The following is a 568,162-nucleotide window of genomic DNA, read 5'->3' as shown; positions in this document are numbered from 1 at the left end:
TAGTTCTATTTGCAAGTGACTTTTCATTTTCTCTCCAGATACAATTTCTCTCTTTTAAATTGTATGAAAGCTGTATTCTTCTTTTGTTTACTCTGATGGGATTTTACTCCTTGAAATACTTGCTTAAGGGAGGTGAGAAGGCAAAAGAAGGGAAAAGATGTTTTTACCAGGTGAGCATTTTGGGAAGTAATGTCACAGGTCATTCACACCATTAGTAGTCTTTCCTACCAGTAAGTGCTAACTATTTTATACGAAGATGGCTGGAAGTTGAAAGTAATTATATATCAGTGTGACTACTAAATGCCTAACTATTAGAGTATAAAGTTACTGTACTGAACAGAAGTAAATATGCCACATGTTGGTTTTGGTTTTTTTTCCTCCCTTGCCTTGAATTGCCAATATACACTTGATCCTTGCTTAGCAATGGGGCAGCAATCCTTTCAAATCCTGGAGAAATGAAAAAGCAAGGCTGAATATTTGGAGGAATACCAGGTTTTAAATTTGCTATCCTAAAAGGAGCGTGTGGCATTTGCAGTTTAGGAGCTTTGAAGCTGAGAAGAACAGATAGATCTGTGTTTACTGGCAAAGACTTCAAAGCAAGCATGACAACCCTTCACTATGACACCACCATAATGAATGTGAATTGGTTGTCTTGGAATTTTGCTATTGCATGTTTTTAGTGCCCACTGCAAAGCAGTTGGATGTGGTCACAACATCTAACAGAGTGGTCAGTCCTGGCAAGCTCTGAGGGCAGAGGCCACAGGCTGCAGAAGGCTTGCAAGAACCAGACTTTCAGTGCAAGAAGGAAAGCAGATTTTTGTGATAGGTAAATAGCTCTGAGATTTAAAGAGTAATATAAAAGAATTCAAATAACTCTTAAAGGTGGAGTTGGTATTTTCTGTGATTGTCATTTTTTTAAGATTTACTGAAACAATTTCTTATACTTGAAAAACTCATCTGTTGGTTTATTTTTAATTTAGTCTTTATCTGTATGAGCCACTGCTTTGGCTGTGGTATTAACATGGTAACTCTGCATGTGAGAGGGTCTTAAATATTCTCTCATAAAAGGAATAATAATAAAAGAAGCGTTGAGTATTATCTGTTTTAACCAAAGTCTATGGGTCTTTTGTCATCCCTTAGCATAATCTGAAGTCCTGCTTAACGTTGTTTCAAATTTTCAGTCTTGTTTCCCACAGTGCAGCAGTCCAGATATTATGAAAAGTATTTAATACAGTGTAATATGCCTTATAGAGAAAATTCAGATCAAAATCTTCAGTTGCTATTTCTTTTGTTTAGGAGATTATGGTGTTAAAGACTAGGTCCTAGGACAGAATAGAAGTTGAGAAAGAACATCAAGTCTAGTACACTGCTGTCAAAGGCAAACCAGTAAAAAAAAAAAAAACCTCTTATAAGCATGTCAAGATCCCTAAAAATTAGTTTGAATCCTGTGGCAAAAAAAAAAAAAAACCTTTCTCCTTTGAGAGCTATAAACTATTTTCCAAGCTGAATTTATTCTTGGCTTGATTAAAGCCACTGGTTCCTAAGCCAAAATAGCCCTCTAGCTTTACTGGCTCACTGGCTCCTGAGGCACGCTAACCTCCAGTGGGAAACAACTAAGAGAATGAAGAGCTAAAAAAGGTGGTGTTGAAAGACCCAATGGATTCCCCTGCAATAACATAAAGATCTATATTGTGTGCATCCATGAGGCATCAGAACTCTTTAGGACTGTTCGACATCCAAAAAGCTAAACTCTGGTTCCATAGAAGTGATCTAAGACATAAATATGGAATGCAAACAACAGGTCTTCATACGTATTCTGAAAGTGTTAAACTATCTATCTCATTTTAATGAATAACTTGGGGCTTGGTGTGTCTGAAGATCAGGCCTTTGCAGTCCTTTTGTTTGTAATTCTTTTCATCTGCCTGCTCCTTTTTAAAAACTGTGGTCTGGTGTATGAAAACCTCACTTGCTGTGTGACAAGGGGTGTAATCTATCTGACACAGGACAGCTGCAATTTTAAGTACTTAAGCCAGAGCTAATAAGATTTAATGAAATAGCACCAGTCCTAAACTGTTCTTTAGATCAATTACACAGCATGTAATTCCTTCAGTATCCAGTATTCATTTGAAATGGTTCATTAACAGCCATACTAAAGCACATTATGGCCTGTTTCGGGACCCAATGAGTTGGGTTGTAAGAACTTTAATAGAAGTTGGAGTTCAGAGAGAGTTTGGCATATTATTCAGTTAGGACACAAATACCTTTGTTTTTTTCATGAAAGGCTTTGAGAGGAAGAACAACTGTCAGAATTCACGTAATTGAAAATGTTTCTAGCTATGATGTTCTATTTTTGACTGCTGCTGTTTTGACTGCCTGCTTCTTACTGCTAATCAAAGTCGATCATGAGGTCATGTCACAGATAAAAGATGGTGTTGCAAATTAGAAGTACTAGTTAACAAGCTGGATAGAAACCAAGGAGTGATCAGATCTTCACATGTCTCTAGATCTGGATGCCACCAAAGTAAATTTAATACTATATTCTCTCTGGAAAGAATCCCAAACTTAACACATTTTTGTACGGCTTCATCAGGAATACCTGTTCAAGAGACCACTGTAGTGTGTACCTCTAAATCTTATTTTGCAGATACATTTTTGTGTGTGTGTGTGACATTAGTGGACTTAAGGTGGGAGCTGTAATTACTGAATACATGGAAAATACATTAATTGGCACCATGGTCTATGTAGTATGTGCATCATGCATTTCTAGCTTCCTGTGTGGCACCAAGGATGCTCTTGAAATACTAATGTGCTGAGTGCATTCTGCTAGAGACAGAGTCTGCTTACCTAGTGAACTAAGGGAATGCAAGGAGTAAATACTGAAATTATATAGTTAATAATTCTCAGTGAATTTGGCACAAAGTGCATCAATATTTACATCTTCTAAAAAATGTAATGAATTAACTTCAGGTTCTCTCTTCCCAATCTCCCTATTTTACTCTGATAAGTGTTGAAAATACCTTGTCCCTCTAAAGATCTGGGATGCTTATGCCTTGTGAAGACTTCAGCTGTGTCTTTACAATGCCCCAGCCATCAATAGCATTAGAAAGAGAGATACAATGACCTCTTTAGTACATCATGATGGATTTTAGAATGGTTTCACAAAATACATTGACTTATGTTATGAAAGGGTTAATGATATGTAACTAAAGGTGTTGAGTTCATGGATTGCCCTAAGTAAAACCAATGTTTTCTCTGGCCAAGAATACTTACTTATAAATAGTGAAGCAACTGGTACGATAGAAACACCCCAGTGAAGCCACAGTATGGCAACCTGATTTTGAGGAACAGAATTTCTGAATGGAGAGCATTCTTCAAAGGCATATTTGTATGTTGGGAACTGTCAATGTTAGGTTAATGGTTGAACTGGATGATCTTCAAGGTCTTTTCCAACCTAGACGATTCTGTGATACAGAAGCACTTACTACTTTTCATAGGGTTACAGTTTTCTATTGGCCATTAGCAAGTATTGCACAGTTTTCAAACTCTTTGCAGTAAGTTTAATTGAAAAAAATACTGCAACAACTAGAATGCAAGTTGTGACTGCAAATAATTTTTCATTATGTGGCACAGCATCAAATCAGTTCGTATTTACACTTAAAAAGTTAATAAATTACTATGCATATTACTGCTGACATGGACTGCATTTTTTATCATTGTACATTTGGACACCTTGTATTAAAATTAAAGTTGTCACACAAAGGAAAACTAGAAAAGCAAAGTATACATGCATTTTAAAATTTAAATTGCACATAGACTGTTCTGAAAGGTTGTCAGCCCAGTTTTGAGATGAGCACAACACACTTTGCAGCAGATTGCAAGCTGTTCTGAAGCGGACAAGCTCTGTGCATATCAGAGGGCATGCACATCCAGAACTAGACTGATCACAGTACAGACTGCGATCGCATTGTGATGGTCAGACCTGAGGGGAGGCTTGTTTTGCCATGCCAGTGCAAAGACGTGCTTGTGTAATGCTTGCAGGTACCAATCCACAGAGCAATACAAGCTCTGTTCTTGCACGGTCCCATGGGACTAGTAAGTGCTCCACAAGAAGCATTCAAACATAGATTAAAAAAATCCCCGTAAAAAGATTTTGACCTTGCAATCGCCATTCCTGGAATCATTGAACCATGGGGAAAAATACATTATCGAACCACAGCCTGCTGATGAAAGTGTTCTCTTTCTAGGAATTCTGCATTGGAGCTATGTTTTAGCAATTCAAGTGTGTAAGAGCACAATTGATCTGTCATTGACATGTTACTGTTCTAAAGAACAGAACCAAAGAAACAGAACAACTTATTCTGCCCAAATGGCCAGTAAATTCTAGTATAAAGAGGAGTTTTTTGTTTCCTTTTACCTCAACATTACAGGACTGAAGGATATCCCACACCCTGTGACCTGACCTATATCAAAAGAGAGGCCAGATTTGCGGATGATATAAAATGTCATTGCTCTGCTGCAGCCAAGGAAGTTGTGGGAACTATAGTAATTTTTACCGTCTATAGACCTGGTCTGTTGCAACTGATGATAGTGCTACTGACTTGATTTTTTTTCTGCTTCCAAAGTCACTTTTATCTGCCCAAAGGCAATAGAAAGGGGATATGAAGTGCTTATGAACTCCCTTCTATACTGTCACACTTCTACCAGAAATCTACACAGCCCAGCACCTCATCACTGAAAACAGTCAATAATTGATGTTTAGAAGAATGAAATAGGAGACAGAGAAAACATAGAATGATGCTTTCATCATATATCTCCCCCTAATTTCAAAAGGTAAGGATTTCCCAAGCAGAGGCTATACAGACCATCCGAACCATTAGATTTAATAACTACTGTGGGCCTGTATGTATCTAATCCACTTATACCTCTGGATGTCAAAACATCCTCTTGCAAAAAATAGCACAATTGCTGTGAGTCAGTATCTCTGCTTTTCATTCCATAGGATGCCCTGTAGTTCTCCTATGGTGAAAAACTGTGAATAACTGCTGCCAACTCTTTTTTAACACCCTTCTTAGTTTGACCTCTGTCATCCCCTTTTAAAATATATTTCAGAACTGATTGAGTGTCATGCTTTTTTTGGTATTGCTAGCAAACAACTTCGTAAAAGCGCAAGCAGATGCTCTGTGTCATGTATTGGATTGGGTGATAGCACGGTGACAACTGATCGGGTTCTGGAACTGCTCAGCAGTATAAAACATACATTACTGGTTTTAACATTGGTTTGGGATCTCAGCCAGACTGTTTCTCCTCTGTTAGTGTGTATGCACAAAGTTTGCAATTTGTGATCAAAGAGCACAGAACATCTGAGAAAGAATCCGACACCTTCTTTAATTCTGCTAGAAGGATCTCCCTGCCCTGCTTCTCCTGCCAGAGGAGGCCTTAGGGCCCACCCATGGGTTACAGCTGTGTGACCAGACTGGGACGTGGTTCCGTGTTCCTGACTCTCTTGCATACCTCTGCTTTGGTTGTATTAACTGGGCGAGACCTGAGTGCACAAGCTTTCTCCTTCCCAAGTTCTACAAGGACAGTGACTGCCTAAGTCGAAGAGCAGCTGTTAAACGATTCCCTGATTTACCCAGAGGAAGTAGGGTTGGCTGTAGTCTTCAGGTGGGCAACAATGAAACCAGCCTCAGAAGGGATAGCCTGACGCAGCCTTGGCAAATTTAGCTTTGTCTTCAGGATCAGTGTTTTCTAGGGTGAGGTATTTGTTTGTAAATCCACACTGAGGAATCTGTTTAGAAACGGTGCTCTGTTGCTAGCCGAGGTATTCTGTGGACTTAATCACCTATTATAATCAAGCTATCATTTCTTGGAAGGAGAAATGTCACCTTTAAATGTACCATATGCTTGCTAGAATGAATGTTCTGTGAATAATATCCAGGAAAATTAGGTACATATAAATACTTCGTCAGCAGTTCTGCATCTGACAACATTTATACTGCAGAAGTTATCCTAAGTCTTGGATTTTTCACTCTGAAGAGTATATATCATGAATGTAGCCACCCCTTCTCTTTTTTTGATCAATAAATCTTCATGAATCATGAATATGTGCCTGTAACTGGGCACTAAGTAGCAATGATAATGATTTTTCAGCCTATACATTGCTTGGTCATTTTTTGGTTTGGTGTGGTTTGGCTATCTGTTGTTACTGCAATGTAGTTGAGCACCTGTATTAGTTAGACCTGCCTTTGCATCCTGGCGGGTTATCTGGAATTCAAAACAAGAAAATAAGGACTGAGATATTTACTGTCTGTCATGTTGAGGTAACAGGAAACAAAAAAAGCCTCTTTATACTAGAATTTATGAAACATTCTTAACCTGTGAACAAATTCAATAACTTACTTCAGTGCCTAAAACCAACTATAATCCTAAACACCAGCAAACAAAACTCAGCCCTTTCCATGTAAATTTAGCTCAACATTTTTCTGGACTGTTTTCTTCTTTTCATAAGATCACCTTTACTGCTTAACCATATTCTCTGGCTTTCCTTTTAGGCTGTTCTCACCTTATTCTAACATCTTATTTCCCTAATGTAATTGTATAATTTATTTTCAGGTGTGTGACTAATGTAGATGACTGCGTTGGAAAAAGGAGCCTTCTAACTAACAGAAATAATTCTGTCATTCACAGAATGTAGCGGTAAAGGTGCGACCAGCAAAGTGATGTGACATGCATTAGACCACGTGTACAATTTTTAAGGGTCTATTATTTATTTTAGAAAAGCCAAGCAGAACTTCCTAATGGCCTTTATCTTGCTGACAATGGAGGCTGTAACATGACTCCTTAGGTGGGCCCAGCTGGCAGAAAAAGTTCTTGAGGAAAAAAAGCTGTTTTAGAGTCGTAACTTGGAGTTACAAAAATAGGATGGTAAGGGAAGGGAAAGGCATAACAGGATTTCCTTGAACTGGAAAACTGGGAGTCAAACATGAGAAACTGAGCTGTCCAATCTGGAAAGCATGAACCGACGTTCAGCAATTCACTGAGTGATAAGGCCCTGGGTTCTTTACATGAATAACTGAGCGTTAATAAAGAGATTTTAATCAGGATTCAGAAAGATTTTTCTGCTTTTGCAGCTTATTACAGTGAAATCTGTTTAATCTGTTGACACACACACGGGTTAGTGCCATGGTGTGTTAGAAGTGAAACGTTTGCCAAAGCCTATTGAAATTCTCAATGTACTTCAAGTGTTGGAATTCTGTGCAGAAAATGGTGCCACCTATCAGCAAGAAGAAGGAAATTAAGCAGCAAAATGATTTGTTTAAACTGAAGAGACTGCTATTTTCATTGCGAGGCTGATGGTTTTGTATTAAAAAGCAATTAGCAAGATGTTCAGCCTGCTCGGGATGATGCTGGGTAAATGAGGTGCTGACCTGGCTGGCCACTCTCACACAGCCAGAGGAGGTCTAGGCGAGACAAACACTGGATGTCCTCATCTTGCTGACCAAAGGGCAGAGAGTTATGAGAGGAGAATCTGCATTAAGGTTTCAAAATGCAAGTCAAGCAGATCAGCTGAAGTCCAACTCACTAAAGGTAAGTAGTTAAGTATTTTTGTGAATCAGAATCTAAATAACTTTGGATTTGGTTTTTCTCTTTTTATATGACATAGTTCTTTTTGAGTTACTCTTCAGAACAGAGTGTAGGCGCATTAAAGTGACAGGTATTTTGAAAATATTATTTGTTGTTCTTTGGAAAAGTACATTTTGAATGATTCTGTTAGAGTTTTTGTTTAAAATACCCAGAATACATCCTAGCACGTCCAAGCCATGTGTTTTCCTCACAAGTCTCAATACTGAGGCCCACAATGCTGCATTGTGCCGCCTTCTTTTTCTGAACAGAAATTAAATTCAAAGCTTCAGTGGGCTCCTGAGGGGCAGTGAGGGATTTGTGTTGAGTTCGGCCTTATCAGAAAAAAGTCAGAACACTTTTCATCTCTTAGGAGCCTGCTTTATGTTTTGATCCTGGAGCCAAAGCTCCTTTCTTAAGTCTGAAGCAGTTACAGAGACCCTTTTTGGTATCCATCAGGCCAGACTGCCACAAGACTGTTGTGCTTCTTCTTTATACCACGGCTTCACTTGGTTTAATAGAAGGGGACTCTGTGTAACTAATAAACCTATTTAAAACCTTACAATTCTAAAGGTTTTGAAGCACTTTCTTAGCTTCTTTGCCTGAGCACAAGGCAAAACAATGGACTTTTAGGTTTTTGTTTTCTTTCATTTTGAAATGCACTGATAAATGTGACCAAAAATTTAGTCTGAGGTGAATGTACACAGCTTCATCACATCTCACAGAATTGTTCTTTTGTACAGCAGCAGAGGATTCATCCCAAACAAGTAGAAAAATACTGACTGCTTAGAAAAACAAGGCTCCTAATTAGTTAATTTTTGCCAGGCCTGATGCCTTCATGAAAATTTGGAGGTTTAATGTTCTTATTGAACTCACAAGGACCAGAAGATATCAAGCAAACTTAGCAGCTCACAACACCGAGGAAAAAAGATAAAATACAGGTTTTAGGATTTGTTTTGGTTTTGTAAGCATGAGAATCAAAGAATTGTTGAAGTGGCAAGCATAGAAAGTAAGCTGGGGCTCATAATTTCTGTTTCGAAATGTACACTCTGGTTCCTTCAAGCATTTCATAATGAGAATTAAAATCCAGAGAGAGGCACAAAAGTAAACTATCAGAAGCCTATCACAGTATCTGCAGAAATTTCTAAGTACTGGTGTGACCGTCGCTGTTATATATCTGAATGTGTCACAAACACTAATGAACTTGTTCCTGCAATATCTTTGCAACGTTGTCTTCGACCTCACAAAGATGAGAAGTTGCAGTACAGGGGGGGATAAGGACTGAATTTATCCTAGTTCCTTTTAAACACTTAACCGGGGAGAATGTCAAGCTCCTGATCACTCATGGCTCTGTCCGGAGGGAAAAGAGACCCCAAGAGCAAAGAGCTCTTTTCTTTTTCCTTTTTCCTTCTACCTTTCTCTCTATAATTTGAGTTCAGGGTCTAAAGCCACTAAGGCAAAAAGCCTGGCTCAAGTGGTTCACCAGTGGAAGTCTGTAACAAAACAGAGGGTGAATATCATGTTTCTTGAATGAAGCAATGACAAGATGTGCTTCCTTCTCTATTCATACATGCAGGAAAAAGTGGCTCATGATCTTCAGTGGAGTTGTCGGGTTTAATGCTGAACAGGTACAGTTAAGCTGTGGGGAAATTCAATCTAATTGAATGCAACGTGGTGGGTGAGAATGTGCCCCCTCAGACCCACAATTAAATGTAATGGTAACTTGCTGGCCACCAGAAGCTAGTCCATATTTACACAGTATATTTATCTCAGGTCATTTCTGCTTCAGTGGTGTTCTCCTTTGAGTAGCATGTTATCAAATCCCTTCAAATCCTTCTCCAAAGAGAAGTGTCATCTAGGGAGAGTGGGTTTTTCAGGAGCAGCTTCAGTTTTATCTTGAGGTGGAAGTCAGCAGATGCTTCTTTGGATGCTGGTTCTAAATCAGTTTTTATGATTCTATTTCTGGCATCATTACTCCAGATTTCTAGTCTCACTTTTCACCATTCACAGCAGTTTCTCCATTCGACAATAAATTCAAATCACACTCTTTATATCCAACCCTCCAATCTGAATTGCTCAAGATTAAAAACTTCACAAAGAAAGCAGATTAGCACTGGAGTTTAAACAAAGGAGAGGAAAAAATCCACCAAAAGGAGGGAGGTTTCCAGATGTATTTAATGATTTATTTTTCTATCCCTGTAAGCATGCAGCTCTTACAGGTAAGAAGATGTATTTAAGGCAGTTCATGCTGCTGACTGTGGAAAAATTTTGTCCTAAAGGAGGCTCTATGCACGGAGATGTCCGTTTATGGAAAGGCAAGGGGAAGGAGCTGAACTGTAAACATGTATGTTGTTTTACCATCTGGAGAAACGTACTTTTCCCACCCCAAATTCTCCTTCTGCTTTCTCTTCATATTTTCCCTGTTTCTACTGCACGCTGAGCTTGGATGAGCTTGGTATCCTGCTGCTTTGTGGGTCTGGCAGTCAGGTTCTAATAAAAGGTATGGTGCTGGGTTCCTAACAAGGGCAACTGCATCACTGAGCTTTCCTGCAGGTGAATGTGAGCTGGTGGACGGTGGAGAGTGTGATGCATGTTATATATTCCCCAGGGGAAAATGGTCAAGGGAATACACACATAGAGTGGGAGCCCAGGCGTTTTAGTCGATTCATTTAGTCAATTCATTCATACTGGGTATGAGCACAGTGTAGAAGCATATAAAGGCTGGATTTTCCGTGGGCTTTATGCTATACTGTATGTATTAATAAGAGACATTCTCAAAAATCATCCTCCTCCTCTTGTTAATATGCTGATGAAAGCTGATTCAACATAAGGTTCTGATTTACTCTGTGTGTATAGATCAGTGTGACATATCTCATGGAGTTTTCATGTCACAAAAGTGTATAGGAGCCAAACAGTAGAAGAGCATCAGCACCATCACAATAGCAGAAAAGGAGAAAAGTGAGTGGATTTAAACTATTTTTAATATATTTTTACAGTCTACACTGCCACCATCCCTCCCTCTCTCCTTCCCTCCCTTCCCCAAGGTGAGACTCTTGCTGCCAGAACTAAGAATTTCTGTTCTAGTGATGTTTTGTTGTACCTTATCACATAAAACAAATGTTTTTCCAAAAGCTTTCTTACATGAAGGCAATGAAGTAACTCTAATCTCTAACGTGTAGCCCAGGCTTACAGAAGGGCAAAGAGGACTCACTTTGGCTTGGATGACATTTATGGTCTGCAAACAGCTCATGGATAGGAAAGGTAGCATGCTGTTCTCTGTAGGGTGTACAATCTGAAACAATTTTATCAGAATTGCTAGATAGAAATCTTAATAAGCTGGAGTTAAACAACTGGGTGTTTTTACCTTGGAGGCAAAAAAAATAAAAGAAATCGTACATTTAAAATTCACCATATGCACAGTAACTTGCAGTTAGTAATTAAATTCTCACAACATCCTTTCACAGTGCCAGGCAGAGCATATTGGCTTAGGTTGGCCTGGTTGTCGAGTGTGAACCAAAATGATTTCTAACAGCAATCAAATACATTTTGAAACATGCTCATAAAAATGCTAGCTCAGAGGCTCAAAGCAATAATGATTCATGTATTAGCAAATGAACCTGTCCTCTGCAAGCTAGCCCCTGAAATGTAATAAGGGATCAGTCCAAGGAAAGAAAGAAGTGTATTTATTAAGATGCTGAGAGGTAATATTTTGTGATGGGAGTTTGGGGTGATATCTGTTCAACATCTATGAAATAGCTATGGATTGAGGTGTTGGACTGGACTCTGGAAGCCAGGCTCTGACAAGGATGTCTTTATCAAATCTATATCCACAGAGAGATTTAGGTAATATAATTGCCAGAAGTCCCTCTGTCCCTTGGTGGTACCCAAGGTAGGCCCTTAAGTCCATGTATGAGCAAGGCTGGGAACCAGAGGAGGTGAGAACAGCAATCCTGTATCTCCTGTGCTGTGCGGATGCCTGCCAGATGAACTGCTCGGGTGAGGCAGGAAAAGGAAAGGCCTGTGTGTGAGACCTAGCGGTTTTCAGATCAATAATAAAGCTACCTTCCACTACAACTTCCGGATGTGTCCAAAAAACACTCTAAAGGAGCAGTAAATTTAAAAAAAAAAAAATCTCAGGATATTATCCCCAGGAGCGTGACAACATGAAGCAGTGGCCGGACACCTGTTTTCTTTCTTATTTTGACCATGAAACGGGGTCAGATTCTCCCTCCTGTTATGCCCCCCTCGAGTGCCCACTGTGCAGGTCCTGGCACTCAGGCAGGGCCTGCGGGACCAGAGCTCTGACACTCACTGAGCCGCAGAAATGTGGGGTCTCAGGTGGCCCGTGGGCAGGGGTCTGCCTTTGTTTATTCCCATGCTCTCAGGCAGAGCAGCAACAAAAAGAAAATGGGAACAAGAGAGGAGAAGTTGTGTAGAGAGAGACTCAGTAAGGACTCAGGTATTTTGTGGGAGTGGAAAAATCTTAAATAAATATCTGTACAAAATCCCCACTCTGTGAATCAGAGATTATGGTCCATTTTATCCCACTGGTTTTAATTTGTTGCCAGAGGCCACTCAGCTAACTGGCATTTAGTGAATCGAGGTATGAAGGGGATGACAATACAGCTTGCGGGCTTCAGAGAGCTGTGACCTTTCCAAGCACAATGTATAAAATCTGCTGATCTCGCTTACGACGAGCCACCAAATCTGGGCGCCGCAGGCAGAAACCGGCCACCCCACCACTGCCACCATCTGCAAAATCAATACCTCATTAAACCCAGCTGCTGCCGTCTGCCTGCCCTGGGACTGTGGGCAAGGCTGGAAAACAGGGGTGTACCTCAAGGTAATGGGGCTGGGGGTGCAGCCGGCCGCCCGGTCCCTGTGTGTCTGTGAGGGAGGGCTCGGTACGGTAGGGCATGGCGGGGCCCCCCACAGCGCTGCCACCTGAGCGGGATGGAGGCCTGCAGCAGAATCTGCTGGGGAAGCTTCTGGAAGAGAGGAGAGGGACCTGCAAGTGGCAGGGAGAGTTGGGGGAGCTCCAGGCCACCCTCAGGGGGAATGGGAAAAAAGATTTTTCCTGAGGGGCTGGAAGAAAAGTCCTGCGCAGACACCCCAAAAGGGGCAGCTTTAATGAGCCTTTTGTCCAGGAGTGCAGCTGACTCGCAATGGCCGGCCCAGCCATGGCGGTGTCTCTGAGGAGAGCCCTGCTGTGGGGAGCTGGGGCTCCGCAGAGCTGCTCACCAGGGAGAAGCTGGAGGCAGCCTGTGTGGCCTTTCCCTCCCCATCTGGCATAGCAATGGCCAGGCAACTGCTTTTACTCAGTCCAGAACGCTTTCTCGTGAAGCACCAGGCACTGTGGTGTAGGAGGCAGAAAAGCTGGGCCCACAGACTGGGTGCATTATAACGGCTCCTGTGGATTCTCCATGGTGTGTGGGCTAGAGCAGTCTTAATAAACTTCATACACTGAATTCACTTCTTCTTTGCTATCATGCAGATATATTTATTTTCCTTTCAGAAGCTTGTGCGTGTCTGTTTATAATGCTATTTAAATGCCTCATGTGTAATATCCTTTCATTTCCCTGTAGTTGCATCCATGTTCTCACAGGTGCTTTGGATGCAAAGCAATATTTAGTCAAAGCTTCAGGAAAAAAGGAAAAAAATTATTTCTGCCTCAAAAAACCCCACCCCAAAACATTCATGATGATTCCAGACTCTGAGAAAGCAACCTGATATTGGCAGAGCCTGGAATTTTCTCACATGAGATGCAGCTGCGAGATCTGAGGCAGATATTTAATCAGGACTAGGGGCAGCTATCAGAGCAGGCTGTCATGCCTAGAAAACCTCAAATTATGCGCTAATTATCCACCTACACTGCCAGAGAATAAATAACTAACGACTTCAGCTTACTGTGCTGAAGATAATTCCAGTTGTAACAAGTTTGCAGACTGTGGGGTTTTTTTGCAATGCGTTGGAGGTGCAATAATTAGCAGTGGTTTTGTTCAGAAGGACTGGCTGGGTGGGCTTTGAGTCCTGCGGCCTCTGGAGAAGAGGAGTCAAAGCTCGAGGAGGTCACCTCGGAGGGAGTTACTCTTGGTCATTGCCTGCCTCTCAAAAGGGCTGTATAATGATGTGTGGCCAGATATCTGCTCTTTTCTACTCCACTTCCTTGCTGTGTAGTGTTGCATTTAATCGCAGGAAAGGAAAACAGGTTCAGGGAAACAGACTTTGTCCTCACCTTGTCCTTGCAAATGGAGGAAAATGCTGACAAGAAGATCCTTTTTGAGTCAAGGCATTAGACGTATTGTTCAGAGCTGTAAATTTCGGAAGCTGCGACCAAACTAGGTTATGCTAATGCATGTGAGTGAAAATAATGCCAGAAAATGTTTTAAAGTGGATTGATTTATCCCTCAGACCACCTTAGAGCAATGGATTGTAAAAAAATAAATTCAGACATTTTGGCTCCAGAGGGCTTTCTTTTCAAAGAAGAGGGCTTGACCTTGTATCCTTCAAGTATGCTGTTTTACTACCGATGACACTAGCATCTCTCATAGCCTTAGTTATACCTTGCAAAATACCAGGAAGCTAGCTGACCCTCACTGGTATTGCTATTGCAATTTTTAATGCTAAAAATGTTTTTAAATGTTTTTAAAACTTGTAAAAATACCATTTTTAATTGCAATCCTCCTCCATCAAATAAAGTCAGTGGTCAGTGTCTAGAAAGCAGTGAAGTCATTTGAGAAGTGGCTGCCATTCTTGCACAGTGAAGAGGAAGGAACGCAGCCTGGATTCTTTGCCGAGATATTCCTGCAGCATTAATACGCTGCACTACCCTCCCATGTTCCCTCGTGTAACCCCGAAGCAGATCTCATTAGCTATCACCTTCCACCAGTCAAAGACAAAGGTTAAATCCCAGAATGGATGTGTGGGCCCACATGAAATTAATTCTGACCCTTTGCAGCCTGAGCAGTAAGCCTTGACCTTGGAGGTCTGGGGGAAGGGAACAGCAGCATTATCCCATTGTTCCTGAGGAGCAGAACAGTTCTTGGTACTGGTTCAGCAATCTCTCTTGATGAGTTTATGATGATGGCAGAGCTTCATAATCAACTGTAATTACATATTCAGTCTAAGCTTGGGAGCTCTTTGTAATAATACCTTCCTGTTTATAAATACACTTGAGGTACCATATTGCTGCAGAATGTTGATTTGCTTCTGTTAGTAATCACTTTCTTCTTCTGAGACTGAAAACTAAACCTAAATCAGGATTAGCATGTCCAAAGATGATTTTTAATTAAATAATTGAGATGTCTCAGGTGAGATGAATTTAGTCTCTCATTGTCTCTTTAGTTTTAAATGGAGACTTGTTCATAAAGAATTTGAAAAGGGGGTTGATATAGGTAGTTACGTTGTTACAGCTTTGAGTGGGTGCTGAGTTTGGTTTTGGGTTTTTTTATGTTTGTGTTTATAAGAATTGGTCTAACTGTCATTAAAAATACATTTGGATTGAAGTTTTTTAAAATTGAAAATCTTACAAGCTTTTAACTAAAAAAAAAGGCGGGGGGGGGATTTTGAAGCTAAACATGTGAAGCTCATGGAAAAATGCAGCACTTGGTAGGGGAAAAAAAAAGGCCAAAACATACCAACTCAAGTCTTTCAGAACTATGGAAAATAGTCAGACTGGAACATCCAACAAAAATTGCACACATCTATAAAATGTCTTTGTATCCTTGAACCTGCTGCTTTCTTTTTTTTTCTTTGTCTGGCAGGAGAAAGCAACAGCAAAATTTCACTTATTTGTTGGGTATGTAGGGATTTTTTTTTTAACAAAGTGATCTTGGTAATACTTCCAAAATGAGCTTCTAGGTGTGTGTGTATATATATATGTTTTGTATTTGGATAAGAAACTTCAGTGATTGAACAGTTTGACATGTGAAGAAGTTACCACATACACGTCTTGAAAAATATTTTACACAAGACCTGCGGCACCTTTCTCTCTGAACTCTAAGCACACACTGTGCTGCCCTTTGCCCTTATGTGACTCTAATGACTTTAAAGCTCAGCGGAACGGACTGTATTGGTAATATTAATACCCTTCAGTGCCCTTCAGTGCTGGTGGCCTTTGGCTTCTATCAGAGAAGGTCCCTTTACATCAGTCAGAACCTTATTGATGATGGTGTACATTCAAAGATAGCAAATTTGAGCAAAAGGAGGGGGAAAAAAATGTATTATTTCAGCTGGGGTGTGCATATTTTATCTGGTATTAAGGACGAGAATGCTGATGACAAGCAAAGTACCGTTGCATTCCTGTGTACCAGAATGCTGTGGCCAAAGCGGCTGGTAGACAGGGATCGCAAAGAAGAGATGTAGCCTTAATTTTGCATACAGGGAAGACAAGCAAAAATGGACCAAAGAGACTTGAAGTGCATTGGTTTTTTGCTCATTAGCTGAGCAAAGAGCAAGATGCGACTTCCTTCTTGTTTTCAGCAGTTCTTATGCTTCCAACACAGGAGACAGATAAGCTGTCAGACGTGAAACTTGAAGGCATAAACCTCAAGCACATCATGTTGTGACCGCTGCACTTAAATGAATAGACTGCATTTAGTTGCTTGCCTGAAGACTGAAGGGAAGATGCCTTAGTTTGTCCAGCCATAAAATATTTCCACAGGGGCAAAATGCATTCCCTGGGGTGCCTGCATTGTGCTGTGCAACTGTTCTTCATCGGAAAGCCCAGGTTTCTGTGGATTAACCCATTACTGAATCTGTGGCTTTATCTGGAATGGTAGTTTCTGTAGGATAATGTATGCAGTCAAGGATTTTGTTGCCTTAGCTGTACAGAGATGAGTACATGATGAATCTAAATGGCCTCCATCTCTTGCATGACAATGTAGTCTCTCTTATTTCAGCATCAAAGTATAGTGTTTCTCCATACTGATATGAGTGGAGCAACCACTCATCAAAAGTAACTTTTTGGTTTAATTAAAAGAGAGACTGAAGCCTATCCCTCATTATCTTTCTTACAGCTTTCAAAACAAGGAGCTCTTCTTCATGGGATTCTGTACAGGGCACTAAGAGTAATATGAGGTTATTTGTGCTTTGTGTGTAAATGTGGTTTGCTTCTCCTCAGGCGCAGAGGCAAAAGGCTGAAGTCAGTCAGAATTGTGGAAGTGCAAGCCCGAGGGACCATGGTGTGGACCAGCTGGCTGTATAGGTGTACTAGACTTTTCTCTGCATCACTTTTTTTTTTTTTTTAAGCATTGGCAATGAGAGTTTGTTTGTTTGTTTCTTTTTAAAAGTAGAAAAAGTAGCAGTTTTTCCATTTTAGGAGTTCTGTGTTCGTTTTGCTCAAGCACAGGGGCTGCTGGCAGTAAGGGAAACTATGAAAAGAACTGTGAAATTAATTAAATTGACACTTCAACAGAATACCTGTATTGTTGCAATCCTCAAAGCAGCAGCATAAAGCAAAGTTATGACATTTTGCCAAATGTTACTTTTCATGAGTAAGGGAAACCTAGAGGTTTTGCTAAATTCTGAAAGCTGGGGAGGTTGATTTGATACAGATTTGGGCGGCGGGAGGGAGTGTGTTTGTTGAACTGCCTGCAGCTTGGACATATTTCTCCTTTCCTGTAGCTGTCAAATAATGAACTGCTCCTGGATGGCATTTTTATTAATGAATTATCATTAAGACTTGAATTCAAAATCTGACATAGCTTGTTGTTTTGATTTCTTTTAAAAAGTACAGAGTATACTATGAATCCCATACAAGCCAATTCCAGTTCTTTAAGGATCCCAGGCTTTATTAATTAAATATGAAGCATATTTACCTCTTATAGCCCCTGTTTAGGTGTTTTGATCTCCTTTCCTCAATCTTCCTTCCCCCTGTTTTTGCTTTGGAATAATTAGTTGAAGCCAGTGAATTTTGTAAGCACCAGGGATAAATCTATCTGGATTTGAGGAAGAAGGGAAGTAGGGAAGGAATGAGAAATGGAAGGTCAGCAGATTAATGTGTCTAGGAAAGACTGACTATTCCTAACTTGCAAGTCATGGTTTAGGTGGGGGTTTTTGTTCTTTGGGTTTGTTTTTTTCTTTTTTAACACTAGCTATTGACCATTGTTATCTTTTCCTACATAAGCAGTCTTAAGGGTGAAATTTAGAAGTCTGTACTCTGCTCTTGCTTAGGGGTAAACAATATCTGTTGGATGAAACTCGCTCCTGTGCAGAGGAATTATTGCAAGACCTCAGACCTCCAAAGCAGGGCACTAGAAGCAGATGGGTCTTAACACTGGCCTTGTGTGCAGGGATGAATTTTTTCCATGCTTCATGTATTTGGAGACCTGGATTTGTCCTATAAAGTAATGAGAAAAATGACCCATATGGGAAAACATTATTGATTGCTTCCTCTGCCCTTCAGTGATAAATATTGCATGACTATCTGCTCATCCTTTGAATTAAAGGAACAATCCAATATCCATTTGGTTTGCTGTACTGTGTGCCAGTATGACAAGCTCTTTCCTGGTCTTCATAAAAAGCAAAATCTTCAGAATGCTGGATGACAAATAAGAAAGTAATGCCTTCCAGAGGAAATCTCTTGTGTTTAGCTGTTGTATATACTGTTATGATTTTCTTTTTCAGTTGATAGTGGAGAACATTTCAAAGCCGTTAATGTAGGGCATAAATTTATACCTCGAGTGTGTTCTCACCATTAGCATCCCCAGGTCAGCTCCTGAGAAATGTAAGCTATGAATGTTTATTTTGTCTTCTTGCATGTTTGCAAGCAAAGCTGCAGAATCCTCACCCACAGGCATGCTCTCCTGGAGCTTTTCAGAAATATATTGGCGGAACAAAAACAAAACTCATGCTTCCAAAGCCCAGTTCTAAGCTGCAAGTGGGTTTTTTCCTTTAGAAATAACTAAAGGACCTTGATGATCTCAATGTGCAAAACCAATGCAGTTAAAGTTAGGGGTTTTTTTTCTTGCCCAGAATATAAGCCAGCTGCTTAATCTTAAACCAAATATTTCCTTTTTCCACACCCCCCCTCTGTAATTCCACAAATCAGTATGAACAATCCAGATTTTATACTTAAACAATATGCCATAAAATTTCTCAATTATTTCCTCACCTTGAGGCTCAAACAGCTGAAAATAAATAAGACACCGACAGGTTTTTGTTGAAACCCCCCATCTCACGATTTTATTGCTTACTATGTTGTATTTGAACTGTGCTTGTAAATTTTCATTAGTGGACTCCTCTGAGCAAGGGACCTGTTTGACATCTGGGTGGCCCAGCTCTGTGATACCCAGCTGTGACCCCCATATATTTTTTCTTTTATTCTTCCATCTCCTGAGTTACACTGCATGTTATTATGGCATTCTGGCTAGGTTCTTAATACCATCCATATTGATTTCTAGGAAATAAATGTCAGACATGGTCCGTGTGTCACTGTGATCTAGCACTTCTCCTCTCGCTGGTTAGCTCTGGGAACAAACTCTTGCAACAGAGCTGGGGAAGAGCATGATAGCAGCACACCGTTTCTGTGGCCTGCTCTTTCCCTAGGAGAGACAACAGTGATGTGTGTGAATGATCAAACCCTACACAAAGAACTTAAAAGGAGTTTAAATAGGTGTTGGCTGATGGAAGGCTACTGAGGAGTTGTGAGTAAGTGGTACCATTTATACTCATGTATGGCAGATACTCACCCAGAGCCCACTGTACTTCACTGTGGTCTGTTTGCACTGGTCCAGCTGATGGGAGCTGATTTATTTCTTGCAAATCAGCCCAAAGAGAAAGGAGCCCAAAATGTATTTGATGCATCAATCTTCCTTTATGCAGCCCATTATAGCAGAATTTTAATAAAACAGAAATATTCAGGGTCCCTTTCCCCACTGTTGTAAATTGGCTGCTTTGGAGGTACTGATTTAGTGCAGCTGTGACTGCAGTGCCTTCCTCATGAAATACAGTTGATAGAACTAAGCATACACTGCACTGGTACAGCTAATCTGTTTTATGGCAACTGCATGCTATGTTCTAATTTCATGTCCACTCATCGGCTTTTGTTTATGCCGTTAGACTGGGACTCAAGTTACCAGATCCAGAATGAGCTGCAGAAAACTACTCCATAACCATTGTGCTGCTACTTTTTCCCAGGATATGTCAATACTAAAGTAGGGAAAATGCATATACTTTGTGAAGCAATTTCAAGACTCTGGAATAAAAAAGTAAAAGCTAAAAAAAAATCCACATAAAATGCTATGTTGTGCACTTCTGGAGGCTGGGGGGAAACTTATGCCATATATTCATTATACATATGTTCTTTCATTTGGTAATTAGAATACAAATATCCAGAGATCATAGCAAGAGAAAATATTTCAGTTGTCTTAAATCCCAATGTGTTGTTTGATAAGGACAAAGACTCAGCATTACCAGATGAATTTTTAACAACAAAATATCATTTGGGGAAATGATAGTTGAAAGAGAGGACTGTAATATTAATCTTGGGTTACTTGTATCTTTTTATCTTGTCAAGAGTTTGTAAGGAAGAAAATATTGTGCTTCCCTACTATACTATGGAAAAATACATAATTTAGAAGCTTAAAAATAAATTTGATTTCATTTAACATAAATATTTCTTTTCTCCTGAAACTATTTTTCAGAGGATAGCATTACTGAGCAGAATCCCTGTGTTGGTTTTTGCAGCTCTGATCTGTTCTTGGTTTTGTTTTGGAAATCTTCTAAAAAAAATAGTAGCACAGGTGCTACTAAAGAACTCATTGCTCACCTTAGTTAGGTTCGGTATTTTTCTTTTTCTTTCAAGGTCTGAGGTTCATTATGCAACTCAATTTTAATTATTACATTTAAAATTATTAAACCATGAAGGTGTGACTGAAAGAATTTGAGGATTTTTTTTGGTTCGGTGTTTCTTTTTTGGGTGCTTCAAATGTTCCATGCCATTTTCTTTGCAGTCCTTGTGGTATCCAGTAAATAATGGAATAAATCTGCCTCATAAAATGCTCAAGAAGTTCTAGTCTTGCCAAAAGGTACAATTCACTGCAAAATTTTCTTAAGGAGAAAAACTGGATTATTTAATTTAAATTAATGCACCTAATGCCTGTCATACAGATCCTTGCCAAAATTCAGCATAATCATTTAATGTACGAGACATGTGTGAGACAGAGGACCTGATTATTAAGTAAGAATTTGTCTATAGCTTCAAAGTCTTCAACATTTTTCTGGCATACTTCTTGTGCATAAATACACCTTAGTTTGAGAAGAAGTTCTTTAAGTTGTGGCTTTTAATGTCTTTGACATCAGTTTAAAAATAGTAAAAGAAATGCAGAGAATATTGTCCCTTGAAATGTTCTTCTGTCCCCTCAAAATTAAAGGTTCTGGAGTAAACAGGCATTAAGTGGAATAAATCAGGACCTACCTTATGCCAGCAAATATATACCAGCTGAATATCCTCTGCTCTCAGTAGCACTTGTTGGGGAGCGGGGAGGCAAACAAAAATCAGCTAATAAATGGAGTGTATACCTATCAACGGCTTATTGAGGGGCAAAGCTGAGACGATGGAAGGAGAACTGTAGAATTTTTCCACTCTAAAGAATTGTATTAATGAGATGATATATTATCATATTGAAACAAAAGATGTGTACATGATTATATTCAGTCTATCACTTTGTCAGTCATTCCCAAGATGGTTATTCCAGGTCACATTTTTTAACCTAAATTCTACTCATGAGAAAAGAAGGAGAGAAGGAATATAAAGAGCCAGAAGCAGAGAAAAACTTGGAGAAGTAATGAGGACTCCACATTCATGAGAGCAAAAGATTGAACCTTGCCTTCACCTTTGGCAATAACTGGTTAAGCTCCAAACTGCCTAGTCAGTGGTTTGTTAGCTTTTACTGCTTCCATCAGTAAAGCATTTGCAGTCACTGGTTGGTTTGTTTAAATTGTTTTAAGCAACTATTTAGGAAAGACTAAGACCAGGACATATGTATGGATATTTCTCTGAGTAATGAAACTTTTCACACTTGTTACAACAGAGAGCCGTTCCCAGTTCTCCAAACTCACATATCACTGTTGTCATATGCTACACAAATAGTAGCATTAGGGCTGTATCCTTTCCCACTGCCACAGCAGCAGCCCATAGGGCCATAAGCACACACATTTCTGTAGCAGTACATCAAAAGCAGTCCTTGTCTATTGTACTGGCTGTTGCATTTGCAGTTCTAAACAGCAAAAAGCATTTATAGTTAATAATTGTATTTTATTGTAAGACTAGCAGTTACAAAGACAGACTGTTTCTCCAATACTGCCAATTCTGTTCCATTTAATGAGAATGTATTGCCATGGCAACCAATAGCATTAATATTTTTTTTTTAAAGTAATTAAACTCTCTAAGTCAATTTGCCCTTACTTGTCAGATTAGGAAATAGAATGTTGTTTATTGCTTTCTACTGAAGCAATGAGGTAGCTAGGAGGGCCAGCAGAACTGGAGCTACCTGAGGAGCTATCAACTCTGCAAGCCGTTTTGTTAATAAATTATTCTTTTTCTAATATGTGACAGGTGTGGGAAGGCTCAATAACTTATGAATACTTGCATTCCAACTGGATTGATAGGGTGTTTGCTAAATGGGGACATACAGTTAAATATGAAGACTTTGTTTTGTTACTAGGTGAGTATATGAAAGACCAGGGTGCTCAGATGAAATTGAGAAGTATATGTGTGAGCATGATAAGAAAAACGGTATCTTTGACAGAACTGCTAGTGGAATGAGACAGACATCCCTGATTCAAGCTCTGCTTTGGTGCCGTCAGATTTATTTACCAGCCCTCAAATGCTTTACAACATGAAGTCTGTTTCCGAGACACATAATGCCCTAAGAATGTAGTGGAGGGAAGGGACCCAGCCTGGTCAACTCTTGCAAAACACAGGGATCTGAAAAGTACACAGATCCCTTTTCTGTAGCATGAAGCACAAAAATTATTGGCTGCTCAGAGGAGTCTCTGCTCAGAGCCAGCTTTGGGGATACCTAGAGCATAAGGGCCAGCCACGCAGCAGGATGGGAGTGGCCCATTTCATGCCTTCTTTGATTTTGTTTGAATTTCTTGAAGGCACTGTATGCTTTTCCCCATCCGTGTCAAACCACATCTGAAAAACTACAGCTGTCAGCCATCAGATCCTAAGAAGTTTATTTTAGCTACACTCCACTTGTGCCCTTTAGCTCAAAAGACAATGAGTCTCCAGCAGACAAAGGAGGAAAAAGCCCCTGAAGTGTTTTCATTTATAACTGTGAAAAGGCTCTGCTTGAGCTTCAGAGACAGAAGCAACAACCTAAGAAGCTGCAGAAAGTTTAAAGTGTTCACTTTTTATTGGTCCTGCTCTTTGCTATTCCATTGAATTAATATGAAAGAAAGTATAAAGAGATCTTTGTAGAATATGTGATATCTTATTTTCTCTAGTACAACAGAAGAACCACGCAAATAACTTTTTTATGTTTGGTGGCTGAAACCGGAAACAAATTTTCTTTCAGATTTTCCTGAATGCCACATTTCAGTTTTTCATACCAAAATGAAGTTGGAGGCAAGTAGTTTTGGTTTAGAAGGAATTTTGGTTTTGTTACTGATTTCTTAATATAACTCTGAACTTATCTATTAAAAATTACAAAGCCTGCTTATTTTTCCTTAAAGTACAATTTTTTCCTGCTACCTAATGAACCTGTCCATATTTTGTGATTATTTTTTTTTTTTTGGTTAAGTTAGAAAAAAATCTCATTGTATTTGGGAGGATTGAGGGAGGAAGGGAGGAGCCTAAAAATACACTTCTGAATTCCTCGTGTTTGTATTGAGTTCCTATCATATCATAAGTCTGAATGCTTATTTGTATGTCCCTAACCTACACTCCGTATTTCCTTCTCCCCTCTTCATGTCTGCTGGTACACGATACATGATGTACTCTTTCCAGTATTTATTGTCTTTGGACTGGTCTCTGTCCTGAGGGGCTCTCTGGGCGCCTCACTGGAAACCACTAGGAATGTGTGAAAGCATAATTAGGTCAATCTGCTCAATGCAGGCGACTTTTTAATTTACTGTTGTGAATATGGACCAGATGAGTAATGAAGCAGGAGGGTACCCTGCCACCACATTTTATTTTCCTCCTTCCCTCAAAAGCCTGGTTAGCTGATAAGAAAGCGAGAGAGCATTTGTCACGTAGGCTTTTGTTTCCCAAAGTGAAGAAGCTCACCTCTACACCTGCTCAAGACCTTTGGGGAGGTAGGGATGGGGGAAAGGCTCTGCAAGAGTTTAGTCACGCTTGCGCTTGTAGCAAGGTTGGAAGAAGGGATCTGGCACCATCAAAACATCCTTGTATATCCCTCAGCTATTAAAATGGGGAAAGATATGAGAAGAAAGCAGTAATGATAGGAGTCACAGATATAAAAAGATGCAAATAAGGAGGAGTGAAATATAGTGTAATTTGACAGCAGTGAGGAAAATACTGAGAAATCTATCACATCTATGCTCGTGGTGTTAGGAAGGCAGAGCGAGCTGTTAGGAAGGCACAGAGCGTGAACTCAAAGTACTTTTATGCAAAGGCTACAGTAATGAATTCCAATCTTGCCTGAGAGCAATTTTTAAGATAAGTACAAAGGAGAGTTTGGAGTATTGATTTTTTTAAAAAGACAATAAATTGGAGTGAGTTGTTAAAAATTAGTGCTGCCTGGAAGAGTTCACATTAAATCAGTGCACGGGTAAAGAGGAGCAGGCTCAAGGGGGAGTATATCAGGATTGAATTTTGGATCTTGGAATCACGACTCAGTAGGGTCACTCCTTCTTCCATTCAACTCCCTTTCCCCTGCCTCCTTCACTGTAGTAACCCCTGTGGATAGAGCTCCAATTAATAAAACTTACCTTTATGTACGCATTATCATAATACAGTGGCTCAAGGGGCACACAATCCCTTCATGCCTGAGCAAATTTAAAACTCATGATTCTCCTGGGATGCTTGCTGGGAAATAGAGAAAGGGAATAAACGGTATTCTAACATTTCTGCTGAATGATGGCTACTCTTTGCAAAGTGCTGTGAAGCTTGTTAGATTCTGAACAATTATGGGAACCTTATTGCTATTAGATCCTTTGAAATGACTATAATTAAAAATGCTGGTCCTTTTTACACGGAAAATCTGCACTGGGTGTTAAATCATTTTCTTGGAAGAGCCTGGGAGAAATTAGAAGTATGATTGGTACAATAAGAGCAAACGACCAGAAATATTTAAATTGCCAATATCTTTTAATGGAAAATACTGAGAATGCCAGGTTTGAACGCACGTATACTCTCTCCTGTGTTTTATCCTTGGGACACAACTGCATGCTAATGATTACTGTTATTAAGAATTCTGCTTTTTTATTGTTTTCTCTGTTGTGTGCCTAGAAGGTTCGGGTCCATCATAGCTCGTGCTGTACAGAGCATTTATAGAAAGGCAGCTGCCCCAAAAAACTGTTAGAAGGGATGTAATGACAGAGGCAGTTAAAGAGATCGGGTGAGGGAGAAGTCAATAGCCCAGTAATGCAATTATGGCAGAGTTATAATTAGTGATCAAAACACTCCAGCTTCCTAACCATTGCCAAGTGGTCTTCAGTGTGCCAAAAGAACAACTGTAAGCCAAGACCTGAACAATAACTTAGTGGTGTTGGAGGCTTTTTATGACTGTGTCTACCATACATGCACATTCAATGCAAGTTGTTGTCCATTAACCAGATTTAATAATGCTTTGCAGAACTGCAGTTTTCATTAACAATCTCCTTGGAGTGTTAAAGGGACAAATGATAGGATGACCACATTAAATGAAAAGATTTTTACAATTCAGCCTTCTGAATGTAGAATATAGTAACTTCTAACCTATATTTCTCCTAGAGTGAGCACAGTCAAGTAATATCTAGGGCCTGGGAGGAACTCAAAGGAGCACGAGTTGCTTACTCATGATGCTGAGCATCTAACTACAAGGAAATCCTCTTATGCTAGACGAGAGACCTGTAATCATGTATCAATAAATACCTGTTTGACTAAGGCAGGTTCACAACAGATATCATGAAGTAGTTACCTGAAGATTTTTCACTTTGATCTAAAACCTTGCACATGAAAAAGGCATCAGTTCCTTGTTTGAAATCATATGTTGAGTGAGAAGCCAGTCACAGATTTATGGTTCAATTTTTGTTTTGTTCTATGTTTCATCCAGTTTTGTATGAATTTATTTATAAAAGTCCCAAGTGAGAGTGTGGGGGTATTTCTTCTTGGTTTTAGAACCTGACTTTATGAAATATTTTTGTCTCAACAATTTTGAAAAAAGAACTTGTACAAGGTCTCCCTTTCCAACCCCAAAACATTCCTAGAAAGGCAAGGTCATTCTTTAGTGACTTCATGTACATGTTTGCTTTCAGCAATACCAGACAAATTCCCATAGGGACAAATTTAATTAAACTGACAATCTTGCTAAGTCATGTAGTTAGTAGCTAGCAGATAAATAAAATGAACTCAGACTATTTGTTATTTGTTCTCAGTCTTTAATCACCCAATAGTAATTCCATAATTGAATTAAAGTACTTAACCATTCTAATGCAAATTGACTGGCTTACAGTTCTTCCATGAGTAAATTATTGCAAATCAGGTACCCATGATATTAACATTATTCACAGTATTTATCTTCATAATAATTCAGCTAATTTTTATTTATTCTAGAACTAGATGTCTTTTTGTTTGTGAAATTTGAAAATTAAAAGCTGGGAGGGCTTCATAAACATAAATTTGCTACTTTTTTCTTTTCTTTTTCTAATTAAAAAAAAAAAAAAATCAAACAAGAAAAAAAGGGAATCCAGGAAGGACACAGATCATAGCAGCAGGCCACCTTCCACTGCAGTTTTAATAAAGTGCAAACAAGTGAACTGTAGACAACAAGAATATTGCTGAATATCTGAGAAGGAAGAGTCCTTATCAAAGCATACAATCTGTTAAGAACTTCTTTTTAATGGTTAAAAAAAATAGGACTTGCCTACAAAGAGGACTTGTCCTCAATAAAAGGCATTTTAATTAGAAAAACTACCTATGATTTAACAGAATATTTTAGCAAACTTCTGTGCTGCTTCAAAAATACACTTATTTAATTTCTAAAATACTAACCAGGAAGAATTTACTAGAGAAACTGTATTCAGACAAGTCTGTAACTGCAGTAGACAAGTCAGCAACTGCACATAGCAAACAGTGTTTCATGAATCTAAAAAGTCAGTAAGGCAGGAGTTAACTTCAAACAGAAGGTCAGCTCCTTTGCTAGTTAGAACAAGGTAATTGGACAAGCGACAAGTACCAGGGATTTTGATCTGAAACAGGTGAAAATGTAGCTTCTCATAATTGATGGCCAATTAACTGTAATTAGCATTTGGTGAACAGGTGCCCTTAGCTATACAAAAAGAGGTGGTGCGGGGATGGTGCTTTTGCTGCTGCACGGTTTTTAGGATTCTTAGGAGTGTAGAGAAGCCTTCTGAAATTATAACAAAAGTTAATTTATTTTTGTTCAGTTCTTATTGTACTTAAGCGCTTTCTTGACTTTGTCTCCTGGAAGTAAAATAACATAATATGAAGTACTTCTTAAAATGAAAAGAAAAGAGGATTGCTGGCTGCTTTTGAAGGAACTTTGTCAGCTGCTCCGAGGACTGAATTACAGGTCTAGTACAAAGAAAGTTGTACTTATAAAACAAGTTCTTAAGGGTTATTTTATCTTCTCTAATAATTGTTTTGCCTAGTCTTTTGCTTTGTTTTGCTTTTTATTGGTTTGCTTTTGCAGTTCATGCTGTTAGGACCTAATTCTACACCAAGTATTAATCTGGTGTGTTTGGTTGTGGGATATCTATCTATAGACACATGAGGGAGAAAAAAAAAAAATCATTCATTTTCTAAGGATCACTAAGTCTTATGATAAAGCAAATCTAATTTGATAGAAGGCAAAGGATTATTTTATGTGACGACAGCAAAGTACATATGCTCTTATTGCTTTGTTTGAATCAAAGTAATAGGTAATTTCTGATGTGAATTCAAAGCCTCAAGTCAAAGATACCAGGATGGGAAGCTCATAGTATTTGTGAGCTGTAGTATGCTTTAAAACTTATGTCTGGTTATGGGGTACTCTTTGATACGTGAGTATTGTACGTGATCATTGTCATGTGGAGCCTTTCAGAAAAAATAGCAAGAAGCTTTGTAGATCCCAGTATCTGTTTTCTGTGTAGTCTTTTACTTTCACTGCCTTACAGGCTTCAGAAAAGCTTGCCTGCAGGTTGGTGTAAGAGGAGTCGGAGCTGAATTTCTAAAGGAATTAAGCAGAAATTGCTTTTGCTATTTCTAAAATAAGTCAGCTGAATTTCCTTGTTAGAAGGAGACAATAGCTTAACATCTTCCTTCCTTTATACTCTTATATGTTGTAAACTTCTGCTAAATGGTTTGGACAAAACAATTTGAGGCTCTAGAGCAGAACTTGCTGGTCTGTGGGTTGGCTGACTGGAGAAGGTGGACCACTGATGTGAGATCACATGCTGTTTACTTGTTCCCTTGGTGGGATGGCTTTTCTTAACTTGATCCTGCTCTTTCTTGGGTGTCTGAATTCATAACAGACTCTTCCCTGACAAAAATCTCTATCATATGATTGCTCAATTATACTTGTCTGTACTAAGTCTACAATGACTAATCTAATAGAAGCTTGGAATGGGATTGTGAATGCTTCTGCAGTTATTAGCTGCATTTATAATACCATTACTTTTTAACTTTCAGAGTTAAAATATGTTGGTTTCTGGCATTTTTTTGACAGTGACAAATAAATACCAGGCACACTGGGAGCTCAGAGCACAAAGTGGTTTACTTGAAAGAGTTTTACCCAAGGTTAGAAATTAAGGTTACTGTCAAAGGCAGCTAATTGGATTGCAGGGCTTTCTTCCTGTTTAAGAAACATCAGATGTGCAAATCCTCCCATTGTTATGCTTGCCACGTACTAACAATTAAAGCTTTTACCTGAAAACACCAGACAATTGTATGCTTATAAAAAGGAGAGAGGGGAAATCTTTCATTTTGTGGTATACTGCAGAGAAAATGATAGCTGGTACCTGATTAGTGTAACAAATGTACAGGAGCTGTAAAACTCAGCATCTACTTTGTCTGCATGTTCTAAATGAAGGGTTTAATTTGAAAAAGTTGTTACAAATCTGGCTGGACTCTAACTCTCACTAACCTCTGGCTCCTTGAGTTTGTGTTAATGAGGTGCTATTTATCAAACTCTACTATGAGCTATACTTTCTTTAAAATGGCTCTGCTAGCAATATGATTATTTGATTCCAAGACTGTCACCTTTACAATCTCTGATCATTAGAATTATCCTCTTGTCAGTTGCTTTCACTTTGCAGTTAAAGTATAATTTCTGTCTTGACAATGGATATGTGTTGCCTTAACCCAGAATGCCCTGACCAACAATTCCTTGAGTGTATGCTCTTCTTTTATGCTGTATGAGAATGAAACACATCTCAAATATAATCTTCTGATCTAAGCTAGGAATTTTCTGAAGATGCTAGTGCTGTGACCTTACTTAAAAGTATTAACAACTTGTAGAGTGGGAAGATGGGAAGTGGGTGTTAAGCATCTCCCAGAAAGATGGGATATTGGTTGTTAAATAGTTTCTTCCATTATTTCAGTACATCTGTAACATAGTGAAGATCAGTGTGGTGTTAGTAAGGTACAACAAAAAGGTACCTTTTAACCATTAGAGGAGTGAGGTTCTGAACCAGCCTTATAATACCTACAGTGGTGCAAACAATTTTAAGTACTTGTTAGCTGTGTTAATGAATGAGATTTTTATGATGTATTTGCAACAATGGCATATGCTTAGACTTGATTCAGGAGGCTGCCTCAGTACAGCTGTTACATCCTTATGGTTTAGTCCCATTCTACCTACAGTGTGGGACAAGCAGAAAGGTGAAGAGAGTCAATGAAGCCCAGACAGCTGTTACTGAAGAGGGTAAATTAGAGTCTGACCTGCCATTTGTGCTCCACTGTCAGGTTCATGAGAGCTTAGCCAGGTGCCATAAACTTGGAGTGTCACACCTGCTGTTTTCCTGCACAGGAGTGGGGAAAGAGTCTGTGGTTTTTCCTGGTGGTTCATGGGACTGCCCTGTTAGACCATGGTGTGTCTTTTGGTTTCACATGTCTTTCATGCTTTATGGTGAAATGGTAGAGATCAGGGCAAGCATCAGTATTTTGTAGTAAGGAAAGAAAAACAACCTCAAAAAGAAAGAAATTACTTGAGTCTCTAATCACACATGATCACTGATCATGGGGTTTGTCTCTGCAGCTTCTCTTTCCATCCTTGTCAATGCAAAAAAAATGAAACTCTCTTGGAATGGAGAGACTTGATATCTTCAAGTGCCACAGCCTGTTCTGCAGTAAATGTTTCACTGTGACCTTTGCACCAATGTCCCTGAAGTCTTGTTTTGTCATGTACATAGTCTGAACTATGGGCAGATGTTTAAAAAAACAAACACTACAAAATTGAAAACACAACCTCATGTTGATCAAGCCAGAATGATTTAGGAAGCTGCTGTCTCTCACTCTTTGTTATTATCTTTCTGCTGAAGATTATTGTTTACGGGAGAGCTGTTTGGCTGTTTCTCTTTATGCTCAGGTTAGTTTTGATCTCTGAAGCTAATCAGTGGCATTTCTTTTCATTTTGGTGATATCACCATCTGTGCAAACTGGAATTGTTGGTACTAGCCACGAAGAGGCTTACTCCTGGCACAACTGGCATCTTCTCCCCGGAGTAAAAGACTAGCTGGTAGAGTTTGCAATTTGGAAGAGAAGTGTGTAAGCAAACTGAGGTCAGAGTTGACTGCACTTTCTGCATTGTGTCTGTAAGCAAATCTGTAATCAAAGATAGAAGAGGTGTGAAACTTATACTGAGAAAGCATGTTTGTTGCAAGTCTTAGTATCCCTTTGTAATTATCTTCACACTTTACTTTCCTCAGTAATAATAGGTGTGATGCTAATGGTGATATGCACTATTTGTGACTGTAGCTTAGTGTAATTGAGAATAATGATAACATAATAATGATAATGGTCTCATACTGCAGTGCTTTCTCTAGGCAGTGGAGGTAAGATGGTAATTCCTTGTCAGTTAAGGGGTAGGGGGGGAGGAATAAAGTTGCTCAAGATCTGCAAAGGGAATGGTAAATAGTCTAGGAAAAAGATTATAAAAACTTCCTGAAAAATGTCATACAATATGTTTAGGATCTGCCAAATATGTTTTTTGGAAACCGTAAAGACAGTTGTATTTAACCAAGCATTAACATGATCTGTGAAAACAGATGTTCTCCCTCAAGGACAATGATGAAGCATTAATTACAGGTAGTGATGAGTTGAAATGAAGGCTGGAAGCCTGCTGCTACTGGAGCCTTTTTTTGGTAAAGCTGATTTATTGTAGCTAACTGTGGAATACAAGTTCTAATGAAGATGAACCTTGAAACCAGGCAGGTAAATGTATTGTTCTATGGTCCAACATGATACATTCAATTTACATCATGTTGGAAATTAAGCTTGATATGAGTTGGAGTTGTAATGAGCAGTTTGCCCTGTGGTTTCAATGAAAGCATCTGATGGTGATAACTGGCTTACAAATGCCAAGGATGCTTACTCCTATTTAGAGAAAATTACTTCCTGGACCACATCAGTTATAGCATGATGGAGGTGCAGCATGACTAAATGAAAATGAATAAATTCAAGTAGGTGATTAAATGTTGCTGCCTGTGGTAACTGCAAAGCAGAAGAATTGCCTTAACTAAGACAGAATAGGTCAGTTTATGGTTGGGTTTTCCTAGTCTAAGAAAGGCAGTCAATAGAGGCAGAGAATACTCACTCCTGTAAATTTAAGCACAAGTGGGCTATGTGTATATATAAATGAACACTGAAAGGTACAATCAAAGCAGAGTAACTACAACTTTATTGTAACCAAGGCAAGATATCAAAATGCAGAAAATAAGAATTAGTCTTTAAAAGCTTTTCATCTCTTTAATTAGTGTACAGTCTCAAAATCTCTCTGTTGCTGATGTAGTTCAGGTTTAAAACAATTGCTGACTTGCTTAATTGCATGGTTGAGCTATTATTAGTTCTCTAGAAAGCATGACTGACAGTCTGAGGTTTTTCTGTACTGTTGTTGTTCTACCTGGCACAGTGCTGTGTTATGCAGGGATGTGAGCATTATTTTTGGGCCTCCAAACCAGCATAGCTGTGTTAATGCACTACTCTGCCAGTACTGAAGCATCCTGTAGTGCAGTTACCAGGCCTAGGTGTAATGCTGTGTTAATGCAATGTATTACTTCCCTGCCACAGGGACTGTGTGTTGTCACATAGCTGTACATACACAAAAAACTGGCCTCTTTCATTGTCTTGACAACCTCATTGTTTAACACAAACTATATTGTTTAAAATGCATGTTAATGAAGAAATTCAGAAGACCCTGTGAAGAAAATAAAGTATGTATATCAGTTGGGTTCTGAGATGTGTGTATGCTGAAAATAGCTGGGAGCTTCATGTGATTAAGGATGATCATGCAGAGTCAAAACAGCATTAGAGTTCATCTTCTTCCTGTTATTAAAAAAACTAATGGAAATGAAATGGAATAGAAAACAGTAATTAGAAATGAAGTTATATCTTGGAAGGAGGGAAAAATAAAATTGTTCTGAAAGCAGAACAGATATAGGAAGACAACAGCAGTATTTATATATATTTCTTCTGTTATTAGTGCACTTAGGGCAAGGGGTAAAGAAACATAAATAAGAATAATAACAGCTGGTTGAGAATCTTTACAGGATTCTATTCTAGTCTCTTATACTTACCACAGTCATCTAATTAAGTTATTTAATATTCAAATCAAGACAGAGTACAGAATGTTCGACATATCAAAATAACTTATTTGCTTTTTAGTCTGAGAAGCACCTCACTTCCTCACTTTTGTTCATGAAAACTTGGTTTGTGTACACCTTATGCATCTGCTAAATATCCATTTGTATTTACCAACTGATTTAATTCTAAAATAAAATCAAATGGAGCAGTTCTTTCTTCAAATCTACTTCCTTTTGTAGGTATGAAGATCAGAAAGTATTTTCAAGAATTTCTCAGTTATAAAGTCATCTTTCCCAGGGAAAACTGAGGTCCTCTAGGGACAGGTGTGCATGAAGTTTCCATCAGTAGGTGATCTGGTGTGCTAAACAGTGTAACTAACAGCAAAGTGTAAAAGGCTTAAATACAGACATGGATCATGCACCTGGAAGTATTGGCAAAGTTGACTGCAAGGGGACAAGGGTCATCTGTTGATCAGATTATATGAAAATTGAATGTGAAGAAACTGGGAAAGTAATAATCTGTTTTTAAACAGAATAGGTAATTCTGGTGTGAAGGGAAGAGAATTAAATGCTGCTTAAAAGACTGCAATTTCCTGTGATCTGGGATTCAAGACAGTTTAGTATATCATAGTTCTCCCACTGGCATTGCAGGATGTTTATGCAGCAAGCTTTCTAGATCATACCTGTAGTAACTCTCTAAGGGTACTTAAAATTCTTCCAACACAAGTGCTCTGCTTCCTCAAAGTCTGTGTGGTTCAGGTGGCAATTCAGATACACATGAATTGCATCACCTGGCAGAACTAAAACCTGAACTGCCTTGCTATGGAGACCGTTGAAAGCCATTTGGAACAACAACAATGACCTCAATATAGAGGAAGTGCATGCTTTTCTTTTAATGGCAGACATTTAGCTGAATATCAGACTGATCTATTTTCTCAGAGAATTCCTCAGACTTATATTCAAACAAAATTTTCTCCTGAAAAACTGAAAATTGCTAGTCTCCAAATCAGCAGCTCTCAGACAGGTGGACTGAATCTTCCCTGTTAATAGTATAAATCTATTGATTGATATCCAAGTGGTTGGAAATAGATGAATGTTTTTTTCAACTCCCAGTGGATATTTCAAAAGAATTTCTAGATGAGCTCAACTCCGTGCTGTAGTAGCTGCCTGGTCTCTGTTTCTAGTCTATGTGTATTCCTACTGCATCAGAGCTTGGTCTTCACATGGCTTTAGAGGAAGGAAAACTACCAGTGGAACCACTACTACCCCTCTTTTAACATCCCTGGATAAGATTATGCTGAACTTGCTTGCTGGGGAAAAAAATCAAGAGTAATTTTAAGTATCATTTTTAACTTATAGCAATACAGCTTTCAAATGCACATAAACAGGTCTCTGGGCTACACTTTTGCATGTGCTTTTTATACTTTCTTTCAAGCTGTTCCAGTGCAATTGTGTACTGATTGCACCAGGTCACAGATTTACTTGAGTCAGGCTGGAATCCCTTTTTGCCAGGAACTCTTACAAGATGCCAAGAACCCAGGTGGGATTTTAGAATTCATTCCAACAGGTTAAGACAAGAAGGTTGAGGTAGGTAGGTAGGAAAAGAATAATTGAAGATGACGCTTGTCAGATAGAATAGTTTGCATGCCTGCACATCTGCATTGATGTACTGTGGTGTAGTCATCAAATAAAAGCAGATACTGCAACAACAGACTGGTTGTTCCTAGAGATAAACAATAGTCCTTGGTTGACTAGCTGTCAAGAAAATGCTGTTCTTTTCCAAAAGCTTTTGTTGAGTATTTACACTTCACAAAACAGGATTATGGACTCAAGTTTGGCTATCATCTTAGATTTTCCTATGGAGAAAGTTAGAGATAATCTATCTCTAAAATAGCCTCAGCCCAGGGGGAGCAGAATTCACTTCATCCTTTCATTCATTTTCTTTGCTGTTTCCTGGATAAATATAAACCTTAATTTAAGTTGTAAACACGTTACTGCTGATGAAACTGATTTCTTTTCAGTTGACACTTCTGTGATCTTATAGCCATATCTGTTGACTGTCAGCAAACTGTGAAGGTTACTTTAGTTGTCACAGCAAGTTATTCCTGATCTAGGACTGCCAGTTATGTTTTGACACACGTGTAATTTGGATGGAAGCAAGATAGCAAGGCTTTAGATGAGAGCAGCCAAAAGCTGGAACATAAACATTTTTTTAAGTAAACAAGGATAGTTCTTACTAGCATGTCTTGTCTGGGAGAGCAGTATTCCCTATGGGATGAGGAGCTGCCCAGCTGCTGCTCAAAAGATAGATTTACTCCCAACTCAGCCATTTCCATTGCAAATGGAGGCAGATGGTGCAACGGTACCTCTGGACCATATGTTCTTTGTTTGTTCAATTGGTTCTTCCTTTGTCTGTTTTTGTAATTCTGCACTGGTTTCTCCACCTGCTCATTTGTGAAAGATGAATGGTCTCTTTTCTGAATCTTGTCTGTTGTTTTTACTTTATTTCCCCTGACCGCACTTTTAAATGTCACTTTCTTGGAATTGTCAAGCAGTGACTTTTTGAACATTTAAGTCAAAAAGAGATGACCGAAGCAGCATAAGGTATTCAGGATGCATCGTCCAAGCAGTTGCAGCATAGTTCTTCCAGGCTTCCAAACACATCTTTTCATTTATGCTGGTTTAATTTCAGTGACTTTGTTGTAAGTGTTCCCAGTTTGTCACTTGTTAATGCTTCAAGTCTAACTGCTGATAGATTGAAAAGAATTGATTGTAATTGTTTTGGGTGGCACTTTTCTTAGCTACTGTAAGTTGAGTCTGCCCAACTTGAGCATCATTAAAAAAAATCATATGTTCCATAAATATTTTTATTAAAGCTTTATTCCCCAGCTGGAAGACAGAATTACTGTTCCAAGATAACTGACAGGCATAGTGCTAAATCAACATTGCACTGTCAGGATACAGAGATAAATTTAGTCAAAATAGGCTGTTACTACTAAAACACTCTGTTTCATTCTGTAACACAAAGTAATGCATGTTTCTAATAGTGTTGAGTGAGCTCTTAAGCAAGTAATTTCTTTTAAAATTCCAATTAGAGTACATTGTTGCTGATAAAGATGCCCTGTTTTATCCTGTAGCTGACAAGCAATAGAGACATAATTTATCAGTATAATGGAAGCAAGCCCCTAAGATGGAGCAGCATGTTTCTGATGGCCTGTAAGATTCCCTAGTGCCCCTTTATGTCTTCTTTTCTGTTATGTAATATTAATAAACTCCTGCAGTCCTGCCACAAGCAAGTCATTCCTAATCATCCCATTGATTTAAACAGAAAAATACATGTGGGAATTAGCTGAGGAAGATATGTAAAAACTGAATCAGTTCAGTGTCCAGTGACTTCTCTCCAGCACTGGTAGTACCAGCTGCTTTGGTACCTGCAGCCCTCGCAGCAGTGCAGTGATACAGAAATTGAACTCCTCCCTGAGCTCTCTTTGTTAGGGGTTGGCTGCTGGCCTGTAACAGGATTAGACATCTTTACCAGTTCTTTTAGTTGCTCTAATCACTGCTAGATTTGGACTTGGACGTTCTTCACACTGGCATATCCTTGTTATTGAACGTGTTCTGCTACTAGTGGTATTTGATGAAGTACATGTCTCTGTCTCAAAAACATCTCCCTTTTGGCTTTGTTCTGTGTCCTCGTGCAGGCATAAAAAGGTCGTGTTAGCAAACCTTTCCAAATGCAGTCAGAGCTGGCTGCTACAAATGTGCTTTCTCTCTCTGCCAAGCTGTAGGCAACCAGAGAGATGAACCAGCAAAGAGAAATTGAGTAAAGCAGGTAACTGACTTGCCATGAATCTCCTTTTTCCCTTCAGTTTACTTGGGTGTATGACAGATGTTTACCTACAAAGATTTATGAGTAGGTTTATTTAGAAAGATTTGATCTGGCATTTGAACCACGTTCAGAATTAGGAACACTTCAGAGGATAAGTTGATGAATAGGCCTATTTGTTGAGGCAGGTAGGCTGAAAAGTAGTGTTCAGGTGCAGAAGATTCATCTAGAAGAAGGAACTACAAATGTAAGAGAAATAACTATTTGAGCTAGAGAACAATGTTGGCACAAAACTAAACCATGTATAAACTGGCTCTGGATAAATTTAGATTGGAATTTGAAGACTTGCTGTTATATCATGGTTTAATTTGAATGTTTCAGTTTAGCAGGTTTTTTGACAAAACTGAATTTTAGAGAAAGATGGTTGAAATTAGTTCTATTTGACACAGGACAGCTCATGTGACACACCAAAGAACAGGCTGCTGTTCTTCCAAGCCAGTCCTCCAAAATTTGCAAGACTGTCTGGAAACTCAGTGGAAGAAAATGCTGTTAAAACCAAATTTTTAAAGAAAATCAGTTGAGAGTACTGAAGACATCAACACTGGTATCTCCTAGCATAACCAGTAATGTAATTAAATTACATTTGTGTTGAGACAAACACTACTTCTATAGTTCAGAGATAAGATTAATAAGAATTCATTTAAGTGTATTCTATTGGATAAATATTCTCCCTTTAAACTTAAAAATCCTGATGTTTGCTGAATTTCCTTCCCACCTCAATAAAGTTTGGAAAGCACTGTTTCAGTAATTTCAACTATCTCAAAGTATCTCAGTTTCGCATTTTCATATTGTCAAAACTAATGTGAAATCACATCTTTCCAAATTTCCATTGTATGTTAAAATGGGCTTTCTAATAATTATGAAACTCTAACTGGAGATTTTTATGGTAAATCAAACCTTTTCTCTGAAAAAATATTGGGTTTACATATTTCCATTTGGAGATCTGGAGGTGGAAAATGGAGAAACTGTCAGCCAGTTCTCCCTACTGTCACATAAGTGAAAACCAATGGAGAAAAGTAATCTGGCTACTTTTTCGAAGGTAAACCTATCGAGCTTTATGTACAGCATGCAAGGTTAGGACAAGTATTTTCCAAAGGAAAATTCTTCACTGAGACTTGTTTTTTCTAATCTTCATCCATCACCCCAAAAGACAAGGAACAAATAAAGGCTGAGATATGAATAGCAAAATAATGTCAAGAGGATGTTCTTGCAAAGCAGGCCAAGGGAGGCTTTAATACTTTCCATATAGATGATGTTGTATGTTGATTAATCCATATCACTTCGCTCACAGATGTGCAGAAATTCCATCAGATGCTTTATTGCCTACAGAGGGAGTTGCAGTTAGAGTTCACACGTCGTCTTTTCAAAATTTATTTAAAAAGAGAAAACAACAACACTTCCCCAAAGAGCTGCAGAAGTTGAAGTCTGTTCCGCATTCCCTTTCATTACAGGGAGTAGTCTGTCCCCTAACAATCATTAGCGTCCTTTAAGCACAACGACGGTCTCATGTTTTCTTAAGAATCTTCATTTTCCAAGATAGCAGATACTGAAGGGGCTGTGGGAATGAGTGCCACGTTTGCTGGAAGAGAGATCCTGTAGACTATAAGCTGGGGTAAGGGGAGAGTTTAGATGCTGCTGGGGAGAGGAGTGAACACGGGGCAGGGAAGTTTGCAGTGGGAGAGAGAATGGAAGTGTGCAAGAAGCAAGAAGGAGCTCTACAACTTGGTATAGGTCTTCTGGATCACATGCTGAACTGCACTGATTAATAAAACAATACAAGTTGTGCAGAATTATAAAACAAGAAGACACTCAGGTCAATGGAGTTTCAGAACCATCTGAGTCCACTTCATGAAGAACTGATTACCTCAGTTTTGAAGAGGGTTGAGGCTATCCCAGGATGATGTTAACTTTCTGTAGAACAAGAAGGTCTAAAATAATTCTCATTGTTTTACTGAAAAAATCAAGATTCAATTTTTTGTAACCCCTTCTACTTCTGTGGTAGAGAATAACCCAGATATCTTTCATTTAGCTAGACAAATTTGTACCAAAAAAGTTATAGGAAACTTAGCTTCTTGAACAGTCCAACATTATTTTCCATTGAGCCTTCCTACAGCTGTACATATAGATTCTGCCTAGTGGAAAATCAGACTGGGTCCTCTTAGACCTTCCAAGGAACTGTGGGGCTATGTGAGAAGTTGCTATGGACTTGAGGACTGATGACTGAGAAAGAAAAAACCCTATAAATTGGTATTGCTAGCCTAAGTGTCCATAGTATGACTACCATGCTAAACTTGTATGTTTATTACTTTCTCTACTCCTCATTTCTGAGAAAAGTGACTTTTTATAAAAGTAATCGTCATAAAGGTGGATGTCTGAACTGGCAGCTTCCTTTATAAGCTCTTTTCAAAAGATTTGGTTCTTGTAAAGATGAGGAATCAATAAAGATATTTTATATAGGATTAGCACCTCTGGGTGATGGTTTCCACTAGAACAAAATGACCAGCATGTTAGTTGATGATCCCATTCCAGAAGGAGATAATCACAGACTATTTTACTAAAGTAAGGGAGAAACAAGGCCTGGTTCCCTCACACCTGCAAGTGGATAACCCAGAGGACTTGATATTTCAGAAGCAATGGAAACATAAGTCTTTCCTTTTTCTCAGCTGAACCTTTATCTGTGCTTTCATAGCTGGGTTTGGATTTCGTTTGTTTTTGAGCTTTTCTTTTTGGTTTTACCAGGGATATACTTATTCCTTGTAGGTAGAGAACACTAAGTTTTCTTGTTCACAAGTAATTTTCTTGCCATGGAGTCTCTAATGACCTCAAGTGGTCAAGGCCTTAATTTATAGTCTGTAAGACTGCCTACCCCAAAGCTAACTTCAGAATTCAAGTAATTATCATAAATGAAGAACTATACAACAAAGGCAAAATATCAGGTAAGAAAGAAAAAAGGGCAGTATGAAAAAACTGTGTGTAAATAAATGGCTTGTCATAGATATAAATAAGGAGAAATTATTCTTCTATTGCCAGCAGGGCAAGGAATCACTGAAGCTGCAGATATTCATGTTCCTTGTTCTCATGCAAGGATTTATGTGAATGTGGATATACATATGTATGTATGCAGCTAAATTTATAGATTGCCTTCCTATGGAGATTGGAGAATTAAATGATAGTTGCTCCAGTTGAAGTAGTGTTTGGGTGTGAATTGATCATGTATCCAGTCTGTTTACTTTGGTTTGGGTTTTGTATTTGTTTCTCTTCCTCTTCCACCCTCCATTTCCATCTATGAGCTGACTTGCATCCACCCTTTAGTTTAAATTGTAACCTCTTGAGAAAATACAAATTGGCCAGGTTGCTTGCTATGGTATATGATTTTAAAATATCCCTGCCTTCTGCAACTTCACTTTTGCTATTGCTGTTGCCAGTCCCTGTGGTGTTGCTAGAATAGCAGCTGGGGGTGTCACAGTGAGCTGCCTGGTCTCAAGACAAAATGGTGAACATGGACCCAGCTGGTCCAAGGCCTGCTGGGTTTCCCGACCAACCTGTTCACAGTGCAGTCACTCAAATGGTCTTGCTGGCACAACAGCTAGTCCCTGTGTTGCTTCTAGGAGCCGGAAGGGAAGGCAGGAATTGCTACCACAGGCCCTGTTCCTGAAGCCCAGCATGTGTATTCTGGTAACAAGAGTTATATGGCATCACTTTCATGTCTCTGCCTTATTTTGCAACAGCATCAGCACTTGTGCTGTGGATGTAGGAAAGCTGGCTTAAGTTCCTCTGAGTGTGCTCACCATGGTAATGAGAGGAAGGAAGATAATATTTCAGCCTTTTCTTTGGAGTAAATCCAGAGCCCCACCACTATTTTTAATTTGTATTTTCCTTTGGGCCTGTGACACCTCATCCATGCAGAGTTATCTCCCCAAGCGCATTCTCTTCCCATCATTTTCTGCTGTAACTGTGATTACAGCAGAGAAACAGGCCACAGAACCACACAAGGCTGCTTGGTCATACCCTTAGTAACAGTTCAAGGCACACTCAGAAGTGCATTGCTGTCATCTAGTGATGAACAATGACAGGCTTGCCAGTTGCAAATGAATTGTAGGGATCAGAAGCATAGCTCATGCAGATGTTACCAGGTTTACCAGCCAAATTTTTTATGAAAAGAGCAATAATCTAACAGATGCTTGTGTCTGGATTGTGGCCAGTCCTGCAAGAAAGAAGCCCACCAACCTTTGCTCTCCTGTGATCTTTCCAGTTAGAAAGGAGTCTGGAAGAGTGCCTGGGGGAAAGGAGGGAAGAGACCTCTTTACCACGCTTCACTGCTTCCCTTTAGCACAAGCCATCAGAACTTGCACTCCCTGAATGTGGTCATGGAAGGCTGTAAAAGACATTGGGGGCTCTTGTACTGTGCATCGTAAGGCAGCAACTGTACTTAAATGTATACCTACCACACAAGGGAATGCAGAATAATGGACTGTTTCTCTGCCTATTTGAACAGCAACTAGTACATACTAGGCACAATGTCATAATGCATTCACAGGGATCTGTAGGAATTATTTGTGGATGTTGCAATTGCCAGCTTGTGCCTCCATTTAGTTAGTACACCCTGCTAGTAACCTGACTATCAGACTAATATCCTGACCTGTAGTAAAGTACTCCAGAAGAAAAAGCCTTTGCATGCCAGCAGGAGGAATAACCTGTGCTTCCTCTTCGCTGCGTTAAAGCTTAAGATGTCTAGTCACAAAAAATTGGCTTAAGACCAGGAAGTGGAGATTTAGTGGCCCTTGGAAGTGTTAGGGTCATCTGCACTTATTACATAACTGCCTGATGTCCACTCCCTCTTCAACTTTGATTGATGGTTTCAGCCTTAATGAACATCCAGTGGCCAATGAATTTCTCAGCCTAATTATATGCTGTCAGACAAAGTGCCTCCATGTAGGTGGTTTTAAATTTTTTTTGAATCTGCCATCTTGTAGCTCTGATTAATGTTGGCTACCACCACTAGCTATAGGATTGATGTATTTCAGACTTCAGCTGGCATACAGAGGAATCTCTTTTGTTCTCCCCTTCATATCCAGTTTCTGGAAATACAGTTATGATGATACTATGCATAGGTTCTCAGGCAAAAGCCAACCTGTTTTGGATCCTAACTGTAGGAAAGCACATGGCACCTTCAGATTTATGGCAGTAAAACCTTTGTACCCTAGACATCAACAGTGTAATACAAATCGCATCCAGGAGCACTAGAAAAGCTTTTCCTTGATTAATATTCTGATGTCTGCTGGCATTCTGTTTGACAGGGGGATTATCCTTTTGTGATTGTAGACTTATCATAGCTCTTCCTTGTCTATTAGCACCGTGTCCCAAGGTGGTGGGAAGAGAAACTATATCAGTTCTTTCATCTTTCCTTCTAGTGTTATTGATTATCATTTTCACAGGTGCTCTCTGATATTTGCCTTGTGTAGAAGGTGACCCTCACAAAGAAACATGAAGAAAAACCTGTGAGATTCTAATGCTCAGTAAGGTTCTGGTTGCCTGGTTTTTACTTTTTTTGGTTTTACTTCTTGATATATCAAAGAGGTTGGCATTTTTCATGGTCCCTCCCATTCTCTGTGATCATATATCATCTTCATGTTCACTGAGAAAATGTGGGTGTGTTTCTCCTCAATTAGTAGATGTAGAAATCATACTCTGCATGATTAGATCTAGCAACTTAATCCATGGACTAAAATCTTAAAAACAAGCCCTTATAATAACTGCAGAACATTACTAGGATTTAAAGACCATAGTATTTTCTGCTTTTTGACCTATGGCTAGAATGATTGCTTGGGAGTCTAGATTGCAATAAATTGTTTCTTAAGAATAAATACTCTTTTCTTTTTGCAACCCAGTTATTTATATCAAGTTTAACATCTAGGTACTGGCTCTGTGAAATACCTTTCAGTACATTCTGCTGTCTTGTCCATTGTTCATTTTAAAGATACCTTGCAGTTTCCAGGTTTCTTATTTTCATCATTCTCTTTTTTTTTAATTTCATAGCTGACAGTATCTCTGAACTGAGTAACTTCAACTGCACACTAGCTTCTGGGGCTTGAGATCTATGGCTTGAGATCTATAGGTTGGGAGTGGAGACTGAAGGAGGGAATTGATTATAGTGCAGCTATATAAAAATAAATTTTAAAAAGCCACAAACATGAATCTGTCAGAGGAGAAAATAATAATCTTCTTCCATCTTCTAGTGTGGAATCTTATGTCCTTTATTGAAATGAACAAAATGTGCTTTGCTTCAAGGTCTTCTGTTTGATAACTTATCCTCTGTATGCTGTTACCTCTTTTATCTTGTCTAAGCTTTCTTTTTATTCCCTGTTTTCTGAATTGTACATCAAGTTCTCTTGTTTGTTTAACATGAAGACCTCAGTGTGTCCCCTTGATCATTCTTAAAATTTCCTTTGCTTCATTTTAATGGAGACAAGTATCTATCTGCTGAAAATATCTTTCCTGTGATAAAATGATTTGGGGCAGTGCAAAAGGAAGGGATAGAATGTCTTGTCTAATCCACTTCCCTTTTTATCTTTAATTACTGAGTTTGAGCAAGAAAAGGTTGACATTACTTAAAATAACTGTTTCAATGACATCCTTCTGGGGTATGTGATGAAGCCAAATATTCACAGCATACAACAAATCCTGAAAAATCAGGACGCTAGTGATGAAGCTAAGTATATGCCTTAAAGAATTCTTGCAACAAATCACCAAGTGCAACTCGGGTCCTGAAGAAAACTCTGATGTTTTGAAACTTTTTTCTATCACAGATCAAGATGTCAAGATGGAAACTTGTGCTGATTTGGAAAACTTTGTAATCAATTTTTTGATGTGCATCAGGACGCTCTCTATGCAAGCAAAAGTTTTCTGTGTTTCAAAACTACCATATTGTTTGACAAGATCCAAACTTTTTCTTGAATGTTCCCATTTGAAAAATTCTATCCAAATTGTTACACCTTTTAAAAAATTCTACAGACCCTATTTTCTGATGGGAAAGCTTATTTTTATTTGTGGTCAACTTAATATTTAGATATATTGATAATACTAGTCCATAGAAACATGCTAGTATGTTTTTCAGGATTACTCTCCATGAGAGATTAAATAAAATACATAAATATAATACAAAGCTTATGGTTTGTGTTTAGAGAATCTCAGCTCTGTAGGAAGAACAGCATGCTTCCATATGTTGTTGATTTAGGCACAATACCTGATAGGGACTCAACTCACTAGCTATTTATCTGGAGATATGTGCTATCCACTTGAAGTTTCAGGTATAGCTGCTTGTGAATTCATCAAATGATAATCACATGACATTCAAGCTTCTTTATTTTTACAGTACAACAGGATTTAATGTTTCATAAGAACTTCCCTGAATATGAATTTTTTCGATGACCAAATGAAATAAGATCTTTGCAATTGTTCATACCCTGGAATTTTTTAAAAGATGATCTATGTCAATTGAATTTTTTTCATCAAAAAAGCAAATGTTTCATTCTCATTTTAATGATTGTAAATGGACTTTAAAAAATGGTTATAAGAGTTCAAATAAAAAGTAATTTTATAAAAAGATAGGAAGGAAACTTCAAAATTGTCATTCAAGGCTGACATCTGTGTCTGTACCTAGCTTCAAGAAGAGATGAGGACAAAGGCAGAAGCTATGATAAGTCTTGAGAAAATTGGACCATCCAAGTAAATAATAGGATCAGAGGACAGAAAATTTAATACTTTGAGGTCTAGAAGGGGAGAGAACTTTTCAACTGAGACTTGAAAAGAAAGGTATAAAAAAGAGAAACATGCAGCAGAAGATAAGAGTCTTGCCCTGAAAATTTCGTACTAAATGAAGGATGATAGTGTGGAAAATGGAGGAGTGACACAGCATGACACTCAGTGGAGGAGCCCCTCCAAAGCTTTTGAAAGTAAAATAATTTCAAGCTTTGGCTCTTGGTAGAATGGGAAGCCAATATGTGTGGTGTGATGGCTATGTTGTGTAGGGGCAAGAAGGTAAGGCTTAAATATTTGAGGAAATTTTCTCTGGAACACTCACTGCAGGTGATGTTATCTTAGCCAGCTCCTTTAATATCTACTATAAACTACACTTCTCACTAATCAGCCTTTCTGTCCCAGGGTACTATGTGGTTACAGAACATGTTTAACCTTTTCAAGGTGAAAGGCAAGAAGCAGGGTGGGAGGTGTGATCTAACAATGAAGATAGATCTATCAAGCAATGAAGATGTGCTGTCCCAGCACATGAGAGAAAGCATCTAAAAAACCTGTTGTTATTGTTTTCAGGACTTTCCTGTATTGATCTCTTCTGTTTAGTAGCAGGTACCTATGCAGCATATCAGCTCTGTGGGAAGCCCTAATCAATAGCTCAGTGCAATAGCCTGACAGTTATTTACTCATCAGCTCATTAGGTTGGGGAGAGTAGATTACACTTCTCATAATTTTCCTATTGACTGGCACACTGCACTATGGTTTTGTTGTTGTTGTTTTTAAAATACCCTGTAATGAAGATGCCTGAAGGAGGGGAGAAAAACCACAATCTTTTATAATGAGAGATTCTTGTAAAAGCAGAGGAGACTCATTCATGGCAAGATAAAAAACTTCAGCCATGATAAAGTACAAACAGGAGAAGGGAGGAGCGGTGGCAGCTCAGCCCTGGGTAAAATGAAGTTCCTAATTTGTGTTAATGGGATGGACAGGACTGGAGCTGGCTGGCTGTGCAAGCCAGAATCCTTTGCTGTGATGAGTGCTCATCCAGTGCTATTGGCTGAGGTGGGAAGAAGTGAATTTAGTTTGAAGTCAATGGTGGTATGGTACTGACTAGCAGACTTGTGCTGACACTTGCCCTGGAAGGGCTTCATCATGGCAAAAGACCTTTAGGGAGCCTTACTAAGCAAATGTGTTGCAGTGACTGATGAATTTTACAAACTGCTGGTGACTATAAAAAAGTGAACAAGACCACTTTCACTTCCCAGGAGTGTCCCAAGATTTCCCAAGAGTGGATACCAGAAATGGAAAACTTTTCCTAGTTTTTGGATTAATTTTGCTCACTTCAAGTGATCTTGAAAGGCCCAAGAGCTGAAGAAAGTGAGATAAATTTAAAATGGGATGTATATGCTTTTATTTTAAGAGATGACCATAATTACCAATTAGGACAAGTTGCTAAGTAATAGGTGACTTCTGCTCTCTTCAGAGAGCTGCCTTTGAGACACTGCAGCCTCCTGGACAGTTTTGGTTTAGTTTTAAGTGAACACAAGTCATCTGGCCACTAAAGGGGTAACTGAATAAAATTCTGTGCCTGTGTTCTACTAGTAATTGGACAAAATAACACCTTCTGGAATTAAACTCTATTTCCATCATGACACTTTTCAGGGAAGCTGACAAGTTTTTACTGGGATTTTGTCACACTCTGCCCATGTAGAACTGGGGGAGGACTGGTAGATGTGCCTCTGTGGGTGAACTTGTCCTCATCAATTGTCAAACATAAGTGGTGGTGCAGCAGCATCACTTTCCCAGAAACATTAATTCATGATCTGAGAAGGAAAGGGCCTAGATCAGCTTTGACATCTGTTGTCACCTAGGAGTTGTTAGCAGAGGAACAGAACTTGGTACAAGTAAAACTGCTAATGTGACGTTTCCGAGGCTACCAAATAATGAATTTGCTCTAAACATTGAGCTTTTGGTCTAATACAGATTAATGATCTATAAAGTTGGAACCCCTACCTGAAGACTCATCTTCACCTCCCTGGCAACCTTGTGACACAAAACATGTGAACAAGTGCTGCATCCAGTTAGAAACTATGGGATTTATGCACACACGTACTCCATGGAATAGGAGCCTCAATCTTCTGCTGAGCCAGCTCAAGCAGACCTATAAACCAGGGCTGCATTTTTCTTGATTGCTTGCCAAGTTGCTGCTCTTTCAATTGCCTATAGGGAGTGTTTTTATCATTTTGTACCTTTATGACATGAGGCATTAATATTTGAGACTGACTCTCCTTGATTTGATATGATCTTGCATTTTTTAATTTGCTTTCTATATAACTCTTCTTGGGATGAGCAAGTACATTATCTTCTGGTGAGTGACTGGAATGTCAGGTCCAGACACTTCTAAATCTTTTGTGAAGCAAAACACTCCAAGAAGCTAAAAAAATTAATTTGAGAGCCATTCAGAAAAAGAAAAGTGTCAAGAGAAGTGTTCAGCCCTTGCATTGATTTTTCTGTAGCTGCTTGTGTTCTGAACTGGTGCTTATATTCATTGCCTGAAAAACTGTCCCCTTTGCAATGCTTCTCCAAGGATGTATTTTGTATTTTTGATTATAGCCTTGTAAGATCTTTTTCTCTTCTGTTTTTCATTGCCGAGAAAGAACCAATTTTCCCATTGTAAGAACTAAATGACAATAAGGGCTTTTTGTAAAGACATTAACTACAAGTTTTACTCTCTGGATATTGTGAAATATTGAGGTTGGTTGATTATTGCCTGTCTCAAAAGCAATCTTCCAAAATTAGACAGTAGGCTATCTAAATGGACAGCTTTATTGCCAAAACACTTGAAATTGACCCAGCAAAAAAGCTGTCAGTGGAAACTTTTCCATTAGTTTCAGTAAGCCCTAATCAGGCCCCTGTAATAAAGCAGCACTTCTGAAACACACTACTTCAGGAGCAATTGTAACTTGTTTGTGGAGAACTGGATAGCAAAGATTAATAAAAAGAGTTAATCTGTGAAATATTTATACAACCACATGTGTAAAGCAGCATTGCTTCCATTCAGAGGCATTGCATGCAGGAATTCTTGTCTATTGATGCACTATGTTCTTCTGATAATTAAAGAAAATTAATCTCCAAAGCTCTGTAGCTTCCCAAAGGGAGAATGTCATGCCACATTGTCTTGGTGGACAGTTTTATTTTTCAGTAAAATAAGTCCTGTGACGGAGTATGTGAGCTAGTGCTAAAAGCAGTAACATAGCTATTATCAGGCTGCTGCATTACAGTAATATCGCAAGCAGCTGTGGAAATACTAGACTCGGCAAGATCTGTGTTGATCAATTAGCACTGGCCAATAAAACATTATTTCTCAGACTTGCACTGCTCCCTGTAGTGGTTAGGGCATGGCTGACTCTGCCTCAACACAACACTTTCTGCATAGCCTACCCCGTTTCAATTAACTGAGTGGTGAAAGACTGACAGTTTTATTTTATACAAAAAGAGGCGGTGAGAACCTTTAAAATGCAGGCAACTTCAGGTTAAGCACTTAAAGTCATGTCTTGGCCAAGTTTACTGGTTAGAACTGAATTTAAATGGAGGGAGGTTTGGGGTTGCAGCTGAGGTGTGTGGCTGTGGCTGCTGCTTGCTGGGTTTTCTAGTTTCACTGGGGCCCAGGGAAGACCACAGCATTGCAAGCATTTGCATGGAGAGGATTTCTATCAGAACATTGTGCTAATGAATGACAAGGAGAGACTGTGTCTAATAGCTGTGTCTGTCATTTCTGCTTGTTCTCCTTTAACACTTTGAAATGTAAAACATCACTCTTCTTCATAGAGCCCATCAGGAGCGTCCTGATTGATGCCACAGAATAAAAGCCAAATTCTTGGCCTCATGACATGTTAGCCATGAAGCTGAAGAGGCACAATCAGTGGTTAATAAATCATAAGCCTATTTTATGAATCCTATCCGAATTATTCTTTGATCCCAAGATCATCTTGCCAAGGCTTGTTTAAGGCAAGTAGAGCTTGAAAAGTAAACAGAAATGGTAAACAGAGTTACATTTTTTTGGAGCATACGTGAAGGGAATGATTGAGAGCACGAGGTACCAAAAGGAGCAACTGCAGGGCTGACAGCAGCATGACTGTTTCTGTGTGGTTTGATCACCCTGTTGTACGTTGTTGATTTTTGAAAAACAATCTTCCTACATCCCTTTTCTATTTTTGTTCTGCTCTCTCCTTCCCTCTTCCAACAATTAAATGGAAATCGATGCCTGGAGCTTGCTGCTAAGCTGCTCTCCTTAGGAATGGTAACATTCACTAGTGAGAAAAGAAGCACATAAATACAGCAGTCTTCAGCAGAGGAGTCCTTTGTATGGTAGAGAGAATGCTGGTCTCTGTACCACTTTCCCCCTGATCATCTTGGCTCATTTTTCTTATTTAGTTCAGCATGACCTTTAGTTTAAATGAATATAGCATAATACTTTCTAGGGGAAATGTCTGGTGAGCTTCAGTGCCATAGCAAATATGGCAAATATTGTGCCATAGCAAAGAGGGCTTCTCTGGGAAAGCTTCACAGTTTAAGATCATCTTTGGGAGCATCAGACACTTTAATTTTTCATGGGTTCTTTTATCTCTTCTCTGGATACAAATATGAGACAATGATTGTAAATGCTCTGGTGTAAAATCATAGAAAATGCCTGGAAAAATTAAATTAGCCAGATAATTGCAGTCAGCTTGTCTGGAATGCTACTGGATGCACACAATCATCTTAACATAGTCCTTTGGAGGAGTAAGTGGTAGAATTGACTAGTGCTACAGAACCTGGGCTAAGTGTGAACAAAAAATAGCAGTGGGCCAGAGAAGAAGAGTATAGCCCAAGAAGGGCAAACCTCTTGCAATCAGCCAGAGGCAAGCTGCTTTTCCTGGATGCATTCACCTAAGTATGTAGGAGCTGCAAAATCTGTTTGGAGGTGGAGTGAAATAAATTAAGAATCTAATCTAAATGTTGCTGCACTGCATGTCTCTACTCGGAACAGCTAGTGTAACACTAGCTCATGGGAACCTACAGCCATACACTCAACTCCACCGGTGGCAATCCTGTCAAGTGCAGTTTGAGAGTTCTGCCCACCTGTTTTATCCTGGGATAAGGCATTTCTACAGCAAATGTGATCCTATTCTTAAGAACTTTTGATAAATTCCTTTTCATAGGTGATTTCTGTCATTTTTCCCTTAAATATCATTATTTGAAATAGAAAGTGATAATTTAGCACTAGTCAGGTGAACAAATGAATTACTGAAGAAGCTGTGTTTTCAGTAATGTTTTCAGAAAATCCTCTGTGAGATGCTGCAAATCAGATAAAAAACAAGTTGCACTCCTTGTTGAGACTATATGAAAGGAAATATAAATACATATTGCTGTAACCCTTCCTTCTGTCATGATGCACAATCTAATGCTTGCAGGGCTAAAGTGTTTGAATTGTTTCCAATCTGCTGATGAAGTCAGAGGGAGTTCATTTCTATGCCCTTTGGAAGTGACTGATGAGCATGTTCAGGAGAGGTCTACAACTCTGCTGCACTTATCTTTGTGTGCAGTCTCTAAAGAAATTATTTCTATTAGCCTTTTAAAGGAGGAGAGGTGGACAATGTAGACAGCATGATGATCAAATGGGTGACACTTGCTCCAAAGCTTTTTCCCTGAAGCAAATATCATCTCTTTGTTATCTCTCAGCTTTGAAAAAAAAGAGCTCAACTTTCCCAACCAGACCTCAATTTGTAACTTCTCTTCTGGACTCTCAACAACTTCGATAAAAATTCTGGTAACACATTGGGATAGAGCTTTGGCTTTGTGAATGTGCAGCACTTAACCTTCTTCATACAAGTTATTTACTACTCCAGAGAAAAATGTTTTGTTTTAAATCAGGGTTATTCTGAGTCTTTTAGATTATTACAGTCCAAAATGAAGTTGTCTTTTAACTAAAATTGATTTGTCTTCCCATAACCTGGAATCAGTTTGTCTCGATAGATTTGAAGAAGCCGCACAAATGTGAAGGTCATGGTACCCCTTTAAAGGTTTTCTTTTGAAAGCTGAGGAAACCAAGTGAAGAGAAGGGGATCATTTGCCCAAGAGATGACAAAGAAAGGGAAGGGAGTTATAAGCAAAGCAAACTTTTAAATAGCTGCTAAACAGTTACTTTAAAAAGGAAAAGCTCATCCATTGGAGAGCAGGGTACTCACATTTACAATGGGGTCAAGGGGTTGCAAAGAATCTGCCACGTGGGTATCTTTTGTTCTTTACCCGCTATAGATGAGAGAGGCACAGAGGCACCGGGTTACGTCAAACGAAGTGCTCTTTCCCTCAGCATCTGTTTCATGGGCAGAGCTTGCATTCTGCATCTTTGCAGTGACTTGATGTTTCTGAAGTGCAGCTGACAGTGAGCACCACGAGAGGGCTTGTGAACAATTTCAAGCCATGGCTTAACGTCGTTTTTCTGTTTCAGTTGTAACTTCCACAGGACAAAGAATAGTTTAGTTTAAGCAAAAGTGAATATTTAGACCGACCGCTAAGTATGACCCCTCTTGTGTTTGATGGTACAAAAGGAAGAAAACCCAATTAATCTTGAAGCAGTTCTTGCTCAAGGACACTGGACCTTCAGCACTTTTGACTGATAAGCATGAAGAGAATTAGATAAGCAGATAGTACAGCTCCGGTTTAACAGGCAGTATGCCTCTGTACCACCAGGAAGGTAGCTACAGAAAAAAAACCTGTGCAAAACTAGGACCATCCTAATGCTCTTGAACAGCTCCAGGGAACCATATTCCCCTGTCCTCTAAACGCACTTAGACGCTGCTGAAGGATGCGTGTGTGTATGTCTCCAGCACAAGGACCCTTTCAGGGTTCACAGATCTCTTTGTTCCAAGTCCAGATTTTTAATGTTGATCCTCAGATGTGTCATCTTCCTGTGACCTTGCTCCTCTCTATAGCCAAGTATGGCCAGTGACTGGTTAGCCCAGAAACTGTTGGCTTTTTTACTTATGCAGCACAGTTTCCGTGGCTCCCACACCTAATGGCACTAGGAAAAATAACACTAGCTCCAATTCCAAATACATGATATTCTGATACATGTGAACAGACTGGGGCTGTAAGGCAGATCAAAGTGCTGGCTTTCAAGACTTTAGCTCATGTTTGTGAGATGGATGTAGGTCAGCACCTTACCACTTACTATTATCACTGATGCCTGCCAAGGGCAAAAGCTTGCTTACTTCTTATTGCCCTCCTGGGAACAATTTTGATTTGAATCTTGCTGGTGCCAGCGATGCTACTGGGTAACTGAAGGATAAGGCTGAGCAGGAGTAAGATTTATTAATGGACAATTACTAGGATGTAAAAAGTGGGGCAATCTGTTCTGATTTAGTAAAATGAAGTGTTAGGTTTGGGAATTGCAAGTGTTGAAGAGATTTTTTTTTTTATGCAGTTGAGAAGCAGTGGTGTAAGTAAAGCTCATGCTGAGCTCAGTAGGGAAGGTGGGAGCTACCTGTGTTCCCAAGTTCCAGCTTCCAAGTTTGTATCTATGGGAAAAGAAGAATAGGGCTGGAAGAGAAACACAGACAAAGTATGAAAGGGTTAGCCCAGACTGAGACTATATGAGGTTATAAATAGGAAAATATCTCAAGGCTCTGTGCAATATAATATTTAAGAGAAAAGCTTATTAAACTTGCCTGATAGGTCAGTGACAAGGCACATTGGGGGCTCATTTCACTGTGTTATTAAAGCAGTTGAGAAGGGAATAGAGTCTTCACTGACTAAGTATCCTAAACCACTTCAGTCTTACTAGGTAAACTTAATCTTTGACCTGTGAAACATTTGTGGCCCTTCATGCTTCCCACAAATCCCAGAAGCCCACACTGTGTTCAAAAAGAGTCCAAAACTGAGGGTTTTTTCAACATCAAAGAGCCAATAGTTTGTTGAAAGAACGCAGTGGGAGCCCAGCCATCATTTAATGCACAAAGGCTCAACTTTATTAGTACTCACACTTCTTTTATATCCACAATAATTAGTTCATACATATTGCAAAAAGCAAGCTCCTTATAGGTTGCTAAGGTTAGATACATTGGTTGCTAAGGTTAAATACCAATCTCTCCCCTTATGATTTCTGCAAGGCCTTCTACATAGTCTTTCTTCTGTTCTTTGTTCTTCTTTGATACTTTTCGGTATTCTCCCATCACGTCGCCGTTGTCAGCAGTTCCTCGGTGCTGTGCCCTTTCTCACGTAGCCAGTTGTTAGCAAACTGCTCCACATCTCCCCCGTTTTCTTTTTGCACTTGTGCTAAAAATATTGCAGAGGCAGTCTTCTGCAGGGCCCTTTGCAGAAGATTGACAATACATGGCAACATCAAAAGCACAGTCACAATTACCAAGATCATGACCCCTATAGACTTGATCAGAGATATTAACCATCCTGAAAGTCCCCATTCTTTTAACCAGCTTTCAATCCCTAATCCATCTACCTGTTTCAAGCTGTGTAGACCTTCTTGTAATTTCTTAATCTTTGCATGGACTGAAGAATAATTGTCTGTCAGGTTCATGCAACACATTCCTTCAAATTCCTCACATCCATGTCCTTGCGCTAAAAGCAAAAAATCAATTGCAGCCCTGTTCTGTAAAGTAGCATGTCTAACACTATCAACATCAGTTAAAAGGCCACTTAAAGCTAAAGAAGTAGCGTTAGTCTGTTTGCTAAGCCAACATCCCAACTTATTCAAAGTCGTTAAGGCATTTGCAACACCAACTCCTGGTGCCAATATGGAGGCCGTTATGATCTGGCCTGGATTCCAGAATTCAACGTTATCTCGACAAGAACTTTCAAACCGATGAACGGTCCTTGGGACTCGCTTATGTTTTCGAGTCATATTCAGAATCATTGACACATTTGGTGTTAATAACGTGAGGCGTCCGAGGCTACACGGGCCTCCATTCAGTTTAGATGGGACGCCTCCCCAGGCACGATCTCCACAGATTAGAAACACACCAGGAGGTAATGCAAGAGGAACAGCAAAAGATCGTGAGATGTTAGTCGAAGTATAATTGCACCAAGCAGTTGAATTATGATAAGCAGCATTAGTTGCATTCACATTTTGCCCTCTCCGTGTGGTGTTATAGGAGTAATTAAAAAACACACAAGCATCCATTATAACAGAGCCTAGCAACTCTAGTTCTTGGGGTTCTTGCGTAACCTGTGGAAGGTGACTATATACACCATCCCAATTATCTGTACAATTTTTTGAAGAGTTGCAAAGAGAGAAAGCCTGAAGGGTTTGTGGGATTGGCCATGTGTCTACTGGCACTCCCACCAAACAGGTGGAGAATGGATTTTCCGGGTTCGCAGTAGAAAGGCACAAGGTTTCTTGATGTGTCATATTTGCCAAAGTTACCCAGATATTCTGCTTGGGTTGTGGAACTACCCATCCTTCAGCCTGATGCAGGTTCCAGCACAGGCCGAACACACCGAGCAGGAACCCAGCGAGGGCCGGCATCTGTAGAGACACAAGCATAACCCCTGCCCCAGGTTAATAATTCACATGGTCCATTAAACTTAACCATCGCCCAAACTACTGCCAACAGTTCCAAAGTTTGTAGTGTGTCTTGTGCTGTGGCTTTTAATATCTCGTGTTTCCATGTATTATCTTCCTGCCACGTTATTGCTGCTGTCTGAGATTTCTTTCCTGCATCTGTATAAACTGTGATGGCATTCGGAATCGGCGCCTGTTGTCTTTTTGGCTGTTCAATCCAATGTAATTGTCCTAACCATCTCAAAGGTTCCATAGATAATTGATCAGTTGACAACATCATTGGCCCATTTAACATGGCTTCCTGCAATGCTATGCTATTTGCCAGGTACCATTGCATGGTTTCCTTCTGCATTGGACAGTATATGAATTGAGGTTCTCTTCCACTTATTTGAATAACTCGCAGACGACCTTTCTTTACTAAATTTGCTAGTGCCTCAATTCTTTGAAGTAAAGATTTTGATTGTTGTAATGCTGGCGTGATCCATTCTAGCACCCATGTCTCCCCCGTTTTCTTTTTAGACTGCGTAATAGCTCCGAGCAAATGCTGTGAACCCATCCACACAAGTATATCCAGGGGGAGCTCAGCATCTCTCCGACGCACTTGTCCAGAAGTAATATGGTCCATAATCTGTTGTAGCACTCGCTTCTGGTCTGCTGATAAAGACACCACCTGTGCAGGGTCATTTCCTTTTAACAGTGGTCGTAATTGTTGTTAAAGTTCGTTTGGGATGCCCACTATAGGTTTTAGCCATTGTAAATCTCCTAATAGTTTCTGAGCATCATGCAGTGTTGAAATTTCAGGATTAATTGTCAATTTTTGTGGTGTTACTATTTGTTTCATTAAAGACAATCCCAAATACTTCCATGGAGCTGTTTTTTGTATCTTTTCTGGTGCAATTACCAATCTTTGCTTTGCAAGGGTGTTTACAATTTCTTTTATCTGTGTTTCTGTAAATGGTTCTTTCTGTGCAAATAATATATCATCCATATAGTGATAAATTATAACATTAGTCCATTTTTGACGTAATGGCTGTAAGGCTGCATCTACAAAAATCTGACATAAAGTTGGACTATTTCTCATTCCTTGTGGTAAAACTGTCCATTCAAACCGTTGATCTGGCCCTTCTCTATTTATTGTTGGTAAAGTGAAAGCAAATCGGCGCATGTCCTTTTCATGAAGCGGAATCGTAAAGAAACAATCTTTTAAGTCCACAATTAATATAGGCCATTCATAAGGTAACATAGCTGGATTCGGCATACCTGGTTGTAAAGCCCCCATTGGTTCCATTTGTTTGTTTACTTCCCTAAGGTCATGCAAAAGTCGATATTTGCCTGATTTCTTTTTTATGACAAATATCGGAGTATTCCAAGGACTAGTAGATAATCTTAAATGTCCTTGCTGATATTGTTCTTGTACTAGCAGGTGTGCTTGCTCAAGACTTTCCCTTTTTAGTGGCCATTGCTTTACCCATATTGGATCGTCAGATGTCCAAGTTATAGGGATCGGGAAAGTCCAAGCAATGGCCATTAGAATAAATGGTGATCGTTTGTCAAAACTATTCCCATTTGTGCTAACACATCTCTTCCAATTAAACAGTTTACCCCTGGAGGTAATTGCACTACAGCAAGCACCGCTGTGACTGTTTGTCCTTCAATTATTAATTGTAGGGGCGGCGTTCGATTAGCTAAAGTTAGACCACCCACGCCAGTGATGGTAGTGGTATGCTCTTGTAACGGCCAGCCTTGTGGCCAAGAAGAAGGCGACAGTACGCTGGAATCTGCGCCTGTGTCTAACAACCCTTCCACAGTTATTGTGTTACCTTGAAATGACAGGTGAACAGTCTTCCTGGGTCTCGTACTCAGATTCAGTGTTAGCAGGGTCAGGCTTCCTGTAGATCCGAAGCCTTTGTTTCCGTGACTCTCTTCAGTCACTGGTCGTATTGTTTGAGTCACTTGTGGCAGGGGCACCAGCTGTGCAATCCGTTGTCCCTGTGCAATCTTTACTGGTGGATTCAGTGTATATGCCATAATATAGATTTCACCTTCATAATCTGCATCGATAACTCCCGGTAAAACAAATAGTCCACATTGCGATGCCGATGATCTTCCTAATAATAAAGCTCCCATGGCTCTCCCATTAATAATGATAGGTCCTCGTACATTCGTAGATATTGTTTGAGGATTATTTGTTAACAGGATAACATCTACTGCTGCTGCCAGGTCCAACCCGAGACTTCCCCGGGTGGCGGGTTGAAGGACTGCGCTGCGGCTGCAATTTTCGTCGTTGCGCGGCGGCCGGCGAACGCGCTCCGTGTGGAGTTTCCCGACCGTCTGCGGCAAGCCCCCTCATTATGGGAGTTGGATCGGCAAGTTTGACACCATACATTTCTGGCTGTACAACTCTTTCGTACATGCCCTGGAGCTCCGCATCGGTAACACCGCAGTTGCCCCTTTTGAGGTGTCTGCACTTTAACTGCTGCCGCTGCTGAAGTCTGGAGAGGCGCAAGGGCTGCCATAACCTGACTTTGAGTAGCCTGAGCCTGTTCTTTCATTCCTTCCCCTAATTTCTTTATTGCCTCTACAAGAAAAGCCTGAGGTCCAGTGGGTATCGATGACGCCTTTTCAAGTGCCTCCTCTACAGTCCAATGTGCCCTTAATGTATTCAACAAACTCTTTGTAGCAGGATTGCCATTTTGTGAAATACATTGTTTTAAGAGAGCACCCTGCATGTAGAGAGGTACTCTTGCTCTTTCAATTGCATTTACCAACTTATCTACAAAACTGCCCAAAGTTTCTTCTCTCCCTTGCTTAATTCCCATATACATTGGAACTCCGCCTGGCTCTTTCACTTGCTCTATGGCCTCTCTCACTAACCTCATTGCCTCTCTCACCTTATCCGGACCAAGCAATGCTTGAGCTTCTACTCTAGCATAAGGTCCTAACCCCATTAATTCATCCATTGTAATCCCTTGTAATGGATCTCCTGCTTGCCGCTGTACCGCTATCGATTCTAACACTCTCGCTTGCCAATGCGCATTAAACAACAACAACTGACTAGGAGAGAAAATTAACTTTGCTATACCCCGACAATCTGCAGGCAAAAGAAGTTGAGTGCTCCAGAGATAATCTAACATTTGACGAGTCGGTTCACCAGTAACACCATAAGAACTCACTGTAGAGCGCAATTGTGACAAAAGCTTCCAATCTAATGCCGTAACAGTAGCATTTAGTCCACCAGCTGGGTTCGGCTGAAACTGAACTGGAAAAGCCATTGCTGTCGCCATCTGAGTCATCGCCTCATCCCCTTTTTCTAACCCCTCTCGTGCCAATGCATTCCAAGCCCGACACCTTTCTTTAGCGATCTCTATCCCCAGCCCATCTTCTGAGCCAGGAGTAGAATTCTCGCTTTCCGGCGTCACAGTGTGGCTGGACACGTCAGGGCTACTCAGGGCGGGGGCGGGGGGAGCGGTAGGGAGAACTCGTTCTGAGCTTTCCTGTCCCTTCTCGTCGGAACGTAAAGGTGGTAAAACAAGCTCACGAAACGTAGGCGGTAATGGCCACCTAGTTTCCTCCTCCCCATATCTGGTGTTTTTCTCTTTTGCCGCAACTGCGCTCTGTGCAGCTCTTTTTTCCGCCTGATACCTTAGCAATTCATTATGAACCATCCTCCATAACTTTCCCAACTTTTTTGCTGTCTTATCATCATTCAATGTTAATTCCCATAATTTATCTCCAAATTTTCGCCATTCCGATAACTCATGAACTGTATGTGGATTAATAAAACAACCTTGCTCTACCCCATAAGCTAAAAGCCCCTGAAGATCCTTTTTTACATCTATTCCCTCAACCCGGCGTTGTGTCAGCCAGGATGCAAATAAATCATATGCTGCTTGCCTGTCCATACCTGAATTTTTCCGTTGCAGCCTTTCCAGGTCTCGGCAGCACGTATCAGCAGGGTTCACCTCTTATGACACCCAGGGCGCGGGCCTTTTCTCTTATTTCAGTCGCCTTTCGCCGTCCTCGCTGCTTAAGGACCTGAACCACCTTCACTGGTCTTTATCCTTCGTGGCGCCTTATACGTCCTTTGGCACGTATCACGTTGTTAGCAGATCACGTCCTTTGGCACGGATCACGTCGGGGTCACCATTTGTTGAAAGAACGCAGTGGGAGCCCAGCCATCATTTAATGCACAAAGGCTCAACTTTATTAGTACTCACACTTCTTTTATATCCACAATAATTAGTTCATACATATTGCAAAAAGCAAGCTCCTTATAGGTTGCTAAGGTTAGATACATTGGTTGCTAAGGTTAAATACCAATCTCTCCCCTTATGATTTCTGCAAGGCCTTCTACATAGTCTTTCTTCTGTTCTTTGTTCTTCTTTGATACTTTTCGGTATTCTCCCATCACGTCGCCGTTGTCAGCAGTTCCTCGGTGCTGTGCCCTTTCTCACGTAGCCAGTTGTTAGCAAACTGCTCCACAATAGTTTTTTTTCTCTTTTAACCTAGTAAGACCTTAAACTTAAGGTACTCAGGAGACCAAATTACAGAATCGAAGCAATGTGCATTGAGAAGCTTATAAAAAAATAATTTCAATAGAACTTAGAAATTTTATTTTATGTAACTGGCTGGAATTCTTTTATGTGCAGATCTAGAAACTGTAATACTAGGAAAACAACATCTTGCAACCACATTGAGGATTTGTGCTGCACCTACTCGCACTGCTGTCTTGTTCCACAGGATTGCTTTTCATGCCTAAGAAAAATGTTAGATTTCTGCTCCTCAGGACCAGAGAAAGAGTGATAAAAATGAGATAGCGGAGTGCCTAGCCTACCAACAAGAGCCAAGAGAAATGTGTACCCAATTACCTATGTTCAAATGTCACTGTCTTTTTGGTGCAGACCAGATGACTAATTGACACGATGTCATATCCAGCTGCGCATGAGCAAGTGTTTTCTTAGTTAAACTTTGCTTAAATTTTTACTGGGAGGGTTTGGCTTGTTTCAGCAAAACTTGAAAATACATAGTTTTTATTATAATCTAATCTTGTTGATGCTAAAGGATATGTTAAAGGAATCCACACCGATCCCTGCTGTTTGCAATGAGTGAACAATCAAAGAAATTCATCTCTTTTAGAAGGTACTTGAAAAGTTACAGGCTTGAGAGAGTTCACATGGCAAAGAAGCCAGAGACATCTGCTTGCAAATGTCATAAATAATACAAATATATAAAATAAAAATATATAAACTGTGATGCAAGTATTGTTTCATCTGTGGACCTCAGAAGAAAGACATGCTCAGTGGTCTTCCAGATGAGTCTATTCTTACACTGAGAGTGGTGCAAACTGGATTAGTTATCAATGTAACCCACTGCAGAGCTCAGATGCAACCTGTGCAAATGCACAACCCTTCTATCTGTGGCATTGATGACACTTATGTTTTCACTGTCATTTAAATGCCAAATCCTTCTCCAGTTACATAGAAATCTGGTTGGTGCAATACAGATTATCAGGCTCCTGGGCAAAAAATGAAGCATTAATTGTGTTAGACTGTACACACTAGACTATTGTATAATTGTCTACTGTGGAATTTCTCTGGCTTTTTTTGCAGCATCTGTTTGTGATTGTTGATTGAGGCCCCATACAAGATTAGCTTGAATGTTTATGTAATAAGAGATGGCAACTGTTTGGGGTTTTTTTGTCAGACCAGAACAGTGGGTGCCTCTGTGATTAAATGGTTTATGTGCTTTAATAGTACATAATCAAAAATTCAGTCTGCTTTGCAAAGCCTCAAATCTCCATTCTGCTTTACAGGTGTTACCACAAGAACTTTGGTAGTGTAATGCCATAAAATTGAGTTCAGACCCAGTATTCCATTTTTTTCTCTCTTTGGTCCTGCCTCTGCCCGTGTATTTTTGTATACGTTGGCCACCTTCTTGTCTAATATGAACAAAATCTGTGTCTGTTTCTGTGCAATGTGGGGTGTGTTTTGCTTTTGTTGCTTCATGTCCTTTCACCTTTATGAAAACACAAAACTAGTGTCAGGTATCCTCTCTTGCCCCATGACTATCATCTTACCTGATTCTTTCTGCTCTTGAATGTTTGGCCTCACAAATCATCATAGCCAATGACCACAAAGGAACAAAAGTCTTACTGCTTTTTCTTCTGTGTTGTAAATAACTATGACACCAGTGGAGGAAGAGTGCTGCAAAGTTTTAAGACAGTGGTTATACAAAGCAAGGATGAGTATAGCAAATGCAGGCAAGTCAGGATGTTAAAGAACCTGGATAACACAGGCCCGAATCTTTAAATATACTTATATACGAACTTAACTCCTATCAGAGTGTGCAACTCTGATATATGATACTTTGTCATTGTTTTTAAGGTTTGTTGAGAGAGAAGCTTCTTTCATTTAATGTGGGAGGTGATTCACATTCAAAAATAAACCATGTCATGTGAAAATGTGTGTCACATTTTGTGACAACATAAACCAATTGGGGAAAAAAAAAAACCCAGCAACTTGTTAAATGGATTTTCCAGATCAAACATTAGTTTTTGCATCTGAACCAGTAGGAAATCAATCACTGTAGCTGCCAGGGAAGATGTGATTTACAAGTGTAGACTGTAGGGTGAGAATGAAAGAAAACATGGCTTTAAACTATGCAAAGACCCATTTTGCTAGTGCAGCTTGCTTTGTCATGGGAGACATATCCAAAAATCACAACTCAAGCCAAAACTCCTCATGGGAGGTGAAGTTACAGAAAAAGTTATGAAAGTAGACCTCAGTATGGGAGGACAGAACCTACCCACCTTCCAAAGTGCTTTGTTTCTGGATTATCTCACAGACTGAAATCACACAGACGGATGCTTTTAAACATGCTGAATTATCTGTTACAAGTAATCACATCTAGTGACTTTTCCCTGACTTCGTATAGGATAGCACATGTTTGAGCTGGGTAAGGATCTGGCTCATACCAAGGTCATCCTTCCTTCCTAACACTCTGCTGTCTCCAAACCATTTTTACAGTTTTGAAATTGTTCCAATTACCAGCTTCTGTCAGGCTTATTGCCTCATTAGGCTTCACAACCCATTGCCTAGGAGCAGTGCCCTGGATGGCATCACTCAGAAAGTGAAACTTTCCCCAAGTTCTGAGAGTTCTCTTTTAAAATAGCACTACTGTTTCATTTTCCAAAACAAAGGTCCAACTGCAGACATTTTTCCAAATTATGGAGTCAAACATGTCAGAAAATTCCTTGTTTTGCAGGATATAACCAGTAATCAACCCACTGTACAAAGTATACAGCAAACAGAACTAGCAGGTAGCTAGCAGGTCAAACTTACAGCTCCATTTATTACCTTTTACTATACACAGTTGCAATCCTTAGAGTTATTTGAAATGAAGAGCTCCTCTGAATGCCGTATGCTATGTGCATTCCCCTATTCTTTGATATCAAACTGAAATTTTACAAATTGTTAGTCTTTAGAGAACATTTATTATCTTGAAAGCAAAAATCAAAAAGGCTTTATGTGTTGTATCTCAGAAAATAGAGGATGTTCATGTACAGAAAGCCTCTCTTGAGTAAGTATTTTATAAGTTTTTTTATAGCGTTGAAATGCTTCAACCTGATAGACTGAAAAGTTTATTAAAGATAAATAACCCATGCACTAAGTAGTTTCTATCTGCTGGTGCACACTAAGGGCTTCTGCAGTAGTTTATTTGCAACAGTAAAAGTTCATGGCATGAGTTTGTCCTGAGGGTAATGGGAAGGGGGACTTTCCGACTTTATATAGGTTTGTTTTTTTTATTTTTTGTTCTAGAACTATAGTTTTAAAGAAAGTACCCACCAAAGTAATAGTAGATGAGCACTTACAGGCTCACTGACAGTAAATACATAAAAAGCCAATGCTTAAAGGACAGACCTAAAGTAATCAGTATTAAGCATTCCTTGGCAAAGGGCCAGATTTTCTAGACTATGAAGTTCACTGATGTCATTCAAAACTTAAATTGTCCATAAATGATAGCACTAGAACGGGCTCTTACACTAGGTGCTCACCGTTCACGTTTCACAATTACCTACTTTCTCTCTTATGCCAGGGCCAGGATTGTGTGGAGCATGACTTTGACTCTTCATTATCTTCTGTTTTCTTGCCACATACAGATGGCAATTAACCTTGTTCTAAGTTCAAGAAGCAGCAGTCTATTTGAAGAGCACCACTTCTCTTCTATGCCTAAGTAAAATCTGAAATGAAGCTGCTAATCTTGACATGTTGTTGGGCTGTTGGTTAGAGGTGCACAACCTCATGTCTCTTGGGGCTGGCTCTTTACAAAAAGGATGGGGACAGGATAAGAATTGTAATCAGTTTTTTGGTTGTTTTGGGGTTTTTTTTAACATCATAGCCATTATATGCTTCATGTATTTTGATGTCTGGCTGTTGTTTTGATGTCTAACACTTTATTGTGAATTATTTGAATAGTCCAGCTTCTCACAACTGGAAAATATCACCATGTAGTACATCAGAAGCAAGAAACCATTACACCAGTCATTACCTGGATGTAATGTAAGGCTGCTTCAGTATTATCTTTCTGCTGTTCCTTGACTAAGTAGATGCCTTTTTAACCAGACTCATGTGCACAATCAAAATGTTCTTGACACACTCCATCGCTGTTTTATGGATGTGATAGCTGGGACTTTGCAAAGTCTCCAAACACATGGAGGGATTTGAGCTGTATGGTATATCATCTTCTCCTTCCACCTGTTCATGCAACTGCATTCCATTTTATTTTAATTAAAACCTAGCAGGTGTTTCATTAGGGTTGATCCAAACAAGAATGCCAGTTTCTCAGCAAAACAAAAACAAAGTAAACAGCAACATCTTGTGCTCCTATCACCTGGTCCAGAAGGTAGTATTTTTGTCCGTAGCACAGACCACTTTGCTACATGTCTAGAAATTGGTAGATTGCAGAGATTTTACTCATGACAGCTGGTTAATGCCTGATGACTAACTACCCATAACCATTAACAGAGCAGCAGAATGTTCACCCCTCTGCTGAATAGTCCTGACAAAGCTTGTAGGCATACTGTTAGCTCTGTCAAATCACTCTTCTTCACAAAACCAGATTCTTCCCCACATCATTATTAAGCCTGATCTGAGAAATAAATAATTTAGGAGACAGTGCTGGGCTTGTGAGGTCTGAGGTTGGAACTGCAGGCTTTGTGCTGATGCAGAGCATTGCACGTGACGTGAGTGTATTGAAGCACATCAGGCCATCTGCTACATGCGACTGCCTTTTCTTTTCAACCAGCAACACTTGAGATGGAAGAGCCAAATAAAGATGGTGATATCAGACAGGGTCCTGGGTTGCTCTAATAACTGCCTGGCTCTTAAGTAAAAGGGCTCAATGCTGATGTTTTGCATGTTGTCAAAAAAGCAAATGGTCACAGTATCAATTAGCCAGACTAGAAGAAAGATGAATAAGTTAAGAACTTCATGTTTCTGCATGTGCGCTCTCTCATTTTAGGTAAGGAATATTACATAGCACAACTTTTACAGACAGAAAAAGTGTTTTCCACCTGCTGTAGCCACTAACAGCTGCTAAAAGATAATGGGTGTGGGTTGTTTTTTAAAATCTTCTGCCAAATGCATGACAAGGCTGCTTAATATTTTGAAGGTTGGCTGTATTTTTCAAAGCATCCAGCAAAGTCAGGGGAAGCTTCAAGCAAGGCTGAGTATGATTTCTGACAGACTGGTTTTCACTTGTACTGTACTCTCTCTAACCATGAACCACTGGTGAAACGTGGTACCTAGCCATAATATGGATATTTGCATATGACACTACTTACTACCCACTGGGACAGGTGAAGAAGAATCAGACCTAGAGATTTTTTATGAGGTGTGAAGCAAATCAGTGAATTATTTGATGTTCAAATGTAACAAAAAGAACTCACAAAAGTTGTTTAGATTCCTGCTAGATCTCTGTATGCTGGAACAGGACTTTGAAGCATCCACTGACATTGAATTACAAGTTTGATGCCACCTCTGTTGCTAGGGTTTCTAGAATTCACAAACTCATGAAAATTCAGTTCAGATACAGCATCTCGTTCTCATTAAAGTTCTTCTATTAACCTGGTTATCTAATATGGTTACTTAAAGGTCAAGTGACTTCTTCAAGGTCAAGTAGAAAGCAAATCCTTCAGTCTGGCTTCTGTCCCAGAAGACTGAGTTTGATGTAGCAGGTCTGTCAAGGGTATTTGCCAGATCTGGTTTTTTTTCCCAAAATAAGCAATAGCAAATCCTAGAGCACCATATCAGTACACTTCTGGACAGACTTACTATTACTCTTAATGACCACACACTAGGGTTAGTCATCTAATAAAGAATTCTGCAGTTTTATCCTTTGTTGCCTTTGCCACATTTTTAAAGCCCCTGTATAAATTGTTTCAGAAGGAGGCGTGGATTAAAAAAAAAATGGCCACAAATTTTCTTTGGTGTCTGATGTACAATAAAAGGCTTCTGTCTGTACTTACTGGTAACTGCAGAAGTCAAACTGATGGCCACACATAGCTGGAGAAGAGTATTAATTATGTCTTTGGAGCCAGACACCACTAGCAACTATTTATTCAGCAAAGATGGTCCTAGAGTGGGACTTAAGCATCTGGGTATTTTTAATTTTGAATAAGTTTGATTTCAAACCTGAGTTGGGGTTTTTTAGGGCTTCATGGATCTGTTTTCTCTGTCATGATAGAATACGTTTTCAGAGATTTCTTCATTCCCATTCCTGCCTTCATTCAAACAGTTCACATCCTCCTCTTAATTCTGAGTAATTACAAGTAACTTCTGGATATACTACACATTCAGAAGACATACATATCTTTCAGAAACCAGATCCCTTCCTCATTTTTGTATTACACAGCTATGTAAGTCTTTCTTTTCAGCCAACTGAATTTTGCAAACCTAGAGGCTTAGATCTAAAGCCACTTGATAGTGTGGAAACCCAGGTTTATAGGACCTGAAGAACGCTTTTCACAGGTTTTCTGAGAGCAGTTGGGAGCAGTGAACAAACACAGAGATAGTGGTGACACTGTCATTTTCATCACCTTTGGAGAATTGTTTTAACACCAAGGTTACTCTTCCCTCTTACAAAATTCACCATATAAAGGACAAGTCCTAATACTTCATTATAAATCTGAAATTTTTCTTGTATTTTCATGAAGACCAAGCAGGCCAAAAATTAACACATACCAGTGATGGATATTGTCCATTTACCATTTATGAAATAATGTTTTCTCCACTTAAAAAGGATGGATAGTGCTTTTTGCCAATGTTTGATGTTGTTCCCACTATTCCATGCAATGCCTAATCATCAGCTTCGGGGATGCTGTCAGTGCAGCTTCTCTTTGGCTGCCAGGTGGAATGATTCCCACCTAGGTGAGGTTCATATGTATCTAATTTGACAAGAAGCATTAGACAATTTCAGAATTAAAGTGTACTGTTTCTACAGGCTTGGAATGTGGCAATAACAAACTAATTTTTCCACACATTATTAAAGAATAATGAAATAAAGTTGTGAGACTAAAATATTGACTTGTAGGCACTAGAAATGTTAAACACTGGTCGACAGAGTTTCAGCTGAAAGCGATTATATGCTTATGTGATCTCTTCTATTACAAAGAATAGGATGAAGGATTTCAGACAGATAGTCCTGTGCTGAACACAATAGCTTGGTCTTGGCTATAGCATGTGTTATAGAAGGATGAGCAGGCTTGATCTGAAGGCAATGAGATAGAGAATCAGCAGCTTTTCTTTATAGTATGTTTCAAAGGTTAATCACCAATTCATAGTTGAACATTCTGAAAAATGACTGCGTGTTGATTCATCTATTTCTGTCTGTACCAAATCATCAGTTATTCCAAGGTTTAGGTGACCTTGCAAAATATCTAAAACACAATCTTTATTTAATAATTGCATCAGTTTCACCTTTGACATCTTCACAAACAGTAAGAGAGAAAAAGAAAAAAAAAGAGAACATTACTACAGTATATATCGTGGTTATGTAAGGAAGGGATAAAAATTGTTATTTTGTTAGGGTTTTTTTTACAGTGTATTCTGACACTGATATTCTGATGTACTGAGACTGTGGACTTTGAATTTTTTTTTTTCATTTTTAAGCATATCCGGGAAACTGGAATCTAAGAGTGCCATTGTGATCTCCCACTTTTCCAATGAAAATTGAACGGAAGGGATGGAATGGAAAGAAGTTATATCACACTGAAATAAATACTCCTGTTTCCCTGGCAAATAGAGAATTTAATCCAAAGTGAGATGATTTTACTCAGGTGAAGATTCTTGCGGCTTTACTTGTATGGGTAATCCATGCTGGGATATAGGAGAGATTTATAACCTGAAGACACAAGTTCAATTCACTTGCAAGGCTGGTCTCTCTCCTAGTCTGTGTCTGCTTAGTGCTAAATACAAAGGAACCAGTTAGAAATATCAAAATGAGAAAAAAAATCTTTGTACTATTTAAAGCACTATTCTTGTGGTAAGGAATGAATTAAAGGGACAGGGGCTGAGACATTTTAGTGTTCCTGGTGTTTAGGGGGTTTGGGGTCTTGTAAAAGATTTCTTTTGTCGTCTTGGATTTGTTTATCCTGTTTTTGAAAAACTTTGGGCATTTTAAGATGTCTTTCTCATAAAGTTAATTATACGCCTGTGTGATTGAGTGATGCTGTGCAATGAAGAAAATGAAAATATGGCTTGATTTAACTTTAGACTGAGGACTTCAGCTTCTTTAACTGAAGACTGACTTGAGCAAGATGTAGTATACAGTAAAATAATATTCTACATGTAAGACCAGTAATTATAATACCTGGAAGCTAATATGAAACCTGAGGTGGGGCTTTTAACAGCAGAGAAGTAAAAAACCCCAATATTTAGATGACAGCAGATTGAAATTCTGTTCATTAATGACTGCAGTACTTCTTAAAATGCTCAGCATACACCTAACAAAACAACATTACATACTGGAAAGTGGTGAGCTGCAGCTACTTGGATTCAGAGCAAGGTTATCACAGCACAGAGACTGAGCCAAGACAGCCCTACTGAGACAAGGATTAGATTTTCATCAAAGTAAACACAGAGCTGCAATTCTACAATAGACCTGTTCTTGGCTGATTGTGTGCACACACCATTTTAGAAGTGTTCTAGATGATTTTTCACAAGCTGAGATGTAGCTTTTTGCGGGGACGGGGAGGGAGTTGTCCTAACAGTAATGTTCAAGTGAGAAGAGAAGCACCGTTGTTGTGGTTTAACCCCAGCCAGCAACTAAAGACCACGCAGCTGCTTGCTCAGTCCTCCCCCCTCCCAGTGGGATGGGGAGGAAAATCAAAAAAATTATGGGTTGAGATGAGAATGGTTTAATAACTAAATAAAATATAATAACAACCGTAATAATATAATAATAGTAATGAAAAGGAATATAATTTTTAAGAGAGAGAGAGAGAAATAAAACCCAAGAAAGACAAGTGCTGCACAATGCCATTGCTCACCACCACTGACCGATGCCCGAGCAGCGATCCGCCCCCAGCCAACCCCCCCAGGTTCTATACTGAGCGTGACGTCCCGTGGTGTGGAATAGCCCTTTGGCTAGTTGGGGTCGGCTGTCCTGGCCATGCTCCCTCCCAGCTTCTTGTGCACCTCCTCGCTGGCAGAGCACGGGAAACTGAAAAGTCCTTGGCTTAGGGTAAGCACTACTTAGCAACAACTAAAACTTCAATGTGTTATCAACATTATTTACACACTAAATCCAAAACACAGCACTGTACCAGCTACTAGGAGGAAGATTAACTCTATCCTAGCCAAAACAGCCAAGGACAACCATGAATGGTTGGATGTTCCCACAATTCAAACCTTACAGCCAAGATAGAAATAAATGGTTGAAACACAGACTTCCAGACGTATCTTTGGTTTTTGTTTTTCTGTGTGTTCCAGTCTTCAAGATTTGTCTCAGCTTTTCCTTCCGCCAGGTTGGTGATTCCCCTTCTTTATTCTTAGGTTGTATGAGAGGTATATGCAGCTTAACTAAAAGGTGTGGAGTATTCAGTAAGAGCTAAGGGGAAGTGGAGTAAAGCAGTATTTCTTGAGATCCTTTGACACAGAAAAGAACTTGAATGTGTTCCGTAAAGTTGTTCTACCATATGAAGCTGTTGTCCCTATACCAGTGAGAAAGATGATTTATATTTTTGACCTAAGGATCAGTCACTGATGTTATTGGCATGGTTATGTTATTCAGTATATATATTCAAAAGCCATTCTGCGTGTGGGAAAGCATCTTGGTTTATATCTTCCTTGTTCTGCTATATGTGAAGCAGAACTGTGTTTAGGATCACTGTATTCTTCCTCATATAATAATTTGCAAAAGTGGCAAATGCAGCAGCCTGTCCTTCAAGCTCTAGTTTAGTCAAAGTTCCTGGAAGTTACACTGTCCAGAGCAGTTTGTAGGTCATATACCTGCCAAAATAGAAGATGCTTTTGTAAAACTCTAGGCAACCAAGTTAGGCATCTCACAAAGTGAAATACTGTCATTTTGAGTAACAAACAGAGTTCTTTGGAGTTTTAAAATGGGCTGGGGTGACAAGGCTCTTGAGATTTGTATAAACAGAATGTGTGGCCTTCAGACAGTCACAACAGGTCATATAATCTCCTCTTACCCCTGAGTTCCTTGTGTGGTTTTTTTACATCATCTGTTACAAACCTTTTCCAGTTATTCTTCAGTGCAGCAGAGGTTCTCCTAGTGTGTATACATGACGCCTGGGCCCACGCTGCCCTTGAACCTTGAAACAGCAATAACACGGTGAGCGCAAACCCTGCTTCCTAACACCAGAGAGAATTCAGCTCTCTTGCAGGCACTCTTTTTTTTAAAAATTTTTCTTCAGATTGTGCTGGGGGAGAAAAAAGCCTGAGCAGACCTTATGAATGTTTATAACGCAGATGTTAATCAGATTACTTGATACTGTAATGACAGCTAGCTGACTGGGGTGTGGTTGCCCTGCTGTGCCCTCTACCAGCTGGGATCAGATGTGGTCAGTGCTGTCACACTTCCCTGTTGACTGCTTGAAGAAAAACCCTTTTAGCCCCAATGTGTTTGGAGGCTCAAGGGGACGTGGATTACAAAGTAGCATTAATGTGCAGAATAGGAATCAAATTCAGGATTGAATTTATTCCCTTTTCTGCTCATTATCTCTCGCTTGCTGAGAAGCAGGAGAATGCATGCAAACCATTTCCATGACTAAGCTGGCGGGCAAGAGCTATGTCACGTGCTGAAGCCAGTCATGAGCTTCTGCAAGTCTTGAGACAAGATGGTGGAATTTCTTCTGTCAAAGCAGCACAAAATACTCCCATAGTTTCAAGGATAATGCATTTGGGACACCTTAATCCACAGGGACCCACAGAGCTGCATTGTACTGAATAAAATAATGTAAATATTCCTAGAGGCAGAAGTATTATGCCAAGGAGCCTTATGAAAGAGTTAGGACTTTCACAGGCAGAGTAGTACACTATTATGTAAATTACTACTTTGTTTGACAACTGAGTGTTATTAAAACTGTCTGGAAGTTTATTGCCTGGAGCAGAGAGATCCTAAGAGCTACATTTGACATCATTTAAATTACAATGATGCTGCATGGTATGTAAAATAACTGTCTTTGTTCACAAAGGTGTGTGCTCCTCTGGTTGCCTCCTCTCTCCCCGCAATTATTTCAAGCCCAGGCAAGATCTTTTCCCATAAAATTCAGCGTCGAGCAGACAGGGGAGTATTACAGAATTTTCAAAGGAGCTTGATAACAACACGAACAGCCTCCGTGAAGAGCTACGTGGCAGCCAGGTTTACCAGCCTCGGGAGGAAACTTAAAGATGTGCTCTGCAAGAGGTATGGTATGGAGGAAGCATGTTAATGAAGCCTCTTAACTGAACCCTTCAGCAGGAGGAGAGTGCTGCCAAAGCCAGGCGGTACTGTACTGGGGTGCTGGCAGGCACTGGGTCCTGGTTCCCCTGTGACTGCTGGGAGAAGGTGAAGAGCTCATGGGAATTCCACACACTTGATTTTTCCCTGCAGCAGGTCTCCATGGCATAACTTTGAACAGCAAGTAGAGGATCAGACCCGTGGTATCCCACTTAACAACTCCCTTCATGGGAGAAGAGGCAACTCATAGACAACTCTGATGTTCTCCTATCCAGCATCCTGGTGTTAAAAATGAGTCACTCAATGTCAGGACAGTACAGCCCCCACAAGGGCAGCCTCATGCCAGATCAGGAGGATGCTTTTTGTTCCTAACTCATGTTAAGGACATTTAGGGTTGAGAACCAGTCATGTCCTCACCTGGACCTTAGAGATCCTGCAGTCCGTGGAGCCTCTGGAAACCACCTGGCTCTGCATTTTCCTCAGACCACATTAATCTTTATCTTAGACAGAACTGTTGAGAAATCAGTACAATTGTCAGGTCTAGAACCCTGGGGACAGCTTTCCAGGCTAGGTTGGATGGTGCGAGCTGTTTGATATGTGGATAGGAGGAGAATAAGGCCTATGGCTTAGCTTTTGCTGTTATGTTTCCACTGTGCAAGTTTTGTCCCTCTAAAAGACCTCAGAGTTGGGCCTTGGGACCTTGTGGTCAGCTCTTTACCCAGAGGATTTCAATCTCTGTTGGCACAGAGTTTGTGCCACGTTACAGTTTCTGAGCTTTGTAGTGGAAGCATTACACTTTGTTTTCAGAACACCAGCGCTGGTAGGTAATCTATAGTTAAGGTTACCTTCAGCTAGGAGAGTCTGACAGAGACAACGGTAGTGACAAATTAGTGACCTGGAAATGCTGCCCTTGATCGTTCAGTATGGAAATGAGAGCTCTGACCTTCAGTACCAGAAGCACATTATCTCTGCACATACAGCATGGAGATGATGAGAGAAGGAAGATTGGGGTGCACACAGTAACTGTTGAAGGAAAATGTACGTCAGATTCATGATCCAGTGTGAGTATACTTACTCTGTGGAAAAAGATGGGTGTCTATCAAAATCTTCAAAGGCACACACAAATGCAGCAATTTCCTGGTTCTCTTAGTAGCTGCCCAGACTCTGCCATGCTCCATGTGTTAGCAAATAGGAGGTTCAAAGCCAGCATTAAAAGAAGTCTTCTGTCAAAACTCAGAGGCAAAAATTAAGATCCCGTCCTATTTCCACGGTGCCTTTGCAGTCATCTTGTTGTCCCATAGCTTGCTTCTTCACCACTCTCTACAGGAAAAGCAGCAAAGGAAGAATGTGTTGCATCTGAGAAGCCTGTGAAACCCTGGAGTCTAGTGGGTGAATAAGACTTGGTGTGATGAAGCTGGGTTTTCTCAGGAGTCCAGTTTCAGTGCTCCTGTGCGAAGAGCTGAGTTCAGGTTGCTGGTTACTTCCCACCTGAGAAACTATGTAACTAGGTTCAAAAGGGGAAACTTATCCGCCATTTTCTTGGAAATAGTTTTATGTAAACCTTGATATTTTGCAGAGTGCCCCAGAAGCATGCAACTGTGTAACCAGGGACTGTGTGAAATATTCAATCTTTCCATTCTCCTGCAGTTTTTCCTGCTTGCTTGGCATATGGAAGCACTAAATATGCTTGCCAATAAAGAACTCCCCTGGAAGAAATCATTTAACAAGGGATGAAAATGTGATAAATATTTTATAATCAAGGTCCCATAAGCAAAAGTGAGTGTGAGGCAGCTCTTATCCATCTGAGTGGGAACTGGCTGGGAAGTTTTAATAGTCATTTGGCACTGGATATCTCTGGGTTTTGATGTGAACAGACTTCTTCTAGTAGGCTCATTTCCACAGGCATTCATCTCTGCTGCAGCTGTTTCTACTATAATTTATACAGATGCTATTATTCATAAGCAGTCCTGTCCCCAATACTTTTGATGTTAAAATCTTTTTGTTGTTGTTGTGTTCCAAATCAAAGGATCTATTTCTGCAAAGTATAGGTAATTCATGCAGTTTCACTTATCTGCATGCTGATGCTAAAGAGCCTCATCTAATTAAAAAGCTGTTATCAAAAGTCTCTTCACCCCACAGACAGCAGATAAAGTTGGTTTACCAGCTTCATTTCTAAACTGAGGGCTAATGAATATAATTTTACTGATGAGGGATTTCTGTATGATTCCCCATGTGAACTGCACGTATAATCTAATGGAGGACTAGCTGAGCTTGCAGTGACAGTCAATTCATTTTCATACTGGGGCAAGCCAGTATCTTTTAAATCACATTGTTTCTATTAATTACTGCAATGTATTTATCTGAAACATAATAACTGGAGCGACAGTACTTATTAACAGCTAGGCACTTGTAAGTATGGTGGAAAGATCATAAATGAAAATTGTGAGGAACACTAATGAGAAACAGGGGGATATTCAGTTATGAGCAGCAAGGACTTTCACTGTCCAGGTACCTGGCTGCTGACACTAACGTCTGGCAGCAGCCACAGCACTGTATCAGCTCACACTCCATCTGTGGAGGCCTCACACCAGTGATGTATCAAGGAGGCTACCACAGCAGAGACTTTAAATTTGCCTTCTCATCCAAGGATGCTCAGGGCAGGACCGATGAAGACAAGTGCCTACTTACAGAAAAGAAAAATATTTAAGCAGAGATGCAGCAGCTGATGGGGGTTGTATGTGCAGTATGTGTGTAGATTTGAGCTCACATTCAGAGATGGGTTGCAGGGGAGAATGCGTTGCCTATGAAGATGCTGTAGACTTATTGCACTGACCTTAGGGGAAGGATCTAGCTGCTTTTATGTAATGATAATGATGAAAACCTGACTTGGGACATGACATGAACAGCAACAGCAGACTTCATTTTTTTCACTAGAAGAAACATGAAGCTCATAGAAAGATGTTTTCTTCCAAGTACTTGGAAGAGCAGAACATTCAGCCAGGCCTACTGGCCTCACTGTCATTCCAGGAAAAGCTTTCATTTTGGAAAAAGTTTCAAGTTTTGAGGGGAAAAAAAAATATGTCCATAATACTTCCCAATCTTTCAATGCATCACAATTTTCCCAGTGCTTCATTATGCTAAGATCCACGTAAATCTAATCATCTAACCCACCTCCTCTACTTTCCAATCAGAAAATCAGCATGGCCGTGAGCTCTTAATCTTCTCTTTATTTATTTCCCCTGGCTAATGTCCACAGAAATCGTTACTGCTATTGAAAAGTCAGCAGACTTATCTGAACCAGGGTTTGTTCTCTTACTACAGCTGTTAGATATCTTGGTTGAAGGAAGAAAAAAAATATTCTATGTCTCAGCAGTTAAATGCTGCACTGCATGGCTATTCAATCAGGTCACAGAGACCAGAATAAGTTTTTGAAAACCAGATGGTTACAAACCTCTGTAAAATCTGAATGTGTTTAAAAGTCAAAGGCAGCACCTTTTTGAAAAGTCAAGTTAATTAATACCTGTGATTTTGTAGGAAATTAAATGCAGGAAGCGTTCCCTTATACCTTGCTCCTGACTGGATGGCTGGAACTACAGTAATTGCCTTGTATCAGGAATGTCATTTTTCATTTCTAGCAGGTCTTGTTTAACCAGACAGGTTCTTAAATTACTTCTCATTGTCTGCTCTGTAGCGAAGCAAACCTTTCAATATGGTTTTTCATGTGGAAGTATGAATTCAGAAGGTGGCCAACACGTACTTTGCTAAGGCACATGCTGTGCAAAGCTCTTGCAGGCTGTGTAGCTCCATCAAAGGATTGTTGTCTAGTAATAGTGGGCTGCTGTTTGTCTTTCTGACTGATCTCAGTGGAAAGGACAACATGAAAAACATACCACATTTAACAGACTTTAAAGATGTTTGAGGTTCTGTTTGGATCCATTGCTTGGGTCCACGGATAATTTTGTAATTGGGTAAAGAGGGGAGAAATCACTAATATTCACCTTATGTTCTTGATTAAATCTCTAGGGGTTTTGGGTTTCATTTTTTTACCAGAACCAGGATCATCCAGCTGTTACTGACTAATGAGGCAAGTTTTTCAGGGAACCACAATTATCAGGAAACAAATTCAGAGAGACTGGCGAAAGAATACAACAGGCCCAATTCTAAGGCCAGGGTAATTCCTTGGCCACAATGGAGTTGCTTCTTCCTGAAAAGTAATCCTTAAATTTCTATTTCAGCTGAACCCAGCACTAACCAAATGTCCAGGTGTACCCAGCTTTATGTATACAGGATTTCATGGAACTTTAAATGAGGTGTGGGCTGGTTTCCCTGAAGAAAAATTATTTTCTGCTCTTTCCAATCTGAATAAAACCAGTGTATTTCCCTGTACACACTTTTTATTAATTTTTCTTCCTCGATCCTTACATTCTTTGTATCCTGTGAACAGTTTGTAGACCTCGTATGTTTTTCTTCACCATCGTTGATGTTAAGCTCTGCTGTAGAGTTCATACATTTAAAACTCCTTAATCTGTGTGAAAAAAATGTCCCTTTACTCCCTGCGTATGTTCCATGCAGGCAAGGTTGGGTTCTTTATTATTATTAAAGTCTATCATAATTCTCATGAAAATTTAAAAATCTGCTAATGCAGATGACTAGTGCGTGACAGATTTTCATCAAATATGCTTTATGCATTTACAGATGTTTAAAGGAATGATGTGCTAAGAGCACTGAACTGATTCAATCCAGTGCTAAGCCCTCTGACAACAATGTGAATGTATAATTCTTGTGGTGAGAGCTCAGCAGAAAAGTGTTCCCATTAATATCTGGTCCCTAGCATCAGTGGGGCTTAAGAAATAGGAAACTGGCATATTTATTCAGCACCTAAATTTTTAAACAGCAAACATTTTTAAAGCACTTGCTAAAATATTTAAGCCAGGCAAATAAAAGTAGATGAGGGATGACAGGGAGAATAAGTGCCTTGATTTATTGAAGAAAAGGGAATTTAAGAACTTGGTGTGAAGAACTTTCTAGTTAAACTGACTGGTTATAATTCTCTAATTGAATTGTTCATACTAGATTATTGAATTTGAGAATCTTTAAAGGAGTTCCAGTCCAAGGTTGTAATCTGAGGCATCTAACCCTTGCAAATGTCATTCACTAGCTAAAATTAATCTAGAAAGGTTTACAGAGCTGTCAGCAAGTTCACCTGAAATCAGCTTCTTGGCAAGAACAGATTAAGAGACTTTAATATGCTAACGCTGCAACCTACCATCTCCTTCATTTTCTGCTGGCAGTGGGAGAGAGAAGTCAGGTTTCAGGCTTATGAACCATCAGACTCCAAGTTCTCTATCAAAAAGGAGTTCAGAACCTGTATTTCTGATTTCAGGCTCTTCATTCCCATCTTTTTTTTTTTCCCCATCCTTTCCTTTTTTTCACAAGAAGGAACCATCTGAAGGGCATCCTGAGCCAGAAAGGATAGGAAGGAAAGACAGAAGTAGCAGATGTACAGCTCTTATAAACAGTCACTGTTTCTTGGCATTTATGGGCTGCATCATTTTAACAGCTGGAGATATGTTCCTTTATTTGCAGTCAATCTCTTAAAGTGGTACTTGTCCAGTGACTTTTATGAACCTCAGATTTTAGATGTCTATGCATATTTTGAATAAAAGGAAATTAATAAACTACATCAGTCCTCCTCAGAAGTTTCCAAGCTTCCTAACTCTAAGTTTGTTTGCATTTCAGAGCAATAGTGCCAGGGTTTTATTGGTAGAGGATGTTGTGGCTCTTCCAAAGGCAGTGTGAAAGGAGCAGGTTACACTGATTTCCCTTATGGTTTCTTACCCCATGCAGGCGAAACTGAGACATACACTGGTGTTCTTCCTGCCAACAATAGAGCTACTAACGAGGCTTTCTCTGATTTCACCTTGCAACCCTAGTGCTCACTGTGAGCACAGAGCGTGGTAATTCATTGCATCTGTGGCAGAGACTGGAAACCAGAGTGAGACACAAATCTGAAACACTTTATAAACTTAACTTTCCTTTTATATTTCTCTTTGTATGTGGGACAAGCTAACAGATGCTAGCTTAAGATAAACAAGTACATTGAATTCTCCTGGGAGGGAAGGGTGTATCTATCTGTCAGGAACCCTGAGGAGCATTTGGCTGGCTGAATCTAAGCAACACTGAAACAGTTAGATTTAGCCTACTCTTTACTGTTTAGCATCACATTGCAGCTGATGAGAAGGAGGTTTTAGTGAAATTGGGAATAATCCAGCAAAATTCAGGTTGGTTCTGTATGCTGCAATGTCAAGCTGTGCTTGGAGTAGGTCATAAGCCTGGTGGTAAGTTAATGATACTCCAGAATCTAATCACAGAGCTAGCTCAGATGAACTGTGGAGGAACTAGAATACGATGGAAATTTTACTTCAGTGATTTGGAAATAATTAGGCAGATGACTCGATATATCTGTGACAGAAGCTGTAACATAATGGTGAGGGGGCTTTTTGCTTCATGACCTTCCTTAGTTAGACGTGTATATTTGGGAGGAGAGGGTAAATCAGATATAACAGGTATTTCTTAGCCTGTGAGCCGGCAGTTTTGTTTCTAATTGGCAAATTATATTACTGTGTGTTCACTTTAGGTATTTAGAAATATCTCACTATCAGTTATGAACAGTCCTCTTTTGCAGTGAGACCCATAAGTTGTTGTGTTCATTCCCAATTTCCCCATAAGACACGTCTCCAGTAAACAAGCAAATGGAGGAGCTCACACAGCAATAGCATAACATCTGAACGGTGTAATACCTATCAGTTGTCAACCCTGAATATCACTGGGTCGTCTTTTCAAGTGCATGGCTGCACTAACCTTGCTGTGTCAGGAAACCTTGTGTCCAATCCTGTAATGCATAAAGATGTCCTGGCAGGAGAAAGGCAATAGAGTTTCTTTGCTGAACTCCAAGTGCAGCCTGTCATTATTTATTAAAGAGCAAGTAGCTGAAAATTCAACTATTCTTGACACTTCAACCTCTCCTAGCCTGATTTGTGCATGTGGTAAACAGTCATTTGCAGAGAAAGAGATCACCAGTCACTTCTGAGGGAGCTGAAATAATACCATTTTTCTTATTTAGGAAGTACATCTCTTTTTATTCTTGTTTAAAAGTTGGGACAATGTGGTCAATTCCCCTAATGCTTGCTGGTCTCATTTTAGCATGCCTGAAAAGGGAGAGTCCCAGGAGCAATCTCGGGAGCAAGCTGTAATTAATTGAAGCAAGCAGATGGCTCCAACTTCTTGTGCCTTAGCAATGTGACAGCATCTCATGGAGGAGCTGTGACAGCATAGGACGCTTGTAGGAGAGGGGGTGGGATGAAAGCTCGCAGTGTGCATCTGCAGCAGGCTCAAGCAGTGTCTTTATTAAGGCAAATGTTATCTCACCACTCATTGAATTATCTGTCTCAAATGGCCTTGGATAAGGGATAGTTGTAAGGGAAGGAGAAAGAGGTGAACCAGGATTTACACTTATACACAAGAAAGTGTAAAAGAAGATGCAAAGTTTGAATGTCAAGCCATTTAACTGGTCCTAATTGGCTCTGTGGGTGGTTGCTCTTATTTTGGAAGAGGAATGCCTTTTCTGAATAAACATCTCATCTAAATGGATTAAGCAAATTCAATTAAAAATTTGAAAATGTTGTTAAAGGATGAGCACAATCACATATGGAATCAGTGTCCAAAGTAACTTCTGGCATAAATATGACCTTACAAGAGTAAACAAGCAGTTTTGTTTCTTTTATGTTTCACATAGTTTAATTTACTATACACATTCCTGATGTTAGAAGTCAAACCCTTGTTTTGATTTTGATTACTTATAAATAAGCTTATGTAGGAAGTGTTTCTCATTCTCTGAGAATTTTTCAGATCTTAAAATTGTCATTTAAAAAAATAAGAATTTTCTTATTTTTTCAAACAAGCAAAATTAAGAGGGTAAGAAGGAGGAAGTCTGAGTCAACTAAAACTTTTCTATTTTTTGTCTCTTGGTATAAATTCTTATTAACAGAAGTAATTTAGACTTACTTTTTAAATAGAAAACCAGAAGATTTTTCACAACTTTGAACCAATAAAATAACAATACCAGGCCTTTCCTTATTACAAACTTGGTCTCTATATAGCTCTTTGTTTAATAGAATTAAGCCAGAAAGTTGACAGTAAGTTCTACTCACGTGCCTAAAGTGAAGTACATAAAGCCATGATTTGCTAAGCATGTGTCAGTGCATAAGGAACCTCTCAGCTTCCTTACTATGATACACTAACACTTGTTTGTGAAACACTGTGTGATTCCCCATATGAAACACCTTTCACAAGAATAAAGTCTTAGTCTCCTTTGAGACTAGAACGAAGCTAGAAATCACACCAAAATCCCTAAGTGAAGTGTCTCTTCAAATGGCATCCTACATGAAGTGAATATTTAAAATACTGCACACGAAAAAACCCTGAGAGAACATATAAAATTTTACTTTCAAGCTACATGGTTTAATCAGTGGAAGTATGACATCAATTGGTGCCTTATCTTGAAGGGTGTGTTTGGTATTTAAGTCAGGGCTAGCACGGTGGTTTTGAGCATAGAAATTCAAGTGTCTTTTCTTTAGGAGAATCCTTAAGGATACATAAAGCGTGGCAGATGGAGAAACTTGCTAAATCTTGGACAAATTACTGAGACATTGCAGAGATGCTGTAAATATTGTAGGACCTCATGACAGCCAAAGGAGATGAAAAAAAACATCTACACAGAAGGGATGCAAAGTGTGTGTAAGCCTCCAACTTTTAGGAAGGAATGAATATCTACTTGCCTACAGTTTTGTGTCCTTAGACCACAGTTCTCTAAGGAGAGTCATGGTGAAATAGGTCTGCCCACACAGCATCAGTGTCTAGAGAAGGATGCTACAGTGTTTCATTACGTACAACATTATTTGCTGATGGTTCAGACTCATCCAAGGAATTTCCCAGGTGTTGTAAGCACCATGCAGTATTTGCTTCTGAGGGAAAATCAGACTCTGGCCTGACTTTTATAACTGCAGGTGACAGAGATGGTTCAGTTTTTCCCTTTAGTTATGTCCTCTGTTTCTTTCTTTTGTTTGTAAATACCAAATTTATTATCACAAACTTAGTGCCAGTTTCTCACTAGTATTCTGAATCCACAATTAGGACAGACTTCATTTTAAGATCTCTATGCACTGCAGTCAGCAGAATTTTCTTTAAATCTTTATATCTTGTTTAGCCTAATGAGTTAAAAAGATTTTATTCATTATCTCAAGTATTAATTATCTTATTATTTTATTATCTTCAGGTGCTCTAGAGTTTAACATGCCATCTTTTTTGCTGCAATTTCTGGTTGTGAGGACAAGCTGTCATATGTAAAGACTCTGTAGAGCAACTCCTTATTCTGGATGGTTTTGTACAGCTTTCACTCATGCAAACTCCCAGATGTGGCAGGATCAGGTCTCCTGTTCTGAGGATGCTTATAATTCCAACTGAAGTCTTCCACCAAAACTTCTTCTGACTTCATCATAAGCATAACTGATGCAGTCAAAGCCACTGCCCTGCTAGTGCTAAATTAATCCTCTTCTGAGTCCAAAGAGATGGCTGGATGAAACTTATATGTCCCTTGGTGCAAATATTTTCTAACTTTCTTTCTCCTATATATTTTCTATTTTTGTACATGTGTACACTTTTTAAGGAAAAGCTTGCTTATGTGCCAAAAACTTCTATTGCCGCTTTTTTTTTGTTCCATGGTTTCTCCATTTAAATTGCCTCACAGCAATTCCTTTTCAATCACATGCGTTTATCAATTTTTAACAATTTCCAATTACCATATTCATTTCTAAAATTTGCAGAAGTAATGTTGCTGATAGAAGCATTATATTTACTGCATTGCTTCTAGCCTACCTGAAAAAACAGTGAAGTGTGCTATTTACAAACATGCACCACTTTGAGTCAACATTGATCCAAACCAAATTGTTACACATGAACATTTTTGTGATTTGAGGGAATCTAAACTTGTTGTCACTTTGTAGCCTGCAACCTAAAGGTCTTTTCTAGGAAGGGTTAGTATCAAATACCTGAACGGGCATACTCTTAATTTTCAGTATGTTCTTAGCATCTCATTCATATTCTGTTCTCACGGTTATAAAACACAGTATCTCAAGCCATAAGAAATTACCTGAAACTGTGAAAAACTTGACCTGCATATACTTTTCAAAGTCTCCTTTAATTTTAAGAAAGGTCAAACCAGTTGGAATTAGCAGAACAAACACTACTGTCCTCAGAGGAGACCTTGTCTACGAAAATACTGACTCAAGAGAATGGTTGCAGCTGAGTTACAGCTCAGACCTCCCTCCTGCTCTGGAAATCAGACCTGACTTAGACTGGAAAATGCTGACAGACCCTGAACTTTATCTGTTCAGGTGAGTGTTACACTATAATAAACCACACCTCAGTCAAGCACATAAAATCAGGATTTAATTCAGTATATGATGCTTAATGCTGCATCATCAATCTTCTTTCTCTATATTAATCACACCAAAATACATACTGTTTGCATCTGTTAATACTCCAAAGCCTGTTTGACAACTGAACGCAGCTGAAAGCTCTTAATTCTTGATTTGTATTTTGGCTGGGGAGGGGGAGGGTAGTCTTTTTCTTTTAACACATGGCAGTTAACACAGCAAAGCTAGATTCTAAGAGCTGCCCTGTCCTCCACTGAAGTTTACGCAAAACAGAAAGCCAATTTGGAAGAGCAGGCTCTACTCAAGAGCTTGTTAAATAGAATTTGTGTGGATTGACAATTAATTGAGGCTGGTATCTATTAGAAAAGTACCCTCAGTAAGTATTTAGGAAACACTAGTTTTCAATAAACAAGGAAATTGGAGATATTATACAGATGCTAATGAATGGGACTTCAACTCTGTCAGAATTAATCAAATTCATCCTTGCTGTGTAATGCTAATATTTTACAAAATAGTAAGATTGGTTGTGCAGAGCATTGCAGCCCTTCTAGTTTTACTGGAGGTGTGCTGACTTACATCAGCTGTGAATCTTGTCCTACTGCAATCCAGAAAAGGGTGGGGACTGATAGGTGGAAAAGTATGCAATGATGGTAGGGCTGAAGGTTCGAATCTGATCACAAAGCCGGGCAGCAAAGGCATGTGTTGGCCCAAAGTCAACCTTCTCATGGGCCCCCAGGTACCTTCATCCCGACTGTTATGTGCAAGGTCACTGAGAAATTGCAAAATTGTTAGAGCTGTGGATGCTGACAACGCAGTTCTGCTCTGCCCCTTGTACCTTCTGCTCTTTTCTAGGCAATGGTTGTCAAGCACCCCAGATTTTGCTAAGATTGCAGGGCTTTGGGTTTCAGCCTTCGGCACTTCTCCATTAGCTAGCTCGGTGTTGCTGCAGCTGTGCTGGAGATGGGACTATGTCCTGAGATTTGAACTGAGAGCAATAGGTGACCCCAGCATGGCAAGCAGGGAGTTTAGGGAGTGTCAGCTGGGAAAAGACAGAAACAAGCTGAAGACACAGCAGGAGAGAGGGTTTGTCTGGCCCAGACACTGCTGTAGCTGATTTCCATGATTCCTCTGGCAAATGCAGAAACCCTTTGGACAGTTAGGAAGTATCATGTTGCTCTGTTTCCATAAAAAGAGGTCTGGTAGTTCTGCACAGCAGAGTAGTTTTTCGCAGCTGTAAAATGCTTCGTTTCCTTCACAGTTAGTTCCCTTCCAGTTGAATTCAATGGGCAAACCAACCACTCTCCCTGTCTTTGAGGGTTCCTGTATTTCACCTGATGCTAAATCATAACATTGTTTTTTAGACTTAACCACTGCAGCCTTCAGAAGAGAAATGTTCTCTGATGGCTGCTGGGGGAGGCAGGACACCCAGCTGGATGGGCCCATGGTGAAGCGCAGGTCATCTCTTCTTCAGCAATGCCTGCTCTGTTAAATGTAGCTGTAGAGGTCCTGTCTGAGAACACAACTAGAGCAGAAATCCCATCTGTACACTGCAGGGCCATGCAATGGATGAGAAAATCTAGTTATGCTAAAATTTCTCTTGCTCTCTGTCTTTTGACCTTTTGTGGTATCTGCTAGCTCATTTGTTTTGCAGCACAAGCAGATACATGAGTAAGGAAGCAAAGGAAAAGCTGAGTGCTCACAAACTTGAGCATAGATTCAGATGAGAGTATCAAACCCAATTTTTCTTACGGAGATGTCCCTTATCACTCTTTTACTCACTGAGGTAGATCAAAACTTTTCAAACTGCGAAAATATTTTTTATTGTCTGTTGAGCCCAATCAAGCCATGATTCAATTAACTGGATTGAGATATGCCAGTGAGTTATTTGTGCACCTGGTAGTGTGTGCAGAATACCAATAGTCTAGGTAATGTTCTCCAAATTCTTGATCAGCAGCAGCTGGAGCAAATTTTTTACTTTGATGAACAGGGAAAAAGAAGAAATCTATTTTGGTGCAGTGACAATAGATTATTTACATTACAAACATGACAATTGCTAAGCATTACTGGGATTTAGCTGCCAGAATAAAGGCAGTATGAACTAAATGAATGCATTTAGTTTTATTTCTAATTATAAGAGATCCTGCTGGTTTTTTTCTCCAAAATAAAAACCATGCAAACCTAGCTTAATTACAAAACTACATAGGCCGCTACCCATCTTGTCTGTCTATGGATGTCATCATTTGTCATCCCAAGCATTTTGAACTCATTCAGCTTCGGGGAGAGGAAAGGCAATCTATGGTCCTGTGATTATTGTAAAACTTCTTTTATTTCATAGCTGAGCATGGAAATGGGCAGCCTGGTGCTGCAAGGGATAGATACCCACAGTAAATCGAGAACATCCCTCATCCCTTTGTTCACCATGGGAGCTGAAATCTTTGGCAAGAAGCTCCCCTCACTAGGGTAAATGGTGACATTTGCTAAGTGCTTTCAAACTGGTGCTTTGTGAATTTTTGGTACACCTACCCAGTGTCTGATCCAATTGCCACTGAAGCAAAGTCAGTGGGAGTCTTTCTACTAACTTCAGTGCAACAAAGAAAGTCCCCTGCTGTATGGTTTGAATGAGCAGGAGGGGGAGGGGGGTAGTATAATTTTCTGGTGGTTGGGGAATTTCTTACAGTGACAGCGTTGCAGGGAAGGCTAGTGAGGACAGAGGTTATAGGACTTAAGTGATCTAGGACAGCGATTCAGTCTGGTCAGTACATTGCCTGCAACTCCCATTTCAAGACAGGTAACCCAGTAATAAACACTATTCAAGTAAATCTGCCAGAACAGATATTTTAAAAAATGAAGCATGTTGGAACAAATCCTTCTGTCAGCACAGAAGTGATTTTACTGAAAGAGCAGAGTGGACTGAATCTTTGTTTTAAAGTTCTGCTCTGAAAAGGTTACTGAGTCTCTCCCTTTCCTTCCACACTGAGGAGCAATATCCCCAAACCCTGCTTGAGAGCCCAGCCCTTCGACATACCTGCAGAGGATTTGGGAAGAAAAGGAAACTAAGACATTGCAATAAGCACAATGTCTAAAACCTCCTGCACAGGGCCTAAAGAGTCTCTCCTTCAGTTCACAGCAGGAATGAAATATTTCAGCTGTGACATAAAGCTTCTCATGTTTGTTGAGAGGAGAAATGCATGGATTGGATCTGGTTCATTAATAAACCTTTTTATGTGGTAGCTCCGTTATTTCTTCTACTATACAGTGAAGTACATGATTAAAACCACCAAATGTCAGCTTAGAATCAAGCTGGTTTGGGTAGGTCCTTTTAATACAAGTTCCTTCAGTGGTGTTTTCAGCTGGAGTTGCCACTTGCTGAGCATTTGGAGGGTAGTGGTTATGTTACAATTCTCAGGAAAAATTAATTCTATTCAGACCTAGTGCAAGCAAATTTTATTGTGCATGCAGCTGTTCAAGATTAAGTAATTATTTGATGAACCTTTGGAGGCAATGAATTTTAGATGAAGCATGTACACATTTTTATTACGCATACATTTTTCTTGATCAGTTTTCTCGTCATTTGGTCACTCGTTTATGTGGAAGCAATGAGCAAAATCTGCATATTTCACTCTTTAGAAAGAAAATTTCCATTTACATAGCCGTAATGCTTTCAGCCCACACAGTCTTCAGTGAATTTTCAAAACCCACTGATCTATTACACTCCACATAAGTGGCTTCAATAAACAGGTCATCTCAAAAAGACCAAGGTTAGACCCTCAGCTGGGCTCAACAGTCTTTGCTCTTTTGGAGCTCACCTAAAACCATTTCACCTTCAGCTGAGTGGGGGTGGCTCGTAGGGGATCATGACCTAGGTCTCATCAGGGGGTGTTCTACATGCTTTTTTGTTGTTTAGAAAGGTTATAAATCAAAAGTTTCCTCTCTTTATTTTGTACTTTGCAACCAGCTTTGCAGGCTGTTAAAACTGGTTTCTGAAAAACACCAAAAAAGGACAAAAGGGAGAAAAGCAATTCTGAGACAATAAGCAAGAGGGTATGTTTTCAAGAAGAGCAAGATGATTGTTTTTAAGCCTTTTAAATACTTCACAGTCAGTATTACCTAAAGTATATATATGTAACTGGTCCAACCTTAGCAAAGCCAGCAGCAACCAGGGTTTCAGGCCAGATCCATTCTTAAGGGGGACACCATGGTTTTAGCTCCAAATCACATAGAATGACTTTTCCTGCCACCCTAAACACTCACCTGCCCCCCTGCTTAGACCAGAGACTTTGCCTTGGGGTAATACATTCTGGAAATGTTCCAGCAGAGGCTGAAAATGTTATTCTCTGGTCTTTATACCAGATCCACGCAGGACCATCCAGCAACACAGTTTTGAACCAAATCAGGCATGGACATGCAATTACATCTCTAGTGAATTAGCCAAAATATAAGATAAGGAGCATATGTTTATTTTCTAGTAGCTGAAGATGGTATGAGATCTCAGAAAATGTTAAAGTGCTTCAGACAGATGGTACGTGATTCAGCATCAAGCCTGCCAGCAAAAAGTTAACCTGTCAACATTTATTTTTTTTTAACAAATCTGAATCAGCAGAGCAAATTTATACTGGATCAGTGCTTTGTGTCTCACAGCTGCAGTAGGTTTGATCTAAGATGGATTTATTATATCATTGAACCATGAAGCGAGTGTGCAGATGTAAATACAGCTGAGGGAACTGTATTTCTGTCAGGAAAACACACCCCCTAAGATACCTCACCCTGAAGGCATTTGGCTATATTGCTTTTAAGCCTATGTCCAAGAGCCTTATTCCATGACTGTCTTTCCTTCAAGCCAAGCTTCCACAGCACAGCGCCATGGTGTGGGAAAAAGAAATATTAGCACTCTCTATAAAGAGATTATATAGCAAGGAAGAACAGTATATTGATGTAGATATAGGTATTTATAGATAAATACAGGTACAAAGCTGTATAAAAGAGCTGGTTTCTTTCACAATAGCCCACATGGTGCCAGCAACCTCCAGCTGTTGTGTTATCCTGGCTGTCCTTCCAAAGGGATATTCTTTCCTGCTGTCCCATGCAGGTATGAGAATGGACTGAGGTATTCAGCTGTGCTTAAAAAAGCCCTCCTCATCCTCCCAATGCTCCGTCTGAGCCTGCACACACTGCGACACCCCAGAGGTGCTACCAGGAGGAACGCAGGCCTGTTTAAAGTGTTTTGCACAGGGGTGTTCAATGAGCTGGAGTACAAAAAGGCATTGTGCTGCTCTGGATCTGGGTGGGTGCTACTTCTGTCTCCTGGGGTGCTGCTTCCTGCTGCGGGTGCCTCAGGGCAGAACCCTTGCATCTCACAGGAGATGACCTCTTTCACGTTCATCGGGTCCAGTTTGTTTCTCTGCGTATATTTGAGAGGACAACAGAGTCTGCTGCTTGTCAAATCTGTTGTCTGTGTGTATACAAAAGACCTAGATCTTGATTATAGGTGGGATGTTCCAGCAAGTTTCTGTTTGGTGAGTAGCACTTGCACTAATAAGCAAAATCTCTGTTGTCTTTACTTTTTTTCATACAGTGCTAAAGCAAGTTCCATAAGCTTAAATCAGGTACATATTGAGGAAGAGCCTGTATTTTAGTGAGACTCATCCAAGCCTGTTAGGATCTGCATGATGGATCACTGTTAAGACCTCAGCTGACTTGCTATCAAACTCAGTCCGGAGTAGGAGCACAGTTACATTCATTCAAGACTCTTACTGTATCGCTTTGATTTAATACGCCACTGAGTATGATGGACCAGTAGCATACAGCACATTTTTGGATTGTGTTTTTGGATTTGACAGCTCTGTTGTGCGCCAGTTGTCTGTGTCAGTTGGACTAGGTCTGAAATCAATAGAAGGACTGAACCCTTGACTTTGGGAGGTTTGAAGGAAGCCCATAATGACTGGCAGTGTTTGGAAACGGTCTAGATGTTGCATTGTTAAAATCACATTTGAGAGTTTCTTCCGTCTATGTGGCATGAAAAGGAGTTCTTTACACACATTCTGGAGGGTTTATGCTTTGGGGTTTATTTTTATAGCTTTTTGCCTTTGGTTCCCTTTTCAACTACATTAAAAAAACCCCTACAGGTTAAAGCAATAAAGCGGTAATGTCCTTCCCAGCTCCTGAAGGTCCCTAGAAGGAATTGTGTCTCTTCTGGATTAGGGTGTAAGAGGTTAAATAAGTTAGCATGATGTTTTTTTGTTTTCCAGCTGAAAATTGGAAACGCATTTTCTTTTCTGGTTTTTATTATTCTTCATCTTTAGAATTACAGTAATTAAAACCAGGTCATCCTCCATCTTTCTCCAGAGTTTAACAACCAGTAACCATTGCCCTGCTGAAGATATCCCACTGCTGGCTTTACCACATTAAATCTGTATCCTGCTTGTGAATAAATATACAAAATATTTGCACATATATCCTGATACTATGAAGTGTCTCAGCTCCCCCAAAACATGGTTTATCATACTGGTGTCTAAAATATTGATCTGGGTCTTGTCTCAAGCTGGAAGCTTCAAATCTTTGATCATTTCTTCTTCTTGCCCCCCAACCCCTGTACAGGGAAGGTTTGGAAGAAGGACGTATTTGTGGGCTTTCCCCTCTGAGAAATCAGGACTTCAGGAACTGCCCACTTATCTTCATGTAAGTGCTTTACTAGTTGAAGTTCACTGGAATTTGGAGGGAGGAAGGAAATTGTAAGGTTATTTGCTTTCTTTAGCATTTACACACAACTTGGTTCGCAGCCTTACCCATTAATCAGAGTTGGCTCATTCACAAAAACGATAGCATGTGCTTTTTCATTTCAAATACAATTTTACTAGCAAAACTCAATTCTAAAGCCATTCTTCATGATGAAATCATATTTGCAAAGTCAGATGGGCAAACAGTAGCCCTGAGTTACCAGGATCACCTGAGCTGAAATCAGGTTACCTGATCCTTTTAGGATAATTAGGAGAGCTGAAGATCCCAGGAAGCCCTGTTAGCCACCTAGAATGGTACTGTTTCTTCGGTGTGGACTCTCACGTGTACAGAACATTGCCTTGAACCATCAAATTGTGCAAGGGCTTGATCTTTACTCACCCTCAGTAGGGAGCAACAGAAGATGGATGCTGGCCCAGAAGCTGCATTTCCACTGTGGGTTTAGAAAGTGATTTTCAGCTGTGTCTGGGTGAGGTGGAGCCCTGCCACACACAGTTCTCCTGCACACTCTGCTTTCAGTAGAAAGAAAACATGGATGCCTAGGTGGAAAGGAGTTGTTACACTGAGATAATCAGCAGACTAGTGCCGAGTGTGAGCTGTATGGAGCAGTTGCCCTGCAGCACAAAGGTGTCTTTGCTATCCCTTATTCCCGTCCAGTTAAATGACAAAATATGTGCTATCTGATGTGTGGGTGGAGCATGACTTAGCTTTGCAAGGTCCAGATAAAATTCAGCCAGGGAGGAGACTTATTTTTTTTTTAAATACCAGCCAGGATTCCCATCACTGGCAGACCCTTTATCTGCTGGTGAATGAAGACACCATAAACACGTGGTTTGTAAAAAGTTTTTTAAAAAGGTGGTTTTTATAAAGAAGTGCTGTGTACTCAAAAATAATTACCCATTTGTAAGGCAGGGATGAGGATGCTCAATAAGAACTTGCTATGAAATAAAAGCTTGGTCTGCAATGCAGCAGTTTCAACTCAAGGGCTTTCTAGCCTCATTATGCTATATAACAGAATGCCAACAAGAAACACAGGTGAGCCAGATACATGGTACAGTAATTTCATTGTAATGTTATTTTCTGCCAATAACTCTTAAGAAAGAACTGATATTTTTCAAAATAAAGTATATGGAAAGTGATGGGTCTTTGTGATCCCATGCACTTCAGTATTGCATACATAAAAAAGGATAGGTTGCTCTCAGACTATATTTGGTATTACTTAGACTTGTCTGTTCAGACTGATGCCTCTTGTTCTGTATTTTATCTAAATGTATGTTATAAACTGCCTCATATGAAGGTACCGAAGGAGCTAAGGGGCTCTGCTTAAAGTGGTGCTTTGTTGACTTTAGTGGAGTAGGGTGTGACCCCCTAACAGGACTTTTGATAGTACATCTGAAGCCAGTGTTTATATTGCAGCTGCCTGTAAATGAAAACAGCAGATTCTTTATAAATGGGGCTTCAGAAAACAGAGGAGGTTTGCCTGGATATACAATGATGAGAAGAAAGGGTCCAAACTGTCCAAAGCTCAGCTGAACTCATTTTGCCTTGGTTTTCTTGGTCACAGCCATGAGTAATAACAATTGCATTGCTTGTTCCTCTTTCATATGAGAGAAAAACATATCAATAGGTGGATTTTTTTTTTTTTTTATTTGCAGCCATTGTAAAATGGGGGGAGGGGGGAGGGAGAAGAAAGAATGTTGTTTTTGTGAACAAGGGTCATACAAACTAAAACTGGAAAGAATAGCATAAATCAGGATGAAAACATTTCATTTTAGCTTTTGGTATCTTGTAAAAAAATGTTTTAATGAAAAATTGTTCTGCATCAGAAAGCAAAATATCACAGTGAAATGTTTTGACTCCTTTCATGGCTTTTTTAATGGAGTTAAATAAAGTCTAGAAAGTTGTACAAAATAATACCGTGGTGTCCCCATGCCAGTATTTGTCCTTCTGTGTGCTCCAAAAACACAACAAAATAAAAAATAATCTGTTTTTGTCTGAGGTTTTCCAATTTGGGACCAAAGCATGCTTCAAGTTCATCTCAGTCGCCTAGACTGGATGAGCTGCTGCTATGTAGTCCTGACACACTGAATTTGTCCTCCCTAACACAGCCTTGGGGTGTGAGACAGTACTGACTGGCTGTATGCATGGTATTTACAGAAATGCTGCTTTTCAGAGCCAGCATGCCCTGGTGTGCTCACCAGCTGCACGTGCAGTTGTAATAGGGTAAGGCCACGTTTGCAGGGACTTCTGCAGAAGTTTCAAGAGAGACACATCAAAGTGTTTGCTTTATAAGATTCAAACCTTCTAATTTCTTACTAACAAAACTCTGCTTTTATCTATGAGGTGCGCATGAAAGAAAACTTTAGAACAATGACTTTTATGACATCTGCCAATATTTTCATTTTAGCTTAACTGGGGATTTAAATTATTATTGAGTCCTATTTTCTGAAGAGACCCAATGCGCAGAAATTTGATTATATTGAGCCTCTAACTGCATAAACACAATACTAGCCCCAGTGGACTAATCCCATTAAGACTTGAACTATCCATCTTGAAGTTGCTCATGAATACAAACTGCCAGAGCTGCTGGCATTGCTGGGTTTGCAAAACAACTTGTACATTTTTGTGTCAGATAATAAAAGCCAGATTTATTTAGAGAGATATTCAAATAAGCAGGCTTAATAATATATTTAAAAACTTCATTGTTACTCATATGTTGTTTCTCTCTGCTTGAATAATATTCTTTATTACAGCTGTATATTACCTTCAAAATGCCTCTTGCTCTGAACCTTGCAAGGTACTGAATCTGTAAATATATAATCTGTAGCATAGGCAGGTGGAGAATTTTAATTCTAACAGCAGAAAGGTCCGTTTCAGTATTTTGCCTCTCCAAACTGTGCTCTGACTTGCCAGTTTTTTAATTCTACCTATCTTTTAGATAACTCTTTTCTATCTAAATAACATATTACTGCTGAGGTTTGGGAGTCATTAGGGAAGATCTGCCCAATTAGCATGTTAATTAGGACCTACCCAATTCAGGGATAGGGAGGTGATTGTTTTATTAGCATTCTGTGAGATGAAAGAAAGATTAATGACTGTGTCTGCACCCCTTGAGGGGTATAGAAGTAACACTTCTTATTTGAGATATTTGCATGTGAGAGGAGGTATTTGAAATGGCTGGGCTTACTGAGGGAGTTGCCTGCTGATTAGTTACGCCTGGAGCAGGGAAAAGTATAATTGAGTTTGTTTCTTGATGAGAAGGAAATGATAGTACAAAGCAAACATAACAGGGCAAGAACGTTTGTTGTTATAAATAAGTGAAGTCCCATTGATAGATTGATATCAACTAAAGCTTAAAGCTTTGGTCCCTTCAACTGGGCGAGCTTATCAGTGGGCTGGCAGGACAAGATTCACAGCTGTTACATACACTATAGGTATATGTAGGTACTTGGGTGCCTTGCTGCTATGAATGGAAAAGGTTGGTTTATAATCAGCAAGATTGTACTTCTCTTCCTGATGCTGTGCCTTCTCATGGCCACATACCCCCATACAGACATGGAGTCTGACCCATAGATATGTTGAACAGATTACGCCCAGGGCACTAAAATTCAAAGGGCCTAAAATGAAGTCATCTGGGGAAAAAAGAATGAAATGTTGGCAGGAATCATATTGAAATGAGGAAATAAATAATAATAATAAGCAAAAAAGAGCTCTGGGCAACATTATCTGAGACAAGCACGTAATCTTTCTTATAACTGTGATCACTGCCTCTTCCCACAGCATTTCACATTAAACTTATGAAATCTGCTGCAAGAGAAAATACTATGTGCTCATAATATGCTGAAGAAAGAAGCAAAGTGGTGTCATCATTGCTCTTTCCATCAAGCTGTTTAATCATCCATCTTGTGTGTGATTTAAGATGTCGTCTCCTGCTTTGGTCAATGAGCTGAGTTCTGGAAGCAGTCGATAGCAGGAGACTCCCTCCTGTTGCATTCTGCCAAGTCTTCTACTACTGCTTCTTGTGACAGCACCTACAAACTTCTGCAGTTTAGCACTTCTCACATGGCTTGGTGCTGCATGCAGAGATAAAAGGGCTGAAAGCTCTGAAGAAAAAAATTAGATGGTGTAAACAGATGTGCAAAAGTGGTCTTTTTTCAATCCTGATCTGAAGCACTCTGCTGTTCTTCCAATCTCGCCATGGAAGTTCCTGGTAACAAGATCCAGCCCATCAGTAAGGACTGTGAAAGACTGAAAGCTGCAATGGGTATGAAGTATTCAAAGGCCTAATCAAGAGTATGAAGAAACATCTCTGACTAAATCCTTGTAATGGCCTGAGTTCTCTCTGAGAACTTGATCTTGTATATCAAGTTGCCGAAACAACTATCATACTGGTGCAAGCTATAAAGACATTCTTTGTTCTGTAGTTCTAGCTTAAACTTGTAGTTTAAGCAAAGCTATATGTGATAGTGTGTAATAATATCAATGAATCCATGGGGAGAATTACTTCCCAGAAACTCATCTGGGCTCTTTGGATCTGGACAGGTGGTAAGGATAAACTTATATTATTTTGTCTAGATACGTACCCCTAGTTGTTTTCAGTTATTCTTAAATCAAAAAAGTTTGGTTTAAAAAAAAAGTCAGGTCTTCTCTCACTGGACCCTATAGATGTTAAGTTTAATAACCACTGAGAGAAGCCAATACCACAAAGCCAGACACCAAGAACCTTGGAGGATATGTTCCAGTTTGAATGACAATTGGTACCATACAGATTTGTTCCTCTTCTCCATGTACGGCTGGGAAACTGATGCATTCCAAGATTCTCTGGCAAACACAACTCATGTCTGTCATTTTGTTGCAAAACTCCAGCACTAATTTACTTCAGGGCCCACAAATATTCATGTACTCAAGGGAAACACCAGAATGTTAGTTTCTTTGCTTCTTCTGAGTTATCCATAGACAACAGCTATTTTGATGCAATTCTCTTTTATATAAAATCTTCGTTCCTCATTTCTTTTGTTGAATTCTTGAGTAAACAATATCAGCTTCTCAAAATTTAGAGGGTTGTCAATGTGGTCTCATCCACAAACTCACAGGGAATTGTGTTCCTGGCTTTGGGATTTCAGTAAGTATTCCTTGTAAAGCAAAGGATACCTTCTTCCCAAGATTGTTCTCAACAGCATGTATGAGATTAAAAAAGATCCCTGTGGACATTGTTAGTTTATCATAGCTTGATCTTGGTACAAATGCAGGACATTCTTTAAACCTTTGTCCTGCTGTTTTGTCTGGTGCTCACACACACAGCTCCTTTCATATGTTACTCACACCAATCTTAAAATTTCTGTTATAAATTAATGCAGATCTAGCTAGGTTTGCTAGAAATAATTCTGTTACATTTCTCCATGTTTCTGTTGACCTGGTCTCTACCATTAGACGACCATGAAGTACCATTTGGTGTAGTAAATTCCTGATATGAGTTCCCATTGCACAAGCACAGACCTTATGCTTTCAACAGTTTACTTTGCTTTAATGATAGGATTTTTTTTAATCAAGTAAAGCTGGGGTGAATTGCTTTGCTCATAGATTATTATTTTTTTATTTTGTGATGCTGTGTCATCCTTATCCATGTGAATGTTTCTGGATCTGGATTGTAAATTAATCTCATGCTGAATTTTAAATTGGGATATGAACAGCTCATCTCTCTGAGAATGCAGAAAGCTATGAGATATGTGTCTCTGTGCTCATGTGAGTTACAGCCAGACTGTTCAATAAAAAGCTACATACAGCAATAGTATGCAATAGCGATGTGTTTTTTAAAGTCACCCTGAGACAGAGTTTGCTGTTTGTCAAACAATAGCTTTTTGATACTGGTAAAAACTGCATGCATTATCTTTCAATACAGCCAACAGTACCTGTGGGAGACCACAGTTCTGTATAAAACAATTGATTCTACTGATATAAGCAAATTAGGTTTTTGTGACACAGGGAGGAGTTTTCTTTTTAGTCTAAAACGCTTGCCATTGAGAACTCCCACCAGGTGTACTATGCTTTCTGAAATTATTAATGTAGATCAAAGAATAATTAGGCTTTGGCAAGCATAAGGGGGTTTGATTAATCAGACTGAACAGCATCCTTTTATCTCATAATACCAACTGCCTGTTGAATCAGCATACTATGGCCAGGTTTTAACAAAGTACTTTCATGGTTATTTTCCTCTTGCACAAAAGCATAGCATTAAGATCAAGCAGATTCCATCCTTCTGTTTCTTACCTTTCCCAAAACTGAGGACTAGGAACAAGTGTTTATAGCAAATAGCAGATCCCATGTGGAAATAGCAAAAGGCTGTCATAAATTTGAAGCTGTCTTATACTGATGGTTGACACATTGCTGTTCTCCAGGACATAGCAGGTTTTTTTCTTGATTTTTTCAGAGACTAACAGCTGACTAGTGACAAATGCTGAACAGTAGCAGAGTCAAGTGCATGAATCTAGCAGATGCCAAATCTTTGCACATATGGGATGGAATCACCAAGACTTTCACAATCCTTATGTCCCCATTCCACATGGGGTTCAAGTAACCAGAAAATTTAAGAAGCCCTTTTTTTTTTTTTCTTCATATGAACCAGTACTCTGTGAGAAGGAAATCTAGTAAATCTTCTGAATTGTACATCCACCAGTGTGGTATTTCTTGGAACCTGTAGTTAGAGATCAGCTCTGTGACCTACAATAAAAAAATAGAGTAAAGTGTGGGAGTTAGCCCTTCCATGTGATGGGTAATATCCAGTCTAAAAGTACCTGGATGCAAGGGATTTTTTTGTTGTTGTTGATTTTCTGTGGTAAGATGTTAAAAAGTCTTGTGAAACCCAGATTGAACAATGATTCAGACGCAGCACTGAACACATACTGGACCTGAATACCTAATTCTTTGTGAATGATAAAGACCATCCCTCCACGCAGATGTAGAAAATCCACACAGCAGATTAGTTTCTTGAGGACAGTCCTGTGCAGTGAGAGACTGGTTCTTACCCTGTATGTGTCAGAGAACAGACTGGCACTTTTTTTCTCACTTACAGGAGTTTGATTTATTTCTTGAAAGCTCTCTTTTCTATTCATAGTCCATTTTTCCAAAGACTCCCGTATTCCTTTCTGATACATGTCATAGCTTTGTAAAAAGGCCATGCCCTGCTATCTCTGCTTGCAGGTGGCCTAGCAACTCCTGGGATACAAATGTGTATTTCCAATGAGTGAAGAGGGGCAGAAAGTCAGTGGTATTAACATGATCTTGTGTCTGCAGAGAACCAGTAAGACTGTCTGGCATAAATATGGTCAGGGTTTGGCATGCAGAGACCTCCTCTGTCTTAATGACCTGGCAAAACCCTAGAAAATTACTATTAACAATTTTAAGTACATTGGTTAGAGTAGACAAGAAGAGAAAAATGAAAACAGAAATTTTTAAATTGAGTTTGCATGCTTTTGTTAAATAAGATCATACAGTCCTCCTTCAGGGAGAAGGCAGCTGCTCAGGTCTGTTTTGTTGTGCAGCCCTGGAGAGAGAAGGGAAGAACAGGTTTTGTTAAAATTTAAGTTGACTGTAATGGCCACTCTAACATTTCATCTTGAACAAATCCAACAGGGAAAGGGTAATATAAGTGGGGGAAATACAGGGGTTTTGACTGACCAGCACTCTGTATCCTGAGAACAGCCAACTGCCCAGGGTGCTTCTTTCCTCTCTTTCTGCCACTGCAAAGTGGCAGCACCCACAGGCATTTCTGTTGTGCAGGAGTGTTATGGTGTAGGTGATCTCAAGAGCAGCTGAAAAGCAGAGGGAGAGAAGGGGGAGCAGAGCAGGGTTTCACGGGTGCCATTTCAGCAGGTGCAGAAGCGATGGCTGGGACTCGCTGTGGGTGCAGGGTATACTGAGGTATAGCAACGAAATGAATTTTCACCTTCTTCCCAGAAACTGTTCCCATCAAGTTGTAACAGAAGAGTGTGAAATACCAGTAATGTCATTGTTGCATAAGAGCACGCACCTGGCAGGCACCTGTGGCAGTCGCTGCAGGCATCTAAGGTGTGCTAAGAACAGTCCTGAGGAAATAATTGGATCTGGATGCACTAGGCTGCATCCCTCACCAGGAATAAGGGATGCTGACATGGGTATGGCCCTGATAGAAGAGTGGTAATGGACTACTTTAACTCTAGAGGCTAAACAGGAAATACCATGGAAAGCTTCTCCATGTTACATTGCATTTCTGTAGGAAATACATCAGGTTTTTTCCTATTTGTTGAGGTGGGAAAAATAGAGAACTATAAAATAAACTTTCTTGGTTTATGATGATAATATGATTTTCAACTTCAATGGAAACGTGATTTTCTAACTATTTTTTTCACAATTGTAAATACTATTAGCTTTCTGGTAAATTGAAACACTGTTACAAGACCTACAAGGTCAGCTATTAGTAACTAGAAATGACAAGGTCTAGGGACATGGGGTCCATGAGGCAGAGAACCCGGAGCAATTGCAGGGTCAGGGCCTCAGCCTTGTTTCAGTTACAGATTAATGGAATTTACTCCGACTAAAACTTTTCAGATTATTTTTAAGGTTTTCAGAAGTTTCTAGTGGGTTTTGTGTCTGGTTTCCATAGAAAAAGAGAGGATTTCCTTGCAGCTGTGGAGTCCATGAGCTCAGGGAAGGTGGGAATTTGTACCCAAGCAAAGACCGACCTGGCAAAATGGTCAGATGGAAAAAATACCAGAAATCTTTGTAAAGGGATTATTCTTGAATTGGTCTCAGAAGAAAAACATCCACATTTGTTGCTTTCTCTAAAAGGACCCTCAAAACTGTTTAATTCCTCACTACTTTCCATCAGGCAGAGCTCCCATGCAAGGCAAGTTAGTGTCACAGCACCCGTCCTTCAGCACACCACAAAGCACTGGCTTCCTTTCAGCTCTTGGGGTTGTTTTGAGTTAAAATAAAAATGATAGGAATGATTCTTGGAAGTGTGAAGATGCCTTACACAAGGGATGATGCCAGGTGATGTGTCTGGATGTGCACAGCTTTGCTTATTGGATACGTCTGCAGGAATTCAGCAGCTCTCTGCATGATGGAGGTTCTGGGCTTTGCTCAGGGGAGATGCCTGGCCATGCACTCAGCAAGGAGCAGAGCCACGGGTGGGCAAGAGGCACTTTTTGAAATTTCTATCCCTTCTGCATGCTAGGAGCAGAATTTGTCTTCAGAGACCGGGCAAAGAGAAAAGGGAAAGACTCTTCTTTTTCTGCACTTTCTTCTGAAGTGACTGCTACTGACAAAGCAACAAGATGCAGGACTGGAGAAGCATGGACTGGCAGTTCCTACACAGCAGATCTCTGCCAGCGCTGCTGTCAGAGCTCCTTCCTGAGATGCAAGGAAAGAAAATGTTACAGCAAGTAGGCAGCATTTTCCCAGCAATATTATATTGTTTGTCTTCTTCACTTACATCAATATTTCAGTGAGGAAACAACAAAGTGTTTCCTTCCACCAAGTGGTGAAAGATATCTCAAATAAAATAGGGGAAGTAATGCTTTTACTACCAAAGTATCTGTGGAACAAAATGCTTCCTTTTTCCTATTTATTTCTAAATCACATTCACGCTAACTGTTGCATTCATTTTCTGCATCTCTGACTCTGCGAAAGAAACTTGGGGAGAAATTACCTCAATAATGTCTTTCTAATCTTCCTTGTTTACAGCACACTTTTTGTTCAAAGTCATTATGACAGTCGTGGAAGATTCTGAGTATGATGCAGTTATTGAATTTTAAATGAAAACTAAATTGGCTGTGGTAGAGGCGAAAAATATTTCATAACACAGTAATTTTTCCTCAGGGTACAGTTGCTACATTTTATTAGAAATAAGCAATTTCCACTATGTCTCCAAAATGTATAGAGCAGATAAATGTAAGATATTAATCTAAGGAAAAAAGGCTTTTACAAGTATTTAACACCAAATGGTGGTTTAGAGTTTGCATGTTTGCTACATTTTTCTGGTGTGCTGGAGAAGCTATTTACTCATTTTACTGAAGTAAAACATATCTTAGCTTTCTGCATTGGTCAAAAGCCTCCTGTGGTGTCAGTTATATGGGATTTAATTGAGCCATTTGAAGGTTTTTTCTGCTTGATTTGTGCATTTAGGAAGCGAGGAACATTATCTATATGTGAAAGGTATTAAGGTGCCCATGTGGCTGCTCAGCAAAACCGTCTGCTGAACAGGCAGCACTCTGCTCCCGTAGCGATCCCCAGGCATCTCCCACCTCCCTGTCCCCACCAGCCCCACACAGGGAGGAACACTGGAGGATGTCTCCAGATGGTTCTGCTAACAAGACAAAGGGGGAAGTGTTTGAAAAGATAAATATTGGGATAAAATAAATGCACCTTCATGCCAGCGTTGCAGTCAGTTGGCAGGTATTCATTTCACAGAATCGCTCTGTCAGCTGGCAGATCAATGCAGGGAACACTCGGGGGCTGCCGGGAGGGAGCTGGGAGCAGCCTGATGCCGTGGGCAGCCCCCTGAGCCCTGGCCGTGTGGGCACCTCCCTAGCAGGGCCTCTGGAGAACTGATTTCTGCAGCCACTCAAGCTGCTCCAGCAGCATAATTCAGCCATTCCTTTCTAAGTGAGCAGCACTGATGCCCTGGTTTTATGTTCATTAGATTTGCTTCATTCCTTCAGCAGCTCTCAAGCTCTAGTTAGGCTGCAAACGAGAGCAATATTCAAATCAGTGTTTAGTGAATTCTCATTAACCAGTATTAGCTCTTGTTCAGCTTCGGCTCCAATATAGTTTGTCAAACTGGAAGTAGATATGAATTAATTGTAGTAGAGGAAGAGGTGTATTTTATGTATTTGCAAAGCATACAGATTAATATGGAAAGTGCATCTACGCATGATTTGTGGAGTCCACAGGGTCATGGCTTCGCTCGGCTCAGAGCTGCAGCTGTCGCCAGCCCATAACATTGACATTGTGCCCATCCTTTGCATACGTCTGCCTTTCAGCTACAGCTCTGTCAAACACCGTGCAGCCCCTCTCATGTTAACGAGTGTGTAGGTTTTCTCTGATAGCTCTTATCTATCAAAATAGGGATGAGGAATGCAGCTGCTCTCGGCATGTACACTCCTGAGCAGCCCCACATAGTTATGTCTTCCTGTTCCCAACCAGGGCGTGTTTGTACCTGCTCCTGTTGATGGCCTCTGTCGGCTTTGGTGGTGTTGGCACAACAGTGTCCCCTGCTTGTGTGTCCCATTTGTTTCACGGCTGTAGATCCCCTTGCAAATCTGAATGTCTGGAGAGCACAGAGTAGGGTAAAGCAAGCAGACAGGAAGAGGTTCAATCTGAGCAGAGCCTGTAGGCTTGCAATGGGATGCAATTATGGAGAAATCATGGTTTGCTTGGCCTCGGGTTGCTTTGCGCTTTGGGAAGTAAAACCTGCACAGGCACTGAATGTAAAATGAGTGTTAGAGGCGTGTTCAGAAGAGCGTGGATATGGCATTTTGTTAGATCCTCGCAGACTGGTGCCATTTTCAGAAAATCTGGTCTGAGGTTGGATTTTTCACACTTTAGCCAGGATGCTAAAATAGAAATTCAGGGGAGGTTTACAAGCCAGCTCCCAGCAAACCTCGCACTAAGTAAGCTAATTCAATTTATCACTACTTATCAGATGCTGGGATGAGAGACCATTTAAAACTGAATATGTTAATGTAAATCTCCAGATTAATCACAAGCAGTTATATTTTTATGATTTAGCAGTGTTGTTTATGACTAACATTTACAGAAGATTACTAGTAGATTTTCAATAAAAGCTTCTCAGCTAAAACTAAGATTATAACAATTTTAGAGATAATTGGGCAAACATTGAATTCAAAAGCTGATAAATGTAGGGAGTTTTTCAAAACTGTATATTGCATGCTGACATAATGGCAGGTTAGACTTCCAGATGCATTGCTATATGATGAATGTATAGCTTGCTAAAAATAATATTGTTGTTCATCGGTTGAAATATGTCGCAGGCTGTAAGCAAATGAAAGGGGTTCCCCCCATTTCAAATTAAATCACTTGTGAAAAGCATTTTCTAATTAACAAGTCTTTCATTTTAGAGAAAAATAGCAAAATTCCTCACAGTATATTGTTCCCTCTCCTGGTTTTTCTCTTTGTAAATACGCCAGCATGTTGTCATCAGTTGCTTTGCTTCCCATGTAGTCTGTGTGGGCTTCACAGACTGAAATGGGTCAGAGGCATGTATTAAGAAAAATTAAGAAAACATGATTAGAAAAACTTGGAGGAAAACTTACAGTTCACATGTAATTTCTGAAAATAACATTTGTTTCTCCTTTCATGCTAGCATGTGATACACGGGTACCAGTGTCCCTTGGAGGCCCTGGATCTACAGCCGTAAACGGTCGGATTATCTCAGCTAAATGAGTCACTGTGTAGCAGCAAGGGTGAGGTAACCATGATCTGGGTATATCCAGCCACAGAGGATAATTGTTTACTCTGCAATGAATCTAGAGATGTGATCTGAGAGCTATCTACACAGGCAGAAAAGGTAAGATTCGAGTCATCATGCTTAAATAGTTTTACAGCAATCTGCATCAGCCCTGAAAAAACTTTAGAGTAAACAAGTTGAAAAAGGCTGAAAATCTCTAGTTTAGGGGAAAACTTTATTCCCTCTCCCTCCCAAACTAGAATTTTATGGTCTTTACATTTTGCTATTATATTTGCCATAAAAGAGTTTGAAATTTAGAACAACTGCTGTTTCCATTAACTTCACACAGAAACGAACTCTTCAGAATTTTTCTACGTGTGTATGGGAGCATCCTTACTCAGACAGTGTTGTGTAAGATTATCCTCCATTTAATGATATTTTAATTATTTGTTTCCTGGATTTCAGCTTTGTATTGACTGCCACCCATTCAATCTTAGTTTTATATTTTGGACAAACCTTGCTGTAAATAGCATTTCGATGTCTACACAAGGAATGTAAATGTTGTTCTAATTTCCAGCATCATTCAAATGCCCACATAACAGTTATCCTTGTGAAAGCAAATTGGATCTGTCACGTCATCTTCTATGGAAGTCTAATTCTTGGTAACAAAAGATATTGCAGCTGACAGATGGAGCCACATGCTACATAATTAAGTCTCCAGTGTGTGTCAACTGTAGCTTTTCAGACACAATTAGAGTCTGACCAGTTCACCCATTTAGGTACTTTAAAAAAAAAAAAAAAATCCCTTACGTGGCTGCAGTGCTTTCTGTGAAAAATGAACTCCAAAATGGGCTAAACAGAAGAAAATAGGAATGTGCTCATCACCAGACCTTCCAGTGATAAAATTTGATACACCTCTTTAAATCCTCACTTTACCTCCTTTTCTTTCACATTTATTGTGTCCTGAGTGTAGCTAAGCATAAACTCTTCTCAGTAGGGAGGCTCATGGAGGCAGTGGATGGAAAATACATTTGCTTTAGAAAACTAGCTTTGGGAACCCCCAGCTGTGCAGGAGATACAATTGTGTTAGGTTTGTAACAGTAGATTGTAAAACTTAGGAAAAACTACAAAACAACAGAAAACTTTAAGAAAAGAAAAAACACCCTTTGGGGTGTGTGATGCATTCAGAATTAAAAATGAGCTTGATGCACGACCTTGTGATCCAGGTCCCAGTATCTGCCATGCTCAGTGATCTACATGTTTAGGACTTTTGTTTAGGTATTCTTATAGACCAGAACACTCTATGAAGAAAAGTCCTAAACATGTAGATAGAGTCACAAAGATAAACCCAGAAGAGATTTTAGATAATCTGTTCCATTGCTCTCCTGATAAATGGTTAGACATTTTACAGTAATCATGTCTGAATATGAGGTGTTCTGGTCTATAAGAATACCTAAACAATACCAGCTCTCAGATTTTTCCTCTTACACCTGTATTTTTAGCTTCCAAAGTGGATCCATTATTTCTGATATACACTCCTTTGTTCAGACTTTCTTCCTTCACTGCAGTTGCCTGATAGTAATTATAAAAATGCACCAAGAGCAGCAAAAGCATCTCTCAGAGTACAACTGTTTTTTCATGTTCCTCTTCACTTTTTAGGTGTGCTTTGTTTCATTAAAGAGAAGTTCCATGCTGTTTTTATTACTCTGGCTACTAATGAAGGATAGGCTTATTAATTCAGAAGTTTTAATTAAATCACTTTCACGGGGACCTGCTTGGCATGAAAATATATTCTGTGTCTGACTGTGAGGAGTCCCCAGTGATACAACCTTCCTTGCTGACCATTCATCTTGGACACCTGTATTTCAAATTGACATTGGCAAGGAGGTTGGGAGGCAGGAGACACCAGAACAGCATCCAGAAGGCATATACACTTCTGTAGTGAGAGGAAAGGAAGCTAGGTCCTAGAACTTGGTTTAGCTCTATGGCTTATATCAGATAGATTTGATTTTAAGAAATAAACCTTTCCTTGAAAAAAAAGAATGCATCTGTCTAATTCTGGGAACTGTACTTGATGGTGAATTTGCCCTCTGACCTGCCTCTTTCATGCTGCTCAACCCAATCTGGCACAGATTTACAAAATTGATTTAAAGGCTCAGCTTTCTCATACCATTTCCATGCTCTCCCCCAAAGTAACCAAGTTACAATGCTTTCCTCAGGCAAAATGCATTATCGAGAATGCCATTACTCAATAAACCACAGGTGGGATCAGGCAGGAAATATTTTTCTTTGCAGTCATCTAAAGAATAGGAAAAGATGGAGAAAGAGTCTTGATTTCATCTACCAGACTACACCCTGCTCGTTCCCCTTCTGGCCCGTGCCCTGTCAGATCTGTACTGTGGTCTGAGCCATTAAAGTCCTGGCCCTGATGGGGCTCTAGTGCTAGGAAGGTCTGATTCGGGTCTTGCACACTGGTGTAAGGCAGGAGAAACCCCACGGACAGAACCTCACCACTGCAGATCCGACTAAAAGCTGTAATAGCCACAATACATCAGGTAGAAGACCTGGAGAGAGCAAATGCTCTTATCTCAAACACTGAATTTACAGTAATTAACAATTGTAAATGCAATTGCAATATTTTATAGGCTGTCCTTCCTATGACTGTGGAGAATGGAAGTTAATGGAAATACACTTGATAATACTTGTTGGCTGAAGGGCTTACATTAGCTGATCTAGTACCTCCAAATGCATACTTAGGTAATAATGTAGTGGATGAATCAGGGAGGAATGAGATTTTTTTTTTTTTGAGAAATAATAAACATGTTTCTCTCTTACTAGGCTCAGCTGGGATATTACTGCTCTTCATATAGCCAAGTGTTTTGTTGGAGAGATGAAGTGCTGCATATAAACCTGTTCATTACCAGAAACCTGACAAATACTGAGCTAATATCATGTCAACAATAAGCTGGGGATAATGCATTTCCTCTCCTTCTAATAGATTTTTCCTTACATATAATCATAAGCAATACTAAAAAATTACAATGGGAAAAAACTGGCTGCCGGAAGATGTCTGTTCTCTGTGATATGCAGTTCTTTGATTTGAAGTATCAGGGGCAGAGAGGATGAAAATAATTTGTTTGGGGATTATCTACACCAGAAAGAAACTTGATAATCACTCGAAGGAGTAGCTGCTGCATCTGTTTGCTACCCTCTTGCCTAGTGATCATTGTTCAGTTCAGTGAAATTACTGTTTCCAGGGGTGGGGAGTGAAGGAGGGTTCATCAAAGGACCTCTGCTCCCCTGTTGCAAAAGTGTTAGCAGCCACTTAGCAGGGCTTGCACGCTCAAGGAGGTGTGGTAGTCGGATCTACAATATTCACTGACCAATTAATGTGGGTTTTTTTTTTTTCCTTAGGGGAGCACAAACATGTTAACACAAACAGGAAGGTTTAATATACAGACTAGCTTAGTCCTCAGAAAGGGCTTAGTGCATCTTCAACACAACATAGCACTTAATGGCACATGTATAATTATATTTTATAAAGATTTCATAAGAATGGCCAGAATAATATTAATAATGTGTGTGAACATAGGTGGCAAGACTAGATTTATGTTTCAGGCAATTACATTTTACAAGCTGAAGTAGAGAACAGAGGTAATTAACAAGAATAATGAAAGCACTACCTTGCAATAAATCACTGTTAAAAAAGAGTAAATAATAGAAGACAAAGGGATTATGAGTCAAATTCAGTCATTATTCATCAATTTTAGAGCAGAAGGGTGGGTTTAATTAGTGAAATGGCATAGCACTTGTTTGGTGCTTTTCAAATAATTTTGATGCTCTTCTATCAGGGGGAACAAACATCTGACTGAATGCAAATGACAGTGATTGACTTTTCCACATTTCTAATCAGTGAGGGAAATTTCATTTTGACCTCCTTTTAATGAAGCAAAGGGAGTGATTAGCAGGCACGCAGGACAGGGGAATTTTGCAGTCCTGATTGCAGATGGGGGTAAGGGTATCCCTAATCTGCAAAGGATAAAAGCATCCACTTCTCCAGCAGTTTCAGTTTTCTATGAATTGTTTAGTTCCAGTTTTTAATCTGCAATGCTTTGTGGATCAGAAAGCAAATCAGCTTCCACTGGGAAGACCCTTATCTATTAATTACTTTTTCCTCTTCTCATCCTAGGAGAAGATATTTCTCATGCTGAGCCACAGGAAGTTGATGCTGAATTGCAGTAACAGCAGATGTTACTAGGACTCGATCAAAAGTCTAAGGCGAATGGGCTCTTTGTGACCAGCTCCCGGCAGAACACCAGCATCTGCTCCATGGGGTTTTTTCGCGTGTCTTGAGGCAGCAGCTCATCTTCAGCTGAGTTCACCTTTTCTCCTCATTCTGTTTAATCTTGCAGGAGGAGTAGCTGTACCTCTGCCCTGCAACTGAATTTTGCAGAGTGGAAATGTTTGACCTTTGCAATGCATGAGATTGCAGAGACAACACGTGCTTAAGATATGCTTCTTGTCTGCTCTGCAAGGGCTTGAATTCACCACTGCCCTTTGTGTGAATTGCCTAGTTCAGTCCTGCCAGCAGTGAATTGTCCAGGGTCCTCAAAGGTTGTCAAAACCTAGAACTGACTCTGTGCTATGTGTTCCTGGCTCTCAGAGCGATATCGTGTTAGTTTTTCTTCTTTCTTTATGTATGGGATTCATCCTCAACCCCTCCAGGAAGGTGGTATAAGATTCTTCCTTTGCCTGTTGTTTGTAGCTTATATTTGCACATGATGCCCTTTGGACAGGTCAATGTTAACTTGCTACTCGGAACCTCTGTTGTATGAAAATCTTGCGACTCATCCGCTGCTGTGAGCACCTGGACACCGTGTCACAAGCACAGTGTGACTACTCGGAAAGCAGAGCATAACAGCTGTCGCAGCCCAAGAGCAGGCTCACCATTTAACACAGGTGCAACAGTACAAAGTGAGGGCTCAGCCATCCCAATCAGGGATAGATCTTTCCCCAAACTAGGACATGCTATGGAATTCTAATATCATGTCTCCCCTGCTGAATAACAAAATTGTAAGAGGTGATGTCAATTATCCCCCAGGAAATTCTTCACCTCCAGTGTTACAGGAGAGACAAGACACTATTTCCCTCTGAAACTTTACAGTATAGGTTGTGGTGAAAAAAGAAATAACGTGGCAGATGCTTGCTCAGCCCAGAGAGGATGGAGACAGCTACGCGTGTCCCATCATCACCTGAGTCAAAAATTAAAAGTGTGTATTTGGGGACTAAGCCCCCATCTCCCAGAAATGTGAAACTTGGTAGAGAGATCCTAGAAGCCACATGCCACAATCTAATTATGGCTTTTTCCCATGGATAAACAAAATATTTAGCAAAGTTTCTAAACGTCTTAATATTTTAGCTGATATAAGGACTGTTTCTCTGGAAGTTGTTTTCTATTCTAGGTATTCCTCTCAAGACTGAGTGAATATGGACTGGAAACATGACTGACTGGAGAGAGGGTTTATTCATCCTGATCAGCTTGGGCTGTGATTTTGACTGACTTTACAGACTAAGGGATAAGATAGTTGCTACTTGTACACACATCTGGTCTCTCATTGCCAAGAGGACATGCTGCCATTCTGATAAGGAAAAGTAACACCAAGTTATTTCTTCATTCACAGAACACAAATCGTTTTTTGCAAGCAGTTTGCCAGATTGTGATAGAAGCCAATATAGCCTCTTTACTCATCCCTAGCTGAGGGCCACTGCATTTGCACCTAGTGTCTGTGAAGTCTAGTCTGAGGTGAGTGGGGGGTTTCTTTGCACTGCTGAAGATTTGCTACAAAGCATCATGAGAGATGACTGTTTCAGCGCTGGGTGAAAAATCCTAAACATATGCAATATGTTTTGTAGAGCGTTAAAGCGTCCTTTGACTGAAAAGTAATGAGAAATGGACTATTAACTATTATTCATTATTGCATATGCAAAGCTTGTGAGCCAAGTTTAATTAAATTCAATAAAGGCATTTGCAATAAAAATGAACAATTAGCAGCAGTGAAGGATTCTGATCTGAATCTGTGAAGACTTTCTTCATCCCTATAACATAGCCAGAAATAAAAAGACTGCATAAACTCGACTTTGACATACACAGAAAAGGAAAGCTCTACATTGCCCATATTGCAAGTGGGTAAATTCAGTTTACCTGTATTTGTTCTTGATTACAGACTGCTTTGTCCTCTGCCTATAGACCTCAGCATAAAAGTCTAGCCTCCCGAGTCACCTCCAGATACTGACACAGAGAGCACACCCACTAAATATAAAAGGTTGTAATGTAAATCTAATGAACACTTACAGGAGATTTGCTAATCTGTACAGAGTCAGCTAGGCAGTACTGCAGCATGCTCCACCCTGCAGGCCAAAGGGTAAGTGATAAAAAATGCTGGAGGGACGGAGAGCTGAGCTGAGGAAAAGGTGCTCATTCGGTACTGCAGATTGTCTGTGCTGTATCATCATCTCTGGTGACGTTAGGATGAGAGTAACGGTGTAGATCCATTGTGAAAAGGCTCAGTATTTCCTTGCACATTCAGTCTGGGAAAAATCTCTGTGGTTCAGAAGCTGCATTGCTGCATGTGCATTCAGAAGTTGCAGCCCTTTGGGTTGGAGGCCTCAAGAAATTGGACTTTCCAAACCTTTCTAGATCTGACTGAATCAGAAACTTATCCTGAAAAAAATATTTTGTGATGGTTGAATTAAACGAAAACAAACCAGACAAGAAAAGAGGAAATATTCCCATCATTACAGAAAGTTAAATCAAACTCTGCACATCCCATAACTCTTCATGGCCCCAAACCGGATGCAAGTTTTGATATTGGGCTTCATCCACATCCTGAACTGGCATGCAGTGTCATATTCAAAAAGGAAAATATAGAAGGTTAGCTGTGCTTCTTAGAGTCTTGTCTTGGACAAAGATTTTTGTGAGTTCAGTTTTTCTTGCAAAGGGATGAGTGCAGCTCTGCTAGCACTGCGGGTAGCATCTGTCCTGCAACTTGCATAAGCTGACGTAAACTTGGTGTAACCCCTAACTGCTTCAGATGTGTACTGCCAGTGCGATGATACAGAGTCATAGCTCAGTAAACCAAACCAGCTTCTTTGCTGTCCTGCCTGCTCTAACGCATCACTAGAGCTGATCGGAAACTGGCCAAGAGAAACAGCTCCTCTGGCAAAATTCTGAATCATTGAAATCCAAGCACATTACAAAAATGCCTCGGTTTTGAAGAAGCAGGGCAATAACGTTCAATTCTGAGCTTCTTGGAAAGTGACACTACAATTTTTTTTGAAAGAAACATTTTCTTTGTTTTTAATACTTGTACTTACACGGTATGTATGTGTATATAGCACACAATGTACAAGAGTTGTCCAGTTTCAATGACAGATTTTTTTCTTGATTGAAACACAATGTTTCTGTTGTCTGAAAAGAATTCTCAAGTATTTTAACTTGTGGCAAATATATTTCTTTTAAGAAGATGAAAAGGTGGCAGTTTCATGTAAAACAGAACATCTGACTTCAGCTTTACAGACAGCACTGCCCGTAGCTTCAGAAGATATCTTCATATGAAAAATACTCATGCAAAACTGATGTTGTTGCATTCCTATCTCTAAAGATCTGAATCTTTGGATATAGGTCCATTGACTGCTTTGAATTTCAGATCTAATGGATAAAGGCATAAAAAGGGTTTTCCTGGAAATCCTTGGAGTTTTCAGTTTGTTGGGAGCATATTCTTATTCCTCAAGTTCACCTCCTTGTCTTCATCTGTAACTAGGCTTGGTGAGCAAAGCGAAGCTACCTTTTAAGGATGCCATTGAAAATCAGGGGAGGGGAATAAAAGCCTTCAGAAGGGAAAAAAAGCCTTCAGAGACTAGTTGTGGGCGTGTGGAGGGAGGGGGGATTTTTAACAGGATTTAATGTAGCTGGGAGCTGGGTTATTTAAGTCTGGTGCAAAGATCCTTTGTATTGACAATTCACTGTATGAGCCGTAAACTCTTCACTCTGTGCATATAAAAGATGAAAGGACCAATTACTTATTGAGGCATTAAACACCCAGGGGACAAAGATGCCTGTCTAGCAATAGTAAACATATTGACTGAAACCTATTTGAATTTCAAATTGCCAAATGTCCCAATTTTTGAAAAGCTTCCTATGATAACCAAGGTCTGGAAAGTCAATTGAAACTTAATTCTCCTGGATATCTCATGGGGAAAAAGTACATGAGTCCGGACAGATTCAATTATTTAATTTTAATGAAAAAATAGATAGCTGTTTTATAATTTCCTTATAGAGCAGTAGATGGGAATTCGGCTCCTTTTTCTAAGATGTTATCCTAGGATAAATAACAATAGAGGTCTGCCAAACACAGGTTGCCAAGAGGTTTATGTCCGAGGATTTTCTGCTTCCTCTTGTCCCTAGATCTTTCTTTTTTCTCGATCTGAGACCAAGTCTTTCTGACATGCCAGCCAAGTCTGGACTAGCCTTTCCTCTCTGTCCACAGATGGTGCAGATGGTATTTATAAAGCATTACACAGGGGGTCTGTTACGGGGCGCTGTACATCCACACATTGCAGAAGGACATGTTTACTGTCTCATCTATTAGAAAGACTCTTGCAGAGCAAATCAGCCACAGGCCAGTGCTGCTGCTATCAGCATCATGCAGGTAAGATATCCTGTGACTGCCACGAGGACAAAGTCCTGAGAGCAACTGAAGGAAAAAAGTCTTTCCAGTCGGTCCAGTATCCTCACTCTGGCCATCTTCTTGAGGTGTTTGAAATCCCCCCACCATCAGATGCTCTTGGGGTGAGCCAGGGACTTGGCATGGTCTCAAGAAGCGTCAGCTGTTTGCTGTGAGGCAGCTGGGCAGAGCTCTGGTTGAATGAAAAGTTAGAACTAACTCTCCCTGACTTGCACTACTCTTACCACATTCATTAGTAAAAGAGTTCATCATGATTAATGCCATTACTGTGAATAACAATGGAGTTAATGATTTCCTCTGTATTTGACAGCATTGCCCAAAACAGTCATTCCATCATGAAACCATGAAAACAATTAGTGAGGTGTAATCATGGGTATTTGTTGTTGAATTCATTTTTCTTTTATTTTTACTGTAATGTCATATACGGAGCAAAGGTACACAGAGCAGGGTTGTTATCAAAACCTCAGAGGAGTTTCTCCTCCCTTTTATATGCTCTGCACACATAGAGTGAGCATCCATAATCATAACAGTGGGCTGCGTGTGCACTGCCAGGCAGAAGAGACACCTACTACTGTACAGCTGTCCTTGACCTTGGCATAATAAGACTTTTATCAGATACAGTCAATAAGAACACCACTCAGTGCTTCTGTCTGAGTAAAACTGGTATTTGTTGTTGCTTTTGTTCTAATAGCTCCTCACTAAACAAGGGAGGATGAGTTGCTGCATATCAGATACATTCAGCTGATGGTGAAAGAGATTTCATATATCTCTGCCTTTGTCTCTGGTGGTTTCTGTTGGGATTCCCGTCATGCAGTCATTTTTCTGTATTCCATTTTCTCTCTGTCTTGGTGTACAGTCATAAATGAAGGCAAGCATTTATCACCACAGCAGCTTTAAATATCAAATGCTTGATGAATTTACTCTCAGCTGGCCGGAAGCAATACTGTAATTGCAGCATTTTATAATCATCAAGACTTGTTTCTCTGAGCTGAATTAATTTGCATGAGCAATGTGTTATTAGCAAAGTTGCTGGTAACTAGCATGTACAAGCAAATTGTGGGAGAAGACTCTTGCAGTCTGTGCTTTCCTTAAGGAAACTCAACTTTGTGAGATGTTTTAAATGGGTGGGTGAAGAATTATCTCTGGGGGAAAAGGTTTAAAACAGGTGCAAGCAATCCAACCCCATGTTGGATAGAGACTGCAGAGCCAGGCTCTATCTCTGCCCATACAGGGCATTTCTATGTTTCTGTCCACACATCTCCAGCCATGGTCTTACAGTACAGTAACTCCCCCACTAGGGTTTGTAACGCCAAGACAAAAATAGAAAGAGAAACATTCAAGTGTGCTCAAGAATTCTTGATGAGTTGTGTACCACCAGATCGGGTATTGCCTGTGCTCCTTTATGCAGCCAGAATAACCCTCTGTATGGTGTATGCTGGCTAAATCAACAGGAGTAAACTCTGGCTTACCCTTCTCTAAACCTAGTATTTACACCTAGGTGGGCTCGTAGCATACAGGTCTGGAAGGATGATTGGGCTAGCATTTGTTCTGACTCCCTCAGATGACTTCTTTTTAAGATGGTGGAAGGTTTCTCTATCATGTCTGGGAATGGACTTTTGTGTCTGCAGCAGAAGCTTCAGCTATTCCTTTCCATGAAGGTTCTTAAATGCTTCTGACAATTATTTTAAGTGGAAGGCAGTGTTTACACTTCCCAGCCTCAATGAGGTTTCTCCAGCTCATTGTGGTATTTATTGCTGTATTAATTGCTCATGTACAAAAGCTTGTGGTGGTGTGCAAAATGCTAATGACTGTGCAGCTCCCTCTCCTTCTTCTGTGCACCCTCTGTGCCTTAGTGATGTTTTCATTAAACTGTCCAAACAGCAAGGCTGGATGCACATACCAAAATATTTCCCTTTCATCGGAGAAAAAGACAGACCCTAAAAGAAATTGGTGGTTGGAGAATGCCAGACAACTAGCTCTGAAGGATGAACAAAAGCACTCTGAATAATCATGTAAGAACTGACAGTCAGGAGGGATGGCAGAGAGAGAGTCTGTGCCTCCACAGACCTCACTGACAGAGAGGCAGGTGGTGGTAGGACCTTGAAAGGCAATTTTTGCATTTTTGAGAAACTTGTCTGAGAATGGGTCCTGGTCTCTTAGGGGTGCTAGGAGACATTCATCTCGAAATGGAGTATGCCATATTTGGGGAAAAACTCGTATGGAAAAATCTAGTTTTCTAGGTGCTTGTATGTAATTGTGAAGGACTACAACACACATGGAAACTAATTTACTGATACTGAAGTACATTCCTTAGGAGAGTCTTCTCACTGCCTCTGGAGGAAGGGAGATGCTGGACAATAAGAGCCACTACTAGAATCTCCAGGAAATTTTCTTAACCATGCTGAGAGGAAGGTAATGGGCAGCTTTGGGGGCATCCTTGCAAGATACAGGGATGACCTGTTAGCTTGAAGGCTCTTGTATTCTTTCTAAAACGATTTATAAGTCCTGTTTTCCCACATGCACTACTGCAGTGATCTTAAATAATTCTGAAGAGAGGAAAAAGTTCTGGCAAAGGCAGGATGCTCAGATATCAGAAGTTTTTGTGGCAGGGTAGAGTCATACAGAAAGACATTTAGCATGTGCATCTGAGAGAGATGAGACTTCTCAGAGTCTGGCAGAGTAATCCCTGATTTGCTTTTGCTCTAATATCCAAAATTTGTCTTTCTGGTAACCATTGCTGCTGTTTCTTGAGGTGGGAGAGAAATCACAAGAGGTTGGTGAGACGCTGACACATGGTCATGGCTGATCTACAAGGAGTTTCAGCTTGTGCATGGTTGTGAGTGGCAAAATTTTGTGGTTCCACATTGAGAAAGCTGATAGCTCAAGGGCTGAGCCAGGCAGGTAAGGTAGCTAGTGTAGAATGGAGATTTAAAGACATAGTTGGAGTATCAGAAGTACAATCAACCTCGTTATCTATAACAATGGAAAAGCTTATGCCAAACATAGATCTGCTGACAATAGAGCAGAACCATTTTATTTCATTGGAGGATTGGCCCAGGAATTGAATACCACTGAGAACAAAGCCAAACCTTTCAGTGAGATGTAGAGAACTGGCTGCAGCTTCTAAAAGTCCAAGGTTGTTAAAGTCTCAAACTGCAAACATGAAACAAAGCTCTTTTAGGTCAATTTTAGTGGTTCCTAAAATGCATTACTCGGGGGGGGGGGTTTGCTATGTCTGCGCATTTTTACTTGTCTTGTCAAGGCAACTTGTCCATATCAGTGGAAAGACATGAAAGATAGTGCTATTGAACCCCAATTTACTTCTAAAGTGTTCAGAACAGAGGGATAATGTGGTGAACATGCAAGTCTTTATTGGAATTCACTTGGAACAATCTGCATAACTTGCAATGCCTCCATCCAAAACTTTTGTTATTCTTACAGCTTTATTGTATGTCTATCTTCTCTTTTTCCTTCTAGGTATGTATATACATTTGTCTATATATTTGTATACACATGTTTTTATCCTTGGTTAATGCTTCCTTTAAGAAAATAGCATGGTTCTTTTGCTCCTAAGCCAAGGACTCCACCATCCCAGTTTTTATTCCCTCTTGGAGCTCTGGAGAAGTTATATGTGAAGAGGTGCAATAATTCTTTGTTCTTCATGCTTTTCTTCTCACCTTATGAATTTTGTCAGATATTAGTACAGATGTGTCTCTTTTATTGAATTCATAAGTTACATTCAACTTTTATTTGTCCATTCATCAGATCACCCTCTATTTTGTTACTCCTTTGAGAAGAATACAGCATGAATTTGAATTTATGAACGAAGAGTGTCTCCCATGCTGACTGAATATTCTAGGTTGTTCGCACATTTAAATGTTTTCTGCAGTTTGATCTTAATCTTATGATCAGAAATGGCTACTTTTTTCAGGCAGAATATCAGGAGATCTTTCTTTTGCAGTTCACCTGAGATCTGTGTTACAAAGGCCCCTCGCTGGCTGCATGGGACTCCATCAAACTTGATGATTGAGCATGAGTAATAACTTTTCATTTTCATTTTCATCAGAGACATTTCAAAGCTCCTTACAATGGAAGTATCATAACTTCCATATTCCAAAGGAGAAATCAAGGCACAAAGCTATTCAGGAGATGAGAAAAAGCATCCAGGTCTCCCAAGACTTCCCTTCAGTGCTTTGTCAACTACCTTCCCTGTTGACCTTAACCTGTGTCTTGATGTTATTCCACATTTCTCTCTTCAGTCTAGGTGATGTCGTGTCTTCTTCATCAATGTCATAAAACCCACATCAGACTTAACATTATAAAATAACAGTAATTTTTAAAATTCCTAATATGAGTTTATGTTAGAGCTCTGTAGAAATAATTGATTAAGTTTCAATTTATACTCAGAATAATAATTGACATGGTAGTAAATGTGTTCATTGATATTTAATTTGGTGTGGCTAATTTCCTCAATGCCAGCTAAATGCCTGGGTATTTCTTATCGCGTTGATGTATTATCTGAATCTTGTTGCACATTTGTTCGGTGCTTATGTAACTATGACTTAATTACATGGCAACTGACTTTATACCCTGGTATGGAAGGATTGCTCCTCAGACAGTTTCCTCAGATAAACAATAGATAATTACCGTGTTCCTGCTTTAAATAATGTAAATTATAAGATTAATTGAATGATCTTGGGTTCAGCCTTGGTAAGGCTCAAATCACTTCTCTAGTCATGCTGACGTCCCACAGTGCCCACTGAAGTCAGTAGTGTCCCTCAGTACAGGCTTTCATCCAGCTGTACAGAAATTAGGACTTTTGCATATGAAAATACTGTCCCTTGGTATGAGGGAATGACACATACATAACAATATGTAAAATTTCGCTCATTGTGGCAAGAATTGCCTGTCCCCACACCTCAGAGAATAATGTGCAACGTGTTCTTGCACTGTGTGACCTACTTAAAACAAGTGGGAGTCAATATCTATTAACTTCTCTCTGTTATATCAGTCAATACTTTGTCCTTAAACAGTTGTTTTCCTCTCCCTGCTGCACAGTTCATGATCATGGGCAGAAAGGAACTTTCCTCACCTCCATCCCCCAATGGTTTTTCCCATTAGTACAATCAAGTGAACTCTGATTTCCAAACTGCACCCAAGTCAAGACAGACAAGTGCGGGAGGGGGTCACTGCAGCTTTCTCAGTGCTCTCACCTGCTGGATGAGCAACTCTGACTTTTAGATGTTTCTTATCTCCTCCTCTCCCGGTGGGGTGGGCAGCGGGTGCAGGCAGCTTTTGTCAGGATTCAGCCCATAGGTGTGTTGTAGAGCCTGTGAGCACCAACAGGGACGGGAAGAGCCACTGTGCAGCACGATTCCTGAAACAACGGAGGGAATGCGCACGGAATCGGAGATGCTGGGAGAAAAGGATGAGTGATCCTTCAAGATACTTAAATAATGTTTCAGGACTCAAGTGAAATGCTCTCGTTAGGCCCTCTGGAGGAGAATTTGACATTTTCTGTGCCACCTGCAAGATTAAAAGAAAATGCTGTTGGCTTCTGCATTGTCTCCTGAAAGGCACAGAGGCTGACAGAAATGTAATTAAATTACCTGCAGCATTCGTCTGTTGTCATAGCAGCACTTGCAATGAATATAACAATAATTTCATCTACAGCTTAGCTTAATGTAGCTTTACCTAGACCAGCCAGAAAGCAATTTTCTATCCCATATCTGGCAGAGAGAGGGTTCAAGAGTTCCCATTCCAGTTTCACCAACAGTGCTCTACAACAGGGTGCAATCACAGATTGTGCCTTTGCTGCATTCCTCCAAGATCAGACAGCACCCATTACCTGTGGGTTATCTCGTGTGATTGAGGAGGTCACATTAGAGGATTATATTTTCTCTAGCCTTAAAAATCCCAGAATCACTGCATCAACTTCCATGCAAGTGACGGAAGCACAGTGCAGTGTTTTTCCCGTCTTGATTAAGTCCACCAAGAAGATCTGGCTGTGCTGTAAACATATGCCCTTCATTTTGCTGGAGGTTGTATGTGTGGGGCACAGTAAGGACACAGCAGTTCTGGCACTGATGGAGGGCACAGCAGAGTGAGTAGAATTTGTCTTTTTTTTAAAAAAAAAAACTTGCCAAGTAGTATGTTTCAAACTGAGATGTTATTGATGGACCCAGGTGGCTCCAAGCATTTCATGACTGTCCTTTGGTAAATGTGGAATGAGCTCCTTGGCTCAGTTCAGTATCCCATAAGTAACTGAGTGGTACCTATCGCTGTGCTTCACAGAGAGGGGCCAGCAGACTGTCTCTGCAGAAAGGCTAAAGGACTAAATGATCCTGAACACCTGGATAATGTCTAATACCTAAAGGTGGAGCATCCATTAAGTCCAAGAAAGCGTAACAGGCTACTACTAATTTTCATGACTTACCCTTCTTTGGATATGGAGGACTTTTCATTGATTTATCACTGTAAGAAATTTCAGCAACTCACTTCACTTTGCTGATATTCAATTTTTTTTTTCCTGTTGTTTATTTACTACTTTCTTCTAGAAATGACTGTTATTTACCACCTTTCTCAATTAAACAGCCACACAATTCAGGTATGCAAGAGTAACATTTCAAGAGAACAATTAAAAACAAGTCAAGAATAGAAGAATATGATAAATGAGACATACAGCATCTGCAAGAAATCTGTGGCTCCACCGAATACACCCGGGAAATATCCCCTTCTTTTTGCTTCTATCCATTCCATTCCTGTTCGGCAGCTTTAGAGAGCTGAGGTTCATCCTACAATGACTTGTTTTTATCTCACATATTCAGGAATTCACAAGTTGAAGAGTGTTTAAATACCATGTGAAAAAAGACTAACTTGTGCATGGCTAAGATAAGCAGATTTGTAAGCTGAGGCTTCTCTGAGCCTGGTGTATGGAGTATTCTTCCTTCGGGCTTGCTCTGCTCAGTGCATTGAAGCTTTCTCTCTCTGGAGCACCTGGGTGTAATGACCTTCCCAGGCTAAACAGTACTAAAATGAGTTGTTGCAAATTGCTTATGTGTTGTCATTTTACTTTTCTTTGTATGAATAAACCTAATAATATATCCACATGCACAGTACCTTTTCTATGATGCTCTCAGATGCTTTATGCAGGTGCATAAATCATATTTATTCCTGTTTTACAGATGAGGTAAGAGGGATAGCAGTAACAGAAGAGCACAGCTGAGTCTCAAGCAGGGGTAGCAGGAGTTAGATGTGCACTTGTCATGGTGGAGTACTTTCTTAGAGTTTGGTAAGTATCAAATAAGTATCAAAGGCAGGTCTTGCATCAGATTGTATGTCTAGACACGTCCGTCCGTCCCTTTGGACTGACTCAGAGGCAGGTAGAGAACAGCGGTATTCCTTGAGCTAGAGAGCAAGGGAGAAATATTGTTCCCTACCTCTGCTGTGCCCCCACCTCCCACTAAAAAAGGGCCAAAGTATCTTTGAGAAAGGCATCAGGAGATGAAGACTCTATTGTTTTTCCTTAGTGCTGTGTTCCCCTGGTTTTCCCTTCATTTCTTCCTGACTTAAAATCTGGGGAGCACACAGTCACCCAGCTTGGGAACTCATGCCCCCTCTTACCAAGGGATTTGCTTAGAGAGATAAACATGAGCACTCATCCGTCCTTTGTGGCTAGAATGAATTGCTGTTCATATATAAAATTTGCCTTTTCTGGGTTCAGATATGAGCTGGTCATTGGTCAACTCCAGTTCCCATTTGGGCCAAATATGATAAATTCAGAGCTATAAATGATTGTGAGCTGCAGCCAAGTCGACTTGGATCTGTGAGGTTTACGGTGCTTGCTCACTGAGAAACCCTGCTCGATTGACATCAGTCAGTACCTGCAGTACAGAGCAACAAAGCTTCTGAGACAACTAAAGTTTTGCTCTGAGTTGCATTATAGAGGCTACAGGGTTGGAAATAACAAAAAAGTATCAAGTGGCTTAGCCATCGTGGCCTAGCTAACCTACAAACAACTGATTTTCCTGTGATTCACCTGTTACTTTGAAAAAGCTCCAGTTTCCTCTTTGAAGGATATTACAGCTTTAAATCAATTAAGTTTGACTTAAGTAACCTACCCTTGAGAGGCACCATCAGCAGGTTTGTTCCACAGCTAGCAGAAGCAGCTCTTGGTGGCTTCGGTCTCCCTGGCTGCTGGGCTTGTATCCCATGGGGCTGCAACCCTCATTTTCTGCTACATCAGGGATTGTGGGGAATGGAAAGAGCTAGCCTCCCACATCTCCTTCACAGTCCCAGGACTCCTTGGCTGTTTGGTTTACGATCTGTTAAGGAGTGTTGGAAATGGAGAGCATGTTTCAGGATTTAATGAGAGGAGCCGCTCATGAAAATTGAGACCTGAAAAAGGATTGAATGCCACCGGTATTTCTGGTCTGATACAAAAATGAGGTCAGTTGTGAAAGAGTAAATTAAAGAAAGAGAGAAGTTTAAAGATCCAACAGTAAATATGCTGAAGGTCATGGGACATAACAAGTTAATAAACTCAACTGCATAATTTAATTCAACACAAAGAATGCATCTGTGTGCGCTGAATAGTAGGTAAGAATTTGACATGACAAGATGGGAAAGCTTTGTTATCCTCTTGTCTTGCCGGGATTTGCTTCAATTATGCCAAAGAATGTTACTTCATTCTTGCCCTAATAACACTGTAGAGGAAATTAAATTACTCATATATAACAAAAGTGAACTGATTTTGACATCTCTTCTAGGCAAACCTCCTGCTGTATTAGCTCCTAAGCGCATTCTCCCTCACTTAAGGTCTCATGCATATGTATGATTATAACTCATAGTAAATATAAGCACTTTGCGAGAACACAAATTAACTGCAGTATGTAATGGAGGTTGCCAAGGGTATTTTTTATTGTTGACTGTAACATGAAATCTACAATACGGGTACAATAATGAATGGATCGTGAGGCATGGAGAAATAATCCCATCAAAGGGTGCTCTGACACCAGAAACCATAACAGCAAAACTGATGTCAGTAGGACCTTGAGCTGCTTTTATTGTGCTTTTATTTCACTTAATTTTAAAAGTAGCTTTTGTTTAGCTTGAAATTTTTCTCTATATTTTTATAACTCATTGATTGGTGAAAACAATTAAAGGCTGTAGAGCTAAAAAATAATTAAATTTATTTTTTAAGTCTGACAGACCTTAGCCTTTGGTTTCAGCTAGATTAATAATGGTGGGTTGTCTGATGCGATGGCTCTTTCTTAACATTTGATTGCTTTTTCATTATATTAGCTAGGTTTTGGAAAGTTTTTTATAGTAAATTTAGCCTCCAGAAATAAACCTCGCAACCTTGAAACTAAGGTTGAACCCTGCAAGGCACAGACTATTGCATCAATGTTCTTGCAGGCTTTCATTAGGAGGAAGCTAACACATCCCAAACAACACAGCATTTAAAACAATGGAGCTTGATTTTTAAAACCTAGCACATTCTGACTGCAGCTCTCAACTTTGTTCTTTCAATAAAACAGCCTCTTATTTGACCTTTTATTCGGCTCCATCCCCCAGCCCAGCAGTACCTCCATGTTCAGAGCCTGCCCATGCCAAGGACTGCACTAGGAGGGGTTTCTGCTGCAGCTGAGTTTTGGGGGTAGATGCATGTGGCTTTCATCACCCATAAACTGGTGTGCTGGATAGTGAGAGCTAGTTTTGAGATGGGCATTGCTGCACTACTTTCTGTAATTTCTGTCTTGAACCTCAGGTTCTTCCTATGAAGTGGGGATGGAGTTTTAGGGGCATTGCTAGGCTGTTTGTTTTAAACTCAGTAAAAGAACCAAGAAAGGCTATGAGGAGAGTGGGGGCAGGCGGGGAAGAGGTCAGTAATTACCTGGGCGTAGCAGAGGGGAGTGTAAACAGCTCTGCCTGCCTTTTCCTAAGTATCGCAGCACTGCTGTCCTAGGGAGCAAGAGACGATCCTCTTTAGGCCGTGATGGATCTCCCCGTGCACAGGGATATACTGCCGTTGTCAGTCGTGGCATTGTTATAAAGGAACAGATCAAAGAAAAGTAGGCAGCGTATATATTGCAGGCACAGGAGGAGGAGGAAGAGGAAAGGAGTTGAACTTTCATTGAAAATGGCAATATCCTCTCCATCCATGATTGAGAAGATGAGAAAAATGGGAGAAAAATGGAGACAGATGTCCCTGGGTTAACTGTAACCTTGCTTTGCTGCAGTTCAGCACCACAGGCTTCTCCGCAGAGAACATCGCACAGGTCAGCTCTCGGCACAGAGCAATTGCAAGTGGAGCGAGGCGCTGAGACGGCAGAGAATGATCATCGAGGCACGGCAGAGCCTGCGAGCAGGTCAGACTGCCGCACCCGGACCATCACACATCCGAGGGCTAAATCATTTTGATGCAGCCTTCAAAGAGTAATTCCAAATGCCAAGTATTATATAAGACATTTACAAAATAAATGAAATATAGAAACTAATAGAGAATGAAATTTCTGCTTATTTTAGCCATCATCATTTTTGTTTCTAAAGCAAAATGAGTCTGGCACGCAGACGATGGGGGAAACACAGTGTTTTAATGACACTTACAGCATCCCAGAGGACCATTCAAAGCAACAAAAAACCCTGGTGATGTCCTTAAAGACAGCAGATGGTTTCTTCAAGGTGAATAATTTTATTGTTTATTGCCTGCTCTGTATACTGCAAGGAATGACATTTAAGAAACTGCTCAAAGATGTGTTTTTCAAAGCACAAAGAAAACATTTAGGAGACAAATTATCTATACCAGTGACTGTGTCATCACCAGAGCTTAGAGTCTGGCTGAGAGGTACATAACAGGTTTGGGATAGTGAACTTTCAGAAAACGTGGAATAGAGGTCAGGCTTGTGTTTCTACCAACTTCACTGTCTTTGCAATGACCTCTAGAATGGGCTCAAAATCTGGAGAGGAAGGGAAAAAGAAACTACCACCCCCCAGTCTGAAATTTGTAGTTAGGCAGCAGCAGCGCTGTCAGTCACTGGTGTCACTCACCATGCTGCGGCCACGGCGCTGTTTTAAAATTGATGGCATGCAGTTTAGCCAAAGAAGTGTGTTAAAAGGCTAAAAGCACATTAAATACCAAACATAAGGTCTCTCGCAAGGAGGTAGGGGTTTCACTGTATTTCATGGCTCAGGGGGCTTTGTGACAATGTCTTTGTTAATGGAGGGCATGGTGGCTGTACTGACGTGTGTGTGTCACGGTGGCCTCTGTTAGGATGTGTGTGATGGGCTTGTTCAGCTAGGATGCTCCTTCCCAGCTGCTGGAACATGGTGGGGTCCTCCAAAATGCAGCCAGGTGAGTCCTTCATCTGGGTTTAGATTGATATGGGCTCAGAGATTCAGCTAGTGATAAAAAAAAAAAGCCAAGGGTTCAGAGAAAATCTCAGAACTGGAATGCTTTTACATGACATATGAAAATACAGCCTGTGAGGAAAAAGTGTTATTGTAAAAGCAGGTGATCTTATGAAGCTTTTACTATTTTTCTTTTTTTTTCAGGACAATGAAATACCATTCAGAAGCTTTCCTTTTCCAAGATATTTCAAAGTTTCCAGATCTGGCCAGAAAAATAGTATATAGTGCAATAACACCTGGAAAGTGTCCTTAAATCTCCTGTAAGCTTGTGTTCAAAATGTCATCAGTACTGAAGATTTTAATGCATTCGTATTTGGCCAAACTTTCCACTTCATTTTCAGGGTTGGGTGAAGTTTTTTTATTTTTTGTCTTCATATTCATATTCTCCCTTCAATTCCTGTCCAACAGATATCTGTCACTTCTCCAAGGAAGTATTATCTCCAAATAGAAATTCAAGCATGACCTTTTCCACAGGTAAAAAACTTATTGCTCACTAGTGCAAACTGTTTTGAGACTGTACCTCCCTGATGCTCTGTCTAAAGTAGTCTGCTGCCAATGGCTTTGACCAATTTGTTCTGATTCTGCAGTCAGATTTGAAGCCTGTAAAGCAGACACGTCCTTTTGCAGAAAAAAAAAAAAAATACTCTCTGAAGGTAGAAGAAAGAAAATATCTGTTTATAACTTTTTTGTTTGGTTTGGGGTTTTTCTTTTTCTAAAAAAAAGAGTTACTTCTGGAAGGATGGTGAAAAGGTCACAGCAGAATTACAGGAGAAAGGTGTCCATAGATCAGCCGTACAAGCTGCTTTCAAAGCAAGTTTTCAGGACAAAAAGATAAAACATAATCAAAGACAACAACTTATTTTCCTTTTAGCTAAAAGGCCATGTGAAATTTCAGCCTTGAGAAGGATGGAGGGAGACACAGCCTCTTAGACAAGGCAGAGCTTCACTCATCAGCTGTCTGCAACAGCTCAGGTGCCATGTGGCTCCAGACTCCTCGCCTCTGCAGTCAGAGCAATGCACCTTGGGAGAATGAGTGTATTATTTCTTATATTTGGGGGTTATTTTTTTTAAATAAAATCCCTCAGGGAGCCCATCCTGCACGGGTGTCAGGGGCCACCACAAAAATTTAGACCTATCTTTTTTTTTGTTTTTCTGATACAAAGATAAGAGCCTCTCTTGCAGCAGAAAGTCTGGGGCAAATTAATGGGCATGTGCTGAGAGAAACCTGTGAGTCATTAAATGAAAAAAGAAGCAGCAGGAAGGCAGAGAAAACATGGGCTCTGGGGTTATTGCTTTCATTTTTAACTACTTATGCAGGAGGCCTGGAGTAGGGGGTTAGCAGCTGGAAATGAGTAAAGTAGAAGCCAGCCCTATACAGCTTGCTAGTGAAAATTAGTTGGGGAAACCCTCTGTTAAATCCAATAAGCATACACGTGAAATCTAAACTAGAAGTACCTCACCATAAGAGTTATGTGCAAATTAAATGATAGCAAAGAGAGGGAACTTCATACTCGAAGAGACATCATCAGGAGTGGTTGACTTCCCTCGGCACAGCCAGAGCTGGCTCGCTGTGCTGCTGCTGCCAGGGTGGGCTTGGTCTTTAGTTCAGATGAATACTGTCCTGCCTTTGTCTCCCAGATCTGGGGTCACATATCACAGGGGAGGGGAGGCAGCAGATTTCTGTTGTGAGATTTAGACTTTGGTCCCTAGCAGACCTGCTAAGCCAGAGCTCCGGTCACCTGAGCAAGTATATAGTCTGAAAAAGCACACATTGCCTTTACCTTCTTTAAACCATTAAAGATATTTTCCTAATTGGCTTACAACTGTTGTAATGTAAGAGTTTTAACACTGTGAATAAAGATTGCATATGATTAGATAAGCAGTTTAAAAGCTCAGAGAGCTGAATCATTGCATTTATTAATTGTGCTTACTCACTTATCTTTGTGCTTTATTTATTATGATAGAGTCCCTGAAACCTTAATAAAATTGATTCACAAAGAAAATCTCATTACTTGAAAAAAAATGTACATTACTCTTTTAATTAGTTCAGTTTATGTGACCCTGCACAGAGGGCTCTTGCTATAAGCCAGGTGTGGTGCAGAGGTTCAGCATTGTCTGTGTGCACTGAAGGCTGCAGGGTTCAGCCCCTCAATATGAAGCAGACCTCTCTTTTCCCCTCTGACAGATGCTCTCAGAGAGGATCACGGGTATAACTGGATAATTTAAACTGGTAATTTAAACCATTAAGTCTGATGAATTTATTTTTTAGACCAGTTTCTAGTCTAAAAACCACTAAAAAATACTAGTCTAAAGCAGGAGCATGGCAGACTGCCTTTAAATGCAAGGCTAAATCTTAATGTCCTTCCTCTGTTTGAAGGGAAGGGTGAGGGTTTATGCTTTGTTTTGTTCCCCTGACTGAGAAGAGATCACACTGAAACATAAAGAAGGACTCAGGTTTTAGCCTTGTGTGTACATTTTTTTAAAGAAGTGGCAAATTAAAAGTAATGACTTGGGCATTGCGTGTTTGCACTTTCAGCTGGCCATAATAAATCTTTACACTGAACTGTCGGAAGTATTAAATCACTACAGAGAAGCTTGTCCTTGTTCTTCACTGCAGAGACAATAGGATTTTAATAAACAATATCTTTGATTAGGTTCAGGAGAAAAGCCAAGGATAACGAAGTATTTGTATCTGTCAAGGATTCAGCAAGAATCCTTATAATTCACCTTGACTGCAAAAGCTCTTACAAACGCATGTGAGACTTGATAATAGGTTTTGGGTGTTGGTGAGAGAGGGTTTCTCTGAGTCTCCACATTTGTACTGCTGGAAACTTACCTGCGTGTAGTGACAAAGCCTTTTCTGATTTTCCCCTGTACACTGTAGAAAATACAGAAATATTAATATCCCACCCAAAGTTTGTGATCTGTAAAATGAAAGTGTCTTTCTAAAAATAATGGTGGCCCAACATCAGTGCATTAAAGCAAAAGCAGTATAAGTGATGCCCATAATTCACAGGGTCACCTAGAGAGCTGTTATCCGCCAGAGAAAGGCTGTTGGAGGACTGCAATTCCCTCCTTGCCATACAGTGGCTCAGCTGACTGCTGAGCTCAAGGACTCAGTGTTTGCTCTCACGATACAAACCCAGCAGGCCACCTCGTGCTATTGTCAAGTAATGACCAAAAAAATAATAAAAAAAAAAGAGCTGGCTGATACACGGCAGATGGCACAGAAGACTTCATCCTGCTTTAAAATACACTAATGTGGTCCTGGTCAGGGATGCAAAAGAGCATTAATTTATTTGGTGCCCAGGAGCTGCTGCTGCTGGAGCAGAAATGCTTCCTGAGTGTCCCAAACAAGTACAAATATGATGCTGCAGCTTTTCAATACTATTAAAAATTGGGACTATTTGGGCCAGTTGCCATGGAGTTTGCTCAGCTTGAGGCTGGCTTCCCACTGGATACTGAGATGGCAAAAGGCTCAAGCACTTGATGTGAGTCAGTCTGCATCACGCTAAATACTTGGCTTGTAGCAGTGCAGGCTGGATTCAGGGCTGTAGAGCCTTCTCCCAGCCGTTTGGGAGACCTTTTCCTTCTACCAGGCCAGCCCCACAGTGTCACTGCTTGTTCCTCTGTACCTGCATACAACTGTAGAAGTTAGGTGGTGATTTAAGCCATAGATGCTATGTGTTCCTGTATTAAAAGCCTCTTGCTATTCGCTCCAGAGTCTGACTTCCAGGGCCTGTGTGCAGAGGCTAAATATTGGAATCCCCTTTTGAAAAAAGAAATCTTGTCTTAAATACAATGGTTTGAGCCTGGGTAGAGAATATGATCATAATAAATGCTTGTTATGATAAATGGAGTCATGGTCCTCAAAGAAGAAGAAACAACGCATAAAAAAATTGCCAAGGAAAATGAGACTTGATGGGCTGAACTGGTTTGATGAACAGTAATGATACATAGTCACCAAAACAGATTTGCAAAATGCACTTTGACTTAATTTTTAAGTTGTTTAATATTCTCATGATATCTGTAAAAGGTTCCAAGACAGACTTTACACTGCTTTAAACGTATTATTATTTATGTTCCAGCCACAGAGAAAAGGGCTGGAATATGTAGCCAGTAGTTAAAATGAAATAAATGCTCAAAATGAAAGCGGACAAAGAAAACTGAGAGCTTTTGTTTCAGAATAATGCCTGTCCCAATGGGATAATTAATTTCCCTTAGAGCAGATTGTTATTTTTCAAAGATATTATACTTACGCAGATTTAACTGTAGAAACATTATATTGTTGTAATTTCTCCAGTGTGATGCAGCTCTAATTACACACTGCTCAGAGCACAAAAAGGAAATAAAAGATGAATGGCAAGTTAATTTTTATTTTAAAAATGAAGAAGATAAGTTTTAAAAGAAGAAAAACAGACCATCATATATCAGACTGGGAGCAAGGATACATTTCAAGGAAAGAGGAGATGCAGTAATTCTGGTGTTCCTGGGAGGACGTTGCCAGAGGTGAGCTACAGTCTGGATAGAGGCTTGAGGTTATTTACACCAGCTCCAGCGGGATGAAAGAAGCACACTGCAAAGTACATGCCACCAAGTGCAAGAGCTAAGACACTGTGCTTCTGTCACCCGTTTCTTTGGATTTACACTTAATCTGACTATATACATTAGTTTTGACAAATCTTCTCCAAGACTAAGGATGTCATGGTGCCTACAGGGCTGTTTGGCTTAAGGCTGCTGGATCAAACGTGCTCCCAGGACAGCAGCTCTCAGTTGCTCCAGACAACAAACCCGTGTTCACAGGCTGCTGGTTTTGTGTCTGTCACATCGCTGTTTTATGTCTAGGGTTTATGCTGTACCCTTTAAGTAATCCAAGCATTTTTCCCAGGCTATGAAAACCCTTTTCTGCCTCATTTTCCCTTGCCTTTCCAAGGCCTTATGCAATGAAGTGCTGAATACTGTCATTACCTGCAGAGGTATAAAGCTCCTGATCACTCTGCAAGTTGGAGCAATAGGGCTCGGTGCAAACAAATTCTTGAGAGCTTCAACGCGTCTGGTGAACAGCTTGGACACTGCCTCCTGTTGAAAGCATAAGCCTTAATGCATCCGTGTGTGAGCATGGAGCAGCAGGGAGACCTCCGTATCTGCCATGGGATGCTGGAGCCAATTTGCCTCATGGTTTGCCCCACCGTGCTTGCAGGAATGTTGTTTGTGCCCCTACAGCAAACCCCCAGAGTGGAAGGAGCAAAGCCAGCAGGTCTCACCCTTGAGAGCGCCATGATCATCACTGGAAAAAGCTTGTGGGGATTGCAGTCCAATTCAGCTCCAAAGCATCCATCACACCAGTCAGTGCTGGCTGCTGCTGAGGCAGCAATTTAAGGAGGGTTATTAGAGCACTGGCCATCGAGGTGCCACGGGACACTGACAGTGCCCTGCTTTGATGGGAAGTCACAGCGTCTGATTGCCAGGATCTTGGAAATCCGTTGCACTTGGTGCCAGGATTTCCAGATCTGCCACATTGCCATCACATAATGACCATCAAATGACTGTTTGGGGAAATAGTTTTTTTCTCTCTCAGCCACATGACCCTTAAAAATACTCTTGATGCTAGTGCAGCGTTGCCTAGGGACTTGCACACTTTTTCCCTCCCTGTCTTCTGGTCTCCTTCTGCACTTAGCTCTTGAGTGCAGGTATTGAGGATGTTGAACTGAATTATAACAATTCAGCAAGCTCTTCCCCTGCTAACCTCATTTTTGACCAGTCATTTCTATACCCCTCCACCACCAAAAAGGAAGATTAAAACGCTGCCCAGTTTCTTTGTTGTGTGTCTCACAGCACCCGCCACCCACTTTCACAAGCCTATGTCACTTCCATCACCTGCTTGAACTTTAGATTCAAACTTTTCCAACTCCAGTGAGCAGAAAAGGCTGCTTTGTCAAGAACAAGCATCACCTTTATCTGCAGGAAGCTGAAAGAGATTTCATTAGACATTTTATGTATGATTTCAAGATTTAAGGGTTTGATTCAAAAATGTTACTGTTTTCCATAAATAAGCCTCAGCTGCCACACAAGAGGAAAAAGCCTTTATCAGAAACCCAGTCTGGTACCACACAAGCCTCTCTTCCCTCTTCCTTCCTCTAGCAGATAGCTCATTTTTAGGAAAAATAATTCATTTTAATTAAGTTGAGGAATATCTTTAAACTGGGCATGAGAACTGAAACTTATTATTCCTGATGTACAGGACATCAAGGTTATGGTTCACAACGGAATTTAACTCATTGTTCATCCACATAATATAGCATGGAACAGAAGGAGATCCTATAAGAATACAATTTGGCATTTAAAGCCACCAACGAGCCCACATGGAAGCTAATCAGAGTGGATGTTATCCTAGCTGTGTCTGATAGGAGCTGGAAGCTGTACCAGGCACTGCAGCCCTCTCCAGCAGTCCCCCAGTGAGGCACCATTCTGCCCAGCAGTGCTCAATGGCCACCCCACTGTCACCAGTCATACAGCCCCACCAGCACTACACGTGGTCCACTACTGTCTGGGTCAAGATTATGGGACTGATGATTTTCCTCCAGTTCTGCTAGCACATCTCGTGAATTCAGAAATTTTGGCAGCATGCAAGCCAGGAGGAGGTGCGAATTTTTGTGTGCCAGCTCTTCTGAATTAGCTGGTGCCTCTTGGGCTCCAAGTGCACAGTCTGAGCCTTCTCCACAGCCACGTTCATCTGGGTGCTCTCACTGGCTGGCAGATGACTGAGTTATTGGCCAGAAATCTTGCCTAGCTCAAAACAGCCCTGCAACGGTAAATCTGCCAACGCTGCGTGCCTGCGAAAGGCAGGTTTCCCAGGGAACTGCTGCACAAAGCTTGTTTATTGAGGTGCCGCAAATAGGTCAGTGATGTGGCCCCTGTACAAAGGCAGCTAATTAAATGTACAAATCCAATAAAAATAAATATGCCACTTTAATATGCAGGTCCTGCTGTTCCCAAAGATAATACGATGTGAGTCGGTTGCTGTAGCTACCATGATAATGGCAAAGAAACCCAGGCTAGCCCAGGGATGAAATAACATCGGCACCTAGTCCTGCTTCAACCCATGCTGCAGTTGGCTTCTCCAGGCTGCTGCCTTGGCTCTGGCTTTACAGGCTGAGCTCAGACAGGCAGCACTTCCTTGGCCATTAATTCTCTTTTCCCTTATTTCCTTATTGTTTTGCCTTCAGTACTATTTTATTCACAGTGACTGATGACTTTGTTCTGGAGGTGCCGAGGGGTTCACTGTGTGATAGGACTGATGCTCCCACCGCTGTAGCAAGTTGGCCTCCACTGGTGTCACTCTCATTTACAAATGAGAAGCGAACGGGGTGTTGCAGACCCAGGCAGGGATCTGCAGAGCAGCCAGCGAGCCTCTGCTTCACACCAGCCCTGCCTGCCCCAGTCACGGGCTGCCTGAGGAGGGAAGCAGCAGCCATGGATTTTATCTGCTACATTAAGAGTCGATACAGAGAAAAAGTCTCATCAGCTGGGCTTTTGCCATTTGTTGGGGTTACTGTACATAGCAGGGAATAACCAAAAAGCAAAACGTGGCAACTGCACCCAAAATGAGGTTTCTTGAAAGAAAGGGATACAATGCCACCTCACAATCACCTTTTGGCTTTCTAACACTGTAGCCCATGCCATCCCAGACAGGGATGCTGAAGGAAAACAGCAAAAGCCTCATCCTGATGGCAAAGCCGGAGATGCAGCAGCAAGAAGCAGAGCTCTGAAGAAGTGTCTCCTCAATGACCAAAGCAACATGAGCTGCAAACACATCTCCTGGTTTTGACGTCCACGTTTGGGTGCATTGACACAAACTACTGCCCCCATTATTTTTTTTTTCTTTGAAACAAACACAATTTCTGTAAATGACCCTTTGTTACTGCACAGCAAAGCCCAGACTTGCCAGGCAGCAGTCTAGGTGTTGTGCAGAGCTGGCAGTGCAGCTAGTACTCCAGATGCTCTGGTGTTTGTCATGGTCAGTTGGATGCTTGTGAGCCAAGAATAGCCCCAGCACTCATCAGCAAGTGCACAGGGAAGTAAGCCTCTGTCCTGTCAGCTATTCAGAATTAAGCCTCAGACACAATTTAAATAAATAAGCAAACATTTTTTAAAAGGAGACAAATACAGACGTTGCCTGTGGGCAAGGATGATGCTACAGAGCGCTAGTGCTGACTCACAGACGTGTTGGCACAAAGTGAAGGTCTTTGCCTGGTCCTTCCCACCTTCTGAGTCAGCTTGGCCATTGTGCTTTCCAGCTATGGGGTTAGTTAGCACGGTTACAGCATCATGACCTGTGAGCAAAGCCCCGCCAGGGAGCACGGTGACATCATTGTGGCTTTGAGCTGCAGCCGCGCTCCCACTCCAGCAACACCTGCCTGTTTTACCCAGGCTGATCCTGAGGGGATGTGGGTTAGAGTGACCCAGGCTGATCCTGAGGGGATGTGGGTTAGAGTGCTGGCACCACTTTAGCCCCTCTTAAATGGAAAGCACAGTGTGTGCTTATTTCAGGCTCCTGAACAGACACCCACACCTCTGCCTGCACCTTTTCACCATGTGATACACTCCTGCAGCACCCACGCTGCTGTTAGCATCTACCTTCATAGCAAGCCCCATTCTGTCCCACACTTTGGCCAGGAGCTGTGTCAGGACAGGCCCCCAGGCTCAGTGAATGCCAGAGGGGATAACTCGTGTGTGTATTTATTCACCTTTCTGTAGCCAAAGCCACCTGCAGGTCCAGTGGTGTGGGAGGGGAGGATGGTGCTGAGCTGGTACATCAGTACATGGCAGGGCTACTGGTGCTACAGCGATGGGAGTGGCGGCTTGACACCCTCAAATCTCCTTTCTGCCTCCTGCATGTAATAAACATCAAATAAAGCCACGCTGGAGTTTTTAAACCCAATTAATACAAGCTGCCAATAAACAAGTAAATGCCTGTGCAGTTTGTAAAAACCCTTCACAGGCTTTCTGCTCTGCCTGCAAGCCAGATGACCCATAAATCCGTGGTGTGCTGAGGCTGCTGGCAGCTGTGGGATCACACACACATATTTTGGGGGCAAGTCATGCAGTACATGCTGTACCCTGACCTTTCCCAGTGCTCCCAGCTCCAGCAGCACCCTTCAGCCCTGGACAGACAGACAGACAGAGTTGGCTCAGCTTACTGTGTGAAACCCCACATAAACCAGGCGTGCTGCTGTTTTGCAGCTGGTGGTATAAGGTAATGCACTAAAAGCTCATTTACAGTTCTCAAAATAAAGTACCTGAATTCTCTGGTGGTTTACTTTGACATCAGCATAATGTCACCAAATCCAGCAGGAGGGGAAAAAAAACCCCAAAAAACAAACCCAACAAAAACAAACAAAGGAAAAACAATACAGACACACCCACCACACACACACCCCCCAGGTTGTTTGGAAAAACCTGGGATGATACAATAAGATGCCCAGTGTTCACGTTTACAGCAATTGTATCAAGTGTAGGGCATGGAATCGAGCACATCCCTAGCACAGACAAAAATCAAACAGCAGATCGAATGCCATGATTCAATTCTCACCTAACAACGGCTGTAACAAGGGCAGGAAATGGAATTCCTTGACTCAGTTGTCATGACAATACTCTTGAAAAATATCTGCCATAGGATAAACCCTCACTGCCTCCATGTGACTAGAGAGCGCACGTTTCTGCTCATCTTTCCCCCCATTAATGCAGCATTTTCTTTCAGATCAATTCCAGGACCAAACAATTACACTCAGCTGCTGGATGTGAAGGCAGCACATACCAATGGTGCAGTTTATAATGTAGTTGCTATAATTAGTTTTTGAAACTAGAACTGCATCGGGAACTCCTCAAGCTGTACCATCGTACATATAATGGGCTAATTGCAATGTGGTCACATTGTATTTCTTTTTTACTCACATTTTTCATTGCTAATATGCTTGTTAAATAGTGACAAGTACAAATGTTCATAGCAGAAACATGAAATGCAAATACTATTGCCATGCTAAAAAAAAAAAAAAACCACGAAAAAACAAAAAACAACCCAACAGAAAAAAACCCTACTGTACAGTTTTTTCTGTTACCACTACTGTGCTGGGCTTCAGAGTTACACTTCTAGGATGAAAATGCAGCATATGCCTTGGAATATGAACTGTGATTAGAGTAAGACAAGAGTTTCGGGCTTATTCTTAAGACTTGTATTATATGTATTAAAAAAGTATATATTATATAATATTATCTATATATTTTATTTATATATATAAAAGGGAAGGGGGGAGAAGAAAGAAACTGGGTGTCTCTGCTGTTCAGTGTCAGCTTTATTTTAGAGAAATTTAAGAGCTCACTGGGCAGCAAGGGAAAAAAAATACACACTTCCATCCATGAGATGTCCTGCTAATTTACTTCCCTTCATTGACTTTGTAGCAAATACATTACTAATATCTCTACCCAGTATTTTGGAAGAGATCAACTTTACTGGCGTGTGATTTAGCTATTACTGGCATATTTATTTGTGAAAGCAAATAGAGGGAGGGAAAGAGAGGAAAAAAGTAAACCAGAAACATGAGAAAGGGCCCTGCTGGGTGATGGACAGAGTTTGCCCCAAAAAGAACAGGAATGACAACTCACCAAGAGCAGAGTTTGGCCCAAGTGTGGAACAGGCACGTTCTCTCCTTGAATCAGCGTTTCAAGAGCAAAATGAGGCAGAAAGCCTCACTCAGTTCAATTCTGCAAGCGCAATTCAAGTTAATCTGAGGCAAAGCAGCGGCTTTAACATACAGATCCCCAAATCATGCTCAAAACAGTCCATTATTCTTTGCAGTAGATGCCCTCACCTCTTCCCCCCGCTTTTGTGAGCTGCTTTAAAACCACTCAGCCCAGAGGTCACCTTTCCCGCCATAACCCAATCTAGCAGACAAACAAATTGCTTCAGCAAAGAGGGGGTTGCATTTGCATTCCCACTTGACCCGTTGGATCCTGGAGCAGTCCGTGCACGCAGGGTTTGACCGTCTCACCCTCACCCACGGCGACCTCATGCCTCTACGAACACCGGTGCTTTCTGCTCCGCTGTGGGGTTTTGCTACAGGCTGCACAAAGCTTTACGTAGAGGCGTTGTACAGTGGGGCCAGAATAAAGCACGTGTGCGTGGTAAAGTGGGAAGCTTGATAGACGTGACAGGGTCTGTGTTGATTTATTTGCACCTATGTGTGAGTGTGTGCATGGCAGTTTCAGGCTGACCCCAGGGCAGCAGCTCAATGACCCTGTCATCACCAGGCAACGCTCCACTGGACAAACCCCTGTGTGCCCATCACCAAGGCTTTGGGGCTGCTCACCCCTGAACACAGGGCTGAGGGGGTAGCTACCATGCACCAGAAGAAAGGTCCAGCCCCTTCTCGCTCTGAAGCTCAGTTTAGGCAGCTTTAGCTCCTCAGCAGCTCTCTGGAGACACTTGCCCCACTGATTTTGCAATTACTCATGCACGGAGATGGGAATCAAGTTGGGACTGGCCATGCGGTGGGCAGGGGATGGTGGGGAGGCAGAAGCATGTGTTTGCACAGCCCAGCCGAAGCCCTAACATCACACCACAGCCTGGGCACAGCCGTCTGCCAGCCTGCTTACAAACACTACCGTTGCATCACCATGGAGAAGAGAGCGTTACCATCTGATTTTCACCATATTAAGTCACCTAGAAGAAAAAAAGATATTCCTTTTGACATTGTTCTTGACACTCCAGCAATTGGGTTATCACCACTGCAGTAGACCTTCACTAATGAAGCCAAAGGGGGCATAGAGGCGATACCTCCCCAAGTCCTGGCAGTCGGCAGCAGCATATAGTGGCTACTGAGCTCTTTATGGAAAGGAACAAAGAGGCCCCCATTAACCTGGTTCAGGTATTTATATAGAATTATCTTTTCTCCTAAGGCTAATGCCAAATCATTTCTTCTTCTAATAGTTGTTTTAATTATTTTAAACACTGAATTTGTTTATGCTCCCTTCTCCCCCATCAAAACTCTTTCTCAACCCCTTTTGTCATTTCACAGCCATTTTTTCCTCATCCCCCACCATGCCTTTCCAAAGGCCAAGGGCTGCTCTCTGGCTGTTTGAGTTATCTGCATCACCACCACCAACAGCAGCATTAGCAAAACTCCAGGGAACCAGGGTCCTCATTAATTAACTCGTACCCCTCTGCTTGCTCGGCAGAAAGCAGCCCAGCAGCAGTCCTGCACGTGCAGCCAACGTTGGCTTTTCTAAACCAGCTCAGCACAGTAAAGGGATGGGGGTTAGAAACCCCACAGCCCATGTTTCCTGAGCTCCTTTGTGCAAGTCGGGTCTCACTCACTGTTACAGTTCTTAACACTGAGGCAAACAGGGCTCTGGCTGCTGGGCTCCTCCTCTGCTTGCACAGGAATAAACGTCTCAGCCACTAGGAAGCAAGGGAGGAACAATATTAACTACTCCTGATTTCCACCAACATGCAAGAAGTAGTGAGGGCCCCAGAGCTGGGTGAACTCATGATCAATGTCTTGGCATTTCACCCGTTTACCCACACCTTTTTCTGTAAAGGTTGGTGCACCCATAATTATTAATGGCTGGAAAAGGCATTAGTGCTCTCAGCAGATGGATGCGTTTCAGTGAGGTGGCCCTGCACGCAGGCAAATGTGTGGGCTACAGATGCAGATACATGGAAAACTTTTGAACTAATCCCAACAGATGAATTGCTGTTTGCATTGGACTAGATTGAAGAAACTTTTGGACAAAACAAATGATATATGCAAGCAACAGGACACCACGCTTTTTCTATCTTGAAACTCAGAGAGTCACTTAATTCCTGCTTAAGCCAGACCCACTCCCTGATGGCTCTTCAGCAGTGTACTTTGAAGATAAGAGCAGATAGTACCTCAGATAATACAAAAATGTTCCATACAGTAAGCTGAAAGTTCAAAATGAAAACTAAACTAGACTTAAAAAACAAAAAAAAAAATCTTGCCCTTTTCTAAGATGATCTGAAACAACCTAGAGGAAAAATAAAACCTAGAGGAAAAATAAGCACAGTGCCAGGCACTGTGAGGATGTTCTCATGGTTTGGCAATATCTCACTTCTTTTTTTTTTTTTTCCTCACTATAAATGAGTTGGCAAGAGCTGTAATCTAAGAGGAAGGTCTTTGCTTCAAACCTAACCAGGACAGGGTTAATGTGGGAGCACTTTACAAAGGTAAGGGAAGAAAAACTCACCAGGGTACAGCAGATGATAAATATCTCTCCAAGAAGCCTCTGGTTTGGGTAAGCACAAATTACAAGACATTTGAGGTGACTGAGGAGAGATGCTGGAGCAGGGAGGGAGGATTGCAACTAGAAATTAAACTGTCAGCTCAACAAAACACACCAGGCAATAAAGGTAGTGGCTGTGAACTGAATGTGGGGCATCGTCCTGCTGCTCCTCGTGAAGGTCCAAAGGCTTGTGCAAAGGCTCTTGTCTGCCTGGGATGGGAAGGAGCTGCTGCTCAGAGAAAACCTGAGGAGCCGGCAGTTACTGGGCACTTGTCTGGAGCACAAACAGAAGGCAGAAAAGCACCGTTGCATTAAATGGTGTGTTTCTGTCTCAGTGTGAAAGGCAGCCCCAGCATAGCTCCAGGCTGGGAAGCTCTTGGCTGAAATCCTGCCTGCACGTTACTGCAGCCGCATCTGGAAGAGGGAGGAGGGCGAGGACCAGCCTGGCCAGGCACAACCTGCTGCTGCAGGGTCAGCACAGCACAGCTCGCAGTGGTGCAGGCTGCAAAAACCACACAAAGGGACAAATCGGGTCAGACAGGACAGCCAGAACACGCACCAACACATCACCTTTAGTGAGTCCATCTTCAAGGTCACCAGCATCGTGTTCAGACACAGCACGAGCCGTCCCGGGACAACACTGTTGATATTAAAAGGAAACAATCCATTAAATGTGCCTCTTGATGTCCTCTCATCCTTGTTGGTGATCCGAGCCCACCTCTGCCAGCTCAGGGAATTAGTCATCAGAGTGGCATAATGTGACCTATGAGTTGTCAGCGGGGATAGCAGACACCTGCAAGCCTGCAATTTTCTAGCCATCAAATAGATGCGGATGGCTTGGCAGATCCAAAGTTATAGTGCAAGTAGGAAGTGAAAGTTTTACAGGAAAAATTATTATTGTCAAGGTTTTATGGAGAAAATAACCCCATAGAATGTATTTTAAAAATAGTAGTTTAGACAGGAGCATGATAACATCATAAACCATAAGAGGAAAACTTGAGGCATTTAAAAACATCAGAGGAAAAATGAGAGTGAATTACTATGGTCTTGCCTTTTCTAGTTATTTGTTGTCTTAAGTGATATGTATATGCCTGTGTGTGCATTTGTAAATATATTTCTTTAATTCTTTTTAGATAGATTTTACAAATGGAAGAGCTCCCAGTGTTGCTGTATTAAAAAGAGTTAAAAAAAAAATATCTGTGAGTGTTTACAAGCACCAGCCAGAGAGTACAGGTAAGTAACCACATCACTACAGATAAAGGGTGCTATCACACAGCAGCCATCCATCTGACTGCAGCCACCAGAGCCAGCAATATTCCCTTTGAAAACCTCCCATCCCTCCTTCCTTGCGTTTCAGAAGCCACCAGAGCCCTCCCAGAGCAGGCACACACCCTCATAAGTAGGTTTGATTTGTTTTGGGACCTTCTCAGTTGTCCTTTATGCATCAAAACATACAAAAGCTGCATCAGCGCTGCCTGAAGAATGAGGTGCAGGTGCCTGGTTATAATTAAGGGCGTGCAGGGAGGTCAGGAGGATGCGCCAGTGTGGTGACCTTCTGCTGCCCCTGTGGAGCAACCGAAGTCCTCAGGGGTGTATGTAGGCACAGCCTGAAGTTCACCTTAAATTGCACTGTCCCATGTTGTTCCACATGGGGATGAGCCTTTGCTCTAACACAGCACTGCCCCTATCCTTCTCACATCAGGTTTCCTAGAAAGTGGAAGAGGCAGGCGGCAATAATCAGGGCTATAAAATGTTAGTCCACACACATTTCAGCATGGAGGCACTCACATGCTCCACAGAGCTGATGTGGGTTATACTCCATATGTCTTCCATTTATCATAATTGAATGTCATAAACCAGTGTCCTCCAGCCAGCCTGGGAAAGGAACGAAAACTTCAGCGTTTCCTGAGCCTCGTTAACCAGACACTCATGCTGCGTCAAGGACATCTGAAGGAAAGCAGAAGGTCTAACTGCACAGGAAAAGGCAGTGGGAACCACCTCATCTCTCTGAAGTGGGAGGCTGGAAGGCAGCAGAACAGTTTGTTTTGGGAGCTACATACACGCACGGGTGGGTTTATGGGCCTGGTTTGAGCGGTTTCTTTCTCATTTGTAGGGGGCTGATTCCTCACCCTGTCGTTCCTGTTAGGGTTCATGTTAAGACCCATGCATGGGGATGCCCATCCTCCACACAAACCAACTTCAAGCAAGCAGAGCTGTCCTTTTGGCATTGCCCAATACAGGTAGGAAAAGGTCACCATGGAATTGTCAGCACCCCAGGATGCTCTGTGCTAATAACATCATGGTAATGCAGCATTTTTTAGAGATCTTAGCACTTCTGAGAAGCCCTTAATTAGCCCTTGCCAGGGAGCATCCAGGACAGCTTTTTTTGCACCACTTTCCAGCTTCAGTTCAAAGATCATTTGAAGTTAACAGGAAAGCTCCCACAGACCCTCACAGACTTGGGAACAAGGACCTAAAAACCCCGTGGCAGCTTTACCCAAAACACTGAGCTGAGGATTTTCCATCTTTTCCCTCATTTTCTAAACACGTGTCCCAGGGCAGGACAGTTTTTATCAGTGCTACAGCTTTGCTGTGAGCCCAGACTTCCCTGCACACACACCTGCACACACAGGTCAGCCCGGGCTCTGTGCTCTCTCCCACACAGCCAGCTCCTGTGAGCCCCGATCGCTTCAGGTCCCAACAGGGAAGAACACGAGAAGAATGTGCTCTCCTGGTCACAGGTGGATAACTCTGCACTGTAAGACATCTTCTTGTAGATTCAGATCTATGAGTCTTTCACTTGGCTCAGATTAGAACAAATTGCAGGCCGGACCCAATTTCAGCTAAGTGTCAAAGGATAAGTATCTGTAAGTGAAAGCTACCTGTCGGTGAGCAAACAGGGGGGGAAGGTGCCCTCACAGTTATTTATCCCCAGCACAACACAAGGCAGTCTGTACTTTGCTAAAAAAATCACAATGTATGTACTTCAGAAATAGTTCAGTAACTTAGGGAAGGAAACATTACACTTAAATCTTGTTCCCTTTTTTTTCCTTTAATCTGCTCTAGGTGTGTCTGCAGAGGCATGAGATTAAGGAGACTCAACAGAGGCAAAATCCAGTGTACAACTGACTTCCCTCGACAGCGTATGTGTCCTCTGTCTGGGAAACTCAGCCCTGCAAGGTACGGTCTCCAAGGTACCACATCCCCAGCAGAGCTAAGAATCAAGTTTTCCTCAGCCCCCACTCAAAGCCTTGCTCCTCTGCTTTCTGCAAGCACAGATCTGGTCACACTCCTCCTCCTCCAGCAGTCTCAACCCAACCTGCAGCACTTTGCCCAACACTTGTAGCAGATATTTGCTTTCCTCATAATAAAACTAAACTACGGAAAGTGATGCACATGAACTACACAGGTTTTCACTACAATTATTTTCACTAAAACACTGTATCAAAAGTATCACGGAGCTGTCCAAGCTCTATTGGAGAAGTAAAGAAATTAGAAATGGAAAAGGCCTGTTCAGTGACAGGTCCAAGAAAAAGAGTTACTAGCTCAGGTCCCTGCTCTGTATACTGGCATATCACCAAATGCTTGTGTCTGATAAAAGAAGACATGAATGAAAGTCTAAAACATATTTAAGCAACTTTCTAGGAAGGGTTTTCTCTCTTTTTCAAAAATACAATTAGGATCCACTACTATTTTGAGACTCTAGTCCAACATTTTCACTAACCAAGTGGGAAGCTGATGAATGGAAGTGTCTGGTTGACACAGAGAGAGGCAAAGCGATTTCAGCCTTCATCAAACTCCTGCAACTTTCCAAGGCGCCTCTCTCAAAGTCCAGCTTTGTAACTTCTGCTGGAAGTTTTGATTTACAAAATCCTGCTTCTCAGTGCAGGATATGGGGACAAAGCAGAGCTGGGCATCTCCCAGGGATGTGAAGAGCTGTCCCTTTCAAACTCACAAGCAAAGAAACCCAGCTCGCATGTTGTGGGCTGGCTGTGACATGTTACACGTAAATAAATACAGCACAGCTGACTGCAAACTCAGTGTGAGAGTGGGTGTTTCTAGGTGTAAGGACAACACAGTTTCTCCCCAAAGAACAAATTTCTAGGTGGTGTAAACCAGCCTGGATGTGGATTTCAGTGGAACAATGCCAAGTTCTATCGTTCAAAGATCTGTCTCGGACTATTTAAACAGTGGGTCTCTGTTAGAGCAACTCCCAGGGTATCTTCATGGTGTAACACACCCTTTCCAAGCAAACTGTCAGCCAGTAGCATGAGTTATTTCAATGGCTACATCACTTCAGACAAAGCTTCACCATCTGCTCTACCCTCTAATTACAAATGCAGAAAACATAATTCACAATCAAATCACATAAAAAAGGAAAGAAAATGAGCAATTAAAATGCACATTCTGCCAGGCAAATCAACCTTCCCTTCCCAGCCACGTTGTACCCGCTACTGCTCTTGCCTGTTACACACAGGGTCAGAATTAGTCCTGGACCACTGGAGATTCTGTCCTGCTGGTTTCACTGACAGCATTCTTCCAGTCTTGATCTGCCAGAGACTCTCTCCAGCTCTAGCCTGTTGTTGTATTTACTGGTGACTTGCTAACCCTCAGCATCATTTTTTCTGAGGGAGCAATTTACCTTTCCAATGTACAGACGTATCTTTGTTATTTCCCAGTCCCTGCCTCTCTTCTGGGGTCCTTCTGGCTCACAAGTCAAGAAAAACTTGCGTGTTTCAGGGGAATAAGCAGAGATTGATGGTGGTGCATTTGCCAGCAAACACCCTGGGCTGAATTCATCTTTGTTGCAGTGTCACTGCACTTAGCGAAGTTATCATCCACTCTGTAACGTGCGTACTGAAACGTACATTAACATTCAGGCATCATTTATACTCTATAAGTAATTCAAGCCTACAGAGGCAATTTCTTGCATGTTCAAAATTCAAAGTCTCCATCTCTAACATCAGCCAGTTTGGAAGGGCTGAAATCCCGCTCCAAGGCCGGAGTGAAGGGGAGTCCTTGGAGAGGGATGTTCTGCTGGCAAGAAGCATTGGACCACTGTGTCTTACCCCCATGTACCTGACCCACGAGACTGGTGGACAGACAGCTCAGTCAGTCAGTCCATCCATCACCGACAGAGGGGTTTTTAGGAGCGGCCCCAACGCCCATCAGGTCCATCTCAGAGGATCAGGGTCAGTGCTCTGCAGCGGTGCAGAACAGGGTGGAAAAGCCTCCATTCTATTAATGTCACTCAAGGAATTCAAAGCTCTGCATCTGACGTGTCTACAGAGTCCTTTCTCATGGCATATACTCCCACTCCTGCATGGGTGGAGGAAAACCCCTTTGCAAGCCAGCACTGCAGTCAGATCTTCCCTCCCGTCCCGGCTCAAAGCCTGTAAAAGTCTTTCTCTTTTTGGCAACGCTCAGGTTTCCACACTGGGCCTCAAGAAACACACAGAGGATGATCCCCACTGTGCCCTCACTGCATCGCTGCTATATGGCATGGCCACAGGAGGGGAAAGGGATCAGGCTTAGCACAATGGACACACTGCCAGCCCCACTCTCAGATGGCAGAGCCCCACAACGTGCTGTGGCACTTCTCTGTCATTGCAGGGGCTTCATCTTGTAGAGCAAAACTCCAGCAACAAGTGGGCTGCCACGGACCCAGGCTGAGGGAGGTCCCTGGCTGGGTCATATGGCTGAATAATTTCTAATTTTCCTTTTAAAAGACTGCTCCCATAATCTTCCTCCTCTGCCTACCTTCAAAGCTGCTCCACAAGATGCTCATTGGCAAGGAGAGCACGAGGCTCTGACGGTATTTCGGAAATGTTTCAAGGCTTTACAATAGCTTTACAATACCTTCCAGCAAAGTCGCAGATGGGATTCTGGACTAATCAATACACTAAGCAGAGCCAAGTGCCAGATCACTGATCTGAACTGAAAGAATAAATAGTAAATCAAAAGAATATAAAAGTACCATCAGTTCTATAAAGCAAGAAGATCTGTAACTTGTTCTGTAAGCAGTTCTGTTCCCAGATTTGCCAGCCCATACTGTGAGCTCAGCATGATAAAAGGAGGCGGCATTTCCCTTCCCGCAGCAGATGCTATGCCCGAGGAGGAACCACAGCACTGATTGTTGCTGCAGGTTATCACAACCACAGCTCTTGCTTAGTGTAAGGCTGAACACAGGCAGGCTGAGCCGAGCACAGGGCTCGGGCAGCTCTCCCCAGCCCAGTTCCCAATGCTGCGCTCACCTCTCCTGGTCCAAATCTGCTCTTCATGAACCAAAAACATATAACGTTACATGAGAAGTGCTGGATGCAAGCAGCACCCCAAGGTCCCTGCAGCTGGCCAGCGCATCACTTCAAAGGCAGCTCCACAGCCTCCTCCTTTAGGAAGCAGAATTTGCCGTCAGACACGCAGCAGACTTCTCCAGCAATTAGCAAACAGGGCTGAGACAATTCACAGCTCTCAGGTGCCGTTAGAGCCATGACAAGGCCTCAACCAAAAGCCAAGGGTCACATCATCGTTGCTGGCAGATGGGAACTGGTGGCCAGGAGGTTGATTGGGCCATTAGGCAGCTTGCCATTAAGGGACGAGTGACCAGCTGCCCGGCTGTAAAACCTGTGATATGCAGTTCCAAGTGTGGGAGACGAGGCAAAGGGGAGGCCAGCAGCCCCAGCCTTTGGCACCGGCAGTCCCGGCTGCTCACAAAACACACTGTGACCCCCGCCACTTCTCTCTTCTTTACAGCTACAATCTTAAATCAGGACTTGCAGGGGGTACCATGCTGAATCAAGAACACCAAAGAGGTCCTAGGAGGGGAGAAGGGATCTGTCCTTCCCATTTTCTTAGCAGCGCCTGCGCTGAGTCAATACCCGTCACCTATTATCACACAAGTATTTTTTTCCTTACCATTTGGAGATTATAAAAGCCAAACAAAAGACATGCAACAAGTTATAAATTCAAAGGAGATCCTTCTAAGTGCCAAACTGCAGCTGAACTGTAGTTACGGCTATTATACAGAAACAGACATAAAGCTATAATGTGAATCAACACATTTTACCACAGTCATTCAATGAAATATAGAGTCCATGCAGCTTAGCTATTACCTTTCTATAACTCTGAGATTTACCATAGTTTCAGCTTAATCTGGAATTTTATTATGTAGTTATTTTAATCTCACTTTATTTTATCACTGCTTGGAGTCCTATTATCAAAGTAAGGTCATGTTTAGATATAGCAATGATGAATAGTGTTAGAAACAGCTAAAACAGAAACAGAATCCAGCTCTGTTTTGCTATATGGAGTAGAAAACCATCAAGAGAGTCTTTACGATGCATTATAGAGTGATAAAGGGGTAGTTCCTACTGGGTGGCTGGGATGAGTTTTTAATTGGATGCTCCCCTCATTATCTGTATGAGCATCTCTCACCCACCATCAGATTGAAAGCCGGAAGAGACCATGAGACTATCTTCTCTGAGCCCAGGGCTGAGTATCAGGCACTAGCATGATTTTTACATACTCTTACACATGTTTGCTGAGGTAAAGTACTTGTTCAGGCAGAAGGACAAACCCACACCAGAGTACCCCTCTCCCCTCGTTTTCTCCATAACAGTGAAGTAAGGCTGGGACTCTTTGGCTGCTGCCAGTGAGTCCTGCTGATTGTCATGAGAACGTGACGTTCACAAAAGATACAAGATCGACAGCGTGGGAGACTAACCATACCCTGTGCTCAGAGCTGAGCACGTAGGCAGGGTCCCAGCACACCAAAACCAGCCCTGTCCCCAGGGGCAGCTCTGAGGACAGAAGAACTGGTGGGTCGCACCCTCCCTACCAGCAAGCAGAGCCTCTCCTGCAGCTTTCCTGCATGATCACACCGAGAGCTTGGTCTTGCCATAAGGTTTTTGGGAATGGAATTTCTGCTTAGGTTGAAGGGACCTCTGAGAGCAAGCCTGGCACTTGGGGCTGCAGTCCTTGTCCTGTTGGTATTTTGTTCAGATGTCCTCTGGTGGGTTCCTCAGAAAGGAGTTCAGGGGAGCATTGAAGAGAGTCAAGTGCTCTAAAGCACAAATTTACATCTCATCTGCTAAGACATTTGAAGCATATATTTAAACGCTATCCTGAATGAGAATATTTTCCTAAATTGGGACTGAAAATCTTTAGGACATGCTTTATAGCTTAAGGATGAAATGCCACAGGTGGCCACTTTGGGAAGAACCAGGAGAAGGCTGTTCATGCAGCAGAGCAATGCAGCATCAGCATCAAAGCGTCCACTGACAGGGGCTGAGTCATCGCAGCTGGTGACACACAAGTCACCCAGACTGAAGGAGGGTTGGAGTCCACCTTAACTCAGCCTGTAAGTGCAATGCTGGGAGGAAAAATTGGCCCCATTCATTCGAAGTGCGATGACCTGCTTCCCCTACCGAGACACCCATGAGACAACCCTAGCAAGAGAACGGGAGGACACTGGCCCAGGCCACCCCCACGTACCTCCCTGCAATCAAAACGCAGCCTGGCACTCTGGTTTTTATTTCTCCCTCCTCTCTCTTCAGCACCTTTCAAGCCATCCTTCCCCACAGCCCAGCGGGATCATGGCGAGGTAGTTCCTTAGGCAGCGCCACCACAGGGCCCGCGAACTCTCCGGTTTCCTGGGGGATTTGCTCTCCTACGTGGTTACACACAGTCCAGGCCGGCGTTGATGCTCCAGCCCGGGTGGGCATTTTGGTATTGGTATTCCCAAGGGAGCTGCAGGCATCTGGAGGCTTCGGTTTAATCTCGCAGCAAACGGGCTGCGTACTACCTTTCCTACACAGACACACCGAGCAGAGCCGCCTGGCCCGGTCTGCACCGTCCTCTAGTGGCCACCAGTCCTGATTCACTGGCCCGGCTCTGGCCCCCCAGGGCAGGGGGGAGCAGGCAAAGCCCCCGGGCAGCTCTGGATCAGATCTGCCTGCGGTGCCCTGACCACGCAGCCCTCGCTTGCTCCATCGCACTGTCCCTCACCGCAGCGGAGTCCCCGCTTTGCCTCCACCTCCCCCCGTGCTGTCGAGCCTGGGACTGTCCTGGTTGCAATAACGGCAGCTATCACACTAATCCCCAGCAAGGCTCTGGTTTTACCCATCGCCCCAAGAGCAGCCACGGGGAGAGCAATTGCCACTATTTCTTCCACCCTCTCCGAGGCTGAGCTCCAGCCCTGCAGTGGGATCGGGGTGCTCGGATCTCGGGGGTACCCGGGTGGGAAAGGCCGCTGTGATGGCAGCGCAGCTCCTGGGCCACTTCTGAGCATGTGGCCTGATAACCTGACAGCACCTGGAGTTACTTTCCCCTCCTCACTCTCTCACCCCTCCCCGCTCCATGCTGGCTTCAGCGTGGCTCTCGGACAACACACCCTACCCCAGCAAGTTCCCAAAGAGCCAGGCTCCCCCATCCTTCACACCTCCTCTGAGACCAAATGACCTCACCCGGCTCTGCATTGAAATGGTGGGACACTAAACTGATGTTACAGACTCCACTTTTCTTTCTGATCCCCGTCTTTTAGTTTCAAACCAGAGTTCTTTTAATCTGTTTTTCTCCATAATAGTGCATGCTGCCAGCTTCTAAAAGCAGAAGCTTTTCCACAGTCTCATAACAAGGAGATAAGTGACCAGCAGTGGATGAAACTCCCGAATAGCAACTGCCTGCTGCCCAACTCGGTACAGAACACCCAGGGTGGTATTTCCCTCCAAACAAGGGGATGAGCCTGCGGGAGGGCAGCCAGGAGAACACCCCCCCACACACACCAAGCTGCTTCCCAGGGCCTGGGTGCTGCAGAGGAGCACGCAGGACGGCTCCCAGCTTCGCTGGCCTGTGGGACGCAGCCTGGCAGGCTCCACGTCAGCAGCTCAGACCACCAGGACCAAAACCCCCGGGCAAAAGTTGCCAGTGACAGCAACAGCCCCCAGAAGGAAGACGGGGGGCTCCAGCCTCCCACTCTTCGGCACAGAGAACAGGGAGGATTTTTGCTGGGAAAACAACCTCTGCTGCTGAGTATGAAGTAACGAGAAAGTTTGAAGTTAATCAGGCCATATATCTCTTGATAAGCTGAAAGAGAATAAAAGCTCCCATCAATATTTATACTCAGCTCCTTAAAGATAACAGGAGTTCATTTACTAAATACCTTCGAGAAACTGAGCCCTCAGGCAGACATGGTCCAGAGGAAACATTTCAGCCAGGCAGGATGCTTCAGGAGTCATCTTAACAAGGAAAAGCTTCACAGAGAGGCCTGTCTCTGGAAGGAGCCACATGCTATAGCTCTGGACATGACTCACTGAGCACAGGAAGCCAAGCCCTAGGACAGGATGCAAAAGTGGATCTGTTCCAGCTCCCTTTGGCTACAGTGAGGCTGGGAGCCATCCCATGGAGAGCATGAGGCTGCTGAGAGGTCAGACACCCTTCAGGCACGTTTCAGACTAAATCACCGCGTGCTGGCCAAGCACACAGTTAATTGGAGCCACTCTGCTGGGCTCCTCAGCAGAGTCCCGTGGCACATGCTGGGTAACCAGCAGCAGCGACCATCAATGCAGACATCCCTGCTGCCTGCCCACAGCCCCCAGGCTGGCACGGTGGTGGGACTTCACTTACTGCCTCCCCCCATAAGTCTACCTGTGTGACACAGCAGCAAATTTCACCTACGGCTTTTCTCAAGGCTTACTCAGCTTCAGGAGCCACTGCCCAGGGTGTGGGAAGACCTTACCCGGGCAGAGCAGCCCACCCAGCAGAGACACCCATCTCTTCACCAGCAGATGAGGCTGACGGGCTTCCACGTGGGAACTGCAGTTCTTGGTCATCAAGCCTCTGTTTCCAATAGCACAGCACATGGTATCTCCTGTCTCCTGCTGAGATAAATAAAATGTAAAACCTCACTCTCCCCATCTGCGGGAAACTGCTGTAGGCAAAAGGGATGTGATGATTCATTTATTTTGTATCTTGGAGCCCAACACTCTTTCCCTGAGAGCAGCACAAGAACGCACCTTGCCACCCACCTGAGTATTTGATAAAAGTTAAATACAACCACCTGCGATTGATGCTGCTCCTCACACAAGCACTCCAGCCACAATCTGGATAATGTGTAGCATTATTAAAGCATCAATTATCTTTAGCACAACTGGAGCTACATTAGCAGGACTGCAGTCTGCTCATTTTGATAAGGTTTGCTCAGTTCATTTATCAACAAAATGGGAATACCAGCAGGCCATGGAGTCTGCAGGCTTTAACTCTGTTAGGATGGAGTCGACACATCCTCTGTGCGTCCCCCATCAACTAGAGCATCCTGGTTGTTGTGGTTTCTTTCTCAGGAAGAGGAAGGTTGGCACTACAGCCCATGAGGAACTAGTGGCCATTGCTGGCAGATACCCTCCAGCTATAGAACACAGGGTGAGTTCCAGTGGGGTGCTTATACCTGACTGGCAGTGCTCCAGGTACCCAGGCAGAGCAGCCAGAGAGCTCAGGCTTGCTGCTGAGTGGGTGATGGTCCCAAACAGCTCAAGGTTTGCTCCTCTCATGTGCATGCAGGATGGGAGCTTAGAAAATTACAGGAGACCAAGACAGTTCTCTCTGAAGCTGGCCATACACTAACGGAGCTACAGGTGCCTTCCACCAGCTCTGAAGAGAAGTTTCCATCTGGTTTTATCTCTTTTGGCTCTACCCACACGCTCCAGTTCTCTCTTTTTAGAGATGCAAGCATGGCCCAGGGACAGGGCTAAGAAACTGCAGAAAAGCAGTTCTTTTTATTAACAGACCTAAAAGTTCCTTCATAAACTCCACTAAGATAGACTCTTGGCTTATTAACAGCAGTAAATCTCAAAGGCCAATAGACTTCAGCTAATGAATATTGATTATGATAGCGCTGGAGATGGCTGGTGTCAGTCGAACTGAGATGCTGTAGCCCTCTTTGCCTGAGCAGGGCTGTAAATTACTCAAGAGCTCATTTGTTTTTCAAAACTACGTAGTGGAAAACACAGGGCTTATGGCTGCACTGCAGCTTTCACTATCTCTGGGCTGGGAAACCACCCTAATGATAATAGCAGCCAGTCAGCAGGGCTAAGCATTTCTTACTGGTTTTTTAAGCGCTTGGGAGCCTGTGGATCTGGCCCCTTTGGAGCTAAGTCAGGATTTATCAAGTCACTCAGTGTCCAGCTCCAGGAGCTTACACACAATCCAGAAGAGCAGAGGTGGACTCCCAGGTGGTTAAGACAACAGGCAGAGAACGTGTGTCAGGCAGTTCCTAATACTCCCTCAAGATACTTGAATGTGTGGTGTGAAAAGTGAGTTATTTTACACACACAAGCCTAATTTCTTGGAGGACCACTGCCAGCCTGCAACCAAGTGTACTTATGTCCCACTGTGCTGGGACAGGCACCGACTGCCCCGGAGATCCCTTCACTTGGGGCAAGCCTGCCCCTGGCCTCCAGCTAGCATTTGTACTTCTCCATCTATTTATGGATGTAAATCTACACTTCCCTCTATCCCCCAGTGAGTATCTTAAAAGTAAGAATCTAAGCTGATTAACAGAAACACCATGGTCACCTGGACCTTTCACTCACAAGATAAATCTCATCGTGCTCTTGATGAGCAGCTCTATCTTTTACCTTCAGGCTGGGATGACTTTGAATGGCCTTTAAATAAATGAAAGCTCGGGAAAATAAACCAAGGGCAGTCCACTGCAATACACAGAGACCTTATCACTATCCTCTGGTGGGGGAATGAGGCACTGTCAGGTGGGGAGGCTGGGGAACTATGTCAATGTTTTCATAAAACTATCTTTTATGCTCACTGAAATAACCCAACAACAACAAAAAAACCCAGAACAGCCCCTTCCCCCCTCCCCACATCTGATAAAAATCAAATAATAACAGGAGTGACTTATGCGCTCTCTGCCTGGTACTTCAATCTGGCCTTCCAGTTAATACACACTATGATTAAAGCATCTGTAATCTGCAGTCTGTGGAGACCTGTAGAGCAGTAGCAGCAGCGGGTGTGCAGCCTGATAAGGGTTGTTCACTCAGTGCAGATGAAACTTTTAATATTTATAACTGCTGATTTTTCCTGATGCCTCGTATTGAGGGGAGGGGGGTGAAAGTTTAAAGATAAAAGCTTGATGAAAGACCATGTGGAATGCTTTTCCAAGGACAGGCAGAGGCTTGAAGCTATCTTCACCTAAGAGCTGGTTTAAGAACGCTGCTTAGGCAAGTGCAGCATCAGAGATGGGGGGGTGAAGCCTCTGGAAAAGACTAAAGTGCACCCAGGCTTTAAGCTGTAAGCTCCTCTGAGCTGTCTGCGGCTTGTCTTGTCTGCACCAAGCACGGAGGGGCTGTGCCTGGGACTGCTAGGCATCACCACAAAATAATTAAGTCACACCAGGTCAGCTGCACATACTTTAAGTAAAGTGCTAACAGCGTTTTCAGTTCAGCACTTAAATATGCCAAGAGACCTGAAAACACCGTGTCAGCCTAACCCTCCGTCTCGGCGTCAGTGGGAGCTGCAACAGTCGGCACACAGGGCACTGGGAAAGCACTTGAAAAAATAAATTGAATCTTGCTCCAATGAAGTCACCACGAATTGCAGAATTAGGATCCCCAGCTGGTGAAACACTGAAGATGCTGGTGCCTTTGCAGTCTTACTCCTGGGAAAAAGCAAACCCCCCGTTTCCAGGAGCATCCCTTTTCCGAGTGTATGGATAGTATTTTCCTCTGTGGCCATTTGGTCCCAGGGACAGAAGGCTCTGCCCTGAAGGCAGCAGCTGCTATGTTCCACTACTGCCCACCAACTCCATCTGCCCACGCGTGGGGTGTCCCTGCCTGCTGCCAGGGGAGCCCGGGACAGCAGAGGCACAAGGCTCATGCAGCCCTTCACATGCCTTGTTGACAGAAAGACCCTGCTTACCCTCCGTCCATGTATAGGAACCCAGCCAAACTCCCTCATTTTCAACACCAAATGGTTTAATATTTGTGCATTAAAAAAGAATCCTAACACTCCTGTCACCATTATGAAAGATATGAATGACATTACCCATCAGTAATTTCAGACAGAGTAACTGGGCCAACCTGAGTAAAACAAAAAGATGCAGAGAAAGGTATTCAATATATATATTCATTCATTTCAATATTCAATATATTCATTCATTTCATCTGAAAGATGATACTCCTTTCAAAGGCAACTATGTGGTCCTCATTACTATAGCATCAGAGCAGTTCAAAATGTTTACCAAACACATACATACAATGTACATATGACACAGGGAGGTACATTTTAGAGCTGAAATACAAGGCTTGGGTGAACCCGAACTGAGGTCTCTCAAGTTGTAAATTATCATCTCAGCCATTCTGCCTTCCTACCACACATACCAGAAATCAAGAGAAATACAGAAAAGCAGGCTGGCCAGGAAGGAGACAGGATTGCTTTTCCACCAGAAAACAACAAAGAGTGAGACGTCTCTTAAAAAAAAGAAAAAAAAATTGAATCCTGAAAAACCACCCACCTGAATTCAAAAGCATCAGGAAAAAAAGAGGTAGAACTCTATACTCTGAGGACATGTCCACTGTTTGGAAAGCATGAAGAAAACTGGATAAAGAAAACGTAACACTTAAGTGTCTCCAAGACAGCTGCAGTTTTCCTTGACTTAGACTTGTCTGCCAGAAATTATACTTCTTGGCCTCCACTTTCTTGACTGTATTTTTCTCCTCCACAAAATACAATTTCAAAATACGCAAACAGAGTTAAAGTCTAACAAGATAACATTAAGCTGTTGAAAATGATTACAAAAAAAAAAGTCCTCAGTTTATCTGCCCTCTTAATAAGGAGTTTCTCAAACTTAAAACCTTGGGAGGGGGGAACCAAACCCAAACCCCTATCAGAAGGCATTTCTGCGTGACTTCTGGAACTATATGAAAAATCCAAATTAACAAAACCACCTAGTATCAGTGGACTAGTTAAAACTTCCTCAGCACCTGGATACACACTGGCCAGAGCTCCTACAACACTTGCAGGCTGCAAGCAAAACTACATCAAGCCACTTATCATTCTGAAGCAAAAATCAAGGATTAGACATACCTCCCACTGCACATCAGTTGACCGCCCCAGTTACAGCAGTCACCAGGATTATGCTCATTTCCAAAGCCCGTGAGCACTCTGAATTAAGGAACCTTGCAGCACAAGATGGATGTACATGAAGGAACATCAGCAACACTTCACAGACGAAATTACTGAGCAGCATCTAGGAGTTGGTTTTGACAAACCCGAGCTTCCAGTACCTCGAATGTGGGAGCGTTAAGACAAGTACATAGGAAGCTAAACATCCCACTGAAGACGTAAGGTTAAAAGTGTATATAAAAAAATATAATTAGAATATCATCAGGTGTTTACAGCTATCTATTGAAGTCACTTGCTACAAAGAGGTTGCCAGCCCTAGTATAAAAGTAACACATCTGAAAAGTAAGAGTAGTAGTCAGAGACCACAATTCCCCCCAGTCCCATCAAACAGCAGCGAGATGGTCTGTCGATGCAGTCACCGATCCCAGCCAGCACCAGCAGCTTTGGAGGAAAGGGCTGGAATCCCAGCAATGAACAAGTCTGGAAAACCTTGCTCTTAGGAAAAATCCCTCCCAAATATCAGGTGGCAGTATGCAAGCATGAGAAACAAAGGAAAGTCCATCCATGGGTAGTGGCAGAGGTCGCTGAAGAAGGCTGCACCTTCCTCAAGCAGTCCAGCTCTCATCACATGGAGGTAATTCGAAGGCAGCGTTGCCGAGCACAACAGGTGAGCTTTGTGCATGTCCCTAAGATCAGGCAGTTGTGCAGATGTGTTTATAAGAGACCACATCAATCTAAAGTGAAGTGCTCTGCAAAAATATCATTTTTCTTCCCGAACAAACCTTGTACTTGCTCAAACTCCAGGGGCACATCAATAGCCTTTTTCTTTACTTCTTTATCAAAAAGCTACAAAGAAAAAAATAGAAGATATTGGCAAAACTCAGTACAAGTTCTTCACCCTTGGGAATACCACTGCTCACTCTAACCTCTTAAAAGATCCAGCAAATAAACCTTTTATATAAAGCCAGCCCTGTCACCACTGCTACCTCATACCCTGTTATTTAACATTTTCCTGTCTTTCCCTGGCTCTGGGTAACAAAAAGTCAGTCCAGCTCCCTCCCCAGCAGCAAGGCTGATGAACAAGACATGGATATTGTGTCCAGGAACCAGTCTCCTTCCCTCTGGTTCCAATCATTCACAAAGGCACAGCAACGCTACCTCGTAAGCAGAGAGCTCCAGGAGCCCTGATATGTCATCCTCTATTTCAGACAGCGACTGGTTCAGGACAGCAGCTGCCTTGGCCACATCTGGGTGGTAATGGTTTTGTAGAGACTGCAAAAGCAAGACAAATAGGAGATGGTATAGTAAGTACAGGATAACACACACCCAGCTGCATTCCCACACAGGTACCTACCCCTTTGCTGGTCAGATCTTCGGTGAGCATCACATTCTGGCAAAGGCAGTTTGTTGTACTGTGCTATTACAGAGCTTCAAAAAATCCTGATTTCAGCCACCCTTCAAACACGTCAAAGGCCCCTCTCACCTGGTTCACATCCAGCTCAGGACAGACAGACTCCTCCACAGGCCATACCTACAATGCATAGCCCAGTTCTGCTACCTCCCATAGCCCTGATACTGCACCTGAGCTCCTGCTCTCTGGCCTTCCTGCTCCTGCACAACATTCTTGTTACTGCTTCAGCCCCTATCACAAAACCCTTGTAGCATTTAAATGGAAAGTGATAATCCTGGCACTAAAGTTTTAGAACCATTAGGAGTAGTTTAACCAATTTCAACCTTCATACTCCATCCTCCAAACGATCCAGGTGAAAGGTGAACATTACAACCTTCTCTAGCATTTTTAAACCCATTTCTACAGGATGACCTGGCTGTACCCAACTCATTTCCATCAGTGCTCAGCAAGTTCCTCTCTCCCCTCCAAAGCAAATAAAAAGCCTCATACGTTTGCAGCTATTTAGCCTGCTTCAGCTGTTAACTGCACACTTTTCAGGTGCACGGTCAGATGTATGCTCACGAGTCACCTACTAATTATCATGTATGATTTCTCCAGAGCATGGAATCCTTTGCCTCTTACATTAGGATAGAAAAGGATGCAGAGGAAAAGATCAGCCAGAAACTCATCTCATTCGCAAGACATATGTCAGCAGGTTCTTGTAAGTGGGACTGCCCACTGCCAACATGTGTCAAGGAAGCAGCAAGGGTGAAAGAAGCCTGTATCAGATGCAGATGTTCCTTTTTAGCTGACATACCTGAATCTCCCAGAGACAGCTCTCCAAAGCCCTGCTTTTAGACGGCTCCTCCTCCTCCATAATATATGGATCTTCTGGCATATCTAAGGAAACAGAGATACAGAGCTAATACTTCCTGTGCGACGTACATAACCCCAAATGGAAGAGAGACCCACAGCAGTGCTGCAGCCAGAGTTGCTCCTTCCCAAGACATTCAGGGTCCAGGAACAAGCTGACACATCCCAGCATGACCTAAGAGAAACTGCTGGCAGCACTGCAGAACCATACTACTTTTAAAGAGCACAGGAAGTAGGACACAAGGAACTGGAATAGTCCTGATGCACAAGGCATCTCAGGCAACTTTGAACAGTCGCTACTGATGTTCAACACTGGTCTGTTAAATCAGAGAGATGAAGTAAAAACTCAGGAGACTGCTGAGGCCCTGGTGGGGCCACCTACACAAGAACACTACAGACAGAAACTGAGGAGGTCTCTGGTTTCTGCATTTGGCTTCTCTTTTCTTTACAGTCTTGGCGTGAACAAGACAAGCTCAGTGTCTGGTACAGCTCCCCCAGTCCTTTAGCACTTGGAAGTAGCCTGGGTCAGTGTGCCAGGCCCAAAGCAACCTTCACCTGGGGAATCACAGGAGCAGGGGAGCCAACTGAGGCGCCCAAGGTCAGAGAGGAGCAATGCAGGCAGAGAACTCGCAGGAGCAATCTGCTGGCTTTCCACAAACTCACGGGACAGAGGATCCTTCTAAACCTCAGAACAAGGACCAGGATCTCCCCTCCTCCTTCACAGGAATCCTGTTCTCTACATTGTCTAAAGGCAGAACACAAACCTCCCTTGCCCACCTCTCCTCTCACCTTCCGGCCCGTTAGGTCTGTGCACCAGCACGTTGCACGCAGGGTGCCTCCGGAAGAGATTGCAGATGAAGGGAAGGACCATGAGCAGAGCCTCGGGAGGAGCAGTCAGGGCCAGCCGGGAGAGGCGCTTGATGAACGCTGCCACCAGGTACGCCGGCAAGTGGCTGTTGGAAAGGAGACAGGAGAAACCAGCGTGTAGAGGCCCTACCAAGTGAGCCAGCCGCCTCACCAATCCAAACAGCACAACAGGTTGTAGAAAAGCTGTAAGAATCCTAGTTTTAAGCTGTAATATAGGGTCTTCTGCACTCTCTAGAACAAATTTGGGGGCATTTCCATTCAATGCATGAATAATCTCAAACCACTGAGTCAACCCAGGTGCACGGCACCTCCCCAGGCGCTCACCAAGCACAGGTCTTGTACATGGTCATTCACAAGGACTGAATAAACTTTTATAAACTTTTCAGTGCTTGGCCAGGCAATCTTAATTATATTCTTCTAATGTTGTTTTGTGGGTTTAATTCATACACAGGTCATGGTGTTAAAATTTACGTAATACCTCCAGGACTAAAGCAAGCACCACAGCTCTTAATGGGAACATCAAGTTGCTGTAAATGTGCAGGATAGTTTGTTGAGTTTTTTTATAGTAAAAATGCAAATTTCTAACACCAATGCGCTCATCTAGGCACTTTCTTCAAGAGCCGGGATGAAAGGTGACCATTTTCAGCCACCCAGGCTTCAGCCCTAGGGCTTACTACACTCGCAAGGCTCAGCAGAGCCACCCCACAGGACATCACCTGTCAGGCCTTGCTACTCTCCCCAGAGCACACCAGGAATACCAGGGATTTGATTTGAAGTGCCTGTTGCTGAACTGTAAAGCATTACTCATGGTTTATTTTATAACATACGATGGCAACTATATGACCAGCTGCTTATCTAGTTTCTTCCCTGTGTACAATGAATTGACATCACCAAGACAGGCTGTCAAACACTTCATATTTCAATGTTATATGTCTGCAAAAGGTCATCAATTTATCCACAGCTTTATGATCTATAAAAAGTTTGCAAATGCTACTTCTCCATATTCATAAAAACAGACAGAAAAATCATAATTTTCAGCCAAAGTGGAATACAGATCAAAATACATCCATAATCACTTGCAAATCAAACTTGGATAACTAACTGCATTTTTACTTTCTGAAACTAGATGGCTGTGTAGCAAATCTTCAAAAATAGCACATGAAAAATTACACAACACTACAATAACACTCTTGGATTCAGTTTTCTCAGTAAAAATTAATCTAATCCAGTAGGCACATTGAATACATTATATCCAGACGTGGGGGACTGTTCAAGAACAGTCTCTGTCCAACAGAAAAGCAAGAGGAAAATATGGGAACATACATGATAAAGGTGCTACTTACGATGAAGACAAAAACAGATCAAGCAAATGGAAAAAGCGGGCTCGGTACTTCACGTGATATATAGAAGGGTCTAAAAGACTGTACAGCTTTTTGTAAAAGTCAGGATATTCCCTGTTAAAAAAAGGAAAAAGACACCATCCATTAATGATGTACAGTGGGACTGCACTGTGTCTAAATGGTTTTGTGCTTTCATTATAGACTATCCCAGACCACTGCTGTGCTCTGTTTAGCTTTCTTAGGCTTCTCTCCACAGCCACCACTTGAAAACAAGCCGTAAGGTGAACTTATGGCTCTTGCAGTGCCCAGCCATTTTCAGGATGTGAAGTTATGTCCATTGATTGCAAATGGTACAAGATCCAGTGAAAGGCACACCAAAGACTACGGCTTCACTATGTAATCAGATCAATGGAAATCGATTTTCAAGCACTGAGCAACCACAGTCTGGAGAAGAGGATATTTAGGCTCAGCTGAAAAAAAGGTCAGACTATCAAGAGAGCTCAGCATCCAAACAGCTGAGCCTCTTGTGCAGCGTTTGGCTTTTTCATGGGGGAAAAGCCTGAAGTTGCGTAGAATCCATTTCAGTTCCTTTCTATAAAGATATAAATGCAAAAATCCATGTTCCTTTAAACAAGATGCTCTTTTTACTTACAGATTATGCTGATGAATCAGAATAAATAATCCATTTAAGGCTAGAAGACTGATTGCTCCACCTGTAAGAAAGCAGGCAGGTATCAACACAATAAGAAAATAAGTATCAGCTTCAACTTGTTTCTGTTATAAAACTTTCCCACAAGGAATGCAAAACTAACCTGAAATTAGAGCCAGCATGATGGCTGTAAGGCAACACAATTTCATCTAAAACCATGCAGAGGCTTGTAAGTTAGTTACAAAGATTAAGCTGTAGTTTAGAAGAACAGGCTCTGAAGGACTGAGGCACGCAAACATGCTGCTCTAATCCCCCAAGAAAGCCACACAGGGGAGGCAAAGGTCTCCTCAGAAAGGACATTCCTGTAGGAATCTGCGCATCCCGTGTCCGGATGCAGGCCAGGTATCAGCACTGCTGGCTGAACTCTGTATTTGAAAGAAGTCACTCCAACATTCTACCCTTCCCAAAGCCTTACATATGATCTTCCTTACATACAAGGAGCAACAACGCGACAAACACAGGTGAAAACCTCTTTCAGGGACAACTGAGTTCACACTAGTTCTTTAACTTCATCCCAGCCAAAAGTACATCTATTTCATCACCCAGGCTGTGGCATTGCTCCAGCAGCCCTTCCAAGTCCGTATGTACCATGCTGCAGAGCCTCACAAAGAAGAAAAAGCCAGTTTTCACTCACCTATGCCATAGGCCACTGTCAAGAAGTCTATCATGAGAGTGGGCTCATTCATGTAAGGCAGGATGCAGTCGTGCAGAATGACAAGAACTTTTTTGTAAAGGCCAGTGGGTAGCTGTGAAGAAAAAAACAATACAGTGGAACAATCATTGCAGGAAGAACTCACAGCAACAGCAACCCATGGCTCAAAAAGGCAATGCACAAGCAAAAGGGAATGTGCCGGGACAATACGGAACAGCTTGCAGGAACAGTTCCTACATGGGAGAGTTTTCAAGTGACATCTGACAATTAACTTCATTCAAAGCAGGTGCTCACAACTAGAAGCGTCATCACAGCTCAGAGGGGAAAGTCACGAGCAAAAAGGCTTGGGAACCTTCAACTTGTGAACAGAGGTTGTGATGCTGCAGATCATTCCTTGCAGACAGACTTGTTTAAGGCGGGAAAAAAAGGCTGAGAGTAAGGAGAAGCAGACCACACATGAGGTCAGGTTTCTTGGCAGGAGGACAATCCAGCAGAAACGGTAACTGGGCTGTTCTCACCTGACACCGAAAGCATAGCGGGGTCCTGCCAGGAGCTCCATGCAAGGACAGCCACAGCCTCTAACGACCGGCAATTAGAAAGCAATGCAGATCAGCAGCAGAAGTAGCACTCACCTTGTGCTTCAGAAAACTGAGCCACATTTTTTCAAACACCTGTTTGTGTGCCTTAAAACAGAATCACAAGCAGTGAGTTAAACACACTGGTGTAGATAAAATTCTATTTTAAGCAGATAAAATTTTAACTCTGAAGCACCAGATGAACAGTTAGTTACCTGCAGCTTCGACACTTTCAGTTCCTCCCAATTATCTAAGAAGAAAAGGAAAACGGATGTTGAACTTAGAATGGATGTTTAAAAAATCAAGATGACCCATTTTTACTCAGTTCTGTGATATCCTAAAAATTTGGCCTGAAGTCTTTGTCTTGACACAAGGCCATGACAGACCTCACTGTAGACTGAGGAATGTGGATTTTGTCATACCGTTTAGAATCACTGCGATCAGAGAAGCAGACTTTTAATAGAGTCTTTACACGTTAAAAATCTTAAATCTGATTTTCCTTTTCATACACAGTTCATCATGTGGAGCTTACTAACCTTGCTTCACCATAAATTTGACCATGTCACACTCTTTGTTTGGCATGTTAATGGGCGAAATGAGGGAAAACACATTCTGCTGGTAAAATGGCAGCGGCCTCTAAGAAGAAAAAAAAAAAGCATATTATCAAACATGAAGCAAGTTCCACAACAGATGGCAAGATGTTGGACTTCAATATGGCCCTATTTCTCAAGCACTGAATGTATTTAGGAAAGAAAAAGGCAAGGAAAAATGCTGATGGCTGAACTACATACTGGTACGTTCGCTATTGCTGCCTTGTCCTGCAGCATTACTTGTTTGCCTAACACAAAACCTGTCTCTGAACTAATTCTGGTTTAACAGAACTGGTGTTTCCAATTAAAGAAAACAGACTCTTCTTCTGCACCAGAGAGCGAGCAGAATTAAGAGTTGTGTGTGCTACCCAAGCTGCACAGATTTGGGTAAAACAGAAGCTAGAGCCCAGACCAGGTTTTGCAAGAACAACAGTACGCGTGTCTTGAATTACTTCCAACTTCAGACTGAAGGCAGTCTTAGCATAACTGGCATACGTTGTGAGCAAGAAAAAAAAAAAGATTAAAAAAATCAATGCCTTCAAATGAGCACACTCATTTCTCTTGCTGCCAAAGTCTTTCCATACACCACTAGTCCCTCCCTGCTCCATACACAAGATACACGTTTCAGAGCGGTTTATCCAGACCCACCTCAACAGTAATAACTTGTTACCTCTTTTGTCTTCTGCATGACTTGTCCAATACTCTCAGTCACCGCCTTTATCACAAAGTACCGAATGTCATCATACTCCATGTATTCTTGAAAGCGAGAGATCAGGAGTGAAGCATCCTCATTTAAGGGAAGTAAGCCATCGACAACTACCTAACAACAGGTTTGTAAAGGAAAGCAACAAGTCAAGTCTCTTACAGTATTGGAGCAGACTGCAAGCTCTGATGGTCGAGGGCACCCTCCTGTCTTTCTGAAAGGCAGCTATCATGTCTGTGCACTGCTTGCCCCAGAGCAACCTTCACAAGCCATTTTGACAAGCCCTCCTGACCTCTAGGATAGGCCCCTTCTATCAAAGACAACGTCATTCAGAAATGACATGGTGGCTGAACCACGGGCAATGTCCTGGCAAGTGAGGCCAGGGGCTCCAAAAAAACCCCCCCAGAACTGGTACCTGACAAACTCTCAGGAATCCAGCTCAGACCTGCGCAAGGCAGCTGCTCCCACACCCGCAGGTGTCACCTCACCAGGGACAGCAGCTCCAGAGCTGGGTGTCCTCTCCAGACCAACACCCTTCCTCCACACTGACAGCTTCCCAGCTTGAAATGTTAGTCCTGGAGAAGGTGAGCACCTGAGGTCGTGTGTGCCACTGGGTAACGGACAGAGGAACTTTTCAGTTCTGCAGCTTACCTTAAGAAGTTCACGAGGGAAAGTTAAACTCCCCTTCCACTCTACTTTGATCAACGGATACCGTGCCTCCAACTCCACAAACTTCATGAGGGTGCAGAGTGACAGTTCCTTTTAAAAAAAAAAAACAACACAAAACCCCCCCACCTCAACAAGGACACCAGAGCTCAGACCCAAAGGAGACTTCCGAAGGAGGAAGAATGAACTAAGATGTTCTTCACTGAGAAAGCTGCGTGCCCCCGACTGGCAGGCTGGTGAGCAGGGGTGAGCCAGGGCACCAGCGATGTCTTAGGGCACCGCCTGCCCTCCCACACTTAAATACAGAGTGATAATGCTCTGCACCGCAGGGGACCCCCAGGTGAACTCGTGTCGCAGCAGCAGGCTCGGCACCCACCTTGACCTGGAAGGCACCGTGCGCCATCAGCCCCGCCAAGCCACGCACGCAGTCGTTGTAGCGGTGCCTCATCCACATCTTGTATTTCTCCTCAGCGCTGCAGTTATCTGAGGGGGGGAACACAGACCAGGCGCGGACGCTCAGACCGGCCGGGACGAGCCCCAGGGAGCCGCGACCCAGGCTCAGGGCCGGGCCTCTCCCGAGAGGCCGCCGCAGGAGCCCCCCCAGCTCTCGACTCACCGGCGAGAGCGGCCTCCTCGGCGGGCAGCCGGCCCACGAACAGCTCCCTCCGCTCCAGCAGCGCCCCGAAGAGCCGGCTGCAGGTCCGGGCGGCGCAGAGCACATCCTCCTCCTCCTCCTCCTGCTCCTCGCGGCCCTGGGGAAGAGCGCGGCCCTGAGGGGAGGGAGGCAGAGCGGCCCCGGGGCCCGCCGCGGCCCTCAGCCCTCAGCGCCGCCCCGCCGGCTGCCCGGCCCCGGCCCCCTCCCGGCCCGGCCCGCACCAGCAGCGGCTCCAGGATCTCGAAGACGCGGTTGGCGTTGCGGCGGCTGCCCAGCACGGCTTCCAGGCAGGAGCCGAGCGCGGCGGCCCGCGCCATGCTGCCGGCGGAAGGGCGGGCAAGGGCGGGGGAGGAGGAGGAGCCGGCGGCCGCTCCGCCCGCAGGCGGGGCCGGGGCTCGGGGCGCAGCGCCCGGTCCCGGCCGCCAGCCCGAAAACCGCATCTTTGGGGGGAAACTGCCCGAGTCCCCCCGCCGTGGGGCGGCGACCCCCGCCCGCCGCAGGCGCGTTACAGAAGGCAGGGCACGGCGGCGTTATAAAAATGTACACTTTATTACACCTTCAGGTAGGATACATCACTATTCCTTATAATCCTACTGGATCAAGTACAAATGCTTACGTTCATCAGTTATTTACAGGTTGACTTCCTAACACACTCCCGGGAGAAAGACACATCAAAAGGAAAAAAAGAAGAAGAAGAAGAAAAAAAAAGGTGATTTTTACCTTCATTAACTGACCTAAACAAGAAACAATTGCCTCTTTAGACACCAAATCAGACCAGCACAACGATGCAGTCAACAGCTTTCCCGCTGCTGGAAGTGGTTCCCTCCCCCCGCCCCCACTTTCATGCACATAATAAGAGCTAAACATTTAAAAGTAAACATTTAAAAGTAAAACTAAGCAATATTTTTGGATGAGCAACACTATACTGTACACAGTGTCAGTTATCCATTACCATTGCATTTGCTTTGCATTTTAAACTATTCTGCTGCCAACAATACCAGCCTTCACAGCTAGTAATGAAGTTTAGGTAATGGCACGAACCAGTGGTTCAGCAGGGTCAGGGGGATACTACTGCATGCACAAACAGCTTAAAAAAATCCAACAACACCCCCCATAGTTGCAGACCTGACAGTCCAAGAAAAAGAGGATGCAGGAGCAAAGAGGTATAAAATTAAAAAAAAAAAAAAAAAAAAATCAGGAACACTGCCTGACCCAGTGTTTACATTCATGAACTTCACAGAACGGGCTGTACCTATCCTACTTAAAACAGAGGAGCTGACTGGGTATTCTTTCTTGTTTAAGCCACCTGGGGTTGCTAGGTACCAATAGGTGTGTACATACAGAGGTAAGAACAAAAGATACGCTTCCCTTGCCTTTAAACAGGCTCCCCTTCTAAAAGAGTAAAAAGATCACAGAATGGAAAAATAATTTTAAAACCATCTCAGAAAAGGAATGTTATAATTTTGTCTGAATTTTACATGTCGTGCAGTTTTATGGCCAAAGTAAAACAAATCCATTCAAGCTACCAAGAGCTTTTCGACTCCTCACTCAGTGCTGTTTGCAAACAGTCTGTTTTTCATTTTCTGCAAGAAAACCCCCACAGTTCTATGCAGCTTTTCGCCTTTTTTTTTTTTTTTCTTTTCTTCGTAACAATAAGGCAAACTGATTTGGAGGAAGAGGCCACGCTCTATTCACATCCAAAATACCCACCTGAAGATACATTCATCATTAGCTTTAGTAAAAGAATAGTACAAAAGTTAGATCTTATTCTTTACACAGTTGAAGAATTAAGTCTTAGATTTAATTTCACTATTTTCCCCTTCCCCCAGCCCCCCACCCCCCCGAGCTGAAAGCTGAGTAGAAAGTACTGAACATTTAAACATGTTGCAAGAGCAGAGTGAAACTGAGAGATTAAATTTTATCAGTTGAAGATTTTCCTTGATGGAAGTCCCATGAGAAACAGCTACGGGTCATCTGTTTAGCTGTATCCACCGAACAACTCTTTTACCAAAAAAATGGGCTACACTTTAATACACATCTACTATCAACACAGTATTTACTCAGTTCATGCCTAAAATATCTATTATCTTAAAGTGAAATATGAGAATGAGCACACAGGTTGGGTGATTCAGTAAACTGTACACAAAACTACTAACAAACATTTTAAAAGGCTTACAAAAATGGAGAATGAAACTTTTTTTTCCTTTTTAATTACATATACTTACAGGTTTTCACATTTATTGGCTAAACTTTGCAGGGAGCACTTCAAATATGTTAGATCTTCCAGAGGTATTTACCTCAAGCGAGAACAACATGCAGTTTTTCTACAGATGGAAAATACTTTGCTATATTAGCCACACTCGGTTCTTTGAATGGCTTCACCACGGATATTGAGTGCACATCCAAACTATAGCAAAGAACTGCGTATTCCCATGGGCAGTTTGTAGTATGCTAACATAGATGAATTTTACTGATATTTATGGCATATTACCATTTTGCTTTTGTGAAGCTGGGCAGAATTTAAACGTAAGTAACGTTTTCTTTATCTGGTTTGAATGAGCACAGAGAACACTGGCAGAATGCATCTCGTACAGTTGCTAATATGCTGAAGTTATATGAGAGTTTCAATGTTTAAATGTTCACCAGCAAAAAACCTTCTGCTAAAAAAAAAAAAAACACTAGAGGTGGTCTGTCTTCATTTGGATGTTTGGAGTAGCTTCTCACTTGGCTTAGCAAACAAGAAATGCTGTGTTTCCCTGTTATTGCATTTTAATTGTTAGTTCAACTTGGTTTAGTGGGTGCCTTTAATCTGACAGTAGGTGTCCTCATTTGTACTTTTGCTTGCTGATTCTGGGCTTCAGATGTTGCTGGTGTCTGGGTGGGATTCTGTACACCTGGAGCCTGAATCTGGGGAGATGCTGTTGTCACGACTTGCTGTTGTATCAGTTTCTGCTGGACGACTTGAGCAGTAGCAGTTGTTGCAGGAATCACCTGAACCTGCTGTTGACCTGCTGTCGTCTGAGAAAGTGTCACAGTTTGGGGTTGAGCTTGTACCTAGACATCAGCATGACAAGGCAATTACAAAAGAATAGTTTGGCATTAAACTAAGCATTCATTATCCACTTTACAGGAAGCATCTTACTTATATAGGCATTTGCTCTCTTGACTGACAAGCATCTTGGACAAAGTAGGAAGGTTGGGAGCAATTCTGGAAACATAGGCTCTGTGGTTTCACTGACAAACAATGTTCTGTCACATTTGCTAGAGCCTTAAAAACTAGAACTAAGAGACAAGCTGCCTGTAACTCAGATCTCTGCAGTGCAAACTACAGGATATTCCCCCAGATCCTTTACAGAACATGGATGGAAGATAAAAAAAACCCCACTGGATAAAGAGGAAAATTCCTGTACTACAAAAACAGGGAAAAGAACAGCGGGATAGATGGAGGATCAAAAAAGGGAAAATGCCCGCTCTGCACCCATATTGTGACAATAAATACAGCCACTGAGGCTTCCTGTCTCTGACATTACCCTTTCAGACTACAGCTACCAATCTATACTGCCAATTTAGGGTAGAAGAGTTTGAACTCTGTCCAGAAATCTAATTTTCATAGCTCTACCCAGAGCAAGGGAGAAAAAAAATTCAAGGTCTCCTTGTTCAGTGGACAAGGTAATGAAAACTGAGCAGCTTCAGCTGCTTTTGTCAGAGGCAGAAGCCAAATGAAGCTGCAAGGGCTTCTCCAGGGGAAAGCTAACTCTTGACCAATACAAGAGGAATCCATTGGGAAGCACTACAAATGCAGGTAAAAAGAATGCCACACACGTAAGACCTCAGTTTCAAAACTACTTAGCATGGCCTAATCCTACTGCCACTGATGTCACTGGTGTGTGTGGGAGAGGAGTTGTTTATTTGTCTTTTTACCATGAACTTCAACAGTCCCAGAGTTAGACCAACATCAATGACTTTTGAAATCTAGTTTTTAACGTCCCTTGAAAAATTACCTAGGAGCTCTTACTGACTACACAGGACGACTCAACTTGTGCTGACTGATGAGGTTTCTACTCCCTGCTGCCTACCTTGCCCTTGAAGCATTCACATCTGAGGTGGTTATCAGTCAGCTTACACCACTTTATCATCATTTTAAGATAAACAGTCACAGATTTTATACTGCACTAAAACACTGCACTATAAACTGTGACAGATTAAGAGCTGCTGGGCTCCGTTTTTTGTGCACTGAAGGCAATAACTTCATCCACCACCCAAAGTTAAATCATTCCTGCCAATCAACAGTGTAAGTTATACCTATTGCTAATGGTCTGAATTACACTGTTCTAAACGGTGTAAATAAACTGCCTGGTAGTTAGGGGAGGGAAAACCAAACTGTTTGACCTTCTCTTGCCCTAGCTCCGTCTGTTGTCACACCACATTTAGAACAGACACCACACCATTCTGACTTTTACAAAGCACTTGGCATAGCTTTATGAACTAGAACAAAATGATTTCTCCCAAATTTCATAGAACAGACTCAGATGGTACTCATTAGTTCAATTATTTGCTAACTTTACTATACATCACAAGAAACCAATTTTTTAAAGTTCTTTCAGCTCTAGAAAATATTTTTTAAAATCTGGTTTGCATCTTATCTACAGTGATGAACAAACATTGTTCCATCTACCAAAGTTTTGACCAGAGAATATACAGCAGCTGACTCAATATTCACATGATGCATTTCTATAGAAGGAAACTTGCTATATCCTTCCAGAATACTGCCTTTGCCACACATATTCCAAATAAATGAGCTTTCAATAGGATCATAATACTAGTGCTATATTTGACAAGCACAAAACCTACCTGTTGGGAAACTGAAACCATCTGTTGAATGTTGGCAACAGTAGCCTGTTGCTGGACCACTTGCGGAAGTTTTGCAACCTGTAGTGACAAGAAATAAAGAAAAATGTTGTCAAAATTAAAAATTGCTAATAGCAGCAACACACCATACCTATCAAAACTGCTACCAAGTGAAAACCTTTCCAAAGTCCTGTTCATGCTAAGCTGCAGCCTGGCATTCTCAGTGATACTGAACTTTTGTAAAAAGAAACTTTTTACATCAGTGTATTGAAGAACTTAGCTAGAAGGGGAAGAGGAAAAGTCATATTTTCAATTTTAACTGCAACATACTTGTTTCCTCCTAACTATATATAAAACTGAAGGAAGCACAGAAGTTCTAATGGGCTACATTATCTTAGATATACTTTTGAAAGAGTAAGGCTTCCAATTCCTAACCTGCTTCGTTTTCCTTGGTTAGACTGATCCAGATATGCAGAAAAGAAGGTAACTGCCAGCTACTCTTGGCTGCCAGGGGTTAGGCTGGGAGGCTGTACCAGAAAACAAGAATAACTCTGAATTTTCCTTAGTAAATACAGTACAGAATCCCTTGCTTGATAAAAAGGAGTGACAATGTATTTCTTTCAAAGACAAAAGGCGAACTAATGGCTTAGATGGTTCCTCTGACCTGCTACGAGGCCGCATATTCAGCACCAATGAATTTTATTATAAAGTCAATTTAAACAATTATGTGACTAGAATTAATATGAGCGGGTGCTAAAATGCTACATCACCTGTCATCTTTGCAACTCTCCAGTCACTGTAGAGTTTAAAGGTGTAAACCTGTGTTACCTGTACCTGAATCTGGGCCTGCACTTGCTGGGTTCCACCTGGCTTCTGGGTTTGGGAAATTGGAGTTGTTAAGAACTGTGTTTTAATGGCAGGCTGTGTGGTATAAGTTACTTTTTGTTGCTGCGATGTCTGCTGCTGGGTTTGGACTGTAACCTGTTGAGCATTTATCTGCAGAAGAGAAAAAAAGCATCAGTGAATAAAAGAATATAGGTGTATTTTAAAGAATAGGTATGTAGCTAACAAGATTAATTACATTTAATTATTGAAACATAACCCTCCTAGGCTTAGTAATAGTAAAATGAGCACTAGGAACAAGCTTTCATGCACTTATACAAATATTCTGAATCACTTTAAGTATTTACTGAAATGGTTCTCTTACACACACAATTTATACAATGATACACCTCCAAAAAACCACACTGGTCACTAACTGACAGCAAAGATGACATTTCAGGAAAAAGGTGTATTTTGCACAGTTTAAATTGTAAACAATGAAAATCTTTGGGATTATTCCACATTTGGTTGTATTAAAAGTGACTAAAGAGAATCTTAATCTTTGTCACTTAAAACAGAAGACAACAAAACCCACTTTGGGGCATGAGAATCACAGCAAACAACAGCCTTATTGAAAAAATCATTAAGCACCTGACAAGGCACATCAGAAACCGTTCTCTTGAGATATACTTAAAATCCACCCCTAGAAATACTGACTGACTCTCTAGGAGTGTCCTTGTAATTCAGAGCTGAAGCTTTACAACCGCAGAAGCACTACATAACAACAGGTACCTTCTGCTGCACAGTAGCTTGACCCTGTGCAACCTGAGGCTGGATAGCTTTCTGCTGCTGCGCTGCTTGATGATGCTTGAGTTTTAGAAGCTGCTGGACATGCAGTGGCTGTGCAACTACCGTCTGGCCTCCTAAAAATCAAAAAAATAATTAGAACTGTAAGAGTCTTCATTTTATTGCTTTGTCCCAGTAATCACAGCTTGCAAACAGATTGTGCTTTTTATAGACTTACACATCTGCATAGCTTTGAGCACTAATAACACACTGATTTTAATGGAAATAAGACATATGATTTTGACAGTAGAGAAAAAAGCATTTCTAAGGGCATGACTAAGCTAACTGTGTTCTAACAATCATCTTCCTACAGGAAAAATTCTGTCCACAGTACAGGAGACAGTTATGAAATACGAGTTTTCCTATTTCCATTTTGCATTTTTTAAAAAATTATGAAATTACTACATCTTTCTTTTAAAAACTGTATCTGCTCATGCGCAGATTAAAAAAAAAGAAACAAAACCAAAACCAACCACATCTGGCTAAAGAGTCATGCTAACCTCCAGATAAAATGGAGTAAGCTCAATTCTCCTGCGTCATTATTTTAGAAACAAACTGGAATGCAACCTCTATCACTTTAGTTTTTAAAAAGTGCGTGTGTCCCACAGAAGACATTATTTGAAACACCCTACCTTTAAAAAAAGTGAGATTTAAAATTTTATTATGTTTTAGCAAGTCTGTTGATGTACCTGCTGCTTTCTGTGGCTGCCCAATGGCAACACTAATGCCTGCAACAGTAACGGGAAGTGTAGTGACTCCTGCAGATGACACAACAGCAGCTGGAACAGACACCACCGGAGGCTTTGCCAAAGCAACCTGTGCTGCTTGTGGAGTTTGGGCCTGGATCTGTCCTTGTGCTTGAAGCTGGGAAGCAGGAACACGAGTCTAAGCAGTAAGGAATGAAGATTATTGTACTGGCACAAAAAACATTTGCTGCATATAACAGGTCATTATAAAGTGACAGCTGTAAATGTTTCTAAACATAATTGCTCTTTTACAGAATACACTTCAGAGATTATATCAGTGGGTAAGTGCAATTTAAAGCTATTTACGTTACAGCTGTATCTTTTGTACTGCCTAAGTAATGCAAAGGGCACTTGTGTGCTTGTATGACCAGTATCCAGCTCATTTAAACCAGTCAAGAGAATAAGGTGGTTAAGTCTGTTTTTGCAAAGTCAAAGACAACTTACAAGACGAGCAACTTGCAGGTTTGTCACAGTAGTGCCTGTGAGAACTGCGCCAGGACGAGGTGCTGTAACAGCAGTGAGTTGCTGAGTTTGCTGTTGCTGTTGCACTTGTACTTGTGCTGTTTGCTGTTGTGCCCCTTGCTGCGTCTGCTGTGCTGCCTGCTGCTGGGGAAGCTGCAGTTTCTGTTTCTGCAACTTGATCAGCTGCTCCTGCAAAAATCAAACACTTCCATCATTTCCAATCTTTTACATGACTACAGGAAAAAAATGGAAATGAATCCGGAGCTTTTAAAGGAGAAACATTCTATGCCAGACTTCAGTAAGATCAAAGAGCTAAGAATGCAACTCCTTTACGCAATGGGTTGCCAGTGAATAAGTAACAGTAAGTGCTTTACATCCTGACCTGCTGCGATAGTGGTACTATTTGAAATGGCTATCAGACTCACTGCCTTCATGACATTTTAGTAGGATCAAATTTAAGAGCTGCATTTCACTCTAGCCCAAGAGAACAGGATACAACACACACAGCTTATGATGCTTACAGTAACAATGAGAGTAACATGCCACGTTACATGCATTTCCTCACCTGTGACAACTTCCCTACAGTTTTTATTTGAGCTGGAGACTGGGCTTGTGCCTGAGCCTGAATCTGTGGGACCTGCACCTGAGCAGCCTGCTGCTGCTGTTGCCTCAGAAGCTGGAAGTGAGCAGGGGTGATTGTTTTGCCAGACAGCTGGACTGTTGGGGTAGCTGTGAATAAAGAAAAAAAAAATGCTCTGAAGAAAGATTTTCAACATTCAGTTTAATTCATTGATTTCACCTGAAAAGACAACCTGTTACATGTGTATTTTTCTGCTCCAGCAGTTTGTGGACAAATAACAACACATTAGCATAAACATGATGTAAAAGCAGAGTAAATAATAAAATATATGCTCCTTTCTTCACAATGTTTTTTAGTCGAGACAGTCAATTCTAATACTTTACTGCTAGATTATTAAGAAATCTCTTTAAATTGTTAATGCCTAGGGGCCAAGCAGCTCTCTACTGCAACATTTCATACAGAAATACTGGAGAAAAATGTAATCTGAGCATCAACAAAAAAGCAAGTTAAAAATCACAGCACCATTTAATTGTGCTGCCAACAAATCCAGACTTTCATTATTGTGGGACTAGGGTGGTCAAGCAACCTACAGAAATTCTGGGGCCCTTTCTGCACCCTCTGAAAAAGTCCCTAAACACAAGATTATTACCTGGTGTAACTTGAGTCACCAAAGATCTTGTCTGGGTCTGCACGGGCGTTAAGTTTGTAGTTACGACAGCTGATGCTGTCACTGATGTTACCGCACGAACTCCCTGGGTGGATGCTATGGTCACCAGTTCTGTGGAAGCCGCAGGCGCCGTCGCAGTTCGCTGCTGGGTATGAACCACTTGTGCAGTTGCAGTGCCTCCCGAAGTCTGAAAAGGAGCACAGTCATTACTTGTCACAGTTTCTATATCTCATATAAAGCTATGGAACCTTCTGGAAATGGACTACACAATTTTAGAAACAAACATTAAAAATGCAAAAGCATTGCAAAAGGAAAGAAGGTCCCAATCTTCTAACACATCTGTTTGGATATGTCTCATAATCAGCATCTGGTTAAATCTTTTTCAAATAGGCTGATCACCAAACCCTTAACTACATTACAGAAATTGGGGTTTACTACCTTTCAATTTTTTGCTTTGTCTTCCATAGTCTTAAACCATTAAAATAATAATAAAGAACATAATTAACAAAGCACAAAACAGTTACAGGCCGGAAACGATAATGACATAACACATTGCCTATGAGAGCACTCATCTACAAACTATTTTTAACAGTAGTATCTATTAGGCACTTTTTTCTGATGAACTGTTCCAGTGTATTCTGATATTTTGGTAAGGGAGAGGGGTATGATACAGAACCACACGATGCACATGAAATTTCCAAGGAGCAGAGTTTCTGGTAACAAGGAAAGTTATAAAGAAGAAAACAGATACGCTGATAAAACATGCGACCAAGATCAGTCCAGGGACACAACTAGTGATGTGACTACTCACAGTCAATGTTCCAGGTATAACAGGTGAAGCCAGACGTTTATTGATGGGCTGAAAGGTAGCAGCAGGGACTCCAGCAACCGTATTCACTATGACATTTCCACTCACTGTAGCTGAAAGCAAGCCAAGATTAAATGTGAGATTCTAAAAATGAAAATCCAAATGCCCTGTCATCTCCAATGCCTAATTATAAAGTTTTCTTACCAGTCTGTATACTTGTCCCCGTAACCGCTGTTTTGATTGTGCCCGCCTATTTAGAAAACAATTGAGGTAACAGTTCAGAAAAACAATAAAAGTAAACCAAATATAGCTTTTACTGTACTATGCTGTTTAACACAATGTTGTATTCCAGAAGTGACAAAATAAGAAAAATGCAATAAAATGCACAGATACTTCTGCAGTTGTTCGTTCATTCTACATATCAATAACAACTGATGTATATATTAGAATTCTGACACACTAACGAGCAACTGGAGACCAGTCAAGTGTTTGGTGAATACTGGTCATTTGACATTCTTGTTAGTAGAAGAAGGGAGCAATATCTTCCTCTGGCATGCCACAGACAACCACTCACACATGAGCATCACTGAGCAGCAGATATGCAGCAATACTTATGGGTCAGAACCCATCCTCTGTTTCTGTAAAAGCTGTAGTATTCTCGCCCTTCAACAAGCGAAATAAAATCACCACTGCCTGCACACATTAGTATGCAAACTGGACTGGCTCTAAAAACAAAAGCCTCGGACCTGTCACCAGATTCATTAAAAGAGACTCTAGATTTAAGGAAGCCATGAGAGCTTTGCACAGATTTGCAATAAAACAACCATGGTATATCCTGTAGGATGCAACATTCCACTTGCCTTGCAAAGGTTAATAAAGCTTTGGTTTTAAAGCTACTTTAACAGAGTAGCTCTTACAGCTACATTCTCTTTATTCTCCAAGTTCTCTGTATAAACACTGTTCACTGACTGTGTAGATGTATTTGCTCAGACTTGATTAAAGTCTAAACTCAAAAAGGCAAAAAATCTTTGGAAAGAATATGGTGCTTTTCCAACTCAGAATGCCAAGACCTATTGCTATAATGGTACAAACACAGTCTTAATAAATGAGCAGATGAGAAGATACCCAGTGTACTCAGGAAAAAGAAGAAAGAAAGAAAGAAATAGCTTTTATCTCACTATACTGACCTAAAATTCTCACTTTCCAGAGAAAATAAAACACGCAAATACGGTACACACAGAAGAACTGAAGTTACTACATCAGAGGCACCAAGCCCTCCCTTTCTTACCAATACTGCTGTGTTGGCCACAGTAGTTACTGCAGTCTGCACTACTGCCTGCGGCTGCTGAACTACCTGTGCCTGAGTCTGCGGCTGAGGCTGGGCTTGTGCTTGCTGTACAGCTGGTTGCTGAGCTTGCTGCTGGCCAGCTTGCTGCTGCTGAGGCTGTGGGCCTGTCTGCTGCTGTGCCCTCTGCTGTTCAGCCAAAGCCTAGGAAATCAAAGTGTGAGCTTCATTGTCTTCAAAACAGTGCATGTAACAATCAGGGTGTATTATTTTAAAACCAAACCAACAGACAAAACCCCTTTAACTCTATATTATATATGTGTGTGCAGAGACAGCATACAAATCTATCTTCACTGCAACTCTCTAACTCCAAATTACATGACCTAACTAGTTTCAAACTACAATCTATATTCATGGTAATGGCTTAGAGCATAGCACAACGAGCAATTTACTGTCCACAAGCAAGGACAAATATCTCTTTCTGAATAATATAATAAAGGAGGCTACAGAATGGTCAAGAATAAAACAAGATTTTTACATGTTTTTAATATATTCTCCAAAAAGATGCTTCTAAACGAGTATGAGTGTGACGTACAGGCCCAAAGAAAGGTCCCACTTTGGGCCTTGGATATCTAAACCCTAGTACCTGAACAATTTGCAGCTGCTCATAACATCTACTGTACCGCCAAACTTCTCCCAGGAGGCAGCTTTCCTCGTACTTCCTCTGTTGTCTAATTTTTAAATTACTGCAGTCATATGTATAGCTGAGATGGAGACCATACCTTTTTCTCTTTTGCAATGCGTTCTGCTCGGAGGGATGCAACTTGAATTGGAGGAAGTGGCTTATCATAGTTGATACCACTAGAAACAATGATAAAACAAAGCACACAATCATTAAAAATAAATAACTGAAAGTTAAAAAAGAAAAAAACACCTTTATGCAATTCTTAACTCCTTTAAGACAAAGAGTGCCCACCTTTCTGCAAGCACTGATGCATGCTTTGGATTCTTCTGGAAAGGATTCATGCCAAGTCTGAAATTGAGCGAAACTGTATTACTGGAGACAGAAAAAACTTAAAAGCAATATTTAATTTGACATGTTTTAGCAGATGACACTGCAGTTTTGGTGAAGTTTTCATGATATTCCCACCAGTACTGGAGCCTGCATACAGATAGACATTTTAAGAAAGACTCAGAGTAAATATGAATACAGAAAATTTACTGCAGGAATATACATAGAAAACAATGTACTACTAAACAGCATAGACATCAAAATGTTTACAATTCAGGCAAATGGAAAGTGTAGTTTATGAAGTAGATTTAAAAAAACAACTGAGTGCTCTTCTGCTTTTAATCAGACAGAACAAATTCATGCAGTGAGTAAAAGCTAACCCAAACACATGAAACATGAAGGTGTTCCAATAACACAAGGCCAGGACGCAAGGAAAGAGATCAAGAACAGAGGAACAAAACAGCGGTTTGAAACAGAGTGTAAAATAACTCTTGGTTGCAAGAACAATTCAGAACACAGTTTCCAGATCTGTGGTGACAGGGGGATCGAATGATCCCAGTTAAACTTACAGAGGTTTGATAGGTGGACTTCTTTTCCCTGCAATCATTTTCATCATCTCAAAATGATTAGTGTAAAGTTGCGTGTGGGTTGCACCCTCATCTTGAGCATAGATCTGATTGGTACGAAGTGGGCGACTGTTTTTAGTCTAAAAAATGAAAACAAACCAGCTTTCAATTGCGAACACACCCACGTGGTGTTTTGTCTACGTATAAACACATGGTGCGCTTGTAGATAATTTAAAAACGTACTCCAACATATCTATCACAGACTGGTTTCTGCCTCGTGTCACTGATAACTTACTGTTACACAAAACTCTATGGGAAATATATAAAGAAAGAGCAAAATAAGGAGCAGTTCTCACGGTCACACTGGCATCAGCACTTGGGGACATATAAAATGGCAAACTCTAATTTGAAAAAGAATATTTGTTTTAGTTTAGATTTTGCAAGTTTAATTCAGTACCCAAACCAAGAGCCCATTAGTTTATAGTTATGCATAGCGCACACATAATATAATAAAACCATCACTGCACTGCTCTCCCAACAAAGCTATGTTAACATCCAACACACCATGCCATTCTAACATTTGGCTTCTCCTAAGTAGAAACTGCCAGTCAGGGACAAACCTGCTTATTAGTCAGAGAATGGGACTACTGTCAGAAGGTCTAGATTCTCTACCCAGTTCTGCCACTAAATTGCTGTACGGTTTGGAAGAAGTTGTTTACAATCATGGAATTTATTTTTGTTTCTGTAGCGTACTATCATCCTCGTTTACTAAGAAGTGCTTCAAGCATTAAATTCACTATATATTTGTAATCCACTTAGACTCTAGCATGAAGTACATTCTTATAGATCTTAAGTACCATCATAATAATCAGGATAAGTTACGTGGTGGTTGTTAGGTGGAAAAATACCCACTACAGTTTAAGTGAAATCACAAACTTCTTTGCATGATTTAAAATTTATCTATCAAATCCAAAAGCTGAAGTCTGGTGTCAATCCACTGTATCAACAAAGAAAGGAAAATTAAATTTGGAATTTTAATTGATGTTTCAGAACTCAGGTAACACTCAACATGGATCTCATATGAATTATCTGCCCACCTCCATTGCTGCTAAATACCACAGTGTCTAGATTTGATTTTGAAAGAATACCAATGCACACCTTATAAATACTTTTTGTCTTCTTTTTAGGATTAGCTTCGTACATTAGCTGTAAAATAAGAAGGAAAGTTAGATGATCTTTTGTGGAAGATTTTGTTCAGGTGCTTTTTCTTTTCAAAGAAATCATATAAAATAAGTGGAAATCCTGATGAGGATAATTTTATAATCTTTTAAAAGTTATTTATTTACACTGTTGAAACATTTAACAAAAAACAAGTGTTTACGGAGATAAGGGAAAAAAAACTACAAACTTAAGGTAAAAAAAGACGCATCATTCTGTGTAAACTCACCTTTCCTTCTTCCCTTGGAATAATGACATTTTCGTATCTGTTTCGGCATTGTTTTGGTGAGCGATAGACTCTGCTGCATGAGTTAACAACATCACTAACAAGGTCCCAATTGGGAGTGTGTGCTGGCGATACAACAGCAAGATTTAAAGGAAGCTCCAGCAGCTGCTTCACTGCCTACAATAGATAAAGGTACAAAAGCTTCAGATGACAAATCATTCCAATCTTCCAAACCTACCCTTATCTACATGTGTCCACACACCGTTACTACAATGATACAGATAGCTCAGGGCTCAGGCGATGGGTTCACCTACATTCACAGAGAATAAATAAGCACAAAATGCTACTACACACACTGACATGCAAGAAAACACTTGGAGATGGGCGTAAGAGGCACAGAGAGCTGCCATTCAAGTGCTGCTCTCTTTTCAAAGGTGAGGAGAACCTTAGCTGCATTATCTAAAGTCCAGCCAGCACAACTAATCTGGAACATAATAGTAAGTGGTGTCTACAAGAAAAATAGGACTTAATTGTGAATTTTGTAGTTTAACCTTGAATTTATCCTTAGAGGAATACAAATGATAGGCAATCTGTTCTGAGTTATGTCAGCAAAATGCCAAACTAGCCATTAAAAATCAGAAATAACCTTGAAGAGATAAAGTGTGGAAAGAGCCATTTCTGAAATTAGAAGCTAAAATACAATAAATAATAACAACAGAAGGTGTGGGTATCATCTGACCTGCAGAAGTGCCCAGTCTTCACTGATCAACCACTCTGGATTATCCTGTCCAGCCTCAGTAGCTGGTTTGACAAGGGTCGGCAAAGGCTTTGCAAACTGCGTCTGTTGTTTCAACAAGATGTTTTTCTTTTGCTCTTTGCCCTCTCGGCGCATTTTCAACATTCCCGGAGTTGCTCGATCAAAAAGTGAACGAGGTGGAATAACTGTCTCTCCATGACGTTGCTTTTTCTTCCTACCTGCAGCTAAGACAAAAAAAAATAATTCTTGGTAAATAGCTACTACCATTCTTTGATTCCTCTGCTACTTACACCTGCAAAATGCTCCTACATGTGTACAGAGTATTCTCCACTCTTAAAAGCGTACTGTCAGCAACTAAACACAGATGGGTATAAAGTCATATCTGCCTTGTCCTAACTCACATAGTAGAATGCCTATTTTCTAAAATTGTCCTTCTAAAAACACCTACATGTCTAAATAGAAAGGCACACTGTAAGAACTGGGGCTTCCAGTGATTCTATTGCTTCAAGACCACATTGAGACAAGAATTTTCATCTCTTCAAACCTGCAAATTTTATCTTTACTGGACCAGGCATGTAGGAGGTATGAAAAATCCCCTGATTTTTTTTAGCTTTCAGCAGCAAATCTCAGAACAGTTCTGAACAAACACCTACCAGATGGATCTGTTTTGTGTCGTTTACGTTCCTTCCTGACATACACTGGAGGCAACTTTGATTCAGGAATAGGGGTGGTATCATACATCAGGCACATAACAGAATCAATGTAGATATCATTGTCATCCTGAGGTGGAGTGGGAGGAGTCCAAAGCTGCACAGAACAAAATGTGTAGTTACTGCAGTATTAATTCTCCACGGATCTTTATGTTTGAAAAAAATAAAAAGCCTGTTTAGGCTGCCTGGTGTTCCTTCTACTTACTGGCATTATTTCGGTTTGTCCATCTGGACCTTCATAGACATATTCCTACACAGCAAAAAGAGAATACAATTCAAATGAACCAACTGAGCCCTGAAGGAAAAGGTATTCTCAGAATAACTGTTAAGAAATACACTATTTAGAAAAACAAGACTAATCAGGAATTACTTTGTTGTACGCATCCTCCCGAGTGTAGGTTAGAAGTTCTTCTTCATCCTCCCAAAGCATTTTTTGCTCTTTTTCCTTTAATTCCTTCATGTGCTGGACTTCCCACACCTTCTTTGCAGTTTTCAATTCCATCTAGATGAAAGTTAGACTCCGTATAAAGTTCAGGTAGTAACAGACACAAAATTTATCAATTTGTATTTTTATGGACAAATTCCTTGAACTTTGACATTTTCAGGCACAGAAATCTTACAGCAATTTCTTAACAGATACTTTCATAATCACTTAGAAGAGATCTTTTTGTCTCTGTGGAGGGTCTTTAAACCCTCAAAATAAAGCAAACTCAGAATTTTAGTTAAACAACCAAGACAACCAGAACACAGCTCCTTTACCCAAATAAGCAGGCTCACTGAAATTAATTATTTTTTTTTCCCCACTATCAATGGAGCACAACAAATATTTGCTGAGTTGTGCTGAAGAATGTAACTCCCATTTTATAAAAAGAAATTAAGAACTGACACAGCTCTCTGTAAAGCATTCCAGTGCTCATATAGCATAGCAAGAGAAGATCACAGAAGTGCCTACCATGTATTCCATGTCATTGGAGAAATTTCCACTTCATATTGAAAATATAACCCTGTTTGTACATACTGTGACAGAATAACATGGAAAAGAAAGATTTGTTGTTTTACCTCATTCAACCGTGGCTCATTCTCATCAACTGAAACGTGGAAGAGCTCTAAATAATTCAAAGCATACTTCTCAATTGGAGTCAGCTGAGAGAACATATCAAGGAAAAAAAAAGTTAGTATTGAGGATAATAAAAGAAATTTTAACTGAAGTATAATGTATCAAAGCTCTCCTTAAAACTAATCTCCCTCTCTGATGGCTTAACAATCTTAAATCAGTAGGAGATCTCCCACCCATTTAATGGGACTATCAATCCCACAGACAACAAAATTGCTTTAAGGCCAGATTGCAAAGAAATTGAAATATTTGAACTAAACATTACTTTTTAACCAAATATTCACAGAAAGACATGGTACCTGATCCACAACAGCAACTAACTCCTGCAGCTGTGAGGGCTCTTCATTGTATTTTGACTCACAGAGCTCCGAGATTAAAGGTTCAATGCTTGACTCAGGACCTATCTCTTGTACACGATCATTTGACTCCTCATCCTCTTGTTCAATACTGTTGAGGGCCTTTCAGAAAGACATAATTTAAAAATAACGAAGACTTCAAAAATATGGAAAGAAACCCCATAAGGAGTTCACTGAAATCCAACACAAATTTCTGGAATAAGTTACTGCTGAGGCAAGAGAAACAATCCCCAGAAAGTACACAACTCAGCTGTGGGCTTTTGGATTTTTTGTTACAAGGAAAATTAAAAAAAAAAAAAAAACACAAAACAAAACATAAAACTACCAGGAAAAAGAGATTGACAGAATTTACCCGAATTAGAAAAGGCAGCTGTTTAATACTAATGTTGCACAGCTGTATCTTTAATGTATGTGTTAATAATTACCTCTATGAATGGTCTTGCAACTTTAGGTGAAATATTTTCTGCTGGAGATGGCTCTTGAGAAAGTACTACAAACTCTTCTGCTTTCACTCTAAATCCAGAATCCTCCATAGGAGAATGAACCTCAAACAATTCCTGAATCGTTTGCTTGGTAAGTAGAAGGGGAGAAAACAAAGAGAAGTACATTCAGTTTTCAGAACCATTCTGGTTTTTTATATAACTTTGAATTAGCTCAGGTTCAAGTGACCTTATAAACTATGTACGGGCTAAAGAAAAAATGAACTGCTATCTATTAGTTCTGGAAAATTCACCATTTTCTCTTCTGTAACTTTCTCCTGTAGGACTAGAGAGTAGAATAAAATGTTAATTTATAGGAAAACCAGAAATACACAGTGTCTCATCCTGCACCACCACACTGGGAGTGCCAGAAGGGGATGGACTAGCATCATCAGTACAGTCACTGTCTTCTGCATCTTCAGAGCAGTGATTAAGAGTCTATCTCACTAAATACCCAACCTTTATATTTCACATTTTTTAAGTTGTTGAAACCTTCATTCTTACAAGCTCTGCAGAATTTTGCAGCAGGGTGCAAGAAACCAGAAAATGTTAAGTCACATAGGTGATGCCTGTGCATCACTATGCGAGTAACATAACAAAAACAGATGGACAGTATTTGAGAGAATGTGGTCCTAACACCTAGAGTTCAAGTAATCATGAAATCTAATAAGCTTACCTATCAATTCTAGCCCAAACAGATTTCTACTAAACTGTTATTAAACACCCCAACACAGATGCTTGACTTTATTAAACACTGCAACACGGGTGTTTGAACGCATTGCGAATATTAACTTACCTGTGTTAAAAAGGCCATTGAATAGTCATTTCCCTGAGCAGCTACTTCTCTGATCAAGTCCTTTGTGCCATTTTTCAAAAGCTTCTCTTCTACAGAATTACCACTGACAAGCCTGGGAAAAAAAAGGAAAAAGAATAGAAATCTGATAAGTCATTTCCAAAGCTTTCAGAAACAAAAAGAAAATTGCCCTTAGAGAACAACACTGAACTCTTAAAATGTGGTGGTTTGTGGACTTTTCTTTTTATTTCTAGTACAGGCTCAGCACAAAACACATACTACCACCTCTACTTTAAAGCTTCCTTGTAACAATTAGTGTAATTAAAAAAAAAAAAAAAATCAAACATCACCTCACTTAGAAAATTTCATGTAAACTAACAGACAAAAAAACTATGCAGGTATGCCTCATTCATTACATGTGGCATTAAGAAAGACCACATTTTCATGTGATAAACTGGTATCTTTTTTACTGAAGCGAGATGAAGTTTTCAGCACTGTTTCCACTTTATTTCAGATCATACAGAGTAGGACTGTCTGAACTAACCTTACACTAAAGCATGATAAAGAGAGCTCGTTCATCTGTAACCATCACCTGTATATATGGATATCTTTACATCTCCCAATTCTGTCACACCATTCCTGAGCTTTTGCATCCATCACTGGGTTTAGATCATTGTCATAGAACACAACAGTGTCTGCCTCAACAAGATTGACTCCAGTGGAACGACTGTGAGAGGAAAGGATGGCGCAGAAAATGCGCTTGTCTCTGTTGAAAATTTTCATCAGCTCCTATGTAAATGGAATAAAAGCAAGGAGTAAATAAATCATACAGCAAAATAAAATCCCAAACCAAAGTCACTATAGCCTAAGAAAAAACAGACAAAAACAAGTCGAGTGTTTCAAAATGAGTAAGACACAAGGCAAATTTCCTTCCGCCACTGTAGCATATAAAAGCCTGAGCAGCATATATTGCTGTACCAGTGGACAATCGTTAGGGCAAACTTACCTGACGCTGTTCATGGTTAGCATATTCATCAATCCTCACAAACGTGAGGAAATGGAAATTCAGGAACAATTCCAGTATGTCCAACATCAGAATCATCTGTGACAAAATCAGCACACGGCGCCCTTCAGATTTCAACTTCTGAAGCAAGACAGCAAGAGCTTCTAATTTTCCTGTATTTCAAACAAGAAGACCAATAATGGTTTTATATAGACATTCCATTCCTGTAAAACGGGAAATTACTGAAATATTATCAGCAAATGTCCTCCTCTACCTGAGTCATACTGCACCAGCCGGAGGTCAGGGAACTGTAGCAAGTGAGGAGTTGTAATCTGTTGCAACTGATGCAAGTGAGGAGCTGCCTTCTGCTTAAGACTGTGCTTAAGGAGTTTCAATCTGTGACTATATGAAGGGGGAGGATTTGCTACATACAAACATGGGGGAGCAGCAACTGCAGCTGGCAATACGAAGAGGGCCCTGTGAAAAGCATCAAAACAAGGGAATATGAGTTTAAAATTTACATACAAAATGATCATCTGCAGTAATGATTTCAGCCTGTCAACCATGTAATTTTACACTATTATCTAACCACTTTGTTAAAGTGACTTAAGTGCTGCATAACTTCAAAGTGTTAACATGTTAACATTCTCCATCTCCCTTTGTTTTGTTTTGTTTTGTCTGCTTTGATGATAGCTTCTGTTAAGGTGTTTGCACTGTGACCATGTATTCAGTCACTGGAGCTCAAACACAAGAAACACCCATCATACCAACCTTACTAAAAGCAATTCAATAAAGTTTGAGTTCTTCTAATTGCATTTCATGCTTCTAGAAAACCGCAGCTATTGCTCTGCACACAATCCACTAAACATCAGCTTCAGCTAAACTAGCTTCTGCCTACATCTCTGTGTCTTAACTCTTGTTGGTTGGCTCTAAGAGGTACCTACTCAGAAATAAATCCAAAGCATAAGAATGTATGGTGATGTATAGTCAGCTGAATTTCGGCTTGAAACTAGGAATGAGGCACTGAAAACTCTTACTATAAAGATCCTAAAAGAAACAGAAGTGACTTATTTTTATGTTCATACTGCACTTCATTTACTGCTAAATAAATCAATCCAAACCAAACAAGCTGATGAACAGAAACAAGGTTTTAAAGTTTTTTTGAAAAGAAATGTTTAAGAAATAACTAAATGTGGTAAGGGCCTACAAGGCAGAGTCACCCATTACCTGTTAATAACATTCTTTAGAGATTCTTGTTGCCGAACCGAAGTCAGGATCATTTCTTGCAATGGGTTACTTGGACCTCCAGAGGCACTTGAAGAAAGGCAACAGTTCACAAAGCCAGCCCACCTCCACCTGTTGTCTTCACTGGAAGACAGCTGAGAGGGCTTTCTTTCACCAGTCAAAGAACAAACACTCAGCAAGTCTCTGCCATACATTGGGGCCCGTGAACAACGGCGCTCATTGCCAGAAAATATTCTGTCCAGGCGCTCCTTCAAAAGCCGGTTCTTTTCTTCATAAGTTTCCTTTGCCAAGAAAAGTTGAAAACAACATTTGCTGTTCATCACAATCACTTAGGAATTAGAGTTTCTTTAGAATGAAGCTATCAGGATCAGGATACTGTGTGCTCTATACCACCAACACCCTAGATTATGACAACTACTTAGACCAGTCACAAAAGGTGTAAATTTCAGATAAAATTTGATGACTACAGCTAAATTCCACTCATATTAATGAATCAATTCTATATTAGTTTAGTATCTTCTTGTTTTTAAAGTACGTTTTCATAGTTTTGGAAATAAAATTAATCATTTATATTTGGGACATTTCAATCAACACATTAATATTGATAAGGTGCAGATTCTTGAACAGTTTAACTTGACGTTTCCCTGTGCTTTACAGGTTGCTTTAGTATCTTTTCTAAAAACTTGTTAAAATTAGAAATCTATAAAAATTTGTCCAATTGCCTTTGTGTTCAAAACACACAGAAAATCTTATGATGCCTTTATTTATGTATTACTAATTACGACATATCACAGTTATAAGAACCTGTCTGCCATCATAGTACAAGAAAGCTGTTGGCTGCTTTTATACAATTTATTTTAAACTATGGATTACAGATGAAAATGCATCAGATATGCCAACCTGAAACACTGACAAAAGTTGCTTTTTTTACCTACTCAGTAACCATCAAACTTCCCAATTAATTCCAGCTTTGTAAATTATAGCTTCCAACTATTACATGGACTTGGTATCAATCCTGAAAAGTTATGTTTCCATAAGAAAATAAAAATTAAGTACCTGCGATTGTCCATGTGAGGGTGCTGGTTTTAACGCTGCTCCCATGTCACCAGATGACAAATTAGTAACTGCAGTTCTACCTGGAATACAAACTGAGGATAAACCTTGTGTTTATATATTTATTCTTCTGAAGATTGGTTTCATTTATTATTTTCAATAAGTAGACATTTCATAGCTGTAACACATCACAATTACAGACAAATTTTTAGTCTAAATGTCCACTGGGTACTGCAAATTTGTACTTTGTTACACATCAGATATCTGACAGATATTTACACCAACTGTCTTCACAAAAATCCAAGCTAGATCAATGGAATTTTACTTTGCTTTGCACAAAGACCTGCTGCATTAGTAGTTTGTTCAAAATGTCATGACTTGTGCAATAGGTATACCCTGAATCAGGAAAAGATTGTTCTAATTTATCTTAAACAAACCAAGATTTTTCAGAAAACATATGAATTCAGTGTATCTACAAATGGATGAAACTGTATGATGGAATCTCATAGTAGCATTCTTGTGAATTCGACTGCTAGCAGACACCTTCCCAGACAGCTAACTGCACTGTAAGAACATTACACACAAGTAAACTAATCGAAACTACAGTAATACCCTTCATGTACTAGCGGACTACAGACACTGCGTAGCAGTTATTTTCTTGATGGGATATACAGGTTTCTATCTCAGCCAGAATGCATTGCTCATCAGCACTGATTATTTCTACTAGACAAGCAGCACAGCCCTCCACTAATCACTATGAAACTGAATTTAGTGGCGAGTCAATATACCCATGAAGAACCACATTCAAGTTAACAAGCAGGTGTTAGCCCTTACATTAAGAATAATAGACTCCAAGGAGTATGGAGAGGTTTAAGTTTTACCCTTCTGCATTTTTATTACAAACAAGCTAATACAGACAGTGAGTATAAATCCATTTTTACTACACAGCTACACATGAGCCCAGCAATCATCCAAAGCAATGGAATTTATTTGGCATTTTACCCAAAATTCAGAAAGTCAGAATAAGTATTTTCAATATGCTTTACATCTTCCTCCAAAGATGAACAGTAAAAATAATGTTTTCTTTTATCACTTGGAAACAGTACTTTAGTTATTATTGCTTTTAACAGAGCTCTCTCTTAACCATCATGAGAGTAGTAAGATGCATAAGTTTTTGTAGAAATCTTACATCAATTTTCATTCTGAACTGTGGCCATATAAGGAGCACCTGTAATGTAATCAGAGCTGGAGGGTGAAACATTTGAGCCACAGATCTTCCAAACTATTACAGAAATCCTTTACCTCCCAACAACTAAGAGCCTGTTGAAGCTTTTTCTCCCCTTTTTATGATGAGATGTTTATTCTTCAGAAAGGCAAAATATGAACTTCAAGGGCACATTAATATATCAAAAAGGAGCAGTAAACAGTCTGTTCTGAGGGAATGGTTTATATCCAGAGAAATTTACAGCAGATGGCCACTTCCTGGGAACAAACTCCTAGCATTGCATTTATCATCATTTAACAACCTGCTGTTTTGTTGTAAATGCATCCTAGACAGCAATTTCTCTTACTGTTTTTTGATCAACATCTTGATTGTGTTTTTAAGCAAGGAACTGATCACTTTTGTAGCAAGGCACCAAACACCTAAGCAATATTTGCAGAAGGAAAGGGAAAACAGCGGCTTGATTAGATAAAGAAGCAAAGAAAATTAGATAAAAGCAAAATCAGTGTGGACATTCTCTGTCAGTATAAAAAATAATAACCCTGATCTTTCTTTAAAAAAAGTAACAAAGTATTTCAAACTCACTTCTTCCCACAAAAATCTGACCTAAGACACAACTGGTAAAAAAAATTCTATATATATTTAATACAGTTTCAAGCTCTCCCAAGTCTGTACTAAAAATTCTCTAGAACTCCAGTACACATCACACACAAATCAAAAGGATTTGCTTCATAGTTTACCTGCTTCTGAACTCAACTTACAGAACTATGATCTGTAACAATTTGGAGTTATATATCAATGTGATTTTAGTAATTGAATGTTTGGAGAGAGACAATTCTTCAGGCTAGAAAACCTACCTTGTTGTGTCACTGCTGTGGAAGTTGGGACACCTGCTTGATGCTGGTTTCCTAAAGCATTCAGAGCGTTCTGAACAGTTCCTGCTTGGGAAACTGTCTGCATGACAACCGGACCCTGAGGTCTCAAATACTGCTGACCAGGTGCTGAAACAATCTGAAGGACACTTCCTGCAATGGAGGATTTAAGAAAAATTAGGCTGGATAGAGTGAAAAAGAACAGTGTTCCCCAGCAAAAGATACTAACTGTTTCAAACTGTGTTAAATTTTCCCAGACAAGTTCATTACACCAATCTGATTTAAAGTTCCATAATATCCAATGGGAGGGAAACACCCAAGTCTTCATAGTTAAAGAGGAGTTTCACATCGTAGGGGTATCAGTCTAAGTCTAGGTATTTTATACAGAATTCAGAGGAAATCCAATCAACCAAAAAATCCCCACTGAGCATTCACTCCCGTTATTTTGTTGGCCGCAGAGAATCAAGATTTCCAGGTTCTCCTGAATTTGGCAACACACATACCACCAGCAAGGGAAATTTAAGGGCAAAATATACTGTAGGTAGAGCATTCAGGTCAGGGTAAGAGTTGGGTCAAAATTCAGAGACACACCAATCTTGAAGTATTATTTACACCATTTCAGAACAAACCAAGAATGTTCTCAGTTTTGTCTGTTTCTGCTCATCAGGGATTTTAGCTGAAATAATGCCTCACCTTACTTTAGCTGTATTGCAATCATGTGAAAACAAATTCAATACTAAAATCTTGAAATACAATACAGAAAAAGAAAGTAACCATGTCTTTCATTTGATAGACATTTATTTTTCAAAACAGAGCTACGCTGTTATCCCTTTCTCACACAGAAAACAGGTAGAGCAGAACAGTACAAGCAGCAAGGACAGAAAGATCTCCTTAACATACCGTAACAAGGAACGTGCTGCCTATATCAAAACATGAACATTCTAAATAATCAAAAATTCCCTGTTTTGAATGAAGTACCTTGTAACTGCAAGGGTTGCCCTGCAGTGAGCTGGCGAAGTTGACTATGTGATAAAGTGAACTTGTTCCCTTGGAACTGCAGAGTTACAGGGGTCTCTGGCTGAGCGATCCTGCCTTGTGCTCCTGCTATAGAAGCCAGCTGGGCTATTTTTACTACCTCACCACCTGTTAAGGAGGGAAACAGGCATTAAAAAAAACCAAAGTGGGAGGCGGGTTATTCAATATTCACAATTCTAAGTTTTGGTTAGTAAACTGGTGCGGAAGCGCCTTCCATGCATAATTATACTTAGTGCATCAAAAGTGTCATATAAAAGTTAAGCAGGTATTGCTTTCTATATTTGTTGGACAAACTGGAAAAAAGTGGATTGTTTAAAGGGTAAGAACATCAACATTTTAGGAGTTATCACTTTCATTAGCAAAAAAGTTAAGAGCTACCTGAAAACTCATGTGACACTTTGTAACAGACGAGTATAGACATTAAAGTGATTGTCACTGCCTTTTCAAGAGCATGAAGGAAGGTTTAAGGAAGAGAAAAATATTCACATGTGGCACTGTAAATACACACTTGAAATGGCCTGAAATTTGCTGATGAAACACGATTTACGTTAAGCAATCTGCACTTATACAAACCAAAAAGCTTTAAAGTGACAAGGACCAAGCTTTTTGTGCTTTAAATGCAGAAAGGTTAGAGGCATTTAGGCATTAAGTTTTATGATATTGAGAAAATATTGGCATGAAAGCTTTTGTAAAGGCAGTGCATTACCCCAGAGATAAAATTAATACATCAGTGCTCAGTACTCTATACACATGCTAATAGGCAGTGCACATACAACCTTAAAGCAAAGCCTCATTGCTTTTCTCTGCCTAACAGTTGCGACATTCCTCTCTGCAAGAGAGGCCTTTAGCAGATGGATTAGTGTTTAACATGAAAGGAATAATTAGGATAGAGCTAAAACATTTGGTCTGAAGGAAGTCTTGCCAGCAGAAGAAACATGCAGAAATAGGAGATTAAGTTGACACCGCTAATGTATGTCCACAGCAATTCTATTGTTTCTTATCCAATTTTCGATTTTCCTTGGTCATAAGCAACATACTGAGCAAGGCTAATCAGAAGAGTGAAAAAAAAACAACGATTCTGTACACATTTTAGGGTGCCTAGTAACTTAACCTCATTGTAGTACAAAGGTGGGAGAAACCTTGAAAGGGGAGGCCACTTACTAGGCAACCGTGCCTGGGCCTGAGAGGTCAGTACCAGCCTCTGAGGCAGCACACTCTGTTGGATGGTGTGCGAGGGGGCCTGTGGCTGGGCCTGGCCTAGCTGAGAGGCCTGCGCAGAGGTCTGGCCCCGCGGTTTCACAGGGTTGGCTGTGCTAGTTGCTGTGGTGAAGGTCGCTGCGGGCTGGTGTCTTGGAGCACTGGTGGAAGCCTGAGTTGTCTGAAACTGTGCTGCTGCGGCTGCAATCAATAAGGGTTGTTTGTGCAAGCTGTTAGAGGTTTTAACTCCACTCTTTTAAACAACCTGCATTAAAAAGAAACCTTCCAACAGGATATTAAAATGGCTACAGGAACGGCTTGTCCTTACAGACTGGGATTTCTATCCACACCTTTTACTCCATCCTATTTTTACAACATTATATATTTGGACAGCATTGTTTAAAGGTTAAATAAATACACAAAAGCACTGTAAATTCCCATCTTTGACAGAACATTACATATGATCAGGGTTTAAATACCAACTGTGCCATATTTACTCCATATGCTAACAGTTAGGTTACACAAAGCTTAGTTTTGCATTATACTGGCAGATCATACTGTAGAAACTAGTGGGGACATTTACTGGCAATTAGTCTGTTGGTATTTTTAGGCCATTAGTATTCTAGACCATTAAGCTAGAGGGAAAAGGAGTTCTATTAACAGACTAACTTGTATCCATCTACACAGAGGTTCAGGTAACCACCCTAGCGCTAACTCTCTTACCTTGATTTGAAGATACCGTAGCTATGGGTGATCTTCCTCGTACTTGGCCCTGTTGAGTTACTGTCGCTGTGGTCACCGTGCGTTGTACTTGAGTGCTTGGGAAAACTACAGTCCTGCCCTCAGGTTTCTGACCATACTGAACGGGTTGAAACAACCTGAAAAGAATACGGAAAGTCAAAGTCTATAGAAAGATCACAGTTTGGCCTTTAAAAGTAAACTCTATCACCCAAGGAAAGTATAAACTGATCACATCAGATGCTAATCTCTTTCTTGCAAATGGCTGAAGCTGGCAGAGTCATCACTTCAGAAAGCTTCACATCTGGACATTCTAAAGTTATTTTGCTAAGTCCAAGAAATAAGAAATCTTTCATTGCCATGCATCCAGTTTAGTGCAGGATGCATGAGAATTACAGCAAACAGCTTAAAGAGTCTAGCCTGATATCTGGAAAAAGAATGGGGCTCTCTTATCATTTCCAGAGAGATGTCAACACAACCACAGGTCATCAGGCAGCTCCTTTCCATCAGAAAAACAGTTCCACATTACTTTGAGATCACTACTTCACTAGGAGAAAAATGATCTTAAAAAATTTATTGCTATAAAACTTCATAAGCCTCATAACACTTCAAGCACAGCTAACACTGTAGGTCCAGCTTAGTCTTGAAGAATTATATCCAGGCTAATTTTGCAAAACAATACTCACTTGCCATAAACAAGGATCTCAAGAAAAAAATTAATCTGCCTGTGAAGTAAAACCTATGGGAAATCCATAAACAAACGTCAAATGGAGTTGTATGCCTCAAAAACCGATTCAAATAGAATCCCTATTTTCAAGGATAAACAAGAAAACAACAGAATAATAAAATGCAAAGTCAAGTCTGAGGTTTTGTGTGAATCACACTACCAGAGATGCAGACAGAACTCTGCAAACACAAAAACAGAACTACATTTTCCTCCTGCAATTCTAGCTTAAAAGGAGGGCAGTTGTACATACCTGCTTGGTTTGAGCTTCACTGGGTTGGGCCTAGCGGGTGGTGGAGGAGAGCTGTAGATTTCTTCAATCAGCTTTCTAGTAACCTTTTGTTTTGGCAACATTTGTGCTTCATAATGAGTCATTTGGTTTTCCATTCCAATGAGATCAAAGAGAGACAGGTCTGATTCCTAGAGATATTGTAAAATAACAGTTATTTTATGTGATGACCCATTTAAGTCCTCAATATGTTCTATGCTGAATTCACTAGATTTTACTTTTTATCTTGAAATAAATGCTGCACATTTAAAAAGTAAACTATCAATCATTAGCCCAAACTGTCTAGAAACCTTGGAAATACATCTTAAACTGACAGTCCCATTTTAAGCATCAGCATTGAAAGAAAAAGATTTGAAATCATTAGCCAGCTATGAAATTAAAGCAAGGCACACTTAACAATTCTTCATACACCATAATTTCTAAAGAATTAAGTAGAATTCTTTGAAGGGGTCTGTTAACTATCGAGCTCAAATGCCAAACTATAAAGGCATGCATGTAATTTAGGAGTAGAAAAATACGAAGGAAATAAGATCAACCAAAAAAGATCATCACATCTGCCCTGTTACTCATACTTCTCTCCAACGCAATTATCTCCTTTCATTACCTCAAAGAGGGGGAATGACTTCTTTAACGATAACACAAATAGTGGTACTTCAAATGGATTGACAGAAGTGTACTAATTTAGTCATTGAATCAGAGTGTTTACTCTTATGTGAAAAAGAGTAAGTCTTGCTCTCCTTTAGCTACTGAAAGCAGAAAGAAAATTACAGAATGCTGTAAATAAGCACTGTACTACCCAGAGTGTTTTCAGTGTTGGAAAATTCCTGCAAATGTGTATGACGAAAGCAAAGCTAATTTCTGTTTGACCAAGCAGTTCATGAAAAATTACTGATTACAAACCAGAGATGCAGCAAGTATGCACTTGGTAGGCACAGTTATGGAATAGTGAATTCCTTCTATTTATAAACTTCAGGTAGACTTATGATGTGTAAGAAAACAATATTAAGTACTGAAATTCCACAAGAGCACTAAGAGAGAAAAAAACAGTTTACTTTTCTACTCACCTTCCAAATATCCCTTTCCAGGGCACTCAGTACCAGAGACGCAGTTCTGTATTCCAGTGTTTCTGATACATAAGAGGTACTTGAAAGCCGGGGGTTTATCAGATCAGGATGATTACAAATCCGTTGCAGCTGCATCAGGACATGCAGGACACTGATGAAGTGTCCACTTTTGAGGGCTTCTTGGGTTCTACCAAATAATTTATGAGGAAATACATTAATTTAAGTACAGCTTTTACTGACATGTCCCTAAATCAGGAAAGGTGAGAATGTGCAATGCAGTATGTTACGCAAAAGTCTTCAAACAAGCTTAGATTTTACCCAGGTCTTTCTAGAGAATTTCAAGTAGCGCTGTATCAAACGTAAATTTGGAAACCTGAAACAAAGGACCAGTGCTATGTTGCAGTCAAATATGACTTAACCAGCCCCCTATCCTCTACCTGCTTCGTTTCTGTTTCATCCCTGCACCTATCAATAACCACTTGATATCACAGCACAGGTAAATGGGTGGGCGCAAGGAGAAACACTTTGGGCTTTAAGAAATAAAGAACCACTCATTAGAGACAAATCTTAAAACAAAATACGAGCAAATCTGACCATTACAACTTAATTTTTAGGTTCCAGATGTAAATGCATGCCCATAGCATCACCTGCTTGTAAATTTAGTTTACAATGTAATCACATGCTATTCACTGGTCATAATGGAAAATTTCAGAAAAAACACTAAAACGCTTCCAACTGTGACAATCATTTATCATCTTGCTTAAGCACCAAAAAAGACAGCATTTTTCATTTACTGTTTTAATTCCTTACCCTGGTTGTAATATGACATCTTCATACATAGCTTTTTGTCGACTAGAAAGACGACACTTCAGCACATGTTCATACTTCTTTGTTAGCTGCTTTTCAACATCTCTCTTTGATCTTCGCAAAATAAATGGCTGAATCATCTGAAACGTTTCATAATTGAGGGAAAAAGAATTTCTCACTTCAAAGACAGTTTTACAACAGGAATCTAAACCTATTCACACTTAACACATCTGATGTGATAACCTCACCTGCCATATCTAATCATACCGATATGCACACACTTGTATAGACATTAATTTGTTCTTTAATTTCTGCATGTTATGCTTCAAAACCTGAGCCTTGTATTTTTTTTAAAAAGAAATCTCCGTACTATTCTGGTAGCAGAAACCCCTGCTTTCACCAGGACTTTCTGTCTGAATTGAAGTGTTAAGACAGACCAGAAATTTCAAGCTAAATCACATCTTTTAATTTATTCCTCCCCCCAAGCACTTAACTACTGTAGTAGGACAGATGAGAAAAAACGACAACATACTCTGTGTAACCTGATGACCAGTTTATGGCAATAATCCTGGTTCTCCTCATTAGCTGCTTTTACTGGAAAATCTAGATAAGGTCTGGAGATTCCCGGAATCAGAAAATGTACCATGGTCCACAACTCCATCAATGTGTTATGCAAGGGAGTGTCTATCAGAAGCAAACGATGCTGGCTGTGAATAATAAAAGAAGATTTTTAACCAATACTGCATATAGCTAGTATCATTATGAAACAGACACCAACAGTCCAACGGTTTACTGTAGCTTTAAGTTTGTCAGATACACATAAGAAATAAGTAGTGCTAATAAAATTAAATGTAAGATAAATTATATTTTTAATCTTGAATATACCACCAAACTAGCTTCCTCACCGTAGAGTATCAGGACACACAAGGGTAACTGGGAGCACAGAATATCAGCAAAGAAGAATTACAGTATTATGACAGTGGCAACAAAAAGATCCTGAGTACATCTCTGAATCCTGACCGTTTCAACAAAAGGCACCTCTGTAGGTGCATGTTGCACAGGAACTTGGGCAGACCGTATCAAGACGGTTTTTATCAGTTTTCTGTTAAGAGAACTGTGTGACACAAAGAGAGAAAAATCCACTGCCAGTGAGAAAGCGTTCTCTGCTCCATACCTGCGGAGACTGAAAAGTGCCTCCCAGTGTTTCTCAGTCATGTTCTTTATTTGTTGCATCTCATCTACTATTAAGTATTTCCATCGCATTTTCATAAATGCTGGGTGGCCTTTGAACAGCTGTTTGTAAGAAGTGATACACACATTGAAGCTGTTGGGTTCTGTCCATTCCTACAGAAAAGGAAAGAGAGGATGAAACAGAAAAGTTAAGGCAGAACTCTCAAGTATCTTACAACCAGCTATTTCTTCACTAAGAACAGAAAGATGCCATGACACAAAGCATTCTAAAAGACAGTCTTGGTCTTTGAATTACAGGCAGTTCAGAAAGCAGGTTAAGCACTGCACGTATTGCTCAATATGTTCCAAAATGCCTTTGAAAATCTAGAACCGTTAGGGGTGAATCTCCTTGTCAACTAACTTGTAGTGTTAAAAACTTCTCCTATCCCATCAGGATGTAAGGAACATATAGATAAATGCAGGTTAAAGGTCTTGCCATCTAAAATACTAAATGCAACAGCGTAAGAGTTGCAAAATACGGTACCTGTCTTTTTGCCCTAAGTTCCCTTTGACTGCCAAAGTAGAGAAGTATTTTCAACCCCGGGCACCAGCGTTTCAATTCCAGCTCCCATTTCAATATGTTACAGCTCCGTACAACAACTAGGTGAGGGCCCCAGTTACCTACAGAAGGGGAAACAGCAGTTAACAGTGGAAAGAGATTCCTGACAATTCATGTGGCTTATATTCTGCTTTGATTTTTTTAAGGACAGTGCACTAAATTCATCATTAAAAGTGAGATGAAATAACAACAGAGGTATTTTAAGGACTAATCTATTCTTATTATTTTTTCAGACCTCAAGTACTCCTTGTTCACCTAATATCTGTTTTTCCCTCAACTACATCAATTGCTTGAACAAGAGATACTACATCCACAACAAGCTTTGCCTTACTTACATTCTTAAACTATGCTCAGTACAACAACACTATTAGTAATATCTGAGATGATATACAAGATATACTTGTCCAGTTGTTCATATCTGCTTCTCAAATTTCACTATCTGTGGCCATCTGGTCATTAAACACTTTGTAAGGTGTTTTTATACTAATAAACTGGGCTTCAGAAGAATTTTGTCACCTAGAAGGTAACAGCAGATTGATCAAACAGTATACTTGACAAGAAGGCACCCCTGTGTCCCACAATCCAAGAAAGCTTTTCTGACATAATTTTACTCTGTGCATTAACTAAATGATATGGTTCAGCAGAAAAAAACGTGACCTTAGGCTACAATTCACCAAGATAATGCCAGCCCCAATACCTGTCTAAAATTGTTAGGCAAATGAACTGTCCTGGACATGAACTTACCTTCATTACAAGCCAAATGGGCAAAAAAGGCAATAATTTGTACTGTTTTTCCAAGCCCAGCCTCATCTGCCAAAATGCCATTGAGATTCTTCCTGTACAGCTTTGCTAGCCAATCCAGTCCAATCTTCTGATATTCTCTGAGAGGCCCATACAGTAGCGATGGAGTATTGTATTTTACCTGTAATGTGAATGATTTGATACTTTTTTCCTGAGTTAAATTCATAAGGCATGTCATAAAGCATAACCATTCTGCAGTTCAACAACTAGAAAATATTTATGGTAATTTGTTGCTAAAATGTGCAAAATCATGAAAAAAGCATTCTTTATGTAAAAATAAGCACACACAGTAGCAGGAAGTAGGGAGTCTTACCGCTGTTGTTATCCTAGAGCTGCCTTTAGGTAACAGCATTTCTGCTGCAGCAGCAACTTCTGCTATGTCTCGCATATGCTTCTTTGGAGGACTTGATCTGTCTATACCCTTGTACTGGTCAATGCTGAGAAGGGAGTCTATGAGGACAACTTCCTTCTGAGGACTCTCCCTATCAGAGATATGGTCTTCCATTTCTATGAGAGAGAAAAATTACATTGGCATTTAAGATTAACTTAAGTAGTGGTCACACAAAGGAATTGAGACAGCTAGAATTCAGACAGGGGTCTAAAGGATGCAGATAACTTTTAAAAACAATTCTATGATTTTCAGGCTCGTCAAGGTAAAATGAAAATAGCCCAAGCTCAGGATCATGTACCGGTTCTGGACATTCACACTAGCTAGGCTAACATGACCATCAGCTTTTCACAACTTTTAGGGAGGTTCTCTTATAATACTTAAAACCTATTCTCAAATGTGTAATTCTATCACGTTGGTACAGAACAGATGGCAACTGTGTAATAATAGCTAGCTATGAAGTGTGCTGTTTAATCCAGTGTAGAGAGCCTCTTCTATGGCTCACTATCGTTCCTGAGAATCTCACACATCTTGACTTTAAGACAGACAAACACTACCCTCTTTTCATAAACTGAGAAATGAAACCAAAAAAGGGAAAAAAACCATCTTCTGACCATTATCCAAAAATATTTAGTAATAACAGGAATAAATCTAATTTTTCTAATGATCATTCCAAAGGCTTAGCAAGAAAGCCACTGTACTTTCCATTCATTCTTGTATACAACATTCTTCTTCACTTAAAAAATAAAAAATATTTCAAAGATGATTCACTTAGTATTTGTTTTCCCCTAGTATAAAATGTCTTTTAACAGAGACCTGAAGAGCTAATCAATTTATTTCACCTTGTAAGTCAACACAACTTCTTCTAAACAAGAAGTAATTTACCTTCCTCACTGCTATCCTCTTCACTGTCAGGCTTTGGCTGGGGCCAGTGAAAATTTTCTGCAAAGGCACCTTCATACATCTTTAGTAAATCTTCCAGAGGCAATTCAGCTGAAGGTCATGAAAGGATGTAAATTTAAAAATATCAAAACTTGTAACAGTCAATACCGTTGGTTTTAATCTCATTGCATTCTTCACAACTGTATAAAGGCAGTTCTCTAACCAGAAGTTAATTGAAGAGGTAATTATTAGGTGGATGATGGCAATATTTATTTAATAACCTCGATTACACAGAACACTTGGCAATACACCAAGCAGTTTGCTCACCCAGATTGATTTTTACTGTATTACAAAGCGACAGTAAACCATTGGTTGGGGAGGCAGGGGCATCAAATCCAGCCAAGTGGTTGGAAGACAATTCTAGACTTTAAAGTTATAAAACTGAGCTGTGCCTCAACCCCACTAAACAGTATCTCCATGATCCCTTGTATGATCTACTGAAGCAGGAATGAGCATGCTGGCGGTGGCCAGTCAATCAGGAAACATCCTCGTTAGGAACTTGGTTGACTGGCTGAGTTATAATCCCTCCAACTGGCCAGCTGGCTGCAGCCACTAAGCTGCCAAACAGACCAAACAAATGGATTTGGAAACTGCATATTAATTGCCAGGCAGGCTTAGCTTAATGGGAAGCTTACCTCTAGAAAGGTTTTTACCATGATAAGTGAAGCAATCCCTATGGGATACTTTGCATACATCAAGCTCAGCAGAGCAGTTATTGTTATGTTGCTAATGAAAGAGAGCTGCTAGCCAGAGCATTGTCCCTAAAAGCCCCTTATCTTCAAGTATTTATACTTCCCCTCCCCAGGATCAGCCCTTCAGGGCCCTTTCAGACCTAACAGGTGGATCACAAAACCCTTCTGAGATACTCAAGACAGCTGATGATAAAATGTTCATATTCAATCTGATACAATTCTGGTTTTAAGTATTTATCATGCACTGCTAGAACTTCAGCTGAGCCTTTTGGTGTGAGGTTTTAAAGAAATGCAGTGCTTCAGGAGAGAAATACTTTTTCTCAAGCCACCTTGTGTGATAACTAGTTAAGTATACAGACCGCTTTATGAAGTACAGATGTCCATCATCATCCCATAAACTAAACACTACAGCTTTCCAAACAGAAAAAAATAGATATAACTGAATATCTGAATGCATTCAACTTCTCATCTAGAACCCTATTTACAAATATAATAACTGCTGCACGTTTCCACCTGTGGTTTCAGAGCCCACCACAGAGAAGAATTAAGCTACACGCCTACCTTCTTTGGCTAGATTAGACAATTCAGTTTGATGGTTTATGTTTCCTTCTTTAGCTTCTTGTTCTTCAATTGTTTCTTCTTCATCTTCAACTAAAATGAAAGCAAATGCTAATCTTGGCATTCAAATTACACAATAATCCAGGAAGTTTGTAATTACATACCCCTGAAGTGGGGCATAGAATATTATAAGCTAGCATGTGAAAAATGTGAAAGCAACTATAGGGAGAACTTAAAAAGATAAGTGAAAAGGAGAGAAGCACTTCTGCCTCAGGACAGGATCCAGTCTTGAACTGTAAAGTGTTGGTTGACAATGGCCACCAGAGACAGGTTATTCTGTAGCTTTAAACTGGGAATTTTCTTTGTCAGAAACATGACACAGATATCATCACAAGACAAAGTACATGGGTTGTTCAGTCTGAAATCCTCAGAAGTAGTTTAGTAAGGTTTGAGAAATGAAGGAATGAGGACAGAAAGAATTCAAATCCAACAACAACGATGGCAGTGTGTTTTCAGGGAAAACTTTAGTTTTTCAAATATTCACTGAAGGTCTTTTAAGGAACATTTACTATCTAACTGACTATCTAACCTCTCTAAGAAATGGATGAAGGTTGGTGTTTAGTTTGTGAAAAGCATTGCATCCATGCAGTAACAGACTGAAAATCTGTGGTTTTGGGGTTTTAATACACAACTTATGTACTATGCTATAGATGCACAACTTTGAAAGTTACTTACCTTCCTCATCAGTCAAAGATGTGCTTGCCTTTCTTTTCCTTCCAGATGATGAACAACCCTAGCATTAAATAATTAAAATATTTAAAATAATAGAAAACAAAGTCAGGGAGGTTTTTTGTTTGTTTTTTTTGAAGAAAGCAAAAAGTGCCTTGCAATCACAACAGCATTTGCTAGTAGACACTTAATACCTACTAGCACTTTCCTGGTCATGACAAAACAGATACTCTGCTTCTGTATGGAAGGCAGCACACAATCTGCCACTTCAAGCGTTTGTGGTTCAAGCTACTGAGGTCCAGCTGTGGCACAGAGCCATAGTACACTCTTTCCCTTAAAAACCGTATTGAGGCACAAAACTTTTACCCAAGTAGGAATCAAGGACTAAATTTTCACCAGTCAATAAAAAAGGGATATGGAACAGGCCTACAATCGTTCACTCTCAGCTTTCCAGCACACTCTGTAGCATGGTTTAGCCTGTGCAAATTAACACTCACAGACAGTGCTAGGCCACAGTTTGGCTGATAACACATGCTGAAGCTTGTTCCTAACAGGAGACTCAGATGCAGGCATTCTGCTTGGTGAAAGGGCAGAATTTCAGCATGTGGGCATCAGCTGTGCCATGCCAGATGGCTTAGGGCCTCAGAACAATCCCTCATCCTTTTTCCAATTGCACAGATGTAGCCAACCTAGCACACAGTTTGTCTAGGGCAAAAGATATTTATGCTTCATTCAGTTTGATTCATTCTGTAATATATATACCTACATTTCTCAGTAGATAACTCCAAGTAATGCCTGGACAAACTCAAACACAAAAAGGAAGACTACAGAGCGTTGAAGTAAGGAGAAGTAGCCTGGGAGGAATACAGAGGAATTGTTCAAGCAGCCAAGGATCAGGTTAGGAAAGCTAAAGCCCTCATAAAATTAAATCTGGCTAGGGACGTCAAGGGCAACAAGAAAAGCTTCTATAGGCACATCAGTGATAAAAGGAAGACTGAGGAAAATATCGGCCCTCTCCAGAAGGAAAAGGGAGACCTGGTTACCAAGACATGGCTGAGGTACTCAATGACTTTTTTGCCTCAGTCTTCACCAGCAAGGGCTCCAGCCACACCACCCAAGACACAAAAGGTAAAAGCAGGGACTGGACGAATGAAGAACCGCTCACTGTAGGAGACGAGGTTTGAGACCATCTAAGAAACCTGAAGGTGCACAAGTCCACAGCACCTGATGAGATGCATCCACAGGTCCTGAGGGAACTGGCAGATGAAGTGGCTAAGCCACTATCCAGCATATTTGAGAAGTCGTGGCAGTCTAGTGAAGTTCCCTCTGACTGGAAAAGGGGAAACCCCCATTTTTAAAAAAGGAAATAAAGAGGACCCAGGGAACTACAGGCCAGTCAGTCACACCTCTGTGCCCAGCAAGATCATGGAGTGGATCCTCCTGGAAAATATGCTGGGGCACATGGAAAATAAGGAGGTGATCTGTGACAGTCACATGGCTTCAGTAAGGGCAAATCATGCCTGACAAATGTGGTGGCCTTCTGTGATGGGGTTACAGCATTGGTGGATAAGGGAAGAGCCACTGACACCATCTACTTGGACTTGTGCAAAGCATTTGACACTGTCCCACACGACATCCTTGTCTCTAAATTGAAGAGACATGGATGTGACAGATGGACCACTCAGCGGATCAGGAACTGGCTGGATGGTCACACTCAAAGAGTTATGGTCAGCAGCTTGATATCCAAGTGGAGAGCAGTGACGAGTGGCATCCTCAGGGGTGGGTGTTGGGACTGGTGCTGTTTAACATCTTTGTTGGTGACATGGACAGTGGGATTGAGTGCACCCTCAGCAAGTTCCCCGATGACACTGAGCTGTGTGGTGCAGTCGACACGCTGGAAGGAAGGGATGTGCCATCCAGAGGGACCTGGACAGGCTGGAGAGGTGGGACCATGCAAACCTCATGAAGTTCAACAAGGCCAAGTGTAAGGTCCTGCACATGGGTTGGGGCAATCCCAAGCACAAACACAGGCTGGGCGAAGAGTGGATTGAGAGCAGCCCTGCGGAGAAGGACTTGGTGGTGTTTGTTGACAAGAAGCTCAACATGACCCAGCAATGTGCGCTCACAGCCCAGAACGACAACCGTGTCCTGGGCTGCACCAGAAGCAGCGTGGCCAGCAGGTCGAGGAAGGTGACTCTCCCACTCTACTCCGCTCTCGTGAGACCCCCACCTGCATTGCTGTGTTCAGCTCTGGGGCCCCCAACATCAGAAGGACATGGACCTGCTCGAGTGGGTCCAGAGGAGGCCACGAAGATGACTGGGGGGGCTGAAGCACCTCCCCTGTGAGGACAGGCTGAGAGAGCTGGGGTTGTTCAGCCTGAAGAAGGCTCCAAGAAGACCTTACAGTGGCCTTCCAGTACCTAAAAGAGGCCTACAAGAAAGCTGGGGAGGGACTTTTTGCAAGGTCATGTAGTGATAGGACAAAGGGTAGTGGCTTTAAACTGAAAGAGGGGAGATTGAGATTAGATCTAAGGAAGAAATTCTTTCCTGTGAGGGTGGTGAGGCACTGGAACAGGCTGCCCAGAGAAGCTGTGGCTGCCCCCTCCCTGGCAGTGTTGGGGCAAGAGTTGGATGGGGCTTTGAGCAACCTGACCTAGTGGAAGGTGTCCCTGACCATGGCAGTGGGGTTGGAACTAGATGATCTTTAAGGTCCCTTCCAACCCAAACTATTCTATGATTCTGTAAATCACCACTCCACAGCTGAAAACATGCTTTCATGCCTCACAGAGTTTACCCCTGGTAACAGTAGATGAAACTCCTGCGCAAAACAAAGTCTGGCAATTAAGTTGTACATCTTTTTGGTCTTGCAATCTTAGAATGAATGATTGAAAGCCACTTTAAGTATGAATTCTTCCTTTAAAAGATATGTATCAACTGCAATCCACTTCCCCACTAAAAGTTGTGATTCATAACCAGGAAAAGCATTTGTGCTTATATGTTCAATTGTCAGTAACTACTCAGAAATCTGCTTATCACCATGTATTTAAGGAAAACATTTCACATTAATAAAAACTTTTTTGCACAGGTAGTCATATTTAAACTAATGTGATGGGGTTTTTATGAAACAGAAAGACTTACCATTTCACTTTCTTTTTCCAATAAAAGGTCTTCTACAGGTTTTGTATCCTTACCTGGAAAATTATTATACTTGATGTATGCATTAGTCACTTAGCAATTCTACATTTCTTACGTGAACTTTTAAACGCATTCAACATATATTCAACAAATATTAACAAAATCTAGCACAAAAACATCAAAAAACCCCTAACTCACTGTTCAGATCTGTTCACAACCTATTATTAGCATCTCACAATTCTATCACCAACAAGATTAAACCCCACTGAGTGAAATTATGTAAAACAAGAGCATCAGAATTTATACTGGATTTCTTATAAAATGGACTACAATTACCTTTTCTTGAAATTCTCTTTAAATTCAAAGCTTTTTTCCTTTTCTCTTGAAATTCAATTTGCAGTTTTATTTCAACAACCTGAAATGTAAATCAAGTCTAATAAAGCACTTACATTTTATAAATAAATTACTGGAGATGAAAAAAAACAGAGCGACTTGTCCAAGTATTAATAAGTCAGTATTTACCTGTTCAATGTTAGACCAGAAGTATTCTATTTCTCTAGCAATTGATGCAGCAATTCGCCTTAGTTTGTTTTGTTCTTCCCTTTTAGCTCTCTCCTCATTAAGTTTCTTTTCTTCATGATAACGAGCCACAGTTCTTACCATCTAAAATACCATGAGACATACTGAATTAGGTTACCTCAAAATACGTATTGTTGTGTTTCCTAAGATTATAGTGGTTAGCAGCAGCCAGACGTTGACCATCACTTTATACGTGTAACACTTACCTCCAATATTTCTATTATTATGGTATTTACCATGTCAGTAAAATAGACATGAAACTCAAAGGAAAAAAGAAAATACAAGAACTGTAACTAAGCAATCAAGTAGGAAACTTAATTCACTACTCTCAGTACAAAAATTAGAAAAAAATATCTACTGAAATTAGCACAAACACACACAAGAAAACTTTTTTTCAGACAGCACATATGAAGTCATAGAAATCAAACCACAAAATGTCAAGAGACCAAACATAAAATGAGTTCAAAGAGAGTGTACATACAAGAGTGAAAGATCAGTCAACAGCTGTTAAAGACTGACTTGATTGCAACCTTTAGCTCAGGAGGTCCCTAAAACATTGACTTCCAGAAGTCTGAAGCATACTGCCAGGGAAGGATCATTTCCTATTTGCCCTTCCTATTTCTCCTGTTCTTAAAAACCTACCATTGGCCACAAATGGAGTAAGTGCTTCAAATTCAGATTTAAATTATATTCAAAATGCAGATCTTCATTTTACAAAATGATACATCTACTTCAATACTTCACTTATAAGGAAAAGAGTTCTGAGTTTCCACCATTTCAGAATATTCAATAGAAAACAACATAGTAATTTAAACTAATGACCTTCAGTTGCTCTCTTCATTATCCCAAACATTGCTAGAATCCACAGAAAACTCTTGCTTACTGTAAACAAACAGGTTTTACATATTTCATCTCACACCACCCCAATTTTCATTCCAACACTGACTTAATTATTCCCACTGTGCTGCTCTCTTCCCCTATGGAAACAGTTCTCTACCATGTTTGCACTGCTGTCCTGAGAACTCCATGGTTTCTCCTTCATCTTTTTCTGAGATTAAGAAAGAAGAATTAGACAGACAACCACACTCAATGGAAGTTATTCACAGAATTCTATATTTACTCTTCATTGAGAGGGAATAACTGATTTGTGAGACAGCCACGATAGCCATACTTTTTAAATATGACACAGTTAACATTCCCCTAAAGAAACTATTTGATTTCCAGAGGAACAAAATCCACAAAATCCAAAACTATTATTTGCATCCACAATCAATACAATTATCTAGTCTGTTTCAAATGCTAGAATATCCAAAGCTGACAACATGGCTTCTCATTTAAGTTAAAAACTGGTGCCTTATATTCCCATCACTCCTATCTGTAGGAAAAGATCATTTAAATAGCTTTGCTACCAAGATGAGAGATGTCGAGATCAATTGTTCTAAGTCAAAAAATGTTTTTCAAGTACCTTCTTAGCAGTTGCCATCTTCCATTTTCTCTCTTGGGCAAAATCAGTTGCCATCCACTGCATTTCTTCCAGCAAATAGTCCCAGTGAGATTTTGGTCTTGGAGCCTCTTGGAGTTTGGGCAGTCGCCTCAGGGACCATAAACCTTCCTTTCTCAGTTCTGCTATTCGTTGATGGATTTGATTTTCCTTAAAAAGAAGTACATATAGTTACAATGAAGCTGCAGAATGCACCTAAAATAGTAGCCAAATATAGTAATCGCTCCCACTTCATCAAAATAATTGATAGCAAAAAAAAAGGTGTAACATGCATTACAAAAATCAAATCTGAACACTGCATCAATGGAAAAATTACCGGACTAAATTCAATTTATATGTAAAGAGAATCACAGTACCTCAACTTGTATTACATGAGGTACTTTGTTAAATAACAGGATAAAAAAGGTTCACTGGGCAGCACGAAAAGCAAGTCACAAGACATATACAAACTGCAATCAAATAATTTTTTTTTTAATAAATTGAAATTGTAGTCATATTTATCCACAGAAAATAAACACATCTTCATTACTAGTGTTGCTTGATTCTGTGAAAAAACAAGTTCTCTATCATGTTCCTGTTAAGTAAGCAGAACAACACCTCCAGTTAGCTATAAAAATAAATAAGGTTGCAGTCACCTCGAATGAGTAGATAGAATCAATATAATAGAAAAAACACAACAGTATAAAGACCAGTAATTCTTCAAATTTTCTGAAGGCCCATAAAAGCAAAACTCAGTATGTAAAGCAGACTGAAAAAAAAAAAACCAAACACCACCCCCAACCCCCCCGAAAATAGCCCATTTTCAAAACTCAGAGACATTGCTCATGTTAATTGCTCTCTGTGTGTTAGCTGTTCATAAGTTTTGGGGAAAAACACAAAATCTTACCAGCTTTACTTGCTCAGCAAGCTTGTCTTGAGAGTTGTCCTGTGGTAATACTGCTGCATTCTGAGCTGGACTTTGTGTTTTAGGTGCTGCTGCGACTGCTAAGCCTGGGGGTTTTGATGCAATAGGAGACAGGGACTTGTTAGTTGCTGGAGAGGTCCTGTTTGTTTGTACTGGATACGCAGAAGGCGGTGTTGTGCCTGAGATAGTTGCTGGCGCAATGGATGAGGTAGGTGGGAGTGTATTTGCCGTAAGACGCTGAGAAGTCTGAGCAGGATCTGCAGATGGTCGTGTCAGAGTCACAGTCTGCCCAAGAAGCACATTTGTTAGTGATGAGCCTAGGATTCAACACTGTCTTAGCCTACACTACAGCAGACCATAATGTGGACTTTAATTTAACAAAAAATGTGCACCTGCATTTTTATAAGGAAAGGATTTAAGTGTCCAGTGGAATTAAAAAACATTAACATTTTTCATATATTTTCAGGAAGATAATAATCTTAGATTTTACTGGGCACTGAAACAAACATATTTTCACCCCAATAAAGTTCACACACCTGTTGCTGTATTGTAGCTTGTGGCTGTGACACTTGGCTTGGTGTCTGTCCTTGCACATGGATTGCTGGTGGCACCTGCTGTTGAAGTGGTGCTGGAAGTGGAGCAGAAGTCAGGGGTACACTTTGAGGCTGGATCTTCACCTGAATCTGAGGCTGAGCTGGGGACTCCACTATCTGTGGTTGCTGCTGTGAAAGCTGCAGCGCAGCTGGGAGAGACGTCATGGGGACATTTGCAGGTTGCAGTCTCCCCGGCAGCTGCGGCGGAGGTGTATGCAGACTTGCTGCGTTCTGCACAGGAGGGCCTTTAGATGGGTCATACTGTTGTTGACTCTGTTTCTGCCCAGTCAGCTGCACAGTTTGAGGAGTGGGAGGCATTCCACCTACAAAGCAAGAGAAAGCACAGCACAGATGAAATTAAGATGTCCAATGCTCTTTACTGATATAAAGAGGAAATCAACTGCAAATAGACTAATTTGTTACTTACTTTGCCACAAGACACCATCACTTGAAAATACCACATCACAATCACAAAATAAATCACCATTACAATAAACAACAAAGTATTTCATGCATGGGACTGCAACTAAAATTTGGAGCACAGCAACTAGAAAAACCCATGTCATTATATGTCTTCTGAACTTCTTATACTTCAAAAAAAAAAAAAGAAAAAGGACTAGTGAGATAATGGAATTTAGCCTAAAATAACAGCATCAAGTCTGAATAATATTTAGTTCTTAACACATTCACTCTAACACATATTCTAAAGCTTGACATGACTAATGAACAAAAATTTGCCATGATGTTGCAAATTAGGAGGTTTCCTTTTCATAAATCATTGGCTCAGTTCCAGAATTCTCAGTTTAACCATTTTGCATCAGCACCTGTGACGTATTTCCATGCCCACATGCACCTTTGGAGCCCGTCACTCAGCTCCTTAAACAGACCAGGCATTGCATACCAAGTATTAATTTACATGGAGAAGTGTGTGGTGGGACTAGGATCTTGGAAGGCCAGAAGCCCAAGTTTCTAGTCCCATCACTAACATCTCCTTGTTAAATTAATGTGCAATTGGCATGTGGTGACACAGTACCTTGTGCCGTTGGCATTAGCTGTTGAAGAGGAACTCCTGAAGCCACACCCGGGTGCTGAAAAACCATCCCATGACGGCCCACTTCAATTCGTGGTCTCTTAGACGAATCTGTGATATTCAAATTCCATTTATGGCATGGTATAATGGAATGGGTTCAATTTTACAAAGCAAACTACTACACATGATTCCAACATCAGCTCAGAAAGCTACGACTACTATACATGTGTAGCATTTATGAAGAACATGCTCCAAGGGCAGAGTCCCTCTAACTTCAAGTTGGCCATCTCCAATCTTCTTAGTCAGAACAATCAACCTAACAATGTCTCCATGCCTGCCAAATCCAGCCCTATATATTGTGAGTGGAGTGCACCCTGCACACAGCACCATTCACAATAGATAGCCCTAAGGATCTGACAATTCCCAAGGTGAGGCAAAACTGTATTTCAAGAGTTATAGAACAGTGGGCTCCATTAACTGGTTGGAAAAAAAAAACAAAGAACCAAAGTTAAATTCTGTTTGAGGAACATACCTGCTGGTGCAAGTGCCTGCTGTCTCTTAAAAGCTTCAATTTCTATGGTGTTCACAGTCCCCGTTACTGGAGTCCCTGTATGCGTTTGCTATTAAAAAAAGAAAACAAATCACAAAAGTTCAATCTGTAGATAGTCTAACACCAAGATGTAATTTACAGACGGATCTAAAGAGGCTGGCACAGAGCAAATCCTTCACAACAGTTGTACAATGAACAAAACAAGATTCATTCAATATCCCTTATAAAGTTTTAGATGTCCATAACACATAGATACTCTTCGTTGAGTTTAAATTTTAAAACAATAACTAAACTGATGAATTTGGTTTTATATAATATACATCTACATTTTTTAAAAGGATACCAAACCCAGGAAAATGGGATATGTAAAAAATAAACTTGCCTAATTTATTTTTTTTAATAAATGGAAATTTTCATTAGTGTATTACCCTTCATCATTTGCATAATGCTGCAATGAAGTCAAAATGACGTATTCATATAGTATATAGCTGCAATAAAAAGCTGACATAACAAAAATTGAAAATTGTGACTTCATTACACGATTAATTAGAAGGGAAATTAGATGAGAAAAGAATTTATGCATAATCTGTATCATAAGTAACAAGACACAAAAGTAAGAAACGAGAGTCAATACACTGGTGAAAGCTAATACTTTTCACTCTGTGTGAAACATCAGTAACGCACAAATTAACTCTCATCTCGAAGACAGTTTAAACTGACTTGAGCCTCCACCAGTGTCACTGTCAGGATAGAGCTCCACGAGAGTTAACCTTGAAATATTTCAGGAAAAACTGCTAAGGCTCAGAAGATGGAATAAAAGAATCTCAGCCAAGTTACACAAGTTCCAATTCCAGTTTTCCAGATGCTAGACTTGTACTTGTTTGCACAGCTGGGAAAATGAGTACCATAAAGAAACTCGACGAGGAAAAACACAATATTGCCATAAGGCTAAGGTGACATCAGAGCTCATCAGAAATTACTAGATATTTTGTCCAAGGATAAACATCACACAACTATGAATTAACAAGCCTGGAAGAGCACTATTGATATTGAGATGCAAAAGAAATCACTGGGGTTTGATTCAGCAAGTTGGAGTTTAGCTTCAGTAAGATTACACAGTGCATTAAAACTTTTTTTAAAAATTACTACATTCAATATTGGCAATGATGACAGAGAATATATCCTAAACAATCCTTTCAGCATCAAACTCACATGGCAGACTCATGTACAGGATTACTGAAGCAAACAAGTTTGGGTATATGACTATTTCCATGTTCTTTGGGCCCTCAGCACTACTGGCAAGTACTTAATGCACGTCAGTATTTGTGCAAGACCAATTCCTTTTAGTGAGTTTCCAAGTCATATTTTTTAAATTTTTCTCAATATTTAGTCATGCTATACGCAATATTCTACTATGAAACCTAATATGAGAAAAATAAGGGCTATCCCAAGGTCTTAAGAGATTCTATCAGAAAATACAAACAGACTATGTATGGCAGCCTCTATATCCTAGAAAATGAGCTAAATCAGCACTCAAGTTCGCTAAGTGTAATTTTCTGATGCTGAGAGCCTTTGCCATATCAATGTACAGTAAGGGTTTGCAAATGTTGTGAAAATTTCTTATGACAACATAGCAAAGACAGCAATTTCCCAAAAGAATCTTCTAGTTTATTCACAGGTCTTTTCTTCTCTGATTTTTAACAGGAATTCCTCCAATGTAAATCAAGCCTAAGAAAATAAACACTAGTCTGTATTGAAAGCAACCATAGCAGTCACAACCCTGCATCTTCAATGCTTCATCAAACGGTGTTAATAAACATAGCCAAAGTCACCTAAAATGACTGGGTTTCAAACACTCCTTTTTGAGCTGAATATATCCCATACCACTCAGATTCTATCAATAGCTATGAATTAATAACATTTAATCTCTTTGTTGTTGTGAGGGTATTCGTGGCCACCCTCGCGATACAGCTATAGCTTTAAGATGTGAATTTTGGTTTTATGAATCTCTGACTCCTATTCACCCCTAATGGTCATGGTTCACTGCCATCTCACACTTGATATGGATTAAGTTTTCAAATGCTTGTCTTCTCCTAGGGCAGACATGCAGCATATTTCAAGTCCAACAGCCTGTGTCTGGCAGAGCATCACACACTTAGGCATTTATAGAATTTTCAAAGTCACAAAAACTTATTCTGTACAATTCTACTGAATTAACAAATTCATCTTATGTCCCGTTTGCATCAAACGCTTTCTGGAACATCAGTTTAAGAAAGTATGTTCTCCAAACTCTGCTTCAGATGCCATTTATTTCACATGCACTCTTACTCTGGATGATCACATACTCACAGTTTCAGGCTGCATCTCTACTTTAGGATTTTGACTGACATTTTCTTAAGAGTATGCCTCCCAGCGGTCTGCATCATCACCATGAAATTTAAGTCAGACGCTTCAAGAGGTTATGGCTTTATAAACTGCAGTCACATACCACTAATATTAGACTAATACTGTCCTAACTTTAATTAAAATAATGTGGTACTCTGAAGGTCATTATGCAGCATGCCCACAATAATCGTTCTGAGTGCTGCACTTAACGCACTCAAATTTGAATGATGATGCTGATCAGGACACATTATTTCTCTATAAACAGTTACAAAGAAAAACACCGATGGAAAGAGATGCTAACAGTTTGCGCTAAAAGGTATTATCACAATTACACAGAGACTTTTGTACGTTTTTAACATGTACCTGCTAGTTTCTCTGAAACGGGTCTGAAATGGTATAATACTTTCAGAAGTACTTTACCACTGCTGTTGCTATAGCTTGATGATAACCCTAATCACTTTAATAAATAACCTGATATGATATTACACAGTTTATACAGCTTAGATGAAGCCTGACTGCCTAAGGAGACTTCCAAGACATGTCAGTATTGGCCATAATGAAGAGCTCTCAGTGCAAGCCCCTTTACTAGGCAACTCATTTGTAAAATATCACTATGAACATCCCATTTGTTATATACACAGGAATACAACCCATTTTACATTTCATTTAACTCTCCATTTTCCAAAGCCTAGCTGAAGGCAGTACAGACTGTACAGCTTCCATGGGACAGCAGAGTAATTCACCCTCTAACACCTGCTAAGCCTATATAATTGAGCTAAAAGGTAAATATTTTAGTTGCAGAGGAATTAGGGTATATTGTTTCTCAGAGTATATAAGCAATGGTATCTGGGTAACACAGAGTTGAAGGTAGCTGCATAAACCCATACTAGCCTGCATTTAAAAGCTGCATCATCACTGATCCACAAAAACTTTAACTGATTATCACATGTATTTCTTTACTTCGTTCAGTATTCCTTCATGAAAGAAAAAGAAAAAAAAAAAAAGAAGAAAAAAATTTTAAAAGAGAACTCATATAATAAAAACAAGCACTTCAGTTTCTTCGTCCCAACATTTATGGTAGAGCTAATGGAAAGCAGTTAGTTATTTTAAAAAACTGTGTCTGAGGGTTATTACTGTTGTTTAAAACATTTCAGGGAAGGCAAATCCAAAACCTTCTGTAGCCATACTCAAAACCTTCAATAGATAAAGAAAAAAAGAAAAGAAATTTAGAAGAAATCCACAATTACAATGCCACAGACAAAAGAATCCATATTATCACTATGCAGAATGCACAAATGAACCAAATGCATTAGGGAAACAAAAGACAAACAAACCAAAGTGAAAACATTCAAGCTGAAAGTTAATGAAATAAGCCAGCAACCTGGAGACAAAGGTTTAACTTCCTCAAGGCTTCATTAATACTGATGCATTTGAAGATTGCGAAGTTTGTTTTGTTTTGTTTAGATGATAAGGGATGGGCTTTTGGGAAAATTCTAATTCATCTAAGAAATATCAAATCTGAATGAAGAAAAAAAATCTGGGATGAAACTACATTTTAGAACCATTGAAAAGTACCTGAAATGGTTGCTGCTGGGATGAAAAAGCAGCAGAAACATTTGGAGGAAGCTGGGTTGCTATAGCGACAGGAGTACCAGTCTGCCCATCCTTTCCTGTCACAACCTTTACCTGAGAGAAATATTTTGGGAAAAAAAAAAAGAAGGGAGAATCATTTTCTTTTTAAAAGTTTTTCTTCTTTTTTTTTTTTTTTTTTTTTAACTGTTCAACACACTCATTTTGTACTGATGGTACCTCGCTGAAGAGGGGATTATAACTAAACCACCATCAGTGCAGCTTGGTTTGAGCGCAGGCTGTTTTGAAGAGTTCTGTCTCACTTTTAATAGCAGAACAGAGTACAGCCTTGACTATTTATAATGACTTCTTGTCACTTGAAACCTTTTCTTAAATCCACTTAACATAAAAGTGTGTTTAATTTAACGATTGCTGCTCCTAACGGACAACAAATTAGCATGACAGACAGTTTGAACTTAAGAGAGCTCCAACATTTATTTAAGCAATGAGCACAGCCACCATTCGCTCTTCCCTTGAATTCCCAAAGTGATCAACCTTTCCAGGCAAGGGATGAAGTGCATTGCTTTAGCAGAAAGTGATAAAGAGGGGGGAGGGGGAAATAAAAGAGAAGACGACAAAAAAATACAAAGAAAGAACATACTCAAAAGATGTCTTAATCTTTCAAAAGGATTCATCATTTGAAAACACATAAAGACTTTGCACTTTGCGAAATTCTCCAGCAGTTAAACAGACAAGCGGCTTTCACAAACAAAAGATGATCTATCACAAGAAGGCAGTAAAGTACAGCAAACTCCAAAGCCAAAAGACCGAGGGGTAGAGCCTCAACTGATATAAACTGTAGTAGCGCCACTGACTTCAAGGAACATACACAATTTACACCCGCTAAAGATCTCTCAAAATGTGCGTACCGTAGTTAAAAATACCTGGTATTTCAGCTGACAAACACGCAACCCAACAAGAACACCTAAACAATTTGACAAAATACAAACCAGGTGAAAAAAAAAATACTGAATATCCATTGTCAATAAATTACAATAACAGGCTAGCTTTTATGTTACTGTATATAGAAAAAAATTATTCCTTCAAAATTATCAATAACTATCACAGCAGAAATACATTTTTCCTAGTCCAGAAGTTTAGACCACAAAGCAATGAACAAGTTAACCTTCAGCTGTTACACTGTTAAAGTTTCCCACAAATCCCAACTGAAGATATGATCGCTAATGATTCACGCCTGACAGTCATGAACTTTCAGTGAAGACACTCATTTCTAACAGGTATTTCAAAGCAATATGAGTTTCATTACATAAATGTTTGGTTGGTTGGTTCTTTACAAACTGGCAACTATATACCCATACATAGAGACTTTTACAAAATGAGTGCCAAATGATGCAGTGGCTTCAGTTACATCCTCCCTGTTGAACCACCTGCCGTGTCGGCCCGGAAGGCGGGCTCTGTCCGAGACAGGCACTGCTCCCGCACCCACCGGGTGCTGCAGGTCAAGAGCTACACAAACGGGTACAAACGTTGCACAGCGTCTGTCTGTGGCAAGCTTATTTCAAGTCCTTTTGCCATTAATAAACAGTGAATTCATGTTAGTTAAATAACAAAGTTAACTTGTTACTCTCCGGTCTGTTAAGTGCTATTTGTTTAATCATTTAGGCAGCAATGCATGCACAGAGCTCTAAGACAGCCTAGGTAACCTGATTCATTATTACGGACCCATACACATTACGATTCACATGTTCTCTCTGAGTAATTAAATTAATTCAGGTTTTTTGTTGGCCACAGCAACACTGAACTTCACTAACATCTATGGTTAGAAGTTACATGAGTCAAATAGAGGTTAACCTCTTATAAGACTTTTTGCTCATACTTTTTCGGTTTGTGTGAGTCTAGTAAGTGAAATTTCATCTATGATTCCTATTCATATTCATTCTGATAGCTTAAAGCAGCTTCCACACCAATGCCATCTTTATCTGTGTGGGGGCTTACATACTAACTAGGACAGTGAAAGCTCCCTTCACCTCTCTATTCTCTTCTTTTAAATACATATATCTAACAGCACGCTCAAACCGACCTGTCGAATCACAGTATCTAACAGAACTGCATTCTCACAGACCAACTATTTAAAGAAATATTGCCAGACTTCATCAAGTAAAAATGATTTTTCAGGTACTGTCACATTCTCTAATACTTCACAATCCACGTGCCGCAACTTCATCTACGATTTCACTCCAAAACATTAACCAACAGATTTCTTACCTCATCATTGATGACCTCAGATTGTTCTTCCTCTTCTTCCTCCTCTAGATCCAAGTCATTTTGCCTCAGGTATGCTTGCAGTGGAACACAATGTTTCTTCTTAAAAGCTAGAAAGTCCATCATATTCCCTTGAAGATGTTGCAGGAAAAACAGTTCAATCAAACATTCCTTAAAAGTTTCCTTAAGAATTTCCATCTGCTTGTGGTGATGATCCAAACATTGTTTTCTCATTTGAGCAGTCTCTTGGTTGGCAGGAGGAATCTCCTCCAATTTTTTGGGTTGTTTTTTCACTGCTGTATTAACCGTAGGAGTAAGAGGAAGACTCGAGAGCCCCTGTGGTACAGTGGCCCGTGAAGGACTCGTGGGAGGAGGTGGTGACGTCATTCCAAATGCACTAGGTCCCCCAACTCCTGCTATCAATCCACCAGAAGTCCTGTCATATCCAAGGGGTCTACCCAGCTGCTGTCCTTGAAGCACTTGCTGCTGCTGTTGCATAAGTTGCCCCTGGATAATATTGCTGATTTGGGGCGGCAAGCTGGTCGTCGTAATATGGCCCGGGCTAGTCAAAGATTGCATATTTGCTCCGCTAGCTACAGGGCTCTGAGGACCGAGATGATGAATGGTGCCACCAGACTGCGAATGAGGCTGTGAAAGCCTGCGTTCCCTCACCGTAGCAGGTGTCCCAGAAGATGGAAGCTGTACTTGTGCAGCAGCTCCCTGAGCAATCTGTGCAATTCCCGGTCCTTCTTGATACACAAAGTGTCCACCATTGGAAGGACTCAAGCTGATTTGTCTCACAAGCACACTAGCATCTACGAATCCTCTAGTAGGGCTCTGGCTGCACATACCCAAGCCAGGGCCCGGAGTGCCTGCCCGAACGTTGGGCAACGTTTGCACCGGCACGGGGTTAGGCTGTGTAGGGCTCTGAGACTGAACCTGCTGTGGCAGCGGTGAAGTGACTTGAATATACGATGGGGATCCATGCTCAAACCGCCTCTGCTGAGGACTGAACTGGAAACTCGGTGATGTTGGGTTTGGAATAGGCAATGGGGTAAGCGTTATCTGCTGGTTTCCTGAAGCCACCGGTCCAACATTTTGCAGCGTGATGTTCACATTCTGCCCAGCTACTGGACTTCGACTCATTATGAATTGCTGTATTTGGTAACTGGGGGACTGGGGTGCAGATGGACTTGCAGAGGGTGCAAAAGAAGCTGCAGGGGACTGGGGTAAATTTGCCTGTTGCTCTTCTCCCTCACTGCCCGTGAAGGACCTGGACCTCTGGAGCTGGCGCTGGGCATTCTGAGGACCATTACCATGGTGCATCCTCACTGTTTTAGGTTTTTTACAGTATACTCTAAAGAAATACACAAAAACACAAATTCAGGGAAGGTAAAAATATTCCTGTAACTGAAACTATTTAGTTACTATTCAAAAGACTACGTTACAGTAACAACTTGGTTGTCCTGTCTTTGCAGTACTTAAAATATACTTAAATATGTTTAATGTTTTACGTCATCAGTCAAATTATCCAAAACCATCAGCATCACAAAAGCTCACTTAAATCCCTCATATATTTCTCTAGCTAATGAAGTGCTATTAAATAGTTTTACAAATTATACATTCCTCTTAGCTAGTTAGAATGACTTCAAATAATTAAAAAATACTTTTTCCCTTTCTGTTGTATCTTGAAGTTCCACAGTCTCCAGTATCAAAAATATCTACTTTTTTGTGTTCCTTATTCCCAGTGTTCCAGTGCTTTTAACACTTAATACAATGTTCTCAAAAACACAACAGTTGCTTAAAATGTACAGTATGTTTCTTCAACAATAACTAAAAATATGATAGACACAGACTATTTAACTTTATTGTTCTAGCTACTGAAAAAAACGCGTCATGAAAAACATCCCTACCAAATCATCTAGAAAGTATTGTACTTGATACTTAACTCTGCTTCCTCTTTCCTTCAGAACACTAATCCCTTAAAAAAGATGAAAATTAATCCAAACCTGCATTTCATTTAAAATGCTGTTTATTGAGCCAAGCTATCCAGAAATCCAAAAGCGTTTAGGTTTTGCGATTTAATCATTGACGAACAAAAATTCCACTGACATGCACCGACAGGTAGATTCAGTGCTGGGTGTCACATAGCAGTAGCAGCAAAAGAAAAACAAAACCTTTTTTTTTTTTTTTTCAAAATCTCTCTCATGTTTTGAAAACAACAGTTTAATTTTTGGTATTTCAGGCCCAACACGCGTACAAGTACGCTGCCATTCGTCTCCGCTGCTAACTCCAAGTTGGTTACAAGTGGCAAGAGGCAGCAGCACCTCAACACCGCAGCACTGCTGAAGGGTGACGCGATGCAGCGGCTCGTCCCGCTCCTCCGCTGGTGCTCGGGCAGGGAAACACAGCTCGAGCCTGCCGCTCCCCCGGCCTGGGCTACCTGCAGCCATCTGCTCGAGCCCTGGGGATGGAGAGATTCCCTTCCTCGCCCCCGGGAAAGAGCCGGCTTCCCGGGAGGGTGAGGGAGCGGCGCAGCGCTGGCACACGCGGGCCAGGGACAGGAGGCTGCAGGGGTGGGGGGACAGGAGGCTGCGGGGGGGGGGCCAGGATCGCACACGCCAGGCAGGTACCACGGAGCGCAGCCTGCACCGCGAGCACACACAGTTCTGGGCAGATCGCGTCTGTCCCGCTCCTCGGAGCTCAAATCTGAGGGAGAGCCCTCAGCGGAGCGGGAAGGAAAAAAAAATTCCACTCCTTGCAGGCACCTTTTCCAGAAGATTTAATAATCCTGCAATACTTCGTGGTATTGTGACTCTATCATAGCACTGATACCAAATAATTAAGATTCAAGTGATATCACCTATCGCCAGTAACAAGGTCTTATTATTTTAATTACCTATACTTCGCTAACATTTACGGCCCAAGTGAAAACACTTAATTAATTACACGCTGATAAGGAAGCGTCACCAGCGCGCTGCTGGCCTCCTCCAGCCCGGGGAGAAGCGATCGCCTTTTGTGTGCGAAAACTGAAGTAGGCAAAGGGCCCGCACACCGGGCCGGGCCCGCGGCGACCGCCCAGCCCCGGCGCCCGAAGTTCGCGCGGGGCTTCCCCCGCCGAGGCCCGCGGCCCCCGCCGAGGCAGCGCCCCGGGAAGCGCCGCCGCCGTTTCTCCCCCGCCCGCAGCGGGACGCGGCCGGCCCTGCCCGCCCCGGACACGGCACCCCCCCCCACCTCCCCGCCCCAGCGCCGTGCGGGCGGCGCGGGGAAGGCCCGTTCCTCTGCGGCCGCCCCCGCCGCCAGAACCGGTGCCGCCGGGCCGCGGGCCCGAGGCCTGCGGGGTGAGGGGGCGGCGGGGGGGAGGAGCGGGGCCCGGCCGCCCCCCCACCCCGGCCCTCCGAGCCCGGCGGGCCCCACTTACCGCGGGCGCCGGGGCCAGACTTTCCATTCGCTCCTCACAGGAAGCGGGGGCGGGGGGCGGCCGGAGCGGCAGCCGCTACCAGCGCCGGCAGGAGACAAACCGCGCCTCCTGCGCCTCGCTCCGCGCCCGGCGCCTGCGCCTGCCCCGCCGGCCGGGCCGCGCTCTGCGCCTGCGCCGCCGCCCGCGCATGCGCGCTGCCGCCCCGCCGCCTCGGGCCCGCGCCCCGCCGCCCGCCGGCTGAGGGGAGCCAGTGGCGGGAGGCGGGGGAGCCCGGCAGTCGCGGGGCTCCGGCGGCACAGGGAGCGCTGTCCCCGGCGGGAACCGGGGCACAGCGGCGCAGGAACGAGACTCGGGCACAGGGCAGAAAAGTAACTTTTATTGTAGTGCAGATATGGGAGTGTAATACGCGTCCAAACAGTAATTCCTGACTGGGCAGGTAACGCTGCCGACGGTTTTCTCCAAAATTTAGTGTAAAAATCCACCACGAACTATACACTGCTTACCTGGAGCACGGGCAAGAAAAGGGAGAAATGCAGAAAGGAGGAAAAAAAATAACCTAGAATGAAATACGGCCAAAGAAACCTGGGGAATAGTTTAGCAAAAAAGGCAATGCAGCTTCCACCGGCTCAATGGGGACATTCCCTTCTCCTTTCCAAAGAGGACATTTCACTATTAACATCAGCTACTGAAGACGTCCTGGAGGCAGAACCCGGGTGTACGCGAGCTCTGCTTGCCAGAGGCTGCTGTCGGGGAACTGCTACAGTGATTCCATCCCTGCCAGAGTCACTGTGCTCCGCGGATCAGGACTTGGTTCCTGGGACTTTTTGAGATTAAATCGAAAATGAACGTTCAGATGAATATTGGTTACCAGGTAAAAGAATAGAGATAAAACTAAGATAAAACTGAAAATAAGTGACAGTATACAAAGATGACGGTGTTTAAAATCCTACATAATTAAAATTAATTACACTTAAATAAATACAACAGTTGGGATATACTATTTTCTGAAGAGTAAAGGACTTACCGAAAGACTATTCTCCCATCATTTTCACTTACTGTCAATAAATTTTAAAGTGAGCAATGCCATTTAATAAAGATTTGAGGATTTATTTTCAGTAGCAAAATGTGAACTGAAAATAAAAAGTAAAAGGTTACCCGATATAAGCGGAGTCATCAAAAGCATCTGCACAGTTGTTATCAGAGTGATGGTTACAACTGATGCTGTCAAATGCTTCTGCTTGGAAAAACTGGCTGGGGGCTGTGGGCTCAGGCTGTGCTGGAAAGGCAGGTACCACGGACGCTCGCTGGGATACAGCATTTGCTTGTATAGCAAGCTACTCAAAATTCTAAAATACAGTTATGATTCTGCTTACTAAACACTCACGTAGTCTACTAACAGCAATGAGGAATTAAAAAAACCCAAAACAAACTTCAAAGTCTTCACAATGTAATGCACATTTCAACTTAAAATCACCTTTCCTTCTGGACCTGCAAATGCTTTTATGGTTTTGGCATTGCTTGGGGAGCGATAAACGTAGTTACAAGAGTTAAGGACACTGCTGACAAAGTCCCAGTTTGCTGTCTGTGCCGGTGACACAATAACAAGGTTTAAAAGAAGTGTCTAACTGTTTCACCGCCTAGGGGCAGAGAGAAATCAAAACAGTGTAATGTTTCAGTTAAATGCTTTTCTTGTGTGCACAAGCATGTATAATCCCATATTAATCAAGGTCTATGGATGCTCTAATAAACTTCCGAGTAAAAAGTTTCTGAAGTCAATAAAAATGAAGTACTATCTTAGTTTTAACAGTGCCAAGTCTTCAGCAATTAGCCATGCAGGACTATCCTGCCCCGTGTCAGCAGCTGACCTGCTGAAAGCTGGCAAAGCTCTTGCAAAATACATTTTCTGTTTTACCCAGAGGAGGGTCTCCTGAGCTTTGCTCTTCTGTCATGTTTTCAATAATCTTGGAGTCACTTGGACGAAAAGTGAAGGTGGAGGAACAACCACCCTTCTATGGCAATGCTTCTTTCTCTCACCTGAAGCTAATTGGCAGGACAAAGTTATTATCTCCAGTGAGAAAGGAACTTTGTGCAACAAGATCATGACAGAAAGCTGTAAATCATTTAACTAATGATACATCTTTTGCAGTACTTTTCTGAATGCAGGTACCTTCAGCCTACCCCTCCCTAGTACACTATTTGACTTCATCTGTCATTTTGAAATAGCTTCTTGCTTCACTAAGAAAATAAGCTGAAAAACTGATCAAATGAATGAACAAGAGTCTCATTGCTTTACTCCTGCTCATTTAATTCACCCATATTTCTAATTTGTAAGGACAATAGCAAGTTTTCACAGTGCACTCCCTCTGCTTGCACTCTACATTCAATCATTTTGTCTGAGCGATACCAATCAACAGAGATAATGGTACGTACATGTCTAAATTTTTAAACACAAACTTAAAGATATTCTTGCAGAAGAATTTTCCTATTGTTTCACACAAAAATGTTACCACGCCTTCCCATACAATTTTGAATCCAATTTACATGACAGATCTGTTCTCTGCCGCTTATGTGCCATCCTGACAAACTGAGGTGGAAGCTTAGACTCTGGAATCGGGGTACTAGCATACATCAGACACGTAACAGAAGCAGTGTAGACATCATCGTGAGTCTCAGGTACAACAGGAGGAGTCCAAAGCTTCAAAAAAAACCAAAACAAAAAATCATCAGCAACAACAACAACAACCCCCACAACCCATAGTTTGCCAGGAATTAAAGTATTTTAGGTAAGATTTCCTTCAGATGAAATAAGAGCTACTGACTTAGAGCCATTATTTCTATTTCTCCATCTGGTCCATCACAGACAAACTCCTGTAGGAGAAACAAGGAATTTTTGATATCTCAATACATCTTCCAGCCCAGAACCCATCATTTACAAACCTGAGCTTGTTTGCAATAACTATAATTTTAAAATTACACTAGAAAAAAAAATTCTAAGGAATGACTCTTAATTTTCAGTATTTTTCTCAATCTCTTCCTCCAATTGTTACCTTAATACAGAACCATGCATTTCCATTCCAACCCACAGTTCTGTCAAAACTGCAGCCTGCTACCCTACAGAATTAAAACTGTCCACAGAGTGCCAGCTTCAAGAGTACAGTAATTGTGTAAGGGCACAACACCAGTGCAGTGTGAACACAACAGGCATACTTAAATACATGGCTCATAGCCACAATGTGCAAATTCTTCAAAAGCAGGGACTTGGAGATCCCTTGATGTTACCTTGTTATACGCATCTTGTCTGGTATATGTTAAGGGTTCCTCTTTCACTTCCTGCTGAAATTTTTCTTCTGCCTTTTCCAGCTTCTTGGCATGCTGATATTCCTATATTTGCAGTTTTTAACTCCTTTTAGGAAGAAAATTTGTAACTTTAAAATACTGCCACTTTTCACAACACATATTGAGTCCTGGTTTTGGCTGGGATAGAGCTTACTTTTCTTCTTAGTAGCTAGAATGGTGCTGTTTTGGCTTCAGTATGGGATTTGGTATGAGAAGAATGTTGATAGTAGACGGATGTTTTTAGTTCTTGCTAAGCTATCAAGGACTTTTCAACTTCCCATGTCCTGCCATGGCGCAGGTGCACAAGATGCTGTGGGGGAGCACGGCCAGAGCAACGGTCCCAAACTGGCCAATGGAATATTCCATACCATACAACATCATGCTCAGCATATTGACGAGGGTTGGCCAGGAAGCTTCTCCCTCTTTTCCAGGATTGCAGTTTTGGGATTTTCTCTCCTTTGGAATCGCTAACTGGGAACAGGCTGGGCATCTGCCAGCGGGTAGTGAGCAACTGCATGTTGCATTATTCGTTTGTATTTTCTATTACTATTTTTATTTTATTTCAATTATTAAATTGTTTTTATCTCAACCTACGAGTCTCCTTACCTTTACCCTTCCAATTCTCTCCCCCAACTGCCGGGGCTGGGGAGGGTGAGTGAGCGGCTGTGAGGTGCTTGGCTGCCAGCTGGGCTTGAACCACGACAATATGCCAACAGCAGTAAATTGCCACTGATCTGAGTCTCACCTTTTACAGGCTAACAGTCATAGCAAAGTTAGTTAAACTGAGTTTTCATTCTGGGGTAAGGCCCTCACACCAGTAAAGAGAAAGGGAAATATGTCTACCTGTTGATTAGGTAACAATGTGTTTTTAGACCACAATCATTTCAAGCAAAATTTCAGTGCTCATAAACAAAAAACAGCCAAAAAACCCAAATAAACCAACGAAAAATAAAATCTGACAACAGTTGGGGTTTTCTATTTTGTTTTTATTAATTACTCAGAAAATGAAATATAGTCGCTTACCTTGTTGACTTTCTGGCTTTTTTGATCATTCAAAGTATGAAACAATTCCAAGAAATTCTACGCATACTTTTCGATTGGCTTAAGCTGTACATGAACACCAGCGCCTCTTCACTAGTGGATTTGAAATCCAATAATAGATCATTGAGAAAGACATTTATTGTTTAACAAGAGCAGAAAACGCCCACAGATATTAATGTTCGTTTTGACTGTCCCAACACAGCAATCCAGATGGCTTACAAGATGAAAGTGGGAGGGAAAGACAGGAATAGAAGATACAGTAAGGGAAAGGACAGGGTTTTCATTTTCCCTTTAGTCTGAAGGGTAGAAGTATGTATGACAGATCCAATCTTTAAAGGGATCTTAAAAGACCAAATGACTTAAACTAAAAGGATGACCTCAACCAAAACCCCTAGTTTCACCTAAAAACATCTTCCCTCTATTTCTGATTTTAAAACACCTATACTATTTCTTAGTGTAAAAGTCACCTGTATATGTGAATATCTCCATCTTGCAATTTTATCACACCATTCTTCAGTCTTTGTATCCATCAGCAGATCTAAATCAGTGTCACAGAAGACAACAGTATTCGCATCTACATGGCTGACACCTGTGGAAGGAGTGTGGGAAGAAGGAATAGCACAGAAGAATCGCTTCTCTTGCTTGAACATTTTATGGATTCCTAAAATGGGAAGAACAAGCAACTTAATTACAAATCCACATTAATAAAGCATATATCTCTAAACAAAGTTTTTTACAGAATGAGATCAGAAAAATTGCTTTCTTATTACTTCCCCAACCTACATTCAGCATGCAAACATTTTAAGTTATCTGACTGCCCACATTACAGATCTACACAATTCAAAATTAATTTGTGTACCATTAAAACTATTAATTTATGGTGCAGTCAACTAGATAAAAATCTAAAGAGCTATTACAGTAGTCACATTATGTCCTATGACTAAGCACACCTGACTGGGTTATTACATTCTGTGCATGCTTCATCATTTTTTTTGTCTATGGACTAAATTGAATCCCTTCTATTGTGCTGCCTTGTGTTGCTTTAAGGCAAAGTATTCCTCTATGTTTTATACTGCATCTGACAGAAAGCATAACAATGCAATTTGAAATAAAAAATAAGAAAAGAATAACTTAACTATATTGTTAATGTTTGCTCAAATTGTAGGCCCCAGAGGATACTGAGAATCTTACTGGGGAGGGAAATGAGCATACTTTCAATTTATCCTCAGGCAATGCCAGAGCACTCTACAAAAAACAGAAGCCCCTGGAGTAAGGCTGAGGAAGTGCCAACATAAAAACAGCAACTACACTTAAAGTACTAACAATGTAGATAGCTACAGATAATGAAAGCAAAAGCAATTAATCAAAATGCTATAGTGAAATAAAACATCTGTATTTCAAGCATAAATTACTCATAAATGTAGGACAACTAGAGGCATACCTCTTGGAAACACTCTGGATGCCTCATCAAATAGTAATATGACTGACATATTTCATATATAATTACATATTTTGTGCTACAGCTACATACATAATCTGCTTAAATAACTAATGAAACTATGCAAATGAATTTTGCAAATGTATTAGACTTCCTTTTAGCGTTTTCCCTCCCACTATGAGCATCTATTAACTATTAGCTTGAGTGAGAGATCTTCTTACCAGATAATGCCAACTGTGAGCACCACTTTCATTAACTCTTACGTATGTGAGAAAATGGAAGTTCAAGAAAAGCTCCAGTATATCAAGAATTGGAATCATCTGCATCAAAATCAACACACGATGTCCTCTTGCTTTCAGCTTTCGAAGCAAGACAGCCAGAACTTCCATCTTGCCTGTTTATGAAATAAGAACTTGAAGGTTCTGCAGGTAGCTTTCAACAATTAGAGAAACCACATTTGCACACTTATAACAGGTGGTGGGTTTTTTTAATACCTGAATCACGCTGCACCAGTCGGGGATCTGGAAACTGTAGAAAATGAGGCCTTGCTATCTGCTGCATTGAATGGAAGTAGGGAAGTATCTGTTCCTTCAGATTAAACTTCAAGACCTTCATTTCATGGGTATATGTATAAGGAGGATTTGCTACATACAAATATGGAGGAGCAACAGCTACAGCTGGCAATATGCACAGATCTCTACAAAACAAACCAAAACTTTAATATACTAATTTTTAACAGCTTGGGCTATTGACTGCTCAAAAACAGTAATAAAGAAGATGTCTGCATGGAAAGATAAAGAATCTGGCTAAAGGTAACAGAAAGTAAACCAGTAGATGAAGTTTTATGTTAACGTCAAATAAATGCAAAAACACTCAAGATCAGAACAAGAGGAAATTACCACTATCTGTAAAGTTACCAAAATAAGCTGACTTACAACTCCTACTGTTTTGTAAGTATTCACACAAAAAATACAAGATATGTCAAAATCAAGTAGAATTGGTATATAGCTAATAATGATTGCCATGGAACTATTAAGAGTTTTAAAATCTTAAAATGTTCTAAAGGGATGCATCAGGGATGCAAATAGATTCTGCATAAAGGAATTTAGCCTGCAATAAGGATAAAACAAGGCAACTCACCACTTTTAGCATTTTACAGTACTTTACATAAATACCCTGTCCTGAATGGTAGTATACACCCACCAAATTTATGCAAAGACTGCAAATGGATTGGTCTCGATTACCTAGTAATAACAGCCTTCCCAGCGATCTGTTGCTGCTTCAATGTCAGAATGAGTTCTTGCAACGGATCCTTTAGAACCTTTGAAGTACTTGAATATGGAAGGCAATTTGCAAAGCCAGCCCAGCGCCATTTGTTAATCCTGGCAGAACAATGCTGAGAGATTTTTCTTTCACTGATCCAAGAGCAAATTTCCAACAAGTCTCTGCCATACAGAGGGGTTCTGGAACAACAACGCTCATTCCCAAAATGTATTTTGTCCATGTATCCCTTTAGTTGTCTTTTTTCTTCTATGATACCCTTTAAATTAAAAATTCTTTTCTGAATGTATTTTGACCAGATGAAGCTTATGCAAAAAATAAATTTATGCACCAGAAAGTTGAAAATTAGGATAATTTAGTTAATGCAAAAGTTCTATGAATGACTACGAGAGGAGAAGTGAGCAGGAGAAAAGCTGACGATTAGTATTTGTGATACAAGGACAGAAGTTAGGTTTGGTATTTTAATGAAAAATAAATCTGCCTTCCTACTCTATGTCTACTGGCAAGAATATAATGTGACTTTCAAACTACCATTGGAGAGTCTACTCAGACATTGGAGAGTACAGATGGATGAGACTAGCCAATTACAATATTCTACATGCTTTACATACTAAAGCTTTGGCTATTTCAGTGAACAGATAAGCATGCGTGAATCTTGTAAACTATACATTGTTCATGATCAAGCACATACTCTGTCATACAAAGAGTTAGCACAGTACTTGAGTTGGACATGGAAGTATAGATACTGATTTAGATTTAGAACTCAAGTCATCTACTGTCACACTAATAAATTCATTTTTCCAGGAAAGCAGCAAGACAAGAAAAATATTTTAATGAAGAGAAATAATTTCATTTCACAGACACATGATATTACAATATGAGGATACTGTACCTTCTAGAATTTTCATTTCTGAATAGGTAAAAAGTTAAAAAGAAGAAAGAAAAAAAAGGGGAAAAAAAAGAGAAAGATGTGAATTGAATCATGTAGCACCTTACCTTGACACTTCAGAGACTGCCTACCAGTAAACCGACAGAACTGACTGTAAGACAAAGGAAATGTTTTCCCTCTAAACTGTAATGTTACAGGCTTCTCTGGCTGAGCAATTCTCTCTTGTGCTCCAGCTGTGGAAGCCATTGGGCTGAGTACTATCCTGCTGGCTGTTAAGAGACAAAAAAGGTACAAGGTTTAAAAGGAAGAATTTCCTCACTGTACACTGCAGGATTTGAATGCTTATCCTGTGCATATAGTATGCAGGGCCATTTTACTCCAGACATAACCCTTGGGTTGCACTTAACTGCAAAAAGACTAGGCCTCCCTCTAATACTATGTGTTCTTAAACTACACATGAAATGTTCTTCCCTCAGTACCACTGGCAGACCTATTTAAAAAAAAAAAAAAAAAAGAGTATTTCCTCAATACAGTTTGACTGGTATTTCACATGCGTACTCATTTGATTTGACAATGTACAAATTTTGCAAGGGCTTCAAGGGTCTGCACAGGTATATTTTAAGCACACCTTTGGGGGAAAACAACCACAGAATAAGATCTTTTCCTGCACAATTCATTTTTAGCAGTGAAGAAGTTATTAGAACAGTTAACAGCACGGAAGAATAATTATCCTATATAATCTTCTGTCTTCCTTCATACTGAATGCTTCCCATTCAACCATGCAAAAACTTCTACTGTACCCAGCTGAAATCAATATGTAGAGAATTTAGAAAAAGCCTGAGAAAAAGAGTGTGCTTGAAATACTGCACTACATCCCCAGCCATCTGAAAACAGTCTGTTCCAAAGGGCTGTATCATATAAAAAAGACTCATCTAATAATAACCTTTAGTAGTGGCTCAGCAGAGACCCAGAGAACAGGACAGTGATGGTGCCTAAATCTGCTCAGTCAGTTAAGAATGACCTGTGTGAAAAGCTGTCTCAGACACTGCAGCTCAGGTCTGAAGAGAGTTTCATTCAGATGGTATACCTGGAGACCAACAGAACTGCCAGCAAAATCTCCAGTTTGCACAGTAGTGTCATTCTGTTTATAAGACAGACAGATAGATGATAAGGAATTTTGTTAGCAAATTCCTGTTAGAAAACTGCTAATGGAACTTGATATTCCAACTGCTCTTCAGAGAGAAGAGTCAATAGCAAAACCAAAAAGGTCAAAATTTAACAGAACATCTTTTTTTCTTCCCCTCCCACCACCCCAAAAAGAAAACCCCAAGATTTCTTTAAGTGCTTTGCAAGCGCATCTTAGACTTAAAATTAACTAGAAGAAGATTTAATTATTCTGCTTGGGAAGCTCTACTGCAGAAGTCACTTCCACTGTTTGATGAAAAACACATCAGACTTCAACTCTATTGAGTTTGGCAGGAAAGATCACAGCTGATCCTTCGTAAATGAAAACAACTATTAACTGCTAAAAAGCAGTCTGCTTTCCCTCAGAAGACTGGCATACAGTCTTTAGCAGTGATCAGCGAGGAAACAAAAGATAGCAAGAAAAACAAATGCTTCTGCATGAACCCTCTGGGCCCTCACAAATATTACTCATTTCACCTGTTACCTAAAATCAATCAGTCAATCAATCACTGGAACACTGCATACCTATTTGGGTTGAGCTTCGCTGGCTCAAGCCTGGGTGATGAAGGAGAACAGTAGATCTCTTCAATAAGCTTTCTAGTTACCTTCAGTTTTGGCAGTAGTTGTGCTTCGTAGCAAGTAATTTGGTTTTCCATCCTGTCACATCAAAGAGAGACCAGTCTGCATGCTTAAGTTATAAAAAAAAAGAATAAAGAAAAAAAAAAACCATCCTAAAGAAATATTCTACTACTATTCAGTTGCAGGAAAAAAAAAAAATAGTAGTAATAATACCACATTATCTGAGAATGATTAAAAAGCTCACAGCTGATGCCAGAATTAACCCAAAATGTGGAAGAGCCAAATGTCACGTGATTTTGCAGGGAGCAGCTGCCATTACTTTAAAAGGTTTCAGCAACCTACGCCATGAAAATAGAGCATTTATGCTCATGTTACCAAGAGCCAAAAACAGAACAGCACCCTCAAATTAGAAGCTCTGCAGTTAATTCAATGCTTGTAATTAAAACATTTATCTCTCTAGAACTGGCATTTCAGACTCATCCATTCCCACCTTGATACATTAACCCTACTTGCTTCACAAGCCTTGGACACTCATGTTGTCCCACCACCCCTTCTAACAGGCTTAAAGGTTTCCCAGGACACATAATGCCACTCTTTTAGCTTTGTCCAGTCTTTTTTAAGCCTCTAGTATTGCTGAAATCACTAGGAAAAAAAAATGGTTTATAACTCTTGCAATGTAACTTTAACAAACAGACTATAGTTAAAACTAAACTGTGGAATCTGATTCAGCTTCTCATCTCCAGAGCTGTACACAGCTTAACTATGCCCTTACTGCTCCTCAGGACAGGACAAGAATGGCACCCTTGCCTTGATTTCAAGACCCACTGGTTTAGGTTAATTGGGAACTTTAAGCAAAACCAGAAAGTGTTGCAAAATAGTCTGACCTTCTTTGACAAGGATAGCAAATTCCCAGCACACCTACTAAATTCAGTACTACCATAAAGTCAGTGGTTATTATTTATAATCTTAGCAGTTGCTTCTAAAAATAAATGAATTAGCAATTCAGATTTTGAAATTTAATTGGAACCCAAATTACGTGTAAGAAATTTAATGTCCTAAGCCACCTGCTCTCTCAAATCAAGTCAAGCACAAGAGAATTACTTCCTTACCTTCTAAAGATCCTGTCCCAACGTGTTCAGCACTAGAGAAGCAGTTGTAAACTCCAACGTGTCTAATACACAGGAAGAACTTGGAAGCCGGGTACTTATCAGATCAGGATGATTACACACCCTTAGCAGCTGCATTAGAACATGGAGGACACTGACGAAGTGCCCACTTCGAAGACATTCTTGAGTTCTGTTATTTAAAATGAAAATATAATTTAAATTATCTTTAAAAAAAGTGCTTTTTAGGAGCTTAGGTCTTTCTGCACACTCAAACTGTTTTTCTGAATAAATCTGATAACACCAAGTTATCAAACTTAGAAAAGTATGAGTTTAAAAATGCAGTCTTCCATTCCTCCAGCTTCTATCACATTCACACAAACTCTTAATAATTTATAGAACGTATTCTGATTTTTAAGCTCATATTATCGTAAACCTGCATTTCTCAAATAGCCACTGTATTTCAAATGGAAATGACATCAGATACTATATGAAACATAGATTGTCAATATTAAGGCCTTTTTTTTAACACCTGAATAAATACCACTTTAAATTATCAAATTCATTGGAAAATACAAACTAGACATATCAGAATAGCAATGTATCATATAACCTAGGGTATTCAGTTCCTAAATAACTTAAGAACTAAATTTAGACAAAAACTGACACATAGTCAGTTGTCTAAGTTATAAATATTTTGTCCCATATGTAGTTTGTCTCATAATCTGCAACTACTGTTTATTTATTCTTCTTTTTACCTTGTAAAACAACTAGATATAAATAAACAAACACAGGATGAAGAAATGGCTGCATGCAATTACCACCTAGTGTAGAACATGATTAGCCTGCACAGCACTACAATTATGCCAACGTGCTTTAATCTTTAGGTTTGCCCATGACTCACTTAGAAATAACACCCCAGCAAACAAGCTCTGTTATTGTAACTGGAACAGTTCCTAACTTTAATGATGAATGAACAATTAAGAAACTACTCAACAGATGTACCTTGGTTGAGACAAGATGTCTTTATGCATCAACTTCTGCCAATTAGAAAGCCTACATGTAAGCACATGCTCATATTTCCTTGGTGACTGCTTTGCAACATGAATTTTGGACCTCCACAAAATAAATGACTGCACTGCCTAAAAGAATACAAACCAATAATTTCCTAACTGCATTTCCTCAGAGAAAGAGATTTAAGATGCTATCCTCAAGGGAAATGTACTCTCTGCAGTCTCACTGCAACTCTCTGGTAATGACCTTCATTCCCCTCCACAGATGCTACCTTTGTAAAATCCAGACAGGATGGGGAAATCCCTGGAATCAGGAAACAGGCAATGGCCCACAGGTCTTCTAAGGCAGTAGGCAAAAGGGTATCCATCAAGAGTAAACAATGATAACTGCAAGCAATGAAGATAACAATTAAGGTAAGATCTATTTCATAAATTACATCACAGCAAGCAAAAATTTTAAAAACCTGCAGCACTGAAGTTATTTCAGACAGTAACTGATAGGCAAAAGCAAAAAGAAAAATCTGAATGAATGCTTCAGACCTCCAGAGACTGAATATTGCATCCCAGTGCTTCTCTGTCAGATTCTTACCATTCTGCCTCTCATCTAAAACCAGGTACCTCCATTGCACTTTCATGAATGCTTCATAGTCTTTAAAGAATTGCTTGCAGGAGGCAATACATATGTTAAAGTTGTTGGGGTCAGTGCATTCCTGCAACATAAAACCACAAAAATCCTAAAGGCTTTTTTGATGGCTTTCAGAGCAAGGATTAAGTGTTTCCTCTTCTTAGATGAAAATAGATTATCTTGCACTTTAGCCTAGTTGTTTAAAGCTTTCAAAATCCCAAAAGGGAAGAGAATGCTCAGTTTAACTCTCTGGTTGTGATGTTTGAAACATTATATAAAATATCCTTAACAGAAACTGGTTTTTTAAAGAAGAAAAAACTTTTCCTAGAAAATACAGTGGACCAAGTTTCCTAGCCATCCAAAAACAATTGGCAACGAAAAGCCATCTTTCCTTACACACTTTTAAATTGTTCCTTGAAGAGTTTGGACATGTTTCAGAATACTTACGCTTGTTGTTACAGGTTATCAATAGTATTCATCCTTACTGGATAAATTCTAATCTCTAAAAGTCATATGTGTCAATCTTTAGGTAAATTCTACCCAGAAGTATCAAAATTACTTGATCACAGAAGCTGTCAAATGTGTGAATTAACATCCTAATATATACTTTCAAAGGCAAATAAAAAAATTAGAAACAGAAGACACCAAGTTAAAATTGCAAGAATGAAAGAAAAGTCACAGAACTAAAGGAATAAATATGCTCAAAGCTATGGCAATTTTGTTAATTTTCTTCTGCTCTGCTCAGATCACAAGGCAAGAAAAAGTTATTACATGATTTATATGGCCCAATTCTACAAACTTAAGAGAGAAGTGAAAAATTGTTAGCAAATCTAAGATTATATGAAGGACTCCAACAAGGAAAGAAACTGAAAACTAACCGAAAAAGACACATCATCCCAAAAGGAGGGATAAAAGTTGTATGTTGTAAAAGCATCAATGGAGGAACCCAAAAAGTTCCTTGTAACTATGAAAGCTGAAAATACAAAAATTAGAGGGGGGGAGGGGGGGGAAAAAGCAGCAGCATATTTTGCAAATAAGTTTAGTGAAATTTTGAAGCCTGAAAACACATACATGGCTTCTAAACTACAAAATAAACACCAAACTTCCTGTTGCTTCTTCTGGATTAGACATCAATTTCTCATCCAAAAAAATGGCTAAATTGAACACATTTTCTTAATAAACTTCAGCAAATACTAAGATGAGATTCAAGTCACTGGAGCAAAGATGTGAGTTTCCCCATGCAGAGATTAGGTCCTAGTCAAAAATATCTGTGCAAAGGGACATCGTGCCAGTAAGTACATACACACAGTTTAAAAAAGGCTAGCCAGACATTGCTAGTCATCAAAGCAGATTTTATTGGTAAATATCAAACTCTTCTTATGAACTAGCATTCATGAAATGAGGAAATATCTTCATTCTTCCAGTATGCTACATAACGAAAGAGAACAGAACCAGGTTATGACATTACTATTCTGAAGTTTTTAACCACAATGGTATAACTGTGACTCAGGCTGATATTTTCTTTCTGTGTAAGGCTTATGTTACCCAGTACATGTGAAGGTGAAACAATGTTTCACAATACCTGTCTTTTTTTAAAAAGTTGTCCTGTCTTCCCAAGGTACAGAAGAATTTTCAAAGCAGGACACCAGCTTTTCAGTTCCATCTCCCGCTTCAGCACATTCAAGTTTTGTGAAACAACAAGAATAGGACCCCAGCTACCTATAGAGATAAGAGGTACAGCATGGCTGGAAATGACTGCATACCACTTCAGAACTTACCAGAAAAGGCAATTGTGTATATACAAACAACATATGGATGCACTAACAATGAAAGGAATTGTGTAACCTTTTTTATAAAATGTATTCCAGGTATATTTCTTTAAATTATACATATTAAATGCAATTATTTTTTCTGTTTTACTGAAAACACGTTCACTAACCAACTGTTAAAAATACAGATTTATAAATATTTCATACCTCCATTACACGCCAGGTGTGCAAAAAAAGCAACAACTTGCAGTGTTTTTCCAAGTCCAACTTCATCAGCCAGAATGCCACTGAGATTCATCTTGTACAGCTTTGCCAACCACTCCAATTCAGCCTTCTGATAATCTCTAAGAGTGCCACATAATAAGGACAGAGTATCACTACTTACTGCTCTTGTGATTTGAGCGCTGCCTTTGGGTAACAACGCTTCTGCAGCAGCAGCAATATCTGCTAAATCTGCCATGTATTCCTTCACAGTAGATGTAAGATCTGGAAGTACCACTTCCTTCTGAAGGCTCTCTTTCTTATTCAAAGAGTCTCTTATTTCTGCACAAAATAATAAAAATCACGGTGCTGCCATATCTGAGATGAATAATTCATTAACAGATTTGATGCCATTTACAGCTAATCCAGGGTCTAAGGAACACAAGAATTCTACAGTGTGAGAATACTGTAAATTTTTCAAACTTGACTACATAAACAAAGGCAAACTGCAGTGGGACACAGGTGCACACATGATAGTTTTAGTGAATTCAGTCTCATGCCTGGCCCCCAAGGGAGATAAAACAAAGCCCTGATACAAACAAAAGCTCAGCAACAAGAAGTCTTTACAGAGTGTTTGTTAGTAAGCTACAGGAAGTTAGTGAGCTAGAGAAAGGTGATACCTACAACCCAAAACTAAGAGCAAAATACGAACTCCTAAACATTTATTTTGCTAAGCTTATACTACTACTACCAGTATGCAAAAGAAAAAAAAAAAAAAAAAGGGTTATGCAAAAAAAAAGTCCTAGGTTCTTATTACCTTTTTTGAGATGTACTGTGAGTTTAATGCTTTCTTCCTCCTCTCTTCTAACTCTACTTGCAGTTTTAAATCTACTACCTAAAATGGAGAGAGTGTGGGGGCAAAAAGAACAGAAGGAAATGACAAACATGAATGCATTTAGCTTCAAATACAGCTATGAATTACTTAACATTTCTTCAACAGTAAGACAGGCATCAGACATGGCTACAATGCAGAACACTCAGAGAAAAAAACGGTGCGTACAAAACTGACCATGAATAGAAGTCATCCACATACCCAGTGAGAGCCACCCAAGAATAACTCACATCAAAACTTAAACATCCGCAGCGAGCCAACTGCACTGACTGGGATTAGTGAAGCACGCTCCTTCATGACATATAAGGCCTGAAATTATTCATGCAGCTGTAACATGAAGCTATCTTTACCAACAGATGATACTCACCACATGGGCTGAGCAAAGCTCAGTTGTAAGGTTCTGTCTGTTATGGTCCAATAGGTTTTTATTCAGTAAGTGTTTAGATTGGATTTTTCTTTTTTTACATTTCCCTGTTTAATGGTGGACCAGAAATGTTCAATTTCTCTAGCAGTAAAAGCAGCAATAGCCCTCAGTTGCTTCTCTTGCATGTTTCCTCATGAAGTATCATATTGTTGTGATGATGAGCTGAATAAAACCATAAAAAGAATATTTTACTTTGTTCTAAGAAGTGTATTTCTAAAGAAAGAAAAAACAATACAATCCCTTTAGGAGTACTGCCCAAACTTCACAAATACAGTGGAGAAGCAAACCAAAACTCACACATCCCCAGTGATCACGTCCTAACCATGAAATTGCTGCCTATTCTTCCCCCCATGTTCTGGTTGAAAATATCAAATTCACATTACTTTCTTGTCAGTTATTATCTTCCACCTTCTTTCTTGAACAAAATCAGTTGCCATCCACTGCATTTCTTCCAAAAGATAACCATGGTGTGATTTGTGCCGTGGGGTCTCTTGGAGTTTGGGCAAACGTTTCAGAGACCATAAACCTTCTCTCCTCAGTGCTGTTATTCTCTGCAGAATTCCATTTTCCTTCAAGTAAACATAATTAAACTTACACTTCCTACTATACAACACAAAACCAAGACAGAGACACTGTGAAAAATGTTACATGAATAACCAATAGAAATGATTATTCAGTCCTTGGAAACATTCTATGCTTTTTGAAGTTGCACTTTATTAAAAGATAATGAATAACACATCTTGTGCATTTATGTACAGTCTCTGAAGGACTTTGTGATGCAGCAGTGTTATGTAAAATGAGTAGAGAAGTTTGGGATGCAGTGTACTCAGTCTTGAGAACTTTATTTTTTCCTCATAAAATATAGTACCTCTAGATCTCATCAGAAAAGCAGGGCTGATTCACTGAGAAATTTCACAGAATTGAAAGGCTCTGCCACATGGCAGATGGACAGAATTCTCTAAAAAGTTCATATAAAAATACCTTTAGTTTATGGCATTTTTATTAACAGATGTAAGCATCCTGCAACTGCTGGCAAGTAAACACAAAGCAGCACAGATTTTCATTGTGATTTCTCCCTCCTTATTCTAAATATGTTGCATAAAAAGTTAAAATAATTGATTCTGTTTAATTAAATCTCCTTCTTGGATTTCATTACAAGAACAAATTCTACTTCCCTAGAGAATCTGCCTGATTCCTACTCACTCCTTTCTTCAAGAAGAATCATATGGCATGTCTGCACCACTAATTAAAACCAGGAGAGACATACAACTATCTACAGAGCATTCTAAATCTAAATGAACACAAAGTTTTATTGTAAAGATTTATACCCAGCTGTGCTACCTGAAGGAAATTATTAGTGCCTGGTAAAGTCTTTTGAAAAAACTATTGAAATTATTTGCTGCTCTCTCCCCAGGTTGGAGTAATAAATCCTGTCATCTACAAAGTCTCAATACAAAACACAAAGGACAACACTGCCAGGGCACAGGGAGAGGTTGCACGCTGTTCCCTCTTGCTGCACCTTGCAACTTACTGACCTGCAACCTTCCACACGTCTGAAATTTACTTTGAAGCATGAAATAAATGAATTTGATTCACTAAAAATGAAAATCCAGCACAAGAATATTTAAACTGAGAGTTGGTCAGACACGACAAATGACATAAATGAACAGATATGTTCTCCACAGAAGTAAAATTTCAAGGGAAAATAGTGGTAAAGGGACAAAAATTAATCGTGTCTAGACTTTCTTAATGATGTTACTGCTCTGTTTCTGCGGATATTCTCTTCCCAGTATTAAGACAGACTATTTAATGGTGCACACTAGATGACAATAGCAATTAGAATACACAAAAAACAGCCACTCAAAGCTGCATACAATATAATATGCAAATCTGATACCTGTTGTTGTACGGGAACTGGAGTTGGAACCAAAATCACACGCTTCTTACCACAGCCTGCTGGTTGTACCTGCTGTGTGGAGCAGGTAAGAAAATATGCAAACTTGACAAGTTTGGTCCATTTTGCAGTTGGTTTTGTTCCTGGCTAATCTGTTGAGCCACTTGAGGAACAGGAGAAATTCCACCTGCAGAGAAACTTTTAAAAATGGCAATTTCAGTAACTAAAACAGTGGAATATCAAAAAGAACCAAAGAAAGTGGCAATACAGACTGTTACACAGTTGGTCAAATCAGCTTTCTACCATACCACAATACAACTGCATACCTAAAAGCTATGAAGATGCAAATCAATCAGCGTGCTAGTCTAGAATGTATTTATCCACTCTTTAACCTGCCAACACAAAGATCTTTTTTAACAACACCCTACAGAGAGGTGATAGCTAGGCAACCAATCTGTATCAGGGTATCAAATGACCAAAAAGGAAAAATTTCATGCAACAACATCAATTAAAGAGAACAACAAATTAGGCCAGAGGGTACAAATTTAAGCCCAAGGCATGGACAATGAGATGTGTGGCGCTCACTAAGATTGCTAAGATTTTCTCTAGAGGGTTTTTAAATCGTATAATAATTGGTATTAGATATAATGTTACAATTACAGAAAATCTTGTTAAAGTAATTATCTTTAATTACAAAGCTTAAAACTTACATCTGATCACAGATATTTTATCATAAATCATTAATATGTGTACTAGATGTACCAGCATTATTTTAAAGGTCATATTTTTTTTAAACTGTTATCAAAACTAATTGTGAGTCTCCATGTGAAGTACTATTTTGGAACTAATATAAAGTTAACTTAATAAAGTATCTTGTCCTCAATAAAACAGCGTATTGGTCTACCACTTCCAAAGGTCCATCCACATTTACCTTTGATTTCACTTTTACATTCTCTTTATTTTGCTGTGAAATGGTTTTTATGGTCACAGAATTGCTTCCTGCCCAACTTTTATAAGGAGAGTTCATCTCAATGGTCATTGACCTTTTAACTCGATTTAACTACTTGAATTCTTTATCATTCCAGTAGATTTATCCAGTTACTTTGTTTCTAGTAGACACAGAGGATTCCTGCAGCACGTACTGCATCTTGACTGGGTAAATTTGTACTTTGAAGACAAGACAGGATGGTCAATGGGTCCTTTGGGCGTTCTCCAGCACACGGACTCATGCCGACGGGCACCGTGGCTGCTGCTCTCACTCCCGGTCACGCACTGGAGATGGTGGAAGCTCTAACAACAGGGTGATGCCTGGAGCCACTCACGCCACTCCCGAATCTCTCGTTTCATAAAGAGCCGCAGTTTGAGGGGCAGATTGATTTATGCTGTAAGTACATTACAGCCATGTACGCCACCAACACAGACCCAAGCAGGGTTTAAACGCTGCCTTGAAAATGTGGTAACGCCTGCAGCGCTACTGGCCAGGCTGTGAGGAAGCTTTAGAGCAGAGATAAAGTCATCTGAACGTACAAGGGCAACGCATCACCAAACCTCCTCTGCTGCAAGACACCCCAGGAACCCGTGGGTCGAGCAGAACGGGCAGCGTTACCCGCAGCTTTCCCGTCAGCAGCCGCCCCGCTGCCTGCAACGCACGGCTGCCGGCTGACCCGCACCCCGCCCGGCGGGGCTGCGGCACCCCAGCTCGGAAGGAGGCGGTTTACTCGACGCCCTCCACCTTCCAGGAAAGAGACCAACAGACTCCAGCGCTCCGCAGCCCTGGCGCGGCCCCTGGGCCATCCCTCAGCTGCCTCAGAGCGCCCGCCCGCGCCACCCCGACCTCGCCGCCGGGCGCAGCCCTCGCCCCCTCTCACAGCGCTGGGTGCCCCGCACCGGCACACAGCCCCGGGCCAGCCCTCACCCAGCGCTGGGTGCCCCGCCGCCCCGGGCCCGCCCCGCGATCCCCTCCCTTCCCCTCTCACCCCGCGGAGAGGGGTTGAGCCGCCGCGCTGGGCGCACGCGCGAAGGCCGGGGGGCGCGGAGCAGCCCCCGCCCCGACTGCAGCCCCAGGCAGCAGCAAAACCTCTCCCTGTCCCTCGCAAGCCGCATCCCAGAGCCGCACGCAGGGTCCCCGGCGGGGAAGAGCCACAGGCAGCGCCTAACAGGGGCTGGCCGGGCGCAGGACTCAAGGAGGCCCCTGGCAGCCCTCCTGCACCCGTGACAGCAGCCTCCTGGAGCTCGCACAGCGCCCGGTCTTTATTTTCTTCACCCTAACACAGCGTAGTGTTGCACCCTTTCAAAGGGTCCATTTTAGAAATTAGACCATCTCCCTACTTTTACATTTTTTTATTCAGCTCCTGCATTGAAACCAGAGCTGAAATACCAAATTAATAATCCCCATGAAATAAAAAAGCACACATACCAAGAGGTAAGAAATACCCTTTTTTTTTTATTACTATTATTGTGTTTTCTCCAAAGGTTATAAATAGAAGCTCTCGTTGATTTCAACTGAGATACATGTCAGCTTTGGGGCCTTCGTTATAATCAAATAAAGGTGTTTTTTTTTTTCCAGATTGAAAGGGATAGAAAGATAGAGGTTTGGATAGAAGACTAATGCAGGCTAAGTCAATGGTATGAACCAGCAAGGGATATAAATGAAAACTTAGGTAGAGTCCCTCTCCAGAACACTTTTACACAGTTGCTCTCATAAAAGAGAGCAAGGCCTTCACAATAAAATAAAAGGCTCTCATTAAAACCCTGATAAAATAGAACAAACAAATCATTTTTTAAAGGACAGCTGTGCTCTGGGAAAAAAAAAAATCCAGAAGGAGCCTGGAGGCTTTGGCTGGAAACCACTGAATGAAGGAGCAGAGTTGACTCCTCATTTTTGGTAACTGCCATATTACAAAGCTAGTCTCCATACAGACCCAGCTAGGGAAGCATATCGAGCACTTGCACTAACACCCGAATGCTTAGAGAGTCTCGTTCCACCCCTTCCAGAAGTGTTCTACAGGCAGGGAGGGCAGCAGGGCTGCTGCCTTTTTGACTTCCACCACCTCCACTGAGAGTTATAAACAAGAACCCGAACTCAAACCACAGTTGGGAAAGGAGAGAAAGAACTCCAGAGTATGCAGGTCCCCAAAACACAGAAAATTCAAATTGATTCCTAAAGGAAGACAGTCCTCAGACATGTGCTTCCCACATCATTGCACACATTCCTCTATTCTGAGCAGCTTGATGGGAATTGAGAGTTCACACACACAAAGTGAACGCAGAGGTGATTACAGACCAGAGGAAGTCAGCACCATTCCTTTCACCCATGCTAAGTCGATTCAACCCGAATCTAGCAGACTGCTAGACAGTTTCCACTAAAAACAGAAATAGTAAACCAGCAGCAACAAATTGAGTGATCCACCAGGGGCAACGCTAGAACACTGACTTGAACTGAAGTCCTAACAAGTAATTTACACCTTCTCCTCACATCTCAAATACAGATGTGTGAAACACACCTCAGGCAGTAAAGGCTCAATTACACAGTAGCTGTGGATCTATATCCTCCAGTCTGCCCAAGCATGCGGGCAATACTGGGAGGATGACATCTCCCAAAAAAAAGGTCTCATCTTGAAATACATGGTTCAGTCCACGTTCCAAAATTAAGACCTCTCACTGAGTAAGGAATCATTTCTTTTAGACTTGCAAAGCTTTAGAAAACACAGAAAATTTGTTTCAGTAAAAGAATTCACAGCAGTCAGCATGATAATGAGCTCCTAACCCATGCATGTTATTCCACAGGAAAGTCACGGATGCCATGGAAAATAAAAGCTTAATGGTGTTTAGAGATCAAGTTAAGTAAATGACAAGAAAATAATAATAAAAAATATCAAAAGTTCATGGAGTCATAACATCAGAATAATAATCAAAAATGAGTATATTAAAATGGTTTTGCCCCATCTTTATGTAGAGATTATACATATTTAAAATATTTTCCAGGTAAACATATAATAAAAACATTATTCAAATAGCAATTAAGATATCCTGCATTACAAGATTGTTTTAGAAAGCTTCTTTCTTGTTACGCTATTTTCAAGTATACCAGTCAGGTGAATCAGTCAGTGGTACAAAAAGCTTCTTTTACTTTTTCTACTGCACTGTTTTCCCCACCCAGTTTCTCCTGGGCATCCGGTTCTTGTTCTGCAAGCACACAAACCCCTGCTTTACTGGATTCTTGGATTTAGAAAGGCCACTTTTTTGTAGACAAAGGGAATTGAAGGCAGTAAAGGTCCCACGTCCAGCCACTTACTGGCTCAGTCAGAATCATCATCACAACCATCACTGCCTTCGAGATCGCTGCTGTTCTGTAAAGTAAAATGGAAAACTGTTTTTCAGTATTTCATTTACATCTAGAGACTGACCTAAATCAAAGACATTCATTTTAAAATTCTCCAAAAGAATAAGAAAATGGGGCTAGATCCCAGCTTCATGTTTTAGACCCATCTATTGTAACAAACTTCTGTGATGGTAAATGACACTTCTCATAACAAAAAACTGCACATTGGATTACACTCACCAGCAGAAGAAATTTCTTCTCACTTATATTTACAACTGCATGATTACAACCTACAGTATGTGGGAAACTTCAAAGTGGGATAATAGCATGAAATGCTGATGTTTAGAATAAATGTGGGTGAGACAAGTTAACAGGTGCTTTTTTCATGCAAATCCCTCAAAAGCTCATTTTGTTACACTGTCTAAAGCCAGATTTGAGAATTTTGTTTGTCTGCTGCACAGAATGTATGTCCAAACTGTATCAGAGATATTCAAGGGCTCACTAATATTTGTTTAAAAATGAAGTCAGTTGTACAAAGTAGTATTAGGGAAATACTACAAATGTTATCAACTTACAAGGAAATTGAAGTCTGAGTTCTTAACTAGGAGCCACTCCTTCAGGAGTAAGTCAATACAGTATGATAAATTTGGAGCGTTTACATAACTTTTTGAAGCAAGTATTTTGACTGCTATGATTGGCATCAAAGGATTTTATGAAGAAAGGCTAACATGACAATATGCCTGTAGTTACTCCTTTTTTTCCCTCACCACCACTTGCTGAAAACATATAAACCTCCAAATCCCATGAATTTAACATTGACAATTTAATATCCTACTACAAAACAAATCCTGAGAGACTTAGACAGTTGCCTTCATAACAGCAAGCACAGCTCATTGAAGTGCAAACAGCCTGCAAAATCTCAAAGGAACCTGTCATATCATCCCTTATTTATCCTTCTCCAGACAGCTTATGCTAACTGTGATGCCAAAACTGTTGTTGGTCGAGTTTATCTAAAGCAAGCAGACCTGCCTCCTGCTAGCAATACATCCGTGATTTTGAACCTATCAGCAGTGAGTCCTGTCAACGCTATCACCAAGACCCCTGAGCCAGGTAAGGACTCTCTGCACCACATGGTCTCTTTGGGTCCCATTTAACCAAACTAATGTGGCATTTGTCATAACCTCCTGTCACAAATGTCCTCATACAGCACTGTACTTCAGAAAAACAATTACCACAAGTACAAAAATAACCCTGAGAAATTTCTGGTATCTTGCTTGTACTATTCAACAAGGTCATAAATTTTATTTTATATGTTGAAACTCTGTCTCAAACAAAAAATGGCAGAGACAGGATTAAACCTAACATTCTTCAGAGCAGGATCATTATCTACACAAAACATAGCTAATTTTAAGGATTCCATTAAGTGAAAAAAGGTCATTATTTTCTTCTGAGTTGCATCACACAGAAGTTTTAGCCCTGCCCATCATTTGTCCTTCAAGGAGTAGACAGCCCTCTGACCAAGAAAATTTGAATTACATACAGAACTGTTAGGAATCTTTAGGTCATCAAGTCCAACCCCCCACTCAAGCAGGGCTTGCTTCAAAGTTACATTGGGTTGATCGGGGACTTGTCCAACCAAACACTGTATTTTAGGTCACTCCAGTGGTTGTCAATTCAAAGAAATACTCTGTGAGTTTGACTCAAGCTTCCTCATGTGGTTTCCAACCTACTTCTAGGCATGCCCCAGACATCTTTCCACTCTCTTCTTGTAAGGCTGTTCTACATCTCAACCAGAGGAAGAAAAAAATAATCTTTAACTTAAACTGTAAATTTCTTTTGGTTAAAAATGTATTCCTCACCTTTGTTTTATTGCAACTTACAGCTGACAATAGTTCCTGTTGTCAGAAATCAGATTCTGCAATATCCCATTTTGACCAGTAGGAGTTGTTCTGATGACCCATTTTGAGCTCATGGCAGATTTACTTTAAAAGAATGGTCCTAAATTTCCCCCTCCCCGCCCCCTCCCCGATTCCAAACCTTATCTAGTGAACAGGGCATTACACAAAATAAGAATTAGCCCAAAATCAGAGAATACAAAGAACCAGCAGTTATTTAAAGGGAAATTGTCAACCTAAAACCTAGTCTCTCAAACAGCTTCACAATAGCAAAGGACAGTAATGTGTCCACAATTTTTATTGCTGGTGTATGATTCTGCAAATTGCCCTGTGCTTGAAAGCATTCCTTCCCCCCTCCTTCAACTGCCCCATGCAAAACCCTGCAAAAATAACACTTTGTATTGTTCATTCCACTACCAAGCGTACAGAGATGGAAAAGATAATACACATTTCATGCTCCAGATGAGTGTCATCTTCCATGGCATATTCATGGAAAACAAAAGTGTTACTAAATTAAGAGCCACTTCAACTTGACAGCTTCCATTCGATAAAATAATGGCTTCAATCATTACCTTTGAATTTTTGTTGTTAGCTTGCATCCCAACAGCAGAAGAGTTGAAGTCATGAATGGAGAGGGTGTTCAGCCAGTTTGCCATGGATTTCTCCTCCCTTTCTGTGTTGATAATGGTGGGATAGATATACTGCTCCTTGAAAACAGCAATCTTCTCCTCCTCCTCTGTCCACTCCAGTGGCTCATGCAGCCCATCATTTCCAAAACGTCTGTTGTATTTTTCAAAGTGTACTCTTTCCAAAACCAGCCCGAGTCCTGGGGCTTTGGGGACATCTACTTTCTCCTCTCCCCAGCTGCGCTCTATGACAGACTCAGCAGCATAACCTTTCACAATAGCTATCACCAGCCCAATCATCTTCCTTATTTGGTGCATCATGAAACTCTGACCTTTCACTTTGATCACTGCAAATTCTACATTCTCCCTCACAAACGGCTCTCCACAGTACATCTCCATTATGTACCGCTTGGCACTGGGGTCCCTGGGTCCCTTCTGAGACGTGAAGTTGTGGAAGTTGTGTGTCCCTTTATAGCACGCAAGCAGTTTATTGACTTTTTCAAGGGTCTCTCTGTCCAGTCGATAAACCTCTTCTTGCACATCATGGTCTTTATGGGCAAAGGCAAATGTTGGCAGCATGTAAGAGTAGGTTCTGGCATCACATTTGTTCTTGGAGTTGAATCCCCCAGTGACTCTCTTCAGACCTTGTTTTAAAAGTGACATTAGGTTTTTGAATCAGTAGGTTACAACTCGATTGTGATCTTGCTCCTACCAACAAGAATTTTTTTTAAATACAACACAATCAAAAGATATTTTATAGGACCCTAATTTCAAACTAACAGAAACATACAGATTTACAACTGAACTGCTTATGAGTAAAATTATAATGGTAATGGGGAGACCTTCTTCAGGAGAAAGCTCCTCTTTGAAAACATTTTCTCTGCCTATTCCAGTATCCTTACCCAGAATTCTGATGTGAGAAGGAAGATGGTTATTGATCTTTTCTAAGATGTCATCTATTAGCCTGACCTTTAGCGACACAATCTGTCCAGCTGCAGACACACCCTATAAAAACCATAAAACACACAAACACATAATTATGTACCTTGGAAACTCTGGGATAGCACTTGCTGAAGAAGTAAGTTTATTCCTTTTTCTCACTGGTCATTTCAGGCTGAAGTGAGGCAAAGGCAAGGCCACAGGCAGAAATCCAAGTCAGAGTACTCCTGGAAGACCTGCTGGTGCTGTACAGCCATACAGCACCTTAGCAGTCTTAGACAGCAGAAGACTGCGCTCCCTTCCATGACATCTCGCTGTATTTAACTGCTATTAAGTAAAGCACCAACTAAAAAGAAACTACTTATACATAGGATCAGCCATGAACTCCAGTTCAGACTTAGAACCCCACTGTGGCAGGCTTAAAAACAACTAAAATGCAGCTAAACTCTCAAGCACTGCATCAACCAGGCAACAAGGAGGAGCAGCAGCACCAGGCTGGGAGGCTGAAGCAGACGAATGTGACAGAAACACAAAGTTCAGGTGTGAAGCACCAGCTTTACAAACACTATCAATAGCCCAGACTTTCTAAATATTTGCTTGTACTTAAGTTTAGCAGGGGATGAGAGAAGTTTCAAGCAGTGTTCACTGTGAATAGTATTTGCTGTGGGATCTCACTCTAAACAACACTTTACCAGTAGCACTGACAGGGGTCCACCAGAGTTGATGAGAGCACAGGCCCTAACCAGCATACCTTATCTGTTCGAGCACACCGCTGAAAAGACATTTTCTTCATATCTTCCCCATGGTCTTCTGGGATGCAGCCTGACTTAACAAGGGCAGATACTAAGTCATCCTCAATTGTCTTGAACTGTGAAGATCCCACGTTTCTCTAAAAGAGGATATATAGTAAAAGTGAGAAATAGAACAAATAGTAATAACTGGGTAACTGAAGATGATAACTGAAAAATTTTGTTAACCAAACACTGTTGTGAAATTCTTTTAAGTTGGCCCTTCGCAGCCCTAAAAGCACTGCCATTCTCTAGCAAACTACACTTTACCAGAGAGTGTTCATAAAACTTCTACATAATGATTTGCCTTTTATTGTTATTAGAAGTAAAGGATCATTTCTAATTTCAGTGTGCAATACTTCTGCAATGGAGTTTTTTTGCCAATTCCTTCAACTGCATGGAACAGCACCAAGGAAATACTGTTCCAGTGCTGCTCCGAACCTACCCTCTGCAAATTCTGCTTCTAGAAATTAGATTGGGTTCTTTTGCTCAGTTCACCTGAGGTGTTGTATAACACAGATTATGGTTTTCTACAATGACTTCTGCACTCAACTCACAAATGAACTATAACAGAAATGCACAACTCCACTTGTGCATAAGGCTGCAAAGCACACGTCCTCGACACACACCATTCAATTACCAGAGCAGTAAAACTGATGGGCACTTTCACGGATGCACCCACAAGCACGAGGTTTACTGCTATTGAACAAATCTAATTTGTTGCATAAGCATGAAAGACTCCCTTCCCTGTCTGTGTGCAGTCTTATCAATTATCCCGTGGAGCTTTTAAGGAACACCTCAAGAGTGTGTATGGAGCTTGCAGTACACTGAGAAGAGCAGCAGATGGAGCAAAATCATCCTCTTGCTGCCAGCACTGTGTGCCACCAGACCATCCCTGCACAGGCAGGACTGGGGCTGGGGCACTGCTCGAATGCTGGTGCTGTAACAAAGCACCATACCTTTTCTTCCACGTGCAAACACAGAAATCTTGCAACAGTTTCCCTGTTTCTAAACTGCTACAAGCCACCCCATTAGAATGCATCAGAAAAAGGAGAATTTAGAACGTCTTCAAGCACAGATAATCTTTAGAAGTACAAGAGATGGCAGCATAGATGCAAATTTGTTTCATTCAAATATGCAGCTCAGTTCTCTGGAATCTGCACACAGTGAGACAGCTTGAGGTCTAGCCTAAAAGAAACTCAGCCCAACTGCTTTGAAATGCAAAGCTTCAGCCAGAAGCTGGAGCACTGGTCAGAAGGGGATTACCAGACAGCACTTCAGGTTTCAACCAGGGTGCCTGTGCTTTCAGGCTCCTCAAGGGCCTTATCTGCAGCAGTTTTTGGAAGATCTTAGGCTGATGGTCTATACTAAAGGCAGACTCACTAGAATCACCAAATATCAGAGATGTACCACTGACTTTTTTTATTCAAGTTACTACCAAGCCGTTTGAATCCAGGCGTGCACTGTTCCTACCCCAGCTTTTCAAGCTGCAACTGCTTCCCTACTCAGTCGCTACGACTACAGCTATAAACCTAACAGACTTCAAAAAAAAGCCAGCCACGTTGTTTTGCCAAACCACATACTTGCATCCCATGGTAGCCTTTCCCCGAATATGCCATCAACAACACAATCTTCCTTTTCGGTGACTTTTTATTCTGATCCTCTGCATCCTCCTCATCCGCATCCCTCTTCAACCTTTTATTTTGATGTCCATTTTCCTCTAGCCTTTCAACTACCTCTCTGCTGCTCTTCAGTCTCTTTGTCTGGCTGGCAACCGCTGTTCTCAAATCCTCAGCCATTGTTAGAACCTGCAAGGGACAGAAGAGCAGAAAGGGCTCAGCAAGAAACTGCGGCAGAAAATGACAGATCCGTCCCCCCGGAGGAGCAGGGGGGGCACCCAGGGCTGTTTAACAAGCTGGAGGCAGGAAGGGCGCCCACCCCCTGCTCCTTTCTCGGCCATGTCACCTGCTCTAAGGCTGCCGCCATTCCCTGAGGGAGAAGGGAAGCAGGGCCTGCACAGCCCGGCCCCCATGCAGCTCTGAGCCCGCAGCTCGGCCTCCCCCACCTGCCCAACGCGAGCGGCCCGGCCCGGCCCGGCCCGGCGGGTACACACGCTGCGCAGCCGGCGCCAGGGCCCGCCGCACGCCGCGCTCCCCGGGGCGGAGAGGCCGCAGCTCACGGCCCTCAGCCCCCACCGCAGCATCGTCCCCGAGCGCGGGCCACGCCGGGCGGTTCCGCCGGGCGGTTCCACCGGGCGGGAGAGGCCCGAGGCCGCGGACGCCGCCCTCAGCCCCAGCCCGGCGCGCGCCTCCCGCCGCCACTTACGCGGGCGCTGCGGAGCGACGCCCCCGCGCGGCGGCGGCGCGAGAGAACCACGTGACGCCCTACGGCGGCCGCGCGGGGACACGACGCGCGCGGGGCGGGGCGGGGCTGAGGGGAGCGGCGCGGGCCGGCCCAGCCCAGGCGGGGCCCTGCTGGCCCAGGCGGGGCCCTGCTCCGGGCCTCCGGGAGCCGAGCCTGGGCAACCTCCTGCCTGGAGAACATCCTCCCTCGGGGCCTCAGAAGGGCCACGGGCGGGGCGGCGCGGTCGTATAACGGCAAGACCACTGCCCGGCCCTGTTGGCTCTGTCCTCACAGCAAGCCTGGTCCTTCCCGGAGCGTCTGGGCAGACAGCAAATCTTTCTCTGAGTTTTAGAAAGGGATGGCAAGGTGATCCGAGGTTTGCTCAGGGATTTCCAGCCTGAAGGGCAGGCGCTGGAGCCTGCTGTGTTTGCAGGAACACAGTGTAGGGCCATTCCCCTGCTCAGTCCCACCTGCCACGCATGGGCCTTCGGGATCCAACACCTGCAAAAAGCCTGTCAAATCATTACATCAAGTAAGAGCAGGGAAAAAGGCAAACTAATGAATACATTCCTGTGCTAAATACTAGATATTGAAGTAAACCAGTCCATTTTTCCCTTACAAAGCCACCTGGAGAAACTAGCACTACCGACAGCATTGCAGTCACAGTGAGACGAGGACAACTGGGAGGAAATTCTTTACATGACACACAGGTCTGTCATTAAAAGCTTATGGTTCCCTTCCCAGAGGGATGTAACGTTCGTCCCTGTCCCCCAGCTTTCCACGCATCTTTTGCTCATGCCAGTGTCAAGCACAGGCACCTGCAGTTCCGTTTTCCCATCAGGTTTTCCTCCAGCCGGCTTTCTCAAGCAATCATTATGCTCTTGTCTTCTGCAACAACTTTTATCTGCAGGGATGCACTTAATAGGAAAGCTGAGTACAATAGGCACCCTTATCAGGCAACAGCATGTACCTCCCAAAAAGCCAAATGCACCTGGTGTCACGTCCCGCTCAGACGAGGGGGACAAGTGACTCAGATTCGCAAATCCCCAATGGAGTGGACAACAAGTCTCCAAGTCTAAACATTTATTAACTACTCACAATGTACTAATTGAACACACGATAGTTGGCTAAGTATATAGCAAGTTGTGGCAAGCAATATAATATGCCTTGCATTTCTTAATAGGAAAGGGAAAAGAGGGAGATAGAGGGAATGGGGAAATACAGATCACCGGTCTGGGTTTCTGCGCTGATCCTGCCGACGAGGGTTCCGAGAGGCACAGGAGACATCCGTCTTTTTCACTGGCATCCGTCTTCTTCGCTTCACTGCACTCTCTCTCCTCCGGGCCCCCCCCCTCTTCCCTTCTTGATTTATACCCACTTTCCTTGGGTCCATCCCCTAGGTCGACCCCCATACCTACGTATCCCATGTACGGGGAGGGGTGAGGTGTTTCATGGGATGATGTAATTAGCATGATCATGTTAGCCCTCGTTAGCATATTGAGGGGTGTTAACTTTAATATGCATTTCGTGGATAATGAAGCAAAGGTCATTCACCGGACAGATGGCCCTTGAAGTTTTGGCCAGGTGCACCAGAGCAGAGCCGTCCTGTCTTCACAGGGCTCCCTCCTCCAGTCCCATCTTGTGTTATTCGGGCAGCCTTATCAGCTTCGACCTCCACAGAATGCACCCTGTGACTCATAGTTTTGTCTTGCGAGTGTTTGAGGCATTTCTTTGATCAGCCTCAACTTTTGCTTTCTCAGACTGTTTTTCTTAGTTTCTCACAGGCCTGGTTTCTCGTCTCTCACATCCCACCCCGTGACTCAAACACTCCAAGTTCTTCTTTGACCATTGTGATCCCAAAAGGTATAGGGAAAAGGAAGACAGAAGGTGAGAGAGCATATAGCTAATTGCTGCAAGGCATACCATTAAAAGCAAAAATTTGCATAATATCACAATACTAATATTTACAAGCCATCTTCCCCACCCCGTGAGTCCTGAGGATCCCAGTGATGTGACCCATGACCCAGGGTTCCATCCATCAAACTAGTCCATCAGTCAATAAAAAGGTTCTCACTTCCCGTTGTTGATCATCTTCATCATGGCACGGTCTCCTCTGTAGAGGTGGTGGCATTGTGGATGGTGATGCAGCATTCTCCCTCAGTTAGATTCAGCACACTGCACAGTCCATGTTCCTTCAGCAATGCTAGCCAGATTCTGCAACGTCATCTTAGATGCTTGTTGGGTCTGCACCTTTAATTCCTTAAAGGCATATCTTGTTAGTACATATAATTGCTAAGTTAAATTTTCTAAAACTATTTGAGGTTACACAATGACATTATCAGGTCTATAAGGATTTAAATGGGAATACAATTTAATATTCAGGTACAATTCATTAATGCTTAATTTGTGGGATCAGACCCCTTCAACTAGTCTTTGATGACTGCATCTTGCTGTTGATGGATGTGGTGTTGTAAGGACCACATACAGTTATATGAGCTAGCATTGTGATCTGTTTGGTATTTGCAAGCACCAGTTTGCAGTCACAGGTGGCTCACAGGCTTCCTTTATTTTGGAGGTGATTCCCAATAAGGTAACTTAAGGCACAACTCCAGGTTAACCTTCTAATAAGTGAACTCATTAAATGTACCTGTAAAATTTCCTGGATCGTTGATTGTAATTGATTGGCAATGATTTATTCCACACTCAGCAGGTATGATTCCACAAATTATATAATAATGTAAGCAGATTACAAATAATAACTAGCCAATAATGCCTACAACCCTTGAAAGTGCTAAAAGTAACATAGGTCTCCTGTTGTCCAGGATCAATGCTCTGTAAAACACATATATACATGACAAAACAATGATGGTTAGAAAGAAGGGACAATCCACCTGGTATTGATGCGGTATTCTTTCCCATGGGCATCAGTAGCCACCCATGAACAAATATTGATGGGAGTTTTTAGGGTTAGGGGTACTTGCCCCACAGTGGGCAAGTCTACTAGAACAGGTTGTCCAGGATAATGGAGCGGGTTTGCAGGGTCTTTAGTCTCTTTTTTCCTGGCGAGTATGGACAGAGGCTTAGGACAGAACGCGGTAAGTCGTGGGCACCCATTAATTCCCCACCGGCTGTTTATCTTCATTACTGCGTCTGACACCCGTTGTGGCCATCCTGGTTCGAGGGGTTTTAGGGCCTGCTTTAACAGTCCATTGGTGCGTTCCACAATTCCATTTGCTTGGGGATAGTATGGAGTATGGAAAATCCACTGAATTCCTTCATCTTGAGCCCACTCCTGAACCACCCCGGCAGTAAAGTGACTACCGTTGTCTGATTGGATCGATTTGGGCTTAGGCAAGTAGCTAAACCAACGTTTTAACCCCTTCACCGTATTTTCTGCAGTTTCCTGAGCTTGTCTGGTATATTTCTCCTGAATTTTTGCAAGCTCAGTTGCTGGATATGGTGTAGTTCGAATGGTGACCTGTGGAGCTCTTCCACCCTGACCCTCGGTGGTCTCCGTTTTAATTAATGGTCTTAAATTTGCCCCCTCATTTTCGGGGTAAAAAATTTCTTGGCTTATCTCTAAATCCTTTGTTGGATACAAGGGTCTGGCTGCTGCTTTTGCCAGACTCGTAACTCCCTGTTCACTATCCGGAACAGAGCCGAAATCTGTCCGGTTGCAGGTTTCTTGTTCATTCCTCTCTTTTTCGGACCGTGAGATTTTTTCTCGGTCCAAGGCATCTAACAGAGCCATGTGAAATCGCTGAGAGGTGTTACGCTCATCAGCTAATTGGCTTTTCAGAACTTCAGTTTGCTCTTGCCAGAGTTTAGCTTTTTGTTCAGTAACTTTACGTTCCTCAACCAATTGATCCTGGAGAGCTTTTACCAGATCTTGTAAGGATTTGATCATTTCCCCTTCTAATTGTTTCTTAATATGTTTATCTTTTTGGGCTGCAGTCAGTGCTGCCCCTAATACAGCGCACACTACAGCTTTTCCTTTGCCTGGTCGCGACCCTTGCACCCCCGCAAGTGCACTGATATAGCTTGCCACTGCTTCTGGATTATGCCAATTATCGTGGGCCCAAACCTCTACTAAATGAGGAGGACAAGCCTTATACTCCTTCAGTTTCTCAAAAATAGGGGAGCAGTCAAGCACCGACATTTCCTGGCCAGTCATGGCTTGCCACTGCTCGAACCTCTCCTGGCTTAGAGCTGAGAGGTCACTTCCCGATTCTCCCTGTCCTTATCGGATAGAGAATCGGTATCCCTCCGACCCTTTCCCAGCGTAGAGCTGAGGGGCCAATTCCCAGTTCTCCCTGTCCGAGTTGGTCGGATAGAGAACCAGTATCTCATAAGACTTTCCGACACCGAAGGGGATCCTGCCGACTACGCCAATTTTAATGTCACGTCCCGCTCAGACGAGGGGGACAAGTGACTCAGATTCGCAAATCCCCAATGGAGTGGACAACAAGTCTCCAAGTCTAAACATTTATTAACTACTCACAATGTACTAATTGAACACACGATAGTTGGCTAAGTATATAGCAAGTTGTGGCAAGCAATATAATATGCCTTGCATTTCTTAATAGGAAAGGGAAAAGAGGGAGATAGAGGGAATGGGGAAATACAGATCACCGGTCTGGGTTTCTGCGCTGATCCTGCCGACGAGGGTTCCGAGAGGCACAGGAGACATCCGTCTTTTTCACTGGCATCCGTCTTCTTCGCTTCACTGCACTCTCTCTCCTCCGGGCCCCCCCCCTCTTCCCTTCTTGATTTATACCCACTTTCCTTGGGTCCATCCCCTAGGTCGACCCCCATACCTACGTATCCCATGTACGGGGAGGGGTGAGGTGTTTCATGGGATGATGTAATTAGCATGATCATGTTAGCCCTCGTTAGCATATTGAGGGGTGTTAACTTTAATATGCATTTCGTGGATAATGAAGCAAAGGTCATTCACCGGACAGATGGCCCTTGAAGTTTTGGCCAGGTGCACCAGAGCAGAGCCGTCCTGTCTTCACAGGGCTCCCTCCTCCAGTCCCATCTTGTGTTATTCGGGCAGCCTTATCAGCTTCGACCTCCACAGAATGCACCCTGTGACTCATAGTTTTGTCTTGCGAGTGTTTGAGGCATTTCTTTGATCAGCCTCAACTTTTGCTTTCTCAGACTGTTTTTCTTAGTTTCTCACAGGCCTGGTTTCTCGTCTCTCACACCTGGAAATTGTTTTGTTATGCTACGAGCTTCAGTGCTTTATAGGGCAGAGCTACCCAGAGAGGACGTGGGTTCCCTGGCACACTGTGAGATTAGTGTAAGAGAGCTCCATTTATTCATTCAGATGGAAAATGGAAGGGTTGACGTTTCCAAGCAGGCCAGATTATCAAACACAGGCTTGTTATTTCTGCTAATAAGGGGAAGAAATGCAGCACGTCCTTTTTCGAACTGACACTTCTGAGTTATTTCAGTAGTGGGATGGGGCAAGGGGAAGATTTATCACACGGTCCCAGCTGCACTTTGTTTAGAGAAGTGATAAAAGATCTCCTGTCAGAGTGCAGCGCTGCTGCCAAGGGAAACGGGAATACAGATTTCTCTGTTGCTTCAACCAGGGCGTCTGAATCCTTTTTTGCCTCATTTCCTTAGGAAGTGGAGCTTATGCAACCACGCTGCCTGTCTGTCCGCCACCACTGCTTCCTCCTCCCTCCCTGTCGTGATTTCTGAATTTGGCTCATTTCAGCTAAATTTGAGAGAGGGAAGAAGGCCCCAGCTAATTTGGAAAAACAGTGGTGGGACAGGAGAAAGACTTACATGGGTATCCCATGAGGGAAAAAGTTTTGGTATCCCAGGCCCTTACCCATTCCACAAGCAGCAAAGGAGCTTCAAAACAGGCAGCACAAGCTCTGCTCTCAAGCTGCCATGGCACATACTGCCTCTTTCTTTTTAATTTATCTATTTTATCTTTAAACAGGTAGCTACTAAAGGCAAGGAGAAATTAAAGGGACTTGCCAGAGTTGCCGCTGTCGGTCAGTTCTGTGGGAGTCGGCACGGGGAAGGCAGACCCTCGGTGATGTGTATCTCAAGTGAAAAGGCAGCAGAGACACGGCTGCAGTTTCTGGCGTGGAGCAGAAGGTCCAATTGCAGATCGCTGCGTGGGGTCTGCGAAGCCAGCGCACTTGCTTGGATTTGATTTGCAACGCACAGCGAGCACCTAACATCTTCGGGAATTAAATTAACAAAGGGTGTCATTCCTCTCACAGGCATACCCAGGATTAAATGGGAATGGGTGCAAACAGTTCACAAAGTTCCCTGTTGTTTATGTGAGGAGCAGAACACTTCACACGTGTTTAATAGGACTGATAAAATTGAAGTCCATTGAATGGTACATCTGCTCAGCCTTAAGTGAGAGTGCTGCCATCAAGTTTACTCAGCAGTGAAATCAGCCTCGTAAAAACCGGGGCTGGGGACGCGGCGGCCCGGCTGCCTGCAGGGGGGGCTCTGGCAGCACCGGCCGCCCCCGCCGGGCCCTCCCTCGTCTGGCTCCTCCTCTCTGCGTGCCCCGGGAGCACAGCGCCGGCTCCCCCGCCCGGGCACTCCGGACACGCAGCTCAGCCGCTGCCCGGGGCCGCTCCTTGCACCCCAGGGACGCTTTGGTTCCCCGCCGGGCGGCAGAGCGGCGCCGGGGCCCCAGGCGATGCTCGGCCCGGCTGCAGCTGGGCTTCCCCTCCCCGAGCAGCCTATTCCCGCCGTGCTGGGGCAACCTGACCCCAGCAGCTTCCTCATCTCCCTCCCCGAGACCTGCTTTGAAAAAGGACTTATTTATTTCAAGAGCATTTGCTTTAAATTTTCAGAGAAATAGAATTTCTTTTAAATCAATTTAAAAAAAAAAAAAAAAAAAAGCTCTGAAGAAACATTGTGTTTTGAAGGACATTTTCTTCAAATTGTTTTCCGTTAAAGGGAAGAAAAAACCTGTTCAATTGATCTTCAACGAGTTTAAGGGCTGGGGTGGGCAGTGCAGGGTACCCAGCAATGGGCTGTAGCTACAGACTCCAGCAGAGGATGAAAACCCACAGCCCCTCCGTCCCCTGGAAAAGAGATCGGGGCTGAGGGTTTGTGCATATCCTGAGACCCACACAGAAAGATCTTCATTGCAGGGCTGGGAAAGCAAATCCAAAGCAAATTTGGGGAGATGCATTTTTCTCCTTTGGGCAAATATTCTTTGCTGCATGGCACTAGAAGTCCAGGAGATACCGGACGTTGTAGTTAAAAGCTCTTTACCTCCATGCTGGGAACTGGAGATGTGCTCTGCTGCGAGGGACCAGGGTACCTTTGTCTGCCACTCCCCAGCAGCTGTGTATGGGCACTACCTGGAAGCAAGCACACAGAAGGAAAAAGGAAAAAGCACTGGGAACTCTTTCAGCTCTGGAAAATATTCCCGTTTGAGACCAAGGCAAGTGTTCTTCCTCCATCAGGTGCTCCTGGTGTAACACAGGCCAGTCCTTTCTCACTTGCAAGTGACTTGACTGCCTAAACAAGATCTGAATTGGGAGAAGTTTAGCAACAATTCACATGTAAGTGGTACAAGATTACCTGCAGCAGGAACCCTAGCGGAGTTGTAATTCCCTGCCACAGTGTATTAATGATCCCTCTGCCAATGTAAGCGAATACTCGCAGAGAGCAGACGCTGAGAAGCAGCCGGAGCCGCGAAGCCCAGGTGTTGCAGGTCTGCAGCACGTTGCCTCGTGCACTGCAGGCTCGGGAATGACTGTTTTGGGAGCTGACTCTTCTTGCACCAGGGCTTTGGATCCGAGCCGTACCGTGGACACGGCCAGGCGTGGTTAACAACACCCGAGGTGGCTGAGTCCAACTCCCAGGGATGTCTCATAACAGCATCTGGGTTGTAGCAAGGGCTAATGAAGGACAACTGGGAGCATCTGGATACTCGGTTACCCTTTATCCACAGTAAGGGCAGAAACCCTTGGTTGGCATTACTTGCTTAAGTTCCTTCTTAGAAATACATTGTTTAACATGTTTTCTGAAAGCATCCAAATCCCCTGCCAGGTTTCAGCTCCCAGGCGGGGGGGGGATGGTTCCGACTCTATTGTCCCTAAAAATACTGGGTTTAGAACAGAAATGTCCCAGGGAAGTTTGTATCCCTGCACTACATGCCATTCCTCATCCAGGGAATGGCATACATCATCAGTATTACATTTATGGTAATAAATTTAAATAAATCCAACTGCTAGGATTGTCTGGAGAGCAGTAGCTCCTGCCCTGTGGAGCTGTGGTGGCATGTTACCTCCCTGCCCCACAGTCCTTCCCCTCCTTCAGCAAACCCCCTCCAGCCACCCCAAATTCCAGGACTACTCGCCCCATTCCGGTGAGCTGGCCCACCGGCCGGCACGCAGGAGCGTGCTGTAACCAGGCCCAACGTGCCACTGCAGGAGCAGGAGACCATGTCAAGTTAAACACTGCAGAGCTAAAATATGCTGTGAAGGAGTTAACTCCTCGCGAAATAAAGCTTTAGAGGAGCTGGCAACTAGAAGCAGAATACTTGATCTTTGTATTGCCCTGGTTCAACACACACACACCCATTTCTACTTCCTTGATGTCACTAAACCACCTCTGATCTTTCAGAGTTGAATGAGCATGTTTTCGCTGACGTACTTACCAACAACTAAATATAAAATGCGGGAATGGAGCCAAATGCCCTGGAAGAACTGCTTGGGTTTGTTTTCTCCCAGAATCAACAGCAGCGTAACGTCACAGTCAACATCTAGAAAGTTGTGCAATTTTCACTGGTGCTTTTAAACTGTTCAGGCCCCATGGTTTAGTGCTTTTAGAAGAGATATTGTTTATTTCTGTTGTTTAAGTCTTCCCAGCTAGCACTTTCCCCCTTTGCTCTGCTGCCTATGAAAGAGTCCCATAGATTCAGCAGTGTATTCTCTATCCACACAGGCATGTGACACACAGGGTCTGTCTTTCATTTGGCTCTAGGTTTTCACCTGAAGCTTTAAACTTCTTCACAGGCAGCTTCAAAAGAAACCCCCTCCCTTACCCTCAGCATCAGCAACTTGTAAACATATATTATTTACCACATTCCCATGCTGCAGGGAACAAACACACACAAAGTTTTTCCACAAAACAGGCCTTTACATGTTAAAAAAAAAACCAAAAAACCCCCACAAAACGCCCACCAAAACCTCAAAAAACAAAGATCCAAGCGTGCTGAGCTGCCAGACTTTAAGTAACGCCAGCATTTATTTATATTTATTTAGCTCCAACCAGCTTTTCAAGGGCTGCCCTAGGGTCTTGCCCAGGTTGTACCACCACAATGTTTTCACCACATTGAAGTGCAGCTTCTCAGAGCTGTCCCCAACGCTGCAGCGCGGGGCAGCTCTGCAGGGAAAAGGAATTGACTCTCCCTGAGTCAGCGTCAACAAGTGAGCAGAGCCCGGCCTTTCCAGGCAGGACGGTTCTCAGGGGACGAACACATGGTGGCCAGTTCCCTGTGGTGGGAAAGGCAGGGGCAGGAAACAGAAGTTATAAATAGGGCTAAGCAAGAAAAAACAATTCCAGCTCATGGTAAATTAAGATTTTGAAATAGGTTTTTTTCTTACAAAAACACTACAGTCCAGTAACGTATGGGGTGATGCTGTGTCACACAGGGGCCGGCGGGCAGGGCTCTCCCACGGGATGCTCACAGCCAACAATAACATACACTGTCCAGCAAGTGGAGTTTTGGGAAATGTTTGGTGGAATTATGGTATTTGCCTCCTGAAAGTTTACACCTCTGTTGCTGAAGTTTCTGTAAGAGCGGAAGGACTGGACTAATTAACTCAGGACCTCTTTCAAATCCCAGATGCAGAGCTTAGCTCTTCATCCTAGAGTATTCTGATTCAGACAGAGCAGGGACTACAATTACCTCTCTTGCACCTGAAGGCAGGACCAATGCTCACAGCATCCTCCTCGTACTTTTTGCCATGTTTAGTGACTTTTTGCATAGTTACGTGGGCAAGAGAAGACTAAGCCATGTGCCATTCTGTTCAAGTAACAAACTGCAATGCAATCTTAATTAAAAATACCCAAATCTTATCACTGTATTCACACTTCATCTTTAAGTACCTCTCTTGTACAGCAACAAGCTTCCTGACTCTATTGATTAAAGAAACCCAAGAGTTTAAAATAATTCACAACCATCAGGTCTCAAAAACACCACCAGAAGCCCACACTCCGTCCTCACCCTCGCACACAACCACGGACACCCCCGCTCCAGCGCGCTTTGCACTGGAGTGCCAAGTAATAAACATCTCCAACGGGCTGATCTTGCAAATACTGACACATGGACAAAATTTAAGCATCCAACTGGATGGGAAGGGGTCTGCAATCAGCTTGTGACAGTTTCTAACCATTGCAGGAGGAGAGCATGGCCAGGTAATCAGGACAGATGAACCTGCGATTGCAGCTCCCACCCAGAAACTGGCTTCAACTTTTCCAAATTCAGAGGCTCCAGGTATAGTTTTAGGCAGTGAAGCTTTTCTGTCCCAAGCTTCACCCTCTGTGAAAATGACACTTTTTCACCCAAAAATCAAGACTGGTAGAACCAAACACATTAAATACCTCGCTTAGATACCGCACTAACTGGAATTCTAAAGTACTGAAAACAGGGCACTAACAATTTCAAATCAATTTTATTTTCTTAAATTGGTGATGTACAATTTAAAGCCAAAAAAAGGTCACACAAAACACAAATAAAAAATGTTGACAAAGTATCAAGCATTACCTTATAAAGAACATCATCATACGCTCTCACAAACCTGAAGATACATGTTTATTAGACTGAGGTTTCTTCAAATCTATTAAAGACACTAGACACAAACGCTGCAACAGTAACAAAGCCGTGACAATAGCGGGTGGACTACACTAGCAACTTCAACAATGGTTGGGGGGTTGGTTTTTGGGGCGGTTTTGTTTTTTTGTTTTTTGCATACCATATTGTCTACAAAGCAATAAATATTTTTCACCAAAAAAGTTGGTTTCACGCTACATGCAGTTGGATAAAAAAAGAAAGTCACCAAAGTGATGGCAAAATAAATCACCTGTCTGATTTGTTTTTCTTTTTTTTTTTTTTACCCCCATTTTTGGGGTTATTTTTGTGTGGGTTTTTTTGTTTTTTTGTTTGTTTTTTTTTAATTCAAGCACAGTGGCTAAGTTTCAAGTATTGAGAGAAAACATATATATACACGTTTGTGTTTGTGTGTGTAACCATATACATACACACACACACACATCTCCTTGTATGTATATACACAAACACATACATATATATTGGTTGTAGGTCTGTAAACCACAATTTTTTGGAGCAATATATACTTGTGTACATTGAATGTGGACAATTTTGATACATTCAAGTAATGAAGTACAGCTGGAAGGTTAGTGCTGAGCTTGCCACACACACGGATCATTACACCTGCGGCAGACGCGGCTCCCGGGCTGTGCCTCTCCCTGGCAGGAGGCTCTTGGGGTACGCTCGGGGCTGCCGGGGGGTGCGGGGGGGTATTGCAGAGTCAGTCCTGGCTTAGTGCTTTCGTGCTGCCTCCAGGTGCACCACTCCCACCCGCAGCATAGCCCTTTGCAGAACTGGTAGAAGCCTTTCGGAAGCAGTCTGAGTCTCCTCGGCATTTCTGTCCACAGGCTGGGGGGATTGGTTGGTTGTTTCTGTCTTTTCTTTTGTTATTTTTTTCTTTTTTTCCCCAGGCACAAGCACAAACGGCCACAGAAGCAGCAGGCTATGAACATACGATGTAACAGTGGCCCAATGCTGAAGCATTTGTGAAAGCTACACTTAAAACTTCCCTGGTCGGGGTGACTGGAAATATTTTCAAATTTCTTTATTGGCATTTCTGCTCTGTGATCAGAATCAGCCATGTTGCCAAAGATGATGCCAGCTCCAAAGTCAATTAAGTTGCTCCTGAAACCCTTGTAAAGTATCACACTGAACGTGCCAATATTGAGAGAAAAAAAGCGATGAGGACTTAACCACCATGTGCAAAGTATTTTTAGATCCCCAAAAACAAAGCCTGAGGTTTCGAGTTGCTTTCAAAGATACTTTTCTGCCCAGCGCTAACAAAATACTGCCACGACTCTGATAAATTAAGACACACACGCGCACGCAGACAGACGGAAAGGCAGCCAGCTATCCTCTCACGCACATGCTCACAGCATCCGAAGCCTGAACCAGAACTCGAGCCACTCGCACCTCCGCAGTCTCATTTGGCTACAGAGTCTCCTTAAAAGAAATGCTGAACATAAAACTGAACACTACAGGATTTCTTTATAAAAAAAATGAAGCAGCAAATAAAACTTCTTAAAAAACACATTTTCAATTGTAAGTGTGTAGGATCTTAACGCCTGTTCTTGAGCTCTTAAAAAGCACGGAGCTTTATGTTGACTGTCCTTAAAAGAACATTTAAATAAAAAAACCCAAAACAAAACAAATCTTGGTACTGCCAGACTGCAAGTCAGCTTTGCCTGGTGTGGAGGAGGAACAGCACAGACTCTGCAGTGCTTTTTGCCTCACACTCACACGATACAGTACAGTTAAATACGTACAGTTACACACAAACCATACATATATATATATCAATATATATTCACCCTTAGGAATATATATTAATATATGCACACACGTAGTGCAATAAAACAACCAGGAAGCAAGGAAAGGAATAAAAAGAACAGCATTCCTAACAGTCGTGATGTTCCTGGGTTGTTGTGTGATGCAAAGTCAACTTCTCAAAGTTCCCATAGTGTGTAAAGTGCTCCTTTGATTCACAAAGCTAGTGTTTTCAGTTTGGGGGTGGGGTGGGGGCTCCAGGAAAGGGGTTATCGAGCCAACAGCTGAAAGCAGGACAGTGCTAGTGCTTCCTCTTGGTAGATATGTACTGACAGGCCGAGCTGAACATCCAGGAGTCTTTCATGTTGATCCCGCTGAGCCTGGGGACCAAGGGAGGAACGGATTCATTTTGGCTTCTTACGAACACAGGAGCGTTACGCTTTCTGTCGTCCTCCTGTTTCCTGCGCAGTCGCTTTCCCTGTGTCGTTCGCCCATCCAGGCAGAGAGGCAGTCCGCACGGCAGCCACGGGAGATGCCAACTTCCCCAGCAGCAGCACGTCCTCGGCCTCGCTCGGTAAGTCTGTAGAGGTGGGAGCTACTTCAGCAATGCTCAGACAAAAGAGAGCTGGCTCCCTCCTCTCTGCCATTCAGTAAGCACTCCAAGGCATAAACATGTAAGAGAAGGGACGAAGGAGAGAAAGGAGGGGAGCCTCGGGGTGCCAGGAAGCTTGAAGATGCCTGGCTCTCAGCTGGGATAGGGGAAAGTACACAAACTGGCCTTGATATCCAAATGACACCCTCCAACATTAACTGAAGCCAGCAGTTTCAGCACATCCATTGCCTGCAATGGACACAGCACTGGAACACCCTGTTCTTAAGCAAGAGGGATAGGCAGCAGTCTTATCCTTCAAAGTGCTGGGAAGAAGCACACTTGTATCCTTCATCCCCTCTGCCAAGGAGGGAAACGTTTTCACATCGGCTACGTCTTCACCCAGGCCTTTGGGCAGGGAAGTATTTGTGCTTGCTGCAGTCACACATCCCCACAAAGGAATCCGAGTCTGTGGAACAACTTCCCAAAATGTCAAAATACAAACCATTGAGCAGTTCATCCGCCAGGTCTCCTACTGCCAAAATCGTTTCCCATCACAGCAGTAGGCCGTTGGAAACAAAGTGATCAGCTGGGGAGAGGTGCGTGAAGAACAACACTGAAATCAGGCACAGAACCCCGACAGCAGAGCTGACAGCCTGCGCTCGATGCACAGTTTACCTGGGAGAGAAAAAAAACAACACAAGAAATCAACTTCTCATTTTCCTGACCATATAAAGACTAGCAAATCATGCTGGAGATTGAAAAAATAAGAAAGGTAGAACTTCAGCATATCTAAACAGTCCTTCAAGAATCGTTACCAGGTACTGATTTAGACTAGGTGAGGACCTGACTGCAAACACCACGCTGGGAAGGGACAGGTCGAAGGGTTGAATAATCGGAAACCCAACAATGAAAGCCGGGAGGCAGCAGTTCTGACAGAGGTATCAAGATGTTTTAAAGAACCAGCGTCTGCTGGGAACAATTTATTCACTTTTAGTTATTGGAGCAGCTTTTGCCAGCAGGCAAGATGACTCAAGGTCTCCAATGCCATTTGTCATGGCTTACAACTGAGAGACTGAGCCCAGCCCAGCAGCCAGTGCCAGATTCTCATTGTCTGAGCCCAAGACTCTCTCAAAAGCTAAATGTTTGGTGGAATTCATTCCTCTCACAGGAAGACTTGCTGTATTTATAGGTTCATCGTTTTACTTTTCAGAAATAAGTAATCATATACCTGAGATGGAAAATGAAATGCATACCCACTACAGCCTACTGGAGAACAGCTCAATCAGGAAGCTGGAACATATGGTAAAACAGGGAATACCAGGATATCAACTGGGAAAAGAAATCTATTAGATGCATTAAGTGTATCTCTGGACAAAAGATGTGATTTAGGTCTAGTAAGAAATGGTACCATAGAAACTACTTAGTACTCCCTGTTCACTTATCCCTCCAGTACAACACACCACCTGCCAATCTCTCTTTGCTCCCCTTCAGTGAGCCTCATGTCAACTGTGAAAGTTGGTGATAATTAACTGACTGATTGCCTGTGAGCCAGAAATCTCTTCTCTCATTACCTATCCGAGAGCTCTGCCTGCACGGACGACTATAGCAGCCTGGCAGCACTCTGGATGCTGGCCCAAGACAGGCATTCGGTAGCCAGTGGAGGGGAGAGACACGGTTTGCCAGCTGCGGCCTTTCCCTTCAGCCGTACTGACGCCGTCAGGGACCGCTGCGGACGGGCTGGTTTAGCTCCGAGGCCAAGCCAAGCTGCTCTAACAGATGATGGCTATTCCCCATCCCCTCTGCCTGCCTCCCGTAGAGAGAGATGACAGAGGCAATTAAACCCCAGCCATAAGGGCAGGGAAAGTCCACTCAGAGCAAGTGAGGTCAGTCCTCCTCAGTTCACATGTTAGCTGTGGAGGCTGCAGCAGCAGAGAGTAACACCCCTCCCAACAAAGGGAGAGCACGAGAGGTGACAGCTCGGAGCAGCAGAGGGGTCCATCTGTCCCTGGGAGAGGAAGCCAAACGATAGCAAGTAGGTAAGAGTTCAGCTTTCACTGCTACAGCAAGCGTTTGCTGATGAGAAAAATATTGGTCTGCTGCCTTCTCAGCCAGGCCTGGGGCTGGGGAACCAGACAGACGAGCAGTCCTGTTTCAGAAGACGTGTTGGAAGGAGCCCTCGCTGTGCTGATCAGCCATCTCTGCCCAACAGCCGCTGCCGTTCCGCATTCCCAAGTGCTCTGCAGTCAGAGGGATGGTTCCGGCTGTAAACCAAACCCAGGCCCCTGCTGTTGCCAAACCACTTCCTTCAGCAAGTTCTTTCACACATCAAAAGCTCCAACAAAGCCCTGGCAATCGCTCTGCATGGGAAGCTCTCAAAATACGGCTCAGAACAGGGACCTGCATTTCTAACAGTTTTCCCACTGGGAAAGCAGGAGGCCAGCCTGCTATAACAAGCCAAGAGATCTCTGCTATGTCCACCAAGATGTAGCCAAAGGAAAGAAGGATGCTGGGTACTGAAATTTCTGATCCATGAAGCTAGAAAAACACATGTTCTAGTGGGAGAAAGGAAAAAAAAAAAAAGGCACTGAACACTCACATTTATTGATGTTTTCTATGTCCCCCTGTTCAGTGATGATGTTCAGGAGCCCCTCCATCAGCAGCAGAGCCTTGTGGTACCTCTGTGCACAGTCCTCTCTGTGGTGGAACATCTCATCCAGGGCTGCAGACTGTACCTGCAGGCAACAACCCCGTGCCAAGAGGTTACTCCCAGACCAGACCCAGCTTTCCCAGCATGGCCCCTCAGCTGCGTGAACACCTCCCTCGCTCAACATCCAGAGGCTGCACACAGCATCGTGAGTAAAGCCACCAGCAGGAACCATTAATGCCCGACACTCGCTCTGTGCCAACCCCCTTCCCAGGCACGGTATGGTTATTACCATTTGCACAGCATAGCTAAAGATGAGCTTCTCTGCGGTGATGCTGTTGATCCGATCCATGAGTTTCTGTTTATCCAGGAAGAACCTCTGGAGTCTCATGTTGAGGCAGTGGCAGGATGATACACTGGATTTATAAAGCTCATTCAGCTTCTTCACAACTAGAGTAAAGGAAAGAAATGCTTTAGGTGCTACTTCCAGTTCTCCCTGTGCCTCCCAATCTCCACGCACAGGACCCCACGTGAGTAACTTCAAGACAACAGGGTTATATTAAAGCCAAAAGACTGGCTGGAAAGTACTTGCTGCACCCACAGGGGCTTTTTCCTTTCCTCTGTCACCTTCACCAGTTATAAGCCTGCGCGTGGCAACACCTACACATATGCCTAGTTCACCTGAGGCCAGGTCTATTTTTGCTTCCTTCAGCTGCCACAAGGCAGAGAGCAGCTTGCACCATGCAAGATGTCTCACGCACCACAGAAGCAACAGACATGTCAGATACAGAGCTTCTGCTACTTGATGGGTGACGACGTGCCACGGAGAAGTACGTGACTTGCATGTGGTAGCTGCTGGAGCTGAGTGTGGATGAGCAGCACTGACTAAGCACAGGAATCTGTCTTGGGACTCTGCTGTCCCAGAAAGAAAAGACACTGATGCTTGTGGAAGGCCACCTCCTTTCCTTTACCATGGTAGCTCATAGAGGAAGGTTATGGAACAGAGAATCAGGAATCAAATATGATTCTGAGGGACTAAATAACAATCCAATGCAGCAAGCGATGCCACAGGCACGAGTCTCCCTAGCTGCACGGCATGATCTACACAAAGTACTGAATAAGAACTTCCACCAACATCTGATAAGTATTAACTGCAGTGTGGACATTTGAAAATCCCCACACTGCATGATTTGCTCCTGGGGGAGGCAAATTAACCCATACCATGAACCAGCCTCTCTCAGCTACAATGCAGAGGGGCAACCTTACATGACAGCCAGGCCTTGTGACTAAATCTAGTCTTCCCAGGCAGAGATAAGAGAGTGGAGAGCCAGAGAAGAGACTACCTCCAGGAAGAAAGGCTGCTGTGAACTCTTCAGCTGAGAAAAGGACAGAGGCACAAAAACATAACCCTGTCAGGGTCAGACTGTCAGATCACCCTTGCTCAGAAGGAATCTGAGAGGGAGTGAGAACCCCAAAGATCGTGGGTCACATGAGGAGGGTAAAATTAAAAACTCCATGAGAAAAGAGTCAAGGGACACTATTTAAAAACCAACACACAAGTACTGCAACATCCTCCTCCGTGGAATTCAATCAGAGTTCTGAGCTGTGCCGAAATTATCAGGAAAAAGGTGTTGGTGGGTAGGGACCCTGCCTGGCACACACTGCCCAAGGACACCCCAGGACAGTGTCCTGTCGTGTTTCCCTGCTTTTTCCACATACATGGGACACAAGTACCTTGAAAACCCTCTTATCCTCACTGTGCCCTGAAAAACCTCAAGGGAGCAGTATTTTGTGGGGAGAGAGACAAGAAAAGACAGCCTTGCCCAATTCCCACACACTGAAGGACAAATTACACTATGAATCTAGAAGTTGCAATCTGCCCTGAAAAGGAGTAATTTATTTGGGTTATGACAACTTTCCTGTTAGCCTGAACTCGTGGAAGATGTGTAGCTAAACCTGTGTATCTTGCTCCATACTGCCTGCTACAACTTACGTGTGTTCATTGTATTTAAATTCTAGGTTTTTTACACCCATCCCAAGGCAGCATGAATAATTTCAAAGACTAAACTCTTGAGGAGGGTGGCTGGTGGGTCAAGTACTTCAAAAAGCTCCCTCGGTAATATTACAATGGTAGTTTTAAAATTATTTTTTCTAATCACTGAATCACAGCCAGCTCACGTCACAAACCAGCCAGTCAGATGTGAATGTAAGGCTGTAACACTAGCAAAGAAGTGACTCTGGCACTACCAGTATTTTACTTCCTGTGTTTCTGTTTCACTTGAAGAATCATCACTGCCAAGACAGGTGTCCATTTGCCAAGTAAGCACTTCCTAGGACATGCACTGTGTAATTAAGTTGGGCTTACATCAAGTACAAATAAGCACCTGAGATAGAGATGTACAAGGAATCAGATAAGATACATTCCCCTCTCACTAATCAGAAGATTCTCACAGGGGCATGAGCAAGAGCTTTGAGACATAGGGTCAGTGTGAAGACAGGAACATTCTCCTCAGTGTGAACAAAAAAAAACCTGTCTGTGCAAGGGGACAGTAAGAAATAAGCCCCTTGGCATACCGGTGGGGGTTGACACTCACTCATACCCTCTTAACACCTCCATTCCAGGAGAGTCCTTTGCGCCGTGTGCCCAGCAGCCCCTTACCTTGCTTGACGGTGGAGGAGAGGCACAGCTTGCCAGCTTTGATCTGCTCTATGGCCATCTGCAGCCCCGAGGACAGAAGCTCCGCTACTTTCAAGTACAGCACGAGCTGCTCTGCATAGCTGCAAAGAAAGCACATTGCAATGCAGAGAGGTTGATGGCACAGTGGGGCGTGTCCCGAAGGACTTCTGGTACCTCTGTGCAGGGTGGGAGGGAGTGACAGAAGCCTTGGGAGCTGGGCAGCTCTCTCCTCAGTCCTTACCTCCACTCCCGGCTGAGGAGGCTGATCTGGTCGGCCACCACGCTCTCCTGGAGCTGGTACTCAGATGTCACCGAACTGCTCATCTCGCTGGAGTTGCCTTTAAGGGCAGCAATTTCCATCACGTAGTGGACAAAGGCCAGCGTGAAGCGGAGGCTGCGCAGGATGTCAGTGTGCTCTTGCTGTTGAAGGGATGCCAAGGTGGGGGTTACAGAGGGAAAGCTGGCATGCCAGGGAGGGCTGCTCACCTAGAGCTGTGCCAGCGACTCATCCCAGCTTACACAAATCACATCAGGGCCCCAAACCCCCCTACACCTCTGCTTTGGGCGGGGACAGCCAAACTCAGCCCTGAGCCTGCACACCACACCAGTTCCTACTCCACAGTAACAGCAGCAAGTGACAGTCCCAGGCCAGAAATTTCCAGGCAGCTCCCTGGAAAAGCTGGTGAGATTCGCTCCAAAATTACATGCCCCCTTCCCAAGGAGGATCCCAGCTCTGTGGGACTCTTTCAGAAGTCAGCCAGGAAGGGAGAGAAACCATCTGCACCATGGGCCTAGCTCTGGTCCCACCACAGCAATGCTGGTGCGAAACTGAAAGCGGGTGTGGATTTTATGAGAGTGACAACCTCCTAAGGCACAGAAAACTGCAAACACAGTGTATTCCACTCTACAGCCCAGCCCTCACTTAGTCCTTGGTCTTTATATCCTCCCAGTTCAGTGCAGTGAGCCCTGGGTGAGGTCCTCTGGAGGGACAGCAAGGACAACCTTTTCTCTGCAACTCCTTGCTACTTAGTGAGTGGCATACACACTAAGTGCTATGTTCATTTCAAAGCAGTTTTTCCTCCACTATTACGGATCAAAGGGGATTATCTCATTTCTGGGAAGCTCATTGCTTAACTCACTGAAAACATCTTTGGGAAGTTAGTATTTGTGGAAAAACGGAACGCTTGTGGGTCCTAGAAAATGAATTGCTGCCTGGATCAGATGCAACTCCGTTGTTCGTACTCCCTCTGTAGAGAAGTGGTTAACCTGCTTGATCTTCAAATATTCAGTGGTTTAGTTCTCAAAGGGGGCTGGTAAGGATGTTTCCTACATTAATTTATCAAAAAAAAATGCTCAAGTTCCACAAGCTTTTGTTTTTCATTCACTGGCTCAGGCACTTGGCTGCTAAGGCAGCTTTGACTATCTGAAATGTGAATCTCTCCTCCCACTGTCTTGCTACCTGGACAGTCCAGTAAGGTAAGGAAGTGTTATCTCCACCTTCCTCTACTTTAAAAGCAGAGGAGGAACTTGGAGATTAAGTAATTGCCAAGTCATATAAGAAGTTTGTGGCAGAGCAGGAGACTGCTCAGATCTTGTAGGTCTCAGCCTGGTGTCTCTAAGCAATGCAGTCTTTCCTCTCTGCTTATACAGTCAGCTTCTATTAATTACCCTGGCATTCCTGGCCTCATTTGGCATCACAAGAGTCTTTCCTTCTGCAGCCATCTCTGTATTGTGTTTTTCAAGCACTGCAAAAGAAACTAAAACCTAGCCTTCAATTTGCCTTGTCTGCACCTAAAGAAACTTTTACACAAGATGGAAGAACCATCTATCTGAATGCAACAGCTTTGCTCAAGATAAACAAGGGTGCTTAAACAGCAAGATTTCAGCGCCCTGAAAGTACTGGCAGAAATCAGAAAGCCTGCCAGGTTTGTGTTCTGGCCAACTCCACAGAGCACAAAGGGATCTTGAAACATGCTGTAAAGGTATTGTGATGTGCAAATGGGTTACTGTGCTCAGCAGAATTGATGACAGAACCTAAATGACTTATTACAGATGTAGAAGCTGAGCTCAGTGCCATTAACAAGATTAAGCTGATACTTCCTTAGGACACTTCTCTTCAGACCAGTGTCCAAAGTCCTGGCAGCTGGCAAGGTCCCACACTTCTGGGACCTAACACAGGTAGGATGCTCAGTTACAACTCACTACTATTGTGATCACATCAATGCTGCAAGTCCTGGCCCTGTGGCTCTGCAGGTAATTAAGCAAACGAATGCAATTCAATGCATAATTGACAAAAGAAATTGAGCTAAGTAACACCTGAAGTTGAAGAGCAAACCCACATCCTCAAAATAATGTATGTATATCTCTGCTGGTATCTAGCATTTTTAGCAACACCAGCAAAATTCAGATACAAAGAGCTTTCCTCAGTCCCAGACTGCCCAAGGAGGCATCACAAACAGAGCTGAAACTGTGACTGAACCTGCCTCCCACCTCTACTGCAAATGGGCAGCCTGACCTACATTTCAAATATATCTCAGCTACAAAAGCATTTGCTCTGCTTCAGCCTGCAGAGAAGGGGAGCCTGGCAGCCTTTCAGCTCGCCAATCTGGTTCAGCTGTTCTGGTGCAGAACATGGTGTCCCCCCACCCCCATCAGTAGCACAAGCATCAGGTTTACGTTTTTTTCAGATCCTTTCAGCAGAGGCTGTATCACTGCCTGACTCCCCAAGTGCATGCAGCAGGCAGTCATTTGACACACTAAGCTACTCACGCTCTGAAGTCAGCTATTCCTCAAGTTGAGCATTTTAAAAGGGAAAAGGCCCTCAGTACCCAGGTCTTCTTCAGAAACCGTTAATATAGAATGCACCAGGTAACGGATGTTTCCAAGCTGCAATTTCAGCTTTGGAAGTGGTGAATTTTAACCCTGGTCATAGGCTCTCTCATGGATGAAACAGCTTGGTAGCAGGCTCAAAAGTCACCGTGCTAAACACGCCCTGGGCTTTGAGCACTGCAGTGGTCTCGCTCTCTTGAAACCAGTTTGCTCCATCTTTGGAAGCAACCCCTTGGCTGTAAACATGGAGTCATCTGACCTCTGGATTTGCTTTACTTTTATTCCCCCGTCCTTTGACTCTAACAAATCCGTGTATATACCCACCTCCATAAGCGTCTCTTCGGGCAGCTCTGGTGCCTCAAACGTAACAGCACCTTCCAGGTTGGCGGTGATCGGATCAGCAAAAGCATATCGGAGACTTGAGGGGCCTTCCACAGCATCCCCACCAGCTCCCAGTGCCAAGTGCCTGCCGGTGAATGAGCCTCCAGAACTGAGAGAGCTGGAAGACCCTACTGAGAAGAAAAATAGGCAAAGGAATTACCGAAGATATTAATAGAAGGCCAAGTACTCCTCGCCCAGAGGGGACAATCCTGTAGGATCCAGGATCCTGGATCTGATAGGAGCCAGCAACAGGTACTTCGGAGGAAGATGTGAGGACTCTTGATGCAGAATAACCACTCCCCAACATAAGCTCCTTAGCGACTCAGGTAGACCGGCCTACAAGCTCACGCAGATTTAATGCACTTTCCAGAATGTCTGTCCTTTATGATGACAATTCAGAAGTACTTTTTTTTCTTTCTTGTCTAAACCCTTTCTGAATCCTGCCACAATATTTTGGGCTGATTTTTATCGTACACCACCCACAGCCAAATTCCCCATCATGGATCAGCATGGTTTGAACCCTGGTTCCCCAGGTTTTACACTACCACTTAATGAGCACCTCTGATAAGTGAGGTTTTTATCATGGTTTTAAAACATCAACCACTTACATGCAAACCAGGAGAGTTTTCCATTACATGCCCTGCACTTCTGCTTCCCCCTCTTTACCAACAGGAGGCTGGGCAGAGTAAGTGACTTCAGATGAGTCAAGACCCTAACCTCAGGATTCAGGAGACCCTGTAAGTACGATGTTTGTCAGACAATTCCCTCACCATCATCTTTTTCCCCTTCTTGACCATTGAATCCACTCTAAGAGCACGTTGCGTATAAAAAATGGACACTTAAAAAGAGTTTCTGTCTCAGGGTATTCTTAATAGATTCACCACTTCCAGAGGGCTTCATATCCCCTGACACACTGCACAGAGGGCTGTCTGATGGGCACATGCCAACACCAGCTACAATACTCTGCTAATTCTACCAAGCCGATATTCTTCACTGTCACTGATCCTTTGGAGGGAAATGTTTCTCTTCTACCCATGATTTTAATTTGCTGCCCTACCCTGTCTTCAAAAGGTTCAGCAATATAACAATGCACAACTGATCTGCAGAGAGGCAGTCTCCTCTCCTCCCAAAGCTCTCTCCCTGTTGGCAGCTATGCTTCAAAGCTAAGTGCATCATCAAAGACTGACAGAGTACTTCCAGATCTTTCAGAGAGAGGAAAGGAACAACAATATCACATTCTGGATACCCTGTAATTCCAAGAGGCTGTTTGCAGAAATTGTAATGATGACTCATGAAAAGACTCTGCCTTTATATCTCTCAAGTGATCTTACTCATGGCTTGTCCAAGCACCTGGGGTGCAGTTTCAGCTTGCAAAGCTCCCCTTTTCACCATTAACTTTGTGCACTACCTATAACATAAGGAGTTACTGCACAGACCTAATAAACAAAGCTCGTCAAGCAGCGTTGCTTTGACCACCTTGACCTAATGCTATGTATTGTGTTGTAGGTTCATATTCAACAGCCTTCTCCTTCAGGCATCCATCTGAGTTATTGACTGTTTGGTAGACCCTTAGCATCCAAATATCAAGCCACTAAAAACTGGTGCTTGAATCTGCTTCCAAATTACTATTATCCCCGCAAAAGCAATACAGGAAGTCTGAATTCTCTATTCATGACATTTCAGTAGTAGCTAGAGGCTGTAGCCAGGACAGTAACCCCATTGTGCTACAGGCCCATCAGACACTTTGTACAAGTCTCTGCCCTACAGAGCCTACCCTCTAAATAGACTGACAAAGAAAGGATTACAGTCCCAACTTTCCAGACAATCAAGGATGTGAGTGGTTTTAGTTATGATGGAAATGCAACCTATACCCAGGAACTGAGCCCATGTGTCCCCCCATGCCAGTCAAGCAGCTTATTCATGGTTACATCCAAACCTTCCCTGCAGTAATTAAGAACAACAGAGTCAACTACATTCAGTTGAGGAACAGCCAAGACAAGAACTCAAACAAGCCAAAAATGCAAATAAAAGTGTCCAAATATTTTCTTAAACTGAACATAGACTCCAGCTCCCAGACACACTATCCCAAAAGGGCCTATTACCACAGCCTCGGCTGCTGGCTGATGAGGCCAGAGCACTGGCGTCTTAGAAGTATCTGTTAAGCAGGAGTGTATTTCCTCATTTCCTACTTAAGCAGCTCAGAGCATAAGTAACACCACCAATAATTTTGCATACGGAGCCATCCTGGCCCTTTCCTAACGGTACTTGTGCACTGAAACTGCTGGGCATGGATGGTCACGTTCGTCTTTTATAACTCATCTAGAACCCATAAGAAAACAATCAGAACACAACACAATCTTTACATTTGTTGACCTATCAGCAACAGCAGGTCTATGAACAGCTGCAGCATTAGTCCTGAAGCAGAGAGCAATTAAGTAAAAGAAGATTTTGCCTGTCTCTTCCAGTACTGGAAGACCACTCTCTGGCATTAGTCCTTGTGCCAGTGCAAACAGTTATCAGCAATAACTGGGGTTGGCAGGAGCCAGCACGAGAACCTCAAAGGCATTTAGACCAGCTGAGCTCTATGGACTGTGCTCTGAGCAGCCCTCTGCCACCACCAGTGTTCAGCAGCAAGGAATTCAACACATTGCTCTGCCCCCAGGCATTCCCACTGGAACAGGCAGGTAGGTATCAGCCCTTTACCTGAAAACATCCTGGTCCTCGTGGTCTGTGGGGGGGTTGTTCCACTGGGAGGGGATCCAACAGTAAAAATCACTGGGGATGGGCTGACAGAGCCCCCAGCCCGGGCACCAGAGTGCAGGGTCCCTCCGTAAGCACCTGAGGGAGCTGGGGAGACAGTTGAAAGGTGCAGACTGGCATTACAGGAAAGTTACTCAGAGCATGGTGTGCCTCACCCAGCAGTTTTATGTTCCTGCAGACTCTCTTGGGAGACAGTGGTTACCAGCACAGGCCAGCGCTCCCTTTGGAGGCATCCCCCGAGAACACGACCGGGCCAGGCTGGCACGGACTACAGGACACGAGCCTGGGCGACGTTACGCGTTGCTGCAGCTGTTCTCCCCTCCTCACTTCCCAGCCTGCAAGCCCAGGAAGACCCACCCTTGCAGAGCCATTCATATTCCCGCTGCCTGGCACAAAGTCCCCACTTCCACATTATCACATTCAGAAGGGGCCAAAAGAGGAAGCCCTGCCTACAAAAATCACACCACTAGCCAGCAATTACACAGCACGCACAGCCCACAGACCTTCGAGCGTTCCACAAGAGAAAGCAAACACTGTTACACTCCTCACACACGGCAGTCACTTCCTTTGCCAAAAGCCGACAGAAAAGCAGCCTCCCATTTGTAGGAGGCATGTAGGAAACTGTTCACTCCAACCCAGGACATCCTGCCAGATCTGCCTGGCCTCCCCACCTACCTGCGATTTCCATTGGCTTCTCATTGTTCAGGCTGTCATTGCTGCCAGCTTCTGAGATCTGTGCCCCAAAGGCTGCCTTCAGAAGCAGGTCAGTGAGCCTGCCTGTGCTCAGAGATCTAAAAAGAGGACATACAACATGAAGCAAGAAAGTCAACAGGTGCAATTTTCCAGCTAACTGCAACTCCAGTTTGTGCCATTCCTGGTCCACAACCACTTAACACCACACGGCAGTCTGGAGCTGAGATAACCACTCTTCCTCCTTCAATAGAGCATCTGAAGCACCTCCTGCTACTTGTAAAAAGCATACAACTACTGTGACTAACTACAGTAATGCAAGTACTGACTCCAGCATTATTACAACACAATTTTTCTTTGATGGAAGATACAGAAATTAGTATCAGAGGACTCTTCCGGATCACTGGAGGAAGCTGAAGTCTGCAGAGAGGCATATAAGAAAAAAACACTTAACGCCTGAGTGACTTTGTATTCTGCAATTCTCATAACAGTCAGCACACGGCTTTCAAACAGATCTCTGGTCTGAAGACCTGTGCCCACAGTTCAGTGGATGAGGAACACCCCTAACACCCTCTCATCCACGACAGGCACAAGCTCCACAAAGAGCAAGGTATGCATCTGCATAACTGCAGGGAGTCTGGTCTAATAACAAAATCCTGCATCCCCACTTGATGAAACCCTGGACACTAAACACAGTGTGAAGCTGCAGACAGTCTTTCATTTTATAAAATCTAGGCCATGGCCTGTGCCTGTAGAGGAAGACTTTAAAAATCTGTATCACATCTGTTTGCAGACCAAGGGTGCTGGCAGATAACTACTGAATGTTTACAGATGTTACATTACAACTTCAGTGTTAGCTGGAGTTTGAAATTTGCCCCATCTGTCCTGTATTAGGGAGGGAAGCACCACTGTATAAAGCAGACCATAGCTCACCTGCCCTTGATCTCTTCCACAGGCCTCAATCCCAAGCCAGTTTGCTGGCAGTGGAAATGACCCATCTCCTTCAGATCTGGCAACGTCTTGTTCCGTGTTGGAGTCATCATGACCCCCTGATGGGCCAAGAGGGTGAGGAGATTCTGGGAGCTTGGGGTTTTGGGAAACTCAAATGGGGACACAGCCTAAGAACAGAAAAAACAGAGATCTGTCACAGAATCACAGAATCATCTAGGTTGGAAAAGACCTTGATGGTCATCCAGTCCAACCATCAACCCAACATTAACAGTTTCCAACTCCACCAGATCCCTCAGCGCTATGTCGACCCTGCTCTTAAACACCTCCAGGGATGGGGACTCCACCACTGCCTGGGCAGCCCATTCCAACGCCCAACAACCCGTTCTGTAAAGAAATGCTTCCTAATATCCAGTCTAAACCTTCCCTGGTGCAACTTGAGGCCATTCCCTCTTGTCCTATCGCTTATTACTTGGTGGAAGAGACTCATCCCCAGCTCTCTGCAACCTCCTTTCAGGTAGTTTGTAGGGGGCGATGAGGTCTCCCCTCAGCCTCCTCTTCTCCAGACTAGAAGAAGGTTCCCCTTGCCCCCCCCATTTCTTTATCAAAATTAAATTGTATGCTTAACAACCTGCCTGAAATAGAGAGGTAGAAATCTCACCCCATACAGTTACTTGTCCCCAGTCACAGAAAGACTAAATTGAAAGGACAACTCTGCTGAAAAATTGTAGCAGCCTAACGTAAGCAGAGAAAATGCTGTCACAGTGCCAGCTTCGCATGAGACACCAGTGCTGTCACCTGCTTAACCGTCTGCTGCCTCTGCTGGGGATTCCTACCGGACACACACTTGTGTCACAAGCCGAGCTGCTGTGCGCAAACCGGCCCAGGCACTGCAGCTCACTAACGCGCTTCTGTCTGATCTGAGCAGCTCCTTTGCATTGCCTGTTTAAAACCCTGGACTCTGCTCAGATGGTGAACACTGCTGCCAAGTAAGATCTGTCCACTAAGAACGAGGACGCTACCCTATTTCACACAGATCACTAAACAGCCCATAAAGAAAAGCAAAGAAGCAGTGATAAATCCAGGTCAGAGTTACCTGATCACCCAGTGGTTCACCCCCTAATAATCCAAAAGATTGAGCCGTGAGAAACCCAAAGCAAGACTCCTTGACATACCTTTGTAGGGGAGCCCATTATAGTTGGCAAAGGGCTTCTCTGCATGAACTCAGACAGCTTCGGTGAGGATCTGAGCTGCCGGCAGTGTTGCAAGCCATGAATCTGCAGAGGCTGGCTGACCGGGGTATGACCGAAGTGAGCAACAAGAGGATCAGAGTGCTGCTTGGTTATCTTCTGCCTGCAGGAATGCAAATCTGACAGGTTGGGAGCACTGTGGAGCCGGGAGCCCATTCCTCGAGGAGACTGTTCAGGCGCTGAGGAACCTGGAGGGCCCAGAGTGACAAGCCACATCATCTTCTGGTTCTAATACAGAAAGTCAGCCTGATCCCAGGATCCACTGCTCAAACATCTACAGATCAAAACCTTCAGTGGATGGCTAAGGATGGCACTCTGATCAGCGCCACAAAACTGCTAGGCCTGATTGGGTTTTGACTCTACAGGAAGAAGAGATTTGAACAACAGGGAAATAAAAGTGTAGCTTCTTTCCTTCACTCCAGCCCTTACAGAGAAAGGGACCCTAACTGTCAGAGCTCAGCAGCAAGGAAATTACATATCAAGCAGGCCACTTGGCAGAGGCGGTGTTAGGGGGTTTGAGATGCTTTTCCTTCATTCAATCCATTGATCTCAAAGTCCCAAATTCGAGTTTTTGTGACACAGGATCTGTCAGCACTGGAAGACACTGGCTGACAGGATGCGAATGGATCAACCCCAACTCCTCCCAGCACACAGAAATCCTGGCTGGCCAAGCATCAAGAGAAGCTGCCGAAGGAACATACCCAATTTTGAAAGCCCTCAAACTACGGTTCTGGTCTTATCTGTAGCAATAATGAAGGAAGGTAAGAACCAACGCACCAGCAACAGGAACCCGGCTTCTCACTTCTGCTCCAAGAGAAGATGGGATAACAGTCTGGCTGGGCTGCTCTGGGATTGTTCCAACTTTAAGGGAACATAAAAAAAAGTTTATTCAGTATTCAAGTTTTCATAGGCAGTAACAACACTATGCACCACCTGTTTTATAAGAAGATGCTAGTTGTCTCTTCCATCTTTTCACTACATGGCTAGGGCTGAGAAGATCAACAACTCCTGTAAAGGAGGAAAAAAACTCTGTCTGGTATTATTTTAGCAAGTTTTAGTCTGACTTTGCAGTGATATTCTGTTTCTCTGAATTAATATGAGTATGCTGCATTTCCCCACCAGCAGAGACTAATAAAGGATGGAGACACTAGTTACATCAGAGTCTGTTTCTTTATAGAAAACAGCAAATTACATCAATTGCACACTGGGGTTTTTCTTATCTGTTTCCACTTGAATTGCTTGTCAGCATCTGGATCAGACTACCAGATATTCAGATAGTTACTTTTCAATTTGAATAGTGAAGTTCAAGCACTTCCAAAGCTGGTCAGAATTTTGTTCTGACAACAACTGGCTTATGTTTTTTCTCACTCCAGCCTGAGCCAGTAAAAAGATACTTTGCACTTACAGAAGCCCTCTTCAGAGGTCAGCAAAATGTTTGATGCAGACACCAAAACAAAGCTTGCCTCTCCTGGGGCTAATAGGTATTTTCCTCTCCATTTTACTGAGGCCAAAACACTTGCCAAATAACCTACTGAGAAGAGCCATGGGAGAACACAACAATCCGAATTCCCTATTACCTGGCAGCTACCGCTAGTCATAACCTCCCTCTTTCCTGTAAAGAGGCACGTGATTTTATTAGGGCAGCAACGTGCCAGCCGACATCTTACCTTGCGGTGATGGCATATACGGCTTGGCACCGCCAAAGGAGAGCTTTCTAGAGCTGGGCACAGATCCATGCTCTCCAGGATAAGGAGGGGAAGCACCAGTTTTAGGAAAACCAAGAGGACTTGTACTGCTAGACCTCCGGACCGTACCAGACCTTATAGGAAACAACAGCAGCACACACGTTACTCCAGGTGCCGGTAAAGAAGAGCAAGGAGAACAGTATCACCAGACACTCACACACACCCAGCTACTTCCCCAGCAGCAGAGCTTCACGGCTGTTTATTCTGGATCAAAATCCCACTGTTCTAAGACTACACCAATACAGATTAAGATGATAATCCTTGTTCTCAAGAGTTTTAATCCAAACAAAATTTTGCAAAACAAATGAAAAGAACGAACGAGGTTGGTTCAGCTGTACGCAGGAAAGCCTGTCATTTTTCTGAAGTCACTTTTAGATGCTTTCAGGTACCTAAATCAATCGTGAACAAGACAGAATTTCCTATCTTGCCACATCCAAGGTGTTTATCTTAAGCAGTGTCTTTAGAATGCCCTGAGAGGGCTTTATTCAAGTGTCCCTCCTGTGCGGAGCCACTCGCTCTTTTGCCAGAGCGGCCGTTCAGGTGGAAAGCTCCGTGAGCGCAGGTCGTACGATGCAGAGGTAAGCTGTGCCAAAGGCACTGCTCTGCAACAGAGCTTTGACTCAAATCAAAAGCTACAGCGCAAAACAGAGCAATGTGTGGCTGTCAGATCTCAAACAGTTCAGCACTACCCAGAGGAATTCCTCTTTGGGCTGGATTGTCAGAATTGCCTGGGCTCTGAAGTCCTTTACCTCCTTGTGAAGGCTGACCTTAGGGAGTTAAAATTAATTTGTACAGCCCACACATGCAGGAACCTCAAGTATTACACAGCTGCTAAAATGAAACAAAAGAGGAAACTAGACTAGCAGGAAAGTGAGCACAGCCACACCATCACTCTGGACAGAGATGGGATTATTGTACATTAATTATTTCTCAATATTTTTTCCCCAGTATGTTTTCACCACTTGTTAAGAACACACAACCTAAACTCTATTTACTGAAATGCCATTCTGCCTCTGCAGACTCCTTCACCAAGATTCCCATTACACTCCTCCACATGAGAAAACAGTCTTTTCATCAAATCCTTCATTCTACTTTCAATTTGGAAACATTTTTTCCCTCCTTAAAAGAACATTAGTCTCAGCCACTAGGTGGTTTTCTGGACAGGAATCAGTATGCTGAAAAAACCCCTCTGTGCTCAAGCCACTGAAAGATGCTATCACCAAGGTATCCTGCCTCCTCTCCCAGCACCACTGCATTAAGCTGTCCATGTGTATCTGAACAGGAGGAACAAAGGGATAAGGGCTTCAGCAGGGCTAGATACGTTACCCAGGAATGGCAAAGTCATCCTGATGAAGTGTCAGTACATCTACTCAACACTACTAGGTGTATGTTTTACTTTATGCTGTGTTTCAGAAAATAAATAAATAATAATAACAACAACAATATCATATATTTCAGTACTTGAGATATAAGAATTTAATCTGCCATTTCCCCACCCCTCTTTTCAATATGTTACTACATTTCTCAGCCAAATGAATCTATGCTATATTCACATGCTTGGAAAAAAGGAAATCCTTTAAAATTTTAACCTAAAAATCACTTCTCTTCAGGTTGTTTCAGATTCAGAGGCCTAATGCTCATCGAGTGTCTGGCCCTGAAGCAAAATGAATACACAACAAGGAAATGGACACCTGGCAAGGTGAAAAGATACCTAGGCATTCAGTGGCAGAAAGTATTGCTCCCCCATGTTTTTAACTCTCCAGAACATGAGCCATCCAGAAGGCTGAATATAATCTATCAGGAACTTTCAGAAAAAAACACCAGCTGACTGTTGCTGAAAGATGTGGAATGTCAAATGCCACCCTACGAGACATGGGATAAGCAAGCAAGCAGACGAGCAGGACAGGTGATGTGGCCAAAAGTATGCACACATAATTACCACCTCAACAAGCAACATATCTACCCACAAACAAGCTGCATCACACAGGCACACACCAGCCAGTCAGATGACAGTGGGCGATTTTTCAGAAACAAGAGTGTACGTCAAGGCTTGTAGTCAAATGACTTGGCAAATATGATGAAGCATTTGGCTGTAATGGTCTATCTGATACACCTGATGGAAAAGTGGAAGCACATAGCGAATGACTGATGAAGATTTCTCCTTCCATTCCTATAGGGTGTCTACTGAATTTGCTGATTAAAGGAAGTGATGGTGAGAAAGAAATATGGCTTCCTGGGGCAGAAAAAAAGCCATGACATCAGAGATTTTGAGAAGCTAAAAGCAGAGTGTGAATCATCCTGATTGTGTCCATTCCTCAAGTTACTCTGCAGGGACAATGCTAATCTCATCATTACACAGTGGTGACTAAAAGGAGCAAAGCATGACAGTTTGATCCCTGACTGGTAGCTGCAGGCTGTGAACCTGAACTTGGCAGCCTGTCACCAGGCTTGGGGTAGGCACGGCGTGCCTTGGTGTATCCTCCACACCTCCTCCAGAGCTCTACCCTTATACATCACATGGATAACCAGGACTCTTTTGTGAGTTCCAGCACTAACAGGGTCCACAAGTTGTACTGTAAAAAATACAAGGCACATAGGAAACGGCAAGGAGCTTACCACAAAACCTGCCACACACTTGAAGAAGTGAACATAAAATAGTATTAAAGTGACACTGGCACAAAACAATGTCTCTGCTGATCCTTGATTAGTATCAACATATCGTGTCTCTACTTCTGGGTCTACTTTGAGTAAGCCTTATCCTGAATTAGGCTGGCTGAAGCCCAAACTTAGACTGACACAGGTATTATCCTATTTCTGAAATCTAAATTTAAACTAATCCAGATACTAAAGCAACTTATCCAAATAAAAGACATGACACCTCACAGACACTTCTGTTTGAATGCCCCTGCTGTAAAAACTCTTTAAGATCCTGTACGAGTCTCCTTCCAACCAGACTACAACCTCAGCTGCTGCTGTCAACCCAGATTTCAAACCTTTAAGAACCAGAAATTATACGTGAGAAGAGACAGAAGCCCTATGTGTCTTGGATGTACAAGGCACTACCACTGAACTCAGAAGTCAGCTGTATGGCTGAAGGCTGGCATCCACTCTTCCTGACGGCCTGCAGAAAACATGCTCTGCCTCACAGGCATAAATTGCTCATGATTTAATCAGTCCTGGCTGCATAACCACATTAATATGCAACTCGTGTAAGACACATCATCTATGGTGTGACTAGCTACAGGAACTAATTAAGGTAAAGTCAGGTAAGTTTTGCACCTCCATCCATTTAGTTGTTTATCTCAACTTTTTCCTTTTATGAAGGCATCTACCAGATGGATGATTCTCTGCTTGGACACCCAGACTGTAGCCGGCATGGAAAAGCTATCAGACTCAAAGGGGCTCAGCCTGCACTGGAAGTTGACAGAAGCTGTCTTGCATACACACACAGAGAGATAAAATTTACAGTACTTGTTAACAAATAATCTCAACATCACTACAAAAATACCCCAAAACTATATTACCACGTAACACATACCACATTGGCTCCCTATAGAAGGAGGAAAGCCCATCACACAGGGAAATTTTTAGAGGTACAGGGAACAAACTGTGAAACATTTTGTTTTCCAACCCTCAAGCTGTAATACAGGAGCCCCCGCACTGACGTTGCCCCCTCCTCCCAGCCCCAGCACTTACCGCGGAGAGGCGTATTGATTGGGAGACTGCAGGTTCTGCTCAATCCGCCGGTAGTTATGAATTTGCGTTGGGACTGGAATGGGCACGGAGTGTCCGTACTTGCTGCTAGAAAACTGACCTGGCCGGCTGTTGAAAGGAGACACACAAAGAAAGCCTCTTGTAAGGGGTGGGCCTTCAGCCAGGTAATTGGAGGTTTTATCTTCGTAAAGCAACTGTACACAGGGAGTGTCCCCTTGGTTGCTCTCGGGTTGTGGGTTTACACTGGGAGGTAGTTCAAAGTGGTATCAAAGGGAAGTGGCACCACACATCTCCTGAAAACAGGCACCTTTCTTCCAGCACGATTCCCACCCACAGACTGAAGTTAAAACATAACCCAAGCACACCACTCCCTCCAGGAAAATTGGAGCCCTGCTATTTCAGGCCACAACTGGCCTAGTTTCCAGCAGCTCAGATCCACCGCCAGAGAGCACATCATTGAACAGGGGCTAAACACTCGTGGCTCTCAAAGGACACCAGCAAAGATTCTGCTGCCAAGAGCTACTTGCGATTCACGCAGAGGCACTGCTGCACCAACGGCATCTCCACGGAAGTCTCAGCACGCCATGAAAAGAATACAAACTTGTGATGTATATCAGAGTATTTTCAAGTTAACTACAGGGTGGAGAAGGCAACTCGTGAGAGAACAAATCTGGGGGACAGGAGCCGATATCTATATACTCATCAAAGCCAGCTAGAACATCACACACGCAAAATGGGACAGGCCCATTCTGCAAACCTGAGTTCTTTCTAGTTCCATCCAAGCAGGATAATCAGCTCACGTCTGGTATCTATTCCCCCAGGTGACAGTTTCCCCTGTTACTCGCAGCCCGTACACCACGTTATACACAAATCACGCTTTACAAAAACCATGCAAACACCACGTTTAACTAAGTAGCCGCCTGAAGTCTTTTCCCAAAGGCTTCAGAATTCTAGGATTAATTGCCATGGCAATGCTATTTACAACTGCCAACACCAATTGCAGGGATGTTGCACAATTACAGAAAGATCTTATTGGTAATGAAGGCTTCTGCAGTTTTCCTTGCTGTTAATCAAGGACACACGCCTGGGTCTGCCCCTGAGAAGCAGGAAGTCTAATGCTTGGAGTGGAAGTGTTTTACATAAGATGAAAGGAGATATTTAATTCAGCCAGAATGCACATGTGTGCACCGGGGAAGAGAGAAGAGTTTGTGTCTTATTTGGCAAAGCATCCCATTACCAGAATTTCTTTTTTAGGGAAGATCAGCAGTACTCTGTGGTTTACAGTGACAGTGTTGAACAAAGCTGATCTGCAGGAATGCATCTGCAGATCACCACACAGTGCACGTGAAGACGCTCTTCCATCACAACACACCCAAATAACTGAAAGAGATCTTTCATCGAGGCTGAAAGATCAAAACATGATTCCAATTTCTTTGTTCCTCTCTCAGAGGTCTGCTAGTTTTTTGATTTCTATATATTCCTCCTTATTTCTTCCACCACGAGAACAGACTTTTAATCCAATGTCTGTCTCTAAAAGGCAGCATGGAAGCCTTGGTTCTTCATTGACATACAATAAAATAAACACATTCAAGGTTTCTGAGTGCTCAGTGAAAAGGTGAGGCTTTGGTGTCTCTGCCTGCTGCCAGCGTAAGACATGGACTCAGACATAAAGTGAACAGAGCTTTAACCAAGAAATCTGAGGGTTAATGTCAAATCTTACATGCATCCTGAATTTCAACATAAATTTCAAACACCATCTCTTCAATCTGGCCAAAATCCTTTGGGGGAAAGGAAGTTCTCTGATGAAATAATCCCCCCTCTTTTCAAGAGTTGTAACAAGTCCTTAAAGGAGCCTGGTTTCTGCACAAGGTGCATGTTGTAAAAGAAAGCATCCAAATGAGGTGACATATACTAAACCTGCTAATTGGCCTCAAGCCTTAAAGACTACAATTGACCATAAATTTGCAAAGATCAAGAGATAAAGCTGGGACAGGGAGTTTAATTACTTGGCAGTAATTAAAATCTCTTTGAAAATGGTATTAAATCCATTGCTGTGGGATACATCCGAGGAAGTACCTTTTGTTAGACTTAACCACCTTCAACAAGGGAAAAAAAAAAAATCAAGTGTCAGCATATTTTAATTTTGCCTAGTCCTTATGCTCTTAGTTAAAAACAAGGAGAGCTGCTCTAGAGCATACCATGATACCCTGAGGAAAACCCACTGCTGGCCACTCCAAAATAGCCTTTGCTTTCTGTCCTAGTTGGACAGCATCTAGCACTGCCTGCTAGCCTAGAGACACACATGAAAGGGAGAACTGCTGCTTTCGAGCGAGCAAAGATGGGAAGAAAATCAGGAGTCCTCTGCACCAATGAAGCCAAGTGCTGAACCAACGGGCCTCATGACACCCACAGTGAAGGGCGCTGAAACCCATCTTAATAGCAAGGACATAGCTGGGCGGCACCGGTTCCAAGCACTGTCGGGGACAGATCAAAGATCATGCTTTACGCTCTGGATTTGGAGTGACTGCTCCAATCTTTCATTACTTATGTCTTATTCCCCACCCTGGTCAGGGTAGGAAGTAACTTTTCAGTGTTTCTTTTAGACTGGATATTAGGAAGCATTTCTTTACAGAATGGGTTGTTAGGCATTGGAATGGGCTGCCCAGGGAGGTGGCGGAGTCCCCATCCCTGGAGGGGTTTAAGAGTAAGGTTGACTTAGTGCTTAGGGATATGGTGTAGTTGGGAACTGTCAGTGTTAGGTCAATGGTTGGACTGGATGATCTTCAAGGTCTTTTCCAACCTAGATGATTCTGTGATTCTTCAAAGCAGATAGAAAAGTGGGAAGTAGCACTGGAAGGGGTTTGGCATCTGCTCCACAGAAGCTGCTAGGAATGAGTACGAAAGACAGCAAGAGCAGAAACACGTTTAGATCACAGCCACTGGCATCGACTTGTCACCTTGTGATCCAGTAGAATATGATGAGGCCAGTTTGGTGAAGACAGCAGTGAACAGTGAAAAGTAGGCAGCATTTACAGTCAACTTCCATGAATTTCCACTCACTGCTGTCCAGAAACAGGGACAAATCCTTTAATAAAGACTGATCCCCAGAATGCAAAGGAATCAGTTAAGGAATAAGCTGTTAAAAAGCTTAGCAGGCGATGGCATAAGAAGCCTCATGCAATTAAACTCCATACTGTGGTATGTGTTTGCCAATTAATCTGATCACGTCAGCAGGACTTTGAGCCATGTTCTTCTCCTTTAAATTTGTATGCTTTGAGGCTATGTTTTGTCATTTTCTGGGCTCTGTTTATGTGGCAAGTGTGTTCAACACATAGTATGGGACTACAGTTTCTTCTTAAGAAAGATTTTAGGGTCATTCATTTCCCAGTGTGAAATCCCCTTCAACTGGCCTCCTCCAAGTGCCATATTGACAGAATAGAGGATGAAAGCTGTCCTGTTTCCCCAGTAGGCAGGAATGAGATGGGAAGCAACACCACCAGTTCCCTGTAAGCTAAGCACATACCCTAAAGCTTCAAGCTCTAGAGTCAATGGGATTGCCTTCCACTGACCATGAACGTCTTCTGAACACAAGTGTGTCTGGGGCTGCTGGCGGCGCTGGGCAGCTGGTGCTGTTGTGTGTGGGCAGCTGTCACCTACCACATTTCTAAAGGCCAAAGCTGAATTTATAACAACTGGTTTAGTTGGAACTAAACTTATGACCACACCTGTTTGCACTTGTTACTCCTACTCCTGCATTCTCCATTAGTAAACAAGGCCCAGGTAGCAGCATTACTTTATACAGACACAGTGCAAGGAGCTTTTCAGATCTTCAGGAAAACTACAAGCAACTAAGTAGGCCCAGCAAGGGGAGATGAGCAACACTCTTCCACATTTTCCCAGTAATTAAAGTCCCTCATAACTTCAGCCTTGGCTAAAGTGTTGTGCTCTAATTCACTGCGCAAATTTAGAAACACGGGTCTTTAGCTGAAATACTCACCGCCTCTGCAGGCTGCGCACAGAGGGGATGAGTAGCACATACATGTCAGTGGAGCACATATACTTTCTGCTTGAGAATAATACCTAACCCCCCAGGGAACAGAGTTAATTCCAGCTCTACTGCATTCTCTACTAGACCCTCCTGAGGGCCAGAAGAGGGAGAGACTAGCTCTGTAGTTGGGACTGATCAGTGCCCAAGGCCGGGGAGTTTCTCCTGGGCGTTTCTCATTACCCTTTAATTAAAGGAGAGATGTAGATCTTGGCCAGCATGTCAACATGCCAACATCAGTAAAATCCCCTCCTGGAAGTCAATGGGTGTTCAATTAATCAATGCTGCACAGTCACCACTGAACAGTCTTTCTTACCTGGACGGGCTAGGAGAACTGCTGTATGGGGGTGAAGGAGATGGTGTCCTTCCCTGGCTTTCCAAGCCTGCTGAAGTCACCAGAGAACTCCTGAAGAAGGACAGAAAGCACCCAGGTGTTAGACCCTGGGAACTAACCCTCCTTCCCGCCCTGCAAAGCACAGCAACAGAGCTGTGTCTGCCCAGCACCTTCTGCTGAGCCTAGTCACAGGAGCCCTGGGGACTGTCACGCTGCCCCCCACACACTCTGGTATTCAGATGCCACATGCTGATGATCAAATTGAAAATGGTCAGAACCAGGCAGGTGACAGTTATCCCTGAAACAAAAGTTAACTCAGCAACATATTCCCTCCCATCCACCAGAATCCAAATGTCCCTAATGCACAGTACGTCCCAGTGCCTAAACAATTTCAGTTGCCTTGGCGCTCTTACCCGCTGTACATCAGGCTGTCTTGGATCGGTTTCCCTCCTGCAGCCTCAGAAGTTAAATCACCTGAGGAACAAGGAAGTGCAGAAACGGATTAATTTGAGATAATTTTCTTAAAAATTTTTGTATGTTCAGAGTAACTGAGATTTTGGGTACAATTTCCTGCTCCTCCAAGACCTGCTGAGTTGCTTCTGAAGTGTTCTGAAAAATACATGTGGGCTGAAGCTGATGTGGAACCTGCTGATACTTACACCCTGAAGTTTTGGAAAATTTAGGCTGAAAGTCCTTCTGTAAGGGAGCCAAACCTGACAGAATCATTTGCGGTAATAGGTATATGTCCACTTGGTGCAAGCAATTAGCTGCTGTGTAAAAAGACAGTAGTATATGTTGCACATAGGGCTTTGAAACATCCGTGTTCTAAGTGGCACAAATCCAGGGCAGTCAAATGAGCTGGCAGCTGGATACACAACACAGGGGAGTTTGTGCCTTTGCCAAAACATCTGAACACTGGGAACACGACTAGCACAAGACAAGCGTACACTGGTCCTATTGCTGTTCTCAGGAAAAATACACGCAACACTGAGCTCTTCCTTATCATGAGAACTGCACAGCAGAGACCTTTCACAGATTCCAGTTCTACCCCTCCAAATCCCTGTTTTAATATAAGTAGTGCAACGGTGAAAGGAGGAATTACAGCATTTATCACCAAGTTCCAACTCAGCAAAGCACCATACACATGGTCAAGGTTGAAAAATATCCTTCTGCTGGTTAACTGAGGACTCATGCATGGACATACTTAGGCATGTGGCTGAACTGGGGCCCTGGCCTCTACGTACATATATATCTTCAAGGAATTCCTATCCAAATATAAACACATAGAGGTGCTAAAATGAAATTCAAGATGTTTGAAGAAAAATCCAACATATTTTAGTTTTTCTCAGGGACTTTTTCCAAGTGTCAAATCCGGCTTGCCAGCTGAAATCTTGTCTTGGACTGTGATGCTGAGTGAAACTGAAGACAAGATGACATGAGAATGGCTTCTGTGAGAGAAAGACATTTCCCTGTGAGCCTACTTATCTTCTTTCCTAGTTGGATTTCCAGGTTCAATCTCTTATTGAGGTCCCTGAGTAATCTTCACTCTCAAATCCTGCCTTTGAGGGTAATTACAAAATATCCTATGAAACCAGCCAGTGAGACAGATGTCTCTTCCAGCTTGAGAACAAAAACATTCCTGTTATTCAGTCAAAACAGACAGGCTTAGTCGCTCTTTCAACTTTCTAGTAACTATCCTTAACATCCACAACCCCCTCTGCTTAGAACATCTGCGTTTCCAGAAACCAGCTTACTTGAGAACTGCGCTGGGACCATAACGAAGTCATCTGTGTCACAGGACGAATTCTTACTGCTGCTTCCAGCAGAGTCCTTAGATCCATGCAGAAAGCCAGGGGAATCCTGGGTAGGAGATGCCAGCGCCTTCTCCTGCAGCTGCTGCTGCATCTCTCCAAGGGATTGCTAATTCAAGAAGAAAACAAACACTAGCTTCAGCACAGCCACTTCATCATTCTGCTCAATCCTTTAAACTGAGCCGTACAAGGCTACAAACAACATTTTGCTGATAAACCAGGGCTGATAGTTTGCCAGAAGCAGCTGTTTAGTTTACTGAAAAGGAACAGCCTTTTATGTCCGTGTCAGAGCAGCGCATCTTTTGTTACACAAAACATACTACCAGCATGTCTGATGCTCCCCAGATAAGAAAAATTCACTTGAGGTATTGTATCCCTCTGCTAAGGCTTTATGGATCAACCACGCGTTTTCTACCAACATAATTTAGCATGGCTGTGAAACAGAGAAGAGCCTTCAGAGATAGTTTTGCTTGGTCTTTTGGGTTATGTTTTGTTGTTTTGTTCTTAAACATTAAACATCTGATCTCTACTCACACTTTTGCAGTCAGCAGCGCTTGGGAACATGTATATAAGTGTCCCTGCACTTTCAGGACAACCCTGTTTTGCTGTAGTGCTGATAAGGAGTTAAAGAAAGGCCTGAAGGAGGCTAAACATTCAATAGATGAATACCTCGCAGCCAAACAATGAACAGCCCCACAATCCTCATATTTTGCAGACAGATGGAGGAGGCCGGATGGTTTAAGAAAGCTTTATGTCAGCTGGAATTGCCCACAGAGTAGATCCCAATCTTTATCCTAATTCATCTTTAGGCTGAGAAAGACTTGAATCAGCTTTCACTTGGGCCCTATTAAGACCTTGTTCACCCTCCAAAGATCCTCCTGCTGTACCATCAGGGACTCTCTCTCACTGTACATGCAATACATACAAGCAGAAGAAATTTTCTAGCTGTCAAAAGTTATATCTTCTCCACCCAACCTGCTAGCTCTGCCGACGTGGCACCTTTCATGTGCTGGGCCAGCACACCTCCATCAGCAAAACTTCAAAATGCAGAGTGGGACCAGTGCAGCACACTTCTAACCCAAGATCCCCTCCCAGTCTGCCAGCAAGTCTGTACCATCCCCAGGCTTCCCAAACCAGGAAAGCTCAGGGGCAGAGTCTGCTTTTCACACCATCTACCCACTCCTGGAGTCTTATGGTCAGGAGGGCCTCAGTCTGCTTAGGGCTTCAGGGGGAAAGAAGCTCTCGGGGATACAGTTATACAACGTTCAGAGGAGAGCAGACCTATTCTCTCTGCCAGTTCACATCATGAGCACCCACACCAACTTCTGACAGTGCCTCTCAGCCTTTCCCACACCAGGCTGAGACACCTTGGCCCAGGGAAACCTCACAGAACAAAGCAAAAAAATAGTAATGCCAGGGAGGGAAAAAATTCAATCCTTCTCTCTTCCCCTATCCATCACACCACCAGCATTCCTGAGTTCAAAGTCAAAAGGCAACTTTCACCAAGAGCCTCCAAAAACAAGCTTTCAGTTCAGCGAGCTGGAGGAATGTCACTTCACTGGTCAGTTAATATTCTGCCCTCCAGAAAAGTTTTCATCTTTCCAGGTAATCAGAGAGAAAAACCGTCAGTTCAGATCATCTCTCACAAGACCACTGGACTGTGGCAGGTCTGGTCTGAGCAAACAGCTTTGCTGAATGTCCCTCTGTGGCACCTGGGAATGCTGGTCAGAAAGGAGGAGTGTCACCTTACAAAGAAGGGTGGACATGCTGTCAAGCTGCAGAGACTTTGCTTGAAAACAGAGAACTTGCAGCCAAGTAAGCAGTGTTATGCCCAGAATTAGTGACTGTTTTTTGGTTCCAAGGAGCTTTCCATCTCCACCAAGACAAGCTAGTATCATTAATACCAACTGTTTCATAAAGGCTTTTCATATAATAGGCAATGGCAAATTGAAATATTTCTTGTAGAGGGAAAGACCACCTTCAAGATCCAAACTCTGGAGAAGACACTGAACCAAACCCAGGCAGAACTAAAGTGTTCAGTGACCAGAAGACAGCAAAAGCAGAGACCTTGTTTCAAAGAAGCAAGCAGGGAGACCATTAACACAAGCAGTGCATCCTCTGGGCTGTACTTACGGGAGGTGATGCCAGGTGGGAAGTAGAAGAGCTGCTGGAGGAACTACCGGAGCCTGAACTGGGATAAGAAGGCATTGGCACGGAAGCAGCTAAAACCAGCAAAAGACAAAACCAAAACAAGTTGTCAAACTGAGTTCAATCAATAATAAAAGGTCTTTTCAATCTTTTCCCATCAGGTTTATCTCATGTACCATCATGCATCTCATGTATCAGATGTGGCCAATTAAAGGAGAACAAAAGGAAAATCAGCATTCTGTTCAGTTGCACGATTCACATCCATCCGCTCCTCTGTGCACTATTTCAGTTACAGCTTTTGGGGCACAAGGTCTCAGAACATCTGACTAAGGGCAGATGTCCACTCAACAGCTGACCTACACAGATATCAAGATGGTTTCTGCCCTGAAGAGCCTCCAAAGCATCTTTGCAAATGAAGGGAAAGATAAGCAGAAGAGTAGATTGAATTACTCATGTCAGTGGCAGAGGTCAGAAGCTAGTCGATAGCCTGACAGTTTCCTCTTCATCAGACCTTGTGGCTTAGCACACATACATTAAATGTTGGGAGGTCTGTGTTAAGTTAAACACATGTCTACATAAGGCCTATGTGCTTGCTGCCCAAACACTCATTTAGGCATCCCAGGACACATGCTATAACCTACACACACCCCCCTCCGCCCCCCGCCGCTAAGTAATTCCACAAGGGAACAGCTCATTGCTTCCTACACCTCAACATGTTTTCCCTCAGTCACTTCTGCAAGTTACAGAAATCGTTCCACAGCACTAGCTGTTCTTGCATCCCTTCCTTTTATGTTTTATTTTCAATATCAGAGCTGCCCATTTTATTCACTTCATTGTTGAACTGGCTTTTTTAACCCTCAGAGGCATAAAGCTCACACTGAAAGGAGTAGTTAGCATTGGCCTTCAGGCAGAAAAGATGATTAAGGCTTCACAGGAGAAAAGAACGTTTAACTTCAATGACTGATGCAAGTGAGATTCAGTAAATAACTTAGAAGAGCTCAGCTGAGGAGGGAGACAAGGCAAAGGTAACACTGGCTCTTTAAAGGGCTTTGAAGTACGTAATGGTTCAAATTCCCCAGACCACCCACACAAGACTGAACAGGGCAGAAGTTGCAGAAGAGTCCCAACATCCCCACTTCAAGGCAGCTTGAAGTCAGATTTTACTCTGCAACCATTTTGGTATTTGAATGACTTCAGACAGAGATCAGAGGCAACGCTTAAGTAAGGAGAGAAACACTTTGCTTCTCTTCCATTGTGTTGGCAGAGAATTAGCACGTTGTATCAGATTTCCACTTTTACAGGATCTGTGCTAATGACTCCATACTTAATACAAGGAAGGTTAGTAACACCTAGAAGAAGAATGCTTCTGTTTGAAGTAAAACTAACTCTGTCATTAATCACATTAGATACTACAAAGTGCTTAATCTATTCGACCGGCTAGAAAAATAAAAGTACATCTCTTGGCAATTAACTGTTGAAACAGTGTTCTAATGATAAAAGAATAGGAAAATGTGCCATTTAATGAAAGACTTTAAGAAGTCTTTCCATATAGCCTATCAAAGAAGGTTAAAGGATGACTGGACCAGTGTCTCCTAGCACAAAGGGAGCAATCACTTAGATGTTGAATTCCTCAGTCTGACAGATGTAACAAGATCCAACAACAGGAAAATGAAGCCAAAGAAGCATAGACTTAAAATACACGTTTTAACATAGAGCAATCAACCACTGCAACAGCTTAACCAGGGTCATAAAGATCTCCCCCACCCTTTGTTAACATTAATGAAAACCTAATGTTCTTCTAAAAAGGTTGTTACACTGCAAATAGAGATTGATTCAGCAGACTCCGGAGGCTTGTGTGATAGGAAGCCACAGTGGGATGGCCGCGTGGGGCTGGCGTGCAGTGACACACACGCACACAGATGCCTTCACCTCTTGTGTTGGGCCACGCAGGCAGCGCTCACTCTGCCAGCAGTTGGAGGGTTAGGTCCGTAACAAAATAAATCTTCTCAAAGCTTTGCAAGAGGCTCCTTTTCAGCCTCTGCATCTATTCTACACTTGATTTTGTGCCTTTGATGGTCTGTACTGCTAAAACATGCTGCCCTGGCTCCGATAAAGGAACAGGGACGGCGGTACCCTGATGATGGCTATTCTGGGAGGTTGGTCAGGGGCTTGGCACAGAGAGCTACACCACCCACACCCCACATGCTCTTCCAGCACAGCTGGCTCCCACTCCCCACACTCAGGGAACACACACAGAGGTCTGAGAACTTGCCTGTAAAATGGAGAGCTTTGTCCTGCCTACACCACACTGCTTTTGATCTCCACGATCTTCCCACAGAGCCTGCAGAGCAATCCCTACTACCTTCCCTACATATTTTAATACCAGAAATCCAAGAGGGAGAAAAGTCTCCCCATTTTTATCCTGCCAACTGTTACAGAACAATTCACCCTTGTACAGACAGACCTTCCTATTATGGAAAGGTGCTTTTAAGAAAAGGTAAGCAGTTTCTGAACTGTATCCACACATGCCTCCTGCAAGACTTGCATCACCATTCAATTTTCCTGGAATGAGTACTTTTGTTAGAGTTATTTCAGTTCTTTCTCAAGGTCCCCTCCACTCTATTTTGGTTCTGTGTTTATTATTGATTTAAACTGGACTGGAATTGAGACTTTTCTATTTTTGTCTATGTGCTTTGGACAGCCTTCCATGAATCTAGAAAGGAAGACAGGCAGGCAGACTTTGCCACTATCATCTGAAACTAAAGTTAAAACTCTATCTGCAAGAAGCACATCTTCAGATATAGCCTCTATTAATCACTGTTATTATTTTAAACCCTGTAAACTCCCCAAATTCACACTGTAATGCTGTGAGGTCTAACTCAAAAGGTCCTGACGCTAAAAACAGACTTTCATGCATGTAGAACCACAAGGTTTGGCTCTGACAAATTCTCTCTGACCACCACATCCCTGTTGGTGCATTTTTCAGCGTCAGCCACGTAGGACAGCTTGAAAGCAAGACGCTTGCTTCCATCTCCTCCACACACCCAGGCACTCCCAGTTTAAAATTAAAAAGGGTGCAAACACTTGGCTCATCGTGTTTTCGACTCAAGTCTGAATGCAGAGAATGTTAACATGGATTGTAGGCCCCCACCCAAATCCAGAAATTGCTGGATTGTAATTGTAATGTAAATAAGTCTGTTTTCATAATTGTCCTCTCCAACTTGTTCCAGCAACAAAACAGTCATTCTGTACGTTGCGTAACCAAAGTCAACTGGTTTCAAAATGGGAGAGCTGGAAGCCATAAAGGCAAGCCTGTGCTCCAGCTGTGTGGATCTTGATACCGGATCCTACACCTGCACAAATCACTTCTGACAAATCATCCTACCAGGGGCTCGGCTGTCCTAAAAATATCTCAGCCTCAAGCTTTATATAAAAGCTTTATTTGGAAGCTTGAGTTTTACACACAGCTGAGAGATGCATTTTTGTGATTATCTGGATTCAATTAAAACCAGTCATCAAAAAGTTATTTAATTGCAGTCCCTGACAAGGTAATAGTTTTGAGTGCAAAAGCTGAAAGGACTTGCCCAAAGAATAAGCTGCTTTTTAGAGTTTAGAAATTTACACCATTAAAATCTTTTATATGCAGAAGTCATGGTGATTTTTTGTTAGTTTTACATGGTTTATGTACAATAAGATTATAAAGATGGTAAAAGTCAGATATTCCAGACACTGAACTACCTGTACACTTCTGAACCATAACCGCTCACATTTCATGCTCTCTTAACTCAGAGTAAAGGAGGTACCAGCTTAGCATTCATTAAAGGCAGGAGCAAAAATCCTCCAAAATATTCTGCATGGGTACCAATTACAATGTTTACTGAGAGAAGACTTGCACAAGCATCTAATTATGCCTTCTCATGCATTATTACTGTAACACACTGCCCCATACCATATGCTGATCAGACCTGGCTACAGACGGACGACATTCTGACTAGACACAGTATTTTGAAGACTTTATTAATAAAAACTTTTACACATCTAAAGCACATGCTTAATCACAGGTACAAAACCCACAATATAAAATGTAAATAAACAAACAAAAAATAAAGTATGTGTTTTAGTTAACAAAGGCCAAGGCCCTGAACCCACTCTCCAGGCTAAAGCCTGTGGCAAACAGAGCTTTGCGGTACACCCTGGATGGCAGCAGACTTAAGTCCTTGCTTCACTAAAGGAGTGAGATGAGAGGAGGGACATGAGAACAACCATCCCTCAAAACCACAGTGAAGAGGATGAGCTTGTCAGAAATGTCGTATTTAAAGATTTTTAACAGAAATGTTTGTTTTGCTGAAGTGTCATTAAAACCACACAGATTTATTTAAATGAAGGAGAGCCCCTGCCTTAGCAACTTCAGAATTATCCACATTTCAGGATTCCCCAATTTTCCAGAATTCCAAAATTACATTAGATTAAAAAAAAATTTCTTTAGAATTCCATGAGATGGTGTACTAACACATATCCACACAAAATGAACAGCCCATGGCTCTCACTTTGTTTTTCACCCCCGTGTGATCAGCTCTGGCCCAGCCCCGACAGGGTTCAGGAGCCTGGGTGATGTGCTCAGCTCTGCATGGGGGTGGCAGCTCTCCCGTTCTGCCCTTGCCACCCAAAGGCAGATTTGCCCTCAGGGGTACAGAGACCACAGTGCTCTGCTCAGACTGCAAAATGTTCTCCTACAGAAAGGAAGTGTTTCACTTTAAAATTGGTTTGGGACCTGAATGGATGTACGGTTGCCCACATCTGCAGTGCAGGCGCCTCGGAGCTGGACGGTCCTTTAGGCAAAGGCTGCACAGTGGGTCCCTGAGCTTAGCCAAGGTCTCGGTGCGTTCAGTACACAACAGCTACTACTCCAAAACACAGATGCTGGTACAGATGATCCAACAAACTCTCCTAAGAGAAACCTGCACACTCAAATGTGAATGACTTAGTCCTGCTGCAACCAAAATCAGTGTAGCCCAATTATCAGCTCCCACGGAGAACAAACACACAAGAGCACACTGTTCCTCCTCCCCAGTTCTCCCCTGCAGGCCCGAGGATTCTAATTCAGTTTGAGCACGACTATCACGATTCAGATGCAGCCATATCTCTTCTCTTTCATACTTCCTACACTCATGATGCTGAGCCACATGTTGAGATGAAGTAGCACAATGAGTGTTTGGACTCATCTTAGTTCTGCGTGCAAAGCCAGGGAGCTAGCCCCTAAGCAACTGCAACCTTGCTAAGTCATATACTTCAGCTAAAACTGCGCAAATGTTAGGCACACTACTGTGTTAAGCAGCATTCCATACATCTAAGGTGAGTTTTTCTTATTGAGATCACCATAAGCCAGACCTTTGCTGACACACTGGCTCTTCTCTCACCTATTCAGAAATCAAAAGGACCACCATTCCGACATGCAGCCTTTCTCATCCACGCTCTTCACTGCACTTCCCAGAGGTCTTCATCCATCACTGCCATCTGGCAGTAGCAGAGACCTCCACAGCAGACTGCAAGAACCATCTTCTTCACTAGCAGATTTCTGTGCACAACAACTTGAAGACCTTCAGCAATGGGGAGATACTTCTCCCCTTATCTTTTCAAAACCAGTAGTGGTCTCTCTTGCCTGGAGAGGGCTCCAGGCTTTGGACATATGCCTGGAGGTGAGGACCAGAAGGGCAGCAGAGAAGTCTGGAGTTCATATAGTCCTTACCTGCCTGCAAAGGTGTTCTTTTTATTGGGCCTTGACCCCACACCATTAACTTTGGTGCAGCCGGGGGCAAAGGTCCTACAGTCCCCTGTTCATAACGGTGCCTCTGATTTCTGCACAGTAAATGCGCAGAAATTGGAAACTGAGGCCAAGTCAGAAGAACCCTCTCATGTTTGCAGGGGGTTTTCTGCTCCCCTGGCCAACGAAGCAATGGAACCGCTGGAGGTAAGAGATGAGCTGGTGGGCATGCAAGAACATCCCGAGGGGGGAGTCCTCTGCCCACAGGGAGATCAGACTTTGGGGGGCTTCTCCCACACGGCAGTGGTATAGCAGGTGCTGAGAGCTGAGCTGGCTTAGGAGCAGTCCTACACAGGCAGAGTCCTTTCCTGCCTGCAGACCAGCCCTGTTTTACAGGACTCATCCCACATCTTGCTGGTGCAGATGGAGATAGGGGCCTGGCTGGCTTGCGAGCTCCCCTAAACCAGAAGCGTCTTTTCTTGCCCACAGGATGGTCACCTAAGTACACAGTTAAAATCTGTATCAGGAACAACCGAGAAGTCCTGCTCTGGAACCAGGAAAGCAAGAGACTGTCAGGAGTGATGTGGACATCAGACAAGGCATGTCCACCCACAGCATACATCCAAGAGGGGCTCCATGTTCAGAAAGCATTGGACATGCTTCCTCCAAAACTCCCAGCCCTTGCATTGGGCAGCCCAAATCAGTCGCTGATGAAAATTATTGGCTCCATCATTTACTGGAGAGATTAAAGGTCGAGGAGGATCCTTCCAGAAGATGACAACCACACACAATTCCACTAAATCAAGTCTCCTGGACAGAGAACTATTATATCCCATACACTAGAAGCAATTCTGAATTGTTCTTCACTGAAAAAAAACCCTCTGAATCACAGCGCACGTGGTTGGACATTTTCAGAAGTTTTGAATCAAAAGAGGAAAGAAAGAACTTTCAATGGAAATCTTTGTTTTGGTCAGTTCTCACAGAGCGCCCAATTTAACCCTTCTAAAAGAAGATTTATCAAGAACTTGGAGGTAAATGTTGAAACAGGATTTGGTAACCAGAGACTGCCACTTGGCACAGCCAACCTAAGGTACCACCTGGCAAGCAGGGACATGAGTGCCAGTTTCCACCATTCACTATCCTGAATTGTCCTACAGATGTGGGTGAAAAGCAAGATCATGCTGCATAATCCTGTTTACCTACAAGCATCCCCCCTGGCCACTTCATATAAAGCAGCTGAATACATTTCAAAGATACATTTACTTCTAGTTTAGATTTCTAAATAGCCACCTAATCCTCTCTTTGAAGATAACTCAGCAAAATTAAATATATTTTGATGGTAAAATCTGGACATGACACAGTAATAGACGCTGAATCCCTGCCTAAATAGCTAAGAAAACATAAAGCAGCCTTTTTATTTCCTTTTGAACTAGCAGCAAAGGAAGTCACGTCATGGTTTAAAAAGAGTTGTAATAAAAATGCAACACTTACATTTTTTCATAGAGGCACTTGCATCCAAGAACGGGTGATGGAAAAATTCATCTGAAACAAACAAGAACAATGATTCAGTGAAAGGAAATGACTGTAAGAAGTTTACAAAGAAGTTAAAACATAGCAAGTTACAGTATTTTACAGTGATTTTTCCATGCAATCCAGTTAACCATGGAAGTTGACCGACTGTGGTTGCATATAGTAGTGGTCAAGAATGTAGACTGGGGACTGGATGCAGAACCTATTCATAAAAAAAGGATGGGAAATTATTTGGATTCTGGGATTGCTATGTAAGTATGAAAATAAAATTTAAAAAGTGGCTCCTCTGCTAACAGCCATCTCTGCAAAATCACCTGGGGGGGTGGAGAAGGGAAATCAGCTGGGGCAACTACAGGAATGAAGAAGGTGGGGGGGGGGGGGGGGGGGAGGAAGGGCTTTGCCAAAAGCGTGGCCAAAAGACATGAGGGATTGTACCATGGGACTCACCACCAGAGCTAATGGATTTTCCTTCCCCACAGGGCATTAAAGAACTTATTAAGGTTTTGCTGCAAGCTACAACCCTAGGCTGTGCTGGGCAGAATACACTAAATTGTTAATGTTCCTCTGTCTTGCAACAGCTCTTACACTTGTAGAAACAGGAATCAGCTATTGAGGGCCAGATAGTGTGGCCGTAGGCCATGTCTGTGCATGTGCATCAAAAGCTCCTATCAGCAAGAAGACAGAAATCCTAAGGCACAAAGTAGCACTAAAAGACAAAGTCCCTGGCTGATCAGGATGACATGTCACCCTAACTGTAGGGATCCAGGGGAGCTACATTTATCACACTGCACTGCCACTCGTTCAACAGAAGAGGAATGATAGACAAAAGGACTTCCACCAAGTGATCTTCCATCACACACTGAAGGCAGAAATGCATTTTTTAAAAGGCCACCACAGAATAACAGCCCAGAACTCCCTTGCTTTCACACCAGACACAACTGCTCCTTTCTTCACTCATTATGGAAGGATATTCTACAGATCCAGGTCAAGAAAGCTTCTGTCCTGGCTTGCTGGAGACCCTCTACATGTTTGCCTGTCCTCACAAGTAGCCACCCCTCCTGACTCCTTCGTCTCTGATGCCAGAGTCCTCTCCTATCACAATCAGCAACTCAGCCTTTCAGGAGCATTAGTCATGGATTAACACTGATTATTTGGCTAACTGCAGGCAGTTCAACTTGTTTTCCCAGCATGGATTTCCTGTTGCAACACTCAAGGTTTACAAACTTCTGCTTTCTGTAAACAGCTCCTCTTTGGCCAGTGAGCTTTCCAGAAAGTAGCAACTGGGTTTTTTGTTTGTCTGCTTTTTAAACTCAAACAATCCCTCTTTCTCCAGCCCCTCCTTGCCACTGCCGTGTCACAGTGCACTGGTCTTAGCACAACAGAAGTGATGGAAGTCTCTGGCACGGAAAACTGTAATCTCACAGATTAGATCTGCTGTGGATGGAGAACATCCATATCCTGCTACAGCTACTCAGCTGCTGGAGTTTCTTGCTTCTTCTTCAGCCTGCTCCTCTAGAGGGTCCCATCCCTCAGCTGAGCTGATTTAACTGAGGGGGTGGAAATGATGATTTCTTTCACTTTTCCCCCTCCCCGCTCCAAACTGCTTATTAGTTGTACTCACAAAACAAAATTTAAACAACCCTGCTTGTAATCATCAGCAGGAAACTTGCAACTTGAAACCCTTCTGGCTTTCCTCTAGATAATCTTGAGATTGCAAGTACCATCAGTTCCTGGTAGAAGAACAGCTGAGACAGTTTCAAACCTATGTGTTGCTGTTGTGTCAATCAGCTAAACTCTGAGGGAGCTCCATGGAGGGCAATGCCCACATCTCCAGGCAGACTACAGAGGGCCTCAGGGAAGAAGGAGCAGCAGGACACTCCACTCCTCTGGGGATGGCAGCTCAGGAATCATCCCTGACCCAGCACCACACATGGATCATCACCTTACAGAGCACAGGAGGGTAAAGGAGCAGAGAACAAAGGCACTGACCATCAGCCAAAGTAGACCTTTTATAAATAGTGTAGGTGAACAGAGCAGCCTATGGTTACATTTAGCAGCAGGAGGACAAAGCACTTGTCTACTGGGAGGCGTCTAAGGGAACGGAAAGATCTGCTTCAGACAGGATCTGGAGCTGTGGGACTTAACAGTTTGTGCACAGTTGGCTACAAACAGCAGCTGAAAACATGACAGTACTTGGGCACAGGGAAGTGCTCTCATGTAAGTATTGCTACTATTTTGGCAAGGGGCATCATCTGGAGATCTTCTGAGCTGGCACTCTAAGGAAAGGAAGAAGGGTCCATTCAGTAGGTGTAGGTCAGAGAGTCTCTGAGCCCTCAGGAACATAGAGGAGCTGAAGACAGCACCAGCAGACAGCAGGGAAAGGAAAACAGTTGTGTCACAAGCAGGGAGGAACCTCAGATGCTTTGGCAGAGAGTTGGAGGTCAGGAGGCATAGGTGGATGAGACCAAGAATATAACTGGACGCTGAGAAAGTGTATCAGTCTAAATAAATCATGTCTCTGGTACTTGCTTTTGTCTCTGACAGGAGAAATTAGAATATAGCATGGGATGCCACACAGCCATTGAGATCTGCCTTCTATAAAGCACAAGAAATATCTCAAATATAGGCTTCTGTACAGAGTATATTCACAAACCCTCCCTGAGAAACAATTACATTTACAATTGATGTGCCAATTTGTAGAGAAAAAGGATCCTGCATGTCATTAAAGGCAGGCTACAATCTCAGTGCAGCAAGATGTGCTGTAACTGTTGTCCTGAGTGAAATCAAAGTCTATTATCTCAAATTTCCAAGTGTTAGACATTGACTCATGCAGTCTGCTCCCAAGAGGTACAAAAACAGCTTATAGGGTGCTAAAAAGGTTTACCAGACTCCATTTCTGACAGCAGAGAAACACAAACCTCAAAGATACTTTCTTTTGAAATGCACAGTAGCATGTTAGAAGAGGTAGAGATCCACAGCCCAGATAGAAGATCTGCAGGGAATAATACTGAGAGGTGCTTATATCCAAGCCAGTCTGTCAGTAGCTTCAACAGCTCCCTTCTCAAAAGGCTTGTTTTCTCACTTCTGCACCCCAGTAACCAGTCCTTTACATTCAGCAGTGGATAATTATGATCAGCCTCAGTTAATCCACATGCTTGCTTCACCCAGGTGACACTGTCTCCAGAAAGTCTTTTCTGGTATCTCTAATCCAAAAGAATAACAGAGGCTGCAAAACAATTTCTCATCAACTCACAGATGCTGCTAAGCAGGAAACAATCATCTGAGCAGATAAACAACAAAAAACCAACGGAAAACCAGCCCCCAAAAGACAGAAATATCAAACCCTTTTACCCCAAGTCTGACTAAAAAGCAATATCCCGAAAACACACAGCAATGCACTTTATTTTTAGGTAAAAAAAAGTAATGTCTGTGCAAAAAGCAGAAAGCTCTATGACCTGCTGTGATACTGCCTGATACTTAACACAAACCTGTGGGCTTTGGCCCCACAGCCTTGTTTCAGGAAAACCACTTGAGCAGGCTTGCCCAGCACCAAACCTTATTCCAACTCAGAGGCTGAGGGGCAAACCTACCCCTTCCACCAGCAGCTCTGGTCCATGGAAGCAAAGCTGCTCCCTGCCGTTCTCCTCTACACTTGGAGGAGACACCACCAGGACCAACTTTCTTGGTGAGAGAGAGTATTCATCTCCTGATTTTTAGCTGAGACAGGTCTAGACTATCTTTGCCCAATGGGAAGGGAGAGGTGGGGGGGCAGGGAAAGACCACAGAGTTGCATTTAGATGAACTGGTCCTTTCAGGAGCTCTAGGAAAGGTTCCACCTCTGCCTGCTTTCCTCTAGGGCATGGCTTTACTAGAGGTTCTTCAGACCTTTTGGCTCAACTAGACACATCTGAAAGAGGATATCAAAGCCAGAACCGTCTGGCACAAAGGAAACCTTCATGCCAGCCAAGTCAGGAGACTGAGACACAGGTCTACAGGGAGAGCCACGAGACTGCCAGCTTGAGCCCTGATGAGAACCCAAGGCATCCTTTCACAGAAACCTGGAGGAAGGAAGGGACTGCAAGCAGCTACAGTCTCCTGGCTCAGATTATTACTGCAGACCCTGAGAAACCGAGTGTATTGACTGAACTGTTCATTAAACGGGTGCAGCTTGCAGCTTTGGGAAGGAACTATGACAGAGAAAGACATGATGCACAAGATACATGTTCCACCTGGTAGCATATTTAACACAATAGAAGTTCAGAGATATTATAAAAGCAGAAGCCAGGAAAGGGAGTCCAGGTAAGCAGCTATATTGGGTTTGTGTGGCAAGGTTTTGGTATGGGGGAGATTACAGGGCTGGATTCTGTGAGAAGCTGCTAGAAGCTTCCCCTATGGACAATGGAGCCAATGCTAGCCGGCTCCAAGATGGACCCACCACTGGCCAAGGCTGAGCCCATCAGTGACAGTGGGAGCACCTCTGGGATAATGTATTTAAAAAGGGGAGAAAAAAAAAAAAAAGATGTGCAACAGCAATTGCAGCTAGAGAGAAGAATGAGAATATGTGAGGGAAACAACTCTGCAGACACCAAGGTCAGAGAAGAAGGAGGACAGAAGGTGCTCCAGGTGCCTGAGCAGAGACTCCCCTGCAGCCCATGGTGCAGCCCATGGTGAGGCAGCTGTGCCCTGCACCCAGGGAGGCCCACGGGGGAGCAGATCTCCACCTGCAGCCGGGGAAGAACCTCACACTGGAGCAGGGGGATGCCTGAAGGAGGCTGTGACCCCGTGGAAAGCCTCCACTAGAGCAGGCTCCTGGCAGGACCTGTGGACCCGTGGAAAGAAGAGCCCACGGTGGAGCAGGTTTGCTGGCAGGACTTGTGACCCCGTGGGGGACCCACGCTGGAGCAGTTCATGAAGAGCTGCAGGCCATGGGAAGGACTCACATTGGAGAAGTTTGTGGAGCAGGGGAAGAGTGTGGGGAGTCCTCCCCCTGAAGAGGAAGGAACGGCAGAAGCAATGGGTGATGAACTGACTGCAACCCCCATTCCCCATCCCCCTGCACCGCTGCGGGGAGGAGGTAGAGAAAATCAGGAGTAGAGGTAAGCCTGAGAAGAAAGGAGGGGTGAAGGGAAGGTGTTTTTAAGATTTGGTTTTATTTCTCATTAGCCTACTCTGATTTCATTAGTAAAAAATTAACTTAATTTTGTCCCCAAGTCAAGTCTGTTTTGTCCGTGATGGTAATCAGTGAAGGGTCAACCCACCACAGAAACATTTGCTGAAGGTGTGACAAATCTCTGGGTTTATAAAACTGTACTGGAATCAGCACTGACCTTTCCAGCACATATACTAAAACCCCCAAGATTATGCAGTCTTCCAGGCACAGGTGAAATCCAGGTGTCTGGATGCTTCTCTTAGCACCAGCCAAAAGTACAGAGGTTTGTGCAGTGCCATGGCACAAAAGATGACACAGACAGGCAGCATAACTAAAACTGGAAGGAGATCTTACCAAAATCCATGCGGTCCTTATGATTACGCTGCAAAAGGCCCAGCAGCAGCTGCCTCAGGTGGCTTGATGTCTCCCTGGGGATGCTAGAATTGAAAACAAAAGCAAAATAAGAGAGACTTGCAGTCTACTTAAACTGCTTTTACATATTCAGGAAGGCAACCTGCAAATGCAAACTCACTTTGTGCCTGCTGGGCTAGCAACATAAGAAGAGCTCACTGGAGAGAAGCTGAACAGACACATCTCTATTTGCATCTCTGCTTGGATTTTACTCCCCATTGTCATTGTTAAGGCTACAGCTAATCTAGTTTTAGTAGCCTCTCCCATGAGTGCCTGCAGATCATTCCCTTCCACAGCGGTGCCAATGTCATCCCTCTGGTTCTCAGTTAAATCATTCAACATGCAATATTTTGCACATAAATAAAATCTCTGCTACTTGCTCTAATGGGAATAAGTAGGTCATTAAAATGAAGCAGTTACCAAGGGGAAGCTTCCAATTAAGACACTGGTGGTGAAATGTATCACCAATTACTACCATTTTATTAAGGCATTTGTTTTTCAGTGCAGCTTATATAAGACTAGAGAGTAACCTTTGTCTATTTGCTTCCTTGATATACAGCATTTATTAATCAAAGGCCACTAAGATGGTAAGCAACTGCCACCCGAGCAAGCTAAAATTAGTGCAGCTATTACCCCACTTTCCAGTATAGCTAGGAAGAAAATATTCTTTTCAATGGCCATTTCAGCACACAAGAGCTAGTAAATCATTGCACTCTCCCTCACCCCACAAGCAGATGGGGGAGAGGCCAGGGCAGCTCTTCATGACCCCAGTAGATTGCAAGAAGCAGGGAATAAAGGAACGGATTAAGGCAGGGAAAGCAGAGTTCAGCTCTTGCATAAGTGGATTCAGCTCTGCTGACTTTCCTCCGCAACCAGAAGCATTCTTAGGGGCTGTAGCAGCTGGGCCCTGCCTGCAGCCAGAGCAAAGCTCTCCACATTAAGTGTAGGTGGCTCCAACTCCTTTCAGTATTGCCTCTGTTTATCAGGGCTGTGCCCAGCATGGCCCCCACGGTCTGCCAGGCTTTCCCCTCTCCCCATGCATGGGTCAGCTAAGGTAACAGCATGTGTGCTCAGCACAGTAATTTTAACTGTGTGGAGCCCCAGCCTGCTCAGTAGCACAGCACGTGGCTTGCTTGGGCAGGGCTCCACTTTGCTGGGCTGGCATCACTCACCACCCCGAAGCCAAGCCAGACCGATGCCGGGAGAAACAACCCTTCTGACACCATTTCCACCAACTCTACCCCTGCCACAGGCGGGGTTTAAAAAAAAAAAAAAGAAAAAAAAAGGGAGAAGCTAGGACAAAAATAGCAGGGGGAAGAGGTGCTAGCTAGCACTAACAGACTCCTGTTCAGTGAAACTAGAGATGTGAAGCAAGGTATGTATTTATAGGTTTCAGTACTACCCAGTTCTTTTTCTGTGAATCCCTAGGCCTCGCTGGTGCAGGCATTTGAGCCCAGCAATTCCTAGAACAGAGAATGATGGCAAGCATCCCTCATCCTTGTTTGTACTGGAGGAGTTGCTTTTCCACCCCTGACACTAGAATGGTTTTGTGCACCTTCCCAGGCCAACAAAGGAGGAGGTCACCAGAACTCTGGAAGGGATGCAGTTAAACTGAGACTCAGTTTGAGCCAAGTAGAAACACCCTCTCGTCAAAAAAGGTGTGCCTTAGAAGCACACTGAGTAACAGAATAACCTGAGATACCACAGCTAGCAGGGTCTCCTGAAAAATGCATTAGTGCTGGAGATCTGCAGTCCTCCAGCGTTATCGTCATAATTTATTTATCCATGACACACAAAGCTCTCATCCAGAACGAGTCCATTTCCCAACCACGACTTTAGCTTTTGTATGGTTTTAAAGCCAAGGAACAGGCAGGTCAAGTAGTAGACCTCAGATGTCACAACACAGACTGAAGACGGTGCAGATTAACAGCCTGTTTGCCTGCTCTTATCTCTCATGTCTAAAACGTCAAGCTCTGCTATACTACAGTATTATTTTCCAAGGCCATCTTTTTAAGTACAAGCAACAAAACCGCCTCCTTCCCCCATGATCTAGAATGTACTTTGCCATGCAAATCAGCACAATGAATGTTAGCTATTTAGATCAGCGCTATTAAAACTGTGAGGCCTTTGGGCTTTCTCCTACTGACATGGGCTCCCCACCTCAGAATGGCATTTCACCTGTCAGCAACAGCATCAGCCCGGCAGGCAGAGACTGCTGGGGAGCACTGAACGAGCTTCTTTTCCCCACCCCTTGCCCAAGCCAAAACACAGCGTTTTCCATGGTGATGCCGGGGAGGTGGGTGCCAGCCTGCCTAGCCCCAAGGAGAATGAAACCAAATCCTGGCACTGCTGCCCTCAGACAAGGAGTTCTCTGGAGTGGTTTCATGTTTCATCCTGTGTTGGCAGGGATGGCAGAGGCAGTTTATTCATGTTTGCTCAGGAAATAGCACAGATTGCAGCTCATGTTAAAGTGACAAACTGACTTTGAAAAGCAGGGGATTGGCATTTACACAAAGTCCACTTCAGATCTCACTTCTATGATGAAAAAAACAATGGGCTTGAATCTAAATTTTGGAGGAATTTGGTAGCTAAAAAGTGGAAATAAGTGGAAACGGTAAATGCAGACTGTGTAAAGGACTCACAACAAAGGAGAAGGACTAATTCCTACAAGAACAGACATGCTCTCCTCTTACAGCTGAGTTTCAGTTCTCCCCTTGCCTGCCTCCTACTGCATGCCCCATGAGACAAAGCAGCAGCAGGGCAGCGTGATCAACACAAAGGATTAATATCTCCTAGTAAGAGGGACTACCTCAAAGGTGAGCGGCCATGTTTTAGGCTGTATAGGGGAAACAGAAGCTCTAGTTTCTGCCCAGACTACGTGGTTCCAACTATGCAGCAGTGTTTTTGCTTTGAATTGTTCTGTTTAGGTGTTTTACTCCATCATGCCCTCTGGTTCAATCCAGGAGAGCATGCAGATGCCCCACATATAATCCTGCTAGAAATTCATCCCTTCTCCCCAAATCAAAAAATGAAGTATTTAAATGGAAAGTAAATGCATAGCACAAGTCATTGATAAGAGCTCTAGCTCTTGACAGTTCCTTCTGCTATCTCTTGGAGCTGTCTAAACTAATAAGGAAAAAAAAAAATCCATACACAGCAACTCAGTGAGCTTCCTGCATATGTGGCTCCATTAGCAGCTCTGCCAAATGGATGCTAACTTTCTGGTTAAAAGAGGCCTTCCAATTTTTGCATGTATAATGTGGAACTTCAGTCCTGTCTCTACATCAGGCTGATGTTTTCAGAGAAGGCACAAGGTTCTGGCTTTAAGAGCTCAGACATTAAAAGGAAAGACCACAGCAACAAAACCAAAATACACTGACAAATCACAGCACTGAGCAGCTAGGTAACATACACCCTGGTAGGAAGAAAGCAGTTATCTTCCCCTTGGAAACTGCAGCAGTGTCCATTTCCTTCGAGGTTATAATATTTCCTCCTATTAGCAGGATGGACACAAGCAGTTGCTGCTTTGACACGTGAGAAATGGGAATGTGATCTGCAGTCAGGTATGGCAGGTTACAGGAGAGACTGCAGTTTGGCTGCTCGCATGAGTCAAGAATTGCCATCATTTACTCTCAAGGCTCCCAGCCTCAGGGAAGCCACATGTGGGACAGAACCACTAGCTGGCTCTTGAAATCACTAAGGATTCTGAATTTCTGCAATGTAAGAGAGAAGTATCTGTGGAGTGAACACCAACTCTGGCAATCCGCTGCTGTCTGACTTTCTCTGGGCCACAACACTTCTGGTTTAAGGAATGGGGGAAGGCAGGGGGCCAAATATTTTACAGTCACCTCCCTGAGTGACAAGCCAGGAGCATGTGAGGACAGGTGTAAATGCAGAGTAAACAAGTGCATACGAACAGCGACACTGGAAAAATGCTTACTTAGGCATCAGCATCTTGTTTTTCTCATAGAAGAGGCGAAGATCTTGTGGGCTGCTGGCCTGTAGAGGAGAAAGAAAACCAGTGCATGAAGCAGTTGACAGTGAAGGAAAGGAATTAGCATTTCCATTTCACAGCTACTCTTAAGAGCAGAGAGGCACTTTTCAATTGCTGAACCAGCACAGACAATAAAAACCTGCAGCTTGCTTTAGACTGAAAACCCAGCACTGTGACAGTGAAAATACAGTATTTCAGCCCACTGCCTTTTTGTCCCTGACCTGGTTCTGTCCTGCTCTCCCCTTTCAAGAGCTGAGCTTCACTGCAGAGAGCTCTGATGCTCAGGTCTGAGCTGGCCTAATAGCCTCACCCAGGAGACTAAATAATTGCAGACGTGAGGAGTCCCAAATGATGAATGGCAGATCCCGCTGAGAACACGGATTAGTGCTGCAGGGCATTTAGAAAAAGGGCAGAGAGCCTGTTGATGGGCAAGGGATCTGTGAAGAGACCGGGAACATGGGGAAACAGCAACTGAATTAGGATTTTCTACTTTAATTCCAGGAAGCCAGAAGGTCTCAAGCCACAGCTCCTACTTGTGCATTAATATACACAACTGCTGGGGATGTTGACAACAAGAGTCCAAATTCTGAGACATGGGATTAAACAAAAAAAAGGGCTAGGCACAACAAGAGGTTTACAGCTCAGGTTAAAAATAAAATCACCAGTATAGAAGCACAGACACATAAAAATCTCCTAACATAATTTCTCCATTTGTTTTTATGCAATGAATAATACAGGCCAGCAAATTAACTCTAGTGTCTCAAGCTTTTCTGCTTAGGCAAAGTCTCTTTATTAAAGGCAGAGCAGGCTGGCTGGCCTGACAGACATGAAGACTTATAAACAGGGAAGGAAGATCAGAGAGATTCATCTGCAATCAATTATTGGTGCAGCAGCGTGTGTAGGAAAAGTGTGAACGAGGAGGCAACAGGCAGCTTCTCCCGATGTTCAGGGCAGGCTCAAAAACCCTCCAGCCTTCCACCTACTTCCATTTCTAAATTAGAAGCATTTAAGGTCAATTAAGATGCTTAAAACAGCAAATCAGACAAGCCAATCTGCAGATGGCCATCAAAATACCACTAACACAGCATGGCTGGAAAACCAGTCACATAAGATATTGTTTCAACATCACCTACTCCATCTGGCTGAAGATGAAAATTAAGGATAACAATGCTCAGTACAAAACCTCAAGAGAAACCAAAGGGAAAGTCTCAAAAGCTGCTAATACATTCACGTAGTACTCATCAGGACAGTATTTCTTGCATAGTCTTAGCAACTCAAGCTTCACAGCTCTCCTATCAATTTGTATCTGTAAGAGCTACTGGATTCCTAAAAGAAGGAAATCAGATTTCCTGGTTCTCTTTTCTGCAATAACATATCCTCTGCTGTTCACAGACACAGCAGGGACCCAAACAGGAGGTGCAAAAATACTCTCTTCACAAGCCACTAAAATGAATTTTATTTAGCAAAGCACCTTGTTACATAGATGCCAAACTGCACCAAAATCTCCAATCACTGCCACTCAATTTCATTTGTTTCAGCAAAACTCCATTTTACACCTTTCCCCTTGCAGATCTTGCCCTGTAATTAGGTTCTTAATATCTGGCAAACTTTAACGAGGCAAGCATACACGCTACACCAAATGGCTTGGCCACAACACTCTGCACGATGAAAAATATGCCTGACAGACCTCATGTACAAGGAGGAACAGAACTCCACTGCAGGGAAGCAAAGTGCTTGCTCACATCAGAGAGATACAAGCCTTGGCTGTTTGCTCTGTTCATTTCCTGTGGCAACAACTCAATTGTTTCACAAACACAATGAAGCTCTGATCTATTTCAAACACTGTTTGTCAGAAATTTTCCTGGCAATAAAGACAGAGTATATTAAAAGCAGCACGCATGCAAAGCCCAGTTCATTAGAGAGGGTTTCTAAGCGCTAGCTTGGATAGAAAGAAAATCCTCAATAAAGTTCCCCTCCTCTTTGTACATATTAGAGAGATATCCCTGTAGGGATACTGTTTCTCCACGTTCTGCTGTCCCAGTGCAATGCCCACTTGATCTGTAAGGACTATACCCAGGGTGTCAGGCTCCCACCCACCCAGACCACGCTTCCTCACTAGGGCTGTCCCCAAGAGCCCACAGTTCAACGCTGGTCTCTTGATATAGGTAGCTGCCTGCTGGGGAATAGAGTCACTTTAGTGAGTGGCCAGCACAGACAACTGTGGATCACCACTGATTTGGTAAAACCACCTGCATCTTCACATAACTTCATTATTAATCAACGGAGTCACACAGTTCCGCTCCTAGCAGCGGGTTCCCAGGTTCGCAGTAACACGCCCACTGCTGTCCTGCTGTTAGCATCCATTTCATAAAACACTGGTACCTTCAGACACTTTGCTCACCTCTTCTTTCAATAAATAGTGCTTCTCTGAGAATCATGGGAAAAAAAATGCAGAAATGTTTGTAAGACACTAAAAATGCTATTTGAATTCCTTCTTCTAGGAAGCTAAGGACTTAATTTGAAGTCTACCTTCCAGGCAGATACATCCTGCCCAAGAAAAACACCAGAAAAAGCACATTTTAGGCACCTAACAACTAGACCATTCAAGGTACACAGAGCCAGCTGCTACCTGTAGAGCAGCATCCATCTGTCAGAAACAGGGATGCAGAATGGACAGCTCAGTTTTCCCCAAGAACAGGAGACACAGACAGGCCAATTCATGCCCTTGCTCCCCCTCTCATGTTACTATGGAGCAGCTGCATTAGTGTAACTGGCTCTGTTTTTGTCTGTCCTTTCTATATATAAAGACAATTGGACAAATTCAATCCTGCTACTCTGTTACTTTGTCCTGAGCAGCAGTGGAAATATGTTGAGCCAACAAAGGCATTCAGCGTAACCCTGCCAAATGCCATTCAGCACTGGCTGCCTGCAAGTGAATTGCACACGAAAAGCATGCAGGGTGGTGTTTCCAAAAGCACTCAGCACTGGATTTGTTGTGCTTGGGCAAAGGCTGGATGCAAAAGCCCAGCGCTCAGTCAGAAAAGGGCCAGAGACATTTGCACCCTCAGTGAACAGCACTGTCTAGTCAACACCTCGCAGCAGGTGTATGGTATCTGCTCTGTTCTTTGAGTCCTTTCCTTTGGGATTCATGGGGATTTGGAGGTGCAGACAGGAGATTCAGATATGTTGGAAAAAGAAATAAGTAATGTTTCTGAGTAAAACTGAGTAGTTTTAGGGAAAAGCTTGAAAACCTGCTGCAAATACCTTCTGCTTGTGCAGTCTTAACAGTTGATATTTTAAGACTCCCAAAACTAAGTGGCTGACACTGGGGGAACCTGAAAGCACAAGGACTAGAAACAAACAAACAAAAAACCCTAAATATTTTTCTTTAGCTGTCCATGAATGTTTTCCTCTCTACTCCCAACTGAGCAGGAGCAGACGCACAAACACTGGTGCAAAAGCCAATGGCTCCCTGACTACAGCAACAAGTCAATCACTGCACCCAGTCTCAGCAGAATAACCTACCGCTGCCAGCAATACCTGTTCCCATTGATACAGGACAGTCCAGAGGAACAGCTCTGGGAACTGAAGAGCAGCCTGTCTAATAAACCAGGAGTTCAAATTCTGGGTATAAAATCCTCCCTCCCCTACTCTGCCTCAAGGCCCATTTCACATCTCAGTTGTTGTAAGTGATACATAATCCTAGTTCTTATTCAGGCAGAATTAACCCAGAATAAAACAGCGGACTTGGTACACCAGGCTTAGAAATTAATTTTTCACCTACCAGCTAACTGGGATAAGAACATACACAGGCAGGTTAAGTCTTTCAGAGCTGCCAGACCAGGCAGCAAAACTTGCATTACCTCTCTCTCTTGTCACTTCCCTAATCCCTTGCTCACTCTCCCACAGACACAGTGTGCCACGTCCACAAAGCAGCTAGGAGAAGATTTATGCAAAGGCTCAGACAGCAGACAACCAGGTTTCATGGTCCTTAGCAGGACTGTCCAAGTGGACCTGTGCCACTGCCAGAGACAGCTCTGACACAAAGTGCATGTGCTTGGCAGTGGGTCTGCCAAGAGCTGCCCAGTTTTAAAAAGGGGTCACACAACAGAAAGCGCAAGGAACATCAGTGTGATTCCTCCCCCACAAAATAAAAAAAAAAAAAGATTGAGGTACTTTAATTCTAATCATATTTAAAACCATCTGACAAGGACTACATTGTTTTTGGAAGATATTTTAGACCTTGTGTAAATCTTTTTCTTCTCTGCCTCCAGTTTTGCTTATGGTTGTCACTTGTCTACACAGCCCGCATTACCTCATGGTGGGTACTGGGTCCTAGTCTTTTCAGCTCAGGTAAGGACAAGAGAAAGCCACTGCACTTCTCAGTACTGGCCAGCAAGACCAGGAAACACACTGTTCAAGTCCTGTCCTCAGCAACAGAAATGAAGAGATGCAAGTGCAGACCACTTATTAGGCAAAGCAAATTAACAACTGCACATTAATACAGTGCTCAGCAAATCTGTTTACTGGGATTATGAATCTCATTAATCTCATCCCTATGGCAGTATCACTGTTTTGTTTATGGGCATGTTAAATACAAAAAGCTCCTTAAGACAGCTTCACCAGCCATCCTACCAAATGTTCACATCTGAGCATCAGCAGCTTCTTTCTTGTCTGTGTGCAGTGAGGCAGGGAAGGGACAGGAATGGCCCTGGGAAGTTGCCTTGGGTGACCCAGCTACAGTTAAAATTAACTTTGAGACAGCTAGAAATCACATTTATGCACACACACATATCTCTCTCTTGATTTACAAGCGCTTTCTGGATTGACAGCTGCCTCACCCTTTCCACACATTTGATCTTTTCCTCATCTAACCCAGCCCCCCAAAGCCCTACTTTATTTTTAGACAGCTCATTCCTCCTCACTACAGATAACACTGGAGTCCTTTTGGTTTGCATCTCCATGAAAGTGTTTAACTGGCTCATGCAGTGAACAGCTAAAGCACCCCAATGCAGAATGTTTCATGCCACCGTGCTCCAGATTCCCATGGGAATCTCAGAGGTGAGGGGCTGTCCTTACCAGCCAGGGAGGGAAGGCACAGCGAGGATTTACCCTAAGAGGTTAATGCCAGAAATCCAGTTCCTGGCTGCCCTGTACCACTGGGTCTGCTGGTGGCACTATGTGGAATCAGCCTGTTATCTCCCCACCCATTTGTAGGTATCCCACCCAAAAGGACTCCTTCCTACTCATGGTCTCCCCATCACCTCTGCCCACTACCCCTCTCTTTTCCTAAAAGCCCTGTAGACAATAGCGCCTCGCCTGCTCAGTGACCATCAGCAGATTCCTGTAACAGTCATGTCAACAAAGAAATAAAGCCCGTTAACCTTTAACTAGCTTTCCAGCATCTGCCCTAGACAGGCTTCTTTCACCTGAAACTTGCAGCTAGAAGGCAATTTGTGACACACATGGTCAAAACAAATAGATGATGCACAGAAAACCATCTGGGTTGAGCTCTTCTCCCTCTCTCTGATCAAACAAATCCACAGCTGCTACTGCAGTAACAAATGGGGCCTGGCATTTTGCTTCAAAATACAAACCCCAAAAGAGGAAAGGGCATGGGAAAAAAATCAAAATAGAGAAACAAATGACCCCCATCCCTGGCCCAACAGATGTTGGATGTATACAGGAAAGAGAAGTTATCCAGTCAGGTAAGTGCAAAGCAAGGATCAGGACCTGTTGGGCAGGGACCAAAATATCCCTTCATTGCCTCCCACAAGGCAGGGTGTTGCCATGCCTCAACCAGAGGGACACAGGCATACAGGACTGCTCTCACCTCTGCGTGGGCCTGAGGACACACATATAGGCAGAAAGCTGATGGTTTTTGGACCACCTGCCCTTTCAAAACCTTGCCTGAGATGAATGAAGCTGACTGGTATTCAGTGTTATTTTCTGTGAAAAAATCTTCACTATGAGAACAAATGTTTTCAGAAGAACATTTCTGTGACATGCTTCAGTGACCAATGATAAAAGCCACCTAATTCTTTTCAAAGAAATCAGATGCCCCAAGGCTGTGTGAGCTACTAAGCAAAGAACACCTATGATAAAGTCACCACATTAACTAACTAAATCATTTGGATGAGTACAATTATCAAGGTGCCTTTTAGAGACTAAAAGGCACCAAGAGACTAAAAAAACTTTTAGAGACTAAAAGGCACCAAGTTACAAGACAGAACGAGTGCGAGGCTTTCCTATGCATGCAGAGTCAAAGCTTGTTTTCTCCACCCCAAGATTTTTTTCTTAATGCATAAATACTTGTTTTCTTTTATCCTAACAGTCATTTTCTCTTCTCAAAGATACCAACACTGACAACAAGTGGATGCAGCCAGTAAACAGGAGCCATTCAGGAGTTTCAGTGTATTTTGTAAGGCTGTTTACAAAAAAAGAAATATGCAAAGGAAATGAAGTCTTGCTCTAAATACAGAGCAAGCTGGTGGACAGAATATAAAGCACTGGAATGGAAGATTCTTACAGCAGCAGGGAAAAAGTTACCCTGAAGGAGAAAGTGTTTTTGGCTCTATAAAAAACCAAAACATACCATTAGTTTACTTCTGTATTTGCCCACTCTTTCCTGCAAGAGATTATGAATTCACTTTCTCCTTCCTGATGATGTAACTGCATAAACATTCAAGGTCTTGTGTGAAATACTAAAGAGCTGTGGAACTAAACCTCAGAAAGTCCTGCAGTTCATAAAATTTGCCTTATTACATGAGCATAGATTTTCTCCCCACAACTGGCTTTGGTTGGTAGTTTTGGGGGGTTTTTTGTTTGGTTTTGCTTTTGTTTTTTGTTAAGGAGTCAGGACATGAGAAAAGAGGGCCACAGTTCACATTTGCCCTAACTGATCTAAGAAGCTGAAGAGCTGCCATTCAGCTGACACATCAGCATGCAAATCTGAGGTCTGGTCTTTTTCCATGGATTAGAGAGGAGGTCTACAGAGCTCACGCATTAGAGAAGCAAAGAAGTATCAGCAGCTCAAGCATCTCTCTGCTATGCTGTAAGACAGCAAGGAAAAAAACCTGACAAGTACAGTACTTTAAAACTGGTTGCAAGGGAGAGTCTGCAGATCTCATTCAGCATGGAAGAAAAGTAACACACTGTGTGTGGCACACTAATGATTGGGAACAAGAAAAATGCAGAGTCTAGATGAACTCCAGCTATACATAAGATTAAAATCATATGAAGAAATCCTGACACAACTTGCACAACGCTGTGATGAATTCTCCGTAATTCAGAAATTCAAAATCAGGGAATGTCTTTCACAATAGATATGCTCTAGCTCATCCAGAAGTCATGGAATAAATTACAGGGTGGAGTTTTACTGGACTGTGTTATATTTGGAGGGGTTTGGACTTGATGAACATAAACATTTCAGGCTGGAAGAGATTGCTGTGAGATGACAGATAAGATCCTTTTGATAAGATCCTACTTAACTGCTCTAAAAACAAAGCCAATTTAGCTGCAAATACACCAGTTACCACCAAATCATCCCAAACATTAACTTGCAATTGCAGTATTCCATATTGTCCTTCCAAACCCAACAGAATTACATTTATAAATTATACACTGAATACAGTTGTAAATAGAAACTGAATTTTTAAGTGTGGCCCTGGAAAAAAACCACTGCTTTCATGATAATTTTCTGAAGATATGACCCTTCCTAAGGATTTATAATCAGGAAATACATTTCACTGAGATACAGCCCAGATGAGAATCATATTTTAGTAACATGTCCAGCATTATAACATATAAGCATCCCATTGTCAAGGTGTTGGACAGCCAGACCTCAATGAGACTGGGTCTACAGGAGTCAATATTGTAGATGACAGAAGTCTTAGAGTAATCAGATTAAAAGGAAAAAGATTTAAAAAAAGAGAATCTGAAACATTAGATCTAAGCAACTCACCTGAAAAGGAGCCTTTCCTGTCAAACACTGATAAATGATGGTTCCTATACTCCAGAGGTCAGCTTTGGCATCGTAGTGTTGAGACATAATGACTTCTGGTGCCTTTTTGGGGAGAGAACAGAAATCTGTTTTATAAAAGATGTAGCTTTTTTTTTTTTTTTTTGCACCTACAAGAAACAAACAGGAGTCACTATTATACTTCAAAAACCCCTGAGCTAGATTCCCCAATAACCATGAAAGATTTACTCCCAAGATGACTGTAACACACCTTGAAAGGCCCAATTCCCTAAGTGGGGGAAGCAGAGACTTTCGCTCAGTCAGACAAAAAATACCAGATGCTGTTCTGCTACATGGGGCAAACTCAGTACTCTCCCTTCTCAGTGTACCATTTTCTGCTGAATCCTCCTGTGCTCGGAAGCTGCCTCACTGAAATCGCATGGACAGATCTTCTAACCAAAGACAAGTAACAGGCAAATGATGAAAAAAGCAAAGGCTCACACTGCACAGGTTAAGCTTCTGCCTCCATCCTGATCCGCACTGCTTATGCACTTTCCTCATTTAGCCTAAGACAGGAGCATATTAATTATGCTCCGGAGCCTGCTGCCAAGGTCACAGTTTGGGTTCAAAGGCAGATCTGCGTGTTTCAGTCCAACAGACTGAGCCCTGCTGTGCCTGGTTTCTAATCTCACACCATGCCCTCAGTTGCTCCCTCTCAGGCTTGTTCCAGAAGCTGGAGATGGTGCAAGTCCACAAAGCCCTGTGGCTCAGGAGCAGCATGCCTTAGGAGAGGCAGCAGAAAAGGAGGGACAGAAAGGCAGGCTTGCTAATCCCACGTGTTTTTAACAACAGATTTCATCACAGTGGTGCCAGCATGGAACAGGATCAGTTCTGTAGCTGTTAGAAGTAAAGGCCACATGAAACAGAAAAAAAAAGGCAGCAAATAAGTTGTGGAGAGGAGCTCAGTCTGTCCCTAAGGGAAGCAGGCATGGCACCAAACAAAGCCAAGGAAGCAGGACAAGAACTGCACAAGGAGGTTTGAAGTCTCTCATGACATGGATCATATCAGGGTTCAGACAGAAAGCTCATTCTGGTGGGGGTAAAATACCTTTCTTTTTTAAAAAAGCAAAACGAAAAGAGCGGCAATGGGCTACGAGTTACAGCAAGGAATAAGGGCCTGCCTTGCCAGCAGATGTTCCCAGGGCCAACACACAAGATCCACACTAGCAGTAGGGACAGACTTCAAACACTCCCTAAATCCCAACTGAACCCCGACTCCCCATCTTCCTTCAAATCCATCAGTAAAAGAACAATATGAAACATTCTGAGATTCCCTGTAAGGTGCAGAGTTATTTAAAATTAAAAAATAAAATAGAAAAATGTCATCATTAGCTTCTTCCAGCCTTTTCAAAAAATAAGCTGGGTGTTTTCATTTACTTTCACAAGAGACTCCAAAAGAAAAAGTACCACTAAAAGTAGACAATTCAGGAAACTCTTGCAGGAGAAAAAAAAAATTACATCATCTTCACATATAGCACAGTTCAAATAAACATCACACTTCAAAAAAAGGGAAAGAAGGGAAGTCTGTTTTGCTTGAGTTAGTACTGTGGAACAGACTACCAAACATGCTACCCCTGTGCATTGCAGCATAGTCCAGAAAGTACAGACAACAAAACCCAAAACTTAAGAGTGGATTAGATCATGTTCAAAATCAGGTGCCTACTGCCCCCAGAGCACCTGTAAAAAATTCAACCTAAATTGATCCACATCATCTTTTTACTTTGAGCTCAGACAACCACATCCCCAGGAACTATTACATGGCTGGCTTTGACATTTTTATTTCTGGCCTGGTTTTGTCATTTTTAATTTCACTGACTTGACATGACACCAAGATCTTGACTGCTGCCACAAACACAAACAAGAGATCACCTCCTCATATCCTGGTCCCAGAGTGGAAAGTACGAAGGGGGTGAAAGGGATCAGTGTGGTTTTTAAACACATCTGTTTCACAAGCTAAGAAGTCATCCTGGAAGCAGCTGGTTTGGTGAAAGAACTGGAGGGGGGCAGGAAGGGCAAGTTAGGGAGTGGGAATGCACAGAAATTCAAAATAGAAGCAGGTGAGCTCCGTTTAAACCCATCTGCTGAGTTGTACAGCAAAGCACACTCACGAGTAAGTTAGCCAGAATGGCAAAATCTCTGCCTGCATACGTCTACAGATCTGAAGGGATTTTGCAAGACCAAAGAGCTAAAAGGAGATTTTACAAAATTGCTGTTAAACAGGGACCTTGCTCCTGATGCTGTGGCCTTAGCAAAACCAACTGCAAAGCCTGAGGTGACAGCAGGTTTGTGGAACCACTCTGTCTCAAAAGGGCCTGCTGAATTTACAGATTTATTGAGGCTCCTCTCCAAGGAACCAACACCTCAAATATAAACAGATGTGTGAAATACCACCCCAGCCCTCACTGTTTTGTTGTTGCTTTGCACTCAGCAGAGGAAATAGATTTCGTTTCCCAATGCCTCCAGCCCTAATCCCCTCTGGAAGATGCAGTTTCTGGGAACAGACAGCAATCAACACTCCATTTTGTTCAGTTTTATTTATCCACAGCTCACCTGACAGTGAGATGACAGCACAGGCACCTGTTGTTCAACATTACCAGCAGCTAGAACTTTATGAAGTCTCCCTGTGTAATAGCTGGTTTGCAACAAGTAAATAAAATTTCACCTTTGGGGGAAAGACTATCGAAAAACAAAGCCTTGCTTCTGGGGGGCAAGGTAAGAACAATACAGAAAAACCTGTAGGCAAAACACACTTACCATATACATTGGTGAACCACACAATGTTGCTGCCATCATGTTATTCTGCAGATATCGGGCAAACCCAAAGTCAGCTACAAAGAGAAAAAGAGGTAGGTCAGGATCAGAGACCAGTTCTAGAGAGCCTACACCTTCTTCAGTTGATTCCCTCTACTTTCCTTTCACTTCCCATGATTCTTCACAGCAAGTGAAGTACCCCATCTTAAAAAGACTTTGATAGCTCTCCTCTCGAGCAGCAACATCCTAGTGCTAGTTATTAATGCACACTACAGACGCAATAAAAGGATAGACCAAGCCACAAAAACAGTATTCATAAGAACAAACTCCCATCCATTTTTCAGCGATCAAGAGTCACTTCTTCCTGTATCCATGTGCCCACACTCCAAAATGTCAGCTGCTGGAAGCTGGTAAAGCTCTCTTGACTTCGGTGAGAGTGTGCCAGTTCATGCCAGCTAGTTCATCTGCTGCTATCTCAACTTTTAATTTTGGGAACTGAAAGCTCCCCTCCATTGAAAAGACCACAATGTAACAACCATCTAAGAGAAACCACTACTTGCCACCACCCACCTTTCTAGACCAGCCCTACTGAAAACAGTGTTGCTCTGTTCCTTCAGAAGAGTTTCAGCTAACCCCAGCACGAGGACACAAAGCTGAGCCATAGTTCACCTGGTGGCTAGAAAAGCCAGGGGCAAGGAACACCAAGATGAATTACCTCTGCAGGTTACTCAGCATCTGATCATATGATACTTAGAGGTTCTCTGAAGGTTACCAGATATTTCAAGCTAGGAGATTGACACAGCTGTTTACACTGTCATCTGTCACTAATGAATTGGTACAGCTAGCTATTCCCTGGACCACATACTTCTCAGGGGAGTGGGAGGAAGAGGATGCAGGGTACATCACACCCAAGAGCAGCCATGTCCACAGCCCTTCTGCCCGTTTGTGGCTCCCAGTCACTTCCACCTTCCAGATAACTTTGCACTTTACAAAAATGCTTCAGCCAAAGGGGCAGCAGCATTTCAAACTTTTCCGCTGGACCTCATTTCTCAGCTGAATGGAAATATTAACACTTCCTCCACTTCACAGGGTTCAGGCAAGGAACAGTTTTATCTAACTGGTGTCACCTTCAGCTCATGAACCGCAACATAATCAAAGGTCCACGTGGTGAGGGTGACATCAGCCAGCACTCATTTCTGAGGGACCACAGGGGATATGTGTACTCTGTAACTGGATTTCTGGAGCATTTGTCTCAACTACTGGTCCATCTGTGCCACTTGCCTAATGTGCAGAGAGTTAATTTCTTCAAGATGCAGCTGAGAAGCCTGCCTCTAATTCAGACTGTGAAACACCTGCTTTTAGGTGCGCCTGACTCCCACTGTGCTCACTGAGGCCAACCAGGAGAGCAGCTAGTTTCAGGCCTTAAGACACCAACATTTACCTCAATTCTATTAAAAGCTGAAAATAAAAAAGTCACAACGGCTGCTGATTTCTTGGTAAGCCTGGAGACTACAAGCCAATTAGAGCAGGCTAGTATCTGTTTTTACCAAGGGAGGCACCATTCAGCTTGGAAATGGAGGAAGGCCTGCCCAAGTTCTTTTGTGTTAGTCTGTATTCTGGCAGAGCAGAAAGCTCTTGCTGCTACTGCTTGGAGCCAACTGATGGTTATGTCTAGCAGAGGAACTAAGCGAGGAACATGAAAAACATGAGGGCATTTTGAAAAGTGCAACAATTCTTTCCTCCCCCTAGACAGTTCCCCAAAGAAAGATTGAGGCTTGCCACTTAGCTGTCGCCAAACTCTCCTGAGAGCACTTAGGGTGACATTTATAATGGGGGTCTTACCGATCTTTATGCGAATGTTGTTGGGATTTGATTTCCTGCCTCCCGCGTAGGAAAGGAGGATGTTCTGTGGTTTCAGGTCCCGATGGATGATGCCTTTGCTGTGCAGCATTTTCATGGCACCCGCTATCTGCTGGAGAAAGAGCCTGATGGTGTCTTCGCTAAGTGTCCGCATAGCTAGGGAGGAGGGAAAAAAATAACCGCAGATGAAAAAATTACAATGCCAGTTCTCTGAAGAGCCCAGAGGGCATATTTTCCACAGCAATTAGCCATAATTTGGCATTTTTACTTCCACATATGGCATTTTTATTCCACACACTATTTCTGAATGATTCCTACAGGCAACAAGGGAGAGTGTTTGCATTCCCAGTTTATTCTGTGGTCAGTGCTGTTTTCAGCCCCAAGCCTCTCCTGGTGAACTCAGGCCAGCGGTGGGTGCTGAATTTGGGTTATCAACTGGGTTCCAAAAGTGACATTTGGTGAGGTTTAGGGCTTCCCCCAACAAGAGCTGCCAGGCAGCTCTAAGCAGGCACTCGGCAGGGCCTGTGGCCCAAGGAATGGAAGGGACGCTACCTTTGAGCTTTGGTCTATAAAGCTATATCACAAAGATTATGTCTAAACCTGGTGCTAAGAGGAAAGGCAGTCAGCATTAGGCTTTACGCCGGCAAGACCTGGAAAAGATTGGTAGGTTAAATTCAGATAGTCAGTTAGGGTACACGACCAGCAGGAATCTATAACTTTGGGATAGGAGTCCAAGTCTAGGCCTAACTCTTGTGCATCATCACTCGCTAGACCAAACCATAATTCTAATCCCAAACCTGTGTTAGGACGAACCATGGTCCTATACCTAACAACACACCCCTACAAAACGGCCCTTGCAAACTGTCATCTGACACCCTCTATCTTGTATCCATAGGTAGGAAAGAGCAACAAAACCATCTCAGAAAGCTTTTATACCCAAATAATAATCAAAATCTGCAAATACAGAAGCTCTGAACTGTACTCTCCTGAAATGTGGGCTTCCCAAAAACTGTGGTGTGAAAACAAATATTGAAGGGATTAAAATAATGTTAAAATGGCTCTTCTAATCAGAGCGATGCAACGTTAGCTCTCATTATCTTAAGAACTATACATGTGAAACTCTTGCCAAAGCTGGGAGCAGCCTGCTGAACAAACCCCAGGATCAACAGTGCTACCAGCCTGCCTCCTTGTCAGTCACTAAGCAAGTCAGGCTTAAAGAAAGCACCATTCCACTTGAATAAAATAATTTCTTTTGTAAAACGTCCCTGTAAATTACTTGGGACTTCATTAGTGTTTTTCCAGCTGTTCTCTAGTAAGACATTAAAACAAGCTGGCAGGAGCTTCAAAATGCTATTCTACCTAGTCAGCTAGAAGGGAGGAATTCTTATGAAAACACAGATGAGGTTGCACGCAGTTTTAACACAACACAGGAAATTAAAAATCTAACTTTTAAAATATGTGCATGGGAAACAGCAAAGGACACAGATAAGGTAAACAGCACTTAGAATAAAAAATAAACTCCCACCACTCCCAAACCTCACTGTTCTAGAAGGCGACACAAGCAGAGCTGAAATGTCACCATGGCTATCAGCTGGTCCTGGACTTATACACGTGAGAGCAGTGCACATGTATATAGAGTTTCTCTCCCCTCCCTGGGCCTTTTTCCTCATGAACTGGCACTCAGCTGGAACTCATGAGACTCCTCTGCAAGAGGGGGAGATTCTGTGAAGGGATTTTAAGGATACTATGAGGCAGCTCAGATGCAGGTCTTCCAAACCCACACACATCTCCTGAAAAAAGCACTACTGCATCTTTAAGAAGGCTTTCCCTGACCTCCTGCTGAAATCTGTGTACTCAGTCCTGTACCATTAACGGTCCAGCATCTTAGCTGTGCTCAATCTTCTCTCCAACAAAAGGTCTCTGCCATATTTCTGTGATTCCTATTCAAGGAAATGCATTCACGCATGGTTAAAACACCATCTTTAAACAAAACAGCAAGAATTTCAAAGTTTTTTGCCCAATTCAGCTCAGGCCCAGGAAAGGACAAGCTGTCTCATCATCCCCCAAACATGAAGCAAGACTTGAAAGTTGGCAGTTCTTAACATTATTAAGCTAGCAGGCATTTACAAACTCCTGGCTAAATACACTCTGCCTCTAGCAGAGAAACTGTTGAGAGCTTTGTTCTGACCTGCAGTCCCAACAGCACGCCACATCTTTAAGGCATTACCCTCTCCTTTATATAATTTGGTGGCTATAAGGCTAACACAGCACTAGCCACCATCCGTCAACAAACCAGCTAATCCTCCCCAGTGTGGATTCTAACTCTTCATACTGAAAAAAACAACATCCTTAACGAGATCAGAAAAATCCATTCACCCAAAGAAAACAGGGCCTCTAAGCTACTAATTTCTGCAGAGTTTAAGCTTTTCTACTTCACAGAAGTCTGTACAAAACTCTCAGCCCTGCAAAGGTACTGTTTCCCTGACAGATGCAGAATCTAAGCTGGTGTCTTGAGCTTGCAGACAGACTCCCCCAGTGCAGCTGCTGTGGCATAGGGGAGCTACCATGTTGCAGCACAGCAAAATTAGACACAGGTCTGCTGGATCCTCTAGCAGCATTAAATCTCACAAATTCAAGTAGTGCAGTAAGGTGGGACTGTGAAATTGAGACACAGCCCGCAGTAACCTAGAAGTGACAGTCAGTTACTTGGGGAGTGTAGGGGCATATCCTTTTACCTTCCTCCATTAACACTGTAGGCTCTAACACAGAAAAACAAAAGTCCTTGTTTCTGATACTCAGCCCATCAGTCTACTGCGTGACAGCAGCAATCTCCAGCTGAAGGACAGAGACATAAATACAACTGTACAACTGACCCTTTCAGCAACTTCAGGATATTGGTCTCCAAAAGATCTTCTACAAGTACAGGAAAGAGAAGATACAGAAGACTCATTCAGTTTAGGTGCCACCAAAAAAAAAAAAAAAAAAAGTGTGGAGAACAAACCAACTCTCTTTCTTTGCTACCTCCCAAATAGGGAACTTGTACTTCTGTCCCTCTAAAAAGGTGGTATTCTCACCTTCACCAGAAAACTGCTGGCAAAACACTAAGCCTGCACTGAAGTCTTGGCATCCTTGTGGATGTCTGTGGTGAGCAACACGTTCTTGCTGAGAATGCTGTTTCACAAGCCTTACTTTGCCATTACTGAGAAGTAATAATATCCCCGTGTTTATTTTCATGGGCTCCACTTCAGTGACGAGGCACTCAGCTTACTGCCTTGGGAACGGCAGCTACACAGGTCAGTAGATCAGAGCAAATATTTATTGTAGGTCAGTGTGGAGCCCATGTGCTTTGCAACTCTTGAGATGTAGGAAAAGGATGAAACCACCTAAAAAGTGCCCTGGTCAGCCTGTGCTGAGATATTCAACCTGCCAAGAGGCTGCCAGGTAAACTATAGTAAACAGCCCTTATCAGCTGATCCAAGGGTAGATGCGCTTGAGTACACCTGCTGATGTTACATGACAACGTCATTTTGGAAGAGTTATTTAGGAAAAATAACTTCTCCTCTTACCCACAGGTGCCATAAGTATCTCTAACATGGGCTCAATCCAAATCACACTGAAGTCTGAGAGACCAAGCTGATTTATTTGAGGCCTGTCTTGTAACTACCCCAGCTCCACCCCTGCAGAACATGGCCAGTGAGACTCCTGTGAAGTCTTCTGTACAAGTCTGAAAACTTATTCCAGATAGTTCCTAGTCTTATCAACAGTAGTGCCTTACACCTCGTTTGCAAAAGGGTGCCCACACCACTTGGGATGAACTAGGAAGATAACAGCTCCTTGCACGTGTCGTGGTCAAACCAAGAACTGCCCTGCTCCCATAGGAAGTTTTCTCCACAGAGATGTGCTCTCCAAGAAGCAGCTTTAAGAAAGGTCATGAATACGCACTTATGAGCCTGTGTCAATGCCAACTCACAGAATTTATTTTAGATCAGCCTGCTCTAACCTCCCAAGTACCTGAGGCCACAGAATTCCAGTTATTCCTGTACAGGGGATGGTCGCTTCTATCACACTTCCCACCGCTCTACCACGCACAGTGGCAATCCACCACTCTCAGCTCAAAACACACCCTATGGTGGGCTTTAAATGAAAGCAACATCCACAGACACCTATCAGAAGGGAAATGGCATTCTACCGTTAAAGAACAACAACAACATAGAAGTTGTGCTTATCAGAACCTTGGGTTGTATCAGAGATGGGTCCAACCAACAGTGTAACCCAGCCAAAACGCATAATGCATTGGAACGTGCACATATGCACGTCCTCCAGTTATAAAGACAAGGAGAATTAGAGTGCCCTTGGATTCAATACAGAATTACCATATTGCCTAATGCTTGTAATTAGAGGGCAGAATGGATTGGGAAGCTTACAAGCATCTCGTTCAATGAGAAACAGGGGATTTGCATGTGCAGCTTGCATGAGCGTTACAGGAACTACCAGCAAAAACGTCTGACTAGTCAGTGGGAAAGTAGATGTTGCAATTAAATACCATCACACAATTATTAAAATAACTGAAGCAGCACAACAGCCGTTCAACAGAGATGAGCCTCCTGCATACCAGTGAAATACCCCAGAATAAATCTGAACTTTCCAAGATAAGCTTTCAGGAAGAAAATCATCATTGTCAAAAGCACCCCAAGAGCCTGCAGAAGCTGGGAGAGGAGATACCCCAAAGGAGCATATGGTGGAAAGGCGAAAGCATGTGATGCAAAAGCTGACACTTGTATCTAGGCTCTGAGATCTGGAAGACCCAGATCTCTGCTGCAGTGATGGAAGTAACTAACTTTCTTGCTGCAGTCCCTTACTGACTACTCCCTCTGGAAATCTGTGCCTGCTGGGTTTTCTTTATTGGCAACCGGCACACAGATATTAAGAGTTAAAATAAAAGTAAGCACAAATTTCCCAGTCACAACAGCTGCTCTTTACAGTTGTCAAGATAAAATATTTTATTGGTAAAAACAGAGCTAAAGGTAACTTTTTCAAATTAACTCAGGCAAAGAAGGATCAAACTTTACCCGAGGTAACACTCAAACAAACCAAACTGGGGTAAAGCTGAATTTTTTTTGAAAATACAATTCATCATCACTTTCTCAAACTAGCCCTGCATAGTCTCATTTGATAAACAAGGAAGTGAGCTGTATTAATAGCCTAGCTAATTGCACAGTATACTTCACTTTTTTTTGGTGGGGTGGTGGAACAGAGAAGACAATGTACACATGGAAGCAGCAGAATGAACAGGAAGATTTTCTATAAACCCATGTTTCTATAAATAATTTGGCCAGAAGCTGTGTTCTTGTTTACATACACAGCTTAGTCAACAAGAGTGCACAGCCCAGTGCTTTAACATCAAGGTTCATTTCATGTGCATGAAAGCCAAAAACTTTAGCTTTCAAAGCCCACGCATTGGTAAAACTGAAGTTTGTTTTTTAAAAGTATTATTAAAATTTTCACTTGTATTCAAGAAAAAGAAGGTACCAAATACAAAACCATTTTCACTTGGTATTCATAACAGTGTTCCAGCACCACCAAAGATGCTCCTTTTAAAGCACAGCAATACCCAAGACATGCAAAACACCATCACTTATCTAAAACAAAGCACACTAAACTTGGATTTTAAAAAACAAATGCCTGTCACTTGTCACCCACATTTTAAACAAACAAAACACATGAAAGGCAAAACATTCCTTCATTTTCCTTCAAATACTAAATCCTTTCTGAAAATTAAAGTCCACAAACATAATTCATTACCCTGTATGAATAGAGTGCAGCATCAAGTCCCAAATAATCATTCTAGGGATACCAACACCAGCTGTAGGGTAAATGTAAATTTAGCTTTTAATCCTTCAATCTTTGCCATTTCCAGGCATTATGTACCTCAAATAAGGAGCCTGAAGTATTATCCAGCTGACTAGCTTTTAATTTGAACAGTATGAAAAAACTTTGTTTAACCATGACCCAGAGCCACACATGAAATGAGATTATGGTTGTGTCTTCACATTTAGTAATCTTCTAGTTAACATGCAAAACAACAAGAAAGCTACTTTAAAGAAAAAAAGTCAGGCCGACAGAAAAGAAGGGCTCTGATTGCAGCGAAGCAACTTGTTCAACATGTTATCCTCCAACCACTTAGGTGCTCAGGTGCAATATAATTTTCACATAGGCCACAATTCTGTACCCATGCAGTGGGCTGCACTGAAAAATAGATTGGGAGATTGAAGCCCGAGTCCTAGAAATACCACTGGATAACATGCACAGCGTGTGTCATTTGGTTTGATGGCAAAGACACAGTCCCACCAAAAGGTTCTTCAGGGTGCCACAGTCACAGATACCTGTGCTATATTCTCCAAAAGACCCTGAAGTTAGTAATTTTCATCAAGCTCACAACACTACTGGCTACACTACAGTCACCCTCAATGAAGTAAGAAATGTGTTCTGTCCTAGATGTGGGGACACCCTTAGGGGAAAACAAAGAATGTGAAATATACTCTTGGGATCTTATTTTAATCCAACCCTACAGAACTACACTATAAATAGCTTTTTTACAGTGACCAAGAAAAAGACAAACCATGTCCCTAGAACTGCTAAAACATGTTCAATCTATAAGGCCACTGTAACTAAAATACGTAATTACTGACAACAGTCACCACTGACCTACATAGGAAAGACTACAAGACTAGCTTTATTGTCATGGATTCTCAGTTTCCAAATGATTATCAGGGGTGAACCTCTTTGAGCAGTGATACTCCATTTATTTTGCAGGAATTAATATATATATACACACACACCATCGGCTCACAAACCCCAGGAACTTTAATGAGCTAAAACAGTCAGTGTTTTCTTCCAAATACAGAGGATATTCTCTGTATTGTTCTACTTACTGTGAAGATAGTCTGCCAGGTCACCACCATTGCAGTACTGCAAACAGAAGGGAAAGGTCAGTTAATGCAAGGCAAAACAAAGGTTAAAAAGGAAAATGGTTAGCTTCACTAGGATGGTAGGCTTATCACGGTATTTAAACATAAATAATCACACATATGTCAATATATTATTCAGAAGTTGGCAAGAAAAAAACCCAACATTCCAGCAGGTTCCTCTTCTGTCCTATTTCCCCTACATGTTATGTTGCATTATGACACACCAGCATAAACTAGCTTCCATGTGTGTGCACGTCCATGTGCATGTCCATCACTGAGACAGATAAAACCAGACCAAAGCAGAAGGGTCACCACTGGAGAGACCACCAGAAAAGCTGGTTCAGGAAAGCCTGGGAACAGCTACAGCTGAAAACTGAAATTCCCCACATCACATTCCATATCATGAAGGAAAAGTCAACAAGACCTCGGAGTGAAGGCTACAGAGGAAAGAAAACGTTCAATAGCATTGCAGCTAAGCTGTGTGGAGAAAATTTACTTTCCATATATCTTTGGAGCAGATACTGCCCAGTAACACTCATCTGACCCTCAAGCTAAAATGTCTGACTGATTAAACCTGTGCCAGCATGACCTTCTGACAGCAGCAATATGAAAAATCCCCCTGGCTGCTATCTTCACCCACACTGCTCCAGTTCTCAAAGGCATGCAGCTGCAGATTAGATTAACAGAAGCATCACAGGTGAGACTGAGCAGAAAGCACTACTTGTATAACATGGTGGTCTATTTAAACCAAGTTTAAAATAAAAAATTAAAAATTAGAAAAAAAAAAGAAGAGAGAAAAGGGGGGAGAAAATAATAAAAAAAGGCACACTCACCTCCATAACCAAGTAGACAGAGTTTGCCAGTTCCTGGGGAAAGAGAAAATGGGAAAATAAAAGATTTATGCATTGAAACATTTCACATGCATTACAGCTGCTGCATTTCTTTTTAAACTGGTAAACTGTGCTCTATATGATTCAGACTGAAGACAGGGAAAAAACTTCATTACAGATTAATTCCTGGAGGATTGCTTACTTTGAAAGTGCCAGGTATTTAAGCATTTTATTCCTTTCTGTGTGTGCACATATTTAACCAAGCATATCTCCTGTACTGTGGCTTGGGTTTTCATGTTCCTTTCTGGCTTTTAGGATTAACTGCTGCATGCAACGCAGATGCTGGCACACTACTATCTTAGAGCCTTAATCATTTCCACATTTAACTTGGCCCTTTATAGCAGCTATGCCCACATGAGCAGCACTAGTCTGAACAGAGAGATAAGAGCAACACAAGTTTGGGATCTGCAATTCAACTCCACTGCTGAAAAGTGCTCAAGAGATTCACTTTTGATTTGAGGGCAAAAAGGAAAGATCTCAGGTCAAAAATGTAATTGCAGACAAACAATTTCTACACATGCATTAACAGAATGCTATTATTGGGTGGCTAAAGCTTTCTGCATTATCATGGGGGTCAACGCCAGCAAAATCCAGGCCAAATGTTCATCTTCCTTAGTTTGCTATAGGAGCTGCACTGTGCTACTTCTTACAATCTTGAGAGGTTACCCCAGCCTTAGCTGATCTCCACTGGCTCTCTGGCCTTGAGGAGACATGTACAAGGCAGTATATACACTGTACAAGCACAAGATACTGTGGAGAAGTGCCCCACAAACATACAGCACCAGGGAGCCACATTAGGCACTTTGGTGGCTCTGCAACACACACACTGACACCATGGCTGTGGCACTTGTTCAGCAGAGCCACCAAACCATTAGCAGAGAACAAACATGAAAACAGGTGTGGGTAGACCCAGAATGGTGAAAGACTCTAAATCCTCTTGCTGAAAGAGTCAGACACAAGCAGATCTGCTACATAAAAGCCTGTATGCTAGAAGTCACTCCTAAACTCAAGGCCCAGTCCTGAACAAGCGCAGGCAGCAATTACCTGGGTGAGTGGAGAAGCTCTGAAAGCAACAGCAGAGCAAGAGACTTCATTTCCATAGCTCCAGGGCAGCATGCCTTTACTTACAGGCTGTTTAGACACCTGCCTGCCTGAGTCCTCTTCTGAGCCTGACTACAATTTCAAAAAGCCCCAGCATCCACCCTACCAGCCTTTTAGTTTCCAAGCAGTCTCCACTGTCTGCTCTCAGCCCCTTTCATCTTGGTCTGCCCACAGGACTCTACCTCCCATCCAGCCTGTACCAAAGCGACTGCCTTTGTCAATGCCTCGAGTCCTCAGCACCTCCCATCGTTTCTCTTGCAGTCCTCTTTTAACCTCACAATGTGAAATCTCAGTTTCCAGATGCTTGCTGGAAGACTGGTTGGAGGACACGAGGGAGAGGGGATGAAGCTGAACTACCTGCAATTTGAGAGACTCAAGCTACAGCTGCATGCAGCACGGGCCACCTTGTCCCAGGGGGGCTCAAGGCAGCGGGCAGCCTCGGCTCACGTGGCTCCCTTGGTTTGAGTGTTCACCAGACCCCGGCACTGGCTATCCCTGGCTCTTACAGCTGCTCTCACTGACAAGTCCAGCTGAGCTTTTTGAAGGTCTCCTTATTTGTCCAAAAAACAATTCTCTGTGATGCTCAAGACGGTGTTTGTTGCATTTCCTTGCATGAAGAGTACTGCTTTAAACATGCCTTGTTTTCCAATCTCTGCATTTAAAAGTAACACACATGAAGTCACCCACTTCCACACACGCTTCAGATGCAGTGGGAAACCAGTCTGTGGTTAGAAGCACTAGCCAGGGGAGCAGCGCCAGAAGAAAACCCCAGACATCGTCACAAGCTCTGCACGTGACAAAGCGCTGGGGGAAAATTTTCAGAAGCGTTCAAAGCCCACCAGCTCCTTTTGTCCTTAGCAGGAACAGTGTAAGGTCAAGGATTATTAAAGACACCCAGGCCTCTCGCTCCTCTGGGAACTCCAGCTGCAGATACACCAGAAGATGCGAGGACACACCAGAAGCATGGTGCAGCTGCTCAGGGAACGACTGCGGGGCTGCAGGCCAGGGAGCTCACTACAGGGCAACTGCTGCGCACAGAGGAAGTATCCAAAGTGGTTGTTGCAGCCCACACCCAGTTCATCACTGCCACAGCAACATTTTGATAGACACTTCTTGTCTAAGCATGCTGTGATCACTGCAGTCAGTAACTCCATGCATTAATATGTATGGTGACAGAATGGCCTGGGGAAGCTTAATATATTATTACATATATAGAAAATGAAGAGGAAGTTTAGCTTACACAAACTAAGCCCAAAAGATATTTGTAAGAAGTTATTAGCCAATAGCTAATGTACACTGTACAGTTTGGTTGTTTTTCCACTGTACGTTATTTAAAGACTTTGCAAGCAAACATCATAAAGCAAGTAATTGATTTTTGGCAGCCCGTGTGTACAGTGACTAGGGTTAAATAAGGACCCACACAGGCAAGGGAGATGTTCTGCTCGACTTCCCCAGCAACAAAGTGACCTTGGTGGTTGGTGGTTTTATGCCACCAACACAGGGTGAAGAGATAAGAGGGCAATGCCTGAAAGGCTTCTAGGAGAGTAGGTGGCTCCCCCAACCATTCACTGGCAACAGCACCCTCTGAACATTCAAGCCTTACTAGGAAGCACTCTCCACCCTCCTGCACACACACCCACCGCAGCAGAGGAACATTTAGCAAGTGTATTTTCAGATCACAGACGCCTGTAGCAGGGATGACACAACTTCCACATTTGCAATTTCAGCATTTCAAGACCCACTTACCCGAAAGAGATTTGTAGGGATTTTGCCAACAAAATTAAACATTTGTTTCAGGAAGGGCCCCAGAAACAAGTTCTTGTTTGGAAAAAGCCTTCAGCCAGTAACTTACTGTGGTTACAAGGGATACAACTGTCTAAAGAGACCTGGTTTCTCAAATGGACTGATGGACTTGTCTCAAGCTGATTCAGCAGCAGAAACTATTTCTTTTCCATTTTTATCCTTCCACAGTATTTATGATTTGTTCATTAACAAAACAAGGAAAAAATACTGCAAGCCAAATTTTGCAGGCTACTGGTTTCTCTGAAAAGAAACAGAACACCCAACCCACTCATTTCCACATCAGTAACAAGAATAATATTAGTTTGTTGTACTTCTGCAGAGGCTTATATCCAAAAGGAGCTACAGATAATTTACTCTGGACCCCTCACTCACATGTGCCAGTCACGCAGCCAAGGATAATCCTGTCACTAAAAAAGCTTAACAAAGAGAACAGCATAGAGGCAACCCTCTAACTTTCCCTCTCATCACAAAGTGCAGCAGTACCCCGACCATACTCCACAACAGCACCAAAAGGCCTCTGCCAAAGACATTAAGCTGAGAATTAATCAGTCTGGATCATTGCCTGACTCGTAGTTCTTGAAGCAGAGGCCCCAGGGATGAAGTTACAATTTAATTGAGTGTAAAAATAGGCAATAGCCTCTACTGTCTACAAATAACACACATCTGCTGACGGAGGACAAAGAAATGAAGAAACTTCATTTAACAGTACAAATCACCCCAGTGCTGTGTTAAAGTTCCTCACTAGGACACTAGATGGGATGGCATTACAGACACCAAGACCCAGCAGTCCTGTCTCCCTTTAAATTTTCCCTCCACCCATACTGGAAGGTGGCATGATCCTCTTCTTGGAAAGTGTGTGTTTAGGTGTGTCCAAAGGGAAATGTCTGGGTGTACCCACAGTTAGTCACCCTCCTACCACAGCTTAAAAAGTCTGCAAGAGGAAACTTCCTCAGAGAAATCCTCCTCTGCACTCTACCCCAGCGCCTAGCCTGCCACCAAGTTTAGAAAGACGTTTAGGAAGGGGAAAAAAGTTGAAGCTTAATTACACAATACTCCAAAACTCTCTCAGCAGTGCAGTGTTCTCACTGATCTGTGTGGGACCAGTGTCATAATAGACAATGGGGTAAAACCAGCAAAGAATGGCTTCCACTTCACACAAATCCTCATTTCTAGGAAGACTGGAGGATGCAGGAGGAATACTTCAAAGATGAACCACGTGGCTGACAAGGCTCCTGCTGCCTACAGGAGAGGAGCTGTATAGACTCACATCCTCAGAACTGCTTTTTTTACTCTCCTGAAGAACAGCGTACAACTGCCTGTTTGTTGGCCACCCTTCGATGGCCAAGGTTCATTTTGTACCTCTCAGAAGATATCTACCATGTGCTGCTCAACACCGCCTCTCAAACAGCACCCGGAGCAGCTGCCCAGCAAAGATAATTGCCGCACACACATCTCTGTAAATGGGGCTAGGACTCATCAATTGTACCAACACAACAGAAGCATAAAATAAAGCTGAGAGTCTGACAGTAGAAGATAAACTTGACACCAACCGAAAGCTAAGCTTTTCCGCTCTGTTCTGGTTTTTTTTTAACGCTACTTTCCCCACTTGCTGCAGCAGAACCACAGCACACCACATCCTCCTGTTCTGCCAGCAGGATCTCATGGAGTCGGTGCCCTTTTGGCCTACGGCCTCTAGTCATCGCTCTTCTGACAGCAGCACTGGAGTCACAAACACGGGCTGTAATGAACACAATTCTGCTTTACATAAACAAGTTCCTAGGCCAGTGGCACCTAGAAAGCTTCTAGGTAAGGCAGGGGCTCCCACGCTGGCTGGGCTCAGGAAACAGAACCCACAATTCTTGAGAGGGAAGAAACTTTCTGAACAGTAAAATCTCTTGGTATTATTTCACTCTGGCTCACAGCTTGGCTGGAGCAGGCAAGAGGGAAAGGAAAACCGTCATGCTATGCAAGGATTATCTCTTGATGCAAGTATTTGAACGGAAGCGAGATAAAAGACAATAGTAACATCAATCTGAATTGTGGGAGCACCTACTAATGCTCACCCTTTGGAAAACAGATCTAAAGCAAATAGCTAGAAGATATTCACATGCCTTTTGACCTCACACAGAAAGAAAAACATGTCCCAGAGCCTATTGTGTTTCTCTGTTGTCTGGCCCTGGTTGTTCTCTTCACTCCTGAATCTTACCAGTAAGGAACTCGGGAACATTTCAAGCAGGTTTCCAATTCAGGAGACAACAATTAACTCAGATGAAGGAAGAAAAGGAGGAAAGAAGAGGAAAGTACTCATTCACTGCAATATAATCTCCTCTCTGCACAGACATACAATACCACAAAATGTTCCTCAAATCCAGACACAGCTTCACAGCCAGAAAAAAACAACACATTTTAGGACAGACTTTCAGGATTCAAGTCGTGCAGCCAGAGAGGTCTTGCACCAAGAGAGTTAGCACATTACAAGGAATCAGCAACCACTTTCCTCTTGTGTATGGACTACACTGGAAGTGAGAAATCTTGGGCTACGGTAACAGTCACACAGGAGATGATACACAAGCAACACATACCATCATCCATATCTTTGCCTGTTTTGGCACATGCAGGTTCAGCAATAAAACCTGCTGCTACTGACTGGAAAGTGTTATTGCCACTGTCAGCAGATCTTTGACTTCCCAAAAGAATGAGGGCTCCTAATTTCTTTGTGTAGATTCCAGGGAATAAGCATAAGCAGCAAGACCCAGAGACACCCACAGACTTCTGCATTGGCTCTTGACTGCATTCTGCTTCCTACAGACCTGTCAGCTTGCTCCAGAAAGCAGAGCACCAGCGAAGGCACAGGGCAAGCAGAAGGAAGGCAGACACAGAAGTGGCTTATGCAGCCCAGAAGTGGCTTATGGCCAGCCTTGCAGTGGGTAGATTTCTGTAGGACCAGAAGAAAATGATGCCAAGGACGGGTGTTACCCTGTTCCAGGCACTACGGTACTCTCTGCTTATAAACAGATGAGTTGTTTCAGGACAGGTCGTACTTCAGGGCAGATTAAAAACAGCAGGAAAGCTATCCTCTGGTTCTACATGGGCTTCAGAAAGAGAGGGAAAGTACTTCCCATCCCTCTGGCAACAGCCATAAAGTCTGACTGTGTGACATTAAAAAACAAACAAGACCACATCATGACCGTGGAGCTGCTGTTTGCCAGGCAGCTAATACCACCACAGACAAATGGTAGAACAGCTGGTAAGACCACCTGATCTTCAGGTGACCTGAAGAAACTTCACCATCTCTTCCACTGGACATGAGCTTTCTCCAGGTTCCTTCAAACCAGTCCCAGTCTCTTCTCTCAACCTCTACTTCCAGGCGGTGGCAGGCTGCAGTGCCTGTCACAGCCCCGCTGACTGGGCACTCTGCTGTTGGCTTCACACAAGTTCACTGCAGGCCTTGATCAAAGCCCTGAGATCCAACACACTCGCTGGATGACTGATGGCTACAGCGCTTGCAGAGAGCTCAAACAGGAAAACATGACTCCTTCGGAGGCAGACTGGCCTCTGCAGAGCAACACACTACAGCAAGTCAAAGCTGAGAGCTGCATCTGAGCCTAACCACAGAAACCAATATATACGATTAATGTCACAATAAGAGTATAGAGACAAAGTGGCAGGTTCCACAAGTCACAGAGCTTCAAGGCAAGACCAAAAACATGCATTAGAGCAAACTGAAGACTCATGCTGCTGGGATACTGAAAAGCAATCCCTTCTTACAGCAGTCATGTTCATCTGGGGGTAATGCTGCACCACCTACCCAAGCTCATGCCCCCAGCCTGCCAGCTCTTAGGGAGGCATTACTGCCCGAGAGCATCCAGCGCAGGTCGTATCTGTATGCAGCAGCCCAGCAAGGATAAGAGATTGCAGAAGAAAAAAGCAGCAGAATCCTGAAAAGTCTGGCCTTTCAGACATGGGAGTTTAAAGAAGCAGCTACCCCTTTGCCAACAGGCAGAATAAGACCCAGCAACTTCTTTAGACAAAAGCAAGCTTCTTTTTGCAAATGGCAATGCATTATGTTAATGCTGTCAAGAGAAGAAACTTCAGAATTCTAAAAACAATGATAAAACACTGAAGATCTGATTTGCTTTTCTGTATTTATTCCTCATCTCCTTTCTGTACCAGTCATATTATAAAATGAACATTTAAGGTTGAATTCCCCATTACCTTAAGCTCAGTCACATGTACTGGAATGAAATCCTTGCATACCATAAAGTTGATTTTATGAGCCTGCCCAAAGAGCAGGAGTAGTGGGGGGAGTGCTGTGGGTTGAGGCAGACAATAAGGCAGGCTACAAGAGTTTCAGTTTTAATCACACACTCACTGAGATATGTGCAAATACAAGCAAAGTAACTCAGTCCAGAAGTTTGATTTTAGAACCAATTAATGTAGTTCTAATAAGTTGGGAACAGCTTGCTTTATTAACGGTATATCCCAAACATAATCTGATACCCTGCAGGAGATTTTTTTTTTTAAGCAACTCTGGAAATTAGAGGCCCAACCTCCACAGGGTTTTCTATGGCAGCTGCATGACTGGCCTTTGCAAGTCTTCTCTTTTACATACATTTATTTCATACCTCATTTACCAGATTTAAGAAGACAACACACAGCACAAGGAGTTTAAAGAAAAAAAACACGGGTTTTCTTTCAAATAAAAATGGTTTTAAGAGGGAAAAAAAATCCAATTACTGGAAGCCAGAGTAACATGGGCTTGAATCTGCAGTATTTAAAAAAACAAAGAGAACTGAATATGTTTTATCATATTTAACATGCTGGCTATAATTGCCAACTAAATGAAAAAATATCAGTCAAATGCAAACGAAGAAGCCTCCGGAGAGAAAGTAGCCTGACTGCCCTGTTGCGTGCACAGGGCCATGAAGCAGCACACACGCACAGGAAACATAGAGCCTGGGCACTCCAAAGCCATCCAGCGCTGCGTCTCAGCCCTGCCTGACACCACCTCACTCTCGCTGCGGTCCCTGGGGTTTCCCATCACGCCAGCAGCACTCTCACTCCGGGACACCAGCACGTACGGAGCCGGCTGGGAGCCCTTCCCTTCCTGGAGATGCAAGACGCTTTGCTAAATAGGATCTCTAATGACTTAAGATTCTGCATCTTTCATTCCCCCCACTGGAACCACACTTTCTGGTTGATCTCTACTATGCCAGCTCAGCTGACCTAATTCCTCCTGTTATTCTGACGCTAGGAGACAAGCCAGGTGCTCCTGCAGCCAGACAGAGCATTATTGCTCTGAGCAACCAGTGATGCAGAATTTGATTCATTTCTATCGGTCCCCCTTGAAACAACCTTGCTTAATAAACAAAGGCAGCTTTGAGATCCTCACTTTGCATTTTGAGAGCATTTCTATGTTTATGGTGGTATTTAAGGCCTGCACATCATAAAGCAGGAGACATCACACAGTTAAAGCACCCCTTTGCTAAACACTAAGCACAAAGGAGGTTCTAAAGCTATCTGTTGGCAGGGCTCTTCCCTGGATTTTGTCATTTATTATTAAATTTCTCAGAGAGGAACCATAACATCTGAAGACAGTTAAGATGGCTTCACTTAAGCAAAGTATGTTTAGGTCTGTACCTGAGAAACACTGCCTTGGAAGACCACATCGCTTGTACTCACTTTCCATCAAGTTTGCCATTTACTATTGCTACATGAACATGAGTAACAGCAAAAAAACCCCAACCACACACAAAACATCAATCCAAAAAACCACCCAACCAACAGAAAACAAGCAAAAAAGGACATACTTATTTTGAAAACGAAACCAAAAACGTCTCTTTAACTATGCAGATCAAAGACCACCACCTCTGCTGACCACCCCTGTGCTTAGCTTCTCACTTCCCACTGTACCTTTCTGCATGCCCCGTGATGAAGGCAATTTGCCTCATGGAAGGCACACATCCACTTCAGAGGACCAGAGCTTCTCTAGCAGTTTCCCCAAAGCAAACCAGGGCCACCCATCTCAGATTCCTACCACCAACACCAACCTTACGCTTGCTGTTTGCTAGTCTGCCTGCTGTGCAAAAGCTTTTCAGTTGGTATCAACAGGTTGGAAGGTGGGGGGTGCAGGAAAGGGAGAGGAAAAAGGAAGACACATGAAAGAGAACAGTATCCTCAATTCTCTACACATGCTTGAGCATTAAGATGAGCTTTTGAAACACAAGTAATTTTTTTAATTGGACTTTGGTTTGGACCTATAATACTTAGAAGAAATTCCAACAACGGTTCTCCATCTGAATTCAATCCCACCCAGCTACTGATAAGAAACCTCTTCCCACCATCTTCCAAATCTCCACCTCCTTGCTTTGCTCACTCCAACCAAATGCATTCAATCATCACATGGATTTAAACAGTAGAAATTTTCATAATGGAAACACTGGTGGAACTTCAAGAAAAGCAGCACAAATAGCACCTCAGCCGTTACCAGAGCTTTGCTGTCAAACTGTGAACACAACAGCCTACCAGTTTCCGATTACTCCTGGGAAACATTCCTTAATCTGTCATTATAGCCTGAGTAATGCTACCTTCCACAGGAGCTTTAGAGGCTATTAACTTCCACGTCACTGGCTCTTCCATGACACCTTAATCATGTGAGAGGAACACAGGTATGTGCTTTACACACAGGATGAGTAAAACAGTGATCATAATTTCAGAAATGCAACAAGACCACTCCCTCTAAAAAAAGCCCATGACTCCTCTGAGGTCTATATTTAGTGGTCAACATTTGCTAGATGTTTCTGTGACCTGCACAGTGGGGTACTCAGCTAGTGAAGCCAACATTAAATAGAAGTTCAAGACTATAAAATTCTCTACTCTCCATAAACGTAGCCATTTTTGTCCACTAAACTCTCAAGCATCATCCTACAAAACTACTGGCAGAGGGTGGCTGGATTTTTGTCCTTTTCCCCTCCTAGCTCTAAATTAAGCCAGATCCAATCTTCAGTAACAGAGTGATTCCCTTCAACAGATGTGAGGATGCTGATGGAGCAGGATAGCAGACACCCCACTCTTGTCCGCAGTGCAAACATAAAGAGGATTGCTTGGCAGTTCAGAGAAGCCTGCACTTTACACCCACTCACCAGGCAATGTGCCAGCCTAGCTCAGGGATGGAATTAAAACAAGATTTAACCAGGCAGGCAGCCTGACCTCAGGAGTGTGATCTCCCAGACACAGAGTGCCTCCTTAGTCATTCCAAGTGTCACAGTGGAGCCCTGTCTCCCAGGATGGGGCACCCAAACAGCAGTGCCCGAGGAACAGAAGATCCTGCATTAGGTGGCATGAGAGGTGGCGAGGCAAGGAGGTGACACTGCAGCAACACTGATTCACCCGACATCGCACTCCTCAGCGGAGCGCTGCAGCAGAAGCGAGCGGTGCTGGAGGGCACACCAAAGGACACTGCCTACGCGGGGCTCCGCAGGTCCCGGGGGGCAGCAGGAGGCACGTACACAAGATGCGGACGAGCAGCTAAAGGCTCCGTGTTGGAAAAGGGTGATGGTGCAGACAACACAACAAAACATCACAGCCCAACAGCCACGGTCCTATTGATCACAAGGATTTTCTATACAGCAACAACAGAACAGCCTGTTATTACTTGGTTCTCAAGACCAGGGTGACTGATCATTAAACTGAGAAGTGTTTGTTCTGCCACCCATGCCCTAATCCATGTGCACAAGAAAAACTGCACTGCAAGGACTCCATGTTCCTTGTCTCCAGTAGCTCCAGGTGATACAGTCATCCCAGCAGAAATATTTTAGGTGAGTCGGTACTGCACGAGTCAGTTAAGCATTACCCTCAGCTCATCCCGAGCTGGTGAGTACAATAAGCCAAGTTGACACAAAATTATGGAAAGCAGACCCTCAGGTAACCTATGCCAAACCTGAAACTTAGCAGCACAGTGCTCTGCGTGATGTTACCAGCTATGTTTCTACAGCCAGTCCATCCCACCCATTCAAAAATTAGAAAAAAAACAACAAAAAACACCCAATACCCACACAAGTACAGTCATAGCTAGGCTGCTTTAAGAAGCAAACTCAGATCAAGAACACAACTAGGGAAAATGTGCCAGTAAAATAATCCTTTCATGCAGGAAAATGCTTTCTAATATCCAAAGCATGATTTATGTCCAGGAATAGCAGATTTTCTGCCCTAGCACCAACACAGTCCCATGCAAGATCTTCAGTTGACACGTATTCAATCAACCTTCCTGGGGCAGCTGGCACAGCACAGGGAAGAAAACACACCCAGGGCATCCCATTGCCCCAAAGATCTTAGTTACATGTAAGAATCTACTTCTTACTAGTCTGGAAGGAGCTGTCTAGGACACAGTGCTCCCACGATCCGTTAAGTTCAAGAGTTACCTTCCTACCATTGAATGCCCTTAGCTAATCAAGTGATTTCTAATCACAGACTCAGATTCAGTGTCCTGGGTCACAAAAGAAACCAAACCAAGTCCCACACACCAGACCACACGCCGCTAAGCTTTCAGCGTCAACATGTGTGAAGAGTTGAGCTGATCCTCAGAGTTTTGGAAATCTGTTTTCCAAGAAACCTCATTTCCAGGCCAAGTCCTCATCCGGTGGAAACCATCGTTTGTATCCTTGTTGTCACTAGTTTCCACCTTAAGGAACAAGAGCTCATTTGGCTGTCTTCAGAGTAAAAAGACTTCTGGTATCCAGATGTCCCTCTAGACTGCTGTACTCCCACCGGCTGCTGCAGTCTGGAGACCCAACTCCAGCCCCTCTGCAAGCCAGCTGAGGAGTCAGGGATTGTTCAGTAGCAATTAATGCATTCCACATATGGTGGAATACAGTTTTTACTTTACATCAAACATCTCCTGTGCCTAGGAAAGAGCTACACCACAACTCCATACAGACACTAAATAGGTAGTACTTTTAGAAATGCAGTACAACATGATTTATCCTCTTTTTGAGCAGGGGTTTCTGCATTAGGCTCCTGGACTATTCACAGCACCTCTCATTAATAAGTGAGCACATAATAATGGGAATATGCATATTTCATTTTGTGAGCCATTCTCATGTAATGATGCTGCTCTTAGAACTCCAGTGAGGGGATCTATAAAAGTCCAGACACTGCACTTTTATGCATTAAACATTCACTGCTATCATTTATTCCTAGGAAGCTTCTTATTTTGTTGTTATTTAGGAATCAGTATCACAAAGACCTATGAAATGAGAAGGAACACAGCAATTTTCCTGGATTTGAAGGATAAAATAAGTGTGCCTGGGTGAGAGCTACTGTCCGTATTAAGTATCAGCACTGCAATTGTCTGTCTGGGGCAAATCTGGTATTACATCCAAAATCTTGAGTTCTATAAGGCCTGGTTAGCATTAGCTTCTAACCAGGAAAATGCAAACGAAAGCATCATTAGGTGTAATCACTTGCTTACAGCCACTGTGGCTTTGGAAACCATTTCCTTATGTGTAAGGAACACATGAGTAAAAGTTAAAGTTACTCTTGACAGGAGGTGCAGAGGAAGGGACGACACAAAACACAACGACAGACAAAGCTACAGGGCAACATTAAGATTCACAGGAAATATTTTTTCATTTTTGCTCTATGATGTTGTAATGCAAGAATAAACCTCTTCAGTTTTAGAAAGCCTAGAAGTAAGGGCTCAATTAACTGCAACTATGACATTTTCGAGGGTAAATATATATGCAGCCATGAATGAAGCAACCAATCTTGTATCAGAGGAACAAGGTGAGCAAAAAGTAGTCTTTTCCAGAACGTAAGGAAAGGTGGGCAGCAGCCAGCCTTCCACAGAGCTGCACTTTTACCTTTGCAGATAATTTACTCTCATACAACTCCTAAGCAGACAGAGCAAGGCCAAACACTCAGACACATTACACACACAACCTATGCAGGTGGACCACATCAGACTGTCTGATGATCGATCACCTTACACCACAGGAGACTCCACACCCTAGCAGCGCTATATAACATCCAATGCCACCTAAGTCATCTCATTTTGTCCAAGAAATCAAATTACCCAGGTCATGCAAGGACTCTCTGACAAAGCTGGTAACTAAACATACACCTGGGCATGCCTTGAGCCCAGGACCATTCTCAAGTTCCTGTTTTGTGGTATCTTACACAGCTTCTTGCTAATACCTCATCAGCCTACACTGCTACACACAGAATTTAACTAAAGCTCATTTACCCTCACATAAGAAGAAAAATGCATTGCTGCAGTTGTAACAGTGATGAAATCGCTCCTTTTGCAGGAAATGGCTTTGAGCTGCTTCCTACACGGCAGTTATTTGAAGCAGGGCAAGGAACAGAAGATGAACACAGGTTTTGAAAGGTCTGCAGCAAGCAAATCCAGCAGCATAATGCTTCATAGAAATGCAAACTACTAAGGAAGTGCAGGAGCAGCCACTCACTCCCTCAACTGAAAAGTTCAGTAAACTTAGAAGGTACAGAGGAGAATGAAAAAATACGAGATCTAATGTCCGAAGCAGCCTGTGCCCTGAGGAAACTTCCTCAGCCCTCAGAGCTATTCTCTCTGCAGCACGCACTGGGCCAAAGGTGGGCACTGCTTTGCAAGGCCAGCTCTAAGGGGTGGTTCAGGAGCGACACACAGCCGGCCTCTTTCTCAAAAGACATCTCCAAGAAGCAAACCTATTCCCAGCAGCCTCGTCTCTGTCCCAGGGCAGCCTGAAATCCCCCACGTCCACCTCTCGCCAAAACAACGCCAGGCATCAAGCACTTTGTAGGGACCTGGGCCCCTGCAGCACCTCGCCATGACGCCCTGCTCGGGCAGAGGGGGACACGGCGGGTGACCCACCCCGGGGGGCCGCGGGGCCGGGGTGATGCGGGCAGACTACAGCACCCAGAAGGCATTGCAGACAGGCTGTACCGACCGGCTGGGACTCGTGTTTGGGGTGACGTGCAGGCCACCGGAGCCAATCCACGGGAGAAGGAGGAATGTCAACAAACACGGCGGCCTGCGGGACACGTGATACCGGGGACAGGGCAGGCAGCTCCAGATAAGCCACCCCAGGGCCACCCGGGGGTCCGACGGAGCCCGCGGTCAACGCAGCCGGCACTCGCAAATATCAGATCTTAGGGTGGCACAGGCTGCGCTGACGCACCGCACGCCAGCCCCTCCACCCAGGAGCAGAAGGGTTCCATTTTAGGCTTTTAGATCCTGCGGTGTTTTTTTAAAAAGCGCCATGAATGTCAAAGAAAACTTCCCCCGTGACCCAGCAGGATTTTTTAGCTAAAAATTCAAGGGGGAAAAAAAAAAAAGTCACTGGATAACTTGGGTTGCAGAGTGGATCGGTTTTAGCTCCTTAGATTAGATCTTCAGAGCTGACTCTGAAGGAAAAAGCAACTGCGGGAAACCACAATAATCTAAAAATGTCTGCTGCAGTTTTTAACACTTAGTGATTGCCACAAGGACAACAGAAAAATGCAAATGAAAATCCTCTGGAACTGAAGACAATCATATGCTACAAAGTCATGCTCACACTATTTTTACATTGCCTACGAAAAAGAAATTTTCTTAAGGAGTGTATCCAGACCAGAGAAAGAAAATAAAAGGTAGGCATGCCAAGAATAACTGCTGTAATTTTATTTCTAACATTTTGAGAACTTGTGAGCTTCCAACACAGACACATTCACCACACACTGCATTTCACTGCATAACATCCTGGGAGCAGGAGCTCCCACCTCAACTCCCAACTGTGTCAGAGTTCTGCGGTCCAGACAACAATTAATACACAACCTGCTCAACTGTGTTTATCTTCCCTAACTTATCAGGGAATCTTTTTTATCCCAGAATATACATTTGATTACAAAACATCTGTTAAAAACTGAAATTCCACAACTCCATTCAACCTCTCTCAAATCCAGAATGCTTTGCCATAATTGATTGTATTTACCTGGAAGTCATACAAGGCAACGATGTTTTCATGTTTCAATTCCTAGAAAAAGTAAAACAAAGACCATAAGCCAGGAGCAAGAAAGGGCATATAAACAAACACTGAAGAAAACAAGTCAATCTACCTTTACCTTAAGTATTTTTATTTCCTTGCCCAGCAGAGTTTGAGATTTTGCAAGGTTTTTCTTGTTGATGCATTTCACAGCTACTTCCAGCTCAGGTTTCTGAAAGAGTGCATATGTAATTCAAAGATAAATGTAAATTCCACCATTAATTTACATTAGGACAAGCAGCCTCTTAACAGATTATAAATTCTACTGAAAGAAGTGTCTTGCAGCACCAGTAAAGGCCTCTCACTGTATCCTAATGCCTTTCCCTCACTTGTTCAGACTTGCCCTTTCCCGAATTATGCTTGTCAGCCCAAGGAGAAAACCCCAAGGTTCGGGTTTTTGTTACTGCTTTGTACAATGATTATCCTCTTATTTAATCGCTAGAAATAAACGCACTGTGGGAGCCATGGCTTATCCCAAGCCCTAATGATGGAAAATCCACTGCCGGATTGGTTTCCTTTTATTTACCAGTAAGTGATTTCCCCTCCTCTTGGAAAAATTAAGTGGAGAAGGACAAAACTTCACAGACACAAAAAAAACCCAAACCCAAAGCAAGAGCCTTCTACACACTTCATAGTGTGTAGGGATTTATTTTTTGCTCGTTTTCAAGGTAAGGGCCACTTTTGGCGAGCAGAACATCTCCGGGGACCCCTCCGCAGCAGGCTGCCGGCCTCCAGCCCCACTCTGCCCACCCCAAGGTGAAGCCACCTGCCCGGGTCCTGCCGGGACACACGCCTGCCTCCCAAAGAAACTCTAAAGATAAAAATAATAAACATATATAATAATATATATAATAATAAATATATATCCACCACCACCAGAGCTTCCCCAGAGCCCGGGGCTGATGCCCAGGCTAAGAATAGCCACCGCAGCCCAGCGGGGACGGGGTGACCGGGACGCGGTGCCGAGCTCGGCCCAAAGCAATCAATAAATAAAAAGCAGGAAAAAAGAAAAAGAAGAGATTATTCACCTCTTTGTGCCTGCCTTTGAAGACGACGGCGAAGGCTCCGTGCCCGATCAGGTCCTTCCTGCTGAACTCAAACTTTCCCACCGTCTCCATGGCGCTGCGCCGGGGGGTCCCCGGAGCCGGCGGGGAGACTGCGGCCGGGACGGCTTCAGAGCTGCAAAGGGACGAGGAGGAGGAGGAGGATGGCGGTGATGAAGGAGCTGCCTTTAAAGAAAATTAAACCTCTCCCAATCCAAACGCAACGGAGCACCCCCTCCCCACCGCGCCCCCCCCCGAGAGCAGCCAGGAGCCGGAGACCCGCTGGCGGGGGGAGCCTCTCTCCTGCCAGCCCCCCGGCAGCTCAGCGCTGGGCTCCTCTCCCCCACCTCGCCCTCGTCCATGGGCTGCCTCTTCCTGCAGAACGGCCGGGAGCTGGTCATTGTTAGAGGCCGGCGAGAAGTTGGCTCCTCAGCAGCGGGCCTTCCCCATCTCTTCCTCAGGACAGGCCGGCGCGGCTCCTCCGGCCGCCGCTTCAGGCGGGGCTCCCCATGCCGAGCCCTGGCCCTCCCCGCCTCGCAGGCGCGGCTTGGCGGAGAGTCCACCTTAAGCGCGATCCACCTTAACGCCCAGTCCACCTTACGGGGAGCGGTCCACCTTAAGCGCGAGTCCACCTTAAGGGCCGCCGGCGCCCCTCGACCGTTCGCGCACCGCGGGGCCGGGGTCACCCCGAGGGTCCGGCCGCACGCCCGGGCTTCGCCGCCCGGTCGGGCCCAGACAAAGCTCTGCGGAGGGGAGCGGAGCGCCGGCCGCGGCGCAAGCGCGGTGCGCGGCGGCGGCGGAGGAGGAGGCGGGCGCGGAGGCAGCGGCGGCAGCCACCTGAGGCGGAGGGGCCGAGCCCGACGCATTTAAAGGCGCCGCCCGCGGCCGGGCCTGAGTCAGCGCCGCGGCACCGTCCCGCGCGCGCCTCCGCGCCTGGCGACCACCCCCCCACACTCCCGAGCCTGTGGGAAACGTCCCCAGCAGCCGAACAAATGGGTCCGTTCGGGTGAAGTTTTAAAATTCACCACCGGAGCCGTGACGGGGCCCAGGCGGGGCCGAGGGGCACAGGTGGGCCGCGGTCCCACCGCCCGCAAGGCTCCCTGCGGCCCGGGATGGCCCCGCTCCTCCGCACGCTCCCGCGCTGCGGGCCCGCGGCTGCTCCAGCCCTTGCGCCAGCCCCGCTGTCCCTGAGGGCAGCAAACCAGGCCTCCAGCTCGCCCTGAGGACTGATGGAGGGCACCGCCATCGAGCTCTCCTCAGAGGAACCTTTCTAGAGGCGCTCAGTGTGCCATCACGGCTGCAGTGAGAAACCTCTCCCAGCCCGAGCCTGCTACTCGGTTTGGCCATCATCAATCTCGCAGCTCAGTAGCCCACAAGCTTTGCCCTGTGGCTGTGGGCCCGCAGGTCGTTCCCTCCATCGCAGGAACCTCTCACAAGTTTGACCCGTCCCTGCTCCAGGCTGCCCAGAACCTCTCCCGCCAGCCCTGGCGGTATCTAGACCACTGTGTGCTCGCTCCAGTTTGCCTGCATCCTTATCCAAAATGTCCAAAGCAGAACATCACATTCCAGCTGCAGAGAAAACAAGACGCCTCGTGGGCAGCACCCCTGCTTGCATGCTCCACTCTAAAGTTTGCTTTTTACACAATTGCGTGGTACGGACCTGTATCAGCACTGCGATACCAAACACACACTGCTCTTACAATGCCGGCGGCTCTGCAGATACCCACGCAGAGGGTGCTCAGTATTGTGACGCTGAGTGTCTGCAGTTATCACTGTTTTCAGCAAAACTTAGGAACAAGCAGCACCTCACAGCGTCAGGCCTTGTTTTCTACACAAAAGCAGTGGCTGACTGATACAATGTCTGGCCTGTCATCTGTTGCCCTTGGTTGCCAGATAACTCATGTTCAGGTATCATCCTGCGCTTAAAATTTGGTGGAAAAATGACAGCACATACCAAACATCGATATAAAAGTAGCAGTGCCTGACTGGTAGTAATTTGCATCTCAAATTCCAGAAGTTACTTAGTGCTTGTGGGAACTGTAAAAGTGATAAAGGCATTCTTAAATGGGAATTTGATAACAGCACCTGTTGAAGTAGCCTTTAAACCAAGACTAGACCACCTTTGTGATTTCAGCAGAAATGAATTTTAAAATTACTTTTTTTAGAAATACAGTATGCTTAACTGCTTGTTTTCTTTCTCACTTTTACACCTGTGCCATCCACGATGTCTACAATTTCAGGCTTTTGTCAATGATCACAAGGCGTTAATTCAAAAATTAACACAGAAACCAGTAAAAATGGCAAACTTCATCAAATCTGCAAAAAAATCAAGGTACTTGGCAAATGCCAGACACAGGAATTTATTTTACCAGTTGTTAAAAGCCGCTGTCGCTAACGCAGAAGATAACAGTTGCAAAAGGTTAAGGCAGGAAGTGAAGAAAATGTTTTGAAACTTCTTGGATGATTTCTAGACAGGCAAAATCTTGTATCCCCCTTCACTGGAAAATAGTCAGGGCACCATGGTTAGCAAGTGTACTCTTGCAAGACCTGCGGTAAAATCTCTAGTGACCACAGGTGTTTCTGCCTTTACTGTCCTAGCACAGCAAAGACACAGTCCTAGTGCTGGGTGAAGGAGGAAGTTGATATGACTGCTGTTCAGTAGAGGCCAAAATATCAGAGTGATGAATGTTCTTTGTTCTGTACTCGGTGTGCTTATTTGTTCCTTCACGTGTTGTTGGTTGTGAAAAAAATGTTTAACTTCAATGGGTTTTGATTAAACAGGGGTTCTAAGGTACCTTTCTGCATGCAGCTACATACAGAGCCAGGTGGCAAAGTCAGCCTCCCTCTCTGTTGACATTTTATTTTTATTCCAAGCAAATTGGGTTTGTTTCTAAGCAGACTCATTGGGTAGCTTTCTACTGAGTATGTGGAACTTCAAAGTAGCATAAGAATTGTGAAGGTGCTCAGAGGTGTCTATAAGGATCAGGACCAAGTTTTACTGGATGCCATACGCACACAAGGCACGACACTTTCTTTGAGCTGACAGTTTAACATTTGTAGGAGTTACATGTCTCTCAAATGTGTCTTTCAAAAATAGGCTGGTGAAAAGATTTCAAGCTTCTACAGAGATTAAAAAACTTGTCCAAAGACAACTAATAAACTGTAATGCCACCTGACAGCAAATACAGTTTTGAGGTATTTGGAGTGTACTCTGCAGACACACGGTATTAGCAAAACATTTGTTCGTTTTGAAACAAAGAGGTCTGAAAAGCTTGTTAATTAATAGTAGGATTTTTTTTTTTTCCCCCCCTGTGGTTTGTTGATTAAATGCTTATGCTCTATCAATTCTTCCCTGTTGTCCAGAATTCAGTGAGAGTATGTTTAGGCCAACATCCAACACATGCAAATTCTGTTCTCCTCCCACAGTCTCCCATTTGCTAATGATAAAAGTACTACCACCAGCACGTATTCAACTACTTCCTCAGATGGAGGCATTAATCTTTGAGGGGACAGAGTATATAGTTCAATTTACTAATGCAAAACATGAGTGGGGGAAGATCTACTGCTGTGATTTACGATGGGTGGAGAAAAATAAAAGCATACACCCAACTGTGGGAAACCTTTGAATATTTTTTTGAAATTATTTTTTTAATTTAATGCAACTTTATAATTTTTTCTAATTCACATGTGAAGGAAAGCAACAGACAACTGATATCCTGATGACTCAGATAATACTCTTTTCCAATACCGTGTTTTAATCAGTAGTCATCAGTATGGCTGTTTCTACCTGCCAGAATCCAAGAGTGCCATCCTTACCTCTGGGCTGCAGAGGTACGATAGAATTATCTCTGACACCACCTCTATGCTATGAAATTAGTTAAAGCTACAGAAGTATGAGGGAATTATGCAAGAAAAAGAACAAACAAAATAATAAATATTTAAAGACAGAATAAAGATTTCCATCTAGGGCTAAGTTGTTCTCATCATAGTCCAACCTATGGAATAAATTATCTATGTACCTAACCAGTAGCTCAAGGTGTGACTGAAACTCATGCAGGTACGACTACACTAGTTTTAAACAAACTCTTTTACCAGTAATCCAGAGCATGGAAGCTTGGAAGCTGGGTGGAGGGCTGGTGCATACTCAGCTGCTTGCTGCTGTGCGTGCCTTGCTGTAGGTACCAGAGCTTCTGTGGACACTTACGTGAGACTTCAGTCCCATCCTGATATACCCAAAGAGCAAGATGGATCCATTTGACTATGTCTCCTATGACAAGGGATATTTTACATTTTCTCCTATATAGCACAGACCTGTGCTCACACATCCCAAAGAACCCATGCCAGATGTGTGACATGTTTCTTGATGCCTTTCTAGACAGTTCTAGCTACTTACTACGAGCATCCTTTCTGGGCCAGACAGCTGTCTTTCCCCAGATCCTAACGGTTTTGCTTTTCTAGTTCAGCAGCTCCCTCCTGGTGTTCCCCACACTGCTCCAGAGAGATCAGAAGCCTCACAGCAGTCACCCATGAAGCTGAACAACCGTATCTGGAAGGCGTGAGGGAATCCTTGGCCTGATAAAATCACAAAGAATGAGTTCTTTCCCTTGCTGTATATCTCTATTTTGAAATCAAAATTCTGCTCGATGCGAAGGGAATCTCCAAGGCCCTCCTGTGTAGTCTTTTTATGACAGCAGTTGCCTCAAGACAGAGGCACTAAGGGCCAGGAAAACAAATCAGTGTTTCAGGAGGAAGGGAAATGCCAAACTATGAGGCTTAGGCACATGAGCAAGATGTGACTGAACAAGTTACAAGTAGTGCAGCTGTAGGTATATAGTCGCAGGTAATGCTGCTGCTGGGTAATTAATTTTCTCCACAGAAATGGATGCTTGAAACTTATTCTAGGTACTTCATAGCCAAAAAAGATGGACAGAGTAGCACAAGAGGAAAGATCAGGTATGGCTTAGCTTCAGAGTACATCCAGATAAAAAGCAGACACTGTATTTGTGTGGATTCAAAATCTGATTCAAATTCAGACATGTTAAGACAGCTACACATCCGCTTTCCACAAACATCCTAATAGCTGAGCATAATCACCAGTATCTGGGCAGAGTCAACGCTAACCTGAATATTGGAATTTTTGCCAGATTCATCAGGAAGAAGTGAAGGAACTGAATATGCAGGGCTTGGCTGAAAATCAGTTTGGTGGAAGAAATATGTGGAAGGTCCACAAGTATCTGTAAATGGTAAAAGTAAATATTAGCCTAACATTAGTGGAATAGGAGGCAAGCTGCAGGCTGAATTTAATGAAAACTTAAAATGATATCCTTTAGTCGTACCCATTTCAAACGTCTGTTAGTAGATTAGATTCTGGCTCAGTTACAATAAGGATAAGACCACAGATGACAGTAGAATTGCACCAAAGTGACACCAGGATAAGTGAGTTTGAACACAGCCATGTTGTGTTGCGTTCCTGGAGAGGTTGAATAAGTAGTAAATTTACAGATGTTTTCAGGGCTCCAAATTTATCAACAACTGTGTAAGGTATGTCATGAATATTTGTTCGTACCTCACCAGGGATCTGCAGAAACTGTGTTCAACTGTGCTAAAATACTTTTATCTTAGAGAGTGATCCCGCACTCACGACATGAGTCCTAGAGACACTCAATTAAGTGATGGAGTTTACAACCTGCTCCATACCTTTCACAGCCAACTGCTCCCCCCGTCGCACACACCGCTCAATTGGAAGACATTTAGGTGGCATCTAAACATAGGATAACAGCTGGAAAGACGGGATGTTTGAACTATCAGAGCATTGAGGTTATTCAAATACCAGTTGCTTGAGCAGTATGGTACCTCACATCATGCACAGGAGAGGGAGAATCGCTTTCCATGCACTTCCATAGCCCTGTCATATTACGTTCTGGATTTATTTACACTGTGGGCCTCTTTATTGATTAATACTGTTGAGAGATTTAACTAGCCACTCAATTATCTTGGCAGGCCAGGTCTGAGATGTTTTATTACCCCCATCCCCACACATATACACCACCTCACTGAACAGATTTTATGAATTATTGAAGGCAGCATTTTAATGTACTCAGCAAGGTGCTCTGGCAAGGGGCTTCCTAGGTTCCCCTTGCATTTTAATATCAGATGCATTTCAGCTACTGGCAGAGCGCTCTGGGCACTAAAGGCTGTACTCAGTGTTCAAATCTGTTAGTGCTCACATCAAGGACTGTTACCTAACCTGCCTGTCAAGCAGCTGATTATATTAAAATGAGGTTTGCCAATAAATAAGAGAGTCTGGAAATCCTCCACCCAGAGCAGTCTGTTTTCAGGATAATTGGAAGCTATTTCTTGCCAGAACACTGCTTGTCCATAAATCAGCAGGTATTGTCACAGTTCCTTACAATATCTCATCTCTGTCCTGGATGAGAACAGATCAGCCCTCAGTCTTTCTCTGCATCTGCACAAACACTTTGGTTTGTGCCATCCATGGGGCCCCTCACATCAGTCCTGGGGAATCCAAGGTTTGTTGGGAGGGGAGCTAGACCACTCCTCAGCCAGCACCCTGGTCCTCTGAGACCCCCCTCCAATGCTCACTCATGTCAACAGGACCCTCTGCAGAAGCTCCAACAGGTTCAGCACTAGCCCTTGCTTTGGTGACCTCTGTGTTAAAAATAACTGCTCACCTCATGGAGGGAGGAGGAGTGTCACATCCCTTATCTTTTACATCTATGGAGTCATACATTTAGGAGGCCAGAAGAAGGTTGCTCAGCCTTCAACCTCGGCTTCTCTCCAGATAGGGCAGGGTCAACATGGGGTGAGGAAGGGGTATGACTCATACAGGGGAAACCTCCAGGTTTAAGGACCACCTCCTCCAGGAGAGAGCTGAAAATCATAGCCAGAAAGAACCTCTCAGCTCAAGAAAGGCTTACCAGAGCAGTCCAAGTGGACAGTGAAGTCGTGTTTATCACCTCAGGTGTCTTCGACCTTCTCAAAAGCAGCCTTAAGACAAAAATCACCTATGAAAGCTAAAATATTAGAAGCCAGAAGTGACTTCCCAGAGAAGCCTATGTCTGTCCTGTTATGAATCAGAGGCCTCCTTGTTTTTCCTGCTCCAAAACCTGCCCATCTGAAAGCAGGTTTAACACCCTTTCCCTGCTAGCTTACAGCAGAGAGCTGCAGAAGTGTGCATGCTTATAGAAACAGTCACCTCTTTCTCTTCATCATGAACCTGGGAAGTCTGAGACTTGTAACAGCTTAAAAATGGGATTCTTGGGCATTTTTTTTTTTGCAGCCAGACTCTTTCTGGGGTTTGGTGCATCAGCACCACTGCCCCTGGGGAGGGAAAGCATGGCCAGAAGCACCCCACACCCGGGACCAGCTCACTTGGGATTGCTGACTGCTTCTAGCAGCTTTCAGCTTTGCCTTGGGAAAGGACTATTGATGAAACTTTCCTCTTTATGACTAACTGGCTTGGAGGTGTCTCTGTTTTCAAGTAAACCAGTAGCATGTACAATTTCAAGCAGGCATTGATCCAGCCAGGGCTTACTCATCCCACATAAAGCCAGGGCAGAAGTGATAGTTTCCTTTATTTACAGACATATGTAAATAACAGCTGTAAGAGTGAGGAATGTCCACAGGAGATAGGATGAGACCTAATGAGCTTCAGCAACAATGAAGGAGATCTCTCCCCCGCTGATGTGTTCAGGAGGGGAATGGGCTGCCCAGGCAGCAGAGCACTGTCACTGTTGCAGCCTTTCTGGGACAGGTTGGGCAAACATCTGTCAGGAATGACACAGGCAAGGTCAAACCATGGCCTTGATGAGCAAGCTATGTCATACCCAGCTCTCTCCCCCTGTTTGTGGTTTGTTTTCAGTGTTCTGGTTTTGGACAGAGGCTAAGAGCTTCTTCCCCTAAAAGCCCAAGGTAAGCAGTTACTCCTAACTCAGGCCTTGGAAGTTATCATCCTAGTCCCACTCCTACAGATACAAGGCAAGATCACTGTGGGAAAAAGCTCCAGCTCTTCGTCTGGACCTGTTATCAGCCAGCTTTTTCAACTGACAAGGACAGGCTGCCTCACAGAAATATAAAATTCAGCACAGATGCACCCTGCAGTGAATCTGGACTCTGCTGTTTGCAGCAGCGAGCAGCTGGGATCTGTACCCATGTTGCAACACTCCAAAGCAATGATCCCTTGTCCTTGCCCATTTCTAGGAAGCCAGAGGGACAATTCTCCAGCACAGAAGTCTGAAGCAATAAGTGACATGGAAGAAAGGTTTTCAGTGGAGCATCAGAAGAGTTTCTTTAGTGTTTAGTGTTTTCAAACTATTTTTTTTTTTAAATTAAACCACTGATCTGCTAATATGTCAGACCTGCCCATATCTGTACTCCAGCACTTGTTGCCCCACAGCAAAGAAGCAAGGAGATAATGAAATAAGAGTTATTTTTAATTGGCTAGGGTTTTTTTGTTTGGTGGTTTTTTGTTTTTTTATTTATTTCCATCATGGAGCTCTCTGCTCCATGAATTCACATAACAATTGCCCAGAAATGCAGTTTAGGTGAAGCACGTGACTGGGACTGAAGACCTCTAGCTGCTGATTTCCTGCCTGACAAATCAGAGATGCATTTCTGAGAGGTATTTAGGTACTTAACTCCCCTAGGTTGCTGTCCCTTCCTTTCCCTCATCTGTGTAAATGGCAAGGTCTTTGAAGACCTAATTTCTCATAATTATTTCTGCGCTACTTTGATTTTGGTAGCAAGTGCAGTGCAGTAATAGTTACATCCAATTAAAGATCAGAAATGTACACATCTCAGCATTTGCCCTTTGTCAGATGCAACGGGCTACAATCACTAATAAAAGCAAACACCTGAATGAACGCAAGAGGAAAAAGGCTAACCCTGATTTAGGGATTCTCTGTCCATAGCTAATGCTCTCCCCAAGGCTAGGTACAAGCTGTGAGGGTTGTTCTGCTAATAAGCCAGGCTACCTCTAATGTTTCCCAGTAGAGGATTTTGTTTTTATTGACACTATAAAATGTTGCAGGATGCATTCGCAATGTATATCACTGGAAAGACACACGACCTGGCAGTACCAGACAGCAAGATCATCCAGAGCTATGAGGGCTATGGAGCTTTCCCGTGACTCATGAAATTGTAGTCAAATATTCCATGACTCATGGATTAACCTAACAAAACCCAGAGGGAAGAAAAGCTATTGTGTTGTTGGTTGACAAGAGCCTTTTAAAATTAACATGGCATAATAAGCAGGATACCAACATCCCCTTTCTGACTCTTGAAAAACTTGTAAGGGAGAGTTTTATCCACTCACTTATTACCAAGGGACCTCAGCTGAGGTTATGTAATTAGGATGGGACACTTTTTGCAGCTTCGAGGCTTGAATAGCATTATTAATATAATCCAGTTACAGAAGGCATGGCCACATGCAACGAGCTGTTAATACTAGCTTATATTTAAATGCAGTTCCCTTCCACTCTAGCGCAAATAAACAAAATCTATCAAATACACACAAAACAGAATGTTTTGTAAATATACGAAAATAAACGAACCACAAGGCAAACAGTAAACAAGGTTAACTGTCTCCCCTTCTGCCAAAATGCTATACGCTTGCTTAACACTGTAACAAGAGTAGTCTGACCCCACCGACAGGGCATGGAAGGGGAGCCGGAATATACATTTTCAGAGTCCTGGATGCATTCATGCTCCCTGCTTTGCAATTAATTTCCTGGGAAGCTCTGGGCACCTCTGCAACTACAACAAGATAATCATGCTGGTAAATTAAATAGTAGACACAAGCCTCTCTAACCCCACTATACCTCTGTTCACTCTGTAAAATAAGGCAGGTGGAATTGCAGAGTAGAGAGGATGAAATACGTTAAATATTGTGGGGCCAGTGATCAGTTGCAGTTACAGAGGCCATAGAAAGGCCTGGGATGCTGCTGGTCGAACAGCTAAATTCCAGAGAAACATGAAGGGATTGGCAGTGGAAAGCTTGTCCACTCTGGGATTTACAGGGGATAGAAAGTGACCCATTATTTTTAATTTGGAATTCAGTCATGACCTGACCCTTACCCATGTCTGGGATCCTAATGACCTATTTGAATTCTCTTCTGTAGAGATAATACTACAGACCTAAATCGAGGAAGCAGTGCAATACACTTTGCATTTAAAATATCACTGTCAGTTTGGTTTAAGTAACATTCCAGCAATACTGGTTATAAATTAGAGATTTTCTCCTTCAGAAGCTATATATGATGGATAAAGAGAAAAAAAATAGGCAGAAGAATAGAGTTTAAATGGCATCTAGGGGAAAGAGAGGAAAACTGGAACTATTTAAGAGAACTTGTTTACTTTTTGATGACATTATCCTGTAGTTTATAAGGCTAAGATTTACATAACTTGGCATAACTTCCTTCAGATTTCAGGGTTTACACCAAGAATCAGATTTTTACTGTCAACAGTCTTAATCTTTTAAACTAATATAGTATCTTTCATGAAAAACTTCAGTTGCTTCATAGTCCTCAGGTTGTATGTTTTAAGACTATACTCAACCATTCTCAATTTAATGTTGCACTTGTATAGGAGCCTGGAGCCTCAGCCAGATGAAACAATTCTAATTATAATGACTTGCACGAGCAGAGGAGCTGGCTAATGCCAGCCAACATACTTAGGAAGATAATCAACTTGACAGACATATGTGTAACCACTGTGGCATCAGTTTAATGTGTCACAGGACACCAAATTAAGGCCGTAATAAAAAAAAACCTGCTGATACCTGTATGGGTACAGACTGTTGCATAAGGCACAGAAGAGCTGTCCCTGTGACTCTGACACAGAAAAAGCCATTGTACATGAGTAGGAAGAATAGCCATAGCAAGATGCACACTCATTTTCTCTCATGCATGCATATTAATTCTGATCATGGCACGTGAGAGCTGGGAGGATTAGGTCCTTGTAGATGGGAGATCTGGTTTTTCTTACACTGACCTCCAGAGGAAGGGTCCCCCATATCTAAATAGGATACCCCAACAGCATTTAAAGAATATTTTAAAAGAGAAAATATACCAGAAACAATCAAAACACAAACATTATCAGGCACTGCAAGTCAGCACTGCCACTGAGGATGAAAACTGCCACCCACAGACCTACCCACGTCAAACTAACCTGCCTAATTTGATCAGAGAAATTCTTAGTGGTTGGCTTCAGTTAGAAAGACCATGCACAAATAGGCCCTGGAGCAAATTATACCATTTTAACAACATAAGTATACTCTTATCTGAATCATAGAGGATCTGTTGTTGCACAATGAATCAAGTGTTGTCCTTATAACCATTTAGTCAGTACCGTCATGATACAGAGGAGGCACACACAGGATTTCTGCACATGGGAAATGTCCTACCTGTCCCTGACTGTCAGCACAGCATCAGCCACGTAAAGGCATCACTATGCATCACAGCAGCAGCAAGTTATCTGGCATCCCTGCTGATAGGTCCCAAACAGCACACCGTATTCTGGATTTAGGCTAGCCAGTCATTGCTTTTCTTCAGCAAAGCTCTTGCCAACTCTTTAGCTTTTAAGAACAGACTTGCCAACCTGAGGTTATTTCAATACAAATGCCTCCTCACTGGAGCCCAGAGGCTGCAACTGGGAATGGAGAACCACTGGGATGCTAGACTGCAAGGCTGCCAGGATACCTGCCTGATGCCTTCTAGCAGGTGAAAAAGAGGTGAACAATTTCAGGAGAGCATAAGTAATGAAGGTGTTCTAGGTTCACAGTGTGGGATGGCTAAAGACAGCATTACACCTATTCTGTATCTACACAAAATGACTGGTTTATGCATTGCTCACTTACATAACATTTTTTTTTTCCTTTCTCCTGTTGTCCAAGACACCAAGGCCTCTTCGCTTTTTACCCACTAACTTCATTAACATGTAATAGCTCTTATCACTCAGCTCACTATAACAGGTTTACTGTGTACATGTGTTTTCCAGGAAGTTTCCAATGGTACTCCTTGTACTGATTGCAAGAACTGTTATCAATCAACTGTTTTTAAATAGAGAATGATGCATACATAGCCTCTGCAAAGGGTTTGTTTTAAACCTGTATTTTATCTATCTTGAAAAATGTTTGGCAAAGTTATTTCCTTGTGCCCTTGTCTCTGACCCTTACCCACTGCCAGTGCTAAAGGCAGTAGATTTAGCCCTCAGCTACCCACTCTTCAGTCAGTGAAGGTTAGGGTCATTATAATGCTAATAAATTGAATTAAAGCATTTCTAGTGTGGACAATATAGTCTCTACGCACCTTCTGTTCTCTGCCTGGAATATCTACATTTTAATACATACTTTTATTACAGCCCTGATAGGCCTGACTGTCAAGTGTCAGGCTGAGCCTAGAAGCAAAACAGGACAGAGCACTTAGAGAAGCAGGCTACTGGGAGATTCCTCAGCTCTTACATGATCTCAGAAGTGACCTAAGTAAGGAGGAGGGAGCTTAAAGAGTCTGCCAAAATGGATCCTTTTTGGAAATACAGACAGCAGCTGAAGCAAACTCAAACAGTGCTCCTTGTCTCTGTTGTGTATAATGAATAGGACAGAAAAAGGAAGCCAGTAAAAGCTTCATCTCTGATGCTATTTTTTTTCCTGAAGCTCTTGAGATTTGATAGTTTTTCAGTTACCTGAAGTACAGATGATTTGACTTTGTGTTATAATATTAGGGGAGTACTACCTGCTGTGTAAAATGGAACACTAGAGATCTCTTCCAAAGTACAGCACAAAGAGAAGGTAATTATAGATGGTATTTAAACCTGAGGAGTCAGTCCTTTATGTTTCAGGGCTAATGAATTCCTGATAAGAAATTTCTGAGCCAGAAAACTCATGGTGGGACTAATGGAAAATACCAAATTAACTTGAGAAGGCAATCAGCATTTGTCAAGCACAGGTAGTTATCCAGTCCAGACTGATGCTAGGAAAGGCTGGCAGCAATGAGACTTTCCGGGCGTAATGGAAGGTCCAAAGTAATACAGAGAAAGAGACCAAGGGGGGTGAGGGGGGAGGGAAGAAAGAAGGTAGAATTCACAAAGAAGAGCACATGGAGATCTCCAGGCGTGGGCTACTGAGAAATGCCATCTGGTTAGTCATCAAGCCTTGCCACAGATTATATAATTTTTTGCAAGAATTGGCAAAAACTTCCTTGCGTATCCTACCAGAAAAACCCCAGAGACATTCCCAGTTCACTTTACAGCCAAAGTGCCATCAGCACATCATGCCTGTCCCTCTGAACTGAGCCAGGTGAAGTGCCCCAGGGCAGAAAACATCCACTGTCCCTTCCTCTGTCATGGAGCCTTGCTCTTGAACTAACACCACAAGCTGCAGAGCCAAGCAGACCCCACAAGACAGAGCAGTGTGGGCTTCCTTGGGATATTTTTTTTTTGAACTGCAGGTGTTCAGCGCATGAGTATCTTGCACAACATCTATTTTAGTATGACAGAAAAAGAAAAATCTCACTCATTGCCCCGATGGCTAACTTGTCCGTCTGTGTTAAGACAGAATTTAACCTACATAACGTTTCTGTATTGCAGTAGCCGGAGCACTGGATGATTGCACTCCCTGCAACTCTTTGCTACTGATCTGGCTGGCACGTTGGCATGCAAGATCCCATAAGGCTGGATTATGCCTTTCCTTTCTTTATCACACGAGTTTTGAATGAGCCCAGTGACACCAAACCAACATGTTTTCTGAGCTAGCTCATACCTGGGGCTGTTTCACCATTCTGTTCCTGGGTTTACCAACTGCTGAAGCACAGCAGCTTCCCAGATACCGAGAAGTAAAGATCTGAAGTTCATTAATTACTTTGTTAGCAAACATCTTTGGCTCCTTGATTATCTCAGCCAAATGGAAATACAAGTTCCCGTCCCAGAGAAACTCAGGCCTCCATGTGGCTTTGAGCTTGGGACTTTCCAAAGAAAGGCAGCTCTGAAGTATTTGCGTGCAGACTGATAGATTCCATCCCAGGCACTAGGACAGAAATCAGTAACAGAGCTCCAGAGTTCATGGTGAGAACGCTGTTCTGTGTGAAACTGCACATAAAGACCAGACACTTCTCATTTGACACAGGGAAAATCTGATTTTTTTTTTTAAAGGCCATATTTCAATCACCCTCAGTCATTTACCCCCCAAGTTAAAACCCAACTGTTAATTGTAGGCGTTTCATCTTGGTGAGGTTGTGGAGCTGGAGCCAGTACAGTGGAAATCCTGCACTCAGCACCAAAGGACTCTGCTGAAGCCTGTCATTTATCACCTGAATGGAAAGAGTAACAACCCAACACAAATATTTGAACTTCCCTTTGTTCTTGGCAGGGCTCTTGCAGCATACACGCTAGCAGATTGCATTTGTTTTTGCTAGGATGAGAAAAGCAATAGAGACAGAGCTGGGTATGAGCCGAATCCAGCATACAGGAGAGGCAGATGCTGTTCCCATGTGTGCAGGGCTGGAGTACCAGGAAAGGTAGGTTTATCAAGGCAGGGCAAGTTGATTCCTGGAGACTTATCAGGGTATAGATCAAGGATGGTTGTTGATCATGAAGAACAGCACAGGACAAACTCCATCGGGTAAATCCTCCTCCTGGTGGGTATGAGGAAACTGAACCAATGACCGAAAGACTCCAGATCTGAGAAAGAATTCAGGTGGTCCAAAGCTGGACCTTCCACAAAACTTCTTCAGCCTGGTCACATACCACTTGACCAGAGCAAAGCACTAACCAGACAAACAGCACCCTTCAAAATAACAGTATTTTCCTGTCTTTACTTCAGAGCAAGGGCAGGACCACTGGAGAGCTCAGTGACCCTGGCTTCATGACCACACGCTTGTTCCCTCCCCTTTTTATATCTACTACAGGTCCAAATACACAGCACTGCTGTTGGAGGGCTAGTTTGTCTTTAAAAGTAGTCACAGTGTGGTCACCTTCTGTTTGGTGCTTTGGAAACTCATGCAGGATGTTCCCCCATCCTCAAAAATCACAGGAGCAGGACATCAGAGGCCTCCTCCACCTGCAGATCAAGAGGCCATGAGCAGACCTGGTTTGACCAATAGTACTGGTGCAATTTAAACAGCCTGCGGAAAAACAAACAGCCCATATTGATAGGCCTGATTCCCTGGCTCACAGCCCAAGGCAGGGAGCTGGAGAGCACTGAGCAGAGAATTCAGAAGACAGCCCTTGAGTCAAACACCTACCAGCAGGTAGTGACCAGTGACCTGCACTTGCACAGGGGATAAGGACCGAGCACCAGTGAAGGCAACTTCTCCCCAGCTGGTTGGTGCTCCACTCTCCCTCCTGGCACTGGATTTCACCAGCAATCACAAGGGGCTGCTTGTCTCCAGTTTAGAGTAGAAGTCCCTAATGGCATAACTTGTAATCAATATAAAAGACAAGATTAGAATTAACTTCTAGTATTTCTCCTATTGCTCACCCTGCCCTAGTTCTGCATGGTTTGCTAAATACTGCATTTTGGCTTTTGTTCTGACATTAAAAAATATAATCTGCTCTGCACTCATGACTTCAGGAAAAAAGAAGTGAAGGAGAAGGTCCAACAACAACACTGTCTTTGCTGCTCTGCCCATGAGGATGGGCTCAACCAGACACAGCAGCTGCACAAACCAATCTTCTGAAGCTCAGCTTATTCTGCAGCACTGGGAACAGCAACCCAAACTGTCAGCCTTCAAAAGTTTGGTGCTATGATGGATATTCACTGATAATGTATTTGAATTATTTCTTAACATTTATCAGAGCTCTTCACATCCATCTCTGTCAATACGCTACAGAAGCTGGGTTCAAGTGAGGTGACAGCCCTGAGACCAGGCAGAGAACAATACCGCACTTTCTCTCTGCAACACAATTACACCCCCAGGAGCTCCACTGGGCACACCTGCCCAGTCCAAACAAAGCTGGAGATAGCGTGCACATAAACACATGTGCCTTGCAAGGACAGACAGGCAGGCAGTCACACAGCTATGCCTTCGGTGGAGTCTGCTGGCAAGTATTTGTTTGCCTCACCCTTAGTGACACAGACAAGCAAGTAGGAAGCAGAGCTGAATTAAAACTCAACACCTTAATAGCGTTTGCAAGGCTCAGGATAGCATTAGAGCACTTCCTATGCTTTGGGAGCATAACAGAGAGGGATAGTTCTTAGGAGCTGGTAAAGCAGCCCCTTCAGATATTTTTCAAGCCCATTTCTCTTGGCAGCCTCGTGTTGGGACCCGAGGAGACGGGAATTACTAAGGGATCAACATCTCCTGGCAAGCACTTGCCAATTCAACCTGTAGCAGTCTTCAGATACTCACGGAAGGAGAGACATTATCCCGGAATGGCTTTGCCCAGGATCTGTAGAGGTGCTGGCTCGCACAGCTACAGGCACTTCATCCCACCCACACCAAAGGGACTGTCAGAACAGGGCAAAGCACAAAGCCCTGCACTTATGGTAATGTGGGAGGCAAGGCAGCCTTCGCTGACTCCCGGCAGGGCAGACAACAGTAAACAAACAGATCACCTTTGGCAGCGTGGTTAAGTGCATTTCATTTTGTTAATGAGAAACAACTTATGCCAGGGGAAGAGAAGCACTGGGGCCACCCCCCTTTGCAGCAACAAACAGAACGACACAAGTTTCGATGCAGATGGCAGTGGGGCAGTTGACAGATGAGCCATACTTCAGAGCTGCTGTGACAGAGCACACAGAGCAAAGTTCTTCCATTACGTCACTGCTACCTTGCTTGACCCAAGGGTTCGGAATAACAATCAGGCTCCACTGCCTTATGCTGCCAGAATGAAACTATTTCAAGACAGGCTTCCTAGGGCAGCTGTGAGCTTGCTGCCCTGGCAGGCTTGCAGGGAGAAGAGCTTTGAGAGGTAGGGCCTATTGGTACCCCCAGAAGAGATGGAGGCCAGCAGGGACATGACTTCATTCCTATAAATGCAAGAGGTGCCAAGTGTTTGGTATGTGCTTTGCAGAACAGGACTAGCATGGGCCCTGCAAAGCTCTACTTGCCTGAGCATGGCTTTTGCTCTGGGGGTTTCTGATCTCACTTGTTTATCCTGGTTGTAGATGATCATGAAAGCCTTCCAGAGCCAACAGAGATGAAGGAAGTGCGTTCCTGATGAGCTGCTCCCTCCCAAGTCAGCCCCCTCTCTTTCAGTAGAAGACTCAGTGGCATACATAAGGCATTGTGGTTTTTGTGAGACTAGAATAGGATCCATGTCCTGTTTCTGGACAAGATTTACTGCAAACTGCACTCATGTGATAAGGACACCTCAGAGTCCCCCTCCCACATCCCCCATGATAGAAGGGAGGATATGATGGAGAGTGGGCATGGGAGCACTGTGCAACCTCTTGCTGAATACTAGAAATGCTCTCTCCTCCCTGGAAAGACAAATATCTGCGCCCCTCTGAGGCACAGGGCTGGGAGAAACAGGAATTCACTTGCTTGCAGGGGTACCTCAGAAAAAACAGCCAGTTGAGCATCTGGAGTTACAGCCAAATTGCTCCACTCTTCTTCATGATCTCCATACACACATATTCATTGCAGCTTGGGAACTCTGCTGCTGCCCAGCATGCACATCTGGACAGATGTTTTAAAGCAGCACCACAGACCTGTGTCAAATCCCATCACGCAAATCTCCTTTCCATAGATGTTCATGGGTCACAACAGTACTGCTTTCTCCCGGCTTCATATTCCCAGGTCAGACTATTGGAGATTCACCAAATATGATATGGTGTTCCTGCTCCTCATGACCCTGGGCTGAGGTCATGCTATCTTCTAAGGGGTAGTGGTCATCCATTATACAGACATATGAGAGGCTCTCTAACCACTGGCACCTGCAGAGCTCCAGGAATTTCTTTCCTAAGAGACCATCAACTCCAGCCTGACCTGGGCATTTTTGCAATGGGGAGGGAGGACTTCATGTCAGCAGAGGAGGGAAAAAAGGAGGATGAACACAGTAGTGAAAAAAGGGAGGGTGAGAGTAGGTGATTTGCTTCTGACTGTGCTCAGGAAATTAGAGCAGTTAAGAGCCTGGGTTGAGCATTAGTAATGACATTTCAGATAAGTTCAAGCACAGATATGCAAATAAGTGGGGCAAAGAGTTACCACCAGTTTCATGGAAACCCCTCCCTGTGAGCACTGCTCAGAGGCAGGCTGTCAAGGCAGGAGCCCAGTTTCGTCACAAGCCCGCATTGGCCACAGTTACTCCATTACCTGGCAACTTTGGAAACAAGCAAACCCATCCCACAGTGCTGCCTCCTTGCTGACGCGCAGGAGCTGGTGTGCGCAGCGTGTAGCTCTCATCCAAGTGAACATGGAGCAGAGGTGTTGCAGGGTGTGAGATGGCCATGGTGCTTTAAGACAGCTGGTCATGGACAATTGCCACACGAAGACCACCCAGAACCATAATTTTCTATTCTCCAGAGAAACCCAGCTTGAGGTCCGCAGCAACCATTAATTTCTCAGGGTGGGAAGAGGAAGGAGACATTGTCACTGAGTTGCCCTGTAACTCCCTGCCCTACTCAAGGAGAACGTGCCGGGGGCCATCCTGACTTGGCTATTTCTGCAGTACAGATGGGGTGAGAAGCAAAACAGGGCATTTCCATCCTTTGAAATTTAGTGGAGGGGCCCTGCATACAAACAGGCTGCCACAATCATCACCCGTGCTCCCTCAAAACCCTCCTCTTTTTCTGACAGAGAACAGACCAAATGTCTGATCTAGAGCAAGAGACCCTCCTGCTCCTAAGGCTTCCAGCTGCACAACACATTGGCTTGGTTCAGCTTGTCAGATCTGTGGTGGGAAGGCCTCTCCCCAGGATGTGCATTTCCTCACATGAAGCCCAAAGACGAGTTGCCACAACTCAAGCAGCACAACCCATAAATCTTGACACAGTTCCTTGGGAAGCTTGTGAAGTCTTGCCCTCACCGCAACAAAGTGGCCCTGTTGTCAATGCAGCTCTTGCCCTGCCAAGCCATGCTTGCCAAAAGCTGCTCAGAGCAGACTGATCACTGTCCCAGCAAAAGCCTGGCCCTCATTTTATTTAACTGGTTTGGGTGTGCGATCAAGCTCAAAGCCCTTAAAACAAACAAACAAACCAGAAACTCAGATCCTTCCACACCATTGAGAAATAAACCCCTGGGAGCTGGCAACCTAGTGCCAAGTTAGTGTTTCACTGCTGACAGGATCATAAATCCCAGAGGTTTGGGATTTGTTTTTTTAAGCCAGGGACCAGAAATTTGGGTGGAGGACAGGGAACTGCTCTGGCAGCTCTTGTAGTAATTTTGTTAGTGCCACAAGGTCAGTAATCAATTATACTGCAGAAGATCCAGAGACAGCCTCTCTGCTTCCCCATTTACAGACCTAGCACATGCCTGCAGAAATCCTCCACATACCATCCAGCTTTAATATACTCTCCTATTCTTAGCCCAAGTTGAACTTCTTATAGACTATTACTCAGCTATGTACTCTGGTTTTTGCTGTCTTATACCCCTCCCCTAGCCTGTTCCAGCCCCACAAGGCCAGCCAACTCCCCCTGTCTAGAAATTTCAGAGAAGAGCAAGTAAGTGATCCACAACACCAAGCTTACCAGGAACTGCTGGGACATGGAGAGCCAGGACAAATCCCCTTCCTCTGGACAAAACATCCCCTGGGCTTGCTTCTACTGCTTACAGCAGCATCAGACTCAGCCCCAGCTCATGCACCACATTCATCTGGCAGAGGGGATGGAAAAAGCAAGGTGGCAGGGCTAGAGGCAACTTTGGTATTTGTCCTCACCCAAACGGCCATCTGAGAAGCAAAAAGCTCCATCTCCAGGAACCACAGCAAAGCAGAAAGATTTCAGGAGCATTTACCCACCTGCTGATATAGGGCATCATCCAGAGCAGCTCCACCTGAGCTGTGGGGCTGATCCCCACCACCTGCTCTCCTGCCCCACAGCTGTGCAAGGGCCTTTTCTGACTCAACTGAGGGTTGAGGAGAGAAATGTCATTCTTAATAAAGCGAAAAGTCCCATTTTTGAAAAGCCCTCTGGGGTAAGGGCTGAGAATCTTCCCTTCAGCTCTAAGGGGGCTGTGGGAGGCAGGAATCTTTCATAGCACATATGCCTGTCTTATGATTTGAATCAGCAAGTAAAGATGAGTCTCTCCTCAATAACTTTATTGTGTTTGTCAAGCTGCTAAGTCCCAGGTCTTGTCTGAGATGACTTGTTATTAATTTTCTTAAAATCCAGGCATTGTTATGACTTTGTCATTTTAAAACTGCTCCTGCCCACCTCACTCTTTTTTTTTTTTTTTTTTTTTTTTTTTTTTTTTTTTCCTTTTCCTTCTGTTTTTCTTTACGGTAGCAAAACAGAAAAGGCCTTGAGGTCTGAGTGAGCCTGGGGATCAGTGGGAGTGAGAGCCAGGAAGAACCTTGACTGGGACCCTGGAGCCAGCCGCAGCAAGCATAGCTGCCATAAACTCAGGTTTTCAGCTTTAAATACTCATGGGTTCAGATGGCCAGTGCCCCCCCTTTAAATTCCCATCACTCCTATTACATAGGAGACATATTTCCACCCTGAAATGACCTCACAAAATCCTCTGAGAATTTAAAGAGTTGGAAAATATCCAGACTGGGCAATATGCAATAGGAATATGATGCTCAGGTTATTTTTTTGGAGGGTGGAGGTGGCTTTTCCAGCTAAGACTAAGGGTGTTGCTGTGGAGGAGATGGTCCAGGGGCTCTGGGTAGGACCAGAGGAATCCAGGCACAGGGATGGTGCCAGGGAGCCCGGCAGCAGAGAATCAGCAATGTTTTGGAGTACAGAGACTGCATTTATATTACAGTCTTATTTTTAAGTCACTAGGAACCATGACTATGCCCCTGGAGGCAGAGCTCCCCGGGCCAGGAGCAGGTGCCCGTGGCTGTCTCTGCTGTCCTCCCGTGGCCGAGCCGGGGATGCCCATGCTGCCGCTTGCCCAAACCCAGCCTGCTGCCCCCCACCTCCTCTGTGCCCCCAGAGAGGGGTCTGCAGCCCCCGGCAGCGGTACAGCCCCCAGCCCATGCACATGTTTGCTGTTAGTTGGCTGTGCACCCACTCAGCCCCTCTTGGAGATGTTGCCCAGCCTCCCCACACCCAGAAAAACAGGCGGTGAGCCTGACTTTAGAGGAAAACACAAGAGAATAAGTTCCCCAGGGTCATGCTGTGATTTACACCTATTGCCGTGACCCTATGAGCCATCTGCAAATGCGGTTGGAACAGGCTGGGGATTTCCAAATACACCGTGCTTGGGGCAGGGGGGCAGCTGCAGAGGCACCACATGGGAGCCTCAGGGCCCTCCCAGCCCCACCTGGTGCCACAGAGCACCCCACCTTTGCTTTGAGTCTGTAAAATGTGAAACCCTTTCACCAATGGATCCGCACTGCTTCACCCAGACAGAACTGCTGCGTCTCCATGGGAGAAGGATGCAGCACCCTGAGCACCAGCACACTCACTGTAAGGGTGTCTTTGTGCCGCCGACATCTGCCCCCAGCGCCCCAGCCCAGCTGGCCCTGTGCTGAACTGGTGACCTCAATGGGAAATGCTCCAGCTCCTGGCTCCATCCAGGGGAGCTCGAACCTCCTGCGGTCGCATCTGGAGCTGATGGCAATGGCAGAGCAGCTTTGCCAGTGGCCGGGGGAATGGCCAAGCAAGCCACACGCTGGGAGGAGACAGCAGCGTTTCTCCATCCTCCCCAAGGGTTGTCCAGCAGCAGCAGAGCCCTGATTCCTGCTCCATTTCTGATCATCAAAATGCATAATTTGAAGTAGAGAAGGGCGTACTGAAAGCCTTTCCACAGGCTTGCTTTATAAATCACAGTCCCCCCATGTTAAATAAACTTAATTAACTTGACATCCCGTTAGTGTGGGTCCCAGCACCAGTGTGACCACATCAGCATGGCTGTGGGGCCACCAGTCCTTGTCACCACAACAGGCTCCTTGGTTGGGCTGGAAAAGCCACTGTTAGCCACATCCCTGCTTCCTCTGATCTTTCAGATGCAGCTTCTGGATAGTCCTTTTGTAGAGGAAGACAAAAAAAAAAAAAGGAGAAAAAAAAAGAGAGAGGGTATTTTCCCCAAGATGCTGTGCTCCTACCTGGCCTCACTTCCAAGAGGAATCTATAACATGCTGACATTCATGCAGTGTCACCCCAGCAAGGACTAAAAACCATGTATTCTTGACATGAGAGGGGAGAGGAAGAAAAGCAACGTGAACCAAAGGAAAATCCCATCTCCCACGATGGCAACCCACAACGCCCTGCCCCTGAGGCCTCTGCTCCGCCTGGCAGGCAGAGGTGGGATGGGGAGCTGCTTTGAGCAGAGCAAGACTGATGCAGTGGGAATACCAGAGGCAGCTTTACTCAGCAGAGGGAGCTGCTACGTGTGAGGTTTTTTGGTTTGTAATTTTTTTAGGGATATTTAATGGTTTAATGGGAGTTTTCCATTGACTCATGCCTCATAACATCACGCTGTAGCACATCGTCCTGAAAATAGCTGCACTGTGTAAATGATTTGGACTGTTAGAAAATGCAAACAGCAGAGAGGGAAACTCAAGGTGACCCCTTTTTTCTATCAGGAGGCAACTGTGCTCTTCTGCCTTTCCCCCTGTGCCGTGGAGGGCTTTGTATTATGCCTGGCTGGAGGCAGAAGCCCTGGCTGGCACCAGGGCCAGTGGCAAGGCCTTGGGTCCCGCAGTGACACTGCCTGTGGCTTACTGCCTGCTGCCGAGTCCCTCCAGGAGCTGGCCCTGGCAGAGGCAGCAAGAGGCGTTTCTGTAGGAGCTTCACAGAAGCAGAGCAGAGAAGAACAGTGTGTTACAGTGGCTGCTGCCCATTTCTCTCCTTTAACCCTCCTCAACAACACCAGACTGGAGGACCCTGGCCTTCCTGATATCTCTACTGCAGTTCCTAGCACAGGTTCTCACTCCCCATTTTCAAGGACTCTCAGATACCCAAATTATACTGCAGACAATGGATTAGCAGTGAGAAAAAAAACCCCAGGAACATCCTAATGCAGCACTTGAACTTGCTTCTGTTGCTCCAAACTCCTGGCAGAGGCATCAAGAAGAGTTTGAGGCTGACTGTGCAGCATCCCTCCCCCCTCCAGCCCATACTCCGCAGCGCAGCCAGGTATGATGGTCACAAATGAACGTGATACATCTTGATCCCTCCCAAAACAGGAATGCCAAGAGCAGGGGTTCATGTGCACGGATTGGGCTGGGGTGGTGGGTGTAACTGCATCTCATTTGGCTGCACTCAGCAAGGTTGCTCCTTGCAGAGAGGTGAGGCTGTGCCTGAGCCTCAGCAGTCAGCACCTTACTGCAGGTGGCAGGCTTGGTCTGGCAGAGGACTGGGAGAGCTCGGTGTAGGCAGCCAAGGTTTATTAGAGAAATTGTTAAATTCAAATGACTCAGATACAAAGAGAAGCTGCACTGCCTTCTGAAAGGCAAAGGTGTTTCTGACCTGTAGAAACTGATACAGGTTACCAAGACATGAGTGACCACGGCACATTTGACAGTAAAATGATCACCTTGCAGTTAATCTTAGTGGAGTCAAAGTTTCTTTCTACCTAGTACATCCAATAGGATGTGTACATTGTGTCAGCATCTAACTACTGCCTCTCGCCTATAGCCTCGCTGCCTTTCCTCCGGGATGTTGCCATCTGCCTCAGAAGCATCTCTTCTGCTCCCTTTCAATCACAATAGCTCTCCCCTCCCTTGTTTGCCGTGTTTAAACATCCAAAGCAACACATCTCTATGGAACATTTCTAAATTCAACGTTAGGCTGCTCTCAGCTTTAACTGGATGGGGGAACAAGAAGGTGCAGAACTCAAAATCAGTTATTAGACCTTTAAACTAAAATAAAAAGAAAAAAACAAAACCCAGTGTTCATTTCTCATGGAGAATTCAGACCCTTCACTGGCATGTTCCTAGGAATGTTTTTCTGCTTGCAACAGTTAGCATCACGGGATCGTGTCCACCTCCCCTCCTTGGAGCACCATGGCGTTATCTCGTCTGCGGGATGAGATGTCATAGGGCTGCACACATCAGTGTTGCTGTCCACACGCTCGTCAGCACAAGGCTGGCTGACAGTCTGAGCACAGGGCAGGCCCGGAGGGATGGGGAGGCCGAGGTGCAGGAGCAGACCTCGTAGCCGTTTTCTGAGCGGCTCTCGTCATGTTGCCCTGGTTTGGAGCGTGCCCCAGTCCTGCTGCTCCCGGCTGCTTCTGGGGCGTCGGACTGCATGTCGCTGCACACCAGCCAGTCTCTAGCGATGGACTGGGGATAACCAGGCTGGGCTTCCAGGTCACTGTCCAGCACTTTCCAGTACTCCTTGCCCCGGAAGAAGTAGCTTGCGCCTGCGAAGAAACCAAAACCCAAAGGCAAGATAAGTGGCAATGAGTGCTCTCCCAGTGGAAAGAGCACAGGAGCACCTGGAGCAGCAGAGGAGCACTCCCACCCCAGCTGATCCCTGGGGAGCGAGGCACATGCGATACCACTGCTTGTTGCCAATACCCCCTCTCACTGCAAGAGCATAGTGGCTGCTAAGGAGGATGCTCGAAAAGATGATGCTACACCTGGCCAGGATCTCTCATACCAGCCAGGAGCCACCAGGCAGATGGGAGGCGGGTGGTGAGATGTCACCTCTTCTATGGCGGGTCCTAGAGCAGATGCATCCCCCTGGTACTGAAGGTGTGCAGGGTAAAAATCACTAGTAAATCCACAGCTGGACACACCATACACATCCCTCATCCACCATCAGTAGACAGTCTTGTAACAGGGCATGGTAAGGCTGAAGAAGACCTCATCCACCTGCTAATGAGCTGGGGTGTGCTGCTATCCCTGCACTCAGATAAATAACCCAAGAGTGGCAGGACCATGGGAGCCTGCTGCTCTCAGGTGCGGTTTTTTCCACTCTGAACTGGGAGGTTGTGAATTCTCTAAGCAGCTCCCACACTCAGGGAGGACTCCAACCCATGTGAACGATGATTTGCTCTCAACAGCTTTGGAAATTTAGCTTGAAAAGCCTCTGGAAATGTCCCTCCCCTCTGCCTGGTTTAACGGTTACTATTACACCATTAGGTCACCAGTAAATAAAACTGGGAAGTGCTACTTTGTTGTGGGCAAGTGGCTGGTTTTAAACATCTCCTGTGACAAAATTTTTGTGGTCTTTTCAGAGGGAAGAAACCACTGAGAAATCTTATCCCTGGAAAATAAGTCGTAACTCTGGGGAAAACATCTCCTTTAAAAATATTTTCTGTCTGCATCCTCATATATCTAGCTAAAAATCCAATGACAACAAATTCAGTGAGAAACAAATCAACACATATCAGGGTAAAAATCACTGCAAAACAACATCAACTGTGTTCTTTCAATAAAATCAAATTATTAGGCCCCCAGGATATTTTTGTTGCTTGCTTGAAATTACAGAGTCTTTTAGCGAGCAGTGTGGGGAGCTCTGGCTGGAAGCCTACCTCCCTCTTCAGCTTCCAGACACCAGGAACTGCCGTCCCATCTGGGGCTTAGCAGTTTATATCGGCAGGCACAGTAGAAGAGGCTATAGCTTGAGTGCTAATGAAGCACTGATTTTTTTCTTGTGTTTTTTGAACCAGCATATGGACTCACCATCTGACCACCTCATAGCATCATCTAAAGGGCTTGGTATTCCTTTCCACAGGATGGTCTCTGAAGGGTACCCAGGATCCATTCTCCGCTCATGGTCGTCGTAGCACCAGTAGAGATTGTCCTTAAAGAAATAAGTCTTGTCATTGTGGGCCCAGGAGAAAGCAGCGTCGATTCCTCCCAGTGGCAGACCGAAGTCCGAGATCGGCCGTGGATATCCTTCCTCCACGTTATTGTCTTTGAAGACCCAGTATCTGTCTCCTGTGGAAAGGAAAGAGGCACAGAGCAAAATCGCATTTGTTTCACAACCGAAATTAACATTCCCCTGCAGATGAGCGGATGTTTCATTATCTGTTGCCGTAACAATCCTCAGGACTGAGCTTTTAGCATTTAAGGATGGGGATGGGAAGGCAGCAGCCCAGTGGGGAACCTTGATCTTTGAATAGTTGCTTTTTTTGTGTCAGGCTTTCCATGGAGTGTAGCTCCCCATCGCTCCTGAACAGCTGCAGGCATGACAGTCCCAGGACACGAACACACCGATAGCATTAGTGCAGTTGTCGCTTTTATGTTTTTGGTGGTGGCATTTGGTTTTCTGCCCCTTTGATTTCTGCCTGGTGTTGAGCTGCGAGAAATAGAACGTTACATGCAGCTTTTGTGAGCAAATTGGGCATGTTCTGCCTGCTATTTGACTCATGAGAAGCAAAGTGTAGTTCTGCTTTGGAAGAGAAATTGCAACTCTTTTTAGGGCCCGCCGGGCTGAAGGACCTGTGGATTTTAAGGGATGTAAGGAGGATGCCCAGGGGCTGGACAACTCTCAACTGAGCAGCTCACTGCTCTTCGTGTTCTACACAGTCAACTGCCCCTAGCCCTACCCTGGGCAGGAGAGAACTGTCAATATGTTGGGTTTTTTTCCAATAAAAATGAAGCACAACTTGACTGGCTCCTGGTCTGTGGCAGAACAAGATAATGAACCCAGATCTCTCAATCCCTACATAATCCTCTAACCACTGGGACAGTCTTTCTGTTTGTACAATGTTTCTTTGGGAACCCACAATGTTCTTTTAGGTATCACACAACCTATTTTAAAGATCAGGCTTTTTTCTCCCTAGGTTTTCTAGAAAATCTGAAGAGGCACTTAAATACATGCCCCTGTATCAGCAGCAGGACCTTAGAAGTCAGGGTAATTTGTGTGCTTTGGTTTCTGTCCAGGGATCAATGAAACAGTGCTGGAGAGAGAGAATGAGACAGTATTTTATAGCTGGGAAGAAAATCTTGAGTTTAATCTTAGGAGCTAGGCAGGACTAACACACACATCATGCGTGACCATGGAGTGCTGTGAAGGGCAAGGCCCCAGCTGTGGCACAGCTGTCATTCTGGCCTCCCAAGCAGCCAGGATCCCTTGGACCTGAGCTGCCGGACGTCTGTGGGTCCTCAGCAGGGAGAGAAGGGAAAACGGGAAGGAACCAAGTGCCGCTGTGGTCTGCAGACCTGGCTGGGAGGGTCTGGTGCTGGCGTATGGGCTGCCACCCTCCAGCTGGCCCCATTCCCTCTGGATTAGTGGAAAGGCAGAGTGGGGCGAGTTGCCTGAGGCAACGGGAAACATGCAGTGGAGCCTTTTGCGTCATGTTCCTTGGGAAAACGCAGGGCCTGGCGTGGCTCTGGGGTGCACAGGCAGCCTGGAAGGGCTTCGGCCGCTCTTGGAAACGCTGCTGCGAGCGTAGAGGCTTGTGCAGGATGTAAGCTGTTCCTCCAGCCTTGCTGAAGGAACTGAAACCAAATTATTGCTTTCAGAAGTGCTTGGTTCAGCACTTCCAAAACTGATAATTGCACCACACTTGGAGCAGAATGGTCAGGAGACAAAAAGCAGTTTCCAGCCAGGGAGCATGGAGAGCTGGGATGTATTTAGCTCATCAAGTGTACAGCTTTTCTGAAACAAGAGCTGGTGCCTGCCGGGGGCTGGGGTAGCATCTAACCAGCACGTGTGGACAGTTTGTCGGGGACTTGGACATTTGTACAGGAACCAAGAGCTAATGTCTTTCCTCCAGCGCTTTTGAAAGAAACTTGAGTTGTTTTAAATAAAAAGAGAGGATTATACCACTTATTTTAAGAAAAAAATAGTACCAGATATATAATTAGCAAAACCAAGCTCTTCAGGTTTCATTTTTGTCCCCTCTGCTGCTGCTTCTCCTCTTCTTGGCAATAAATACTAAAAAGAGAAGAGGCCAAAGAAGGAACACGAAACGTGTAAAGTGTGTGCGTGGGTGGTTCCTGCTTTTATTTCATTCTTGAAAAGCTAAGAATTCACTTAGATTTGTCTTTCTTCAATGAAGAGTTTTTCTTCAATGAGATTTCCCTCATTTTCTGGGGAACACCTGCTACTTTTTGCCTGCCCTCCCTACAAGCTGGTTTCTCCTGCCCTTGCTCATGGACAACAGGTCTTGGACCTGCCCTGGGAGATGCTCAATGGCTGTCACTGGTGTCTCCTGCCTGCACGAGAGATCAAAACACTGCCAAGATACCTTGGCACTGGGCTCCACCCTGGAGACACACGTGCTGCTTCTAGCACTGTGTTTGCTCTCACCTTTGAAGAAGACAATCTTGTGGTCGCTGGTTCTCTCATAGACCGCGTCCAGGCTGTCCAGGTTGAGCGGCAAGCCCCGCCAGAAACGGTGGATCTGAGCCGGCTGGAGGGAGACCAAGTGCTTATTGCGAGTCAGTCTCCAGAAGTACTTGCCTGGAGGAACAGACTGGACATTACTGAACCACACTGCAACCCACCTTCGCCGGGGGACACGAGCACCAGGCAGACAGCAGCAGCAGCAACCAAAGTGTGTGAGATGGGAGCTATGAAATAGAGGCAGCCTGCTTTCCAGCAGCAGCTGCTAGCGCTTTCTATTTCTGGCAGCCATTAGAAGAAAACCCCTTTTTGGGATCAAAATAATCTTCCGGACATTGCATTGGAGTTGTTATACTCCTGGCCACGGTGTGAAGCTGCACCACTGAGTCGGAGCAGGTGAGAGGAGCCTTTCACCTCCTCCCTCCCTGCTCCACAAGGGACCTCCTGGGAGCCAGCAGGACCAGGCAGCAGCTGATGCTACACCAGGCACCAGCAGCCTTCAGTGAGAGCCTCCAACGAAATGTCCCTATTTCTCCTCTTCTGGAGCACCCACAGCTTCCTGCACACAGGGTGCCCAGCTGCTTTCATATTTAGAAATGTGTATGATGCTATGATGAAACGTGGAAATATCAGGGATTTTTTTAATGAAGAAAGGAGCTAATAATATTAATAAAATTGGAAAGGGTTGAGGTGGTGAAGGAGACAGAAATAAGGAGTTTGGTACCATCTAGAGGTGTAGGATAAGCAGGAGACCTCAGTCCTGTGGTGCTCCCAGGGGCTGAAGGTACCGGTGGTATAAGCAAACACACTTCCAGCACCTGCAGCAACACGGCCCCAGCTAGAAAAGAGTTTGGCTTGGGGTATTTCTGGAATATTTTGGGTAATGGAAAAGGAAACATGTTTGTCCTCTGTAGGTAGGATGCCAAACATTCTCCTGCTGAAGGAGCCTTACGTGGGAGTTCCAGAGAAGTTTTAATGATTTTAGGGGCAACTCAAAACCTGACTCTGCACTGTCTCCGGGATTCTCAACCTGAGCTTTTGCAGAACACTTTGTTCTGCGTTTTCCCCAGAGAAGTAAGATCTGAGCCAGAGTTTAAGAGCCAGCTATCAACTTTGTCTCATATTTGTTATTGCCTGTTAGAAATTATTGCATGTTATTTACATCTGCTCTTGCATGGATTCCCAAGGGGGTATAAGCAACAGAAACCAAAGATGCATCTTTGGATTTGTATTCACAACACTCAGCCGTTTCTCCAGAGCCAGCAGATTATGACACCGTCTTTTAAAATTTTATGGAAATTGGATCTTAGCCTAATAATGCAGGAGGCGAAACTCTAACACTTAAACATCTGCAGAGGGGGGGTTTTAGTCTAATTATAAGGATTTATATCATATTCTTGTTCTTCTGCTCCAGCTTGCATATTTGCTCTATCTGACTGAAACCCAGAAATGAATAATACATTCAAATGTGGTAGGAATTGCCATAATTACAGATTCTTTTTAAGAACGTTAAAAAAAATAGGATTCAAATTTGGTGGCCATTGTACATCGATGGAAACACATGTAATTAAATAAAGATGATCTCTGCATCTCTAATTAGTGAAGCACTAGACAAAGCCAGATTTTCACTTTTTAACAAGAAATACAGCTCGACATAATTCCTTCTTTAGTAGATACATATCTGAACTTTGGAGTGGTCTGGACTCATTTGAGACGAGGGAAGCCTCAGTGCTTTTGGCATTTCAACCCTTTGCTAGTGATGGGCTCTGTGGGTGTGCAACTGCTGCAAGGAAGGTGTAAATCTACCCTCAAAGTCAGGCATAGCCTGGGCTGTTGGTTAGTTTGGTTGGTTTTTTTGATAAGCTATCAGGAAAATGAAAAAAATATAGCAATTAAGTAGCAAGGAATTCTTAACGTGATGGCTCCTGTCTGCCCGTGCTTATGTTTTGTCACAGCCAAGCCTGCTTGCCAAAGAGCTGCGGTTGCTTGGATGATCATCAGCCAAAGCTAGATCCATGGGGAATTAGCATGCAGAAATATAATAAAAAAAAAATAAAATCCCAACCCCGTGTGTGTTTAAAAAGCTTGATTTAAAACCACCCGCTGAGCTGGCAAACTGAGCAGGATGAAAGCCAAGTGTAAAGTCCTGCTGTCCCGAGCGTCTCGTTTTATATGGATGATGGGTTGAGGCAATTGCTTTCTTTAATACCAGGTGATTTTGATCCCAGCTGTGTACCATGCTCTCTGTACTTTGGCTGCCTCTGGCAAGACTGCTGCATGCACTATGCAGACACACACACAGGCCAAAGTTGTTTTAAAACTTCAGGAGTCTGTGAGGCACCTAAATCAAAGTGAGCGGCGCTTCCAAAGCCCGGAGACCCACCGTTGCCTTCAATACGACAAGCCTGGGAGCCCTGGGGGGCTCCGGTCCTGGTGCCTTTGTGGTGGGAGAGGCTGCTCTGGCTAGGGAACTAGCTGGACCAGGTCAGAACAAAATGTCCATCGATGGAGGGAGCTCATCACTGGAGGTCATTAAAATCCTGCCCCAGAGGTGACATCCCTGCTCCTTGGTGCCCAGGGTGGTTTGGTGGCAGCGATGAGGGCTCCAAGGGAGGTGCTGGGCTCTGGAGGCAGCCGTGCAGCTGGCATTTGCTGACACTGTGCTCTTTACATTTGCATTTTGGCCCACAATAAATATATCCAAAAATAGACACCACGATGGATTTCTCTTTACTCATCTTTTCCCCCCGCCCCCACTCTGAAAGACAGCCATTTATCCTGGACACCAGTTCTTGTCTCTTATTTTCCCTTCTTTACTGTGGCTTTTTGGAACTGGCATCTGAACAAATACCACAGGGGAACAGCCTGTGGGCTCCCCCGAGGGCACAGACAACATCGAATTCTCTGGAGCCCTTTTGCTGTTCTTGCCTGTGACCCCAGATGGGTTATATGTGCCTGGACACTGCTCCTGATCTCTGGGGGAGACACTTCTGCTTCCCTGCTGGATGGCTTTGAGGCGGCCAGGGGTGGAAAGAAGTGCCCAGTGGGCGTGTTTCCATCTTGGAAAGAAAGCCCGCAGAGTTCAGCCTGCACAGGCTCTGTACAGCTGAGAAGACCGATGGGATCCTCGTCACCAGCCGGGCACTCTGGGGACACACTGCCAGCAAGTGTTTGCCGACGCGGAACCAGATGGCTCTGCAATCGCCTGCACGTTGTCTTTGAGTGATGCACAGCAAGCAGCATTAGGGAAGGTGAAGCATGGGAGGAAAGGAAAGTTGGAGGCATCCAGGAAAAAAGCAGTGGAGAGCTGTTGTTGCTCTGCTCATCCTTGGTTCGAGGCAGATTTCAACTTTGATAGTGCAAATACCGGATTTTAGTTCTTCACTCGGGCAGTGCGGTGCGATGGGCCAGGGTGCTGTACAAAGTGCCATGCTGGATTGTCACCTGCCTGGTCACTTCAGAGGGAATCATTAAACCCCAGGACATGCCATGTGGACACACGCCCGCTCTGGTGTTAGGACACACATCCCTTGTGGGTGCTGCGCTGGCTGTGCACCACGGTGGGCAGGAGGATTTGCTGCCAGCAGCACAGCTTGCAGGTGCTCCTCTGCTCTCTCCTTCCCAACCATCTGCCAGACCCCCAACCTGGCTCACGCTGCCTAAAAGCTCTTGGCTGCCAGTCCCACAGGTAATTATGTGCTGGGTTTAAAAATATCAATTTTCATAATTTTTAAATAAATTGTGTTTCAGTTTCACTGACTTTCTCCTTTTTGGATAAAAGAAATGGTCAATCTACTATGCAGTCTTTTGGATACCCCCAGCACATCCCCTCTCCTCCTTCTCCCTCACAGCCTGTTATTGATGTTAACGATCACAGCTCATTTAGCTGTGATCCCTGCCTGTCCCCCAGCAGTGCCATTGGCCATATGGGCACCTCCTCTACTGCGCTGTGTCAGACGGGGCACCAGCCAGGCAGTTTCCTTCTGCACTGGAGACAGGATTTGCATTGACATTAAAATTTCCTTATCATCCGTCCTCAGCCTTAGTGGTCTAAGCCCTTTGATTCAAGCCAAAAGGAGTCAGCAGCATGTGAGATGCCTCCCTGGGTCTGTGGGCCCCGCAGCCTGCAAACCCCAAGCCAGCTTATCCTCATTGCCCGCCCCAGCCTGCCCAACGCTGCTCCTGCAGCGCTGCACTGTCACACCGGTGTCACCGCAGGGTGACACATGCAAAGACCGCCGGCAGCGGGCACTTACCTTTGAAGAAGAAAGCCTCTCCCCTGATCTGGGCCACCGCGTCAAAGTGAGTGTTGCATCTGTTGGGCACGTCCCGCCTGAGCCTGTGGAGAGACGCCCAGGTGAGCACAGCCCAAGCGGGAGCGAGGGGCTGTGTCCTCCTCAGTGTCCCCCATCTCACAGACCACATCTCCCCTGCCCTCAGAGCCCCCAGCAGAAGACCACAGGCTGCATCCTTCTGTCGTTCCTCATGCTCAAACCCAGCCATGTGCACGGGGATTTCCAAGGCAAGCTTTGTGGCAGACACACTCCCTGGGCCACCAGAGACCATCACTGGGAGTCAAGTGAGGACATGCACTACATCTACCAGTTCACGTAACTAGTGAGGGCAGAGCTGGCTTGCTGCTCCCCAGTGGCACAGGCTCAGCTGGCTGTCCCCAGGCAGCGGGACACATGGTGGATAAGAGCCAAGCAGCACCTCGCTCCAGCAGCTGGGGACATTGCTGCTCCGAGGCTGAGCTCCAAAATGCCAGTGAGAGGTGACAGAGCTGCAAAGCAGAAAGCAGGCGAGACCAAACACAGGGAGACGATGCCACGTGCGACAGAATACCATGTGATATGTGGTGCAAGCCACCTGGCAAGTCGCAGCTGAGATGCTGAGCTGCTTTTAACAAGGTGGGTGGGAAAAGCACAGAGTATGAAGGACCAAAAGTGCTGTGAAGCCCATGTGAGAAATTATGATTGATGGAGGACAAGGAGGGGATGCTGGGAACATGCACAGAAAAGCTGCTGTGGGTGACAGGGAAGCATAAATCTAATTTCCTGATAGAAGAATTGTGCTGGGCTGCCAGCACCAGCTTCACAGCCCTCCTTGGGCACAAAATGTCAGATGTGGAGGTGAACCCCACCCCATCCACCCTCCCAGTCATACACAGGGCAGGAATAAGGAGTTGGCACGAACAAGTGTCCTGCTCCTCCCACTGCTAGAGCAAGATGATAGTTTCCTACAGCAGCAGGGAGAAATGCTCTCATCTCTAGGTCAAAACACAGCCATACAGAGCTTTGTGGACAAGCTCTGTTAGAAGCTACATGGGAAGAAAGATAACTAATGGCATTCAGCATAATCAAGAAAAAGGCTCCCTTAGGATTCTCATGGCCTTTCTGCAACCCCTGGCAGCAGGGACACCTCCACCAAGAGCAGGTGCTCAGCACCTCTGTGCTGTGGGCATCACACCAAGCAGGGCAAAGTGGGGTGAGCAAGGTGCTGAGGTGAGAAGAGTGACTGCAGCACAGGGGTGTTTTTTCAAGATTATATTCTTCTTGGTCCCATTACTGTAGGAATAATCTGGTTGTTCATGCTTCAGTGCTGTTATCCCCTCTTTGCAGATGGGGCACTGAAGCACAGTGAGACAAAGTGACCTCCTTGAGGTCAAACCCCAGATGAGGTCAGACCAGGAGGTGAAGGTGACCTGTACCATCTCTGCTGCTCTCACCTGGGGCACTGCTGGTATCTGGCAAAAATGTGTGTGACCATCAACTCCTGCCTTTTTGTTCAGTGTCCCTTCCTTTTTTAACCCTCCTTCTGTCCTGGTAGTAAAACAATTTGGTAACTCCCAACGTTTATTAATGAACTAGATCCAGAACTTCCCTTAATGAGGGCACACTGGTTGCTTGATGACACTCGGTATAAGCAGTCCTTTGCCAATTCAAACCTGTATTGGAGTCAGGCTATCAGTCTACTTGTTCCAATATTCACCCCCGCAGGTACATTAGAGAGTTGTTCACCATGGAAAGATTTACATTAAGTTATGCTTGCACAAATTAGAATACTGCAGAGAAAGTTTGATTAAAATTTCAGCAAGGATGAGTTCACCTAAGGGTGATGGGGACAAATTCCCATTAACATCAGTAAAATTTTGAGTCTTAGGGAAATGAAAAGCATTCCAAGATGATACAGAATTTCTGGATGAGCCTTGAATAATAAAAATTAGCTAAGGGATAGATAGCACCTATCACTTGTTCCTGCTCTTAACCACTTCAGCTGTGTCTGGCTGGCCAGTCTCCACACATACTGCTTGAAAAAAGCAACAGCGTTTGCAGGAGATGATCAGGAGATGTGAGAAAGAAGGGGCACTTTCTGTGTGTGTGCGTTTTCCAGAAGACAAGATGTCCAGAGGGAAATACGTTGCCAGAGTAAGCAGGCAAGATACTGATGCTTGAGTAGAGCTTCACTACTAGATGTGCTTTAAAGAAACATCAGCGACAGTTGAAAAGAAACAAACTTGACTTACGGGACAGTGGAGCGGTTCTCTGGCAGCTCTGGCAGGATAGGATGGTCATCAGTTTTGCTTACTTCAGGCTTGGCTGTGGGGGACACAGATTCCCTGACTCCTATGCATAAAGACAAAGAAGCAGTAGAGGAGAACACCATCCTCCCCACCAGCTCCAGTCACTCCAGAAAACAGCTATTCCAGCATGCCCCATGGCAGGAACAGGCTGTAGCTGGGTGAGGGACACAAACTTACCGTAGAGTTGCCAGATTCGGACTTTGTCCTCATAAGGTAGGTCATACTTCAGAGGATCCCCCACCGGACCTTGGTAGTAGGGTCTCATGATAGACTCTATGGCAGAGATGTGGGTCAAGCCAATAGCATGGCCAAACTCATGGACAGCTACAGCAAACAGGTCCATCCCATGAGCATCTAGAAATAAAGACAAGATTGAAATGAAAAGCTGATTGTATTTTGGGGGTTTGGGTGGGCTGTAAGAGAAAGTATATGTTGGATAGATTGGAAGGAAAAGCTTTGGAATAGGTGAAGTTTGAAAAAGACATTTTTCTCCAGTTGTAAAAAGGAGACTGAAATTTATCATACGAAAATGGAAAGCAAGCCAGACATCAGCCCATGGTGTGAGTTCTCAGCCCTACACAGAGCCTGAGGATCCCCCCTTTTATTCCCAGATCACCGATGGCACCTGAGAAAGAGCTGGACAAACTGCTGAGACAGCAACCTCGGTGCAACCATCCGTCATCCCTGCTAACGGGCGCTGCAGGAGCTGGGCCAGTGCAGTCTTCTCCCATATCTCATGCCTGCCCTGCAGCAGCTGCCAACAGTTTTTGTGATGCCCAGAATACCAAATTTCTGCAGCCACTAGCCAGAAGATCATCAAAGCCTGTAATAATGAGCAAAGCCACGTGCCAAGGAACCGGTGAGCGCCCGGCAGTGCCTGTCTGCCCACGGTGCTCTGCTGGGCTTTCCCTGCCTGCACAATGCTGGCATTGCACGCTGCTGCCCTGGCCATATCCCTCCTTCGTGCATATAGACACAGAGCTCTTCACCTGCTCATCAGCCACCAGCCCTGCTCACCTAACTGCTGTCCTGACAGGGAATGGCAGCAGGGGCAGGTGACTACGTCCAGCTTGTTTCCAGAGGACTTGTCCGTCTTCTCCCCTTCCACACCTTGTGCTGGTGGGGCTGCAGCTCTGGGGTCTGCTCCCTTAGGCAAACACTTTGATCCTCACACACCACATTGGGCATCAGGGAGACTTTACTGAACATCGGTACATCCTTTGATGACTTCTTTCCCTCAGTCTGAGCTATGTCTACTCTATTCTCTTTCCACAGTTTTCCTTATTTGCAATCTAACCCCTAGTGCCTCACACTGCACCCACACACAGACCCGTCCCATACTCTCCAGAGCCTCGGACGCTCAGGTCAGATCTCAAGAGGTGTTAACGTCCGCTTCCAAACCTACACCACCGCTGCCAGAGCAAATGAGGAACTGCTCCCAGGAGCCGTACAGGACTGATCCTACTCAGTGCATTCCCACCACCCAGCCGCAGACCAGCTGGGCCAAGCACCCATGCAACTTCTGTCCCTCGCTGCACAGCAATGCCCTGCAGAGCAATACCAGAAGGTGACAATGATTCTAAGGATGGTTCTTACAAAGATCATGACTGCAAAAAGGCAGTGAGGTTGGAAAGGTCTCCATGGAGCTCAGGGGAGCCCCATGTTCCCTGAGCCATGGTCAGGGCCAAAGGAGTGTCGCACAGAAGCAGCTGTGGCTGATCCTGCACAGTCCTTAGCACTGCCCACTGGGCTTGGGGTGTTGGGGGTGGTATTTTTGCTGAATTCTGCTTTTTCCTTGATGACTATTATTTACAGTGTCTGTAAACAGCCAAGATTTTTATAACCTGTGCTGTTTTCCCCAGCGCTAGGAGAGAACAAGACATATGCTTTCTGACATTTTAATGCCAAACTGACAACCTTGGGGATATTTTTGTATCACCTACCAAGTTGTTATTTTTGAATCACTAGGGAGAACAAAATAAATAAAAGATGAAGCTCGGATAGCTCCAAGACCTTCGAAACAGAGGGCAGCTTTCTCTCTGTCAGGCTCATCCCCTCATCCCTTGGCAGTGCTTGGAGGGATCCTCCCTGCGGGGCTGCCAGACCTGAGCTCGCTCCTCCAGTCCAGCCTGTTTCACAACGAGCATTCCCAATCACCAGCTACAAAAGGGGCACCACTCTTTACGTCATCACATAACACATCTGCTACGGCAAGCTACCAGACCTCAGTGTTTGCCTCTACTCTATATGTCTGCAGAGCAGAGCTTCTGCTTTTTTTAATTCCCCGTAAGAGACACCAGTTGGGATTGCTCAGTGGCATGAACCAAGTAGCAGGTTGAATCCTGAAGAATCAGCCTGTCCAGAACTTTAGCCTTAGCATCAGACCTCCTCCAGCCAGTCTGGTGAACACTCCTGCCCACAGACACTCAGTGGGGATGGACAGAGGTCAACCGGTGGGCAGGGAGGAGAGGGGTGGGGAGAAAGAATGTATTAGCTGCTTTCAGAGAAAACAATTAGGTCTAAATGAATTCATTAAGCTGAGGCAGCAGGAGCCCACTGGGAGGCTGGCGGAGGAGGTTGCGTGACAAGTAAATTAGCAGCTGGTGACTGTGGAGGAGACGATCTGTCAAAACGTGCCTGACACAAAGGTTAGGGACCTGATCCCCGCAGATGGCTCACGCAGCTGAGGAACACTCGCTTCTGAAAGTCCCTGCTTATTAAAACTCTGCTCTAGCCAGATAAGATGAAATAAAAGAAAAAAAAAAAAAAGGAATAAAACTGTAACTTGTAACCATTCTGATGTGAGGTAATGGGCACGAGATGGCAGGAAAAACCTAGCATTCACAGGAGGCTTTTTCCCTGCAGACTGCAGAGCCCTTTCCAGGCAGGTCAGCTTATAAAAATGCTTTAAAAATAGGGAAATTGGACATGTGTCAGTAAAGCCACCCAAAAGATGCCGAAGTCAGAGAATACAGTCCCCATCCAAGAGCTCCAATATCCGCAAATCCAACCTGTGACCTTCCAGGTCCCAGAAGAGATGGGAACTGGAGGTGGGTGATGGGGAACTCTTCAACTGCCAATATGATGGGGAGAAACATAGAGATGCCATTGAGGCTTCCAGGAACATAGAAGGTCCTCAATGCTGGCTGCCGTCATTTCATTAGCAAGGCTGAGAGGGGAACCAGAAGAAGCTGTTGGGATCCCCAAGCTGAGGGTTAAGTTGTAGCAGAGGCTAAACAACTCTAACCACCAGAGCAGAAGAAACTGTGAGCCCTTGTGTTTGGCTGCAGCTCTCCCACTCTGGCCTACCTGATGATCGGAAGGTCCAGTATTCATCATCGTCAAAATGAGTGTCTCCAGCTGTGTGATGGTCTCCAGGGAAGAAAGCATGTGCCACTGTCCCACCAGGCCCATCAAAGGGATAGCCATCATTGTGATCTGCCTTGGAGAAGTCTATCTGGATATCAGCATTGTTACCTGCCACTTCATGGAAATTCAGTGGGGTAATGTCGCTCCAGACCTTCAGGGCATAGTACATCAGGGCTCGGACTGTGTCGTGGCCCAGGTGGGACTCTTTTGGGAAGGTGCGAACTCTGAAATAAAGAGGGCAAAAAAGAGGATAGGTCAGTAGCATGAAAGATCTTCTCCGAGGACCACCAGGAAGGGCTCTGCAGGGCCTGATGCATCGCAGAGCCTCGGTGAGGCCTCCAGCACTCCTCCTGAGTTTGGGTTGTCTGGAAATACCGAGTCAGTCTTGCTCACCAGAGTGTGAAACATCCCACGTGTGTGAAACAAGAACCAGGGTTTCAATCCTGATACCTCCTGATCCCGCTGAACCAGGTGGCAGTCAGCCTCAGAGCTGCACTTCACACACAAACCGCTGCTAATGCCCAGGACTACTACCCTTGCCCAGCCTTGGAAATGCCGACGCCATGAGTCCTTTTCCAGAGTTTGCCCATTTTTTTTTCCAAGTTCCCTTTCAGACTTATTGACAAGTTATTTTCTCACCACTTATTCGTTCCAAATGCAATCCAGATATACAAAGATTATTGACTTCTGAAGCCTTTGCACCATACACAGGCCCATCAGTCTTCCTGCAACAAACAGCAGGTCATTGCTCATTCTTATTAGACGCACACAGAAATCCAGTACGCATTTGCTGCCTCCATATATTTCCCAGCATGTCTGCTGTAGGTATAAAATATACTCTGAAACCAGTACACTGCCAGCAAACTCCTAGACTGCAATCCATAACAAGGAGGAAAAGGAAAGGACACATTTTATGTAAATTGCATTCAAAATGCCTCCAGCCTATTGCCTGCAGGAGACAGGCTATCTGATGGAGCACTGGAGTTGAGCAGCTCTTGCCTTGTTTCTTGGTAAAAAAAGCATTGCTGAGCAGGGGCTTATGACACTACTGTACACATCACAGGGCTGTTAGTTCCTGTGTATCAGTACTGCCTCCCTCGGTCCCCAGCTCTGCCTTGCCCTGGAAGAGAAGCCAGGTGGGACAAGCCGTGTGCTGGTGTTTGCCCTGCAGCTGCACGATTCAAACCTCCGGTTTGGTCTGAGCCGGAATGAAGAAAAGTCAATGTTTCCTGTATAACCAAACCTTGAAAAACAATTCCTAATATTGTTGATTTAATAGAGGAGGTGAAAGACAAAGATGCAACAAGGCACCTTGGCTTCTAAAATAGTATGTTTAGATAATCTTTCATTGACAATTTTGACAAAAATAAACACACTCCAGGAAAATGTACTGTTGACTGACTAATTATTGACAAAAACCAATTCTGCTGGAAAATTTCTGGCCAGCTCTACCCAATAACAATGGATACTTTATTTCTTGTGTACCAGCACACCAACCAAAGTGTTCATGAAATATTCATGGCTTGACAGATTTTTAAAGGCTGAAGCAACAATTATGATCACCTCACTTGCCCTCCTGCATAATATAGCTAGGAGAGCATCGCTCAGTATTACACCACTCCCTAGCACCAATGTGAAGTAATGACCCGACTAAACCTCTAGACGTAATTAAACTGTGTGGTGGGCTGACCCTGGCTGGATGCCAGGTGCCCACTAAAGCCACTCTATCACTTCCCTCCTCAGCTGAACAGGGGAGAGAAAAGATAATGAAAGGCTCGTGGGTTGAGATAAGGACAGGGAGATCATACCCCAATTACTGTCATGGGCAAAACAGATTCAACTTGGTGGAAAAAATTAATTTGTTACTAATCAAATCAGACTAGGATAATGAGAAATAAAACCAAATCTTAAAAACACATTCCCCTCACCTATCCCTTCTTCCCAGGCTTAACTTTACTCCTGGTTTTCTTCCTGAGAGGGGTTGCAGTCAGTTCGTCACCCATTGTTTCTGCCGCTCCTTCCTCCTCAGGGGGAAGACTCCTCACACTCTTCCACTGCTCCAGCGTAGGTCCCTCCCAGGGGTGCAGTCCTTCAGGAACAGACTGCTCCAGCGTGGGTCCCCTACGGGGTCACAAGTCCTGCCAGCAAACCTGCTTCAGGGTGGGCTCCTCTCTCCACTGATCCACAGGTCCTGCTGGGAGCCTGCTCCAGTGTGGGCTTCCCATGGGGTCACAACCTTCTTCGGCCTCATCCCCCTGTTCTGGCGTGGGGTCCTCCCCGGGCTGCAGGTGGAGATCTGCTCCCCTGTGGACCTCCCTGGGTGCAGGGCACAGCTGCCTCACCATGGTCTTCACCGGCTGCAGGGGTATCTCTGCTCAGACACCTGAAGCACCTTCTCCCCTCCTCCTCTTCTCTGGCCTTGGTGTCTGCAGAGTTGTTTCTCTCACATATTCTCACTCCTCTCTCCCAGTTGCAATTGCTGTTGCACAGTTTTTTATCCCCCCTCTTCTTAAATATGTTATCACAGAGGTGCCACCACCATTGTTGATGGGCCCAGCCTTGGCCAGCAATGGGTCCTGTCTTGGAGCCAGCTGGCATTGGCTTTATCAGATGTAGCGGAAGCTTCTAGGATCTTCTCTCTACCCTTGTAGTGCCCCCGCTACCAAAACCTTGCAACACAAAGCCAATACAAGGTGTCAGAAGGGGAAGTCACATCACTCAAGCTTTTCCTACAAGTAGTGATTGGAGTACTGGGAGGCAGCAGGGATCAGCAAAGGGAGTAGGAACAACTTGCTGATTGAGGTTGGATGCTCTTGCTTTCACAAGTATTTGCATATGTCCCATGCCCTTAGTAACACACAGCCCAAGGTGGGTACCACCTCCTGACCTGGGCAAAACTAGTGAGGGTTAAATCCAGTACAGAACAAAATGGGACTCATGAGAACAAGCAGAAGTCTCACTAAGAGTTTCTCTAAAGAGTTTGGGAACCCCGTCCTAGAGATGGTGGGGATGAGATGGGTGAATAAGAGAAAACACATCACAGCCAGATGAACAAAAATCACTCATATCTACACTTTTGCTATCCCTAAAGTATTCTGGGCAAAGAAAGACCTTATCTATTAAACTAAATGAGCTAGCATACATGTAGCATCAGATAATCATACACCTTAAAAAAACCCCCCACATTTGTAAAAAAGACAGCATGAAGTACAAACAATATGAGTGTGGGATTAGAAAAGACAATTTTCAGGCAATTTTTAATTTATAAAAGAGACTATGGCTGTATGTAAACATCTACAGTACAAAAAAAAAAGGCCACCTGGTTTTCAGATATTCTTTGATGAGGTGTCTTCATCTTCCACAAGACTCCTCTGGACTTAGGTAAACCCTTTACTGCTTTAATCTCTATCGAGCAAGTCATTATATGTGTAAAACACAGCATGTTTAGTCCAGGAATTACAACCTGTCTCCAAGATCATGGTGCCTAGGGCACAGTCTCAGATTTGGGGACATTATCAGCTCTTCATTACCTCCTCAAGTTCTGCTTGACTGCATGAGCCACTTTCCTTTCACTGTCTTTCCAGCTGTAGAATGAGGATAATAAGTCTGTTCTCCCTTGTAAAAGGACAGTGGATGAAAAGAAACAAACATTATTAATATTCATCCCAACCCCTGACTCCAGAAACATTAGATTAAGGCAGAATCAGCATCAATACTTATTTCGCTTTTTATAAAAGGTCCTGCACCTCTGAGCTGACCCACATTTTATTAACATGCTGCAAGTGTAAGTGAAAAATCCCCCATCTTTTATTCATTACCACCTTTATTTTTCAAGAGAATCCCATCAGGGTTTTTCAATTCAGCATCTGATTTGATTGCTGGAGCTCTGCTAATTGTTTTCAATGAGATTAGGAGAAGACTATTATGCTGATAGGAAGTTCGTTGGTGTTGCATTACCCAGTTCCACTGAAAAGGAGGCACATTTCTAACGTCATGCAGATGCAGACAGGACTAAATCATTTCCTCCTACCTTGATTATTATTACTATTTGTAGTAAATGGTGCTTAGGTACCCAGTGGAGAGCAATGCTCCTTCTTCTTGGATGTTAATCCCTCCTGAGACTCCCCTTACAGACCTCCAATTTTGGGGAAAAAGCCTGATGTGAGTAAGTAGAGAGAAAGCTCTCTCCTCCAGACGGTCCCTGTCAAGCTGCCACGAAGGCGATGAGGACTGGGCTGCTCAGTCCCCCTCCGGCCACCCCACCAGCACTGCCCTGAGCTGTGGGGTCAGTCACATCCCTCTGCAAAGCCATGCGCTGGGACACCCTGGGGAGCATCTGTCCCCACGGCGGATGGGGCTGCACGAAGCAACATTGGCTGCGGTGCTTGAAATAGTGGCTGCAAGTGGCACAACTGGATGCCAAGGAGAACATCTGTGTCCTGCTTCTAGAGCTCACCCAGGTGGCAGCACCGCCATGCAGACAAATGAATGCTGACTTTCACCTGGCTGCTGCCAGTCCTTCATGTGTCCCCTGAGCCCCCTCCTTTGCTTGTCCTATCCCAAAGAGATTTTGGGTCCAAACTGGTTAATAAGTAGAGGCCAAAGAGGGCTGATCTACCTCTGTTCACTGTTGAGGGGCACCCACACCAATGGTTATTTTGATTTCTGGGTTCCTTTTTGATTTTTGTCCTCCCAAAAACAAAAGTGGAAGACTATTAGTGATGTATGAGAAATCAATTGCTGGTTAATGAAAGCACTCCTTCACCTTCTGCAGCCCTGAAACCACAGAGAAATAAAATAAATGCTGATAACTACCAAACACAGCAGGCTAAGGATTACCTGATAAACCCAAATTGATTTTTCAGGGCGGGGGGGGGAAGAAGAGACAGTTGAAAGGGTGGATGCTTGCTGCCATGGCAAAGGTGCTTTTCCAGCCACCCGGAGCCATCCGCAGCACAAGCCATGGCACAATGCTACCCTGGCACTGCTGCAACACCCTGATGCCACAAGAGGTTTGCACCCTCTATCACCCCTCTCCCAACACTTCGCAAAAATTACTGAACATTTTGGGGTGATAATCCTTCTCCTGCCCTTTAATATGCACATAGTGCCAGGCAGCTCCCTACAGCCCAGCAATGGGTGCCAGCACAGGAGTAATCCATCCCTGGGAGAAGACGTGGGTGAAATCAAATTTCTCAGCCAGTTTCTTGGGCTGCAAGAGGATCAGCTGCTCTGGGGGGGGCGGGGGGGCTGCTGCATTTCACTGCCTGCTCCTGCCACTGTGCCCCCACGCTGCTGCCTGTGCTGGCAGCAGGTGCTGACGTGGCAGCTGCCTGCACTCTGCTCCATCTGCTCCAGGCTCTTCCTACAAGGGTCCCAGTTACTTGTGATGGGTGCAGCCCTGCAGCGGTGGGTGACAATCCTGCCCCCTCAGGCATTTGTCACCCCCAGGCAATGGGGGGGCATGGCTGCCTGCAGCCAGCTGGGCTTGGGCTGGGATGTGACCCTGGTGTGATGCCACCCGTTAGAGGAGGGAAGCAGGAGGATCAGGTCTCTCATGGGGATTGGAGCATGGTACTAGGGATTACCCCAGTTGCACACCTTTACCCCGTGGTACCTGGCAGCTGCCCTTCCATGCCTCGGTAAATCCACATCTCAGCTCAGGCAGTGCCATACCTCTGCCGTGGGTGGGCTCAGGATGCTCACAGCGATGGTGGGCAGCGACTGACAGACGTCACTGCTCCCCTGCTGCCTGTGTTTGCTCCAGCTCTGGCACCCCATGTCCTGAGCATCGCAGTTTCAAAGACTGCAACTTTGATGAAGTGGCACCAGGGACTTGTCCTTAACTAAAGATGGATGAAAGTCAGCTCAGTTCAGCACTGCGCTGACATTTCAGCACAAAAAAACCTGGGAAATTTCAAAAGCTGGGCTTTGATGGCTTCCCCCTACCTCAGGGAGTTCAAAGCATGCAGAGAGCGGGCACGGCCCTGACGCCGCATTTCCCGTGACTGCAAGGAGAAGGTAAGTGCCTCGGAAGAGATGGAGATATTGGCTGTGAGCACCCCTTCTGTGGGGATAACCAGAAGCAGTAAAGCAAAATTAGCAAAAGAGAAAGCAGGTTGCAAACACGAGGGGGAACTCCTTGCGGGCAGCTCCCGGTGCCAATGCCAGCAGAGGGCATCCGCAGCACGCTGCTCCCTGCGCCCCACTCCAACCACATCCCAAATCTATCCCACTGCCACCTCATCAGCTTACTGACTGCCTTGGTACCTATGCAGAAAAAAAAACCCCACCATAATTAAAAAAATATCCCATGAAAAGAAGCTTTGTATGCTGTAATATTCTGGAAACTTCCCATGAGGATGAGGCACAGAAGACTGTGTGTGTCTGACGCTGTGCTGGGATGCTCTGAGGCTGTACTACAGGCTGTGCAGGAGGTACTGTTTTGTCCCCTGAGCCCTCCAGTCCCACAGGCTGGCTGTACTCAAGGGTAAAAAGAAGATACCTGAGCAACCTGTATATCTATAAAATCTTGTTTGCCAGACACTGCCTTCTCCATCAGTGCAGATGCCTGCCCCGAGATCATCCCTTCATACAGGTTTCTTACCTGTTTATTCCAGCCTCACAATTGTGCAGGTTTTTCTTCAATTTTTAAATGCATGCCATAATAGAATTTTGTTTACTTTTCTGTTTTTAAATCTTCAATCAATGTTTAAAAGGTAAACACGTAAAACTTTATGCCTCTATTGGCAGATTTTCATAGCAGTTTCAAAAAAGCTATTTTAATCTCAAGCGTTGGATGTAAATACTATGTTGGAGTTTCTATAATGCTATAGCCTTCTGTTGGCTTATACAACCCTCCAGTTATAAAATACAGCCCTTTTTTGAACAAAAGCCAAGATCTTGGAAAGGATCAAAGAATAAAAAGCAGAAATGAGTTTGTCAGGAGATGGATTTTTTTATGTCATACATATAAAATCGTCTCAGAGCTAACCCCCTTTTTACGGCAGTCTTTGCTGCAGCATCACAGTTTCTTAGGGGATGGGAGGCAGCGGGTATCCCCGGGGCTGTGTCCACCAGGACAGCCTGACCCCATTCCCCCTCCACACTTTGGGATGTAGCTCAGGTTCATCCAGCCCAGCTTTGCTCAGAGGAGCTGCCAAGGTCAGAGCTGTGCCCAAGCCATGCCCCTGCACTGGCTCTGGCAGCTCACAGGACATCAGGGCATGTTTTATTGTTTCACCCAAACAGATTTTTTCCTCCCTGAAATATGAAGTTTACTCCTCTTACACATCAAGACAGGGCTGGTTGACAGGGGGACAGGCTGAGCTTTTATAACATGGGTCTCTTCACTACAAGAAGCTGTCCATGAGCCAAAATTGTTTCATACTGAAGCTGAATTATATTTATCTTTTCTGAAAATAAGGTCTCGGAGGGATGTGCTGGAACATGGACCAAATCCCTGGTAAGGCCACAGTTTCAACACATGTCAGCAGTGACAGCCAAGTCGAGATTTGTTACTGCAGTGGGAGCTGAACTCACTTTAAGGACTATGTTGGGATCAGAGAGAAGCTTATTATTAATAAGGAGATCTCTCCATAGCATCCACGTGCTTTTTCAGGATAGCATGAGCACCTCATGGTGCTCACCTTTCTTGGAGGAACCATGCAGCGGATGGTCTTTGAGAGAGCAAAGATGAGTCCCAAAAAGCACAAGTCTTGGTGGGACAAGGATCAGTTTGTTTTCCAAATCTGACCAGTGGCATGGCTGCGGGGTCTCTGGAAGTTGGATCGGAACTTCTGTGTGTTGCAGGTTCAGAGTGACCCACATGTGTTCCTCCTTGACATCAAGGGAAAAATACTCCCCTGTAGCAAGGGCTAGGAAAAAAAAAAGTGACTCTGTTATCCAGAAAATGCTCCTTGGGCTCAGGTGGGGCAAAAGAAGCAGCCCCATCTCTGACGAGTCAAGTCTGTGGCAGCTGTCTGAGAATGAGCAGTCTCAGTGAACTCAAGAGAAAAGATGCTCTAACCATTGCAATGCAGCTCCCAGCTAATCCACCAGCCAGACCCACACCATTCCCTGCCGGCGTCTGAGCAGGTTCAGGAAGTCAAGGCTGGGATCAGCAGGAGAAGAGTTTAAATAAATAGTCTGTGGGGTTCTGGGAGCACAGAGGAACACGTTTTAACATGTCACCCTGAAACTCATCACAAAGCCATATTTAGCTCTGGTCTGCATGGTATCAGCCCTTTGCTACAACATTTCAGTAGGGGGGGGATGAATTCCTACCTCCAAGACAAGTTCCTTTTGCTCCACTTGGTGACAGCCTGTGCAAATCTCTTCCTCCTGGTCTCCGTGGTGGCAAGGTCGGGCAGAGAGCAGCGAGGGGTCTTCATCAGCTCCAGCGTGGCTTCGTCTTGGGTTAGAAAAATTAAAAAAAAAAAAGAAAACCTAGGAATGGTGGGTTAAGAAATCCCAAGGGGACAGGGAGAAGGGAAAGGAGGTGCTGAGGATGCAGCAGCGATGCACAAGGCAGTGCCTGGGAGCCGTTGGGGCATGGTCCTGGCCCTGGCATCACCCATGGGGCACTGAGCCCCCTCCACACCACGGTTGCACCCACCACCAGCAGCAATTCCTGCTGAAAACCTGTTTTTTCAAAGCACCCATCAGCTGGGGCTCCTAGGAGGTGAGGGGAGATGACACCCCACGGCTGGGGGGTTAGCCGCTAGCTCTGCTGGTAGCGTCAGTGGACAATTTTATTCATTTCAGGAGAAAATGCAGCAGGTTACCTCTTGTGTGACACTTTACAGATCTCAAACTTGTGTGGCCACCTGTGGCTAGCTTTGATTATATTTTACAACATAAATTTTTAATTATTCTGTTTTATTTTCTCCTGCTGAATTTCCCATTATTCCCCTGGCAAAGCAGAGAGACATTCACATGTAAATAAACTATATCTCTGCTAGCAGCTACGAGCTAATTTGGAAAATGTTCATATTCCATCTTATTTTTAAAACTGAATGAAAGCTTAAAGCTCTTATTCTCATCTTCTGAAAGGCAGACAAGTTGTTCATTCACCCATTTTCCATGCTGGCTTTATCTCTCTATTTAAACACTTTGTTTTCAGATGCAAACCCACATCCAACACCTATCCAGGGCAGCCCCCCAGGCCTGTTTCAAACACCCTCTCCAAAAATGAAAGTGTAAATGCATTCGAAAGGCCATCCTTGCGCCCCGGCCTCCTGCAGTTTGGGATAAGGTGGAAGGGAAATTATGGCACATGCTCAATTAAGAGCAGAGAGGGAAAGTCCCAGCGACTGGACGCGGCCAGTGGCTGCTCAGGCGGCAGCTGCTCCAGGGGACTGGTGGAAGGCTGCTGGGGGCACTGGGATGGACAGAGACTGGCCTGCTAATTAGCAGCTTCTCATTAATTCTGTCCTGAACAACGGAAGCAAACTGGCCACATGGCGGGAGGTCGTGGCCATGCGTCAGGGAGGGGAGGAGAGCAGATGGGTGCCCTTCCGAGGGCTGGGATAATGCTGGCTTTCTCCTTCCCTCAATGAGGACATTGAGAGAAATGACCCCGGCCACACTGGGGAACTTGTGTTGCTTCAGCCTGGCCTTGGACTGCTCCCCCCCAGCCAGATGTGCCTGCCACATCAGGAAAAAGCCTCTCATCGCCCTGTCCCTGCTGGCCGGTGGAGCTGCTGGAGCAGCTGATGGGCTCTCGGCTGGCAGGGGGTGACCGAGGGGTGCCTGGAGCCATTGCAGCTCAGCGAGAGCCAAGGAGACCCCTGCCAGCTCCGCAGGCGCCTCGTGGCTCTGAGTGTCACCGGCAGGAGCAAGCAGCACTGGGGGGATGTGACACCATCTTCCTCCTTCCCCTACGCTGTGCCCCAGCAGCAAAGAAACCAGAATATCTACATATACAAATTGGGAGGCTTAATCAGGATTTTTATTCAATTCAATCTGATGCTGCAATTAAGGCTTTGAACAGGATAACCTGTCAGCCTTAGTTTCTCTGTCTTTTTTTTCTTGTAATTTTTTTTTTCTTCTTTTTTGAACACACCAAGAGCTATTTTAAGCACAATGGGAACCCCAAGGGTGTGTGGGTCTGGTGAAATAATCGCTTGCCTCAGGTTCTTGAAAGCACAAGGCAACAAAGCACCTGAGCCATGTAATTACTCTTACAGCTGCAAACTGGGCCGTATGTTACACCCGCGCGAGCTTTTCCTGGAGGTGATGCTACTCCACAACTCGGTGCCAAGTCCCTTCTCCCTGGACCTGCAAGGAGCCATCCCTGCATCCCTCTGCACCAGAGAGAGGAGGGATCATGAGCCACTGACCTAGGACCCCCGTTGCCTCGAGCCCCCCAAACCGCTGCATGGCAGTGATGGCCTTGGTGAGCTCCTCCTGTGTCTGCAGTTGTCCTGTGACAGGATCCGGAGGAGGCAGATACCCAAATTTTGTCAGCCAGTCCTGTGAAACAAGGAGAAGGGGCAGGATGAGAAAGGGAAAGGAAGGAAATACACACACAGGGAAAGGTGCTACGACTGTCCTTTCTGTTCCGTTTGGACATCCTTTTCACATTTACATGTTTATATCCAACTTCCCCATCAAGCTGCGTGATCCCAGCTAACAAATGGACCTGTCAGGATGGATCTGTACACATCACTTCAGTAATGGGATCTGGCAACCTTCACACATTCCAAGGGTGACATCTAATTTTCCCACCCAACTGCAAACCATCTCTGATAGTGGCGGCAGTGCAGCCCCTACCCAAGGGTCACACAGGCGCCTTTGATTCTCCCCTCAGACTCTGGCAGCTCTTACTGGAAACTTGTTTCAGGGCTAAGAACAGCAAGAGGAGGAGAACTGCCCATGACAAGGGCCAGGCAATGCCACCTCCCTCAGGACCTTGCTTCCAGTGGGAGTCCACAAGTGTCTTGGGGAGGGTCCCCAGCTCTAATGGAGGAGCCACGGTGACCTCTGTCTGAGGCTGCAGAGCAGCTGGGTTTTACCCAACTGTGTCTTGGTCTGACCTCTCTGACCATATGTGCTGGGCTTTAAACTTTCTGCTGTCCCCCACAGGTGCCACAGTAATGCCACAGTTTCCTATGAGAGGTTAGAGGTGGGGACCTTTCCTTCTACCTGCCAGCATGGGGAACACCTCCATAGCCAAGCGCCCTTTGCAAGTCCCCCCATGTCCCCACACTGGCACAAGGGCTATGCCTGCTCTCCAGGTCCCTTCAGCTGATCTGCCACAATGCCATCATCCTGCTGTGACATTAATCAACCTGCTGCAACCTCCTGCAGATTTCCAGTCCACACATGGCTGGGGTGGCCAAGATTTGGGACTGCTGCAAGGACAAGGACATCCCTGTGGTCCAAGTCCCCTCAATGCACCCTGATGGTTTGAGGACATTAGGTTAGCGGTTGGACTCAATGATCTTAAGGGTCTTTTGCAACCTAAATGATTCTATGAGAGTGGTTTGTTTTACCTTTGACCTTCACAACACCAGGATTTTGATTGGAAACAAACCCAACCACGAAGTCTCCGACCCCGCTCTGAGCCACACAGTCATTGAGACCCAATGCAGGCGACCTCAGCATTGACACAAAACCGAGTCCTCTGGAGAAAAACACCATAGAGATGTAAAATGCCAAGCTCATTCCTTGGAGGCCACCATGTGTGGTGGGACCTTGGCTTGGTCCCTCCTCACCAGTTCCCAGGTAATACAAGCACTGCGGCTGCAAAGTCTCAGCTTCCAGGAACGGAAACACCACCACAGTGAGACCCAGTGGTTTCCCACCAGTGCTGTCGCCTTTCCGCGGCAGAGGGGAGGGGTATGGGGACAGGGAGCAGAGGACAACCCTGCAACAGCCCTTAAATTGGGCCAATGCCAAAAAGTCATTCCTGGAGATTGATGGCCCTCATCATTTAAAAAAAACCCAAACCAACACAAACAGAGTTTTAAAAACCTCTGTAAGAAAATCCCATTGATGATAGCAACAGGTTTCTCAATTTTGGGTTATTTGTTCAAGGGAATAAATCAGCAGAGTCGTGCTCACCCCAGCAACACCAGAAGTGCCAGGACTGGCTTACTGGTGGAGCTGCAACCTCAGTCATCCGCAGCCCCTGACAGAGCCGACTGATTTATTTAAGAAGTGAAATAAATGGCTTTTCTCTGTGTGTCCTCCTCTCCAGCATTTCCACATGCCCTGGTTTAACCATCTCCCCATCAGTTGCCTTAAGGCATCTAGAGCCAGGCGTGGGTACCTCTACCACCAGAAAGCAGCAGGGACCTGTGAAACACCTGTGTGTCCCTCTTTGCTAAAGCCTAAGCAAGCATGGGCATGTGCCAGCAATCCCCCTGCCACAGGCACCTCGTCAAACCCAAGACCACTATTTGATAGGAGTTTGTCTCTCAAAGGACAATACATTTTTACAAAGATCTTTATTTTCCTATTTTCAGCCTAAAACTGATGAAAAAAAATGCCATAAACCTCCTTCTTACAACTGCTTTTTAGATGTCTGGTGAATTATCTTTCTAAATCCTTTCTTACCTTCCTTCTCGCTCCCCCCTCCCCTAAACTCGGCAGATGGATCAGCAAAGAATAATAATACTGCATGCAGGGAATACCATAAACACCTACCCTCTATTTTCTTTATCTGTATCAAAGAAACGTTGATCTATTGAGCCTCTTGAAGACTGATATTGATCTAGACTTCCACTGCGGTCAATACGCCACAAATTTATTGCAGTCAGATTAGTGCCAAAAGTCAGTACCTGCTTATCGCTACAATCTGAATGTCTCATAGTTTGGTGTCACCTGCAGTGGCCACCTCGAATGCCACAGCACCCCCAGCCCTGCTTTGGCAAGCCCAATTAAACAATTTCACACTTACAGAGCTTAACGACAGATCTCCCCATGCTTGGTGGGGCTCTCCATTTGGGAACATGGTCTCCCATGCTGGGTTTCTCACTGGCAATTCGCTTCCCTCCTCACCCTCCTTCACAGCTGCCTTATTTTAGCAGGGTGGTGTGTTATCACAGACAGAAAGCAGCTCATGTGTCCATTTCTTGCTGCTTAATGCAACTCCATTAGCCACCATCTTGCCAGGAGCGCGTTAGCATCGTCACAGCCTTCCCTCGCCATCAGGCTGAAGGCCAGGCCAAGCACTCTCTCCTCCCTACACCTATTTGTCGCTTTGCATAGCAAAAACATTTGTGACAGAAATTAGAGATACAATTTGCCCTTGATTGTTCATGAGAAATTGGCTGTGGCATGGAGCTCGGCAGCCAGCCCATCAATTGCCAAGGATGGTGGGGTTTAATTTGGTTTCTTCCCCAGCCATGGAGACAGTGTCATTTATTCTCTAATGACAGCAGAGCTGATGCTACGCTGGAGATGTACATAACTCAGCTTTGCTCAGGTCCTCCTGGAGATGGAAGTGACAGCAAAAGGCTGGGAAAGCAAAGGCACGGTGAGGTCCAGCAAAATTCCTGCTGTTCTGGCTGCAGCCAGGGCAAGAGCTTCTCTCTTTCTTAACCCACAGGGACAGAAAAAGCACAAACACAGCTGGACACCCCCGAGCAAATGGAGGGCTCCCTAAAGAAAAGATGGAAGAAACAGATCTGACAAGCCCTTCACCTGATCCACCTTGCAAGCACTGCTTTTCCTGCATGTGATTTTTCGTGTAGACCATCATGTTTATTGTGCCCTACTCAGGTTCTCCATAATTTTACAGACCTCTGTGATCTCTTTTCCAGTGTACAGGTTCTGGCCTGTTTCCTCTCTCCTTGTAAGCAAAGCTGATCCATAATATTGAACTTTCACATTCCACCTTTACTGTGGCAGAAAATTTCATTAGGGAAAATGCAGCTGGGTCTGAAGATGAGAAAGACCAGCAGGAATTGTCTGGCCAATTATTTGCGTGCCCGTTGAAAGCTTTTCAGATATTTTCTTGTCCCTAATTAGGGCAAAAGCTAAACTTGTAAACTTCCATGAATGAAAAATATGAAAATATTTTCCACCGACAACTTCTACATGTTCCCTTCTTATTTCCACTTTTTTTTTAATAATAAAAGCTTTTTTCCCCAACTCTCATTAGCTTAAAATGTTTAAATGAAATAGTGATTTGAGCTGAATGATAAAATTCTTTGAACATATTTCTTGCCTGAGTTGGCACGATAAAAACTCTTCCTTAAAAATGTGCTGTGCTAAACGAGTTGACCTAATCCCATGAGAAGGTTCAGCTTCAGCTACTCCCTATTTTAAAAGGAAAAAAAATTGTTTCACCAGAAATTTATATTGAACCAATATCTGACCATCTTCCACCTCTGAGACGACCTGCACTACATAGCTCATGCCATGGCCCAGAGTACGTCCCTTGGTCTGGGGCTCACAGGATCCCACCAGCTCAGTTTTTGTGGGAATCGCTTCATTGTGTCTCTGGTCCCCAGTTCCTCATCTATAAAATACTTGCAATAGTAAGTCTCCCACCTATGGGTCCTGTCTGCTCCCACTGGGAACTCCATCCCAAATCGCAGGAGGCTGCTGGACCAGACCCAGCCAACACGTTTCACTGCCATGGCCCAAAGTGGACCCACATGATGGACTTCTCTGGTGCTGGGGAAGCTGGAGGGACCAAGTCCAGTCCATGATTAATCTTCTGAACCAGCTCCACCACCAAGCAATCCAGAATTAAAGGTTTCCCATTGTGCTCAGGGCCGGGGAAATTAAAAAAAAAAAAAAAAGAAAAAAGAAAATAGGAAGAACTGCATGCCTGGCAAAAACATCCAAAGATAGTCATCTATCTGCACCTCCCCTCCACTGCACCACATAAACACAGCTGCCAGCGAGAGCCCTCACGCTGCTCAGTGCTGAGCAGAAGCATGTACATACCCCTTAAAAACCACAACCGGGATGTTTATTGACAAAACACCATCCCTGTGAGGGGCTGGAGATCCCACCCTGCCCCACATAGGATGGCAGGACTCACACCATGTCCCAGGCAGTGGGGAAAAGCCATCGCAACGTGTTCAACTCTCAGGACCGAGGCACTGGGAACGGAGGCTCCCCAGGTGCTGTCCATGCCGCATCCCTGTGGTCTCACGGGACCAGCCATCCATGGACAACACAACTCAAGAAATGAGGAAAAATTGGAAAAAAAGAATTTTTTTTCCTCTCCCTCGTATTCCTACAATCTTTAAACAGTTTGATTTTACCCCTCCCATCCCACCACAGGTGGTACCCAATAAAAGATGTCTTAAGGCAACTGCTTCAAAGCAGTTTTCCTTTGAAAAAGGGCTGTGTTAACGGTGATGCAGCAGCGTTGCTTCTCCACGGAGTTGCTCCATGTGCGTGTTTGGAGACAGATTGCTCACTTGGCTGGCTAAAAATAAGCTCTATTATTTTTTCTCGTCTGGGTTCCCACACTGCTGTGGTATAGCATAATGGGGAAAAGCCTGCTTCTTGCCTTAAAATATGGTAAGCAAAATCTAAAGCTGCAGAATTTCTTTTCACACATTTTTTTTACTTTTGGAGAAGACACAAAGTTAGGAAAAATGCTAATTAAGTCCTCTTCTCCCCTGCAAACAAGCCCTGCTTCAGTTTTGGACTTTTTTTTTTTTTACTCCTTGAATGGAATATCAGGGAGCAACGCTGCTGTGGCAGCAGCCAAGGGCTGGGGCTTTCCAGGGCCAAGCAATGACCCAGAGCAAAATGCTGGCTCCGGCAGCAGTGCAGCCTCTGGTACCACTTATGCAGAGCCAACTTTCAGATTAAAATGGCATTTCTTTCATCTATCTACTTCCTTTGTATCAAAACCCTTTTGTCCTAGAACCTACTTACCTGCTTCATTCTAAAATAGAGGTAGATATTGTCCCTCTTTTATGGAAGATTTATGAGCTCTGTAGGTTTGCTTTTACAAATATTAATATTATATAAGCTGATGGGCTTATTCAACTGCTACAGGCAAAAAGGCGACTCAGCAAGTTTTCTTCCTGATGATTTCTTTTTAAGGGTCATAGGTTGGTGTTTACAAGATGACAAACTAGTTCAGGATAACAAGGAGAGCATAAACAGGATAAACAGCAAAACAGAAATAAGGATAAGCACAAAAACTCTACCTAAGCCAGTTCCATGCTTCTGCCTGCTCTTGTATTATTATAATTACCATGTTTCTAAAGTTTAGCCCCAAAAAAATAAGGATTTTTTTTTTGCTTGAAGTTGCATAAACATACAGGGGAAAAAAACAGCCTTAATCCTGCAGTGTTAGTAACACTCCCTTTGCTCAGGGATGTAGATCGTTATTCTCAGTTTACCTGACACATTGGCCAGCGGAGAGAAGAGCAGAGCTTTACCCCCAGCCCCTGGCTCCTCTGCAGACTCCTAGACTGGACCCTTAGCTTTGCACCAGCATCCTGAATCCCCAGACTGGCTCCATCCCCATCCCATTAACACCGGAGAAGGAAACTGTCTTTAAATTCATGCTCCTGTTGACAGGGGTGCAAGCAGCACCCACAACACTCTGCATAAGGGCTGTCAGTTGTGACACCCCCAGGCACCTCTCCCTGGTCCATGCCACGGCCACCGTGCTCCAGATGCCTCTTTGCAGCAAGAAGCCGCACTTGCAGTGCCTTGCAACACACCTCCAGAGGCTTTCTGGATGTGCAATGTGCATGAGGAGGATGCTGGTATATCCCAGTTTGCAAATTTTCAGGGTAGACCAAGGTTTGAGCAGAAGAGGTTTTTTCACTCAAAAGATCCCTTTCGTTAGTATTCCCTGAAAAGCTTTACTGAACTGCACCTCTGCTCATCAATCAAGCTATAGGTTGCTTTTATTTGTTTAAAAAGGCTCCTGTCATGGCTGAGAGCCTAAACCCTTACCCTGACCTGAATCTAGCCCTTGACTTTCTGGCAGGGTCAGCCCCAGGGAGGTCCCTCCCCACCGTGCCCAATGTCCCTGACTGCAACAGGAGCACAAACAACCCCAGTGCTCATCTCCTACTGTCCACACCAGATAACCACAGAGAAACAGGCTTTATTTTTGTAGGGTCACCCAGCGGGGAGAGGACTTTGAAAGCTCCCTTTCCTTCTGGAAGTCCCTTTATACCCTGGGTGTAGTCATGTTTCGCACACACAGGGGAAGAAAATCCAAGCAACAAAATTAATGACCCAGATTACTAAAATAAAGCTACAACTCAAACATCCGGAACTAATTTCCAAATTACACTTCACTTTATCTCCGCAGCTACCATTAAATAGGGTGGAAGCTTTTAAAATAAAAAAAATAATTAAAAAAAAAAATCACAACCACCACAAGCTATATTAAAGGGAAATTGCTTTTGGCTGTTTGAGTTCTTCTTCCAAGTTTTCGAAGGTTTACAGTATTAAAATTTTTACAGTCATTTTCCTGAGATCAAACGACCCCAGGAACAACACCCATTAATTAGAGCAACACATATGGCGCAGCAATACTCCAAGGAGCGCACTCCTGCAATGTAACGGCCTCCGGGCCATGCAAAGCCAATAATTTCCTTCCAAAGGTTGCCACGCACCTCTCTAATGAGCTATCGCACACACGTAATCAGCTGATTAATTCATTAGGAGAAAAAACTGCAGTTTGGATTACAACCAGGATTTTGGTTGACGCCACTGCTGAACCACAGGACTGGTTTCATTAGCTCACGCCGGAGGAGTCGCTTGAATCCAAACAGCTATTTAATTTGAGCAAACGCTGTGCACAGAATCCAGGGTAGAAGTTAATGCAGCTGCTAATGATTTCCTCTCCCTCCCCCTTGCTTTAAATGTTCGATTAGGTTAACAACAGCAGCATTGCAAAAGGCCACAACCTACAAGTGCCGAAGACAGCAGGCCCTTTGGCAAGAGACAGATCACGCTACTTGGTGTCATGAGACCTGGGACATCCAGGTCATTAAAGATCCAGCGGAGAGAGCACCTCTGCTCCGGTGCGGTTTGCTTCCTAGCCAGCAACTGGATGCCAACTTAGCTGCCTGCAGGTCTTGTCGGACATGATCAGGTCTTGCCTGTAGCCTCAAACGCTCATTTGCAGGGCTCTGCTCATGTTACCACTCTCCTGGGCGTTGGGGGATGACATCCACTGCCATGCAGGTTGTGCACAGAAGGACTGTTGTGGTTTGGAAGCAAACTTCATCCACTCTGCAGTAGACGTTACACAAGATGTAAGCATCTCTTTGGTTGAACGGATACCGAGAGCCTTCCCAGAAACACAGAGTTAATCAAGAGATGTTGTAGAAGCAGAAGGAAATTCTCTGCAGACTGCAGAAACAGCCTTTTCAACCTCTTTGAACTGAAGATCAAAGAACCAATTCCCACCCATAGAAGGCAGGCAGAACAGTGCAGAACAATGTTTACTACAGCTGGTTTAGGTTTCTTTTCAGAGTAAGAAAATGTGACAAACCATATAAACAAGGCACAGTTTACTCTGTATTTTCAACATAAGTGTGTATTTTTCTTGGTGGAGATTTAATACACCAGGGCTTTAGGGAGGTCTTCAATCACTGGAGGTTTTCCAACACATCCTGAAAATTTCCACTCGAAGGCAACGAACGATGCAAAGAATTTGTGTGTAATTGAAACTCCACATGACCACCAAAAAGGAGTTTCAACGGGAATAGTATTTTGTTTTTAAATCAGCCCTAGTTTTGCATAATGCTGCTTGTCGCAGTGAAACATCCTTTGTCATTGAGGAGTTATTTAGGAAGAAAAAAGAAGAAAGTCCTGGCGTATAATAGTCTGTTGAACTGTGATGGGAAGTTAGGTAAATGAGCGAATTAGCATTCTTTTATCTTGCTACAAAAAAATAGCTCTAAACCATGTAACTCATCGCTTAGCATGGTTTATGAAAAAACCCCTGCTCCTATTGTGTGGGTGTAGTCGGAGGCTGTTTGCAGCAGGCGCAGGAGGCTCTCCCCTGGCACCACTGTGTCCCCGTGATGGATGCCACCAGCCGGATCCTGTGCTGAACAGCAAACTTGGGACTTTGGCTCTCCCTGAATACCCCCAGCCCTGCTCGCTACAAAGGAAACTGCCAGTGCTTGCATTAAAAATAAAAATGCAACGAGTTCTAGTCCTCTGGTGGGCCTAGAGGCCAGTAACATCACCGGGAGGATCTAAACAACCTCAATACTCTATTCCATTGAGAAGCACAAGAAGTAATTACCATTGCAACATATGGCACATCAATACCGGCAGCAGAGTTTGATGTGCTTTAAAATCTACTTTAGAGCATCTGTGCTGCTGGTACCCGGGCTGTGCCCGGCTGAGTCTGTATCATGGAGCGTGGTGGATGTTGGGTTAATTCACGGGCTCGCTCTGGCTCCGTTTACACAGGACAAACCAGAGTACGGCCTTGACTGATGAGTCCGGGTAGGACGGACAGTGGCTAAGCAGGAAAGAGGAAAAAGCCCAACTCCAGCGTGAGAGATGGAAGCAACTGGAATCCATGAGACCTGCCACCCACTGCTCTTGAAGCAGCTGCAGATGATGACCTGCAGTGTTCCCAGCACACACAAAACCCCAGGGCAGCCATTTCTCCCAGATTCCTCTGTGCTGGACCCCCCCAGCCAGCAGGCACGCAGAGCCACAGAGTAGGTACCCTTGGCACCCCATTCCCCACCAGCATCACCCGCTGCTGTGCTCTGAGCACACCCATAGGTGTGACTGGATGAAATCTAACCTCAGATCTGTAACAGGGTTAAACTGAAATGTCACCAGATACATTTCTTACAGCATTTGTAATCCCAGGAGAACTCTCCTCCTTGTGTACCCGGCCGCCATCCACACGTAGCCAGGGAAGAGGTTTCCCTGCTCAACACAGCGCAATAAATCATGGTGAGAGGTTGCCTCATCCCTGAAGTCACATCCTTTCTGTATGAAGAAAAAAAAATCAAAGCCAAGACTTTGCAAATTCAGGGTTTTCTGAGCACAGGACACAGGAATGTCCGTGGTTTCCTGGATGATTTTCCACAAGGCTCATTGGAGTCCAAAGCTGCCGGGGGGCTGTTGTGAGCAGAGCCAGCTGGACAGTGCTCCTCAGGAAACATCTGCTGGAGATGGACAGAGGGAACAGAGCATGCTTTGACCCTCCTCTCCCTGCACTCCCTCCACTTCGTCTCATCCATAACAGCAGGAGGATGGGCAGGGTGGGCAGCTGCTTCCCTTTGCCCAAGGGGAATCCCTCGTCAGGAGCCTTCCCGAGTCCTTTCCACCACAGGAGCTGGGATGCCTGCCCCACACACAGTGGGAGGTTCTGCAAGATGGGCTCTCTGGTGGTTTGGTTCTTCTCAGCACACAGATGTTCGGACACTTAATTAAAATCTCCCAGCCTCCTGAGTATCCAACATGGGGCTGTTGACATCACCCAAGCAGACTGTGCAGAGAACTTCCAAACATTCCTGTCTTCCAGCTGGATTGGGACCAAGATGAGCAAGAAAATGATGGATTCTTTTAAAATAAGTACAAATTGCTCTTTACCGAAGTGAAAATACACAGCAAGGCTCTCCCAGGGGGTGACTTTAGAGGTCCTAGTTTTGTTTAATGAGCCTGTCCATCTCATTGGACCTGAACGGCACGTTTGCTCACCGTACGTAGGGAAAGTCAATGACGCATTGAGAACACAATGGCATTAATCTATATTCTCTCCCAGTCTCACTGAGATGAGCTCCTACTCTTGCAGTTTCAGTCATTAAACAAACCACTTCTGGTAGCTAACTGAACAGACTGCTATACATCAAAACAAATCTCTCACTAACTCCATTTATTGGATCTTTTATTAGGACAGTGTCTTCTCCAGGATGGACTCCAGACCTGACTTTCTGCAGCATGAGTTTGCCCTGGCCCATCCATGTCCTCACTCACAGCTCTCAGCCTCCATCTCAGGCTCCAGAGTTGATCCTGCAGCACAGCTTAACTGTTTCCCCATTTACAGCAGCCAACAACATTTTACCCTGATAAATCAGCTCAGCTGCACATCTCTCCTCCACTCATTAGCTCAGAGATCAGTGGCTTCCTTCTTCCCCCTTGTAGCATCACGTTTCTCTCCAGCTAGGTAGGCTTGGTTTTCAAGATAACCTCAGGACACAGACTGCCTGTTTAAATATGCTCACAGCATGGCTCAATATCCCTTTCAAGAGATTGCAGAAATTCTCTAGTCCTCCGCAAACTGGGAATTCAAACTGTTATCACCGTGCTCTGTTCTAGGACTGGTCCAAGGGCTGCTAACAACAGCTGCACTCCCTGTATTTACCTCACCCGGTTTTAGATCCGGTCTTAGCTGCATCTTCCCATTTAGTTTTTAGCAATGAAAATATTGTGACGTTAAGAAATCCATAAATCAGAAGCTGTGCTGGGGCGTGAAATAGAGCATCCATTTGGGAGAGAATTAAGCCCCACTTATGTCTCCTGTCCCTGGATCTATGTGACTACAGGAACAACACAATTGCTACCTGGTTGACTTTGCTGCTCCCCCCAATTGCTTTAAAACATTGTAATACCACTGAGCTTTTCTGGTACAGCTAATAGAAAGAGCCTGTCAACAAGTGTCCTGAACAATTATTGATGCTGTGGGCAACTGGCAAACAGAAAAAAAAAAAAAAAAGCAGCCTTCTGTTCACAAGCAAGGCTATTAAATCAAAGGAAGCAATAATATTGCAATTCTCAGGTGACCAGCCCTCAGGTGCAAACACTGGGAACTCTCCAGAAGTACTTTGGGAGCACTCCACAAGCTATATGAGCTGGGAGAAATTAGCCACTGAACAGTGGGAGATTAAAAAAGAAAAAAAAGAAAAGAGCCCCAACCACAAAGTGTTGGACAATTTGCAAAACATGACAAAAATTCTTTAATTATTAAAACTAACTAACTGAAATGAATAATTTAACCTGCTCTGACTAGTCCAGGGCATTTTCCTGCAGCTACTAGGATGACTCTGCTTTCGGTGACAACTGTTGTTAATCATGACCTGGGACTAAAGCAGTTTTGCAGAAAACAACCAGAACAAAGCAGAAACCAAAGAAAACCAGAGATTATACTCCTCCCCAGAGGGATTCAAATTATACAGTACCTGACTTTGGCAAACGAGCTGAACCATGCAATGCAGAACTTGCTTTTACCAGTACTCTCCCCGTGCCAAATGTTAATTTAAATAATAATAAGTCTGCACATCTACACACACTGTTACCTCGTCGGGCATTACAAGCCATACCAAATGACGCAGCACCACTTGTGTATGTCCCAGACCACGGCGGTTGGGCAAAAAGCAATAATTAGCTCCTGCACAAGAGCAAGAGCCAAGGACATGGGTGCTGACCCCTCCTCTCTCCAAGGACCCATTCATCCCTCCAGCCATGCCCAGCTGACATCCCCTCCTGCAAACCACCCCTTCTGCTCCCAGCTCTCCTCCCCGGGAACTGCGTCCCCCGGCCACTGCTCGCACCTGCGGCTTACCACATCAAAGGACAGGCTGAGAGTAGAGTTTTTGCAACGTTTTGTCCAACAGAAACGTGGGTACAGACTAAGGTTTATGTACGTACTACCAGTTTTGTTCCCCTTGCTCACCCCCTCCCAGCTGCTTCCAGGTTTTGCCCTGGGCCAGTTGTGCAGAGCTTTAGCCCAGTCAGTGCAAACTGATCGGATATTGGAAAAGTAGGGGGGTTTTTCCTCCTTGCTAGGAGACGGGTTTGTAACACAGCTCTTTCCTGCTGCTGGCTGGGAGAATTGCCTCTCCTGCCCTGCCAGGACTTCAGCTCCACAGGGGAGATGCTCAGCACTCCCTCCCAAGCCTGCACACTGCCAGGGCTACACAAGACATCAGGAGCCAGCAGCCAGCACACAACTGCTCTCTCTCACGTGGCATGACACAGGGGAAAACTCACACATCCAGGAAACACATCCCTTTTACTCCATAGCTGCCATCAGGAGCATTTTCATAGCACAGGAACCTCACGCAGGTCCTGTTTTACCAATGGGGAAACTGAGGCAGGGACAGCAAAGGGAGATGAATGCTGGGTCACTGGTGGCAGCACACAGCCATGCTTTGCAGACAGTGGTGTGAGAGGCTTCTGGCTGCTGTCCCCACACCACCCATCTCTGGGACATGGGCACCCTGCAGATAGAAAGGATGAAAGGACTGTTGTCTAGGTCCTACTCAGGTAGTTCAGAGGAAAATGAGATCCAAACCCCACATCCCACTTGCAGTAATGACAGCTTGCGACTCCCAAGCACTCATCATAGGATGGCTTTAGAAACATCCCCAGAAGATCCCACCAGCTTTGGAGTATTTCACAACAAGGGATTGGCCAGTTGGATCCAAACCAAACCAAAACTGCAAGCATCCCTGGCTGAAATATTACCAACAATTTTCCCATTTGGAAAATCTTCCATTTTGCCCAAATATTCCAGTTTTCCAGACCCCACTGTGTTAGGGCAGCTCAGGACCACGTACCGAAGGGAGAGGAAAGCTGTGTGCCAGTTGAGGGCCTCACCAAAGGCACTTCATTAAGCACAGGCTTTTTGGGTGCTCAGGATCATCTCCAGGCTCCTGCAAGTGGGGTTGAATCCAAGGGGCTCCAGGGAGGTGCCAGGGCAAAGGGCCTCTCATTCTGCACACTGTCCCCCAAAACCAAGGCTTGGCAGGCAGGGGACAAGCTTGGAACATTGCCCGTGAACAACCATGTCTCTAATTAGGAGTCCTTGTTCCCAGCTCTGACTGGGAGCAGCAAGAAGCGTTGGAGGTGCCTGCTGTGACTGATGGCCCTGGCTGCGACAGCGTGGCAGTCATTTGGTCAGAGGCGATGCTTTATGCACAGGCTGCAGATAATAAATAATATTGGGGTGGCTTTTAACGTTCCCTTGAAAAACACGGTACAGAGTGGTGGTAGTGTTGTGACTCATGTCTCTTTGAAAGAACAGGGAACTGGGTAGCCACACGCTGAAGGACAGACTGTCCTGACATACCCCCATGCAACTTCAAATAACTCCTTCATGGTGCTGGTCCCCTGGGGGCACTGGCATCCCTGGGGCACCTGCCAGGCACCCCAACCCCATTTTTCTGCCTGATGGCTCGCTTCCATGTGCCCATGGCCACAGGGCCACCCAGCTGGCACTGTCCTCTCCTACCATCCTGCAGACCTCAAAACTTTGCATTATTTTTCGTGTGGGCTTGGAGGGGTGGGGAGCAGCGGCACCCCAAAACTGTTAGGCAGGGACAGGCCTTTTCCCAACGCAGTGGCCATCTGCATGTCTGCAGCCATGCACAGCGCCTCAGATCCAACCCTGATCTTAATTACAACAGCATCTCTCTGCTCACTGCGGTCCTGATCGCACCAATGTGGGATGTGCAAATTAAAGTCAGTGCCTGCAATTTTACACATCAAAAGCCACTCCCCTTCCCAGCACAGCTGGCAACAGGCACATTTATGCAAAGATCATCTCTCCCCCACTGAGCAGCAAATGATGAAATAAAAAGATTATAAAACTTACATATTTGAAAAAGCTCTAATGGGAAAACATCCCCAATCTTCTGTGGCCTCTCTATGGTGTTGATGCAGTCCGACACAGCTGGAGGTATCCTTCACCTTTCTATGTGTAAACAGCCAGATTTTATATACCTATTAGGTCTATTTGCAGTGCAGACAGATATTGAGATTAAGGGGTTTGAGCTTTCCAGCCACCTACCCCATGCTGAGACCCAGGTAAAAGGATCCCATCTAACTGCCCCAGCTACTGCTGGTCTCCTTAACCCTCAGCTGCACTTCCCTGCCCTCAAGGCTTGGTTTGCATCTAACACCATAACCCCTATAGCATAAGCAATGAAGGAAGATGGGTGTTTTTATCTTGTTAAATCTTTGCTAAAAGTATATTTCCCCTCTGTGAGGGCTGTGGGTGTTGGTGGTGATGGCAGAACGAGGCAGATGGCTCCCGTTATGGGCAGTTGTTTCTCTGTGCTTATGAGATTTACGCAGAAATTCATCCCCTGGCCCCTTCCTGAGACCTATTCCAGCAGGAACAACGCAGACTAAATTTTGATACCGATCAAACTCATTAAATGGAGAGGTCTCACATTCCTACATAAGCAGAACATGAAATGCAGAGAAACTCCTGGAACAGACCATTCTGCACGGCAGAGCCGAAATCCATCTGGTAAATTGGATACATTTAATCACACCAGGTTTGTTTTGCCTTTTCTTTTTTTTTTCCTTAAGGCCCATATATTTTGACTCCTTCAGCTTCACAACACAAGCTCTGTCAACACATTTGATTGAAAATGTCAAAGTGACCATCTGTATCACGTCACAAGCAGAATGGCTCTCCTTGCAGCACCAGGACAGCTCTTCATCAGGAGCAAAGACATGACCCGGCATTCTGAGTGGGCTGCCATTCTCTTCGGCCATATATATATATACACACACACACACACACACATATATATATCTCAAGTACCATTTGTTAACTATGTGGAAGCCAGCCATCCAGGCCTGCTGTCTTTTGCCCTAAATACCATGAGAATGATCTCATCTTCTGCTGAACCTTGTGTGGAAAGGCAATCGGCATCATCCTGCAACTGTAGTCTATACTATACAAACTGCCCACAATTTGCCAGCACATCTGTTTCCAAAGCTCACGAAGCTAGGTAACACCCCAGAAGGAGCCAAACGCCTTCCCATGGGGATGAGGAGCCACACACGACCACGGCTGTAGCACCCAGGGGCTCAATGGCTCGGACTGGTGATGCTACAACAGACACCATTATGGAGAAAGGCCAACAAAACCTGCCAGAAAGACTGAAGGAGATAGGACATGTCTGTCCTTGAAGAGACTAAGACAAAGCACCAGGTTCTGCTGGCTGCCTTGCCTAGGGTTTTGCCTTCACCACGCAGCAAGCTTGTTCAGAAACGCAGATGATGAGTTTCTTTTTCATAAAGAGCAGGGTGAATCCTTGTTTCTCCTCATCAACACGTCAAATTCTCCATGCTTTGCTTGGGAGAGGAAGGATGCTGCTGTGCTCAAATGGCAGTGAGCACAGGAGAGCTATAAAAATATCAGTAAATAAGTGTTATTCCCTCACACACAGGGAATGAGACAGTTTGACCTTTCCAGGCACCTGCAGCTTTCTACAGCTCCATCCCTGCCTTTTAGAAGATGTTTTGGGGTACATCTAGATCACAGAATGCGAAAGTAGCACAGAGAGATTTGAAACAGCTTTAAGAAAGTTAGATGCTGAGACCTGTCTAGCTGCAATAATAAACTAGCTTTGTTTTGTTCATTTTTTTTTTTTTCCTTCCTCTACATGCCACAGCCACCAGTGTGGACTTTATCCTTTATTTTCTTCCATAGCAAGGACGCAGACATCTCAGTACAGGCAGATCTGCTACTGCTGTGCAATTAACCCACTTTAGCAGACAGCTGTCCCTGAGCGAAACCACAGCAGCAGCCGCAGAGGTGGGACACAGCCCCTTCCTCAAAGGGATGAGACTTTCAAAGCATAATAAGGCCAATTTCAGTGATCAAGCTATTAAACTGAGTTAATCTTGTTCTTGGTCAAATAACCAAAGAAATAAAAATGTAACCCCCTAAGTTAATGCAAATTTAAGCTTTCACATTGATTGCCCATCACATATTTATGTCATTGCTTAATCTAGCAGCACCAAAATTAACATTCTTCCAGCAATGGCACAAATAATAGTTCTCAGTGCCTTTCAGTGAGCAATAGCATCCCTGGCTCCGAGGCTGCTGTCCTGCAGGGGGGCACAGAGGCCACACACAGACAGGCACAGCTCATCCTTCCCCCAAAGGGATGTCTCCATGTCAGCAAGAGAAACAGCAAAAGGGAAATGGGGAGGAGGAAAAGATGTGGGCTGGAGGTCACACCACGGGGAGCATCACATGTCCCCTGTGTCCCAGGCAGATGCCCTGGCCACCAAACCTCAATGCATCTCAGCAGTTACTCATAGCAGCACTTTATATTATACATTATTGCCTTTTTTCCTGGTTAAAGCCTCAGGTTAAAAATAAAACAATGCTTTTGTTGAAAAAAAAAAATCTCCATTTATTTATTTATTTTTATTTGTTAGCTTCTGGGAAGTACTTGCAACTGATGAAGCATTGCTGGGGAGGTGGTGCAGCAGCAATGCTGTCAGCTGGCTCCCTGCCAGCACACATCAGGCCATAATGGTTAACGAACCCCCATAGCCCTTGTTTTGCTCCCTTTTCTGTATTTAACACCATCATTTATAAGGCCCTCGGGAAAGCCAATGGGTTTGCATGTGAGCATCCTGTGAATTTTCAGCAAGAAACCAGGTTTCTGTGCACAGGGATGCAGCCGAGCGCCTGTGTTTAATGAGGTTGTCAGAGCTTGCTGTGTGGGAAGAGTGAGGGGTTTGCAAGAGCCTTTCCTTTTTCTTTCTCTCCTTTATTTCGTTAAATTAATGTCTTTTATCATCTTCTCCCTCTTTCTGCTTTGCAAACAAACCGTTAGCATGGCTTGGTGACCATGGCCTGGCACAGTGGGTGGCTGTGAGCAAAGAACTTTTGAGTCATGCAGGGCTCCCCGAGGATCCCCAAATAAAAGCATTCATACTCCCAATGAAATGAAACTCTCAGGTGGGAAAGTTGATCAGATTTTACCATTGAGTGCATTGTTGCCTGATTCCCTGCAGATATGGGGACATCACAGCCAGCACAGGGGGACAAACACCCGCCTAGCCCAACGAGGTGGGGAACAAAGCCAGCAGAGACCTTCACCATCCATCTCTTGGAGGTGCCTAATGTGATGCCTAATGCACAACGTGATGCCTAGCCCACAGCACAGCTGCCCACTCACTCCCAGGCAGTCTCTTATTTCCTCGCTACTCCAGGCTCTGTCACCCTCCAACAAGGGGGAAAGTCTGGGCGAGTGGCACTTACCTCCTTCGGCCAGCATGCCCTGGATGAGCCCTGAGCTCAAGCTGGGAATCCCTCAGAGCCTTTCCTGTCTGACAGGGTAGTGCTGCACCATGGGAACACAGGGGAAGGTCCCCGCAATGTGCCAGGGACAGCAAATGAATTTATCATCATGAGCTGTATTGCAATTAGAGCAGTAGCAGGGTGCTTAGAAGGGGTAGGTGCTTGGCAGGATGACTATTACTTGCTGTTGCAAAGAAATTCAGGCAGTGCATAGCTCCCCTTCTCCTGCATGCACAATTAAAAATAAAAAGGGCATCTGCTCTATCTTCTGCTGTATCTTCTGCTTTTCCTTCCTCCCCTAGATTAGCCCTGCCACGGCTGGCACGAGGCTCCTCCACTAACCACGTACAGCAGGAGCAAAACAAACACAGAACTGACCTGCTGCAAGAGTCAAGTTACTTTGTGGCAGCCAAAAGCAGACATCAGAGCCCCTTCCTCTGCCGCTGCTCTTAGACAGACAACCCGGAGAGAGGTGGCTTCACTCAGCCTGTAACTGATCTTACTCATCCCAACACTTAATTTTGATCTGTCTCTTTTCTTGCTTTAATACAAAGACCTCACTTGGCTTTGGCCAATCTATCCATCAGGCTGGGCTTTCAAAGCAATAAAAGAAGATGTCCAAAGTCAATCTTGTAGACAAGGGAAGAAATCTTGCAGGCAGGACTCGCCACAAGTCAGGACAGCATTGTTATGTATATATTCTGTGAATTAATGCCTTTTAGCTAAGCTAGTAAGACTTGAATCTTTTCCAGCCCATAGGTTCATGGTTCTACTAAGTAGCAAGTATTGACTTTTAAAAAGGCCAAGATAATTTTATGACCATCAGGAATATTTCAAGCTATACAAAGCCAGATAATGGCATGGGGGGAAAAAAAAAGAAGAAATAAGTCAGTTCATATATATCAGGCCTTAATTACTGACTGACAACAGCCAGGATGGAATTTTTCCCTTCAGAAAGCAGCACTTCATACACTGTTAGAGACAAAGCTGGTGGGAGCTGAGAGCACATTTGCCCTTCACAGGATGGGCTCGGAGTTGCAGCAGCAAGACCTGTGCTCCCACCAGCATACTGAGACCCTGCTCGGCCTGACCCAGTGTCCTTCGCCCTCAAGCCAACCCTTCTCTTGATCCCTGGGCTGATGCATCAGATGCATGAGCCCAGCTGTATACTGGATAGAAAGACATGTTTCTCTGCCCAAATAAAGAGGGAGAGTCACAAGCACAAACCTTACACCAGAGGAAAGTGGGGAAAAAACATGATGTGAAAACATGAAGGAGATGGTTTCTCTGCAACCAGCTCAGAAATAAATTTTTAAAAATTGCTAATTAATAGAGTGGAGAGGTTGAAAAATCAAACAGGAGCCCAAACATGTCAGATTAATTGAGCTTGCTCGTCAGGTGGGAAGGAGCACCAGACCTGTGGGGACGGAGCTGGCAGGCAGCAGCCAAGCACTCCTCCTCACCTGTCCCTGCAGAGGGGCACTGAAAACCAAGTTCTTGTCATGGCAAGGATGGCAAAATTTGAAAGACTGTATTTTTCTCTCAGTTCCATGGCTATGAAGTGCCTTTCTCTAGAGGGCCAGCACTGAATACAATTTGGCATTTCCACTACTGCAAAAATCTTATCTCATTTTGCTCCCAAGTTCGTTACTTCATGGGCTGGCAGATTTTGGGAGAAAGGGGGCAGGCAAAGGAAGGGTGAAATCTCAACTCCTCTGAAACTGGGGCAAGATTCTCACAGCTCAGAAGGAGCCAGGATTTCTCTTCCACATCTGATCATCCAGGCAAGGAGGTCTGAGAATTCACTTTCCTCCTCCGTTACCCATCGCCCCAACAAGACCTAGCCACAGCTTGCACTGGGTGGGAGTACAAACATGTCAGCAAAAGGCGTCCTCCGATGGATAGATGGAGAGGGAGGAACAGAAGAAAATCTGTTCAGATTGCTCTGACACAATTTAATCTGACTAAAAGCCGCGACCACAAAGGCAGCAGCAAGCAGATGCCCATAGTAACCCCAGCCCACCAGCTCAGCAGGGCCCATTTTTAATGGGCTTTTTGTTCTCTGCATGTTTGAGTATATTGTATGCTGTTGTGTTGTACTACAAAGAGCGTTAAAGCAGCTTCCCGCCTCTTGGGGCACAGCGACAGATAAGACAGCTTGGGGACTCGCTCAGCGGGGCGCTGGGGTGGTCAGGCTCCACCGGGTCACCCCCCCCCAAAGCCTGGCATGTGGAACAGCAGCATGCGAGGTGGATTAGAAAATGAAAGGAGAGGGAAAGGAGAAAGCATTGCACAACCTGATAAGAGAACATTGCGGTCTACTTGGTAAGAGAAGGCAAGTGTCAGAGCAGACACTTGCAAAGGCAGAAATAAGACAGACCCTGATGAAGATCTGGCTAAACAGAAAAACGCAGCAGTGAGCTGTGTTACATGGATTTCTAAAGCAAAGGCAGGTTCAAGAAGGAACCGGTGCCGGGAGAAGCCTCACCCCCACGGATGCTGCCAAGGCTGCATCAGCATGGCCCACTGCCTCCTCCTGCCCCCAGACCTTTGGCAGGTGACAGGCACATTGAAAGAGGCAGGTGGCTTCCCCACAACACACTCTGCCAGCCAGGAGCATCGCTCCGGCAGTTATCCCTCCCGACCAGCAACGCCCCGTGGGGAGCATCCGCATCCCCACCTGTCTTGCCAAGCAGTCCAGAGCTATGCTGCCCCCACACCATCGCAATTCCCCCCTGGGGGTTCGGTACTAATGAACAGACACACAGCTCCCCCCTCCCCTGCCTTTGCACCCACCACACCTATCCTCCTGCCTGCACCCAAAGTGTTGGGGATTAACCCTGCCATCTTGAGCAACCCGACATAAAAACATTTCCAACAATAAATCCACCACCACATAGCAAGCCAAAATTTTTAGGAGAAAGCAAGCAAGCTCTTTGGGTAAGAAAACTTTAGCCTATCAACTATAAGTAGAGTATATCCAAGATGTACTTGACCTGGACAGCAAGAAAAATAAATCTTGGCGTGCTGCTCCTGCCTCCCTTTGCTGGTGGGGTCTCCGCTGGCTCCCCACACACAGCCCCAGCAAGCAGGGCTGAACGTCCCCCTGGCCAGTGTGGGCAGGATCCGGGCACATACCAGGCAGTTCCTCACCATCCCGACACCAGGGACATGAGGACAGCAGAGGCAAAGCCAAAATCCTCCGCTGCTTGGGCAGACAAAGCTGGGAGAAATAAGAGGTGGTGGGTAAGCAGGGAGTAGCTGGGGACAGGAGCCTCCCCCAGAGCCCAAACGTGTAAATGCATTTTAATGTTACATAAGGGTGGACTTTACAGCAAGGCTCCTTTTGAAATGGATCTTGTAAGGAAAGGTTAAAGAACATTAAATTATTCTCTCTGAACTCAGAGGCTCAGAAGTGACATCTTTCATGTTGCTTAAGGTAGTGGAAGCTGGAAGTGCAGCTCCGCACAGGGTCTGGCTGCTGTGGGGTCTTCAGGCTTCAAGGGAAAACAAAAAGTTTACAGGAGATTATATTTCTCTTTTCATTTGTGGACTTACCAAAGTGCAGGCTGCAGCTGAGATTAGCTACAGAAGTGGTGAAAACCACTTGTTTTTAATTAAAGAGCTGGCTGAGTATGCCAATATTCAAGCTCATTTTGTGGCTTTTTGACCAGGAGTCCCCAGGACATCCCAGGAAAAAACAAAGCAGCATCCTCAGACACTGCCCTTCCCTATCCCCTTGGTTAGAGGGACCGAGCAGGTCCAACATGGCCAGGCACTCCCTGGGGCTCTCTACCCAAGCAAGGCACCTGTGGAGCAACAATCGCTCATCCAGCACCCTCACAGGAGACCTGCCCCACAGTAGCAGTACGTTGCATTTTCCATCACAGATGTAGGATGCTCTCGGATAATGTTTAAGGAGGTTTTGGTCCAGCTTCTCTCAACAGCCACCTCCCCACCTCTGCCCATCAGCACGCCCTACGCTACATGCCTACAAGGAGAGCATCTTATCTTAAGGGAAGCATTCCCAGTCCGGCCTACTGCAGTACTATGTCTGATGTCTACACTGTGCCAAAAAATAGATTAGTTAATAGACAAGGAGGAAATATTTACTGCTTCTCGTAAGGGGGCGTGTGAAACTCCCCCAGCGCACCCTCAGAAGGCTGCAAGAACCTTGAAACCTGGAATACACTAATGAAGAGATATAATAAAAAAAAAGATTATTAAGCAGTTATGCCTTTCGGCTTTGTCATATGATGTCCCACTCTCCAAGCCCAGAAGTTAGGGGAGAAGTGGGAAGACGGGACCACTTTACCCAAGGGACTGGCCAGGGCCCCGCTCCAGGGAGCTCTGCAGCATCTTTAGCAAGAGCAGGAGGCAAACCCAACCTGGGGAAAGCTTCAGGGGCTGATTACTCAGTCTAATAAGCTACTTGAGATGCTGAAGCAGCTACATAAAGAACATATAGTTATGCATCATTTTAATTATGCATATAATGGCTTTATCTTTTTGTTACCTTATTTCATTATTGAAAACCTTTATTTCCCATATACATTTTAATCCTCAAATCCAGCTACCAACAAAACTACTTATAAATAATTTAGTACACAACAAGGCACCAATTCCTCCAAAAGCAGCAATCCTGGAATGAGGCTACTGGAAATGCTCTCAGAATCTGACACTTTAATGTCATACCAGAGCCCCCCAAAGGTAGCAATATACAGCTCCTCCAAGCTACACATGCTCATTTAGAAGCTGTAGCAGAGGAGCTTGTATGAGAAGAGTATCTCTTGGTAATCATCAATATACAAGAGAGGTTTTTGGCATGCACCAAGGCAGGAGAGCCTGCCAGTGAGTTAGCAACACCAGCTTGAAAGCTGCACAGAGAGAAGGGAAAGAAACCTCCAGCTGCACAGTCCTCTCTGCCCTGGAGACCCATAGCCAGCTACACAGATTGGGCTGAACAAGAACATTCCCCTACCAATGTCTTTTGGCACCATGACATCACATTTAGGATGGAGAAGAGTCATTACAGCATGTTAAACTACATGAAGCAATGAAGAAGGTCTTGAGCACTGGTAGCAGCTGCTGAGCACCAGCATTCCTGCAAAATAACCCCAGGAGAGCTGAAATGAGACCCTCACATCCCAGCTACAGCAGGAGGAAACACCACTAGCTATCCTGGTCCACAATCAGCATTTGCTTATTAAATAGATTTTTCTAATGATGTTTGTCAGCTTGTCTAATTACACAAGATATGCAGCACAACACCTTAATTTTTCATGTACCTGCCTCCCTTTTTGCTTCCAATAAAATGAAATTAAAGACAAACCCATCTGTGCAATCTCTGCCTCCATGGAACTAAGACTTTCACCACAAGCACCCACACAGACAAGGTTTTACCTTACACTTCCCCCTGTGAAGCTGTAGTAAAAACATATAGGTTAAAACAAAAGATACCTGGAGATAGAAGCGTGTTCTCATTCTCTTTCAGTCCGACTACAGGGAGCACTTGTGCGTAAAACCCCCTGAGGTCAATGGGAAATAAGCAGGTGCTTAAGTTTTAGGCATGTGAATAAATTAATTGTTACTGAAGAGAGTACACATGTGCATATTTTACTGATTGCTGACTCAGTGCTTTTAAGCTATCAAATTGGATCAGCCTGATTGCCATCACAGAGTACCCTTTTGCTTCCCCACTACTGAGACAAGACCTCCTTAAATGGATTATTTTTGCATTACTCAGTAGAAGGGGAGAGATGCAGGGAGCTCCCCTGAGCCCCCCCGCATCCACCAACTCTTCCCATGGGACACCTGTGTTACATCTTCAGCTCGGGTAAGTGGGAGATGTAAGAGTAGCTGCTAAGGAGATGACTCCGTTGCACTGCAAAGGGAAGGCAAGCGCATCAGCATGCCGTGGGATTACACTCTGGGTTTGCTACTTTTGCATGTGCTACGTGGAAGGCAGTGTGGGCACTGTGCAAGCCTTCTGCTCTACAGTAAGGTGGGAAATTAAGACATATTCCGAAGTAAAACCTGGTTTTGCTGGTAGTGCTAATGAAACCACAGCTGTCATTAAACTGATAATTTTGGGTGCTGATACCAGTCTAAATTGGTGCAACACAGTAGCAAAGCATTTGCAGCTGACAATGTCAAACGAAGAGCAGGCAGCACTTCATCTGAATGATCACCTGGATGATGAATTTCCTCGAAATCCCTCCCACAGACAAACCCAGAGCATTTGCTGATGTCTGAGGGGGGTGCTCTAGATCACCCCCCAGCACTGCCTGCACCAGCCTGCTCCATGGAGGGCCCAATCCAGCCTTGTGCAGGCAGGCTCCAGCCAGTGGTTTGTGTTTTGAACTGCTGCTGGCTCCTTCCCACCCCCATTCCCAAAAACCAAAGGGTTGGCTGCTCGTCCCATCCCTCCAGCCATTTATATACGACTACGAGGTGTTGCTGCAGGCTGGATTAACTCCCATTTTTGAAGCCCTCTGAGATCATCAGATGAAGGTCCTACAGCCATGGCACATCACCCTCTGCTCCTCCCCATGCTTTCGTCTGGTGTGGGAGTGCTGGGACCGTCGCAGGAGCAAACAGCCTTTGCAAAGGGACTTTATCTTTGCTGGCAGGAAACTCTGAAGGCTTAGAAGGCAGCAAGGGAAATTTATACTGTCAAAATCAAAGCTGCAGTAATTAAACAGGAGCTTCCTTTGTCCCAGAGAGGTGGTTGGCAGAGTAGTATTTGTGAGTGGGGACATGAGGTTATGTCCTACATGAGGGACTGTGCACACAGAAAGCAAAAACTAATCCTGCTCCCCAGCACACTGCACCAACCCCATGACTGCAGCAGGGTCACAAGGCTGCTGTGCCACATCCCTCTCCCACATACAAGTGCATCCTGACAGTGGTGAGGCACTGGCACAGGTTGCCCAGAGAAGCTGTGGCTGCCCCCTCCCTGGCAGTGTTCAAGGCCAGGTTGGACGGGGCTTTGAGCAACCTGGTCTCCTGGAAGGTGTCCCTGCCCATGGCAGGGGGTTGGAACTAGATGATCTTTAAGGTCCCTTCCAACCTAAACCATTCTGTGATTCTATGATCCTCACCCTGCTGTTCCAAGTTCATCCTCACCCCACAACTCAAAACTTATCCTTTCTTTATTCAAAACTAAAAAAATCTTCCAGAAAGAGGGGGAAAAAAAAAAAAGGCAACTTCTTAAAGCACTTCCAAGTCTGATGTGCAAAGCAGCATCGATCCAGGCTGTGCTCAGCCCTGGGAAAGGCCAGCTACTGTCTTTCCTGACACCCAAGAGCCCTTTCCATCGATTCACCTCTGTGGCTGACATCCACTCTCCATATTTCTATTTGTTCCAGTGATGGGTTGCCAAGGTGTCAAAGTCAAATCATTTGAATTTCTCACCTAGTGAAAGATACTCAAGGTTCAAAATTACACCTTGACCCAGTTAGGTCATTTTGCAGCAATTATCACCAATTCTATGGTGGAAGATTGTAAGAGTTCAGAGGAGAAGAAAAAAAACTGCTTGTCCTTTCTTCACCTTGCATACAAATGAAAAACAAAAGTGATCTTCTTGCTCTTGACATAACCATGCTTTAAAGAGCTTCACAAACATCTATTTCCTCATTTGGGCTCACACAGAAGACATATTATCTCTTTTAAATATGCCTTCTCCTTGGCGGTGTGCAGCCTATCCCCTATCTTTAACATTTTAAGAAGCTGCCAAGTGGTTATTTGCAAAACTGACGTTAGGAGATGGATATAATCTATTTTAAACCTCAGCAAAATTGGCCAATTTCATGAGGTTTTAACATACGGCTGAATTAATCAAGTCACACAGATTATGAAATGTGAAATGCAGCCCCCCCAGCTCTCCACCCACATGGGAGCAATTTGGAAAAAGCCCAACCATCTCACGGCACAACAAGAGAAAAAAATAATAATAAAGGGAATGGTTTCCGACACACACCGGCTTCATGAATTGTGATGCCCTCCCTATCAGAGCATCTCTGTCTTGTGAGACTTCCACTTAAACTCACCTTTTTGGCATCACCACGCTCTGCTCCTTCAGTGATGGAAGCCCAGGGAAACCGGGAGCGATGTCTTTGGGCTCTGTACCCACTCTGCGCTGCCTCTTCTGCAGCGGGGCTGGATCCAGCCCTTCCTCCCCTCTTCCCAGATGCTTTGGCTACCTCCTGCCTCTCTCTGTTGCCCTCTGCATGGGTACTGGCACCACAGGGTCCCCTCCCCAGGAAAGGAGCCCCTGTGCTGTCTGGAAGCAGCATCACCCTTTCAAAGGGAAATAAATCCAGGAAAAGGCATTTCCTCCAACATTAAAATTCCAGACTTCTCTGTCTTACTTGATCTCATTTGTGAGGTCTTGCTATTCAGTCACTTGGAGACTTTGTTTATTGCCTTGTTTTTCTTTTGTTTTAAATGGTTGAAGTTAGTGTTTTAACTGAGAACGAGGCCAAAAATATTGATTCCCAGGCAAAATTGCCTGGAGCTGGCTACGTTTTCCATCTTTTGTTAAAGACACGTCCAACGTGAAGCACAGGGGACGGGCGGATGGAACATCGCACACCAAATGCACCTTCCAGTGCGGGTCACTGGCTCAGGCCGGGGGACACCAGCAGAGCAAAGCTGTGTTGTGCTGGTGTTAGCGAGGGGGTTGCTTGCTGGATTTGGATTTTTGCATCTGCAGCTGCCGCCCTCCATCAGGCTCCATGTATGGGCAGATGGGCAGTGGCATGTTGGTGATGGTCACCAGAAGTGCTCGGAAAGCTAATTCTCCTTCTATGTGCCACTGTGCAGCAGCTCTGGATGCTTTACTCAAAGCTGATGTTTTGCTCGGGACAGGGGACCCATGCCAGGCAGCCAAGCCCCAGGTTAAGCCAGCAAAACCCCAGCAGCACTGGCTCCCACCTGGGCAGTTCAGCTGCTCCCGGGAGCAGCAGCAGGTCCCAGCCCTGGCTCATCCCCCTGGCACAGGGTGACTTTGATTCCCAGTGCTGACCTGCCCGGGCTGCTGGCTTCTTGCCTGTCTTCCTGCCCTACCATCAGCAACGGGCAGAAGCTTCTCAGCATGTGCCCTGTCCTGTAGGACCCGTACCAGCCAGCTCACTGTGGCTGCAGTGGGCAGCAGCAGATCCTCAAAGCCAGGCAGCTATTGTGTAAATTATTCAGTGCGGCAGCAGCTGCCGTGAGTGGAGGAAGCACAAGCAGGAGCAGCAGCACAGCCCCCTGACAGCATGGAGGGGGCTTGAACAATGACTGTATCACCTACGGGAGCTGCCAGGTGCATCACCCAGGGTGTTGGACCCATGGAGCAACTCAGAAAATAAGGTGGAGGTTTCCAGAGATGGCAGGAGGGCAGCAAGGGGACCTGGGCATGCACTAAGAGGGGGTTTCCTCTTGTGCCCCACCATCCCCTGGGCTCTTCTCTAACAGAGCGAGTTGTTTTTGAGGGCACAGGCAGCAGCTTCACTCCCATGGACACCTCCTCTCAGCTGCCTGCACTGAAGAGGGGATTTTCAACAGCACCAAACACGGCGTGCACAGAGCTGAATTCAGTCCTCCCTCACGCCTGGCACCCCCAGGACAGGCAGCATCTCCCAGGCGCCGGCTGCTATGCCAAGCCAGGAAAGGCAGGATGCGGTCTGAATGCAAACACGCCGGGGACGAGAAGACAAATGGCTCTGGGGGAAATACGATGACCTCCCCGGCAGTGTCAGGAAACATTTGTCAAATGGCAGAAGTCATTAGCTGTTTTGCTGCTCACCTATCGGGAACATCCCATTGCTGGTGATGCAGTGCTGGTTAATGCAGACCTGACAGGGCTTGTGCTGCCAGAGCCAAGGTCAGCTCCCTGCTTCAGGTGGCAAGAGCCAGGTTTGCCCAGCACAGGGTTGGCCACTGGTCCAGGCACCCCCGGCTCTGCCCCTGCCTTGCTGATGGGCACAGCAAACCGAGCTGTGCCAGAAAAACCTGCCTGACTTCTGGTATCCCTTTTGAAGGAACTCCCATTGCTCATTTTTCTAGAAAATCAGAAGATTTCAAGGCCTTTTGCTAAAGTAGGAAGACTACTGCAAGCCTATCGCAATGGGTGGGAAGCCAAAGACTTGAGCAGGTAAAGGACTTTCTTAAAACCCATGAAAGGCCAACCCATGACTTATCCTTTTGGAGAGCTTTAGGGAGCATTGTGCCGAACTGCACTGAGCATAAGCATCCTCTGGGGAAAGCCACTTGCCTCCTACACACAGCAGAGCAGGAGCAAGCCACCAGCCTTATGTTTGAAGGAAGGAAAGCAGATTTAGTTTGTGCAGTGGTTGAAGTTTGCCTACCAGCAAACCCGCCCAGCTACCGAGATCGGCAGTGGGGAGCTGCCAGCTGCCTTGCTGCCCGGGTGCCGTGGGGCCACCCCGTGGCCTTTGGTTTTGTGAGGGTGAAGGTGTGCTCAGCAAAAACAAAAACTGAGAAGCCACCAGGTGAAAACCACGCTGCTCCTTTCATGAGCACAGAGGTGGGATGGGGATAGATGAGAGCTAATACCAGGGCATGCAGATAGATTTATACAAATACTTAAATAAGAGCATATACTCAGGCACTTAACATAATTTAATACATTGCAAATAACATCCCACTGTAAACTCAAACCACAGCAGCAATTATTTTCCAGTGCTGCCATGAGACCAGCAGTCCCATGAGCTCCCAAATTAGCTCTGGCAGCAGGAAGATGGTCCAGTGGCATGCCAGAGCCTAGCCCATGCTGCGGCTAAGCACTCTCATGAGAGGCTTTTGCTCTGCAATTGCCTTAGAATAAGGGGAAAGGAACTGAACTAACTGCACCCATGACCAGCAGTGAAATGTTACTGTCAAGGGTCCTTTGGGGAAGTCAGTGAAGCCTCTGCTCCACTCTTAGGAAAAATGGCACAGATATCTGGACCAACCAAAAAGGGTAGAGCAAGAGATGAAGGAGGTTAATCCAAACCCAAGTGTGACCAAGGGATGCTGAGACACAGAATGAATGAGCGAACTCACGCGTTGCGCTGCCCTGCCAAGGTAAGCTTTAAATTTAGCATGACTGCATTAAGACGTGTTCAAGATACAATGCATTTTCTGCATTACATCTGAAACGTGAAGGGGAGGTGGTACTGCCAAGAAGGGCAGCCACAGTGGGGGGGACCTGGAGGGGTTCAGCAGCATCAGGCCCCTGCTGAACCTCCTCCTCCAATGGGAGATGGTTCCAGCACCTTGTCAGCGCAGCAGATCCCTGGATACATTTGCATTACTCACATCCCTCACCCATCTGCGGACCAAACTCATCTTCCTACATAAAACAGCAACATGCACCTGGAAGCTCAAAAAACACAGTGCTGGGAGTCTGTGAAACGAGGCAGTGAAAATGAGCAAGAGGCTGATTCCATAAAAGCCGCCACCACCCCCTCAGCAAAGAGGCCACTTATCTGTGGTGCTACCTGCAGCAAAGGAATAAAGAATTGCGATGAAGCGAAGATGCAATTTCTTTTAGTGGGTCCTGAGCCTCCTTCTGCAGTTAAGACATCAATACAGGTGCGCGTCAGTTGAGTCACCAAACCAACTTTTGCAGCCTTGACTTCCTGGAGAAACCTCTCCTGCAAAAGCGGCTTTAGGAGGAGAGTAGAAAGGGCTGCAAAACGCACGAGTGAGCAAAGCCACACGGCGTTGCCTCCGCAGCCTCCGCGGCAGGGCACTGCTGTCAGCTGCCTTGATGGAGTGCTGCTTTCACACGGCAGCCCTCCTCCCAGACAACATTTTCTCTAGAATGGAGCTGCATGTTAAAAGTCAGTACATAAAAAATATTTAAGCCTTGCCTGATCTTAACACACCTTCCTTCAAGCGCCAAGGAAATTCTCAGCCTGGCTTTTTTGCTCCTGAATCCACAGCAGAGCAGGGTAGGTTCCTGCTAAGCCCCCCTTGTCCCCCCAAACTCAGCCAGGGTCGCAACACTCCTCCCCCTCCTAAAACGCTTGCATCGCTTTCAGCTGCACCCATTTTTCTTTTCCTGGACTCTGATGGTGGGGGGTTTTTGGGGTGCCCAGCCCTTCGCTGGCACACATGGCAGTGATGGCCAGGGATGCCTTGGGTACCTGATGCCTGCCACAGGCATGGGTCACTGGCATCACAAGCACAGTCCACTGAAATCAAGAGTTAACATTAAGAGTTAAATTCAAAACACAGGGAAACATCACTAGCACAAGGCTGGAAATAAGAAAAGGCTGTCAGAGATGTGAGTGCTGGGACCAAGCCCCCCTGGGTGCTGTTTTGGTAGGGCAGAGGGGAGAAACAGGATCACCGGGAGACCCTGAGAGGGTGGAAAGGGTCCTCCAGCCATCACTCCATCAGATCATGGCAGTTTTTGGTCCTCCCCATCCTGCCCAGAGCTGTCCCCGGAGGCATGGACAGTGCTGGGGAAGCCCTGCAAGAGCCCCTCAGCCATGGCATGTCGGTGCACATGATGCTGGCTGCTGGGCGCTCTTCTTCCCCCTCCCCAGCAGTCTCCCCAGCGCAGGGCTGGCAGGGCACCAGGGAAATTAAGCAGGCGATTTCTAAAGCGGAGAGAAAAGCAGCCATCTGGGCCCTAACAGACAGGTCGTTTAATGAACAAAGGGAATTTTCTAGAGAAGCTGGAGAAATGCAACAGTCTGAATAAAAGAAGTGGTAACCCCTCCGATCCATCCAGAGGCTGCCTTAAGAGAGAAGCTGTCAGGGAGCGCTGAATACAGGGGTAATGCCCCGTCCTGTCTAATTAAAGGATGAAGCTGGAGATGGGCTGAAGCAGTGGGAAGCTGGGAGAAGGAGGGTGGGCTGGGGGAGAAGTTCACATTTTCTGAGCCCCAAAGAGGTGGGGCAGCCACCCCGGCAGCCCCCTCTGCTTAGGCACCTACTTCTGCCCCTTTGGGGATGGATTTACATCACTAAGTCCCCTAGGAGATTTTATGTGCCCTCATCTTAACTATCAACATATTCCCCTGCAGAAAGCATGATTACTACTCATGTGACAGACAGAAAACCCAGGCAACTTTCCCACGTCACAGCTCCAAAGTTCAGGGTACAAACCTGGCACCCTTGTCCTCACCTTGCACATCCACCACCAGCTACAGACACCTCCTCTCCTTTCTGCTCTTCCTTGTAGGAAAACCATCATCACTCATAATTCAATTCGCGAGTACTTTCTCACCCCATTGTTTCGTATCTGGAACATTTCATAACCTTGTTTTGCACGCTCGAAGGCAGCGCTCCCCCTTCTCCTGGGGCTGGTGAGCAGGTCTCTTTTGAAGCTCTTCCAGGTTATTGAACTACTGTGTTAATGCAGCTTGTTTCCCATCAGCTGAGGGCAGAGTGCTGGGGACATCATTTATTTTCCATGTTTATTTATGTCAGGAGAGTCCTTAAAGGATTTCTTTGCAGCTGCTTCGGTTGTTGCTCTTGCCGAGGTTACCTCCTGCCCCGCTGCGTGCCAGCAAGTCAGGCCCAGGGAGACTGGAGTCCACCAGCTTCCTTCAGCTGTTTTGATGCCGTGGCAACAACTAATTTATGCTTCTTAATGAGAAGCAGATTTGCTCTTTTATTCTGGCTAATAAGCCCTTATGTCCCTTGAAGGTAAGGCGAGCTGATCCCTCAGTCAAATACCCCTATTTCTGCACAGTCGCCAAAGAAGGGCTGGTTCTGGTCACCTCCTTTTCAGATGGCTTGAGCATGTCCCATCTGGACTTTGAGGATACGATCACAGCAGAAAGCAGTGTTGCCCCCATGACGTGTGAGCCCCTCCCCAGGAACAAGCTCGTCCTCCAGGATGTGGATTGAGACTTGTAAACCCTTGAAAAATGGCGGTATTGGGATTATCTCAACAGAGCAATTCCCTCTGCACCTCTCATCCTCGTGGAGGAACCAAATGGGTGCCTATTTTATTCCACCTGCCACTGCCTTTATTATTATTTCTCCAGGCTCAGTCATGGCTGCAGATGGTAACTTTTTCTTGCTCTAAACAATGTATGGCCAATTTGCAAACTGAGATGACCTCCTCTGCACCAGCCCCTGCTCAGGGCTCCACACCAGCCCTGGTCCATCACCCACGGATGATGGCCAGACCCTGTGCCCTTGCCCAGGTGGTCCAAGCTGGCATATTGCCCCACTCCCAGCTGCTACCCAGCAACTTCCAGCTCTTTGGAGCATCCCAAGGTGATTTGCTGGGGAACTGGCTGCCAATTAGTTTTCTCTTTAGAGTTCAAGGCTACCCCAGAGGAGGAGAGCATGCCGTATCGATTTCCTCTGTCGTCCTCCCAACCATCTGGGCAAAGAAACATTTGTTATTTTGTGACAGATCCCTGCAGAGGCCACTCAGGCATCCTACCTGCTTGCACAGCCGAGCTGGCAATTTTGCCAGAAACTCTGCTTTAAAGGGTTTTGCAACATTAATTAAATTTCTGCAGTTGTATCTCTTGGCTCTGAATAAGATCTGAGCTTCTCTGAGCACGTGAGGAAGGGCTCAGCTCCTCATCCCTGTTTGAACCTGGCTCTGAACAAGTCTGGCTCCCTAGACTGCATTCCCTGTGCACAACATCAGAAATACAATATTGTCCCTCACCAAAAGGAAATGAATTCAGGACTGTCAGTGTTCAGACACAGGTATGGGTCTAGATAGCCCAGAGGTTGAGAGATGAGCCCAGACCTACAAAAAAAACCCCAGTTGTCCTTGCCCAGAGAACCGATTCCTCTAAATAGACAAGCAAAAAGTAGTATCTGTGATCACACAGACAGGCACAATGCAGGAGGGACAGTGAGTGACCCCAAGAACTCCAGTTGAATTTGACACAAAGCTCTCACAACTCCTGCTTCCTTCCACCCTTCAGGCTCGCACCGATGACCTCCCCCAAGACGGCAAGGCTTTTGTAGACACTGTTTCCCGTTTTCCAGGAAAGCACAGAAGGAAGAGGAGCTGCCAAGCCTGTGAAATGCAGGAGACAGGTTGGTTTTAATAGTTAAAATTCTTTAGAAATTTAAAACAGAAGCTGCTTTTTCAGGAAGAGGATATTAATAAATGAGATAGGAGGAAAACACGGAGAAGATGAGAACTTTAACTCAGGAAAGCTGTGGGACTAGGGCTTCCCAAGCAGCAGAGCTAGATCCACTGCCTGAGCTGTTCCCGTGGTGGAGGTGGGAAAAGGGCACATGGCTCACCGGGGTCCTGCAGGGCTGGGAAACCAGAACGGAGGATGGAAAACAGTCCGACGGTGCCAGGCTGGCACTTCCTACACAACATAGCACGGTTTCTGGCAGCTATTACAAAGGGGCCTGGAAGCAAGGCGGTTGGAGGGGTCAGAAGACACTTGGCATCATCAGCTTTGCTCCAGGGCAGCTATTAATCATCGCCCTTTGCAGCCAGAGCTGCCTGGGTGCAATGGGGGGGTGGTGCTGGGCTGTGAAGGCGAGAGCCGGCACGTTGGCACTGCGGTCCCGTGGACGCGCTCACCCGCTGACATTTTCAGGAGGTGGCTGAAGCGACGTAACGCCTTCCTGGGGAGAGCAGCAGAGCCACCGCAGACAGGTGATGGTGGGTCTGTGCCTGCTCTGCGGCTACGGGAGATACGCGGTGGGCTCAGCACCGCGGTACGCTATTTCAAGAAGAAAGTCAAAGTTTGTGCAGCTGTTGATAAAGGTATTTGCTATGAGGTAGGTGGCAATTACTGCAGAATAAGAGCAAGGAGGCGCGGAAGGCACTTTGCAAACTTTATCCACTTAAAGCACGGACTGCTGACACCACGCAGGGATTTAGAGACCAAAGGTTTGCACCAAGGGGCAGGATTTGAAAGCCGGGAGCCCCAGCCTCCCAGGCTAAGTCACTACCATTTCCCCCACCCTCGATTAATTACAGCAATAAAAAAGGCACTCGGGCAGCAGCCCGGAGGGCTGGGCAGGGCGCAGACACAGGGGGAGACCCCAGCACCCTACCCCCCTCCAATGAGTGGGTTTCCAACCTCCGTCCCCAGCCCAGCACCAACATATTTTCTCGGATATTTTCCCAGTTTCCACAAGAGGGCACCGGCACGACACCGACGGGGACGCACCGGTGTCCCCGAGCGGTTCCCGGCCGGCCCCGGGGGCTGCGCGGCCCCTTCCCACCGCCCGCGGCCGCGGAGCCGGGGCCAGCAGAGGCTCCGGGACGGGATCTCACCCCGGGGTTTTGTCTGCAGGAGAAAAGCGGTTGAGGTACATCTCCCAGGAGAGCTCTCTGCAAAGTCTAGGAGCGGGGAGATCTCCGTTCTGGAGCCCGGGCTATTGCAAAGAAACCCCTTTTGCTCAAAGAAGGTGATTTTCTGGAATAGCTCTGCTAACACCGAAGGGCTACGGGGAGGGGAACGGTCCCACCCCGGTGGGTGAGGAAGGGCACCCGCCATCACTCATCTCCTCCAACATCTGCGCCCCCGTGCACAGCCCAGGCAGGGAGCATGAGCCCTCAGAGCTGCTCCTCTGGGGAGACTGCTTCATCCACAGGGCACCGTTGGGCTCCTGGCAAACCCTGATGCAGGCAAAGACCTAGCTGGAAAGAGAGAGACCAGTGAAAGTAAACCCCCCAGTAACAGAAGCGTGGGTGAAAAGAGCCAGCCCAGCTCAGCAGATGGGTTTTGCAGAGCAGACCCGTGGGGCACACACCTACCCCAGCGCAGGGATCAGGAGCAGACCTGTAAGTGTCCAGAAGGCAGAAATCACTCCAGGGCATCACCTGGGAGAGCTGCATCCCACAGCTGTAGCCAGGGCAGGCCCAGCTCCCAGAAGTTCTCCTCTTCTTCAATGCCTCTGGCTCCCAACAGCGCCATGAGTGGTGACAGGACTTGACACTGCCAGGACCCTGCCAAGGTGCAGCCCAACCACACATGAACTGCCACCAGCGCCTACAAAGCACCATTCACTCTCATACCACAATGCTGAGCAAATACACCCAGTGCTTCTTCTTCCACACTGCCTCAGTCTGATGGGGAACAAAGCAGCTCTTAAGAGCCAAATGCTGATCCAGCAACTGCCTCTCACATGGAGCCCCTTGAGCTATACCTAAGCCCAGGGAGCTGCAGTGATGGTGAAAAGAGGGCACTCCATGAACACCACCCAACTCCAGACAGGACTGGATACCCTTCACGAAGGGAAGCCTTTGACTATGAGACTTGGTGCCCAGAGCTCAGGTCACCTTTCAATGAGCGATGCAGTTGCTTGGTCAGCGACTACATCTTGTACCTCAGAGCCTGGCAGATCAGGCACTTGGTGCTCCAGGTTTTAGGCAGAGAATTTTAGTGTCTTCTTGAGTGAGTTTTTTAACCCAGGTGAGCTTGTAGAAGACTACTCAAATCACTGTTGCCCTGTTCACCACCCATACGAGACCCTGGAGCATGACAGCTGATCTCTTCTAGATTATCTTGATCTTGCTGGACACTGAGTGAGTGCGTACCAAAGCACAAGGTGTATTAGAAATGCCAGAACAGCAACAGATTGTCTGACGGGGCTGTCATTCTGTCATGAAATATGACACGCATCCAGCCCAGGAGGAAGAACTGGATTGCTGTACACTTTAGTGTCAGCTGAGGCCATGCAAGATTATTCCTCATTTCAGAGTCTCATTGATCAGACCTAGAGGATACATTTCTGCAGCATAAACAAAATGTGGCAAAAGTCCCAAACCACCTACCTCTCTTCAGCTGTGCCTTTATATAAAACACGTTGCCATTCCACAGGCGCGTCTATGAGAGATTTCCCTTTTGTGAACCCAATTTCCTCTCGCTTTTGAACAAAAATGCATCTCTGACATGAGGGATGTAAAGGTAGAGACAGCATGGCTTGGTACAGAGCAACAGGGAATTTGCTGAGCAGCGACAAAACAGAGAACAAACAAGAAAAATAAAAGTCAATTTAATGCAGAGAATTTATCAAAGGAGCAAAGATGCTACTTGAGCAGCACCACTGACTGCCCTTCTGTTGGCGGACGTGCCGGAGGGACACTATGAGCATGAAGAAGGAACAGCAATGACAAAGTAAACACAAGTAACAAGGTGGGAACAAGCCTATGGGCTGGTGGGAGCTCCCCGTGCTCCCCACCACGTGTCTTGTCAAAGGTGCAGCCTCAACCAAGCACAAGCTAGGACATAACTAATGTTGAGTGGATGTAATATCTCCGGAGGACATCCCACATGGTGGGCTCAAGAAAAACAAGAGAGACTGCTTTGTTTTTCTCTTGCTCAGTGATAAATGACACCTGACACCCTTTCCCAAAAGCTGAATTCATCAACTCCAGAGCTTACAGGTAATTAGATCTGGAGTCGTGGTGGGATTGTCTCTAGCAGTCATGGTATCGTTTTCCTCCTTGTGATTTCCTTGGGATCCTATAACCAAACTTCCCAGGAGCTACAGTAAGACAAAAGGAGCATTTTCTTGTGTTACACCCTTCAGCCAAGCAGACCTCCATGTTTTTGGTAATTATAGGCCTTTGAGAAGGCACTGCCTTCAGGGTGGCTGTGGAAGAGCCCAGCCAGAGTCACCCAGCTCAGGGCACCAGGAGTCACAGCTTTGACTTAGAGAGAAATATGAAAATCCATCTTCCGAGATGTACTTCAGCCACAATATCAGCAATAGTACTTCTGCATATAACAACATCTCACTGAGAAAATGAAGGCTTGACTGATACATAGACAGCCAAAGGCTGAGAATAAGCAGTATAGCTGTAACTTGCAGTATTTTGGAAAGTCTACAGCTGCCAAACAAGTGCATGCTTCCTCAGATGAGTGTTTCCAGGCTTTCCTCTCAAAAGGAATCCCATGGGAACCCCTTCCTTGCACACTGGTCTTTTCCATCTTTTTATCCCATTCAGGTCCCTTCCATGGTTTAGATGCTTGCTTGATCCCAACACTGCTCGCAGATCTGCTTCTTCAGCCTCAAAAAAAGCCTTGGACAGTGAGATCCCCAAAGTCTGGCAACAGCCCTTGAAGTTTCCTGTTGATCTCTTGGTAGTCTGCCATCTCCAGCAAGAGGCATTTGTTGGGAGGTGGAAAAATCCAGAGCCAGGTGGTTTGGGATGGGAGCCCTGGGAAGCTGTATGGGGGTTAGACACCCCCACCATGCTGTAGGACAGGCAACCTCTGGAAATAAAGTCAAACCTGTGGATGAAGCAGTCCAGACCTCTTATCTCCCACTTGTGTTTTGGATGAGGGAACCTTTTGTCCTGCATCCTTAAAGAAGGACATGTGTAGCAGGCCGTGTAGGACACACTTGAATTGCAGAGCAAGCCCAGGATGTAACGGCAGTGCCTGGCCTGTCGGGTCATCTCCAGCAGCCAGGAGCTAAGCCACAGGAGATGCCAGTGGGGGGTTTGTTAAATGACAAGATGATATAATCCAAACATGTCCATCACCTTCAAGCAAGGACCCTGTGACACAGGTAAAATTGCTTTTGTTCACCCAAAAGATCAATATTGTCAGGATGAAATAATATGTCAGCCAGTGTGAAGAACTCCGTCTGACCACTGACAGTCAACAGGCAGAAACTTCCTCTTGAAAAAAAAATATTAAAAAAATCCTGAATATACTGCCACTTTCCAAATCACTGTATTTGGACTGTTCTCACCAGGAGCTGTAGATCATCTCCAGATTTCTTGGAAGAACGATTTTCTGTGCACATGGTTTATTCTGATGCAGGAAATTCCTCAGATTTAATCGGGTTGTTTTCTATTATATCATCATGGCTAATCAAACTGCCAGAGTCCCATCTGAAGACCACACTCCTTGATGAATATCAGCATTTATTCCACATCAGTCACGGCAGGACTTTCCTCTGAACAAACCCGTTGTCAAAGGCAGTTTCTCATTACGCTCATCTAAAACTCTCTGGTCCTTCAGCAGCTTCTTCCCCTCGCCCCCGCACGTCTGCTTTGTTTTGCACTGGATTTAACTTTGCATATGTGGTTTGGTGTGGTGTTTTTTAATATAACATCAGATCTCTTAATTCTCTGACCCAGAAATCAGAGACAATCCTCATAAAAATCTGGGACAAAGAAGACGCAGCTGCACGCGCACAGCAGCAAGAGCTTCTGAAACTCCCCAATCTACCCATTTAAAGTGATTTTGATTAAAGAAAGCATTTTGAGAACTGTTGCTGTCAGATCCCAGGTTATTTTGAAAGCAAATCCTTGGCTTTCAAGTACAGCTCTACTCTGAACAAGACACTTTAAAGAGCAACACAGCGGCCCAGGTTTGCCATCAGCTGGTGATTCGCACCCAAGATGCGAGGGCTTTTCCCTCCCACATTGTCACCTCCACGAGGCCAGCTAGGACCGGAGACCCACGCAGGGTACACGCCTGCTCCCACAGCATCCAGAAATAAAGGTTTCCTCAGCCGCAGCGTGACCTTTCCCGGAGCCACACAGCCCATTCCTGCAGCACTTTTGCCAATGAGTAAATAATGAGAAATTAGTGCACAGCACCGGTGATGAGTCAGAGGGAGCCACTGCTGGCACTACTGAACCTGCAAAGACTAAACAGGGCGTTGGAGACATCCAAGCCTCCCCCTCGGTTTTGTGAGTGACGACATCACCCATGTCACACCCCTGTCACCCCCGTGTCCTCGGCGGGGCAGACGTGCGTAGTCCCGTCAGTGAGTCACAACCGGACACCAAACCGGGAGAGCCCCGTCCGATGCCAGGCAAGGGATGGGAACGCGCTGCATTTCACATTGCCTCTTTCCAAGTTTAGTTTAACGAGGGAGAATAACAAAACATCACAGGCTGAGTCAGGTAGGCGCACGCAGGCAGCAACCTCCCTTGTGAGAGCCCCAGGAGTTTTTAGGGGCTAAAGGAGGGTACCGAGGTACAGCTGCACCACACGCTGCCACCAGGGATGGCAGGGTCCGGCTTGGGGGGTCCTGCCCGCCAGGAACTGCTTCTACCCCACAACACTTCACTGCAGCACCCACGGATGAAGAGCGAGGCCAAGGTGGGAGCTCACCCGCTCCATCCCCAGCACCAATCATGGGGAAGTCCCCAGTGAGAGCCAAGGGAGGGTTTCACCCACCTGCTCTGAAGCCTTCCTGAAGGCAGTCTCATTAAAGCCAGTGATTTAGCTTAACTACCATGGGTAGTTCACACGGCTGGGCCCACAATAGCAGCCAAGCACAGGAGGAAATTGCATGACTGTATCTGGAAGTCTGGGGTGCTCAAATCTGAAAGGGAAGTAGCGCTTCAAACCAGCCAGGGCTTTAATACGAGATTAAATGCTTTCACAGGAGCCTGTCTGTTTGAAAGCTTCCAGCCAGCCTTTTGTGAAGCCAATTTAGTTTGCATTGTACTTTGGCTTCAAGAGGTACCTTAAAATGCAACAAGCAGCCCTTTATTTTTATTTATTTTTTAACATGGTAGCTTAACTTTCTTGGAGGGAATTCATGGACCTGAGATGGCCACTGCTCCACGCGGGAAGGGAATGAAGTGCTTTAATGACAGAGGGGCTGAGCAAAGCTCCTCTCTCCAATGCCGTTGGCCTGAATGCATTATTGTTTAGGGAATCTATTGAGCAGTTTGTCCTGAAAGACTTGCCATTTTAGAAGGCTGAATGAAGCTCCAACTGGGGTTATCAATTTTTAATTTCCCCATTAGCAGAAACAGAAGGTTATGAGTCTGGTAGTTTCTCCTGATAGAGGGAACAGTCTATTTCTATGCAAGGATTTTACTTTGAGGGCCAATTATCCCAAGCCTTGAACCAGGCGGTAAGCCATGTCTCTGGGACACTGTGCCAGACCCCAGGTGCTTAAATGCAGCAATTTAGGAGAGTTCCTGGCTGATCCTGGGGCAGGTGGGAGCAGGAGGGCAGCTGCACATGGGCATTTAGCAGTGACAGCAGCAGGATGCTCCTATCCTCTTGCAGGTGGGAAAAGCACCCCAGAAACTGCAAGGAGGAGCCCATTCCCCAGGCAAGGGCCAGCTTCTGCTTTGAAATTCGGCACCTGGGAGACAAGGGGCACAGACTTGTAGGAAACTGTTGCTCCTTCTGCCCCTCCACTCCCTGATGTGGGGACACAGAGGGACCTCTGTCCTGTCCCCCCCAGCCCACCGCAGCCAGCCGGGGGGGGGGGGGGGGGCACAGCGTCACAGGGCTCTGTGCCACCCCAGCTCTCCCCACAAGCACATCCTTGTCATTCAAATGAGAAGCTGCCACAAAGGCGAGGGCCCTGCCCTGAACAAAGAGCCGCTTGGGACGGCGACAGAGGGGGATGCGGTCCGTGGTCTCCACAGATGAATGCAAATGCCTCCATCCCCTGGGAGCAACTTCTCTGGGAACAACACAGGCGGGCTTTGTGAGCGGGAGGCTGAGAGAGGCATCGCTCATACGCAAGCCCCCAGGAATGCCCAGCAAGCCCCAGCTGGAGAAACGCCTGGGGGACACGCAAAGACCTTCCCTGTCACCCCTGACCATGCAGTCAAGAAAAAGCAGCTCACAGGGGTTTTTTGCACCCATGCTCTTGCAACCAAACTAAAACTTTCCAGGCACTCCTGCATCCCTTGGCCACTGATGCCAGAGGCCACGTCCACAGGGGATGATCTCGGTGATGCTACCACCACCCCGATGCCAACTCCTGTCCTGCAACCCCAGCGTCAGGGCAAAGCATCTCCCTAAGGAACAGTGTCTCCCTCAGGGCCAGGCTCGCTCAGCGTTGGGCATCAGTCCATCCCCAAGCCAGAGCTTTTGCCTGGTGCCCAGCGTCCCACGGTGCAGCGACCGTACCCACAGTGGGCAGTAACACAGCCCAGCAGGCAGGAGCTGCCTGCTCTACAGCCAGCTTCGTTACAAACCAGCAGGTCCCCAGGTCAACACCTTCAGTGTATAGGCTCCACCATGCCGGCTCTTCTGAAAAATAAAACTTGAAGGTAGACCTCCCTTCAGACCTGGTTCAAAGCCCAGTGAAGTGAGAACTCTTATTACTCCGTTACTACTAACATATATAAAGTTTTTGCTTCTTGCACCCCTGAGACACTCAAGCCCAACAGCCATAAAAAGATGCAATTTTTGAACGCTAGGCACTGTGGTGAGGAGGGGTTGTGGGGTTTACTGTAAAGGCAGCAGTGCAAAATGCAAAGTAGTAAATCTCAAAAGCAACATACTAAAATTCAAGGGAAACACTCAAGTCAAGCTCAGTTCTATCTGCTATTTTATGCTCTCTTTGTTAGAGCAGCTAATGAAGAACAATAAAAACATTAATAATCAAGCTAGATTTATAAACTGGGCAGGATATTCCACTAGTAATGAAATCTGAGAATCATTCAATATTATATTGCTTTGGGCAGCACTCTAACAAGAACGGCCTTTGAATTATAGCCCTCTTTCTTTTTGCTGAACTTTAATTTGGCCCAGCATCACTGTTTCATTTAAAACAAACCTGTAGCGGGACTGGAGTGTAGGATGCAGCTCCGAGGCACAGTCCCGCTCGGCGCTGAAAGCCTCTCAGCTGCAAGGGGGGAGTATTTGGGATGTAAAAGCTCTGTTGACATTGTGCTCTATTTGCTGCAGAGAATTGCTGGATATAATTTTCAAAGGTTAGTGGAGCTTTCTATTGCCATGGTTTCATGCTTCCTAGTTTTCAAATATTTGGTTGAAATGCATCACAGATCTTTAATTTCTTAGTTGCTTCATAAAGTGGATGTCAAATAATTCTTAAAGCTCTCACTTCCCACACAGTGGTATTTCCCTGACAAACACCTCTGAAAATACCTGGCATTCTGTGCTCCCTGCTGCTCATTAGAGGGCATAAGCACAAACGTACATTGCAATCAACCCCTTCATAATCCCACTATCGCCGTCTCGAGCCAGAGATGTATTTGCCCCAGCAAGGAGGGGAGAAATCACCCAGACACTCTTCTGACATTGTCTGCTCTGTATTTCCCAGCCTAAATAGGGCTTGGTCTTAGCATAGGACCCTTCTCCTGCAGTTCATGTCTGCACTATCACCATCCCCGGCACCTTTTGCTTTGTGAGACTGCCACAGCTCTTCAGCGTGGTTTTGAGCTACTGCTCAAATCCAGTCCAGAACAAAAAAACGGTACCTTAATGCCTGAAAGTTGCCAGCGATAACTAATAAGCCCCCTCGAGTATTAACATTTAACCTGTAAAAGCCGAGTGCAGCACGTATGGTAGAAAGGGTAAAAGTGGGTCGAAGATGAAGTTTGAGTCAAATTGATTGGGGCAGAACACACCAATTCGTGTGCTGTTTGCATGAAATATTAATTCCAGCTTTAACATTTGGTTATAGAGGAAAGCAAACGCACCATAACGATGCAGATGTGCCTTATTTTCCCCACGTTTTCTATTCTGTTCGGAACGGATGGGGAACGATATGCTTTGTCCTTCCCAGCAGGTGTTTTTGAGCAGGAGCCTGCGAGCCGGAGCACACGCTTGGCGGCCGAGCCTCAGCGGCAGTGTCCTGGCGCACTGCTCCGTGCGAGCCCCGCTCGTTAGATAACCCTGCCGTGCTGCAAACCTCCCTCCCTCCTTCACAGCAGCACCCGGGCAGCGTTTTGAAATCCGCTGGATTTCAGGGAATTTCTCCAAACTGGCGGGTCCAGCCCCAGGACTGCTCGCCCACGCCCAGCCACAGCCGGCTTTCCGACACCCAGGGTTGATGGAGTCGTTGGGGTTTCTCTAAGCTACAGCTGGTATCAGCTACAAGAAACTTTTCCTCCTCCAAGAGAAAAGCCTCCATCTCTCCCCTCTTAGAGGAGACGGTGTGAAGCTTGAAGCTGTACAGAGCTGCTGACACCGTGACCTGGCAGGGACATGACCCGAGCCCTCGTCGCCTGCTAAAACCGGTCCCTCGCTGCAGACCGTGCGCCCCCCCCATGAGCGGAGCAGCAGGAGCAGGGGGATGCCCAGGCTGTGCCGACCACCGCAGTGAAGTCAGAGCTGTGCCCAGTGCATCCCCGAGCGTGTCCCAGTCCTCCGGCATCGCTCCTGCTCCAAACGTGCCATTTTTATCCCGCTTACTGGCGGGAGTTTGTGCGGCTCCACCGCAGGCAGAGAGCCCTTGAGAGGAGCCAGCCCTTTCTCCGCGCCGGAGAGATCCCCAGCCCCCGGTGAAGGCTGGGGGGGGCCGTCACCCCGCGGCTGCTGGGCTGGGGGAAAGTTGGGCCACCGCACCGGGGTGTGGGGGGACACAGCGTGGTGAGGGTACAGAGCACGGGGGGGCTGCGATGGGGACGCCCTGTAACACCGGGTGTGAGGGAGGGGGGACACCGGCTTCAAAAGGGCTCTGTGCGGTGGGTGCGGGGCGGGGGGCACGGGGTGCAGGGAGGGTAAATGGACCCTTCTGAGGGCGCGGGGGGGCACCAGATGCAGCGAGAAGCACCACGTAGAGCGAGTGCTGGGCATGGGGGCACCGGGTGTAAAGGGGCGCCGAGCAGAGGGTGAAAGCTGGAGGGCACTGGCTGCAAAGGGGGGCGGCGGGGCGCTCCGGGGAGCCTTTCCAGCCGCCGGGGCTCAGCCGGCACCGCGGGGACCGGCGATGCCCGGAGTGGGGGGGACACACAGCACCCGGAGAGGCGGGTACCGGGTGGGGTAGGAGCGGAGAGGAGGCGGGGGGGTCGCGGATAACTCACAACTCCTCGGGTGATGTCGTCCGCCGCGGGGGTCGGCGCCGCGGGCGCTTCTTGCCACGCCAGCCACAGGGCGACCACGAGGAGCATCTCCCGGCGGCGGACGCGGTGCCGGGCGGCGGGGCTCAGCATCCCCCCGCGCCCCGCGCCTCCCGCCGCCCGCCCCGGCAGGGCCCGGCCCCGCGCTGGGCTCCGCCGGGCCGCCGGGCTCCGCGCCGCATCCGCGCTCCCGCCCCGGGCTGCGGGCGCCGCCGGGGAGGGAGGCGGGGGGTGATGGGGGGTGGGGGGGGGGGGATGACACTCCGCGCCGCTCCGCCGGGGAGGTGCCGCTCCGCTCCGCGCCGCCGGGGAGGTTCGCTTCGGTTCCGCTCCGCGCTGCCGAGGAGGCTCCGCCGCCGGGGCGGCTGATGGGGCAGCGGGTGCGCGGTCACATCGCCCCGCTCCCGCACCCCGCGGAGCGAGAAAGTTGCTGCGGGCGCTGCCGTGGAGCAAAGCGTGGCTGGGCTGGGGCTGCCGCCCGGGGCCGCCGCGGCTCCCTCGCTCCTGCCATGCACCCCTGAGCGCCCCGGCCGGCGGCGAGGAGGAGGAGGAGGAGGAGGAGGAGGAGGAGGAAGGGATGCTAATGAGGGGGGCGGTGTCAGGGCTCCGGCGGGGAGGGGGCGGTACAGCGCGGACTGGCCGCGCCGCTGCGCAGCGCCGAGCACCGGCCCCGGCCCCAGCGCTGCGGCTGGCAGGGGAGGGGAGGGCTCAGCCCCTGGCCGCAGCCGTGTCCCCTCTTCAGCTTTGTGACTGCGGCTGGCTGAAGTGCCTCCGGTTTCAACATCTCTTTAAGTACCGGCCTCATCCTCCGAGTTTTTTAAGGTGCTGTGGAAACGCCTGGGTGGTTGGTGCGTCTCCGGCTGATATCCAGTCTCGGAGAGACAAATGTTGGTGCGTCTCTGACTGATATTCAGTCTCAAGGAGACGAATGTCTGGCTTGTCCCCATAAACAGCATAATGGGATCCTATGGCCTCTGCAGTGTGCCCTCCCATGAGGGCTGTGAATCTGCCACATGCTCTGACAGGCCAGATGGCAGGGGACACCCTGACATCTCCAGCTCCTGCCAGTTGAGGATGAAAATGTACTTCATACTTAGCATCTGTGTTCCCCACTTCCTATTAGCACATTAATATACTCAACAGCTTTGGGAATGATCTTTAAAATTGTTTTAAAATGGAAACTGTAAATGTACTTTTTTTTTTTTTTTTTTAAAAGAAGATACATAAGAAATGGAAATAATGAAGAACTGGCAGAGATGAAAAATTGCTTCTGTATGCTGCTGGGGCAAAATCGTAATGGACATTGACATGACACCTTCTGCACAAATAGATTAATTCAGCAATGAACCATAGCTGCTTCTGGAGATACTGAATATCAGACAGGACTAGAGCAAAGCAGTGAAGGAGGAAAGAAGAAATCTCTGCCCAGAAGAAACCAGTTAAGGAGAATTGACAGGGAGACCTCGCTTCCTGCAGTGAGTTCATGCTACCTTATGTCCCCATGAGCTCAGCTGGAATTACTGCTCCAACACCAGAGAAATCTGAGGGAAAAGCCCTGGATTACAGCTACCTGTTGTAGCTCAAGAGCTGTTATCTCGAGCACTTTGCTCCTCACTAAAGCAAAGTTCAGCTTCTTAAAAAGCCCAGCAAAGCCCAGCCTCTGGTTCCATAGGTGCAGGGACGGGGGTTTCTGAGGGGCAGGAGCTCCCCGTGCCCAGGTGCTGAGCGATGAGGCTGGCAGCTCCCCCTCACCATTTAGTTTCATTTTGGAAAGATGCCCACGGCCACCTTGCCACAAAGGCCCTGACTCCCGGGGGTGGTTCCCCACTCTGTACATCCCTCTCCTCTTTGCAGGACTCACTTCTCCTGTGTGCATCTCCTGCTGCCCCTGCCTCGTCCTGTCCCTCCTGCAGCTGCTGCTGCTCTCGGGGAAGATCTCTTTCTCACTTCTGATAACTGTCACACCAGCCCCGAGGAGAGGAGGATTATCATTTGCTCTATTCTGGAACCCATTGCTCTGAGCAGAAAGCAGCAGCCACCCAACACCCCTCAACTTTCCTTGTGTTTTCCAGAGGAGAAGTGTTATCCCAGGCAGTCAGGCCAGCCTGACATTGCTTAGCAACATCACCTGTAGTAATTTCCTGCTAAGCAGCTCCAGAACCTCTTCTTATTAGGGGTCATTTCTCTTGGCGCTTTGACATGACTGTGGGCAGATCAAAGTGATCCTCAGGAGGGAGGCAGAGGCAGCACAGCCATGCGGGGCTAGGAGGAGCATGCAGCAGTGACTCAAAATCCCGGCTTTTAGGACAAGCCTGCAGACCTCAGGGTGAGCAACTTCTGCAGTGACAGCCTTGACAGGGTGAAAACTGTAACCACAAGTTCATTGACCTCAGTCAAGGACATGAAACAGATTTGGGGTTATCAGTGACAAACACTGCAGCACCTGGAAATGTTTTTTAAAGGTTTGCGCTCTCTTATGACTGCTCAGCACAAAAAGAAAACCTCTGTCCCACTACGTGGCATAGTTTGCATGCTAGCCTGGTCCCCGTGCTGGGCAGCCTGCAGCTCCAGGGTTTGGTCCTACACCAGACCCACAGTGCCACTTCTCCTCCACTGCCCACATCATCCCGTAGCAGCAAGGGTACCTCAGCTACCTTCCTTGAGTTTCTGGAAGATGTTGCACACTCCACCCTGACCTTTAATCCTGTTTTGCAGATGAGGGCAATGAAGGATAAAGGTTCATCATGGGCAGCCTGAGAGCTGTTGGACCAAAGATAAAGGCTGGACCCACTCCAGCTGGAAGAGTTTTGCTCTTAACTTCAAGGGGTCAAGATTTTCGGGCACATGGACCATTTTATCTTCACCTCCTAGGTCATCACATCTTCACAGTTTCCATCAGACCAGGTGTTTCAAGCAGATTGACAGCAGGGCAAATGGAAGATGCTGCTCCATATCAAATGTACTTTAATCCTTTTAGATTTTTTCATGTGGCATTAAATGTAAGAGTACCCATTTTTACAGAATGTAGAATATAATAAACTTATCTATTGCAAGAAAATACTTTTCCTACAGCTGTTTCTCACATACATTTATTACATACAGACATAGGCTGTAATCACAAAGTTTTGGATGTTTGTAGAACATTTTGCTGCAGCAGACTCAACACAAGCTGCCAGCTCCATCCTCCCACTGAGGAGCACCCTGCAGAAGCCAAGTTTCCCACCAGCTCTCCTTTGCACAGCCTCCTGCCCTCAGCATACCAGGAATGAGTTTCACCCTGATTGGGGTAGATTGACTTTTGGCAGAACAGATGGTCAGAGGGCTCCAAGCAATGTCAAAAAAAAAAAAATTAGCATCTTCTATAATGTATTCCTGGTAACAACCCCTGTTAGGGAGGACTGCGATATTAGGGTACCCACAGGTATTATAAGAGCCAGGACTCACAAGCAGCACTGCCCAGATTGGGATTTTGAATCCCACCAGTTGCTCCATGGCAGATGGGAACAGGTCCCCAGGAGATGGGCTTTTAACACCCAGCTCAGTTAGCGAGGGCTGGATGGACTCCCTGTTATCTTGGATGCAGGGTTGCTCGCCTGCCCAAGGGAATTTTGAATTCCTGGGTGGTCAGGACAGTTTTGGCTGCAACTTTAAATGCTCAAGTGCTGCCTTGGCCCCCTCTACAAGCAGCAAAAGAAGAGGTGTGCACAGGGGCGAGGAGAGCACCCCTGGCTGACACAGGGCCCTGAGCCATCAGCTTCAGAGGGCAATGTTTCAGCTAGTGGAAGTCAGGTGGGATGGGCAGCTTCCTTGGTCTTGTCAATGAAGCACCTCAGCTCACAGCTCAGGATCCCCCCTCGCATCCCAACTGCTTTGGTGTGGGCTTGGGCCAGGGCTCTGATCCATGCACCTTCCTCCAACTGGGACTGGAGAAGAGCCACATGTAAGGTAGGACTTGAACCTTTTGCAGAGCTGGCTGAGATTTTTCAGAGAAAACAAACCACCAACGCCACAAAAACCTCAGAGTCTTTAGGTGGCCAAATTCCACTGAATTTTCCAGCCTCTGACCTCTGCAGTTGCTGATACCTGCTCTGTTTCACCATCTGCCCAGGTACAAGTTATTAGCATCTGTGTTGTGACAGCACCGCAGAGCCAGTCTTGCGCCACAAGAACCCATCATGTGAATAATTATATATGTTGGATGAGTAGATGCTTTTTCCAACCCTAAAGATAATCAAAGTAATTCCCAACATATTTATAAACATTTTTAGCAAGTACTTGTAAAAGACAAGATGGCAGATTTCTATGCATTAATCAAAAGCCGTCAAATTACAATATCAAAAAAAGCCTACAACCATGCCATGTACAGACAGCAGGGAGAGATTCTTTAATAGTTTAATTTTATTGCATGAGGCTTCCTCCTCCAACAAAACACTGCTTGATCATCAAGGTCCAAAGAAATAATCAGAGAAGATCTAAACCCTCAGACTGTTGTAGGATATATATTCAACTTTAAGCGTATGAATAGTCATGCTGACATCACTCTAACCAAATGAATGTAATAAAAGTACATCTCTTCCTGGGAAAGTGGAAGCTGTGCACAACATAACGAGGCGGATCGTATGGATGCCACCAACTCCATACAGATACAGAGAGCAGAGTTGGGCAATGTGAAGAACCTAGTAGAACAAACTGAACTGTGAATATTTTTTCTCTCTTTCCTTTTCAGTCAATAAAAAAACACCTCGATGGCACAGGTCATAAGAACAATACAGGGGCAGGTAGAGTTTTCATGCCATTCATTACACAGGCAAGTTGCTGAATAGAATTTATTTAAGGAAGGAACAGCGTGATGATTTTAATTCTGTTAAGTGTAGCTTCCAAAATGCATTCTTTATGCTTCATTTGTTGCAAATGAATGACTCAGTTAAAACAGCATTTCAACACATTTTAGCCAAAATATTTGCTTTGCACAACAACAAAATACAAAATAACTGCAATCATCTGTAAGTAAGAACAAGCAAATTGACAGACACAGCAGATAACTGTTCATTGTGATACCTATAGTCTTTTTCAGCACAAAACTTTTATGCAAAACAAGAAATGCTAGTAAAGCTGATTTGCAAGTTCACATTTCCCTGATCTGCCTGTTATTGTCAGTATTTGGAAAAAACCTGTAAATAAGTACACTATATTTGTTTTCTTCCCACATGCATTCCAACCAAAATGCACGTACTTAAAATATTTTCACCTTTGTGCACTGAGATAGTGAGTACAAATTTAAAATGTCATTATCTTCTAACTATATCTGCTATGTGCAAGATGAAGATTTTTCCTATTGGTGTCTTTAGTATAATTAGCATGTATGACAACATTCAGACGATTTAATTTCCCAATTACACAGCTATACTGAAAATATCCTTTGCATTAAATATGCATCAATTCTTATCAGTAGATACTCTACAACTTCTTCTCCCTGTTATATCACTGCAGATGCTCATGTTTTGGCAAGTTGAGAAATGATAATTTTCTGCCCTATCGACCAGGGAGACAGAAATGGCAGCGCCGCAGTGGAGTGGGGGCCTGAGCTGACGTGGTGCCCCCTCTCCGGGAGCGGCCACCGTGACAGCACACACGGCGTTCCCGAGGGACAGCCACAGAGCACGGGCTTCTTGCTGAGCCAAAGCAGTGAATCAGTTTACGCTGTGAAGTGGGAGAACGAGGACATTTGTGATATTATCCTGCTGTTAGCTACCCAGGCTTTGATAGCCATGGGAAAAATCGGTTACTGGAATCTAATTTGCTTGCTTGTAATTAATATCACCCAGAAGCTACTTATTTACTTGCCTACTTTTGCAACTGATGGGTGACCAACAATTAAAAAAACCCAATTATTTATCTGAGACCAGTAATAGACACTTAGTTACGTATATATTAGGTATTACTCATGGGAAGTTTAGAAATTTTTCTTTTCCATAAATAAAAATGAAGCAGAACAGGGCAATTACAGATGGCTTGGGAGTATACAGCTTTTTTTTGCTTTCTTGTTCTCTGATTGAAAAAAAACAACCTGCTGTTATTTCTTCAATACCTTATATGAAAGGAAGGAAGCCAAAGTTAGGAGTGGGGAAACTAGTATCTTCCTGCAGGCCAGGGCTCTGGAGTGGATGGATGCTTCAGAGATGCTTGCAGTGCTCTTGGCCACAGAAGTCTTGTTCTCTGCATAATCACACACTGGCACAAAGGATCTCCAGCCTCTCATGGTCATCCATCTGCCAGCTCCATCTCCACATGCCAAGGCAGCACTAACCATCTCCCCTCAGAGCTCAGCCCACTTGAGTCCACTAACGACACAGCTTAGACCTTTAACTCACTCCAAGGTCTAAATCTTGCAGATTTCTCCCACATAACACCTGAAAAAAACCAGCCTTCCCTGGTTTCCCACGCAGCTGCAGCTCTCCTCAGCTTGCTTCTCCTCTGCTGTAAAACCCTTTTATCTCCCCCTGCCAATCGCACTCCTACAGGTACCTGTATCAAATGCTGTTTCAGAGGTCTCTTTCCAAGCCTATCACTTTGACCATCTCTCTGCGCTCCCCTGAGCAGCTTTCTGCTGAATTCTAAACATAAACTGCTTGTCTTTATTTCAAAGGCTTTCACAGACAACCCTGCTTTGTCTTTTATTACTCATTTAACACCAAGAAATCAGCTCCCTCCTCCAGCTGGCCATGAAACCAGACTCTCTTCCTTTGCTAGGCTCCCAGACAATCACACTCATCCTTTCTTCCATGCTGCCCCTCTGCCCTGGGATTTTTCCTTCTAAGCACACCCAACTCAGCTGTGCTATCCTCCCCTTGCCTGTGAATATACCCTGTAAGATCAGGACGCCCCTAGTGTATTTTTCCCAATACAACTATGCTCCAAGAAGTTGAGCAATATTGTTTTGTAGTCTCCTTCATCTCCCTTGCTTGCAGTCATGTCTTGTTTTGTGTCTTCTCCTGGGTAAGAGAGAGCTCTTTTTTCCAAGTTTGTGAGGCACCTAACAGGAGGTCATCTTAATCAACTGCTAGAGTCCCTTGGCACTATAGTAACATCAGTGATGGCTACAACATCCAATTACTCGGCTCACAGCCACATTGTCACCAAGCAGACACAAGCACACACCATATCACACAGCGCTGGCCACTTCTGCCTCCCCGCTGCGTCATATGCTTCTCACAGAAGAGTGTTTAAGGCATTAATACCCATGAATTATAAAACAGTACAAGAGAGGCACATGTCCTCCAGGCTTAGCTTTGCTGCAAGCTTCCTGAATACAGCAAAGCCTCAATCAAGATCTTGTAGCAGCAAACCAGGCAGGAGGACAGGCCAGACTGCCACGTTAAAGCAAACTAAAGTGTAATTGTCTCTTCACTAGCAGCATTCCCATCCTTGTTCCCATTGCTTTTTAATACCATCAACATCCTTTTATGCACTGTCGTCTTTAAGCAATGAAGAGAAGTCCAAGGGTTAATTAACAAGAAGTAGAACATAGTCACTTTACCCCAAAAAACCACCCAAACATAAAGGAAAAAAAATTAAAAGCTACAAACTAGCATTTGATGGATTTTTTCCACTGGAAAAAAAGTACTGATTTTTAACACTATTTAAACAGAACAGACTGTCCTTTGGCTTAGGAAAACCATGAAACCTTTGACCTGCTTTTATAATGCTTTAATATGCATTTGTGCTTTCTGTCAGCCAGCAAGACAGCAAATTATGTGGCATACATCACAAACCAGCAATCCGTTATATGCACATGTACACTGTACCCTACAGAGGCAGATAGGCACTTTAGTAATGGCAGAACATCTCATCAATTAAATCGAGCCATATATCTTCTTTCAACATATGACAGATTGATTGGCAACCCTTCTAGAGACCTGGCTCAGACACCTGGGGGGATTTTGCTGGCAAGGTCAGTAAAGCTTCTAGTGCAATGCTTTCCATCAGAGAGTCAGGGGTGATGAGTTAACAGACCTCAGCCACATGCAGGCGGGGGTACCACAGCACAGCAACAGCACATGCTGCATTGGGGATGCCTGCCCTGCTCTCAGGTCCTTGCTCTGCTCTCTAGGCTGTTCCTCTTCCTGGTTTATCCCCAAATTCTTCCTCTGACCAACCCTTCTTATATACATCCTGCCAGTCCCTTGAAGTCCCTAACAAAGGGGTTTGACTGCAATGCTATTCCCTGCTCCCCATTGAGTTGTTTTCTCTTCTTGGTCCTGGCTGCTCCTCTTGGAGAGCAACAGTTATTTAAGGCACTGAGAGTCCTGGGTTTGAACTCTGAATAAATCCTGGTGTCTTTCACCTTCCAGTTCTAGGAACCTCATTTCTAGAGAGATGGAGATCACCTGATGTTCAACAGAGAGCAATAAAATACATTCAGATATTTTATGGGAAAGGACTTAAGACTGGCCACACACATCTTTTCAAGGAGAATGTTACCAGAAGAGGCAGGAAAGAAACCATTCATGAGGATGGGACAAGCAGGAGGAGATTAAAACAGAAGATGCAAGATAGACAGTATGGAAAGTTGTAAGAATAATGAAGTATTTAACCCCATTGCTTGGGAAGGCTGTGGGATCAGCACCACCAGACCAAGAGGCTCTCAGGGCCAGCTCAGGCATGGCTGACAACCTTGGTGCAAAAGGATGAAGAACAGTCTCCTGATAGTCTTCCTAATCTTGTTTAGTATTTTATTTCTTCTGCTCCTCATCTGACCTAGATCTTCCCGCTTTTAAGATCTTCATGAGATTCAAGAGCTGAGGAAAATCAGTCATTAGTCTAAGGCCATTGCTGCATTCATACAGATGCAGTCCCAGCTGCTTACCCTATATAATGAGATTTAGGAGCCTGAATTTTCAAATTCAAATTTTTCTCCAGCAAACAAAGAACCTTTAAGATGCGTTTGAACCACATGTTTGGATTCAGAGCCGAACACTTACCAAATTGCATGTCCAGGAGTTTTCCCTGGCCCCGTTGGTTACAGAACCCAGCTGGCAACCATGGAATCTGTTTTGAAATGTCAGCAAAACCCAAGGATATTTTGGAGCCAGTGTTGCAAATTCAGGGCTTTTTTTTGCTATAAAAAATTAATCTCTTGGAAATACATTGCCCACAAAGCTAACATGGCCCTTAGCAGAGCTAAGCACAACCTAAGGACAGCTGCCAGGGCTACTCAGCTTCCCTGTTAATGCCCTAACGGGAAAACCCTGCATCTCTCAAGAAAAGCTATTCTAGTGCATTGAATTCAGACAATCAATACTTGCAAGGCTTCTTTCTCCACAGCCTCCTCTAGACCTTCTCAGCAGAACTATAACCAAAGGAAAGTTTAACCTGATTGAAGTATGCAGGGACACCATTAATTAAATAAGGCAAATGCTTACTATGAAACCTGTTCTTGATGGAAACACTCATATTTTGCCTTTGTGGTTATTCTTACTCACAAGTTTCCATCAAGGTCAAAAGTAAGTGGCTTCTGTTGGAAGAGGAAGGCTTCACTGCTGGAAACACAAGGCAAAGGCCCAGGAGAAACATCCTTCTCTACTCTCCCCTGGACTGGTGAAGGGTGAAGAACAGAAGCCCTGTTCAGACTGGAAGGATTATGCTTCTGTATGTCAGAGTCATGTGAAATAAACAGAAGCGTAATTTGTGGAGCAACTTTAGGTACTTAATTATTTCTCAGGATTCAACTTTAATGACTCCTTTCTACTCTCTTGATCCTAATCAGCTAGTTATGTCATGTTACATTAGAAGCTGAAGCTGCAGCAGACAGAACAGCATCAGATCTTAAAAAAAAAAAAAAAATAAAAAAGAAAAACCCTGAATGCTTTTCCTTTACCAAGAACAAACATATGCAGTAGCACAGTGCTTTGAAAATAAATTGCTCATGAACCTTCTGGCTTGGAGCTACCAGTAAATCTTCCTGTTTGCAATGATGCCCAGGTATATATGGCAAAAAATCTCACTGCTCTATTAAAGGTCTTATTGAAAAGTCTCCCTGCTTTACAGAAAAGCTCTTATTTACCCCTTGTGTCCTCAGAATAACAGATTACCACAGCTCCTGGCAATCACAGCACAGCTCACCTCTATGTCCACACCACAGACTAAAGTGTATTACATAGATTGCAAGCTGTTACATAAACCAAACTTTTATTACGGTGGTTATAGCAGCAAGATGTCCAAAGGGATGTTTTATATACAACCTCTCTCTGTGCTTAATCAAAGTACAATCAAATACCTTTTTTTCTTTAAGCTTTGCTGGAGAAATGTTTTATTATTTTTAAATTGTACAATACTTTACCACTAATTCTCTATGTTATTAAAGCTTGAACAAGGAGACTAGGGTCTAGCTCTTGCAAATCCTCAGTCAATTGTGTCTGGGGTTTCTAAAGGCTCAGTGCTGAGTGATTCAGACCTGAACTCATTGCATCTGAACTGTCAGAAGCCAGCTGTCGGTGAACAGGAGGCTCAGAACTGTCCAGCTCTGCTTATTATTGTCCCTGTTTTGTCCTGAGAATATGCAGATATATTGCTTGGGAGCAGGATGGAGAAAGTGGGCAAGCAAGTGACACTTTGGCCTAGAGATGCTGTGTGAGATTGGGCACAACCAGCAGCCACTAGATATCCAGATGTGACAGCAATATCATGTTTCTCAGAGGCTTCCTGAGGAAGCTACAGGATGGAGCATGAGATGTTCGGTTGATGTGGTAATGTGCCTGTGGAGAGAAATTAGGCTGCTACAACAAAGGTCTGGGGTCCCAGATCGAATGGCGTCCAAGAAATACCCTGGCCCTGATCCACACCAGTGGCTGATCATGCTCCACTCAGCTGCACCCTGTGTGGGAGCAGTCACAAGCATGCATGGCCATGGGGGCTTTGTGGTGGGTGTGCTGCATCAGAACACCTTAAATACCCACCTCCCGACTCAGAGACACACACTGTCCCAAATGCCCCCCTCCCATCCCACCAGAGCCATTCCCCAGGAGCTCTCAGTGCACACAAGTCCCCTTCCAGGGAACAGAAATTTCCCCCTGCCCAGCACAAGCCAGCTGTCTCCTGAAGGTAAAGCCACAGTAATTGCTGTCTGGTACAATTAGGCTTATTCCTACTTATAATTTAATTTGTGCGAGAATGTTAGTTCAGCGCAGGAGTTTGCATGTATTTGTGGCTCCTTCAATTAGCAGCACTTTGTAGTCACTCAGACAATGGCTGCGATAGGGCTTTGTCTCATCCCTCCTGGAATGATGCTCAGAGGGCAGCTCAGAGGGCTGGTGGCACTGGGGCAGGGGCGTGCCCAGCCTTGCCCCTGGGGGGGACCTGCTCAGGGTAATGGGGTAGGGCAGGACATTTGGGATGGTCCAGCCCTGCCACGACCCTGCATGGCAGCAGAGGTCACCAACCAGGAGCCCTCTTGTCTCTCTTGCACCAAGGGCAAGTAGAGTTAAGGGACAGATAGAGATGGGTGGCAACAGAAACAGGAGAAAAGTAGAAGGAAGAAAAAAGAGCTGCTGAAAGAAGCCTGACATATACAACACTGTGGCAATCAGCCAAGGGCTCCCTTCCTATGAGGTTTGCTGGCCCACAGGACTCAGGCGACTCCAAAAGGGCACATGCTTCACCGAGACCACCAGCCAAGTCTAGATAATGCTGTGCTTAACTTAAGGAAAGGAGGAAAACACCCAAGAAGCAGAAATCAGAATACGATTAATACAAGCCAGTATTTGCTGGTGCCTGTGATGTTCCTGATCGCACATGAAATATCTAAAGAACAGTAAAACATCTTAAGTACCGTGGGAGGATAAGAGTTCTTGTCTAAATAAGCAGATCTCCCAACATCTGTCTTTCACATCCTTTGCTCTGCACAGAGATACTAGATGTGGGAAAGCTATTGTATCCCTCTGACAAGCTTTACCTATGAAGAAAAAAAAAAAAAGATACAGTATTTGTTTAGCCTTCAAAAAAACCTCCTATTTGGAAAAATAAGAGACCTGTGGAGGTCTGATTTGAAATTCATCACACCTCCTGCTCAAGAGACATGCCTAAGGACAGATACAAACTATTCAGAACATACAAAACTATTTTCAAGCTTAGCCATGTCCTGCCTGTCTGTTTTGCTCCGATATTTGCTTCAAGAGCAGAGCGTCGCAGGGGCTGCTGCAAATACTTTAAAGGTAGAAAAGACCCCTTTGGTGCCAAGAGAGGCAAGCAGTCCCTTAGAGGGAGAAAAGCACAGCATTGCATCAACAGGGAATTTGACAGAGAAAGTGTTTTATTTGTAGAAGCTAGAAAAAAACAACCCAAACAACCCACCGTCCACAATAACCAGAGAAATTAAGATAATTTCTTGTCTTCCCTCCCACCTTTTAAATAATCTTGCCAAAACAAAACACTTTTCCTTCATTCTGATGCTTAAAGGACAGCCACAATGATTTAACAGTTAAAATAGAACCATTTATTTTAAAAGGTTGTAGTAAAAGATATATAATTTTAGCAGCAATTGCCTGTGGGCAGTGCAAAGAGAGCTGCTGAATGTGCCATCAGCAGAGAGATTGAAGAGAGGTTAATGAGGAGAGCTGGGAGAAGGCATTCACCTTCCCGAATGGGCCATAAACTCAAGTGACTGACTGCAGCCAACTAAAACACAAGAATATTTCCATTGTGTATCAAAATAACAAGCAGGAGGCTTGCTGGGGCCCTGAGGATGCTTTAGAGGAGCATCTAACATGAAGTGCTGTTTTATACAGGGAGCGATGAAGTTATCACACACCACAGTCAAAGTGATTAGCCCCATACTGGGAGCTGAACACCAGTGCAAGTGTTGGCCTCCTTAGGCAGTGCTGTGTTGGTAAATCGAGATCTCTAACACCAAAAACCCCACAGTTTGCCCAATTATTAGCCATCAACAGTCATTTTCCTGTTGTCTCTCTTAAATCACTCCCTAGCAAACATAGGCTATCAGGATACAGCAGACCAGCTGATTTGCAGGTTTCCTGGTGCCCACCTGAGCCCATGAGCTTCCAGGAACCTGGTTCGGTCTCAGCAGCCTTGTTCCTAGCTGGAAAGCAAGCGAAACACTTGGAAAGACCTTACGCTGAGTAACCATGAGCAGAGGCATCGTTGCATCCTAAAATTAGTATTGTGTCATTAGCCAACACATACCAGAGAGATGGCCAGAATGCAGGATGGTCAGCGTTACAGAGGGAGGGGAAGGGACAGCAACAGCCTGTCCCAGCAATGGAAGTGGGGCTGAGTTATAGCTGGGCACTCCCAGGCACTTCTGAGCAGAGGTTTTGTGCCTTCCCAAATACCACAGGGCTGAAGTTCATCAGGTGGTGCCTGTGAGACCACCCCATGGCTCCTGTGCCTCAGGACAGCGAACGACTCCCTGAATGCCTCCGATTTGCTCAGATGCAGCCTGGTTATTTGATATTAGTCCTGACACTAAATCCCCATCGAGCACAAGAAATTATCTCTTCTCAAGCCATTGCACCAAGAGGAGAGGGGTGCACACAACAGACCCAGCTGGGTGGGTTCCTTCAACAGCATGAGATGGAAAACGCAACCCCCTGGGTGTCCCCATCCTGCTGGAGAGGGACTGCTGCTCTTCCCAGCCACTTCCAGGTGGGAAGACACATTGTGTTGACCAAAGCACAAAATGGTAAGAGCAGCTCTGGGGCTTCAGGTAACAGATTTATGCCACAAAAAAAAGAAATCCAAATAAAAAGACCAGCTGAGCATATCTGCAACACTAATAAATCATTTAGGAGTCAGGCAGATGCCCCCATGTTTGACATGGTTCACACACCAGTTCTCCCCAAGTTTAGTCCAACTGAATATTGCATTTTGGTTGTGTCAGGTTTTGTTGGCTGTTCAGCAGATTCTGGAACTTGGGTCTCTCCCCAGACTCTCTCAAATCCAGGTTATTCCCATCACTGGTTACTTGGGCCCCATGAAATCCATGTGGGTGGGAGGGAAGGATGGAGGCAGAATTTGGAGGCAGCAGTGTCCCAGAGGAACAACTGACAGCACAGGCAGATGCTGCTGGAGAAGCAGGATCAGTGGCAAGGGAGGCTGAGCACACAAAGGCTTTTGCCCAAGGCTCTTCATGTGGGCGTGATGGAGCCAGGGGAAAATTGGAGCCTCTTCCCAGGCAGTGACCGGGAGGAGAGGGAATGCACCTCCAATGCAAGCCATGAAGAGGAGAGACTCTCCAAACCAGCTTACTGCAGCACCTGTTGCAAGCCTGGCAGTGTTCAAACTCAGTAAGTGATGCTCCAAGTCAGCCACGTGCACTATGAGAGTCAGAAACCAAACAGCAGTTCCTTGCTCACAGATTCACAATGTCACAGATTCACAGCACCTTCCAGTGTCTCATCCAGAAAACCACTTCAGAATGTGCCTACCAGAGCACCCTTCCCCTTCAGCCTCCTCATCACCACCATGGCTGGAGGCACAGGAGCATCCCCCCATCCCAGGGCTGGTTCAGGCCTGCCAAGGTCCTACTTTACACTGATAACTGCAGTGTTTCTTCACTGCTGCTGTTGGGTTTTTTCCCCTCTGTTTCCACACCCCCCACCCCAGCTTTTCCTTACATCACCTTTACAACCACAATCAAAGGGGAAGAAAAATTTGCCATTGTATAAGAGCTGGAAATTCTTTCAAAAGCAACAGAGAGAAATCTCCTTTTAATGACACCAGTAACCAAGAGAAGGGAAACAGACCCACTGTTTTATAGAAGATTTACATACACAAATTGCACACAAAACACAGCAAAAGCCTCACTCAGCCCTTGTTCAGCTCCTCATGGGGAACAGCCCAAAGAGTGTTCCACTCTGCTCCACAGCTTCCAGCCTGGCTCTCCTGGAGCCTGCAGCACTCAGCTCAGCCCAGCCTCAGATTTCCCCTGCACAGCATTTCCCAGCAGCTGCAAGAGCTTTCCACCCTAATGCAGCCAAAGAAACGGCAATTACTCCAGGCTGGTAAATGGGACATGGCAGTTGCTTCTTGGGAGCTGGTTAAGGGAGGAAATGTGTTATACAGCCTAGGGTAACCCTGTGGCAGTGGTACCCTGGGCACACAACAGCAGAAGAAAAGCTGCCCCAATAGGATCTTTCTAGTTTTCCAGAACTGAACAAGAAGGTGGTGGTGAAATGTGGGGGTTTCTGCAACTTCTCAGCACCCAGGCACTCCTTTGCTTGAGCAGAGCTGTGGCCCTGTGATCCCAGCCCAGGGCACGTTTCTGTCCTGTTCCCAGACAAGATACATCTCATTTCAAGCACCACAAACCTCCCCAGGAGGGGAAGAAGCTCCACTACTCTGGAGTGCTCAAGGGAACAAGCATCAGTCAGGTCTGTCAGCGCTGCAGCAACTACTGATCAAACCCCAAGAAGAACTGAGTGACAACGAATACAAGAAACACATCACTGAAACCAGTGTTGAGTTTATAGAAAGAAAGTACCTGAAGTGCTAAGAAACCAGTTATTAAAGGTTTTCTCTTATCTGAGAGTTAAATGATCGGGGAACTTCTTTTGCAAAAAAGAGTTGTTGGGGTTTTTTTTTTAAACATTAGTCATTTTCTTAAAAGTTTTCTTTAAAGGAAGACACTACACTTCTGGGGAAAAAAATTCCACCCAGAAAAACCAGAGCCACTTCACTTTATGGTCCCTTAATAACTGAATTTCCAGATCACTTTTCCCCTTTTCCATCTCACTCTCACACTTAATGCACCTGTAGAAATTACACAATACACATGTTTGGCTTTACCTGTACCATTTCCCTCAGGCACGCTCTCCCACATCTCCAAGCCATGCTTGCTCCGTACCCCACCTCTTCTGTTATGCAAGATCCAGCCAGTCAAGACAGAGCTGGTGTAAGAACACCACCCCCCCAGCCTGCTGTGAGCCTTTTAGTGCTTTTAGGGGCTTTTCCCTCTGCCCCTGAGCAGCTGAGCCCATTGCTGTCCCTGAGCTGCCTCCCAGCTCCAGCTCCGCCGTATTAAGCAATCAGACATACCAGACCCTACAAATCTGTGTCCCCCAGCTATACAAACCAGCAGATGTGGCTTAAGAAAAACCTTACTGCTAGGCACAGGCCCCCACCTGCAGAGTGTTAGGAGACTAATGCTGTACTTAAAATTGCTGAAAACTTTATATAGATGTAAAAGGGCATCAATTTCTTTCCTTAAGTTTTTTAACATGCTTTGAGCTGTTCTTAAAAAAAAAGGCTTTAAACTAATGGGAATTTTCTACCAAAAATGTACAGCTTCATTGTTTAAAAATATGAGAAAGGCTCCTGCTGGCCTCGTGTTTAGTGGCTCACCATAGAGCTAGAACCTGATCCATTCTGGGACACATCCTCCCTGCGTAGACCTTAGGACTCTGCAGTGGATGGGAGTGTCAGGGACAGTCACTGTTTTATGGATGAAGAAATTCAGCCACAACTTCATGTTGGGCAACTTGGCAGGGACTAGGGATGGAAAGCACAATCCCAGCCCAAGGGCAGTGGGGTGCAGGGGCTTTCATGGGGGAAGGTCTCACTGGAGCTGGGGCTGGTGCTGTCTCCTGGGCCCTGAGGGAGCTGCCTGGGAGCTACAACATACTCTGGGTGACAACAGCTCCACCAGCACAGGTAGGGCAAGAACAAGAAAACTCTGAGATGTTGGGCACATTTATATTTCAATATATTATTTTTTTTCTGAAAAAATAAGAGGCTTGAGGCAAGCTTTATAGCTCTCCTTTAAAAGCTTTCTAAATGATTTCATCTGGGAGAGGAAAGAAACACCTCCCAAGCAGGGGAAGGCTAGAGAGGTCAGGATCTGGGGCATCAGCCTTGATGGGGTCCTGTCCATCAGGTGCAGAGCAGCCTGTGGCAGAGGCAGTTGTGAAAAGAAGTCAGATATCTCAAAGGCAAAGATCATATCAACTGCCACATTATTCCAGGCACCGCTGGAAGATAGGAGATATCTCCGGGGACAGCTCAGCCCTGGTTTTGCAGCTGGTGCAGGGCTGCAACCAGCTCCTTCCTGGGAAACAGCCCCCACTGAGACCCCCAGGCTGGGGTGAACCTGTGGGGTTGGATCCTGACACTGACAGGTTTAGTTAAATCTTGTGTTTCAAGCTGAAATACGTAAAATGAGCTAAAGAAACTGAACCATAGGAGTAAATGATAAGGTGAGAAATCTGCTCAGTAAAACCAACTGCCTTGGGGCCTCCTGCACATGAAAGGACTTGAAATGGTGCTGTAGCGATGGAGAAACAGTGGAGTTCCAGGAGAAATCCCAGAGAGACTTTGTTTAAACTTGAGTACGTGAAAAAGCAATAGGAGAACTGGTACAGAAAGCTTCATGCCCTGCGTGTGTTCTTGTCCCCTCCTGGGGTCCTGCTGCTCGCATGGGCATTATGTGTGTGCAAATGTGTGCACAGTCTGCACCAGGACCGGGCTGCTGTGATTTCCAAAAATGCTCAGGTACTACTCGAAGTCAGAGGAAAGCTCCTGCCTCCTGCCTACACTGTGATAGCATGGTCGGTGCCCACCACTTGTGTGACATGAAGCTTAAATGCAGCTGTGGAAATTGCTGTCGATGGGTGTGTTCCAGTTTTGGTGCAGTTCTGCTAGAGAAGACATCAATGCCTGTTCTTCCCACTGCTGCCCTCAGTATCCCCAGGCTGGTGGCAGGGCTGGGATCTGGCTGCTGGCACTGGCAGGACCGTGGGAAGGGGCCACCCCGGCTGGGCTATCCCAGCTCTCCTGCCTGCTGAGCACGGGCTTTGCGCATCTTTCCCATACGCATAGTCAGCGATGCTAATGCAAAGTTTGGGGTTTCCCACAGGGTGCATGCTGTGAGTGCTCTGCCCAATGTTCACGGCCAGGAATGACACGATAATTTGAGCAAGAGGTGTCCAGGGCTCTTAGAAATGTCAGCCTCCAGCGTGCTGAGCTGCATTTCCCTGTCTACAGAGCAGGCAGGGAGTTAAATGTCAATACTTGTGAGTCTCCTTTGGCAAGCATCCAGGGCTTTCATTACATGGATTCCCATCCCGCTTCCCTTCCCCCAGGATACCCCACCTGCCTGTCTCAAGAGCCAGACACCGCAACCAGTCCCCATATTTGGGGAGGATGTGGCTGGAGGGGACCTGAAGGCTTCCAAGATGCTGGAGAAGCTTGGACAGTAAATCTAGGCTTCTTGGCTCCATAAGAAGCCTGAATCCAGATGGATTATGTTTGAGTGCCTCGTGAAGGTCTGTCCAGTAAGGGCTGTGCCTCGGGCGTTGCAGAGCCAACTCCCGCTATGGGAGAGCTGGTTTCAGGAAAGCACATGGGCCCCAGACTGAGAGGGGTGGCAGGCACATCACATTGGTACTCGGCTCCTCACCTCCCATGCAGCATCCCACTGATGCCCCACTGAAAACACCCCCCAGTATGCCCAGTCTGACCATTACTATGGGTCTGGCCTCGCTGCCGGAGGCTTGTCAAGATGGGAGTGCCAGTGCCAGTGCCCGCGGGTCTCACTGCAGAGGACACCAGCGAACGTCCCAACCCCCAGCTGCTGGCAGCACTACATCCCCCACGCAGGGGCTGTGCAGAGATCAGCCTTTTCTGAGAAGCCTCATGTGTGGGTCAAATACTGGGCTAGAGGTCTGAAAATCATATCTTCTGACAGCTCATCCTCCTGCAGGCTGGAGAGTGGTGTGAACACAAGGAAAGGCGATTGATCCCCATTATAATGCTAATCTCCTATAGAGAGTGACATGGCGTCGCTCTGACTCCCGGTAGGAGCCGAGTAGCATCCTGTTAATGAAATTATAACCATGGCTCACACAGTGTATTTCTGCTGAACGCATCTGAAATCTCTTTCCCTCAGAGGCTACATAACCAACGTCTGGGAGTTATCTCACTGCTGTTATAAAAGCAACACGATTAGAGTGCTGAAGCTAATTTAAATCATGTTGAATGCTATTGTAAAGGAGCAAGAGACAGGCTGGTATGTAATATGTTGTTGAGCCATCCTCAGAGTGGGCTCATCAATCTGACACCCAAAAGTTTAAGGGCTAAATTCAGAGGCTTTGACATAAATTGTAAATCCTGCATGAACAGGTTCTGTTTGATGAGACTTTCAGGTACTTAAGGTACAAGTCTCATTTGTGTGGCCACTCAAGGACTCTTAGCTGGTCACAGACTGACGTATCTTCTTGGATCCTCAGTTATCCTGAGCATCCTCTGGGTACCATGGCATCTCTGCTCCTAGTGTGAGCACTGGGTGTGGAGCTGGGGGAAATGGCTGTGATAAATCTGAGCACTGGTAGTGAGGCTAAAGCAGAGTTTAATTGTATAGGTCAGTTGTGCTGGAGGTTCTTCTGATCCCTTATTCTATGGGCTTTGTAGGGATTTGGGGTGTGGGCGTGTGTTTTAAAAGCTGTGTTTTATAGCTCTTAAAGAAATGTCCCAGGCTCTGCACTGCTGAAAGGCAACGCTGCTCCCATGCACGGCCAGGACGTCACCCTGGGAGAGGCAAAGTGGCCCCCGGGCTACAGGACAGCCCCATCAGCCCAGGTTGTGACAACAAACCCAGATACTGAACTAAGAGGTTTTGTCTTGACCTTTACTAGCTGCTGCAACACCCCAGAGCTCCAGCAATTGCCACCTTGCAGAGCCTGAGCAAACAAATTGCCAATTCAGCGGGGAGAAGCAAGTCGGTCAGTACCCAGGCACGACAGCAGACTGCAGCATTCAACTGCTCTCCCGAGCCTGGTGTCAAAGAGACAGGCTCCTAACATTTGCATTTTGTAATTGTTCCTGAAATATGAAGGAGGGTTGAATCGTGCCCTTTTCTCCCCTCACTTTCCCAGTGCACCTGAAGGCAGATCTCAGTGATGCAGAGGGGTTGGCTGGGTGGTTTTTCCTGGTGCTGAGCAGAGGGCTCCTGATTACCCCACAGGCAGTCACAGAGCATTTTGTCCCATCTCAAGCCAGCCCCATCACTGGCTCTTGGCCACGCCAGACACGGATTTCATGCCCCACTCCATTTTTCCCCTCGCCTGACACCATCAGGATGTCCTCACTGGGCCGGTGGGCAGCATTGCATGAGTTTCAGATCTTTGTGGGAGCTTTGTCCTGGAACTGCTGTCCCTGGTCCAGCCAGCTCATGATTTCCTACTGTGTAGTTTAACATCCTATGCCATAAAATTATAATGTAAGTGTGGTGAGGGGAAGAGGAAGGAGAAATGGTTACAGTGAGCAGCAAGGAAGGGATCCCAAAGTCTGGGAGGAGATCATCTGTCATCTGTCTTTATGTCACTGAAAGAACAAGCTAGATCTTTACCAGGGTAAAGCAGTCCAGCTCTCTGCTCCATCACAGGCATCCCATTGCCTTCGCAGCCCCAGACTAGGCTCAGCTGCCTGCATAGTGGGGTCGGTGGTGGGAGCATTCCCCCGGAGCTGGGTGGTCCCTGCCTGGGGCCATTGCCTGCAGACTGCAAGGGTAAGAAGGAAGGTTACCTGCCTTGCAGGAGACATAAACGTTACCCTGGGCATGTCCCTGCTGCATCGGGTGTTTCAGAGGCTGATACATCCTCACTGAGGGAGGTTTGATGGATCTCCTCAGCATGAGCTGAATGAAGGTCAGCAGACTCCCAGCTTAACTCCACAGCTGGCTTCCTTGAATAACACTGCCATACCTCTGGCTTGTGCTTTCTGGGCAGCTCCTGTGGCTTCTCCTAGGAGATAAGGGAGCTGCTTCTGCTCTGTAAATGACTCAAAAATCAGTGCTGGAGTCTTGATCTGACAGAGTTAATGGTCTTGAAGTCAGGTGAAGGTAGAAGACCAAAGAGGTGATGTGATCCAGGTGGTCTAATCCATGGTCAAAGGGAACAACAGCAACCACCCCAGTTGGAGACATCTCTTTCAGACACCAAATGCTACAGTGTCCCTGCCCAGCCATGACCCACACCATCAACACCCATTTTCTGGCTTCAAGGAGAGATGGGGAAGACCTCTAACTCTGCATCCTCAACATAGTATGACTGCCTCCCTTGAAGCAAGATTTCTCTCACTGTTTCTGCTTGTATTCTCATCCAGAAAATCATATTTCTTTCCAGAACTCCCTTTCGCCACTGAGACCTCACACAGCCATATTACTCTTCTTCAGCACTCCTGCCTGCTAGGATCTCACCAACACTTGGCCAGATTTTGTGCATCTCCTGAGGACCCTACAGCTGTTTCTTCTCTGTAGGTCTCATTTATATTGTAACAAGGCTGAATTTTTAATTCTGTGATTCACTCCAAAGTCTAATTCTCCTCCAAAACCCCATCCAAGGCAGAGCTCTAGTCTCACAGTCTGCGCCCTGCTAACTAGCCCGTGACTCTCCCACTGAGGTGGGTGAGACCGTCCACATTGCTCTTAGTGCAAGTGAGATGGTTTGCTCATCCATTTATTATTTTATATTTACAACTCATTTAAAATATTTAATTATCATGATATTTTCATCTTGGTGCTGAAATAGGGCATCACTATGATCAGAACTCAGTTTGGCTGAGTTCTGGGGAAAGACTCCCCCAAACTGAAGTATCAGTCCAGGGTTCAGCGTCAGAGCTGGAAATGGTTCTCCTGACCTTTAGAGCCCAACCACCCATCAGCCTCTATTGTTTTTCATCTTGGTCACCAACATCACCCTGCTCTTTGAGAGTTGCTGGGGCCACATATGTACCTGCTGTGACTAGAAACAGATAGCAAAGTATTTTAGGAGGGGAGTTAACACTCCCAAAATGAACTCATCCTTTCAGTTCATATGCTAGCAGCGCGGGCTGTCACAGTTTTATTTTTATATGGCCTTTCCCTTTATCACTGGAAAAATTTCTTCCCAATGACCTGAACAGCACTAGCAAAGTCAAGTGGAATATATATATTCCTTCCTACTCACTGAACATAGTCATTGTGAATCCGATCATGTTAAAACCAAAAGGGACAAGACATGGAAGGTGGTTAACGCTAACATGATGGGAGCAAAGGGAAAGGGGTGAAGACCAATCTTATTGAAGGCAGAAATGGAAGTGAAGTGTCTACCCACCTTGGACTTGCAGTACCTACCTCCGTGTTAGGGGACACAACCATGGCACAGAACTCTTGACCCAGAAGAGACAGGGAACCAACAGTCTTGTGAGGTTAACAACAGCATGAGAAACATGGATATATGTCCACATGTATAAAACTGGGAGATCCAGACTAAGAAACCAGGAAAAGCAACTTGAACAACGTTTGCAGAGCACACTGCTGTCAGGTCATGGAAAACATTTTGTAGCCACTTTGAAAACTGTGAGCCAAGACAACAGATATTCAGAGACTTTTTTTGAGTAACATCCTTTTAAGTTAGACCTTTGCGTAAGCTCAAGGTCAAGGGAACACAACGTGGTTTTAATAAGCAATGACTTATTTTGGTCAGGTTAGTATCAATAAACAGCAATTAGCCATGCAAAAGATAATTTGCATAAACAGCATTTGAGGGTCTGTTCATAGCAGGACTGCCTCATGTGAAGATAGGACCACCCCTTCTACAGGACCCAGAAAGCAGGCAAGTCTCCTTCCCAAAATCAGTCACCACCAGCCACCTCCTCTCAGTGTTTATGTGAGAAATTCAAAAGCAGGAGCTAAGGTTATGCATTGCAATGATTTCTAACACAGCAAATTCCAATTTTAACAGTGAATTTCATCTGCAGGGGAAAAAAAAAAAAAGCAGAAGAAAGTGCCAAATCACACCAATCCATCAGGAACTGTCAAAATTGTCTTTGCTGGTACAAACGTGTGTCTTTTTCATTCACAGTGCTAGAGGTTTAGGGCAGAGCAGAAAATCTCTTGTACGATTCTTTGGATGATATTTTAACTATACTACAAGATGTGGTTCTAATTAATCCCTGAAATTGGTGACATTACACTTGGAGTGATTCTGCCCATTAAGCCTGAGGAGGTGGGAAGGAAAAGAATAAAAATATCCATATGCTTCAATTCGATTTCAATGCAGCCAAAGACCTAGCACACACAGTTGCTTATTAGAGATTAGTCTTCATTTAAAAGTTAATTAGAACTGTACTGAAAAACTTAGGGGCTGAAGATGGTACAGGTGAACTTCAATGAAGGTTTAATCTCTAGAGCAACCATGTACTTTGTTTTGCATGCCCTCTGCAGCAGTACAGAGCTGCAGTGGCATCTCTGCTCTGCGTACCACACCTGAGACATCAGGAAGAAATAGTTGAACACCACAAGGAACATCCAAGTTCAAAAGTCCCCAGCAGACAAGGTGGTTGTACAAAACTGTCAACAATGCAGAATGGGATCGGACTCTGTTTTGCACATGGGATGATCATTACTCTGCTGCCAATGTTTTTTTAACTTGAAAAGCCAAAGTGGCCTCGTTTCTGGAAGCGATGAGCTGAGCTTCATTTTGCCTATAATGGCAGTTCAGTGCATTAGTACCTACACCTCCTCTTTAAAAATGTGTGTTACTGGCCTACAGCAAATTCCCATTAAGAAAAAAAATTGTGAAAATGTCCTAACAAAGTGGGACAGAGCTATTTTAATGAAAATGGATGTAATTTCATTAATAAGAAAAATATTTGCTTTTTCCTAGGCACATCACTGTAGCAGCCACAGTGACTTTGTGAGCCCTGCAATAAGCAACACATTCTAACTGGAAACAACAGAAGCAGTGCCCAGCGCATCTCAAAAAGTAATTTATCTTCAAAGCATTGTTAATCACAGCAATGAAGGCCAGAATCACAATGGATAAGACCCATTCCATCAAGCTATAACTTGAATTAATTGCATTAGTATGAACTTGGAGTTCAAATTAACATGAAAATGACAGGTCTGACACAATGTTTTAATGTTTTTTAAAAAATAATTAAAAAAATAGTATCAATTATCTGCACTCAAGTCAAAATAAGACAGTCCGTCTTCTGTTCTCCAAGATGCCTGTTGAGCTTTCCTACCAAGACAGACCTATCCCACTCCTGCTGATGTCCCCACGTGCAGCTGAGGCACTCAGGGCTTGGAACAACTCCATCACCTCCTTTTAACCAACAAGTCACTGTTTTGCTGATCAGGGATACCAATTAAACTTGGACACCAGAGTGAAAAGAGCGGGCGTATTTTACTGGGCATAACTAAATAATGTAACAGAATAATACAGAAAACATGCAGTAAGAAAAGACAGAATAGTGCATTTAAACAAATAGGAAAATAGAGGGTAATGCATCAAATCATTACTACCTGAGATAGAGAATAGTGGTTAAGAAGGATACATCACCACTGGCATCCGTTACCATCATTCAGATCCGCAGACGCTGGGGAGCCCCGGTTACAGCGAGGATTTGGAGAGCCTTTCCCATGCTGCCCTCAGCTCAGCTCACCGAGCCCCATACTTCTCCGCATGAGCAGATGGGCTCATGCATGTGCAGAGCTCTGGGGTCCTTGCTGGATTCTCCTACCCAAGTGTGCGTTGTGCCAGAGGATCGCTGGCCCTTCCCATGCCCATAGCTAACTCATCGTTTGATGGTGCACAAGTCTGACCTTGAGCCCAGCCATTGCCTAAATCCTACTTCCAGAGCCAGTTCCTTTACTTTTGGGCAGTGTTCTTCTGGATGGCTGCAGGGAGGTGTTTTAATGCCTTTTCCAGCTGCCACCCCAAAATGGAGCACTCTCATGTTTCTTACAGTGTCCATTTCTTCAAAGACTTCAGCTTATCAATCACACGTGATGCAGAGAGCAGCACCCAGCCGAGCACCCACACCTCTGCAGTCCTCTGCCTGCAGATGCTGCTCAGCCCCACGGCTCCAGCCACCTCACAGGCAGAGATGCAGCACCCAGCCAAGCCGTGGAGATACCTCCAACACCCCAGCTGCTGCCTGCTCGTGTGCTCTGCCAGCAAAGCTGGCTTTGACAGTCACTACCTCTAATCAGGTATCCCTAAAGATTTTAATAACATGATTATATGATGGCAAGAAAACCCAATAACCCAAACCCTGATGTAAGCTGTTTTTGTCACAATCTTGAGACTCCTGCTTGGAGCAGATGCCTTATTAGCCATTTAATTCTCAGCTTCACGGCAAGGCACTACAATGAGAGGAAATATAAAATCAACAAGGCAGCTGCAAACTATCTTCATGTTCTTGCTCAAATTTAATAGAGATTCATGAGGCTTTACACTAATGTGCTGAGAGAAAAGGATTACAGGCCTCTCACACCTCGCTTGGGTACAAGGGAGGTGAATATCAGTAATCAGCATGCAGATGATAAAGGCCTGGCAGAAGTTAGAGCAAAACCCAACTATGCTAATATCAAACAAGGCACTTCAGCTAATGTGGTGTGTCCAGTTCAGACCAAGCTGTCTCAGAAACAGGAGCCCAGAGGTAAAGGAGCAGATGCATAACAGAGGACACATCAATGCTGTGTGCAACCAGAGAAGTTGGATGGTTTCCCTTCCAGGGAGCACGTGCAGCGTGAGCTGCAGCAGAGCTGCCCAATCTAGTGGATGGCAGAGGGGAGGTAAGTTGGGTGTTGCTATTTCTCTTTCCCCACCAGACCAAAGAGCAGATGAAGCCAGCAAATTTTTAAAAATGGAAAATTGTATTGCAAGATTTTGTTTAATCAAACAATAATTAGTGGGTGGAGTGGAGGGGAGAGAGTGGTGGTGCCTGGCAACCCTGCTCCACTCAGATCTGCACCCCCGAGGTGGGCAAAGGCAGGTGATAGCTGCTCTCCCCAAGATTGTGCAGGAGCCAGGTCAGTCCACTCCCTGCCATGAGACTTTCAGTCATCAGGCAATTGTGTCCCCATGCTCTCTGAAGCCACCTGTCCTGTCAGGCTGTGCCAGTCCCACTGGATCCTGCAGCGGTGACAATGACCAGCTCCCCTTCCCCATGAACATCAGCGTGGGGCTCAGGGTAGCATCTTGAGGGGCAGAACCAGACCCACATTTCTTCCCCTTCACTGTCACCTGGCTGACAGCTCTGGCCATGCTCAGTCAAAACACACTGACACACTTGACTTTGCTATGCCAGTACTACGTACTTGTATAGTTACCGTTTTGTTCCTTTAAGTCCTCATCTCTTGGGTATTTAATGCAAGACAAAAAGCAGCTGAGCATTAATCCCATGGCCACTGGACTGTGGTACCTAGCTCTCCACCTTCCCCATGTGTCCTCTTGCTCTTTTCCCTCTCACTCCAAATGCATTTTTCCATGGGGGTGCCAGGCTCCCATCCGAGACCTGCCACCAGCATCACTGCTGTGGAGGTGAGCAAGGAGCACCTCGGGGTGAGCTGGGCACATTAGCAGGGTCTGGTTGCTGAACTGCAGCTCCAAGTCAGTGAGCTGTCAGCCCAGTCAGTGAAGTTTACAGCAGCAGATGAGAAAGAGAGTCCCTCGTGCTAGAAAACACACCCTATATGCTTTCCAGCACATAAGGAAAATGGATAACCTTTTTATTTTAAAATGCAGTGCACTCACACGAAAATGAACGTGCCCTAAGAAAGCCTTTCCACCCTGCATCCTTCGCTGTACTCTCAGTAAGTCATAAAACTTGCCGCTATATATTTTCTTTACCAGGCAAGGAACCTTGGCTGCCATTCAGGAATGCGACTGGGATATAACAGTACCACGCAGCCCCAAGCCAGCTTGCACATGATTGTATTTATTGGTGTGAAAAGAGCCCTAAAAGGGCTTGACTGAGACCGGACCATACAATAGCAGGTGCAGGAGAGAGCTACTAAGAGGGAATCCTGACCCTAAAAACCTTAATCAGGCAGCAGGAAGGAGACAGGAGTTATTTTTACTCTAGTTTTCAGTGTGGAAGCTGTTTGCCAAAGGATGACATAAATTGCACAAACCTTGGGCTGAGCCAAGAAAGGAGTCCGAAGAATAACACCGATTTACTGCCCTATCTGCAGTCCTCGAGCGGCGGCGTGAGCGGTTCGGGGCCACCAGCCTTGCTGCAGGTGGGGACACTTGTTAAACATGGGGACATTTGTTATATGAGTGCACATTCAGAGCTGTTGTAAATAAAGGAGAGCATTACACAGTAATTAATACAGAGCTGTTTTGCTGATCGTGTTGAAGATACTGACCTGTTTATGCTCTGCACATTTCTTATTGAAAATAATGGAGCAGATTTCACCTTAGTGGCTTACTTCATCGAGTCAGCCTCCACGCCCCTAAATGAATGATAATAGTTGCCATGCCATTGTAATTCCCGTTTAGTAAAGCATGTTGAAACCTCTTACCTCCTGCTTGTTCTCAGCATGGATCATTGCTTCTTCCACCGCTGTGAGAGCCAGACCAAAAGACAAACCAGTGGTCTCCCAGCAGAGGTGTTTAATAAATTTACCACACATCTGTGAGAAGATGCAGATACAAACAGGCATGGGAGGCTCTGAAAGGCACCAGGACTTGCTGGTGCTGGACAAATCCCCGGCACCTGGAAATGGCCACCCTAATTAGCAAAAGGGAAGCATGAAACATTGGGTGCTTTCAGTCCCAGCCGGCAGCCGGGGCTGAGGGCACAACAAAAGCTTGTCTTTGCTTATTGCTCCGATTTGCTTTATTAGAGAAAGGAGGGCTGCTTTGTCTTGTTTGTACCTCTGAGGTACTGCAACCTTAAACCAACGAGATACAATGCAAGAATTATTTTGAGCAATTCAGGGTTGGTTTTGTTGCTTTTTTTAAAAAAACTTTTCAGAAGCAATCCATTTTTATTCTGCACATGGACACATTCAATATCGCAGGCACTGAGTGCACTTAGGCAAAGCAAAGGCAAGAATTCACGTAAAGCAACAAAAATAATCTGGGTTTTTATCCTGTCTTCCAATTAACTTTGCTGGAAATTTGTAACAAGGAATTCATAAAAATCCTGAGGCACTTTTTACAGGCAAGATGGAAAGTAGTTTATATTTTTTTCATCTTGCAGGAAACTTCCTTTTCTTTCTCCGAAGCAAAAGAAAACACGTCAATAAATAAAGAATGAATCTCCAAAAACTTTCTTTGACTCAAAGGCAACCTGAAATTATACAGCCTAATTCACTTCAAGCACTCCTGGCTCGGCCGGGTGAGTGCGTCATTCCCAGAGGCAAACACTGCGTTTCTAAAGGACAGTCCATTAAGCACCAGCAAAGCCCCCTCTCTGCCTTTGACATATTGGGTTAGATTGCACATAAACTCAGTGTCCTCGTCCCCTCTCTGCATCGAGTCCCTTAACTCAGCTCTGATTGCTGGCATGAACAACAGAGTCCTCTGCAAGCATCACTGTTCCTTGCTGAGGTCTCTCCTACACATCTGAAATCTGATAATACAAAAAGAAAGCCTGGCTTCCTGGCTGCAAAATATCTGCAGAAAATGAGCTGGGATCTTTGCTCCCTCCCTGCCCTCACTCAGCATCTGTCTCTGGGGCTTGACGCTTGTGTCATGATGGATGTCAGCGGGGAGCAACAACTCCGAGCCCGGCGGGGACCGCTGCTGCACCACTACCTGGCTTCCAACCTCTGAGCGTTTCGGGGCCCAGTGAAAGCGTGTTGGCAATTTCAGTGAATCCACTCAGTTCTGGAGGGGTTTTTGTTACTGAGAAAGAGTCAGGTGTCATTTCCTTTGCAAGAAAAACAAGCGTCATAAAAAGGCACTTGAGCTGCTCCGGTTGCCTCCGACAGGCAGGAATGTATCAGGTATGTCAGGTCACAACAAGCATCGAGAGGGGCGCTGATTTTGTCTTTCCACCTGCTCAGCCTCTGAGATGCTGGGAGCCATTTGGAGGGGGCTTAAAACAGTGCAAACTGTCACTGAGGCAGCAGTGGGATTTGTGAGGGGGAAAAAAAAATCAGTTCTCAGCTCTTGGATTCACACAGAACTCAGCGTTTCAGGGCACTTTGTGGAAAGGACTGTTAAAAAGCGGGCATGCAGAAGGGCACGGTGTTACATCTTGAGATTACACCTGCAGTGTGTATTTCTCACCAAGCCTGAGCCCATGGCTTTGGCCAAGACCGGTGCACATGCCTGCAGGGAAACGGCAGCACCAGCAGCCACCGTCCCTGTGATGGAGTGTGTGGGGCTCCTCAGGGGTGCTGAGGGGTGCTCAGGGGTGCGCCCTGGCAGAGCCAGGCTGGGGACACCCATCGCAGCCCCTCTGCTCCAGCTCCTGCCGTGTTTTGGAGTTGAACAATGTGCAGAGCAGCTAAGGAAAGACCCAGGTTTGGGTTCAGATCTCAGCACGCTGTATGGACGCACCAAAGCTACTTCTACAGCATAGCAAGGGCTGCCTGAGACATTTTGGACAAAAATAAACCATTCTGCCTTGGCAGACTGTCCATGGGGGTTGCTGCAGAGAGGGATGGCAGTAAGGGAGGAGGTGGAGGTTTAGGGACCCCACCTCTGCTCAGGGTAAGTTCATTGCCCATCAGGTGAACACCTTTACCACCAAGACATTGTCAGCCTTTCCCTGATCAAATGCATATTAATTACACTGAGCACCTTGCCCCAGGGTTTTGCCCCAGGCTCGGGCCTGGCAGGCAGAGCACAGCACTCTGTCCCAGGACAAAGCCAGGCCTGGTGCCAGTGCAGCCAGGGCAGCACACTGTGGGGCTGCCTCTGTGACAGTATGGCTCAGAAGCTGCAAGAAAGGTTTGGTTTTGCTCTAGAGAAAAACAAAAACACGTTTGGAAACCTCTGAACTTTGTCCATAAAACAGCTTTTCACCCTGTGTCCTGCTCTCCCTCCACAAGAAAAGGCAAACCTGCTCTCACAGCCAGCCATGCCAGTTCTCCTGCTCAAAATCTGGTGGCCTTAGACCACTCCTCCAAACATCTCCATTCAAGCAGTTTCCCACTTTTCCTCTTCCACCAGTAGCTACTTCATAGGCTTTGCTCTTCCCACATCCCTTGATTTTATCTCCCATCTGCTAACACCTCTTTTATTATCCCATGCACCTCTCAAGTCAATGACTGTTATCCATATTCCATTCTACCCTACTTCTGCCAATCCTTGCAGTTTGGACATATTTTCAGACGACTGTTTGAAGGCTGCCTTAAAACTTTAATCACAATGGTTTTTCCTAGTCTGAGATAATTGGGTGTTAGAGACTGCTTCTCTTACATATTTTTAGCAGAAGGTAAGACACTTTTACAGGGGTTTCAGCACACAGGGGGAGGAGAAAGAAGTCAATTATACGATCAAAAACTTTTCATATTCCATCCCCAGCTCCCTTCCCTCCTGTGCAGATACTGCCAGTGTGTTGAGGCGAGATGACATGCCCCAGCAGCGTAAAGGTCATGTTTTACCTGTCTCAGAGGTCCTTGTTTTCAGCAAACAGCCAGATCTCCACCATTTCCAGAGGGTATCAGCAAAGGCAGAACAGAAAATCTAGCTAATTTTAAATGAATGTAACAATTATTCAGCAACCTTGTGTAAATTAAGGTTTCCTTGGGTACATTCAGCTAATTATCTGGGATTTTAAAGTGGAAACATGACACATTGTTCAACAGCCAGCAACAACAAGCATGCACTCTGAATCCTGCCCAGTTGGTAGTGTCTCTTGATCAAAAGGATTTAAATAATGAAGAACTGATCAATGTACTTTGTGCATGCAGAAAAAAAAAAAAAAAAAAAAAAAAAAGGACCAACAGAAACAAGAAGAAAAAGGGATGGTGGGAGCTTAGCTGCTGGTCAGGGTCAAGTCACCACAGTCTTTTGAGCTAAGGCCATGGGAGAGGACTCCCTGCTTTCCTATGTTCCTATCTGCAAACACAGACTGGGCAAAGAGATTTCTTTGCCCAAGGTACTTAGGAAATCTCCTGAGGCAGAATCTCAAAAATTAATTCAGATTTCCTGAATCCTCCCCTGGTTCTGTAGCAACAAGACCATTACCAACAGCACATGGGTTTAACCAGCTGCTGAAAAGTAGCTGAAATGCCAATGAAGGCAACAGAATGGTACTCACCAGCTGCAAATTGAACTCGGTAGGTCTGGCTTCTAAAGTAACACACATACAGTCATTTTTTAACTATATTGACAGTGAGAGTTGCATGAATGCCAGTAAACCTGTCATTAGCCATGTGAATTAGTATGATTTTTAATAATAACCATCAGAAATAGCTATTCTACTTTTAGCAGAGGAAAGAATATAATTATTTAAAGTAATCTCTTTGTTTTTCCATGCTGCATACAAAATAATGTGGGTGTGTGAAAAGGACACAGGGAAAATAAATGCAATAAAAGTTCCTGTGCGTAGGAGGCTCCTTCTGCAGCAGTGGAGGGCACAGCGTGGAGGATGGGTCAGAGATGTATGGGGCAGTGTGGATAAGGCATCCTGCTTGCTTTCCATGCTAGGATCACTGAGAAGTCTGCAGTGATTCAAGGCAAGGATTTCACTTTGCTTTGACCATGCTCAAAACTGCTTCACCGGGGAGGGCTCAGTGTTGTGAGCAAGTGAGGATGGGGCAGAGGAGGACATGAGGCACTGACTGCTCCATCTTTGCAGTCCCCATTGCACACCCAGACAGGCTGCCCTCTGTGAAGCCCTGGTTTGCCAAAGATTTCAGGATGGGGCTCCTGTCCTGGCAAGCTGCTCTCAGTTCATTAGTGTATGTGAATTCACCAGCAGCTATAGAAATACTTGTACGAGGTAGTCAAAGGAGTGGGTGGATTTCTCCATTAAGTCACCTGTCATTTCTCACAGAAAAATTGTGTGCATTGCTTCAACTCTACCGAGACACATTTAAAGAAAATGCGAGGGTCAACAAATCAGCTGTTAATATTACACACATGTAGAGATGAAGGCAGCAGCAGTTTGTCACTCAGGGGAAAGCTGACAGGAATATGGCAGTACAATGGGGTCCTGTACACGTTCAGACTGTAATGCTGCTCTGAACACTGGCACCTAGTGATAGCTTTTTGTCGAGGAGGAGAGGGAAAAGCAAAGCTTTGCTTTGGACCTGATAAATGGATCTCCCTGGAGTACTCCAGGAAGATCTGCAAGGGGAAAAAAAAGCACAGAATCCTCTACCTATATGAATTATGTATCAGGAGCTTTTGTAGGACTGGGGCTTTGTCATGAAACAATAATTTTCAGAAGAATAAGAAGAAGTAGGCAGTATGCTTTTGAAGGTTGTAACAATGGTACAATGTGTTATGGAGATGGTCATAAATGCCTGTATTTCCCTGTTTATATCTATCCACACTTGCATCTATGCAAGTTTATACAGACTTCCCCCTGACACGCACTTTTCTCTCCTCGGACTTCCTAGTTTTTCCTGCTTATTCCCGCTGCCCCTATAACTTTTCCTATGCCTGCACCCCTGTCCATGTTCCCTGGGCTCTCCAGCTGTCCTGTTACAAATTCTTCCCTCCTCTCAATCTCTTTTCCAGTCTGCTCTGATGCCCTGGGCCGTCTTGGCAAGTGTAGGATTTTCCCTTCAGGAAGATGGTAGGACTGGTCCCTTCCTAGTGCTATCTGATCAACAAAACCCAAACCCAGCAGCCAAGAACAGAGCTGGGTCGCTCAAATTCAGTGTCTCAAAGCATAGCACCAAAAGTGTCTCAAGCATAGCACCATCTCCACGTACCACTGCTCAGGGCCAGTACCTGCCAATACTGGCTTTCTGGATGCTAATAGGCTTCTCATGACTCAAAGAGTCTGCAAAACCAGACCATCATTGCTCGTGCTGACTTATCTGGTGGATATCTGATGCAGCTTGGAGGACAAGCAGAGATTTTGTGCTGATGTTAGCAGCTAAACACGGTGCCAGATTCCAATGAGCTCCAACACCAGTGCTAACCAGTTTCCTACCAAGGAGATGGAGATCCCATCACATCATCCATATGCTTCTGTTTCCACTCTGCCTCTCCAGAGAATGCCCTGGAAAAAGCTGTTGTGTTGCATGGTAATACTCAATAGGTAGCTCAGAGGAAAAAGAAAACCGTATGTTCAAATCCCAGCACGCTGATTATCAAATTCATTTCTGGTTTAAGAGAACACAGATTGAACAGAATTAATGAATTGTGCCAGCTGCAAAACTTCTGGCAGATGGAGCAGAAAGAAAGCAGCCCTAGGTGCTGGGTATGATCTTCACCTCTTTCAAGGGAGATATTTCTGCAATGAATATATTTAAGTGATGAAAAAATCTCTTGTGCACAGATGATCTTGCTTTTTCTTCCATCTTTCTTTGAAATAATTATTTCAAACACAACAGCTCTTCAGAAGATCAATAGCTAGGATTATAAAAATATCCCAGCACAGACTGATTGCTGCTGAAGAAAGAATTATTACTAAGGTTCAGCTTCACTTTTTTTTTTTTGTATTAAATAGAGACTATTTACAGCCCAGAAAGCTCCATGTTTCAAGATCTGAGATGTCATTTTTAGCTATGCATTCATCTTTTTGGTTCACATCAACCACCATCATCTGTTAAGTCAATAGTTATCTTCCCTACCTACCTCCGAGATGTCCTCAATGAATCCATCATTCAAGGAAGTCTTCACGCTCTTGCTGCTGGAAAGAAGAGAAAGCGCACACATCAGAAGAAACCAGGTAAGAAAAGTTTCTTCATACATCATCACTGAGCTTGTTTCTTAAACAAAAGTATAACCTATTGCTTTATCTATGTGAAGGTATTTAAGATGGAAAAGCAAAGAAAATTCTATACTAGATTATGTGCATTTACTATAAAGATTCTAATAGTCAAGAATTTAATCTATTTAAAATTAACTCCAAAGCCGAATTTAATCCTATGATGCAGCTGAAAATTGAGTAAACTCGAGGCTCTAGAAAAGGGGAAAAATACAGTTTAAAAAGCTAAAGTCTTATACAGCATCTCTGGCACTAGGAAATCTCAGTCCATCTCTCCACTACTGGAAGTGCATTTCTTATCAGATGCCTGCGTCCACAGAACATCATGCTCACAGAACAGGGGTGCAGGCATCTCGCTACAGGATTACTACCTGCATTCCAGTGCGGTCTCCAGAAGATTTTAGCCTCACTGCACAGTATAACAAATATACAGGGCTCAGAATCAGGAGCAGCAGTCTTCAGCCGTACAACTGCAGCATCATACTTTGCTCTCTCTATTGGGCTCAGATGAAGCTTTTCTTTCTTGTCACCTCTGAGCTATGCTTAAAGGTCTCAGACACAACAGACTGCCCTTCAGCCCAGGGTTATGCACCACTGAACAAAGCAAAGAAGTAAGATTACCTCGATTTTTCTCATGTAGAACTGAAGTGATCTATACAAGATCACAGGAGGAGACAGTTGGAGAGCTGAGACCTGAACATGCTCCCACCAAGCGCCAACCCGGTGCTCTGACCACACCATGGTTCTGCCTTACTTCTAGACTCAAAATTTTCAGCTTCATTTTTCCCTCTTTCAGATGCCCTGCTTGGCATGTTAATATGCTGTTATAGGGGATAACGCTTCAGCCTCCCAGCCTAGAAACATGCAGTCTGAGAGGATGGTGACAGGTGATAGGCACATTTCATGAATAGTTGTTAATTATCAAAGCCTTTTGATAATATTTCTACCTGTTAATATATTTGGATAAAGCTCAGTGCAATTAGCAGAAGAGCCCAAGGCCTGATGTTGTGCACTTGGCCAGACTTTAATTAGTCAAATAGCAACATTTTTGTACAAATCCTGACAATTAAAGCCAGCAGCTAATAACACCCACAATGCTAGGCTAAATTGTGCACAGATAAAAATTGTAATGAATATAAATTAAAACTGAAGCTATAATACAGACTCGTGAAGGACTTCCTGCAGATCTCTTTGACCAGCAGTATTTGGGGACAGCAGAGCTGTGTGCTGCTGGGGTTCAGGTTATATTTTAGTTGTGGAGGGATTGCTTTGTTACTTTTTCTTTTTTTTTTTCTTTAACTCAAAACCTGAAATACTTCTAAATTTTATAGAAGACAACACAGGAGCAACCAACACCTGCAAACGTCCCTTCTTCGTGTCTTTGCTTATAATTTCTGCACCCCTGTTGTTGCCTATGGCCTCACAACACAAACCTTCCATCCAGGAGCAGTGCTCCTGCAAGGACACACTGATGTCACACACCTTTAAGGGTCCTCCTTTGTTAACGGGGTTGCAGGACGCAGGTTGAAGGATACAGAGAGCTGAACACCTCGCACTGCAAGTCAACAAATGCAGCCCACAGCCCAACCGTGAGTCAGGGGAAGCATTCGCAGGACTCCCCAGTCCTCAGGCAGCAGCCACTGCCTTGAGCCCACAGGCATGAGCACCAAATCCATTGCCCAGGGGTCCTTCCCCAATAAAGCTCCTGCATGTTTGCTACAAACACGGGATGATAAAGATAACAGGAAATTCTGAAATTTAGAGAACCTCTTTCTCACCAAATTTTGTTACTAAAATTCTAAGTGATATAATTTAAAATACTAAATAGAAAAGGTAAATTCCTCTGCTTTTTATGTGGCAGCAGAGAACTTTTCCCCTCCCTTTGGTGAGGGTGAGCATTTTCACAGAACAACTGTCAGTGCTGCTCCAAGGGAGAGAGATGAATATTTCCTCTGATAGCACCAGCCCCTCTCCCTGTTTCCCACTCAGTGCAGCATGCCATTAGTTTCAGATGTACAAATAACAAAGAACATTTTACAGCAAAAATTAGCCTATTATGATTTCTGTTGATAGGAAGAATGGAAAGGGCAGACTAGCACCATGCTACAAATTGGTCACTTTAATATATTCCTTTTCTCCCTTTTGAGTTTTCATGGGTACTTCTAGGCACTGCAAAGGCTCATCCTCTAGACAGTCCAATTAAAAGAAAAGTTAGATTCAGTGATTCAGTGTTTCAATACAGCACTGTTTACAACATTTTTCCTTGTTATTTCATGACATCAACAGTTGGCAGAATAAAAACCATTCAGTTTGATTTGTTGTTCATGGGGCCGACGACTTCTCCATTTACAGGCTGCTGACTTTTTTGAAAGGAACATTTTTATATCGCAATGACAGTGTTTCATTTTCTTCATAAAAACAGGTTTCCAGATAGCTGTGGTTACAGTCACACATTGGAACCAGGCTTAAGTGTTTTAAGATTTAACCCTTACCTCTCTCTCCCCTCTTACAAGAATTAGCCTCCTGAATCTTGTGGTTGTCAGCACAGGTTTCTCAAAATGGTCCTGAAGTTATTTGTCCCATCAGTCATGCAAGAGCTTAGTGCCAGTGTGAACCAGGAGATGTGCTTGTGTAGTGCAGCGAGCAGAAGGCAAGATCGTGTATAATGCATCTTGCCAGCGGGACAGCACCGCACCGTGTCCTCTCCTCTCCAGCCCTGCAGCAGTGTGGCGGGAGTCCCCGTCCCCAACTGCCACTTCTTAACCATTATTTTCATACTGCTTTGGCTGTTAAATATGGAATACTTCCCTCTTTTCCTGCTCTTGTCTAAAGCCATACCTAATAAACCCACATATGTAACTTGAATTACAGCTGCATACCAGCAAATAGCCAGCTATCTACATAATGTAGCATAATTTGACACAATGAGTGATCACCTGGAATGCTTTTCAGAGAGTTCAGCTATGTGCTGAACGCTGAAATATCCCTCAAAGAAGGTGGAGAAAAGCAAGTGTGATTGACATGTCATTCTTATTTATTGGCAGATCATTCACAGTCCTGGCCTCTGTGGTATGAACAACAGGAGGATGTGGAAAGCTTTTTGCAAGCAGTCCATTCTGCAAAGATCATGCATTTTCGAGGAGGTTCTGTGAAACCTCCCCACTGCTAATTTCTGTCTAAGCAATAGAAATGGTAGTGAAAGCTTTTTATAACAGAGTGAACAAGATTTCAGTTGAACTCAAACTATGTGATATGGATAGAAAAAGTAACTATGTAAGAACAAGTAATGGGAAGCTGTTTCTTAAGCTAACAGTTCATTTATAGAAGACTGTTGAGAAGCTGCTTTTGTACTGCTGACAATGCCTGAATGAAATCAGTGACTTCAGTGACTTTAAAGAAATTCCAGATAGATCCTACTTTGCTGAAGCTTTTATTAAGGTGTAAAACTCATTACTAGCAAAGGGCTAAAAGCTGTAAAACTTTGGTCCTGAAAGTTCCAGTGTTCAGATGACGAGAGAACTTGGAAAAAATGGGTTTTAAAGAGGCTGTCAAGTTCAGAGGTAGAACTGAGCTTTGAGGTACTCATTATTAGAAACACAAAAATTCAGCACAGGGTACTACTTTAGGGTCACAGCTGCTCACTTTTTTCCTCAGAGAGTGCTGTGATTTTTGGCATGATACAGGGACTTTCAAGAAGCCCAGGATGAAGCTGGACTAGTTGTGAGTCACTAGTCAAGCAGAAAGCATGTACCACAAGGAAAAAAGTGCTTATAAGCACCTGGGGACTAGCTGCCTTCATCCAGCAAAGATCATAGAATCACAGAATGGTTCGGGTTGAAAGGGATTTTAAAGACCAGCTAGTTCCACCCCCCTGCCATGGGCAGGGACACCTTCCACTAGACCAGGTTGCTCAAAGCCCCATCCAACCTGGCCTTGAACACTGCCAGGGAGGGGGCAGCCACAACTTCTCTGGGCAACCTGTGCCAGTGTCTCACCACCCTCACAGGAAATAATTTCTTCCTTAGATCTAATCTAAATCTGCTCTGTTTCAGTTTAAAACTGTTACCCTTTGTCCTGTCCATACACTCCCTGATCAAGAGTCCCTCCCCAGCTTTCCTGTAGCCCCCTTTAATGAGGCCTTTGGGCTCCTCTATCCCTTGGAGAAGGAAGTTGTCAACACATTCCAGGAACCTCCTGGATTGCCTCTGCCCTGGCTGTGTCCCCTCCCTGCTTCTTGTGCAACCCCAGCCCTTGCTGGCAGGGCAGCATGAGAAGCTGAAAAGTCCTTGACTTAGTATAAACACTGCTTAGCAACAACTAAACCGTCTGTGTGTTATCAACATTATTCTCATCCTAAATACAAAACACAGCACTGTATCAGGAAGAAAATTAACTTTATTGCAGCTGAAACCAGGACAATCAGTAAGTCTGAGCCAAACACAATGAAATACAGAACTATGTCTTCTATTGTTAGATACTGCCCTTGCTTTTACAATATTAAAAGAAAAAAAAAAAAGAAAAAAAAAACAAGAAAAAAACCAACTCAAAGCCTAGTAGTGGAATACTCTTGAACTGTAGTTGAAACTGGACATCACCGATTTGGTTCAGTTACCTATGGTCTGCCTTCCTGAATGATGCCAGCTGTGGGATCTAAGCTATATTCATGAACCTGAACAAGTCTCCACATGCAATCTGTAACACCCATTTGAATCTATTCTTGACATTTTTAACTCTGTATGCTATTTTAATTGACATTTAGAATACATTCTATTCCCTCTTTCCATGCAGACAGGCTAGGAAGGAGATTTCTCACAACATATTTAAGGATAAATAGTATTTACTGTACCAAATAGTATTTACTGTACCTGCATATTCTTAAAGCATAAGGGCAAAGAATATTCTTTCTTTATAGAATAGTTGATACCTTGTGTTTGCTTGTGGCTTGAATAAGACCATCACATTCATGCTCTTCTGCACTGTCACAGGAAAATACTGAGAAGTTACCAAGATACAAAACTTAACTTTGTGACATTTCAGAGCGTCTCCAACGGTGCAAACCTCAGCACACTCCATGCATCAAGACAGTGAGTCTAAACTGAGCAGCTGGGGAATTTAAGTACTCCCCTGCCTCATCAGGAGCAGCCAGTCCATGGAGCAGAGGTCTCTCACCCATGCACATCCTCAATAGCTGCTTCTATTTCTGTCTCTCTGTGAGACGTCACCCGCTTATCCATAGGAAGAGTAAACAGCTTATTGCTTCAAAGAGAGACACAGACAATTAAACCAAACCCCTACATACAAAATGCCATTTCAACTCATTTGCCCTCTACGGAAAAGGACCTACCTAAGTTAGATGTTACAGAAAGCATATTCCTAGCTTACCTAAATCATAACTTCTGCTTTGGGCTTGGAGGATTGTCAAAACGAGGAAGGAAGTTCAATGATTTTGAAGGCCAGTAGCTCAATCATTTCTGTAAAGCAAGCAGTCTGATTGCACAGTGCCTGTTAGCCTCAGCTCCATGTAAAGTAGTCATTATCCTGGGAAGGAAACACAGAATTGCTTCTGCCTCTAAAGATGTAAGACTTCATTCACCGGCAAAGTTGTACTGGCCTTAAAATCCAGCAAATTTTCACTGTCACAGTATGAGAACAACAGCTTTTCAACACCACTTATTGTACCTATGCTCAAAACACTATCACAGTGTCATCAAAATCATTAGGTTGTCAGAACTGAGTGAATGTCTCTTTGCCAGTTAAGAAACACTGGACAAATGCCATCAGATTTGACAGCACAGCTCACTCATTTTTACAGTATTCTCTTAAATTCAACATATAATATCACTCTTTGTCCACTTTGTGTCCTTATCTACAATGCTTTAAAATAGAAATAGCTTTAGGAAAGGATGAAAGATGTGTTTAATTTTTGCCAAGTGCGATACCATTAAAGTCATTAGCCAATATTGGTTCCAACGGGAGATTACGAACAGCGGGAATTTAACATGCTCCTTCTGCAGGATTAATAGATACATGTCTCAAAATGGGTTTGTGTGCAATGACAGCTTGAGGCTGTCAATTTCTGCCATTTCCTGATTAAAAAACATCAGATAAGCTTACACCCATTCAAGGAGCACAAACAGAAGATGCAACTGAAGACAAATTGTTATGTGACGTACAAAGGTTTAAAGCATAAGAAGTTTTTGGCACTGGGATGTGTGGGATCAGGGAGTGTTTTAATTGGATCGTGAAGTTGCCAATGTTCAGCTATGAGGTTTCCCAGATTACATAGCATATTATTATATTTTTAAATGTATCTTTTATGAAGGGGAAGGAGTTCAATAAAAGCTACTTTAGTATACTGTCTTTTTTCAGTCTTTGAGACAATTTCTATTGCCCACTGTGGTAAGAGGGCATTCACCTCTGGACTTACTATACCTCTGCAAAGCTATTCCAGAGACACAGGGAACAGCTTCACCCAGAATATGCGGAGTGGAGGCAAACCCAGCCATTTCCACCCTAAGATGGGCAGTCTTGGAGCGTTAGCAAACATGAACCAGAGAATAACTGAGGTTGGCAGAGACCTCTGGAGATTGTTGCATCCAAGCCCTCAGCTCAGAGCAAGATGAGCTGGAGCAGGGTGTCCAGGTCCGTGTGCAGGGATGATTTGACAGTTTTGACTGTCTCCAGGGATGGAGCCTCCACAACCTCTTCGGACAATGACAACACCCACTAAGTTACACTTGAGCAACGAGAGCGAGGGAGCAGCGAGGGACAATGACAACAGCCACTAAGTTACACTTGAGCAACAAGAGCCAGGGAGCAGCGAGGGCCAACTGGTCCCTGAAGGATGGGAGCGGGGAGCTCAGGGCGATAATGCAGGTGGCACAGTAGGGACCTCACCAGCCCAGGCACAGCCCCACGGTGCCCAAGCAAGCAGGGCAGGCCCAGGAACGGCAGCTGGGATCAGCTGAGAGCCCAGATCGCCAGACAGGTGTGTGGTGACATGGCAGCTCTGAGGTCAAGGTGGGATGTCAGCCTGTGGGTCAGGGTCTGTGGGCAGGCAGAGGCATGGCTGTGGTAGACCTAGAAATGGCCATATCTACAGTCAGCGTAGCAGAGAGCAAAGGCACTGAGCTGAAACGGAGCCTCCAGTCAGAGGATGTGGGTGAAGGTCCCATGCAAGGCTGGTCAGGACCATTAAGGTCTATTACTGCATTCAGGGCCCTGACAGAGAGAACACAAATGAGCAGGAAATATCTTCCCACTGATAAATTGCAGCACAACTCACAGGGACAGTGTGAACGCAAACAGATAAGGGACCCGCACAAAAGAATAATGATCATCTATTCTCTCTTTGCAATGGCAATTCTGAGAAAACTATTAACTTACAAACTCAAAGGCTTTCACAATTCAGGATTCAACTGAGTAAACTGGTGGCTTCTTCTTATGCAAATACATGAAATTTTTGTTCTGGGAATATAAAACAATAGATTGGGGCATCTAAAGAACCTTCATTCCTCTGTCTGTCATTATTATACCATTACACTTGAATCCCATACATTTTACCATACGAATCCAAGGGAATAAGAGGTTTCCTGCTAGAAATACACCTCTGGAGTAGTTGCCTTTTCACTCTGTTGAGTATCCACTGGGAGAAGGTTTCTAGGTGAGGTCAAGGTCATACAGCTTTCTAACTTGCAGCATAGACAGCTTACTGAAAATGGACTGTAATAATGTCATTGTAACACCCATCCCACCATTTTTTTAAGGCAATATCTTAAGGCAGTATCTTTGATAAAATCTTTTAATCATTGTACCTGGTGATTTTACCTGTGGATAGTGTACTTTTGGTTGTCTCAATAGCTTAAGGCTGAAATATCTTCTCACACTTACTCAAGGTAGAAAATGACTCATCTTTTCATCAGCCCTTACATAACTAATTTTTCCTTTGCATTTTTCCTTAGAAAATGAATTAGAATATTAGATTATTACAGCTTCAGAAAGGAGGAGCAGCAATTACAGATTATTTTTGTTTCCTTCCTTGTGATGCCAAACCCTCTGACCTGTTTCTTGATCAGTGTTAAGGTTAGTTTATTTCAAGCTTTAGCATTTCTGAAGGAAAAACGCTGTTATAACAAGAGAGAGCAATAATTTAAGACAGTCCTACAATGCTTCCATATCCTAATAAATAAAGTCATAGATAAACATCTTTGGATTGCATTTTAACAAGAAACCCCAAATCCTCCTACTTTTTAACAGAGGAGATATGAGCATATATGGGACTTCTCCCTGGAAGAATACATCCTTAGAATTTATTTTACAAGAAACAGGACAAGGAAAAGCTTGGATCCCCAAATTACACCAGCGTCATGGAAGTAACGTGTCATATCTACCACTCAATGTTGTCCGGGGAAGTTGGCATCTGCCCTTCTCCAGTCTTGCGTACTGGGATTTCTCTTACCCTACCAGGCAGCTTATTTATAACACTGTCAAATATCATCAAGAAGTCATCACACTTTCTATTTAGAGATCAACAGTTTAATACTCAGTCTAAAGAGAAAAATGAGTTTGTCAGCATGTATCTAGATGTGCAGCCATTTTGTCCTTATCAGAAAAAACAAATCATAGCACGTCTCTCGAGAAGAGTATGGCAGTGATGCAGAAATGGCAGATTATCGCCATCGCTTTTAAAATGGTGTCCTGATTTCAGCTGGGACAGAGTTAATTTTCCTCCTAGTAGCTGGTACAGTGCTGTGTTTTGGATTTAGTGTGTAAATAATGTTGATAACACATTGATGTTTAGTTGTTGTTAGGTAGTACTTACCCTAAGCCAAGGACTTTTCAGTTTCCCGTGCTCTGCCAGCAAGGAGGTGCACAAGAAGCTCGAGGGAGCATGGCCAGGACAGCCGACCCCAACTAGCCAAAGGGCTATTCCACACCACGGGACGTCACGCTCAGTATAGAACCTGGGGGGGTTGGCTGGGGGCAGATCGCTGCTCGGGCATCGGTCAGTGGTGGTGAGCAATGGCATTGTGCAGCACTTGTCTTCCTTGGGTTTTATTCCTCCCTTTTTGTTATCTTCCTTTTCATTACTACTACTATTATTATTACATTTTATTTCAATTATTTAACTGTTCTTATCTCAACCCATGAGGTTTTTTTTTTTTTATTTTATTTTTTTTTAATGATTTTCTTCCCCATCCCACCAGGGGGGAGTGAGCAAGCGGCTGCGTGGCGTTTAGTTGCCACTGTGTTAAATCACCACAGTCCTTTTTGGCGTCCCAACATGGGGCTCGACAGGTTGAGATAAGAACAAATCTGACTGGAATGTGTTAGAACAAATTTGTTATAAGAATTCATTATATTAGTTCAATACTCGCTGGTCACAATGTTGATTTATTTGCTCTCAAAGTCTGGCAGAGCTTTTTATAATGTTTGTCATGCTACATGTTCAGGATTAATTGTTGCCAACAGATTATCATCTTCATTCAAATTAAAGATATTAAATTAATACCATGGAAGTTTCAAGTTCACTGGAAGGTAAAAGTGGATTTGCTGCAAGACAGCCAGGACTTGCTTTAAGATTATACAAAATCCAGTAGGGTATTTCTGTACCTATATTCACCTCCTGTGTAATCCAGAGCAGGGAAAATTAAGGCAAAAATCAAACACATGCTTTGCATCAAGAATTATCAAGAAACCTTTGATGGTTCAAACAGAATAACAAAAGCAATACCACACCAGCTGGCCACCAGAAAGACTGAAACCTAATTAGTGTACAGGCATGTATTAGTTTCCAACCAACTGCTCCAATAAAGCCTTTCCTTTTATATGTAATACTTAACTGAACTACACTTTCGGTGCTGAGAGGACCTGTCTAAAAGCAAAACAAAATATTCAGAACATGTTCATATTTAAACCACAACAGAAGAACACCTCAAACACTGGGCTTTCAACTTTTAAGAGCTGCATTTAGGAGAATTTCAAACAGATTTTCATAAAGCTATACCCAAGTTAATTTACAAGGTAAAAATCAGGATGTTAGATCAGTGCAATGCTGTATTTCATGCTTTCAGATCATGAGGCAAAAGGAAAATTAGTAAAGCTGATGCTTTAGCATCTTCCTAACCTCAATCCACAGGTCTTTTACTTCCTTGCTTCATATTAGTTGCTGGGTAGGGATGGGAGAAGAGGAATAGATAAACACAACTTAATTAAGTAGAAATTTAATTAAATGGTATTTCCCAAGAAAATTTCTTCACAAAATAGAATTGCCTTAAATCCGAGAAAACATGAATTCTAAATGTTATCATTTGTTGCCCCATTGAAAAATGGAGAGTATGGTTTTGATTGTCTCTAACTCATGAAGTTTACAAGTGAGAAAGTGCACATTCCGAACTAATTGGTGTCAAACAAAACGTTATGATACAAAGAATTACAAGTGACAATAGATGTGAAATCATGATCAATGCCAAGAGACCGCAGATACATCTTAACTGCTGTCAGCTTCTTGACAGAGCCAAATTGTTCAATGCCAAACCATTAACTGAGTTCGATAGAAGCTGCCCTACAAGTGGAAGGAAGGTCTCTTCACCTGAAGAAAAACAAAGATATACTGAGATGGCCAAATGATTTTAACTTTCTTATTATTAATAGGTTACCCACCAGCTGACTGAAGAGCCAAGTAGGAAGCTGCTGAACACATCTAATTAATTCAAATTAGAGCATCTTTAATACAAGTTATTACAAATCCACCTCTTGAACTAAGAAGATTATACCTAGATGGGCAGATGGAGCAAAGTTGATGGAGTAGAATGTACTGAAGGAAACTGGTAACAGGGATTGGAGGATAGATGTATACAAGCACCTAACACTCATCTATTTCACTTCCATTTGACAAAGAAAGGTGGAGAACTTGAAGCTACACAGCACCTCTGCTGCAGCAATGCCTCTGTGCTACTAGCTTTGTTTCATAAAGTTATCCATCACTGAGAAAGCACGTCTGTAACACCTACAAATACTCAAGTCGGCAAATGATTTAGTGGTTCAAAACTAAACAAAGATTAAAGTACTTTTTTGATATCTCAGTCAAACCTGAATCTCCACAGAGAAAAACCCGATACCTCTTGAGCAGCTCCTACCATCTTCCGTCAGTGGAAATCTGTTTTGTTTTGAGAGAAGGCTACTCTGCATAAATACAGAGAGAATAAAGTTTTGTTGTATAAACTGACAACTGAAAAAAAAAATTCTTCAAAACTATGATCTGAAACTCCTAAGACAATGAGGAAAGACCGGCTAGCACACTTCGCAGACAAAAAGGCCCTTCCAAAGCACTTTGAAAAGCTAGTGCTAATACTCCAAGTCCTTCTGGTTTGTCACATGCACACAGAGGAAATAATTCAAAGTACCTACGGCTAAAGAGTTGCTTAAATTACTGTATTTGACTATATTTAAAACAAAGCAATCTCAGGTTATAGTAAAACTGAAAAAGTAAAACTAGTTGCTGACAACTCAGCTACCACAGTGCCTTCCTCAAGACTACTCAAAGCCCACTTTCTTCCAACTGAAGCTCTCCCAATTTCTTAACTCCCTGTTGTAGCAACCTCATGTACTTCCCATCAGAAACAAGATTCTGGCAATACAGCTGGGTGATACAGGGCCCGAGAGGTCTCTTCCAGGGCCTGCACTGAAAATCTGTACCTGGAAAAAGAAATTTGAAAAATTTCCTGTTTGAAGTTCTTAAGACACTTTTGTGATACTGGTTACACGTTCTTTTGATATACCAGACACCAGAAATTGTATTGATTGTATCACAGGCTCCATGCTGTATTTACAAGCAGTCACAAGTAGTGCCTGTGAAGACAGGCCAAAAAAAGCTGCATCAATTTATAAATGTGAATACATACGAAGGAATTATTCTGGTAATGCAGTTCAAGCCCCTTTAATATGGTAAAAATGTCCATTCTGGTTGGAAAGAGAAAAAAATAACACAATAAAAACACTACTACTTTTTAAATTCTGGAGAATACAACTACCCATGAGAGTGCTAAATGCAAACAAACCTCAGTAAACAATAACGAGTGTATAAAAATGCAGTTTAATCTAAATTTTCCTGGAGCTAAATGCTCCATCTCACTTCATACCATGAAAGGGAATAAGAAAAAAAAAAAAAAAAAGGAAAAAATACTTGCTCACACGGAAGGGAAATATTTTAAGAAGTCATTAAAGCAACAACTTTCCCAAAGAGAATAAATCTGCAAAGCAGCAGCAAAACAAGCTGCCCAGTCTATTTTATCAGAGTTGGTTTTTTTCCTTATTACATGACAAACAACTGGCTTCCAAGCTGCCAATTATTTAACCATGGTGAGACTTAACTCCATTTAGAAGGGAAAAGTATAGCTGCTGTAAATTTAACACTGCACAACAGCTGCCTATGAAATTTACTTTATATCCTTTTTTATCTCTGTCTCTACTGGTCCCATTTAATCAACACGTACACAGAAAATGTTATCTCTTGTGCTGGTTGAAAGTTATTTTTGTTGTAGTCAAAACATTACAAATAACTTTGAAGTAACTAGGTAAATAGCAGATAACATGATTCTACATTACCATTTAGATGGCTCTGTTTCATCACAATTTATGTGCACAATGAAATTTCTCTGCATTGGACACAGCATTTTATATTGTTTGTAGGAGTGTAAACTCTGCTAATTATTGCAGGTCAAAATTGAATAGAAACCTGATTGATTATTGTTTCCAATGGTTTAAATATCGCTCTCACATTCCAAGTGAGCACCAGGAAGTGGCATACCAGCTACCATTTTGACCATCATGTTAGCTCAAAGCTTGAATTGTATCAACATATTGTTTCTCCTCCCCTTGCTCTGAGCAAAAAGATTTTGCACTGGAGTTATTAATCTGTGTAATTTAATGTAGTTAACTTACCAAGGAGTCTGTAAGTGTAAACTTTACCACATTAATTTCTCTAATTCATCTCTGACCTCCACCTACTCTCTCTAAGATTTGAGAAAATTAGAACACAACATGAGTCACGATAACCACAATCTTTCTGATTATAGACCACAGAGTTTTTCAGGGGTCATTAAAGCCCTGATTCCACTCTTTATGGAATCAGATAACTGCCAATAAGGGCACCTTTTGAATACACCAACTATTACAAAACCTTATAGTTAAAGTAGGCTTGGGGAAAAATTCACACGTGCCTTTTTGTACTCATTTTAAGAATATTTCAGTTAAAAAATTAAATAGTCTCAGGTACAATAAAGAATGCATAATAAACAAATGTGCAATTATACTGAGGCCACAAGCTTTCTGGAAAACGTTAACTGGTATATGTCAGTAAAATGTAAGTTAGTAAGCATCCTTCTCAACTGCATGAAAGATGTTAAATCAGAAGAACGCTGGATTTCTGTAAAGTAGGCCTGTTGAATGACCACAAAAATATACTCCTTTTTCTGTAGCTAACTAGAGAAAGCAAGACACAGTCAGACAAAGGGGCTATTGACCATTAATTTTTGACTTCAAAGGGTTAGCTCCTCAAATGGAGGCTCAGAGATCTTTCTAAATGATGGACAGAAAATCATGTCTCTTGTCCAAAACCACACTACTAACATCCAAGCAAACAAGCATTCTTCTTACACTGTTTTGTGCATGAGTAAGATAAAGAGTATTTCTCAGCTTAAGGTGGTCAAGGCAGACTAGACAATTGTTATTTTAAAAAGCAGAAAGTACTAAAGGAAAAAGAAAATTAATTTGTAACAAAAGTCAACCGCAAACAATGAATGACTACACAAAAACTCTAGCTAATGAAAGACGTTTCCTTCTTTATTACTGTGTAATACTTCTTTCACAGAAACATGGTATTTACAAATATACACATATAGACCGCTGATCATAAAATGTTACTGAAGAATTAGTCAAAAAAATCAATTTACAAAAACCAAAAACTTTCCAAAGATATTCTGGCTGAAAAAGTTTAATGAAACTTCAAGGAGACGTTTCTGTACAGAAAGATAGGTTTTAGCTCCTCGAGTTCTGGTAATATTAGACAGGTTGTGAACCAAGTGAGCTAAGCTCAGCTGTACATTTGAGATGAGGCAGTTTTTTCTATATTGTTCTTTTTCACACAATTTCTTGATGGTCAGTTCAACAGGTCTCAGGAGGCACTAGTTTGTATGTTTTTGGAAGCCGCAAGCATTGCTCTCACTTTGGCCATAAGATCCTGTAGAAAATAAAAGAAAAATGATCAGACGTGCCTGGGCTTTGAACAGAGCTAAAGCATGTGACTGCAAAAACCTGCACAAAAGGGTTATCTTATCCACCAGTCACACAGAATACTTAAGACTTGTGATCATCAGATATTAACAGTCCCTAGGATAAATGAGTGAAACAATCTGTAGAAAGTTCCTGTGACAGCAGCTGAAGTCTGTTTTTACTACAACACTACAAAGTGCTCTGCATAAGTATTTAGAGCAGTTTCTATACAACAAAACACAGAAGCCACATTAACCAAAACGGAAAGGAACTATGACCGTATCTTCGCAAAAACTGTAATGAACACACACCTACTAACCACTGAAGGTTTATAAAAGAAAAGACAGAAAGCTGGTAAGAAGAGAGTGCTAACAACTACTCTGTAACAGAAAGCTTTTTTGGTTTGCTTTGTAAACATGAACCAAAGATTTACAAAGCAACAGTATTTTTACATATGACAGTGACTGAAACATTAATGCTGCTGTGAAACCAAACAGCAATATTCAGTCTTGTCTGAGTATCCAGTGGGAACAGCATTAGGAAAGGAAATGAAATTTCATGTAAATGGCATCGAATAATTGGGTTGCAAAAATTGATCACAAAATAAAAAGTGTCTATCAGTAATGAATTAAAGTTACTTAAAACATTTCTTCACAAATGCAATATAAATGAATTAAAATCCTTAGTTCTTTTAAATAATTTTTCATCTGAAGTTCTCAAAACACTTCATGAGGAATTCAGCATCATTATTCCACTCTACAGATGGGAGGATTTCAATGAGAAAAGATAGTTAATTGGTCAGGGTCAGCCAGCACACTGGCAGCAAAATAATCTTGCTAATAATTAGGTAAATTACATTTCTTTGGGCCCTTAAAGATAAAAAGATGCTAAACTAATATATGTTGGGAAATACCTCACAGATTCACAAAAACTTCACTCCTTTTTACTTTTTGCAAATAGTAACTAAGAACTGTATTCTAATTTAGTAATGTTTCCTCCTCTTACAGCTGCACTTCAGGCAAGCAGTCTAACATTAAACTAGCAAATGCTATGCCATAAGCAATATTCAACCCAAGAAATGCATGAACTAACTACCTGAAGGGTATATGTTTTTAAAGGGTGGAATGGAAAGTTTACTCTACTTTGAAGACCATGATGTAGTTCACATCTCATTTCTCAGACCAGAAATTTCCATGTATTTGTTTGGTAGTCTAAGAAGTGCTATGGCATTACTACTCCAGTTTCTTTCTCTGCTATTTTCTATTTCCCTGAATATTCTTGTTCCTTGTTTTCTCATAAAAAATAGATCAAATATGGTATGTAAGGTACTAGTCTACTAGTATTAATTCCCAACTACCACTGTTTCCCTAGTGGAACTAAATCTTTGAACAGTATTAATTTATTGAAAGAATAATCTATCCATTGAAAAAAATGAGAATATAAGAAGCAACTCTGGTTTTATATTGTAAATTTTCCATAGCATAATTAAGAGCTATCCTCCTCTAAACTTGGCATATTCAATTGAAAGAAAGTTAAATATGCATGAAGACTCTAAGAGGATGAGTGAAATTAGAAATATTAAAGAGTGATACCATGCAGTAGCTTTTAAAAAAGGAATGGAATTATTTTGATGGAGGTTAGGTATCTTAAAACTGCGTTAGAGAAGCTGAATGTATTTAGATTATTGCATATAGAGGCACATACCTGATATGCCATGATTCACAGCAAACTTGAATATATCAACAAAATCATAACAACAATAGTTTGGATGTATAAACAGCAACAAGGGTGAGATACGTGAGTTGAAGATACTGCTTAACGCAAAGGATACACTTCAGTTTGCAAGAAGACATATTTTTCCTCTACTGCCAACACTACAAACTCAGCCTTTGCCAAGGTATTTCTCCTTCCTTCTTTCCTCCACAAAACTTGTTAAGAGCACTACACGGTGAGATGGGCTCTCAGCAGTACCGCTATTGGTAACTGAGGTATTGTAGCATAATGTGGACTTTCATACCTTAAAAGTGGATATACTGCAGCATAATGAATTTACCTTGATCTTTAGGGGCTTGATTAAACTTGAAAGGACAGTAGCTAGAGAAGCAACAAAATTGTTTTTCTCATAGGCAAACAGATTGACAATAAACATGTCTCTATGTCATATGCAAAGCTCAGAATTGTACAAGGTAGTAAGAGAAGAAAACAATATGATGGACACACTTTCTTAGGCAACATACTCTGAATTTGTTTATTTGTACCTGAGTGATTTTACTCTGCACTGAAGACACAATTGCTGAAGAGATTTGGCCATCTTTTTCCTGAGAAACTCCCCTAAAAATTAGAATTAGAAATTTATAGTAAATGTTTTAAAAATGCATTTCACTCACCATCACAATTTTGGGTTTTATGTACAAGTCTCTCATATCTTAGTCAACAGTTCTTTCATTGAACTAGAAGCCATGATAAGTCACAGTCAGAAGAGTCACTCATACAACTGAGACAGAGAAATCTGAGCAGCAGTCTAGGAATTTTTAATAGGACTGTTCTACATTCTGTAAAATAATTTAATTATGAATCTTGCACACACATTACAATTCAAACTACTCTATTAGAATTCTACTTCAAAGAGTTATCCCTTTTAGTGAGAGTTTCCAATTTCTAACTTAGAATTAAGTTGCACAATTTTCTGCACCAGTTTCACTGTAAGAGTATGTCAAGATGTTTACTCCAGTAGGCAACAGAGATCCAATGTCTTCATTAGACTGAAGCACGTAATGCTGTCCTCCCACTGTCTGCTACTTCTAACATGCACACATTACACACACACAGAGCTCCTCACCATACAAGTTGGGTCAAAAGACACAGTCAGGAGACATCAGTGGTGCAGTATTACAGTAAAGAGCGTATTACCTGGAGCGTTCCTGGCTGGATTCTCTGCTCTCCACAGGAGAGACACTAGTTGAATGTACAGAATTTTTGTGTGTGGATGGTTTGCCTGGTGACATGGATGGTGAAGGAGACCTAGCTTTGGACTTGGTACGTGATCTAGACCGCCTCTTCTTCTTCTTTTCATGGGGACTTCTGCAAGAAGAAAATATTTTATTGAAAGATATTTAAAGCAGTATTGCATTAGCTCAGTTGAGGTTAATTTTCACACTTCTAAAACCTTATGTAGCCCTCTTCCACAGGATACTTCTCATGAATTCAGCAAGCATTAGAGTCTTACCCCAATACGTCACTTCTATGGCTGTGCAAAATGCTTCCTCAGAAGCTCTTTTTTAACATTATATTAGGTCCTCACATGGAATATTGCTTCATGGATACACAGGAATTACTGGTCATTATTTGATAGTTTGAAGGATGACAATGAAAAGTCTTTTATTGGAGATTTGCAGAATAACATTGCCAGAGGGAAGTTCCTTCCCAAACAACATCAGACACTTAGAACATAATGAGAAATGTAAGAGTTTATATCCCTTACAATTTTCCTAGCTCATAAATGAACAAACCATGGAATCATAGCTATGCTAGAGATCGACAAGTAAAATCCATAGTTTGTTTGTTTGATTTTTAAAAGAAAATCTCCCCTTCCTTGTGATCCAATCTATAGCAACAAACCCCAGGCTCAAAATTATAAACAAGCGCTTGCATGCCACTCAAACAAACATAGACCTAGCAACATGTTTTAAGTGCAAACTGTTTATGACTTGGAAATTAGATACACAAATGTTTGTCAGTATGAGAGCCGGAACAAAGGATTTACAGGTACCTGATGTGTTCATTATTGACAGAAGGGGAAAACAGAAGTAGCCTCCTCATATGCAATATTAAGCTCAAAGACAATTCAATTAGTAATATACTAGAGATAGAACTATCAGAAACTTTATACGTGGTTATGAATTTATACCTGTATGATTTACATACCAGTATCGATACTACTGTAATTAGAATTACTAGAGTAATGCCTTAATTAGAGTTAGGCAATACCTCATTGTAGGCATCTCTCTCTAGCACGCACTGCTAGAAGTCTATTCAGAAGAATGTTGTTGAAGCTTCTAGAACATCTTAAAACACTGTAAAACTTTGAGCTATCTTTTAAGTATTAGATTATTGGTTCCTTTATTTTGATTTTCCTAAGAATTTGCTACTTTAAAAGCAGCTATGATATAACAGATTAAATTCCCATATAAATTCTGTACACCTCTGATGCTTAGAATTTATCATACAAATATCTGATTTTTATATTCAAGACTTAAAATTGCAACATCTCCTTACACTTTTCTTGCATAAATAATCATTAAGTGACAGAAGAAAAACCCCACAGCTCTACTGGCCTCTTAACATTCTCATGACTATACAAAAAACATCAGCTACAAAGTCAGTTATTCCTTGACTAGCTAATTACGTACTGTAATTGCTCAGTTTCTTAAAACATCATAATGCAATCAAACTGTGAACATACTTCATACTTAACTCTTGAAAATCTCAGCAAACATTCATCAAGCAAGAATATTCTACTGTAAGTTTTTTGGTGTTTTTCATCTCAGATTATGATGAACAAACATCATTTAACAGCTGAATGAATGTGTCTATCAATTTTCTATTTTTAGAACAGTCCATTTGCTAAAACTAGGCTCATTTTTTAATATTTTTCTCGCTGCAAAAGCTAGTAGAAAAGAACTATGCATATTCTCTGTGGAAAGTAATTCACTACAGTCTGATTAAAACACTAATTTACATCAGACTTCTTTTTAAAGTGACTAGGATAGCAATTGAGGTACAGGATATCAGAAGAAAAAACAACTGTTATATTTATTCTGAAGTACACTTCATTCTACAAGCAGTGAGCCAGTAATTCCCAGAGAAGACAAAGTAAAGCATAGCTTCCTAGTTCTTACATATTTTCTTCTGGAAATATACCTAAAAATTTACAAGCAATGCTAGCTTTTCAGCATCACAACTGATATCACATTAATGCCCCGAGCAAGTTTAGAATTAATAAATACTGCAATGTTTTAATTTTCAGTCCTCTGACAGTACTGGATTCTAAAGCTTGCCTATTTCTTACTGTAACTATGGTTAATAAAAACCACTCAGATGACTGCTGCCATGTGAGACTGAAACCTTCTCTCAGCTATCAGGCAAAATATACATTACTCACTCACAGAAAGCCCAAGTAAACTACTTAGCTTTTAACAGACTTTCAGCCAAAACCTTCCTTCCATTACACCACTGTGAAGAATCTACTCCATTACTGAAGATGAAAACTGGTCCATCACAACATCTACATTTTTACTTGAAAATTTAACATGTCAGTCCTAACAGGGCTGAAACAGTAGGCTTTCTGCAATCAGAGCTGCAAAATACCCTCATCTGTGTTTAATTACAATATTCTTTGTTCAGCCTACATTTTTTTTGCACTTCCACATTTTATCATGTAGTGTTTCATTTTCCTGTTTGAGGCCTAACAAAAGTTTACAATTTCTACCTATATAAACAATATTGTTTAAAGAGGAATCTAGTTTGTTTCACAATTGTCATCATAATCTACCACTTGGAGTGGCCTCTAAAAATAATTTATAGCTTAAAACACTGAATGGTCAAGCAGCAGACACACCAACACTGCATTAAAAGTAGCACAGTGCTGTGAAAAAATTCTCACGTGTGTTCATAGGAAGAAAAACATTTTAAACTTCCGTATCTTTTCTGCTTAACCAAATTTGTATGCTGAATTCCACAGAAGCCTCTATTATCTCAAGTTGATGAATGCAAAAAACTAAATCAGCTGAAGTATAAGATGAAGTTCTCAATTATACATACCACACATCAATTAATTTGAGGCTGTCAAGAGAGGAAAGTTATCTTAAGAAACAATAGAAATTTTTTAATAATCATGAAGTTGAAAGTGATCTCTGCTTCTTATTTCACAAGAGATATGGAGAAGCAGGTTAAAGACTATATCTTCATCCACAAGAAGAAAAATTCTGTATGCTCAGTTTAGTAACTTCAATGTTTTGTCTATACTTTAGTGTACATATACAAGCATGAAAAAATTTTCACTTCCTTGCATGCTGAAGACACAACATGCTGCAAAACATTAGACACAAAACATTTCAAAGCCCTCTGGGCACACACTTTGCAGATGCTTTTCTTCTGCAAATGGTGAGCTGAAATAATGGTTGGTATGCCGTTTTGATTATAATAGGTTCAGAGAGACTTGATTCCTATTTCACATCCCACTCTACCAGTAAAGTAATTGCTAAATGTAAAGCATACTATTTGCTAAACCAGAGTTTTCTTTTATTTGTGCAGGTATGATATCTGTGCAGGTCAAGCAATACTTGTAGGAATAACATAATACTGCCACGTGACCTCTGCACAGAGGTCACACATATAGCTTGCACAAGCACAGCGTGAGAAAATGTCCCAACAAGAAGGAGATATGAAAGTCCAAAAAAAATCTGAACTCTCACAGCTAGGAGATAGTAGTGTATTAACGTTCACTGATTTGGTTGTACATTTAGTGTTCAAATATATGCAAGAATGGGGGAAGAACAACAAGTACTTCTATTATTTTTTTTTCTCCACAGTAGTATTTATCTATTAAAATAAAGGTCCAGAACTTAGAAAACGTTAAGTTCTACCCGGGGAAAATACAACACATCAGGCAATGTTTAAAGTCTCTTATGATGCCAGGACATATCCTTCTCCAGGACCGGGTATACTTACTTGGAACGTGGGCGTTTCCTACTATTTCCAGGGCTATTACTGATGCGATAAGCTGTCGGAACACTTCTTTCATCTCTCCGCCTTTCAGGTGTGTGAGCCCTTCTCCTAGGTGACCTTGATCGTGACCTGAGCAGGAAAACAAACATCCAAAAGTTTGCTTTTTGTTACTTATTTCATGACTTTTATTTCAGTGGAATTGTGCTGTCACCAAACACAAATATAACACCTTTCAAATGCCTATTTATACCAACATGGGGTGTTTAGTCTCCAAGACTTGTCAGTTGCATAAAAATTTCTTACCCATGCATGACATTTAGGATGTAGTTATCCATTGCTTTTCGCTCCCAACAGGGGGGAAAAAAAAGCAATTATTTTTTGGTATTGTGTGCTATTGTCAACTTCTGGATTAGTAGGCGGGAAAGGTTTACTTTGGTCCAGTCACCTTTTGTGGCAACAGTTTACTAACACTGGTATGCAGAAGTCCAATTTGGCTCAAAGCCTGGGATTGTCAGGCTTGACCTTGCCTTCTCAAATTAGTGGTAAGTTTTCAGAACTGCTGCATCACAGAGGTAAATACAAGTTGTTGTTTTCAGCGCATCTCCAGCACTGACAAGTCCAGGAAATTTTGTCCCTTGATGCTGCAGAATAATCCTAGCACAGCCAATATTTTCACCTGTGCGAGTGACCAACAACCCCTGATCGGTGTTGTTTGGCACTAGCACTTTGACTTATTTTTCCTAGAAAAGTGAGAAAGCGAAAGAGAAAGAGATCAAGAGGGAAAAAAGAGAGTATGCCCAGTTAAGATCAGAGATCAATTTAAGAGCTTAACTCTTTTTCTCTATAATTCAGAATTGAGTGGATGTGCAAGTAAAACCTGCGTATTTCTTGATAACAAAATAAATGGAATGAGGAAAGTCCTCAGAGATGGAGGGGAGGGGGAAAGATGAAGAAGAGGGCAATTCAGGAACCCAGCTTGGAAAAAGAAAGAAAAAACCAAACCCCAAATCCACCCAAAATTCCTGAGAGTAACAGTTAGTTTTGTCCTCACTAAAATATATAGTTCTAATAATTTTACTTTTATTTGCTTATTTATTTTAAAGCCTATCTTATTTATTTACTATAGGTATGTCATTCCATGTATATCAAATATTCATGTTCTTGAAAATACCTAATTTGCAGTGACTAAAAGACAAGCCATTTGTGAAATCACTGATCTTCTGCAGACTCACACCATATAATACATATACACACACACTCCTGAGCCATTTCTCTTACACCTACAACAAAAGAGATAACTGAAAATGAAAAAAAGTAATCACAATGGCAGTTAAGTGTTGCAAATTAACTGCTTTGTCACTTAGAAATCTGATCTTTACCAGGCCATTCAGAAGGATTAAAAAAGGAAAAAAAACAACAGATTATAAAGTTTGGGGTCAGTCAGACACCTTGACATTTTACCAGGATTTCCCTCAAAAGAGCTCCAGCAGTCAAATCTTTTCGTTGTCGAAGTTGCCTGATAATTTTCCCGCTCTGTTGCTGCTGCCACTGATGAGCTGCTCAGACTCGGCTCCATGCTCAGTGTCCCTGTGGATGCTGTGAGTCTGTGATACGGAGGCACACACTTCACATTCAGAATAAAATGTCCTAGTTTTGGTATTAACTAGAATCCTGCAAAGGCTCAGTCCCTTAACCAAAAGCTGAACCTTAGTGAAACATGCCTATATGGACCAGCCTAAAAAAAGTCCAAACAATCAGAAAGAAAAAGTCATTAGCTTCATTTTTATGAACTGATGTTTGTGGTTCTACAACATTCTTCCAATCACCAAATGTTAAGAACTTTGGCTACTAGCTTCAAATAATTAAAAACAGCTTAACAGTTTTACTGAAATACATCAATTACTACTTTCATTAGACTGTTATTTCAAAAGGCACTCTATTCCTTTAAAGTTGGTATCACTTGTGTTTAGTAGGGTCCCAAAAGTTTAAGGAGTTAAAAAGCTTGGCATGTCTCATTACAAAATAGGAATGAAAACTATGTGAATAGACACTGCCTCACCAATAATGAGAAAATAATTTTGGAAGGAGAAAAAAAAAAAAACACAAACCCAAACAACCTTTTTTTACAAAGAACAGCTACTTGCAATTCTCTTTAATTCCTAACATTGAGGCAAAAAGTCTCACACAAACACACAGGTGTACTCTAATCAAACTTACTGAAACGTAACCTGTTAATACAGTATGCCACTACTAATTGCTGTTTATAACTCATTAACTGGATAAGTGGCTTAGTACTACTCTGTTACTAGACAGTATAAAGAAAAACGATCAATATCAAAGAGAAATTCAGACTTTCCATCTCTACTCCAGTTCAAAATGAACATCCAAATTTCATCTAACCAAATCCCTAAATCATTCAGTATGCACCGAGTGGCTCTGCTTCCCTTCCCCTCCTCTCACATACACACAGAAACCACACTCACACACACAAACACATCATTAGCTTAGATCATGTACTACAAAGGTCTATTGGTGGAAAACCGAGATTCAGATGAACATGGTCATTATTTACATCTACTGCCAACCAGCTGTGAAACCCAGCTTCTCAGCTAGAACAGCACTCTGAAAACTCCAGAGACTGACAACCTACACTTCTTTAAAGAGCCCCACTGGCAGGTACATTTCACAGCAAACTTCTTAACGGTGCTTTGAAGTCAATTAGAAAATAAAGACACCGATGAAGCATTTGCTACAGATGACCGAAAGATACCAAAGGCTGTTTTCCAAGACAGATTTAACAAATATGCCCCATCTTTGACATTAAGTACTTATTTGTAATAACTAATTATCTTTTGGGGACTAACAGCTCCAAAGCAATTCATGCTGCAATACCTTACAGCACTTCTGGACAAGGTTTACTATTTCTATGACTTTTGTTTAAGTTTAATCTATCACGTTGGTCTAGAATTAACACTGTACAATACCAGGAGCTTTACGGGACTAATTTTGTTCCAGAAATTTTGTTCCAGAAAATAACATGCATTTATACAGAGAATTGCTGTTAGCACACTATAGGCACAATTAAGCCATTATATCTGGGTTCCTTAGGTAGCTACAACTTTTTAAACTTGTTTCTGTAAAATAGGTTTGGTTGTGCTACCCAGAAAAATGAATATTCAAAACATGCTTTGAATCAACTTCATCTTATTTGAACAGAATTTTTCAACTGTAATACTGCTGAAGACGCATTAGAAAATATAAAAAATTGCAACACTACAAAAATTGTATCTTAACACTAAGGACTATTTTACAATGGAGCAGAGCCTGTAGACCTCTAACAACGCAAAAATAAGTGATAAACAAGTGATATAAAACGGTATACAGAGAAGTATATTGCAGAGTTCATCTGTAGGATTTCTAAGCACAATATACATTTTGGAAAAAAAATAAAGATACTCAAATCAAAAAGGAAGAGCTTGAAAAGTATACTGAACAACACTTGAATAAAGAACAAAGAAAATTACTTCAAATTTCTGTGTTTAACTTCACTTCCCATGTCTTATTCCCTATTAACTTGTCACAGTAAGTTATATGGTAAAAGCGATTTTTAATCTTACTTTTTGAAACAACTTATACCTTAAATAGCAACTATTCAATGTGTTTTTAAACAGAAGCTCAACTAACGTCTATATGGAAACCTCACAAAACTTAAGGCTTTACGACTGCTCCCCAAATACCACTGCATGTGTTGAGTGGTCATTATTACAGTTTAGAGATTACAATTCACTATCAACTGAATGCAATACAGCCCAACGAAGAATTGTGAAATAAGCACAGCTCCTCTTTTGGCTGTCACAGTTAACTTAAATATAATAGTTTAAAGAACTTCAAATCCAAAATACTTATTTTCACTGTGCAGATAGGTCAAACCTAATAAGCTACTCTACGAAAGTCACGAAAGTTTATTAAGAAAAAGATCTTGTTTGTTATTCTAAATTACTTGATTAACAGGAACTGAAGCAGTAATTACTACAGAAACAGAAAATTCCAGCTCTTTTCAGTCCACACTTGAGGTAAAATAAAGCATCAATAATCACTTTATATTGAGATTTGTAGGTTAGAATACACATTTTGAACAGATTAAAATAAGGCAACAAAATCTCAAACGCATAATATTAGATTGAGACATTCAAATAAAGCAGTTACTCAAAATAGGGATGTTCCAGTATAATTTAGCATTGATGTCTACACAATAAAGACTATCTCTAAGCACCATCCACTTAATACAAGATGAACACATTAACCTCTACAAATAAATAGTTTACACTTTATCCCAGGAGGGTATGACTCTTTCTATCACTACTCATTCAGTAGTAAGCTGTAACATCCAATGTTTTTGGGAATCTAGGAAAAAAATACTGTTCTAAATGAAGCACTGGGAAAAACTGAAGAGCAAAGAGATGTGAAAGGTGCCATGTTTTGAATGAGACAATTCATGAAAAGAATTTTCTCTGAATCAACACTAGATATATAAATAAATCTTAAAAAGAGAAAGAAAAAGTACTCCTATTTTCTAACTAGGCAACAACATTTGCCTTTTTTTGACAATCACTAAGACAAGGCATTGTTTTTACCTAAACATTTGAGAGACAAAACATATCAGTATCTGACTGGGTTATGAATCAGCCTCCCACTCTTCATTACTCTACAAATTTTCCAGTTTCAGGAGCAAGAGCTTTAATTTTGGAAATACAGTGAGTATGTTAAGGCATAGCAAACACCTTCAATAAAGCAAACCTTCAATCAACACTATTTCTTGTATAACGTGAGACCACGTGGACCCTAATTAGAAAGGCAGGGCTAGAAAAGACTTCAAGAAATAAGAATATTCAGTGTTCTCCAAACTATAATTCTTGATACAGAAACTTCCCAAAATGGAGTGTTCATAAGCTGTATTAACTACCTTTACCACTGAGACACTATGAAAAGCTTTCTAGTCTGTTATCATTTTAAACCCATTACTTATTGTCCACACCCCAAGGACTGAAGAAGAATGTTCTATTCCCTCTTTTTTGGTGTACATGAAGACTCATTTCATCTTCCTTCAGTCTTCTGAAATAGTCATTCCAACTATCTCCTTTTTTTAAATTCTGAAAATTTTTGATGATTCCCTCTAGACTTCCTCCAGCTGGTCTAATTTCTTCTAAAGGATGCACAAAACTGGACACAGTACTCTAGCTGAGGCCAAACAGAACATCTTCCAGACAAGGAGACACTTGATGCATCCTGCATAAGACTTGCTTATCTTTACTGACTATGTTAAAAGTAAACTAATACATTCACTATATTAAGTATCAGCTGCAGGAGAAAGGTATGCATTACAGTTGAATTACAAGAGGTCCTTGGGCAGAAGTTTAGATTTAGCCATATTTTTGTGAAGTGGTAAAGATAGGAAGGTACATTCAGATTTCCAACAGGTCTCCCACGTGATATAATTGCCACTAAAAGCATTTCATATGGCCTGCGAAAAGCTCAAAGGGAATGGGCACCCACTCAGCACTGATGATACTGCCTTAAGTTCTCAGAAACTTTCTGAATGGGAAGCCCTGTACTGTTCAGCTCTAACTTCTGTCAAGTATTATAATGTGCAAAATGTTTTCAGTGCAAGACATGGTGCAGTTGTTCTGAAACAATTTTAAAATTCAGCCAGCCAGCATCAATCTTACTGGACTTTTCAGGTTGTAGAATTCAACAGCTGATCTAGGAAATCCAACCAGATTTAATCAGGTGTTGATTCATGATGTTAAAGCTTTTATGTGTCTGTTATTTGATTTGTGCCAGGAGGCACACTCCAGATGGCACACAAAGATTAGCTCCAGTAGATTAACTGTTCTTGGTGATTTTTGTGTAATTTCTCCATCACCTGAACTATGGCCACCAAAAAAACCCAACAACCAAAATATGAGACTATCCACTATGTATGTGGTAGACTGTTGCTTTTCTTTTCACCAGCAGAACCAAATGCAGACCAACTGGTGGAAGTATTCAAGCCTCTATAAAGGATCAGTTATCCTTCTGAAGTCACTGAAGACATATCAAACTGAACTTGCAAGTTCCCATTAATCTGGTTACTGCCCGATGCAAACTCATGCAACATGCAGGATTATCTTTATTCTATATTGAGTAGCATACCCAAGTACTGGCAAGGATCTTCTCAGATGATTCTTTGTCCTTTTCAAGGTACCACAGAAGATGATTTAATTTTTTTTAGCATTACTACAATGTTTCTCTTTGGTTTTACCACATACCAATAAAATAATGCATAAATATGTGGAACCCAGTTTGGATGAAGTGACATGAGAGGTTCAAGTTAAGATATGGCTTGACAGGGAGTTGAAAAGATGAATGATTCACCTGAGGAGACTTTTCTCCAAGATATTTTTAATTCTGAGAAGACTTGTATTCACTTCTTAAACAAGGAAAGCTTCATTCAGCATCATTCCCTTTATGCGCTGGTAAGCACAGACAAGGAATGGCACACCGTATTTTGGAATGGGCCTCATAACACAGAGCATCATGACTGCCTGTTGTCAAATAAGCAGCATGTCAGACTGATCATTTCAGCCCAAGTTACGTTAATTTAACTCCTTGCATCTTTGAATAGCAAAGATGTCTTCAGCAAAGTATCATATTTAACCTTAAAAATCTAGTATAAAATAAAAAGCTGTAATGTGTTAACACTTATATTAGTGTAGTTAGACATTTTGTTAAACAAACAAAAAAATGGACAAGGAAAATATATGATAAGAAGTTTTGTCACACCACCATAAAGGCCTAGAAGCTGCTTTTCAGGAAGAAGCATATGTCATAGGCACGGCCACAAAGGTAAAGAAATGTATGATTTTGCATGCATCACATACATATATAGCTGTGGTACTACTTATACACACACTTCATTTGAACTACAAGTCGCTTAAACACTGTTCTGAAGCATGATCCACAGAATGCAACTTGAAGACGCCCTTCCTGCTGACCACAATAACTGCTATATGGCAGCGCATTCAGATATGACAAATTTTACAGACCATAAACTTTAAAAGTGCCTAGACCCAAATGCCTTAGATGTAATTAACAGTATTAACACTATATATATCATCTTATAGCTGGATAATTAATATAGTGAATTTAATCTCATTAATGATTAGCATTAACTGCACTGGGCTACATTCTTCTATGGTCTCCCTTCCTCATCAACTCTGTTTTCATCCTTCCTGGATTCATGTTATATCTCTCCTGACACCATATTTTTTCACATACTACCCAACTGCTTTCTCCCCTGGGCTTTGTTGTTCAACCACCAGGTTCTCTACCTCTATTTTTTATCTTAATATTGTCTGGTTACTTTGCTCCATCAACAGCCACAGACTTATTAGCAAGTTTGCTTCCTGCTATAATCACATTCCTACGTATTATCACCAGGTATTTTACAGACTGGAGTGAAAAAGCACTTACTGTTACAAATTTTGCACTACTGTGTAATTAGAAATTAACGATTCATTATTTCATTCAAACTATTTTCGAAAGACCTTCCACATTTGATGACATTTATTTACTATTCTCAAGGTTACTATAGCCTTTGTAATGGATACGAAGACGCTTACGTAATGGAAGAAGTGCAGAAATGTTTTAAATGTTAGCCCACACAGAACTCTAAAGATTATGTTTGGTTTCCAAACCCACCTTGAATGTCTGACAGTTCTATAGGCAGTGGGAAGTGAGTGCTTTGCTTTTGAATGTGATCTAGATCTGGACTTAGATGATGAATGATACTTGAATGGTGATCGAGATCTTGTCCGAGATCTTTTCTTGTGTTTTTTTCTTTTCTTTTCTTTTTCTTCATCCCTAGGGAGATCTCTGCTTTTGCTTGAAGGCCTTTCTGCTTGTTTAACTTCTAAGGTGGGTAAAGTTCTGACTGCAGTCACAGGACATGGTATACTATTGACACTCTGAAATCAAAGGTAAACAAAAGAACAGTGTTAAGTTTTCAAAGTTGCATGCAAATTTTTAATTTGAGAAAGTCTTGTAAGTGTGGTCAACATGTAAACATCTCTAGTTCTTTATACTAAACAGAGGGCTACATCTACTCTTGTGCGTCCATGTGCATGTACATACATGCACACTCTGGCAAAGAAACTTAAGATATCCTGCTCTGTAGTCTTGCCAATATACAATATAGTTTTTTTTGCAGAAATGCTGGATAATGAGTACAACAGCAAGGCAAATAATAAGTAACAATCACCTTACCTTTTTTGACTCATGAAAGTGTCTGAGAAATACATCCATCTTAAGAAAGTAGTTGTTAAATCAATAACAATCTAACCTCCCACGAAACCTCACAGTGCTGAATATTATGTAAAGTGTGTGTAAGTAAGGCTGACATCTTCAAAAACATGCATCTAGTAGTATTTAATGGAGGCATATACAGTTCCCCAAAGATACACATTCAAGTTGGGATATGCATGCTAAGACTGTCAGCCTAACTAGGACATAGTCCTGAAGTTTTCATCTTTAGTTTTTAGAAGAAATGTGTCCTAAAAAATCGGTATTATCAGATATATTTCCATCTATTTATTTCTTTTATTTAAAAAAGGATGAACCTGAAAATACAATCAGGAACTACTGACATTCAAAGTTAAGTTTTAGTGTCACTTTCATCCCTGAACTGCATTGTTTAGATTACAACATCAAGGAAAACAGTAAAATGAATTAGTGCCAATACAAATTATTTCTGTACTTTGCAAAATAAATGTTTTGCATGTAATGGGTTGGGAAGATCACAAAAATTATTAATCTCTAAGATAGAACAGGTCCATGCACAATTCATGTTCAGTGAGTAATTCTGACTGCAGTCAGTTAAGCAAAACATACCATACTCCAAGAAATTTTCAAATTATCTCTTATACCTGAGAGAATTCTGCTCAATACCTTATTTAGAATAATTCAAGTTGGGCACTATAGATACGCTCCTCATTTCAAAGCCTGTCATTCCCCCAGATGCCATTCCAAGGCAACTGGAGAAATCTGTTTCCCTCTGTCATAATTTCTGCTCCACCTGGTCTGACACTTCCACTGTTTGATAGAAGAATGCTTATCGTGGTTGGAATAAAAAGTAATACATTAAAACCTGAAATATTCAAGTTTGAAACAGCTGATCTTTCCCTTTCTTTTTACCCTTCTCCTACTGTGAACATGTCAAGGCAATAATTGACCAGATTTGAATAATTGTAAATCCAGCTTTGCTTCAAGTTAGAGAGCCACGACACTTTTCTGAGCTTTAACTGGTAACTGCTATCACAATATTTACAAAAACAGCAATAAAGCAGCACTAAAGTAGTTTGCTTCAAGGATTATAAACATTTTATGGCATGATCATTTGAGTGACTGGTTTACCAGAGGCCCATTTGCAATTTCACTAACTTCACAATCCACGTGTAATTGCAGGCACCTCATCTCCAAACTTCAGAGTTTCTTAAGAGACCGCCACAGCTGACTTTTGTTCCTTGACAATGTTATTCATTTCTTTATACAGTATCTCAGTCTTCGCTTTGAACACTACTGAATATGTAATAGACTGGTTTGCCTTGAAGTAGGCACCTCTAATAGCTTGAAACGAAATAGCTGTAGGCAAAGTAGAATTAAGAGGAAAACAAGAGAGGGAAGAAAAAACCAACGCTTTTCTGAACCCAAGTTCACTTGGCTGCATAAAACATCATACCACTGCCAAAAAAGAAATTAATAAATGAATGACACATTTATTTTTAGCTGACACATCCAAGATTGGTCAGAAGAACCCCACAATGCTAAGCACCCCTGTATATCCACCAAAAGCATCAGATGCTGAAACCATGGGCTCTCCTTGACTTTCAGAACACCTACACTAGAGTGACAGCACTGTCCAGGTATCTCTGAGAAAAGTACAGCTGCAAGCTGGCTGGCTGGAGATTCAGACACCACTGCTTCAGGTTACTAATGAATCATATTTGGAAAGCCATGCACAAGTAACTTTACCTACCCTCAGGTGAATATGTAGGTTCTGGAGTGCAAGACAAGAGCTAACAGACAGGGAGAAGTCACCTACCCCTCCAAACCTACACAACACAGCACTGCAACCAGGCGCTCACGGGACAGTTGTCAGGTCGCAACAGCATGATCAACTGTGAACAAATCTGCTGATTCCCTCTGTGGCAACTCTGGTTGCCACTCAAGAAAAAAAAACACCAGAAAAATGACCTGATTCACCATCAGAGTAGAACATAGAGCTCAGTGAAAGAACATCAGCAAGTTGCCAGGCCACAAAGAAAAATTCTAGGTGTATAAATAATGCTGCTGAATAAAAATATTTGGAAAAAAATAAACTTAGTGTCCAGCAAATAGAAGAAGCTGTCAGTACTTTGTGTTTTCATCAGCGAAAGCTCATCTAGGTAAATTAAGGTAATGGGAACTAAAATTGGAGGCATGAATGCAGGGGGAAAAAAAAAATAAATAAAAATCTCAAAGCAAGCACAGATACTAGGAGATTATTAAGCATTTCCAAAAGGCAGAAACACTGTTTTACTGACCAGACTGCAAATCTGCAGGCCAGTAGAGCACAGATTTGTAAAGCTTGGCAACAAACTGGCTACCTGATGCGTTTTATTATGCATCCTGAGGGCTGAGAGATTTGAATTTTTTGAGAGCTCTTCTAAGAAGTTACACTGCAAATATTCAGATAGCATTCACTGAATCTCACTTCTTTGTCCATTTTGGGTAACATCACATTTTTTTAGCCCTTATTAAACACTATCGTTTCAGACAATTTCACTGGCAGAGTTGTTCTTCAGCATTTTATTTGCATGACTGAAGCAAATCCAACTAAAATAACGCTTTTTACAGTAAACACTTGCTATAAAAAATGTTTCAGAGATACCTTTTGGGAAAACAAAGATGATTCAACAACTCTTGTTTAGCAGGAATGGGTTAGGAAAGAGGTCTGTACCAGGAAGAATTTATAGCTATATGAGAACAGAAATGAGCACTTCAGTTCATTACAAGACATTTGCATATTTGCAGTATTCATAAGACCAGAATACACATTAGTTATTCTGGGGTTACACTACTTAATCAACACACAAAGCCAACATTAGCAGTGAACCGAAAGGTGCTTATTGCAACAGAACAAAACACTAGCATTGCTCCTGCTATAAACAAAATCAACTGGTAAAGAACATTATCAATAACGTTACTAACACTTTTACAACTGGCTAATATTTTTTCCTGTTCTAAACAGCTGAATTTTGCACTAATTTGAATCCTGTGTTACATCAAAATTGGAAAGAGTGAAGAATGTCAGAACTGTGCAGAGTTAAGCAACAATTCTTTTACTTCATTCTTTTCTACCACCATGCCTTTTTTTTACCACAGGTTTCCCAAAGCTCATGGTGAAGTATTCCCTGACTAAGAATTAATAAGCAACTGTCTACCAGCAATGGAAGTGTATGATTGCTCTGTGCATCGAAGAGAGCAGCTACTGCTTTTAGAAGTTTGCCAGTCCTAGCCTCAATACATTGACCCAAAATGATTAAATAGAAGTGATAAAAACATTTCCTATAGAACAAATTAAATACTCAATACTCAAAGACTCAACAGTTTCATCAGGGTTTAGCTGCTGCACTGAAATACAGCTATTAACAGTACACTGACCATGGTAAGTTCTTCAAAAACAGACAGAAATTTGCATTCTCAGTTTTGAAGGGCCAACTGTAAAGAAATTAGTGGCTGTGAATCTCTTCGCCGTATGGATCAATATGCCTTTGTATCTTAAGTACTGTGAAGACTAAAGATCAAGGCATAGAACATTCTTAGCTCCCTCACCTGTCTTAATTAAGTTAGCAGCTCCTGATATTTACCTTTTTTCACCTATCAAATATTAATTAAAGTATTTACAGTATGAAGAATTGCAACTCTCATGTAGTTTTCAATAGCAGGGTTCTGACAATAAAAGTTCCAAATGCCAGCAAGCTATCTACCCCCCAAATTCCATATTAGTATATAACATTTTGTTTTATGTTTTAATTTATCCTTTTGAAAAGGCAACATTCCCTTCCATGCTAAACAGAAGATACAGATATCTATATTCTGAAAAAAAAAATAAAGAAAGAAATGAATGTCCCTGAAAGAATTTTTTCTTTAAACACTTATTGGATGGATTTAATTAGACAATTACATTTTGCTCACAAATTAACAGTAAGAAAATATGCTAGGATAAAATTATATGTTATTATTCCAAAGAGGTATGTACTAATATCTACAGTCCAAAAGAAGTAGGATCAACTACGGCAGTAAGTGTGAAAGATAGACACTATCCACAGTTGTTGATAACCCTGTTATGCTTGGCAAAACTTGAATAGCATCTTATTTTTAAACATGGCACACTTCTATTTCACTTGTAAACAGACTACTTTCCATGGAAAAAAAACAAAAATAAAATTGTTACATACAGGACAAAAGGACAAGCCATCTAAAGAAACAAACGATGAAACAGGGCTTCAAAACAGGGAAGATGAAAGAGTCAGAAAAAGTTAAGTTTTGCTTTGTACTATAGAATCTTTATATTCAGAGGCACAATGGCAGATGACATTTGAGACAAAGCCATTAAAATAGAGTTACTTTCAAATCATGTGATTGTCTGGTTTTGCAGCATTATGACTGTAGATTTCTCTCCTTGTTTAAATCTAAGGTTTATAGAGGTAACAGTTTGGGTATAACCAACTGTCTTTTACATGCATATCAAAGTACTACCACTCCTAAAGCATTTCAGACATAGGATAAAATATGAGAGATTAGCAGGATGTTCTGTATTAGAAACCCACCAGGCACACTATTGGTTAAATCATGACCTGCAGACAAAAATCAATGAACAATGCTGCTCAGATGGACAGGGTTAGGGAAAACATTTGCAAACAACATTTTAACCCCTGAAAAAGGTGACAAAAATGTTACAGGCCTAATATACCAAGTGTACCGTACCAAGGCCCTACTAGCAAGGGTGAACTTGTATTCAGAATTCAACTTGTGCCAATGGCCAGCACATTTGCTTTATTAAGCTGGAAGAAAAAAAAAAAAAAAGGAAAACAAAACAAACATACCATCTTAATGTGAGTTCTTCCAATGCCTAATCTACTTAATTCAGGTTTTGGTAAATATATATAGGAATGCATACAACTAGCCTTTATTCTACTTATATATAAACATATAAAAATATAAATGTCATCTTAATTTTTAAAATTTAAATTAATTTTAATAATTTGGAAGAAGGTTTGCATTTCAGATTATGGAAGACCTTACTTTGCTTAAAAATAAAAAGAGCACTTCAATGTAGCACGCCAGATAACCTGGCATACTCCAGCTCTGCACATCTAGAAGAACTGCAGTTGTTAAAACTACAGGTTGCCTGCTGGTGTAGGTCAAAGAACCTGCCTACGTTCATGGCAGAATGATGGCAACTTCCCTTCACTGGCACTACCTGACAGATGTGCCCGTTGGACTGATTTTCTTGTTACAAAGTGTCTAGAAATTATACATGTAAACACAAGAAGTGGGATGCCACCCAGCTACTGTTTACCCATAGCCTAAAAATGGGCAAAGACTTCACTAGCTACAACATTATTGAAAGCAGATCAGTTGGAAACTGAGCTAAGTTACATGTTTTCCAAGTACCAGTTGGAGGAAATATTATCCATAACTGTACTGTTGTAATGCATGCAAGAACGGTGAGAAGCCGTTTGTGAAAAGCTGTGTTGCTTCATTGCTCAAGCTCATTTTTTCAGCCTTTTGTTCCTCTTGCTTGATTTCACTTTAAGGAAAAACAGGAAACCATATGAAAGAAATAATTCAGCTATGGAAAAAGTAGATCGGACTATTTTTAAGATTCAGCTGAAGCAAAAAAAGCTTAAAAGTGCTATGTTCTGTGGTATTGACTGTCCTATACATGCAGTTAGTAGAATCAATTTTGTTCAAAAATATATTCTCAGTACCAGCATTTCTTTCAAGAAATACTAGGTACCAGGAAAACCTGACAGAGGTCAAAAAAGCTTTGCTCATTTAATGCATTTCTATACAGTGTGATAAGCAGGTTTTCAGCACAAATGTACACCGTGTATACAAATAAATAGCATTACTAGTTTTTATATAGTTATTAGGCAGGGGCAATCTCATGAGAATTATGCATTTCCCATGGACATTCTCAACTCCACTTCATGCTTTATTATACATCTCAGTCACTACTCCGTTATTTTGAGACACATTTTTAGCTACAAAAATCATTCCACTACATTAACTCTATGACCACTGCATATCAACCTTTGTTTCCTGGATTCCTCACTGGATCCGCCTTCCCCCAAAATAGGAGATGAAATATATTAAGTGATATTTTTGGTGTACTTAATTTTTTTCCTTTGATTTCTGAAATTTCCCCAATTAGTTCCACTGTCCAAACTACAAAACTAATTTTACAGATTTCTTGACATTTTTTATACCCTTTTTTTTTAAGTTACAGCCACTGTAGTTAGTTCTTGCTACTTTTGCAATCAGTGTTTTTAAATGCATCTTTCAGTTTCTGAAACATGACTGAAAAAGCTTAAAAAACCCAGGTACTACGTATTTATTTATAAACTAATTTAGACATCATGATGCAGCTTACTGGATTCTCAGTGTATATACAACAAAGGTTAACAAATTCGCAATATGATTTCGCTTATCTTTCTCCAGTAAAAGTTCTTGAATCAAATGGGATGTTATGAACAGGCAAACCAGGCAAATAGAGCAAAAGGCAGATTAAGCATTGGAACGAACATAGATGGAAGCTTTTTCAAATATGCCAAATGGAAAGACAACAGCTTGAAAAACATTCATGCTTCAAACATTTATATGCAAAATTCTATACGCATCTATCTATATAAATATATGTAAGTGTGTCAATAAGCAAATTACACTTAGGTGGAATATTACTTCCAAAGACATTATGGCATTTTAGACTGTTCATTAACACAGTACTAGCATTCCCAACACAAGAGTCAATTTTATTTCAAAAAGCAAGGTCACGTCAGCAACATTTAAATATATATTTGAAATTCTAAATACACCCTATTATAAAGAAAGCACCTCCAAACCATTTCTAGTGGTAAGAAGCAGGGAAACTGGTTACTTTACAATTCTTAAATACAGTGGATTTTTTACGTGAGAAGAAGACATGCCTTCTCTGAAACTGTACTTATGTGGGAGAAGGAAAAATGTTTTTAGCAAATCAGTTTACTGAGAAGTGGGTTTTTCTTGAAAAGTTCACTTGCAATATAATTCCAAAACCAGGAAACTGAGGTTTCACTTCCCAACAATATCTGTATTTGTGACGTGCATGAAAGGTCTGACCACAGCATATACAGACAAACAAAAGAATTTCAATCTGGCTTGTGAAGAATCCTGCAACAATACACCAAAATGCATAAATTTCCAGCCCTATTTAGGTTAAGTTTCAAGAAACTACATAGTCTACACCAAATCCTATTCCTGATTTCTCCCCACAGCTCTTTAGAGCTATTGCAGTGAAGACATAAGTCTAAGGTGACTGTTGAAAATGGATTTTGATAATTTTTCTTCCATTATGAAAAGAGATTTTTGGGCTTGTTGGAGGCATCCGTACAGGTGCTGGAAACACAGACTCCCCCATCTTTTAGCGAGCACGCATCAGATCATACTGGATTGGGATGCACTTACGATAAAATGCTTAGGTTGAATAAAAATGAGTAACGCTCCTGAAAGTAAAATTATCACTTCTTAAGTTAGGACAAGCACTATAGTGGCAATAAAACCAAGTAGGAAAATAGCCTATTATCCTCTTTGGATGAAGTTAAGCAATTAGGAACTTAAATGGAAAATATACAATGTAAATGGGAAACTGACTCTTCGATAAAAAACCTGCAGACAGAGAGAAAACCTGCCAAAACCTGCAGATTGAGAGAAAAGCTTCAGGACAGCACTACGATGCATGAACAAATGAATACCTGAAGGATTTTCCTGTAAAATAGATTCAACTCCCTCATGTAGGCTTTTAAAATTGTAGTTACTTTATTGAGATCAGAAATGGTTTATGTAAAACACCTTATTTCTTTGGTATTTTAAACAGCATTTTCTGTTTATTAGTAGGAAAAAAAGCAAATGTGTGGCTTTGATCAACACAGGTTTTTAGAGTTTCGTTTTAAATTTCATTAATGAAGTTTCATTACTAAAGTCTTTTGGCCGAAGATTCCTCTTTAACTTTGCTTACTCAAATTTTCTTATACAACCGATTTCTAGAGGCTCTACCCAAATGATGTTTTTATCATAACTACTCATCATCAGACTGACTAGTTATAGTTCTGTTCACTGCAGAAGATAATGCCAACTAACTGATTAGCAATTAATTCTGCATGATAAATCCTCTTTGTGATAAATTCTAGTAATCCAATGTACGGCCATGAGAAATTAGCTTTTAATTTCCTTTGGAAACAACAGTCCAAACAGCCAAATGGCAAGAGACCTTACTAGCAATTTTATTGTGTTCTTAAAACCTAGTAAGTCATCAGTACCCAGGTTACTCTTAGATTTGGCCTAAGAGTGCAATATCATGATGACCTACTCAAACCAGAGCTTCTGAAAGCCCTCAAACTGACATTACCCTAGTATTACCTATTGTGGTTGACTGTCCAAACCACGAAAATGGGTATAAATGGACAAGAGAATTACAAGGCAGAAGGAAGATGGAAAGCAGTCTGCCTCTGCCACATGACTATTTTCTAGTAGTTTTCTAGAAAGAAGCAGAGGGTTCAAATTTCTAACACAACTATCAAGAATCTTTCTTTGAAAGAAAGTACAGGAGTAATAACACTACAATTTTATTTGCTACAGAAAGATACTTGCTTCTACTCTCCAAAATAAGAGATTCTGCCATGGTCATTTCATGATCAAATAGGCACAGGCAGTGTGCCTACTTCCAGTTCTCTGGAAGACAGCTAGCAGAATAATTAGCCCCTCAATTATTTCACAGTGAGTTTTTTCAATTATTTCACCATTAGTTTTTTGTTTTGACTCTTCATTGACTATGCTCAGTGAATAGCATGCATACATATATTTGTTTGAATTTTGTGCCACTATCTGCAAATTTACCTTATTTTAAAAATCACATCCTCATAATAAAACAAAATCTTTTATAACTGCCATACTAAACTTGGGCCTAAAAATCAAACAACAAAACCCAGCAGAACAGGTGCAAAGTAAACCTTAAAGTAAGCTCAGTTGCCTGTGAATCATTTCTGAATTTGAAGATGTTTACTCACTTCAGAATACACATTAAATATCACAATAGATACCCAAACACTCTTGAAAGGTAAGCATTCTAATTCATGGACCACTAGTACAGAGTTAAACTTGCAGGCTCATTTTCCTTTCTGTAACTGGCTAACTGACCTTTGAATTATGCATCATATTTCTCTACCAGTTCTTTAATGACAGATGAGACTCATACGTAACATAAATGAAAAATATTATCAGTGTTTAAAATTCAAATTTCTCCCCATTTAGAAAAGCTTCTATCTCTTCAGGCAACTTCACAACATACCATCGGATTCACACTCTATAGGTAAGTTTTCTGCTAGCTTTATGGTAAAGAGAAATTAATTTCCGGCTTACCTCATTACTGAAGGAATTCTCTTCAATTTTCTCTGTTTCTGCCTCTGCCAGAGGGTTTTTCAGTGTCTGTAAGAACAGTGCAGCTTTCCTTTTGCGCTCTGCTTGTAGCTGCTTTTCTTTCGATTCTTTGGAGGCCTGTGCAAGCTTCTCTCTTGCTGCAGCTGCTAATCTGTCCTCTAGTTTCTGCTTTGCTAAGAAAGACAATTAAGCATAGAGTGAGTCACGCTTGGGGAACTTATGTTTCCTTGAAACAAACACACACACACCAACACAAACAACCAAAGAGCCTACCCAACCATTCTCAAACCTCTCTAATAAGTCCATTCAAAGACATAATAAGGACATACCAGCTTGAAATTATGAAATTCCAAGCATCTTAATTCATAGAAATACCATTTGCTTGATGAAAAGCAGTACAGGTGAAGTAAAAATTTTTAAGCTTAAAGAAAATTACATAAAAATCCAATCCTGAAAATCCAGGTCACTTGTCCTTTTCTATTTACAAAAGCTATCTAAAAAAGTAGTACTGTAAATTCAGAAGTTTTTTCTTGTTAAAGTGATGCAAACTCCGTTTTGATCTTTTCACAGATTCGATCTTTACCTTACGTTTTCCAGCCCTATTTACTTACATCTTAAAATGTTTACACAAAAGGCTGCTTCAGAATTTTCAGAAACTGTTTTACCATTGTAACACTCAACGGTTACCGTTATGTGACTACAGAAAGAGAATAAACCAGTTTATGCATCTAATGGATATTTTGTCTAACCTTTTTCATCTTACACTTCCACTTTTGTGTTCTGTGCATGTACAAGAGAACTGGTTTTTTTTGGTCGATTTCACAGTTTTTCCAACACTTAACTTTTTCCAAACATGTTTTACGCTTAATTTTTATTATCATACAAAGTATTTCATATTTGCTTTAGATATGTATCACCATAGCATACCCTGTGCTACTGAAGTTTACAAAGGAACTGATACTTAAGAGCAAAAAAAAGCATTTTGAAAACGAAAAATTGAATTCCTGTGGCATACTCATAGTTGTAAGAGAAATATTAAGTTTTTAAGCTGGTAAACACTGACAGCATCTCCACTTTATTAAACATTTTCTGCTGTAAAACAGCCTTGGGGAGGAATGGGGGAAATTTGATCCCTTTAAAAGATCATTTCATTCCAATTCACACGGCATACACTTCTGCCCTTACGTACATAAACACAGTAACAGGAAAAACCCATACAAAGACTTAATGGCATTGCATTGTAAGAGTAACAAAACATCAACAAGGTGATATTAGTCTATATGGGAGTGCTTTATAACTGAAAAATAGCTTGAAGCGTTTCATTGTTCTCTGAAGAAAATGAGGAACGGACATGCCTTTTTCTGGGCTCTGTTAATGCAATCTGGAAACTACAGGTTTAGTATTTTACCTGGAGATTGTAATGGAAAAACAAAATAAAATTCAGAAAGATCATGCATTAGGGCAAAGTACTCAGCTCCAGCGTGATAAAATTTGATTTTAGCTGGGCAACCAATGAAGATTTCATTCTTAATAAGAAGCAGGAAACTGTGAGAAAAGAACTCTGATTCTTGTTAACATGACATAGTAAAGATTGAAAATACCTAAAATGCCATACTTATAGTTTGCCTGAAGGACTCAATCTTTCTTTTTGTTTTCAGTGTAACATGGGATACCTTGTTTAGCTTCCAACTCCTCCTGTGTAAGTTGAGGTTTTTTCTCTTCAGCAGCAGTACAAGGAGTGGCAACAGCTGGAGAATGGTTTGAAGCACTATTAGCATTCTCTTGGCCTTCCTTGCCCTCTTCTTCCTCCTCATCACTGTCATCATCTAATTTCACACGGTTTTTCTCCAAAGGAAGAAGGTCATTTTCTTTGGCCTTGATTGCAAAGCTTATTGGAGCAAACGATGCTGTGAATGAACGGTAAGATTTTACATATCATTAGACTACAGTAGAAAGCAAGTTGAATTTCTTGACTTTATCCATTACTCACGCAGACTACACCACAAAAAAAAGAAACTTGTATCATCCTTATGTTATGCTAATTATTTTGGGGAAAATGACAACACAATCCTTTTTTTTTTTAAACAAATGTTGGAAACTTCATTTGCCTTGTAAAGATGTTTCTCAAAGTCTTTTTCTAACACTTTAGTAGCAGCAGGGAAAAAAGAAAGATACTTTAAACTATCTCAGGAATTAAGTTTCCTGAGACGAGATAAATATCTCAAATTCTGTCCCAAATAGATTTTATTTTCGGTACTATTTCTTTTCCCAAATGAACAATCTACTCTTCCAGGCTTAAGATGAAAACGCCCTGTGCTCAGGCTCCTATCTGACACACTACAGTACGATACGGTCCCTTATGCTTCCTTCACACTAAATTGATGGTTTGCACAACAATAGCATTTGGCAGGCTCACAGAACAGTACTTAAAGACTTATTTCCATCTATATGAAAATTAATTACTTTGGGGAGTTAACAACATTTCATTACAGGAGATATAAATGCAAAAGCTAAGTACTTTTCCCCAAATGTCTTAGCTAGTCTTGCTGTAGCAAGATTGGTGGTCAACTATTCCTTTCAAGCAGCCCCTGCTACTCCAACACAAGAGGACAGCACAACACACTCATGCCAGCACACTCAAAGGAAAAAGAATGCCTGTAAAAAAACATAGAATACCACAATAAAAAGGAAATTGTGGATCATTTCAAGCTAGGTTGTATTAATGGATCTTCAAAAAATATTAAGAATAGCTAATATATAAGTCTGAACTAATCCTTTTCCCTCACAGAATTTTCCTTGGAACATTTTTTGAGAACCATTTTCTGAAAAAAAAAAAATACAGAATTTATCTCTAAACCATTTGTCCAAAATGCAGCTTCTAAGAGTAAAGACTGAAATTTCTCACACATTTCAGCAAAGCAACCTACTACGATACGGTCTGCTGCAATATTTATCTTTCTCAGGATGCCTTTTGCATATATATTCTATCGAATTTCAATCAGGGAAATTTAAATACAATAATTAAATTACATACCAAGGTTCATAAAATATAAACTTTGCATCTTGTAATTCCGGGTTAAGGAAACAGGCTCAGAAATAAAGAACTTAAGAATTCCAAGATAAGAGATATTATAATAGTGATTTTCCAACTTTTTCGTCTGACAGAACAAATCCTAAAATGGGATTTTACTCGCTCAGAGGCAGAAGAAAAATCTAGTGGTGGATGTTACGTCTGTCTTGCAACCAAGCAGTGTATTTAGATTACAAGAAAGTGGGATTTGTATCATATTAGAGGAAATGAAAATAAGTTTATAGGAACAGGATTGTCATGAAATGACTCACTGGTTACACTCCATCATCTAAATTTGAGCAGATTATTATTACTAAAGCATGGGGTCCAGTTTGCCATTTATTAATAATACAACAACAAGCAACAGTATCATTTTCTGTTGTATATTACATTCTCTTAATAGTGCATCTTTGAAGGCAGGGAAGATTGCTTCTTCCCTGCGGAAGCTACTCAATCTGCCCAGAGAAGAAACTGCAGAGCATGGACAGCCTGGAAACTATGCCAAAGAGTCTGGAGCTTGCAGCCCGTGGATAGGGAAATAAATTGTAGGGACGAGCAGAAAGAGAGAAGAATTTCCAGGGACCACAAGGAGTAGATAAACTTATCAGCAATTAAGAAAGCCACTGAAGTGGCAGGAAGGCAGTACCCATCCATAGGACCACAGGTAAGAGGGTTTTTCCTGGTGGGTTGGGTTTTTGTTTTTTTTTTTTTGTTTGTTTGTTTGTTTGTTTTTTTTTTTTTAATCAGTGGCTTTCAGTTCTAGTTAATAGATTTAACTTTCTAGTTTTTACTGAAAAGAAGAAATTTTAACATATCTTTTCCCAATAGGCAGGGAAATTAGTTCCCAGGTATAAAACATTGCTTCTGCAACTCAGGACACTAATAGTGTGTTAGTTGACTTTGTCTGACTGGCTTCCAAGAGATCCTCCCATTTTGTCTCTCTGCTGGTATGACTGCAAGAGGAAAAACATTCCAGGGTCTTTTTTTCCATTATGACTAACGTCTAACACAGGAAGACTGAGCAGCTAAGTAATAAGCCTAGCGCACTTCCTCCATATGCATAGTTTCAAATAAGACTACTGCATTTATTCAGAAGGAATAACTTCTTTCTTGCACAGAGCTTGTAACTGTCAAGTTTAAAATGACAAAAACAAGATTCTGCTGGGGTCACTGATGAAAGCCTTCAACTTTGCACAAAACTGAAATAAACCCATTTATACTATCAGACCATAAATACCTGATAGTTGGATAACAAAGAAATATGAAAGTAATCAAATTACTTATTTCAGTCCTTTTTTGATGCTTTCAGTGAAAATATTTTCTGCATTACATTCTTTTCCCTACTTTCCTCCTGCCTCTTTTTTTTTTTTTTCCTCAACTATACTCAACAAATATTTTCACGCCCAACAAATCACGCTAACATACCTTTCACCAATTTACCATCACTGACAGCTTTAGAGGGAGGAATATCCTTTTTAGTTCCTGGAACTCCCTTAGCACTTGGCTCAGATGCATCTTCAGGTGCATGTTCATCTGCAAATTGAGTCTCGCTTGGTGTATCACCGGCAGTATCTGCTGGAACATCTTCAGATGAAGATACTCCCTTTTCAAAAGAAATGTGCAATCTTAATAACTAGGTAGTTCATGAAAGAATTAAAGCAGTGTCTGTGGAGCTGAAATTTTGCCAGCCATTTCAAAAATCAGCTAATCACATATCAGATAATTTTACATCAATAAGCACTCATGACCAAAAGTCTGCTTCTTATAAATAATGTACTACCTCATGTAAATCCACAAGCTGCAAAAACTACAGACCTACAGCGAGAATGTGTTGTTATTTTACAGTGAAGAGAATGTTCTTCAGCTGGTACACTTCCGCCAACAACTGTTTTAAAAACTACGTTTTTAAAATTAGACCCTAAAAGCATATACTTTTTTCCCAAAGTATATTTTTTTAGTTCTTGATTTCCAGGGTCTGGGACAAAATCCATTAAAGTTAATTCACAGGAACAGAATAAAAGCTTATGACATTTTTTCCTAATGTACAATTGCACGATACCTTCTTTACAAAGCCAAGTTTTACAGGGATCAGAGGTTAATGTGCTTGATTTGTTCCAACATTTTGCTGAAGAACATTGGGCCTATCAATGTTTTTTGTGGCATTAAATTGATACAGTACTGTGCGGAGATTTGAATTTCAAGACATTAAAGAATTACTGGTTCTACTATTACATGACTTGCATCATTCAAGATGATCTCTAAACTCATAGTATAAAAATTTTAAGTTGTATACTGTAGAAAATTAAAAATATGTACATGGTGAGTCAGGTGATGACATTAAGTAATTTAACATTTAAACGAGCCTCTCTCAATAAATAGTTTGGTTGTTTTCCACGAGCTGCTGTTAAGTATACCTAATGTTGAAATGCCAGGTATTGAAGAGATCCTTTCATTGCTCCCTGCAGCCATTCCCTGACCAACAGAACTAATTTCTGAAAATTCTCAAAGGGGAAAAACACAAGGAAATCAAGGACTTAATTCTGTATTTACTGAAGCCAGTAGTACAATTTCTTATTAACTTTAATGGCCAAAAGGAGAACAATCAGTTGCATTAGTTGCCTATATGTACATTACTAAAGCATAAAGATAATATTGAAATCATTATTCTAAAAAATTAAAGAGAATGACATTATCTACAAAACCATGCAGTAGGAAAATATGCACTGCTACATGTGACCTCAAGGGACTTAAACCAGTTTCTGCTTGCTTCTTAGCAGTACTCATTTGAACATTTAAAATGTATCCTTTATTATTATACTTTGGCTAGTGTACAATTTCCCCCCAAAATAAATGTTAACAAGTGCTTATTAATTATGTAAGTATTATGAATTCAACCCACTGGTTTGCAAGTAAGAAATTCTAGAATAACAGTCAGCATTGTGGTACAGGACAATTTTGCATGTAATTTATCAGCTGAATAAGATCGTATTTACCACAGCTTATCTTTAAAACTATTAAAACAAAATATTAGACACAAGTGTTTCAAACAGCAACTAGTATTGAATTTCTTCATTTTCCACAAAGCGATTTTGAGGAGTTTACCCACAGGCCTACCTTCTTCAGTTTAAGGCTCCCCAATCTAAGCCTTGAGATGACAAATGACATAGGGCCTAAAAAAAAAATAGCTCTTTCCCATGAAAAGTTAACATCAGATAATGTATTTCTGATACTATTTGCAATTTTCTTTTCAATACGAGAACAATCTAATGAGATTAGCTAACATGAGAATAGTTAAAAACAAGGATGCCAAGTCTGGGTATCATCTTCTAATAACATGAACTAGGAGAAGCAAAGCAAGTAGGAAGCTGATGTGAGATTTTGAAGCTCCGGTATTGTTTCAGTCAATCATGACAGGACTCTTTAGAACAACCTCCCTCAGAAAAAAGCGTGTCAGAAAAGTAGTCTAGCTACTGTGCTATTGTTCTACAAAGAACCATGAGGCATATGAGAAGGTATGGCTGTTAAAAAGTTATACCTAACCTTTCTGACAGCAGAACACTAATCCCAATCCTACAAAGCTCGAAACCTTCACAAAGCACATATTTCCTTGTATAGAAAGCTGAAAGATTTTATATTAAAACCACACTGAGTGGCTGCTTATACTAAAAAGCAAGAACTAAATATCACACCACTTCACATAGCCTTCTTTAAATGCTATACAAAACTAAAAAGCAACAAAAAAAGCATTCACATCCTTTGCTGAACAACCATAATTCAGTGTTCCATTTCTAAAATGTCTCATGGTAACACAACAGATAAGCAAGTCCCCTTTCTCACTTACGCTGCATTTTTAATATACACAAACACACATGTACCTGACAGCTGTCACTGCTCTCTTTTTGAAGGAAGAACTGCTTTTTAAATTCATAATAAGCATTATACTGGTGCCACGGTTGCAGGAACTCAAATCTGTTAAAAGAAAAATGAATATGTGAAAATGCACAGAAACATAGTAAATACCAACAATCCTTTGTCACCTAATTTTCTCTAGCAAATGGAATGCCATTTGATGTTTGGAAGCACTGTAACTTATGCCTAAACTTACAGAGGATACACATTCAGAGCATGCTTTCTAGAGACATTTTGTTAGGTTGGTTGTTTTGAGGATTTGGGCAATAATGCTTTGGCATTACCTTTAAGACAGTCCCTGAATTTCAATTTAAAAAAATTATAGCACTTCTCTTCTTAAGATCCGCATGTCCTGGTAATATATTTAAAAATGAAAACCTCAAATTTTAAAATAGAAGTTAAAATAACGTTTTCTCTTACCTGAGATCATTCTTTGCACGAACACTGGTTTCAAATTTTATTCCATTCCTAGCAACATACTCAGCTAGCTTATCAATAACAGGCTGGATATCGGGGGGTGGAGGTATAATGGCAACCACTGGAGCAATTGTGCTGAAAACATTAAAAGTACATTATTTTTATAAATAGAACATACATATCTTTCAGACTCTTGCTTTAATAAAAAAACCCCAAAACATTACATAGAGGCTTGCTCTCTGGGTTCATTCTGCAGTTAAAACAACTTGATTTTCCATCATGCAAAAACTTCATAGTAGCTAAGTAAGAATAACCACGTACAGTGTCAAAGACCAAAGTGGTGGTAATCAAAGCTGTATAAACACTGGTGAATGCTACTGACGATCACCAACAACACAACCCTTACTAAAACTTCATACTGAAGTGCAGGAAAGAGACCCCTCCAACAAACAAGTAAACGTATATGTGGTACCTTGTAGATGTTGTGGTAGAAGTCAACCCACTGCTGCTATCGGTTGTGTCTGGGGGAGGTGGAGGTGTAGTACCAGGGGGTGGAGGAACTGTTGCTACCCCTGTAGTGCTTGATACAGTCACCCCTGCAGGCAACGCATTGTAGTAGGTGGCAACATCTATTCCTGGAGGTGGAGGCGCGAGGCAATAGGTTCCATCAGGTAGCATATAGTAACTATAATACATGGCTGCCACAGTTGCTATAAAAAGACATATTTAAGAACAAAGTTCTAATTAGAAGAAAAATACCCAATTAAAAAAAAACCAACATTATTGCGTCAGTACAAACACACTGAGAATCCAGATTCACACAACACGCTAGAAATGGTATTTAATTTATCGTGTAAATAAAACAAAACAAAAAAAAAGAAGGCTCCTATTAACATGCTTAGGATGAATAAGAAATATGCAGATTAAGAGGCAGAATCAGAATGTATAGAAGGTCAGTTGGAAGCCAAATAGGCACGAATGGAGAAGTGAACCAGAGAAGACCTATTAAAAAATTAGCTAATATGAAATAATTCTTCCTAATCTAATTCACCTCTGGCAGTTTAACTCAGTTAAAACTATGTATGCATTAAGAAAAAAATGTGCATATATTCAAAACTAACATAGAGAAATTAAACCACTAGTATCACTATATAATATATATTAAACCACTGTTATCGTTAAATATATACACACCTACTAACTAAAACCTCAAAAAGTAGACAGGTTTTGCAATTTAACACCAATACAATGAACAACCGATGTGAGCAAGTTTTCTACACTAGAGGCTTCTACAATTCTAAATATTTATTTCTTGAGAGTGTAAAGGCTTATGGCTTGCTTTCGTTAAGAACAATATTTGATAATGCTTTAATTAGCATAACACTTTTAAAAGGCAGTTACTTCCTGTAAATCTAAAGAATTTCTGCAGAAAGGCAAATAAACAGAAAGTATTCAGGTAAGATATCTCAAAGTATTTACAGTAAGAGTTTGCATTTCCGGAGGCAAAGTTTAATCAATTTATTATAATGAATTATCCTTTTAAAAGGTTCATAAACATTCCTGTGTAGCAGCATTTACTTTCTGCAAAGAATAAGTTTATAAGGAGAGCAGAATAAAGATCTGTTAAGTTTTAAAGGCAGGGAGTGGAGTTGCAAACTTAACTTGTATTGCTACTAAATTATAATCTCCCAGTTTGCATCGTATACATTCAGATTCAAGCCTGACATGAAAGTAGTTGGAAAAGTGACGAGTGTTATTCTACAGAGATACTTACTCTGATTTTAGTCTTTCTTGAAATAACCAGTAATTTTCAATTTCTCCACAGAAATCTTATTTCAGTTTTATTAAGATTCTCTTCAGGTACAGTTTTAAATAAAAATTACTTTCATGCATATTCCTCTCCATATATTACACTGACACCACCTGTAATCCTTTGGGGGGTTCTGAACTCAGATAATCACGGTGATACTTATTTGCAACAACTTTACTAAAAAAACCAAGAACTTCATCATCACCACCACCACCCTGAAGTAACACTACTCATTACCTACAAATTTATAATACCATGAAACCCTACTGTAGTGAATGTTGCAATATAATTTCTTCTATCTCAGTAGTGTCAAATGGTAAGTCCCATAAATGAAAAAGTTTCATTTCTGTATTTCTATATAATCAAGGGGTTTCAGAATTCTGAAATTTCAAAATAATTAGAGGCACATAACCCCAATCAAGTTTGACTTCAACTTTTTGAGTGTCAGAATTTACAAAATTTCCAAGAGTTTATACAAGGCCTGCATTAAGTAGCTTTAAAGATAATGGAAACCAGACACATCCAGAGAAGTTAAGATAATGTTGCTAAAAATTCATAGCAAAGTTTATTCTTAAAAGAGGTTAGAGACAGGATAGTATTTACTTTTATCTGAAATGGTTCAAGAAAAATCTAAGATTAAAGATTTAATAATAATTTGGAGGTAGGAGAAAGTCTTGGTTCTTCAATATCAGGCACAGAAAAAGCAGTTGAGCACACAACTTTCCACACTGCTCACTTATAATTCAAATATATCATTGCTTTTGTTGTTCCTTTGAGAAAAAAAAATAAAATAGGGTCTCCTTTATTAAAGAATGCCCTCTGGAGCTATGGAACTTAAAAGTTAGTACTCCCTCTCAGATATTGTAATGAGAAATACACTTTAAAAGATCAGTTTTTAACCTTGAATCTTGCATATTCATGAATTTTACTCTCTACATAACATTGCACCAGCGCACAGAATAATGGTAAAATAATGAAAAATTATATGAATTGACTGTATAATGAAAAACTTATTTATTTACCATAAAACTACTTCCAAACTTAGAACAGAATGTTGTACTAAAACCTGGTTTTATCACTTCAGTGGGATCCTTCAATTTACATGATTTTACCTTTCCAGATTTTTCTTAGTGTTAGACATTCCAGCAAAACTGTTCAAAGTAAATTTACCATCTGCATTTCGCTTAATTCAGTAAGCTTTTTTTAATGGGAATCTCATGAATTACTGTATAGGACAATTTTATATTCAACAGTGAAGGCCCTCATTAGGTTTCATTAATAGAAATTGATGGAAGTTATCAAAAAACATGGAGGATATTGTGCTAACCATACTCATAGACTAGAGACTTGGCCTCCTGCCTGCCCACCCCCTCCACCCCATTTCTGTTTACCCTAAGCAGCTAACAATTCCACAGACACTCAGTGGATGAATGTACCTTCAAAGACTCAGGAGATTGAAAAAGAATAAATATCAGTTACGAATGATCAAGTATGAAGCTAACGTATTTTCTTTCCACCAGCATCCACATACAATTCATCAAGACACACCACCAGCTGTCTAATCACAATGCACTTACAATCAGAAGAATATTCTGCTTGTGATGTCTGTACAGCTGCCCCATCTGTTGACTGTGGTGTAGATGAGTTATTATCTGATTGGGCTTTGCGCACCAGTGCTGCAAGTGGATGATCAGGGTCTACTACCTTCAAAGGCTGAAAAGATTTTAAGAATAGAAACAAAATTAAAATTTGAAGCACGTATTTAAATCATGATAGTATCAACCTAATTTGGAAAGCAAATCTACGTTAATAATTATCAGTAATATTGTCTAAACAATGAAGTTACTGTTTTTGTAACTCTCACATCAGAATCAACTTCTTTTTTGAAAATTAGTGGAAAACAAAACAAAAAAATACTTTAATGTGGACAGAAATCCACGACATAAAAAAAAAGCAGGTATTACTCATTTACTGATGAGGCTGCGATAAAACACAGAACCTGACTTATCTAAGTATCAGACACTACCATTCTTCTGAAAGCCTCAAATGTGTACAACCATTTCTCATTCCCATTGTTCTGTCACTGATCATACTCAGAAAACAAAAATAACTAACATACCCCACAAAATTTTCATTAAACTAGTAGTACATTCTGCTGAAATATTATTTGCTGAAACTATTACTTCACGTCAACATTTTATCTACTAAAATCTAAAACCAAAACATTCTTTCTCATCCTATATACAGGAGGCACTAAATATCTTAACCCTTCCAGTTTCAATACAGGTTCTGTGGGATAAACTCTTCAGTGATGCCCTCAATACCACAGGACATCAAAACCAAAGATATAATTCCTTACAAATGGAAAAATAACAACTTATGTACTAGAGAAAATGTAGCTTGAAAGCTTACCAAAACAGACTTAAATTACTAAGACACAGTCGGGGGGGCGGGGGGGGGGGGTGGGGTAAATCTTTGTTAACAGATGATCTTAACACCTGCATATTACAATTTTTGTGCCCATGAATCAGATGGTTTACAAGGTAGGAAGTAATTTTAATAGGGTCAATTACCTTCATGAGTTCTTCAAGCCTACTGCATTTTTTAGACGCAAAGAGACTTGGATGCAAATAATTTCCATCATCATCATCGTCGTCATCATCTTCTTCCTCAGATTTGACTCTCGAGTCTAAATAAAAGCAATGTCTGAATTTTATTTGGGTTTGTATTGGGAGAGAAAGATGGTACAGGACATACGTGTTCTTAAACTACCATTTACATAAATCTGCTTATACAGGAAGATATTGCTAGCCATCAATAAAACAAAAACCTAAGCGCACAGACCAACTTTCCATGGGACTAGAGATATATAAGTATTCCTAAAAGCTCCAAAATCATAGCAGCTCTTGTATTTGAAAGTTTCACAAAACAATCTTTCCTTTTAAAACTCTCCCCCAATTTAAGCAAAATTTTGAATCATCACATCAATCTCAGCTGCAGGATAACAGTATTGCCATTGCAACACACCAACAAGATGCAGCTATTTTGCCAAAAAAGACCAGTGGATGTTTCAGTGATTCACATCCTGAAGCTATCCATTTGACAAGCAACAACTTACGTTTTTTCTCGTCCGCTTTATTTTCAGAAGGAGCAGCGTATCTTCCCTCTTTCATAGCCTTCTGAATGAATTTGTAGTAGGGATTGAGGTAGTGATCAAATCGCAAGAAGTCAAACTGGGAGTTGCGTGCTTGCTTGGCTTTTAGCATGATCTCAAACTGTGCTCCCTGCTTGCAGACAAAGTTTGCAGTTCGTTCTATAATTGCATGCATTTTTGCTGTTGGTGGCTGTGGGAGTAAAATAACATATATTTGTATTCTCAGAAGCAGCTGGTAAAGTGTGTTAGAACTCCAGAGGGAATTAGAAAGAGCAGTAGTTCCCTGCCCCTCAGCTTTCTCTAGCAACTCAGTTTCATAATCACTTCTAACTAGTGAAAGAATATCAGCACTAAAAAAAAAAACCAGTCCCGATCTTCCCTAGCTGCTCATTAATTTCCTTTTGCAAGATCCACTCCTTCCATCAGCACAACTATTTTTGCCATTGCACACCAAATTGAAGAGGGGAACAAATCCTGGTTGACTTTGATGTAGCAAAAGAATTCTCCTAAGCCAGGTACATTCCACAGCCAGACAGACAGTTTGCTGGCCCAAGAGAGGAGACAGGTCTGTTTCTTGACACAGCAGTGCCAACTTAAAGTGGCCCTCTCTTACAATACCTCAAGTCACTCTGAAGACTCAACATGTAAGGTCTTCCCAACAGCTGTCCTTTATTCTGTTATCATTGAATGTGCAAATATTGTTCCCTGATAGAAAAGCTTGTTACTATGCACTTGCTTGGAAGGAACATGTTGCACCATAAGACCAACGTAAGAACTGCAATTGCTATGTGCTGTCACATTCCCATGAAGAGTCATTTAAGTCATTAAGCAGCATCCATACATTTCCACTCCTGAAATCCCATCTAAGGAGCACTGCCATATCAAACCCAAGAGGTGAAAAGAACAAGAATATAGTTAAAGAATGAATGAACTTCACCATTCACTGTCTTTAATTTCATACTCAGATAGCTCTGTTTTGTCTTGTGCTCAATAAACTGTAGAAATACATATTCTGTGTGCCTATAAAAAATGAAGTGTCACATTAATGATTTGGTTTAGCTTTGCATTTTTATTGGTCTAGATATAGAAGTATGTTGTGAACATCAGAAAATCTTTTTCAGAAGATTGGAAGCACGTGAGACAGTGGTGTTCTATTTAGGGAAAAAAGTCTGAATGTGATCAACAGCACATTTTTAGAAATTATTTTCAGCCGATTGGATCTTTTACTAGAACAACATGTTCAATATGGAAAATAATTAGTTGTGTCAAGTTTTACTTATCCCTCTAAAACACTACCAAAGATTACTTTAATTAGAGGCAATGAAGTTCTCAACAAGCTGATAACATTTTATGCATTGCCAGTTTCACTGTTTAATCATACATGAAGTTTCTCTATTTCTGTGGTTCTTAACAGAAATACAAAATACACTTAAGGCTGAGAGACTCATAAACAAAGCTGCAAATCAGCAAGGAAGCTCAAGAACTATTTTATCTGAAATTACTATCTGGTCTTGAATTTGAAACTGATACCACTATAAGCTCTGGAATACAGGCACTATGCATATTAATATGCTTTTAATTGACTTCTAAGATTACTAACACCACTGATCTACAAAACTTTAGAAACTTTATAAAGTGAAAAACATTGAATGGCAAACAGAGATGCAGCTATCATAGATATGTTCTAGTTTGGTATCACATTTAATAAAAACACTAAACATTTAAACTGAGAAGAACTGTTATAACTTCTGAAATTTGAGAATACTTGCCAGAGCTGAGAAAAAATCCTTCTGAAAAATACTCCAATGCCATAAATGCTATCATGTAGTCAGATAGTCTGTTCTAATCTTTAATTATTATTGTAATTAAAAGCTTTTCATGAATGAGTCTCCCTTACTGCTAGTTAAGCAACTATCCTCCAATTTTCAGTAAGCCTGCAAAATAATTTTAAGTCTTATGTTGCCTCTCAGTACTCTCATCCGGAGAAAACAAAGCAATTTGCAATCTCTCCTCGTAAGTTTAACTGATAATTTCCTCTTGCAGCCCACTTCCAGAGCAACCATGCACTTCTTAAAATGCAACAGACAAGAACAGTCACCTTTGCCCATAACTCTGACATCAACAGTTTTAACCAGTGCAAGACCTCCTGCATCCTCAACCCAACTCTCCTATTTGAAGTTCCAGAATGACATTGCTGCTGCAGTTGGAGCTGCCATACACTGAACATTCAACAGCCCACTACAGCCTCTGGATCTTTTTTGCAGTAATGCTGCCTAACTATTTAGTCTGCATTTAACATCTGCACTTTGGACTGCTCTGTATTACAAGAACTATTTTACATTTGTCTTTATTGAACTGCACCTTGCAGATTGTGAACAAAGTCTCCAAGTTAGCAAGCTGATTCTCGAATTTTATCTTATTTCCAAGCACTACAGTTTCCTCCCCAAAATGATTCAAAGTTTACAAGTGTCCTCCCCCTGCCATAACCATCTACAAGTGCCATGTCTTTTAACTTGAATGTTAATTAGCAGTAAACTCAGGAATGACCTAGAACATTTCTACAAATCAGCAATATAGCTGTACACCTTTTCCAATCACTTGTGGATCGACATAATGGCAATAGAATTTATCAAGTATTTATCTCTGTCTCTTTAAAAATAGGAACAAGGTAGAGTAAGAAGTATTTTTTAAAGATGCCTGTAAAACCCCATCAATAATTTACCAGTCTTCTAACCTTCACAGCAATTAAATTAAAAAATATGGAATAAAAACATTCAGTGGTAAAAGTGAGTGACTTGATTAGAACAACAATAACAAATTATCAAGGCTTACAAAAAAAAGTTCTCACAATTCCCGATCCAAGGTCAAATATACGTTGTTTTCAGAGCTGCTGTCTAGACATTTTGCATTTTTTTTAAAATTCAAAAGTAAATATGCCAACATTTGCCTTCTGTTAATTTGAATATACTAGAGTTCTACAGATGACTGACAAATTACTTCCGTAAGCCCCATACTGCAATCTGCAACTTACATGTAAAATGTATCTTAAGTTTCAGAACTTAAGCAAAGCAGTGATCTAAACCAGCAAGCACTCTTTCACCAGCAGTTACTTTTTGGAAACAGCATCCAAACGCTAAATAAGCAGCTTCTCACTGAGAACTCAATATTCTTATTCTCAGATTAAAGTATAACTCATAATTTAAAGGCAATAACGTATAAAAATCTTCCCTGAAGTCAGAAGTAGGTTTATAAGCACTTCACTAATGAAATGTATTATAAGATTGTAAAGAAAAGTAGAGAAAGTAAAATTAGAACAAGTGAAGTTGCACATTAGATTTGTTAAATAGCTCTTATTTCATATAAAAAACAGAGCAGGATAAAAATTTTCAATTAAAAGGTAATGAAGTAGAAACACACTCTTACATAAATACCCTGTGTTCACCATTAGTTATTCTCAGAGTGCTTTGAATCTTTACTGGCCAAAGTTATCAAGTTGAGAAGGCAGCCCAAATATAAATTAACACTTTCATGACACTGTCCCACATGACACACTTGTCTTTAAATTGCAGAGACATGGATGTGACAGATGGACCACTCAGTGGATGAGGAACTGGCTGGATGGTCACACTCAAAGAGTAGCGGCCAACGGCTCGATGTACAGGTGGAGAGCAGTGACGAGTGGCATCCTCACGGGTGGGTGTTGGGACTGGTGCTGTTTAACATCTTTGTGGGCGACACGGACAGTGGGACTGAGTGCACCCTCAGCCAGTTTGCCAACGACACCAAGCTGTGTGGTGCAGTCGACACGCTGGAGGGAAGGGATGGGCCATCCAGAGGGACCTGGACAGGCTGGAGAGGTGGGAACGTGCAAACCTCATGGAGTTCAACAAGGCCAAGGGCAAGGTCCTGCACATGGGTTGGGGCAATCCCAAGCACAAACACAGGCTGGGTGACGAAGGCTCTGAGGAGACCTTAGAGCAGCCTTTCGGTACTTAAAGGGGGCTACAGGAAAGGTGGGGAGGGACTCTTTATCAGTGGGTGTAGGGATAGGATGAGGGGTAATGGTTTTGAACTGAAAGAGAGTGGATTTAGATTAGATGTAAGGAAGAAATTCTTTCCTGTGAGGGTGGTGAGGCACTGGAACAGGATGCCCAGAGAAGCTGTGGCTGCCCCCTCCCTGGCAGTGTTCAAGGGCAGGTTGGACAGGGCTTTGAACAACCTGGTCTAGTGGAAGGTGTCCCTGCCCATGGCAGGGGGTTGGAACTATACGACCTTTAAGGTCCCTTCCAACCCAAACCATTCTGTGATTCTATGATATAGGAGAAAGAATATTATTTGACTTCCCAGATCTTTTATGAAACTTGAAATAAATTGAAAATCCTCATGGTTGCAACTCTACTCAAGCTGGCAACTATTCAGCTCCCTTCCCGGGAAAAATACACAAGTTGCAATTAAGTTAACAGTTTACTATGTAGCAAATTCTGGTAACATCACATGAGCTTCTATATCACTTCCAAGTTATTTCAGAATTTGCTACAAATAATCTATGGCTTTTCTCCTTGAATAGGCTAGTCTTAAACACAGCCTTTGTATTTGATCTCTTCCTACGCTCTTCAGATTGTGACTCAATTAAAAAGAATCCAGAAAAAAATATTTTGAACAGAAGCAATCTTTTGGTTTAATGGTCCTTGATATTTGGAATGTCAGCCCTGACATCTCAGTAAGTATCCATTCGAAGAACAACTGCCCTTTAGTGACACAAAATGCACTTACCATAAGCACTGCAATAATTTCAGTATGAAAAAGAAGATTCAAGAGAGTTGACAGAATTCAAAAACTCAAGAAAGAATTAAGCTACCACTCCAGAATAATTTAAAAAGGTACCACACTAAAGTTAATGGGGGAAAAAACCAAAACAGTAAAGCACCATAAACTCCTTGAAAACTGACAGAAATGTAGGATGCATTAAATGTATACACATACCAGTTCCACATCAGAAGGTACGTTCAGTCCTGGAGGGGCAACAAAAGGTTCTTCATTTTCTTCTACATTTTCTGTCTGAGCTGTTTCTACAAGAAAGGACAGAATAAAATACTATAGGACAAAACATGTCAAAGTACCCAAATGTTAACAAAAAGTTATTAAAATAAAGTATATCTTACACAATGTGCAATCAAGGAATTTACCAAATGAAACCATAACCAGCATTTGCACTGAAAAGATTTAAAGACAGTTCCTCTCCCTGGTGTTACATGTAGTTTAGCTAAGATTGCATAAATGATGTCTTAACAGAGGTATTAAGAAGAATAAAACTCTATAAACCTTAGCCCTGGCTACAGTGCTGAAGACAAACAAGTGTCAAATCAAATAGAACACACATATTTTCATGAATATTACTCCTTGTTTTAACAAGAAACCCCATGCAAAATTAAGGGGAACCATTTCCAATGCACTGGGTGAATCCTTTCCTAACAAGGATTAAAATATTACAGCTATCCAATATCTCTAAAGCTGTTAAGATGCATACATCTGGTCTACCTGTATTCTGTTCTCTGTTAATTGACCATTTCAGCCTATGCAAACAAACCTAAGTACTTTCATCAGCTTCCTAACCCTAAGGAAAGTTGTACGGGAATGCAATAGGGAGGCTAAAATCCACTTCCATCATGTACAAAGATAAACCAGTAGCTGCCTTAATAATTGATTAAAATAAATGTTGCCATTCATCTGTGAGTTCAGTCTGAAGTTGGTATGGTTCCTTTAAATCAAGTTTAACATATCGAAATATTTAACAGATTTATCACATGAACTACTCATTTAAAATCTTTCTTTTATAAAGGCCAATTTGTATTACATTCTGTTATTTGGTATACCAGAATCTTCTGAAAATATTTTCCTTTACAAATATTTATAATAATTGAAGTGGAAAGCTTACTTTTAAAAGTATTATCTGTTTTATTATTATCTATTCTACTAGCTTTAAGAGAAAATGTATTCCAGTTTTATCCTAATGAATGAGACAGCACAAATTGCATGAAAACCTGACTATGGGAACTATGGCCACAGACAGGAGAACAGCCTAATCATGCATGAGATGTCAGAGCAATTACTGCATACAAGCTCTTACCCATGCAAGAGAGTTAACTTTTTTGTTGCTGTCTGGTGGGTTAAGTTTTTTTAAATGAACTCAAATAGTTTAACTCCACAAAGGCACACAGAAATTTTAGCATCAAGGAAAGAAGGAAGAAGCAGAATAGGACTGCTTCTTTTGGCAGCAGCTCCAGCTAACACTTGAAGTGTTCACAGAACTACAGCCTGTAATTCACATTACTGTTATCTTCATCTTCCAATACTGGATTTTACTCTGACTTATAATAAATGAACGTTAAGAATTTATAGTATGGTATTATTGGAAATTGTTACCATATTACCATTTTACCATCTATTAAAAGTCTGTACAGTTCAACTACAGCAAAACATAATACCAATGTTTCTGTCTCACTTTTGCCCCAAGTACTTTTTCCCCAAGTGTTACCATAAAATGTCCCTTTGTTATCTATCATTACTAAAAATTTTCTAGAAGATAAAGAGTTTGGTAAGAAAGCTCACAACTGAGACAATGTTCCAATGACCTGCTATGAGGATCTCTACTTCTCAGCAGCAGCACTGAGAATTCTCACATTGCACCACAAGATTTTGTAATAGCTTAGCATGACACTTCAATGATGTATCAAATGTTAATTAACTAAATATTAACTTTTTTAAAGACTGAGTAGTTATATCTCTCTTTGCCAATGACTAAGTAGTCACATTTTAGCATTATTCCTAACAAAATTACTTCATTAAGGCTGAAATACATTATTCTAGATATCATGCTAGGAAAGAAACCCAGACACAACTTGAACTCACAACAGCTCTCTTATCAAATGAAATTGGAATTTTTATTTATTCCTTACATACTTGATCAAAGGTAGATTGTGTAACATTATGGCACATTTTCATGCAGTTTTGCTAAGGCCTCCTCCAATACAGACACCCTATAACGTTCAGCAGATTGCCTTTTTATTTAGACTAATACACAGAGGGCATTCACCTTTTTAATCTCTATGCAGTAGAGAAAGATGGGGGAGCCAAACTACAAACATGCTCTTCCCTATCACCTCTAATTTTTCAGTAGGCTTATCCCTATCCCAGACCCACACCATATGAAAAACACCCCTATGACAAGAAGCACTTAAAAACTGTATGTAAAGAGAACTTAGAAACTATTTGGTTACAGAATCTACCAGACAAATGGGAAGAAAACAAATGAAACAAACCCCAGAAAAGATAATGCAGTTCAGCATCAAGACTGAAGAGTACAGGCAAAACCCTTGGTAGAATGCAAGCAGCATGGACACTGCCCTGACACAACCTCTCACACGCAGCAGCAAAGAACACTAAAAAAGCTTTAGCACCTAGAATGATCCTGCATTCTAGACACACCTTGGTAAAAAAAAGCACGTCATACAACAGTAACCCATCAATATGCAGTTAGACAACCCAACTGTTAATTAAGCAATCCCAAATTTACCGAGACAGAGTTCAATAACACTTGAAAGTTTCCTTAAGACTTCATGTTAACAATGCAAAGTTATCGTAATTAAAGACAGGAACATGAGAACCTGAATTCTGCATTTTTTAAGATCACAGAGAGGGGCACACTATGTTGAAGACAGACTCGTTTATAATAATTAAGATGACAAAATCTAAACTTAAAAAAATACATATTCTCGTTAGTTACTATTCTATGTTCATAATGATTTTTTCCTTCTTGACCAAGAAACATGGTGTTAACAGACTGCCATGTGATGAATTACTATTTTTTTCTGAATAAGAATCTGCAAGACGGCAGAATTAAACTTCCTATCCTGACTGTAGTATTGACTGTGCCACAGAAGGAAAACATTAAGCACATCAGTAACACAGTTCCATAAAAACTTTTTTGAAATGCTTTGAGCAGATTTTTTACTTGCATTTTAATGAAGCACACATTTTCAACCTTCAACTCTAAGTGAGAGACATAGAGGTGCCATGTTCTTCATCTCAATTAACCCTTGCTATTTTTACCCCTTACCTCTTTGTTTTGCAGGCTGATGCTCCTCTTCCTCAGTGGGTTCTGAAGGGTCATAATAATCACTGCCATAACGGAATCCCACTGCATTATAGGTACCATCCTCTGCCAAAGCTTCACTCAGTCTTTTATATTCCTCCTCTTGAACAAAAATGCAATTACCAATCATTAGAATATATTTAAAAGCTTATTTCTTAAAAAAAAAAAGGTAATATTTCTTACTTTAGTAAAAAAAAAAGTAATATTTCTTACTTCAGTTTTTAAATGAGAAGGTTTCACATAATCATTTTAGCTTTCATTAAAAACTGAATAGAAAAACACAGCATGTACATATGCTGACTGTTTATTTCTTCCTGAAGAGATAAAGGCTGCGGGTTAAAACACTGTAATGTAATTACGTATACAAAAGCACAGAATTGCATTTATACAACACTGAAAATGTAGCAGAATGTGTTTATTTGGGTTTTTTTGGGTCTGAAATCCCAGTCTGCCCTCAGAATCTGGGCAATTTCTGTGTGGATCTATATTTAAACTATCCTGAGGTCCTCTCACATACGCAAAGACTCCCGTTTTTCGAATCCACTGGGTACTGTCAAGATAACATCAGAAAAAGAGAGTATAAAATTAGGAGTAAATTTAATTTCATAATTATTTATTTAAACATGTGCTAAACTCAGGAAGTTTCCTTGAGCAATACCTTGCCTCGCCTCCTCCTCAAGCAAGTCCGTATGCAAGGCTAAATACCTCTCTTCATCACAGAGGGCTTCTATTCTAGCTTCCTCTTCAGACAATTGATAATCTCTGTTCCACGTGGAATATTCAGCATCATATTCAGAAAGGTCATGTAGGTGACCACGCCCATCATACCTGCAAGATGAAACAGCTGGTCAATGCAAAAAACTTAGGGCTTGGGTTTATGCGACTACTTAAATACTTACCCATTAAAAATGAAAAAAAAAATACTTATACGTTAAAGCATATTTCCTTTTAGAAGTTACGTTTAATTTTGCTAATCATTTGTCACCAACTATCGAAAATTTGTTTAATAGTCTAAATTCCTCTCAAAGAAACTAATAAATTATTACAATTAAAGGCAAAGGTATCCTTTAATAGTTTAAGTGGGATCCATTTCCTTAACAGCTCTTACCGTACGTGCTTCAACCAACCAATCAATGTCACTTGCAAAATACGTTTTTCTGGAAAGTCAAATAGCTTACATTCACACAAACCCGAATACATAAATACCTATCCGTAAGAACCAAACGGTCGAAATTTCCTCGCTTCTTTCTGCTAGTCCCGAACTCTCAGGAGATATCTTCACCATAGAAACTTGCGTCCATTGGAGGTAAAATCATGGCTAGGCTCGGCCCCTAGCCATTTGGCTGAGGAAATAAGTTCTGGGTTATGTGATAGAGAGACACACATACATAGGAACAGTAACATATACATGCAATTTAAGGAGGTTCACCGTAAAAACGGCAAAGATCAATGACGTACAGTTCCTTTCTACTAAGCAAAAATAATTTTATTTGCAGGAAAAGCACTGCATTGGGATAATGTTTATGCATCAGTAAGAGAAACTGATTGAAAAGTAAAGTGACAGTAAACTCGACTCCGCTGAGGTGTCTTCCCACACACAACTCTTGACTTGTGCCAACTTGCTAGACCAAAAACAAGGAAAGTAAATATTCTTATAGCAGAAAGTTAATGAAACACGTAGGTCTGGTTAATCAAGCTCTGTCCACAGGCAAACTTCAACCCTTGTCTTCTCATAGCAATGTGCTTTTCTTAAAATGGTGAAAATGAAGACTTCCTGCTGCTGGAGATAAAAAGAATCTAAGCTTCCAAAGGAGTTTATAAGATTAGTAATTGCAAGCTACCTTAACTTACAAATGTATGTTATTTAGATTTTTTCAGTATTATATGTACATACATGCACATACTTAGTTTTTGCTCCCAACAATTTCTGTAACGCCTGTAAATAGGGTTACTGTTGCACAAGACCACAAAAATGGCCTCTACCTACTAATGAAATCTGTCACAAAAGTGATCTGGACTAGAAGTGTGCATCATAACACTTCTATTCCTATGTAAGTAAGAATTAAACATAGCTACATTTATGGCTGATTTTTCATATCTTCGTGTTTATTCCAATTTAACAAATTAATTTATCCAGTCTTATGGAAGGAAATTAAAAGATCTTCCCTTACTGATATTTTTCCAAGCCAAATATGGTTGTTAAATCAAACCAAGAAAAATCATGTATAGCACCAAAGCAATGATGAAATTGAGGGAACAAATATCTATAGTATGCCATGTGATCCTTTTCAAACCAAAATCCTTCCATCTTTCCCACTGAGGTTTTCAGGGTCAGCCACAACTCTTAAAATGTACTTTCAGTGCTCCACTCAAATATATCCAACCTGACCTCCCATTTTTCCTCTCTCCAGGAAAATATTCAGAAAATTCATTCTGAATGAATTTATTTCTAAATCCCACCCTGCACTGCTGAAACAACTTATGAGACCAGAAGAAACATCAAAGTAGATTCTATTACTCTCTCTGGCCATGAACCTGTACCTACTGCAAAACAACCAAAAAAAGCCACCCCTGACATAGAATTTGAAAAGCAAGCATCCAAAATCAAAGCCATTCTGCCTAACACAGTGAATCATAGCACAAGGAAAAAGTAATTAGGCCAACAACTGCTTTTGGGGTTATCCCACCAACAGCCTGCAGCCAGATTATGTAGGAGAAATAAGAAAACCCTATTTCCCCATAGGTGGATAAATACCTTTCCACTCCCCACACTGCAGCCTTCTCGCTTAGAGACTATATAAAGTGCCTAATAAGCATTCCCATGCAATAAGGCTCCCTTGGTTTCCAAGTGAGAAAAGATGATGTTTGTGGTTTGCATTGAAAAGGAACAGATCATTCCCACTCTCCACTCCACCCTGTAAACCCTACCCTAACAAGTGGAGCAGACAGACCCGAGGCACACTGAGTGTCAGAAGGAGGGGAACGTCCCAGCACTGCCAGAGCGGGGAACCCCACGTTCCCGCTGCCGGGGGGACGGCCCTGCAGCGTTACAACAGCAGCACTCGAAGCACTCTACCAGGAGGAGCTGCCCTCCGACTCTGCCAGTGAAGAAGATCCCCACACGTCTGCCAGTGAGCCCTTTGTTCATCCCCCGCCCTCACTTGCCCACAGCATAAGGGGAGGAACAGAAAGAGGCTATAACAGGAGATCTCGCAGCAGAGTCTGGGGGTTGTGTTACACCGACCTATCGATCATGATCTTGGGGTCTCCCATCCAAGGAATAAGGTGTCGCCCCTGCTCCTGGTACTGAGCCTTCTCATCATCTCGAAACAGCTTGCAGGCATAGCCGAACACCAGCAGCTCCACACGGCTATTCCCACCTCCACCTCCTCCTCCACCTCCTCCGGGGGGCCCGGGGACCGCTCCCCCGCCTGACAACAACATTAGGGGCGGCGGGCCTGCTTCTTCTGCAGTCCGTCGAGAACCTCCGACCCCTCCGTACATCACCAGGGGATGCAGCGAGGAGGAGGAAACTCGCAGTAACAACGACTGTCCGAGAAGCGAGTCCCCCAGAAGGCCGGGCCCGCACTAAACTCCCCAGCTCCTGAGCACTACAGTCGCCATCACCCGAAACAAAATGGCGACCCTTCCGCTTCCGCTGGCAGAGCGGAGGCTGCGCTGGCTTCCGGCGGCCCGCAGATTCGCCATCGATTTTAGCGGCCCGACGGCGAAATCGAAGAAAAACGCGGTGCGGCGGGGCGAAGCTCCGCGCTACCCGTGGGGCGGGGCCGCGCCTGGCGCCCGCACCCGGTTGCCAGGCGGGGACTGCGGCGGAACAAGCGCGGCGAAAGTGCGGATCCAAGGGAAGGGGAGGGCGGGGCCAGGCGGCCCCTCTGCGGCGCTCGGCGCGCTTGAGGGGGCTGCTCGGGTCCTGCCGCGGCCCGGCCGCTAGTGCCGAGGGCTGGGCTCGTTCGTGGCGCATCTCAGCTGAAACGTGTCCACAGAGCTTAACAAGAGAAGGAGGGAGGTCGGGGAGGCTCTGCGCAGGGAGGGAGGCCGTGTCTCCTGTCGCCCCGCGGAGGAGCCCCACGGAGGACTGAGGAGTCACCGGCGAGATGGGCAGCGGCAGAGCCCAAGGAAATGGAGAGGCTGAGGGTTACGGGGCTGGGCAGAAATGTGTGCCAGGGAGGGTGGCTCTGGCAGGGGGAGCGGTGGGAAGGCGAAGCACAAAGCGGGGAGTCTCCTCAGGCCGCTGTGGGAAGGCCCGGGGGAGAGTGGGCCTGGGAGCCAAGGCGGGAAGCGGAGAGGCTGTGGCGCTGAGGAAGGTTTTTCAAAAAACCCGATAAATTAGACTATTTTTGCTAGAGTTGTGTAATTCGGGCTGAAATTTTCAATATTGTTTACCTCAGGATTATTATTTTCATCGTGCTTCAAGAAGTATGAAGACACTGTTTTAAATATTTTAGAATAAAATTTTGTAAGGAAGCACAGTGTGTTTTGCAATTCACAATGGGAGTTAATCCATAGCCTTTGTTACCAGAGATTCTGGATGCCCATAAATACAGGCAGAGCTGCTGGGGCTTTCCTGGGTGAGCAATTACTGACATTATTGTAGACAAAGGAATGGAATATGTAAAATCGTGCGAGAAAAGCCATGCATGAGCACTGGAAAAGAGATGGGTAGCTTGTGTCAGCATTTAGAAATACCTGCTACCATGTAAACTTACTGAAGGAGGAATCTAGAAACTTCCTTGGACACTTCTTTATTCATCTGGAGTCAGGAGATTGAAAACATTAATACATGGAGTTTCTACAGTATCTTTCAAAGTGAACTACAAAATCTGAGTAAACTTTACAACGTTCTTTTAGGTAATTGTGATGCATATACAGTTCTACTGCCAGTCCACGTCCTAGAAAAGATGGTTAAAAATCTACTAATGTTAACATCTGTATCCTTTGCAATGAGTACGTGGAAATTACCAGAAATTATATGATACTTCAAAGCTATCAGTGAAAAAATCTGCTAAAGGTAGATGCTTCAGACATATCTTACTGTTTTATAAAAGTAATGACTGGGTTGTTTTAATGAAGAGAGAAGTTCTAAGTGTAACACTTCCCTCTGACAGACCTGAACACCAAGGAGGCAGGTGGGAACATGCTTGAACATTGTGCAACAATTTTATACCAGCTGGGAAACATTTGGAGTAAAGGAAAGAGCAGGAGAAAACAGTAGAACTCCAAGGAAAAAAATAAACAGTTTTTGATGGGGACTGTAGGAAAGCAGTATGTGGTGAGGATTTTGTGACTTCCATAAGTCTTCTGGTAATGCAAATGATTCAGCAAAAAGATAGTATGGCACAAAAATGGCTCTGTGTGCTTGAAGTGGCGGTGTGCAAAGATAACTTCAGACTGTTTCACTGGGATATCAGCATCTGAGACAAGGACGTGAACTGTGCATGAGTCAGATAAAGGACAAAGATGGAAATCTTAGTTACAAAGAATGCAATTACAGAAAGATGGAGGGAGTATTTTAATGATCTCTTTAATGGTGAAATGGATAAAGGCAAACAAACAGCAATTTTCCAGCCAGCTGAGCTATTTGTAGAACCAAGAGGTGACCAGAACACCCAGGAACAATAAAGCACCAGGTGTTGATAGTGTTCCCACTGAATTATTAAGAACAGGAGGGGATAACACTTTAAAAACTAATTTGTGTTAGTTTGGTGGTTTGAAAATAATGTAAAGAAATGAAAAAGAGGAACCACATGTCTATTTTTGAGAAGGAACAAAATGAAACCCGAGGCCTGGGGCAGCATCTTGCTGTTTATTACAGCATGTGGTGTTCTAGGCTATTTGTTCACATGTAATTAGCCTGTAAACAGAAGAGAGATTAGGAGAGGTTTCTGGAAGAACAGGACTAGAGCACAACAGGTATTTTCAGATTATTGAGTACCTGAGGAAAAGAAGTAGGAATGTGAGCAGACTACATAAAGGGATTTTTAATGTATTTAAGAAAGCACACCATACTGCATTATGAATTTGCATTGTAATAAAAAAGCATCCATCCCTTCTTTTTTTCCCAGTATGTGTAAAAAAGAAACTTTTTTCCATTTTTTGGTGTTTTTTACTGTACATCATCATTGGGAAGGAAACTATGATAATCATATAGAATATGCTTTTTCACCACATTTAAGGACACATCCAACTTCAATATCTACTAGTAAGAAAAAATACTCTGAAATTACTGTAGACTTCTGTTTTAAAGTCTTAATGTGGTAGGATGCCCATGTTACTTCATTCAGACCCTTGATTAGTCCCAGCTGTCCTGGCTGTGATGAAGAAAGGCTAGCTGTAACAGGAAAAATTTACAAAATTAATCTCTCTTCCTATCCCTCTTTCTATTTTCATTTTGCTTTAGGTAGGAAAGCAAGAATAAAACAAGTGAAAACAAGCCTTTCTTTCCTAGGCTGGTAGCAGTTGTTTTTTGCCTCTGTCTTAGGGAAGTGTAGTCATCTAGTATTGTTTTGCAGTTTATCTTTAGCTAAAGGTGTATAATAACACATTATTCTTTAGTTCTGAAGTAGGTTTAAAAGAAAAGTGTGTTGTGCTGATTCTAAAGAAAAATATCATTTAGATCACATTTCAGCAATATAAAGGAATTTTCAGCATACCAAAAGAATGCATCAAATGTTATTCCAAGCACATGGGAGATATGAAATCTGAAGCTCTGGAGTTAGATACCTTGCAGAAAACAAAAGCACAGGGTGGGTAAGCAGTTCAGTACAGAAACACATGCAATTTTGCAGTCATTGAGAAGCTATAATTTGAGAGGGATTTGATATAAATTCAAAGAACAGGCTTGTAGTCTTCTATATTGGTTATAAGGGGACAAAACTGTATATGAGAGGGCTACCATAAAGGATTTTGTTGATCAACACAAGCACAATTTTTTATAGTAAAAATAGAAAGCTTGTGGATCACTATATCAGTTGACATTGGCACTCTCAAAATATTGAAGTAGTTTTGTTATTTTTGTAGAAAATGCTCTGTTTAGTCAGGCTGGAGCCAAGATCTAAGTTTTTTTTTCCTTGGTCATCATTCGTTCATTATGGAACTTGGCATGAACCCGCCCTGCTGTCAGACTTCTTTATTCTGTCTCAGTGGTGTGTTGTAACAGAAGAGCTGCTGTGTTCTGTAGGGAAGGATGCACAGAACCTGCGAGGTTTCCTTGAACACTGAAATTGTACGTAATTATTCTCTTAAATAAGATATTCTCTAAATTATCATGACTTTTTGAGCAGATTTTATTGTTACTTCTGCCATTACTGTAGCATCCACATATAAAACATATGGTAATTCCAATCCAATTGAATTGGAATCACATTTTAAATACAGAATTGCTGTATAACAGTAGCTAGGTAAACAATTTATGGGTATGTTAATGACTGCAGTATGTAACTGGCTGCATTAATGACTAGATGCAGAGTAGTGGTTAAGGATTTCCAGCTCTTCTTAATTATAAGCTTGCTGTAATTCATAGCTTAGTTGCTCACTTTATATCCAGCGAGTTACTTACCTCTTGTATGAATTGTATAAAGATCCCCTGGCTGAACAGGGAGCTTTGGCTGCAACTCAGGGAGAAAAGGAGAGTTTATGGCCTTCGGAAGAAGGGGCTAGCCACTCACAAAGATTACAAAGATGCTGTGAGGCTATTCAGGGTGGAAATTAGGACGTCTAAAGCCCAGCTAGAAATTAATCTGGCTTCGGCAATCAAGGATAACAAGAAATGTTTCTCTAAGTACGTCAACAGCAAAAGAAAGACCAGGGAGAGCCTCCATCCCCTGCTAGACACAGGAGGAAACATGGCAATGAGTGATGAGGAAAAGGCTGAGGTGCTTAATGCCTTCTTTGCCTCAATCTTTAATAGCAAGACTAGTTGTACTGAGGGAATCCAGCCTCCTCAGCCAGAAGACAGAGACTGGGAGAACAAACCCCCGCAATCCAGAATTTAGTCAGTGACCTACTGCATCACATAGACATACACAAGTCTGTGAGACTGGATGGGATACACCCAAGGGTGCTGAAGGAACTGGCTGGGGTGCTCACCAAGCTGCTTTCCAGCATTTACCAGCAGTCCTGGCTGACCGGGGAGGTCCCAGCAGATTGGAAATTGGCCAATTTGACGCCCATCTATAAGAAGGGTCAGAAGGATGATCCAGGAAATTACAGGCCTGTCAGCTTGACTTTGGTGCCCGGGAAGCTGATGGAGCAGCTCATCCTGAGTACCATCATACAACACATGCGGGACAACCAGATGATCAGGCCCAGTCAGCATGGGTTTATGAAAGGCAGGTCCTGCTTGACAAACCTGATCTCCTTCTACAACAGGGCGACCTGCTTATTGGATGAGGGAAAGGCTGTGGATGTTGTTTACCTTGACTTCAGTAAGGCCTTTGACACCATTTCCCACAGCTTTCTCCTGGCAAAACTGGCTGCTCGCAGCTTGGATGGGCACACGCTTTGATGGGTAAAAAACTGGCTGGATGGCCGGGCCCGAAGAGTGGTGGTGAACGGAGTTAAATCCAGTTGGAGGCCGGTCACGAGTGGTGTCCCCCAGGGCTCGGTTTTGGGGCCACTCCTGTTTAACATCTTTATTGATGATCTAGATGAAGGGATCGAGTGCACCCTCAGTAAGTTTGCAGACGACACCAAGTTGGGTGGGAGTGTTGATCTGCTCGAGGGTAGGGAGGCTCTGCAGAGAGACCTGGACAGGCTGGAGCGATGGGCTAAGGCCAACTGTATGACCTTCAATAAGGCCAAATGCCGGGTGCTGCACTTTGGCCACAACAACCCCCAGCAGCGCTACAGGCTTGGGGAGCAGTGGCTGGAGAGCTGCCAGTCAGAGAGGGACCCAGGGGTGTTGATTGACAGCCGGCTGAACATGAGCCAGCAGTGTGCCCAGGTGGCCAAGAAGGCCAGTGGCATCCTGGCTTGTATCAGCAGTAGTGTGGCCGGCAGGGATAGGGAAGTGATCTTACCCCTGTACTTGGCACTAGTGAGGTTGCACCTCAATTACTGTGTTCAGTTTTGGGCCCCTTACTACAAAAAGGACATTGAATTACTCAAGTGTGTCCAAAGAAGGGCAACAAAGTTGGTGAAGGGTCTGGAGGACATGTCTTACGAGGAGCGGCTGAGGGAACTGGGGGCGTTTAGTCTGGAGAAGAGGAGGCTGAGGGGAGACCTCATCGCCCTCTACAACTACCTGAAAGGAGGCTGCAGAGAGCTGGGGATGAGTCTCTTTAACCAAGTAATAAGTGATAGGACAAGAGGGAATGGCCTCAAGTTGTGCCAGGGAAGGGTTAGACTGGATATTAGGAAGTATTTCTTTCCAGAAGGGGTTGTTGGGCGTTGGAATGGGCTGCCCAGGCAGTGGTGGAGTCCCCATCCCTGGAGGGGTTTAAGAGTTGCGTTGACATCGTGCTTAGGGATACGGTGGAGTTGAGAACGGTCAGTGTGAGGTTAATGGTTGGACTGGATGATCTTCAAGGTCTTTTCTGACTTAGACGATTCTGTGATTCTGTGATTCTGATTCTGTTTACTTCTTTCTCTTAAAAAAATGAAGTAAATCCCCCTCTCTTCTTTTTAGCACAGTGTTTATCTATTGACCACCTTTCTTATTCTGTCAAATTACACAGACAGGCCATGTATCCTTTGGAAGGTTTTTTTTCTTTTGTTTTGTTTTGGGTTTGTGTGTGTATTTCACAGCCTGCCAATTTCTATGACTAATTTATTTGGTTACTGTCTTTAGACCAGAGGACTCCTTTCTTGAGGGTGGTTGTAAGAAGCAAAGATGCACTTAAATATAAACAGAAACCAATACACAACGCTTGTCCCTTTTCCCTTCCCTTTGCTTTCTTTTTTCTTAAAACGATCTTCACTGTTGTATTTTATAAGGTGTTTTATTACTGTGTGCTTGAAAAGGGTAAATTAAAAAGCTTGTTGTGTAGCACTAACAATCAATGTTGGATTTGCTCTTGAATTCTCTTATAGCAGTACCTTTGTCTTCTTACCATTTTTTCAAAAAAAAGTGCTTGTGTATGAGACATTTCCAGTTAAAGTGTGCAACAAGCAATTTATGTTACTGTACAAAAGATTCGTAGAGAAAATGAAATAGTTTTAAAATATAATAAGTTTATAATTAACCAAATTCTTTACATTCAGCTTTCATCATAGATTTGCTTTTGTTGTTACTGTGGAAACCCATGACACAACTTCCGTAAGGAATGTGTTGTGGTATTGTTTGCAAAGCATACTATCACTGGATAGTAACTTACATTGTTTTGGTTTTGTTTTTTAAGTAATTTTTAAGTAATGTTCTATATTGCAGATAGACAAAGTAAACAAAATGACCTGCTGTTTTGTACACAGCACTGATGTGTTTAAGAACAACCTTCAAAGTTGATAATGTATCTGTCTTATGGTAGGAAGGTTTCAGACTAAATTCTTAGTGGCACAATGTAGCTAACCTTGTGTTACAGTCTGGCCGATTGTATTTAATCGTCTCTTAGCCCGTAAGAGGAATCCTCTCTGCCAAAGAGGTCATAGCTGAGCAAGTTTACTGCATACAGGAAAAAAAATTATTTTTCCTATGAGTGATACCATTTGTCTAACGGTGTGATAGCATTCCTAACTAAACCTTGACAATCATTGATCTGCTGCTTGAAGAGAATCCCACTTGATACAAAAATAAATAAATGCTGTCTTCTTTTTTTGTACATCATTGGGAATATACAGATATCAAAAGGTCAAAGTCTGCCCTTGTGTAACCCTGTATTAAATCCGCTGTTATTTAGTTATAACAGTTGCATGCTTAAAGAACCCAAGACAGAGTCATTAGCTTTAATGGATTGTAAGGCCATATTTATTACTAATAACAACAAGGAAATATGGGTTATTAATGACTGTCATTTTATATGATAAAATGAATGTAGCAGCTAGGGAAAAGCTTACTTGCAAACTTCATGGATCTGGCAATTTGGGGGTTTTTGTTGGTGTGTTTTGGTTTTGGTTTTTTTGTGGTTTGGGGTTTTTTTTTTTTGTTTGTTTGTTTCTTGTTTTTAAATATAAATGAAGTAAATGTTGTTCTTCAACAGCCACTGCTTTTTTTGAGGCTTCTCTTTCAAATGATGCTAAAGCACTCCTGGTCCTCTGTGTGCTTTAGAGAAATCAATACTGCACTCCTGTGTGGAAATAATTACTAAAGATTTGGGCTGGGTAGACTACTAATCCTTCCTAGAGGAAAAAGGTGGAGCAGCAGCAGCAGTTTGTATTGTTTATTAGCTTCTTTAATGTTCTGTGATCTTCTGTTCTACAGAGTATTTTTTGAAGATTTTAATTTTATTTGCACTTAATTTTTAAATGCTTTACCAAAGATTAGTCATTCAAGATAATATGTTGAAAAGTTTCACATTCAATATAACATGTTGAAAAGTTCACAAAGGAGGCGTGAGAGGAGCTCTTAAGCCTCTCATGGTGGGGGTTATACTGGGTGGTGATCTTGTTTTGTTTAATGCTGGTAGAACTGTCAATAAATTTAGTTCATTGGTGCCTTTAATCCATAAGATTAGATAAAACATGGGATTATGTAAAAAGATAAAATAAACTACCAAAAATTATTTATCCCTCCTTTGTCATACTATTTGTGAACAGATTGAAGTACATTTTACTATCTTTCCGTTTTGATTTTCTATTTTTTTGCCTCACAATTACTTTCTAATTCCTGTGAATGTTCACAAATAGCAACTTCTTAAGTCTATTAATCCATCTGTGCAGCGAGTCATCTGCTTGCTAGACTGCCATTCACATCACTGGGGGTTTTGTTGATCCATAATTAGAACATTCATTCCATACTGTAGGGTGTGAGCCTTGAATACAGTTATGATTTGCTTAGGTTTGATGGAAAACTAACTTAAAGTTTGACTAGGTTGAACTGTAATGTTGATTGTTATCAAATAGAAATCAACATTACAGCACCTTTGTGTGCGGGTGAAGAGGAGAGAAGTTGTCTTCTGAAAGGTTCACGTTCAGAGTTGCTGATGGAGTCCGTCTGGATTGCAAGAACAACAAGTACATGGACAGTTTGCTTAACAAGCCTGTGAAAGGGCTAAACCAATGAATTTCTGATTAAGACTAAACTGTGATGCATGTAAGTTTTGCTTGTGTTTGTTTCCCAAGGACTCCTCAACTGTTTTCCCCAGACCTCTTTGTCTGTCTAGACAAAAGTAAAATGCTTCTTATATAACTCACTGATAGCAGCCTCAAAGCCTTCAATGGGCACTTGGGCAAACTAAGATAAGGGAGAACTTGAACAAAAGGACACAGAGATACAATCCAGGGAGGATGATCTCGCTGATTTAGGAAGAAGACACCTGGACTTTACCTCACAGCGCGTGCTCTGGAAAGGGCAGACACCATGAAGAAGACCACGTACTTCTTCCCTCGACCACTGAAGACCCTCACTCTATTTTTACTATGCATGCTTGGATTATATAAATGAATTCTGGGAACTCATTATCATAAGACACCCCTTTCCAGGAAATCTAATAAATATGTATGATTTGTGTGTATGTAAACTGATGTCCCTTGCTAGTTCGTGGGAGCCCTTACGGTGGAGAATCCCCAGGGCAACCCCAGCGCTGCTAATAAAGAGAACTTGCTTAACAGTTAGATTGGATTCTGACTGTTGAGTGAATTTCTTTGTTTCACCTGTAGGAAGAAATGTTGCTATCAAGCCATTGATAGCGTGCATGAAATGATGTAATCATATGGATTTAGGAGTAAAAATTCGTTTGTGTGAGGTTCTTAATAAGCGACTGCTGTAACTGTGGTATTTCATACACGCTTTTCTATTAGATCTTCCTGCGGCAAAATTTGTAAGTCTAAAGCATTTGAAAAATGCTTCTTGAAATAAACATTTCTTTGAGTCAGAATGTAACTTTAAAAAATGGTAACTTTTGGGTAGACAGCTTACAAATCAAAGCAGACTACAATTGACCTATCTGTTATATAGCTGAGTAATAGCTTGTCAGGAGTGTGAAAGCAGTCACTGATAGACACATTAACCCAGTGCCAGATGGCACAGTGGGACAATAGACTGCATGCTGTTGCTTATGGCTCTCTGCAACTTGAAGTTGACTATCAACACTGTCTTTTGTAAGGCTACATGATTCACAGAGATGCCAAATAAGAAGGCTGAAGTGCCTCCATATTGACATTGCCAGTTTGAGTAATCAAATCCAGTTAATTCTTCCCTCTAAGGCTTCAAATTTTCTTGGATGAAAAATCCTTAAAGTTTCTCTTTCAGTGTTCTGTGTTTGACTTCCAAATGTCTCGCAGTGTCAAGTGTTTTATACTCAACAGCTGGTGCTTTCAGAGTGTGCTACACACTGCGCCTTCAAATCAGTCAGTGTAAAGCCATATGTAATTTTGCCACGTGTTTTTTCTCTAGCGCAACTTGCCACCATCCCTTGCAAAACCCTTGTCTTTCCCATTCACATTGACTGGGATCAAGTGAGGAACATGGGAAGCCAGTGGAGCTGTTGTCCCTTCATGGTGGATCTGCTGGGTATAAATTAGTAGTGTTTCCATAATGGCAATATCTAAGACTTGAATCCAAAATTTAAAAAAGCTCACTGCCACTGTTGATTGAAGTGTGCTTAAATACCTTAGCCTCTGCTATATAGGATTGAGATAACATCCATTTCTGAAGGTGGATGAAGCTGGAAAAGATACCTGTACTTAAAGGCGTGTGCTTGGATCCAGTGTTTTATTTCAAATACTTCAATCTGACACACATCTGAGTAGAAAATGTTAATTAAGTGATGGAAGAGACATCCTATATCAGAATTTGTTATTCTAAACTTCATTGACTTTTTTCCAAAGTTGTGCCTGTCATGCAGTCCTCCTCTATTGGTGTCAATTCCCACAGCTTCTTCCTTTTTTGATGCTGCTTTTCATAATACATAATTCTATATGCAAGGCTCAGAACATCATTGCTCTGAGGGGAAAAACCTGAGCTACCAAATCTGAAAGAAAACTGCTCCAAGATGTCTTGATGCTTCATAAAGATGCCTCTCTGCCTAGTGCAATGGTTATGGTTTTCTTAGCTTGAAAGCCTGAACTCCATAAGACATTTCAGTTGACATGACTTGCCTGTACAGGAGAAGCCAAAGCAAATGCTTCATAGCGCTGTGTAAGTTAATAAAATCTGTTTTGATTAGTAAAGACGCACAGACAAGGCGTATTTGCCATCTCCGTACTGTGTGCAGTTTTGACATAAAAGGAAAGTACACACAGTAAGGAGACAGTATTGATCAGCATGGCAAGCTGAAGTCTCAGCACACAGCAATCCAAACCTTGTGATGTTTTTCCTATTTTTGTAGGCTTTATAATATAGAAAAACTTCAAAGACAAAGATCTCAGCCTAGTATCTGCCTCTATGGAGCCAAAATAATCTGTCTACCAGTACAGTTTCTCAGGGATGTCTGCGTGCCTGTGCTGATCCAGTGGTAGGTTTGACTTTTAATAATGTTGACTTGCTACTGTTTGCAATCCTAAATCTTTATGCATTCACATTTTGTATGGGAGCACACTTGTGTTGAAGACATTAAATCATACCTCAGAATAACTCGATTACACTGGCATTGTGGTTCTTGAATAATCTGATGAGTCAAAGAAAAATCTTACAAGCAATATGTGTGTTAAAGATCACTTTGTGTCAACTTCTTCAGGAAGCTCAAGGGTTTCTACTGCTATGGACCTGAGGCAGAAAGACTCAATAATTATCATTGTATGGCTTCTGTTCTGATCTGCACAATCTTGGTCATATCTTGTTGTGTTAAATAGGTGTCAGATTAAAGGAGAGCACACCTAAATGTGTTAACATGGAAAGGAAATAAATGCTGCTCAGCAGTCAGTCGTTCCTGAAGTTTCTTCCAGCAGAAGCAATTTATGTTCAATACCTTGGTGGCTTCTGTTTAAGAGCTTAAGGGTTTGAAATATTGAATCAGACAGCTGGTTCATGTTTCAAAGGAAAATAAAGCAATAACATCATATAGGTGTTTGATATGTCTTAGGAAATACAATTAATGTCTTAGAGATCTAATTTATGGCATAAGCAGCAATATAGTGGTGACAGGAACTCAAGTTAGGATGGACAACAATAACATGCAAACTGAAATGAGAATGTTAATTATGCACATAACACACTATATTGTGAAACTACTTTATACCTTTGTCCTAATGATAAAAGCAAGGAAAAATAGAATCAGCTACACACAATGATCCCTAAAATCTGGAGTAATGAACTCCCCCCTGAGGCTCAGGGTTGGTATTTCATAGCAAACTTCTTGTTTTCCAGGGCATTTACAGTCAAGTTGATTTTTTTCCAAGCTTCACTTCATGCAGTTTCCACAAATTCAGTTTCTGGAAGGGGAGATATCTTCAGATAAAAAAATCTGAAAGATGTATGATACTCAGCTCAAGAGTTTGACTTAAGCCTCGAGTAACCTGGTCTGACTTCATAGCAACCCTGATTCAAACAGGAGGTTGGACTGATGACCCCTCCCGAGGTCTGTTCTAATCTGAATGATCCTGTGAATCCTACATCTCTTCCACTGACATGTACTCAGTGTGAGGAATACATGATCTCAATAATTTCAGGAGGAACGGTCTCTCCTTTAGGGATGCAGGCACTGTTGGATAGGTGGTGGGGACTATGCTGCTGTAAAACCAAAATGTAGATTTTGTTAATTTTTAAGTTTTCCTCTGTAGCCACCTTTCCACTTGTTCTCCAGCATTTTGGCTTGGGTTGTGTTGCTCTTTATTACCAAGGCTTCTTAAATTACATGTTGTGCAGGAAGCTGCCACTGCTGAAGGGTCTTCATTTCTTTCCATCTTTTCAGTGTAGTTTGTTACTCTTTCCCTGTTGCGTTTCCTGAGAACTCACGCTTACCAGCAGACAAGATGACAATCTTCAAAAGACTCTTGGTATTTCATTGAGCAAGACAGACAGTAATGCAGCTGTGTGAATCACATTTGTACTCTTCTGCCAAGAAGTGGATCAATAAAAAGCTTATAATTTTAAATAGCATGTATGGGTGTGTACCTGTGTGTACATGAGGGTGTGACTGCCTTGCTAGCAACAGGAGAATAAAGAGCACTTACTTCCTTGAATTTCTGGTCCTGTGTCATAATCTAAGAGCAGATTTAAAGGGTCTTGACAAGATGTGCTAGAGGAAGGCTGTCAGGGATTACCCTGTATTGATAATCACCTGTGTTTGACTTGTGAAAATTGATTACTGCACTTCTGTTTGAGTGTGGAGACTAGAGAACAGAGCAAGTTTGAGCTGAATGAACATCAGATGGTCTTGATCATTGAACCGAGGGTTAGAGGCACAAAGCAGGTGCAGCACAGAACTACTAGATGTAAACTTTAAGTAAGATGCAAACATTAAGCTGAAGACAGATTTATTTTTTTTTTTTTTTTTTTTAAACACAGAGGCTGGCTAAGAAGCTTTGAAAGCCTTTGTGGGAGAACTTTGACAGCAGAGTAGGTGTCTCAAACATAAGTTTATATCAATTTTTGTAAACAGAACATCAGAATTAGAGAAATCCTAGAACTCACCCAAAGGTAATTGCATTTTGAGCTCAGACACCAGCGAACTCACACCAGAAAAAGACCTTAATGCTGTCAGAGCTAGCGTCTTCTTAGCAAACCTGGAGGAACCAAATTTACTGTGCTCGAAAAAGCTACACGATTTAACAGAGATGGAGTGGGATCATCTTTGTACTGCAGCAGGGCACAGACATTTCTTACTTTTTTGGTTGTTATCTGGGTGACTCCTGACAACCTGCTGTCTTTACAAGATTTGTTTCTGGATCATGCTACATTAATTAATTATTGGCCTGATTGTATCTGCAAAATGTCATTGTTCTTTTGGAATGTGTTCTAGGAATGGAGTGCTTTGTTTGCAGTGTTAGTCCTCACAGCTACAAAAAATCTATAGGTGACTCTCTTGTTCCTACCTTGTTACTGCTGGTTTGTTTGGAAAAAGAAACAGTGCTTGGTAAAAGAAAATCAGACTTTCAACCATGTCAGAAATACTCACTTGGAGCACTTTGGTGTTGTTTTTCTTGTTGTTTACCATGGGCACTGTTACTGCAGTAAGAAACTTGAGAAGGTCTAGCACAGTGTTTCAGAAAAGCAAGAAGAAATTACCATTGTGTTCTCAGATGGATAGTTGTCTGCAGAAACACTTTATCTAAGAAACCACTGCACAGAGTTTTGCCATTAGGCAGGATCTGACCACACAAGCCTTTCCCAAATGCATACTCTGAGCAGGGTTATTTAAGGCTGACTTTCTCCTGGGATGCTTCTGTCATGGCAGGCTAGTGAAGAAGCACTCTCCTTTCTCCCACAACAACCTGTTCTTGATGTAACTTCCCCAAAGTTCACTTCGTTGTTTTTATTGATAATTTTATTAGTTTTTTTTGAAGGTTTATGCTCAGAAAAAAAGTAGGTTTTGTTATCCCAAAGGAAGACTTTTTTCTGTTATGAGTCTTAAAATTCAGTCTGCCAGAAATGTAATGCCAGAAATGACTCTGCTCTGAGTCCTTCCTCTTGTGTGATAATCTGCTCTAACCACTTTTTTGAAGTCTGGTAAGTTTATTCTTTCTTTGAGACCTGATCATCTCACAAGACACAGAAAATTATAATCTTTTCATCCCCCCTTCAACATCAGTTCCACATTGCAGCTGATCTTAGTCTTTCTTTATAAGCAAAAAAATATAAACATCTTAAAATATGTCTTTCCTTTGCTGGTCTTTGTGTTGTTCTACTATAAATCCAGTACAACCCACTTACTCCCATAAGAATATATGTTGCTCAGATGTAATGCTGCCCACTCACAATAAATAAAAATAAAATTTCCAAATGATTCTTGTATTGAGCAAGTAAAGTGTGACTACCTAGTGTGAGATTGTAGTATAGGGCTTAATTATTTTCTATGCAAATATTCTGGCATTTTTACCTGGCTCTTCATTAGGCAAAAATCTCTGATGTTATTGAGGTATTGCTGAGAGAAGCCTGAGTATAATATGAGTATAAATAACTTCAGATCTGGCCAAAATTGCAAAACAATTTAAAAAAGTGTTAAACTGGCCTTGTAGCTTTTGTTTTAAGGATGTCTAAAAATCTCTCCTGAAAAATAATTTTTGGCTTCGAAAACTGTAACATTATCAAACTTTACGTGTTGGACATGAAATTTTCCTGTCCTGCATAAATGTTCAGCCTGAATCTTTGTTACCAGAAAAGTTGTTTAGATAAGGGCATGGGTCATGTTTTGGAAAGTTGGGGTTTTTTAAAATTAAAATTTTTTCTTGGGTTGTAATACCCCTAGGTTTTGGAAGAAGCACAATTTAGAGATTGGCAGGGGTGTTTGAAAATGGGAGAATGTTTTGCTGTGAGAGTCATCTGTTCTTGCTGCTAGAAGCCTTTGAAAAGCACCTGTTGGCAAAAGCACCTGTTGGCAAAAGCACCTCTTGGCAAAATTGCCTGAATATCCTGTGAGTCTCTACCATGTGCCGATGCCTCACTCCAGGCTAAAGGGAAAATAAACTCCCTGATACTTCATTTGGCTGACTTTAAGAAAAGGGCAGCGGAGCTCAGTGATGTCAGAAGGACTGAACAGCTCAGTGAAATCCTGTAATTGGAATATATTGCTCATTTAAATCTGTTACAGAGTAATTTGATGCTGGACAATAGTCAGGGCTAACAGCACAAGCTAATGAGAAGATCAATGGCACTGATGCTTTCATGTTCAGTGCAGTGATGGTAGAAGGAAAAAATCTGTCTTCTAAGACTATGGAAAAGGGATTATCCTCCATCATAGTTTCCTATGTGTTCAAAAGCATAATTTAGTTCTAAGCTATTTTTCACATGCTATGTGTCCAGAAAGTTCTGCCGGTCAGGACAGCAGGCTGCAATATTCCTGAGACTTTGTTTATGCCTCCTTGGCAAATGGCCTCTTAGCAGTCAAACTGAATTCATGTATACATTGCACATTGCCTGTGGGATTTTCACTCCTCTTTCCTGAGTCAAGGGCAGAAGTTAGACATTTGGGAAGACGAAAAAACATATGGAATTTGAAAGCTAACCTGTGAGTTTGAATCTTTAAGATGTTTCTCAAAATTTCACTGTATTTAGCAGTGCCTCGTTCTTTCAAAGTTCTCTGGGAAACTGCTCAGTAATTAGTTAAACAAAAAGAAGTTTAAACTTTCAAATTGATTATCTACATTTCTCATGTGAAACAAATACTCAGTTATTCTCTGTGTTTAGCATAGAAATCCTAAGAATGTTTGTTTCTTCCTAAGTGTTTGGTAATACAGCTTTGTAGCATGATAGCTTTAATCCCCTGCATGGAGAGGAGGAAAACTTGGCTGGATTTCCAGAAAAAAGGGAAGCTGTGTACAGTAGCTGCCAACTGTTAACAGATTTTTTTCCCTCAAATCATTATGTTAGAGAAATGCTGCTGTAATTTAGTAGTACCTTATGTGGGGTTATTTACAGAAGAAGTCAGTATTTCTTCATTTTAGCCTTGGTTTAAAAGGCCATTGAAAAGTTATGCTTAACAGCAGAAAACAAAACAAAACAAAACAGCCAAATTTGTTTACTAAACTCTGCCATTTAAAAAGAATATTCAACCTATTGTCCTTTTTAGATAACTTTCCATGTTACATCTGATTGCTTAAGTCCTTCTCCTCAGCTGCCTTTGCCAAAAGCCTAGGTCTGAAAAGTATTTTGTCAGCTTCAATAAGAGAAGACTCCAGATGTATCTTTTTCTCATATTATCTCAGAAGAAAGGCAAAAGCCCTAGAAAAAATTAAAGATTAGAATTTTTTCCCCTTCTCTTTCTTTCTTTGTTTCCCAGGTGAAAGGTATTCAACTTTTAAAAGAGTGGCAGTTTCTGTGTAACAAAGAGTAATATTGTCGTCTTCAGTATAAAGAAAATATTGCTAGCAGAGTGTTTTCTCTGTATCAAGGAATCAGTTGCTACTTAGATTTCTTTTTAACTGTTAAAAGAATAAAGCTGTTGAGTAGCACCCATTCACCTCTCTAGAATGTGACAGTAACTCTCACTGCAGAAGGAGGAAAGCTATTAAAGAAACGTTTTCTCTGTGTCACAAGGTTAAGTATATAAGAGCTTGCCATTGTTTTTCTGGTTTGGTGGAGTTTTGAACAGCCTGCTTGATTTCTGGGCTATGTAGGCTCTTTATATCCTCTTCTCCAGCCCTTCGATATCCAGAAATGTCCAAAACCTTTTTCTTCTGAAATCATCAGCTTTTTTTGGATGTGGAGAAAGCTGCTAACTCAGAGGGTTAAAATAGTCTGCATTGACTGCTGGCTGATAACTGATGCTTGAGGGAAGAAAAAGTAACAGTTTGATCCAAATTCCCTGTTCCCGGAGCATGCAGCTGTTTTAAACACCTTTTGTGCAATCAACTCTGTAAGATAATGGACAGCATTGGTCAGGACTGCACCAAAAGTTTAAAAAAACCTCCAAACACAAAAACCTCAAACCAGGCAGAAACCCCCAAACAAACAAACAAAACCCCAAAACTAACCCAAGAAATGCACAGAAAATGCCAGGAAAGTAACTTAATTTACAGCATTTTACTGCTCACTTAAAGGATCCTGTGTTTCTCTGCCCAGTTCTGTTAGCTATTTGGGTAGGTCCCAAACAACATGTGTCCCTGTAATTAGTTACTTCATTCTTTGATGTGTTTTCCATTAAATGTAAATTTAAGGACATAGCCAGCTGTGTTTTTAAACAAATTAACGTTTGTATAGCAAATATTTTCACGATTGTACTTTAATGTATGCATATTGTAGAGTCAATTTTCTGCTTAAAAAAATCTTAAAACACCAGGTAAAAGTTCCCAACTAGGAAGAAGTAGTTCATTAGCCAGTCTGATTTTGGATGAATAGAACTGAATTTCATCTAAGTTTAATTACAGAACTGTCCTGTAATTAAATTCTTGTTCCTGTTTGAGCAATAGAAAAGCCTTAACTAAAAAGGCAGAACCTCTCTCTTGACAGTGTGATGTAAAAAGCTTCTATTATTGAGGAATACTCCCTTTTAAATGCAATATGTGAAAATTACTCTTCCTTGTCTTTCCAAAAGCCACCTTTTTACTGTCAGCTAGCTATGGAAGCACTGACCATTACGCAGAGATTCAATACAGAGCTTCGAGACACGAGAGGGTTTACATGCCCCATCGCTGGGAGCTGTTGCTTATGACTTGAGACCTGACCTCACACGCGCTTGTGTTCAGCACCTACCAGATTGCTGAAAGTGGCCCTCTCTGGTGGGTGGTCTGTAGTGTTCTGCCCCCCTCTCTCCATGGGACAAAAGATCTCCCTTCAAAATACATCTAATGTGCTCTTACTGCCCCTGTCAATGAAAAAGAGTGGACTCATCAGGAGTTATTTTGAAACCACTCTGTCTTTGTCTCTGCTTTAAACATACCAAAAGAATTGGTTATTCTGAAATTTCCACCAGTGTCTGCCAGACCGGTAAATGCTGCCGATCAGCACCATCCCTGTCATGATCTGTAAAGATAACTATCAGCTCTAGGCAGGATCTGGTCAATCAGACACTCCCCAGTTAGTGCCCTTTTATCTCCAATCACAAGAGTAACTGTTGGAAAGTTGCAGAGAATACTTCTGAGCATCAGTTGAAACCTTATTGTTTGGGGAAATTAAAGCAAAAACCCACGTATTTGTATAATCCCAATTTGGGGCAGGTGGATGGTTTGGAAATGTGCATAGCCAAGATTGCAAGTGTAACTGAAAATGGGCTGAGCTTTTCAATTTTTAGTGTATGTAGTTATTATAGAGATTGAGAGAGATTTCAATTACAATGAAGTAGTATTTCCATGGGAAAAGACATATTGGTTCCTAAATAGTGTTTTTGTAAGAATCAACAGATGGAAACTGAAGCCAGACATATGCCAATTAAAAAAGATTAGACATACATCACCACTGCTGCAATAAATCCATAGTCCTCTGCCCTGAAATGTCTTTGAGCTAAGTTTAAGTATCTTTTTGGAAGATTAACTTTAGCAAAATATGCATTAAGCTTTAGTCAAATGTAAATAATTGCACTAGGTCTGAGAGCAATACTTTTCCATAAAGCCATTTGATTAGACCTTCTGGGTAGCTGGCTCAGGGTGGAGTGCGACTGCCTCCAAGGGGGCTGCGAGTGGAAGTGAGGGGTTGTGGTGTTAGGCATACGCACGATGTGGAACAAAGAGCAAGTTTTGTATTAGATTTGAGTAAAATGTGAATGGAAAATTGTGATGGGCCCCAGGACACTATAGTGCCTGTGGAAACAGCTAATCGAGGAACATTTTGGGGAGGCTGAGCAACATACATATTGCACACCATGCAGAAATAGTGTTAGTACAGCTACCAGGCTAATAACCTACTGTGAAAACATCTTGAACATGATGGGAGATGGGAACATTGCAGCTTCACACTTGTGTAAGCTAATGCAGTCTCCAGAACAGGATGTTTCCCCATCAGCCGTTAATGATGAAGAGGGATCGTACTGTTCTAGGGACTCCTTTTCCCTTTACGAGTGGTGGTAATTGAACGGCAGGCATTCGGAAGATGCATAAGGAATTTTTACAGATTTATCTGTGAACCAGAGCCTTTGCTCAACTCTTAGCTTCCGCTGGTTATGTGTTCAGGCTGATTCAGAGTATACTTATGATTCACCTCAGTAATAGGGCGTAACCTCTGCTACCTCTTCACAGACTTTGATTTGTCTTACGTGTCCATAGATCCAAATGTGTCAAATATATTGCTGAACACTATTCACTGACAATTTATTGGTCTTCGTTCTCAAAGCTGTGCTCAAGAAACCAACAGCATAAATGTAATAAAGGATCTTAGGGTGTCCACTGGGGCAATTCAAATGCTTCTATGCTCACATATAGCAGATAAGGAGCTGTGCCAACACCCATTGTTTTGTTTTTATAAAAATGTATTCTTGTGCTCTGAGCTACTTGTTATTGTCTTCAGTGCTGATAGCACAGGGAAAGAATGGCACATTTACTATAAATCAGCACATGGTGCTGGCTTTCTGTTGAGAGAAATATTGTTTATTAGAGCAGCAGTTGGCAGCACTTAGTGGGAACTTTCCTCATCTATTTAAGTGATAGATAGCAGCAGCCTTACTGCATGGCCAGATGCATCTTTGGTCGTGGGCTGTTTTGTTCTTCATATAGGAATAATGTATGGTTTGAGCCACTTATGAATGTGTTGTAGTCTTCTGTAAAAATCAAATTTTCCAACAGTTTAAGCATATAATTTCTTTTAAGGTTTGTTTCATTGATACCACTCAGCTTGTGGGGATTAAGACCTTGTAAAAAAATGTACTGATGCTTTGTACAGAGAAATCTGATTGTACCGTGAAAATACAAAAAGGCAAATATATTATCTTGGATAACTCCCACCTACTTACTATTAGTTTGGACCAAGTGAAGAGAGTTCTTGTTCTGCAGAAACAGGGCAGGGTCTAACTAGGTGAAAGGAGACTTTTGGTGTCTTCCTTGGTCAGAAGATGGTGTTTGGCAATGCATGAAGAGTACAGCAAAACTGAGGACCAGCTACAGATTTTCAGTCCTAGACCAGTGATTGTAGCCTAGGCCCAAGTTTTTAAACTATTCAAAGCTAGCTGTCCCTCAGTGGAGTCCACATACATGTTTTGCCCTAGGAAGTTTTTGAAACTGAGCTACATCGGTTACTACCAAATTTAAGAATATGTCAAATACCTAATTTCCTGAAGAAGGTCCACAGAAAGTATTAATGTAACTGTGAGCTGAAGCTGAGTGATAAAATTTGCATCCTGGTCAAAGCTAAATTATACGCAAAAGTGTTTTACGATTATTTTGGCCTGATCCTTTAGTGAAGTGAAAGGCTAGTCACAAGCTTGACCACAAAGCTGGACCTGGATGTCCTCTCTCACATAAATCTTGAGCCTAGTTATCATTCCTATTTCAAACCATAGTGGTGTCTTGGACTTTCTGTGTGACAGTTGAATTCCCTACTGAGAACACCCACGAGTCAAGAGCTCTCCAGCTCATCTGCTGGGAGGCAGATCAGTCATAACTGCTTTACCAAGTAAACAATGGTTAGTTGTGAAGAACAGATTGCTGTATTCACTTGAGTCTTACTCCAGTAATCATTAATGATTCTGGTCATTATTTAGCTTAGACAGTAAATCAGGGATAGGTCTTACGGGATAGTGTTCTGCCTTAGAGGCTTCCTGTTCCTCGGACAGTATATGCTGCAGTACTGAGGAACAGCATCTCTGCAGGTCTTCAGGGCAAAAGAAGCAGGTGCTGTATGATTTCCAGCCTAATGGCACTGAGGTCCAGGCCTGTTCTTAGGTATGTCAGCAGTAACTAATAAATGCAGGACAGAGGTATCCAATTATCTCCTATTTATTGTATTGCCTTAGTGTCCTTAGCTAAAGCAATAAAACAAAACCAACTCTTGACAGCAGCAAGTAGTAGTGTTGTGGGAAAAAAAGCATAAATATATGCCACAAACAAGCATAGGATTTTGCTCAAATGAGGAAAAAAAAAGAAGGAAGCTTGTTATTCTTCCACCAAGCAGCTGCTGTGATTGGTAATTAGGGAAAGAAATGAAAAGCCGTCAGTTCGTTTCTGCACTTTGTTGTTAATGCACCAGTGGAGGAGCAGACACTCCAGAGCCTGTGAGAGACTTTTTTGCTTGATCTTCAAAGGGCAGGGGAGTTCTCTGCTGAGCAAGGTAATGCTGCTTCTAATAACAGGTGTGAATCTTGAAAATCTATTGAGAACTTACTTATTTTCTCTTTAAGTTATCTAGTTTTGGGGTTCCCCCAAAACAAGTAAATTTAAAAGCTAGTCTACTCACCTCACTCTCCTTCATCCTGCAACATACACATGTGAGCATCAGGCATGCTTGACATTATTGTGAGTTTACTCAAAATGAGGCACTCATTGAACTCAGTGATTTGTAGAACTGAGATTACAAGGCTCTTCTGAGGGACAGAATAATACATAATCTCTCTAGCCATTGAACACAGGCACACATACCCACTTCTCTCAGTCTGTACTGCTAGGCAACTGTATAGATGCTTGCATGTTGCAACTAAAAGGATAGCATAATCTGTGACTAAATCACAGGACTGGAGGTCAAAAGTCTGATGACTTCACCTACTTGTGCCGTCACTGCTGTTTGTAACCATGTCTTGCTTTACATCAACCACTCAGTACAACATGGTGGCTTCTGGAAGCTGACTGAGACTGGCTTTATAGGCTCTCTTGAGGAATACCTCTCTGGCTTTGTAGGGTTTCAGCAGAAGCTTTTTTGAAGTGCACTTGCATCTGTATTTTTATTTATCTATCTGAAATATTTTTCAAACAGTTTGGGAGTTTCAGCACATCACTAGCAATGTCCTTTTTTTCCCCTCCCCTTCTTCTTTCAGTTCAGTTCTAACATTTAAGCAACCCTGAGTTCATATGTGCTTCATGAGACTTTCCCCAGTAATAGTTTGGAATTGTGTTCTAGTCTACTAAGCAGAATAGGGTGGAAAATACACCATTGATTTTCTGTAATTGTACTGCTTTAATTGCCGGTAAGTGTGTAAAGGGGCAAAGAACAAAGAAAGAAAACTGGCCCAGAGACCTTATACGCCAAGAAGAGGCCTGTCAGGGGAAGCTAGGAAACACAGGGGAAAAAAGGAGGGACTGCTGATTATTTTGACATTGATCATCTGTGCAAACTACTTAGAGAACTCACAGTACAGTTGGTTTTGTTTCAGTAACAGCACACTAGGACCTCTAGTGTCCTCATTATACAGCTATTGTTATAAGGTGCAAGTGCACAAAAACAGTGGGCATCTGACAGAATAATTTTTTTCATTGTCGCTGATGTGTGTTGCTTCCCTCTCTCCCGTTCCCCAACCGCTGTGGGTGTAATCACTAACTAGGCTTTGTAACTAGAGAGGAGGCTGCAGGATGTGCCATTTGTCTGGTTTTGGCAGAGACAGGTTTTAATTGCTTGGATAACTGAGAAGGGGACTAGGAGCGATGGTTATTTTTTGTAGACAAGGTGAAAAATCATTAGCAGGTTTTCTGTGAATGTTAATGAACATTAAAAGAGAGAACCAGTTGCACCCATTCACATCAAAGTGAGGACTGCTGGCTGTCAAAGACTGCATTGGTCTTCTGTTTGTGGTGTAGGAAGGCTGATCTTTATGGTTGATTCAGAAGTTTTGCCTTTAGATGAACTAAAGGCTTGAACGGAACCAGTTACTGATGTCATTATTGATATCCTGATGACTCTATGGCATATGTAACTGACTTCTGAACTGTGCAGTTTTTTTGAAGAAAGCATCTATGATAACTGGAGATTGTGGATTGTGCAGACTATGAGGTAAGTAAAATATTGGAAGTTATTGAGCACTGCTTGTAGCATGTAAAGCTCTTTGGTCAAATTCATATCTGCACTGGCCTGGTCTGTGCAAGGTAGAGGAGGGGACTTAGTTCCCTGAAAGTGCTTGTTGTTCTTTGATAGTCAAGTGTACTCAGATTATAACTCCTTCCCACCATTGCTATGGCTTGCTTTATTAGTGATGCGATCTTCCCCTCTCCTACTTTTCTTGTGTGACAGAATTGGCTGGTGTTGGAGACAACTTTGGTGTCCCTCTGCCATGTAACAGCAGCCCTTTTCTAGGAAGTGGAGAGAGATGCAAACAGCATGAACAGAAGTTTAGAAAGGGTCATTGTAGAAACCAGTATCTTTCTGGGTTTGGATCCCTAAAAATAAAGCACTTTGAAGCCTGAGTTTTGCATCATCACCTCTTCTCCCCAGTAAATGTTGGATGGAAAACAAAACTCAAACCTTCAAGCCAACAGTACTGGAAGAGACTGGAAGCAGATTCTTATTTAGAATGATCAGCAGCTGGACAGTAAAAAACACATTAAAGTTAGGATAGACTCTCCTTAAAAATGCAAAGTCCTATTTTCACTGGACAATTATATAAAGAAATTTTCACAATGACAGTATTGAATTTTCAGAGGACTGAGCCCAGTCAGATTTACAGATGTGGGGTATGTCGGTGGAAATTACTGCACGTGGACTGCAGTGTGCTTTCCTGCTTAAGCCAACAACATCTATTAGGTTTGCTTGCATAATATTTGTTAGACACACATGATAAATGCTTGTTTGGTCAATATTCCATGCCTGTAAGAGGATGAGCTGAAGGAGATTAGCTAGCAAATAATCACCATTGAAATGCTCGAGTTATGAGAAACAGAATTAAGTGAGAAAGTTAGTCTGAGTCTGCATCAACCACACACAACTCCTTGGAAATGAGAGTGTGAGATTCTCCGCTGGCTGGTGGGAGTCCTTTGGGAGGAAGCAGCTACTAATGACCATTATATTGCTTACTAGCTATAGATTTTTTTATTTGGCACCATGTTTTCTTTGTGCCTCTTTTAGAGTCTCCCAGTCAGTCAAATTATGATCATGTCTAACTCTCAATCATAAGCATTACAGAAACAGAGGACTAGTAGAAATTTGAATAATTGTTTTATGCAGCGGATCAGGAAAAGATTTCATTATTTGAAGTACCAGTTGAGACTCAGAATTTTATGTTATCTTAAAGAAAAGCCTTTGTAATAGGTGTGATCTGTTTCTTTGTATGTGTTATGCATTCATATAAGTGACATTTCATATGTATGAATTGCTTGAAAATATGCTGATTATAGCAGCATGTTTATCTGCAACAAAATATTATTCTATGCCTGTGGGTTACATATTAAATTACTTAAATTAGAGAAGATGGATGAATCTGGAAACTCATGCAGGTTAACACCATAACATGGATGACACAATATTTATATGGAGCGATGCTACTGAGACCCTCTTTCACAATTGTAGTCTTTCTCTCTGTTGCTGCTTTTACACCCCCAGCCTGATTATTGTGTTAGCAATTCTATAACAGGGGCAGAAGTTGGTGATAATTCATGCCAGTAGTTTGGGGTAGTTTGAAGCTATCTGAGTTATATATAGTAAGAATCTAATCCTGATTTCATTAAAGTTGATGGCAAAATTCCCATTGACTTAAGTGGGACCTGAATTCTGATTCCAAGCAGGAAATAAGTTGTCCTAAGTGTGTGTACTATAAATATGCAAAGCACCTCTGGATAACTCAAATGGCATAGGATTGCAAATAAAATACCTCTTTAATATCTCACAAAAATTACTTGAGTAATATACTTCCTAAATAACATCAGTTGATGACCTCTGAGAGAAGTGCTTGTTGGTTTTTTTCTTTCTACAGTATATTAGGTTAAATAACCTTGGTGCAATGACAATCCAATCACAAGTCCTTCTAAATAAATGGCTTGAAAATACAAAGTATATTTAATCTCATTAAGGGTGACCACATGGAAAAAAAAATAGTATCCCATATAATGAAGCTGTCAGTGATGTCATATGGAGGGTGAATACTGCAAATCAATACAAGTTGTTTTGCTTGTCAGCATTCAGGAAACAAGTATGTTAAAACCTGGCAGTGAAATCTTACAATATAGACAGAAATTAATTGAATTTTAAAACTATTAATTTCCCTGTCTTATAGTAACTCGGTTTAGCTAGATTTGTACCAAGGCTATTACCAGCTGCAGAGGAGAGAGCTATTGAACAGGCACACAGAGTGTCACAGACTAACACAAATATCAAGAAAACTGAAATTTCATTAAGGCACTTAAACTTCACAGCTTCCCCAGGCTCAGTGGTAGATCTGCCCTACTTTTAGGTGCCTGTATTATGTACAGAGTAATTATCAGCTGAGCTGTTCACATCTGTATATAGTACTCAAATGAAAAAGACCCAGAAAGGTGGCATCAAAAAAAATCATGTAAGTTTTGTAGCTTTCTTTCTGTAAAGTGAATTTCCTCTCTTGCTACATTTTGGCTTCATAGCTTGTTCTTGGGCAGAGTATGGAGTGATTTTCAACAGCAAAAGGGAGGACATCATCTTTGAGTGCAGCATGAATAAATTTCTCTGAGTCAAAAAAATCCCAAACCCACTTGAATGACTTGGAATAACTGTTCTTGGAATAACTGAACAGAAATAGCAAGATGAGATCAACAAATAAATATTATGATCCTTATAGCTGGAGCCCTTTTTCCCCCCAAAAAATGTTTGTTTCTTGCATCTTGTACATATGAAAGAAGTCAGTTGGATTTATACCTTCACCTTGTGTTAATTAGGTGATATCTCTTCTCTCCTTCTCACTTGCTGGTTTTGTATTATAATAAACTGTTCATATTGCTATGCTGTAGCTCAGCAGTGTTGATTTACCTTCTGTATCCTCCCAGGACTATAACTTTAAAAGCCACAGCTTAAAAAGTAAGAGCATTTGAGAATGGGAGAGCTGTTTGATATTGCAGAGTGCCTTGTAATAAAAGCAGCAGAATCAGGACCGTGCCTGTCCCCTCAGATGCTCATTACATGTTTCTAGATGACAAATTTCAGACCCACAGTAACATTTTGTCCTTTAGTTTGAAGTGCAAAGGGCTCTTTTACAAATGTTTTGTCTGAGCTCAGATAAAAGTGTTAGTAAACAGTCCTTTATTTGCAGGAGTGATTAATGCTTTCAGCTTCAGAGCAGCATTTATGTTATAATCACTATGGCTTGGTTTTGATGGCTAAGTCTTTGTGCCCTATGCCAGGGTGATGTTTCTAAAAAATAATAATAAAAAAAAAAGGCATGTGAAAACATGGAAGGGAAAATATAGCAGCTGAGACCACTCCATTATTTCTTTGCCATGGCGGGGAAAATAGATCAGGTCCACTAAAAATGTAATTGTGATACTTAGTGCTGTGATGTTATATATTCAAAGGACTGTATAAGCTTTACCTGAGCCTGTTCACAGGGGAGAAGCTATTGTGCAGTAGGCTAAGAGATGTACTGGAGTATAAACACTGTCCTGACCTGCTGCACTGGACTGCTTTTCCAGTGGATGGCATCTACCAGCATAGCCTGCTTCTACAGCTGGTCTGCACAAAGTGTGTAGGATCACCTCAGCCATCTGAATAGTCCTTTCCTTATCCATATCTTATGTTGAGACCTGTGTTAAATTCACACAGCTGTGTGGGTTTTCTCTGTAGAGATACTACAGAAATAAGGCCACTTCTTCAAGTTTAAAAAAAAAAAAAAAAAAGGCAAGAAAGCAGAAAGCCAAGGGCAGGGAGATAACTGAAAGGCTCCCTTGGCTCATTTTTGCACTGCTGTTCCAGAGGGACAAGACTTGAAAATCAGCAGGGGCAGGCTTGGCTTCAAATTCTGATATTCACTAATGCTTCTGAAGAGATGGGCCAGTGTACAACTAGTGAATGAAGTCTGAGGCTTTCAGGATGTAGCTGGTAGATAGGTCTGGGCTTGAAGGCCACCCTGACTAGTTGGTATAAGCACAGCCAAGGCCAAAGTTGCATGTTGCAGTGCATCATTGATAGAGATCACTGAACTAACGCCGGTCAGGCTGGGGTGGTGCAATGCTGTATAGCACAGGCCCCAAAATAGCAGAAGCAAATGTAGTGCTGTGGCAGAAGACAAGCAGCCCTGCTCCAGTTAGTTTAGAAGCAGCTGGTTTATCCACAAGGCTGAAGGATCTCGGCACCACGCTGCATTATGCACAGCAGGACAAACTGCCCATGTGGAAACCAAGATGCAGGTGTGCTGCGAGGGCCACAGCACTTCTCTGCCTCAGTAAGACCTCGAATTTGATCTACACACAGTTCATGCTGGTTTAACCACTTCTTTGCTGCAGTGGCTGTAACTGAATTCATGTGAACACAATATATAGACAAATTCCAGTTGTTACAGTATTAATGTCCAAGAGGAGAGATTGCATTGCTTTGGGACTCTGTACACTGACACCTACACAAACTCACAAATGGGTAAAACCAGCTCCCTTGTCACTAATTGAGTGAGTTAATCACAGATTTTGTGGTCTATACAAGCCTGCTTTCTTCTTAAGGATTCTCAAAACACTGTCTGCACTTTAAGAATATAGAGGTGATGACTTTGCTATCAAACTGCTGCCACTTGTCAAACAAAGCTTGACAGCTACTTAGCTGCTATTAGCAGTTCTGTAAAAGTGACATACAGCAGCTAGCACATCTGCTTATATACAAAAGTAAAGGGGACAGATAGGTAGCAGGTAAATTTCTTAATTAGAAATTTATGATTGTACTAAAAGGAAGTTGTACATTATGATGAACTGAAATGTCACTCTATGAGCTGTTGCATACATCTATATAAATCTCTTCATGGAGTGCTTGGCTCGATGGATCTACTATTGGTAAAAGTAATTTGAGATCCTTAATGGGCATCACAAGTACCCCCTTCAATGGGAAACAGCGTCATTAGCACAACATACAGAATAACCAGACTTGGATGGCAGGTAATTTTACCAGCTATCATGAGTTATCGGCTCCAGAAAGTGTAATAGGTGTATTGTAGGAGTCTCCTACCTATACAGTGCTATTGTCTGAGTGGTTTGTTACCCTTGGTAGTAAACTGCATGGTTTAGAAAAATTGGTCTCTGATTTTTAGAGAGGATTTTTTTTTTTTTCTCCCTGGTTGTCAATTTATATACCTTCTTAAATGGATACATTTGTAGCCAGGCAATTGTCATTTTGTCACTGTGGTTAAATGGAAAAGAGCATTGTATACCAATGACTGCACTATGTATGTTTCAGTGTTGCTGAACCTAAACAATAGGCTTTTCATCTCATAACCATATCCATCTGTAATCTTCCCTTCCCTCCCCTGTCTCTAGAGCAACAGCAGCAGAACAGCTGCTTGCTCACATGTGGAGAGCATATTGTAAGTCATTTCACTTGTATTCGAACCATGAGATGATGTGCTACTTACAAAGCAAAGGACTCCTTGGGCTGAAGGTATGCTGCAGTCTCTTGTGTAACTGGAGACAGCGCAGCATCAACAGAAAGTTTAGATTGGATTTTTCTTCTTTTTTATGAGTAGTTATTTTACATTCGTGTCCTATTTTTTCTTAGATGGCAGCATATGTGAACAAAACCATGCCATCAGCTAATCATAATCCCTTACAAAACTAGGAGGCTTGCAATCACGCACTTAATAGCTAAAGGACTTTCATAAAATGGAATAAGTTAAGAACCAAATGCTTAGTCCCTATTTTGATCTGAATTGTCACAGCTGTGACCTTACATAGCACTGATCAAACTGCAGCAAGACACGTAACATATCTGGTCCAAATATAATTTAGCTAGTTTGGGCAATATAAAGTGAAGCTATTGTAGGAATAACTCCAGGCACTAGCTTGCACTAGTGTGTGTGCTGTCTGCATCTGCTGTGATGTTGACCTGGAATATCTGGACAGCAGTCATACCCTCCATGATGGTGTTTGAGCAGGTAGATGACTGTTCTTCCCTGGGAAGGTCCAGGGATGCTTCCACCCCATAACATTCCTTACTCAGTCTTACCTCCCAGACTAGTCCTTGCATGTCTGAAGGATGCATGGTCTGGTATAGCGATGCTGACGGACCTATCTCAGAGCAGTAGCACAACAGCTGCTGCTTCTGGGCATATTTCTCCTGCTGCAGGCCCCCTGTTTGCACCTACTAACACCACTGTGATGCTTCTGGGTGCCAGGCTGGTATTTCTGCATGTTCTGGGCTGCGCAGGCTGGTTTCTGAGAGCCACCTCAGTGGTCATTACAGAACCAGACTGGTGTGGGCCGCAGAGGAACAGAGCTTTTTACTAAATCTCTGAGTCATAAATGAATTTTAAATTTAGCAGAACGATTCTCACTTATCCTCATTTTTAGGAGCAGTTGAAGTGACACAGGTAGCGAGGTGTCAGCCTTCCTCTCTTCAGAACTAACAACTACAGAGAGGCAGAATTTATTAAAGCCAATAACAGTTATAAATCAGCTCCCAAAGGTGTGAGGTATGCGTAAATTAGTTCCCTGTATATATAATATATATAAGGAATACAGTATATATTCCTTATGTATAATAAGGAATTATATAGGTTTTTATGGTCATCAAGAAGGCTAGAGAGAAATTACTTTTCCTCCTATTATGAGTAATAACTTCAAATGAGAAACCCTGTCATTTCAACACTGGCCCCTTAAACCATGCAGTGTGGAATAGAGATTGGAAATACACTGTTTTGTGGGCATGAGAAAATGGGGGTGGGGTTTCCTGACAGAGCCTGCATTAAATTAGAGCCAGGACTCTGAGCTGCACCTTCACATGCGTGGAGAGCATGCAGATTGCCATGTTGTATTCTTTCTATCCATACATCCCATTGATAGATACAGTCCATAAAGAAATAAGGATATTGGAACTGTTGTATTATTTAGCCCTCTAGATCAATATTATGTTCAATATCAGATGTTATGGAAGAAAGGTACAAGAAACTGAGTACAACAGCTCAGCATGGAATAACCTGGATCAGGAAGTATACAACCTATCAGCCCATATCAGTTATGATTTATCTTTTTTTATTCTGAAACATATGAACTAAATCTCCCTCCAAAACTCCTTTGAGGAGGAGATGGGTTTAATTTGGTTATCTGTTTTGTAATGCGTAATGTTGTCTGAGCATATATTTAGTTACAAGAACATCCAGAACAGCCTTTTACAATCCTGTTAAGATCTTCCTCCATTCCTTTTTTTTTTCTCTGACCTTTCTAATTAGTAGAGTTATTTTTAACATGTGGGAGAGGAGTGTAAAAAACCAAAACAAACCACAACCCCACCCCCAAAAAGACTCAAAACAACAAAAAGCCATTGTGTACTAGAAAAAAATATGTTCTTGCAAGTTTTGTTTTTTAAATGAAATGTTCAAACAAGCTCCCATGACATTTGGAAAAATGTATAATCAGTTATGCTAAATTTCCCAAAGCTTTGGGATTCCTGCTCCTTTTATATTTGTGAATAACACTCTCCCATCATGCTGGAACAACACAGGCGAAGAGCCACAGAGCCTTTATCCTCACTGCTCCCTCTCCACCTTTGGTATAAGTCAGGTATCTTTGTTTCAGCTACCTTGCAGAGGACATCTCAGTCAAGCATATGGTCTAGTTGTAACACCATCAAGGCTCAGTCCCTGTCCTCCCAAGGCTATAGCCTTCTCTCCTTTCCTCTTTCCCACGCAAGGGCATGGAGGGAAATCACTTCCCTGTGTTTCTGTCATGTCCAAGGCAGTTGGCAAAGCTGGGAATGGACCTGGGTTTCCAAATGCCAAGTGTACTGTTCCCCCCACTGATCTACATTTTGCATAGTATGGGATGTGAGCGGGCCTTTAGTTTACTTCACACAGTTAAGTCTGCAGTCAACTTAGTGAGTGGAACGTGCTTGCTGAACTTGTGTATTTGCTTATCTCACTCTTCTGCATATATGTCCATGTAATGAAAACTCAATAAAATTTTAATGGTTTAAAAAAACCCAAACAGACAACAAACCAACCCTTTTATCAGCAGATCATTATCTCATTGCAGGCAGGTCATGCCAGGGTGTCACTGGCCCAGAATCTAAACGGCGTCTAACTAGGAGAAGTCATTCTTCAAACACGGATCCCAGAATGAGCCATTGCATTATATAAGATCTATGAATTATTCATCAGCTCTGATTTAACATTCATCCTGCCACTGAGGCTAAAGCCAGCCATATATTTGCCGGTAAAAATAACAATTTGCATTACAGTGGATAATAACGCAAATTGTTATTTTATTCTTAAATGACAATATAGTTACCACGAAAACTTTATGTACAGATAGAAATTGTATCACTTCATACTTTGAAGTCCTCTGAGACCCAATAGTCATTCTTGTAAAGTTGTTTTATATATGTATATATGTACGTGCGTGTGTGTTTTTATACGTATCTACACAGTCATAGGCAGCTGAAACTCTACCTTTGGATTTTGAATAATACCAGAGAGGCAAAATGAAAAGACTGTGCAAATAACAATATATTCAAGGAGTTAGTATTGCATTATACTTTTGGCTGTATGCTAAGCAATCCTTCATGTCTGCTTCTCTTTCTTTCTCCATGGCTTTTCCTTATGCAGTACACACTGTGCATTCAGTATCTCCTTTTTTTTTTCAGCTGCAAATGTTACAAATTATATTCTTTGACTTTTTCCCTTTGGTTTTGCATAGCAGTTGAATACATTGACTCTCAAGGATAACAACCTACAGTGGCCAGCTCTGCCTAGAATACTGAATGTATAAATCAATATAATTGACTGGTGATATTAATTATTTCAGCAAATTTTCCCAGCCCAGTGTTGCAGCTTTCATTCAATTACATATTATTTAGTCCCCCGTAGTTATGTAGGACAGCAGCAACAGAGGTTATGTAACCTAAAGCACAAGTTCTTTTGACTTTCAAAGTAATTAGCACCTTCTTCCTACAGTGTAAAGGGTCAGATCCTCATCCCCAGGCCCATTAGGCTGACTACAGAAGGCAAAAAAGGCATTTCAGTTACACTGCAGCTCTCTAAATGTTGGTCCACTGACTTGAATGGAGCTTTTCCAGTTTTGGCCTGTTTCATTACCTTGTGGGACCAACGAGCAATGAAATTACTCTCTGCAGTTTGCCCATCTGGCCTGCGCAGCCTACATCATCTTCCTCAGCACCTCCAGAAAACTTGTCAAAGTCCTTGAAACAAAGGTCTGAAATAGAGCAAAAGAGCAAGCACTCACTAGACCCAGGTGGAGGTGAGGAAAAGTGTAATGTTTACCTTAAGAGGCAATATATTTAATTTTAAAGCCAGCTGGAGTTTATCCAAGATCCCTAGACACATGTGGTACGACTTAAAAAAGAAAATGATTGGCAAATATGGTTGACCAAGGTCTCCATTTTGTTGTGTTGGTGAATAATGACGGTGAGGGAGACTATCGCAGCTATTCATTATACTTTTCCCCTGTGTTCAAAGCAAAATTCTGCTTTTTGTAGTATTCACTGAGATTTTGTTTTCTTTGATTTTGTGTGGAAAGCTTTGTATGCAGGATATGCTGCAAAACAAAAACCCACCAGCACTCCAATGCAAAACCAGTGTGAACTATTGTCTGCCTGCTCACAGTCCTGCTGGGTCTGGACACGCAAGCCAAAACAGCTTGCACAGACATCATTTTTCTTGGCACTGTTAATGTTCTGAGTTGAATCTGGTTTGCTCTTGTTAGCCTTCAGCCATCAGAGATACAAACGTCGCTGTTTATGCACTGTCAGGAGCAGATGTTTCTCCTTGTGCATAATGGAGGGACTTTCCTATAGAGAAATAGAAATGTTTCTAAGGAGAGCCACTTGTCACGAGGGCAGGAAGAATTACATTTACTGGTCCACGCTGCTTATCTTGATCTATTTTGTATGTTTGAAGTAGTAGAAAATAATTTTTAATTACTCTGGGTAGGAGAAAATACATTTATGTCACAGGTGCAAGGTGCTTTAATCAGCAGAGGCCTTGTTCTGGAGAGAAAAACCCAGTGTGTCCAGCCTTTATCATTTGCATGTACAGGTTTGCTTACATGGACAGACCATTTCTGTCACTGAATATTTTTGCAGGTCTGGACATGAGTCTGGAGAGTAGTTTGCTGGCTATTTCTAGCAGGTGTACCAAATGCTGCTGTATACAGGGCCTCCTGGGTCTGCCGTAGCTTCTCCTTGGAGCTTTCACAGTCTGCCCATCCTAATGCAACCACTCCTGCTTCCCTTTACTCACCCCTCCTCCTACTTACCATAATGAACTATTGAGCAGATATGAACTAGTAGCAACCCTAAAGAACAGGCTAAAAGCGTGAGGATAGAGAGACTAGAAAAGGAGCAGGCAGGCAGAGGAAGCCCTCCAGGGACTTAACAGTTGCCAGAACCCTGAGGAATGACTCCTGTAATAATACCCACTTCAGGAGCCAGGTTTGGGTCCCATACAAGCAGGTACTTGTACTTTACAGCTCTGAGGGACTGGCTAGACTCCGGGATTGGATATCCCCAGTGGCTATGCAGGCTATCCAAATCCACATTTAGGATTTCGGAAGGGGGCTAGAAATCGATGAAGATCAGTCTGTTGCATGCATGCATGAGACCTAAAATATAACATTAATGGACGTTGATGTATGAAACAGTAGGAGCACCCTTACATGAAAATCAGCTTCTCTCTGCTGTTGTTCAGTTTGAAGTACCTGCCACTGCTGCTTTCATACTGTGCATACCCACTAAAGCAATGTTTCATAACCACTGACTAGATTGCTTTCATTCTCTCCACAATTTCTTATGCCTTTCTCTTTTATTATTTTTTATCCTTTACCATTGTGCTAAGCCTAATGTTAACATGGGAAAACTTTAGAGAAGTCAGATACATTATTATGAATTTAGTCCTATACTTTTCACTTCAGATCAAAGCTATGTCACAAAAGGCATTGCAGATGCAATTCAGGTCCTGGAGGACTTAGTGTTACTGTAGAGGCTATAAGCAGGGGGATTATGATGGGACATTTGGTTTGATACCATGCTGTAACCTATCGTCACATTCCCTGGCTAAGTGTGCCATTCTTAAAGAAGCCAGATACTTTCAGTGATTTCAACAGAGTGGAAAAAATCTTCAAATTTCCCACATTGTTATTCTATGCTATTGCTCTTTATGGTAGAAATATAACTCTTGCTAATTAAAATGAGTACTAGCAAGTGAATTAAACAATGCCTTAAATGCCCAGCTTTGCATAATATTCAATAATGGCTGTTTCTGCAGGGGATACTTTCTCGAGTGTATATATTTTTCTAAGATGATTATGACATGATTTCCTTTGTTTCAGAGCACTGAATTCTTCAAGAGCTGACCAGAACCTCGGCCTCCTAGTGAGATAGGTAGTAGCAGAAGGGGAGGAGGGAAGGAAAGTGAAAATAGTCAGCAAGCTGAGCAATTGGGAAAATAAAACTGAGAAGATCACATCCTCAGATTATTGGATAATCAGCTAATTTCAGTTTTATTAAGGCCCATTTGATCTATGAGTCAAGGATATATAGAACATTTTTCTTGATCTTGGTACTTTATTATTCGTAAAATAGCCAAAGTCTTTCTCTATTATTTCTCAATTATTATGGTGAGGTATAAAACAGCAGAACATTATATAATGTGTCTATGAGTGTATTTAGAAGTGTTGTAGTAATTTTTATGTTATTTCAGATTAAAATCCAGATGGGTACCCACTGTTGAAACATATTTTAACTGGCAAAACTGAAGTCTGTGCATGTGCTCACTGCAGAACAGAGTATTCAAGCAGATCTTGGTGTCCCCCTCTTGGTTGTTTCAGAAGTTGACCATCAAAATATGTGCCTCCAGCACCAAATAAAATGAGATTCCTCTCATCTCTTCAACAGACAAAAGGAAGCACGGAGATAGATATAAAATACTGCTTCACCTCAAAGATCAGCTTGTAGATGAACCATTTATAACAACAATTTCTTTTTCCAATTGCCTGTCTTCCAACATTGACCTTAGGACTAGACAGGCACTGTGAGTTACCTGTTTCAGGTGCCTAACAGGGACAGACAGATCACTGGCCAAATTCTGCTCTGTAATCTTGAATTTCTCACTAACAGCTGATGGTGTAAATTTAGCATGACTTTTATGTTTTTATTTCAAGAACTCCATTAACACTGGGAAACAAAACTGCTGTTCAAGTCAAGTTCTCATCTGACTTTGTATGACTGTCACTTAGCTTATAGGTCAGAAGACACTTTGCCAAATTTGAACTGAATTTGTGGAAGAAAATCAAATGGAAACCTAGGAGCATATATTTTTTCAGTGCAACTTTCTAGCCTAGACTGCCATTATAAGATGGGATGAAGTTGCTTATTGCTGGACCTTTTCCTGATGAACCAAATGATCTATGTTCTGGGGTTTATGCCAGTATTTTTTATGAACTAAACTGGAATTCTGAGTTTAGAGAAGTCAGATTCACATCTGCATTTGACTTCTTCAGTTTGTATTGTCTCCCCCTCCCTTTCCAATTGTACTTATCATATAATACCTCATGTTGTTCTTTCCACTTGACTGCCATGTAGAACTGAATCCTGGTTAATTTTTTCATATTGCTTTGGAAATAAAGCCAGCTGCTGCGGCATCCACCGTGAACAACTTGGCAGTTAGAAAGCCCAGCTAGAACAAGCAGTTATAGCAGGTTTCTGTGGACCCCATTTTAAGTATTTTGTTTTGTTTCTTTTCTAAATGGTATCACAAGTAGGTACAGAATAGAGAAGATTATGCTAATACTTGCAGTTATAACCTTCTGGTACTGCTAGTATTTCTCTCTTTGGAGACCTGTCCTGAGAGATGAACTGCCCAGCTGGAGTCTCCACTGTCCTGTTCAAAGCAGGTTTCAGTTCCTGCTCTGAATGCTATTTATTTGGGGAAGGAAAGGACCAAGATTTTTTTCCACTAGATTTATCTGACAGAGAGCCCTCTCTTGATTTAGATCACACAGATGAATTCACAGACATAGTGGCATTTTGCAGAGCAGCATAGCAGAAAGCAGCTGTCACCTGAGGAAACTGTTGGAAAACAAAACCCATCCTTCTGAAGTGTCTTTAGTTTTGGTAAACCAAGATTTTTCTGACTGCTTTCTTATGGCTTCACTCACCTGAGTTTTCCTTCTTTGTTCTCAATCTTGCACTACTCTAATCAAGAGCATAACTTTCATCAACTTCACCAGATGGGAAGACCAGGCCCATGAAACTCCTGTTGTTATGGGGTGCAGTGTGCTTGCACACAGTAATTGGTCTGTGTGGAAGAACTGTTGAACCAAGCAATGGGCTCAGTCCTTTTAATCCCACTCGTACGGTGTTGGTAGAGAAAGAGACAGAAGCATAAGGCACATCAGCCTGGGATCTCATTTCATTTGCAACTCCAGGTTGGGGAATACCAAATGGGTTGCAATGAGGGCAGGTTTCTAGCAGCAGTAATCTGTTTCTAGCAGTAGTAATCTTCTTGGCTGCTCTGTAGGTTCCACTTCCTGTTGCTAGAGAGCTGTGAAGCTATCTATAGGTGAGAGAGTGTGAATTTACTGCTGCACCACTACCATTTATTTTTTGGATGTGTCATTCTTTAATTTTCTATGCCACAAACACTTGCATCACGCTATCTAAGAGTGCTTTATGGTAAAAGCAGCCAGTTCTCCCTCTGTTTACAGTTATATTTTCTATAAAAGTGCATTTAATATGCCATAAATGCCTCTAAGCTGATGAAAATGGTATCTTTTTCATAGCCTGGTTTGTAAATGCCACAGCAGGTCTGATACACATTCCCTGAGCAGACTGCACGGAAAAAACTCAGCACAATTTGCATCGCAAGGTCAATGTCACCCTGTTATTCCCCTACAATCTCACTACTTGCTGATGAGATGAGTAGGACAGAGTCTACAACTGTAGGTCACTACAGGCAGGGTCTCAAAGAAAGGAATGGAAAGCATGGTGGGAATTGCTGACTGTCATAAAGAGGGCAGGAGTGATGACTGTCTTGAGACCAAGGCAGACCGAAGGGAAGGAGATTGTGCTGAGTGCCAGTTTTTCAAGTGAGAGTTGGCTGCAGGAAATCTCGGAATAGCAGTTCTAATAGAGATGGCATAGCCTCCTGTTTATGTGAAAGCTGTGCTGTGCTCAACAGCTGCTTTCCCAAAACTAGTTTTTCACCTCTGCTGAGCTGCAGTGTGTTTGGTTGGCTTTTGGAAAGGACTGGGACATGGTTTCTCTTTTGAGACAGGTCTATTTTATTCTTGGCTAAGTGATGCCAAATCTTTATGCTAGTATCCTGTCAGATGAGCACCGGATCACCCTTCGGAAAGTGTGCTGGCATTTCTGGAAGTGAAAACTGTGCTGGATCCAAGTGCCTCTTCTGGCAGTGATAGAAGAGGGTGACATTTGGCTGGCAGTACAGCACAGCCCTGCGGTGAGTGATTATTACAGAGATGTGCTCATTACTGCGCATCCTGGAGGTGATTTTACTCTCTTTTGCTTCTCTGGTTTATATCATCAGACGAGACTACAGCTTCTCAAAGGGGAACATGGATATTAGCTCCACGCATTTGTGCCCCGAGTCCCCTAGCAAGCAGCTAGTTGAAAGCTGTGTGTGCTGAGCAGGGGGTCTGTCACTGCTTGGCAGGACACGGATGGGGGGGAGGTGTTGCCTCCTTTCTCTCAACGGAGGCTGTAATTTGGGTCTTACTCCCTGTTAGCTGCCAGTATTTTTGTTAGGCCTAGAGGCATTCACTTGGAGACCTTTTCCTCAGCCAGTTTTGTTTTAAACCAGCCAGCGGGTTCAGAAATGAGGTGGAAGGAGTATTAACAGCACATGAACAGGCAGATGGCACAACTGTAAATGTTTCATTTCCTGTGGGAAACCAGACACAGTTTTCCATCAGAAACTTGCAGTTTTGAAACATTTAATGGGAAGTCATTCAAAGCAAACTTCTGTAAATTGCAGAAGCTTCAATGTAATGCCTTAGTCTTTGTGTATAGTTAAGTGGTGTGTAATGCATATACTGGAAAAACCCTGCATCTTAAGTGACTCACATTTTACTAAATTTAGCATTGCCTCTGTACTGGCATTCCCTGTCTGTGAAATGGGAATAGCTCTGTCTCACCTCCTGTCAGCACTGTGGGTTTAACTTCACAAAAATCCTGTAAGGAGTGTTACTGAAAAGCTGACAGGGAAACATAATTTTGCTTTCAGACTAGTATTTACCTATGATGCAGGAAGAAGGGTCAAATGCTAGGCAATAAAACAAAGATTGCATGTCATTCAAACTGAATGCTGCCGCCCATTCTGTGCCCTGAATGAGGCTTCAGTCCTGTGGAAAACTAGTATGTGGTCACATAACTAAAGGCAGTGACATAATGCATTTGTACAAGATGGTTTAACTAAGTTTGCATAAATAACATTGTTTCTGGCATTTCCCAATGTCTGAATGCTTGGCTTTTTTACTTTAATAACACTCTTGCAAGCTCCTTTTCATGTATGTCTGTATAACAGCTAACTTCTTCCTCTCCTACTCAAGTGCCTCTCTGCACAAGAAATACAGCAATATGCCCTGGGTAATGCAGGTCAGCAGAAACGATCTGATTTTGGTTAGCATTTCCATCTCTCTTTTTCATTTCCCCTGTATGATTTTCCCTTGTGCTTGAAGTTAACATATGCTCTGTGATAGAATTTTTTTCTCTCTTCCAGGAAGTGGCCCTTTCCACTGTCAATTTAAAAAGATATATTTATCCTGTGTCAGCATCACACTGAGAGCTCTAGCTTTAAATACAGTCCATCACATGATCTAATGAGGCAAAACCTTTTAAATCCAGGTGATCAATAGGAAAAAAAAATGGAATTCATTTAACGCATCTGTGAAATATCCACCTGACCATAAAACAGTTCCAAAACAAAGTTTCACTAGAACAGTCTTGCAGAAATCTCTGCAAAAGTACCAGGACCATCACCTGTCTTCTAGTTCCTTATACCCAACACCCTGGAAGCAGAAGCTGTGAGCACTTCTTTTGCATTTCATAGTTGGAAATGGTTTGACACTGCATTGATATGATAAAAATATCTGAGAAGCTGCATGCCACAGATATACAGCTGCTCTGTATAATTTTTTTTTTTAACTACACAGATCATAGATTTCAGGAATAAATAACTGTGTCCCACCTGGCTTCTTTATGTCAACAGTTTGCTCAAATCACAAGACATTTCCAAAACGCAGTGAAAGAATCAGTCTGTGGTAACATTCTCCTAACTGACTTTGACAAATGGTGTGTCATCCTGAAAACATGTACTTGACAATTCCTCGGTGTATCTGGATTGCCACCAAATCTGTCTGCTCTTCCATAAGATCTTAGATCTCCCTGGGGCTAGCAAGCCTCATCAACTCTTTAAACCTGGGTTTTGGAGATCAGCTTGCCATGAGAGGACGATAAATAATGTACAGGTCTGACATAGGTAGGAGTTCTTGCGTTCTTGTTCTCATTTGGCTGTTGACATGTGATGAGGATATGTTGAGAACACAGGATTTCTTGCAAATCACTCACCTGTGGCTGAGGCCTGGATGGATTATGGAGAAAATTTGTGTCAATGTTAAGTCTGTGAAAACCTGTAAGAAAGTTTTCTACAGAGATTAGCTAGAACAGACCAGGTAAAACCTTTCTTATTGATGCAATAGTCACCTCTTCTGCAGTGTTAACTGCCAGCGTAGAAGTGTTCTTTGTTTACAATCTTCATACTTTGTATCCTATGGTACAAAACCTGATGCTGAATCGCTGACACCTTCTGAAAACAAGAACACTTAATGACTTCTAGGCTGTCTTGGAAACTATTTTGGTTTGTCAGTAGTTTTGCAGTATGTGCCTTTCATGTCAGTAGTCACTTCTGGAACGTTGGAGAATACCTTGTTACCTGTCAAAAGGACACAACTCTTTTATTAAGGACTTCTTATTTCTTAACCATTTGCTCAGAAAATAACCTTGCAATCGTCACTCTACACTGCTGAGTTATAGTAGAACAAAGACACAGACTTTGAGATTTTATCCTTTTAGTGATCACTGGTGTCTCTTATTTGGCTTCATCTTCTGAAGGGCACAAGGAGGAAGAAAAAGGTTAAAGGCTGCAATGGTTTTCTGTGTTCATTTCTTTGACTGAGCAAGAAGGCTAATCTCTGAGCTGTGATGTCAGTTATATGTGGCAAGTAAGAGGAATAGGTGGTAGGAATCTAATGTGAAAAAAATTATTCCAAGTAAAGATTTAGTACAGCTGTTCCCTTTCATTCCAAGGAACGCATCTGTCTCATGGGGACTGTTGTTTGTTAGGGCTGTGCTGAAACCTCTTCTGCTGCTTTGCTTTCTCCTTTGCTTAATTTCATGCACAAATTTATTCCACTTTGAGCGATTATGTGCCCTGAGATGCTGGAGTATTCCAAGCTGTGGATATTTCAACATCATGTCATGCACAGTGCCATTCATAGAGAAGTAAATGATGACCTAAAGAGACAAAACAGTAGGAAATGAGGTACTTCAGACAAGACTTTCAAGTGTGACTGCTGACTCTGTGGTACTCCAGTTCGTGTACTTTGAAAGCATAGACCATCTAATCTCCAAAACCTGTCTTTCTGTGCTGTCTCTAAGTTGTTACGTAGATTTGGACAGACACTCTGAAAGTCAGTGTGCTCTCCTGTTTTCTAGCAAAGGCTTTTATCTGAAAAGGAGACTAGAAAGGATACAAGGAAAATCTAAGAAAGTAGAATATGGCAAAGGCTGAAAAAGTTTATTCATAGGAACTTTCCAAAATTCATCACTGTCTACACAGCTGAAAATATGACTGCTGTTTTGCCCTTGAAACAACAGATAGGCTGTTATTAACTAAAGCTTTTATTAATGGGGGAAAGAGGGAATGTAGACACCTTAAGAGTCTTCTCTTCTCATTACTGAAGTAGTATGTCCTTTGTTTTTGTAATCTTTATTAGAGTAAAAGGTGCAGCTCCTTGATAAGAAGCAATATCTAGTTAAAGATGCACCATCACTTCTGCCTTTCCAGGGAATTATTTCAAATGAAGAGACAGTGTCTATCAGCTTTCCGTGAAGAAAGGTCAGGCCATCGGCCACCTTGCTTGCCTTATGCCAGCCAAATGAATCATGAACAGATTGCTGCTGCCTCACAAGTTCCTCAAAGATTTTGCAGCTTCTGTTGCCAATTAGGAGCCTCCCTAATATATGTTCCCCAAACTGCTGATTCCTCTTATCATTGGGCTGTATGTTACAATAGCTATTTTTTCCTCTCCGGTGATTCTCTGTCCATATGTCTAATGTGCTTCCTTCTTACATGCACAGAAGAAATACTTTAGAGAATGAAATTATCCTGCAGAATCCTGGGATGTGCTCATGACCAGTGTTTTGATTAAACTGTCTTTCTACTTCCTTGGTGGTCAGGCTACTAGATGTATGTCAAATCAACTAAGACAGCAGTTTGCACAGTCGTATGAAGCTGTGAAGCCTGTGGGCTCTCAGGCAAATATGCATGTTATGCCAGTTTTGTTTCCAGCCCTACGTGCATCCTACTACCTGCCTTGGGGGTTCTGGTCATTGTGATGAACTGCTAGATGCTCACCATGGAGACTTCTTTTCTGGGAGTCTGGATTAATCAGTTGTCCTGTGGGAGTGAGACTGTAACATAAAATAATGGTTGCTTATTTTAAAATTGAAGGATGCTTTCCAGAATGGTGTGTTTATGTTCACCGTGAACTAAGAATGACAGAACACCAAAGACGAAGATGACATTTTGAGGCAAGAAATCAAAACTGACAGCCTCCAAAAATGGATTAAGGGGGTAGGTGACTTGTCACCGTGCCAAGGAGCAATGATAGGCGATCATGTTCGCTGATGGAAGTTGAGTAATGAGAAGCAGTCAACAGAGGAAGTGATATAAGCAATAACTGAGGTGAATAGCAAAGTGTTTCTAATTCACCTCGGCTTTTTTCCTTATTAACAAGCAAACAGCCAAAAAAAGCCCACCTATTCCTAAACAGCAGTAGTTATGAGGCTGTATTTCTCAAGAAACCTAGCAGCATATTAGAAGCTTTTGCTATATTTTACAAAGGCTAATTTGCACAGTGTTCCTGTGAACTGGAATAACTTTCATCTCCATGTTATAATTGGGAACTAAGGCACAAAGGGGTGAGAGCATGAGGTGATTTGTTTAAGGTCACACAGAGTATGACTCTCCTTTGCTTGGGCATGGTCCTTAGTTAATGTGTCTAAATGACTTGTTAGTGCTGATTTCTGCTCTCCCACCTTCCAGGCAGGAGAGCTAGCTCTGACTGTATGACACCGCAGCAAGCAGAGATGATCGTCAGGTGTCAGAAATACATGCCCAAGGTGCTTTCTTTCACTAGTAGTCATCATCATGGGTGTTTGCTTGCATTATAGCAAAGACTAGGGATTTAAATATCAGTTTAAATTACACTGTGAAAAATTTTGTATCAACACAGTAAAAGCTGGCTGCTTGTCCTAAAGGTCTCACACATATGATCTGAAAGGAGAAGCAATGTCTTCATCCCACGAAGAGGGTGTACCGTATAGTACCGTTAACCAGCATCTTTGCTAGGATGTGGATTTTCACACTGACTGCAGATTCACCTATTCAATTAGTAGTGTAGCTATATGTGATAGACAGAGCTCTCTTCAAATACAGTAAAGCGAGGTCTGTATGCCCTGTTGGCATAATTGCTACATGGGACATAGCACCTGGAACTAACTGCATCTTCTGAAGAGTTTTCCTAAGGATATCAACAACTAGAGGAATACCAATCAATGCATGGTGTGACAGAGGCATTAATCAGAGTTGTTGCTGCTTCTATTCTGTCTAAGGACTCGTCTGTTTGTGATAAATTATGCATAAAGAGAACAGACTGTTAGTGTCCCTCATGATATATGAAGTAGGAAAAAAGACTCCAGTCAACTCCCAAAGTTTGAAAACTATTTTGTGTTTAAGTGATTCCCTTATTAAAAACTAGTAGAACCTAAATAATGCAGAATCTTGTGACTGTTCTGTTTGGATCAGTTCCTCTTGGTTGCATTTGTTTGCTCAGCTGTAGCACTCAGTGCTAGCCATTGACTGCATAAGTGTAAGTGATGGTAAGTGTTTCTTTATGTGTTTAAGCCATTTATTGAAATTTTCACCTTTTTTTTTCCTTAAAACACTAAACAATTAGATGTCCAGTTCCCTTCGGAATTCATCAGCCTAAGGGACATCAATTCCCTTAGGCTTCTTTGAAAATCCCATTTGCTCTGTCTAGTGACAATTATCAAATGTCTGTCTTTCAGCTAATAAATAAAGCTAGGCAACGACACCCTGTTTGTTCTTCGACATGAACGAAACAGCATCTTTCCATTCACTGTGGGAAAATTGTGCAGGTGGAACTGATAGTAAGCAATTAGAAAGGTGAAAATATGGATATCTTTTGATATTCCATGTCCCACCTCTCATAAATACACAAGAGATGTTTGCATATGCAATGCAGTGTTTCCATGTAAATTTAATAGTAACAGTGTGCTGAGGTGTTAATGTCTCTAATATAGAGGTGTGTACAGTGCTTGGCAAAATACTTGTGGATCTGGCTTTACACCTAGGTGTAAAAAATTAAGGTCATAGCCATAATTTGTCAAAGAGAAGAAGGTTTTGGTGACCACAACTAGGAAAAGAGAGAAAATAGGGAAGAATCATGAAAATATGAAAAGCCTTGAATGATTTGACATTACTTTGGACATCAGGTGGCAACGATGTATGGTTCTTTCCCTCTGTCCCCAAAAGTCTATGCTCCAGTAGAATGCAGATGGTTATCGAAAGTCACAGTAGAGTATAGGTCAGAGCATGTCAAGGAAAGATAATGATTTGTGGGAGAGCAGAAAATCTTCTTTCACACAAAAATAAGAGGTGGGAAGGAACTGTAAAAAGAATAAGGAATGTTTTGTACAGGTGCTTAATAGACTTTGCCTTATCTTTGTCAAGAAGGTCAAATGAGAAACATACATCTCCATCTCCCCACTTTACCATTTTCTCCTTTTCTTCTTGTGTGCTCTTTTAAAGTGACGGATCCATGTTAGAGGGAAAAAAAAAAAAAGATGCTGAGATATAACTGAATTGGAAATAAGTTTTTTAAAGGCAAATTAAGAAATAAACAGTGTAATTTATGCACTTAGATTCCTTGGTTTCTTTTTCTCGGTTGTAGATATGAAAAGTGTATAATATGTGTTAGCGAAAACCAGTTCCATGCTTAATTTGTCTGTAATCCTTTCAGGTGGGCTCATTTATTTGGATAAGTAGAGGTCATAAGAGTGTAATTTTTTTCTCTCTGTGTCTACTTATCTTCTCTGTGAGTGATCACAGCTTGGTAAGAGGAACAGGTACAATTGCAGAGGATCAGTTCAATGATTTTATGCTGAAGACAAATGAGCAAAAAATCTCAAGTTTTTGATGTTGTCTCTGCCTCTTTCAGTCCTGCATTCAGCAGCTTCCCAGTAAAATCTTGTTGGGCAACTTCCTGGGTTTTGTGTTTTCTCAACGCTTGTATCCTAGTAATGTGTAGAGGTCCCAGAAACCATGAACACACACGAGAGAACTATTTTTCTTAATTTATTGTATTTAAATCATATTGGTAATGTTATCAACTAGATATTTGTGCTTACAACTCATGAATTAAGATGAGGTCTAGCCCCATGTGACTTCTTGCAGCTTGGATCCTGGAGTGCCTCATTTGTGCATAAAACAAAGTTAGATTTGGTTTTGACATAGGGATAACAATCTTTTTAACAGAGAGGTAATGATAATAGAAGAGGGGAAGTAAGCTTTTCATTCCTCAGTAATTCATCTAATAAGTTTGGAAAAATTAAAGAAAAAGTGATGCTGATACACATGTTACTTGTGAGGCACATGTTTAGAATAAAGCTTTCTGCTTTCCCACCTAAACTCTGCTTCTCCTACACTGCATCTGTACCTCAACCCTTCAGTCTTTTGTCTTAAGGGCATGGGGTTGTTTGTGCAATAGAGGGTTAATTAATAATCATTGGTATAGTTGATGACTGTGGAGTGCAATGGGCCACCATATAACGATTTCAGTTTATGTGTGTTTATAACTACTCTGTACCTCATGTCTACAATGTAGTAAACATACCTATGATACTGTGAGATGCTCAGATGTGAGGGGAGGTGAACACTCTAAGGTTTCAGATCTGTAGGTTTGTTTCTGCAGTTTCTCTGCATAATTTTTTTAATGGGCAAAAGGATTTTTTTTTTTCCTGAAATGGCCTTCCCTACTAGCCATAAGATGGGACTGTCTTTCAGATGGACTCATTCTTTCTCATGAAGGAATATGTCTGTTTTTAACAAATGTAAGCAAGAGGTCACAGAAGAGGATCATCAATAACACAGAGTTTCAGCTATTAGGTTTTATGGTTCAGACTAATGTCAGAACCACAGACCACCATTAACTTTCACTCTGTAATGGAGCAGAATACTAGCCAGGGATGCTTAGCATATGTCAGAGTAATTACAGAATTCATATGAAAAGTACAGCTCTTAATTAGCTGTACAGTCTAAAGGAAATGAACAACAAACTATCTGTATAATTCATGACCTGTCTCTGTTAATTTGATGCTGTCATGCATGAAGTGCAACTCCCCTGTTTCCTACCACTCAGTGAAAAAGTGTTTATACTGATGCATGTCTGAAAGGACAGAGATACAAAGGATGAGGATGTTGTACACTGTGACAAAGAATGAGATGAGCAGAATGTTCTTAAACTATTGTGCTATGTCTCCCCTGTTTTAAATCATGAGCGAAAGAGATACTGCTTGCATAAGCTATTGCCCTCAAGATGTTATCAGAATCTTGATTAGAATGAAGTTGGTCCTGAAGTCCATTTCCTATAGAAGTGCAATCTGGTGTAACAAGTATTCATATTAAACATCCCTTGCTGCTGAAGGAGACAGATGTCTTTGCAGAAAACTAAGAGCATTGTCATTCTGAACTAAGGTAAGTCACTGTTTAACCTACCTGGCTTTAAAAAGACCAAAAGATTTTGCTGGAATCTTCTCAGTGACATGAACAAACATTGCATCCCACTCTGAAATAACAAACAGTCTAGCTATGTTCATGTTATCCTTTCAGCTAAGATAGAAAAGTAGTAATTTT

General features: G+C 42.7%; 7 protein-coding genes, 1 long non-coding RNA gene and 1 other non-coding gene across 40 annotated transcripts; 1 reads left to right on the top strand and 8 right to left on the bottom strand.

Annotated features, from left to right (window-relative positions):
• Positions 1-146,921: 146,921 nt before the first annotated feature.
• NOC4L (nucleolar complex associated 4 homolog) lies at positions 146,922-157,448 on the bottom strand. Its single transcript, XM_074844553.1, has 15 exons — positions 157,176-157,448; positions 156,916-157,051; positions 156,676-156,782; positions 156,285-156,392; positions 155,601-155,750; positions 154,877-154,976; positions 154,556-154,590; positions 154,398-154,448; positions 153,748-153,859; positions 153,057-153,117; positions 152,408-152,518; positions 150,987-151,150; positions 150,142-150,224; positions 149,093-149,206; positions 146,922-148,780 (listed from the first exon to the last, which is right to left on the bottom strand). Exons 1-15 carry the CDS (start codon positions 157,392-157,394, stop codon positions 148,664-148,666), a joined length of 1,668 nt encoding a protein of 555 aa, XP_074700654.1. The 5' UTR covers positions 157,395-157,448; the 3' UTR covers positions 146,922-148,663.
• Positions 157,449-157,484: 36 nt separating this feature from the next.
• Positions 157,485-210,481, bottom strand: LOC141931862 (E1A-binding protein p400-like). 15 transcript variants are annotated; one of them, XM_074844537.1, is made up of 54 exons: positions 210,348-210,481; positions 206,930-208,283; positions 200,672-200,759; positions 200,143-200,250; positions 199,053-199,432; positions 198,499-198,801; positions 197,577-197,762; positions 196,055-196,195; positions 195,869-195,947; positions 195,536-195,588; positions 192,404-192,461; positions 191,672-191,761; positions 190,362-190,469; positions 189,402-189,595; positions 189,032-189,209; positions 188,213-188,349; positions 187,673-187,842; positions 187,031-187,205; positions 186,502-186,638; positions 185,692-185,878; positions 184,592-184,758; positions 183,600-183,754; positions 182,841-183,077; positions 181,623-181,787; positions 180,630-180,797; positions 178,554-178,645; positions 177,480-177,778; positions 176,527-176,729; positions 176,256-176,425; positions 175,842-176,038; positions 175,253-175,364; positions 174,403-174,546; positions 173,921-174,079; positions 173,567-173,650; positions 172,878-173,009; positions 172,713-172,757; positions 172,451-172,604; positions 171,780-172,021; positions 171,044-171,217; positions 170,755-170,802; positions 169,600-169,736; positions 168,995-169,051; positions 168,801-168,879; positions 168,022-168,222; positions 166,938-166,983; positions 166,737-166,846; positions 165,908-166,112; positions 165,244-165,407; positions 164,661-164,867; positions 164,160-164,355; positions 163,417-163,547; positions 162,631-162,798; positions 161,806-161,883; positions 157,485-160,008 (listed from the first exon to the last, which is right to left on the bottom strand). In XM_074844537.1, exons 2-54 carry the CDS (start codon positions 208,250-208,252, stop codon positions 159,736-159,738), a joined length of 9,294 nt encoding a protein of 3,097 aa, XP_074700638.1. In that variant the 5' UTR covers positions 208,253-208,283; positions 210,348-210,481; the 3' UTR covers positions 157,485-159,735. The 15 variants fall into 15 exon arrangements, 14 of the variants coding, with proteins under 14 accessions (XP_074700638.1, XP_074700640.1, XP_074700646.1 ...); XM_074844539.1 differs by having other exon boundaries at positions 162,637-162,798; XM_074844545.1 differs by having other exon boundaries at positions 162,742-162,798.
• Positions 210,482-212,631: 2,150 nt separating this feature from the next.
• On the bottom strand, positions 212,632-228,157 carry LOC141931832 (E1A-binding protein p400-like). The gene is made up of 17 exons (XM_074844452.1): positions 228,021-228,157; positions 226,507-226,692; positions 226,067-226,285; positions 225,625-225,702; positions 224,992-225,149; positions 224,420-224,556; positions 222,802-222,922; positions 222,485-222,599; positions 221,206-221,392; positions 220,043-220,174; positions 218,440-219,473; positions 217,407-217,702; positions 216,657-216,859; positions 216,384-216,556; positions 214,707-215,385; positions 213,627-213,750; positions 212,632-213,042 (listed from the first exon to the last, which is right to left on the bottom strand). Exons 12-15 carry the CDS (start codon positions 217,664-217,666, stop codon positions 215,299-215,301), a joined length of 723 nt encoding a protein of 240 aa, XP_074700553.1. The 5' UTR covers positions 217,667-217,702; positions 218,440-219,473; positions 220,043-220,174; positions 221,206-221,392; positions 222,485-222,599; positions 222,802-222,922; positions 224,420-224,556; positions 224,992-225,149; positions 225,625-225,702; positions 226,067-226,285; positions 226,507-226,692; positions 228,021-228,157; the 3' UTR covers positions 212,632-213,042; positions 213,627-213,750; positions 214,707-215,298.
• Positions 215,870-216,008, bottom strand: LOC141931934 (small nucleolar RNA SNORA49). Its single transcript, XR_012625711.1, has one exon. It is a non-coding gene; the product is annotated as a small nucleolar RNA SNORA49 (small nucleolar RNA).
• Positions 228,158-230,440: 2,283 nt separating the features above from the next.
• PUS1 (pseudouridine synthase 1) lies at positions 230,441-238,941 on the bottom strand. 4 transcript variants are annotated; one of them, XM_074844266.1, is made up of 6 exons: positions 238,912-238,941; positions 238,170-238,394; positions 236,550-236,687; positions 235,762-235,864; positions 234,806-235,503; positions 230,441-232,366 (listed from the first exon to the last, which is right to left on the bottom strand). In XM_074844266.1, exons 2-6 carry the CDS (start codon positions 238,383-238,385, stop codon positions 232,316-232,318), a joined length of 1,206 nt encoding a protein of 401 aa, XP_074700367.1. In that variant the 5' UTR covers positions 238,386-238,394; positions 238,912-238,941; the 3' UTR covers positions 230,441-232,315. The 4 variants fall into 4 exon arrangements, with proteins under 4 accessions (XP_074700367.1, XP_074700364.1, XP_074700365.1 ...); XM_074844263.1 differs by lacking the exon at positions 238,912-238,941 and adding an exon at positions 238,652-238,876; XM_074844264.1 differs by lacking the exon at positions 238,912-238,941 and adding an exon at positions 238,700-238,876.
• A 10,648-nt stretch (positions 238,942-249,589) lies between these two features.
• ULK1 (unc-51 like autophagy activating kinase 1) lies at positions 249,590-334,152 on the bottom strand. Of its 7 annotated transcripts, none has more exons than XM_074844505.1 (29): positions 333,747-334,152; positions 333,385-333,585; positions 332,436-332,528; positions 332,306-332,347; positions 317,376-317,408; positions 316,507-316,543; positions 309,557-309,730; positions 307,718-307,791; positions 304,907-305,008; positions 296,890-296,948; positions 292,893-292,975; positions 287,351-287,401; positions 280,084-280,172; positions 277,894-278,059; positions 276,553-276,613; positions 276,122-276,211; positions 271,743-271,868; positions 267,969-268,120; positions 267,079-267,162; positions 266,227-266,489; positions 265,037-265,221; positions 264,089-264,204; positions 263,357-263,500; positions 260,597-260,784; positions 257,685-257,863; positions 257,426-257,544; positions 255,059-255,216; positions 254,719-254,854; positions 249,590-252,797 (listed from the first exon to the last, which is right to left on the bottom strand). In XM_074844505.1, exons 1-29 carry the CDS (start codon positions 333,798-333,800, stop codon positions 252,742-252,744), a joined length of 3,315 nt encoding a protein of 1,104 aa, XP_074700606.1. In that variant the 5' UTR covers positions 333,801-334,152; the 3' UTR covers positions 249,590-252,741. The 7 variants fall into 7 exon arrangements, with proteins under 7 accessions (XP_074700606.1, XP_074700607.1, XP_074700610.1 ...); XM_074844506.1 differs by having other exon boundaries at positions 260,597-260,781; XM_074844509.1 differs by having other exon boundaries at positions 333,385-333,535; positions 333,747-334,151.
• LOC141931855 (uncharacterized) lies at positions 331,720-333,093 on the top strand. Its single transcript, XR_012625676.1, has 3 exons — positions 331,720-331,964; positions 332,799-332,884; positions 333,025-333,093. It is a non-coding gene; the product is annotated as an uncharacterized LOC141931855 (long non-coding RNA).
• Positions 334,153-356,863: 22,711 nt separating the features above from the next.
• Positions 356,864-425,443, bottom strand: MMP17 (matrix metallopeptidase 17). Of its 2 annotated transcripts, none has more exons than XM_074844101.1 (10): positions 425,315-425,443; positions 382,004-382,136; positions 379,947-380,073; positions 371,601-371,884; positions 368,469-368,645; positions 368,235-368,334; positions 365,965-366,047; positions 361,673-361,825; positions 359,095-359,352; positions 356,864-357,827 (listed from the first exon to the last, which is right to left on the bottom strand). In XM_074844101.1, the coding sequence occupies exons 1-10, from the start codon at positions 425,441-425,443 to the stop codon at positions 357,499-357,501; spliced, it is 1,773 nt and encodes a 590-aa protein (XP_074700202.1). In that variant the 3' UTR covers positions 356,864-357,498. The 2 variants fall into 2 exon arrangements, with proteins under 2 accessions (XP_074700202.1, XP_074700203.1); XM_074844102.1 differs by having other exon boundaries at positions 368,235-368,307; positions 425,315-425,434.
• Positions 425,444-472,801: 47,358 nt separating this feature from the next.
• SFSWAP (splicing factor SWAP) lies at positions 472,802-521,914 on the bottom strand. Of its 8 annotated transcripts, none has more exons than XM_074844648.1 (19): positions 521,509-521,914; positions 518,923-519,092; positions 518,229-518,366; positions 515,096-515,181; positions 510,077-510,302; positions 509,532-509,647; positions 508,536-508,671; positions 505,621-505,858; positions 505,152-505,283; positions 504,698-504,791; positions 502,248-502,425; positions 499,426-499,659; positions 497,735-497,925; positions 487,718-487,983; positions 481,426-481,581; positions 479,981-480,106; positions 476,162-476,332; positions 475,510-475,582; positions 472,802-473,219 (listed from the first exon to the last, which is right to left on the bottom strand). In XM_074844648.1, exons 1-19 carry the CDS (start codon positions 521,766-521,768, stop codon positions 473,154-473,156), a joined length of 3,057 nt encoding a protein of 1,018 aa, XP_074700749.1. In that variant the 5' UTR covers positions 521,769-521,914; the 3' UTR covers positions 472,802-473,153. The 8 variants fall into 8 exon arrangements, with proteins under 8 accessions (XP_074700749.1, XP_074700750.1, XP_074700754.1 ...); XM_074844649.1 differs by having other exon boundaries at positions 481,439-481,581; XM_074844653.1 differs by having other exon boundaries at positions 518,970-519,092; positions 519,471-521,645.
• Between the last annotated feature and the right edge of the window lie 46,248 nt (positions 521,915-568,162).

The sequence above is a fragment of the Strix aluco genome, chromosome 18 (genome assembly GCF_031877795.1).
Source record: "Strix aluco isolate bStrAlu1 chromosome 18, bStrAlu1.hap1, whole genome shotgun sequence".
Classification (NCBI taxonomy): Eukaryota; Metazoa; Chordata; class Aves; order Strigiformes; family Strigidae; genus Strix; species Strix aluco.
This window is presented reverse-complemented; position numbering and strand designations above follow the sequence as displayed.

Bases quoted from the DNA above. Each gene is read 5' to 3' on its own strand.
- MMP17 (XM_074844101.1), bottom strand. From the start codon at position 425,443: ATGCTGAGCCCCGCCGCCCGGCACCGCGTCCGCCGCCGGGAGATGCTC. The intron at 382,137-425,314 runs GTGAGTTATCCG...CTTGTTTCACAG, and splicing joins ACGACATCACCCGAGGAGTT to GACTGGCTGACAAAATTTGG. The intron at 368,646-371,600 runs GTAGGCCAGAGT...CTTTATTTCTAG, and splicing joins CTGGACCTTCCGATCATCAG to ATGCTCATGGGATGGACCTG.
- ULK1 (XM_074844505.1), bottom strand. From the start codon at position 333,800: ATGACCAGCTCCCGGCCGTTCTGCAGGAAGAGGCAGCCCATGGACGAG. The intron at 260,785-263,356 runs GTAAAGGGCTGA...TTTTCTTCTCAG, and splicing joins GAGGACCAGGATGTTTTCAG to TAGGGTCTTCCAGCTCTCTC. The intron at 252,798-254,718 runs GTGAGTGTTCAG...TTTCTCTCCCAG, and splicing joins CATAGAAAACATCAATAAAT to GTAAACTGTGCATCGAGCGC.
- NOC4L (XM_074844553.1), bottom strand. From the start codon at position 157,394: ATGCGGTTTTCGGGCTGGCGGCCGGGACCGGGCGCTGCGCCCCGAGCC. The intron at 157,052-157,175 runs GTGCGGGCCGGG...GCTCTTCCCCAG, and splicing joins AGATCCTGGAGCCGCTGCTG to GGCCGCGAGGAGCAGGAGGA. The intron at 148,781-149,092 runs GTAGCGTTGCTG...TTTTCTTTGTAG, and splicing joins TGGAGCTCTCTGCTTACGAG to CTTTTTGATAAAGAAGTAAA.
- LOC141931862 (XM_074844537.1), bottom strand. From the start codon at position 208,252: ATGCACCATGGTAATGGTCCTCAGAATGCCCAGCGCCAGCTCCAGAGG. The intron at 166,847-166,937 runs GTAAGAAAACTT...GCTTGCTTTCAG, and splicing joins GGGGACAAGTATACAGACTG to CTACAGTGAGTGGAAATGTC. The intron at 166,113-166,736 runs GTGAGTAGTCAC...GCTCCTTTTCAG, and splicing joins TTATACCTGGAACATTGACT to ACTTCGGGAGGCACTGCAAC.
- PUS1 (XM_074844263.1), bottom strand. From the start codon at position 238,789: ATGCTGCGGTGGGGGCTGAGGGCCGTGAGCTGCGGCCTCTCCGCCCCG. The intron at 236,688-238,169 runs GTATGTGGTTTG...ATCCTCTTTTAG, and splicing joins AAGGCTACCATGGGATGCAA to AGAAACGTGGGATCTTCACA. The intron at 235,865-236,549 runs GTATGCTGGTTA...TGGTTTTTATAG, and splicing joins GGTGTGCTCGAACAGATAAG to GGTGTGTCTGCAGCTGGACA.
- LOC141931832 (XM_074844452.1), bottom strand. From the start codon at position 217,666: ATGGACAAAATACATTTTGGGAATGAGCGTTGTTGTTCCAGAACCCCT. The intron at 216,860-217,406 runs GTAATCGAGACC...TTTGTTTTGTAG, and splicing joins GGGAAGGCTGTTATTACTAG to AGATCTGTGCATATTGCCAG. The intron at 215,386-216,383 runs GTAAGAAGATCT...TTCCCATTTTAG, and splicing joins CTCACAGTTGGCATTATCTG to GAATCCATAAAATGTTCAAG.
- SFSWAP (XM_074844648.1), bottom strand. From the start codon at position 521,768: ATGTACGGAGGGGTCGGAGGTTCTCGACGGACTGCAGAAGAAGCAGGC. The intron at 499,660-502,247 runs GTATGTTAGCGT...GTTCATTCACAG, and splicing joins TGATGGTAAATTGGTGAAAG to CATCGTTTGCTCCAATAAGC. The intron at 497,926-499,425 runs GTATCCCATGTT...TGTCTTTCTTAG, and splicing joins GGAGTTGGAAGCTAAACAAG to CAAAGCAGAAACTAGAGGAC.